Source organism: Hippopotamus amphibius, chromosome 17 (assembly GCF_030028045.1).
Source record: "Hippopotamus amphibius kiboko isolate mHipAmp2 chromosome 17, mHipAmp2.hap2, whole genome shotgun sequence".
Taxonomy (NCBI): Eukaryota; Metazoa; Chordata; class Mammalia; order Artiodactyla; family Hippopotamidae; genus Hippopotamus; species Hippopotamus amphibius.
This window is the reverse complement of record NC_080202.1, coordinates 48,349,926-48,918,873: the sequence shown is the minus strand read 5'-3', so window position 1 is coordinate 48,918,873 and position 568,948 is coordinate 48,349,926. Positions and strand designations below refer to the sequence as shown.

The 568,948-nt window shown below is 41.4% G+C and overlaps 5 protein-coding genes across 28 annotated transcripts; 4 read left to right on the top strand and 1 right to left on the bottom strand.

Annotated features, from left to right (window-relative positions):
* Positions 1 to 129,499: 129,499 nt before the first annotated feature.
* On the top strand, positions 129,500 to 471,561 carry TANC2 (tetratricopeptide repeat, ankyrin repeat and coiled-coil containing 2). 17 transcript variants are annotated; one of them, XM_057716530.1, is made up of 28 exons: positions 129,500 to 130,018; positions 220,568 to 220,639; positions 224,841 to 224,936; positions 233,637 to 233,788; positions 245,652 to 245,834; positions 297,704 to 297,814; positions 324,965 to 325,113; positions 332,474 to 332,660; positions 342,357 to 342,620; positions 355,400 to 355,525; positions 379,117 to 379,398; positions 384,360 to 384,493; positions 396,158 to 396,389; positions 410,154 to 410,320; positions 413,568 to 414,175; positions 429,554 to 429,662; positions 436,581 to 436,703; positions 437,253 to 437,489; positions 441,846 to 442,031; positions 444,208 to 444,301; positions 450,556 to 450,689; positions 451,970 to 452,093; positions 455,725 to 455,900; positions 456,189 to 456,321; positions 457,746 to 457,837; positions 459,778 to 459,924; positions 462,317 to 462,417; positions 463,955 to 471,561. In XM_057716530.1, the coding sequence occupies exons 5-28, from the start codon at positions 245,726 to 245,728 to the stop codon at positions 465,906 to 465,908; spliced, it is 5,979 nt and encodes a 1,992-aa protein (XP_057572513.1). In that variant the 5' UTR covers positions 129,500 to 130,018; positions 220,568 to 220,639; positions 224,841 to 224,936; positions 233,637 to 233,788; positions 245,652 to 245,725; the 3' UTR covers positions 465,909 to 471,561. The 17 variants fall into 17 exon arrangements, with proteins under 17 accessions (XP_057572513.1, XP_057572521.1, XP_057572505.1 ...); XM_057716538.1 differs by lacking the exons at positions 224,841 to 224,936; positions 233,637 to 233,788 and adding exons at positions 175,955 to 176,048; positions 456,890 to 456,919 and having other exon boundaries at positions 463,958 to 471,561; XM_057716522.1 differs by lacking the exons at positions 224,841 to 224,936; positions 233,637 to 233,788 and adding exons at positions 151,580 to 151,652; positions 175,955 to 176,048.
* A 3,093-nt stretch (positions 471,562 to 474,654) lies between these two features.
* On the bottom strand, positions 474,655 to 486,887 carry LOC130840738 (transmembrane ascorbate-dependent reductase CYB561). Of its 7 annotated transcripts, XM_057716541.1 has the most exons (6): positions 478,922 to 479,275; positions 478,517 to 478,752; positions 477,442 to 477,540; positions 477,090 to 477,193; positions 476,617 to 476,774; positions 476,125 to 476,464 (listed from the first exon to the last, which is right to left on the bottom strand). In XM_057716541.1, exons 1-6 carry the CDS (start codon positions 479,017 to 479,019, stop codon positions 476,272 to 476,274), a joined length of 888 nt encoding a protein of 295 aa, XP_057572524.1. In that variant the 5' UTR covers positions 479,020 to 479,275; the 3' UTR covers positions 476,125 to 476,271. The 7 variants fall into 7 exon arrangements, with proteins under 7 accessions (XP_057572525.1, XP_057572526.1, XP_057572527.1 ...); XM_057716542.1 differs by lacking the exons at positions 476,617 to 476,774; positions 478,922 to 479,275 and adding an exon at positions 486,345 to 486,887 and having other exon boundaries at positions 474,655 to 476,464; XM_057716543.1 differs by lacking the exons at positions 476,617 to 476,774; positions 478,922 to 479,275 and adding an exon at positions 486,345 to 486,887 and having other exon boundaries at positions 474,655 to 476,464; positions 478,517 to 478,749.
* Positions 486,888 to 504,829: 17,942 nt separating this feature from the next.
* On the top strand, positions 504,830 to 524,494 carry LOC130840047 (angiotensin-converting enzyme). 2 transcript variants are annotated; one of them, XM_057715081.1, is made up of 25 exons: positions 504,830 to 505,295; positions 505,926 to 506,093; positions 506,710 to 506,803; positions 507,501 to 507,644; positions 508,050 to 508,241; positions 508,817 to 508,914; positions 509,298 to 509,470; positions 509,822 to 510,045; positions 510,395 to 510,539; positions 510,823 to 510,921; positions 511,177 to 511,299; positions 511,958 to 512,169; positions 512,830 to 512,966; positions 513,833 to 513,991; positions 514,266 to 514,353; positions 516,182 to 516,325; positions 516,496 to 516,687; positions 517,982 to 518,079; positions 518,279 to 518,451; positions 520,307 to 520,530; positions 520,836 to 520,980; positions 521,265 to 521,363; positions 523,241 to 523,363; positions 523,634 to 523,821; positions 523,985 to 524,494. In XM_057715081.1, exons 1-25 carry the CDS (start codon positions 505,044 to 505,046, stop codon positions 524,212 to 524,214), a joined length of 3,924 nt encoding a protein of 1,307 aa, XP_057571064.1. In that variant the 5' UTR covers positions 504,830 to 505,043; the 3' UTR covers positions 524,215 to 524,494. The 2 variants fall into 2 exon arrangements, with proteins under 2 accessions (XP_057571064.1, XP_057571065.1); XM_057715082.1 differs by lacking the exons at positions 504,830 to 505,295; positions 505,926 to 506,093; positions 506,710 to 506,803; ... (7 more) ...; positions 511,177 to 511,299; positions 511,958 to 512,169 and adding an exon at positions 512,502 to 512,736.
* Positions 524,495 to 531,966: 7,472 nt separating this feature from the next.
* Positions 531,967 to 543,855, top strand: LOC130839617 (angiotensin-converting enzyme-like protein Ace3). Its single transcript, XM_057713850.1, has 14 exons — positions 531,967 to 532,059; positions 532,158 to 532,301; positions 532,674 to 532,832; positions 533,082 to 533,169; positions 533,362 to 533,505; positions 534,293 to 534,484; positions 534,622 to 534,719; positions 534,797 to 534,969; positions 535,262 to 535,485; positions 535,606 to 535,750; positions 538,229 to 538,327; positions 538,725 to 538,847; positions 542,754 to 542,938; positions 543,431 to 543,855. Exons 1-14 carry the CDS (start codon positions 531,967 to 531,969, stop codon positions 543,853 to 543,855), a joined length of 2,292 nt encoding a protein of 763 aa, XP_057569833.1.
* Positions 543,856 to 546,926: 3,071 nt separating this feature from the next.
* KCNH6 (potassium voltage-gated channel subfamily H member 6) lies at positions 546,927 to 567,817 on the top strand. The gene is made up of 14 exons (XM_057715972.1): positions 546,927 to 547,002; positions 547,840 to 548,070; positions 553,187 to 553,348; positions 553,447 to 553,652; positions 556,828 to 557,253; positions 558,572 to 558,726; positions 558,886 to 558,971; positions 560,002 to 560,201; positions 560,386 to 560,638; positions 563,607 to 563,800; positions 565,305 to 565,389; positions 565,922 to 566,090; positions 567,044 to 567,230; positions 567,533 to 567,817. The coding sequence occupies exons 1-14, from the start codon at positions 546,927 to 546,929 to the stop codon at positions 567,815 to 567,817; spliced, it is 2,715 nt and encodes a 904-aa protein (XP_057571955.1).
* The last annotated feature ends 1,131 nt before the right edge of the window (positions 567,818 to 568,948 follow it).

Below are 568,948 nucleotides of genomic sequence, written 5' to 3'. Positions count from 1 at the left end.
TTAGAGTTCCCAAGATCTAGCATTATTTATTTTTAAATTCTTTTTGAACTTATAAGAAGTCAGGCTGTTAGCATTGCCATGGGATAGGCTGGTTCTGCTATACAGGGCTGTATAAGGAAAAATGTTTTCATTCACTGTGAAATGAAATGGAAGTTTCCACTGAAGTCCTGGGGCTACCTCTTAGCCAATGAAATGATAACCCAAATAAATATTAGAATTACTCTTACCCTCATGCTGTATTTCAAGAAGAAAACACCCTGGCTAAGTACCCAGTGTCACTTCGAGAGCTCTTGATTTCAAATAATCTGAGGTGTTAATAACACCTGAAGCCTTTTTCATTAACAACTTAAGAATTGTTGCTAAATTACCCTTTAATTCGAAGTATACAGCAAAGATAAATGTAAGTTATTTGTGAAGCATATTGGAGACGAACGTAAATATGCATGGTATTTGTATCTTGGCCATTCTCCCTACACATAACCTTGAATTCTGCCGTGGTTCTTTTTTTAAATGTAAAAGGCTTAAAATTAGAATCTGTACTTGTGAGAATCTGTTTCAGGTGTATTTCTGTGAACAGTTCCCCTGTCCTCAAATAACCAGAGGTGGGTAACAGTTTCTGACAAAAGCTGAAGGGAACAGGATTAAACAAGAATTAGAGCGATTATATTTTCTTTATCTAAAACCTTCAAGTCTTTGGAACGCTGCTTGGTTTCTATTTTGAGCCAGGCTGCCCACATATCTTAACAACAGAATTTTTGCATAATTTTGCTCTTCCTCTTTTTATATCTGTTTGGGTGTATTTATTATTTCATATGTGATGATGCAAAGCTCATTAAAAGGTCCATTTATATTCTTGTTATCTGTATGGGGATCTAGCTATTTTTCTCTTACTGTTTATAGAACCCGCACCATAATATTCAGATTTGCTGGCAACAGGCCCTTTCTAACACGGTTTACATTCCATTCCCTTCTGTGACTCTATTTATGGGAGCCTCTGTGATTTACTCAAGACTAATAAAATTATAAAAGGATGGGCCATGGATGTATCCATCCATGGAATTTTAGCACTTTCAGAGGGAGGTTTTTCTTATGTTCTTTTTTTCCCCCAATTTAATTAAAACAACAACCAAAAAAAGCATTAGTCCACGTGAGTGACAGTTGGCAAATCTACATTATTCAGCTGGAGGGACTCCAGAGTTTCTGATGCTTGGAGATGGACAAGTAATTACCTCCTGTCTGTGACTATTTTCTACCAGGCTAAGCCCAATGTTTATTGTAAACTATCTGCCATTAAAAGCTGTAATAGCAAGCCTTATGTTCCCACACCATAAATTTGACTTGCACTGTTTTTTTATTTACCTTCGTGTTTTATTATATTCTTTGCAATGTTTCATTATAAAGGAAGATAACAGAAGAATGAAAATTGAACAAATTCCAAATTCACGCTTGAAAAAAGATATGCTTAGCATAGATGTCTTTTTTGCATTTGCTCGGACAGCTCTGATGGCCACTTTCTGGATATTGGCAGCTTCCATGTAACTAACTATTAGATGCAGTTGCTATTAGTACATCACTTGTTACATGGTCCAGAAAATAGCTTAAAAATTAAAGTTTAATCAGACCACATAGGCCCAGGGCATCAGTTCCCAAACTTTTTGGTCTCAGGACCCCTTTATACTCTCAAAATGTTTTTGAAGACCCCAAAATGTTTTTCTTTGTGTGGATTCTATCTATGAATATTTACTGTATAAACAAATGCAAACCAAGACCATTTTAAAAATATTTATTTATAAAAATATTTGTTTGTTTTAAAGTAGCTTTAAGAATCCATTACATGTAACATTCATAACATTTCAAAGGAAAAAATACTATTTTCTTAAAAAAATTGAGTGAGAAGAGAGGGATTGTTTTTAGATTTTGTGTGGTTTAATAGAAAAATTCTCATATCTGCTTCTTTATTCAATCTGTTTTGATACGTTGCTTTGGTTAAAGTATATGAAGAAAATCTGACCCTACACAGACACGTGGTTGGAAAAAAGAGTATTTTAATAGCCTTTCAAATAATTATTAATATTCTTCTCTGAACACCAAAACCAGACTCATTCCTCATTACAAGTAACCTTCTAGTTGTAATGAGAAATCTGAAATACTATCAGTGGATGTTTATTTTTTTTAAACTAACAGACTTTTGGGACTTCCCTGGTGGTGCAGTGGGTAAGAATCCACCTACCAATGCAGGGGACATGGGTTCGAGCCCTGGTCCCGGAAGATCCCGTATGCCATGGAGCAACTAAGCCCGTGAGCCACAACTACTGAGCCCACATGCTGCAACTACTAAAGCCCATGCCTAGAGCCCATGCTCTGCAACAAGAGAAGCCACCGCACTAAGAAAGCCGCTCACCGCATGGAAGAGTAGCCCCTGCCTGCCACAACTAGAGAAAGACCGTGTGCAGCAACGAAGACCCAACGTAGCCATAAATAAACAAAGTATGAAGATAAACCCCTTTAAAAAAAAATTAACTGGCCTTCCTAGGTGGCGCAGTGGTTAAGAATCCGCCTGACAATGCAGAGGTAACGGGTTCGATCCTAGCTCCAGGAAGATCCCGCATGCCACGGAGCAACTAAGCCCGTGTGCCAAAAAAATAAAATAAAATAAAAAAATAAAAAAATAAATAAATAAACTAACAGACTTTTTTAGAGCAGTTCTAGGCTTACAGAAAATTGAGCCGGTAGTACAGAGAGTTTCCAGAGACCGTTTCCTCTCTCAGCTTCTTCTGTTATAATGTCTTGCATTAGTGTGGTACATTTGTTACAATTGATGAACCAATGATGCTGCGTTATAATTAGCTAAAGCCCATGGTTTACAATAGAGTCCACTCTTTGTGGCATATAGTTCTGTGAGTTTTGACAATTGCATGTCACATATCCACCATGACAATAACATACAGACTAGTTTCACTGACCTAAAAATCATGTGCTCCACCTACTCATCCCTTCTCTTCTCCCACAGAACCTCTGGTAACCATTGATCTTCTTACGATCTCTATAGCATTGCCTTTTCCGGAATATCTTACAGTTGGAATCATACAGTGCATACCCCCTTTCAGATTCTTTCACTAAGCAATATGCCTTTAATATTCTTTTATGTCTTTTCTTGCCTTGATAGCTCGTTTCTTTTTATAGCTGGATAATATTCCATTGATGACTGTATTACAGTCTGTTATCTATTCACTTTTTGAGGACAGTTTGCTTGCTTTCAGTTTGGGGAAATTATGAACAAAGCTGCTGTAAATATTTGTGTGCAGGTTTTTGTGTGGACGTAAGTTTTCAGCTCATTTGGGCAGATACCAATGAGTGTGATTGCTGGGTGCTCTGGTAAGACTGTTTATGTTTGTAAGAAACTGCCAGGCTCTCTTCCAAAGTGGCTGTACCATTTCACATTCCTACCAGCAATGAATGAGATTTCCTGTTGTTCCACATTCCTGCCAGCAGTAGGTATTATCATTTTTTAAAATTTGAGCCATCTAATAGGTATATAGTAGTATCTCATTGTTTTGATTTGAGATTACCTAATGACGTGTGATGTCGAGCATCCTTCCATGTGCTCATTTGCTCTCCGTGTATTTTCTTTGGTGAGATGTCTGAGAGCTTTTACTCATCTTTTAATTGGGTTGTTTATTGTTGTTGAGTTTTAAGAGTTCTTTGTATATTTTGGATAGTAGCCTTTAATCAGATATGCATTTTTTAAATATTTTCTCCCAGTCTGTGGCTTGTCTTTCCATTTTCTAAAATCAATGAACGTTTCATACTGGTACAGTTTGGTGCCACTGCCTTGATTTATGCTAAGATGCCAGCAGTTTCACCCACCGTTGTTTAACATCAGTGCAAATTTCAACAGAGAAAAGGCAAATAGCATCTTGGTATTATTATAAAGATAGCTTTAATTTTGTGGGCATCCCTGGAAGGGTCTCAGAGATCCCCAGGGCCCATGGACCACACTTTGAGAGACACTAGCCTAGAGCAAACAAGTATAACCTATATGATTTAGTTCAAACCTTGGAAAGACCAAATAGAATTAGAAATCTCAGCTTCCCAAATGTGAAATGCTAACTTAGTTTTCTGCAAAAATGATTTAGAAGGCACAGAAGAAATATTATGCACTGAAGTCAGTGTTCTAATTCATTGGGCAGAGTCTATTTTGTTTAGATGTTTTTTCCCCAGTGGTTCTTGGCAGGATATCATTCTTATTTTTCAAGAAATACATTGTGTATGTGTGTGTGTATAAATATATCACCTAAGGTTTGTGAGCCAGTGAATGTCTCTTAATGGCCAAAAAACTGGTAGATGATGCCCAGTGATGGGCTTATATTTGTATATATAGACAGTATATAGAGTCCTCAACTTTTTCCTTTCTTTTCCCACTCCTCCATCCGTGTACAAGTGTAGAAGTGGGGGAAGAACTCTAGTTTTGCAAACCAGACAGACCTGGATTTGAATCTTGGCTACGTAATCTTATTTAACTTCTCTGGAGCCTTTTGTTCTCCATCTGTAAAAGGGAAATGATATCATTGCCAAGGCTGTGAAGATTATATAAGACAATATCTGTGAAGGGTCTAGAACCTCATAGGTTCTCTAGAACCTCATCACTCAAGTAACCAACATCATTATCAAAAGGCATCCCTTCCGTTTTTAACAGATTCATAGTCTATTATTTTCTGGCCCAGGTAATTATGCCTTAGTGTGATTTTACTGGAGAAAATACTAATGAGACTTAGTGCATCTCTCTAGGAATACTGTTTTCACAGGAACCAAAACCAGAGAAAGAAATCCAGTCTTGTCAACCCCAGCAGGGGGACTAAATATGTGAATGAATATGAAAAGCAGCTAGAACAGAACCTCAGGATGGGACCCGAGGAGGTGTGATGTGCCGCTGATGAGGTGGCTGGGACCCATTCCAAAGGCAAAGGTCTAGTAATGGTCAAAAGTTAAGGGTGAGGGACTTCCCTGGTGGTGCCATGGTTAAGAATCCGCCTGCCAATGCAGGGAACATGCGTTCGATCCCTGGCCTAGGAAGATCCCACGTGCTGCGGAGCAACTGAGCCCGTGCGCCACAACAACTGAGCCTGCACTCTGGAGCCCATGAGCCACAACTATTGAGCCCACGCACCACAAGTATGGAAGCCCACGCGTGCCTAGAGCCCGTGCTCTGCAACAAGAGAAGCCACCGCAATGAGAAGCCCGGGCACCGCAGCAAAGAGTAGTCCCTGCTCACCACAACTAGAGAAAACCCACATGCAGCAACGAAGACCCAACACAGCCCCCCCCCCCCCCACAAAAAAAAAAAAAAGTTAAGGGTGAAGGCAAATCATGGGGTGTGTTTCAGACACAGCAAGAGTGGCAAAGTGAGAGTGAGCCCTCAGGGAAACGCCATGGGGGGAAGATGTACCTGCCCACACGGAATTCCCATGGGCAAGATTTGTTGCATCTACCCTTTGTCCAGAAGCACCTTAATGCTGCTTTTGGCAAGCATGGCAATCAAGAAACAGCTGGAGGAGGAGGTATTTTTAGGGCAGAGGACACCTCAATGCCCTTGAAATTCAGAGTTTGGGTTCTGGAGCCACGCTGCCTGTGCTTTGAATCCTAGCTCCTCTGCTTGCTACTGTGTGCCATAGGACAATCACCTAAGGTGGTTATGCCTCCGTCTTCTCATCTGTAGAATGGGTTAAGTGTTGTTAGGAGGACATTGCTTCTGGTAAAGCATCCAGAACAGTACCTGACGTGAGGTAAGGGCTCCACAAATCCCAGATTTTATCATTCATCTGCCACCCGTGTCGTTCACTCATTTGGCCAACACGGCATACTGCTGTGTGAAACTTCTGTGCATTTACCTTAGGCCTGTCTCCCTTAGATGCCATGATACTTTTGGTGAAGTGACACGTTTTACTTATGCTCCCATATCTATTTCCATGTTAATGCAGGGCCAGGATTACCAGTAACTAGACCCACAGCATGAAGTTATTTATGGAGATCCCAGACCCTTCACCAATGACCGCAGCTTCAGGCCATTGAGTTTTAAAAGCTTTTCACTCTAAGGATGACTTTTATTGTTTCGCTCTTTTCAGATATAACGTGTGATCACTGTACTTGTAGAAAACTTAGAAGGTAAGGAAATGTAAATCACCCATAATCCCAGAGTTAACATTGGGATTTTGTTTTGATGGATTTCCTTCTAGTCACATTTGCGCCCATACCTAGAAAGCTAAGTTCTTTCTATCATAAAGTGCAAATACTGATGGAGAAGGCAGAGACCAAGTCTTTATCAATGAATAAGCTAATTTTTAGTCACATCAGGCCTAATTGTTGAGGTTTTCAAGTGGTGAGAATCTTTGATGTATTTAAGTGGACACGAGGTAAAGAACGAAGCAGGTCAGTCACAATACAGTTATTCAATAAACATGTATCACTCACCTGCTGGGTGGCTTGGCACTACTGAGCCCTGGTGACAGAGAAATGAAAAACAAGCAAAACCCCCAACAGTCGACTCTCTTGTTTGTTGCAGCATTGTTTTCAGTAGGAAAAAAATGACATTTATAACCAACCCCAAATGTTCATCAGTAAGTTGTGGCACAGGCCTCCAATCGAGTTCTTTAAGAGAATAAAGCAACAGGGGAGGTAGAGTAGCTGTACTTCTCTTTATTCTTTCCACTAAGTATATGGAAAACAAAAGAAAACTCTGAAAGGTGGGGAAAAGGCAAGATGGTTAGGGACTTTGGGACCCGAGGAACCATATGGCGGTGAGTCTCTTGGATTTTCTTTTTTGCTTCATATACCTCAGACTTGGAGCTGCAGAAGCCTGCAACCTGGAAACGCCAACAGGAGCAGACAAGAACACCCGAACAGAAGCCTGCTGTCTCTACCCAAAGGATTGGAAAAGGAGCAGCCTAGCAAGACAGAAAACTTTTAGACAATGCTATGGGCTGTATTCGTATGTTGAGACTCTAAGCCCAACGTGTTAATATTTGGAGATGAGGCCTTTGGGAGGTAATTAGGGTTGGATGAAGTCGTGAAGGTGGGGCCCTCATGATGGGATTAGTGGTTTTGGAAGAAGAAGAGCGAGTGAGATTGCTTGCTTTCTGCCATGTGAGGACATAGCAAGAGATGGCCTTCTGCAACACAAGGAGAGAACCCTCACCAGACATTGACCCTGTTGTATACTTGAATCTTGGACTTCCCGTCTCCAGAACTGTGGGAAAGTAAATTTTGGTTAAGTCCTCCAGGCTCTTGTATATCTTTTGTTATAGCAGCCCAAGCAGACTACAACAGATTTTGGTACTGAGAAGTTGGGTGCTGCTGTAACAAATACCTGTATGTGTAGAAGCAGCTTGGGAACTGGGTAATAGGTAAAAGCTGGAAGAGTTTTGAGGTGTATGCTAGAAATATAGATGTTAAAAGCGGTTTTGGTGAGGGCCTTCCCTGGTGGTCGTGTGGTTAGGACGCTGTGCTCTTGCTGCTGAGGGCTTGGTTCGATCCTTGGTAGGGGAACTAAAATCCCACAAGCTGCATGGTGTGACCCCCCGCCCCCCAAATAATTTTGGTGAGAGAGAAATGAGAAATGGGTGAACCAGTGTTTGGAAACTGGAGGAAAGGTGATCCTTTTTATAATTTGGCAAAGAACTTAGCTGAACTGTGTTCTAGTGTTTTGTAGAAGGTAGACCTTGTGAATGATAAAATTGGATACTTAGCTGAGATGTCTAAGGAAACTATTGAAGAATAAGCTTGGTTCCTCCTGAATACTTATAGTAAAATGTGGAAGGGGAGAGATGAAGAAGGGAATATTAAGAAGGCACCAGAACTTGAAGAGTCAGAAAATTCTCAGCCTATCCATACTGTAAAAAATGAGAGAGGTGGTTCTTTTATTCTTTTTTCTTTTTTTATTTATTGGCTGCATTGGGTCTTTGTTGCTGCACACGGGCTTTCTCTAGTTGTGGTGAGCAGGGGCTACTCTTCACTGTGGTGCACAGGCTTCTCATTGTGGTGGCTTCTCTTGTTGCAGAACATGGGCTCTAGGCACCCGAGCTTCAGCAGTTGTGGCACACAGACTCAGTAGTTGTGGCTCGCAGGGTCTAGAGTGCAGGGTCAGTAGTTGTGGCGCACAGGCTCAGTTCCTCCGCTGCATGTGGGATCTTCTGGGACCAGGAATTGGACCCATGTGCCCTGCACTGGCAGGCAGATTCTTAACCACTGTGCCACCAGGGAAGTCCCGAGAGAGGTTGTTCTGAAGAGAACACTAGAAGTGTGGCTGAACAACCATTTGATAAGGAGGTCGTGGGTGCAACTCATGGAATTTCAACAGAGGTCAGGAACAGATGGGATTATACCAGCAAAGACAATGCTGATTTGAATTAAAGGGATGTAAAAAAAAAAAAAAAAAAGAGGTGAAATGAACTAAGGCTGTCAGATTTCTTAGATCCTTCAGGACCAGACCATAGAGCTATTTGGCTGCAAATGTGTGCTATTTTTTTAAAAAGGCAGGGGTCAGGGGGTGGGTGGGGAGGAAAAGAAATCTGAAGGCAATTCAGAGATCATCAAGGCCACCACCTGGGTTTCAACAGGCCACACGGCTTCTGACTGGAGCTATGGTCCCCTGGATCCTTGGGGGCATGACCCCTGCCTGACAGAGCCACAGGGGTGGGACCACTGTCTCAGCGGGTCCAGAAGGCAGAGCACGGAAACAAAGAGGATTATTTTCAAGACTTAAGATCTAGTGGAATTTGCCTTGCTATGTTTGGGGCTTGCATGAAACCCATCACCCTTTACTTCTTTCCAATTTCTCCGAATGGAGATATCTGTCCCATGCCTTTGAGCATCTACAAAACACCTGCAATGGTTAACATTATACTTAATGGTGAAAGACTGAAGCTTTTCCTCTAAGACTGAGATCAGGCAAGGAGGTCCACTCTCACCACTCTTATTGAACATCGTGATGGAAGGTCTAACCAGTATAATAAGGAAAGAAAAAAAAAGAGGAAAGAAAAAAAAAGGCATATAAATTGGAAGGAAGGAATGAAAAGTTTCCTATTTGCAGATGACATGATTATCCACATGGAAAATACCAAAGAATTTGCCTCTGCCCCACCCCCCCCCACAAAAAACCAACCCAAACCAAACAAATAAAACCTTTGTGGAACTAATAAATGAGTTCAACAAAGGTGTGTGATATAAGATCAAAATATAAAAATCAATTACATTGCTATATACTACCATGAACATGTGGATATCAAAATTAAAAATACAATACTATTAACAACCACTCAAAAAAGTGTCTAGGTATAAATTTAACAAAACAAGTACACGACTTGTATGTTATAAACTATGCAATATGAGGAAAGATATCAAAGAAGATCTAAGTAAATGGAGAGATCTCCATTTTCATGCATTGGAAGATTCAACATAGTAAAGGTATCATTCCCCCCAGATGGATATAAAAGTTTGATGTAATTCCTATCAAAACTCCAAGATTTTTTTATAGATATAGAGAAGAATGTTCTAAAACTTACATGGAAAATCAAAACAAAAAGCTAAAACAATTTGGAAAAAGAATCAATTGGGAATAATCAGTCTACCTGATTTCAAGACTTACTCTATTGCTATAGTAATTAAGATTTCATAATACTGGCAAAGAGACACATTAGACACATATTAATGGAACAGAAAAGAGAATCTAGAAATAGACTCACATAAATATGCCCAGCTGATTTGTGCAAAGATGTAAAAGTGATTCAAAGGAGGAAAACCTCAAGAAATGGTGCTGAAGCAATTAGATACCCATAGGCAGAAACAAAAAACCTCACGTTTTCTACAAAAAATAACTCAAAAAGGATCACAGACTTAAATATGAAATGTAAAACTGTAAGACTTCTAGAAAAAATAGAAAATCTTTGTGACCTAGGGCTAGGAAAAGAGTTTTTAGACTTGACACTAAATATAGGGTCTTTAAGAGGAAAATTGATAAATTAGACCTCATCAAATTAAAACTTTTGTTCTGCAAAAGACTCCATTAAGAGGGCTAGGTCTGGACATGTTTTTGTAGAGAAAATATTCGCAAGCCACCTATCTGATACCTAGAATATATCAAGAATTTTCAAAACTCAACAACAAAATAAGCAAAAATCCAGTAAGATGCCCAAAAGGTATGAAGAAGATATTAAAGATGGCGAAGAAGCACATGAAAAGATGTTCAAGATCATCAGGAATTAGGGAAATCCAAACTGAAACCACAAGGAGGTACTGCTGCTTGCCTGTCAGGAAAGCTAAAATAAGAAATAGTGACAATATCAAATGCCAGCAAGGATGCAGAGAACCTGGATCACTTATATGGCTGGCATGAAGGTAAAATGGTACAGCCACTCTGGAAAACAGTTTGGCATTCTTTGTTTTTTTTTTTAAAATATTTATTTGGCCGTTGGGTATTAGTTGTGGCACACAGGATCTTCATTGGGGCGCGTGGTCTTCTCTCTAGTTGCGGTGCGGGCTCTGGAGTGCGTGGGCTTAGTTGCCCCACATCAGATCCCCAGCCGGGGATTGAACCCACGTCCCACTGGAGCACTGGGGAAGGCCCAGTTTGGCATTCTTAAACGTGTAAGACCACACAACCCAGCAATTACACTCTTGGACATTTATTTCAGAAGAATGAAAACGTATGTTCACACAAAAACCTGCACACAAATGTTAATTGCCGCTTTATTCATAATAGCCCTAGATGTCTTTCAGTAGGTGAATGGTTAAGTGGTGGTCCGTCCAGAATACTGCCGAACAGTAGAAAGGAATGGACTGTTGATGTAACAACCCTTCCATGACTCTCAGGATTACACTGAATGAATAAAGCCAATTCCAAAAGGGTATATAGTATACGATTCCATTTATATGACATCCATGAAACAGCAAAATTATAGAAGTAGATTAGTGGTTGCCAGGGGTTAAGGAGGGGATGGGAATGGGAGAGAAGTGGGTGTGTTTGTAAAAGGGCAGCCCAGGAAATCTCCATGGTGAAGGAAATGTTCTGAATCTTGATTGTATCAATCAATATTCTGGTTGTGATAGTCCTACAGTTTTTTAAGATGTACCATTGGGGAAAACTGGGTAAAGGGTATACAGGATTGCTCTGTGTTATTTCCTTTTTTAAAAGAGGACTGGGGTGGGGAGGGTGGGGGGGACTCGAGGGGGGGGAGTCAAGGAAGGGAGGGAATACGGGGATATGTGTATAAAAACAGATGATTGAACCTGGTGTACCCCCCAAAAAATAATAAAAAAATAATAATAAAAAAAAAGAGAGAGAAAAAAAATAATAAAATTAATTTATTTTTTATTTTTGGCTGCGTTGGGTCTTTGTTGCTGCATGCGGCTTCCTCTAGTTGCCGCTAGCAGGGGGCTACTCTTCTTTGTGGTGCTCGGGCTTCTCATTGCTGTGGCTTCTCTTGTTGTAGACCATGGGCTCTAGGTGTGCGGGCTTCAATAGTTGTGGCACGTGGGCTCAGTAGCTGTGGCTTGTGGGCTCTAGAGGACAGGCTCAGTAGCTGTGGCACATGGGCTTAGTTGCTCCGTGGCATCTTCCTAGACCAGGGATCGAACCTGTGTCCCCTGCGTTGGCAGGTGGATTCTTAACCACTGCGCCCCCAGGGAAGTCCCTCTGTGTTATTTCTGGCAACTACATGTGAATCTACAATGATCTCAAAATAAGACATTTAACTGAGTTGAGTCAGGTAAAGTTTTTGCCTCTTGGGATATGACAGATGTCCTAACTAAGGGTCCTCAGCTTTGTCCCTACTCCAAGCCCTCCTGAGAATGACTGTTCAGCTGCCCACCTTCAGAGGTTCCCTCTATCTAGAGCATTCCATTCAGTGCTTCCTGCAGCCCTATGCAGTGCCATCATCCCCAGCTCTCTGATGAGGAACCTGAGGTCAGTGAGGTCCACTGACCACTCCAGACCACACGGGTACAAAGCCCAGTGCCCTCAGACTCGAAAGCCTATGCCATAAACCACCCTCCAGATGCAGAAGATCACATTTTAATTAAAGCAGGGGAAAAGGGTGGAGAAGAGAAATAAAATGCCTCAGGCTTTCAGAAGCCTCAAATCAGGTAGGAGCAAGCCCAGTTGTCTCCACCCGCCCCATTCTGCTTTAATGGCCCTGCCCAAATGCCACTCCCTTCAGGAGGCCCTTCTGGAATTTCCAACCCAGGAACACCATGCCCCCTCCTCCGAGACTCCCAGAGCCCCTGGTTCAGTGCAGTCCACACTGCTCACCAGTCGACCTCAAGGAGATGCGTCTATTGAAGACGAAAAACGTGCATCCGTGGAAGATGTGCATCGCGTGTGGCAATACCCGAGTGCTCCAGAGCACAGAGGAGCCAGGTGCCAGCCCGGCGCAGTGGGTGCAGCAGGGCGAAACCTCCCCAGGCAGAGGCTCAAGACTGAGGGTCCCCAGAACTACTGTTAGTTATCGCACAGAGGTTAAGAGCGGAGGGTGGGAGAGGAGAATGGAGAGGTGGGCAGGGACCGGCTATACGCTCTAATCACCTGCAGGGAAGTGAGGTTAAAAATACCAACTAATGTCACTCTTAGAGATCCGGAATTCAGCTCATCTATAGCAAGGGCACCCCTGTGCTTCCAACATCCCGGATGGTGGGGGCTGGTACATAGGCTATGAGTCTCCAATAGCTCCCACATCCAGCCCTATGTGAAATTGTGGCTACATTACCAGCAACAAGAAAGCCATTGCTTAGAGATACATACTGAAGGATTTTCAGATGGGACGGCTGACGAAGAGCATTGAATTCCATGCTAATAGGTTTGGTTTATATCTTGAAGGCAAAGGGCATCTATCGGAGGATTTCAAGTAGAAGTGGTTACAGGATCAGATCTGTAGTTTTGGAAGGCCACTGGAATTTGTCCCAGTAATGTCCTTTATGACAAAAGAAAGTCCTGAATCACAGGTTGCATTCTGTTGTCACATCTCTTTAGCTACCCTAAATCTGAAATGCTTCCTCAGTGTTTTCATTGTCTCTCATGAACTTGACATTTTTGAAGGATTTGGCTTGTTTCTATTGCAGATTGGCCCTGGAGCTGGGTTTAGTCTGATGTTTATTCGTGATGATATACAGGTTATGCATTTTGACAGAAATACCCCAGAAGTAATTCTCTGTCCTTCCTAGTGCTTGATATCAGATGATATGCACATTAATTGTGCTGCTAATTTATTTTTTGTTTGTTTCATGTTTTTATTGACAGGAGAAAACAAAACAACACGGATCACAGCATTTCAGACTTTCTCAGCCCTACTCCCTCAGCATCTCTCTCCCTTCCTCTTCTACATCTCATGGACACCCTTGAGATCAGTTAAAATTGTGCAGAAACTAAGTTACTCTAGAGAAGGTTGGGCCCTGCCTTACTGCCAAAAAAGAGGAGCAGGTTCTGAGGAAAAGATGGAAGTGGGCTACTGGGTCATCACTCAGGAGATGCCAGGCTGCTCCCTGGGTCTGGCTTGCACCCATGACCTTGGACCTGGGCATGTGCTGCTAATTTAGATCACTTGGTTAGGGTGGTGCCTGTCAAGTATCTTCATTGGAAAGTTCTTATTTTTCTTTTTGTAATTTGTAAATTCATTCTCTCTTCTGGAGAGAGATTTTGAGACCATTGTAAACAAGCTGTTATTCCTCACATATTTACCCTGTAGTAAAAATTAATGATTCTTGCTTGAATCAGTTATTACTCTGGTTGCCAAATGTCAGTTTTCTACTTCCATCATTCCTTCCATACTTACTGCTTAGTTTTCTTCTGTAAGGCAGAAATTTCCCTTCTCCTCCATTTATTTATTTAAACACATACACACATGCACAGATTCATGTATTCTTATTTTATTCAATGAATCCCTTGGCTTTTTTTTTTTAAACAGCTCTCAAAAACACTTACTTTTTATTGTTTTGTTTTGTCTTTTTTTGGTCTTTTCTCCCCCCTTTTTTGTGCTTTCTATTGAAGTATAGTTTATTTACAATGTTGTGTTAGTTTCAGGTGTACAGCAAAGTGATTCAGTCATACACACACATGCATATATATACTTTTTCAGATTCTTTTCCCTTATAGGTTATTATGAAATATTGAGTATAGGTGCTATACAGTAGGTCCTTGTTGGTTATCTATTTTATATATAGTAGATATATATATCTGTGCTATACAGTAGGTCCTTCTTGGTAATCTATATATAGTAGTGTATATATGTTAATTCCAAACTCCTAATTTATCCCTCCCCTCCTTTCCCCTTTGTTAACCATAAGTTTGTTTTCTATGTCTCTAGGTCTATTTCTGTTTTGTGTACAAGTTAATTTGTATCTTTTTTTAGAGTCCACATATAAGTGATATCATATGCTATTTGTTTTTCTCTGACTTACTTAGTATGATAATCTCTAGGTCCATCCATTTTGCTGCAAATGACATTATTTCATTCTTTTTTATGGCTGAGTAATATTCCATTGTGTGTGTGTGTATGTATCATACCTTCTTTATCCATTCATCTGTTGATGGACATTTAGGTTGCTTCCATATCTGGGTATTGTAAATAGTGCTGCAATGAACATTGGGGTGTATGTATATTTTCAAATTATAGTTTTCTCTGGATATGTGCCCAGGAGTGGGACTGTAGGATCATATGGTAGCTCTATTTTTAGTTTTTTAAGGAACCTCCATACTGCTCATCATAGCAGCTGCACCAATTTACATTCCTACCAACAATGTAGCAGTGAATTCCTTGACTTTTCATCTTTCTGCATCATGTTTTAGGTGTTTCTCTTGTAAACAGCACATAGCTAGACTTTTTTTTTCCCCACACTGACTTTGTAACCTTTAAACAGTGAGTTTTATTCCTCTGTATGAATTGTGAAAATAGTATACATGGATTTATTTCTATAAAAAAGATGTAGATCTATACATACTGATGTAGAAAAAGGTCTAAGATGTAGTTTTAAGGAAAAAAACAAATTGCAGAAAAGTATGTGCAATATGAGCCCATCTGTTGGGGGAAAGAGTATTTGTACATATATTTCCATAGTCATGAACATTTCTGGAAGGTTATACAAGAAGGAGTTTAACATTGGTTATTTCTAAGAAGCTGAACTGGGTGTGGGGAGGGGTCTACTCATAGTTTGATATATTAGTTAAATTTGAGCTTCTGTGAACAGGTATTCTTTTTTTTATACTTTATTTTTTAAAATTTATTTATTTATATTTGGCTGCATTGGGTCTCTGTTGCTGCAGGCGGGCTTTCTCTGGCTGTGGTGAGTGGGGGCTACTCTTCACTGTGGTGACTTGTTGCGGTGCATGGGCTCCAGATGCGTGGGCTTCAGTAGTTGTGGTGCATGGGCTCAGTAGTTGTGGCACATGGGCTTCTAGGGCACACAGGCTTCAGTAGTTGTGCCGCATGGGCTTAGTTGCTCCTCGGCATGTGGAATCTTCCCGGACCAGGGATCAAGCCCATGTCCCCTACATTGGCAGGCAGATTCTTAATCGCTGCTCCAACCAGGGAAGTCCAAACAGGTATTCTTTTCTAAGTAAAAGGCCCAACATCTGCCAACTGGAAGCTCACAACATAGGACGGAGACAGGGGAGCATTTGCACTGCGTATTACTGAGGCAGTTAGAGGAAAGCCCAGGAGGGGCGCTGTAGGAGCAGGCCAGATGAGGGAGGTGGGGGATGGGTGGACAGGGTGAGGGGGCAGACCTCCTGCAGAAGAAGACATCTGAGTGCAGTTCTGAAGTGGGGTGTCTTGGCTTCGTGAAAAGATTGTAGGCACTGGAATCGGGCAGGCCTGGATCTGAATCTGTTTAGCTTCTCATTAGCTGTGTGACTTAGCAAGTTCTGCAAGTCCCAGGGGATAGTTGGGAGGATTAGAAATCACAAAATGTGTGTCCAGCACCCAGGTAGTGCCAGTGTCAACATTTCATGTATTTTTGAAGTGTGTAGGTGTTAAGCAAGGGAAAAGTGTGGTCAAGAGGGCAAGGCCATCATTTGGAGGAAGAACACATGGTTTCCTGGGCCCAAGCTTTGGGTGCTGGCCTGGGGGAGTGGAGGGTGACATGGGGATAGCTTATGAAGAGCCTTAAAGTCCATGCTAAGGAGTCTGGTTTGTATTTTGAAGGCAAGGGGCATCTGTTGAAGGATTTTAAGTAGAAACGTTTCCAAGATTAGATTTGTGATTTTGAAAGGCCATTGGCAACAGATTGAGGGGAGAGGGGCTAAAAGTCCAACGAGATTGCAGCAGTGATCCAGAAGGAAGACGGAGACGTGAACTAAAGCACTTGGCTCTGAAGGAGGTGGCCTCATTAAGACCTTATCACCTATTGGCTGTGAGAGTGGAGGAGAAGGAAGAAGTCCAGATAACTTTGTCTTAAACATGGTGTATATGGCGGTGGGGGAAAAAAATAAAAAGTTAATAAATAAAAAGGGGATTTCCCTGGCAGTCCAGTGGTTAGGACTCCATGCTTCCACTGCAGGGGGCGTGGGTTTGATCCCTGGTTGGGGAACTAAGATCCTGCAAGCCGCATAGTGCAGCTAAAAAAAAAAAAAAATGTGGTGGGTAAAGGCAGACAGGTGGAGGAGTCGATCTGGAGGAAAGAGTCCAGCTTTAGGTGTGTTGAGTTTAAGGTGTCTTTGGGACATTTAAGCCCCTGGATATGTGAGGCTGGAACTCAGAAGGAAAAGTCTGGGCGGGAATTAAACCCCACTCTGTTAGTGCAAGAGAGGATAGATGGCCAGAAAGGCAATGGTTATTTTGGTTAATGGTCAAGCATGACCGGGTAACGACTTGGTGGGTTACTTGGTCTTAAGGTTCCAAATAGAAGGTTGATTAAAAGTTTTCATCATCAACAACCATCAAGGCCTAAGGCAGTATGAGAGGCCTAAGGATGACACCAGGAGGCTAGTGCTGTTAAAATAACCAAATAATATTAGCTGTCTCCAGCAAAACCTCAATCGTGTGTGCTTCCAAGGGGAGCTATTAATATGACAAGTGTTGAAACGCGTTTGCCAAGTGGTAGGCTGTCACCTGAAACTGACAGTTAAATTATTTCTTCTGATTAGAGATCTAAAGATATGGATTGGAGAGTAGCTGATAAAGGCTATTAAATCAGATGAATCCTAAGCAAAATATTGGAAAGCCCGTGTCCAGAACTTTGGGTATGGTCCTTTGTGGTTCACAGCAGCATCTGTATGAGGGTAATTAGGAAAAATGATCAGAGCAGCATTAAAGAAAAGTGAAGAATCCAGAATTTTGCCTTCACAGCAGGCACCCTACGTAACCAATGGGGTCACCTAAGGTTGTTGCTATGGGCGATGCCTCCCATGAAGGTTTTCAACCTGGGTCCCTAGACGAGGGACTCTGCAGTCCACAGAGCCCTACGGATGGTTTGCTAAGTATTGTGTGAATATGCATAAGTGTGCATTTTCTGGGGAGAAATGTCCCAAACCACTGCTGTAGCAATTAATCCTTTACTTTCTCTGGCTTCCCTCTTTTATTGATTTTCCATTTTTTTTTTTTTTCTTTCTTGTCCCTGCCTTGGGCTTAACAGACCACAGAAGGAATTTGCTTACCCCATTGTCTAGCTCCGTTTATCCCACATGAGGTTGAAATGACTGCTGACTCTTCGTCTAGAATAGCTATTTCAAGCACCCCACCTTTTTTTCTTTAAATATATATGATAGAACCGCCTCTGAATTTTTTGTTTTATCTAACAAAATCTTGCATGGAGACCAGTTTAGAAAACTGATTCAAAAAAAAAAAAAAAAATTGCAGCTCTGTATGTACCCAAATGGGGAAGCCTGGTCCCACCCACCAGGCCATCCCAGAGATGTACATTTGAGGTGTATTTTAAAACCACCAGTATAAAGCAGGGCTTCAGGGTGGAGATCAAGAAATCAACTCCATTAGAGTCCCCACAGGGACGCAGCATCACCCAAGGTGCCAAGAAGCACATGATAAGTATATTTCTGATCTCCTAGGCTTAAAAGATTAACCCGGTGGGGTGGCTCTTGAGGAGGGAAAGGGAGACACCTCCGGCCTGTCCTGGTTAGTTGAGCTCTAGAGGGTAACGTGCGTGAAACTGCTGTTGCAGGCCTGATGTCTTCATCAGTTTGATCAGCTCGATTTCATGCCTGTGAGGCCCACCCCAGGTGGCAGCTCTTCTCTGCAGAGTGGGCTGTTTGTAAGAGACTCGAGTAGGAGAGTTTAGAGGGCCACAAGCAAATCCATCTCTGAAACTGGAAAACAAAAAACAAAAACCCACTTAAACTGCAAAATGGCATGTATGGTTTGTCAGTTATGAAAAGACTTTTTCATATATATGCATCTTCATATGGTTACTGGATATTTAAGAAATCATTAGGAAGTCATGTCAGATAAAGTCATTAGTCCCTGTTCCAGCTTAACCTTTTATTGACTGTTCATAATGAGGACATAATTATCTTTGGGCCGCTTCATCCTCTTCCTGGGACAAAGGTGGGGCCAACACAGTCTTGAAGATTTTAAGGTAGTTGTGGCCGCTCCTACCAAGAGTAGAAGTGCCAGGTACACCCAGGGCCCCATGAAGCCACTTCCTTCCCCAGCCCTAGGTGAGGCCAGATCACCTGCCTAGCTCCTCGTGGCCAGGTTGTGTTGGGTAACCAGGATATTCTGCTCCCCTGGGCTTTGGTGCCCGGGTTGCAGACCTCGTTCCTGCGCTTCCCCATCCAGTTTTTCTCTGGATTCCATTACACACTTGGCCGAGGTTTTCTAACCAGCTGGTGTCAACTCTGAAGCTGCCCTCATTTAACACTTTTATCCCCCATAAGAGCTCTACTCCCTCCTCTATCCAGGGGTTTTATCACCTGCCTGACTTGTCCCACCTCGTTCCCTGCCACACCCTCTCCCTCTGCTTCCTCCCTGCCACCTTGCTGCTGTCCCTGGGCAGACATCCTCACTCCCTGGTCGGAGCAGAAACAGCAGAAAGAATCAGTTGGAGAGGGCATGCCTTTATTCCAGAGATGATGTCACTGCCCAGTGATTTATTTGTAACTCATCTCTTAAAGCCCGTGTCACATTCTTTCAAATATCTTCAGTGACTATATTTCAGGGATTGACTTTTCAAATAGTCAGACATTATTCAGGGTCATGCGCAATAGCAGAGACAGTGATCAAACACGGCACCGCTGTTTGTATCACCAAAGTAATATGATTTGATTTTCTTTCGTAATTTGTAATCTGGGCTCCAAAAGAAATCCCACTAGACTATAACCATGAGGGCAGGGGCTGTGTTTGTTTTGCTTATCACTTTACGCTCAGCTAGAAGACTGTAGGTTCTTAGATAGTATTTGTTAGGGGACTTCCTTGGTGGTCCAGTGGTTAGGACTCTGTGCTTCCACTGCAGGGGGCACGGGTTCGATCCCTGGTTGGGGAACTAAGGTCCCGCAAGCTGTATGGTGCAGCCCCTCCCCCTCCAAAAAAAAGGTAATTTAAATAATATTTGTTGACGGTTTGCAAGGCAGAAATAGAGACACAGATATAGAGAACAAATATATGGACACCAAGGGGGGAAAACGGGGGATTGGGGTGCAGTGAATTGGGGGATTGGGATTGCCATATATACATTACTAATTAGAAAAAAAATCAAGTCGTACACTTTAACTATATGCAGTTTATTGTATGTCAATTATATCTCAATAAAAGTTCTTATAAATAAATAAATAAATAATATTTGTTGAGTGAATGAGCAGGTCGTCCAAAAATGTCTGGAGCAGACGCAGCATCCTTTGAACAAGCAAATGGTCTCTCATGATGTCAGTCATCTGAGGACCCCACTGGCTGAGCATAGAAATCCTGATTCATGGGTTCTTCTCCCCTTACTCCTCTGTGCTTGTGTGGAGATATGCTGCCAATGAGCTGCAAGCCCAGAGAGTTAGTAACAATTAAATCAGGAATGTAAGCCTTGGCATCATCTACATGTTGAAGCCTTGTGTGCAGATGTGGTCCCCAAGGGAACCACTGCAGGGGCTGCTGGTCAGTGCCATGTGTCTAAGCCTTTCCATGATAAATCGTTATTACCAGAAATCTTTACAAAATGTTTTCAAGTACAGCTCAGGGCTTTAGATAGATTTGTTTTTCTCTTCATGTGGTAGAATCACATCTGGACATTAGTTAGCTATATTTTATCTAAAAATAGCATTTATCCAATTTACTGTCACTTGAGAGAAACCTTTTTTTTTCCTTTTTTAAGGCAGACTCCACTTATAATTCTCTGTAGTCTAACATGGCTTGCTGCCACTTAATATATTAAAAAAATAAAGGTATCAGGTTGTGTGTGTGTGTGAGTGTAAAATTGGAAGTACAATGAAATCATGGTTTTTATAGACTGAAAAAATTTGACAACTGCCTTCTCATTGCCTTTTTGTTCATTTTTTCTTTCAAGTCCTCACTGATCTTCCTGGTTATGTTGTTTGGCCCTAAACTCAGCTTCGGTATGAACTCCATCAGACTCTCCTGGGTAATTGTGTCAGGGCCACAGACGTGACTTCGGGGATTTCTGTCTGTTTTCTCTTAGACTGTCTACTTCTTATCAGCGATCATGTCCTCTCATCAGTCAACCATTTGGGTTTTAGAAAGAAAGGTGGAGAGAAATGAGAAAGGAGTCCAGGGTAAGAGATGAAGGAAAGAAGAGTAGCAGGGTTCAGGTACCAGGCTCGGGGCACCCTTCGGAGCAGTTTGCACACATATTTGAAGGCAGAAACTGGAATTAAATCAGACTAAAGAAAAATCTGCACGCCCCTACTTCTACCTAAGTTGCTAATGTTAAGTAAATCGGAGTTGGCTCTGGAAGGGACTGACTGTAAATAAGGAAGCACTTAGCAGTCAGCCCCAAGTTCACATTAGTCAAGGCCCTTGGTGGTTCTGGAAGTAATTATCTTCAGGGACAGTTCTTAGACCTTTCTTGTCTTGTGACACTTGTCTTGTCCCCTTAAAGAGAACTCTGGCTTTTGCCCTTTTTCTCCAGAGGCACATCCCTTTCCCCCACCCCTCCTCCTTTACCAGGGAAATCACTGTCATCAGTGTGATGGGATAATTTGTTTTCCTTTTTTTTCCTTTTTTTTAAGGCTGATTCATTTATTCTGTTTGTTTTCCATTTCAGTGGTTGCTTTAATTTAATCTAATTAATTTATTTATTGGTTGCGGCAGGTGGGCTCCTTAGTTGCGGCTCCAGGGCTCCTTAGTTGCAGCTTGCCAGCTCTTTAGTTGTGGCATGGGAACTCTCAGTTGCAGCATGCATGTGGGATCTAGTTCCCTGACCAGGGATCCAACCGGGTCCCGGGCATTGGGAGCACAGGGTCTTATCCACTGCACCACCAGGGAAGTCCCTGTTTTCCTTTTCACTGCCCCTTCCAACCAGAGTTAATGGGTCTGACCCATCACTGTTATGATGTCAGAGTGGCTTCCTGGCCCTCAGTTACTAGGGCCTGAGCTTGGAGTTGCTTTCCATGCTGCCGGGAAGGGTTTGACTGACTCCATCCACATCCTTCTCATTTGTGACCTCCCATAGGGGTGTGTGAAAGGCAGGGAGGTGTTAGGGCCACAGCCTGAGCTGTGGAATTGAGCCACACTGGCTGAGCTGAGTGGCCATTCAATCCAGGACCTTGACACTGTTGGTACCATGCAAGCGTGCAAATGATTTGCCCACTGGGATGGGCTTAAACACATCTGCTCAGTTTTTCTTCCAGTGCACCAACACAGGGGCCTTCTAATTCCCAAGCACATCCAGGCTATAAAAACTTTTGCAGCAGCCACTCTGAGATTGGAAATGTTGAGCCATTTTCATTTTGCGAAGTATTTTTATAGATTTTTTTTTTCTTCAGATACATCTTGGCATAAATGAAACAACAGACCTAACATCTTAAGAGGAGACTCTCATTTGCCTTCAGTTAGTTGCAACCTTCACTTCTTAGTTATAAAAATTTAACAGATATGTGAGTATCATGGGTGGAATGAAATTAATTTTTACCACCCACAATAGTTCATTAGTGGAATAAGGAATGTATTTAATGGATTTGTGGTTGGTGTGCCTAAAATTATTTTACCATAATGAAAGGTCTTGAAAGACTAAGAAAAAGTATGATGACAATTAAATTGCCTATCTGAACAGTATTACTGTAGAGAAGGGAAACAGAGTCTTAAAATAGCTCATTGTAGAGTTGAAAAAGATGGAGAAATCCGTAAAGGAGGCACAAAGATGTTGCAAATAGAATGAGAACCTTTAAAAAAAAAAATACCAACACGGTTCTTGTTCTTTCCTTGCACGGAGTCCCAGATTTTCAGGATTTTTCATGCTTCCATTTCCTTTTTGTGAGGGTGCGACTTCAGTTAGCTTCCTAAGCAAGCTCTAACTCTCTGCCTCCATTCTCCCCAAATGTACAAAAACAAACAAAAAACCAAAATCAAGTGTACAGGAAAGCTTTGTTTTCTTCACGTTTGGAAACCTACTAATTAAGAATTTGACACTCCTAATGAGAAAAGGCCAGGAGGGCAGAAAGGCAACAGGAGGGAATATGAAACCAGCTGCCCCTTCGCCCTTGAATAGCGCCCCTCCTACATAACGTCAGAGGCAGAAGGAATCTTAGCAGCCATCCAGTCCAATACCCTCTTTTACAGATTAAGAAAATGAAGCATAGAGGGGGGCCAGCCATTTGCTCAAGGGCACACAGCCAATTAGCAGTCAAACAGTAGAGAATACAGTTCAGTGTCTTCTCTCACAATAGCACCTGAGCACCAAATGTTACCTATCGACTTCGATAAAGGCTTGCCAGCACTTTGGCATGTATCAATTTTTATAGCTATAGTCTTTTTTTTTTTTCTTTCCATCTTTATTGGAGTGTGATAGCTTTACACTGTCGTGCCAGTTTCTGCTGTACAACAAAGTGCATCAGCTGTATTTATATATCCCCATACCCCCTCCCTTTTGAGCCTCCCTCCCACCGCTCTAGGTCATCACCAGTCATTGAGTTGATCTGCCTGTGTTAGGCAGTTGCTTCCCACGATCTGTTGTACATTTGGTAGTGTATATATGTCAATGCTACTCTTTCACCTTGTCCCAGCTTCTCCTTCCCCACCCCCCGCCCCGTGTCCTCAAGTCTGTTCTTTACATCTGCATCTTTATTCTTCCTCTGCCACTGAGTTCATCAGTACCATTTTTTTTAGATTCCATATATATGTGTTTATAGCTATGTCTTTATTAATGCATCTAATTAAAAGAAATAAAATTCCTTTGAAATGTCTTCTAATGCAGACTTTTCACAGATCCTGTTGCGGTACTAAGTCCTTTGCACTCCATCCTAAGCGGTTTTCCTGCAGATCCTACTGCGAGCCAGTGGTTACCAGGCATCCTTTGGTTTGTTAGGTCAAAGAATGATGACCCTCGTCAGAGTGAGGACATTCTGGGATCCTCTTGGTCCCAGGAGGCTTGTTTCTCTAGGTCTTACCTCCCTCTGCTGCTCTTGACCCTGCAAGAAAAAAGCGAGGAATAGAACCCAAATTTCTTTCTTGTTATCTGATAACATTGGGCCAACGCCCCTGTTTTACGTTTCTGGTTTTCCAGCTGCTTGTATTTTTAGTGTCTGAACTTAAAAATAATTTTAATGACAGATAGTTGTCTTCTGGAAGGTCAAGAGAAGGGTGAGTGTGAATTCTAGAATCCAGTGTGTGTCTTGTCACTTTGTTCTAATAATTCAGTCCTTAACTCTGTGCTGGGCATTTGGTGTGTAGAGGGCAGGAATTTAATTTAAAAAAAAAAAAGGATATGAAGGTCCTCATACTCAAAGAACTGTTAGTTTGGGGGAAACAAAATAAACAACTAGAAATTATAGGTGGGTTACTGATAAGCCACCTATAATTATCAGCTGGCCCTGGGCAGCTTTGTAGAGTGAGTTGCGTTATCTCGTCTTTCTGCCTGTCTGCAGCAGTCCCGCTTCCCTTATCACCCAGAGGGAGAGAGGGGCCAACCGGGCTGGAACGAGGGTGAGGCAAGTGAGGCAATGGCCTTGGGCACACAATTTAAGGGAGCACCAAAAATCCAGCAGTCAAGATTTTAAATAGTGTCTTAAAATCCAAATGAATGCAAAAAAAAAACCCCACATGAACAAAATATCAATATTTATGAGACTGACGCGCTACCTACTGCGCTAACGAGGCACCTAAATATCAATATTTAAATAGAGGACAAGTACTACTGATTTTTCCTCTTTACCTCAGGCTCAAATTCGGCATGGCATTAGGAGTTAATATTCAGAAACAAAGCAGAATAAGTGTGTGTGTGTGTGTGTGTGTATGTGTGAGATAGAGAGAGGTAAATCATAAAGCCAGAAGAAACCTTAGTGCCCCAGATTTAGTCCAATCAATTTTATAGGTGAGGAAACTGGGAAATTCAATGTTTCACCTTAAGGCAATCACAGATATCTTTAAAAATATTAAAGCTCAAGGCTCTGAACCACCAGTCCTGTGATTACTTACACAATACTTATAGCAGTGGCTTCCAAAGCAGAGGAAACTCAGCTCCCTGCAAAGGAGGCAAGCTCAATAAATTGGTCAAATCAGGGCATTTTAATGGGCCATAGACATAGAGCTTTAAAAATATCTAAAGGTCCCAGAGCACATGCACAGTCTCTCTTTGGATGCTGTGCCTGTAAGGATTCCAGAAAAATAAGGCATGGCCTGGAGACCCAGCCACTGCCTGATTTCGGGTGGCAGGTAGTGCTTGCAGCGGGTGGAGGGGTAGGAGAGGTCTTGGTGTCAGGCTCCACTGGTATTCCCCGTGCCCTGGCTAGGAGATCCACCTGGCTTTGGCCATGGGGGCAAATATTCTTGCTCATGTACCCCTGCCTCCTCCTATGGCTCTGCTCACAGGTGACTTCGCTGGCATGGCTTTTCCTCACATTGGCGTGGTTAGACCTAAGGTTTGGGTTTGTGCTTTGATTCTGATTCAGCCAGAGGGAGCCCTATCAGTGACTCAAGCCAGTTCACTGGAGTTTGACAATAGGGTTTGGGGCCAAAGTGCCAGCTAGAGTAAGTGTCCCTTTGCCTCACTTCATCCTCAGTGAATATAGGTTCCATCATGATCTTGTAGGAAGGAGTAGATGGTGGAGGGAAGGTTTGGGTGTTCTAGGGCCATGGCCCAATTCTGAACCAGTCATATGGTCCTCCACCTACAAATAAACATCAACATCCCGTTTTTCTTTTTATTTTTAAGATTTATTTTATTATTTGTTTACTTTTATTTTTGGCTGTGTTGGATTTTCGTTGTTGCCCACAGGCTTTCTCTAGTTGTGGCGAGCAGGGGCTACTCTTCACTGTGGTGCAAGGGTTTCTTATTGCGGTGACTTCTCTTGTAGCAGAGCACGGGCTCTAGGTGCATGGGCTTCAGTAGTTGCAGCACGCAGGCTCAATAGTTGTGGTGCATGGGCCTAGTTGCTCCACAGCATGTGGGATCTTCCTGGCCCAGGGATCGAAACCGTGTCCCCTGCATTGGCAGGCAGATTCTTAACCACTGCGCCACCAGGGAAGCCCTCAACATTCCGTTTTGACAAGACTTAGAATACAGTCCAGGTACATGGTGATGAAAATTCCTCTTCCTCCTTGCTCCTTCCCCATCCAAGTCTTGGGGGACAAACTCTATCCTGGGCACACACAAGGGTTTCGAACACAGCAAGAGTTCTGAATGAGGCAAAGGACGGCTGCTGCCTGTGGTTATTCCAGAGGCAGCTCTGTCTTTGTCTCTGTGGATTTGGGCTGAGGTGTAGGTCCCATGCATGCTGGGGAACTGGTCTAAGGACAAGGGTCAGTTAAGGTGATCAACTTGCCTCGGGTTGCTTGGGTCTTTCCTGGGTTTAGCCCTGAACATCCAAGTCCCAGGTGACCCCTCAGTCCCAGGCAAACTGGCACAGTTGGTCAGCCTCAGTGACCAGCAGCCAGTGGTCACTAGGCCACACGGTGATCTCAAGAGTCATTATAGAGGTGGAGCATTTGACCTTTTCTCAAGAATAGGATGGAATCCCCAGCGAGTGGAGTAAAGGGGCAGCTGAACTTGCTTTTCAAGTTTGGGCATGGGAACTCTGGTAAAACCTGTCCTTCAGCCTCTGATAAGAATCAGCGGCTTTTGGCCAGGGTCTGTGCTGAGGGCTGCACTTCCAAAGCAATAAGAGTTTATTACTACCCCCATGGAACTTGGGCTGCGGGCCAGGGGTGTCTTGTGAGAACCCTTGGGTAAATCGGCAAGCACTGATGCCGGCAATACGTTTGATCCCTATCACCGTCAGGTTCAGGGCAGAGGGAACAAAGTCATGAGCTACAGGACCCAAATCTCCAGGGACAGGGTTTCCAGCATGATACACCCTCCTGTAAGGCCAACCACAGAGTATCTCCACGGGCACCAGGCTCATGCTATCCTTGGCCAAGTCTCTCTCCAGGGGCAGGGTGGATGGAGCTGTGTGAGCCCTTCAACACCTGCATAGCATGTAGCAGTCTCGCACCTGGATTTTTAAGAGGCAGCTGAGGAATGGAATGCAAGAAGGCAAGGGAAGGAATGAAGGCAAGCCCATCGGAGTCAACGTTTCCTGTTTGGTACATGTGTGTGCGCACACACACTCTCTCTCCAGCCTGATCAAAGCATGGAGAACTCTTAGGGGAGGAATCAGAAATGTGAAGTCCCAAATGAAGCCAGAAATGAGAGCAGAGTGTCTGCGTAGCAAAACAGGTGTGGGTGCCCAGCAGCTCAAGCAGATTTCCAGTGTTCAGGGTCTCCCTGGGGCATGTTCTCAGAGTCAGTTGACTCAGGGTATCTTAAAAGCATCACTTAACTTCCAGTGATAACTTCTGTCACACTGGAATACATGAAGCCTGCAGAGGTTCCAAAGAGATCACATGCTACCGGAGGATCTGACAAGAGGGTATGGTTACAAAATGAGTAGCAGGAAAGGATGGATAAGATGTAGATAGAAAGATTGGGAGGTATAACAAATGAGGGCTGGACAAAGGCTCTGATCAGAGAGCTGGAAGAGGTTTAAAGAACCTGGGTTAAAGCAGATAATAGTCTTGTCTACTCTTTCTTTTTTTTTTAATTTTTATTAGAGTATAGTTGATTTACAATGTTGTCTTAGTTTCCACTGTACAGCAAAGTAAATCAGTTACACATATACATATATCCACTCTTTTTTTTAGATTCTTTTCCCATATAGGTCATTACAGGGTATTGACTAGAGTTCCCTGTGCTATACAGTAGGTCCTTATTAGTGACCTATTTTATATGTAGTAGTGTGTATGTGTCAATTCCAATCTCCCAATTTATCCCTCCTTCCCCTGTTTTCCCGCCTGGTAACCAAAAGTTTGTTTTCTACATCTGTAACTCGATTTCTGTTTTGTAAATAAGTTCATTTGTACCATTTTTTTAGATTCCATATATGTGATATCATATGATATTTGTCTTTCTCTGTTTGACAGTTCACTCAGCATGACAATCTCTAGGTCTATCCATGTTGCTGCAAATGGCATTATTTCATTCTTCTTTATGGCTGAGTAATATTCCATCATGTATATGTACCATATCTTTTTTATCCATTCCTCTGCTGATGGACATTTAGATTGCATCCTGTCCTGGCTATTTTATTTTATTTTATTTTATTTTTTTGCGCACGGGCTTGGCTGTTCCACGGCATGTGGGATCTTCCTGGAGCAGGGATTGAACCTGTGTCCTCTGCATTGGCAGGCGGATTCTCAACCACTGTGCCACCTAGGAAGCCCTATTTTATATTTTTTTATAAATTTATTTATTTATTGGCAGCATTGGGTCTTCGTTGCTGCACACAGGCTTTCTCTAGTTGCGGCGAGCCAGGGCTGCTCTTTGTTTTGGTGCATGGGCTTCTCAGTGCCATGGCTTCTCTTGTTGCTCTGCACAGGCTCTAGGCATATGGGTTTCAGTAGTTGTAGCACATGGGCTCAATAGCTGTGGCTCACGGGCTCTAGAGTGCAGGCTCAATAGTTGTGGTGCACAGGTTTAGTTGCTCTGTGGCATGTGAGATCTTCCCGGACCGGGGCTTGAACTCATGTTCCCTGCATTGGCAGGTGGATTCTTAACCACTGCACCACCAGGGAAGCTCCCTGGCTATTTTAAATAGTGCTGCAATGAACATTGGAGTGCATGTATCTTTTCAAATTATGGTTTTCTCCAGATATGTGCCCAGGAGTGGGATTGCTGGATCATATGGTAGGTCTATTTTTATTTTTTAAGGAATCTCCATACTGCTCTCCATAGTGGCTGTATCAATTTACATTCCCATCAAGAGTGCAGAAGGGTTTTCTTTTATTCACACCCTCTCAAGCATTTATTATTTATAGATTTTTTGATGATGGCTATTCTGACTGGTGTGAGGTGATACCTCATTGTAGTTTTGCATTTCTCTAATAATTAGTGATGTTGAGCATATTTTCATGTGCTTTTTGGCCATTTATCTCCTTTGGAGAAGTGTCTGTTTAGCTCTTCCACTCATTTTTTGATTGGGTTGTTTGTTTTTTTGATATTGAGCTGCGGGAGCTGTTAGCATATTTTGGAGATTAATCCCTTGTTGTTTGCTTTGTTTGCAAATATTTTCTCCCATTCTGTGGGTTGTCTTTTCATTTTGTTTATGGTTTTCTTTGCTGTGCAAAAGCTTTTGAGTTATATTTGGTCCCATTTGTTTATTTTTGTTTTTATATTCATTACCTAGGAAATGGATCATAAAAGATCTTGCTGTGATTTATGTCAGAGAGTGTTCTGCCTATGTTTTCCTCTAAGAGATTTATAGTATCTGGCCTTACAGTTAGGTCTTTAATCCATTTTGAGTTTACTTTTGTGTATGGTGTTAGGGAGTATTCTAATTTCATTCTATTACATGTAGCTGTCCAGTTTTCCCAGCACTACTTATTGAAGAGACTGTCTTTTCTCCATTGTATTTATATGTTTTTGCCTCCTTTGTCATAGATTAGGTGACCATAGGTGTGTGGGTTTATCTCTGGACTTTCTATCCTGTTCCATTGATCTATATTTCTGTTTTTGTGTCAGTACCATACTGTCTTGATTACTGTAGCTTTGTAGTATAGCCTGAAGTCAGGGAGCCTGATTCCTCCAGCTCCATTATTCTTTCTCTTGATTGCTTTGGCTATTCATGGTCTTTCATGTTTCCATACAAATTGTAAAATTTTTTGTTTTGATTCTGTGAAAAATGCCATTGGTAATTTGATAGTGAATGCATTGAATCTGTAGATTGCTTTGGGTGGTATTGTTATTTTGACAATATTGGTTCTTTCCATCCAAAAACATGGTATATCTCTCTGTGTCATCTTTGATTTCCTTCATCAGTATGTTATAGTTTTCTGAGTACAGGGCTTTTGCCTCTTTAGGTAGGTTGATTCCTAGGTATTTTATTCTTTTTGATGAGATGGTAAATGGGATTGTTTCCTTAATTTCTCTTTCTGATCTTTTGTTGTTAGTGGATAGGAATGCAAGAGATTTCTGTGTATTAATTTTGTATCCTGCAACTTTTAACAAATTCATTGATGGGCTCTAGTAGTTTTCTGGTAGCATCTTTAGGATTTTCTATGTATAGTATCATATCATCTGCAAATAGTGACAGTTTACTTCTTTGCCAATTTAGATTCCTTTTATTTCTTTTTCTTCTCTGATTGCCATGGCTAGGACTTCCAAAACTTTGTTGAATAAAAGTGGCAAGAGTAGACATCCTTGTCTTGTTCCTGATCTTAGAGGAAATGCTTTCAGTTTTTCACCATTGAGAATAATGTTTGCTGTGGGTTTGTCATATATGGCCTTTATTGTATTGAGGTAAGTTCCCTCTATGCCCACTTTCTAGAGAGTATTTTTTCATAAATCGGTATTGAATTTTGGCAGAAGCTTTTTCTGCATTTATTGAGATGATCATATGGTTTTTAGTGTTCAGTTAATATGGTGTATCCATTGATTGATTTATGTATATTGAAGAATCTTTGCATCCCTGGGATAAATCCCACTTGATCATGGTGTACAGTCCTTTTAATGTGTTGTTGGATTTTGTTTGCTAGTATTTTGTTGAGGATTTTTGTGTCTATGTTCATCAGTGATATTGGCCTGTAATTTTTTTTGTGGTATCTCTGTCTGGTTTTGGTATCAGAATGATGGTGGCCTTGTAGAATGAACTTGGGAGTGTTCTTTCCTCTGCAATTTTTTGGAAGAGTTTCAGAAGGATAGGTGTTAATGCTTCTCTAAATGTTTGATAGAATTCACCTGTGAAGTCATCTGGTTACTGGACTTTTGTTTGTTGGAAGCTTTTTTTTTTTAAATAATTTTTACTTATTTTTGGCTGTGTTGGGTCTTCTTTGCTACTTGCAGGCTCTCTCTAGTTTCAGCAAGCGGGAGCTACTCTTTGCTGTGGTGAGCGGGCTTCTCATTGCGGTGGCTTCTCTTGTTGCGGAGCATGGGCTCTAGGCACACAGGCTTCAGTAATTGTGGTGCATGGGCTTAGTTGCTCTGCAGCATTTGGGATTTTCCTGGACCAGGGATTGAACCTGTGTCCCCTGCATTGGCAAGTGGATTCTTAACCACTGTGCCATCAGAGAAATCCCTGTGGGAAGTTTTTAAATCACAATTTCAATTTCAGTGCTTGTGATTGGTCTGTTCATATTTTCTAGTTCTTCCTGGTTCAGTCTTGGAAGGTTGTACCTTTCTAAGAATTTGTCCATTTCTTCCAGGTTGTCCATTTTATTGGCGTATAGTTGCTTGTAGTAGTCTCTTGTGATCTTTTGTATTTCTGTGGTGTCCATTGTAACTTTTTTCATTTCTAATTTTATTGATTTGAGTCCTTCCCCTTTTTTTCTTGAAGAGTCTGGCTAAAGGTTTATCAGTTTTGTTTATCTTTTCAAAGAACCAGCTTTTAGTTTCATTGATCTTTGCTATTGTTTTCTTCATCTCTATTTCATTTATTTCTGCTCTGATCTTTATGATTTCTTTCCTTCTAACTTTGGGTTTTATTTGTTCTTCTTTCTCTAGTTGCTTTAGGTGTAAGGTTAGGTTGAGATTTTTCTTGTTTTCTGAGCTAAGATTGTATTACTATAAACTTCCCTCTTAGAATTGCTTTTGCTGCATCCCATAGGTTTTGGATTGTCACGTTTTCATTGTCATTTGTATTTTTAATTTTCCTCTTTGATTTATTCAGTGATCCATTGGTTGGTAACATATTGTTTAGTCTCCATGTGTTTGTGGGGTTTTTTACAGTTTTTTTTCCCCTGTAATTTCTGATCTCATAGCATTGTGGTCAGAAAAGATGCTTGATATGATTTCAACTTTTTAAAACTAACTGAGGCTTGATTTGTGGCCCAAGATGTGATCTATCCTAGAGAATGTTCTGTGTGCACTTGAGAAGAAAGTGTATTCTGTTGTTTTTGGATGGAATGCCCTATAAATATCAATTAAGTCCATCTAGTCTAATGTATCTTTTAAAGCTTGTGTTTCCTTATTAATTTTCTGTGTGGATGATCTGTCCACTGATGTAAGTTGGGTGTTAAAGTCCCCCACTAATATTGTGTTACTGTCAATTTTCCTTTTTATGGCTGTTAGCATTTGGCTTATATATTGAGGTGCTCCTATGTTGGGTGCATATATATTTACAATTGTTATGTCATCTTCTTGGATTGACCCCTTGATCATTATGTAGTGTAGATAATGATCACACTATATAATGTGTGATGTCCCTCTTGTCTCTTGTAGCAGTCTTTATTTTAAAGTCTATTTTGTCTGATATGAGTATTGCTTCTTTTGATTTCCTTTTGCATGGAATACCTTTTCCCATCCCCTCACTTTCAGTCTGTGTATGTCCCTAGGTCTGAAGTGGGTTTCTTGTAGACAGCATATATACGGGTCTTGTTTTTGTATCTCTTCAGCCAGTCTATGTCTTTTGGTTGGTGCATTTAATCCATTTACATTTAAGGTAATTGTTGATATATATGTTATTCTTGACATTTTCTTGATTGTTTCAGGTTGGTTTCTGTAGGTCTTTTTTCTTCCCTTCCTCTTTTGTTCTCTTCTGTTATGGTTTGATGACCATCTATAGTGTTGTGTTTGGGTTGCTTTTTCTTTTTTTGTTTTATCTATTGTAGTTTTTTGGTTTGCATTTCCCATGAGGTTGTGATATAGCACACAATGTTGTTTTCAGTTGCTGGTCTCTTAATTTCAAACATAATTCCCATTTCCTGCATTTGTACTCTCATTTTCTGATGGTCGCTGGGTTTTTGTTTTTGTTTTGTTTTTTTCTCATTTTTTTTGCTGCGTTGGGTCTTCATTGCTGTACTCTGGCTTCCTCTAGTTGCAGTGAGTGGGGGCTACTCTTTGTTGCAATGCATGGGGTTCTCATTGCAGTGGCTTCTCTTGTTGTGGAGCACAGGCTCTAGGTGCACGGGCTTCCGTAGTTGTGGCTCAAGGGCTCTAGAGCACAGGCTCAGTAATTGTGGCACACAGGCTTAAGTTGCTCCATGGCATGTGGGGTCTTCCAGGATCAGGGCTCAAACCTGTGTCCCCTGCATTGGCAGGCGAATTCTTAACCACTGCACCACCATGGAAGTCTCGGTTGCTGGTTTTGATATCATATTTGTGTGTGGGCGATTTCTTATTATTTATATTTGCCTTTACCAATGAGCTTTCCCATTTGTGATTTTCTTGTTTCTAGTTGTGGTCTCTCTTTTTCTACCCCCACCCCACCTAGAGAAGTTTCTTTAGCATTTTTTGTAGTTTGATGGTACTGAATTCTCTTAACTTTTACTTGTCTGTAAAGCTTTTGATTTCTCCATCAAATGAGAGCCTTGCTGGGTAGAGTAGTACAGTCTTGTCTTATAGTCACTGGTGTATATGTCCAATTGTGCCTAATTTGCCTTCTACTCACTTCCTCCACTTTCAAATGACAAGATCCATAAAGACAAGGCTATGTCTTTTTTGACTCTGTAACCACATAAGTGCTCAGCAAAGTGCTTTTAACATCATAGGCATTCAGGAAACATTTCTGATAAATATTGAAGTGGAATTGAATCACTGGTTTATTAAAATTTAGGGCATATACCTTGGGACAAAGAATGGCCTCCATATATGTAAAAATGAACCTAGTGAAGCAAACTGAAGTCCACGTTAGTTGTAACAAGAAACATCAGCATGCCCCAAATACGATTATGGATTATGTCTATTGTACATATAAGCCAAGTTATTACAGCTTTAAAACTGAAGCGTGAAAAGTACGTGGACTTCATCAAGATCATACACATCCTTTCAATGAATACAACTTTCTCTTTAAAATTAGTCCATAAAATCAGAATATAAATCATGTAAATCAGAATGACCAGTGTGGGTAAATTAGAAGGGTCTTGTAGTTGCAGTACCACACAGGCTGGTTTTACACTAGGGACAGCTGATCGTCACATTACCTCCCCCTCTGCCCCCCACCCAAAGGAAGGGATTATTATTACTTGCAGCAAGTAAGGAGAACACTGGGGATGTTTCCCAAGCAGTGTCTCTCCAAACAACAAAATTAGGGAAGTCTTAAGCTGTGGGTACCTGCATATTTGTGAAGGGGCTGGGGCAGCAGACCAAGTCCAAGCCTTAGTTGACTGAAGAGGACTTTAGCACTGCTGACTGCTGGCTGAGGCATTTGTTGATGACGTTTTTTCACTCCTCAGTTAATGTTTATCTTCCTTTTCTCTTTGATTCCTATTATTTTACTTCATTCCCCACCTTCTGTGTTTTTATTTTTTAATTAATTTATTTATTGGCTGCGTTGGGTCTTCACTGCTGCACATGGGCTTTCTCTATTTGCAGTGTGCAGGAGCTACTCTTCCTTGCAGTGTGTGGGCTTCTCATTGCAGTGGCTTCTCTTGTTGCGGAGCCTAGGCTCTAGGCGCACAGGCTTCAGTAGTTGTGGCACATGGGCTTAGTTGCTCCATGGCATGTGGGATCTTCCCAGACCAGGGATTGAACCCATGTGCCCTGCATTGGCAGGCGGATTCTTAACCACTGTGCCACCAGGGAAGTCCCCCCACCTTCTGTTCTTCTTTCTTTTCCTTTATGTCTTCCTGTATTAAAGAGACTAATTGCCCACATGTCCATTCGCTTCTAGGGGCCTCTGTCCCTGCAGACAGCCCTGCCTGTCCTTTCCCTGCCACCTCACTCCCCCACTAAAGCTGCTGCCAGTTCCTGCTCTCCCCGAGGCCCAATTGCTCAGGTTTTCCTCGGGGTCCATGAGATTGTACAGCTATCACTCTCTTAGCTGAACTTGTCTAAGTACGTTTCCGTCCTTACAACGAAAGGGATATCGTGAACCTTAACCCCTTCCTTCCTTTGGTGTAGGTATACCTGCCAGTGGTGCCCAGAGGAGTTGCTCAGCCTCCTTTGTGTCACCAGGACATAAAAGGGAGACCACCTGGCCTGTGTGCTCAGAAGCATCAGCATATTTGGAAATGGGCAGACGGTTGGTTGAATTTTTTACCTTTTGGGGAATGTTTCCTTGTGGACAAGGCTCTTGGGCTCCATTTAAGCACCTTGGTAAGATGGTTCAATGAATTTTGTTGTGCAAAACAGGAGGATTCATGTGGATACTGCCACTGAGCCTTGCCTAGGCAGTAGGCTTAGCTGGATATAGGTGGTCAGGGATTTCTTTAACTTTTTTTTAAAGAATGAAAAACATTTAAAATTGGGAAAGAAAGTGGACTTTATCTCCCTAAATGGAATGGCTGTCGAACAGCAAAACCTTTTTTTATCTCCAGAAGGGAATTGTGGCAGGAGAATAGAAGCTTTACGGGGAATTACTGGTATTATCAAAGGCTTTTCAAAATAGACTTGAAATGAATAGTTGTGTGCCTGTTTTATTACTGCTTTGAGAGTTTACATTCTGTTTTTATACGGTATTTTTTCCCCCTTATGAGATGGTTGCTAGGGCTTTTGAGCAAATAACCTTTATTGTGTTGAATTTGGGACTGAACATAATTATCTTATAATTTGGGTTCATAGTGCCATTTTTGACAGTTATATTATGAGCTTTTTGAGGAAAATTGAGCCCACATGCTGTAAGCTGCTTCCTATTCAGTTGCCCTTCAAGTTATGGGTGTCTTGGCTCTCCCTTCACCCCGTCCTCTGCACTGGGGCAGCCTCGGGACCAGATGCTGCTGGAGGCAAACCAGATGACCCAGTGTGGGTACCGCCAAGCTCCAGCACCATCTCCTCTGAAAAGACCCTTGTCCTCAGGCAGTGTGTTTTTCTGGATGCCTCTGTGGACACGCACCTCTAGGGCTGCTGCAGTTGGCTGTCACTACAGGCTTCCTCCCTTTCTCCTACCAGCAAGGTCGTGGGTAAACAGAAGTTTTGTAAATCGAGTCAATGTTCCTGCCAACCTCCATGACCATTTCAGAGATGCTTCATCTTCATTTCTGACTGGTCTTTCGTGGGCAGCACTTCTTACTTACTCTATCCCAAAGCGTTTCTGTAAAGGAAGGTAATGAGCTGTAAACAAACTCTTAAATGCACCAGCGGAGCACACCACTTACAGAAATCTTTCTTTTAACTAACAATCATTTTTTTCTACTCCTTCCTGTTTCCCTAGCAGAAAGTTGGGTTCACCTCGAAGCAGACCTTGAGATAAGGGTTTAAGTGCAAATGGTTTACTAGGGAGGTCATGCCAGGAAACACCGGTAGGAGAGGGGGACTTGGTCCCGGGAAGGGAAGGAAAGTGGATACAAGGTACATCATGGAGCAGGTTACTACCTAGGCAGAGGGGACTCAGTCCTGCCAGGGATCTCTGGGAAACACTGTAAAGACACACCTCAGGCTTGTTCCACTGGAGGGCAAGGAACCTGGGGTATTTATATGCTGGCTCCTTCAGTCACTGGTGGAGGGCTCCTTCTGGGGAGCGGGTGGGTGATAATTTCCTAGCACTCTACCTTCTACAGGGGCAGGGTCTATCGAAATCCAAGAAAGCTCTTGGATGGTAAGTGCTGGCAGTTGGAAACCAAGCCAAATGTAAATGGCTGCGGGCAGGACACCAGCACATCTGCTACACTTAGCTTCTCGGGATATATGTGAGGAGGTAGCTTCTCCATTGCTCGTGAGGGTCACTACAACTCTTCTTTCTTGGTAAGTGCCTTCTAGATGCATTTTCTGCATGTCAAGAAAGGTTTTTAGAGACTTATTAGGAAAGTGAAGTATTTCCTTCAAAATATTTTCTTTATATAGAAATACTAGGAAATGGAACCAGTGGCCACAACCAAGGATTAATATCAAGCTTTTTCAAAATGCTCCCATCTATCATTTTCAGTGGATGGAGGATACAGAAGCAAATATATACAGGCTTTATCCTTAAGATTGTTTCTATCCCACCATCAGTGGAATTCCATGATTAGCAAATGTTGCCTCTTAGACACTTTTTGAAAGTGCCTGCATGTCCCTGGGTAACCTCATGGACCATGCTGTGGCAGGCAGACCACCTGTAACTTGCCCAAGTGGGCAGGGGTCAAACAGAGATATAGGATGCTGTCCTTTATTCATAGGTACCGGCTCCAAATGCTGACAACTGAAAAGAGTGATTAAACCCAGGCATCCTAACTCCTGTATCTTGGAAGCCCTGGACCCTCGTGCTCCCAGTGAGTCCTGCAGCTGTCTTTATCCCTAATGGCACTCTGGCAGCTGAACTAATCATGCCCTGGTTGGTTTCCTACTGTTTTGAGGGTTGATGAGTCTAAGTTCCTAAGATAGCATCAGATGGGGATCTTGGTACTGAGGAGAATTAAGCTCACGGAGTCTCTATTGCACACAGATGCCACGAAAGAGTGGAGCTGAACTTGCCTTGAGAGGCATAGTGATGGACTGGCATCTTGGTAAAATGGAACCCAGATCAGTTCTGTATCAGATCTGCCTAAGTGGCGGCCTGTATCTCCCTCAGATCCATGGACCATTTCTACTCTGACTCCTACTTCTAGTCCCCGCTATATAATTTGTGAGGTTTCAGAGCTAGAAAAAACTTTTAAAGATCATCCAGCCAACCTGTCTGTTTTGCTGATAAGGACCCTACATTCCAGCATGGTTATGTCACTGACCTGGAGTCAAACAGGGAGTCAAGAGCTGGGCTGAGGGGAGAGAGAGCCAGTCTTTTCTCACTTCCCATGAAGATAATAAAGCAGCAGAATTTCTCACTGGATTTGAGAGAAGTAAATGTTTGGCGCCACAAAGCTTTTTGAATCCCTGCTCCGGACAGTGCAAGGCCCTGTGGGGATCTGAAGAACGAGACCCGGTGGCCTCACGGCTCTTACGCTGTCCGCTTGAGCTCTGTGCTCCTTGCTTCCCAGCTCTCTTCCCCTGTCTCCACTCCCAATTCATTCTCCACCCTTCATCCTATTTTCACTTGTTTTGTTTTTGGTTCCAAAACCTGGGAACTATTTTCTCTCCTTTCTTACAACGTATGTCCTTGTTCCAACTCCCTGATTCCCTTCCCCCACCATTTCTGTCACCACTCTACCAGGTTCTCTTTCTCTTCTCGGCTACTGTATTTCTCTTCCTCACATTGATCTATCAGCTCCCTCAGCTGCCCCATCCTGGGCCCCCTTGCTCTCCCCTCTGCCATCTTGGATCCTGGAGGCATACTTGGTTATTGTGGTTGGCAGCCTCTGCGATGGCCAATGGTCTCCACCTACTGGTCTCCGTGCCCTCATGGAATCCCTTTCCTTTTGGTACAAGATGGACCTTGTAACTTGATTCTAATGAATAAAATATGGCCAAAATGATGGGACATCACTTCTAAGCTTAGGTTTAACAAGGCTGTGGCTTCCATCTTAGGTGCTCTTTGACTATGAGGAAGCCGGCTGCCATGTTGTAAACTGACCTACAGAGAGGCCCACGTACCAAGGAACTGAGATTTCCAGCCAACAGCCAGTGAGGACCTGAGGTCTGCTAACCACCATGTGAATGACCCTCCCCCGGTGGAGCCTGGAGACAACTGCAGCCCCTCCAGTATCCTGATTGTAGCTGGTGAGAGACCCCAAGTCTGAGACATCCAGCTAAGATGCTCCTGGATTCCTCAACCACGGAAACTGTAAGATAATGTTTTTTTTCTTTCTTTCTTTCTTTTTTAATTGAAGTACAGTTGATTTACAATATTAGTTTCAGGTATACAGCAAAGTGATTCAGCTATGCATATATAGATATATCTGTTCTTTTTCAGGTTCTTTTCCCTTGTAGGTTATTATTAAATACTGAGTATAGTTCCCTGTGCTCCACAGCAGGTCCTTGTTGATTATTTTATATATAGTAGTGAAATGTTTGGTGTTTTCAGCTGCCAAGTTTAGGGGGTAATGTGTTATGCAGCAATGCTAAAAATGCACAGTTGTCCTTTACAGACCCCCCCCCCCCGAAAGGTTTGTCTTCTGTGACCTTGAGCAAATCGCTGCTGCTGTTTGGGCCTCAGTCTCCTCATCTGGGAGGCTAGAGCTTCACGTCTACTGTCCCTAGTCTCCTGTCTGTGAAGATGTAGCCTGTGAGGTTACAACAAGTCCTACCTGTTCTGCTGTTCAGCGTAGGAAGCCCGGTTAAACCTGCATATCTTTGTGCGTTGAGCTCCACGTCTTCATATTTGCCTCACATTTTTCACTCCTATTATCTGAAGTCTGTTTCTAATTTCTGACAGAATTGCAGTGGCCCGTTGTGCGCCTCGCTCTGCATGACACGCCAATTCCATTTTGGAGTCACAGCTATTGTCTTTTTCTCCACTAATCTCTTGTTCTGCAAAATTCCAATAGAACCTGTGAACAGAGAGTTGCCCTTGTGCCTGATCTGGGTGCTGGGTGGCCCCCAAACAGGGGTAGATGACAGACAGACAGACAGTCTGCCACCCGAGCCATCTTTTCTTGCTTAAAAGTTTGCTCTCCAGATTGCAGACTCCCTTCCAACGCTAGCAAAGACTGGAACATATTAAATAAGAGCAGTGCTGAAATTGGATGGAATGTCTCAGCCACTTAGATTCAGACCTCTCTTTCAGGGGAGCACGTGAGGAAGGGGCCGGGACATGCCCGCGTGGATAATGCAGAGGAAGACAGCTTCCGTACCTCTCTCGTACCATTCAAGCCTTAAACAGGGGTAACATTTTTTCTTAAGCAGGGCCTATACCCCAGGATCCATCACTTATATATGGTGTCCATGGCAACCAGGCAATGGTATGGGATTCCTTCTCACTGGGGAATTCCTTTTATGGCTCATTTCCGAAACCAGCATGGCCAGTACAGGAGTCTGCAGTTTCCCAGTTGCTTAGCAACCAGCTCCTATGCTCTAGTCACTAGGAAAAGCAGACAGTTTAAAAAAAAAAAAAAGTGTTTGTCATCAGAATCATATGTTACATTCTTTCTACTTTGTCTCTTTAGAATAAAATAATTAGTGTGTGATAAGGATGCGGGAAAGGGCAACCGCTGCCTGTTGTTGATGCCTCCACTGCTCCTGGCGGGCTGTTGCAGGCAGAGAGAGGGAGGAAAATGTGAGCACGCTTTCGGCGGGTAATTAAGCAGCGCGAGCCATCTGCACATTGAAAGCTCTACATTTTTCACATCTCGTGGGGGCATCAAGTAAGTACAGGGCCCGCAATCTGTGTGCTGCGTTCCCTCCCCCAAACCAGAAAAGCCAGGCTCCACCCACAGGTGTCACTGGACCACCTCTCCTTGGCTGACATTCCTGGGAGGAGTGAGTTGGTTTGTTGGGTTTTTGGTAGAAAGGCAAGGAGACTCTGTAGCCCCTTTGAGCTACAGTTGTGGTCTTGAGTCGGGGTGATTTTGCCACACACACCCTCCCCCCTTCCCCGTGCCCAGGTGACATTTGGCAAGGACGGCAGACATTTTTGGTTGTCATAACTGGTGCGGGAGGGGGCTGTTATTGATAACTAGTGGGTAGAGACCAGGGATATTGCTAACCATCCTATGATGCTTAGGCTAAGGACAGCCCCCAACAACAAAGACGTATCCTGCCCACAATGCCAGTATGCCAAGATGGAGAAAAGCTGTGTTAGAGAATCAGAAAATCCATCTGTCTTGTTAAAAACAAGCACGATAGCAGAGTAGAAAAAATGTTGACAAGGTAAAGGGTGGGACTGATGAAAATCCATTCCATAGACAATTCCAACTGGAATCTCTGTCTGCACGAAACTCCTCTGCCCCTAGCAGCACCGACTTAGCAAGTGTAGAGCAGAGAGCCCCCCTGGGGTTTGTGGCAATGGAGGGAACCTCTGAGATTGCCCCCCTATAGGAAGGAAAGCAGAGATGGAAGGGATGCAGCTTTGGCATTAGACAGATTTGGTTTCACATAATGAACCCATGAACTGTGCACCATGGCTCTTAGGTCTTTTACATGCTCTGCCTGAGACTCAGTCTTCTCAACTAGAAAATGGAAATTAAAATGGGTTTTGTGAGAACTACATGTCAGAACACGTGAAACACCTGAGCCCTATCTGGCTCTTAGTCCCCTTCATGTCTCAGCCCCAGGACCCCACTTGTTCCCTCTTTCCTGCTGGGTTCTTTGAACTTTTGAGGAATATGAACAAATGTGTTAATCCTATAGCAACTGAGGTCATTTTATTTAGCAATGAGTGAAGGACAAAAACATCATTTGGGGGGTTGTTGGCTGGTAGTCTTAGACTAATTTTAGACATGAAGGACAGGAAAACATAAGAAATGGGTGAGATGAGAGGCAGTATTACCACTAAAAGTGTCCTAGCTCCTCCATTTTACTGGCTTTGTGACCTTGCATAGTTAATGAACCTATCTGAGCAATTTCTCATCTATGAAATGGGGATAATTATTACCACCTGCATTATTGTAAGGATTACAGATCATGTATTTAAAGTGCCTAGCCTGGTGCCTGATGTAAGGTAGACACCTGATAATATGACAATATACACATTCATGTAGGCAACTTACCTTATTTTTTTTAAGTAAGATTGGCACATGTAAGTCTAACCCAAAATCTTTTCCGCTGATGCTGACAGGCTAAGGCTGTGTTAGGAAGACACAATTGGCTTCCCTGTTTCATCTACAACACTCAGATTTCACTCAGTCATCTATGATAGTTCCAGCGACCACAATGTTATGTAAGCAGTTTGGAAGCTATTTCTATTTTCAGCCTGTGCTACCTCTTGGGGGGTGGGGGTAATGAATGCCATACATTTAGTAATCATTTTTTACTTGCTTGAAACCTTGAGACTGTTTCAGGATACTTCCTAGTTCTAAGAAGTGGTGGGTTTTGTTCTATGTTCATAATTTTTCTAGACTGTAGCACATCCCCTGTCACCCTGCCTCAGACAGAAGCCTGTCCAGAGCCTGGACCACTTTAAATGCCTTGTCACTGCCCGTATTTCTTTCTTGAAATGCATCAACCAGAGCTATACATTCCTTACAAAGGTAGTATTTTCTGTGTGTTTTTGTTCCTCATCCTTCCTAATAATTTTGCAAAACTGGTAGGCCGTTGGAGGGCGGAGTGTCTGCTGCACACTCTTGCAATGAATCCCAAGTCCTTTTTCTGGGTCACTACAGTTGGTTCATAGTGGGCAGTGTCTCACCTTCTATAATCTGTACTTTTCCTCCCTGTCATGCCCTTATTTGCAGCAAAGTTTATCTGCCAAGGTTTTGCCCACTCATCCAGCCTCATTTAATCTCACCCCCGTGGGCTTCTTGTTCAACACCCAACAGAGCCGGACAGAGCGGATGAGCTCTTAACACTTAGAGATTTCACTGCCTCTTCTAGATTGCTGGGTGAGCCCACCGAATTTTGCCCAACTGACTCAAGCTTCTCAGGAGTGTCACTGCTGGAATTTTTCTCTTCCACAGGGATGATTAAATGATCAATTTAGAGGTTGCTTGCTCACCCCTCCCAAGCAGAATGATGGAATCTCACCCGGAAGCTGCAACAACCAGGAAAGGCGGAAGAAGGATGTTTCTCAGACATGCAGGAGCCCAGTTCCCCAGAATGTAGCACACAGGTACCTCATTTCTGAACAAGTAGCAGAATCCAGATCCACAGTCATCCCAGGGCTGTGAGCGGCTGGAGATGGGATATCTCGAGGTTTACGAGGATGACCAGAAGCATGCCAAGTATGTGGAGGTCAGAGCAGCGGCTAAGAAAGAGTTCAGGCGGGCTGGGGCATCAGGCAGCACGTCTGGGATTCAGGACGACAGACGGGCGATTCAAAACAGGGCACCATCAGAGCCCTGATACAAGGCAAGGTTTTATCAGGGCTGGGGATCTGAGCCTCAGGGGTGAGAGTAGTACAGCTAAGCCTGGCTGAAGACAGATCCTTGTAACAATAAAGCAGAGGGGGTAACCTTAGGGGGAGCGAGGGGGTATGCCTCTTTTGGGGCAAATAATTTTTTCCGTATTCCTGCAGCACTGGTACAGGTTCCTAGAAGATCAGTCAGTTTGTCAATTAGCAGGTAATGTTGAGCATGTACTCTGTGTGTACCATTCCTTGCATAAAGCTCACGCAGAACTCTAACCTCATGAGGTGCTCCAAGAAAAACATTCTGTGATCACTAAGTTTGGGATTTTTGCAAACTCCAAATCCGTCTTGGAAATTCATAGTGTACATTAGCACTTGAGAAGCTCAAACTCCTGTGGTATAGAAACCTTTTGTTTTTAATTCAGTGTTTCTCCAACAGCTGACAACAGGGTCGTTTTGTTACGTGAACGCTATGAACATCCTGTGGACACACCTTGAGGGACATTTTTCTAGAGCATTCCTAATCTGGTGTTCCCAGGCCCTTCACAGCCTGGGCCTGCCCTTGTTTCCCTACTTTACCTTCCTTTATTTTCCTACATTCCAGCCACACTAGACTCTTCCCTTGTACATGCCCCTGGTTCACATTTCCTTCTTTTCTCTACAGCAGGTGATTCATCATTGGCCCAAAAAAGGGAAAAAACACTAAGCCTTCCTCACTTCAGCCCCCATCAGTTTCTATCTATCGTTTAAGGCTCACTTTAAAAGGGACACTTAATCCATCTCAGCCTCCCTGTTACTATAAATAATCCATTTTCTCCTCTGATCCCTGTGTCACACTATCTATTGCTTTTATTTTTTTTTTAATTAAAAAAAATTTTTTTTATTATTATTTTTTGGTGGGGCTGCATTGGGTCTTCGTTGCTGTGCACGGGCTTTCTCTAGTTGCCCCGAGCGTGGGCTACTCTTCCTTGTGGTGTATGGGCTTCTCATTGCGGTGGCTTCTTTTGTTGCAGAGCACGGGCTCTAGGTGTGCAGGCTTCAGTAGTTGCAGCATGTGGGCTCAGTAGTTGTGGCTCATGGGCTCTAGAGCACAGGATCAGTAGTTGTGGCACATGGGCTTAAGTTGCTCTGCAGCACGTGGGATCTTCCTGGCTCAGGGCTTGAACCCATGTCCCCTGCACTGGCAGGCAGATTCTTAACCACTGTGCCACCGGGAAAGTCCCTCTATTGCTTTTAGAGCACTTAGTACCTTTTTACTTGTGTATGGCCATTTATTCCTTTCTTACTAGGAGACAGTCCATGTCTGATTCATTTGTATATTCCCAGCCCAGAACACAGCCTACCTGGAGGATTGTCGGAGGGAGCAGAAAGTAAGAAGCTATGACCTCCAAGGCGAAAGTAAGTTTCTCAACACTCAGGCCAGACGCGGCAGGTCTCTGGCTCTCTCGCTGTCAACTCTCACTCACCTGTGGTGAACAGACTCATCCAACACCAGGTGTTGCCTCTGGGGCCCAGACACCACCCCCAGAATGCTTCTCAACACAGTGCTTCCAAGAGTCATAATCAACAGGTCAGGGTTGGCATGATGGAGGAAATCTAATTGTCATCGCTGATTTGGACTTTTCCACAAAGTGAAAGTTAGGAGAGTTTAGCAAGCTGAATACTGGAGCTGTTAATACTTCAGATCAAGGAGTGTCCATAACAGAAAAGAGCAATTAACAATACTGTTCATTATACTTTCATGTTCGTGTCTAGTCTCAAGGCTAATTATTTGTAGAATTAACATGTTACCAAATGCAAATAATTGATGAGCCTGATCTCTTGGAATGGAACACAAATCTTGTGAAATGTAAATAGCTATGACTTACTAACAGCTTTCCTTTACATAGTCTAATAGGGCAATGCCTGTGAAATTAAACAATTTAACTGTAATCCCATGTATGCTAAAAGACTGACAAAACAAAACAATATGATATGGGGTTAAATGCATAGAAAAAGCACGGGTTTTTAAATTCTCACTCTACTACTTTATAGCTGTATGACCTTGGGCAAGTGACTTAATCTCAGTTTACTCATGTTATTTATAAATGTGAGCCATTGTTTTCATTATTACACTTTGTATTGCTTAGATTTTATGCAGAAAGAAACATTAGAGGGAAAGGGAACAGTATACAGGTGTCCCTGCTATAACACCATCTATGTGTTCCTGAAAATCTCCCATGGTCTACAGAATAGCTCACTGAAAAGAACTGGGCTGCTGGGAAAAAATTAGGGTTGGGGCAGACCACTAAAAAAAAAAAAAAAAAAACCTCTACAATTTTGTAACCCAAGCACTAACAAGAACAATGTCAACATTAACAAAATATTAGCCCCACTAAACCTTAGCTTGAACATTTGCAGGCTGCATTCTGCCCTTGAGCTTCTTTTGAGGTAAAAGTCCCAGAGGACATTCATTTCTAATAAGGATCAGTTTCATCAAAATTAAACATGCGATTTAAGGAGTAGTGTTCTTCACTAATCTCTCCCAGTTTAAAGGGAAATGTCTTTACAGACTCATCATCAGTATTCTCGGCTTCTCTAGAAAGCACAACGTGAGGATAACAGTGATTCTTAAAGTCACTGAATCGGTTGCTTTCTGCAGCTAAAAAAGGCAACTTTTCCTTAAGGCCTTCATAGAGTGCTAAGGTTTTCTCTTATTAAAGAAGTAGTTACTGTAAGAAAGCTTGCCTCTGGTTGCATCAAAATATTAACATGCTAGGAAAAAAAATACATAGGAACCAACATGACTTTCATGTTATACCAACTCCCCATTTACCTATGGCATGTGAGGTCATTCACATTTAAGAAACACATGTTGTAGCAATACAGTTTGCATTGACTATATCCTACCAGTTGCTGTGGTAGGAGCTAAATACAACCATATGATTTAATCTGCACATTAATCTAATGTGGTGGGTATCCTTATCTCTGATAAGGCTCAGGGACATTAACTGGACTGAGATCACAAGTTTTTAAGTAGCAAAGCCAGAACTCCTAGCTAGCATCGAACTGACTCCAAAACTCATGCTCTTTGAGAACACATTACCCCCTTAAAAGTGGATGGAGGCAGGAAAGCAGACAGACATCACTGGCTGTGGTGATGAGTGAAAGCCTGATTCCTAACCACAAGTCACTACCACTTAATCTCATTTAATCCTCACAACACCCCTGCTACTTAGGTATTATTACCACCACTTTATAGATAAGAAAACTGAAGCTCAGAGGAGTTATAATTGGCTGGTAGTGGAGCCAGGATTCAAAATGAGGCCTACCCAGTTGCTAAACTGGGGATGTTTCTCCCTACGTCGTATAGATGTCTTTATGTTTAAAGACAGTGTTCCTAAATATCTTAGTGTGTCTGTTTGCTAGTTTTTTAAAAAGCTGAGTTATACATCCCCATTCCCCCATTCTCTCAGGCAGTGAATTTCACTGTGTATGCATGTGCACACACACATACGACTGGAAATCCTCACAGGTGCAGTTTATCAAGCGTGTTTCATGGCACAGCCATAAAATACTAGCCTCTTTCAGTGTTTTTGAATTTTTTTCTTTGTGCTATTTAAGTTTGTCTTTTAAACAGCCCAGAAGAGAATTTATAACTAGAAACATATTACTTACTTAGGATCCAAGAAGAGGAATTTGTTAGGTGGAACATCATTTATTGATTCTGTTAATCCATTTTTTAGCTTGTAATTATTGAAAATTAAAAATAAACTCTTTCCTTTTTGGTTAAAGAAGGTACAGTGTATTTGGTCATTAACAAAGTATAAGATTTCTTTGCTGTAATAATTCTGTTCTTCATCTGGAAATGTGATACCAGTCTACTGATTAGAAAACTAAATGAAATTAGGAAAGCCATGAATGAACAAAACGAGAAGTTCAAAGAAATAGAAACCATCAAAACCCAAACAAATCCTAAAGCTGAAAAATACAATGACTGAAGAATTCAATAGAGTTTCAAAACCAGACTCAACCATGCAGAAGAAAGAATCGGTGACCTAAAAGACACTTGAAAGGTGCAAAAAGAAAGAATGGAAAAGAGTGAAGAAAGCCTACAGGATGCATGGGACACAATCAACAGAAGCCATATTTGCACTATGAGAATTCCAGAAAGAGAAAAGAAAAGGGAACAAAATATATTTATGGCACTAGTGGCTGAAAATTTCCCAAACCTGGGGAAAGAACTGGACATCTAGATCCAGAAGGCCCAAAGGACCTCAAATAGATTGAGCCTGAACAGGGTTACACATTATCATTAAACTGTCAGAAGTCAAAGAATTTTGAAAGCAGCAAGAGAAGAGAGACGTTACATACAGCAGTATGTAAGTTTATCAGTAGATTTTTCAACAGAAACTTTTTAGGCCAGAAGAGAATGGAATGATATTTTCAAACTTTTGAATGTCTTTTGGTATCAGTATGCTTTGACTTCTTCATCTTGTTCTTTTGTGTAATTACTACAGGTTTCTCCCTTGTGGGTACCATGAGGCTTACATAAAATACCTTAAAATTATAACATCCTATTTTAATTCAATAGAATTCTCAAATGTTACACTTTTTGTTCTCCTCCCCCACACATTTTAGGTTATGTTGTCTATAGTGAAAGGAAAAAAACCTGTCAACCAAGAATTCTATACTAGGCAAAGCTGTTCTTGAGAAATAAAGGAGAAATAGACTTTCCCAAACAAAAGTTGAGGGAATTCATCATCATTAGACCAGCCTTACTAGAAATGCTAAAGGGAGTTCTTTGAGTGGAAGTAAAAGGATGCCATTTAACAACATAAAAACATAAGAAGGTAACATAAAACTCACTGGTAATGGTAAATAGAGAGTCAAAGTTAGATTCTGTAATATGGTAGTGTGCAATTCACTTACAACTCTAGTTTAAAAAATGAAAAACCACTTCTGCCTCCTCCACCCTTGCTGGCTCCAGTGGGCTTGGCACCCTGCCCATCACCACCTCAGCACCCACCCCCCTTGGGCAGGCACATGTGCTCTGGGGCAGCCTCTGGAGCAGATGCTGGTGGGAGGCTCACATGCAGAGGTGGGGCTGAAACCATAGCTGAGCCTCAGGGGCTGTGCAACTAAGGAAGAAGAGCTGAGCTCTCTCCTCACAGCTGCAGGAACCATGGATTTACACCCCAGCTGCTAGCTTTGTTAACTTAGCACCTGTGGAACATCCAAATGGATGAGTGCTCCTGTAGCTGAGATAGGTCTAGCTTTAGCAGTTGTGGGCTTTGTGGGCATGTACACGTGCAGATTGGCCAGGCCAGAATCTGAACTGCCTTCACAGTTCCCATAGCAGGTCCAGGTGCACAACTACTACAGTCCTGGGACCTGGCTTTGGTGGATCTGTGCAGGTGGCCTGGTGAAAACAACACCTGAGAGACACCAGGGCCAATTGCCAGCATACCCATGGTTAAAGTGGGGCTGAGAGCAGTTCCAAGAACAGTGTAATTTGTGAGCCAGCACAACAGGTGAGAAGTGATACAGCCGAGTGAACTCACAGGTGAACAGCTCCAGCAGAGGAATACTCAGTGGCTTCTCTCCCAGTGGGAGTGCTCCAGTCCTGCTTACCTTGCACTGCAGGTCAGAAACACAGCTCAGAAACAGATCTGGGGGCCTTTATTCCAACAACCAGGAAGGAGATGCTGCCCCTGACAGGGCAGTAACAACCAAAGAGCAAAGGAGAGGCCCCACTCAATAGCCAGTGCAGATTCAGGTCACCACAACATCAGTCACGCCTCCTATCAAGGGGATAATGGCCAACATATACTGAGGAAAGAGGTGGCAGACATCCATACTAAAAACAGCCCTTGCACCCAAAAATATTAAACCTACACAGGGATGTTCCCACATAAAAATAACCCTCCAAGACAGTCTGAAGGCCAGGCACTGGGAGGAAGAACCGCCAGAGCATTTGGCTTTGAAGGCCAGTGGTGCCTGAGAGCAGGAGCTCCACACAGCTGGGAGAAACAGAGGCTCCACTCCTGGAGGGTACACACAAGGTCTCATGTGCACTGGGACCCAGCACAAAGCAATACCTCCATAACTGGGGCTAGGCCTAACTAGGAGTCTTGAAGTATCTCCTGGGGATGCAGGGGTTGGCTGTAGCTCACTGTGGGGGCAAGGACACTGATGGTGGAGGCCCCAGGGAATATTGATAGGCATGAGCTCTCCCAGAGGTCATGATTTTGGCACTAAGACCCACCCCCACTAAACTACCTACAGGTTCCAGACCTGGAATGCCTCAGGTCAAACAACCAGCAAGACAGGAACACAGCCCCACCTATTAGCAGACAAGCTGCCTAAAGTCATACTGAGCTCACAGCTACCTCAAAACACACCCCTTGACATGGCCCTGCACAATAGAGGGACAAGACCCAGATCTACCCACCAGAGTGCAGGCACCAGTCCCTCCCACCAGGAAGCCTTCATAAGCCCCTGGACCAACCTCACCCACCAGGGGGCAGACACCAGAAGCAAGAGGAATTATGATCCTCAGGCTGTACAAAGGAGACCAGTCAGACAAAATTAGATGACAGAGAAATGTGTTGCAAATGAAGGAACAAGGTAAAACCCCACAAGAACAACTAAATGAAGAGGAGCTAGGCAATCTACCTGAAAGATAATTCAGAGTTATGATAGTAAAGATGATCCAAAAATCTCAGAAAAAGAATGGAGGAACAGATCGAGAAGATACAAAAAATGTTTAACAAGGAGCTAGAAGATATAAAGAACAGAGATGAACAGAAAAATTCACTAGAAGGAATCAAGAGAAGAATAACTGAGGCAGAAGAATGAATAAGTGGATGACAAAGTGGTGGAAATCACTGCCACAGAACAGAAGAAAAAATAATCAAAAGAAATGAGGACAGTATCAGAGATCTCTGGGACAACATTAAATGCACCAACATTCACATTATATGGGTCCCCAGAAGGAGAAGAGAAAGGGCCTGAGAAATATTTGAAGATATTATAGCTGAAAACTTCCCTAACACAAGAAAGGAAACACTCAAGTCCAGGAAGCACAGACTCCCATACAGGATGAACTCAAGGAGTAACACGCCAAGACACATAAATCAAACTGACAAAAAATAAAGACAAAGAAAAATGTGAAAAGCAACAAATAACATACAAGGCATCCCCATAAGGTTATCAGCTGATTTTTCAGCAGAAACTCTGCATACCAGAAGGAAGTGGCACAATATGTTGCAAGCCATGAAAGGGAAGAATCTACAACCAAGAATACTCTACCCAGCAAGGCTCTCATTCAGATTTGATGGAGAAATCAAAAGCTTTACAGATAAACAAAAGCTAAGAGAATTCTGGACCACCAAACCAGCTTTACAACAAATGCTAAAGGAACTTCTCTAGGCGGGAGAGACCACCAACTTAAAATAACCTTGTATATATATATAGAGAGAGAAAAAGAGACTGCTATGTCAAAAACATCATGGGGGGCTTCCTAGGTGGCACAGTGGTTAAGAATCCGCCTGCCAATGCAGAGGACACGGGTTCAATCCCTGCTCCAGGAAGATCCCACATGCCATGGAGCAACTAAGCCCGTGCGCCAAAAAAAAAAAAAAAAAAAAAAAAAAAAAAAAAAATCATGGGAACAGCAAACCAAAAAAACTACAATAAATACACAAAAAAGAAAAAACAATCCAAACATAACACCAAAGATAGTCATCAGATCACAAGAAGAAGAGAACAAAAGAGGAAGGGAATAAAAAAGACCTACAAAAGCAAACATAAAACAATTAAGGAAATGTCAATAGAAAAATATATATCAATAATTACCTTAAATGTAAATGAATTAAATGCTCCTACCAAAAGACATAGACTGGCTGGATGGATACAAAAACAAGACCTGTATATATGCTGCCTACAAGAGACCCATTTCAGACCTAGGAACACATACAAACTGAAAGTGAGGGGATGGAAAAAGCTATTCCATGCAAATGGAACCCAAAAGAAAACTGGAGTAGCAATACTCACATTAGACAAAATAGACTTTAAAATAAAGACTGTTACAAGAGACAAGGAAGGACACTATATAATGATCAAGGGATCAATCCAAGGAGAAGATATAACAATTGTAAATATATATGCACCCAAGACAGGAGCACCTCACTATATAAGCCAAATGATAACAGCCATAAATAGGGAAATCAACAGTAACACAATAATAGTGGGGGACTTAAACACCCCACTTACACCAATGGACAGATCATCCAGAAAGAAAATCAGTAAGGAAAGAGAGGTCTTATAAGTGACAGATTAGACCAGATGGACTTAATTGATATTTGTAGAATATTCCATCCAAAAACAGCAGAATACACTTTCTTCTCCAGTGCACATGGAGCATTCTCTAGGATAGATCACATCTTGGGTCACAAATCAAGCCTTGGTAAATTTAAGAAAATTGAATCATATCAAGCATCTTTTCTGACCACAATGCTATGAGATTAGAAATCAATTACAGGGAAAAAACTGTAAAAAACCACAAACACATGGAGACTAAACAACATATTACTAAACAACCAATGGATCACTGAAGAAATCAAAGAGGAAATAAAAAAATACCTACAGACAAATGACAACAACCATCCAAAACCTATGGGATGCAGCAAAAGCAATTCTGAGAGGGAATAGAATACAATTTATAGCAATACAATCTTACCTCAGGAAGCAAGAGAAATCTCAAATAAACAGCCTAACATTACACCTAAAGCAACCAGAGAAAGAAGAACAAACAAAACCCATAGTAGAAGGAAAGAAATCATAAAGATCAGAGCAGAAATAAATGAAATAGAGATGAAGAAAACAATAGCAAAGATCAATGAAACTAAAAGCTGGTTCTTTGAAAAGATAAATAAAACTGATAAACCTTTAGCCAGACTCATCAAGAAAAAAAGGGGAGAGGACTCAAATCAATATAATTAGAAATGAAAAAGAAATTACAGTGTACACCACAGAAATACAAAGGATAAGAAACTACTACAAGCAACTATATGCCAATAAGATGGACAACCTAGAAGAAATGGACAAATGCTTAGAAAGATACAACTTTCCAAGACTGAACTGGGAAGAAATAGAAAACATGAACAGACCAATCACAAGTACTGAAATTGAAACTGTGATTTAAAAACTTCCAATAAACAAAAGTCCAGTACCAGATGGCTTCACAGGGGAATTCTGTCAAACATTTAGAGAAGAGTTAACACCTATCTTTCTGAAACTCTTTCAAAAAATTGCAGAGGAAAGAACACTCCCAAGCTCATTCTATGACACCACCATCATCCTGATATCAAAACCAGACAGAGATACCACAAAAAGAGAAAATTACAGGCCAATATCATCAATGAACATAGACACAAAAATCCTCAACAAAATACTAGCAAACCAAATCCAACAATACACCATGATCAAGTGGGATTTATGCCAGGGATACAAGGATTCTTCAATATTCACAAATGAATGTGATACACCACATTAATAAACTGAAGAATAAAAACCATATGATCATCTCAATAGATGCAAAAAAAGCTTTTGACAAAATTCAACACCCATTTATAAAAACCCTCCAGAAAGTGGGCATAGAGGGAATCTACCTCAACATAATAAGGGCCATATACAGCAAACCCACAGCAAACATTATTCTCAATGGTGAAAAACTGAAAGTGCTCCCTCTAAGATCAGGAACAAGACAAGGATATCCACTCTCACCACTTTTATTCAATAGCTTTGGAAGTCCTAGACACAGCTATCAGAGAAGAAAAAGAAATACAGTAAAACCTTGGATTGCAAGTAACTTGTTCTGCGAGTGTTCCACAAGACGAGCAAACATTTCTGCCAATGGAGCTGACCAACGACGAACTGATGGATCTGCATCACGAGCAACAGTAAGAGGTTATGGAGGAGATCTCGTCTGCAGGGGAGGAGGAGAAAAAGGTGGAGGAACCCCTCACTTCAAATGAGATTAGGGTGATGTGTAAAATGTGGGAAACAGTGCAAAATTTTGTAGAAAAGCACCATCCGAATAAGGCTGTAGCAGTGTGAGTGATGAATCTGTTTAACGACAATGCAATGTCACATTTCCACGAAATCCTCAAAAGGAGGCAAAAGCAAGTGTCATTGGATAGGTTCCTTGTTAAAGTTGCACAAAAAGATTCCATTGAGCCAATAGATAGCAGTGATTCCATTAGTGATAGTGAAAGTCATCCTACACAATAACCCTCCTCTCTCTTGTCTCCCTCACACCAGCCACGGAGGTTTTAAAAGGTAAGTGCAGGTTAATTTATTTTTCTTTATATTTTGTATTTTCTTTATTTTGTATTATATTACTGTATTGTAATCATTTTTATATGAATATTTTGGGGTTGTGGAACAAATCATCTGAGTTTCCATTATTTCTTATGGGGAAATTCACTTTGATATACAAGTGCTTTGGATTACAGGCATGTTTCTGGAATGAATTATGCTCACAAACCAAGGTTTTACTGTAAAAGGAATCCAAATTGGAAAAGAAAAATTAAACTGTCACTGTTTGCAGATGACATGAATTTACATAGAGAATCCTAAAGATGCTACCAGAAAACTACTAGAGTTCATCAATGAATTTGTTAAAGTTGCAGGATACAAAATTAATACACAGAAATCCCTTGCATTCCTATACACTAATAATGAAAAATCAGAGAGAGAAATTAAGGAAACAATCCCATTTACCATTGCATCAAAAAGAATAAAATACCTAGGAATCAACCTACCTAAGAAGACAAAAGACCTGTACTCAGAAAACTATAAGAAGGAAATCAAAGATGACACAAACAGATGGAGAGATATACCATGTTCTTGGATGGGAACAACCATTACTGTCAAAATAACAATACTACCCAAAGCAATCTGCAGATTCAATGCATTCACTATCAAATTACCAATGGCATTTTTCACAGAATTAGAACAAAAAATTTTACAACTTCTATGGAAACACAAAAGACCCTGAATAGCCAAAGCAATCATAAGAAAGAAAAATGGAGCTGGAGGAATCAGGCTTCCTGACTTCAGGCTATACTACAAAGCTACAGACATCAGGATAATATGGTACTGGCACAAAAAAGAAATATAGACCAATGGAACAGGATAGAAAGTCCAAAGATAAATCCACACACCTATGGTCAACTAATCTATGACAAAGGAGGCAAGAATATACAGTGGAGAAAAGACAGTCTCTTCAATAAATGATGCTGGGAAAACTGGACAGCTAAATGTAATAGAATGACATAAGATCACTCTCTGAAACAGTACACAAAAGTAAACTCAAAATGGATTAAAAACCTGAATGTAAGGCTGGATACTATAAAACTCTTAGAGGAAAACATAGGCAGAACACTCTCTGACATAAATCATACGGAGATCTTTTTTGATCCACCTCCTAGAGTAATGAAAATAAAAACAAAAATAAACAAATGAGACTGAATTTAACTCAAAAGCTTTTCACAGCAAAGGAAACCATAAACAAAATGAAAAAGACAACCCACAGAATGGGAGAATATATTTGCAAACAAAGCAACAGACAAGGGATTAATCTCCTAATATACAAAATAGCTCATGAAGCTCAATTAAAAAAACAAACAGAACAAAACCCAGTCCAAAAAAAAAAAAAAAAAAAAAAAAGGCAGAGGATCTAAATAGACATTTCTCCAAAGAAGATACATAGATGGCCAAAAAGCACATGAAAAGATGCTCAGTATCACTAATATTAGAGAAATGCAAATTGAAACTACAATGAGGTATCACCTCACACTGGTCAGAATGGCCATCATCAAAAAATCTACAAACAATGAATGCTGGAGAGGGTGTAGACAAAAGGGAACACTTCTACACTGTTGGTGGGAATGTATATTGGTATAGCCACTATGAAGAACAGCATGGAGGTTCCTTAAAAAACTAAAAATAGAACTACCATATGATCCAGCAATCCTACTCTTGGGCATATACCCAGAGAAAACCTTAATTTGAAAAGATACATGCACCCCAATGTTCATTGCAGCACTATTTACAATAGCCAAGACATGGAAGCAACCTAAATGTACATTGACAGAGGAATGGATAAAGAAGATGTGGTACATAGAGATTGTCATACTGAGTGAATTAAGTAGGCAGAGAACAACAAATATCATGATATTGCTTATATGTAGAATCTAAAAAAATGGTACAAATGAACTTATTTACACATAGAAGTACAGTCACAGATGTAGAAAACAATCTTATGGTTACCAGGGGGAAAGTGGGGGAGGGATAAAGTGGAAGATTTGGACTGATATATATACACTACTATATATAAAATAAATAACTAATAAGGATCTACTGTACAGCACAGGGAACTCTACTCAGTACTCTGTAATGACCTATATGGGAAAAGAATCTAAAACAGAGTGGATATATATATATGTATAACTGATTCACTTTGCTGTACAGCAGAAACTAACACAACATTGTAAATCAATTAAACTTCAATAAGAATTTTAAAAAATAAAGTCCAAAAACATAGTAAAAAACCCTAAGTACAATAATCTACAAAAATCTCTTATTGGTTACAAAATATAAAAAATATGTAAAATATAACATCATAACCTAAAATGTGAGGGGGAAGAGAAGGACAAGTGTAAAGTTTAGGAATGCTATACAGTTATCACTTTAAAATAGGGTGGTATAATTTTAAGATATTTCATGTAAGCCTCATGGTACCCATAAAGGAGAATTACCTGTAGTAATTACACAAAAGAACATGATACAGAAGTCCAAGCATACTGATTCCAAAATACATCAACACACACACACACACACACACACACACACAAATAGCAGTATAAAAAGAAATAATGTATCTACAAAAGCCAGAAAATATTAACAAAATGGAAACTGTAAATCCTGACCTATCAATAATTATTTTGTGTGTAAATGGATTAAATTCTCCCATCAAAGATAATGGCTGAATAAATATAAAAATAAGATCTAATGATATGCTGCCTATATGAGAGTCACTTTAGCCTTAAAGCACACAGACTGAGAATGAAGGGATGGAAAAAGATATTTCAAGCAAATGGCAACCAAACAAACAAGCAAACAAAAAAATAGAGGTAGCTCTCATACTTATCAGACAAAGGTATAGAAGTAGCTATCAGATACTTAGACAAAACAGACTTGAAACTAAAAATGGTAAAACGAGCCAAAGGTCATTAATGATAAAGGGATCAATAAATCAAGAAGATAAAACAATTGTAAATATTTGTGCACACAACATTGAAGCACCTAAATATATGAAGCAAAAACTAACTGAGCTAATAGGAAAAATAAACAACAATACAGTAGTAGTTGGGGACTTTAATACCCCACTGTCAACAATGGATAGATCATCCACACAGAGACTCAATAAGGAAACAGTAGATTTGGACAACACTATAGAGCAAATGGACCTGACAGACATACAGAATACCACTGACAACAGCAGAATACAAATTCTTCTCAAGCACACATGGAATACTTTCTAGGACAGACCATATATTAGGCCACAAAACAAGTCTTAGAAAACTTAAGAAGACTGAAATCATACCAAGTATTACATTGGCCAAAAAGTTTGAACAAACTTTTTTGCCAACCCATGTCTTCTCTGACTACAATTGTATGCAACTAGAAATCAATAACAGGAGGAAAACTCATAAATATATGGAAATTAAACACTTCCCTGAATAACCAATGGATCAAAGCATAAATTAAAAGGAAAAGTAAAAAAGTGTCTTGAGACAAAACTGGCAACACAACATTCTAAAACTTGTGGGATGCAACAAAAGCTATTTTAAGAGGGAAGTTCACAGCAATAAATGCCTACATTAAGAAACAAGAAAGGTTGCAAACAACCTAACTTTATGCCTTAAGCAACTAAGAACAAATTGAGCCCAAAGTTAGCAGAAGGAAGGAAATAGTAAAGATTAGAGCATAAATAGAGAACAGGAAAACAATTGAAATAGTTAACATAACTAGGAGTTATTTCTTTGAAAAGAGAAAATTGATAAACTTTTAGCTAAATTAAGCAAGGAAAAAAGAAGAGCCAAATCAACAAAACTATAACTGAAAAGGGAGATACTGTAACTGATACCACAGACATACAAAGGATCATGAGGCTTTTATGCAAAACTATATGCCAACAGACTGGACAACCTAGGAGAAATGGAAAAATTCTTAGAAACATACGATCTACCAGGAGTGAATCAGAAAGAAACAGAAAGTCTGAACAAGCCCATTATCAGTAAGGAGATTGAATGAATAATAATTTAAAAAAATATTTCGATGAAGAAAAGCTCAGATCAGATGACTTTACTGGTGAATTTTACCAAACATTTAAAGAAGAATTAACACCAATCCTTCTCAAACTCTTCCAAAAAAACTGAAGAGGAGGGAACATTCCCAAATTCATTTTACAAAGCCAGCATTTCCCCAATACCAAAGTCAGAAAAGGACACTACAAGAAAGGAAAACTGCTGGCCATTATTCTGATGAAAATAGATGCAAAAATCCTCAATAAAGTATTAGCAAGTGAAATTCAGTAGCATTCAGGTGGGAATCACCCCTGGGATACAAGGATGGTTCAACATATGGAAATCAAAGGGATACATCACATTAATAGAATGAAAGAGAAAAATATGATCATCTCAAATGCAGGAAAAAAACTGACAAAATTTAACATCCATTCATGATAAAAACTCTCAACAAATTAGGTTTAGAAGGAATGTACCTCAACATAATAAAGACCACATATCACAAGCCTACAGCTAATACCATACTCAATGGTGAAAGGTTGAAAGCTCTTCCTCTAAGATCAGTAACAAGACAAGGGTGCCCATTCTCACTCCTATTCAACATAATACTGAAGTCTTAGCTAGGGCAATAAGCCAGGAAAAAAAGAAAGGAAAAGGTATCTGAATCAGAAAGGATGAAATAAAGCTGTCTCTATCCGTGGATGACATGATTTTTATATATAGAAATTCCTAAGGACTCCACCAAAAAAACTTTGATCTCATCAACAAATTCAGTAAAGTTGCGAGATACAAAAGTAAAATACAAAAATCAGTAGTGTTTTTATATATTAACAATAAATTATCTGAAAAAGAAATAAATTATCCCACTTACAATAGCATCAAAAACAATAAAAAAAAAATTTAACCAAGGAGGTGAAAGATCTCTACATTGAAAACCACAAGACATTAATGAGAGAAATTGAAGAAACCATAAATAAATGGAAAGGTATCCCAAGTTCATGGTCTGGAAGAATATTGTTAAAATACCCATACTGTCCAAAGCCATCTATAGGTTAAATGTAATCCCTATCAAGAGTCCAAGAGCATTTTTTTTTTACAAAAGTAGAAAAAAGCATTCTTGAGATTTATATGGAATCACAAAAGACCCTGAATAGCCAAAGCAACCCTGAGAAAAGAAGAACAAAGTGACAGGCATCACACTTCTTGACTTCATGCTATGTTATAAAGCTATAGTAATCAAAACAGCATGGTATTGGTATAAAAACACACATAGATCAATGGCACAGAATCAAGAACCATGTATGTATTGGCAAGTAATATTTGATAATAGAGCCAAGAATACTCAATGGAGAAAATACAGTTTCTTCAATAAACAGTGCTGGGAAAAGTGGATATTCACATGTGAAAGAATGAAATTTGACCCCTATCTTCCCCCACAAAATTAACTTGAAATGGACTAAAGACTTAAATGTAAAACCAAAGACCATAAAACTCCTAGAAGAAAATATACTGAAGCAGCTGCTTGACATGGGTCTTAGCAGTGATTTTTTGGATATGACATCTAAAGCACAAGCAACAAAATTAAAACAAGCAACAAAATTTAAAATAAACAAGTGGGATTACATCAAACTATCAACAAAATGAAACCATAAAATTAAAAATAAACAAGTGGGACCACAGCAAACCATCAACAAAATGAAAAAACAGTCTATGGATTGGGAAAAATATTTGTGAACCATGTATCTGATAAAGGGTTAATATCCAAAATATAAAAAGAATTCATACAACTCAATAGCAAAATAACCCAAATAATCCAATTAAAAATAGGCAGGACCTGAATAAACAATGCAAAGAAGGCCAACAGATATATGAAAGGTACTCAACATCACTAATCACTAGGGAATGAGTTATCACCTCATGCCTGTTAGAATGGCTATCATCAAAAAGACAAGAGAGAAATGCTGGTGAGGATGGGGAGAAAAATGAATCCCTGTGCATTACTGATGGGACTGTAAACTGGTACAGCCACTATGGAAAACAGTATGAAGTTTCCTCTAAGAAATTTAAAAATAAAGTTACCATATGATCCAGCAATTCCACTTCTAGGAATATACCTGAAGGGAAAAAAACACTGTCAAAAAGCTATCTGCAACCCCATGTTCATAGCAGCACTGTTTACAATAGATAGGACGTGGAAACAACCTAAGTGTTCATTGATGGATGAATGGATAAAGATGTGATCTCTCTCTCTCTCTCACACACACACACACACACACACAGAGAGAGAGAGAGAGGAATATTATTCAGCCATAAAAAAGAAGATAGTCCTGCCATTTGCAACAACATGGATGGATCTTGAAGGCATAATGCTAAGTAAAATAAATCAGACAGAGAAAGACAAATACTGTATGATCTTACTTATATTTAGAATCTTTAGAAAAGGGGGGGGTAGAAAAAAAACTTATAGAAAAAGAGATCAGATTTGTGGATACCAGAGGTGGGGGTTAGGGGGACAGGGAACTGGATAAAGGTGGTCAAAAGGTGCATACTTCCAATTAGAAATAAATCCTGGGGATGTAATATACACCATTGTAACTATAGTTAACAAAACTATGTTGTATATTTGAAAATTGCTAAGAGTGGATTTTAAAAGTTTGCATCACAGGAAAAAAACTTGTAACTCTGTGGTGATGAATGTTAACTAAACTTATTGTGGTAATCATTTCCCAATATACACATATATCAAGTTATAATGTTGTACCCCTAAAGTCAATACAATGTTATATGTTAAGTGTATCTCAATAAAGAAAAAAGGGTGTATCTTTCAGTGTTGGTTTAGAATTGGAGATATCAGAATGAACGTGTGCGTGTGTGTATGTGAGTGAGTCTGCTTGCTGTGAGAACCTAGAAACAATATCACACCAGTAGCAATGAGCAAATTAAGAGCTACGATCTTGATTTCAAAATACTGAAAGCAACCACTGGATAAAAGACTAATTCCAGGTCTGAAATGGGAAAAAGTATAAGATGAGCCTCAAAGATCTTGTTGCACCAGAGAGGGCTTGAAGGTGCTCCTAGCTGCCAAATGAGACAATTTGAGCGTCATATTAAATAATGACAGTGATAGATTATAACCTGTTTAGCAAAATAAGAATCTTATGAGCCCATACTGATGTAAATAAATGAAAAAATAAATATGGGAGAAGAGAAAGTGCTTCTTTATAGTAGCAAGGCAATAAGAATATAGAAGAAATGATGAAGTTGGGTAGTCATCAATGGATGCTAAAACCAGTGGGTAAATTTTTTATGGGGAACAGCAATATTTTCATAGTCTCAAAGTATTTCCCAATAAAATACTAATTACAAAGGGAAAAAAAAATAACTTTACAGTGGAGGAACTGGAAAGATATTATCTAACCTAAGGATCAAATTTAATATCACCAACATTGGGACAAACCTCCACCCTGTGGCACAATGTTTTCAACTTATTGTCAAGTTGCTCAGAAAATGCATGTGTGCACTTGTGCACACACATACACACAGACTGATAAAGCAAACGTCACAAAATGTAATTAGCAAACACAGGGAGTATAAGGGCTTTTCTTGAACTATTCTTGCTTGCAACTTAAGTTTGTATGAAAAGGAGAAGTTGCCAAAAAATGTTGGAGAAGATGCTGGGAGACAATTTTCCTTGTGTCTTCCATGTTTCTATCTTGTGAGCAGAGGCACTGATAGATTTTGTCTCAGCCTAACTTTTCAAGGATATTTGTATATTTGTATTGTTAAAGAACCTTAGAAGATAGAGATTGTATCCCCTTCTGGAGCAAAGGACAAGTTGTTTACTGTCAAGTATAATATGTCTCCTTCTAGGGCAAAGTTTGTACAGGATTGCTTGTAGTCCGTTTAAAGATTCAGATCCCCTAAACTTAAGGTTCCTCAGCTCTGAGGCATATCTACTGTGTGCACAGCATCCACCTAGACCCCTCTGTGTCGCTCTTTGAGACTTTGGGGGCAAGAGGAACAAATGGAATCATGAAGCTCATGCTGCTGGATGTTCCATGAGTAATAAAATTCTTTGTCTCTGACCTTGGAGTCTTACATCTTCTGCCAGGAACCAGGAATCTGTGACAGGTTAACTTCTTGATTTGCAAGTAGGGGGACATCTCAGAACCATCACAGTTCTTGGCAAAAAGAAATGTAAAAACGAGAACTGTCAACCAATTTGACAAATGTTGATATGTGTTGTTCTATATTAGCAGACATCTAATGGAAGGCATGAGGAAAAAAATATCAATATATGTGGGGGAAGTGTGGCTAGAGAGGAGTCTGGAAGAAGGAGAGAACTGGTGTCAATCAACAGAGAAAGAGGGAGGGAACAAAGAGGGGCAGAGCAGTCAGCAGGGAGCAATGATTAAGTGCAGAATTCTGAGATTGACAGTAATAGAAGCAAGCGCCCTGAATCAGTAACATCAGCGAAAATTCATTTGAGGGGGCATTTGGGGGCATTGTTTGCTTGTTTGTTTCTCATCACCTATGTACACATAAAATAGAGACTGGAGAAAATGTCTCCATTTGGGATTTTAAGCTAATTGAGGTCAGAGAAAGTGACTTTATTTTGCCCCTAGTAGCATATAACTCAGTGGTTGGCCCAATACATATCTTTTAATGAGAAATAGCCCTATTTTTGTGCTGGTAGTAGTGGTAGAAAATGACTTCATGAATCCCCTTCTTACTAATTTACTAAAAAATGCCTTTTAAAATCCACATTATGAAAGTAATAAGTGTTGGGACTTCCCTGGTGGTCCAGTGGGTGAGACTCTGTGCTGCCAATGCAGGGGGCCCAGCTTGCATCACTGGTTGGGGAACTAGATCCCACATGCATGCTGCAACTAAGAAGTCCACATGCTGCAACCAAACAAAAAAAAAAGTTCCCACATGCTGCAACGAAGATCCCCAGTGCCGCAACTAAGACCCAGCACAGCCATAATTAATTAATTATTTTTAAAAGTAATAAATGTTTATTGTTAAAGAGAAAATATAAAGAAAAAATTTAGATCACCCTCATTATACTATCCAGAGAAAAAAGTCAGGCAGAGAAAGACAAGTACTCTATGGTCTCACTTACATATAGAATCTAAAACAAAACAAAAAGTGAACTCACAGATACAGAGAAGAGATTGGTGGTTGCCAGATGTGGAGGGTGGGAATGGGTGAAATGGGTGAAGAAAGTCAAAAGGTATAAACTTCCAGTTACAAAATAAATTAGTACTGAGGATATAATGTATAATATGGCAATTATTTTTAATAATACTGTATTGCATGTTTGCAAGTTGCTAATAGATCTTAATCGTTCTCATCGCAAGAAAAAATTGTAACTACATATAGTGTAACTAGACTTATTGTGGTGATTGTTTTACAATATATACAACTATCAAATCATTATGTGGTATACCTGAAGTTAATATTATATAATGTTATGTCAATTATATGGCAATAAAAATAAATATTTAAATGACATAGTAAAGAATATAATTCACATTACATGAGCATTTTTCTCTGAAAAGAAATTTTTAAGGGAAACATGACATCCTTCTTTCTAATCTTTGTTAACAAAACAGCTTACTCTAAACCTGTTCTTATTTTTAAAAATAACAATTATCGATTTGTATTCTTTCACAACTTATCTGTTCATGTCCTTTGCCTAATTTTTTTTTCTGAGACATTAAGGATTATGTCATTGATTTGTAAGAATGCTTGAAATATTAAGGTCGTTAACCTCTTCTCCATAATTGTCACAAACTGTGTTATTATTGCCTTTTAAATTTTTGTGGCTTTTTTTTAATATACAGGCAATTGAATTTTTACATAACCAAATCTATTTTTTATGTTGTGCGTTTTTATACTATTTTAAAAAGTGGAATATATGTGGTACAAATTCTGATGGGAAGCTCTAATTTAATTTTTTCTGCCAATAATTAACCATTTTCCTCAGTATGAATTGTTGAATAGACTTTCCCCTGTTAATTTGAGATACACTTTAATCATATATAAACTTCTTATGGGGAAGTGGTTCTTAGCATTTTTTCTGTCTCTACAAAATTCAAACTCCCAACACGCAGTGATTTACAAGGTAAATTGAAACAAACTGGAATTTCCAAGGAATGGCACCCATTGTTTGAAAAAGCCCCTCTTTTTGAAAATCACTACATTGGGAGTCACACAATCTATTTCATCGATCTAGTTATAAATTCTTTGTGTTTTATTTATTGTAGCCTTATAGCATGCTTTCATTTCTGCTAGGATTAGCCTTTCTTTTTCTTCCAAAAATTTATTGGTTATTTTTGCTTACCGATTCTTTTAAAAGAAGTTTACAATTTCTTTATCAAGTTCCTTCTTACTAGGATCATAATTCTATTAAATGGGATTGTTAATTTGCAAAAGCTTTGGCATTTCCTCCATATTTAGAATATCTTTTTATGTCTTCCAGTAATATTGAATGTTTTCCTTAATATAGGTTATTACTTGCAACTTTATCCTGCTAGGTCTTAGTTTATTTTTGGAGCCTACTCAGGATCCAGGTTTCACTCACTTTTGCCTTTTATTCACTCTCCCATCTAGGCAGATTCAGTGATTTTCAGTAATTCAATGTGAGGCAGCATGGTATAAACTGGTGGCTCTCAAACTTTAGTGTGCATGAAATCACCTGAAGAGCTTGTTAAAACACAGATGTTCCAATTTAATAGCTCTAGGATTGGATCCAAGAATTTGTACCAAGTCTTCAGGGTGGTGCTGATACTGCTGGCCGAGACATTACACTTTGAGAACCACTGGTATAGACCAACGCTTCATAAAGCATTTGTATGCTTTAATGTGCATATGAACGTCCCAAGCACAGTGTTAAATGCGGGTTGATTCTGATTTAGTAGGTCTTCACCAGGACCTGCGATTCTGCACTTCTAACAAGCTTCCAGATAATTCTCCTGCTGCTGATTCACACACCATATTTTGAGTTATCAAGGGAACAGAATGATGCATGTGGACTTCAAATTCTGGCAGAACTGGGTTTGAATCTTGGTCTACACTTACTAGTTGATGACCTTGAACAAAGAAGTTCTTTTTCTTAGCCCAACTTTCTTATTAATACTTTATATTAAATCAAGAATAAAACTTATTTTATGAAATAATACTGCCTGGCACATAACAAGTACTTAATACAAAGTTGTTCTCTGTCTCACTTCTCAGAATTATATCTGTCCTACAGAATACTGACTCAGTACCGGAGTCAAACCAAAGCCCTAGAGCTTTAGTTTACAGTCTAATCACAGACACCTTAACTTGAATCTCTAAGGCAGTATTATTCAAACTGTGTTCTATTGATGTTCTTTAGCGTTCTGTGATGAAATTTGGGAAACAGTTCCATAGTTTTTTCCCCTCATTTATGATGCTCATGAACACATTTAAAAATTCTGCATTAAATAGATCCATGTAATTTTAAGATATTATATTTTTCAGTTCTAGAATTTCTATTTTTCTGCCAAGATTTCATATCTTTTCATTCATTGTGAGCTTATTTTCTTTTATAATCATTGAACTTAGTTATAATGGCTACTTTAAATTTTTTAAAAATTTTTATCGGAGTATAGTTGATTTACAATGTTGGGTTATTTCAGATGTAGAACAAATGAATATATCCATGCTTTTTTTAGATTCTTTTCCCATATAGGCCTACTTTAAAATTCTTGTCTGCAGTGCCATTATCTGGGTCATCTAGGGGATTGGTCTCTGTTGATTATCTTTTCTCTTGAGTAGGAATCATTTCTTTGTGTGTTGAATTTTGGATCACATCCTGGACGTTGAGAATGATACACTTTAGAAACTGGAAGCTATTCTGTTCCTTTAAAGAGTTTTCAGCTTTTGTTTTTAGCAGAAAGATAAGGTGGCTGAATTCAAATCGCAAACTCTATCTTCCCTGTGAAGGGCATCAACTAAAATCCTAGTTTTTTTCTTTTAGGTCTGCTTGGAGTCTGTCCCATGCATGCATGGTACAAATATCAAACAGAGATTTGGGAAGAGTTTATACATAGAATGTGGGCCTCCCATTTCTGGTTCTCTTTCTGAAATGCCTTCTGTTTTCTAGCTGCTGTGGTCACCCAGAACTGTGTCTTCTAGTAATATTGAGTTTCTATTTGAGTTTTAGCCACTCTGCTTGGCATAGCTTTCTGTAGGGGCCTGCTTTACACAAAGGCCAATAGCTGTAAAAATGGGACTTTCACCGCATACCATCCCCTTCTTCACAGTGTTGGCCACGTTCAGTATCTGCCTGTGTTCAGTTTATCCAGTTTTTGTTTATATTTTTCAAGAATTATATTTTCTCAAGAATTTAGTTTTTCTCTGAAGAAGAGTTCATCTAACATGAGCTCCTGAACCATCACTGAAAGTGGAACCTGTGTAATTTCTTTTATCTAGCATTCCCTAAAGAGATTCTTCATTTGGTAGAACCTTATTAGTATATCACAGGCCTTAGTATTTCATAGAACTCATTTTGGGAGATGCTATTCTAAGATTTTTATCCTGGGAGACTTAAAAAAAATGGTGATACAATTAACAGATTAGATAGTTAAAAAGCAAAATGAGTTTTCAGGGAACGATGATGGAAATGAACTTGAGAAATACATTAAGAATGCAATCTCTCTTAATAGTCTCCAAGGGACGTTCTATGGGGAAGAGTGGTGGTATTCCATAATGTTCTCAGAAATTAGGGATGTACCTCCAATTATGTAATTCCTTTTAATCTATCAGGTAGCTGAGATTCACAAATTTTTCTCAACCCTTCTTGAAACTGTTTATATTGTCAACTATTATTTAAGGTCACAGTTAAATAGAAAACAAAATGTTTGGGAGAATTAAGGCCCATAATTTTGTTTTGCTTAAAGTCCTTAGGTCCAAATGTTGAGATCAGGCCATAATGGATCTACACAAGTAAATAATACCAAATACCATATGGAATCCACACAACCAAAATTCTCAAATAATCACTGTTTGTTTTTTTCCTGGCCTCTCACTTCATTAGAAAAAGCAATTAATTAAATGATTTGAGATTAGAATATGACATAGGATCAGCAAAGTTGCAGCCTAACCTACTCCTGTTTTATTTTTAACTACGATGGATGTGAAAGTAATAAGATAAAACTAAGCCATGATAGTTGCTGTTCAGAAAAATAAAAATTGAAATAAAGTGCCTTTTGATCACAATTGAAGTTTAAGTTATTTTCATTATGATTTTACTGTCAAGTAAATTTTATTGTTTTCTCTTTCTCAGAAAATTGGCAAATTGTGTACCATAATGGAATACAGAGGGAGAATCTCAAGCTTAGGAGCCAGACACCCTGGGGTTTAATAATTCTTCAGTGTTGTAAAAATTAAATTAGATAACATTTATGAAATATATACTGTATGTAAAGTACCTAACATAATGCCTGACATTCAGTAAATGTTGGTTTTCTTCTCCTATCTGGTTTTCTGGGACTACAAAAATGAAATTCTTTGATACCAAACATGGATAGGAACATTTTACTATTATTTATTTTGATTTTGGAAATGCAAAGTAATGAAAGAAATGTGCCTTTCTATTGATAGAGCGACAGCCCAGATCCCAAACTGAACCAAAATTTCCAAAAGGTGAACCTGATCTTGTAACATTTTTAATCCAATTTTTAATGTACTTTATGAGAAATCTTTCCCCATCTCTTATACCTTTATTCCCAAACTGTCCAAATAGCAACTTCCTACTTAAGTTATATTTCTACAAACACATAAAGAGCTTTCTATTAAATTTGCTTTTGGTTGAATTAGATGGAATCTTTTAGAGGAAATAAATCATTCCTATAACAGTGAGGAAGTTGACCTTCTGGGCACCTTCCTGAGAATGATGTTTTATTCATCCTGGATCAGCTTTTGGTGACTGCAAGACAAATCTGAGGTCTGGAGATTCTGAGCGGTTTCTCTCACATCCATACTCCACAGGCTCTCTACCTGGGTCCTAATTTACCTTGACAGTAGCTTACTTTTGTCTTCATTCTTTGTCCCTGTTACATAAAGACTGGTGTATTTGAGACAAAACCACAAAGAAGGCAGAAGCCAGGAGCTGTCTCCAATCTGAGCATCCTACATAGGTCGAGCCTTTAAAAAAAGAAAATGAAAAAGAAGCTGTCCACTATGGTCCATTGTGAAAGAGGTCCTTTGGCCCTCATTTCACAAATGGAGCAGGATAAAAAATGGGAGGAGTGGAGTGAAATGGGGGAGGGTCAGCAGAAATTATGAGACAGGAGGTTAGGCCCCTGGTTTCTCAGCCCACAAATCCTGGCTATGATTAGATATGGGTGCATGAACATTCCAAAGATAGCTGGAGAAGAAATCACCTGCTAACTGCATTCTGCTGGTTGGATTTGGAAGGAATAGGCTTTACCCAAGACCTTAATTTTTTACTGCAGATACATGTGCCAGCACCAGAGGAAATGGATGGTAACCAATTGTCTAGGTGCTTTTGTTAGTGCCTCTTTCCTGCTGTGCTGGGCTATGTAATTACTGGAGCCCTTGAGAATGCTGATTGTCAGTGTGAGTAATTTCACATCCCATCCATTTAGTAAAAAGATTTGAAAGTTGATCTTGGTTCCGCGGTAAGAATGGAACCAGAACGCCGGCTACAAATGCATTGGAAATAAATAAGCGCCCATCATTGTTTTCATTAGGTGTTGCTGTAGCCCAGCCTCCAGGGAAATGAACTCTAGTCTGGCTGTCTTTCTGGAGCAGTCCAGATGTATTCCCAATCTGGTGAAGTAGGCTGTCAGTTTCACTTATTGTTAAATTTTTGTAGTTGTTGTCAAGTTAGAGGTTGGCTGCCTGGAAGAGCACAGTTATGTTTTATTCACAGACAGGGGACATTGTAATTTGAAACTTACTGCCAAGAGGTACTCATCTTTCCAATTCGGTTTTTTTTTTTTTCCCATACAGGCTTTTTATGGTCTCAAAAGTCTTCTTAAAAGGGCAGCAAAATTAGCCTTAAACAGTATTTCTTGGATTGCTTTTAACAATGGCAACAAGGCCAAAGCTTCTAGTCTTGACAGAAGTGGTTTCTTTACAACTTGTTTTTATCTTGCCAGCATAAGAAACTTAAAAATGTGTTTTCATTATAGCTAAAGACCATGTTTTAGCTGATATCTCCTGCAAGAAGAGAACCACCTGCAACCTCATTGATTATGTCTCTCTCTAGCTTTCTGCTCCTAAGGCAAAAAGGAGGTTTGCTTGTTTGTGTTTTATAGAGGACTTCTGCTTCAATTAGCACTTTTAACATATCAACAAGAATTTGTGGCCATAAGTTCTGCATTTCACTGCAAGGAATCAGGCTTTTAAAATGACATTTATTTACCAAGAGCTGTAATCAAGATGAAAATCATTATCTTAAAAAATTAGCTTCGGAAACAGAAGGCCAAAACAAAAAACAAACAAAAACCCCCCCCACCCATAATAGAAACTATTTTCCATCTCTTTTTTTCTTTGCAGGTGACACTAGCCTGACTTTGATCTACAGACATGATATCATCTACAGGGTGTGCCCAGTGCCAAACTATTGCATTCTTTTGACCAAAACAGTGGTTTTGTGCAGCCTTACAGACGCAGGTTAAATAGCTTCAGACTTGGCCTGCATCTTCACAAACAGGTCAGAGCAGATTGGAGTTACACAACCCCTGCAGAGGGAGCCTCTTCCCCCTTGGCCAGCTGGAGAGTTTACATTTGTCAATTACTTCCTTCAGGGCCTGGCTCAAGATTCATTTCCTCCTAGACTCCCTCTTTGGGGGACTTACCTCCCTCAGCCAGTCCCTTCTACCACATCTGCTGATTACTCACCGCACGCCCTTTGTTCTGCTCCTGCCATGCACTGTTATGTTTTACCTGGTGACCATTCTCTAAATTTTTACTTTATCCTTCAGCTGAATTAAAACTGCCTTGAAAGTAGGGCTTGTCTACTACTTCTTTTGTGTACTTCTATAGCATTTAAGTATAGTGCTATGTGTACAGTTTCTTTTTTCTTTTTTTTAGAACTTTTATTGAGATACAGTTAAAAGACAATAAACAGCATATATTTAGAGTGTACAATTTGGTATCCCAATCTCCCACTTCATCTCCCCCCAACCCTCCCCGCTTTCCCCACTTGGTGTCCATGTGTTTGTTCTCTACATCTCTGTCTCTATTTCTGCCTTGCATTTCCTCTTTCATAGCTGTTAGCATTTGCCTTATGTATTGAGGGGCTCCTATATTGGGTGCATATATATTTATAATTGTTATCTCCTCTTCTTGGATGGATCCCTTGATCTTTATGTAATGTCCTTTCTTGTCTCTTGTAACATTTTTTATTTTAAAGTCTATTTTATCTGATATGACTATTGCTATTCCAGCTTTCTTTTGATATTCATTTGCATGGAATATCTTTTTCCATCCCCTCACTTTCTGTCTGTATGTGTCCCTAGGTCTGAAGTGGGTCTCTTGCAGACAGCACATATATGGGTCTTGTTTTTGGATCCATTCAGCCAGTCTGTGTCTTCTGGTTGCTGCATTTAGTCCATTTACATTCAATGTAATTATCGAGATGTATGTTCCTATTACCATTTTCTTAATTGTTTTGTTTGTGTTTTTGTAGGTCCTTTTCTTCTCTTATGTTTCCCACTTAGAGAAGTTCCTTTAGCATTTGTTGTAGGGCTGGTTTGGTGGTGCTGAATTCTCTTAGCTGTTGCTTGTCTGTAAAGCTTTTGATTTCTCCATCAAATCTGAATGAGATCCTTGCTGGGTAGAGTATTCTTGGTTGTAGGTTCTTCCCTCTCATCACTTGAAATATATCATGCCACTCCCTTCTGGCTTGCAGAGTTTCTGCTGAGAAATCAGCTGTTACCCTTATGGGAGTTCCCTTGTATGTTGTCATTTTTCCCTTGTTGCTTTTAATAACTTTTCCGTCTTTAATTTTTGTCAATTTGACTACTCTATGTCTTGGCATGTTTCTCCTTGGGTATATCCTGCCTCGGACTCTCTGTGCTCCCTGGACTTGGGTAGCTATTTCCTTTCCCATGTTAGGGAAGTTTTCAACTATAATCTCTTCCAATATTTTCTCAGGTCCTTTCTCTCTCTCTTCTCCTTCTGGGACCCCTATAATGTGAATGTTGGTGCGTTTAACATTGTCCCAGAGGTATCTTAGGCTGTCTTCAGTTCTTTGCATTCTTTTTTCCTTATTCTTTTCTGCATCAGTGATTTTCACCATTCTGTCTTCCAGGTCACTTATTTGCCCTACTGCCTCAGTTAATCTGCTATTGGTTCCTTCTAGTGTATTTTTCATTTCAGTTATTGTGTTGCATATCTCTGTTTGTTTGCTCTTTAATTCTTCTAGGTCTTTGATAAACTTTTCAATCTTTGCATCCAGTCTTTTTTCAAAGTCCTGGATCATCTTCACCATCATTATTCTGAATTCTTTTTCTGGAAGAGTGCCTATCTCTTCTTCATTTAGTTGTCTCTCTGGGGTTTTATCCTGTCCCTTCATCTGGTGCAAAGTCCTCTGCTTTTTCATTTTCTCTGTCTTTCTGTGGCTGTGGTTTTCAGTTCCACAAGATGAAATACTGCTGATACTGCTTGATACTGCTGTCTGCCCTCTTTTGGAGGAAGCTCCATAGTTTCTTAATAAAAGAGGAATATTTCATGGTTGTCGTGTTGGGGTTGGGATCCTGCCTTTGCCTTCTGTTCCTGGAAACCAGACTCACCACTTCCACATCATGGGATTTTCCCAGCATGCTCTGGCGATGGCACACCACCCTGGCGTATTCCTCTCTGCTCTGACCCCAGAAATCTATCACAAGTTTCTCTCCTAACGCTTCATGGATTCGATTTTTCCAAAGGTTAGCTTGTCCATAATCAAGATGGTAAGGGTATGGAGGCATGAAAGAGTGAGATCTGCAAAGAATGATATTAAGTGCATAGCAGGGTATTCAGGAAAGCATGGGAGCAAACCTGTAAGTGTTGAGGGGAATTGTGGGGGGAATCGGTAGTTGAAATATGACACAGCAAAGAGCTTAAACTCTTCACAGGCAGCTCAGGTTGGGGAGGGGCTGGGGAAATTTAGAGCAAAAGTGTTCCAAATCAATGGTGATTTGAAGAATAGTTAGAGATGCAGTTAAAGCATCTCTGAAATAAAGATGATAAGGCCTTACACATTCCTAGGGGATACATGACAATGTGCTGGGGGAAACATGAAGCCACAGGATAAACAAGGCACTTTTTCTGGAATGCCTATTTTACTAAACAATTTTGGAATCTTTCAATCACAAATGAACTAGCTTAAGCAAACCTACCCCCTTTTCTTGGAGGGTGCTCACTTGTCTGGGAAGCCCACGAAGCTGCAGGTATGGCTGGATATACAGAGGCTCCAGTGATGTTGTCAGAACTCTAGCTCTCTTTCAATCTTTCTGCTCTGCTTGGCCTCATTCTGTACACAGGCTTTCTCCAACTTGCACTTAAGCTGATTGCAGGCAACTCGGGATCCTTATTTACCTTACTTAGCCAATCACAAGAAGGAAAAGAACTTCTTTCTCCTCATACCCATACACCTATGAAAAGACACTACAGTTGTGCCTTGCCTGAGATACGTGCCAGTGGGGTACTGTGATGGGTAGGGAATTTGTACCTTCCCTAGTCCATGTCAACATCTCAGCCCTGTGACCAGGGATCAAAGCCATTATGAATAACAGCCCCCTGGCAATGATGCAGTAAGTGGACAGTGATTTCCCCCAAGAAAAGGATGTTGGCAGACAAAACCATCATGTCCATAATGCTCAATGTTAAATAACTTAAAACATTGTACGAGGGTGAGTCAAAATTTATCTGTACTCTGGCTGTAGAATTTATAGAAATTTTAATATAACTGGAGTGCAGATAATTTTTGACTCACCCTCATACATTTAAATAAATCCACTTTGGGCTACCAGCAGGGTTAGGGGTACATGGTTTCTCTGCTGGTGTTGGAACTTTGATGAAAACGTTTGAGGAACACTGATCAATACCACAGCTTTTTAAAGCCAAAGCTGTCGTGTTAGTTGTGAATGTCCTTATCACACTGGATGTTGTGCTTTTCAGATGGACATCTGACACTGTTTGCAGATGTTGTAAAATTGCAGGGCCTGTGTTTCCCATTTCATAGACAGCATCAATCTCCTAGCTCCACAGATCAGACAGACCTGAACTGTCAGACTTGTGGGCAGCTATGATAAAAGCCAGTCATGGGTGTTGCCACCCGTCTTCACCGCAGTGGAATGAACACCCTACAAAGTGATAGGAGGGATGAGAAAGGACTGGAAAAGCCACAGGAAAATGTGCACAAGTATAAAAGAAGACTGGCATGGAGGAGCACGTGGGGTCCCAATGCTCCAATCTGACCCGCACATGCTTGACCTGCCTAACACTCAACCTATGGTTTCGTGCTCCCCAAATAGAGGCAGAACCCAAATGGAGGAGCAGCAGACACATCAGTTCCCCACCCTTATCCCCTAGCCTTATCACTTCCGGTGCAAGACGACCAGACTTCTGATGAGCAGTATCTGCATTTCCTTGTCTGAGGGTATTCTCCGGCCACTGCTAGTGTGGCTGGCTGGAAGTACCCGGACATTATCCCCTGCTGTGGCAGCCCTCAGCCAGTGACTGACTGGCCAGAGCTGAAGAAATACCCCAGCTCCCCATCCCTTGGATGGATTGCTCTGAGGCGTGTTCTGGCTCTCGGCTCGCCCGGTGAGATTAAGCTTGTAGTAGCTAGCTTGGTAACACATCCTTTATTGTCTAGTTTTCCTCCCTTGTATCACCCACTCCCACACTTACACCACTTAAACTACTTGCACTTGAGACCTTATCTCAGTGTCAACTTGTGGAGGAACCCAAGCCAAGATGGAGTTTCAGGTAAAGTTTCAGGATTTTTCTTTAGGCTAAGCAAGACTTTCTGTGGTTTTTGATAGGAATGGTGGACCTATTATGCAAATATCCACTACTGTCTCTGTTGATTTTTTTTTTTAATGTCCTGCTGGGATTTTTTTATAAATTTATTTATGTATGCTTTTTTTTATGTATGTATTTTTATTGGCTGCATTGGGTCTTCGTTGCTGCACGAGTGCTTTCTCTAGTTGTGGCCAGTGGGGGCTACTCTTCATTGCAATGTGAAGTCTTCTCATTGCGGTGGCTTCTCTTATTGCAGAGCACGGGTCTAGGCATGTGGGCTTCAGTAGTTGTGGCACGAGGGCTCAGTAGTTGTTGCTCATGGTAATTGCTCCACAGCATATGGGATCTTCCTGGACCAGGGCTCGAACCTGTGTCCCCTGCATTGGCAGGCGGATTCTTAACCACTGCGCCACCAGGGAAGTCCCATCTGTTGATTCATTTGGTTGTTAACCCTTATGATATTAGGGCTGCTCTGAGGTTATAGAACTACCTGGGGGGGCCAATATGACCCCATAACTCCTCTCTTGGTTATTTGCTGTTGCATAACAATAGTAACCCACCGTAATAATAATAATCCTTTATTATTACAGTTCATGCATCTAGGGATTGATTGGGGTTGACTGATCTAGACTGGGCTTGCTCATTCATGGGCAGTCAGCTGAGGCTCTCCTGCAGGCTGAGCTTAGCAGGGCAACTCTGCCCCATGTGTCTTTCCCTCCCCTCCTGGGACCAGCCAGCCAGCGTGGGCACATTCTTCTCTTGGCAGTGGCAGAGGTGGAAGAGTAACATGTCCAATTGAGCAAGTGCTTTTTTAAGCCTGTGTTTGTACCATCTATATGAATGTTCCTTTGGCCCAAGTAAATCAGATGGCCAAACTCAGAGTCAAAGGATAGGAAAATCTATTCTTCCTCTCTTGGGGGGGATCTGCAAAATCCCACAGCAAGGGGCATGGGGAGAGGGAGGGATGAGGAACTGGGGCCACATCCACTCAACACCTATACCACTGTTCTCATAAGTGTTCACCTTTCTACTTGACCGTCTCCTGGGAGAGTCCTGCAAGAAACACTTGGCTGTCAACAATTTTTGTAATTTTTATAAATTACATTCTGACCTGCTTAGGGAGGACTTTTATATAGTTCTCTTATACAGTAAACAGCTTGTTTTTACAATTTAAAATGGATCCAATAAAGGTGCCCATCTGAACTTGTCTTAGTAGTGAACTAATGAATTTGACATGAAATGTATATTTCAATAGCTGAAGCATGATGGGAAAAAACCAATTAGCAACCAGGAGCACTGCTTCAAAATAACACACACATTTCCAGAAGTGTTTAATTGGAGGATTCCTTTTCATGGTGATTCAGACAGCATTATTTCTTAAACTTGACACAGAGGATCCTCATGCCTTCCCCAGACATGTTGAAAGGGCAGTGAAATGGAAACACCTCTCATCAGTACTCACCCTGCCCTGTTTTGTATTCTCTGTCCATCAGAGGAGTTAAAAAAAAAAAAGATTTATGACTCATTGTTTTTCAAGGATGCTGCTTCCTCTGCAGTTTTTCAAGTTGTTTTTGGATAAGATTTTCTCCTTGTTTATACACTGCCCACTGAAGTTCTTTTCATATCCCAGGTTTGTAGGTTTACGGGCCCATTAACAAACTTCATGATACTATTTTCTGCCCCTCAGTTGTCTCTGGTGCTTTGAAACAGACAATACACGAAAGAGAAAGAAAATGGACCTAGATTCAGCCAGTGCCTTTAAAAACAATCATATTGTTTGACCCGTCCTTCTGATGATAACCTTTTATGATAACTCTGTTTCCTCAGATCTGCCTTTTGGGATTGCCTTTGGGCCATTTCTGAAGTGGTAGGTTTCTGGCCTTCTCTAGGGAATTGTTCCATTATCTGTGGGAGCACAGGAAGGAATTTTACAGTAATTCTGCTACAGTGAAACATTTGCCTTGGGGCTGGACTCGAAAATAGCAGCTGGAAGGACATTTGGAAAAGGGGGGAAGAGGGGAGGTTGTGGGAGTGCAAGAGAGGTGGAGAGGGAGAGTTTTTCACATTTGGATAAAAACACTAGCTCCAAGGCAAAATTGAGACAGGGCTGGCACCTCCCACCCTTGAAACTATCCCAAACTCAATTCTCCTCAGGCTTGGCTCTCAAAGCCAGTGATTTTAGTGCCAAGCGTGCTGGCCGGGGTCAGCGTGCTGCTCTTGGCAATGAACAGTGAGCACCGAGATTCCTGGATGTTGACCAGCAGCTCTGGCCTCTCCTCCACCACACCAAGAGGCGCAGAAAGGCTGCTGCTCCTCCCACAGTAAGTTAGCATCCAAAACGTAGAGCAGTTTCCTGGAGTAACTAGAAATTGAATGACTAGCGTCAGCACCTGAAAACTTGAGGAAGAGATGCTCAAACTTTACCCTTAAGTGTCCTTGCATTAAAGGACACAAGTGATGTAAGGTGAGGGCAAGAGCCTAAGAGAAATAAACAACGGAATGTGAACTAGGAAGAGAAGCACCTACATAATCGTGATGTAAAGAGATCACAGCAGCTAGTCTGCAAAGATGGCTCCCAATGAACCATATTTCCCAGTGCCAGCCCTTTATGTCCTTGTAAAATTTCCTGCCTTGAATCTTGGTTGCCTTGTGACTTACTGGTCACTATTAGAATATGGGTTAGATGACACTGTGGGACTTCTGAGGCTAGGTCATAAGGAGTCTTACAGCTTCTGCCTTGGTCTCCTAGACAAAAGGAGATACTCCCCTGGGACACTCCTTCTCGAACCTGGCCATCATGCTGTGAGAAGCCCCAGCCACACGGAGAATCCAAGTGTAGACATTCTAGTTGACAACCCGGCTCCTCCTTGTTGACAGCCCGCATTAATTTGTCAGATGACTCCAGCCCCAACTGCCGCTTGACTCCAGCTGCATGAGATACCTCAAGAAAAACTGCCCAGTTGAGACTATTAAGTACACAGAACATGAGATAATAAGTTGTTGTGTTAAGCCATTACATTCAGTGGTTTGTAATCCAGCAATAGGTAACCAGAACAGGACTTACTAGGTGGCGCAGTGGTTTAGAATCCACCTGCCAATGCAGGGGACGTGGGTTCAATACCTGCTCCAGGAAGATCCCACGTGCTGTGGAGCAACTACACCCGTGCGCCACAACTACTGAGCCTGTGTGCCGCAACTACTGAAGCCCACACGCCTAGAGCCTGTGCTCTGCAACAAGAGAAGCCACCATGGGTCCACGCACCACAATGAAGAGTAGCCCCTGCTCTCCACAACTAGAGAAAGCCCGTGTGCAGCAACGAAGCCCCAACAGCCAATAAATAAATAAATTTATTTTAAAAAATAAATTTCTTAAAAAAAAAAAAAGGTAACCAGAACAGAAGTTATACATTTACACACATGGACAGATACACCTATGGATGGATCCAGCCATTCATGGGTCAGTTGAATGGGTTTTTTTTTTAAGTTATTTTTTAAAAATTATTTTATTTATTTTTATTTATTGGCTGTGTTGGGTCTTCATTGCTGCGCATGGGCTTTCTCTATTTGCAGTGAGCAGGGGCTACTCTTCCTTGTGGTGTGTGGGCTTCTCATTGCAGTGGCTTGTCTTGTGGCAGAGCACAGGCTCTAGGTGCACAGGCTTCAGTAGTTGTGGCATGTGGGGTCAGTAGTTGTGGCACCACAGGCTTAGTTGCTCTGCAGCGTGTGGGATCTTCCCGGACCAGGGATTGAACCCGTGTCCCCTGCATTGGCAGGTGGGTTCTTAACCATTGTGCCACCAGGGAAGCCCTGAATGGCTTTTTATTTATTCACTTATTAATTTCTCAACAAAATCTATGCAGTATGCCTGTGCCAGGCACTGTGCTAGTCGCTGGGAATACAGTGGTGAAGAAATTAATTAAGTATGGTGCCTTCCTCCAAGGAGCTAGTGGGCAGGAGATGACAATAAATAAGCAAACATAAATCACTGTAAAATATAAGTTATGTCAAGTTTTATGATTTAAGGGAAAAAAGACCATAGGGCTATGCCAGAGCAAGAGAAGGCGGCCTGGGTGGTCAGGAAAGCTCCCTCTGAGGTAGGATTTTTTTTTTTTTTTTTTTTTTTAGGCCACATCACACAGCATGTGGGATCTTAGTTCCCCAACCAGGGATCGAACCCATGCCCCCTGTGGCAGAAGTGTGGAATCTTTTTTTTTTTTTTAATTTTATTATTATTATTTTATTTTTTATTTTTTGGGGGGGGTACACCAAGTTCAATCATCTGTTTTTATACACATATCCCCGTATTCCCTCCCAGAAGTGTGGAATCTTAACCACTGGACTACCAGGGAAGCCTCAAGGTGTGATTTTCAAGTGGATATCTGGAATATGAGAAGGAGCCAGCCATGTTAGGGGTGGGTGTGGGTACAAAGAACTTTCTAGAATAAGGGAATAATAAGAACCTTAACGTAAGACGGGGTTTGGAGTGCTGGAAGAACTGAGAAAAAGCCAGGGTAGTGGAGCTGGAGGAATTCTAGGGGAGAGACGCTGGAAAGGGAGACCTGGGCCACAGTGGGCAGACTTGCAGGCCGTGATAGAGTCTGCATTTTCCCTTGGAAGCAATGGAAAAGCATTAAAGGCTTTTAAACAGAGGAGTGACAAGATTCAATTTACATTTTAAAAAGGTCACTTGGGCAGCCTGATTGGAAGAGGGCAAGAGGGGAACCAGGGAGGCCGTCATCCAGGTGAGACGGTGGAGGCCAACAACACTCCACTCAGAGCCCTAAGAGGCACTAAAAGGCACCTGCTTTCCACTGTGTCACTGGGGCCACTGCTCCTTAAAGAGCCCCAGCAGCATTTGTTCTAAGGCAGGTGTTCTATGGCATGTGCTTCCGATTGATGACAAATGCCACAGGTCCATCCGTTTACATCCAGAGTATCTCTAAATTGTTTCAGCAATGCCAACGCTAGCCTTGTTCTGACCTGATAGGTGAGCAAGGCTAACAGCTAACCCACCCTGTTGAGGGTATGCGTCAGGAGCGCTCAACAAGCCTGTTCCTCTCACCCACCCCTGCCCAGGCACCCTCATGTCACACAGGACACCACCCCAGGCTGGCTGTGGGCAAGGGGCTGTGGCAACATCACCACCTCCCACCCCCACCCCCAAGCTGGCAGCAAATCCTGCATCTTGGGGACACTTGATGTTCCGAGTGCCAATCCATCTGGTTGACAGATTTACTGCCTGGGTGAAGCTCTCTCTCCTGACCAAGTTGGCTATTGTTACTAGCAGATGCTGGGTCCTTGCGCTGTTGTTAATTAGTTGTGAATAAAAGGGAACCAGAGTAACTAAAGCCTACAATCCTCATAGATGAGAGAAAAGCCTGTCAATAGTCATTATTACCCAAGATTGTCATTACAAAGGTATTTAGCTCTGCAGGCTTCGCTTCCCTCTGATTGTCTCAGGATTTATAGATTGTATTTTCATAGAAACTGCCAGCCACATTTCTGACAAAAAAAAAATTGCATATATATATGTGTGTGTGTACATATATATATGAAAGTCTGTATGACAAGCACTGAACTGAGCCCTTGGGGGAACAGATCCCATCACCTACTCCAACCTTCCCCTCAAATCTGCTTTCCCCCAGGTCTCCCACCTCCCCCAGCACCATCTACCCAGTGCCTGTCTGGGAGTCAGCCTTGACCCTCCCTCCCCCTCCCCATGACCACTCACTGAATCTCTCCCCAGACCATTCACTTTTCTCCCTCTGCCCACTACTACCCTAGACTAGGATGCCTACGGCAGCACCCTCTCTGGTCTCCGCATCCAGACTCCTCCCAGCCACTTTCTGCAGCCTTGTTCCTAACTCCCCAGACTCCTTCCTCCCTGATCCCACCTCATCCTCTTCACAGCAGCCATACTGATCGACTGTCAGTGACTCAAATAAGCTTCCTCTGAACTCTGAGCCTTCCCATATACTATGGAGATGGCAAACTAGGATCTGTGGGCCTGCTGTCTGTTTTGTAAATAAAGTTCTACTGGAACACATCCACACCCATTCGTTTATGTTTCGTCTACAATACACATAACATATTTTTACATACAACAGCAAAGTGGAATAGTTGCAACAGAGACGGTATGGCTTGCAAAGCCTCAAATATTTACTATCTGGTCCTTTTTAGAAAAACTTTGCTGCCCCTGCCATACACTTCTGCCTGGAACTCTCCTCATCTTATGTCCTGTTTCCACTTCTAATCCTTCCTTCCCTTCACCTTGTTAACATCTAATTATCCTTCAGCTCTTGGCCTAGAAAAAACTTCCTCCAGGAAGTCCTCCCTGACCACATCCCACCTCCTCTATATGTTTCCCTAGCACGCTATTGTTGTATCACAACAATAATTACAACGACCTACTAATCTCTCCCTTTAGACTGTAAGCTCCTTAAGGACAAAAACTGGGTCTGTCTTACAGACCTGCTTCTCCATTTGAGGGTCCTTGGGCAAGAGTATGAAGTCTTGTGTATCATTTGTCTAAATATTTAAGCATTATAAGCTACATTATAAACTACAAGCTAGCAAACAGTTAAATAAAATACCTTTATACTCTTACCCTGACAAGTATTCCTTCATATGTGGTGAAAAATACATATCAAGCTATTATTCTGATATGATTAAAAGTTGGCAAAATATTAAAGACAATTTAATTATTATTGTGAATGTCTGAGTATTCCACTGATAGACCAATGTTTAGATGAATAATGAAAATGACACACAATTTAAGAACGATTGTATTATTTATTTTATAAAATTTGTTTTTGTCTTCATTTTGGCAAAACCACCAATTATGTTATTATAATCTAGATTTTCACATAATGTGTGTTCAATTGCTTGTAATAATCTAAAGGATTAAAAATAAAATTGTATTAAAAGAAAAAAATTGGATTACTTACATCAAAAGAAGTAAAAATAAGGAAAATATGATTTTATATGCTATTTTTCTCCTAAGTTATTCAAAACCATGCATTAAAAAGGGAATTTCCCGGTGATCCAGTGGTTAGGACACTGTGTTTTCACTGCCAAGGGCCTGGGTTTGATCCCTGCTAAGGGAACTAACATCCCACAAACTGTGTGGCATAGGAGGAAAAAAAAAAAAAAAAAGAGGCAAAATAAAACATAATGAATGTAAAAATTTTAAATCAAAATTGTTTAAAGCTAAATTTTATGGACTTCCCTCAAGGTCTAGTGGCTCCAGTGCAGAGGGCACAGGTTCAATCCCTGGTCGGGAAACTAAGTTCCTACATGCCACACGGTGCACCCAAAATATGAAAAAAGAAAGAAAGAAAGAGAAAGGAAAAAAAAAAGGAAAGCTAAATTTTAAATTTAATTTTGTGAAAATTTAACGAAATCTTATTAAATATATATAAAAATAAAAGGATTTCAATTGTAGTGTGCAGTGCCTATTAATTGACAATGTAAAGAATTGGTATCACTCTTCATATAGTATATCTAGACCTACAAATGCACAAATATAATGTAAATTGTTTAATATCATTAATATTATACTATTTCATAAGTACCCTGAGAACAATCATTTGGAAGAACACTAAGAAAATGGACCCTCAGCCCCACTGAGAAATCATACTTCGTTTTGCAACAATCTGCTGAAACAATTCATGCTGAAAGCAGGACTTGACAACATATTTAATTTATCCTGTCTCTTACCTTAAGCCCTCCCACTGCTCAAATCCTCCCTGCATGCCAAGGAAGTGTCTTCCTCCAACATTAGCAGTGGCACAACCCACAAACCTCTGTGGCATTGACACAATCATCTATAGTTTTGAGAACATACTGCCAGAGATGTAGTGAAGCACCTTCTGGGGCCTGAATGAGCTGCAAAGAGTAGTTGCTTAGAGTTACAGGTCATGCTCTGCCAATGCTGAGCCCGAGGGCACAAGTGCCAGAAGCACCACATATCCTTCAATAAATTTCTGTTTGTGCGTATTTGTAATATGCATAGGCTTCTAAAGTGAGGACCCCCTCCCCCATAGGGGTCCCTCTTGCTGGAGTATAAGGGCAATACGGTTCTCTTGTCCACAGTTGTATCCTTACTTCTTACCATAGAGTCTAGCACATAGTAGGTGCTCGGTAAATGCCAACTTGGATACATTGTGAAGGATTTTTATTCTTTTGGACCAGTGAGACACTAATATATCAATGATGGGTCTCTGGCCTAACCACCATTAGGGTGTAGTAATCTACTAGAGCAGGGGTCAGCAAACCTTTTCTGTAAAGGGCCAGATAGTAAATAGTTTAGGCTTTGTAGGCTGCTATGGTCTTCGCTGCAAATGCTCTGTTGTACTGCAAAAGCAGCCATAGACAATATATAAACAAGTGTGACTGTCCTCCAATAAGACTTTATAAAAACAGGTGGCTGACCATCACTCTGATACCAAAACCAAAGACACCACCAAACAAGAAAATTACAGGCCAATATCCTTGATTAATATAGATGCGAAAATTCTCAACAAAATATTAGCAAACCAAAACCAACAACACATAAAAAAGATCATACACCACAACCAAGTTGGATTCATCCCAGGGTCGCAAGGATGGTTCAACATGTGCAAAATCAATATGATACACCACATCAACAAAAGAAAAGACAAAACCCACATGATCATCTCAATAGATATAGAAAAAACATTTGATAAAATTCAACATCCATTCATGATAAAAACTCTTATGAAAGTGGGTATAGAGGGAACATATCTCAACATAAAAAAAGCTATCTATGACAAACCCATAGCCAATATAATATTCAATGGTGAAAAGCTGAAAGCCTTCCCACTAAAATCTGGAACAAGACAAGGATGCCCACTCCTACCACTTCTCTTCAACACAGTGTTGGAAGTCCTAGCCACAGCAATCAGACAAGAAAAAGAAATAAAATGTATTCAAGTTGGTAGGGAAGAGGTAAAATTGTCATTATATATAGATGACATGATATTATACATGGAAAAACCTAAAGACTCCACACAAAAGCTACTAGAACTGATAAACGAATTCAGCAAGGTAGCAGGATACAAGGTTAACATACAGAAATTGGTTTCATTTCTTTACACTAACAATGAAACATCAGAAAGGGAATGTAAACTAACAACCTCTTAAAATCACATTAAGAAAAACAAAATACTTAGGAATAAACCTCACCAAGGAGGTGAAAGACTTCTATGATGAGAACTACAAAACATTAATAAAAGAAATTGAAGATAATTCAAAGAAGTGGAAAGACATCCTATGCTCTTGGACTGGAAGAATTAATATTAAAATGGCTATACTTCCCAAAGCAATCTACAGATTTAATGTGATCCCTGTCAAAATACCTATGACTTTTTTTTTTAACAGAACTAGAACAAATAATCCTAACGTTTATATGGAACCATAAAGGACACAGAATTGCCAAAGCAATCCTGAGGAAAAAGTTCAAAGCAGGAGGCATAACCCTCCCAGACTTCAGACAATACTACAAAGCTATAGTAATCAAAATATCAATAGCATTGTATTGGCACAGAACAGACATACGGATCAATGAAACAGAAGAGAGAGCCCAGAAATAAACCCACACATTTATGGACAACTGATCTTCAACAAAGGCAGCAAGAATATACAATGGAGAAAAGAGAGTCTCTTCAGCAAATGGTGTTGGGAAAGTTGGACAGCCACATGTAAATCAATGAAGTTAGAACACACCCTCACACCATACACAAAAATAAACTCAAAATGGCTTAAAGACTTAAATATAAGACACCATAAAACTCCTACAAGAAAACATAGGCAAAACATTCTCTGACGTATATTGTGCCAATGTGTTCTTAGGTCAGTCTCCCAAGGCAATAGAAATAAAAGCAAAAATAAACAAATGGGACCTAAGCTTATAAGCTTTTGCACAACAAAGGAAACCTGAAACAAAATGAGAAGACAACCAGTGAACTGGGAGAAAATTTGCAAATGATATAACTGATAAGGGCTTAATTTTCAAAATATACATAACGACTCATACAATTCAAAAATAAACACAACCCAATCGAAAAGTGGGCAGAAGACCTAAAGAGACATTGCTCCAAAGAAGACATACAGATGGCCAACAAGCACATGAAAAGATGCTCATCATAGCTAATTATTAGAGAAATGCAAATCCAAACTACAATGAGGTACCACCTCACACCAGTCAGAATGGCCATCATTAAAAAGTCTACAAGTAATAAATGCTGGAATGGATGTTGGGTAAAAGGAACCCTCTTACACTGTTGGTGGGAATGTAAGTTGGTGCAGCCACTATGGAAAACAGTATGGAGGTTTCTTGAAAAACTAAAAATAGAGTTGCCATATGATCCAGAAATTCCACTCCTGGGCACATACCCAGTCAAAAACTACAATTCGAAAAGATACATGCACTCCTATGTTCATAGCAGCACTATTTACAATGGCCAAGAAATGGAAACAACCTAAATGTCCACCAACAGACAGGATAAAGAAGATGTGGCATATATATACACATATATACACACACACACATACATATACACATATACACACACACTCTCTCGTGCTCTCAATGGAATATTACTCAGCCATTAAAAAGAATGAAATAATGCCATTTGCAGCAACATGGATGGACCTAGACATTATCATACTAAGCAAAGTAAGTCAGAAAGAGAAAGACAAATAATATAATATCACTTACATGTGGAATCTAAAATACTACACAAATGAACATATCTATGAAATAGACTCACAGACATAGAGAACAGACTTGTGGTTGCCAAGTAGGAATGGAGAGGGAAGTATTGGGAGTTTGGGATTAGCAGATGCAAACTATTACACATAGAATTGATAAACAACAAGATGCTACTGCACAGGGAACCATATTCAATATCCTGTGATAAAGCATAAGGAATAGAATATGAAAAAGAATATAGACATGTAAAACTGAGTCACTTTGCTGCACAGCAGAAATTAACACAACATTGTTAATCAAGTACACTTCAATAAAATCTAAAAACAAAAACAAAAAACCAGGTTGCTGGCCAGATTTGGCTCACGGGTCATAGTTTGCCAACTCCCATACTGAAGCATAGGAGGAAAGGGACAGTGCTGATGGAGATGAGGAGGCAGAATTGGAAAATAGGAGGTGGGATTATCAGGAGCTGATGACCGCTAAGGGCATGGCCACCCTGCGCTGATCCCCTTAATTACTGCCACAGTGCCAGTGGAAGCCCGAGCTGACACTGTGCTGAGATGTGAAAGGCACCCTGGAGGCCGGCTTTCCTTTAGCGGGGCTGCTCCTCCTCCTTGGCTTCCCCGGTTAGTCCCCATGTTTGTCTTTTTATAGATATCTCCCGTTTTCTGTCTGGCTCAATGCTCCTCCAACCTGGCTGTGCAGTAGAATCACCCAGGGGTTTATGAGAAAGATCCCTGTCTGGACGCTCTACCAGGTGTATTAGTTTGCCTGGGCTGCCGTAACAAAATAGCCACAGATAGGCTGGCTTAAACAAAAATTTAATTTACTCAGTTCTGGAGACTTGAAGTCAAAAATCAAGGTGCTGTCGGGGTTGGTTTCTGGTGCAGCCTTTCCTAGGTTTGCAAATGGCCCTCTTCTTGCTGTGTCCTCACACGACCTCTCCTCTGTGCATGCGCCGGGAGAGAGCTCAAGGGAGATCTGGTGTCTCTTTTTCTTATATGGACACCAGTCCTATCAGACTAGGGCTCTACTCTTATGACCTCATTTAACCTTAATACCTCCTTAAAGGCTTTATCTCCAAATATAGTCACACTGCAGGTTAGGGCTTCAACATATGAATTTAGCAGGGGGTAGGGGGAGACAGTTCAGTCCTGTGATATTGTGATTTATAATAAGAAATATATATATTTGGTCTTTGTCCACTGTTCTTAGCACATAGTTCCAAAAACCCTTGTGAAGAACCATAGGGGCATCTTTTGTTACAATATTTAGTTTTGTCCTCGGTTCTTGAAATAGCTTCAGAGCATAAAGGTGAAATGGGTGTCTTTTGTTATTCATAACAAGCCCCTTTCAACCACACTAAGTTTATGCTAATGAGGTAATTTTTGGAAAGCTCCAAAGGATGGGGGCTGGCTGCCAGGGGAACCAACCACATTGAGAGGGTTGGAACTTATAGTCCCACATCCCAGGCCCCCACCCCCATCTCTGGGGAAGGGAGAGAGGCTGGAGATTGAGTCTGGTTGTTAGAGGAAACACTAACCAAAACCGCCCATCCTGGCCAGGCCCGATAGTAACTACTTGCATGAGTTATCTTACAGCAGGAGATGCTGGTAGGGAACACAGAGCAAACAAGCTACCACTAACTGGAAAAATTCAGGAAAGGTCAAACGGAGAGAGGAGATGCCAGTCCATGTGTCCTACCAACCCCCTAGAATCCTTCTCGCTGGAATCCATCTTGGCTGAGCAATGCGTGCGCCACCAGGAAGGACCCTGAGTCAGAAGATAGAGACAACCTGGAAACCAACCCTATTACCATAAGACCCAAGACTGTGAGCCACATGGCAGAACAGTCCTCCTGGGCTCCCTTCCCCTGCTGCTCTCCGCCCGGGTGCCCCTTCCCAGTAAAATCTCTTGCTTTGTCAGCACATGTGTCTCCTCGGACAATTCATTTCCGAGTGTTAGACAGGAGCCCACTCTCCGGCCCTGGAAGGGGTCCCCCTTCCTGCCAACACAGTCACTAATGACCTATAATCAAATCATAGCTACATAATGAGCTTTCTATAAAACCCCCAAAGGACAGGACTTGGAGAGCTTCCAGCTTGCTGAACAAGTATGCGCCCACATGCTAGGAGGGTGGCTCATCCCAAATGCCACTGAGACAGAAGCTCCTGTGCTCAGGACCCTCCCAGACCTCGTCCATCTGGCTGTTCATATCCTTTAAGGTCCTTTGCAATAAACTGGTAATCTAGTAAGTAAACTTGTTTCCTGACTTGTGTGAGGCATACTAGCAAATGAATCAAATTGGATGAGGGGAGCCTGGGAAGCTCAGATGTAGCTGGTCTGTCAGAAGCACAGGTGACAGCCTGAACTTGTGATTGGGGCCTGAAGTGGGGGAGGCAGTCTGGTAGGACTGAACCCTTACCCTGTGGTGCCTGACTCTATCTCCAGTGTCAGAGCTGAGTTAAATCGTAGGATGCTCAGCTGGCGTCACAGAATTGCTTGCAGTGTGGAAAACCTACACATCTGGCTTCAAAGGGATGTAGTGGAATGTCAAAAATAGAGGAGACACACAGGAGGTGTGCTTTTCTTTTCTAAGTCCATAACACCAAATTCTTGGATTAATTGGTTTTAGGTGGGGTCCAGGTACCTGGAAAAATCTGATGTCCAGCACAGTTGAGAAGCCACTTAGATTGGATATCCTGGTTCTGGTCTTTTTCTCTCAGCTCTGTCACCCCCTCCAGGACAAATCTAGTTAATAGCTCACCATTTCTGTGCTTGAGCTCTCCTTTGACCAGTCCCCACTTCAAGGGAAAGAGAAGTGGACAGTATGCAGGAGGTAAGAAATTAGAGGAAGATTTCAGGGTAGTGGCAGGACCATTCACTTGGTGGAACCATGAGGAGGTTTACAGGGGAAGGTGATGTGTTTGGCTTTGCCACGCTGACTTGAGAAGCCAATGAGACACGCCCATGTTGCTATCAAAAAGTCAGGCTGGAACTGAGATGAGATGTCTTGGCTAGAAATAAAGAATTTAGTCTTTACCAGCAAAGAACTGGGAGTTACATGCATAGGAGTGACTAAACGAGGAAAGAGGATCAGAAATGGAAACATGGAGAATTCCAACACTTAAGAGAAGGGTAGTCTTGTTTCCAGTGAACAAGACTAGCAAGGAGCCATTTGAGTTGGCTGGAAAACTAGAGGAGGGAGTATAAAGAAGGAGAAGTCCATTGTAAATTCTAACCAAGAAGTTAAATTTACAAACATCTGAAACATCTTCTGGATTTGACAATTAAAAGGCATTAGCGAACTTTGTGAGACATGGTGAGGCCTGTGGACACCCTCAGTTTGTCCCTGCTCTGAGCCCTGGGAAGCTGACCTCATGGGCAGCATCAGTGGATTACCTAGACAAAGGTATCAGGATGGGCTTGGCCAAAGGAGAATACTGACAGGAAATCAGAGGGAGGGAGGACAGGAAGGAGGAGGTACCTATTCCCTCCAGTTCCCTTGAGGGGGGTCACCCCAGGCTGGCTGCATTCCTTGATAAAGGCCACCACTCCTGCTGGGTGGCCCTCCCCACACTGCACTCTCTCGGGCCCTGCTCCTATAAAGGCTCCTTCCCCTTTTCCTGCAGGCCCAGGACAGTGACAGCTTCCTGCTGTTACCAACCCCCTGGGGTGTTACCAACTCCTGGGGTGCCACACTTTTCTGTGGCACACTTGGCTTCCCTGTATCCTGTTAGCATCTTTGTAAATAGTCCTTATATTAAATTCCCCTAAAATTAGCCAATTTGAGCGTGCTCTTTGTTTCCTGCTGGGATCCTGACTGGCAGGACACAGCCCTGACTGTAGTGGGTGGGGGAATGAGTGGGAGATTAGGAAATAGAAAATATTATTTTGAGAAGTACCATAGCAAAGTACAGATAATACAAAACTCTGTATCTATTACCAGAATGAAAAAAAAGAGGATATTGGATCATTTTGCTTTGTATTTTTAAAAAAGAAATAAAATGAAGTTTCTTTTGTTTTCCATCCCAACCCCTATCTCTTCTCTCTCTTAACAGAGACCACTACTCTCATGAATTAGGTATGAACCCTTAAAGCCCCCCCTTTTTTATACTTTTAGTATGTGTTTTAGAATTTACCTAAATGCTGTCATACAGTATATGTCACTCAGCAGCTCCTTTATTTTCTCAAGAATACATTTTTGAGAACTATCCATGTTGACATTTATAGAGCTAGGCCATTTTCATTGTTCCATGGTATTTTTTTTTTTAATTGGGGCATAGTTGATTTACAATGTTGTGTTAGTTTCTGCTGTGCAGCAAAGTGAATCAGTTATACATATACATATAGCCACTCTTTTTAGGATTCTTTCTCCATATAGGCCATTACAGAGCACTGAGTAGAGTTCCCTGTACAGTAGGTCCCCATTAGTTATCTATTTTATACACAGCAGTGTGCATGTGTCAATCCCAATCTTCCAATTTATCCCTCCTCCTCCCCCTTACCCCCTTATAGCATTTTTTTTTAACAACAATTTATTTAGTTTATGACACTGTGTGTAGTCTGGGTGGTCCCTCTGGGGGTTTTTTGATTTGCTTTTTTTTTTTTTATTTAAGTATAATTGATTTACAATATTGTGTTTGTTTCTGGTGTGCAGCAAAGTGATTCAGTTATACATATATATTCTTTTTCACATTCTTTTCCATTATGCTTTATTACAGGATATTGAATATAGTTCTGTGTGCTATAAAATAGGACCTTGTTGTTTATCTATCCTATATATAATAGTTTGCACCTGCTAATCCCAAACTCCCAATCCTTCCCCTCCCTATCTGCCCTCCACCTTGGCAACCACAAGTGTGTTCTCTATGTCTGTAAGTTTGTTTCTGTTTTGTAAATAAGTTCATTTGTGTCACATTTTAGATTCCACACCATAGTATTTTACTTTTTATATTAATTTATTTATTTCCTAATGATGGACATTTTTATGATTCCAGTTTTTCTACTATTATACACAATACTGTAATGAACATCTTTGTATCTTTCTCCTGATGTATGAGTCTTTCTTCAGGGTATGTACATAGAAGAGGAATTGATGATCAGGTTTGTGCTTTTTTTTTTTGGGGGGGGGGTACACCAAATTCAATCATCTGTTTTTATACACATATCCCCGTATTCCCTCCCTCCCTTGACTCCCCCGCCTCGAGTCCCCCCACCCTCCCCGCCCCAGTCCTCTAAGGCATCTTCCATCCTCGAGTTGGACTCCCTTTGTTATACAACAACTTCCCACTGACTATCTATTTTACAGTTGGTAGTATATATATGTCTGTGCTACTCTCTCGCTTCGTCTCATCTTCCCCTTCACCCCCCGCCCCCTCCCAAACCTCAAGTTCTCCAGTCCATTCTCTGTATCTGCATCCTTGTTCTTGTCACTGAGTTCATCAGTACCATTTTTAGATTCCATATATGTGAGTTAGCATACAATATTTGTCTTTCTCTTTCTGACTTACTTCACTCTGTATGACAGACTGTAGTTCTATCCACCTCATTACATATAGCTCCATCTCATCCCTTTTTATAGCTGAGTAATATTCCATTGTATATATATGCCACATCTTCTGTATCCATTCATTTGTTGATGGGCATTTAGGTTGCTTCCATGTCCTGGATATTGTAAATAGTGCTGCAATAAACATTATGGTACAAGTTTCTTTTTGGGATTATGGTTTTCTTTGGGTATATGCCCAGGAGTGGGATTACTGGATCATATGGTAGTTCTATTTGTAGTTTTTTAAGGAACCTCCAAATTGTTTTCCATAGTGGCTGTACCAACTTACAGTCCCACCAACAGTGCAGGAGAGTTCCTTTTTCTCCACACCCTCTCCAACATTTGTTGTTTCCAGATTTTGTGATAATGGCCATTCTGATTGGTGTGAGGTGATACCTCATTGTGGCTTTGACTTGCATTTCTCTGATGATTAGTGATGAGCATCTTTTCATGTGGGTTTGTGCATTTTTAACTTTACTAGACACTACCAAAGTGACACCTTGGGAAGTAGTTCTACAAACGTCCATAAACAGTGGGTACAAGTTCTCATTTTTTCATTTCATGGTCAACATTTTATGTTATTAGAGTTTTATGATTTTTAAAAAATCTGATGACTGTAAAATCAGTATACAAAAAACAATATACAACTATTGCTATTAAATATAAATATATGTTTTTGGAGTAGATAATACATGCACACTGCATAAAATTCAGAAGGTACAAGAGCATATACAGCAGAAAACAAGTCTTCCCCCAACCCCTAGCCCTTAGCCACCTAGCTCTCTGCCCTGTAATCTCTTTCTTGTGTGTTCTTCAGATACAAGTAATTGCATAGAATATATGTAGTAAAACATTAAGACAATTCATTCTATTGCATTTCTTTTGTCTCAGTATGTTCTACACAGTTTTATAGATTCAATATTAATTATTTCATTTTACCATAAACGCTGTTTCTCCAGATCCCTCAAACATAGGTTTGGGTGACAACTTGAAGAGCTCCCAGTTCCCAAAGTCAAGGACCCATCAGTTCTAAACATCCCATCATTACTTCTCTAAAGGGCTTAGGGAACATCTATATGAAGTTCTACACTCCTAGAGTTTCCAATGGAAGCTTGTGGACTAAGTCCTATTATCAGTCATGATACAATCAGGAAACAGCACTCTAGGTATTTCAAATAGGAAGGGGTTTAACACAGGGAATTAGAGGCTTTCACAACTCTGGGAAAGTTGCAGGAAGGATGGAGGTTAGGATCTGTTTCAGAAAATCTGGAAGTGCAGGGTTCACAAGGAAGCTACTGCCATTGATCTCAGCTGCCTGCAAAAGCAACAGGAGGATTCTCAGACCACCCACCCAAAACCTGTAGGCAAAATCCCATGTCAGCCATCCCATCTGCTGCTGCCTATGCTTCTGCCCATAACTGCCTCTAGGAGGCAATGGCTTCTTCTTTTCTTCCCTACCAGATCTCATGCAAGTGCCTCTCATTAGTGGAGTCTAAGAGAACATGTTCTCCTGTGGGAAAAGACAGATGTGATACCAAATACCCACAAATGGCAACTAGAAGGATTCTCAATAAATCCTCCTTCTATACATAGGTAATTTTATTACCCAACTTTGTAATATTACATTCTGCTCATATTACAGGTAGACACCATGAGAACTGGTAGGCTAGCTATGATTTCATAAATTTTATATAGGACAATAATTAAGCACCTATCTTACCCTCCAAAATCACTCAGTATGTGAGAAAGACTTTGAGAAGGTAACAGAAGAGGAAGGAAAAAACCCATTTCCTATTCTCAAGCAAGCAAGCATTATTCATTCAACAAACTTTGAGGTCCTACTGTGTGTTCACATCAGAAACCGAAGGAAAGCAGACCATGATATGGTTTCATACATATGCAATCAAGGGATAAAAATCTGCACAGGAAACAAACTTACGGTTACCAAAGGGGAAAGGTGGTGGGGGGAGGGATAAACTGGGAGTTTGGGATTGACATATACACACTCCTATATTTAAAATAGATAACCAAAAGGACCTACTGTATAGCACAGGGAACTCTGCTCAATATTATGTAATAACCTAAATGAGAAAAGAATTTGAAAAAGAATAGATATATGTATGTGTATAACTGAATCACTTTGCTGTATACCTGAAACAAACACAACATTGTAAATCAACTATAGTCCAATATAAAATAAAAATTTAAAAAAAATTTAAAAAAATACTATCTCAAAAACAAAAACACAACAAGTACAAACCAACCTTTGTGGAGCTAATCAACTAGATCAAGAAGAGAAATTATATATGAACTCTGCAACAAAAGACAAATTTAGTGCTGGTATAAACTTTCATTTTTAAATCAAGGTGTTCAACTTAAAACCTTTCTTGCCTTGGGAGGGAAGACAGAATAAAGCTAAAGTCCAACCTCATGCTTTCTGTGATTCTACATCCAACAGAACATTCTATAGACCACAAATGCAAGTATAAAGGGATACGAGGTAAGGTGTTGAGCAGCATGAGATGGGGTTTAGCATAGCAGAAGGAAAGGGAAAGAAAACGAGGGGAAAAAAAGCAAGCAATTGAAATTCACTTACAGTTAGGAAGACAAAAGACAACCCTCAGAATGGGAGAAAATATTTGCAAACAAAGCAACAGACAAAAGATTAATCTCCAAAATATACAAATAGTTCATGGAACTCAATATCAAAAAAACAAACAACTCGAAAAATGAGTGAAAGACCTGAATAGACATTTCAGCAAAGAAAACACACAGACGGCCAAGAGGCACATGGAAAAATGCTCAACATCACTAATTATTAGAGAAATACAAATCAAAACTACAATGAGCCATCACCTCACACCGGTCAGAATGGCCATCATCAAAAAATCTACAAACAATAAATGCTGGAGAGAGTGTAGAGTTTTGTACTATTGGTGGGAATGTAAATTGATACAGCCACCGTGGAGAACAGTATGGAGATTCCTTAGAAACCTAAAAATAGAACTACCATATGACCCAACAATCCCACTACTAGGCATATACCCTGAAAAAATCATAATTCAATGAACATACCCCACTGTTCACTGAAGCACTATTTACAATAGTCAGTATATGGAAACAACCTAAATGTCCAACGACAGATGCATGGATAAAGAAGATGTGGTACATGTATACAGTGGAATATTAGTCATAAAAAGGAATGAAACTGGGTCATTTGTAGAGATATGGATGGACATAGAGTTTGTCATACAGAGTGAAGTAAGCCAGAAAGAGAAAAACAAATATCATGTATTATTGCATGTATGTGGAATCTAGAAAAATGGTACAGATGAACCTATTTGCAGGACAAATTGGGAGATTAGGATTGACATATATGCATACCATGCATAAAATAGATAGCTAGCAGGAACATGCTATAAAGAGCAGGAAGCTCAGCTTGGTGCTCTATGACGACCTAGATGGGTGGAATGGGGGCAGGGAGGGAGGTCCAAGACAAAGGGGATATAGGTATACATATAGCTGATTCACTTCATTGTACAACAGAAACTAACACAACATTGTAAAACAATTATACTCCAATAAAAAAATAAATAATAAAAATGATAATAACTTTAAAAATTCACTTACAGTTATGGCTATATATTAGATGCCATGGAAAATTAAAAGACATGTTCCCTGGCCTCAAGGAACTTAAGGCAGGATTTGCCCAAAGGCTTAGAGGTGCCTAGATGGAGGCTAAGTTTGCCGTGTGCTTTACAACATTGGTCTCATTTAATTCACACACAAACCCCATGAGGCAAACACTTGTGAGCCTATGTTTCAGGTAAGGAAACTGAGGCACAAAGAAGTTCCATAACTTTCTCCTCTCCAGCAAGAAGTGGAGCCAGGAGTTTATGTTGGCACCGTTCTTAACTGCGATCCTCTCCAGGGCAGAAAGACCCCAGTGGATGATGGAACTGATGTCTCCTAGAAAAATGTGTCTCTTGAAGGTAGAAGCATAACTCATTCATTCCTCAGCCCCCCTCCCCAGGTCCCACAGATATATTTTCTAACTCTGTACTGAAAGAAAATCATAATTCTTTCTTCTCCTGTCTTCCTCAATTCCCTTTTCTCCATGCTTATCTTTTCTTTCAGTCTCACTCCTTACATAACAAATGTAAGCTATGCTTTTAATTTTTCCAAATTATCATCTTTCTTTGGGTCTACACTTGGAGGAGATGGAATAGGTAACCCCTCAGACTGTAATTTTCCTCTCTGTCCTGCATCATTCCCATCCACTTACATAGTTTAGTACTCTTGAAATAGGAGGGAAGGGGGCAGGGCACAACCTTTGAAAGAATGACATAGCCCAAGGACACAACGTAAACTGATTAGAACCAAATAGGTCCAAGATGGCGGACGAGGTGACTTCTACTAGACCTTGAGCCTCAGTACACACTCATTGTAACACATCAGCAAGCTAAATGAGACACCCACCAGGATTGTGACAGTTCTGAGGCTGACCATCAAAGATCCAAAAGTGGGCGGTGGCCCAATTCCTGAAAATCCCCACCCCTCCCCCTAAATAGCTGGAATACTTCTCCCGCTCATGAGCCTATGAAATTACCCACCCCTATAAAAACTGACAACCCCGTACCCTGGTGCCTTTCTCACCTTCTGAGATGGCCCACACTCTGTCTGTGGAGTGTGTTTCTCTCTAAATAAATCCACTTCTTACCTATCACTTTATCTCTCACTGAATTCTTTCTGCAATGAGACATCAAGAACCTGAGCTTCATTAAGTCCTGAAACCAGGGTGTGATCTCAGGAGACCATGGGTTTGGGGACTTCCCTGGTGGCACAGTGGTTAAGAATCTGCCTGCCAATGCAGGGGACATGGGTTCGAGCCCTGGTTCAGGAAGATCCCACATGCCTCAGAGCAACAAAACCTGTGCACCACAACTACTGAGCCTGCATGCCACAACTACTGAAGCCTGCATGCCTAGAGCCCATGCTCTGCAACAAGAGAAGCCACCGCAATGAGAAGCTGCGAACCACGACAGAGGAGCCCCTGCTCACCACAAGTAGAGAAAGCCTCCACGCAGCAACAAAGACCCAACACGGCCAAAAATAAATAAATTAAAAAAGACGATGACCATGGGTTTTGGCCAGGTTCAAGTCCCAGCAGATGGGTTCAAGTCCCAATCTGAGTTGCATGGTTTTACTCTCAACTTAGAAATATATATATATAGTAACCATTTTTAAGAAAATAGTCCTTGACCCCTCATGCTCCTGCAAACATATTTCTCTATTCACCATTTGCGGTGTCACCTTATAGAAAGTTGTCTGTAGTTACTGTCTTCATTTCTCACCTTTTCATTCTCTCTTCAACCCACTTCATTGGCTCTCAATTCAAATGTCAGCTTCTTGGAATGGCCTTCCCGCATCACCCAATTTAAAATTCACTCCTCTACTCTCTATCACCCTATCCTATTTTATTTGATACTAGCACTTATTACTACCCAGTGTTCCGTTGCTTCGTACGAGTCTATCCACGTTAGAATGCAAGCTCTGTGAAGACTGGAACCTTGTCTTTCTTGAGTTTTGCCATGTGCCCAGCACCTAGAAGAGTACTTAGCACATAGCAGGCACTCAAATATTTAATAAATTAGTGAAAGGTAAGATCCTTGAAATCTAGGACCATTATGACTCATAAATTTCTACATAATTTCCCCAATTGCCTAATGACATTGCCACATACCTTATGAGCTCTCAAAATGTGATTCATGATGATGAAAGCATAGAAAATAAATTTCCCTTAAAAATTCTGGAGAGACAAAGGGAAAGAGAAGATCTTAATGTATGCTTTCATCTTAATGAAACTTTGTTTTGAGTTTTTTTTTTTTATGGGGGGATGAGGTGCTTCCAAATTAAGTTTCAGATTCAATTATTTCCATCATTCTTAATGAAAATTTCTGAAGGAAATCCGTTATGATAAATCTAATAGTTATACTAACTGCAATCCCCCAAATATGAGACTCTTTTCTAGGTCTGATATTCAACCCTTTGTACCAATCAGTGGTTGACAAGTTCCAAAGGCAAAGCATCCCCCATGCCCTTAGTCTGTCACACTCACCCTCCTTTTCCCTTCTACCCTGTGAACTATAGGAGCAGTGAGTATTTAATTATTTGAGAATTATTCTCTCCCATCAAGAAACAGTGTCAAGAATTCCACGCCCTGAAGAATTTTCTAGGGTTTTCGAGTCTATATTATGAAACACTTTTTAAAAAGTGGGTTATAGGCACTTTTCTATCCACTCTGTATAACTCAGATTGTATAATGCCTGGATACTCACCACCCACATCTCCAATCTAAAACTAGGTTATGAGTAAAATGAAAACACTGCAAAAAAAAAAAAAATCCTCCTGCTTCTCATAAAGTCCTCGGCTCAATTCATATCTCACAGGCATGAAAATCCAGATCGTGTAAAGAGGTCAAGAACCTAAATAATTATTCAGCTCACAATGAACAGTAACAGACACTCCCTTTAAAATGGTGGAAATTCTCATTTCCACACTAAAACCAAGAGAACACAGGCATGACGTCAGCAGGCAAGAAACTGAAAGGGTACTTCCCTTATTTACCTGATAGTTCTTGCGATAGTTCTTGCCCTACTTCATCCTGAACAAAAGCAAGCCTGCCACACCTAGGGTTCAGGGAATTTTAGGGTGGAGGAGGGGCATGATGGAATGGAGAGGCTTTATCTAGTCTGGGAAAGTGCCCAAGTGAAAACAATTGAATACCAAATCATTTTCCCATGAGGCTGGCAGAGTTCTCCATAGACTGTTAAGCTTCAACCACTCTGCAAACTCTATGAAGACATCTTTAAGGCTCTACTTTTTCCCCTCTGGGGAAATGTCTTCACTCCAAGACGCTAGCCTGGGAAGATAACGTTATCTTCAAACCACAACAACAAAGCCCTTCGTACCCTCATAGTGAAATTCCTGTGCTCCACCCTAATTGAGTTTAGGAAACTGATAAGACAGCTGTGAAAATAGAGCGAAAAACATTCTCTCTCATTCAAATCAGCTGGCACAGTTTGCACTTTAAGAAGAGACCAGGAGGTGATACCTTATTGTAGCTTTGACTTGCATTTCTCTAATGATTAGTGATGTTGAGCATCTTTTCATGTGTTTGGCTGGTACAGGAGTATAAAGCAATTATATTCCAATAAAGAACTTAAAAAAAAAAAAAAGAAAAAGAAGAGACCAGGAGGTTGTTTTTTCCCATTGTTTTAAATGGTTATGGGCCAACACACAACTAAGCAACCACACATATTGCAAAGTGAATTTGTCCTCCCATTAACTCATATGTAGCTCCTATGTATATATTCATTTAAAACTCTGTATCAATATTTAAAACATCCACAAAAGCAGAGAGAATACAATGAACCCCACGTACTCAATACCCAACTTCAATGATTATCCACAGAAATCCATTCCATTTTAATGTTCTTGCAATAAAACACACAATTCTGCTGTGAGAAATATGCCCATGTGTCTTATAGGCTATAAACGTGTGTTATAATACATAATAACTTCTTTACAGTAAAAGAATAAAACTTCACAAATTCTGATGAATTGGCTACAACTCTGTCCAAACTGTTGAAAAAGCTGCCCTACACAATTTTTTTTTAAAAAGCAGGCTTATCACTTCCAAGTTAAAGAGTATCATAAAAGCGTTGCCAAGGAGAGGTCCTATCTCTGCTTTAATGAACACACACACAAATGATATCTGTAAAGTTATTAATTATCTTTGCAGGCAAATAGGTGCTTCTAAAGTAATAAAAGATGTATTTATCAGCTCAGGCTACCATAACAAAACACCATAAACTGGGCAGCTTAAACAACAGAAATTAATTTTCTCACGGTTTTGGAGGCTGGAAGTCCAAAATCAGGGAGCCAAAGTGGTCAGGTTCTCTTCCTGGTTTGCAGAGGACCCCGTCTAGCTGGGTGCTCAAGGCAGAGTGAGAACGCGCAAGCTCTCTGGTGTCCACCAGTCGCTTGACGGATCCCACCCTCATGACCTCACCTAAACCTAATTATCTCTCAAAGGCCCTACTTCCAAATACCATCACAATGGGGGTTGGGGCTTCAACATACTAATTTTGGGGAAACACAATTCGATTCATAGCAAAAGACATGTTTTTTCCCCTTCAGTTTAAGATCTTTTCTTTACAAGTTACAATTATGTAGACATTTATTTGCTTAGCAAATCCTTTTAATTCAGCATGCAAATACAAACTTTGGACACTTTTATAACAAACATTACAAATCTCACATTAGATAAATTTTATGTAAGAGGTTATACAGCGTATGAAATAACTAACCAGTCAGTACCTATCAGACTGTTACTCTTTGGGGATACATTTTCCCCTAAATAAACTGATAAGGGGCAAGAAATGACAAGGAGAAGATTGGCTTTCTGAGTCTGCCCCTGGGCCGGAGAGGGGTGGGGAGCAAAACTGATTTTACAACGGGCTAGTTTAGAGTTTGTAGAATTAATTATCAAAGCTTACCCAATAATATGCATAATAAATATTAAGATCTTCTCAAAATAACCGAATTTAAACTTTGCTTGTGTTTTTCTAAAGATCAGTGATGTTTTATTAACTGAAATTAGGATGCTTACCAAGAACCTGGAAAAAATTCAGGCCCCCAAAACTCCCCTTGAATCTTCAAGTGGGCAATCATTATTCTGCTCCTGTCCTGTGGGTGCCCAGCTGTTGGTGGCTGAACTCTCCCGCGAAGGTGACCCCACTTGGAGAAGTGAAGTCCTGATTGCTGAGCACTGTTGAGAGCTCACCTTGGGATGAAAAGGGGCATCAGTTCTCTTCATAAGGGCTCTCTGACTACAGATGAAAGTGCTTTGGGGACTCGGGGCCAAACCTCGTGAACTGAGCAGGAAAAAAAATAGCTACTTTGTGAAGGGTATTTGAGTTGCCAATACCCTGAGATATAACTGAAGAATGATCTGTAACTGACCATAGTGAAATTTGTCTTGACATTCTCCCAAAAATGGGAGGTAAATATGGAAAATCAGAATGCTTCAGTTGAGGAGAAACAACGAATTAATGCGAAGATGGCTTATTGTTTGTGAAGCTGAGAGTGTGGGCTTGGGATTTCAGGAAGTTCAGAATTCAAATCTTGACTCCAACGTTTAGTACCTATGTGACCTCAGACTAATTTCTAAGCCTCCTGGTTTCTTGTTTGGTTTTTCAAATCTATAAAATAGAGGTAATACTACCTACCTTCACTAAATAGTTGGAAGGAAGAAATAAGATAATATAAGTAAATAGCTTGGCAGAGTATCTGATATAGAGTAAGCCAAATAACTGGTGACTACTGTTATTAGCTTAGCATAATTGAACTTCAACAATTGTAATTAACTGCACTTGCATAAATCTGAGTAAAAGATGGCTTTACTTAACAACTAGAAACACCTTCTCAAGGGGAGGGAAGTGGATTTTTAAAACTCTTCTCAGTGTTAGTTTGCATATCTTTGGGATTTATTAAAAGGTGGTAAGCAGTTTTTTAGCACTTTAAAGTACCCTTCTCATAGCTGATCCACTTTATTGTACAGCAGAAGCTAACACATTGTAAAGCAATTATACTCCAATAAATTTGTATAAAAAATAAAATAAAATAAATTAAAATGAAATAAAGGAGAGAGAAAAAAACCCAAAGCATCCTTCTGGTTCATAGGTTTGGGGAGCTTATTTGCCACTTACATAAGAAGCTTTGTCTTCTTTAAGTCTCACTTTGCAGAAAATAGTGGGAGTATTTTTTTTTACAATAAACTGCATATATTTAAAGTATACAATTTGATATATTTTTTTCTTATTAGTAATGTATATATGTCAATCCCAATCTTCCAATTCATCCCCGCCTCAACCAACAGTGGGAATATTTATCAAGCATTTTTCAGAAATAAGACGCAAGAAGTTCAGTCAAGGTTCTGGGGATACATATATACATATACAGTGCAACAACATAAGAGGTCTCGATGTAATATATACAATACCACTAAAAATAAGAGTTTACTTCCCCAGTGATGTAGAAGTTGCCTGAATGGGCTTGTCTGACTATTGCAATCACAGTGAAAAGACCAGCTTGCGCTGACTGTAGCCCTGGGGTCCATCCAGTGAGATAGCTCGGCCTAGATACGCCTGTTTCTCATTTATGGCGAGAAGAGCAGTGTTTGCCTCAGAAAGTGTGAAATTCATCTGCAGATTTCAAGGGGAAAGCTGCAGGCTGAGGATTAAGTGCAAAGACACAAAATCTTTCAGTAAAACACTGTGAAGTGACAATATGAAAATGACGTTCTAGAGTTCTATTTTCCATCAGTGAGGTGCTTGAGAATAGTTGGTCTGATTAAGACAGGGAAAAAAATATTCATGAGCCAGAAAATAAGAAGTGGAAGTCTTGTGTTGTGGTCTCCTTCCTCACTGCAAACATTTTCTGCGTAGTAAGAGCTATGAAGGGGGTGGGGAAAAATTCAGTATTTATGAGTAGCGTAAATCAAGTTTTACTAATGGAATTCTAAAATGATTTCCAATCATTCTAAATGATTGGAAAATTGTGGAGTAAAATGCTTCGTCAGTGTGAAGTTTTGCCAGCTGTTGCAGTTAGAATCCTAATATACCTTGTATAGAATTATGGCATACTGGTGCCAAGAGGGCTCTAGTTTATCTGGATTTGATAGGACACCGTGTGCCTGGGACTGTGTGTTTAAGGAAAGGTGTTCAGGTTCCTTCACCCTAAAGGCTTTCATAGTGTTTCTCAATCTTGGGTAATACAATGACCTCTTCTAAGAGGAATGAAAATTCTCCAGTGATTCTTACATTTACTTAAATTATCCTTAGTATAATGTTATCTTAAAAGGTACACAAATAAAACTAGGTGTAACTCCTAATAGTTATAGATCTTATAAACCAAAGGCTTTTTTTTTCATATTAGATTTAAATAAAACTATGGAACCAACGATATTTAAATTGACAATACTAATTTAATGAGATGAATGATGTTATTTTGCTGCAACTACATAACTGATTACAAAGTCAACATGGTACTGATTGGCATAGGGCAGGCTCTTTTGATGTTGGTGCATTTATAACACAACCTCTCTCAATTTTTCTTTATTTGAACTATTAGATTACCTTCATTAATACAGTGGTAATGCATCATGCACATACTAAAGCCAGCTGTATTCGTTTCTTCTTTGCCCGGGACAAGTGGAGAACGCTACATCGTATCAATATGGTCACAAACACAAAGCAAACAGGAGCAAAATCATGAAGCAGTACCCAGTGATTAAAGTATTCAGCTTATTCTTAATGAAAATGTTCTAGATCTGCACAGTGCAATATGGTAGCCCCTGGCCACATGTGGCTACTGAGCACTTAAAGGGGACTAGGGTAACCCAGGAAGAGAATTTTTAATTAATTTCCATTTAAATAGCCATGGCTACTGGCTACTGTGTTGGATAGTGCAGAATCCTAGTTCATGCATTTATTATGGTTTTTTAGATTATCATTAAAATGAAATCACTAGCTGTTTGAGTAGGGCAATGTATTTAACCTCTCTAAACCTCATTGCCTTCATCTATAAATTGGGGATAATGAGATATAATGCATGTAATCACTTAGCACAGTGTCTGGAACAGAAACAACACTGGATCCCTAGGGATGTGAATGGGTGACAGGCCAGGAGGAGGGTTTGCCCCTGCTTGTCGTAGTTTCCACCACTGCCCCTTCAAGCCACCCTGGGTGTGCTTATTCTTCGAAATATGCAATTGACATTTTCTCCATTTCATGTGAAGTGCCAATGAAGGCAACTTTAGATAACACAGCTATTTTTATTCATCTATAACAGGCAAACTAAGTAAAACTAAATAAAAACAGTGTTTATCATGCAAATGTTGCTTTGATTAGTCACTCACCTTGCAGTTAGATTATCCCCCTGAGCCCCTCCTATATTGAAGTTTTCAAGATGCCAGTGACCTTGAATAACTGTCACATATGCACCAATGTCTTTATAACTCATTTTTATTTCTCTGGATAAAAGGAAGCCTAAACCGCTCTCAGGTTGTAGAGGAACATTGTGAAATTGGTTATGTCACACTCTTTATTACCTCTGTTGCTGCTCCGACAGAGGGTCTTCCATTTCCCAGACCCAACTTATACCCTATTTGCACTGGCAAACATTCAGCATCATTTTCCAAAATCTGCTCAAGCTTTTCCTCATCCATACAACCTTTCCTGACTCTCGCAGGTAAAACTCATCTCTTATCTCCCCCCAGCCTCACCATGTACTTGACACAGACTTCCGTCATAGCAACTGTTAAGTTTTCACATCTATTTCACATTTATTCTTACCTTGTGTTATGGACTGAACTGTGTCTCCCATAAAAAGATATGTTGGGAGTCCTAACTCCCGGTACCTCAGAGTACGACCTTATTTGGAAATAGGGTTGTTGCAGATATAATTAGTTCAGAGAAGATGAGGTCATACTGGAGTAGAGTGGGCTCTGAATCTCTTATAACTGGTGTCCTCAATGGAAGAGGAAAGAGAGACACAGACACACAAGGCGAGAATGCTAGGTGATGACACAGACTGAAATTGAAGAGCCGTAGTCATAAGGATTGCAGGCAAACCACCAGAAGCTAAGAAGAGGCTAGGAAGTGTTCTTCCCTACGGGCTGCAGGGGGAGCATGGACCTGCCAACACCTCAATTTCAGACTTCTAGCCTCCAGAACTCTGAGATAATAAATTTTGGGGTTTTTAAGCCACTTAGTTTGTGGTACTTTGTTACAGCAGCCCTGGCAAACACCTTACCAAACCACTAGCTCCTTGAGGACAAGGACCTTGTTTGATATATTTATTGGCAGTTTTCACAGTGTCTGAACTATGTTGGATGGATAAATGAATGAACACACTACCTACTCCTTTGCCTTAATCTGGTCTCAGATTGGAACAGCAGAAAAACCACTTTAAATACATTCAGGGCTGTTGCCTATGGCCACACAGGCTAGGCACTGCATGACTCCAGAGTTGTGTGATGTGGTGACCTTCAATTATTCAGTAGTGAATAACTTAATCTACACAAGGAAAGTCAATAGAACAGTGAACCTCCAGGCCATCTGTTAGAAAAATCACTACTATTGGGAGGTTCAGCTCTTACCCAGCCAAACAGCAGAAACCATGAAAAATTATCCTCTAGATTGAGAACTGGTAAACTACAGCCTTGGGTTAGGTCCAGCCTGCTGTCTGCTTTTGTAAATAAAGTTTTACTGGAACCCAGCCATATTCATTGATTTACATATTGTCTACGGCCGCTTTAGTCCTACAATGAGAGAGTTGAATGATTGTGATGGATAGGGGTTGTGATATAAAACCTAAAATAATTACTATCTGGTCCCTTACAGAAAGAGTTTGCAGAGCCCTGCTCTGGATAATATAAATTGATAGACATTGCCAGAATGTTTTATATTAAGTGGTAAAAAAAAATTCCACCTTGAAACTGAGACCATTCATTTTATCACACTTTGGAAGATTCTACATTACTACTGTTAATGTCAGCATGCCAGAAACAAAACTATGTGTAGAAAATAATTTATTTCTTCCTCAAAATGGGAGCCAGGGGTTTTGTGTCTGTGTGTGTGTGTATGTGTGTGTGTGTATATATGCATATATAAGAGTGTATGAGCTTATTTATGTGTGTTTATGGATAAGGGGTGTGCGTGGAGTTAATTTCAAGCAGATATAACATATGCAACTTACAAAATTAGGTACTCTATATAGGGAATTTTTTGAACTGTGTCCAGCTCCCCAAATGGGAGAAAAGAAATGGATAGAGGAGATCTGTCATCAAGTCCAGGAGGAGAAATGCTATTCCAATGTTTATGACAACAGTTCTGCCTGAAGTTTTATTCCTTCTGGAAAGTACTGTGGAAAGTCTTTGACCTTTCTGAGAGGTCCCTTATGCATCAAGTACATGCCTGCCATGCGACCCCCATCACCCTGGCCTCGGCTGATTGGGCCAAGGCTGGACACCTGATCCAAAAGTCAAAGGCCTCTGTAATGGCCTGATACAAGGGCTCTGCCCAATAGGGGTGAATGCAGGCCAAACCAAACTCATGCTCACTCTTGGAACGTTTAGAGACTTCTGGAGACAGTGAATCCATGTATCAAGATTAGCAAAAGCAAAAACAGAGAGCACTTGTCACCACAATGACAGGGCTACTTATTACCTAAGGGATAGGAGGAAAACCTGCTCACAACAGCAACACTGCATCCTGAGTGATGCTTCCATTTCTAGAGGTCTGACTGTGCCACTGGGGTGCTGTCATTAACCATGGTCCACTTTGTTCCATTTTCATGTTATCACACAAGGATAGGTTTAGTTCATGGTCAGCAACTTCTATATTTCATCACTTCATCCACACACTTTCCATTCTCTGTATCTTTCCCTCATTGTCCTTTACTTGTAACTGCCTTGCAAACTCTAACCCTCTACCAACCCAACTGCGTACTTGTCTACTATACATGAGCAGTTTAGGGTTTAACCAGCCCTAAATACATTACCTGGCCACTGTATTGCTGGCATTATAAATGCATGGCTTCCAGCCTCAGCTTGTCTATTTAGAATTCTGCTGTATATACATATCTGACTCACTCTCCTGCTCCTCACAGCTGATACTGCAAAGCTTCAGTGTTCTCCAGGCTTCCATCTCCATCGCTCACCTTACCTCCTACCGCAGAGAAAACAAAGGTATCTGCCCCCGATTATCAGACTCTCCCCAACAACTGAATTAAACCTGTACCCTTTCTTTCCTGCTTTCCTGTTCCTAAGGAAGAGCTGAAGTTACTCTTGTTCAAAGCTAATCCGTCTACCTGTGCTCCAAATCCCAAGATCTTCTATTCTTGATTCTAGCCTTGTTCCAACACAATTATTTCCTCTCATTCCCACATCTGCCATTTCTCCCTCGTCCATGGTCTCATTCTTTGTGCATATGTTTATGCTCCTGTCTCCCTTCTTTAAAAAAAAAAATCTTTCGACTCTTCATAACCCACTAGCTATCATCTTATTGAACTCATTCATTTAAAGGCCATTCCCCTCAAAAGGTATAGGAAATTCTACTCAATATGAAGAATGAAGGTAATTTAAAAGAGCCCCAGTGAATTCCCTGGCTGTCCAGTGGTTAGGGCTCTGCGCTTCCTGCAGGGGGCATGGGTTCCATCCCTGTTCCGGGAACTAAGATTCCTGCAAGCTGTGCAGCGTGACAAAAGGAGAAAAAAAAAGCCCCATTTCCAAGTCCATGTACATAGAAATGGTGCTTAAAATATAATAAACTTTTTTTCTTAAATAAATGAGCTCAAATTGCATAAGAGGTCAGGGGTGAGGTCATAGGGTGGGCCTCTAATCCAGTTTGTTTGGTGTCCTTGTGAAAAACAACACCATGTGGAGAGCCACAGGGAAACCTCCATGTGATAATGCAGGATTGGAGGGATATATCTACAAGCCAAGGAATATCAAGGATTGTAGGCAAACCAGCAGAAGCTAGGACCAGGCAAGGAAGGAGTCACCAACAGTTTTCAGAGGAAGTATGATTTTGGACTTCTAGCCTCCAGAACTGTGAGACAATAAATTTCTGTTGTTCTAAGTCACCCAGTTTGTGGTTCTTTGTTATGGCAACTAATTAACTAGGAAACTAATGCAGATGGCCAAGCCATCTTTCCTCTCTGCCACACCATCTTAAGATATTTAGGACAGGATTGGCTTATATGGGATGAGCAGGGAAAGAATGTGTGCATAAAGGGTCTGGAGACTTCATATGAAATCCCAAAATAGGTTCAGAAAGTCCCTCAACATTTGATTCACATTTGATTCATGATATCCATGCATGTGAAGAAGTAAGTCCCCCAGTTTACCAAGTTCAAGTTATGCCACCAGGAATAGCACATCAGGGAAAATTAAATGCTCCCCTAGGCACCCTCCCCAACCCCAAATTCAGGGTGATACCTAGGGACCCCCCTAATTATAGCCAAGATGCTTTCCTCTTCTGTTCATTGCTTTTCTCCCCACTCCCTACCCCCAACAACCTTCTCCCCTCCCCACCTCCACTTTGGCTTACTCTGGTTTTGCTTTAAAGCTGGCAGTGGCATCTAAAATAATTTCTTTAATCCCTCTGGAAAAAACAGAGTACCAAAATATCTAATCCCTCTAGCACTTTAATCCACATATATTCCTTTGAATAATATTATAACTCTCCCTGGTGCTGCTGTCAAGACAGGGAGTTGGGGTGGGGAAGGCAGAGAGAGACAGGATCTGTGTTGCCAGGAGAGGAATAGAGAGGGTAAAAAGGAACACGAGAGTAGACATGGAGGTGGGTAACTAAAGGTCACCAGCCTTTCCTCCTGGAATGGATGTTCTGAAACCTCCTGACCCTTGGGAAAGAAGTGTTTTCCAATGCTTCCTTGCCTTCTGTTCTGAATCCCTGGTATTCTGATTTTTAGAAGTGAAAAAAATATTTTGATTTAAGCCATATGGCCTTTTTCTCCTTACACTGGAGCTGTAGAAAACTCAGAGGGGCAGGTGTGGAAAGCAGTGGCAGCAGAGTGGGTGGGTACATAGGGTCTGCGTGTCTATAGCTTGTGCAGCTCCGTAGCTATGGCAACTGTGTGCAATGCCACTCGCATAGCATCATAACATGGCCCTAGAGTTACCCCTGGCTACTCAACTATTCCTTTTCACTGCACTGTCTGTGCTGCTGTTTCCTAGCTACCATAGCTCTGTTATAATTTTTTGAAGTCATGCTTAAGTATTGTTTCTGTCTGTTATGCTTGTTGTCAGTATACCTTAGTTCATCTGGTAGAAAAACTAGACAGCAAAACCAAGAACCTATTTCTTATAGATATTGTTAATTGTTAAAATTTGTCTGTACTAGATATAGAAAACAAACTTATGGTTACCAAAGGGGGAAGGGTGGTAGGGATAAATTAGGTGTTTGGGATTAACAGACATATACTACTATATATAAAATAGATAAACAACAAGGACCTACTGTATAGCACAGGAAACTATATTCAATATCTTGTAATAACCTGTAATGGAAAAGAATCTGAAAAAGAATATTTATATGTATGTGTGTATATATATATATATATATATGAATCACTTTGCTGTATACTTGAAAATAACACAAAATTGTAAATCAACTATACTTCAATAAAAACACTGTTTGTACTTAAACATGTTGAATTAGAAAGATTCTGGAGGTTGTGGTCTGGACAAGACGACCACTTGAGAATTTTTCTAATTCTAAATGTCCATGCTGGATTCTGTTTAGAGCTAATGATAGTATTGATTGACTGCCTGCCTACTGAAAATCAATTTTTTTTTTTGCCAGTTGTTACAATTTCCTAACTACAAGAGTAATAAAATTAAAATAAAATGTACAACAACAAATGCAAATATATCTTATGGAGCTTGTATACAAGTAATTTATGCATATGTACCGCATAAAAGAAAGCTGCATTGTGTTAATTCTGATAATAGATACACAAATGGTTTCTTTTATTTGTTGTTAAAAGCAATCCCTAAATCCTCAGAAATATTTCTGCTGTAATTAAATTTAAAATTTTTTTAAATTCATGTGGGTTGGCAATTCATTATGTTGCTACTTTGGCTTCCTTATGTTGAGTCATTAATTGTGGTACCAGAAACAGCTAAGATTTAAAGTCCTTAACCTTCCTAGGCCCAAGTAGAAGCAAAATGTCAACACCCATAAGTTATGAGCAGTCTCCCAAAGGAACTGTAATACAAAATACACTTATAATTGAATTAACTCAGGAGAGGATCCTGGGAAGATGACAGCATCAGTAGCATAGTTTTTCATTCTCTCTGAATCCTTACATAAAAACAGAGAGAACGAATGGTTAGCAAAACCTAAAACCCATGAACAACATTTACAACACAGCCAAGTGACAAGGTATCCTCACACTCTAAAATACAAGTAGGAGGGTACAGACCATCAAGAGCCCCAAGATCTGCATGGTTTCAGTGTCCGTGTGAGAGAAAGGATGAGGAAGTTGCATCTAATGGACCTGAGGATAGGAGAACGCCGAAATGGCCAATAGGTATTGACTGAGAAGAAGGCAAGGCATTTGAGAACATCAGCTGAAACTGGGAGGGGTTTGACCAAAACCAGTATCAAGCCCAGGGGAGAAAAATGTCTGATGAAGCAGAAGCAGCCTAACTCCTATGAACTCTCAGAACCAACAGCTTTGTAGGACCTCAAACTGAAGAGAAACTGCTTGGAGTAGAATAAAAGTTGAACAGGACATGGAAAAGAGAGCAGGAAAAGAAAAGCTCCAGACCAAAGGGGTGAAGTACCATAAAGCAAGTTGCCTTATATTTTGACACTCCCCAAAATCAAGAGAGGAAGTTCTGTGAAGTAATGAATGTGTTCTTGAACACCACCTTATAACAAAAGTTCAGGAAAACTAATTTCACTTTGAAAGAAGCAACAGAAAAAAGTCAAGGCCACATAGTTTTTATAAAGAAAAAGAAGGGGAGAGTAACATTCCTGCAGACAATGAAAGCACTCCAGCAAGTCATACCCACAAAACAGATGATGAGTGTGACCTACTAGTTCCAAATGAGCTAAAAGACATTAAGAAAATAAGAAGATATGAAATAACAGAAATAAGAATTTGAAACTCAGAGAAAAAGTCATAGGATTCAGGAAATAATAAGAAATAAACAATAATTTAAGAAATAAAGAGTATTCTAGAAAGGAAATAAGAGCAAATACACTGAACCATAGTGCCTGAAGAGAAATCAATGAAATAGAAGAAAATATTTTTTAAAAATTTTAGATGAAGAGAGAAAAAGGATTTGAAAGAAAGTGACAGATATTGAAGAGTGACCAAGATGATCTGAAATACAGATGACAGAAGAAAACAAAAGTAAGGGAACAGAACTAATACTAAAACTATGTTCAGGAAAATCTTCCTGGGAAAAAAATATTTGAAATGACACACTGATAGAATATACCACAAACACAGAGTGACAAATTCCAGTAAAATTACTGTACATCTATGAACTCAATATCTATGAACTCAAGAAATATTATTCCCATGGGCCTTTCTTGAGGAATTTACTGGCAGATGAGCTTCAGACAAACAAAATGACTGGGGAGACATCAACGTAAGGATTGGTGGTGAGCATTAAATACAATTTTTGGTATTACTAAGACTAAGTGGGGGCTAAAAGAGAGAGAGAGAATGATATATAATGGCTCTGTCCTCTGACAATGCAAATGTAGTCCAACTATAAAAAGGGAAGCAGAGCATTAGTAAAAAAAAAAAAAAAAAAAGGAATTGCTGTAATAAATTTCTTCTTTTATCTATCTATCTATCTACCTATCCATCCATCCTATTGGTTCTGTTTCTCTGGAGAACCCTGACTAATATAGACTATGAACTTCAACTTTTGTCTCCTAGGACAATCTCAAAGTAATACTGCTAGTACTAATACTACCACCATTAGTGGAATTCTCAAGATTTATTATAGACATTGGCTCAGGGAGTTATGGAGGCCAAGAAGTCTCATGATCTTCCATCTGCAGGCTGGAGAACCAAGAAAGCTGGTGGTATAATTTAGTTCAAGTCTGAAGGCCTGACAACCAGAGGAACTGATGATTAACTCCCAGTTCGAGGCTGAAGGCCTAAGATTGGGGACCAACTGGTAGAAGTCTTGGAATCTGAAGGCCCAAGAACCTGAAGCAGCAGTGTCAGAGGGCAGGAGAAGATGAACATTCCAGCTCAAGAAGAGAGAGAGAGAGAAATCACCCTTCCTCCACATTTTTGTTCTATTCAGACCCTCAACAGATTGGATGATGCCTGACCATTTTGGTGAGGGCGATCTTCATTACTCAGTCTACTGATTCATATGCTAATGTCACTGGGAAACACCCTCACAGACACCCCCAGAAATAATGTTTTATCAGCTATTTGGGCATCCCTTAGTCCAATCAAGTTGGGACATAAAATTAACCAGTACAGGGTCCATTAAGGACAAAGGACTCTGATAAACAAAGAAGGTTTTTAAGTAAAAATCCTGAAAGGGCTATGCCCTATAATTAGGGCAAGCCAGTCTTACCTGGATAAAGGTGATGTGCCAGAAGTGTGTCTCACTGTCAGAAGATGAATTCGTCTCTGGACGGTAGCACCATCATCCAGAGCCTTAACATTTTATAAAGTTGAGCATACAAAAAAAAATCAATAATATCAGGAAACAGGACCAAATGACTGAAAATCAAGAGACAAAACAGACCATGCAGGTAAACCTATAGGGGACAAACACATTTGTGTTATTTATTTAGTCACAGTTGTAAAAAGAAAAAAAATGTAGTTAGTATGTTTAAGGGATTAGATGAACATATGCAGAATTTCAGCAGAGAATTGGTATCAATAAAAAAGAATTAATTGTGAATCCTAGAATTAAAAAGTATAGTAACTAAATTAAGAATCCAATGAATGGGTTTAACAGTATTAGACCTAGCAGCAGAGATTACTGAACTGGAAGATAGAGCAGTAGCAAATATCCAGATTGAAGCACAGAGGAAAAAAAAAGTATGGAATATAGAGAAAAGAATGTAACAGACATATGGGACATGATGAAAGATATGACTGTCACTAGAGTCTCAGAGGAGTGGAGACAAGGAATGAGGCAGGGGCCATATTTGAAGAGATACTAGCCAAGAATTTCCCCAAACTAACAGAAGACATTAAGGTACAGAATTAACAAGCTCTATGAATCTGAAGCAGGATAAATACAAGGAAAACCACACTTAGTCAAATCACTGAAAACTAAATGCTGATATAAAAATGTTAAAATTAGCCAGAGTGAAAAAAAGGCACATTATCTTCAAATGAGCTACAGTAAAACTGACAGCTAACTTCTCCAAAATAAATGATGGAAGCCAGAAAGCAATGGAATTACATCTTTAGAGTGGAAAGAATTACAGCAAACTTAGAATCCTACACCTAGCAAAAAGTATTTTTCAAAAATTAAGGTAAAACAGAGACATCTTCATAAAAATAAGAACCTACAGAATTCATTGTCAGCAGATGTGCACTAAAAGGAAATAATAAAAGGAATTCTTCAAGTAGAAGTCCAAGAATCTGAGCTAGGGGAATTCCCTGTCGGTCCAGTGGTTAGGACTCTGCACTTTCACTGCCAAGGGCCTGGGTTTGATCCCTCGCTGGGGAACTAAGATCTCATAAGCTGTGCAGCATGGCCAATAAACAAATAAAGTTAAATTAGTATTGATTGTTCAAAACAATAACAATAATGATGTCTTGTGATGTTTAAAAAGCTTTTCATATACCCTTTCATAGAGATGGACCAAACACCCATTGTCACTCAAACATGGCATTTACATTCTTGTCTCTGGGCCTATGGTCTCTCCCTTGCCTATCCTATGAGGCCAAATTTACACAATGACGTCTTCAGGAAGAGTCCACTGACACTCTGTCAATGATATCTCTTCTCCCACCCCTCTAACTCAGCACCACATTGTATGACTCACTTATTCAGAACTGAAACTGACAACTTTTTGTGCTCTTTTTTGTTTTTATTTCATTTTGTTTTTCTTGGTTTCTCAAAGTATAAGTTTAATGTCCTTTCAAAGTGTCTTCTATATGTTATCTATATAGTATGTGCTCATTAAATGTTTGTTGAATAATTAAATTTGCTGAAGAATAAATTAGTAATGAGTGAGATGACCTTGCTTCTAGGACAGAAGCTTCCATCCATTAGTTAATAAATTGTTATACTGAGATTTGATAAAGGCAATTACTATAAAGATACATAAGAAAAGTTTTAATAACTTGTTAGATAAAAGAATCGTGAGGGACAGATTAGATGTTCATATTACATCTTTAATCTTTTGAAATTGATTTGATACCTGTTTAATAAAATCTTTCTTGGAATCACTGTCAAATGTATAAGGCTGGTTGGAGTGTATCACAGGTATGGTATTTATTTTATTTTAACGTGAGTCGTACTATTTCTGGATGCTAAAGAAATAAAGGGCACAGCTCTTGAACTCTCCAAAGAATGTAAAATCAAATTGGAGGCTAAAGTGTACACACACAACACAATCTGAGAGGAAATCCAAGAAATATTTTAATAACTGCAAGAAAATAGGGTATAGTGTAGACTAAATCTGAAATAGATAAGGAAACTAAAAATAATAAATGATCACATTTGTGATTATTAGGGAAGACATGAAAAGAGGTATGTTTTGGTTTCAAAGTTTAGATGGGAATATATGGAAGAGAAAGGGCATAGATTTTTATAAGCAGGGAGAAGAACACAAAGCACAGAGTCAAAATAGTAAGTCATGTTCAGGCAACTATGTACAGACAGGCTTGAGAAATGGAGGAAACATGTAAGGCTAGAGAGAGGCAGGGGGTAGTTGATAGGAGACATCAAATGTGTTTATTTTTGAAATAGTGTGGAATTCTCTTTCTCTTTTCAACAGAAATAACCTTCAGTGTCAACAGCCCAGTCAGACCCCTTAGCTGATATAATGACGATCCCAGCTTCCTAGGCTATTATGCGCAATAATTTCTGCCATATGAGTGCGATGGGGAAAACACACTGCAAAGTGAATTACTTTTGAAATGTATTGCATGCTGACATTTGGGAAATTAGATCCTGAACACAATGCATCCTGATTATTTGAAGTGCCATCCCATCATGAAAAGATAAATTCAGCCCAATAATTTTTAAAAATCTGCATGTTAAATTAATTTAAAGTTCTATCATCTGGCAAGGTTCTTCTCTAAACTTTCAGTCACTATTCAGATGAATAACCGCAGGCAGGGATCTATGTAGGTCTGAGGAGTCCAGAAATGCCCTCATTCAAACATATTTTAGGCTAGCCTCTGGTGGTGACTGCCAGCCTAGCCCTGCCTTGTTAAGAATTTCGTTGTGCCCATTCTCTATGGACCCAAATGTGTTACTGCTAAAGATGACCCTGCTCAGCTGGCTTCCTTTCCCTTTTCTGGAAAAAGCACAGCCACGCTCTCTAATGAAGAACAAACAGCTCTTCACTTCTCCATTCCCACTCAGCAAATTCCTCTGGCACCACTGGTCCATCTTGTCATGAATATACATTTGCTTTGGCCCTTCCTCCTCCTCCAATAAGTTTTTGTGTTGATGGGCTTCCGGGCTGAGCCACAGTAAGTCCTGGATCCAGGAGCACAGCTAGGGATGCGTCTGACAAAGGGCCTTCTGAGAGCTGCCATAAATGTTGCTATTTCAAGGCAGAAGGCTTCCTTGTTTACTGAACATTTCCAATTTGTGTGCTGAATAGAACAATGTGATCAGAGAATGACACGATGGCCAGCGAGAAAATGAGACCTCACATGAAGATTAGAGAGTGAATCTGGAAATTAACTAGGAATGCTGAAGAGGAATAAGGATACGAATGCAATAGTGGGGGTTCAATAATTTCCACATAAATGAGTTTAGATTGTTATTTTGATCATTACATTGATCTGAGCATGCATATAACCATGGCTTTATGAATAAAATAATAGCTCTTGGACATGAACCTGTACTTTGGAGTCAGAGAGAACCTGAGTTTGAATCCTGGCTTTATTGCTTACCAAATTAATGATCTTGGTTCTATTATTTAATCACTCTAACCCTTTGTTTCTTTCTCTATAAAATGAGAATGCTAATATTATCTACCTCAATAGGGTTATTGTGAGGATAAAAAAAGCAATACTTATAAAGAACTTAGCACTTTGCCTAGCATGCAGCAAGCACAAAATAAATGTTAGCTTTTATTACTTTTGAAATTTATGTAAGTCTAATTTCTCTAAGGCAAATTGGTTTATATGCACTAGGAGGAATGCCTAATTAAAAGAATCTTATATTGAGTCTTTGGGGCAACAAATTATCACCCTCCGACTGACCTTTTTGTATTTTCATTGAGTTGGCTTAAATGAAGCTGCACCTGTAACTATAAACATGCCTCTGATACCACTGAGCAAGGATTTTGTTGTTGTTGTTGTTTTGTAGAAAGCTAGGCAACTATTTAATAGTTAATAGAGTCTGCAATTTCCCCAAAGCAGATTTGGTGAATACCCCTAATATCAAATTCTTATGTATGTACCATATATATACATATATATATATGTATATATATATAGTTAGTTCATTTTCATTATAATACTGCCATTTTATAGATCAGGAAACTGCATCAGAGAAACATTAAAGTTATTGCCTCCTGGACACATCCACTTGACCATTTTCCAGGTGTCTTATACCTAAGTATTATCCCAAAGTAAGCTTATTATTTAAGCCCACAAATTTCCTCTTTTTATATTTCTTTTCTCACCACTATCCACCCAGTAACCCAAGTCAGAAATCTGTGAGTCATCCCAGACTCCTCCCTCCCCCTCATTCATCATCACACCAAGTTTTATAGAGTTTTACCTATTCAATATTTTTTTGAATCTGACCTCCTCTTCTCCATTCCTACCACCAGTGCTTTCATTCAAGCTTCCACCACTTCTCACTCAAACTACTACAATTGTCTCCTAACTGATCTCTCTGATACTAGCCATGCTGCCTTCGTATCAACCTTCTATACAGCTGCCAGGATGATGTATCTAAAACACAAAACTGATCATGTCAATCCCCAGCTTAAAAACTTTCAATGGTTCGCTACTGCCTCTGGAATGAAGCCCAGGTTTCTTGGTATGGCCCTCATGATCCCAAAGCACACCTCTAGCTTAGTCCTAACCAAGTTCAATTAAAATGAAATGTATATATGATGTTCTCCCCTTTTAGACACTGGTATCTTTAAAGGTAGAGACAAAGTCTTTTCATCTTTGTTTTGTATCTGAGCATCTAGCAGTGCCAGAAAAAAATTCTTAAACTCAAATGGTGATGTTATTTTTGAAGTCAGGTGGATCAGCTGATACCTTTAAAAGTGATTTTTATGCTTAAAAATTGAGATATACTTCATGTACTATTAAATCTACTATTTTAATGTATTCTATATATACTATAATATTACTTTTATATATATATATATTGCTATATTCACAGTTGTACAACCATCATAACTAATTCCATAATACTTTCGTCACCTAAAAAGAAACTCTTTACCCATTAGTGGCCTCTCTCTATTATGTCTTCTTCTTCTTCATTATCAAGAAAGTGAAAAGATAATCTACAGAATGGCAGAAAATATTTGCAAACCATATATCTGGTAAAGGACTATTATCCATAATATATAAAGAACTCTTAGAGTTTAACAATAAAAAGACGAGTAACCCAATTAAAGAATGGGGAAAGGATTTGAACAGCTATTTCTCCAAAGGAAATATGCAAATGGCCAATAAGTACATGAAAATATGTTCAACATCATTAGTCAGAGAAATGCAAATCAAAACTACGATGAAATGTCACTCTACACCCAACAAAATAGCTATAATCAAAAGAATGGACAACATCAAGTGTTGGAAAGGGTTTGGAGAAATTGAAATCTACATATATTATTGGTGGGAATGTAAAATGGTGAAGCTGCTTTGGAAAACAGTTTGGCAGTTTCTCTAAAATTAAAAAATGTCACATATATACAATGGAATATTACTCAGCCATTAAAAAGAATGAAATAATTCCATTTGCAGCAACATGGGTGGACCTGGAGATTATCATACTAAGTGAAGTAAGTCAGACAGAGAAAGACAAATAGCATATGATATTGCTTATATGCTGAATCTTAAAAAAATGATACAAATGAACTTATTTACAAAATAGAAACAGACTCACAGAATTAGAGAACAAACTATGGCTGCCAGGGGAAGGGAGGGGAGAGGGATAGATTGGGAGTTTGGGATTAACATGTACATACTGCTATATTTAAAATAGGTAACCAACAAGGACCTACTGTATAGCATAGGGAACTCTGCTCCATATTCTGTAATAACCTAAATGGGAAAATAATTTGAAAAAGATAGATACTTGTGCATGTATAACCAAATTACTTTGCTGTACACCTGAAATTAACACAACATTTTTAATTAACTCCAATATAAAAAAAAAAAGAAATGAAAACCAGAGAACTACCCCCTCCCCCAAAAAAGTTAAAAATGGAATTACCGTATAACCCAGCAATTCTACTTCTAGGTATATACCCAAGAAAACTGAAAATGTATATCCACACAAAAACATGCACATGAATAGTCATAGCATCATTACTCATAATAGCCCCAAAGTGGAAACAACTTACATATCCATAAAATGATGAACTGATAAATAAAATGTGATATAGCCAAACAATGAAATATTATTCAGCCTTAAATAGGAATGGGATATTGACACATGCTACAACATAGATGAATCTCAAAAACATTATGCTATGTAAAAGAAGCTACATACAGGGACTTCCTAGGTGGCACAGTGGTTAAGAATCTGCCTGCCAATGCAGGGGACACGGGTTCGATCCCTGCCCCAAGAAGATCCCACATGCCGTGGAGCAACTATGCCCACACGCCACAACTATTGAGCCTGCGCTCTAGAGCCCGTGAGCCACAACTATTGAGCCCACATGCCACAACTACCGAAGCCCACACACCTAGAGCCCATGCTCGGCAACAAGAGAGGCAACCACGATGAGAAGACTGTGCACCACAACGAAGAGTAGCACCCGCTCACCGCAACTAGAGAAAGCCCATGTGCAGCAATGAAGACCCAACACAGCCAATAAAATAAATAAATAAATAAATTTGTAATAAAAAAAAGAAGCTACATACAAAAGACCACATATTGAATGATTTTATTTATATGAAATGTCTAAAATAAGCAAATCTATACAGAAAGAAATAGATTAGTGGTTGCCTAGAGCTGGAAGGATTGAGAGGAAATGGGGAGTGACTGCTAATGGGTGAAGGGTTTCTTTTTGGGGTGATGAAAAATTCTAAAATTTAAGGTGGTGATGGTTGCTCAGCTCTGTGAATATACTAAAAACCACTAAATTATCCACTTTAAATGATAAATTTGATGGTATGTGAAATACAACTCAATAAAATATTGTATAAGAAAAAAAGGGCAAAAAAACAAAAGAAAAAGAAAAAGCAACTCAAATACAAAACTGGCCATTTACACCTAAAAAGGAAAAATAAAAATAAAAAAGATGTCTAGTCTGTCTTTCCTGTCTTAAGAAAGGCTAAATTGAGGATCTGATCAGGTTGGCAGGAATTATCACTATGATAAATTGCTTGGAGCAAGGGAAAAGAAAAGGAATTTAAATATTCTTTAAATAAGAGATAATAAGGGTCCAGGAGGCAGAGGAGGAATTTTACATATTCAAGCTCATCCCCAAACTCTGGTTTGAACAATTGTTTCCAATTTGGGCTACTAAGCCACTCGTGGAAACTGTGATCTAGTCCTGCCTATTCTGATCAAGGTCTTGAAAGCATAACTGAAAAGTGCTGGCACAGTTTATCCCAGTCCAGGGCTTGGCTTCGATGCCAAATTTAGCCTTTGGCAACTTTTTTCTGTTGAGAGTCTCTGGGGACTTGTTTGACCTCCTTTTGCAGACCTGCAAGGGAATTCACTTCTGGACGGTGGCCTGGCAAGCAGGGAGTGGCTCAGCTGGCTGCCTAATCCTCTATTAAATGAATGATAAAGTGTAACTGGGCACAGTCCACTGGTAGGTCAATTCCCTGTATGTGGGGTTCAGACTAGGAATAACCCAAGGTAATTCCCAGCATTAAATATTACAATCACCTTGACAGGAAATCTTTCAGAATGTATTGTATACATTCTTGCCTTTTTGTACCTAGGCTTTTTTTTTTTTTTTTTTTTTTGGGCACACGGGCTTAGTTGCTCCGTGGCATGTGGGATCTTCCTGGAGCTGGCATCGAACCCGTGACCTCTGCATTGGCAGGCGGATTCTTAACCACTGCGCCACCTAGGAAGCCCTAGGCTTTTTTTCAACTGAGAATGAAAGCATTACATACCGCTATGGAAAACTTGTAAAGTATAATACTATTCTCCTTCCCTAGAGTTAACCATCGCTAATAGTTTGGTGTGTATTCTATCAGACCAGTTTTTTATTTGTTTATAAACAGATACACACACATACACACAACTCACATATACAACTCACACCCATAGCAGGTTTTTTAAAAACTTTTTTTAAAAAACACAAATGGGATCATACTCTACCGCTTGGGCTGTCACTTGCTTTCCCATTTAACTATACATCCTGGAGCTCTTTCTATGTCAGTGCATTGTCAGTACCTATAAATCTACCTTATTCTTTTTTATGCCATGGAATGGATATACTTTATTTAACCATTCCCTATTGATACATGTTTCCTACGTTTCTAATTATTATTTCTAAAAATGAACTCATACATACACAACATCTTTGCGTATGTGTGAGATATTTGGGGGGATAGTTTCCTAGAAGTAGAATTATTTAGGTTTTTGATACATCTGGAAATTATTGCTACAACTTTTTATTTTGAAATAATTTCAAACACTCAAAAGTTGCAAGAGTAGCATAATGAACTCCCATAACCTATTCACCTTGATCCCCCAATTATTATCATTTCATTACATTTGCTCCATCTCTTCTCTCTGTCCCCAACCCTACCTATATGTTATATACATGCAGTATTTTTTTTTTTCTGAACCATTTGAGACATCAGATCCATTGTGGACATGAAGCCCTTTCCTCTAAATACTTCAGTGTATATTTCCTAAAAACGAGGGCTCCTATATAAGCATTCAAATGAGAACACAGATATATAAAAATTTGAGTTCACACCAATTCCTCCAATCCAAAATTACAGCGTTCACTTTAGGCTTCTCCGTAATTGTAACTCCTTTCTCCGGAAGAGAGAAACCTGCTCTCACCGCCCTCCTTTATTTCCCTGTTTGCCCAGTAACCCTGGACATAACAGATCTCCCTGCCATGTCATCTCCTCCGCCCCACCCCTGTGGCCTGCCGTCTGCTTGGCTTCAGCTCTGCCAATCCCAGCCATGCTGGCCTTCACCTTGCTGGCTGCTGCCTATTCAGGCCTTGACCCTGACCAGGCTAGTTTCTGGGAAGAGGAAATTTATTTTTGAATGGTATGATGTAAGAGATATATCTTTTTTTTTCAAATGGGTAATCAACTGTCCCGACATCTATTTTCAATTATTTGAAATGCTCCTACATGTTTGTGTCAGTAGTTGATGATCTGTTCTCTTTCATTAATCAATTTTTTAATTTGTGACCCAATATCACACTTTAATTACTGTGATTATATATTTTGATATCTGATTGGAAGAGGCCCCTCATTATACTTAAAAAAATATTAAGTATGTACTCTTCCAGATGAAGTCTATAACTAGCATGTCAATTTCATTAAAAATCCGATTATAATTTTGACTGGAATTACACTGAGTTGGTAAATTATTTGGGTAAAATGGCATCTTTACAATATCATGAGTCTTTCCATCGGGGACCGTGGTATGCCTTTTCATGTATGCAGTTTTTAATTTTCCTTCAGTGAATATTTGTAGTTTTCTTTGCATGGGTATTGCACATATAGTTTTTTCCTTAGGTTTAAAAAAAATTTTTGGTGGCCATCATTAATGACAGATTTTCATTTTTTCCCTGTATTTTGTACATTGAAGAGATTATGCTGCATATATAATTCTGTGTCCTGTTTTTTAACTTAATATTATGCCATACAAATTTCCTGACTACCAAAATATCATTTTTATGGTTGCATAATTGTCCATCAAATATTTAAGTACCATAATTTATTTAACCATTCTTTAAGGTTGGTAAATTAGATTGCTTCCCATTTTTAAAATGCTAAATACTACTGTGATGAACATCTTTGTGCATAAATCTTTGTTCTATTTTGGATTCTTCCTTAAAATATATTCCTGTTAGTGATATTTCTCTATCTTATGCATAATACAGATATCCCCTGAAAGGTCTTGGATAACACAAAATCAGGGTAAGTTGAAAATATCTTCATACTTGTTTAAAGTTTTAACATTTTGTTCTTATTGAATATACTTACTCTTACAAATTGGTCCTGCCTTCTTTCCATCAGCCACTTTTGGGACATGATTAGAAAGAAACAAAACAGGGAACCAACAAACAACAGTGTCGTAACACAAGCTGATGCAGTGAGAATCTGCATGGGGACAAAAGCCATGCAAGACTATGGACTGGAGAACTCAAGGTTTGGGGGAGCTGGGGGTGAAGGGGAAGCTGATACGAAGCAAGAGAGTAGCACAGACATATATATACTACCAACTGTAAAATAGATAGCCAGTGGGAAGTTGTTGTATAACAAAGGGAGTTCAACTCGAGGATGGAAGATGCCTTAGAGGACTGGGACAGGGAGGGTGGGGGGGACTCGAGGGAGGGTGGGGGGGAGTCTAAGGAGGGAGGGAATACGGGAATATGTGTATAAAAACAGATGATTGAACTTGGTGTACCCCCCAAAAAATAATAAATTAAAATAAATAAATAAATAAATAAATAAATAAATAAGAGAAAAAAAAAAAGACCATGGAAGGCCATTGTCTCCTTGAACCAGCAACTTCTGGTCTTGCACGCTTACTTTGTGGTGTTCATTTACACACTTGACTTCTTTGCATTTCTTAAGTGATGTAAAATCCCTCACATCTTCAAAATTTCATTACGTGCCTTGTGGAACTATTGATTTTTTTTTAAAAGAACTTTATTTTTGTAAGTAAATGAATAATTTATTTATTTATTTGGCAGCTTTGGGTCTTTGTTGCTGTGCAGGCTTTCTCTCGCTGCCGCGAGTGGGGGCTACTCTTCACTGTGGTGCGCAGGCTTCTCATTGCAGTGGCTTCTCTTGTTGAGGAACACCAGCTCTAGGTGCACAGGCTTCAGTAGTTGCTGCGTGTGGGCTCAGTAGTTGTGACTTGTGGGCTCTGGAGTGCAGGCTCAGTAGTTGTGGCACAGGGGCTTAGTTGCTCCTCAGCATGTGGGATCTTCCCAGACCAGGGATAGAACCCGTGTCCCTTGCATTGACAGATGGATTCTTAACCACTGCGCCACCAGGGAAGTCCCCTATTGATAAAGTTGAGTGCTGCATAACTCTGAGAATGTCTGTATACTGAATATAATCTAATTCTCTTGATTACTCAAGGTTTATATAGACTCAGACTTAAAGTTTTCTTCCCCAAGCCCTATGGAGGTACATAGGACTGTTTTTGCCTATGCTAAAGGGACTAAATTGCTATACTTTTCTATCAAGCCAATTTTTAGGCCTCTTTTCATGTCTACCCTGCTTACAGACATGCAGCATTCTCTTCTCACTGCTCTCTGCATGCCTAAATGGGATAGTTTCTCCTTCCTCTTCTAGTTTACTGCTTTTAATTTTTTATGAGTTTGGAAACCAGATTGCCAGGTCTTTTAAAATTGAATCCAAGTAAAAATTAATAGCCTCTGAGATAGCGCTTCGATAAATCTTTGGCATAACAGGCTTCATCTTTAGGGGAAGGACTTTGGTGAGCTCTGTTTTGTTTCCACAGAGGTCTTTTTCCATCTCCTTTATTTCCTTAGTTCCTTGCTGTACTTCAGATAGAAGAGACTGTCAGATAGAGTTTCACACAAATGAAGTTTCATTACAATTATCAGGTTGGTAACGTAACATTAAAATGCCTCCTTTCCTCCACCTAATTCTGATTCGTTACTTCCTTTCTTTCCTTTCACATTGTGTGTCAGTTTGACTAAACCTAGAGAAATTGTTACTTGGGCTTCGGGTCCAATCGAAACCTTCATTTCTCTTACGTTTTCTTTCTCCCGCCTCTTTTTTTTTTTCAGTTAATTAATTAATTTATTTTATTGGTTGTGTTGGGTCTTTTTTTGCTGTGCGCGGGCCTTCTTTTTAGTTGCGGTGAGCAGGGGCTACTCTTTGTTGTGGTGCACAGGCTCCTCATTGCCATGGCTTCTCTTGTTGCACAACACGGGCTCTAGGTGCGTGGGCTTCAGTAGTTGCAGCACATGGGCTCAATAGTTGTGGCTCACGGGCTCTAAAGCGCAGGCTCAATAGTTGCGGTGCACGGACTTAGTTGCTCCACAGCATGTGGGATCTTCCTGGAGCAGGGATCGAACCTGTGTCCCCTGCACTGGCAGGTGGATTCTCAACCACTGCGCCACCTAGGAAGCCCCCGCCTCTTTTTAATAATTAATACATCTCTACATTTCACATCAACAAAGCTATAACTCCTTTATTTTAAAAAAAATCATTTCTTATCTGAGGGCTCTTTTGATTAAAAGCAGATTAAGTATATTCCATTATATGAAGAAAAGAATTTACACACCTCTTCTTGTCTTCTTACCTTTACTCTTACTCATGGCTAATTGACAAGGGCTGTGGTGCTAAGTCATGATTGTGTGGTCATTCTCTGCCAAGGCCAATCATTCTCCCTTTGCTGCTGATTGCCTCTCTTAATATTGAACTATCTTGCAACTGCTGAGGTGCTTTGAGTGAGGGGGTGTGCCAGGGTTCAAAACATCTACCTAAAACCCACACAATACTGGAGAATCACCTCAAACTTCATGTCATATTAGCGGTGAGTCAGTGGCATCATCTTTGTATTGGGGCATAATAAATGCTCTTGATGATGACAGTGTTGTGTTTCTTTTTAAGGACAACTGTCCCATGTTGTCCTTAAAAAATGTATCAACTATGAGCACAAAATGGGTGGTTATCAATGTTCATGGTTTCAACTTTGGATCAGCTCAAACTTTCTTTTACCATGCCATTCCTCAGTCATTTTTTAATACATTGAATTGTGACATTCATGCATTTGCAGATGAATAAGCACTTTAGGGTCTTACACAGCAGCACAGCCTACCACTCAAGAGTTTATTATCAGCAGCATCACCATTTTCAGTATTTATTTATGCAATTATTTAAATATTTTATTACATTTTTTACTGCTATTTATAAATGAGTAGAAAATGGAAACGCTGATACTAGTAATAAGAAGCATAGGTTTCCTAAACGTAACACAATTGAGCAAAGGTGGAGTCATTAGCTATATACAAAGCAGGGACTCTAATCTCGGTCAGGTAGATGTTAGCACAAAATTAGAAAATATAATGCATGCTAGAAATACTTTATCAAAGATCATATCTTAAATGTGAGTTGCAAATAGCAATTGAATACTACTTTCAGCTCTTTGGGGGGAAATGCTCCTGTAATATGTGTGCATTTAAGTTTTTCATAATCAAGTTTCGTATATGTTACCAGGATTGTATAAAGGAATTGGGTAGGAAATAAACTAGGGTCCACCTATAGGGAGTTCCAAGTGGCACTTTATTTAGCCTCCTTTTCCCTTCTATGTGTCTTTTATAGAATTTACATTATTAATACTAAGTACCTTCAAGCTCTGTAGAGAAGTGAGGACGATGTCTGTGCCTAAAACAGTATCAGACATACAGCGCACTTGCTGCCTGCTGCTTCTCTGCATCCTTTACTGACTTCCCTTTCCCAAATGAAGGTGTTTCTCAAGGTTCAGCCATAAACTAGGGTGCCTGATTTTGAATGGTAAATGTATTTTCACAGTTTCAAGTTGTTATGAATGGAAAGAGCATGGCAATAAGGTGAGGGTTCTTTGAGGAACTTTGGTTGAAAGGTCAACTAGCTCCAGACCCTCGTCCTTGGTTTTATAGCTCCACAAATTCTAGACTGTCCATAACACAGAGTAGACTGGACTCTGCAAGGGTGGTTTGGGCTAACTAAAATCGAGAGAAACTATTATATTTTCCAGAGGGCCAATTTTTAATTTTTTTTTTAAGATTTTTTTTGATGTGGACCAGTTTTAAAGTTTTTATTGAATTTGTTACAATATTGTTTTGGTTTTTTTTTTTTATGTTTTGTTTTTTTTGGCTGCAAGGCATGTGGGATCTTAGCTCCCTGACCAGGGATCGAACCCGTACCCCTGCATTGGAAGGTGAAGTCTCAACCACTGGACCACCAGGGAAGTCCCTAATTTTTAATTTTAATATGCAAAATTGTACATGGATTAGAATGGTTACATTGGTATGAACGCTTTCATCCCCTCTTTTTTACAGATCTTATTTAATAAATTTAATTCAGAAATATATATTCAGCATCTTTATGAGATAGACACTATATGAGATAGATACTGAATAAATATATACATACATAATTAGTATATATACACATTAATTCTTAGGGTAGGTATTATGCTCTATTAATTGTAATGAAAATCTTCCTCTTCATTGTCTATTGAAATATTCCAGACCTGTATTTTAATTTGGATTTTGTTTCTTACTGTGGGATCTGCGGCAAGTTATTTTGAGCCACAATGTTTTCATCTAGTAAGATGGGCATAATATTTCAATCCTATAAAGTTTTTATGAGGATTAGATTAAATAATATAACATGTGAAATGCTCAGGCAAGGGCCTGTTACATTGAATGATAATAGTCCACAGAGAATTGCTATGGAGCAGGTACTTCCACCTGTACCAACTTAAGCCTCACATCAACCCTATGAGTTAGGTATAGTGTTTAATCCCTGATCCACAGATGAGTATCTTGAAATCTAGAAAGGTAGGATAACTTGCTTCTGCTTATGCAGTTAGTAAATAGGATTTGAGTGCAGTCAGTCTGGGTCCAGGGTCCTTGTTCTTAAACACCTGTGCTATATTCCCTCTCCTTAGTAGTCACTGTCTTCCCTTTCTCACCTAAATTCCATCTTTCTACTGGCTATTTCCACTTGTGACTTTCTGTTATCTCAAAGCAGGGGTTCTTACCTGCAGCCCATGGGTGGGTTTCAATTAATATCTTTAATCTGTGAATTAATCAGACCTCATATATAAATGGTGGAAATGTGGCTCAAACAAGCTTAACCATGGAGGAATTTCCACAAAGGACTAGGATGTGTCCTGGAATCCAATGACAGGAATGTGATGGATCAATGGACTCAAATGCATTTGAGCATTCTCCATTTCTTGGGCTCATGTGTTAGGAAACACATCAGCTAAGGGCATCCATTGCTTCAGTTACTAGGGAGAGACTGACTTGATCCTTTGGATATAAAGTACAAAAATTCCAGAAAGGGCTTTAATATGCCCAGTTGGGGTCAAGAGTTCTCCGGCAGTCAATTCCATGGGTGGCCATTACAAATCGTATAACATGTATAAATACGAATACATTTTTTTTTCCAAAAAAAGGATCCATTGATTCCATCAGATTCTCAAAAGAAGTGATTTGTAACTGAAAAACAGAAAAGAACTACTACAAACAAAAAGCATGCCAAAATCATCTCTTTCTTTTCCTTAACACCAATCCTTCTGACTCCCCTGCTTCTGTCACAGGTACCATAGTCTTCTAGACAGTTAGTCTTGTCACCTTGTTGTATTTTGATTTTTCAGTGTTCTTTACTGTCTGCGTTCAGTTATTCAGAAAGTTCTTTTGATTCTTTCATGCAATGGCTGTTGGAAATATTCCTTTCTACCTCTACTGCCACAATTCATGACTACCAGCTGTCCTCTTCTTTAGCTCCTTAAATAGTAATATATTCTTAATCAAATCGTTATAACTTGTCCCTCCTTGCTCAAATCTACTCTATTAGATGAATGTTTTAAACACTGTCTTCTTGTCATTCTGCTCAAAGCCTCTGTGGTGTTTCCTTTCCAGGGTAGGACCCTTTGCAGTTTAGTCCTGCCCACCTTTCCAACCTCTTACCAACTGATGTTTTATCTCCTGATTAGTAAATACTCTCTCTCTCTCTTTTCTTTTTTCTGGCTGCATTGGGTCTTTGTTGTGGGCTCAGTAGTTGTGGCTCGTGGGTTCCAGAGCGCAGGCTCAGTAGTTGTGGAGCATGGGCTTAGCTGCTCCGCGGCATGTGGGACCTTCCCGGACCAGGGCTCGAACCCGTGTCCCCCGCATTGGCAAGCGGATTCTTAACCACTGTGCCAACAGGGAAGTGCCAGTAAATACTTCTCTGTTCATTCATACTTGTTGCTTGCTGGTCTGTTTTCTTGACTTGAAGCATGTCTATTTGCAGTTCACACCATTACTTGTCTTTGTTAAGAAATAAGAAAGCAACTCATCTCCACAAGGGATTGAGTCTTGGACCTGAGCTGTTATGCTCATTCCCTTCTCTGAATGTTTGTTGATTCTCCAGGGCCCTCCCTTGAATAGCCCTTCCTTCTCTCCATCCACATATTTTTCTTATTCTACTTTCCTAGAGAAGCAGTCAAAACTCTCTCTTCCCCTGTTATGAATTATTACAGAACGTACTCTTTTACTCACATTGACACTTAATTCTATGATATGCTGTATTGATATTTAAACGTTTTAAGCATTTTGTTTCCCAAATAGATTATGAGGATCAAGTAGGCAAGACTTCTCTCAAATTAGTTAAATATGCCCTGTAGCACTTACCAAAGTTATATACATACAGAAGGCACAAATACTTGTCGAGCATTTATAAATGTCAATGTAAAAATATATGGAGTTTTGTTTGTTCATATCATATATGACTTGCTCACTTTCCAAAGAAGAGTTGCACTAGAAACTTCTTTTAAGTAGTAGCTCCTCTATGTGGAAACACTTTTAAGTGTTAGTCTAGAAATTAAGTATTTCTCCAAAGGCTGAGGTGGGACTTGGTGGGGAAAATGTAGAAGCTATTGAGTTAGAAGTCATCAATTGCAGATAAAAAGAAATGAGATCATGAAAAACAATCGATGAGAAAAATCTCTTTTACAACTTTTTAGGAATACGTTCCTTCTGTAACATGGTTCACATTTTTAAAGAGATGTGTTCTGTGTTCTCATTTGCAAGTTATGTAGCATCATCCTGAAGTCAACTGATGAAGTTTATGTTTGGGTTCAGACTGGCGCTCTGCCAGCCATTCAGTGTGACCTTGACCTGGTCATCTAACTTCTCAGAGCCTCCCCTGACCCCTTATCTAGAAAACTGAGATAATAATATTGGGTTGGCTAAAAAGTTCGTTTGGATTTTCCCATACCATGTTACAGGAAAACCCAAATGAACTTTCAATACTTAGCTGATGTTGTGAGATCAACATCAGGTAATAGCGTGTTGTGAGACTTAAACGAGGTAGTATATACAAGGCATTTAGTAAAATATTTGCAGCCAATAGGCAATCAATCAATGGTGGATGTTATCACTCTTTATTCCGTAGGGAGAGAATTAAATGTGGGCCAGGGACTTCCTTGCTGGACCAGTGGCTAAGACTCTGCACTTCCAACTGAAGGGGACACAAGTTCCATCCCTGGTTGGGGAACTAAGATCCCACACTAAAAAAAAAAAAAGAAGGAAAAAAAAAAGGTGGGCCTGATGGTTTACTTAAGAAACCTGGAGGTACCAGGGAAGACATATGCCGTATGCAGAGGTGAATGACTGTGCAGGGTTGATAGAGCAAGGGAGGTAATTCTGACTGGTATAGATGGCACTGGGAAGTTGGGAGGTGTAAAGTATGATTGGGCCACTTTATGGACAATTATTTACAGGTTCCTCTCACGTGGCATACATTACGTTTCCAAGTTTAAGTTATAGACTAACATCTTGACTAGAATCGAGTTTCAGTAGGTTAAAAAAAATAGCATTCTCGGGATTTCAGGTATTAGTGACAGAAAAGGAAATCAGCACGAGGAGCTGAGAACAGAGATGGCTTCTCCCCACAGTGTTGCTCTCCATCCCTACCGCAGCCCACCCTTTCCTCTGTCAGGAACAGATTGTTTCCTCCGCAACGTTAAGAGTATGGCAGCAAATTGCAGGGCTTAACAGCAGAACTATGTGGCAGAGAATTGGCTGAGTAGAATCATGTTAGTTGATCAAAACAGAGAAGCAGTAAGTCCATTCCAGCGGGCACTGGCACTGCTCGCTGTGAACATGGGATCTTGGAAAGGTCAGCCAAAAGAAATGGAGACGGACATTTGGAAGTATGACGAGGATAGTGAGTCAGAGTTACTCACTTCATCAGAGCAAGAGACCCTGTGGGTCACAGCTATTAGAGCTTACTGTGGGAAAATTCAATAAAGAGCTCTGCTGCTAACATTGAACAATTACAGTGTTTTCTAATTTCCAGGAAGAATGGGTTTAAAGGTTTTCATTTTGTGAATTGTTATTAAACTTTTGGTACTTTCTAGTGAAAAGTTGCAAACAAATTTTAAAGGAAAAACGCAGACGTATTATTTCTTACAAATACATTTTTTTATATGTGGGAGCTCTGCGTAAACATAATATAGCTAGATTTAGTGCTAGTAAAACTGTGTCAAGTCCATATGCCAGAATTCAATCTAACAATATTTCACGGTGTTCCACAATGAGCACCATAATTTCTAAGTACCGCCACCTGAACTAGTTTGAAAACCAACACATTACACCCCTGACTGCCTTTTGTTATTTCTTGGGGAAAGGAATGTTATTAGCTCAGTGACACTCACAGGCAAAGGCTTAGAATCAAAGTAATCTTTAAAATAAATAAAAAAGACCAAAAGAGAATTAAATGGGGTAAATTTGAGCGCAAGAAGAATAACATAATAATAGTTAATGTTTTCTGAGCACTTATTATCTACCAGGCTCTGTGATAAGTACTTTTCAAACATAATTTCATTTAATCTTCACAACCATCCTGTGAGATAACACCAGCCCTATTAGATACATGAAGAAAAAGAAGGCTCAGACTTGCTCAGAGTTCCATAGGCTGGTAAGTGGTGGGTGACACTGAGATTCAAATTCGGGTTTCTGGACTCCAATCATGATGACACTGCAATGCCCCTTTTGTGTCTACAATTTAAAAAAAAAAACTCTAAAAATTGAGATACAGTAAAGCACACCAATCTTTTTGCACGTATATTAATCCTTGTAATCATTAACTACATGAAGGTACTGAGCATTTCTGGCAACCCAGAAGGCTCCCTCCTGTCCCACTCTCATTCAGTTCCTCCGAAGTAATCACTACTCTGCCCCTATCGCCATAGATAAATACGTTTTAGTTAGAGTTATCTAACTTTTTGGAGTTATCACCAAAAGATTCCCTATATGAATCCTTCATCTTGCCACTTTAGCTGTAGTATTCAAAGCTGCTCTAGTTCTGACTTTTCAAGAACTCATTGCAGAGACTAGCTGTTGCAAATGACTTCAATTTCTTGCACTATTTTGAAATTAATACAAATTTTGAAAAAAACACAAAGAAAATCCTGGATGCAGTTAAAGGACTGTTATTAAACCGCTCTAGCTTAGAAACACCACAGGCACAGGTTGCTTGACTGATGTAATTTGGTGCATCCATTTCCAATCATGGTGTCTCACTAGGGAATGGATGACCAGGAAAGGTCATCTCAGTGTACGGAAGGGAAGACTAGCCACGCAGAGTAGGTAACAGTGATTGCTTTGCACGATCTTAAAGCACACGAACACATCTATGTCCAGATATCTTCCACAGCTGACTTGCTGTTTTATGATGCAAGGGAAAGGAAGAGGAAAGGAGAAGAAGATCTAAGGAGGGAAGTGAGGGAAATACGACCTTCAAGGAGGCTTTATTGTGGTGGCTTTCCATGCCTTGCCGACTAGCACTTAAAACCACCTTACTTCTTGTCCAACCTGGCAGTGACAAAAGAAGCGTCACAGCTTCACCTCAGGCTCTCAAACTGCGGTTGCTGAATTTAAAAAAAAAAAAAGATTGTAGATAACAGCTCTCTCTTCTCTCTCTCCCCTTCCCACTCTCCCCCCACTCCTGGTTTTGCACTTCATTCTGTTTTCTACACCAGCCAACTATGGCCTCTTGAAGCAGTCTACGGAGTACAGTTGAGCACCAGGGAAAGAATAATGGACATCTGTAGGGTTCGGAGACTTTAGGAGTGATATGTGTATGAGGTGACTTAAGGGGGGAGAATCTAGAGGAACGTCTGGCCATCAAAGCAGCAGGACGGGCCCAGAAGTGGGCGCACGTGACAGCAGCAGCACCTCGAGAGTGACATCACCCTGGGGGCGGAGCCGAACCATCCAGGGCCTTGTCTGCTGTGGAGCTCCGCTCCCCACTTCCCCACTGAATGCCCACGACCCCACCAGCCAAAGCCCCCTGAGGAAACAGCGATGCCCAGACCTCACAGAGCGGCAGAGCCAGGGCCCAACCTCTCCGAGCAGAAAAGGGCTCAGTCTTCGTTGTCTCTCCCCGCCACTCCCCACCCCCAAACGGTGGAGGGGGCGGGGGCGCGCGCGCTCCACCACGCACGCGCCCCCACGCACGCGCTCTCCCTTCGCGCTCGCGCTCCTCCCCACCCCGGCCCGGAGGGGGCGGGGCTGCGGGCGGCCTCGGAGGGTGCGACGCCCCCGGCGCGGCGGCGGCGCTAGCGAGCGGCCGGCAGGGCGCGGGGTGCTGGGCGCGCTGCTCCGGCGGGGCCCGCTTGCACTGCCGCCTCGTGCTAGCCGCCCGGCCGGCGGGGGAAGCTGCGAGCGCTGCGAGCGCCGGGCCCGGGGCCGCCGGCGCTGCCCTCCCGCCGCCACCGCCACCGCCCTCCGTGCCTCCTCCGGGCGGCCCCGCCCCCGTTCCCATCCCCCTCGCGCTCACCTCCCGGCTGTGCCGAGCGCGAGGCGGAGCGAGTCGCCCGCCGCCGCCGCCGCCGCCGCCGCCGCGCTGAGGGGCGAGAGCCCGCGCCCGCGCCGCTGCTGACAGGAGGACCGCCGCGGGCTGCGCTCGCCGCCGGGAGGCCCCGCCGCGCCTTTCCTGGACGCAGACCCACCGCGGGCGTCGGAGCGCGGCGAGGTGCTCTGGGATCGCGGGCGGCGCCGGCGGGCGGCGCGGTCCTCACCGGAGATCCCGGGGACTGGAGCTTGACCCCGAGGTGCAGCCAGCCCTCGTCCGAGCGGCAGGTGAGAGACCCCGGGAGCCCGGGAAGGGAAGGTCGCTTCAGTGACAGGGGCGTTCGCCTCCGACGCCTGGGCTCCGGGGAGCGGGGCGGGGGCGAGCGGGGAGACGGCGAAATGGGCAGCGGAGTGTCTCCGGTGTCCAGGGCGTGGGGAAGGTTGGCTCCAGATGTGGCACTCGGGGTGGCTTCGGATGGGTCCGGGATCGGTCACTTCGGTGTCACCGAAGGTGTCATGGAATTTGGTACCGAGTCTCCGGATGACGGGGACCAGGAGGAGATGCGAGGCAGATTGCTAAACGTGGCAGGGAATGTGGTGCAGAACGAGTTGCAAAACGTGCCCCTTGAATGCAGCATAAAAGTAGTTGTGAAATGTGCCAGGTAAGGCACAGGGTGGGTTGGTCTGTGTGGCGTTGAAATTCACGGTGGAAGTGTTATTAGTGATATTGTTAATTTCTCTGGGGAAGGAGGCGTAGTCTAAGAGATTAATTAAGGCTCATGGCTAGATATTTTAACACAGGAAATCGAGAGGAGCTATGATATGCTATTTTTTGAGGCAGAGATAGTGCCCACGTGAAAGAAACAAGCAAATTGTGTCTGGTTGTGAGGTGGGAAAGAAAAAAATAGGGCTAAAATAATTTCAGGGTTTGCCATCAGCGTGTAGAGCAATTGTAGGATACAATTGTAGCCTGTGTTCTATTCCAGGTGTGGAATGTTTAAAATGGTTTTCACCAAACATAAACAATGATAACTAATATTAGGGAGAGGATTTGGTGTTTTGGGTGTCTTTCACTGTCTTCTCTGCTCCTCTCCAGGAAAAGAAAAAACAAACCCCCCCAAAACACACAAAAAAACGCATCCCACATCTTGACCATAATTCTGAGTTCAAGATCATTGGGCAAAGGGACATTTTTTCATAGGTGTCTCTTCATTTTTACAGAGGTGAAAATTTCTGGAATGAGGAAAACAAAACAATATGGTGAACAAAAGGGATAAATTTTCAGGCTTTTTTGAGGGATTGGAGCCAAAAGCTATTGCAATGGTTAATTACAGTGAATGACAGTAGTGAAATATTCTTGATGTTGGGGTGGCAAAATAGGAAAAAGAAATTGAATACAATAAATGTGGCATAAAAAGCAACAGCATGGATACTGTCAGTGGAGCACTTCTTGCAGCATTTCCCAGGTAGATCATCTTAGGAATGTGAGCACAGAAATAAAATATTAAATATTCTCATTCTTTCTCTCTCTGTCTCTCTCTCTCTCCTCTCTCTATACACACACACACACACACACATATAATTACCCACATGCTGCAAAACATTGTGACTTCCATTTAAGAAGAACATCTGTGTTTTGAGAGGATTGTCAGAACATAGCTGGAATTTCAGAAGTAACAAAAGACAGCTCCATGAGCTATTTAATGTAACATATACATTCAGTGAGTGTCTGTATACTATGAAACAAGCAGAAATAGCTGCATGTGTTCATTAGGGTATAGTTAATTATTGATGAGATTTTAGTGTCTTATGTTAACAGTTCTTGCAGAGAAACGGAGTTACTTGCCTGAATGTTGTTCTTATAACAAGAACAGTAAGGAATTTGCCACATAATCTGAAAATTCATACTGATTGGCTTCGTCCTGGATCCACATCCAGCCATTAAGGGATCATTTGCTTCAAAGACAAAACTGGATTTTCCTTGGTGATTAATTTTGGGTTTTAGTCTTTTCTGTTGATACGTCCCTCACCTTGAGGCTGTTTGGGGCTAAAGCATAGAGGAGAGGGCCTGAGGAGAATAAAGAGCAATTCTGTTGGGTCTTCCTGTTTTGTTCTGACCGTAAGCGGTATGTACTGCCACCCCCTACTGTCTGTAGGAAGAGGTGTTACAGAGCCCCATTCTTTTCTTGTTATCACTGCCCCCTTGTGTAAGGGAAGAAATTGATAGTGCACTCTGGGAAACTGCTCTCCTCAGACTGTTCTTGCTAGGGTGGTTATGCAGATTTCTAATCACCTATTCAGAGTTACAGGGCTTTAAACTTACTGTTAGTCAGACATCAGGTTTAATGTCTATTTTTAATACTATCTAATTTTAACCAGTAATCCACACTGCTAAGAATGTTTTCAGTATGTTTGGGGAGATGGTACTACCAGTAGCGCTAGTAGTAATGGCTCACCTTTACATAGCACCTACCTTGTGCCAGTCCTGTTAGACAGGTTTTAATCAGTTCCAGCAGCCTATGAGGTACATACTGTTATTTCCATTTTACAAATGAGCAACGGAAACACAGATGTTAAATAGCTTGCCCAAGATTATTTAGCCAGCAGGTGGAATGGCTCCACACTCTGTGCTCTTCCTAAGTATATGACATTGCCCTCTCAACCAAATTAGTATTGACACATATCCTTAAAGTGCAGGTGCCCATCTTAAAAAAGCAAGTACCGTAGATGTGGATAAGCCCAAGTAGGTAGTAAGACACATAAATGTTAAGCGTACAAATACACCAAAAAATACAGTGACATATAGTATGAACATGTCTCTTTAGGAATTTATTTCTGTCATTTATTTCCAGGATTATAAGTAGAGGAGTATCAATACTATTTATGTGGTTAAGGGAATATTTGTGCTGGAGATTGGTTTTCGGGGAGCTCTGGAGGTAGAAAGTTTTACTTTCAAGTAGTTTGGTGTGTGTGTGTGTGCATGTGTGCGCACACACTAGTGTACAGTAAGGTTTACTGATGCTTTTAAAGAAATAGTATATAGATCTCTGTGTAGAGCTATAGAAATAATTTTCTATAGAAAAATTATCTATTTTCCTACCTACTTACTTTTTTATGATCTGTTTTTTTAATTAAATTAATTCATTTATTTATTGGCCACACCTTGTGGCGTATGGGATCCTAGTTCCCCAGCCAGGGATTGAGCCCGTGCCCCCTGCTGTGGAAGCTCAGAGTCTTAACCACTTGACAGCCAGGGAAGTCCTTATGATCTCCATTTGTTTAAAAAAAAAAAATTAACAAAAATGGACTAAATGGATATGTACTTTTTACCTCTTTCTTCAACAAATATTTGCTCAGGTTTTTCTTGCACTTACACATTGTTTTATAAACATCGACGATATATGAAATAATATTTATAAAAGTGTGTAAAGTACAAAAGAATGATAATGTGGCCAACACTTAGATACCTTCCACCCAGTTTAAGAAATGGAGTATCACCTCCTATACCTAACAATTGTTTTCTTCTCTTAGTCAAACTTTCTGCCATTCAGTGAATCACATATGTCATGTAATCAAACACTTCCTTAATTTTTATATACATTGGTTGATAAGGCAATTCAGTGTAATCTACTGATTATGGCTAAGATTTATTCATGTATGTTTATATACTTTCATTAATTTAATAAATTTTCACAGACTCAGATCATGCTCTGTATTTATATTGGTTGATGGTTCATTTTAGCATACTTATAAAACCTGATTTGGTGTTTGCATCTTTATCATAAAGTTTTACTAACATGGTTAAACATTAGATTATTTCCCTCTTCTGTCATTGATTCTTAACTGTCCCATGCTAGCTCTCGAGCTTTTACCCCCTCTTCCTCATAAAGGCCTTTGTTCTATTAGTAGTTTCTGAATGACTCTGTGTGCATTGTTTTGAGCGGAGAAGGAAGTAGGACCAGAAAAGTGTATACTAAGCCAGTAGTTCCAAAAGAGGAGTTTTAAGGTAGTTGGTATTAATATAGATGTAAGGAAGAACAAGTGTGATTAAAGGAATGCATCAAAATTCTCTCCTTTTCATATTCCTCTTACAATAGAATTAAAATTGAATCTCTGAGATATACTGATTGGGCACACTAGTTGAGTTATGTTGGACTGTACTTATACTGGACTATCAATGTTAGTGGTAATGTTTTTACTGATGGTACCCAGATTTTGTTTCAAGGAGCTAGAACAAAGCAGTTGCAGATGGTTATTTACTTTTCTAGTACTAGTCTGATCAATGTAACAAGTATTATAAAATAGTTTGGGAGTTAGTTTAATTATTTGGATTTTTTTTTTCTCAGCATTGTCATATCTGCTGAGTGCCTGTGGTCATCAAATACTGTTGTCATTTGGAGAGAAGGCACTGTATAAATAAATAGTTTAGTCTTTGTTATAATATCATGAAAACTATTTGAATAGCATCTTTTGTAATAACTTGTATTAGAGGAAGATAGTTAACGATTTAAAAAAAGATGAGTCAAGGAGATGTGCATATGGTGATCGAGACTACATCATAACCTTGATGAATCTCTAAAAATCCTTGGAGAGAAATAGGTTACAAGAAGAGTTTAAAGACTTACAGCTATAATTCCCCACTCAATGGTCTTTTTTCTTTCTTTTAGAGGATATTTTTACCTTGAGTATTTAAGATTCAAGATAATATTAGATGGAGAACAAGATATTTGGGCCTGGGTTTTGGAAGACTAAAGCAGGTTGAGAATGCAATTGCTGAAAAAAGTTTCTGGTAGGGACCTTTCATATTCTAGAAAGCTCTAAGTAAATAATTGTAATACCATAATTTTTTTCTGGCAACAAATTTCTTTTATTAGGTCAGTTTATTTTATTTACAAAATCTTCATAAATCATTTGAAAGCTGTGTTTGTGGATGTTATAACTGTCAGGTAAGTTGCTTTTCTATGGGCCACACATTACAAGAGTATCTTGTTATGTTCAGCTTCTGTTTGTTCTTGAATAGTTAAGGGTAAACATGACTAAGTTTAAGAGGCAAAAGAATTAAGTTGGTATTAGTCATAATCACACTCTTTCTTTACCCTTTCCTTCTCCATAATATTAATTTCTGCCTTTATTCAGTGCAGAAATTATCCCACCTCTCATATGTCTTTCTTTTGATCAAGAACTTGAGAGATTCTGGTGTCAGTTATTTAAACTGAGTAGTTGCATTATAGTGAATAATCTTCTTGGTATGTTTTTAAGAAATCTAATTGCCTTAGTAGTGATTTATCTAGCAGGCTGATCTCATGCCTCCTTATGACACCCATGTTATGGCTAACTTTGAAGAAGTTTCTGACAAAATGTGTTATTCAATTCTACTTTTTTTTTTTTTCTCAGAAGAGGTAAACCAAGTGGAGAGGTTTGGAGCACAGCATGTAAGAGAACATTTTTCTTTGTTTGCTCTGGTCTTGGTCTCTCATATACATATTTGTATAAAAAAAGTCATTGTTATGTGAAAAAAAACCCATTGATTTTTATATATTAGTTTATTATACAGACACATTGTGTTTAAGGTATATGAGTTGAGTTAGATTTGTTATGTTGGAAAAATTGGGGGAATTTTATGCAGTATATTAATACATTAAATCATTCACTTAAAAATTTATTGACCACTGTGTGTAAGTAGTTACCTTTATTACTACTGTAATCTTTCAGTTGAAGGTAGACATTTCATATTCTTCCTTAAATAAAAGCTAAATTTGTAGTTCAGAACTGTGTCCTAGATAGTCACTCTACCTCTGGGAAAAATATAGTTGAAAAAATGTTTTGAAGTTTGTCTCTTTCCTAAAGTTTCACTGGCCAATGTCAATAAACTTTACTGTTTTCTTTAGATGGCAGAGGTATCAGGAAAAGGAAAGCAGTGACTTATATATTTCTTTTTGTAAATATCAGTAAGTACCGCAGGCATAAAATTCACAAAGTAAAGTACATGAACAATACTTATGGAAAATTTTTGTTATTCCAAACAGATATCTTTGGATCAGGTAGCCATGCTTATTTCCTTGTCTGTAATACCATGCTTGCATTATCATATGCCATTATATCAGGTGACATATGTGATCATGGAGATGGATAACATGAAGAAATATGGCACCGGTTTTTTTTATTGCCATGGAAACTTCCTTGCCCCACCTATGGATCTAGCTTTATAAGTAGATTAGTTAGTTATTAAATTTGGAGATGGGAGTGGGTATGTAGATACTGTGATTTTATCATTTAGACAGGAGACTCTGCCTCAGATCTCAACAAATTCCCTTTGCCTAAGTGAAGGAAGTCTCTTCTTAGCCTTTTGTTCCTAATCTTGTGTTGTGGGGTCCCACAATTTCTAGCTCTAATTACTGAAATTTGATAAGACAAAGCTAAGGAAGCTTGATGGGTATTTGTATTCTAGAATTCTATTTCTGTTCAAATTCCATGGAATCCTGTAGAGCTCACAAAGATTGTGAATTAGAGTGAATGAAGGTAACTAGCTTTAGTAGACATGTGGGACGAAGACTTACTACACAGTCAAATCCTGCTTCAGCGTCACAGAATCTTAGCTCTTCCTTTTTAGGGATTTAAATAGGAAGAGAGACTTCCTTTGGAAGTTGCTATTCAAACGTTGTTATATTGTAGGATAACAATACTGTTCTTTGGTTGTAAGAAGTTTTTGAAATTTTTCAATTGTGATACCCCTTGTATACTAGAGAGAACAAGAATTCATGAGTTTTTGAACATGAAAACGGGTTCAGATTATTGCTCTGTCACTAGCTGTATGAGGGGCTGAAACCTCTCTTGCAGGGTTTTGATGATGATGAAATGAAATAATGTCAGTGAAAAATCCTTAGGACAATGTCTAGTTCTTGATAAATGGTAATTTTTATTAGGTTTTGGAAGGTGACCTGGATTTCTGTTTTTTGATGTGTGCTTCACATAGCTCCTCCCCACAATGTGTTTACTAGCATTGTTCATCCAGCTTTTCCTTGTTGTTTTGTCTTGCTCTTCTTTTCAACCTAACAAGGTATTTAAAAACAAACAAACAAAAACCTATGGTAATTCAGCTACTCATTAATTTTATTTGTGTCTTGAAATTTTCTTTTATGAAGGATGTGATAAGAGCTGAGAGAAAAAGTTCTTGAATAACTGTAAACTTAAAAATAAACACTCTTAGGCAGACTCCTAGTATGCATTTCTTTTCGTACGATTTCCCTTTAAGTACTACAAACTTGTGAAAAATTAATTTTTAATTTCCTCTGTAAAATAGTAAACCACAGCACTTCTTGAGACATTGAGCGCTTGGACAATTTTTTTCAATTTGATCATGTAAACATTTTCTACTTTTGCAAACATTTCTCATTTTGTGAATAACTGAAACTTTGTCTGGGTGATAACTTCATCCCCCACTTCTCCTCCACCACACGCCATGTTGTTAGCTTTTTGTAGTTTTTCTTTTTAAAAAATTTGTAAGTGACAATCAGTCAAGGTGGTTGATTGTCTTCTGTGATCTACTTAATAAAAAGGACTTGTCTATTTACTGTGTAAAATAATACACCAGAAAAAGTTTGCCCCTCTTTCTTTAGTACAACAAGCTAACGATTCAAAATCTCATTTTTCCCCCAAGTTTCAATGATTTCTGTAACATTTTGCTCATTTCTGCTAATCTCTGTACATATCATGTGAACAGTAATTTATTGAGTATTTTTCTTTACATGGATGTGGCTCCCTTTATCTTAGTTTTATCCTTGGTTGTCGTAATATCCATGAACTGATAAGTTTGTGCTAGTTGTAAAATAAAAGCTAGTTCATCCTGAAGACTTCTTGCTTAATGCCTTTAGAAAGACCATATGCAGCTTTGGTGCCAGATTGGGTTACCCGTTTTGTATTTTTAAGTAAATGAACTTCATAATGACTCCTCTCCTTGTTTTAGATGGTATAGTTCTGTTTTGTTTTTGGATGTATTGAAGGTAGCCATTTATTTATTGTCAACAAATGTTAATTTGTCATTACTTGGAGTAGATAACTGGTAACTCCTCCCCTCCGCTTCTACTTTTTAAAAAAAATTACAAAAGTATTCCTCTGCTTGCAACCACTAAAATAAACAAATCAGGCGTGAATTAAAAAAAAATGTTTTTTCCTTTCCTTCTCCACTTTTACCTTGTTGGTTTAGCCAGCATTAACCAACACTTTGAGTATTTTTTACCATCTTTCTCTTTGCTCAAAAACCTTTAAGCATATATATACACGTACGCATGTATAGGCTTTTTGTAATTTGCTCTGTTCATTTAAGAATATGTCATGGACTTCCCCGGAAATCCAGTGGTTAAGACTGACTAGGGATTGAACCTGCACCAATGCAGGAGGTGCGGGTTCGATCCCTAGTCAAGGAACTAAGGTCCCACATGCCAAGAGGTGCAGCCAAAAACTAAAAAAAAAAAGAAAGAAAAAAAGAATACATCATGGCTATCTGCAGTTTAGTAAATGGAACTCTAATTAATTTTAAAAAGCTGAATAACATTCCATAGCATACTACACCATAATTTGGTCTGTTGTTCTCTAACAGATGGATGTTAAGATTGTTTCCATTTTTTTTCCTATTATAAAATATAAACATCAGTCTAGTCTTACTCATGACTAGACAGGCAAACATTCTAAATGTAATACTAGCAAAATAAATCCAGCAGTGTATATAAAAGAATACATCATGATCCACTAGAATTTATTCCAGGAAGGCAAAGACAGTTAAATATTAACAAACTTTGTTCTGTTAACAAATTTCAAGATAAAAACTATATGATTCTCTCTCTCTTTTAGGGTGAGTTGGGGGACTTTGTATTGCATTTATATAAAACAGCAAAAGGAGATGCCTGCCCATGTGGACAACAGTCTAAGTTTTGTACAGTTCTTTGATCCTCAAAGTTGATAGACAAAAGACTTTTTTTCTGGAGTCTTTGGGAGGACTTTTTGGGACCTGGGCCTTGACTCTGACCTTGGCCTCACTACCAGCTTTTGGTTGCCAAAACCTGGTACTCCTGACAGTATGAAAATACACATACTTCTAGAAACTGGGATGAATGATGTGGGTGAGCTTGTCCAGTTTAGGGCTGGCGCTTTTTAAGATCTCGTATTTGATTACTTTGAGCTTAATGAGCACCTCGTTGGCCTCTGTACAGGTGCTCATCGTCTTGGAAATGTTGGCCTGAATCTTTTTGAGGTCTTTCTTGTTGGCAAAGTATGCATTCCTTAGGATCTGTATTTCTTGAAGTCATTTCTAGGACTGGTTGTATATGATACTGTTCTTGGATTTGGCCATATCTCTGCTGCTAGCCGCAACTCTGGGAGTGATGGAGACTGGAAAAAAGAGACCCGTGACTATCTTAGTAGGTGCTAGAAAAACATTTGATAACATTTTGGAGTAATTTCCTCAGACTGTATGTGGCATAGTTTCTGAATCCTTGCTTAAGTGAAGATGCCTTTGTCTTCTCTTGATCAGTAAAGGTTGTCTTGGCCAGATACGGTGTTCTTGGATCATAATCTTTTTTTTTTTCCCCCAAGAGCATACACACCTTATACCACTGTCTAAGATTCTCGTGCAATAGATAAGTCTGATGCCAGTCTGATTCTCCTTTCTTTATAAGTATCAATAACTCGTTCTTTATCTTCTACACAAAAAGTCTTGCCACCTTTATGTGCCCTGAGATTAGGTCTAATCTCATTGTGCACTTTATCCTTTTTATATCATGAGAAACCCAGTATTGCCAGTTCATCTTTCATTTTCTGGAGTCTAAGTCCTATCTGTATAGTTCTGTATTTCTCCCTTTCTGACTCTAGTTTTTCCCTTTTGTCTCCCTTCTTATTCTTTAATGTTTAGGGATAGTAAAATCATTTTGGTCATTCTGAGTTGATATTCTCAAGTACGCATTGTGCACTTTCAAAATGTCTCAAATTTTTTTTATTTCAGCAGAGTTTTTTTGAATTGTTCTTACTGTGTGTTCTGTTCTTTGCTTTGATTTTCTCTTCAGGGGTTCCTATCAATCTTCTTTGCCTATCTTCAATATTTGTCACTTTTTCTCAAATCATTTTTATCTCTTTTTTGAGTTTAAAATTTTTCCTCTTTTTTATCTTCTGTTTCTCTTAAGGGACTGTCTGTTTTTATTTACTCTTGTCTTCATTTCTGGAATGTGTCTTTCCTTTTATTTTTAATTCTTACCTGAGTTTTGTCATCTCATTTTGAGTTTTTGTAATTCTTGTATTTGTTATTCTTTCACGTCTTATGTCATTTTCTTAAGGTCTTTTAGCTCATTCTGAAATAGCACGTTTTAATTTCGATCTGTTATGTGGGCACATCTTTCTGGCACACTTTCATCATCTGCAGGGATGTTATTCTGCTTTGTGTTCTCTCTTATAACAATTTTATATGGAATTGACCTTGATACATTTCTGTGACTCATTTTTACTTGAAATTAATTAAATGAAGCTTTTAGAATATGGCTAGGTTCAGGAAAGCTTCTTCTAACTTCACCAAGCTTTTTCTTCTGTTGTTTTTGTGTAGTGTTAAAAAAATACAGTGGCTTGCTTTCCGAGATTTCCTGGCTTTATTCTCCTCCAGTAGTTTTGTCTGGACCTTCTCTTTCCTTCATCTTTCTTGCCCCATCTCAATTTTCACCCCTTTATCATCCTGAAACTCTTCTCTGTGCCTTCGGGGTCTGTCAGTCATCTGCAAAACTCCCTTTTATCTTTAACCTCTCCTCTAAACATTACTACCTTCTAGCTCTGCCTGAAACTTACCTCTCCCCTGAGGGCACTTATTTCCCTTGGAGAGTTCTTACGTGGTAGCTCCTCCCAGTGAGGTGGGTTAAGAATTCTTTTTGCTTTCTCATAGTTAGTTCCCAACTTCTGCTGGGCTCACTGCTTGTGTCCTGCTGCTCCAGTTGTAATTATTGGTGATTTCAATATTCTTGCAGATGATCCTTCTGTTATGCTGATCTCTTGACTTCCTCTCCTCCACTGACCTTGTCTCCTACCTCAGCCATTCACTTCTATTGCATATCCTATGCAGATGTTTTTAAACCCTCAGTGCATCTGCATTAACTGGGGAGCTTTGACAACAAACTACAGATGCCTAGGACTTCCTCCCAGAGATTCTGTTCTGCTTGGTCTAAGGTGTTGTGGCCTGCGATAATATTTTTAACAGCTTTCTAAGGTGACTTTAATGTGCAGCCAGGATTGAGAGTCACTGCCCTAGAAGTAGTTATTACCGCAAACTACAACTTTCTATATTGGTTTCTGGCATTTTACTCTCCAACTACCATCTCCATTTTTTTCAGGCTCATTCCTTCTAGTACCCAACAACCTTAATTCTGTGATCTCACAGGGATCTTTTAATTTGCCACCTTTTCAGTGCATTCATGTCCTCACTTTTTTCTTTTTTCTTTTTTAAACCAGCTGAATTCCCATAGTCCATCATTACCATTGCTCTCCTGCATCTACCTCAACCCCATTTATTTGACCTTTCCTCCTTGATTGTTCTTGCCTGGTTAAAACCAAGTCTACGTATTTTACACCTGTATACTTGTAGCTGAATGTGGCTCGAACAGAACAGCTGTGTTGACTTTAAATTCCCAGCCAGGACCAAATGACTTTAAATTCCTTGCTTAGTGCTGCCAAGCTGTCCTACTGTATTATTCTCGTTCTTCCGTACTCCTGTTCACTTAGATGATCCTATCTTTCCCTTGCACTCAAATTTTCCACATTTCCCTTTCCATCCTCTCTTTCAGCTAGTGACTTTGCTTTCTGTTTTACTAAGAAAACATAATCTTCTCACCACCTGCTTACCAATGTTGTTATGAATTAATTGTCTTTTCCTCTCTCGAAGGCCATTCCCACCAATTGTCCATTGCAGCTCACCCCTTCTTGCCTTCTCAAGGACATTCTTCCTGTAATTCTCTGTCTCTCCTTTTCTGGATGGCTGTCAACAGAATAAAAGTATTGTATTTATAGTTTCTTTCATCTTAAAGAAACACTCTCTTAACCTTCCTTCTCCTTCCAGCTGCCACCCCATTTCTTATCTCATTTATACCAGACTTCGCAAAAACAGTTTTGTTCATCTTATCCTACTCTCTTTTTACAGCTTCATTAAGGTATTATTTACATTTAACAAAATTCACCTATTGTAACAGCATAATTCAGTGATTATTGGTAAATTTATAGAGTTGTGCAGTCATCACCACAATCCAGTTTTACAGTATTTCCATCACCCCCCAAAATTCCCTTGAGCCCCTTTGCATTCTTGGCACAATTAAAAAAAAAGTCAATACCTGGGGTATGAGAACGGATTCTCAACCTCCTGTGTCAGTCTCACCACCTGGAACTTGCTGTTAAATCCCCAGATAATCCATTAATCCATCGCTTGCTCTGAACAAGACTACAATCTCAGGCTAGTGGAGATACTGGCCCTTCCTGTACACTTGTCCCTGAGATGGCTGCTATAACTGGCAGTGCTACCAGTTGAGTCCTTTTTGGCAGTGGTAGCAAAGTTGCTGGTTTTCATGGCCTTCCCTAGCATGGTTGAATGCTGCGTGTTGCAGGCAGCACCCTTGTTGAGAAGAATAAGAGTAGCCATGGGCAAAAAGATCCACAGGCTTGCTTTGCTCTTATCCAGTGTTAAGTAGTTTGCATGAATGAATACTTCTCAGTTTGTCTTATGCCTTTGGTTGATTTCCAGAGTGCTGAAAAGTCAAATATCCATTCTCTTTTGAACCCATTCCAAGGAGGCATTCTCTTCTACCATTTCACTGAAACTGCTTATTATAATCATTAGTGGCTTTCACATTGCTTAATCCATCCATTGTTTTTCAGTGTCTCTCTTGCTTGAGGTATCAGCACTATTTGATACAATTGGTTACTCTCTCCCCTGGAAAGTCTTCAGCTTCCAAGATGCCACTATCTCTTGATTATTCGGTGTCATGTATACACCATTTTAGTGAATTTCTTTCAATGATGCCTTCCCATCTTCCCGCCTGTAAGTTGTAGTGCCTTAGGAATTTTATCTCCCTTGAGGACATTGCTTCCCCTTTTGCCCTTTCAAGTGATGCTCCCTTCCTTTCTTTCTTTACATAACCCTCATACCACTGAATCTGGAGATGGAGTAGATATTCTCTTTATTCCCCTTTTTAGCATTCAAATCATTCTCCTCTCTTTCCTAAAATTCTCTAGCTTTGAATCTCATGTCATCAGATTTTATTTACTACAACCCCGTATTCTTGCTGTTGACTGTATCTCCTGGTCCATTCCCTACAATGACTTCCGATGCTGACTACCCAGAGTTAGGCCAGACTTCACTTGAAGGGCACAGCCCTCACTAAGGCTACTCTCACTTCAAACACTGGCTGCAAGTGTCGCCCTCACTTCTGACTAACTGGCTACAAATTTGAGGGTTCCCAGTACTCCCTAAGATTCAGTAATTCACTAGAACAACTTTTAGAACTCAGGAAAGTGCTATACTTATTTTTTTTAATAAATTTATTTTATTTATTTATTGGCTGTGTTGGGTCCTCGTTGCTGCACATGGGCTTTCTCTAGTTGCTGTGAGCGGGGGCTACTCTTCATTGTGGTATGCAGGCTCCTCATTGGAGTGGCTTCTCTTGTTTTGGAGCACGGGCCCTAGGTGCATGGGTGTCAATAGTTGCGGCACATGGGCTCAGTAGTTGTGGCTCACGGGCTCTAGAGCACAGGCTCAGTAGTTGTGGTGCACGGGCTTAGTTACTCCGTGGCATGTGGAATCTTCCCAGGGCAGGGCTCGAACCTGTGTCCCCTGCATTGGCAGGCAGATTCTTTACCACTGTGCCACCTAGGAAGTCCAGGAAAGTGCTATACTTATGATTATAGTTTTATTGTAGCAAAACAATACAAAGCAGAACAAGCCAAAAGAAGGGACACTTAGGCCAGAGTCTAAGAGGCTTTCAAATGTGAATCTTCTGGTATCCTCTCCCTCTGGAATGGGGACATGTCACCCTCCTGGTATATCAGTGTATAACAGTACACACAGAGTATTGCCAACCAAGGAAGCTCATCCCAGCTTCAGTGTCCAGAGTTTTTATTAGGGTTTCAGTTTGTAGTCGTGATTGATTTAATCATTGGCCACATTAAATTCAGTCTTCAGCCCCAGCTTGCCTCTGTGAAGGTCAGGCTGATGTCACATGACTCAGAACCCCAACCCTCTAATCATATGGTTAGTCTTTTTGATGTAGCCAGTGCCCATCCTGAGTCAGTACCTTCCAACTTCCACCTAATTTCTCTATTCCATTTTGTAGTTAACCCTTTAAGAGGTGTCCATATGCTCTCTCCAATTTTTTTCCTCCTATTCTTTTTTCAGTTTTTAATTTTGAAATGAAAATACGCAAGAGAGTTGGAAAAGAGTATGAAAAAAAGTTTTCTTCATGCACATTCACCAGTTGTTAGCATGTGCATTATTCTACCTGTGTAAACTTTTTTTTCTGAGTAGTTTGAGCATAGGTTGTAGTCATGTGTTTATATCTAAATACTACAGTATTTGTTTCTTAAGAATAAGGACATTCTCATATATCTCATATAATTTGCAAAATCAGAAAATTTAATATCAATATAATACTATAATCCATAGTCCATGTTCAAATGTTATCTCTTGCCCCAGTATGTCTTTATATCATGTCCCTCGCCCCACCCCAGTCTGGGATTCATTCTGGTATCACGTGTTGCATTTTGCTGTTGATTTAGTCTTTAATCTGGAGCGGTTCCTCAGTCTCTCTCATGTTTCTTGGCATTGACACTTTTAAAAGAGTACAGCCAATTATCTTGTAGGCTGTACCTCAATTCAGTTTGTCTGTTTCCTTAGATTATACATTTGGGGGGCAGGAATACCATATAAGTGATGTGTGTCCTTAGTGCATTCTGTCAGGAGGCACATAATTCTGATTTGACCCATTATTGGTAACGTTAACTTTGATCACTTGGTTAAAGTGGAATCCTCTGGGTTTCTCCACTGTAAGGTTACTATTTTCTTTTGGTAGTATATAAGTAATTTGTTGGAAGATATTTTGAAATTATGTGAATCTCTTGTTGCTAATCAAACTTTTACCTACCAATTTTAGCATCATTAATAATTCTCACTGGAATTAATTATTACTAGGATAGTTGCAGAATGATGAGTCTGTAACTCAGCCATTTTGTCTATACTTTTTAGTTGATATTCTATTATTAAAGAGCCAGCCAAGCCTCCCTGCCTCTATTCCTTAAGTAACAATATGAACTCATGGGTTTCTACTCTATTTAGTGAGTTATGATCTATTTTTATCATTTATTTTGATACTTAAATTGTTCCTGGTTTGGCCAGTGGGTGCAGCTTCAGGCTGGCTCCTTCATATCTGCCCGGATCATTATTTTTAGCACTTCCTTACTTTTTGGAACAATGTGATAGTCCAGGCTCATATTTTGCTTTCCTACCCCAGCAATAGAATCAGACACTTTAGAATCAGACACTACCCATGGAGCCTTAGATTCCCTTTTCTTTTTTTTTTTTAATTGAGGTGTTATTTATAAGGAATCAAATGCAAAGATACTAGCATTCAGTTTAGTGAGAGTTTTTTGGCTGCTTTGGGTCTTTGTTGCTGCGTGCAGGCTTTCTCTAGTTTGCGGCGAGCAGGGGGGCTACTCTTTGTTGTGGTGCGTGGGCTTCTCATTGTGGTGGCTTCCCTTGTTGCGGAGCACAGGCTCTAGGCATGTGGGCTTCAGTAGTTGTGGCACACAGGCTCAGTAGTTGTGGCTCATGGGCTTAGTTGCTCCATGGCATGTGGGATCTTCCCCAACCAGAGATCGAACCTGTGTCCCCTTCATTGACAGGCATATTCTTAACCACTGTGCCACAAGGGAAGTCCCTTTATGAATTTTGACAGTTGCATACATCTGTGTAACTCTTACCACAAACAAGATATAGAACATTTCTATCATCAAAGAAAGTTTACTCATTCCTCTTTCTATCCAGTCCTCCTCCTGCCCCACACTGAGAGGCAGCCCTTTTTTAAACTTCTACTATCATAGGTTAGTTTTGCTTATTCTTCTACTTCATATACTTAGAATTATACATTACACACCTTTTTTGGTTTGGCTTCTATATTACTCTGAGTCCAGACATGAGAGTAATTTGAACAGTGAAAATTTAATATAAATAATTATTGACTGTAACAGGGAAATGGAGTAATGAGGAATTGGCTACTAGGAAGTAAAGAATAGGGACTTCCCTGTTGATGCAGTGGTTAAGAATCTGCCTGCCAGTGCAAGGGACACAGGTTCGATCCCTGGTCCGGGAAGATCTCACGTGCTGTGGAGCAACTACTGAAGCCCACGTGCCTAGAGCCTGTGCTCCACAACAAGAGAAGCCACTGCAATGAGAAGCCTGCACACTGCAACAGAGAGTAGCCCCCACTCACCGCAATTAGAGAAAGCTTGTGCACAACAACGAAGACCCAATGCAGCGAAAGAAAGAAAGAAGGAAAGAAAGATGGAAAGAAAGAAAGAAAGAAAGATGGAAAGAAAGAAAGGAAGGAAGGAAGAAAGAAAAGAATATAGGAATAGTAGGTACGTGGAGAAGCCGCTACTCCTAGACTAAGCTAGAGTATCCAAGGAAGAGTATTCTCCCCAGCCCCCTGGCTGACATCCAGACTTTGTTGGAAAGAGCATGGCCATAACTCACTGAATGGTGAAGAAATTGCTGTGATGCCACACTGGCAGAACTTTCTAGAATTTGCCTTTCAGAACTTGCTGGAAATCCACCCTGCCACGGAAAGCAATACAAGGGCAAGTGTCTCACCAAAGGTAGTCCATTGTAAAATCACCAGACAGAGGGTGCTTGGGGAAGGTGCAGATCTCTGGGTGTGCTCATCGCCACCATGCAGTCCAGAAGCAGGACCCTGGAGAAGCTGTACGTGCCTGATGCTAAAGAAGCTGCCTGTGCTGTAGGAACCAGGTCCTGGAGAAACCATGCACACTGTAACAGCCTGCTGAGCAAGCATACTGGGATCCAGAAACAGTACTCTTTCCTCCTGAAGTCTTTTTTTTTTTAATTTTATTTATTTATTTATTTATTGGCTGTATTGGGTCTTCATTGCTGCTCACGGGCTTTCTCTAGTTGTGGTGAGTGGGGGCTACTCTTCGTTGTGGTGCACAGGCTTCTCATTGTGGTGGCTTCTCTTGCTGCAGAGCACAGGCTCTAGGCATGTGGGCTTCAGTAGTTGTGGCATGTGAGCTCAATAGTTGTGGCACACGTGCTTAGTTGCTCCTCGGCATGTGGGATCTTCCCGGATCAGGGCTCAAACCCTTGTCCCCTGCATTGGCTGGCAGACTCTTAACCACCGCACCACCAGAGAAGTCCCCCCCTGAAGTCTTTACTACAGCTTCTACTGACGAAGATTAACATTGTGCCAGCTGGCAAAGGAAAAGAAAAATTTAAAGGGCTCAGATCAATTTTCACAGAGCAGGCAAAAAAGGATGAATTTGGAGTTGAGAGGCAAAATTTGATTATTAGTGCAGGTTACATTTTCTTCTTTGGAATCTCTTAATTTTTGATAATATGCGAGGCATTTTGTATAAAAGAATAGTAGAGACCAAGGTAATACTGTTTACCTCCAGAGAAGGCATGCTGCTACCTCTGTTTAGTAAGTAGAATGGGAGACTGAGTCAGTCACATTTATCTTTGCTTTGTGACTGGGCCTTGTAGCTTAGTTTATTTCAGTTCACTGCTTGCTGCAAATGTGTTGACGATGGTGTCAGCACTTTTTTTGTCAGGAGGGCTTGGTATCTGACCACTGGAAGTTTTCAGAGATCTCTTTGTGCTTTACAGCTGAGCCCCCAGCTTTTTGAAATAAGAATTTTTCTCTGTTTTAATGCCTTGGCTGCCAAGTGTTTTTGGTTTGTCTTTTCTGTGTTTATTCTTCTCAAAAATTAGCATATACGTGCATATTGTATCTTTCTTATAGAAAAAGTAGCATACTATAATACTCTTTTGTGTTTTGCTTTTTTTTACTTAACATATGACAAAAATAATTTTAAAATACTTCATAGAGGGCTTTATTTATTTATTTTAACAGCTGTACATAGTACTCCACGGTGTATGTTTGCCTGTGGTTTAGTCAGTCTCCTGTGTTTGAACATTTAGATGGTTTCCATTATGTTGCAATAAAAAATTGTACTGTAATGAAAAATCTTTTATGTATGTATTTTCACATCTTTGGATATATTCTCTCTCCAACCCCTTCCAAACAGAGTATTGCCCTCACTATTCCAGCGAAACTGCTCTTATCAAGGACTTCTGTGACTTCCATGTTGCTAAATGCAGTAGTCAATTCTAAGTCCTCATCTCATATGAACTCAGTCTGCACTCACTGCCTTGATAGTCTCATTCAGTCTCATGTCTTTATTTACTGCCTACATGTTGATAACTCCCAGATGTCTGTATCCAATCCAGATTTCTTTCCCAAATTCCAGACTCATATATCCAGCTGGTTACTTGACGTTTCTATATACTTGGGTGTCTGATAGGTATCTCAAGCACATTTGCCCAAAATTAACTTCTCACTGTCCCCCCACCCCCAAACCCCATCTGTTCTACCTGTAGTCTTTTCCATGTTGCTGATGGCAGCTCCATCCTCTGCTTGTTCAGGATGTTGGTGTCATCCTTGATCTCTCCCTTTCACTTCCCATATCCAGTCTGTCAGGAGATCTATTGGCTATGCCTTGAAAACATCTAGAATCTGGCCACTACTGACCGCCTGCACCCAGGTCTGAGCTACTAATTACGCTTACCTGCGTTGCTGGAGCCAGCCTCTAACTGGTTTGCTTCTACAATTTCTTTTCAAAACAGCTACCAGAGTGATCTTTTAAAAACATGTCAGATCATGTCTTTACTCTTTTTAATATCTGCCCTGTGACTTCCCATCTTACTCAGAATAAAAGTTAAAGTTCTTAGAGGGGTTAATAAGGCCCTAGACATGGTGGCTCAAGTGATTTCTGTGATCTCATCTACTTCCCTGACCCCTTTCTCCTGCTCCACTGATCCACTGTGCTCAAGGTACACAGGCCTTCTTACTGATCCTTAAATAAGCTGAGTGTGCTTCTGGCTTAATGACCTTTGTATTACTGTTTCTTCTGCCTAGAATTTTCTTTCCCCTGCATAGTTTTTTATCATTATCTTCAGGTTTTTGCTTATCTCTTTACAGCTGCAACCCTCTAACCTCTCTTTCCCTCAATCCCCGATATTCTTGTCCCCATTCCCTGCTTGTTTTCCCCCTTTAGAGTTTATCACTTTCTGACATACTATATTTTATTTATTTATATAAATATTTATCTAGAGTCTAAGCTCACTAAAGGGAATACTGACTGGTTCCTTGCTGTCTTCTCAGTACCTAGAATAGTGTTTGGCATGTAGTAGATAATCAGTAGTTACTTGTTGAATGAGTTGAATGAATTAGTCCTGTCTGGAACTCAGAGCTTTTTAGATGTTAAAGCTTAAATCATTTTTCTTTTCAACTTACAGCAGTGTTTCTCAAACTTTAGCATGCCTCATAGAAGATGGAAAAACTAAAATTTCATTTACTATAGAAGTACCTCTCAAATAATTGTTTTAAATGTTACAAACATATGTGAAGATGATCAGAAAAATTGGTAGGAAAAAAAAGATTTTAATAAATTTTGCAGGACTCACAAGGAGAAAGAAAGGGGTATTATTAAGGAGGAGGACTAGGGTAATTTGTAGAGGAAATGATTTAAAGATTAAATATAATAAATATGTTTGCCTAGGTGGCAGGAAGGGATCTGGCAGGGTGTAGGTGAGTGGGGTTTAAAGTTGTTAGTGGGTTAACGTAAACTTTGTTCATAAAGCTTATGTCTCTCTTTACCCCTCATTTTATTTTCTGACTCTGTCTTGATCTGTCTTCACCCTTTGTCTGCCCCTTTCCCTGATCATTGTATAACCTATCTATTCTGACTATTTTGCTTTGTATTATATTCTGTACTCATATATTCTGATTCAGAAAAGTATCTTGGTAGTATTCTCTTTTGGCTATCATTTTGTAATTTATTTCATTATTTTAAGGTAAGAGCTCTGTTATTAAACAAAACAACTAAACTTTTTCTAAATCTTTGTCATTAACTTTCCTTTTAAGTTTTTATCAATTCTTTATCTGAAATAGAATCCTTAGTTTTAGTTGTGTTTACTTCCCTTCCCCCCCTTATCTGAACCTTTATTTTCTAGTTTCTTATAGCTGTCTCAGATTCATATAGTTCATTCCATAGCATTTAGGGCTTGCACATTGTGGTGTGGATGTGCTATATATAAATATTAGTGAATGAACTTACAAGCTATAATAACAGAATTTCTATCTAGTTGCATTTTTTTCTTCTACCTCAACAAGGATACCTTTCTTGATTAAAGCTATTCATTCTTTGATCCTATACTGATTGTTTATCTTAATGAGTACATTATATACCCCATTTTAAATAACTGGGCTGTGTGTGGTATATATGTGTATGTGTGTTAGTTGATATCCTACTGTTTCATTGCTTTACTGATGAATAATTTAACACTACCTTACTGATGAATAATTTAACACATTCTGTTAAATGAGAAGTTTTGTGGGATAATTGCCTTTACTGATCTTCTAGAGGGATTCTTTTCCTAGGTGCTTATATATATTATGTTAGGGCATAACAGCTTCATGTAATGGAAACTGAAGTGCAGTGGCTTAATCAAATAGGATTTTTTTCTTTGGGTAACAGGAAATATGGACATCGGCAGTCCGGGGTTTATGGCAGTCTGCACAGTGCCGTGAGGAACACTGGCTGCTTCTGGGTTTCTTCTCTGCTGTCCTTGAAGGGTGGCTTTTGCCCTGTGGATTGCAAGATGACTATTTCCTCCCCAGACATCTAAGGGGTTTTTTTTAGCAGCAAAAACAGTAGTTTTCCTTCAGTCCTTGCTCATAAGCCTTATGCTTTCATCTCATTGGTTACAGCTGGGTTGCTTGGCCACCACAGGACCCAAAGTTAGTGTTCTGTTAATAAGAGAGTGAGAATTTGGGGCAGGCAGCTTCAGCGGTTGGTGGGTGGTAGGCAATCACACGTCTCTCTGTTCCTTAAAACAGCAAGTTAGACAGCGTCGTATTTGTTGCAGAGCAGAAACGGGGTCAGAGAGGCTAAGCAACTCATGTAGAGTCACACAGCTAGTAATTGGTAGAGGTAGGGTATGAACACAGGTAAATATCTGTCCAAAGACCATACCCTTTCCATTACATGCGCTCTTTATATTGTCCATTTAGCATTCTGATTTAAGTAAAGATTTTGTAACAAATAGTGTTATATTTAAGTTATTTTAATAAAATTTGATGCTTCTTAAGACAAGTTTGTTGGTGTTTAAAGAATTATAGTGAATAACAGGGGGCTCCTGATGCTTGATCTGCTGGGTGTGTAAAAGCGACGAGATTCTTGCTGTAGCAGAATCAAGATAAACTGTGAAAGCTGTGAACAACTTTGTTGAGGTCTGTTCAGGTAGAGGATTATCACAAGCATCTTCTAAGGGCTGCGCCTGACTCTTCAGATTAAACTAGATATAATAATGTTTAATAACCTGGGGATTGTCAGAAAGCAGATCATTTCAGGTTTCTTTTACCGAGTTTATTATTAGCATTCCGTGATTTATGATCACCAAAACACCTAAGCACTAATTCATTTGACCCTTGAACAACACGGATTTGAACGACGCGGGTCCACTTACACTTGGATTTTTTTCGATAGTAAATACACATCAGCTGTTGATTGAATCTTCGAATGCGGAACTGTGGGTACAGAGGAGCTGGCTATCCGGACTGTAAGTTGTGTGTGGATTTTTGACTGCCCCCAACCCCAGCATTGTTCCAGGATCAGTTGTGTTTCTTAGCATGTCTGACCAAAAAAACCTAATATATCAAACTGTAAAGTGTCACCAATCTGTTATTTTGATAAATGTCCTCAAAGTGGTAAAATAGTCCCCCATTTTGTTTTATATCTTTTTAATTTTTTATTTGCAAATACTTGTGCTTCATATGTCTAGGCTGCATTTCTTTTTCTTTGTAGTCTTACTGGTAACTACGTGTTAAAATGCATTTGTGTAGCTTACTTATAAACATGTCAAAGAGCTTATAATAAGATATGTATAGGTGGAGATATTACAGCAAGGAGAAATTATTATTTACACTGGGAGAAAAGCCTAAGTTCTCTTCTCCTCCTTCCTCCCCCTCTGCAAGGATTCAAATCCTGTGGACCCCAGTGATTACAGTTTGGTTGGGGAAGAAGGTTTGTCCTAAGGAATAGTGGGAATTTCCCTGTCTCTCCCCGTGGGGATCTTTGACTGTCAGAATAATTGAACTAAACTTATCCTTTCAGAAAATATTTATTGAATTTTACATGCCAGACAATGAGCTACATGCTAAAGAACATTAAAAACATTTTCTCACGGTATATAGGGAGGAGGTGATTACAAGCACAGGTTTTGGAGTTTGACAGCTCTGAGTTCACATACTGATATGTTTTAGTTGCTACGATTGTGATTTGTGGCAAGTTATTTGACCCCTGGAAGCCTCAGTTTTCTCATCCTATAAAAGGATTTCATAGGATTTTGGGGTTAAGTGAAAGCACCTAAAACACTTAGCCCAGTTTCTGGCATATAGTAAGGCTTTCAGTAATTATTATCTGCTGATGTGATGATGATGAAGGAGTGGTAGGGAGTAAATACAGTGGAGGGAGAGTGAGGTATTCTGGGGGGTGGGTTGGGGACAGGAGTCTAAAATGTAGAAATAAGAAACACGATTAGAAAAGCATGTTAGGAAGATTGATATCCTTCATGATTTTTATAGTCAATATAGTAAATCTTTGCTAAAACATGATCTTTTTGATTCATCTGCGATTTTTTTGCTTGGTGAGAGCAATACTTTCTCTTGCAAGATATGGGACAACTCCCTGGGAAATCAGATTGCTTTGGTCTCAAGATGTCTTAGACTGGACCTACTTTCTTGCTCTGATTACTTTTTGTAGATTTTCTTCAGCTTTCCTCATACTATAATGAGGTTTTGTTTTTTGCTTTCTTCCTGATTGTATGTTGAGAGCAGCAGTGGTGTTCATGTGTAAGAATGATTTTTGAAGTTTAAATGCAGTTGACGTACAGTGAGATTTTGTATTAAGGCATAGTAACAATTACTTTGGGTTGTAAACCCAAATAGGCAAATCAGGAGTTTGGAGGAAAATAAGGAAGGGAAAAATTTTTTTAATAGTGTATAATTAGGGCTACATAATTAGGGCAAATATAATAAGATGATTCTCATTGAGTATGATTTGGATACCCCAGATTTACATATGCAGCACTTAGGCACAGCTCTGAAATTCGTTTCAGAAGACAAAACCAGTGCCAGCTTCACTCCTTCAGTGTGCCCTGGAACCTAGCATAGGGACAGGAGGCAAGATGAATTCTCTGCTTCCTTCAGGATGGAGAAAAGGAGCCGTGGTTTTTATGTAAACGTTCCCTTGAACTGTATCTCAGAGAAGCTATGAAAAATTATTTTACTTATGCAAAAGTCTACCCTGGGAAGGTGACATTTTTAAAAAGAAGAAATAGGCAGCCAGTGTAAGAGGCATGTTATAAATCAAGAATTATGGGGTTTAGAAAAGTGATGATCAGAAGATATGGGAAAAATTGATGGTGTATATCCCCAATTAATACTGATTTTCATTTAACACTTTAATGTTTATTGATTGCTTAGTAAGTGCCAGACTGTGCTAAGTGCTTTACTTGCTTTCCTCCCATTAATTTTCACAAGTGATTGGAAAGATGCTTTTCTATTATTAGCCTCAATTTACAGAGTGGGAAACTGAGCCTTTGAAAGGCTAATTAGTTTGCTCTTGCTTGGAAAACTAGTAACTGGTGACTAACTGTCCCCCAAACTCCAGTTCTTACTAGTACACTATTATAATTATTTCTCTTATTTGGTGATTCAGGGCAGGTATTGGGAAACTTGATTTCTGTTACTGGTTCTGACTTGGTGAAAATTCTGGGAGAATTAAGCAATCTACATTGCATCTTCTTCTGAACCTCCTTCTCATCAAACTTGGCCTCCCTTGTGGGATCTTCTGCTTCCTGTGTCTGTCAGTTTCAGAAACCAGAGGCTGGTACTGGAATTATCCATAAATGTTCAAAACAGACAGCTGGGAATAGGGTAGGAGCCATAAAGGTATATAGAGCATTTTTGAAATTTTGAAGATGCTTTGATTTGATCAATTGATTTGACTGTGTCCATATTTCATGATGAAATCATGGAAAAACTTGCCTTGGAAGGCATAACCTGATAAGAGTAGTTGATTTCTTACCACAACTTATCATCGTCAGGATTCTCTCTGGCACCAACTATTTTGGTCAACAAAAGTTAGTGTTCTTGTGGGTAACCTATTTTGATCTCCTCAATGATAATGTAGCTATTGGATTAACTGCTTACAAAATTATGAATTTATTGACAGTTTTTGGTTTTATGTTATTGCAGTGTCTGAGACCATCCAGTCATTGCTTGCTAAGGATGTTGATTAGAAAACAGTAAATTGTTTCCCATCCTCAACACCCTAAGAATTGAGATTTGAGTATTTTCTTTCTTCCTTCCTTCTTTCCTCCCTCCCTCCCTTCCTTTTTATATTTGGTGGACAGAAGCACTTATTTAGTTAGTTCTGTTATGCTGGTTGTTTTGAGAATGTGAATTCTAATGTGATTGATAGACATTTACCAGCTACCTCAGTTTACCTTGTGTTTTCAGTTATACCCATCCACATTTGGTGTTACAACTTTATACTTGATATCTGATAACCCTCCTTCTGCTACTTTACAACTCACAAGTTGCAACCCTTCTGACACTCACTTCCACAAGCAGATCTCAGGTCTTTCTCAAGGTAAAGTGCCATATTTATTGTAGTATTTATTACTTAGCAACTTAGTATGTGTAAAATTGTGCTTTTTTTCCCCCACATAAGCCCTGTGGTTTTTATTGCGTAATTCTGCATAGAACTTTAGGATGGATTTTCCTGTTATACAAGTCTATTATTTTTATAGTTAAATATTTTGTATCTACATTTTTAATACATCTAGAATTTATTTTTGTATGTGGGTAAAAGTAGGAATCCATCCATCCCTTTTTTTCTTTTAATGGCCAGCCACTTGACCCAACATTTACTGAACCTCTTCCTCTTTTGCTCTTGCCTTAGTCTCACATTTTTATCTTTATTCTATACTTAATTTTTTTGGGGGGGGGGGGTCTCTCTGTACCTGTATCAATAAATTATTATTTTAATTATGAATGCTTTATATCAACTGAAACTTTATCTATGGATATCTATTGGGAATTAAAATAATGTATTGGTATAGATGGATTCCTGTTCTTATAAGTCCTATTAGTGATTTGACACTACGAAGAATGTTTAACTTTGGCAATTAATGTCTTATATAAACTGCCCTGATCTAATAATCATGCCTATAAAGATAATGATTTTTGTGATTGTATTTTTAAGATAGGGGATGTGATGAGAGGATGTTACTTATACTTTTTTTTTTAAGAATTTTTTTAACCCCTAAAAATTGTCAATAAACCAGCAGAATTATTTTATTTTATTTTATTTTTTAAGAACTTTTATTGAGATGCAGTTAACAGACAGTAAACAGCATATATTTAGAGTGTACAATTTGGTATCCCAGTCTCCCAATTCATTCCCCCCCCCAACCCTCCCCCCTTTCCCCACTTGGTGTCTGTATGTTTTTTCTCTACATCTGTGTCTCTATTTCTGCTTGCAGACGGCTTGATTTGTACCATTTTTCTGTAGTCCACGTGTATGTGTTAACATATGATATTTGTTTTTCTCTTTCTGACTTACTTCACTCTGTAGGACAGTCTCTAGGTCCATCCATGTCTCTCCAAATGTCCCAGTTTCATTGCTTTTTACAGCTGAGTAATATTCCATTGTATATATGTACCACATCTTTTTTATCCATTCATCTGTTATTGGAGGTTTAGGTTGCTTCCATGTCCTGGCTATTGTAAATAGTGCTGCAATGAACATTGGAGTGCATGTGTCCATGAATTATGGTTTTCTCTGGGTATATGCCCAGTAGTGGGATTGCTGGGTCATATAGTAACTCTATTTTTAGTTTAGCAAGGACCCTCCATACTGTTCTCCATAGTGGCTGTATCAATTTACATTCCCACAAGCAGTGCAAACCAGCAGAATAATTTTAATTCATTAGGATTATTTTCACCCACTATCTAAAGGTGGGTAGATAAGCATGTGAAGTTTTTTGTACTGCCAGGCATGTTGTGAGTACCTTTATCACTGAATTTTATAATAAGCCATTTATAAGGTTTCTTGTTCACCTGTTGGCTCTAAGTTTCTTGAGGGCAGGACAGTGTAGCTGTCCTAATATCCAGCATGGTGCAAGGCACATACTAGACACTTAAAAAATGTTTTACTTAATTCTGTAAGTATGCTCTCCCTCTTGTAAATTCCCATTACATTTTGTATTTCTCTTGTGATATCTAACACCTTCTATCTTGAATTGTACTTGGGTTCACTTTTCCTTAATTCTCATTACCAGACTGGATGCTCCTTTTAGGCAAGAAGTGTTAATAACCTTTTAAAAATGTCCTCCAGTACCTGTCCAAGGCCTTATCTTTGCTAATTCATGATAAAGATTGAATAAATAGTAGATCAAAAGGCATTTTATTTAAAAAAACTACTCCTAGATTAATACTAGAAAATGATTGGAGGCAGCTTTGCCATCTGTATTTTACGTGTTTTAGAAGCAGAGAAGCATTCCTAAGCACAAGAGTATAATTTGCAAAGAATTTTAGCTAATGTATGTTACTAAAATAAAGTTCTTGCTGTGTTTGTTTTGGTTGTTTCTTGGTGTTATTTATAAGAATGCTTAGTGCCTGGACTTTGCCTCTAAAATAGCAGTTTAATTTTAACTTCACAGGCATGCTGGACCGGTTCATTATATGGTTTGGAGAAACCAAGGGAGAGCAAGTGATGCAGGAAGTGGTAGTGGCAGTTTTGTAAATACTCTTCTTTTCATTTGACCTTTTACTGAACTGGTGACAAGACATTTTATTAGATAGTGAGTATAGTAAGAAAGATCTAAACTTTTAAACTTAGAAAAAGGGGTTTGGGGTTTGGGGGGCATATATGCCACTGGCTGTGCATTGAAACATTGTAGGTTGGTGGGATAACTGAGGAGGCAGCCAGCTTGAAAGGCAAAGATTTTCTAGAGTGCTCTCTCATCCTGCACCCTGTGAGATCTTATCTGCTTTGTGGGGGAGTCACAGAAAATTTATGTTGACTTAAGGAATAGTTTAAGAATTTATAGTGACCTCAATAATGAATAAACACTTTTTGGGGTGATGAAAATGTTTTGGATGGTGAATGTAGTGTGGGTCACACTGATTTTTATTTATGATTTTTAAAAAATTATACAAGTATATTTAATAAAAACTTCCCATTTATCTTCCTTTCAACATCTGTGTAAACCACTGAAAAGTTTTGTATATCTTCTCTCGCAAGTTTTACCCTACAGTTTTAAGTAGATTTGTATATCTTACATGTCAATAAACTCATAGCTTTTAAAATTATAAGACTATACTGCATGCATTGCTCTGTGACTTGCTTTATTTCACTTAAGGATAAAGCTCGGAGAATTTTTAATCTTAGAATACACGTGCTGCATACTGTTCAAACCGTACATAGTATTCCATAGTTCATTGTATTTCATATGCCAAAATTTAATCATTTCCCTATTAATGAGTCCTCCCTTCTTCTCTACCTCCCTCATTCCCTTCCTTCTTTCATTCTCTTTTTTAAAAAATTAATAAGCTTTATAATTTAGAGCAGTTTTAGATTCATAGCAAAATTAAGTAGAAAGTATAGAGTTCCTATGTACCCCCGTTCCCACACACATACAACCTTCCTCACATTAACATCCCGCATTTCAGTGGTACATTTGTTAAAATTGATGAACCTACATTGATACATCATTGTCACCCAAAGTCCATGGCTTACCTTAGGGTTTACTTTTGGTGGGTTCTGTGGTTTTGACAAATATATAGTGACATACATCTACCATTGTAATATCATACAGAATAGTTTCACTGCCCTAAAAATCCTCTGCTCTGCCTAATCATCCCTCCCCACCCTTCAACCACTAGCAGCCACTAATCTTTTTGCTATTCACAATTTTGCCTTTTGCGGAATGTCACATAGCTGGAATCTTATAGTCCTTTGAGATTGGCTTCTTTCACTTAATAATATGCATTTAAGTTTCCTCCAAGTCTTCTCATGGCTTGATTGCTCACTTCTTTTTAGTGCTGAATAATATTCCATTATCTGGATACCACAGTTTATTTATCCATTCACCTGCTTAAGGACATCTTGGTTGCTTCCAAGTTTGGGCAGTTATAAATAAAGCTGCTAGAAACACCCATGTATTCCTTTATTTTCCATACAGTGCTAGAGTGAGCATCCTCGTGTGGGCATTACAGTGAGATGGTTGGGAGTAAGATGGAGCCCATTGTTAATTTCCCCCCTTACCTGAGAAATTAATTACCCTACATTCCTTCCGATGCCCTCAGATCTTGAATGAGATTGCATAATTTGAAGCTCCTCAGTGTAGTTCAGAATTTATCTGTTAGTGAAATTATCAGAGTTTATCTGTTGGCAGAGATCAGGTAATTTTGTTCAGTTGAAAGATTTCTCTGGGTATAACTTGTCCAAAAAAGTTCTAGTATGAGCAGACATTTTATGATTACTGTATATTATACTGGATACTCTAGATTTTCCTTAGTCCTTCCATCTTTATATTTTTACTATCTCTTATCTTTGATTAATTGTAGGTACTTTCAAAGATATTTCATGGAATGTATCTGAGACATCTAGCAATTTACCTCAGCCAACATTCTATGGAAAACCGTTCCTGATAATATACTGGTCATTTCACATGCCTTTCAGAGATGGGAAAACATGCAGTTTCCAGACAGTGGACAAATGATTCTTCTTGCTTGTATTGATTTTGTCCTATCATTGTTTATCTTTTTTTTTTTGGTAGAGTTTTTACCTTTTTCAAAAGCCCCAGTTTATACTGCTAGATTTATTTTTTAACTAGTATTCTCATGGTTCACGTTATTGCATTTGTCATTAATTATTTACTTCTCCTGTTATAGTTATGTACATACTCTTCTGAGGTCTTCTGTTCTTCTCTGTTCTCTCTTGGATTATTCACGAGTCCATTTTTTGGAACCCCTCATGCCTTTAACAGATATTTACTAAATGCCTTTTGTGTACCAGCTTCTGTGTCAGATGCTAGGTTTTCAGTGGTGACCTTGCTTTTACAGTCTAGTGAAATGAACATATACTAAATAAACACTAAACAACTATATAGTCGTTAATTACATTTTTGTGCCATGTTTTCTTTCAGGTTTTCTGTGTAAGGAATATGCTGTCTTTTAGATACTTCTAAAAATGTGTTTTTAAAATCAAGGATATGTATTTAAGTGCTTAGCATCTTCCATTAAAACCATGTATTATAAAATATTACCATTTTTTCCAACATTTCCATCATATCTGCGTCATTAACCACTGCATCCTTCCCTGTAATGTTTAAAATTTTTCTTTGAAATGTTTAGTAAACATGGGTATGTGTTTGTTTTTTTTTCCCTTACAAAAATTTCTCTGAAGGAAAGGGTAATAAATGCTCAAAAATGAGTGGCATTTACTTTAAAGTGGCATTTACTTTTCCTTATTTTTTATTTGCTTACTGTTTGAAACATTTTCTTCAGATCCTATAGAACCTTAACAGCATGTTAATAGTGTAATTTATCTGTTAGGTGTAGTTCTAATGTCAAGAAACTTGTTTCTAGAATGAGAAAACAAACAAAAATGAAAGAATAAGTCAATCCACCACAAAACCAGAAATAAGAATAAAAACAACACCAAACCACTGATAATGGAAGTGGATATAGGAATACAGATTTTTTTTTTAAAACTGGCTAACAGAATGGAAAATGTCTGAAATGGAATAGTTAAAGGGAATTCTGTGATTATAGCCTGAAAGGTGCAGAAGTGCAAAAGAGTTAATTTGATTGTATTATTATTACATAAATAGTTAAGTGAAAGGGCGATGTTGTGTTCCTTTTTTGAATAACAGGACAAGAAAACGGCCTTCAGTGTGCAGGAGGGATGAACATTGAAAAGGAAAATTGATTATCCACTAATAAAATAGAGCAAGAAAATATTGAGATAGGATATTGAGTTTCCTGCCTTGGTGGAGCATTAGGACCAGAATAGTCAATAGTTTTCCTGAATGGCTTAGGCCAGGTGTCACAGACATGTAAGCTTCAGGGTCCCGTAGATAACGTAAGGTTTGCATCAGTCAAGTATAAGAGAATTAGAAATGATTGGGGGTCTGTGATTCTCTTGCCAGAGATTTACTTGCCAGCAATTTATTTGATGATTTCTCCTGGAGAGTTAACATTTAAAAAAATTTGGATCTAAAACTTGGAAAAGTAGGATGAAATTTAGCCATATATTACTGTCATAAAGCCAATTAGATCAAACTGTCATTTTCCACTTAGCTTCAATTTTGTAGAGTTTCTATACTAATATTTTATTACAGTAAATTTTCTAGTGGTATGTTAAGTTGAATAAGAAAGTCATTTTATCAGAATGTAGCAATGAGATGGATAATTAGCCTTAAATAAGTATTTTATGTTTCATTTCATTCTTTATACATTTGACTCAATTTTTATAAAATATTTTAGGACTAGCAAAGACAAAAAAAAACCCCTCTATACTTCAGAAAGTGATTATCATTATAATTAATTTATCTCATTTTTTTACTTAAGAATGTTATATTGGTTTATTTTTAGATATAAAATTTTTATTCTTTTTGTGTCATAGTTTTAGTAAAGTTTAAGTAATAATTTGTTTTTTTTATAATATTCTGTGCCTGTACATTTTTTTCCTTTTGAAACTTTGAAGAACTGTACATATATAGCACTAGGGTCTGAGTTAGGCAAATGTTTGAAGTATGACCAGAATTTTGTCAGTTTTTCCTCAAAGTTTGAACTTGCCTAGAATTTCTGTACCCTTCTCTGACACACAGTCACCTTGGTCTTCATTATTCTAGTTCATAACCAGTTTTTGTCTATAGAAGCTTACTTATATTGCGTCCCTTTACTTCTTTACCAGGTTAATAATCTGATGCATCAAGTCTTTGCTCAATTATTCATTGATTTATTTACTGATTTAAGAAGTGTTGAGAGCCTCCTATGAGCTAGGCATGGAGAATAAAAAGAGATAGATTAGGTTTCTCTACTAGGGATTTGATTTGGACAGTGATATACAAACTGAAGAAATTAATTTATTAATTCAATAAATATTTATTTGGTACCTACTGTTTACCAGGTTATTCTCCAGTTATGGGCTTGCAGGAATGAGTTAAATAAGCAGCTCTCATACCTTCGTGAAGCTTACATTCTAGTGGGGGAATTGACAATAAACAAATGTAATTTATGTAATTTGTATGTAATTTATCATTTAGAGATAAATATTTGAAGAAAAATAAAGGATAGAAAGAGATGGGTGAGGGCTTTGGAGCATAAATCATTCCATAGAGTTGCCCCCTCCCTTGAGTTAACGGGGCTGGTCTTATGTACTCCTGTACTAATGAGTCATTGGTGGCTCTAGTCAGTCTAGAGCAGTCCTCTGGAGGAGGGGAAGCAGCTCTCAGCGGGTAACACCTGGAGGGATGGATGCACCTGTAATGAGGATCTGGGTGGGACATCATAGTGTCCACTAAACCAGGATATCTTTTCTTCCCCCACCTCCAAATGAGTTTTCTCATAATTTTTCTTGATGCATTTGCAAAGACTGATGCCAACCTGTAACAGTACTTAAAAAATTTTTTTCATTAGTGTAAGGCAAAATCAGTTAAAGTATGTGGTAGTGCCATACACTCAAAAAAAATTAAACGTATTTTAAAAACAAGAACCAAATGCAATATTACTTCTGGGATTTTTATTCTGGATCACTAGCTTTAGAAATTTCATAGTTTCAGATATTTTAAGTAGATTTATTAAGTGTTTTTTATTTAAGAAGAGACACTGAGGAGGAAGACAAAGCATGGGTTCAAATATGGCCTTAAGCATTTATCAGCTGTGTAACTGTGGACATGCTGTTTTGCTTTTCTTTAATTCAACTTCCTTTTCTTTAAAATGAAGCAAATACTGTCTGTCTTAAAGAGGTTTTGATGAGGACTAAATAAGATATATGTATAATATTTTACATAATATATTTTTCTCACTTGTATACACAGAGAATCTGATATATGAGAAAATAGTTGTTCATTCTCTTCTAAGAAAATATGAATATAAGAGTTTAAAATTTACTATTTAAATTTCATGGTATGAGGCACATGAAAAGCTGCTCAACATCACTAATTATTAGAGAAATGCAAATCAAAACTGCAAAGAGTTATCACCTCACACCAGTTAGAATGGGCATCATCAGAAAATCCACAAACAATAAATGCTGGAGAGGCTGTGGAGAAAAGGGAACGTAAATTGATACAGCCACTATGGAGAACAGTATGGAGGTTCCTTAAAAAACTAAAAATGGAATTACCATATGACCCAGAAATCCCACTACTGGGCATATACCCAGAGAAAACCATAATTTAAAAAGACACATGCACCCCGATGTTCATTGCAGCACTATTTACAAACAGCCAGGTCATGGAAGCAACCTAAATGTCCATCAGCAGATGAATGGATAAAGAAGATGTGGCACATATATACAATGGAATATTACTCAGCCATAGAAAAGAATGAAACTGGGACATTTGTAGAGACATGGGTGGACCTGGAGACTGTCATACAGAGTGAAGTGAGTCAGAAAGAGAGAAACAAATATTGTATATTAACGCATATATGTGTAATCTAGAAAAATGGTACAGATCAACCAGTTTGCAAGGCAGAAATAGAGACATAGATGTAGAGAACAAACATGGACACTGAGTGGGGAAAGCAAGGGGGTTTGGGGTGGGATGAATTGGGAGATTGGGATTGCTGTATATATATTACTAATAAGAAAAAAATATCAAATTGTATACTTTAAATATATGCAGTTTATTGTAGGCCGATTATATCTCAATAAAAGTTCTTAAAAATAAATAAATTTCATATGTTTTAAAACATGAAGTATATTTTTTATATATCCCTACATATAATTTTTTTCAAGTCTTTCAAATATTAGTGAAGTAAGTACTTATGAAGCTTAGAACTTTTACTTCGCAGTCTCTTAAAGTAAGATTAGGGGGAAAAAACCCTAAAAATGGATCTCAAGATGAATGTATAAAACAAATATTCCATAAATGCTTGAATTATTTTTAGAATTCATCACTGTATTTATCTTCACTGGTAAAAAAGATGTTATTTTTGTTTTACATTGTACCTAATGACCTTGCTAAATTCACTTATTAATTCTAATGGTTTATAAATTCTTTTAGATTTTCTAAGTAAGTAATCATACTATTTGTGAAAGTGGCATTTTTGTTTCTTCTGATTCTTTATACTTTCTATTTCATGTTCTTACCTTTTTGTGCTGGCTAAGACCTCCAGGACCATGTTATTTGCAAGTAGTGATAATAAGTGGTCACATTCTTCAGTCTCAAGGGGAGTGTTGGCAGTCATTCACCATTAAGTATGATGTTCGCTATAGGCTTTTTAAAAGACACACTTTATAATATTAAAGAACTTCTGTTTTATTTCCAGTTTTGTGTACTTTTTCCCCCCACATTTTAAAGCTCTTTATTGGAATATAATTGCTTTACACTGTTGTGCCAGTTTTTGCTGTACAACAAAGTGAATCATCTGTATTTATACGTATATCCCCATATCCCCTCCCTCCCGCGACTCCCTCCCACCCTCCCTATCCCATCCCTCCAACTCATTGCCCATCATCAAGTTAATCTCCCCATTTTATGCAGCGGTTTCCCACTAGCTATCTGTTTTACATTTGGTAGTGTATATATGTGAATACTACTATCTCACTTCATCCCAGCTTCCCCTTTGCCCCCCCACCCTGTGTCCTCAAGTCCGTTCTCTACAACTGCATTTCTGTTCTTGCCCTGTCACTGGGTTCATCAGTACCATTTTTTTAGATTCCATATAAATGAGTTAGTATATGGTATTTGTCTTTCTCTAGCTCACTTTGCTCTGTATGACAGACTCCACGTCCATCCACCTCATTACAAATAACTCAATTTCATTCCTTTTTATGGCTGAGTAATATCCCATTGTATATATGTGCCACATCTTCTTTTTCCGTTCATCTGTTGATGGACATTTAGGTTACTTCCATGTCCTGGCTATTGTAAATAGGGCTGCAATGAACTTTGTGGTACATGTTTCTTTTTGGATTATGGTTTTCTCAGGGTATGTGCCCAGGAGTGGGATTGCTGGGTCATATGGTAGTTCTATTTTTAGTTTTTTAAGGAACCTCCATACTATTTTCCATAGTGGCTTAGTTTTGTATAAGTTTTTAAAAAAATCATGAATGAATGTTGAATTTTATCAATTGCTTTTGTTTCAGCTATTGATAATATGATTTATTTCTCTTGTTATGTGGTAAATTATATTGATTTTCATGTGTTAAATCATTTTTGCATTTCTGAATTAAGCCCCCACTTGGTCCTGATCTATATATTGGTAGATTTGATTTTTCCAATATTTTGTTTAGAATTTTTGTATCTATGGCAAAAGAGAGGTCTGTAATATTTTTCTTGTAACAACCTTGTTGACTTTTATTATCAAGCTTATGCTGTCTTTAGAAAACATGTTTGGAAATGCTCCCTATTTTTCTACTGTCTCTAACAATTTGTGTAAAATTGATAATATTTCTTCCTTAAATTGTTGAAATCATTTGGGCCTAGAATTTCTTTTGTGGATGTGTTTATACCTCATATAAAAAAGTTCAAACATACAGATATGTAACATAATTTTACATTTAACACATATATACCCACTACTTAGAATCTTGTGTTAACATTTTGCTATAATTGCTTTATTACACGTGTGCCTTCCCTTCCCTCTATCCATCCATCATTTTGTCTTATTTTTTTAATACATTTCAGAGTAACTGGATATATCAGTATGCTTTCCTCTAACTATTTAAGCATGAATATCATTAAGTAAAGTTCAATATTTTCTTACTTTTTTCTTCTGAAGTAAAATTTTTATGCAATATGTTGCATAAATCTGGTGTGAACATTGGCTGAGTTTTGACAAATGCATGCATGTGTGTATCCCAAGCTCCCTCAAGATACAGAATATTACCATTGTACTAGAAAGTTTACTCATGCCTTTTCTCAGTTAATTCTCATATCTACCCCTAAGAGACAACCATTATTCTGATGTTTTTCCTACTGTATATTATTGCATACATTTTAATGTAAGGTTCTTTCACTCGTATTTTGAGATTTATCTATGTTGTCGGATATATGAACAGTCTATACCTTTGATTGCTGAGTGGTATTCCACTGTTAAGAAAATCCCACAGTTTAGGGAGGGAGGGAATATGGGGATATGTGTATAAAAACAGATGATTGAACTTGGTGTACCCCCCCAAAAATAGTAAATAAATAAATAAAATTAAAAAAAAAAAGAAAATCCCACAGTTTATCCATCTTCCTGTTGATGGGCACCTGTGCTAGTTTTTGGCTGAGATGAATGAAGCTGCTATGAAAATTGTTGTGCTAGTCTTTTTAAGCACATGTTTTCATTTTTCCTGGGTAACTATGTAAGGGTTGGAGTCATATGTTAGGTAAATGCTTAGTTTTATAAAAACTCTCCAAAGCAATTATACCATTATACTCCTAAAGCAATGTATTAAGAATTTCAGTTGCTCTCCATCCTGGTCAATATTTTTTTTTAAGCTCTTTATTGGAATATAATTGCTTTACACTCTTGTACCAGCTTTTGAGGTACACAAAAGTGAATCAGCTGTATTTATATGTATATCCCCATATCCCCTCCCTCCCGCAGCTCCCTCCCACCCTCCCTGTCCTGGCCATCTAAGGCATCACCCATCATTGAGTTGATCTCCCTTTGTTATACAGCAACTTCCTACTAGGTATCTGTTTTACAGTTGATAGTGTAAACATGTCTATGCTACTCTCTCACTTCGTCCCAGCTTCCCCTTCGACCCTCCCCAACCAGCCCCGTGTCCTCCAGTCCATTCTCTGCATCTGCGTCCTTGTTCTTGTCTTGTCACTGAGTTCATCAGTACCATTTTTAGATTCCATATATGTGAGTTAGCATACAATATTTGTCTTTCTCTTTCTGATTTGCTTCACTCTGTATGACAGACTCTGGGTCTGTCCACCTCATTACATATAGCTCCATCTCATCCCTTTTTATAGCTGAGTAATATTCCATTGTATGTATATATGCCACATCTTCTTTATCCATTCATTTGTTGATGGGCATTTCGGTTGCTTCCATGTCCTGGCTGTTGTAAATAGTGCTGCAGTAAACGTTATGGTGCATGTTTCTTTTCGGATTATGATTTTCTTTGGGTATATGCCCAGTAGTGGGATTACTGGATCATATGGTAGTTTATTTTTAGTTTTTTAAGGAACCTCCAAATTGTTTTCCATAGTGGCTGTGCCAACTTACATTCCCACCAACAGTGCAGGAGGGTTCCCTTTTCTCCACATCCTCTCCAACATTTGTTGTTTCCAGATTTTGTGATGATGGCCATTCTGATCAGTGTGAGGTGATACCTCATTGTGGCTTTGACTTGCATTTCTCTGATGATTAGTGATGTTGAGCATCTTTTCATGTGTTTGTTGGCCATCTGTATGTCTTCTTTGGAGAAACGTCTATTTAGGTCTTCCACCCATTTGTGGATTGGGTTATTTGCTTTTTGGTCTTAAGCTGCATGAGCTGCTTGTATATTTTGGAGATTAATCCTTCGTCCGTTGCTTTGTTGGCAAGTATTTTCTCCCATTCTGAGGGTTGTCTTCTTGTCTTGTTTATGGTTTCTTTCGCTGTGCAAAAGCTTTTAAGTTTCATGAGGTCCCATTTGTTTATTCTTGATTTTATTTCCATTTTTCTAGGAGGTGGGTCAAAAAGGATCTTGCTTTGATGTATGTCATAGAGTGTTCTGCCTATGTTTTCCTCTAGGAGTTTTACAGTGTCTGGCCTTACATTTAGGTCTTTAATCCATTTGGAATTTATTTTTGTGTATGGTGTTAGGAAGTGTTCTAATTTCATTCTTTGACATGTAGCTGTCCAATTTTCCCAGCACCACTTATTGAAGAGGCTGTCTTTTTTCCATTGTATATTCGTGCCTCCTTTGTCAAAGATAAGGTGCTCATATGTGTTTGTGCTTACTTCTGAGTTCTCTGTTCTGTTCCATTGATCTTCCTTTCTATTTTTGTGCCAGTACCATACTGTCTTGATCACTGTGGCCTTGTAGTATAGTTTGAAGTCAGGAAGCCTGATTCCACCAACTCCATCTTTCCTTCTCAAGATTGCTTTGGCTATTCAGGGTCTTTTGCGTTTTCATACAAATTGTAAGATTTCTTGTTCTAGTTTTGTGCAAAATGCCGTTGGTAATTTGATCGGGATTGCGTTGAATCTGTAAATTGCTTTGGGTAGTACAGTCATTTTCACAATGTTGATTCTTCCAATCCAAGAACATGGTATGTCCCTCCATCTGTTTGTATTGTCTTTGATTTCTTTCATCAGTGTCTTATAGTTTTCTGCATACAGGTCTTTTGCCTCCTTAGGCAGATTTATTCCTAAGTATTTTATTCTTTTTGTTGCAGTGGTAAATGGGAGAGTTTCCTTGATTTCTCTTTCTGCTTTTTCGTTGTTAGTGTATAGGAATGCAAGAGATTAATTTTGTATCCTGCTACTTTACTAAGTTCATCGATTAGTGCTAGCAGTTTTCTGGTAGAATCTTTAGGGTTTTCTATGTATAATATCATGTCATCTGCAAAGAGAGACAATTTTACTTCTTTTCCACTTTGGATTCCTTTTATTTCATTTTCTTCTCTGACTGCTGTGGCTAAAACTTTCAAAACTATGTTGAATAATAATGGGGAGAGTGGACACCCTTGTCTTGTTCCTGTTCTTAGAGGGAATTCTTTCAGTTTTTTGCCATTTAGAATAATGTTGGCTTTTGGTTTTTCATATATGGCTTTTATTATGTTGAGGTAATTTCCTTCTATGCCCATTTTCTGGAGAATTTTGATTATAAATGGATGTTGAATTTTGTCAAAAGCTTTTTCTGCATCTATTGAGATGATCATATGGTTTTTATCCTTCAATTTGTTGATATGATGTATCACGTTGATTGATTTGCGTATATTGAAGAATCCTTGCCTCCCAGGGATAAGCCCCACTTGATCATGGTGTATGATTTTTTTTAATGTGCTGTTGCAGTCTGTTAGCTAGTATTTTGTTGAGGATTTTTGCATCTATATTCATCAGTGATATTGGCCTGTAATTTTCTTTTTTTTTGTGACATCTTTGCCTGGTTTTGGTATCAGGGTGATGGTGGCCTTGTAGAATGAGTTTGGGAGTGTTCCTCCCTCTGCTGTATTTTGGAAGAGTGAGAAGGATAGGTCTTAGCTCTTCTCTAAATGTGTGATAGAATTCACCTGTGAATCCATTTGGCCCTGGGCTTTTGTGTGTTGGGAGATTTTTAATCAGTCTCAATTTCTGTGCTTGTGATTGGTCTGTTCATATTTTCTGTTTCTTCCTGGTTCAGTCTTGGAAGATTGTACTTTTCTAAGACTGTATCCATTTCTTCCAGGTTATCCAATTTATTGGCATATAGTTGCTTGTAGTAGTCTCTCATGATCTTTTGTATTTCTGCAGTGGCTGTTGTTACTTCTCCTTTTTCACTTCTAATTCTGTTGATTTGCATCTTCTCCCTTTTTTTCCTGATGAGTGTGGCTAATGTTTTATCAATTTTGTTTATCTTCTCAAAGAACCAGCTTTTAGTTTCATTGATCTTTGCTATTGTTTCCTTCATTTCTTTTTCATTTATTTCTGATCTGATCTTCATGATTTCTTTCCTTCTGCTCACTTTGGGATTTTTTTGTTCTTCTTACTCTAATTGTTTTAGGTATAAGGTTAGGTTGTTTATTTGATATTTTTCTTGTTTCTTGAGGTAGGACTGTATTGCTATAAACTTTCCTCTTAGAATTGCTTTTGTTGCATCCCATAGGTTTTGGGTTGTTGTCTTTTCATTGTCATTTGTTTCTAGATAGTTTTTGATTTCTGCTTTGATTTCTTTAGTGATTTCTTGGTTGTTTAATAGCATATTGTTTAGCCTCCATGTGTTTGTATTTTTTACAGTTTTTTTCAGGTAATTGATATGTAGTCTCATGGCATTGTGGTCAGAGAAGATGCTTGATATGATTTCAGTTTTCTTGAATTTACCGAGGCTTGATTTGTGACCCAAATTGTGATCTGTCCTGGAAAATGTTCTGTGTGCACTTGAGAAGAAAGTGTATTCTGTAGTTTTTGGATGGAATGTCCTATAAATATCAATTAAGTCGAGATGGTCTAATGTGTCATTTAAAGCTTGTGTGTCCTTATTTATTTTCTGTTTGGATGATCTGTCCATTGATGTAAGTGGGGTGTTAAAGTCTCCTACTATTACTGTGTTACTGTCGATGTCCCCTTTTATGGCTGTTAGCATTTGCCTTATGTATTGAGGTGCTCCTATGTTGGGGGCATAGATATTTACAATTGTTATATGTTCTTCTTGAATGGATCCCTTGATCATTATGTAGTGTCCTTCTTTGTCTCTTGTAACAATAGTCTTTAAAGTCTGATTTGTCTGATATGAGTATTGCTACTCCAGCTTTCTTTTGACTTCCATTTGCATGGAATATCTTTTCCATCCCTTTACTTTCAGTCTATATGTGTCCCTTGGTCTGAAATGGGTTTCTTGTAGGCAGCATATAGAAGGGTCTTGTTTTTGTATGCAGCCAGTCTGTGTCTTTTGGTTGGAGCATTTAATCCATTTACATTTAAGGTGATTATTGACATGTGTGTTCGTATTACCATTTTCTTAATTGTTGTGGGTTTGTTTTTGTAGGTCTTTTCCTTCTCTTGTGTTTCCTGCTTAGAAAAGTTCCTTTAGCACTTGTTGTAAGGCTGGTTTGGTGGTGCTGAATTCTCTTAACTTTTGCTTGTTTGTAAAGCTTTTGGTTTCTCCGTCGAGTCTGAATGAGATTCCTGCTGGGTAGAGTATTCCTGGCTGTAGGTTTCTCTCTTTCAGGACTTTCAGTATATCCTGCCATTCCCTTCTGGCCTGCAGAGTTTCCGCAGAAAGGTCAGCTATTATCCTTATGGGTTTTCCCTTATGTGTTATTTGTTGCTTTTCTCTTGCTGCTTTTAATATTTTTTCTTTGTGTTTAATTTTCGTTAGTTTGATTAATATGTGTCTCATTGTATTTCTCCTTGGGTTTATTCTTTATGGGACTCTCTGTGCTTCTTGGACTTGATTAATTATTTCCTTTCCCATGTTGGGGAAGTTTTCCTCTATAACCACTTCAAATATTTTCTCAGCTGGTCAATATTTGATATTGTCAGGCTTTAAAAAATTAGCTCTCCCAGTGGGAATAGAGTGGTAGCTCCTTGTAATTTGTATTTACCCAATGACAAATAATGTTGAGCGCTTTTAATATGTGTTTTTAAAGAGTAGTTACATCTTTTTTTTAAAGTGTCTATTCAAATCTTTTACCCATTTAAAAATTGAATTGTCTCTTTATTATTGAGTTGTAGGTGTTTTTTACATATCTTGGATGTATATCTGTGTTAGGTATATGTTTTGTGCATAGCTTCTCCCAATTTGTGACTTGTCTATTCATTTTCTTAATGTTATTTTTGATAAGCAGATTTTTTTTTAATTTTAATGAATTTTATGGTTATTACTTTCTGTGTCTGGGAATCCTTTGCCTGCCTCTAAATAATGAAGATATTCTCCTGTGTTTTCTTCTAAAAGCTTTATGATTTTAGCATTTATGTGATGTTTGATGTTTGATTTACTTTGAATTAATATTCATGTATAGTCTGAGACACAGATCAAGGTTAATTTTTTAAAAATGGATATCTACTTGTTCCACCACCATTTGTTGAAAAGACTTTCCTTTACCCATTAATGACTGTTGAAAATAGATGACAGTATAAGTATAGGTCTTTTTCTGGGCTGCCTATTCTGTTCCATTGATCTATTTGATGAATCTTATGACAGGACTCTACTGTCACAATTACTGGAGCTTTATAGAGTAAGTCTTGATTTTGGGTCTTATAAGTGCTTCAGCTTTTTTGGTAGTTTCGAAGTTTGCCGTGGATGTTCCAGGCTCTTCACAGTATCTTATGCATTTCGGAATCAGCTTCTCAATTTCCACACAAAAACATGCCTGCTGGAATTTGGTTGAGATTGTATTATTTCTTTAGAACAATATAGGGAGAATTGACATTTTAAAGATATTGAACTTTCCAATCTGTGAACATAATATATAAGCATACCTTGTTTTACTATGCTTTGCTTTATTGTGCTTTGTAGATAACTGTGTGTTTTACAAATTGAAGATTGGTTTATGGCAGCCCTGAGTCGAGCAAGTCTCTTGGCACCATTTTTCCAGCAATATTTGTTCACTTCATGTCTCTGTCACATTTTGGTAATACTTGCAATATTTCAAACATTTTCATTTTTTATTATATTTGTTATGGTGATCTGTGATCAATGATCTTTTTAAAAATTGAGGTATAGTTAATTTATACAATGTTATATTAGCTTCAGGTATGCAGCAAAGTGATTCAATATTTTTATTGAATTCAACATTAAAAGTTATTACGAGATAATGGCTATAAAATACCTTTGTTGCTTATCTGCTTTATGCACAGTATTTTGTGTCTCTTAATCCCATACCCCTAATTTGCCTCTCCCTTTTGGTAACCACTAGTTTATTTTCTATATGTGATCAGTGATCTTTGATGTTATTAGTATGACTTGCTGAAGCCTTGGGTGATGGTTAGCATTTTTTAGCATTAAAGTATTTTAAAATTAAGGTACGTATAATGCATTGTTTTCTCAGACGTAATGGTATTGCATACTTAATAGACTATAGGATAGTGTAAACATAACTTTCGTATGCACTGGAAAACCAAAAAATTTGTGTGACTCACTTTATTGTAGTATTTGCTTTATTGCAGTGGTCTGGAACCACAATATCTCTGAGGTTTGACTGTATTTCCACTTACTTAGGTCTTCTTTAATTCTTTTTAAAGCAACCTTTTGTAGTTTTCATTGTCTTTTGTTAAGAATTTTTGAGTCTATGTTCATGAGGTATGTAGACTGTAATTGTCTTTTCTCATAATCTCTGTTAGGTTTGGGGATTAAGATAATGTTGCCCTCTTAAAATGTGTTGGAAAGTATTATTTTTATTTTCTTAAAGAATATTTATGATTGGTGTTATTCTTAAATGTTTGCCAAACTTCACCAGTGAAACAGTCTGGCCCGGTACTTTGTGGGAAAAGTTTTGAGAAATTCAGTTTCTTTAATAGGTTTAGAGCTAATTAAGATTTTCTGCCCAAATTAGTGTCAGTTTCATTAAGTTGCATTTTTCAAAGAATTTCTTTCATGTAAAATGTTAAATTTGGTGTAAAGTTGTTTGTATATCTTCTTATTTAAAAACAGCTGTAGTATCTGAAATGATGTCCCCTATTTCATTCCTTTTTTTTTTTTTTTTTTTTTTTGCCTTTACATTTTATTTTATTTTATTTTATTTTTTTTTTGGGGGGTACACCAGGTTCAATCAACTGTTTTTATACACATATCCCCGAGAAGAAGCGAGAGAGTAGCACAGACATATATATACTACCAACTGTAAAATAGTCAGTGGGAAGTTGTTGTATAACAAAGGGAGTCCAACTCGAGGATGGAAGATGCCTTAGAGGGAATACGGGGATATGTGTATTTCATTCTTGATATTGGTAATTTCCATCTGTTTTTCTTCTCTTTTCTTTTTTTAATATTTATTTATTTACTTACTTTATTGGCTGTGTTGGGTCTTTTTTGCTGTGCGTGGGCTTTCATTTTAGTTGTGGTGAGTGGGGGCTACTCTTCATTGTGGTGTGCGGGCTCCTCATTGCCGTGGCTTCTCTTGTTGCGGAGCACGGGGTCTAGGCGCATGGGCTTCAGTAGTTGCAGCTCATGGGCTCAATAGTTGTGGCTCACGGGCTTAGTGGTTCCGCGGCATGTGGGATCTTCCTGGAGCAGGGATTGAACCCGTGTCCCCTGCATTGGCAGGCGGATTCTCAACCACTGCGCCACCTAGGAAGCCCCCGTCTGTTTTTCTTGATCAGCATTGCTACTAGCTTTTTTAGTTTTACTAGTTTTCATAAATCCAGTGTTTGACTTTGTTGATTTTATCCATTTTGGATTTGTTTTCTGTTTCACTCATTTCTACTCTTTACTCTTTCTTTCAATTAATTTCTTTGGATTTGATTTGTTGTTTGTTTTTGAACTTCCTGAGATAGAAGTTTAGCTATTGATTTTGACCCTTCTCTTCTAATACTGCATTTAAGATATACATTTATTTATAAGCATTGCTTTAGTTGTATCCTATATGTTTCCATAAGTCATTTATCACTCATTGCAAATATTGTAAAATTTCCATTGTGATTTCTTTACTTTTTTTTGACTCATGGGTTATTTAGAAGTGCATTACTTAATTTTCAAGCAGTAGGGGATTTTCTCAATTTTTAAAAATTACTCATTTCTAGCTTATTTTCATTGTCATCAAAGAATATACTCCCAAAGACTTAAGTGCTTTGAAATTTATTGAGACTTGCTTTATAGCCCAGCATATGGTCCATTTTGATATGTGTTTTCTGTATAGTTTGTGTATTCTTTTTTTACTTGGAAGAGCATACTATATATATATACTTTGTAAGTCTAGTTGGTTAAGTAGTTCAAATCTTCTATCAGATATATCTTAAGTACAATTTTTGTCTGTTTGATCTTGTAACTGTTGACAAATGTGTGTTAGATCTGTCTGTATTATTTATTAGTCTTGGGTATTTTTGCTTTATGTATTTTTAAGCTTTATTGTTGGGTCCATTCAGATTTAGAATTAAGGTATCTTTTTGTTGGTAAGACTTTTTAATTATTAAGAAATATCTTTCTTGTGTTAAGTCTACTCTGATATTAGCATAGCTATGCTAGCTTCCTTTTAATTGGTTTTTGGATGGTATATCTTTTCTTGTCATTTTATGTTTAATATTTCTGTGTCCGTAAATAGCCTTTTAGTAGAGTATTTAACATAATAACAGATATAATTTGAGTTTAAAGCTACCAGCTTACTATCTGTTTTACATTTTATCCACAGGTACTGTGCTTTTTCTCTCACTTCTTACCTTCTTTGGTTCAGTCAGGTATTTTAATTAGTCTTTTCTCACCTCAGTTAGCTTTTAATGGCTATGCTAGAAATTACTACATGAATTTTGAGTTGTAGCAGTCTAATGTAAATTATTAATTCTACCACTTCCTGCAAAAGGCAGACATTTATCTTGGACACTTTAACTTCGTTTATCCCACTCCTGACCTTTTTTGTCGTTGTTATGCATTTAAAATCTCTTAAATATTAAACTTAACAAGTTCGTAATGTTAAATTTTTTTGCAATCACTGTTCGTTCATATTTGCCAATATACTTACCTTTTCTATGGCTCTTCCTTTTTGCATTTCTATGTTTTTTTCTAGTATCATTTTTCTTCTGTTGGAAGAACTCCCTTTTAGTATTTCTTTTACTGATAAATTCAGTGTTTTTGTTCTGAAATCACCTTTATTTCATTTTCATTTTTCAAACCATTTTAAACTGTGAGTAGATTTCTTGATTGGCACCTCTTTTCTTTCAAAAATGTTAAGAAGTCATTCCATTGTCTCATGCCATTTATCATTTCTCTTGAAAGTTCTATCTCAGTCTATTGATTGCTGCTTCTTTCAATGTGTTTATTTTTCCCTTCGCCTTTTAAAGATGTGGCTTTATGTCTCATCAATGTTAGGAAATTGTTGATTGTTTTCACTTCAGATAATGTTTCTTATTTTTTCTTGCTTTCTTCTGGGCTTTCAATGATATGTATGTTAGAACCTTTCAAAGGATTCTGTATGCCACTCATACGCGTCTGTAGTTCTCAACCTTTAATTTCTTTGTGCTTTGGTCTGGAGATTTTCTGTTAACCTCTGTTCTAATTCACGTTTGCTCTATTCAATTGCTTTGTTCAATCTGCTGCAGGCGCCATGTACTGACACTTGGGAGATTTTGCTGTGCAGAGCAAGGATATAGGAGCAGTAATTGGACCTTGTGGGAATAAAGAGAGGGGCTTACTTATTTTGTTTTTAGTTAGGACATACTAGCGTGTTTATATTGTGACTGGAATGATTCAGTAGAGAGAAAAAAATTAAAGCTGTGTGAGAGAGAAGAGGAAGATGATTTTTAGATAAAAGTTCTTGAGAAGGTGAGAAGGGACGTAATCCAAAGCACAATTAGAAAGATTTTCCTTTGATGGGAGTGGGACATAAAGAGGTTAGTAGTGTATCTGTATGCTCATGTACTCATGTATATTAGTTGTCTTGTGAGATGGAATTCTGACTTGACCAATAGCTGCTCTAAGTTCTTGATTCTTAAACTTTAGGTGTGTGTATTGAGCATATGGACAAATTGTCCAAGAAATGGAGAGTCTGGTGAAAGGATAAGCTGTATTTACCTAATGTTTTCTCTTTCTGTGTACCCTCAGTGATATCTACCTTTGTCTCTTAGGGCACTCAAAGTATTGTAGTATGGTCTTTTAAAACAATTTAAATGTTTAATTAAATTATTTAAATAAGTGTTTCTGTCATGTAGATCAAATTTCTGTGCTATATATTTAAACAGAGTAGTTAATTCCTTATAGCACATTGAAAGTTAATTCTTAATAGTATTTTGAATAGAAAACCAAGTTTTCTAACATTTTCCCACATTTTCTTTACAGTTTTGTGAGCACTAGAATAGCACAGCCATGTTTCGGAATAGTCTCAAGATGCTTCTTACTGGAGGGAAATCAAGTCGTAAGAACAGATCAAGTGGTGAGTGACTCTTCTGCATTTATTCTGTGTGATGTTTTAGAAAAGAAAGTTCTCTTAGGGATTTGAATTAATGCTGCAACACTTTATTTATTTATTAAATGGCTTACCTAATTTAGCAAAAAAGAAAGTTTACAGTCCTATAGGCTGTCACACTCTTTATTAAGAGGAACATTTGACCATTCATCAGGAATAGTCAGGTAAAGGAAGAGTTTGTGAAGGAAAAATATTTATTTGTAATGTATGAGTGTGTAATGCTTCCATGAACTACATTTTTTTTTTTTTAAGAACTTTTATTGAGATACAGTTAACAGACAATAAACAGCATATATTTAGAGTGTACAATTTGGTATCCCAGTCTCCCAATTCAGTCCCCCCCAACCCTCCCCGCTTTCCCCACTTGGTGTCCATGTGTTGGTTCTCTACACCTGTGTCTCTATTTCTGCCTTGCATTTCCTCTTTCATAGCTGTTAGCATTTGCCTTATGTATTGAGGGGCTCCTATATTGGGTGCATAGATATCTATAATTGTTATCTCCCCTTCTTGGATGGATCCCTTGATCTTTATGTAATGTCCTTTCTTGTTTCTTATAACATTTTTTATTTTAAAGTCTATTTTATCTGATATGACTATTGCTACTCCAACTTTCTTTTGATTTCCATTTGCATGGAATATCTATTTCCATCCCCTCACTTTCCGTCTGTATGTGTGCCTAGGTCTGAAGCAGGTCTCTCGTAGACAGCATATATATGGGTCTTGTTTTTGTATCCATTCAGCCAGTCTGTGTCTTCTGGTTGCTGCATTTAGTCCATTTACATTCAATGTAATTATTGAGATGTATGTTCCTATTACCATTTTCTTAATTGTTTTGTTGTTGTTTTTGTAGGTCCTTTTCTTCTCTTATGTTTCCCACTTAGAGAAGTTCCTTTAGCATTTGTTGTAGGGCTGGTTTGGTGGTGCTGAATTCTCTTAGCTGTTGCTTGTCTGTAAAGCTTTTGATTTCTCCATCAAATCTGAATGAGATCCTTGCTGGGTAAAGTATTCTTGGTTGTAGATTCTTCCCTTTCATCACTTGCAATATATTGTGCCACTCCCTTCTGGCTTGCAGAGTTTCTGCTGAGAAATCAGCTGTTACCCTTATGGGAGTTCCCTTGTATGTTATTTGTTGTTTTCCCCTTGTTGCTTTTAATAACTTTTCTCTGTGTTTAATTTTTGTCAATTTGACTACTATATGTCTTGGGGTGTTTCTCCTTGTGTTTATCCTGCCTGGGACTCTCTGTGCTTCCTGCACTTGGGTAACTATTTCCTTTCCCATGTTAGGGAAATTTTCAACTAGAATCTCTTCCAATATTTTCTCAGGTCCTTTCTCTCTCTCTTCTCCTTCTGGGACCCCTATAATGCAAATGTTGGTGCATTTAACATTGTCCCAGAGGTCTCTTAGGCTGTCTTCAGTTCTTTGCATTCTTTTTTCCTTATTCTTTTCCGCATCAGTGATGATCACCATTCTGTCTTCCAGGTAAATTATTTGCCCTTCTGCCTCAGTTAATCTGCTATTGGTTCCTTCTAGTGTATTTTTCACTTTAGTTATTGTGTTGCATATCTCTGTTTGTTTGCTCTTTAATTCTTCTAGGTCTTTGGTAAACTTTTCGATCTTTGCATCCAGTCTTTTTTCAAAGTCGTGGATCGTCTTCACCATCATTATTCTGAATTCTTTTTCTGGAAGGGTGCCTATCTCCTCTTCATTTAGTTGTTTGTCTGGAGTTTTATCCTGTCCCTTCATCTGGTACAAAGTCCTCTGCTTTTTCATTTTCTCTCTCTTTCTGTGGCTGTGGTTTTCAGTTCCACAAGACGAAATGCTGCTGATACTGCTTGATACTGCTCTGAACTACATATTAAAGACTTTCCAGACCTGAATTTACTTTTTATTTATTTTTTATTTTATTTTATTTATTCATTTATTTTTTTTGGTGCACGGGCTTAGTTGCTCCGTTGCATGTGGGATCTTCCTGGAGCAGGGATTGAACCCGTGTCCTCTGTATTGGCAGGTGGATTCTTAACCACTGTGCCACCTAGGAAGCCCCTAAATTTACTTTTGCATTTACATGTCAAATTATTTCAGTCCTAGATACTCTTTGGGTAATGAGACTCAAAATAATAGGAACTGTCCACAAAGGGTTATAGAGAAAGTGAAATATAAATTGAACATTTTTACACTCATTAAAGTAAAGACTTTTTTTAAGAAAATAAGAGTTTAATTCCTGGCTTTTAAGGTAAAAACAAACCAAAACTGTACAAATGCTTTTTTGTGAGAAATGTTGAAGATTGATGTACTAACTGTTTTCTGCAAATGGGTTGTCGATATTTATCATGTTCTTTCCTTTAATTGACGTAAATATAGTTGATCTGCAATATTGTGTTAGTTTCAGTTGTACAACATAGTGATTCAGTATTTTTGCAGATTATATACCATTATAGGTTATTATAAGATAATGGGTATAATTCCCTATGCTATATGGTGTATCCTTGTTGGTATTATATTATTTTAGTCTTTTCAGTTCCCTTAATTTTTATGCATTTTACAAGTTTTCATTAGTAATAGATTCATTATCATTGTCTTCAAAATGTTTTTTAGCTCTCCTTGTGATTTCTTCTTGACCTATAGGTATTTAAAGTATAAATGCTAATATCCAAACAGTTGATGATTTCCTGGTTATCGTATTATTAACTTAGCTTAATTGTACTCTTATCAGAGAACTTATCCTGTATCATTTTCTTTCCATATTTACTGAGATTTCCCTTACAGCTCAGCATATGATCAATTTAGCCTAATGTTCTAAATGCACCAAATAACGTGGATCCTGCAGTTATTGGGTGCAGTGTAGGTCAGTTTTTATTAATGGTGGTCCTCAAACATTTTACATCCTAACTTATTTTTAAAAAATTATTTACTGAGAAAGGTGTGATTAAATCTCACACTATGATGGTAGAATTGTCTATATTTGGAAGCTATCTTTTTAGGCACATTGTAATTTAGAATTACTATATCTTCCTGGTGAGCTGCTTTACCATAATGAAATGTCCCTCTTTATATTTAATAGTGCCTTTTGTTTGAAAGTTGACTTTATCTAATGTTAGTATAGCTATCCTAGCTTTCTTTTGATTCGTATTTATGAGGTACAATTTGTTCCATTCTTTTATTTTTAACATCTCTATGGTTATACTGTTAATAGCCCATAGTTGAGTTTTCTTTTTTTATTCATTCAGACAAGTTTTTTCTCTTAAGGGAGATGTTGGATTGTCTACAGTAATTCAAACAATGATATATTTGGGTTTAAATATAACATATTTCTCTGTGTTTTGTGCTCGTCCTGTTCTGTGCTTGTTCTCTCTCCTTTATTGCTTTATTTTGGATTGATCAAAACATTTTTTATATTCCATATCTCTCCTTATTGACTTGGAGATTATGTACTCTTGTAATTCATTCAGTGGTTAGCTTAAAGAGTAAAATATCAACCAAAGTTTAGTATCAATTGGTACTTTTACCCTCTTCTTGAACAATGCAAGAGCCTTGGAATCTTTTCTCCTGTATGTAGTTCGGCTCCAAAAGACATTATTGTTGTTTTATGTAATCACCGTTATTTGGATTTATTCACATATTTGACCTTTTTATTGATTTTCGTTCCCTCCTGCTTCCTTCCCTTACTAGATGAGGTCACCAAATTTCTTTTTGTTTGTAGAACACCCTTTATAATTTCCGTTAGTTGGGATCCTGATGTGGCAATTTTACTTTGCTTTTAGTTATTTGAAAATGTCATTATTTTGCCTTTATTTTCACAGGATGTCTTTGCTGGGAGTGGAATTATAGATTGGCAATTATTTTCTTTCGGCACTTTGGAAAATTGCTCATTGTATTCTGGTTTACTGAATTATTTCGGGTGCAGAGTCACCTGTCAGTGTAATTGCTCCCTTTACAAAGGAAACCTATCTTTTTTCTCTTTGTTTTTAGTTTTCTACATTTACATTGATGTGCGTAGGAATGATTTTCTTTTTAATCTATCTTTATTTGTCTTCTGTTTATTTATATTTGTAGGATTCTTTGAATCTGTGGCTTGATGACTTTCATCAATTTTGGAAAGTTATTACTCATTATCTCTTCAAATTTTATCTTTTTCTCTTTCTCCTTTCTTTCTAGGACTAAGTACAGTTACACATTTGATAGACTACATGCGTGTCATCGATGTCTCTTACACTTTCTTTCTATCCTTTTGTCTCTGTATGCTTTATGCTGGATAGTTCCTTTTTATCTTATAGTTCACTAATTCACTCTTCATTGGTATGTAATCTGCTCTTAACCATATTTAGTTCTTAATTTTAGTTTTTGTTTATTTCAATTCTAGAACTTCCATTTGCTGCTTTAACTTTTTTTTAAATTTGGAAATAATTTTTAAAATTTATTTATTTTATGGTCTGCATTGGGTCTTTGTTGCTGCATGTGGGCTTTCTCTAGTTGCAGTGAGCGGGAGCTACTCTTCTTTGTGGTGCACAGGCTGCTCATTGTGGTAGTTTCTCTTGTTATGGAGCACGGGCTCTAGGTGCATGGGCTTTTGTAGTTGTGGCACACGGGCTTATTAGTTGTGACTTGCGGGCTCTAGAACGCAGGCTCAGTAGTTGTGGTGCATGAGCTTAGTTGCTCCGCAGCACATGAGATCCTCCTGTATCAGGGTTCGAACCAATGTCCCCTGTATTGGCAGGCGAATTCTTAACCACTGCACCACCAGGGAAGTCCTGGAAATAATTTTTTAATTAATTTTTTTGGACTGTGCCGTGCGGCCTGCGGGATCCTGGTTCCCCTAGCAGGGATTGAACCCAGGCCCTTGGCAGTGAAAGCACAGAGTTCTAACCACTGCACTGCCAGGGAATTCTCAAAATTTGGAAATAATTTTAAGCTTACTGAAAGGTTGCAACAATAGTACAAAGAACTCCGTATACCCTTCCATAGATTCATGAACTTTTCACTGCATTTGTTTTATCATGCTCTCTCTAAGTACACACACACAGTGTCTCCATCTGTTCCCTACTTCACCCTTTCTCTCTCACTCACTCTTTTATAAATCACTTGAGGGTGTGTTAAATACATCATGCTCCTTTACTCCTAAAAATTTCAGCAGGTATTTCTTAAGGAAATTTGTCTTTATACTACAGTACAGTTATCAACCTCAAGCAATTTAAGATTGATACAATACTTTTATCCAATCTACCATCTGTTTTCCAGATTTTGTCAGTTTACCTAGTAAGTTTTTTAAAAAAGAATTTTCCCCCTTCCTTTCCAAAATCCAATCCAGAATCAGGTATTATATTACTTGTTATGTCTTTGTACTCTCATTTAATTTGAGACAGTTTCTCAGCCTTTCTTGATGCCTTTGAAGAATAACTAGAATGCTCCTAATTTTATATTTGTTTGATTTTTTTTAATGATTAGATTCTGGTTATGTATCTGTGGGCTGAATGTTACATAAATGTTATACATGTTCTTTTTCTTCTTGGTGTATCACAGCTGGAGGCACATAATGTCCATCTTTAACTCATTAGTGATTTTGATGACCAGATCAGGGTACTGTCGAGTTTCTCCGAGTTTCTCTGCCATATAGATACTTATTTTCCCCTTTCAACTTAAAAACACTCTGCAGGTAGACACCATTAGGTTCTTTTTATTTTTTTCTGTTCTTTGTCAGTAGTATTCTCAATCTTGTCTCTTATTTCTCTGAACATAGTAAGTCTGTATTTATTTCTATATTTTTCTGTCTTAAAATCCGTATCTGGTAACTCTAAATATGTCTTTCTGTTGGTTTTTACTAATATAATTTTATTTCCTTCTGTGCCTAGTGTTTTTGTTTTTGTTTTTCCCATGAGCTTTTCATTTTGGGTTAATTTTAGTTTTACAGAAAAATTGCTAAGATAGTGCAGAGAATTCCTGTATACCCTTTACCTAATTTTCCCTATTGTTACATCTCATATTACCATGGTGCATTTGTCAAAACTAAGAAACCAACGTTGGTACGTTGCTGTTGACTAAACTCCAGACATTTATTTGGATTTCATTAGCTTTTTCATTGAAGTCTTCATTGTGTTCCAGAGTTGAATCCAGAGAACTACATTGCATTTAGTTATTGCATCTCCCCAAACATTGATTGGATTTAGCAGAAGACAAATAATAGTTGACATCACCCCACTGGTCACTTTTTGACAGAAACACACGTGCACACACATGGACACAGAGTCACACATACATGTCAGAGATCCAAGCTGCCTCCAAATTTGATATTTAAAGAAATGGTTTATCCAGAATTTGTTTTCTGGCTAAGAACTATGATTTCCTTAGATACCTACAGTTTTTCCCTTTTGACACCAGCAGTAGGATTTTCTGTCATTTTACTACAATTAATCCATATAAAATAACTAGTAGAAAACAATAAAGCCATATCAAGATGCAGATGCTGGGTAGGCTTTTTGCCCTGAGTACCAGGTGAGTGATTCGTTTCCACCTACTATCCTTATTAGAGGTAGGCACCAAATTTGTGCTTTAGCAAAATTACAAATTATTTTATCTGAGACTTTTGAGTAACTAATGCTTTAGTAGCAATCATATTATTAAATCCATGTATGTCAGGGTTCTACTGTAGTATGAAAGCTTATTATTTTGATTTACTAGGTATTTAATTATGTCAGTAATGATTTCAGGGGGTCTTATTCTAGTATATATTCTTCTCCATGGCTTTTCATGTAAAACGGTTATAATTTAGAGTAGTTGTAAGTTAGAGTAGTTATAAAAATAGTGATTTGTATTCTATATGGCAAGAATTTGTAGAGAAGCAGTATGGTTTTTTTCTCAAATGTTCTCCAAAACAAGAATTCCAAAGCAAGAATAAGTTTGATATGAAGAGAAAAATTGTGTTTATGGGATGACATCATTGTTTTCATGATTACAGATTTTTCTTTAGTCATTGGTGAGTAATTGGGTGGGTACTTTATTCTTTATATTAACTTTTGGCTCATGACTTATTTTTAAAATTAGTAAATTTTCTCATGGCATAATCATTTGTTTTGCTTTGTTTTGTTTTGCTTTAGGGAACCAATTTAGTTTTTAGTTTGAAAAGCACTTGTAATAAAGGAAATTGGCTCTTCTAATTTGTCTTTTAAGTAGTTGATCTCAACTTTTGTGTGGGCCACTAGATTAATATTTAACAGAAATAGATTTTATGTCAAGTAATAACAAATGAATTTTCTCAGGCAAAGTTTTCCCTCTAAGGATGTGAATATCAGCTTTGAATTTTATAGCTTAATTCAGTTTTATGATATGAAAATTGTTTCTGATTTATGTAGGACTTGGAACTCTTGTTTTGTGAAAAGACAACTGTGTGGCTCTTTTAAATTATGAGTTACAAAGAAAAAAATGTGTGTTTTTATGTTTTTTAGAAATTAAATGTTTATATATATTTTTCTTAACTGTAGTTCTTATTATTTAAAATAATGCAGTTAATTAGTAAAAGTTCCAGTATATTTCTTTGATATAACTAATGCCACTATTTGATATCATTGTATCATTGTTTTGGTAAACCATCATTCAAATATGAGGGGGAAAAATACTGTCAAGTTCAGATATTCAGGAACTCAGGAAGTATAGTACCTTTAATATAACACAGCCATTGGGAGGAAAAAAAAATATCTTGAGGCTGTGTCCTACCAAAATAAAAAATAAATGCGAGGAAAGCAGGAGATGCAGAAAGAAAAGTGAACAAAGTAAGTAAAACTTAGAGTTAAATATAAATAATTCCTGATAATGTACTATAACAGTAGAATTTGTTCCAGGAATGCAAAGATGTTTCTATATCAGAAAATCAACACAAGTTTTTTACTTTGAAAAAAAAATTTAAAACCACATTATTTTATTATTATATTCTGAAAAAGCATTTTATAAATCTGAGCAGCCAGTAAAAATATCATTCAAATAGAAAAAAGATACTTTAATAAAGAGTATTCACCAAATCCAACAGCCAGCATCATTCTAAACAAAGAAACGGATCAACCATTTCCATTAAAACAGAAACATGATAGAGATTTCTCCTATTATCACTCTTTTTCAAAATTGTTCGGAAGGTTCTAGTATCTAATAAAGACAGGAAGATAAAATGACTAGTATAAATACTGGAAAAGACAAGACAGTGTCATTTTTATTTTTAAGCGAGGTAAAACCCCCCGAGAATCCAGTAAATATCTACTATAAATAATGTAATTTGGCAAGGTGGTTGGCACTTTTAGCTCTACCAATATTTACTGATTAGAAAAGTAAATGAGAAAAAAAATTACATTCACAATGATACCAGCCATCAAATTCTCGAGAATAGATTTGACAAGAAACCTTATTGAAGTATGTAAGACTTGGACAGATGGAAAGCCATATCACGCTTCTGGATTTACACAAAATTTTATTTCAGTTCCATTCAGGAAACAACAGGTTCATTTTCAGTTGGGTAAAATAACTTTAAAATTCTGTGGAAGAATAAATGAAAATAATTAAGTATGAAAAGGTATAATTGATTTTGGTGAGGGTATGACTTACAAGTAAATACATGGTTGCATAGGCAAATTGGCTAGTATGTCTAGGACAGAGAGCAAAGAAAACCATGGTATGACTGAGGCAAGAGCGTTATTGCCACTTCATTTTGTGGAGCTGTCCAACACATTGTAGGATACAAATGCCTTTATGACCAAAAGATCCCTTCTAAATTTTGAAACAATCATACTCGGTTTTTGATTTAGACTTAAGCTAAAGATAGAATGGAGGTGTTAGATTTTATGTTTTCTGGCATCGTTGTATTACCCTTAATGCTTGGGGCACTGATTCTTCTGTGACGTTTTGTGACTTGTGCATGGTGGATCATTTCTGATGTGTTTTCTAAGGTTTGTTTATAAGTTCATCTCAGGTAGGAATTTTTTTCTGTGAGGATCGTGTGCTGTTGGTTATTCTAATGGTCTCTTTTGCTAAGCACTGCACTGGTATCACAGGCCATGGACTGATTTTTTTTTTACGTTTTTTATTGTGGTAAAATATACATAACATAAAGTTTTCCATTTTAACCATTTTTAATTGTACAGTTTATTGACATTAACTACATTCACCATATTGTGCAACCATCACCATTTTATTTCCCCCAATTTTTCATTACCCCAAGCACAAACTCTGTACTCATTAGGCTGTAACTCCCCATTTCCCCCCTCCCCAGCCCCAATAACCTTGTATCTTTCTGTCTCTGAATTTGCGTTTTCTAGATATTTCACATAAGGGTAATCATACTATTTTGTCCTTTTGTATATAGCTTATTTCACTTAGCATAATGCTTTCAAGGTTCGTTCCTGTTGTAGCATGTATCAGAAGCTCATTCCTTTTTATGCCTAAACACTATTCCTTTGCACGTGTATGCCACATTTTGTTTATCCATTCATCTGTTGATAGAGACTGGGTTATTTCCATTTGCATAATGCTGCTCTGAGTATGGTCATACAAGTATCTGTTAGAGTCTCTGTTTTCAGTTTTTTGGGGGACTGTATCTAGGAGTGGAGTTGCTGGTCACATGGGGAAAGGTACAGGGTTTCATGGGAACATGTGCTTTCATTTCTTTGGGGTTAATATCCAGAAGCATAATTGCCAGGACGTATTTTAGCTTCATGTTTAGTTTGTGAAGAAAGTGCCATCTTTTTTTCAGTGTCTATACAATTTTACATTCCTACCAACAATGTATAAGTAATCCAGTTTCTCCTCATCCTTGCCAGCATTTGGTGTTGTCACTATTTTAATTTTAATTATTTTGATAAGTGTGTATTGGTATCTCATTGTGGTTGTTTTTTTTTTTTTCTCACTGTGGTTTTAATTTTCATTTCCCTAGTGGGTAAATGATACTGAGCATCTTTTCATGTGCTTATTTGCCCTCTGTATGTCTTCCTTGATGAAATATCTCTTCATGTCTTTTGGCTGTCTTCTAATTGGGGTGGGTGTGGGTGTTTGTGTGTGTATTAAGTTTTGAGAGTTCTTTATATATTCTAGCCTTTGTCAGATATGTTGTTTGCAAGTATTTTCTCCCAGCCTATTGATTTTCTTTCTTTCCCATTAGCAGGGTCTTTCTCAAAGTTTTTAATATCGATGAAGTCCAGTTTATTGTTTTACTTTTATAGATCATGATTTGGTTTCTGTCAACAGATATTTATTCATTAATCACTAAGTACTGGATAGTGTACTGGTTGGTTGGTATTTGAATTTGAGTTAATTTCTCTTTAACCACTTCATGAGCAAAAATCAGTCCATCTGTGGAAATAGGGCACTTTGTTAGAAGCATGTGTTATTGGTGTTCCCCCCTGCCCATCTCACCGCCCCCAGTTGGGCATTGAAATTAATTAAAATCTTCATTGCTCTCTGAATAGTGAATGTTCATAATAAACTATAAAGGAATAGGTCCAGTAGCATTCATGTAAGTCTATTTATGTTATAAAAATATTTTTTTCCTACCAGGGACAGTAAGTTTTAGTTCACTAATAAACCATGAAATTACAGCATGAGCTTTTCAAGGATTTTTACCTTTTCTGTTCCCTGTTCTAACAAATTTGGTTAGAAAATATACTCCTATTTAATACAAGGAAAGAATTTTACTTATTTAATTATAGAGCTACATCATCTTTTGTGATAAAACCCAAAGCTGTCATATTTTTATTGACCACTGTTTCCTTTTCTGTTCTCTGCCCATCTGTTTGCCCAATTTGTGTTTGTCAGCTGCGATATTTACTCTTTATGAAATTCATTTGTCCTCACCAATTAAGATAGGCTGTCATAGAAAGCGAAGTGAAAAGTCATTAGAGGAAGTGACAGGGTGTGGCTGTATTAAAGGGAAGAAGATTCTTATTTTGTGATGGGCTGTGAAAATGGATATGACTGGAGAGTGAAAAAAGCGGTGAGAACCTTGAAATTGCATCTTGAAAACATATCTGATTTGACTGGTTTTATTTATATTTCAGGTATTTGTAGCAGTTTAGCAATTAAACTAATAGCACTTCTCATCAGATAGACACATACACTTGTATTCATCTTTTTACCTCCATTTCCAGTTTTATTTTTATCCTATTTATTCAGAGTTGTTTGAGTTACGCTAACTTCACAAGATGAATTGTCATGATTTCATCTTTTACTGTGCTTCATATATCATATAAATTATTTATTCCTTGAAAGTTTAGTAAAATTCAGACATAAAAATGGCTAGCCTGAACTTCTCGGGGGTTTTTTAGGTAGTATTTTTTAACAATATTTTCTATTTTATTTTCATCGATTAATTAGGTTTCCTATGGGTAATTTGGATAATTTATTATTTTCCTAGAAAATATCCATTTCATTGAGATTTTAAAATTTATTTGTATAAAGTTATACATATTGTGTTCTTTTGAGTTTAATTCAGTTTCTCCTAATACTGAATTTTTTTTTTTTTTGAATGTTTTTATATTTTCCATCTCTTGGCTTTGAGGCTTATCTATTTTATTAGCTTTTTCAAAAGATTCAACTCTTGAGATTACTAATTTTCTTTTTCTTTTTCTTTTCATTTACATTATGAACTTTTCTATGATATAGCTTTATGCTGTATTCCATAAATTTTAATATATAATATTCTCATTATTAACTTTTTACATATTATGATTTTATTGGAACACAGCCACACCCATTTATGATAGAGACTGTACAGCCCACATTCCTGAAGTACTTATGATCTGACCCTATGAGAAAAAGTTTGCCAACTTTTACTTTAAAGCATTGAGGGATTTGGTTTTGGGTTTTTTTGTTTTGTTTTGTTTGTTTTTGGCTGTATTTTGATCAGATCTTATAACTATATAATGGATGCTAGAAAACAAAATGTTTTTTCACTTGATAGGGCAAAGTTTGCTATATTAAGTAAACTTTACTGATTTTTTTAGCTACTGGATGTTAATGTTTTGCTTAGTTGAGCTTCTGATGCTTTTGCCGTGAATCTATCTAGATTTTGTATTTAAGGTGTATCTCTTGTAAATATGTGGTTTTGTCTTGTTGAATCCAATCTGATTTTCTGTTTTTAAATGGTATATTGAGTCCATTTACATTGACTATAACTATTGATGTGATTTGGTTTAAGTCTCTCATCTTGTTCTTTTTTTTTTTTTTTTTTTTTGCATTCCATGTGTTCCTCGTTCTTTTTCTTTTTCTTTTTTTACCCATGTTCCCTGTCTTTTTTAGAATTTATGAAATATTTTTAATTCTGTTTTCTTGGTCTTTTAGCTATACCTTCTTGGATTTTTAAAAAAGAGACTCTGCAAAGGATTACTATATGCATCTTTAACTTTTTATGGTTTAACTTGAATTTTTATTCTACTACTCTGTGATCACTGTAAGGACTTTAGGATATTTAATTCTATTTATATCCCACTCTTTGTTGTCCATTTTACTTCCAGTGTAGTATATAGTCCACAGTACATTTCTGTTGCTTTAAGTAGTCATTAGTCTTTAAGATGTTTTTTAAATCTCTCTTTTTTTTAATTGACCCATATATTTCCTTCTTTTAGTATTTTCATTCTTTCTTGTAAAATGATGTTTTTATCTGGGATGATTTTTTTTTCACCCTGCAGAACTCCCTTTGCATTTCTTGAGATGTAGGTCACTGGCAGTGAATGATCTCAGCTTTAATTTTCTCATAATGTTTTAATTTTACCTTTATTTTTTTTAAATCCCAGGTGATGTTGCTTATCAGTAAACAGTTCCATTTCTCGTCCCTTCTGTGACTACCTTCAGTTACAGTCATTCAGTGCAACATACTTGAAGCATTATCTTCATGTTTGAAGGATATTTCCCCTGGGTATAAAATCTTAGATTGGCAGTTCTTTTCTTTCAACACTTTAAAGGTGTTATTCTGTTATTTTTTGTTTCTGATAAGAAGTTTGCATTCATTCTCATTGTTTTTGCCTTGGAATGGAGTGTGACCTATTTATTTAATTTAGTCTGATTAAAAAATTTTTTCTTTATCTTGGCTGTTAGCATTTGGCTATGATATACCTAGGTGTATGCTTTTCTTTCTGTTATCTTGTTTGGATTTTGGTGAGCTTCTTAAGTCTATGTGTGGATGTCTCATAATTTATGGTAAACCTTAGCTGTTATTTCTTAAAGCATTTCTTCTATCCTTTTTTCATCTGTGTTTTGGAACTTTAGTTTGTACGTTAGATTGTTTGATTTTACCTCATGCATCTTTTTTTTGTTTGTTTTTTTGGTAATTTTTTTCCCTTTGGTTAATTTATGTTGGCCTGTCTTCAGGTTTACTGATATTTTTCTGCTGAGTTCAGTCATTTTTAAGCCCAGTTGGTTAATTCTTAATTTAGATAGTATTTTTTTCAGTTACAGAATGTTCATTTGGCTCTTTTAAAGATAGTCCATTTCTCTGTTGAAATTTTTAATCTTTTCATCTGCTTTTTCTGTTTTTAATCTCCTTTCTCCCTTAACTTTTATGTAATAGCTAAAAATCATATCAATAGTTTAGTAGCTGATGTCTCTGCTTAGTCCAACATTTAGGTCGTATGTGCATCTACTTCTGTTAATTCTTTTGCTTCTTCACATACCTCATCGTTTTTCTGTTGTTTACCAGACGTGTTTAAAAGATTGGTAGAGGCTAGAGTAAATAACTTTTCCCCTTGATGAAATAAGATTTATGTTTTAAGGCAGAATAAGAAAAATTAAACATAAAATTCTCTCTCTGTGTTTGTTTGGGCCTTCTCCCTCCCTAATGTGCAATGTGTATCTGCATTACAGTAATCAGAGCTCCTCAAAGTGGGAGTGCCTGCTCAGCCGTAAAGATCATGTTTTGTTTTGTTTTTTTGTTTTGTCTTGTTTTGTTTTTGTTTTTCTCTCTTCTGACGCTAGCAGTGTGACTTTTTAAAAAGAATAGTGTTCTTTCCCAGCTCTGTCGGGGGTCATGGTGACTTGCTGTTTGCCTTGTATGTGTTTACCTGGATTATGTATCCTTGGTGAACTTTATGTAAAATGTCAGTATGTCATTTTGATGTATGATCCTTTGTCTCAAAAGTGTATATGATTGTGCTTTCAGCTTCTAACAGGTGGAACAGCTCTCAGAGCTTTCTGAGAATCTGCTTCCCAGGTTATAATCCTCGAATATTTGGCTCAAATAAAATTCTCTTTTTTCTTCTTAACTTGATAGTTAATTGAATTTTCATCAACGCCTAGAGAGGGAAAGCCTTTTCCTATGTAAGGCAGCTATGATGAGGGTCTGCTCTCTTGGATCTGATGGAGGGTTGTGGTGGGTAAGGGCTAGGTTGCAGTTTAGTTTGTCTCAATTCACGTGTGTTTCAGATGTCTAGGTTGAGGTCTGTTCTGTGTGTATGTCAGTCCTCTCCCTTTAGCAGGACTCTGGGCTCTAAGTACCATCTCATGATGAGATCTTGCTCAACATCACTGTCAAGCTTCCAGCCCCCCAGATTGTTGCCACCCTGAACTTGGTAGAAGTCCTGGGCAGGGAGAACTAGCCTTGAATTTGGGATTCTTTCGCTTTCTATACCAGGAGTTGACAAACCATGGCCTCCAGGCTAAATCTGGCCTACCACCTGTTTTTGTAAATAGAATTTTGTGTGGACATAGCCATAATCATTTGTTTATGTGTTGTCTGTGTGTGCTTTCATGCTATAAGAGCAGAATTGTGTAGTTGGGAAAGAGACTAAAATATTTACTGTTCGGTCCATTATGGACAAATGTGGTTGCTCATGTTCTATACTGTCAAGCCAGTTCACACAGTCATTTAAAATTTTGCTGACTTCTCTTTTTTTCCCATTTATTTGTTTTTCATTTTATTTTTTAATTTACTTATTTCAATTTATTTTTATTGACATATATTTGATTTATAATATTGTGTTATTTCAGGTGTACCTGCTTATACAGGTCTTTCTCCTACTACCCATGCTTTGACTTAGTAAATGGCTATAATGATCTTAGATAAACTTCATCAGGTTATATCAGTCCTAGTCTTAGAACCCTGCAATAGATTTCAGTAGGTTTCAGTAAAAAGTTTGAAGTCTTTCACTAAGCTTATAGAGCCCTAGATGATGTTAATACTGCCTACCTCCCCAACCTTCTTCATCTTCTTTTTTTTAATAGACTTTATTTTCAGAGTACTTTAAGGTTCATGGCGATATTGAGGGAAAGATCCAGCTTTCTTTTTTTTCACACTCACTGGTCTTTCTTCTCAGTCTCCTCATTGCTCTTCCTTCCCAGCTCCCACCACATTCAGACTCCCTCCAGTTACCCTTTCTCACCTTATTGTACATATCACTCTTTGAGGTGTTTTACTTTGCGTGGTTTTGGTTATTGTTTGTACTCATTAATAAATGTAAGTCCTACATGTTCACTGACTATATTATTCCCAGTATCTAGAATAGTGCCTGGAAATTAGTAGATCAGTAAATGTTTGTTGACTGAATGAATAAATTTACTAGTTTCTCTGACTCACCAGCACTTGCCCTACTCTCATCCTGATGCCATATTAATTTTCCTAATTAGAAAATTCTCAGCTCGACCCCTGACCTTACCTAACTTCTCTAGCCTTATTCCTTATAACTCTTGCTCAGAAACTTTCTACTTTATCCAGGTTGATCTTCTTAATGCTTTATATTTTTTGTGCCCCTTTGATCATGACATTCACCCTATCTGGAATAAACTTGCCCTTTATACTTAAGTCACCTCTTTAAATCCTACCCAGTCAATCATGAAAGTCCAGCTTATGTCTTATTCAGATTCACAATGATCACTCTTGTGCCTCTTGTACTGTAGTGTTTATTCCTAATGTGAAAGTTAATAATGTAATGCCTTTTATTGCATGTAAACTTCCTAGAAATGCTTCACTAATACAGTTTAACTATTCTAAGGGTAAGAAATGTTCACTGCCTTTTTACCCTCCATTAGTTCATACTGTCATTATATTTACATTTATATATCTGTATTTCATTGAAAGAGAATGTAAGAGGTCATTTGGTTAAATTTCTTGTCTTTGATAAAGCATGTATCGAGTAACAGTTACCTTACATTTGCATGTGTTCTATGTTTCACAAAGAGAAAAAATTTTAACATGTTATTACTTCATTTAATCTGTATAGCAGATACCACTCCATTTTACACAAGAGAGAGAAAAAGACTTGCCCAAGATAAAAAGACTTTTGCAAGTATCTATAGCTAGTAGATAGCCACAGGAGTAGAAACAATTGAATTCTCACCCTTCGTATATTGTTGTCACTGAATAAATGAGACAATTAGTAATGGAATTAAATCTAAACTGAGATCTGAACACTACTAAATGTCTTTTCTTTGAAGTAGTGAGTCAGTTTTTAATAGATCTTAAGCTGCTAATGATTATATCAAAGCAAAAATAGCCAAGAATTTGGTGACTTCTTTTGATAGTTGAGAGAGATTTTATTATTTTAAACTGTGTGCATTTTTGCTCTCTGATTTGTGTGTGTGTGTGTCTCTCATTTTTTCTGATTGTTTTTCATGCAGTTCCATTAATTGGTATAAGAAAGGTTCTGTGCTATAATTTGGCCAGTGGGATGTGAGGCAAATGGGAGAGGGAGAGAGGTAGCTTTGAGGAAAGTTTTTCTTAATCTGAAAGATGGACCCAAGAAAGGGTACAAATATGGGTAAATAAATATGGGTACCAATTATGCATTGTGAGTTCATAATTTATAACTGTAATACTAATTTTATTTCTGTAACAGATATGGTTTTACTATCCTCAGATGACTCTGTGGTATATGTACATAAAGAATAAAACTTAGAAAAATACTTTGTTCATCTCTGCATAAAGTTAATTCACATGTAGCATGCATTTATTGAGTATTTTGTTTCTTGCACTATATTAAACACTTTAATCAAAATCACACTCATATTATTTACATTAATGTGAAATATGTGTAATATGTGAAACTGGTGGGATGATTTCCTTTTTGTTCACTAAAGATTTTATTTTAGGGAGCCTATAGTTTTCATTAGGAATGGTACATATCATTTATGGCTATTGTAAAGCATTTAGGTAGTAGTCTGTGATCAGACCAGGAATGTTATTGGGAACAGAAACATCTCTTATCCATTTTGTATCCTTGGTCGTTGTTTCATAATAGATGTTTGTCACATAGCATGAATTTTCTTAAAAACTCATGACATTATTTTGTCTTATGTTTTGTTATTCTAAAGTCAGATAAAACTAGTTTTGAATCATTTTAAAATAAATTAGCAACCCTTTAGAATAGTGCTGTTTAATAGAACTTGATGTGATGATGGATATATCTGCATCATCCAATATTGCAGTGGAAGGAACTTATGTCTGCCCCCAAATGTGGTTCATCAGATCACTCCACAAAGATTTTCCTAGTGTTTACTGTGTATCAGTCATTGTAATACATGTTGGAGACAGTTGCTACTCCCAGGGAACTCAAAGTCTAATAGGAGAGAGATTCCTAAACCAACAGTGACAACAGTTGGGTGATAGGTAGGGAGGAGAAGAGAATGCCATTGGAACTTTGAAGGATAAGTATGTGTTAGGGGTGCCCATAGAGAAAGTCGCATTTGCCAGTAGATGAAGACAGGAGACTATATGGTGCATTCTAGCAACTACAAGAATCTCTATTGCTGGAACTGAGGGTGAGTTAGAAAGTTGCTAAAAAGAATGGACAGTTAATCACTCATCAGTTACTGCAGTGTTTTGTATGCCATGCTAAAGAGTTCAGATTATATCCTTAAAGCCTCAAATGAGCCATTGCAGGATTTTCAACTGGTAAGTAAAGAAAGATTATAACATCAACACTCAGTACCTCTGCCCCACATTTATTAAATTTGACATTTCTAGAGGAAATAGTAATTTTAGGTTAAAATTTAAATTTGATTAGATCCTGTAGTCGTTTCCCTGGTCATTTTTATTTGCTGTTATAGCAGTTAGAATGGTTAGAAATACCAAAGATCCAATTTAGAATGACTGAGATATGAAGGGGATTTATTAGTTCACATAATAAAGAATTTAGAAGGTGTGGTGATTATAGATGAGTTAATTCTGAAGCTCAGTAGCATCATCAAGGACCCAATTTCTTTACAACTTTATGCTCTGCCATTTTTAGAATTTTGGTTATTCTTCTCAGGCTTGTCCTTGCATAGCTGTATGAGGACTGCCATACTTTGAACTTGTATATCTGCACACAGCATTGTTCAAAGACTGGTAGAACAGCTGGCCCTTTCTTGGGTCCATCTTTCAGATTAAGAAAAACTTTCCTCAAAGCTACCTCTCTCCTCTCCCATTTGCCTCACATCCCACTGGCCAAATTATAGCACATAACCTTTCTTCTACCAATTAATGGAATTGCAGCTGGTATTCTTAAGATTCATTTACTAATTAAGGTTTGGCTCTGAAGCTAGGGAGAGGACCAGCCTCCCTTGAAGCAAATACCAAAAATAAAACTGGGATTCTGTTAGTATGAAAGAGGGATTGGGTAGGCAACCAGAGGAGTCCACCACTTGGTTTTACTAACCTAGTTAATGGGTTTTATTTTTAAAATTAGCGGTGTTTTCCATGCCAAGCATTAGAAGGACAAGCCCATATTTGCCCCCAAATAGGAAAGACAGGAAGGACCTCCTTACATTTGTCAATAATGCTGATATTTTGCTGTGAAGTTTGAAGGTGATATAGAGCTGTTACGGGGTGACTTAATCTCTTTGAATTTTATCCACTTTGAAAATCTTTAAGAACTTGGTTTCTGACCTGCAAGGCTGAGGACTGGGCCCTGAACCATAGGGTTTTACTGTATGAGAGGCTTTGCCTGGGAAACAAACCTGCCGATCATCTCAGAAGACAGATTTCTCTGATTGTTCTTGGCCAGGAGAATTCTTTTCTAGTCTGGAGTATGAGTGGATGGGAGATTTGCTCTTACTTAATTTTTTTCCTGAATATATATTTTTTAAATTATAGAAAACCTTTTTGTGTCTGTAAGGGGCCAAGTTTTTTAAACACAAATATTTGGAACAGATTTGTCTGTTTTTTTGCTGTCACCTAACCACAAAAAACTTGGCTGCTTGAAAAGGGGGATGTTTAGAGAGAGAAAGACAATATTGAATAAAAAATTAATTTTTTCAAAATAATGCCTAGCTTTACTTTTTTGCTCTAAAAATTTACCTCAAGCCTCATTCCATTACCTCTGATATTTTTCATATCAGCCATTTCTTTACTCAGAATATTGTGTTATTTTGCCATTCTTCTTTGTTCCCATCTTAGAGACTGATGGCCAGACTGCTAGTAAATCTCCATTCTGTTAACCTTGCAATCACTTCATACTCTGAGGCTACAGTACTATTAGATACTGTTTAGATGCTTCTTTCCTTCCTCCCTCTCTGTGTTCTGTCTTTTCATCCCTGATTATATAGTGAGTGCCTCCTATGGGCCAGGTAAAATCCTGAGGGATGCAGTTTATTTAGAGCTGTAAGAGATAGTCCCTGTTGGATTTGACTATATGGTACAAGTAATCCAATACTGTTAAAATACAGTGTGACAAGTATTATGATAAAGTTCTGCACAGGATACTGTTGGAGTACAGAGGAAGGACTTCATCTTAGACTGGGAAATAGAACAATTCTTGCAGCAGGTAGTGGCTATCATTGAACCTAAGTAGTAGTTAGTCACTTTGAGAACTGGGGAAAAGTAAGTTTCAGGCAGAGGATACAGCAAGTATGAAGGCATGCAGTTGTGAGAGAGCTTGAGAGTTAGTAGACGGAATGAGGATTGGTAAAGGGCAGTTTCCAGGAAGGGTGTGTGTGTGATGGTACGCAGGCAAAACAACCCGCAGGTCATCTTTAGGAGCGGTTGCAACAGCAACCAGGTGAGAGTGATGAGAGCCGAAAATAAGAGGGTGAGGATGGAGGGATGTCAAGAGAGAATCAACTGAACTTGATTGATTGGGTGTGAGTCCAATGAATAAAGAGCCGTGGTCTTATTTATTCATTCATGCAACAAAAACATTGACTGAGCACTTCCTGTGTGCTGGATACAGTTAGAGCTACTGGAGATACAGATCAAGTTACTGTCCTAGTTACATAGTAACTCACAGAGCTTTTTCAAGGATGACACCCATGTTCTGGCTTAGGTGACTGGGTGAATTGTGGTTGCCATTCATTTGAGGTTTGTGGGGAAATGTAATGAAATCAGTTTTAGAGATATTAAGTTGGAGGTGATGATGGCATATCCAGGGGAAGTTAGATATGTGAGTTAGGTTCCTGGAGGAGAGGGCAGACTAAGAGATCTTAGCACCATATGGTAGTGATTGAAGTTTTAAAAACTTATCATAAGGTAAAATTTACTTTGTGTGTGTGCGTGTGTATCATTCAGTGAATTTTAACCACATATAGATGTGTGTAGCTGCCACCATAATTAGTGTCCATGATGGTAAAGATTGTATTATGCAGTCCCTTTCTGGTCATCCCTTTCCCCTGCCCCTAATCCTGGAAACCAGTGAGCTGTTTTCTCTCTGACTCTGTAGTTGGTTGGTGGTTGTTTGGTTGGTTGGTTGGTTGGTTTTTAAAAGAATGTCATTTAATGGAAATGGAATGATACAGCCTTTTAAGACTGGCTTCTTTCATTCAGCATAATGCCTTTGAGAATCATCCAAGTTGGTCCAGCAGTAGTTTGTTCTTTTTTTTATCGCTGAGTGGTATGCCATTGTATAGATGTATCACAGTTTACAGGTTGTTTGTTCATTCACCCACTGAAGAACATTTGGGTTGTTTCCCATTTTTGGCAATTATGAATAGAGCCACTATAAACATTCATGGACAGGTTCTGTGTGAACATAACTTTTCATTTCTCTAGGGGCAGTGCATAGGAGTGAGATTGTTGGATTTTATGGTAAGGTTATGTTTAACTTTAAAAGAAACTGCCACGCTATTTTTCAGAGTGGCTGTACCATGTTCATTCCCAGCAGCGACGTATGAGAATTCCAGTTGTTCTAGCACGTTCTTGCTAGCACTTGATATTGTCAATATATATATTTTTTATTTTAGTCACTCTATTAAATGTGTACTGGTATCTTATTGTGGTTTTAATTTGCAGTTCTCTAATGGTGAATGATGTAGAACATCTTTTCATGTTCTTATTTTGCCTTTTGTATATCCTCTGTGGCGAAGTGTCTGTTTAGATCTTTTGTCCAGTTTTAATTAGGTTGTTCATTTTCTTACTATTGAGTTTTTGAGAGTTCATTGTATATTCTAGATATAGGTCCTTTGTTGGAATTGTGTTTTCCTTGTTTTGTTTATTCTCATAATAGTGATTTTTGCATAACAAAGTTTTAAGTTTTGAAGAAGTTCAATTTATCTTTTTTAAAAATAGATCATGCTTTTGGTATTATATCTAAAAACTCTGCCTAACCCAGTCATAAGGACTTCTGTTTTTTTTCTTAAAAGTTTTATAGTTTTATATTTAGATTTATGATCATTTTTGAGTTTTTTTAATATCATGTCTGAGGTTAAAGTTGATGTCTATATTTGTTTTTTTGCATCTGCATATGCAGTTGTTTCAACACCACTGTTGAAAAGGCTGTCCCTCTCCCTTTGAATTGCTTTTGCACCCTTGTCATAAATCAGTTGACCATGTTTGTTTGGGTATATTTCTGCACCATCTATTCTGTTCCACTGATCTCTTTCTATCAATTTGCCAAGACCACACTGTCTTGATTACTGTAGCTTTATAGTAATTCTTAAAAACAGGGTAGTGTGACTCCTACAACTTTGTTGTTTTCCAAACTTGTTTTAGACATTTTTAGATCCTTTACCTTTCTGTATACATTTTAGAATCCTTATCTATGAAAACATCCTTCTGGGATATTGATTAGAATAGCATTAAATCTATGGACTAATTGGAGTAGAATTGAAATCTTTCCATGCGGGATCTTGCAGTTCATGAACATGTTTTTCATTTATTTAGGTCTTATTTGATGTCTTTCATCAGCACTTTTTCATTCTAGCACACAGATCTTCTATTTGTTGTTAGATTTGTAAATATTTCGTTTCCTTTGCTTTTCTTTTAATTAGTGTGTTTAAAATTTTGGTTTCTAATTGTACATTGCTAAATATATAAAAGCATAAATAAATAACTTAATTAAAAATATGATTGTTTTTTGGCTTTGTGCTGTGACCTTGCTAAATTTACTTCTTAGTTTTAAGAGGTTTTTTTTTGGGGGGGGGGGGTTTGTTTTTGGTAGATTTGTTTGAAATTTTTAAGTGTCAAATAATGTTTTCTGAGGACAGGGACAGTTTTATTGTTCCCTTTCCAATCTGTTTACACTGATGAGTACTTTAGTATGATGGTGGCTGAGTGGTGAGAGTGGGTGTTCTAGCCTTGGTCCTGATCTTTGGGGTTTGTGGGTAAGCATTCAGTCTTTGACTGCTACGTATGATGTTGGCTGTAGGTTTTTTGTAGATATTCTTTATCAAGCTGAGGAAATTTCCCTCTATTCCTAGTTTTCTAGTTTTTTATCATGAACGAATGTTAAAATTTGTTAAATGCTTTTTCTGCATCAAGTGATCAAGTAATTTTTCTTCTTTGAATCATTAATATAACGGATTACATGAATGATTTTCATATGTTGACTAGCTGAGCATTCCCAGGATAAACCCCTCTTGGTCATAGTGTATATTTTTAAAAATACATTGCTGGATTTGATTTGCAAATATTTTGTTGAGGATTTCTGTTTCTATGTTCATGAGGGATATCGGTCTATACTTTTTTGTAATGTTTTTGTCTGCTTTGATAGAGTGATTTTGTCCTCATAAAATGAGTTGGGAGTGTTTCCTTCTCTTCTGTTTTCTGGAAGAGGTTATGTAGAATTGTTATTTCTTTAAATGTTTGATAGAATTCACCTGTGAAACCATCTGGGCCTGGAGATTTCTTTTTGTAAAGGTTTTTTTTACCACAAACTTTATTTAATAGTTATAGGAATATTCAGGTTACTATTTAATCTCAGGTGAGTTTCAGTAGTTATTAATTATTTATTAAAAGATGTGTGTAGAAATCCAAGTTTTGCTACTAACTGGCTGTGTGACCTTGGGAAGGGTACTTTAGCATTAACCTCTCTGGTTCTTAATTTGTTCATCTGAAAAATTAAAGAGTTAGATTTGTCTTTTTTAAGGTTTCTCTCAGCTTTTAAATTCTGTAATTCTGGTAGAATGAGAGTGTATATACTTGAAGTTCACGTGAAAGGATTGTGAGCCTCTTTTTTTGTTTCATCTGTCAGTGTTTGAACGGTGGTTTATTTAGGTTCACTTTGCCTTTTAACAGACAAGTTCTGTATTTTTTTCTTATCAATGGATTATTTGTTGATGAAAAGGTGTGGTTAGAGGTTAGCCCTCTTTATGCATTTATTCTTGATATACTTAAATGGTATGTGAAGGTTACTTTTATAAGCTATTTATGTAAGAAGATATAAAACATATCACGTTACTTTTTTTTGAGAACTTTTATTGAGATACAGTTGACGTTCAATGGACTGCATATATTTAAAGTGTACAATTTGATTTTTTTTTTCTTATTAGTAATGTGTATATGGCAATCCCAGTCTCCCAGTTCATTTCCCCCAGCCCTCCATGTTTTCCCCACTTGGTGTCCATATGTTTGTTCTCTACATCTGTGTCTCTGTTTCTGCCTTGCAAACTGGTTGATTTGTACCATTTTTCTATATTCCGCATGTATCACATGTTACATTTTAATGTTATACTTTCTTCAAAAAATTATCTATTTAAAAATTTTTAAATGTTAGAAATGTATTTCCTTTTGATGATTATTCTTCTGACTCTTCATAATTTGGTAATTATCCTCCTGATTTAAAAAGTCACCCATTTTTGGCTACTTAATAGAGAGAATGTCTATGTAAGTATTTTATGTAAAATTCATTTTCAAAAGATGCATACCATTGTGTATCCTGACCATTTATTGGGTTAAAACAAAGTGAAAGTAGCATACAGATCTGCTTCTAAAGAGAACATTAAGTTGCAGGCTGCAGCTGGAGGATTTTACGTAGGCACCTGTGGGTTTGAGTGCGTTCAATATACAGACTGCAGTAGGAGGCTGGCACTGCCTCTGCTGACTCCAGTACACTCCTTCACTGCTGTTCTGCCGATTTCTCCACTGTCCAGAAGACAAACAAAATGGTGCAGCACGTAGAGGGCATGGGAAAAAAATAACCGACAATATGATCCAAAGGTGGGTTTGCTACACTGAATAGCAGAGAAAATTGTCTAACAAGATTAACAGCTTAGATATGGTTCAGTATGTCAGATATCCGTAGCTGTTTTAATATTTGATTGTGGCCACTTCAGAATGAAAATGTATAGTTCTGGAATTTGCATGCCCTCTCTATATAGAGGTTTCAGGTATATTGCATGTGTAGCATTAATGAATGCATGCGTGGTAGCTTATAAACATTTATATTTGTACTAAATGTGTGTAATGTGTATATATAAATATAGATACATACATATACATGTACATGAAGGGTTTTTTCCTATTAATACTAGATTTTATAAAAAGCAAGCACTTACAGGTTTTATATTTTCTGTTGCACATTTGTCGCAGCTCTAGCAATGTCTCTTTCCTTATATTGTTCATTTTATAATAGTAGAGAGCATTAGTAGAGCATTCTCTGGTGAGATGGAAAATAAGTAGAATGAACACTGGAGTTGGCACTTCATATTTTATTGATGACTGTAATGCAGTGTGAGTTCGCATTGCACAGAGTCTTGATTTAAATGATTGCCTCTTTTATGAGAGCAAAATGTTAGTGAGAACAGCCATGTTGTAGACAGTGAGTATAAAATAAGGAGAGGAAGTAGGACAAGTAATATTTCTCTGTCCTTGGTTTCTTGAGCAATGCTCAGCATTGACTCAAGGCACTGTCATTTTAGAAGTACAGTATAGAAACAATTGAACATCAAGCTTCGAAAAACATGGAGGTTTAGTTTCCCACCCTCTCCCGGAAGCACTTTACTTATATACTCATATTTTGGGTGTCGGTGACTACATGGGATTGGGGAGCTGTCCAGTTGAAACAAGATATATTTACTTAAGCCACACCCAACAGATTCAGCTTTTTTATGCATGCAGGCACTGTTTTAATCCTGTGCTGATTTGTAAGCATCATATGTGGGATGCCTTTGAGTTGTAAAAAGAAAGAAAAGACTAGGTTCACAGGTTCCAGCTGAATTTATTCTTGAATATCTGAGTTGTTGTATTAATAGCACAGAACAGCATTATTTTAGTTCTGTAGCATTATCTGTAGCAGAGAGAGAGAGAATATAAATATTCGTGTGGTTCCAGTGTAAGTGTACTGCAAGTATTTTGATCGTATAGGTAATAATGCTGCTGGTATACTGTTTTTTGATTGGTATTGTGGGTGTTTAATTGGGCAGTGACATTTAGAGTTCAGATTTTCTTGTTTGAGGAAATATTTGTTTAAATATTAAATACTTAATTTTTCTGTGCTTTAAAAAATTAGCAAAAGATTAAGCCTGAGTTTAAAATCTATTTATAATGTTTTATTCGATACTAATGACATGTTGTGTGTGATAAGAATTAACAGCTCTGTGGGTGTTTGCTACAGTGTTGGATTACCTCACCCACTTTACTGTAGACAGAAATAAGAAGAATCAGCATTGATCTTCCTAGTCTGCAGCGTGATCATATCTTATATTTTCAAAAACTCTTTCTTTTAGACAAAGCAAATTCACTCTATCTTCTCCCCAAAAAGAAAATATAGCCTTCTCATCTGTATGTACTGTATTCCAGTGATTTTATTGAATGACACAGAGGAATAATATGGGATTTTTATGTGCCAAATCTAGTGGCAATAGATAACTAACTTTAGATTGAAATACACTATATTCTTAGAATGTTTCATGTATCTGAAATGTTATATAACCCTGATGGAATGTTGCAGATGAAACAAAGAAATCTGATTGGTTCCTCACAAGACACAGCAGCCTTGAAATCCATTCTAACCAGAGGCTTCTACAGCAGCCTAGATGGTTAGTTAGTATCACAGTTAAAAACAGAAAAATGCCTTGGAACCTTTGAGGGGTTTGGAAGAGAAAATGAAGTTGTTAAAACACTTCGGAAATCCTTATCCTTGAGCATTTTATTTCCTTGCAGGGCTTTTTCCCCCTTCAGACTGTTGTTGTCATTTATTGTTACTTCAAGGAAATGTTATATTCCATTAAGTTAACAAACTTTCTAAATAGTATTATTTAATGAGCTAAAAGAGTCTCTCTAAAAGGAGTTTTATGTTAAGTGATGGAGTGGGTTAATGAATAATATAATTTCAGAACATTTATTAAATATGGATGAGGGGGACTTATTGAGGGAGGGAGAAGGATGGGATGGAAAAGAGTTCTGAAGAACAACAGGACACTAATAGAAACTCTTTGGCCCTGCACTTTCCCATCATATTAAAATTGCATTAGCTAGTTTGTCATCTAAGACTTTAGTGATGCTTGGTGAGGGTACATTGTTATTGACATTCAAACAGCAGGCTCTTGCGGGTCAAAACAGGTGAAGAATTGTTTGCTGTATGCTGGCTACTGGAAACTCCCTTGAAATGGAGAACAATATATGTTAGCTTTTAAGTGTTTACTATTCTTGGCTAGGTGGCCTATTGGAATATAGTTGTAAATTACAGTACCAAATATCCAACCCTTTTATCCTTTTACAAAACATACTTAAAATACACTTGTGGTAGTTTATTCTATTAAAATCTGAAAAGTCTTATATTTAAACAGTAATAGGTCAACCTCATTTATAGGACCTGGGGAAAGGAAAAATTACTGTGAGCAGGAATGAGCATTTATATTAAGAACATAATTATTAATTTCAGTTATATTGAAAAGCAGAGAAGCATCATTTAAAAAGCATATTTAAAGAGCATATCTAATATATCATTCTATTTTGATACAGATCAACTATATCTTTTAGTTTCATTTCTGTGCTTATTTTGTAAATTATCCGATATGCTAATAGAGTCAGGCTGAAGGCTGCTGGTGTTACAAAGCTGAAAACAAAATGGCTGGCAAGGATTAGTACTGTAAATTTGCGATAGAGAGCTGGATGCAATTAAGATATCTTTTGTTGAAGAAGAATGTTGCAGAGTAAGTTGATGAGGGAATGACTATTGTACTAGATGCTTTTGACAATAAAGAAACGTCATTTTATTAGAGAAAATGTACAGTTACTCTTACAGAATAGAAAAAGATTTTATGCTATATATAGAGAATAATTCATTTTCAACTAAACAATAAAAAACCCTTGCTAATATTCATGTAACTATCTTTGTGTTTATAATTCCAAGATTCAAGTAGTTTCTTAGGGTATTATTTATGATTTCACAGTAACAGTGTAGTTAGAAATAAAAGAAATAAAAAATGAGAACATTCTTAGAATGGGGTGAAATTTAGAGATAAGTTTCTGGGAGTTTTATTTATTTGTGAATCTTTCAGATTAGCATTAGATTTATTTACTGCTGAATTTTTAGATTAGAACCTTTTAGAAGGATGGAAGAAATAGAATAATGTAAAATTTTAGAGAGAAGCATGAAAAAAATATAGTTTAGAAAATGACAAAGTCCATAGATTTGTGTATTAGTAAAGATTTTTGTGTAATCAGAAGCCTTTTCCATTGATTTTTAGCAATTGTTGAAAGATTTAAATGACATTAAAATTGTTGATAGCCTTGGATAGATTGAGAATTAGTTTCAAGAATTGTTAACTGCTTAGGGGGAAGACAGCACACTAGTAGCTCACGTGTCTGTCTCTCACAGTGTAAATGGCTATTTACTGTAAGAGGGCAAAAATACAAACTTGTCATTTCCACTTCTCCAGCACATAGTACATGGTCCCAGCACTTAGTGGGTGCCAGGTAACCTATGAGTGAATAATAATGACAAACACACAAAGACACACATGCATAAACACACACAATTACATTCATTTAATTTTCACAACCTTATGGGATAAATTCTGTTATTTTATGCATTTAGAAGAGACAGAGAAAAAGAAGTTAAATGACTCGACCAAAGTCATACAGTAAATGTTGGAGCCAGGATTTGTACTTGTGTGGTCCCAAACTCTTTGATTAAGATATGTTAGTATTCAACAGTATCCTTAGTCTGCAGGAACATATACTGTATGTATATACTCTGGCACAAACTGCAGAGCAGAGAAAAAACCTTTCTGCCATATCTCTTTCAAAATTGCTCTGATATTTTGTTTTCCAAAATGCTTTTTCTGTCACTTAGCTATAGCTGATGGCCCATTATCATCATCAGCTAATGTGGTTGTCAGTTCTGAAAGCTATTTAAAAGTCAGAACAAGCGTAGTCAGGAAACAGTTGGGAAATACATGAAGCTTTCTACACGCCCCCGAATGACTGCCAACATCTAATCAGTCATCAAGTCCAGTTGACTAAAACTTCTGAATATTTCTGAACTTTGTCTTCTCTTTTTCTCTTTTCTCACTTAAATTACTATGTTTCTAGTCTCAGTGCCCTTTAGACCATTCTCTGTTTTGCTGTAAGAATAAATTTTCATAAATGTAAATTCCCATAACTTTCAACATAAAATATAGCATGGCTTTTCACTAGTTCATTGCTATAATCATAGCCTAATACAGATGCACACAGACATAGATAACACACAGATTCATATGGACATTTAGAATGTGGTAAAAGAAAAAAGATGAGTCTTTTATCAGAGATGAAAAATCCCAATATAAATGTATCTATAAGCAGTTTTTAGCTTAGTATTGTGTGCGTGTTTTAAATTTTACTAAGTGATAAGAGCTTTTGCACTACAGTGGCAGAGTTGAGTAGTAGCAACAGACAACATGTGATCTGCAAAGCCTTGAATATTTGTTCCCTTTAGAGAAGTTTGTAGACCCTTCGATTGATCCTTAGTCTATGATGTTTATGGCAGATATCTTCTCTAAGTCTCTAGCTGGTCTTAAAACTTTGCTATTGGTTATGTGAATAAGACTCTAAATTCCTGTTGAATAGAAGTTTAAATTTTTAATTTATTCATATTTAACATTCTTTCCCCCCATTTTGTTTCAGAAATCTTTCCTTAAAAGATCGCAAATATATACTCCTGTGTTTTCTTTTTTTTAAATTTATTTATGTATTTATTTATTTATTATTTTTTGGGGGGGTACACCAAGTTCAATCATCTGTTTTTATACACATATCCCCGTATTCCCTCCCTCCCTTGACCCCCCCCACCCTCCCTCAAGTCCCCCCCATCCTCCCCCTCCCAGTCCTCTAAGGCATCTTCCATCCTCGAGTTGAACTCCCTTTGTTATACAACAACTTCCCACTGACTATCTATTTTACAGTTGGTAGTATATATATGTCTGTGCTACTCTCTCGCTTCGTCTCAACTTCCCCTTCACCCCCCACCCCCTCCCAAACCTCGAGTTCTCCAGTCCATTCTCTGCATCTGCGTCCTTATTCTTGTCACTGAGTTCATCAGTACCATTTTTAGATTCCGTATATGTGAGTTAGCATACAATACTTGTCTTTCTCTTTCTGACTTACTTCACTCTGTATGACAGACTCTAGGTCTATCTACCTCATGACATATAGCTCCATCTCATCCCTTTTTATAGCTGAGTAATATTCCATTGTATATATATGCCACATCTTCTTTATCCATTCATTTGTTGATGGGCATTTCGGTTGCTTCCATGTCCTGGCTATTGTAATTAGTGCTGCAGTAAACATTATGGTACATGTTTCTTTTTGGATTACGGTTTTCTTTGGGTATATGCCCAGTAGTGGGATTACTAGATCATATGGTAGTTCTATTTGTAGTTTTTTAAGGAACCTCCAAATTGTTTTCCATAGTGGCTGTACCAACTTACAATCCCACCAACAGTGCAGGAGGGTTCCCTTTTCTCCACACCCTCTCCAACATTTGTTGTTTCCAGATTTTGTGATGATGGCCATTCTGATCGGTGTGAGGTGATACCTCATTGTGGCTTTGACTTGCATTTCTCTAATGATTAGTGATGTTGAGCATCTTTTCATGTGTTTGTTGGCCATCTGTGTTTTCTTAAAATGGTTAAAGTTGTGTTTTTCACTTTCAGATTTTTAGTACATTTCAGTTTTTCTTTTTTTTTTTTTTTCCATTAATTTTTGGTGATGAGATTATGGTGTGAGAAGGGGATCTAATTATTTTTTTCTCACATAGAAAAAGACGACTTTCCCACCTTGCTTTTGTTGAGTAGCCTTTCCTTACTCCGGTGTTTTATAATGCTATTTTCTCATATACAAAGTTCCTTACTGACATGCAAGTCTGTTTTCTGGTTCTTTATTCAGTTCCTTCCTTATTCTCTGATTAAATATTTCTGTATTCTACTTGATGCTAATGATCTCTGTTATCCAGCCACTTCATTGTATCCACGTTTCCTAGTTCCTTGGGAGACAAATACAAAATGGCAATACTCTAGTAAGAACCTTACTAATGATGCGTTTAGGGAAAGGGATATTGTTTTTGAATTTTGTATATTGTGTATATCAAGGTTGTGTTGTTAGCTTTAATAGCAGTTTTTTCCTTAAATCATTTCAGTCTTCAGTTTTTATTTTCATTGCCATCATTATCACAATCAAATAACATAGTAAAGATTAGGTGCTCACAAGTGCATAGTATTATGCTGAGTATTTGAAAAAAGTATTTATATATAAATATAAACCAGTAACAACAAAGTATTATTTAGGTATGCAGAATAAAGAAAAATTTATTTGAAAAATTTGAAGCATGTTTAAATAATATATGATTTGGGGGCTTTTTATTACTTCGGGTTTTCAATGTCAATACATTTAAACATATTTATGAATCAAAACAGAAAGATGCTGTACCTTGTGGATGAAGTTGGGAGGAGGAGATTTGAGCTTTAGTCTATCAGCAGCTATCTTTCTTTCTAGGGAATAAGAGGACTAAATGTAAAGTTTTGTTTTATTGTGAGCTGTATGACGTAATTAACATTCTCTGTTACTAGTGCATTTGAAACTGACTTATTCTCTTACATGAAGGCAGGAATTTTGGGTGAAAGTCATCTTATCCTGACTCCCCGAGTATTTAGTAGTTGTTTCTCAGGTTTCTGCTCTAGACATCCTGAGAGAAGAGATCAGAAAATGAAAGAAAGCCAATATTAGGAAAACAAAGGGAGAGCTAATTAGAAATGAAGCTGGAAAAGTAGAATCTCACAGATCATGTTAAGAATTTTTTATCTATCCTGATGGGAGATCATTTAAACATTTTAAACATTAAATGGGATGACTACTAGATTTGCATTTCTAAGTGATTACTCAGATACTTTGTGGATAAACATTTAGAAGAGAATGGATATAGGAATGGATGCAGATAGGATATGGAGATGGCAGGATGGATTCAAGAGATATTTAAGAAGGAAAATCAACGATATATGTGATGAGTTATTGAGATGGGGAGCTCTGATAGAGAGTGTCAGGTTTGAAGGGTGAGGGGAAGGTCAGAATTTCATGTTTGGATATTTAGAGTTTGAAGTATATTTGAGACATTCAAATAGAGATTTCAAAAAAGCAGTTGTTATGTAGATGGAGCTTTCCAGTTCTCACACAGATAAATGAGTAAGGAGCTCCCTAGTAGAATAATGGATTTTAAAGTAAAACATAAATATCTGGGTTGAGAATTGAGAACCATTACAGAGCTCTTATTTGAGAGTGACTAATTTGGTTTTCAAGGGATTAAATAATTTCATTTCTGGCTTTTCATGTTTTCCTCCACCTAGTTCTAGATCTAGAAACTGATGAGGCTTTAAATAGAGGTAAAGATTAAATCAGATTTTGAATTGACTCCTTGGTTAGAGTGGCTTATTTTTTCTCCTTCCCAGTTTCCCATCTTCTAACCTCTATCTTGGCTAGTGACATTATAATCAGTGCAATGGAATTCCCAAATCAATAATTCTAAGGCATCCAGAATTTCTTCCTTTTACTCATTTCACTCATGCAAATTAATTAATTCAAGAGCTATTTTTTGACCACCTATTATGTGTAGATACTGTTCTAGGCATGGGGGATAGAACAGTGACTACAAAACGATTTACCCTCATGGAACTTAAATTCTAGTAGAGAACGTGGCCAAAATTAGGATAAATAAGTAAAATGTAGAATATGTTAGTGATACCTACTAAGAAAAATCAAGCAGGGAAGAGAGAAACAAGTATATCTGTGTAAATATGGTGTGTGTGGGGGGGACAATTTTAGATAGGGGTGGTGAGGGAAGACATCACTAAGGGGACATTTAGGTGTCTACCTGAAGGAGATGAAGGAACAAGCCATACTGATATCTGAGAGGAAAGTGTTCCAGGCAGAGGTCTTGATAGGTACATCTTGGAGTGTTTAAAGCACAGTGAGGGGAACCAGTATGCTTCCAGAAGCAAGAGAGAAGCCAGAGAGGCAAGAATAGTAGGAGGTCAAGCCAGAGAGGGGATGGGGGCCAGATCATATAATGCCTTGACCTAAGGACTTTGACTTTTGCTGTTACTAAGATGGGAAACCTTTGAAGGGTTGAGGAGAGGAATGTCATGGTCTGATTTGTATTTTCACAGAACCATTCTGATTGCTGTATTGAGACTAGATTAAAGCCAGGCTGGGGCAGAAGCAGAGAAACCAGATTATAGATGAAGGTGGCTTGGACCGGTAGCAAAGGGTGAGAGGTAGTTTTGATATGGTATGAATGTATGGCTGACAGGTTTCACTGTTGGTTTGTATGTGCAGTGTGAGAGAAAAAGCCGGGTTACGGATGACTCCAAGGTTTTTGGCTTGAGCAACTAAAAGAGTGGAGTTGCTCTTTACAAAGATGAAGATTGTGGGAAGAGCAGGTTTATGGAGGAATATTAAGACGTTAAATCTTGAGATGTCTGTTTGATATTCAAAGTAGAGCTGTAGGGTAGGAAACTCCATAAATATAGAGTTAGTTCATGGATGAGGTCCAGACTGGAGGTATAAATTTGGAAATCATCAGCATATAGATGAAACATAAAACCATGGATCTGTTTGCGATAACCAAGGGAACGCACACAGCAAAGAGTTCAGATTAGAAAAATGAGCCCTGGGGCAGTACAGCATTTAGAGATGGGGGCGATGAAAGAGGACAGGCCAGGGAGACTGAGGAGAAGGAGGCACAGGGGTGGGCAAGTGTGGTCTTGGAAGTTAAGTAAAGAGAAAGCTTCAGGGAAAAGAGAATGATTAGCTGCATCAACTTTAGCTGATAAGTCAAAAAATAAGAAAACTGAGAACTGACCATTGGATTTATCAATGGACTTTATAGAAGATGTTGGTTAAGTGTGAATTTTCTGGAGTGGTGTGGGCAAATGCCTAATGGGAGTGGATTCAAGGAAGATAAGGGAAAAAAAAATTGATGGTAGCAGTTAGAAATAACTCTTTTAAGTAGGTATGAAGTCTTTGTAGTTCTAAGTCCCAAATAGTCCATGAATCCACCTTTTCCTCTTTATTCTTTTTTTAAAAAATACATCTTTATTGGAATGTAATTGCTTTACAATGTTGTGTTAGTTTCTGCTGTACAACAGAGTGAATCAGCTGTATGTACACATTTATCCCCATGTCACCTCCCTCTTGAACCTCCCTCCTACCCTCCCCATCCCACCTCTCTAGGTTATCACAAAGCACCAGGCCGATCTCCCTTTATTCTTAACATTAGTGCATTTACTCAGGCTTTCCTTTCCTCTGGACTTACTGCAGCAATCTCTTTGCCTTTAGCCTATGACCCCATAGTGCCAACTTACATACGCAGGCCAGGTTTATCTTCTCAGAGCACCCGTCAGATGATGCTCCTCCCCTGCTTAATGCCCTTCATTTTCTTCCCCTCACTTACAGGGTAAAGGTCAAATTGATCATCGTGAATAATGATTATGCCTTTTGTGATTTTTTGCCTCTGCCAAGTTTTCTACTTTTATATCCTGCCTCTTCCCCATACTTTCTGTTCTCTAGCCTTACCAAACTCTTTGAATTTCCCTAAGGGTACTGTGCTCTTTTATTCCTGTCTGTCTTTGCAAATAAAATCTGGGACTGTTCCTGAATATCCCTTCTCATTCTTTAGAAGCTGTGGCTTCTCTGAGACCCAGGTTAATAGGAAGAAGCAGAGGCTGTTCTAGTTTTTAGAATCTTAGGAGACTTTACATTTAGATGAAAGCATCATCTCTGTAATATTATTTATCAAGTCCAGTACAGAGATATCCATTCAGACTAGTTAACTGGAGGTTAAACTCTTCTCCACATTACACAGTATTATCCCAGTTTAGTCTACAACCTCCCTGGAGTCACCAAAATAAATTGTAATGAAAAGTAAACAGAAGAAGAGAGATCAGAGAGTGAACCTATGAATATCTTATCTGTCCTCAATTGAGAGATCATATCCTTCTCTGCAGTTAGTGTCTTTGACCTACAGCATCTTTTTGTTAGCACTGGAAAATTTCAGATGGATTCAGTTCATCACTGTATCACAGCATCACTTAAATCTCTGCTAACATTTCCCAACTTTGGCTGCAATTTGTAATCATCCAGGGAGTTTTAAAGAAATATTCATGCCTGGGTCTCACTCTCAGTGATTCTTATTTAATTGATTTGGGGGAGTGGCTTGAACATTGAGGATTTTTCAAAATCCCTGGATTCCTAAATCATTCTAATGTGCAGCCAAGATTGAGACCCATATGTATCCTCCTCAGCATCTGGTTTCAACAGATAAGAACACTAAATATAAATAAAATAAGTGTGTGTGTGTATAGAGTTATTGTTGACATTCAGTTATATTTTTAACTATTAAAATTGCTATGCTGGACTTTTTTTGAAAGCTTCAGTTTCACAGAATGTTTAAAAAAATAAATTGACAAAAACAAAGAAACCCCAAATTCCTTCTGACTCTATTATTCTATAAATTTAAAAGTACTTGTGTGTAGCGATATCTGTGCTTACTAGGAGACTCTGTGTGGAGAAAACAGATCAAGCTCAAGAATTTAAGTGAGCCATACTGAGTACCCAATTTGAGGGGAAGAAGTTTGAAATCAAAGATTATTTCAAATTCACCTTGGAATTTTTTTCATCTTTTTTTCATCTCCCACAACCGTATTGTTAGAGCTCCTTAAGATGTCATGGTATGTTTGTATATAGATGTGAATAAACTATATTCCCTTTTGCAAGGAGATGACCTAGAGTGGCGGAGAAGAGAATGGGCCTTAGAAAGCAACCATACTCCAATAAAAATAAATTTAAAAAAAAAAGGAGAGAGAGAGAGAACAGGTCTTAGAATCAGGCCATTTCAGATCCTGGGTTCTGCACTCACTCTGCAGTTGTGACCATTTTTTGCTTAAAGTCGCAACTCCTGTTTCCTGATCTAGTAAAAAGAAAACTGATATTTATCTCATAAGGTTTTATTGAGAATTGAACGACATAAATTCGTAAAATATTTATCGTAGTGCCTGACATATAGTAAAGACCAAGTAGGTAATGACTGTTTTCCTTAACGTTGGCACAGTCTAAGAAGCTTGAGCTTCACTTTTTACTTTTCAGTTATGTAGGATATTTATTTTACTAGTTTCGTGCTATTAATAGTATGTTCTCTTGATATGGTGAGGATGGCAATTTGCCTCTGTATCTTCCTCCCCAAAACCTATAATCTCAGTCTAATCCCAGTCTAATCATGAGAAAAACATTAAACAAACCCAACTGAGCGACAGTTCTACCAAATTCCTGACCAGTACTCCTCCAAACTGTCAAGGTCACCCAAAACAAGGAAAGTCTAAGAAACTGTTATAATCCAAGGAGGCTAAGAAGACATGATGACTAAATATAATTTGGTATCATGGAATGGAAGAAACATTAGATAAAAACTAAAGAAACTAAATATGGACTTTAGTTAATAATAATGTCAATATTGATTAGTTTGGACAAATGACTAATAATCTAAGATGGGAAACCAGATTTAGGGTTTATAATATCTCCCTGTACTATCTTAGCAACTTTTCTGTAGATGTAAAACTATTCTAAAATAAAAAGTTTATTTTTAAAAAGCAAATATATATATATAATTGTAGACACCTTATTTTTAACAGACTTTATTAATTTAACTCAGTGTTAGGCTTGATATTTTGTATGTTCATTGTGCACCTTGAAAGCACAGTCATCAACTTTTAAAATACTGACATTATTACTGGTGATTGCTCCATTTACAGTTAGCAGATCTACTTTATCTCCCTGTTATTAGTCATCATCATGAGAATCAGAACATTCCGTGTTTAGCAGAACTTTTCTTGAGCTACAGATCAGACTTTCTAGGACATTTTGGATGCCTTAGGCAAATATAAATTAATAATTCATCATAGAGAAGTGTTTTTGTTTTTTTTAATTTAGAGTATACAACCTAGGTCTATGAAAACCTGTGAACTGGCAGTTTTATATTCTGGCAAACTTTGGAGATGTTTTATAGTTTACTTTTGAAAAGTGTTAGCTGTAGTACCGATGGCATGTTAATCAGTATCTTTTATTTGGTGTAGAATGCTTCCTTTCTCTTTAGAGAAACTCTGTATATGTTTTCTTAAGAACTAAATAAACTTTTAGGTGAGTCTGGGCTTCCCCATGAGAATTTTTATTGATAAATAAAGATTATGGAGATCGATGTGGAGGATAAGGTCATAGTGCTTTTGAATGATGCCACTCATCTTTTCTTTTTATAGCAATAGTTTGGACAAGAAGAGAAAAACACTGAACTCCTAAAACTGTATCTCAAACCATACCAATACCACTTTTTGTTTTTCTCCTTGAACTTAATTTGATGAATACATTAATTTTAGAGCTGGCCCTTGACAAAATTAATTCAGCTGTTTTTTTTGTTTGTTTTTTGTTTTTTCAAGGAATACTTGTTGACTCCCAAGTTGGCACTGAAAATACCAATATGAAAAAGGCTTTCAGAGACACACTTTGAACATTTTACAGTCTAGAGATAGTCATATAAATAATTATTATACAGTGTGATGATGCTATAAAACAGATATGTATAATGTGCTATGGAAGCACAGAAGAGGGAACATTTCACTCTTTCTGATAGGTCTCCAGAAGGTCTTTTCAGGGAAGATAGGAAATGACATTTAAGCTATCTTTTGGTGAAAGGCTGTCATTGATCATGGTGATGATAAATAAAGAGTACCATTATCATTTAATAAGTGTTTACTTAGTGCCAGATGGTGTGCTGTGTTTTTATATTACTACATTTGTTTCTCACCACAACTCCGTAGGGTATGACTGTATCATTTTCACAGAAGTATGTAAATGAGTGATCATGACTGTGTTCTAATAAAACTTTATGGACATTAAAATTTCAGTTTTATATAAATTTTGTCACCAAATATTATTTTTTTAACTTTTTTTCAGTTATTTAAAAATGTAAAAGCCATTCTTAGCTCACCGGCTGTCCAAAAAAAGGTGACAGGGTAGATTTGGCTTGTGGACCACTTTACCGAGCTCTGGTTTATATGATGAAGGGGGTTTATTGGATTATATAACTGTAGTCCAGAGATAGGGTAGTCAGTAATTGAGTGTCAACAAGTATCTCAGTGTCTTCAATCTCTCTGCTGTTATTTTCATAGTGGTAACTTTATTCCATAGTTTATCCTGCTGTGTTTACAAGATGGCCATCAGATATCCAGGGTCTCTATGGCTTATCTTCCATGTCTAGGGAGAGACAGGACCTTTTCCAGAAGCTTTTCCTAATTTCTCTTGAACTTAATCCCATCAGATTTTACCCCTACCACTCCCCAGACACCATAGTAAATCATCTAAATTAACCATGAATTCAGTGCTCAGTTCTCCCTCTTCATATTACCTGACCTGTCAAGTGATAGATCTTTTCCCTTCCATGAAACTCTTTACTTGACTTCTGTACTCTTCTAGTTTTGTTCCTCTTCTCTGGCCACTACTTCTTATTGTCTGCTGAGCTCTCCTCATATCCACAGCCTCTGCATGTTGAATTCAGCCCCATGGCTTAGACCTCTGACCTCTTTTCTCTCTCTGTGTCTCTCTCCTATCTACACTCCCTTCCTTGGGGATGTCATACACTTTATTTTTATTTTTTTTAATGAATTAATTTATACATTGGCTGCATTGGGACTTCGTTGCCGCACACATGCTTTCTCTAGTTGCGGCGAGTGGGGGCTACTCTTCATTGTGGTACACAGGCTCCTCGTTGTGATGGCTTCACTTGTTGTGGAGCATGGGCTCTAGAGCGCAGGCTCAGTAGTTAATGGCACACGGGCTTAGTTGCTTGTCATACACTTTAAACGTTATTTATGTGATGATGGCATTTGTATGTCCACCTCTGCTTATTTGTCTAATAGGCATCTCAAACTTAGTAGGTCCAAAGCTGAGCTCCAAGTACTCTTCTCATTCCCAAACCTATTCTCTCATAGTCTTTCCTTTCTCAGTAAATTGCAGATCTGTTGTTTGGGCCCCAAATATCAGAATTACCCCTGATTTCTTTCTTTATCTTTCTTTTCTCACAGCAGATTCTCTCCACTGTACCTTCAGAATATATCCAGAATCTGATCTCCTCTCACCACCTCTGCTACTCAGTCCAAGTGTTCATCTTTTTTGCAGTAGCCTCTTAATTGGTCTTTACTTCTGTTCCCTTTCCACTTCAGTTCCGAACCACTACCACCACCACCTTAATGATTTCTTAGTTATAGTAAAAGGCAGTAGAAGGTCTGGAAATGAAGACAGATTTTTTTTTTTTGGCTGTGTTGGGTCTTCATTGCTGAGTGCAGGCTTTCTCTAGTTGTGGTAGGCAGGGGCTGCTTTTCCTTGCAGTGTGCAAGCCTCTCATTGTGGTGGCTTTTCTTGTTGTGGAGCACGGGCTCTAGGCAGGTGGGCTTCAGTAGTTGCAGCACATAGGCTCAGTAGTTGTGGCACATGGGCCATAGAGCACATGGACTTCAGTAGTTGCAGCCCATGGGCTCAGTAGTTTTGGCATACGGGCTCTAGGGCATGCGAGCTTCAGTAGTTGTGGCTCACAGGCTTAGTTGCTTCGTGACATGTGGAATCTTCCAGGACCAGGGATCGAATCTGTGTCCTCTGCGTTGGTAGGCAGCTTCTTCATCACTGCGTCATGAGGGAAGTCTGGAAGACAGATTTTTGAAATCAGACACTTTAAATTTTAGAATTGCTACTTACTAGCATTGTGATTTTGGGAAAGTTGCTTTACTTCTCTGAATCTGTTTTACATTTAAAATGGGCATAATACTTGTTTCATAGAATTGTTATTAGTATTAAATGAGATAACATTGTAAAGACCTTACTGACCCATAGCCAGCAGAGAATAGATACTGGACAAATTGTAGTTCTTTTCTGTTTTATAACCCAAACAGATGAGCTGCTTTTCATCTTTTCTGGTTATCATCGTGCTTATGTAGCCAAGGAACATCTTCTGTATGTACCTCTTCATAAGTGGCCCTTGGCTAATAAATAAATCTAGCTTATGTTCCTGGCCCTTACTTTTGCATTTTCAGTACATTCCATATATGCCCTCCATTTTATGTCTCCCCTTGTTGGCATTAAGTGTGTACAGTTCTTGTAGATTCATACCTGAAGAGTAAAAGAGACCAGAGTTCACACCTGAATAGTAAAACTTTAATCTCTGTGTCTAATAGATTGTATGTATATAGTTTCATTACCTCCCACCCCTTCTATTAAGGTCATGCATTTACGCTTCTAAAGGAGGATTGAAGACAATCAGCTTTAAAAATCTTAATTCATAAAATCTAATCTGATATTTATTCTGGCACATTATTTTTAACTGAGAATACTAAAGATGGGCTGAGGCTACCAAATTCAAGGTCACTTAAGTTGTTTATTTTTCAGCTGTAACATTTTGATCCTGGACTGAGAAGAATAATTATTTAAAATTCTTCTACTTGCAGGAAAGAAAACATTTGTCTTGGAATTAGTTGGGCACTTTCTTATTAGACTTTCTCTAACTTAAATTCCTTCATAGGAAATCACCGAATACTGAATATCCGTATGTGGTTGGTATTTTTTTTACTCAAGACTATTTTAGTGCATTTATAACCTGAGTTAAATGCTGTTTACCCTATGAAGTAAATATTCCTATGACATTTTTCCCTTTTAAATAATGGGACAAAGAAGTCTATTAACGTTTCTCAGCATTAAAGGTGTATTGTTTTATATTATTTACTGGCTTTTAGTATGCAGATATAAAAACATACTTTCTCTGATGAGGACAAATCCAGGAAACCTAAGCTCTTATTTTAAAAGCTAGCACTTAAGTTGGACAGTCAGGTCTTTTCTTATTAAATTTTGTACCTGTTACATCAGTGGGCTTTCCTCTTTAAAATTCAATAAGTATATTTGAAGATAGTCTTTAATGGAAGCTTGATGAGTAAGTTCTAACTTCACAGACACAGCCCTGTTCTCCCTTCTACAACTTCAGGGTGAGGTAATCAGTCTTATGCAAATAACTTGACTTGCTTGATGACTGAAGGTCATCTGTTTTGTCCATAAATGTAGATGTATGTATTATGTGTGGGAGGTCTTATCTGTACTGAAGGAATTGTGTGTTAAGTAAAGCAAAACATTTAAAGTACTGTACATCATTGCAGTCTTGCTGTTTTGGATAATGGAGTCATTGATTCCATAAGCATACCACAAACACTTTTAAAGAGCTTGAACTTTTTTTCTACACTGTCTTGGGTCATGGTGAGTTTATTATTTTTAAAAAATCTTTAACTCTTTACTTTTACCTGAGAGTCGATCTCAACTCTTATGACTAGCCTCCAGTGGGGTAGGACATGGTTAAGCTTTCAGTCTGAGAGGAGTGAATTGCTCAAATTTACTGCAACGTATTTCTGATTTAATTTTTTAAATTCAGGCAGTTAAAACATTTTAGATTATGTTGGCATCAAAATTGGTGACTTTTTGTCTTGCCATTGGCTGGCTGACTCAAAACTGTCTTAAACTATTTCTTGTCTGTAGTTTCCCTGTAGGTTGTTTTATTGATACCCTGACATTCTTCAGATCATACAAATTTAATACTATTTGAAGCCTCGTTTTTTATTTCTTTTTCTCCTTTTATTGTTTAGAAAGACATTCCTGCTGAGGGAAAATGTCTGTATTTTATTCATATTACTTCTCATATACTTCAAGGGCATGTTTTGATGTTAAAACAGAGAATGTGAGGCATATATGTAATTTTATCCACGTGGAAAAATGAAAATTTAAGACATGCCTGAATATGTGTTGCTTATTGTAATTTATTCCCAAGTAAAAGAGAAGAAAGAAATTTGTGTTAAAAAATTAGATGGTCACTAGGAAGGAAAATTGACTAGGACTATATTTATACATCCTGATACCTGATATAAGATGCCACAGATTTCTAGTATAGTTTTTATCTTTTCATAAAATGAATTTATTTCACAATAATTTAGGACTTCATAATACTTTATTTTTTTTCTTTATCTGTTGAGAGACCCAGATTGTTTGACCTGTAGAATTTTCCACAGTCAGTATTTTGTTGATTATACACTCAGGAACAATTCAACATTTTCTTCTGTTCTTTGTTTTTCCTGAAAACTGACAACTAGATTCAGAGGTTTGACCAGACTCAGGTTTGTTTGCTTTGGCAAAACTGCAGTTGTGTTCCTATCATTAGGAGGCATAGAATGTCCAGTGTTTTTTTTTTGCCTCTTTCTTAATGTTATTAGCCATTGATGCTTGATGGCTGCAGAGATGTTAACTAATTGCAAGCTGTGAAATGGTGATATTTTATCTTTTATTTCCCATTTATTACCTGGAATAATTTTATAGAGAGATCTCTCGTATATTTTTTGGCTACTAGTCCAGTTTATATAGGAAATGTAGGACGAGTTGCTAATTCTTTCGTTTCCCCAGTTTTCAAGATAATGAACTGGGCCTCTTCAGAAGGTGACCAGTTAGTGTGGTGGTGCTGTAGGTTTGGATTTTTTTGTTTTTTTGTTTATATATATATATATATATATATATTTGTTTATTTATTTAATTGGCTGTGTTGGGTCTTTTTTGCTGTGCGTGGGCTTTCTTTTTAGTTGCGGAGAGTGGGGGCTAGTCTTTGTTGTGGTGCGCGGGCTCCTCTTTGCCGCGGCTTCCCTTGTTGTGGAGCATGGGCTCTAGGCGTGTGGGTTTCCGTAGTTGCAGCACGTGGGCTCAGTAGTTGTGGCTCACGGGCTTTAAAGCTCAGGCTCAGTAGTTGTGGCTCACGGGCTTAGTTGCTCCGCGGCATGTGGGGTCTTCCTGGAGCAGGGATCGAACCCATGTCCCCTGCATTGGCAGGCGGATTCTCAACCACTGCGCCACCTAGGAAGCCCCTGTTTTGTTGTTTTTTACACCTCATTATGATCTACAGTCAGTTGCACGTTTAGTTATTTAGTTCTCTGGTAGAGCTAGGGAGAGATCCATGGGACAATATTCCCTGAGTTCTTGTATGTTGTTGAGCTTGCTCACTGAGTGTTATTGACTTTCCCCAATTTTACGTCGTCTTTGATAGCTTTTTTACTGTTGCATATGTCAGTGTGTTCCAGGTTCATCTAGTACGTTTCCTTTGCTAAACCAGCTAGTTCTTTAAGAAGTTCTGATTTCTTTTAATGGAGAATGGCATTTCAGGATCACAGCCTGGGCCCTAGGGGTAGTCATTGCTACTTGATCAGTCAAGATGCTAGGTGCTTTAAGTGGTCAGAGCTAGGACATACATGTGACTTATGAGATTGTACTGATGTTTCCAATATAGGTTCAATACTATAGACTTTTTACTTAACTGCTTCTGTATTATTATATCTATAGTTCCTTTCTTCCACACTGAGAATTCTGATTTTCAAGGAGATGTTACCATTAGAGTAGCCCATAATTATTCATTTGCTTTATCCCTATTTTTAGATACGATGGTCTCACAACATTACCGCTACCAGTTTTGATTACTGAAATCATTTACTTTTTGTTTATTCTTCATTTGTTTTGGTTGTACTGTATCTTCATTATTAGATCTTATAGACAATGCATCTCCATTTAAAACTCTCATTTAGTCTTAATTCTACAGTCAATTACATATTTAATGCTCACAACCAGTCCTTATTTAATGTCTCTGTAGTCACTTTGGTTGCCTTAAGTTAGTTTTCTGGTAGAGCTAGGAAGAGGCCCATGGGAACAATATTCCTTGAGTTCTTGCATGTTAGTAATAGTTTTTCTTTACGCTTTGTACTTAAAGGTAAGTTTTATTGGTTGTAAAGCCTTTAGTTCAAATTTTCTTTCTTTGTGTGTTTTAAATATGTTACTCCGTTTTCTTCTATTATTTTCCCTTATTAATCATGTGATATATTTGCCTAAATACCCAAAGGAATTTTTTTTCCTTTTTCTTTAAAGTCCAGCAGTTTTAGTAGAAAATGTGTGTATGCATGTACAAATATATATTACACATACATAGCCACTTTTTTTCCTCTGGAAAGCTTTCTTGAGTTACAGTTTTTTAGTATTTGTTCTATTCTCTTACTTTGGTTTTCGTCTTTAGGGACTCCTGTTTTTATCCTTAGGCTGGATCTTCTTTGCCTATCTCTAGTATTTATCCCCTTCTTGAAGATACTTTTTAATCTATTTCTTCTTTTTAAAAAATTTGTTTCAGATTTTCTTCCATCTTAACTTCTATTTCTTTTAAGACCTTTTGTGTTTATTTGCTCTTGTATTTCTTATAGTTTAGTCTTCATTACTGAAATGATTTTTGTTTGATTTCTAATTCTTTCTTGGTTTCTGCCTCCTCATTTCTGAGTTTTTCTGATTCTGATTTCTATTGCTCTTTCATGTATTATGTAATTTTCCTATTATCTTTAATAAAACATGTGAAAGTAATTTTTATTATAGTAAAACATATAGCCCTAAGGATTATTTGATGTACTTTAGATAAATAAGCAGCTGTAAATTCATTTAGACATTGCTTTAAATCAAGGTGTTTAAACTGAAATTCTGTGAATGAACTTCAGAGTAAATAACATTGCTTCATTATGTGCAAAGTAGAGTGTATATGCATGGGGGTAGGGAAATAATACCTTCACTTTAGACTTTTCAGAGGGGAGTGTAAACCATCCCCACAAAAATAAGAGTAAGAACTTTTAGCTTGTGTATGAAAAATCCTTAGATGTTTTAATGATTGAGTTTATAAGAAATGAAAACAAATGATACAGTAGTTTTAAGATATAGATGTCACCAGGGATTATATTACATCAATTTCATGATCTATTCGCTTATCATCTCTCTAATTTTATGCAGATGGAGGGAACGAGGAACCACTGGATCGAAGACAGTCAAGTGTAGACTCTCGCCAAAGCCGCTCTGGGCAAGGTAAATTTTGCCTAAATTTATTATTAAATTAAAAAGAATAGATATCAGCTATTCCTTTCCAGTACTTAATCTGAGGACTGGGGTTTTCACTAGGTCAACTTTAGATATTCTCATTTCTCATTTAGGAGTTTAGATGTTACAGTCTAATTAGTTCTATATGATAAACATTTATTTAAGATAAAAGAAAATGAAAACTGTTTTTTTTTTAGCAATATTAAGGTTTTAAGTAATTTTGGAGCATTGTGGTGTATGTCTGGATATCATTTTTGGAATATAACCAAAAGTAAATGTTTAGCAGTAACATTTGTTGCAAGTATCATCACACTGGGTTTTAAAAGTTCATCAATTTGTTGTCTTAGCTCTCTCAGAAGAAATGGGTTTTGTTTATAATTACGGTCTAAAATTAGGATCTTCTTACTTTCCTTTTCTGTTTAACATTTATTACCATAGGCTTTTGACTGGTTTTTTTTGAAGTGACAACTTCAAAACAAGGTGAAGGTGATAGGTAGCTGTGGTAGCCAGCCTCCACCATGTTCCCTGTGATTTTCATTGTCCAGTGTGGTGTTCACATCCTGGTGTAGTCCCTTCCCTCTATGAATTAGACTGACTTGTGTAACCAATAGGATATTGTAAAAATGACATTGTGTGAAGACTTCCCTGGAGGTCCAGTAGTTAAGACTCCGCATTTCCACTGCAGGGGGCACGGGTTTGATCCCTGGCCAGGGAACTAAGATCCCACATGCTGCGTGGTGCGGCCAAAAAAAATAAATAAATGAAAAATAAACACGACAGTGTGTGGCTTCCAACCCCCCCCCCCCGCCCCCCACCCCCCAAAAAAAGCCAAACAACAAAAAAACCAACTAGGTTAAAATAGTCTCTGCCAGTGGATTTTCAGACAGGCCTTCCCTAATGAACATTTCAATTTGCAGGACTAGCACCTCCACATTCCTTTTTCTTTGTAGTACTTGGCACCTTTATATTTGTTTTCTCTGTCCCAAACTAGAATGAATATTCCACGATTGCAGAGATTTTTGGTTTTCTTTGCTCACTGATGCATTTCCAGTGCCAGGAATAAGTAGCTGGTATATACACTAGTAGTTACTGAATACACACTGTTGGATGAATGAAGTCATCTCTAAGAGAATGAAAATTAGGAATCCAAACTGATGAATATATTGCAAAATTTCAGGCAGCCATTACTGAGTTTACTTTTTTTTGAGAGTATTTAAGATAAAACCTTAGATACACAAAGGTATGGTGTTTTAATCCTGTGAAAGCTCCTGGTTCATTTATTCCTTAATCCTGTTCTCTTTTTTCTCCAACTTTCGTCTTCCAAAGTTGTAGAGTTGTACTGTTTTTAATGAAATAGTTTGTTTTAGAATAAAAAGAGAAATAATATATGCAGGTTGATTTGGAAATTTTAACTTACACTAGTACTTTTGATCATTCTGAAATAATATGCATGTATTATAAATGTCAGGAATTTGTCTAATTTTCACTCTTTTTCTGCTTACATGTATTTTGGTATAAAAGAAAGAAATTAAGAGAAAAAAAGGAATTTTAATATATATCAGATCAACACATTGTGCACCTTAAACTTACATAAAATTTTATGTCAATTATATCTCAATAAACCTTGGTAGGGGGGGATAGAAAATGACCTTATTATATAAAATCCTTGTTGGGCTGCACCCCGCAGGCCTACACACCCTGTACTTGCCCAGCCTCAAGACAGAAGAGCCCAGAGTCAGCAACAGAGACATCAGTGGTTTAATGGATAGTAGAATCTTACATGTTTCAAGCAAAGTCCTGTGTGCAGCAGACAGCAGACAGGACGTGGCAGCAGTCTTCACTCCCAGGAAAAGGGGTGGGTAGAGGTGTTTACCAGTTATATGGGGAATTGACATCGGGTTGGTTCATTGGTTACCAGGGAAACCAGCAGAGGAGCACACCCCTTACTGCCCCTTTGATAAGTTATCATGGTGGAGATGTTCTGATCTAAAGATTAGAGCAGGAATTTACTGATTAGGCACTGTGATTAAGAAGGAAGGTCAGTCATGTGAGTAGGGTGTAGGTGAAGCGGGCTGGTTGAGCAAGGGATGTGCAGAGAGCAAGAGAACAGCCATCCTGGGTAGCCTTACCATATAACCCTAAAAATAAAATTAGTACAAATTAATTATTAAAGTTTAATTTTATTAAATGTCACAGGTATAGATGTGGGAGATTATTAATTTACCTTATGCCCTCTGAACTGTGTCAGTTGAAATATTTTTCAGGCCAATGAGTGTAATTGAATTTTAGTAACAAAAGCTGAACTTAACAACAAAATCAGTGTTTTTCATGATCTGAGCACAGCTGTCTGATCTCAGGAACTGTATCATTATGAGAGTTAACTGATAGTAAAAGCATGTTTCTTACCTTCTTAGAGATTTTATTTGTAATATAGTAAGTCACCTACACATGAACACTTCAAGTTGCAAACTTTCAAAGATTCAGATGTGTATTCGCGTGTCCAGTCACGTAACTTAGTTCACATATCTGGCATATATTGTCGCATGTGTGCATCCTCTACAAGTGGTTGTACTTTTGTGTACTTTACTGTGCAGTACTATATAGAGTACAGTAGTACATTGTCTTTATTTCAAGCCCAGAATGTCCGGAAGCAAGCGTAAAAGCAGTGGTATGTAGCCGATTGTGTTAGTTGTGTTGGACTTAACGAACAGATTGAACTTATGAACGCACTCTTGTAACAGAACTCTTTCGTATGTAAGGGACTTACTGTATCTCTTTATTCAGAAGACAGAAATAGAAGTACAGAGCCATCTATAATGAGTTGGAATGAATGAGAATCCATATTATCAGGAGTAAAGAGATCAGATGAACATATACTTCTACTTTTTCTCTTTCCAGAAACCTGCTAAAAGATCAGTAAAGGGGAATTAGAGAGGAGACAACATCAACACACTTTTAGAAACTAGAGAGTATATGAATAATTGAAGATTGAATGCTAAACTCTGTAGCAGAGAAAATCAAGAAAATAACCTGATTAACCCCCCAAAAGACTAAAAAAACTGAAGAATGGCAGCATATGGAAGTGGAAGTGAAAGGAGTATTGGTTGAAAGTCAGTTGAAGAAACCCTTGGTTCCTGGGAGCTCCTCCTCAAAATTAGCTAGCTAGTCAGTTGGACAATACCCAAGCTCTTCACCCCTAATCTTGGCAAAGCCTAGAAATTTATTCTTTGGAGAGGGCAAAAATAGAGACTCTCTAGAGCAAAAGATACCAGGCATAGTGGAGGGCAGAAGTCCCATACTGAAAATAATCAACCTTTTAGTCCTTTTCTCTTAGCTATGAGCAGCTAACCAAGGATCACTAGATATTTGAGGAAGCCCTGTAATGTATGAAAGGTAGAGATTGAAATAAACAGAATAGAGCAACTTAGAACAGATCTTTTGCAGAGGAAAATAACAACTGTTATTAACATCCTCAGGGAAATAAGAGAAAATAATAGAGCCGTGAAATAAGAAGGGGATACTATAAAAGAGTAATAATTCTTATTTTTGAAAGACATTGAAATTCTGATAACAGATCAAAAAAGCTTTGTAGAAGTACTTAGAAAATTAATGTTGAAGAAATCGGTGAAAAAGTTGAGCAAAAGGACAAAGGTTATAGAAAAGAAGTGAGGAGTATTAAGAAACTTACAGGGGCAGTCCAGGAGTTTCAATATTCAAATAAAAGTAGTTCCTAGAAGAAACACAGAAAATGGGGAAGAAATTATCAACAAGATGATTCAAGAAAAATTTTCTTGGAGTAAAGAACATGAGGTTCGGTTGAAAAGGCTTACTGAGTGCTCAGTACAATGGATACATTTAAAGACAAACTAGGACACATCTTGGTGAAATTTCAAATCACTGGGCCAGACAGAAGATCTTTCCATTCTTTCAGAGAGGGAAAAAAATGTGTCAAACAAAGTAACAGGAATCAATTGGCTTTGGACTTCTTGGTGATAGCATTAGAAACTAAATGAGAAATGGAGCATTACCTTCAAAATTCTGAAGGAAAATAATTTCAGCTCCTTTGTATTTCATATGCATTGAAACTATTAATCAGATATAAGAGTAAAATTAAGATGTTTTAAGACATGTAAGGTTTTTCGTTTGTTTTCTTGGTTTGTTTGTTTGCCTACCTTGTACCCTTTCTTAGAAATCTGTTGGAGGATGTGACCCATCAAAATGAGAAAGTCAGCCAAATAAAAAAGAGAAAGGTTACAGGAAGCAGGAAATTTAACAAAAGAGAAAGGTAAAGAAATCTTCAGCATACAATGAGAAGACAGGGTTGGAGGGCAAACAGATCAGATTGGAGTAGAAGCTTCCAGAAGAGCCATTCTCAGGAAAATGTGATTGATAAAAATCTGATGCATTTAATTATCTTTAGAAAAGTTTTAGGTTAATTGATGAAAGGCTCAGGTTTGAATTGGTGATAAATATATAAAGTTGTAAGTGAAAAAAGATCTAAACTCAAGTAAAAGCAGATGTGTGAAAGGAGATGTTAGAATAAGTTCTCAGTCCTTGGGGTAGTGTCTGGGGTGGCTGATGTTCATGTCAGTCACCTCCAGTGGTAGACCATATCAGTTTCCTTCAGTGTGGTGCACATATTTTTATTATTTGATTTGGACCATTATGGTTGGGAAGTAGTGCTGTAAAGCAAGGTGAGCAAATCTGGTCTGTGTGGCCTGTTTTTGTACAGTTGATAGATTTGATTTGCTAAGGCCAATTTTAAAAGTTTTTGTATCTGTGTTCATGTGGGATATTGGCCTTTAATTTTCCTGTCTTAGAATGTCTTTGTCTGATTTTTGTATCAAGGTACTCATAGTCTCATAGAATAAGTTGAAAGTTGAGAGATATTTCCCCCTCTTTAATTTCCTGGAGTATTTTTTATAGAATTGATATCATTTCATTCATAAATGTTTGATAGAATTTCCCAGGGAAGCCCTCTGGGCTTGGAATTTTTGTTGTGGAAAAGTTTTAATATATAAATTAAATTTCTTTAGTAAATATAGAACTATTTTAATTAATTATTTCTTCTTGAGTAACCTTTTAAAATCTGTAGAATCTGCAGTGGTGTCACTTCTCTCATTCCTTATATGGGTAATTTGAGTATTCTTTCTCTATGCCCTGGTCATTCTGGATACAGAGATGTCAGTTTTACTGATCTTAAAGAATTAGTTTCAGTTTTCATTCATTTTCTGTATTGGTATCCTGTTTTCTATTTTATTGCTTTCTGCTTTGCTCTTTATTATTCCCTTTCTTCTGCCTGCTTTGGGTTTAATTTTCTCTTCTTTTTCTGGCTTCTTAAGGTAGAAGCTAAGATCATAGATATTGGAACTTTCTGCCCTAATACAGGAATTTTAGTGCTATTAATTTCCCTCTATGTACTGAGTTAGCTGCATTTCACAGACTTTGAGAGTAATGCTTTTACTTTCCTTTATTTCAGAATACTGCCTAATTCCCCTTTTGGTTTCTTCTTTAACGCATGTGTTATTTAGAAGTGTGTTGATGTAGTTTTCAAGCATTTGAGAATTTTCCAGATACCTTCCTCATATTAATCTCTAGTTTAATTTTGCTGTGGTCAAAGACCACACATTTTTTGAGTTAAATCACGTTTTATTGAGACTGATTTTATGGCCCAGGAAACTATCTATCTTAAATGTTCTGTGTGCACTTAAAAAATGTATACTCTGTTCTTTGGGGGTGAAAGGTTCTACAAATGTCAATCTGGTTGAGTTAGTTGATAGTGTCGTTTAGGTCTTCTTTATCTTTGCTGATTTTCTGTCTGCTCATTCTGTCAGTTATTAGGAGAGGAATATTGAAATCTCAGACCATAAGTGTAGATTTATCTATTTCCCCTTGAAGTTCTGTCACATTCCTCATACCACTGATCCTCTGGTCAGAAAGGATTCCCCTTCCTCAGAGGTTTAAATATCCGCTACAGCTGCCATTACTGAAATAGTCTTGCCCATAGCGGGGGCTGCAAGAGGAAGAGAAAAAGAGAAAAAAGCCAGATTTTCCCACACTCATAGTCCTATATGGACTGCCCTGCCTCCACTGCCCCATTTATGCTCTCTGATCAGAGAGAGAAGACTTGTATCTGTTTGTTCCTGGTATGCCAGTCCAGGAATTGGATTTCCTTTGAGTTCAGACTGGGAGTTTGGTGACATATAAAAACAACAGGAAGTGCATCACTGAATTGGTTGTCCTTCAAGTTCTGGTTTGCTTTCACAATTTGCCTGCTACTGTTTAGTTTTCAGAATCCTCAGATTGCTGCTCCATCATTCTTTCCAGGGTTTTCAGTTGCATTCATGGGTTTCAGTTACATTCAGTTAAGTTAGAGTGTACTTACTCCATTTTAACCCGGAACCAGAGCCTTTCCATTTTTTTTTTAAGCTCTTTATTGGAATATAATTGCTTTACACTCGTACCAGCTTTTGAGGTACTCCAAAGTGACTCAGCTGTATTTATACATATATCCCCATATCCCCTCCCTCCCATGACTCCCTCCCACCCTCCCTGTCCTGGCCCTCTAAGGCATCAGCCATCATCAACTTGATTTCCCTTTGTTATACAGCAACATCCCACTAGGTATCTATTTTATAGTTGGTAGTGTAAATATGTCTATGCTACTCTCTCACTTCGTCCCAGTAGAGCCCTTCCATTTTATTATATTTTGTGTTTGCCTGTCTGGAGGGTAATATTCAAAATATTTAATAATTAGTATGCCATAAATATCAACCAACCAGAACAGATGCCAGTCTGTTCAGAACAAACATTATCTTTAAACAACTGATACGCCTGTAGAGGGCCATAATGCTTGATAATCTGCTCTGCCTGATTGTGGATACAGTTGCTATTTAATATTTATTCTACAGTAATAATGGCAGAGATGTAAGGTAAGGTGTCTGGTAAGGTGTCATCCTTTGGGCATGAGGGCTGTCTCCTGTGTGTTAACTAACTAGCTTAGCTTCTGATCTGTCTCAGATGCAATGGATTCTGACTCAGACATAGCCATATTTATTGCTCTGGTTTAGGGCAGAGACCTCTGATGTCATCTGCTTATCAAATGTAGGAGATGGGAGATGGCCTGACTACTTGGACTGAATCAGATCCCACTCCAGTCATTAAGATTGCTGCCCGGGGCACTTCCTTCTCCTTGCATCTCTTGCTTTTGTGGTTAAAACAGACCTGGAAACACACTCATCTTTCACAGTTATCCTCCTACGCATGCTCTGGGCTATAATTTCCTCACTCCAGTTGTATCTAGTTTCTGTCTTCCATGGATTTCTTAACATTTCTCCTCCATTATTTGCTTTTTGTTTTGTTTTATAATGCTTTAAGAATTTGTTCGTTTTTTAAGATACATTTTCTGTCATTTCTACACCACCTACATGGTTACCATTTTAGTCTGAACTACCATCATTTCTTTCCTTTACTACCATTTTATTGTCCTGACTTATTATTTCCATTCTTGCCAACATATAGTCTAGTGTTCATTTGATAGCTATACTTGCTCTTGTTAAAACAAATCAAATCGTGAATTTCCCCAAACTTGAAAAAAAATTCTCCAGTGGCTTCCTGTCACATTCAGGATAAACTCCAAAGTCTTTATCATTCCCTATGTGACCCTACCTGAGCTACCCTTTTCCTGATACTTTATGCCCTCCCACACCCTTCACTATCCACTTTGTCTCATCTATGCTGGCCTTTTTGCTTAAACATGTTAAGAGTGTTTTCTTTGCAGGGCCTGTACATTTGTTCTTTCTTGACTAGAGGACTGTAGATTTTTACTTAGGCCAGAGAGGCCTCTCTCTCACCTTCTAAGTACCCAGCTCTAACCTTCATAATTGATACTACCTGTGTTTACTTACTTGTTCCTTGTTGTCTCAACTACCAGAAAATTGGTTTCATTTGAGCAGAGACTTTGTCTTATTCACCACTCTAGCCTTAGAATACTTGCATATAAAATTTTTTCAGTATTTGTTGAATGAAGGAATGAACAAATGTCTAGCACTTAGTGTGCGTGGAAAGGTATGTGGATGTGCCCAGGTCACATATTGATCTGATACTCACTTCTGTTACTTATGTAACTGAAAAAGTAAAGCAGCAGAGTGAGAAATTTGTTGGATGTATGTAGTTTGTCAGGCTATCAACTATATTTATTTATTTATTTATTTATTTATGTATTTTACTGGCTGTGTTGGCTCTTTTTTGTTGTGCATGGACCTTCTTTTAGTTGCTGTGAGTGGGGGCTACTCTTCATTGTGGTGCGCGGGCTCCTCATTGCTGTGGCTTCTCTTGTTGTGGAGCACAGGCTCTAGGTGCGTGGGCTTCAGTAGTTGCAGCACGTGGGCTCAATAGTTGTGGCTCACGGGCATAGTTGCTCTGCGGTATGTGGGATCTTCCTGGAGCAGGAATCGAACCTGTGTCCCCTGCATTGGCAGGCGGATTCTTAACCACTGCGCCACCTAGGAAGCCGTCAACTATCTGTTGATTTGTGAATTGAGGCTCTTGAAATAAGACTGTAAAACTATTGTGACAGTTTAACCCTAGTATAGCCTTCAAAGTTTGGGTGGTTATTTTCTGCTTTCCAGTGTAGCATCTTGTGTATTATTGGGTTATATTTTTTAGTATATTTGGTCTTGTCTGTTGGATCTCTATTTTTCCTAGTAATCTAGGAGTTCGTTAACAGTAGGATGTTAGCATCTAACACAGTACCAATGCCTTGCATTTAGGCCATTGGATTGATGAAGGAAGCTTATCAGTTCTAGGAATTCTGGTTCTGTAGTTTAGGAATCATGGGTTACTTCATCAGAATTGTTTTTTTGTTGTACTAGCTCTGTTCTCTGAATCAAATGATTTTTCATTAGACGTGTTGTATACGTAAGCAGAACTTACTGGTTCTAGATACTAAATAGGTGCATGAGCCAATATGATATGGCTGAAACCTAGTTTTGATTTACTTCTGCAAAGGTAGCATTATGCAGGCATTAGACTCTAATATACAAGATGTGTATTGGTATAATAATGCCTTTGGTCAGCTCACGCTAGAAGACTGGGAAATTGTACAGTATTTGATTTTGTGTGATTCCCATTATTCGTAGCCAGTTTCATTTGATTATTACATACTGGTATATCTATAGAAATAATGTACTAAATTTTCAAACATGCTGTCTCCTGGTTCTTTTTCTTTCCTTGTAAACATATAAAATAATTCATAGAAACGAGATGTTCATGTGCTTGAAACATATACAAATTATTCTTCAGTCTGTATGACAGTGATGTCTTTATTAAACCAATAGTATTTTATTGTATAAATGATAAGGAAATTATTTCAGTATTCAGTATATCATTTATCTCTTTGTAAATGTATATCTGTCATAGTGGCATCACTAATGTACAGATTTATTTTGTTGTTTTAGTACTTTTTCATTCTGATAAAAATTATTTCACTTTCAACATAGACTGCTTTAGGAATAAAGAAAAAAATTTTAATAATACGTGTGTGCCAGGGTCTGAGCTAGGTGCTTTCACAAAATCCTCATTTAATTCTCAGAATAATGCTGTGAAGTGTGTATTATTTTCAGTACAAAAATATTCCATACTTTAATCTATACCAGAAGTTTCCAGTCAGTCTTGTTGGTGGCATTCATTTAGAATCTTTCCATTCTGATATTTAAAACACAGATTTGTTTGTTGATGGTTGGACCAATAGGCTTGAAAAGATCTGACCTTAAATGATAAATCCCTCTGAAGTGTCTTTATTTCTAGTCATATGTTTCTTCTGGGATTTAACTTCTTATTGATAATTCTTTGTGTAACACTCTTTTTTCCAAAAAATTAAACTTGAAATTGGCCCTCTAGCCAACAATTTCATATTATCTTAGTGCGCTAGGGATGTGTCAGAATGTGTTTATGTATTTCAGTTACACTTTATGTTTTTTGATGTGTTATAATAATTGTATTAAGTAAAAAATTACTTTTACCAAACAATGTAGACACTTAAAAAGGATATGTTAGGGCTTCTTCCTCTCCTGGTCCCTAAAGTAACTGGTATTAACTGTATCCAGTCCTGTCCCTCCATGTTTTCCCGTAGACTCATGCTGGCACATGCGTGCATGTATGTGTGTGTGCATGTGTATTGGTTGGAAGATTTTAAAAAATAAAATGCAGTTTTAGTTCTCTTCTCCCTTAGTTAACAGTCCAGCATGGCCATCCCTCCAGGAACATACTTAAATTCTAATTTCCTAAAATCTGTATAATCCTCCTTAGCGAAGTAATATATAATTTATTCCACCATTTCCTCATCTATGAGTGTTCAGAATTTCAGAGCGATTCATAATAATTTATTTAGTAATATCTTAAACTCTTGGAATATGCAACCCTAAGCACATTTTGTGTCAGAACATATTAAGTATCCTACTTAGTATTATGATAATTGGCCTAGTTAACACTAGAAGGCTTGTAGAAGCCACTCCTTGCTTATCCATATTCATTAATGAAAAGGAGTAAAAGCGTGGGAACTAAAAAGGTTGGGAAAGGTATGTTGGACATTTAGGAAGATGTTGATTTAAAATATTTTTATCTGAATTTTTCTGGCAAGAGATAAAAATGACAAAAACCTCTTTGAAAAATTTCATATATGTTATTGAAGATTTATATAAGGAGTTGGATAACAAAGGATAAGGAAGGAACTTATTGGGGAAGCCTAGGGTAAAATTATTATCTAGTAAATACATTTTGTGTTTTGTTTTGTTTGAGGACCAGGCTGGATTTAATAAGTTTTACTCCTAGTGAAAGATTGACGAGCTGGTTCCCACAAGGGGGCAGACTAAGACAATCTGAAATCTTTGACACTATAAACAATATTTATTTTAAATTCATAATTGGCTTACTAAGGAGGAAGGGGAAGTCACCAGGGACTAGAAATGAGCAGAAAGACAGTTGACTAACCATCTGTGAATGGTACCATATATTGGGGGCATCCACCTGCCTCTTCCCCAGTACACACGCCAACTTTTGGCAGGGTGGACACTCAGCTGTGGCTCTGGTCAGGTTGGCCTTGGTGAGCAGAAGTCTATATTGCTGAGCCCATGTATAAATTGCATTCCTGCTACCATGGCCTCTTTGTTAACGAGCCCATTGGGCAAAGATAGAATGGCTGGGTAAAGAGACTGGCTGAGTCCACCAAACTGGTCATCTTTTCTACGGGGTTATTAAGCATCTTCTCTGTAGAGTTTGCCCTTTGGTAAGCATTCACATGGGACATAAATTGCTTCATATTCTGTGCCGTTTTGAAGAGGTCTGTCCATATGCCTTATCTCCAGATTTCCGTGTCACCAGTTCTCTAATTATTCCTTCCAAATCTCTGAATATCCAGTCATACCATTAACCACTGTCCATGAGTCAGTATAGAGCAGTATCTCTGTCATCTCTCCTTCCAGGCAAAGTGAATAGCTGGGTACCCTGGTTCAAACTTCTGTCCCTGGAAAGGTCTGCCTTCACTACTGTCCTTCAGGACTACCCCAGAATGGTGCTGTAGTATTGTCATCTGCATGCTCTCATGCAGAGATATCAGTAAACAAGCTTTATTTTTTACCCCCCTCGGTGAGACAGTCATAGAGAATTCTCCATGAGATAAAATATATCCAGATTGATAGCAGGAATAGGAACCTTGGGCATATGGACCACTTGCTCATGCAAATTATTTATGCCTTCAGAACCTGCTGAAGCTTGATCTCATGTACGTCTCTTCCTTTCGATGATGAAGTGCTTCAGTACACACCCAACCATATTGCTTTGTTGGTCCAGCAAAACTTAGTTCATGATGGGCTGCCCAGGTCACATGGTAACATGATTGAGCATTCATTCTAAGGCCCTGTGGTAAGCCAAAAGCTGTTTTTTCAAAAAAGGGTAATAGTTATTTGCACCGGATGACGGAGATGCTAGAGATCTGGCCTGAGATTCACCTAAAGTTGTGCAATAACCATACAAGATCCTTGTCTAGCATAGATACATCAAGCAGTGTTGGATCTAGTGGGTCATATAACCCAAGTGGCAGAGCAGCTTTCACAGTAGCCCATATGTGTTGCAGAGCCTTCAGTTGTGGGCCTCTCTCACATCCAGCAGTCCTAGTAAATGGTTCATAGTTGCAGACCCAAATGCAGTACAGATTGCTTCAAAAATCCAAGGAGGTCTACTGGGCATTGCACTTCTTCCTTTTTTTTTTTTTTAGTAAATTTATTTATTTATTTATTGGCTGTGTTGGGTCTTCGTTGTTGTGTGTGGGCTTTCTCTAGTTGCGGTGAGCAGGGGCTACTCTTCATTGTGGTGCGTGGGCTTCTCATTGCGGTGGCTCCTCTTGTTGTGGAGCATGGGCTATAGGCCCTCGGGCTTCAGTAGTTGTGACACGTGGGCTCAATAGTTGTAGCTCGTGGGCTTGGTTGCTCCACGGCATATGGGATTTTGCTGGCCCAGGGCTCGAACCTGTGTCCCCTGCATTGGCAGGCAGATTCTTAACCACTGTACCACTAGGGAAGCCCAGCACCTCTTTCTCAGTATTAAGAGAGAGTAGGTACAGCAACTTCTTTACCATGGAAGGGATATCTTGAATTGCTCAAGACCGTAGGGCTCACAGAAATTTTACCAGTGTGGAAGACCTGTGAATTTTTGTGGGGTTTATTTCCCACCCTTTGGCATGTGTGTATTTTACCCCACAGTATTTAGATCAGTTGCTGCTGCTTGTTCACCAAGTCTAATCAGCATGAAATTATCAGTGTAGTAGACCAGCATGGTGCCCTTATAGAATGGAAAGGCAGTTAAGGTCCCTGTGGATTAGATTATTACTAAGAGCAGGAGAATTAATAGGCAGTAGGCCAGTGAAAATATATAGCTGACCCTGACAGCTGAATGCTTACTGCTTATAATGATCTCATTCTCTGGTCTATAGCTGCAGACCTGATGCCAGGGATATGTTGATTTGCTTTAGCAACAAAACCACATCTAAAACAGCAGCAGCAGTGGGATCCACAACCTGAATAAATTACAAAAAATCCACTGTCATTCTCCAAGATTTGTCTATCTTCTGCACAGGCCATATAGGTGAGTTGAATGGGGATGTGGTAAGAGTCGTCACTCTTGGATCTTTCCAGTGTTTAGTGATTGGATCATACTTTTTGCCTTATACTCTGGAAACTAATTGATTCTGGATGTAGGTCTAAAACTTTACTGTGCAATACAGTAGTCATCGGCCACATGTAGCTATTGAGTACTTGAAATGTGACTGGTCCAAAAGGAGATGTGTTGTATGTGTAAAATACTGGCCAGATTTTGAGACTTTCTTTCTGTTCATTCAATAATGTTTGCCTTTGCTTATTGAAGCATCATTGTAATAGTTGCTTTAAGGTCTTTGGTATTTAATTCTAATATCTTTGTAATCTTTGGAATAACATCTGTCTGTTGACTTTTCCTTCTTGTGCTGAGATTTTCCTGTTTCTTCATATGCCATATTACTTTGGATTATATCTTGGACATTTTGAATATTATGATATGGGAGCCTAGGTTTTATTTAAGTTCTGAGGAGAATGTTGGGGTGTGTGTGTGTGTGTGTGTGTGTGTGTCAGTGGCTAGTCGACCAGAATATGTTCAGGACACAGATTCCTGCCTGCATTCTTGGGGCTGAAATTCCAATGTCAGTTCAGTTTTCTGAGCATTTCTATTTAGATCATTTCCATGTGTGTGACCCAGTGTCCATTCTGGGACCAAAGTAGTAGTAAGTATATCTTGTTGCTCTGTTCTCAGAGCCTATGGTATGGCTGTCTAGGGTCACATCCATGCACGCAGAGCTCAGAGATGAGCCCAGAAGTTCATATACAACTTGATGGAGTTGTTTGTGTGATATCCCTCCACACCCCAACGTAACCAACATTTTCCATCTCTCAGACTCTCTCTTGCCGGTAGTCTGGCTAAAAAACAGGGACTCTAATTTTCCCGTTCTGCTGTTCAATTCCTGCAGCTGTGCCTGTATCCATGTCAAGTGATAAGAGGACAGAGAGATAAAAAGCAACGAGAATTTGCCTCATACTCTTGGGATTACAATTCTTGGGGTCAAAAAAAAGGGTTCCATTCTCCCAGAGTTTTAGGTACCTGCCCAGTCACCACTGCCCTCTCTGCCGCTACTGCCATAGAATTGGCTGGAGACCAGGATAGAAGAGAAGCAAAAAAAGAGGAATTTCCCCTGGTCTCTCAGACCAACAAGGACCTGCTTTCCTGTTCCTCACTAGAAAGGGGGGGACTTTCTTAGAGCTCTTTCTTATTTGGTATACACATCTGAGTTTTGGGCTGCCTTTGAGTCCAGGCCAGGCAATACCTGAGGAAAGACGTGGCAAACTCACCACCACTTCAGTGGAACTTCATGTTCTGTGCTTCTTTCCCAATCTGCCTGCTACTGTTTATTTTCATTGTCTTCAGATAGCTCTATGCATTCAGATACTCTATGCATTCTTTTTGGTTGGTTTTTGTTTGTCTGTTTTTAAAAAAAAAAAAAAGATTTTCTATTTTAGAGTAGTTTTAGGTTCTCAGTAAAATTGAGTGGAAAGTACAAAAAGTTTCCATATGCCTCTTGTACCCACATACCCACAGCCTCTCCCACTGTTAACATCCCAGCACCAGAGTGGTACATTTGTTACAATAGATGAAGGTACGTTGACACACCATTATCACCCATAGTTCATAGTTTACATTAGGGTTCACTCTTGATATTGTACATTCTATGGACTTTGACAAATGTATAATGACATATCTACTACTATAGTATCACACAGAATAGCTTCACTGCCCTAGAAATCCTCTTTACTATAAATGTTCATCCTTCCTTCCCTACAGTCCCTTGAAACCACTGATCTTTTTACTGTTTCCGTGGTTTTGCCTGTTCCAAAATGTCACATAGTTGGAATCATACAGTATGTACCTTTTTCTGATTGGCTTCTTCCACTTAGTAATGTACATTTACGATTCCTCCATATCTCATGACTTGATAGCTCATTTCTTTTTAAAATTAATTAATTAATTAATTAATTTATTGGCTGCATTGGGTCTTCGTCACTGCACACAGGCTTTCTCTAGTTGCAGCGAGCAGGGGTTACTCTTTGTTGTGGTGCACACGCTCCTCATTGCAGTGGCTTCTCTTGTTGCAGAGCACGGGCTCTAGGCATGTGGGCTTCAGTAGTTGTGGCACATGGGCTCAATAGTTGTGGCTCGCGGGCCCTAGAGCACAGGCTCAATAGTTGTGGCGCACGGGCTTAGTTGCTCTCTGGCATGTGGGCTCTTCCTGGAGCAGGGATCAAACCCCTGTCCCCTGCATTGACGGGCAGATTCTTAACCACCGTGCCACCTAGGAAGTCCCTCTTTTTAGTGCTGAATAATAGTCCGTTGTTTGGATGTACCAGTTTATCCATTCACCTAGTGAGGGACCTCTTGGTTGCCTCCAGGTTTGACAGTTGTGAATAATGCTGCCGTCAGTATCCATGTGCAGGTTTTTGTGTGGATATAAGTTTTCAGCTCATTTGGGTAAATGCCAAGGTGCATGACTGCTGGATTGTAAGGTAAGAGTATGTTTAGCTTTGTAAGAAACTGCCAAACTGTCTTCCAAAGTGGCTGTACTGTTTTTCATTCCCACCAGCAGTAAATGAGAGTTCCTGTTGCTCCATATCCTTACCAGCATTTAGTGTTGTCAGTGCTTTGGATTTTGGCCATTCTAATAGGTGTGCAGTGGTATCTTGTGTTGTTTTAATTTGCAATTCTCTAATGACGTATGATGTTGAATGTCTTCTTCATATGCTTATTTGCTTCTTAAGTGAGGTGTCTATTCAGGTCTTTTGCCCATGTTTTAATTTTTTTTTTCCTTGTCATTGAGTTTGTGTATTTTGGATATATTTTTAAATATTTTCTTTCAGTATGAGGCTTTTGTTCTCATTTTCTTGACAGTGTCTTTCACAGAGCAGACATTTTAAATTTTAATGAAGTTTAGAGAATCAATTATTTCTTTCATGGATCATGACTTTGGGGTTGTTTCTGAAAGCTCATCACCATTCTCAAGGTTATCTAGGTTTTCCATGTGATATTCTAGGAGTTTTATACTTTGCATATTACAATTAAGTGTGTGATCCATTTTGAGTTAATATTTTATGAATGGTGTAAGGTCTGTGTCTAGATTTAGTTTTTGAATGTGGATGTCCAGTTGCCTAAGGATCATTTGATGAAAAGACTCTTCTCCAGCGTATTGCTTTTGCTCCTTTGGCTATAATTTATGTAGGTCTATTTCTGGGCTTTCTGTTCTCTTCCATTGATTTATTTGTCTGTTCTTTCATCAGGACTACACTGCCTTGATTACTGTAGCTTTATTGTACATTTTGAAGTTCAGTAGTGTCAGTCTTCCATCATTGTTCTTCCCCTTCAAATATTGAGTTGGCCATTCTGGGTCTTTTGCCTCTCCATATAAATTTTAGAATCAATTTTTCAATATCAACAAAATAAATTCCTGTGGTTTGATTGCGTTTGCATGAAGTGTGTTAGATCAGTTTGGGAAGAATTGACATTTTGACAGTATTTGATTCTTTGTATCCATGAACATGGAGTTTTCCTCCATTTATTTAGATCTTCTTTGACTTCTTTAATCAGAGTTTTGTAGTTTTCCTCTTATAGATATTGTATGTATTTTGTTAGAATTATACCTACGCATTTCATTTTTTAAATTCACAGTTTTATAATTCCAAACCATGTGAGGCTGGTTCTGATGCATATTCTCTCTTGCTGCTGTTGTGGTTGTTGTTCTTGTTGTTGTTGTTTTAACTTAGCATGGCATGTAAGTTTCTGCTGAAAGGTGAATATGGTGTACTGCATAAAGTGAACTGTGGTAAACAGTAATGTAATTTTAAGGTGGGAGTGGGATGGGAAGCATTCTGTAGTCCTATAATTAGGTCTCAATCTTTTGGTGAGCCTGTGACCGTGGGCTGTGAACTTTACCAGTGCCTCTGAGTTGTTGTGTTGCGTTGATTTTGTGTCCATTCTTTTACCAATACCACATACTGTCTGGATTTTAGTAACTTTACATTAGTCTTGAAATTAGGTACTGTGAGACTCCAAACTGTGATTTTATTGTTCAAGATTATTTTATCTATCCTAGTCCCTTTGTTTTTCCATAAAAGTTTAAAATCAGCTTTTTGATTTCTACCAAAATAATTGCCTGCTGGATTTTCATTAGGATTGCTTTAAACCTATAGATCACTTTGAGACTTGGCATCATAAAAATCTTCAGATCCATGAGCATATCAATAGTATATCTCTCCATTTAGGCCTTTGATTTAGATCATCAGTGTTTTGTAGTTTTTAGCATAAAAATGTGCATATTTTGTTAGATTTATTCCTAATTATTTCATGTATTTATTGGTGCAGTTTTAATGTTACTGGTTTAAAATTTTTTTTATTTTCCACATTCATTGCTGGAATATAGAAAGACACTTGCTTCTTGTATATGGACTCTGTAACCGTTGCCTAACTCACTTTTTTTTCCCTAGTGTTTTTGTTTTTGTTTTTTATAGGTTTCTTAAAATTTTCTGCATAGGCAGTCATGGGGGCTGATCACATGACCCTGTACTAGTTATTACACTTCTCTTGGCCTATTTCCTGCCTGTTGTATGGACTTGATATGAGACTATTACTGAGTCACAGAATAAGTTAAAAGGATGTTTGGAATAATTTTATGTAAAACCCCTCTGTTTCTGAAATATGTAAAGCCCTTTGACTTTAGGGACTAGTTTATCACTATACCATGTTTTGTTTTGTTTCTCTGTGTACTTCTTAAAAATAAACTTTTAATAACATATAAACTGGAAAATTCACAAATTATGTGTACAGTTCAATGAATTATCATGCTAGAGGCTTTTGATTTTTAAGTTTTATTTGTGGTTGTTTATGTAACCTGAAAAGTAGAAGCCGTTCTGTAGAATAGGTATGGCCTTCAGCTAAAGAATTTCTTTATTAACTTGAACTTTAATATCTCATAATCTTTGGTACTAAATATAAGACTTAGGACTGAAATTTTTATTGAATCATAATTACTCCTAACATTTCTTTAGTGTCCATATACTTGATACCCCTGTGCTTTCTTAATTCAACTTTTGAATATCTAATCACCAGATATCCAGCATAACTGAATTTTTCCGTCACATTAGCAGTTTATTTTATTCTGCCATTGTCTCCATCACATTATGTAACTTTTGTTTGGTTGATTGAAGCAGGAAAAGTGAGTGGTAGGAGAATGAAGATTGAGTAATTGGAGGTACCAGTAAATATCATCTTATGTGCTTGGTAAATTGGATTTCTTTTTTAAAAATATATATTTATTTATTTGGTTGCACTGGGTCTTAGTTGTGGTACACAGGATCTTCATTGCTGTGTGCGGCATCTTTGTTGCAGCATGCAGGATCCTTAGTTGCAGCATGCGAACTCTTAGTTGCAGCATGTGGGATCTAGTTCCCTGACCAGGGATGGAACCCAGGCCCCCTGCATTGAGAACATGGAGTTTTAGCCACTGGACCACCAGGGATCTCCCAGTAAATTGGATTTCAAATTTTTTACTTCCTTCCTGTTAATAAAATTATACACCCATTTCTTTTGCTATGCAGCTTTTCAGTGGTTCCCACTGAAATGGGCCAATTTTATTTCTGTGCCCCATTGATGTCGTTCTTGCTTGGGCCAGTAAAATGTTAGTGAATAGAGGTCTTAAATATGCTCCTGTGATTTAACTTGGTCTCTTGCAGTGCTGTGATCTACCATGACAAAGCATGCCTCACATATTCGCTGCCCCTTCAGTGACTAGGCCCAATATGAAAGATATGTTGGAATAGTTCTAAACTTGGTAACCCAACCAAGATTAGCTGACCCACAGTCAATCTGCAGAGTTATGAGCATAAAAGTGAATGTTGTAGACTACTGAGATTTTGAGGTTGTTAGTTACCCAAGAAAAACTAATACAGTCAGATTCTGTGAATGCTTACCAGTACTTTTCTGTACTTGAAACATATATTTTTAGTTTTTTCTCTATAGTCCAAGCACAATTTATAGGGCAGAGAAGACGGAGAAAAATATTTTTTAAGCAGAAAAGCAAATTAGGACGTCCATGCTGGACTAATTGCAGTGTTATTCCTTAAGGAATATTGTTAGATTCTAAAATTATCAGCTAAGTTTTAACATTGGAACATTTCAAGTGAAAAGAGATACTTCACTAAATCAAATGCATTCTTCTAGATATATTGTTTTAAAAAAATTCTAATGCTTATTTTTCTTTAATTAGGGAATTATTACACTAATGACATGCCTCTGATTGTAAATCTGTGAAATATTATAATTCCATATAAATCAGTCTCATGTCTACCCATGAAAGCCCAAAGACTGGAAATCTTTTAAGAGAGAGACTTGAAAAATAGGCCTAGGAGATACAGTATTCATCTGATCACAGTTCCAGAGAGAGAGAGAGAGAAAAGAACCATTGGAAGAGAGGAATTGGTCAACAAGGTAGAAGAAAGGACCCAGTGACTAATGAGAAATAAAAAGTTAAGACCTATTCCGGTAAAATTTCTGAAATTCAAAGATAAGGAATAAGTCCTAGATTTCTGCCAACAGAAGTTTGGGGGGAAGATAATAGTGATCTGGACTATGATGGTAGCAACAGGAGAAATGAAGAGAACATGGCAGATTTGAACTCTATTTGAGGCTGAAATCTGCAGAATAGCCATTGCATTTGTTGCAAAGGGATGTGATGGGAAGAAATGAATGATTACTAGGCTTCTGGTTTGAATAAATATGTGAGTAGGTGGTAAATATGTACATAATATTTTTTGATTGAGGTAATTTACCATTTTAACCATTTTGATGTGTACAATTAATATTGGCTTTTAGTACATTTACAGTGTTGTGCAACCATCACTGCTATGTAATCCATCACCCCAAAAGGAAACCCTGTACCTATTAAGCAGTCACTCCCCATTCCTGTAGTCATCCCTGGCAACCAGTAATCTACTTTCTCTCTGGATTTGCTTATTCTGAACATTTCATATAAATGGAATCATACGACATGTGGCATTTTTTTGTCTGCCTTCTTTCACTTAGTATAATGTTTTCAAAGTTTATCAGTATTGTAGCATGAATCAAGCCTTCATTATTTTTATTGGTAAATAATATTTCGTTGTATAGATATACCACATTTTGTTTATTGATTCACCAGTTAATGACGTTTGAGTTGTTTCTGCTCTTTGGCTATTATGAGTAATGCTGCTGTGAACATTCATGTTCAGGCTTTTGCTTGAACTGTTTTCATTGCCTTTGGGTGTATACATAAAAGAGGGATGGCTGGGTTATATGGTAATTCTGTGTCTAACTTTTTGAGGAACTGCCAAAGTGTTTTACACAGCAGCTCTACCATCTTATATTCCCACCAGCAGTGTATGAAGGTTCTAACTTCTCCACATCCTTACCAACACCTCACTGTTATTGTTGTTATTGTAATAGCCATCCTACTGGATGTAAGATGGTATTTCATTGTGGCTTTGATTTGCATTTCTTTAATAACTAATGACATAAGTATCTTTTTATGAGCTTATTGTCCATTTGTACTGTACATTTTTCTTTGGAGAAATGCCTGCTCAAGTCTTTTGCCTATTTTTAAATTGCATTTTTTCTCTTTTTGTGGTTGAATTCTAGTTCTTTATATTTTCTCAATTCTAGACTCTTTTTAAAAATTTTTTTTGGCTGCACCACGCTGGAATACAGAATCTTAGTTCCCCGACAAGGGATCGAACTTGTGTCCCCTGCAGTGAAAACACAGAGTCTTAACCACTGGACCGCCAGGAAATCCCCTCGATTCCAGACTCTTATCAGATAAATGATTTGTAAATATTTTCTCCCATTCTGAGGGTTGTCTTTTCACTCCCTTGATAGTGTCATTTGATGTACAAATGTTTTATATTCCAGCTTGCTTATTCTCTCTTCATATGTGTCTAATTTGTTTTCAATCCTTCTATTTTTTACTTTCATAATTTTAATTCATTGCTGAAATTCTAAACTTTTATTTTCTTTAAATATTAAGCATGTTAATTGTTTTCTTTTTACATAACATGACACAGAATTTTTTTATATAAATTAATTTATTTATTGACTGTGTTGGCTCTTAGTTGCTGCACACGGGCTTTCTCTAGTTGCGGCAACCAGGGGCTACTGTTTGTTGTGGTGTGTGGGCTCCTCATTGCCGTGGCTTCTCTTGTTGTGGAGCACAGGCTCTAGGTGCATGGGCTTCAGTAGTTGTGGCACATGGGCTCAATAGTTGTGGCTCACGGGCTCTAGAGCACAGGCTCAATAGTTGTGGCACAAAAGCTTAGTTGCTCTGCGGCATGTGGAATCTTCCCGGCCCAGGGCTCAAACCTGTGTCCCCTGCATTGGCAGGCAGATTCTTAACCACTGCACCACCTAGGAAATCCATGACACAGAATTTTAATACAGCATTTGGTTAGTATTTCTCAATAGAAACTCTCAGCTCTTTTGACTCAGTAATTGACTATGTCTAGGAGCTACAGAAATACTACAGAAAGAACTGCATAAGTGGCCATTAACAAGATTAAGTTATAATACATGATATATCACAGCAGTTTTTAAAATGAGTTAGAATTACATATGATGAATTACAACTGTAACACAATTGGGAACCTTAGGTGAGACCCTTGATGTAATCTTACTTCTCAATTTAGACCATATAATCATCATTTCATGTTAAGACCATGGTCTTGTTTTTAAAAAATTTTCTCTCCTTTCCCCCCAGTTTTATTGAGATATGACTGACAAATAAAAATTGTATGTATTTAAGGTGTACACCATGATGTTTTGATGAAGGTATACATTGTGAAATGATTACCACAATCAAGCTAAGATATCCATCATCTCAGTTACCCTTTTTTGTGTGTGTATATGAGAACATTTGAGATCTACTCTCTTAGCACATTTTAAGTATACAATATATCATTATTTGCTGTAGTCGCCATGATGTACATTAGGTGTCATCTAATAACTGAAAGTTTTTACCCTTTGACTAACATCTCCCTTTTGCCACCAACCCCTAGCCACTGGTAACCACCATTCTCTCTGCTACTATGATTTTGACCTTATTTTTTAGATTCCACATGTAAGTGAGATTATGTAGAGATTATTTCTTTCTGTGTCTGGTTTATTTCACTTCACATAATGTTCTCCAGGTTCATCCATGTTGTTGCAAGTGGAAGGAGTTCCTTCTTTTTTAAGGCTGAATAATATTCCTCAGAGAGGGGGGAGAGAGAGAGAGAGAGTGTGTGTGTGTAAAATCACATTTGCTTCATCCAACCATCCATTGACAGACACTGAAGTTGTTTCTGTATTGTGGCTACTTTGAATAATGCTGCAGTGAACATGGGAGTGCAAATATCTCTGTGAGTAATTTTATTTCCTTTAGATATATACTCAGAAGTAGGTTTGCTGGCTCATATGGTAGTTCTATTTTTAATTTTTGAGGAGTCTCTACTGTTTTCTGTTATGGATGTACCAATTTACATTCCCACCAACAGTGTATAGGGGTTCCTTTTTCTCTACATCATTGCCAATACTTGTTATCTTTTGACTTTTTGATAATAGCTGTCCTAACAGGTGTGAGGTGGTATCTCGTTGTGACTTTGATTTTTGTGATTGCTGATTGTTGATGTTGAGTACATTTTCATGTGCCTCTTGGCCGTTTGTATGTCTTCTTTGGAAAGTATTTATTCAGGTCCTTTGCCCATTTTTAATTAGGCTTTTTGTTTTATTTTGCTATTGAGTATGAGTTCCTTATATATTTTTAGTATTAACCCTTTATCAGATATATGGTTTGCAAACAGTTTCTCCAGTTCTGTAGTTTGCCTTTTCATTTTGTTGATGGTTTCCTTTGCTGTGCAGAAACTTTATAGTTTGATATAGTCTCACTTGTTTTACTTTTGTTTTTTTGTTGCTTGTGCTTTTGATGTCAAATCCAAAAAAAAAAAAAAATCATTTTCAAGATGAATTTCATGGACTTTTCCCCCTTGTTTTCTTCTAAGAGCTTTATGGTTTCAGGTCTTACAATTCAGTCTTTAACACATTTTCAGTTGATTTTTATGTATGGTGTAGGATAAGGATCCAGTTTTTCCAAGCTGTTTATTGAAGAGACTATCCTTTCCCCATTGTGTATTCTTGGTGCCCTTGTCAAAGATTAGTTGACGGTATACGCATGGGTTTATTTCTAGGTTCTCTATTCTGTTCCATTAATCTATGTGTCTGTTTTTTGGCTAGTACCAGATTGTTTTACCACTGCTTTGTAATATAATTTGAAATCAGAAAGTGTGATGCCTCTAGCTTTGTTCTTTTTGATCAAGATTACTTGATTACGTTAGCTAGTCAGAGTTTTTTGTGGTTCCATACAAATTTTAAGATTGTTTTTTCTATTTCTGTGAAAAAAATGCCATTAGAATTTCGATAAGGATTACATTGGGTCTGTAGACTACTTTGGGCAGTATGGATATTTTAACAATATTAATTCTTACAGTCCACGAACACAGGATATCTTTCCATTTATTTGTGTCTTCAATTTCTTTATCAGTGTCTTATAGTTCTCAATGTACAGATCTTTCACCTCCTTGATTGAATTCATTCCTTAAGTATTTTAATCTTTTTGGTGTTAAGCATACCACTTTAAATTCTGTGCCTTATTGTTCTGTGGTCTCTATTCCCTCTGAGACTGTTTATTTTGCATGGTCTTTCTGATTTACTTTCTTCATGTTATCTTATCTCTTTGTTATTGTTAGTTAAGAACCAGATATTGTATATGAAAAATTGTGGAAATAATTTGAGACTGATGATGGTCTTTTCTTCTTCTAAGAAGATTTATGTTTGTTTTTGGCAGGCAGTAGAAATCCATTGCTTTAATTAAATTTTGTGGTAGACATTTAGAGCTGAGCTTCAGTCCTATAAAGGCCAGTCTAGTTTTGGTTTATACTTATATTCCTAGAATGTAGCCCTTTGGGGTTCCAAACAGAAGTGTTGGAGTTTTACCATCTCCCCATTCACAACTTGGTTCCCCCAGCATTCCAGTGCTTGTCCTCCCAGCTCTGCAAAACTGTCAGTGGCTTCTTAGCCTTTCAGATGCCACAAAGTAAAAAGTGGCCCCAAATACCAGGTCTCAGTCTTTTCCCTGTAATTCTTCATCAGGCTATTAACCCTCCAGTGCCTTTGGGAAGATTTTTAAAATACATATGGTTTAGTTTTCTTAGGGAAAGGTTGGTCTGAAGTATATAATCTGCCATTACCAGAAGTAGAAGTCAACAGTATCTAAGTGGAAGTAAACAACATATCATTTATTCTTTTTTTAAAATGTTTGAGCAGATTCAAAAATCACCATATAATGTTAGTCTTACCCACTTGTATTTTCATGTACGTTCTTGGAGAAAGAGAATAAGAAATAGAGTTATAGAGATCCTACTGGGAATTGCACAGATTGGATTATCGAGCAGGTGAATATCTTCTTTCATGTTTGTCTTATCAGGGACAGTTGAAGACCATTGCTCTAATCGTCAACACTTGTTGCATTGTACTCTAATTATTTTTGATATGACTACATTGTTCATGAGACAGTGAGCCCCTTTCAAGGAGGAATCCTGTCTTACTCATGTTCAGTTTCCTGGTGCTAGACCTGAAGAACCCAGTAATGTAGAAATGAACATGCGTGTTGAGAAAAGCTTATTTTCTTTTCACAGTAAAAAATCCGTATCAGTGTATACTGTGCTGCATTATCCAAAAAGATAAATTTTAATAGCGAAGAATTTTAGTAGAAGAATCTTTTCTCACCAGCTCTTTTGTCCCATCCTCTTCTGTGTTACAGGTGGCATCTCCACAGAAAGCGACTGTGCTTTTGAGCCAGACTACGCCGTCCCACCACTTCCAGTGAGTGAAGGTATGCAGCACATTCGGATTATGGAGGGCATGTCTCGCTCTCTTCCATCCTCCCCCTTACTCACACATCAGTCTATCAGTGTTCGGCTCCAACCTGTGAAGAAGTTAACTGGTAAGGACTTTACCTAAATTTAGTATCTTTAACAGGAAACCTAACAGTATGGCACTCTAGGTCATATCAGATATGTTTATGTGCATCTCTAGGTTTTTCCTCTTTGGCCTTACTAATGTCACAGACTCTTGGAAAGTGGAGCTCCTGCTGATTTTAATTTAGGGAATTAGAATAGTGCTCAGTTTGACAGATTGATATATTTATTTTCTAAATGATCCATCTGTTGTGGACATATTTTTCTAGGCTTTCAGGAAATTTTCGGTTTTGCCAGAATATACTGTTGTCCTGATGCATTTATCAGCTTGATCATGTCAGATTACCAGATGGAGATATTGTAATTTTAGAATAATAAAAGCTTCATAGTTTAGCAAAGGTATATCAGTAATATTTTTGTTTGAAATCCTGAGTTGTATATTTCATACCTATTTTTAAAAGCTGATTTAGATATTTACCTCTCCATGGTATGGTACTCCAACTTCTTAGGATATTTACTGTAATTCATAAGTTGTGGATGGACTTTAATATGATCTCACAGTATATACTGTGCAGTCAGATCAAGTTGTTAGGTATGAAACTGTGTCTTGATTAAATAAACTTCTGTCCCTTAAAGCTTTTTCAGGGAGGAAATTTTAATATACTAAATGATACTTAATGTGCGAAAATATATATGCCTGGATCACTTTGTTAGATTTCTTTGAACATTATTAGTTTATAGCCAGTGTCAGTAAGTTGACTGGTGTTGAATGGACTGTGAGTATATGGAGGCAAGAAATGAAGTCATTCCCAAAGGATATGTGGACTTCCTCCTATGTGTCTGGCATTGAGTTAGACAGTAGAGTTGATCAGCAAATGACAAATTCAAAAGAAAATAAGATGATAGGGGGGAAATGAGATTTTTCAGATTCTTCCATCTATTTTGATTGAAACTTTTACAATATTTATAATTTTCATTAAAATAATAGTATTTCTTTATTCTGTAGTTCCACAAAGCAAGTTATGCCTCTTTACAACCTGCACAAAGCATAAGTTATGCCTTTTATATTGTTTATTGTTTTTTTAGGAATCTTCAAATGACTGAGTCAGAGTCTGCTTTGATATTTGGGTCATTAGGTAAAAATCAGTAAAATAGCTTAATGACATTTTACTAAAATACTCCTGTTATCTAAAAATAGGATAAATTTTATGTGATTGGGCTTGAATAAAAATTTCAGTGCTTAGAAATCCCTTTTTCTTACAGTTTAAAATATTATTGATTACTGAAAATACAGATAACCAAATCTGATGTCAAGTGATTTTAATACACATATTGGAAGAAATAGCAAAAAAATTTCACTTTCCTTATAGAAGTTAGCTGAATTGCCTGAGGTTTTGGAGACGGTACTTTCCTCTCCCATTTGCCTATCCCAGTTTGAACTTTAACTCAAATAGATGACCTTTAGGTAACCTAAAAGATATATACATATAATAAGAAAGTCAACAACATGCCTGATATCTCAGAGATGGTACAGGGAAGCAGTAATATGGAGTATACTTGGTTAATTACATGTATGAACTGTTCAGTTTTAATTTTACAGTGCTTGAAATATAAGTATCCTCTCAAATAATTTTGTTTTATTTACTGAAGAGATTGTCAAAGGCTAAGAATTTAAACTTTGAAAATGCATTTTAAAATACCTGAATGAAAGAAATCTGTCTCCTGAAAGAGGATGCCTTGAAAAGTTTTCTGTGGCCAATTTTCTGCAAAGTAAGTTAGATGATAAAATTTTCTGCTTTAACCTGGAATAAAATTACTTTGAAATTTAAATTAAAAACATTATTTAGTAGATTATTCATCAGTTTCCTTTCCTAATTATATTTTGTTATAAATAAGTGAAAAGAATGTTGTATGGAAAAAGATTAGCTGACCGTAAAGAAATGTCTTCCTGAGAATGGTTCTTAACAAAATACATTAATTTAATATGGCCATTAAGGCTACACTTACTAATTTATCCATTTCCATTCACTTACACTTCCAACTGCCTTATCTCTCTTATATTCGGGTTACAATCAAACTGAATAAGGAGGGCCAGAATAGTCATCTTCTGTTTTCTTTCTGACTTTCTAATATTTAGTCCCCTGTCTCTGCTGTGGCCAAGGTAGTTTGCTCATTATTCTTCTGTGCTTGTCACTTAATTATTAAACAAATATTTGTTTAGGACCTGCTATATGCCAGGCACTGCTCTAGATTCAGTAGCTAGAGTAGAGGAAAAGACAGTTGAGGCCCTTGCCTTCAAGGTATTTATATTCCAGTTGGGAGGGAGACTGATAATAAATATGTAGCCAATAAATGAATAATTTTAGATAGTAACTAGTACTATGAAGGTAATAAAGTCAGAAGAGGGATAGAGAAGGACTGGGGTAGAGATAGGTTCTTTCTGTGGAGTGATCAGGGTGAGTCAGAGGAGGAGATATTTGAACTGAGACCTGAATAACTAAAAGAAGCCAGCCATGGGAAGATCTGGGATCAGAGCTTTCCAGGCAGAGGGAACAGCCAGAACAAAACTCCTGAAGCAGAAAGCAGCTTTGGCATGTTCAAGGATTAGAAAGAAGGCAAGTGTGGCCTCAGCAAAAGAGGTCAGAGGGGAGGGGATTATAAAATAGTTGAAGAGGTAGGCAGGCGCCAGGGTTTTTAGGATCTTGGTAAGGAACCTACTCTGTAGGCTTTTAAGCAGAGCTGGAATGGGATGTAATATGATCTGATTTAGCTTTTAATCATATCTTGATGACGTGTGTGTTAAGAGTGGAGTATGAGGGTCTAGAGTATCCCATTAACCTTGGGTGTGTTTTCCTGATCTTTAATAGATCTTTAATTTCTAACAAGTTAATAGAGTGTTGAAAAGACAGTTAAGCGTCTTTGTTTGTTTTATCTTGTAAAACATAATAGAGTAACCTTTTTCTATTATTATATACCCTTTGTGCTCTCAGCATATTCATCTTATACACACAGGTGTACATGAAGATCCATTTCCAAATACTTTTTCTCTTTAGTCTCGAGGGAGTGAGAATGGGGAAAGGCTTGCTTAAGAATAAAGCCATGTAATCTGAAGCTTGAAAACTAATTATATATATATATTAAATATGTGTATTTAAAATATATATAGCTCTATACTGTACAAAAACAAGTTATAGTAAAAGTGATTAAGAGAGAAACAGACTCTGTGGTCATACTGCCTGGGTTTATATCCCAGCTGTGAGAAAATCGCTTTGCTACTGCCTGTTTCTGTGTCTTCATCTGCAAAATGGGGTAAACAATACCTCCTACCTCAGGGATAGTCAAGTCTACCCATTGATGGTTATCCCATTGCTTAATACTTGCATAAAACTGTGGTAGGCAAATATTAAATGTTCAGAATGTGTTAGCTGTTATTGTTAACAAAATCTGTTTAAATTTGGTGAGAAGTTTTGTAAAATTTCTTTTAACATTAGAGACCAATTTGGAACTTTAAAACTTCACATGTTTTAAAAATTATACTTTGTAATGAATAATAGTAATAATGATAATAATTCTCCTTCAGTCCCTGCTTTGTCGACATACACATGTGAACTCCTATGTTCTTCACGTGTATCTCCATTTGACGCATGAATAAACTAAATCTTAGAGAGGTAGAATGTCTTGCTCAAGGTAATACAACTGGGAAATGGCCAGAGCCCAGATTAATACCTAGGCCTTTAAACCCCAAATGTGTCTCATTTTACCAATGAAAAACTTGAGATTTAGAGAACTTAACCAACTCACCCAAGGCATCTGGTATATCACTTAAGACATTTTGTTAAAAAAAGTAACAGAAATACAGCCAGATGGTTTCAGCAATATAGGGAACCTGAAAGACGTAGCAGTCGGTCAAGTCTCAAGGTTCGTTTGGCTTAGTTGAATGTTGCTCTGCATTGAGGGAGGCATGGAGGAGAGTGTGCAAAGACGCATCGTTGGCCCCAGTTAACTGTGGTGATGGAATTGCCACCATCCTCTAGATTCTTACTCAGTGATCTTTCCAAGCTATTTTTGTTCATAATTTCATAAAGCCCCTCAGCATACTTCTTTTTTTTTTATTTTATTTTATTTATTATTTTTGGGAGGGTACACCAAGTTCAGTCATCTGTTTTTATACACATATCCCCGTATTCCCTCCCTCCCTTGACTCCCCCCCCCACCCTCCCTCGAGTCCCCCAGCATACTTCTTAAAATATAGATAAATTGGGAGTGCCAGTAGTTCACTCATTCAGCACTTAATGAATATACACTGTTTGCCTGTTACGTACACTGTAGGTTTAGTAAAAGTTAAATTTTGAGTATTCATACTGTTAGTAGGGCTTTAAATTGGTACACCCTCCCCCTTTTTTTCATAGTTTACACCTTTTTTCCCTTTATTTATAAAATAGGATTTATTTTTTTTAAACTTTTATTGAGATACAGTTGACATACAATAAACTGCATATATTTAAAGTGTACAATTTGGTATTTTTTTTCTTATTAGTAATGTATATATGGCAATCCCAATCTCCCAATTCATTCCCCCCCGGTACACCCTTTTTGTAGAATAGTTTGAAATATGTATCAAAATTGTAATGCACATAATTTTTGACACAGTTTTATTGTTGAATTTATTTTACAAATAAATTTGAACAAGTTTGAACTGTGCATGTGTGTATGTGTATGTATATGTAATGTTTATGTAGTAAAAAGTGAAAATATAAGTATTTATCAGTAATAGTAATCTATTTGTGTTTTAAAATGATATGCAAACATACACACATCACACGTGCGTTCATTTGGTGGTGGAGTGGAGATGCGATAGCTCTAACCCAAAAGCAGGAGGATGACGTGAATTTTGTTGTATACCCTTCTATCATGTTTGTATTTTTATGTGTAAAACCCAATATATCTCCTGAGGCAGTATAACAAAATGGACCCCGACTGCCCTTTCCTAATTGTGTCAACTTGTGCAAAGTTGCTTAAAGTCTCTACACTTCAATTTCCTTGTTTCTAAAATAAGGATAATAATAGTATTTACCTCATAGGACTGTAAGAGCATTGGATGAGTTGGTTTGTGTAAAGCTAATAAGACAGTGTCTGGCATAGAATAAGTAGTCCTATAATAAGTGTTAGCAATGATCATTATTATAATTTTAAAATAGATTTGGGTAACTTGCTATCAGCTGTCAAATATGAATTCTGAGCCTTTGGAAGATGACCTACAAGTAATTTATTTAATTGCCTTAAGTAAGTCCGTCTCCTGTTTTGAGGAGTAACCTTAAAATACTCATGTCAAATGGATTAGTATCTAGCCTCTGGGAGAAGGTTTTTTGGCCTGATTTTTAAAGTGTTTGCTACCAATAGATTGTAATGACCATGTGGCAATCCAATTTAGACGGTAAATAAGTCACAATAAGCAGTATAATCATGCTGCAGTCTAGTTATTTTAGATGCTAGCTAAAGCCAAAATATTATTTTCATTATTAATAAAATGGAATCATTGACTTGTTTCTGAGACATCTTTAGAAAATTGCTTACAGCTATTTTGGCATTAAAAAGAGCCTATACATAGTCTGATATATTGTAGTGTACTTGTGATATGTTCTTCATATAACAATTTGCAATTTTTAGAAACACTGGAATTCAAGGTGTACTTTAGTAAATTTTATTAGAAAAAATACAAGGTTGCTATGAAGATTAAATAAGATTTCTTAAACATAAAACCAAGCATGTTTAATAAACATTGATAAATGTTACTTTTCATTTTATATCTTGGATAAAGTGGAAACATAGTCATGAGAAAATTATTAAAAAGCCAGTTTGGAAATATAAAGAGCCTGGAGATCATGTTAGTCTTCAAAATCTGATTTATTTCAGACTGTAGCATAAGAGCGAATACAGCTAGGGAGTTACAACCAAGGAGCAAGATGGGGAGGGTGGCGGTGGATGGAAAATTACTAAAAGGAGACAGCAGGGTGGGGGATTCTTGCTATGACTGGTCTGTGCTGGATGTAAGATAGGCTACAAGGATGTATTATTGTACAACGTGGGTATAATATAGCCAATATTTTGTAATAACTGTAAATGGAGTGTAACTTTTAAAAACTGTGTAGATAGGTAGGAAGGCAGATAGATAGATTGGGGGCTCAGAGCAGCCTGACTAAATTTTAGTTAAGGAGAGAGTCTTTGTCAGTATGTGTATTTTGAACACCTAAATGGCAACATACATTATCAAATAAAACCTGTTTATTTGATGTTCGCATGCACTGAAGTTGCAACATAATTAAATCTGTTCTTTTAGATTTTTATAGGAAATTAACCTGAATTTGTATACAGCAAATAATTTTCTATTCTACTATTTTTTTCATAATTAAATGTAAGTCACTCATACAGAGTAAAAGCATTATTTATACTATTACGGTATTTATTTATAGTGGGATTATTTAAGGCAACTATAGTGGTGTTGTGTATATTCCACTGAAATACAGTAGTTCTATCTTCCTACCTCTATTCAGCCACTACTGGGTGAAGTTTGCAAAAATGCCAAAATGTCCCTTAATGGAGAAAGGGCCAAAATTCTCTGGGGAGGATCAGCAGTGAATGGGAACCTCTGGACTCAGATACTCACATTTTAGGGTCTAAGTTGACTTAGCCACGTATGTGCAAGATTGTAAGAAACCATGATAGTATTTTTCAACAGAACTCTGGTCAGTACCTACCTATGAGAAGTCGTTCCTTGCAAACTTGTGCTCAGTTTCCCATTTCCTTGTATCTCTCTAAATGGTCATTAGCTCCTACAATGTGTTCTTTTTTATTTGAAGACTAATATTTTCTAGAAGAAAATAGTGTCTTCCTGGGAAAAATACAGCATATACTACAAATGAGGATAATTCCCAGCAAGAAGCTTTTATAGTTTTTCTGTGAAATAGGTATTGTTAGCCTTCATCCGTGTTTAAAAAAAAAAAAAGGATTTCTGAGAGGTGTTCTTTTCTTTGATGTACAATTTAACTGGTAAGCAAATGAGCAGATCCCCTACTTTCTTTTTCTATCTTAGTGGTTGTTTGGTTAGGATCTCAGTTGTAGAAGACTGAGTCGCCTTGGCTAGTCTAAACAGAAAGACATTTAGCAAAGGGATATGATAGCTTTCAGAATCTCCAGGAGGGTCTGACTGCAGCCAGAAACTTCACCACCCTGCAATCCTAAAGGAACAGCGCAACTACCTCTGTCACAGTTGCCCTGGAGGAACCAGATGTACCTTCACCTTAGGTTTATCATATACGAATTGATTTCTTGTTTTTCCAGTGTGTATATATATATGTATGACGTATGTATGTTTGGATGCTTTTATTAGAAAACAAGACATACTGAAAGAAAATTTACTATTAATTTAACTCAAGGAGATAGAACAAGTAAACATAAAAGAAGTAATCAAAAAGTTAACAGCAAAAATGAAGAAAACTAAAAAACAAAATAAAAATTCTTGACCAGTAAAGTCACAAACAAGTTCATTGAAAAGATTAAGAGAGTAAAAGAATCTTTGACAGGTATGATTTTCCATCAAAGTGGAAAAGAGAAAAGTGAAAAAATAAATAACATATAAGATACATAGAACAAGAAACGAAATAGCCATTGATAATGTTCTTTATTGTAACAGAATATGGTATACAGGTTTATAGCAGAACAACATAAAAACTAGATAAATGGAAGGAAACAAACTATCAAATTGACTCAAGTAAACTTAAAAATATGACTAACCCATTAACCATAGAAATCAAAGAACCCTAAGAATCAACAGGTCCAGGTTGTTTTACAGGCAAGTTTTGCTAAACTTTTAGTTAATAATAATAGTAATAGTAATAATAGATAATGTATATTGAGCTATTTCCATGTTCTAGACAGTATAAATAATTTACATAGTGAGCAGATTTAATTTTCATGGCAATCTGAGTGGATAGTCAGTGACTTCTATGTGAAAAATTTCAGTGATGGCAAACATTACTTTGTACTTAAGACTATTTTGTTGAATTGTTTTAACCATCAATTTTCTGTTTACATATATGCAAATACCCTCTATTGTTCCCACCTACTAGTTCTAGTTCTGTTAGTTTATGACATAAATGAACCTCCTCTTTCACATGGCAGTCTTTTATATCCTAGAAAGCCATTTTCATATCTGCTTTCTCTAACTTAAGAGACTTCATTTAAGACCTGTCCAGAGACTTCTCTGGTGGCACAGTGGCTAAGAATCCTCCTGCCAATGCAGGGAACATGGGTTCGACCCCTGGTCCAGGAAGATCCCACGTGCCGCAGAGCAACTAAGCCCGTGCACCACAACTACTGAGCCTGTGCTCTAGAGACTGCGAGCCCAGCTACTGAGCCCATGTGCCACAGCTACTGAAGCCCACGTGCCTAGAGCTTGTGCTCTGCAACAAGAGAAACCACTGCAATGAGAAGCCCATGCACCACAATGAAGAGTAGTTCCCCACTTGCTGCAACTGGAGAAAGCCTGCGCACAGCAACAAAGACCCAACACAGCCAATAAATTTTAAAAATTCATTAATTAATAAAAAAAAAAGACCTGTCCAGTATCAAGATGGTCCTAGGTCTGTAGGTCTGTGTTATTTCCTTTATCTTATAGTCTAGTAACTATATCAAAATGGACATGAGATTATTTTGGAATTACTTTTCTTTGTGACCCTTTATTGACTCAGCATTTTTCCTTTTATAAAGATTTTGTATAAACTATTTAATGTGCGTATTCTCCACTTTCTAGTCCTGTAGCCCTCCTAATTTCCTGCGTGGGTTTACAAAGATTGCTATTAGTAGTTTCGTGTTCCTGTCTTCATGTTCATTTAGAACTCAAATGTAAATTGTGTGGGCCTGGAGTTCAAGTATATGTTTTTAAACTCATAACTTGGACTTCAGTGACTTCTTAACAATGTTATTTTACATTTATATCTCTAAATATAATTAATGGAGAAGATTAAAGCAAAATAAGGATTGAGCAGTTATTCTGTGTCTCTTGCTTGGAGGCGGGTTGTTAAGCGTGGCAAACTCTGGAGTCACTTGTATTTGTTATACAGGGACTCTGCCACTATTAGCTGTATGACCTTGGTTAAGCCGCTGAAGTCCTCTGAGTGTGTTTTCTAATCTGTATTTTAATGTTATTATTCTCATTGTTCTTACTGTTATTTCTGCCTCACAGGATATTGTATGGATTAAATGAGATATTATGTATGAAAAGTGCAGTTGATTCATAAATGGAAGCTTAGAACAAAATCATTACTTTTATTACCTTTCCCATGCACTGGATCTGGCCTTCCTTTGTTTATCTTTTTAGTCTAAAAACATCCAAACAGTCCTTTTTTTGCTATCTTAAAAGCATAGCTCTTCCCTCTACGGGATCTATTCTTCCTTGACAATATAAGTAGAGGGTTTTCCACTCTTCATCTTTGATTATGTCCTTCTCTCTTTGTATATTTCTATTTTGGACACAAATCTGTCTTTATCAGAAAATTCATGGTGTGGCCATGTTTATTTCTTTATATTCTTTCATACCTTTGTGGTTGTGTAAATTACTTCTTAATTTTTAATCTGTACTCTGAAGATGTATTCTCTTTTAGAATTACTGGCTGTCAGTTCACAGCTTCTTTTCTGTGCTCTTTTTTTTTTTTTTTTATCTGCTTACCTAAAATATGAAGTGTCAATTTTGACTTTTTCCAGCGTTCCCATTAGAGTGGTGGCCCAATGAAGGGTCAAATCAAGGACACCTAGGATCTGGGGTAGAGAAGCCTCTTTAGTAAGATACAGTCTGGTAGCCGTCACTAAGAGGAGGTCTAAACAGACCCTAAACGTAGGGTGGTCAGCAGTAGGTAATTGGTTGTGTGTTACAGAAAAAGGGTAAAACCTGTTAATCCAAGGGAATCTTAGGGTCAGACAGTAGGCACAGTTCCTGGGGGTGGGGGGTGGGGGTGGGGGCGGGGGCGGGGAGTGGTTAATATTAAGGAAGATGTTTAACAATGAGAACCCATCATAAAGCTGTGTTTTGTTGTCAGCAGATCTTTATGGAAGAATGATAAATATTATCATTATAGACAGTGATGTATCTATAATGTGGCAGAGTTAAGGCTTAGAACTCTAGGCCCAAAAGAACCACGATCAGTGACATACTGGTCAAGAGCCCAGCCTTTCCAGTTGGACAGAGAACCAGGTTAAATTCCACACTCATTCATTTGTAAGCTATATGTCTGGACAGATGAATACTTTTTGAGCTTCTGTTTCCTCATATGTATAGTAGGAGTAATAATACCTTAGGGCTGAGAGGAATATAGAAGTGTTTGTATAGAGTTTCTTTATGTGCCTAGCACCTACTGTGTCAAACATTTAAGTATGATTTGACAGTTACTACCATGAAGTTCTGTTACATTCAGTACTATACCCTGGATATAATTTTCAATATTTGGAAGCGCCTAAAAGAAAATATGCATTTACTTGTCATAAAATTATACAGGCTAGCTTATTTTGTTTTGGATGAAATTATATCACCTTTCTGTGATCAATGTACATTTATTTGAAACTACATTTAATAGTTTATTATATCTCTGTTTAAATTAATAAATAAAAATTTTCACAGATAAAATCTTTTAAAATTTAAGTCTATATGGGAGGAAATAATAAAAGGAATCCTAACAGGTGAAAAAGATGGTAGTTACTTGCTTGATAATCTCTGATATCCTTTTGAGCTACTGTGTGGTGTTTCTAAGAGTTCAGTATCACTTTTAAAGATGGCATGAAGTTAATAGAAAAAAAAAAATCTTAATTGTGTATGCTTCCTTTGTGATTTCCCCAGAAAACTCACCATGATTTTCTGGCACAGTTCCTGGGAGGTCTATTTTTAAACTTAATTGTCCCTGTTTTTCCTACTTATCTACCCACCTGCTATGGAATATGAGCAGTCCAAAAAGTGTCAGATGTTGACTGTAGGTACCAAATAATGTTGGTCGTCAGTAATACTCTTCAGTCACAAAGTATCACGAAAGGCAAATAAGTAAATATCCACGATTCAAAAGAAATCCTCTTAGTGACTCTTCAAACAGGAAGTAAGTTATAGTATGGGATTACATAAAGCTTAGGACAGAATATATATTCACATTATAACAGTACTTATTTTAATGCTAAATCGTGTTTTTTTTCTCATTTTAGAAAATTACGTGCCCTAAATGATGTACTCGGCTTGTAAGAGTAATAAATACATGGCATGGCATAATACTCCCTCTTTGATGAACATTTTAAACACTAGAGGGCAGAGTGTTCCAAAGGACATTTTCTTTATTATAAATACATTATCCCATTATCATTCATTTATGTACTTAATTGGCTGCATTAAAAAAAAAAGAAATATGGCCATTTGAGAATCGTCTGTGTATCTGAGTGATCTGTTTTGTTTAGACAACATAATGAGCAGTGTTCTAATATATACTAGGGTTGGTTAATCCACGTTTTCCCTCCTTTTCTAGTTAAAGTCTATATTTCCAGCTTCTGAAAGCGATTATTTTTTTAAGTCATATGTACATCTATATCATTTAGTGAGTTTCATAAATTCAAGATTTGTTTAGTAAGTTAAGTGAGAGAAAGGGAGATTGATATGTATGTCTTGTAGCTGAGTATGCCCTTTTATGTTCTACTTCTCCATAAAAACATTCTGAAAAAGCCTCCTGCCAGCTAATGGTCTTTTTCAAATATTGGGATTGTAATGTAGAGATAGCATCACACATTTGAGGACATTTTATTCAGGGGTTAGGTAATAAAGTCAACAAAGCAAGTAAAAACTGTATGTAACAAAAATTATCCTCCGAAATCCCATAAGTATCATTCACAACATTCATTAAGTAGAAATACTGCTTCTCGATATGTCCAACCCTGCCAGTTTTTTAAACTCTCTCATTGACCAGATGAATAGTTGGCTCATGTGTAGAAGCCACATGGTATGATTTTTAAGAATATATTTCTTTCTCTTCACGGTTAGGCATCACTCTTCTCTTGGAAGTTGAAGTCCTGATCTGGAGCAGTAGCCATTCCTGGGAAATGAAAAAACCAAAATTAGATATTTGGCCAAAGCTTGAATTGCTATAATAAGTAGAATGGATACTTTCTGACTTCTGTGACAATAGAGGTTTCATATATTCACCTCTTCATAGGTGTTACCCTATCTTTAAGTACTATAGAATTTAGCACTGATGATTACTCCTTAGAGAAAGCTTATAAAGGGAGAAGATTAGAAAAAGAATAAAAAGAATATAAAACTCTGTGTAAGGTCTAGAATGACTTACCTAAATTAATCATAAGGGAGTTAATAATTAGTCAGGGGAATAGCTTAGTCTCTTAAATCTCTTTCTACCCTTACCTTAAGTTAAACCCAATTTTTTAAAAAACAAAAACAAAGCAAAACCTATGTATTTTGTCTTTTAAAGTATCTTAACTGTATCCTCATCCCTGTCAGCTCCTACGGAGCATAAGCAACATTAAAATGAAAGTCATTGTAAAAATGATTTTTTGTCCAAGTTTGCATTTTTTTCCAGAATTATTCTGGAATCCGTCTAATGCATGGATCTGCTCAACTTGATTTTGGGGAGAAGGAAACTTGCCCTCTTTTTCCTGAAGTGTTGAGTTATTGGCTATCTAAAAGACACAAAGAGAATTTCCCTCAAAAATAACCACTGGGGCAAGAAAATATTCGATTAAAAAAAAAAACACTAGATATATTAGACTATCAGGGAATCAGAACAGAGGTGTGCTGTCTGTGGAATTTTCAAATCTAGAGTAAATGCTCATTTTAACGTTTGCCTTATAGTTTTCTGGTTAGGTGAGAGAAAAAGTAATTGAAGATCATTTGAGACAACTTTCTTACTTTGCATGGTCTTTAGTATTACCATTCTATAGAAATTGCTTATACTTCTGTATCTTCAAGTTATCATTTCCTAAAGATGTTTATAAGTCATGCTGGGGCAGTAGAATTACTTCCACATGATTATCTTAAATACTCCTTTAACACCAGTCCGCAGAATCTCTGTTTACTATAATTCTAAAATGAAGTAGCTCCTTGCAACAAATATATGCAATATGTTGACACCAAATAGTCAATCAAACATAAAAACTAGCTTGAAAGAATATTTACTCCTTTAGGCTGAGTTCTGTTGAAATCCATTTTTCCTTTTCATCTTTGCTATTTTGCTTAATTAGGTGTGTGGTTTTTTTTTTTTTTTTTTTTTGGCTTTTTATTGGAATATAATTGCTTTGCACTTAATTAGTTATTTTTAAATAAGATGACATGGATTTTTAGAATTTCAGGCCTTTGCATTACATGGTTTTATTTTATTTCCACAGTAGCTTTAGGAAGAAAGTAGAAAATATGTTATTACCCATACTTTACTAATAAAGAATTTGAGGGTTGGAGTTAAGTGACTTACCCAGGGTTATGTCTAGTAAACAACTGAGCCATTATCAGAGCTACAGTCAGGAGACTAGCCAAATGCATGTCCTTCCTACTACATTGCAGTCCTTTTTACTCACACTTTACTGAAGTTATCGCCATTTAGGGAGAGTAACGCAACATAAATCTATTACTAATAAATGTGTAATTATACCAAAATTATTATTACAGTGGTAATGCTGCCCGCATAAGAGAACAATATAATAAAAAATGTACCTAAATGTTTTGCTTTACTTTGTTTCTGAACATTTCATTAAATATGTGGTGATGGGAAAGAAACCCACATTGATACGATATGGAACAATTCCATATAGAATTGCCCTATTGTTAGATGAATAGTACCAGTGAACCATGCTTCAGAAGCCTAGTGAAAGATTTTTTTCTGAACAAGTCACTTCAGAGTCATGTATACAATACTGCAGAGAGAGGGCCATTACCACTACTAAGTCCACGCATTGACACTTTTCCTAGCTCCCCCTTCTCCCATGGTTCTTTTTGGAAGCTGTTTTGCTGTCCACTGAAAGAGAAGGGGCTCTTCTGGATTCCAGGGAGGTGAGGAGAAGCTCTAAGAGAAAAGTTCTCCAGGCCTAGGAGGGAAAGACCATCAGAAGCATGGCGTGGGATAGTAATCCTTTCTCACCAGTGATTGACGGAAGGAATTTCCTTGATCACACGTGAAGGCTGTGAGCATTTTCAGGGCAGTTAGTGTCTTTTGTATGTTTCTGCATCTATAAGGAATATAGGAGGTAGTATACCTCTCTTTGAAATTGAAACCATTGCTACTGTGTTAGTCAGTCGATGGTTCTGCAATTTTGGTCTATCTGATGCTCCATCTGAATGAAAGGCATTTAATCAAGTTTTTAACATCTCTAATTATTTAAAAATAAATTTTCTGCTATCTCACATTTTAGGCAGTTCCTTATTTCTCACTGTCTAATTTTACCACTTAACCCAATAAGCTGTGAAGGTATTACAGGCACGTATTAGCTTGCTAAAGTATTGTTAATCTTTTTAGAAACCTCAATATGCCCTCTTTTGTTAGTGTCTCATTTAGTTACTGTATTTTGCAACATATATTCACATAGTTCTGATTTAGGAGTTCAGAAGAGTAAAATCTGAAGAGAAATCAGTAAGAAAGGAGTTTATAGCTTTAAGGCATGAGGAGCTTACAGCTTTTTAATATAAATTGTTCCCAGAATCCATGTCACAGCTCCTTATATGGTGCTGCTTTTTTCCCTTCGGTTGCTATGACAACAGCAGCACTGCACCATTCATCAGCTCTGGACCTGGGCTGCATTGCTAGCCTTCCGTGTTACTCCTGAATGTTAAGAACATCCGTGAATCATTCACTATGTTAACGCTGCGCCATTAGAAACCTAAGAACCAGTTCTTCCAGCAGTTTGCTCTAACAGAAGGGTAAACTAAACTGCGCCACAGAGAAAAATTGCATAAAAATATTTCTTTTTTCCTAAGGGAATCTTACAATCTATATTTGCTGCAGTATTCTGAAAGGATAAGCTCATGTCAAGCAGTCTAATGAGAAGAACTCGTCTGTGTAATCTTTCTTGAAATCATTAGCTGTTCAGAACAAATACCACATTGCATCTGTGGATACAAAAAGGAGCAGGTGATGTTGTTAGGGGTTCTAAGGTCCTTTGGGAGCATCACTTGTGCTTTGGGACCGTAACCAGCATCTGCTATAAGAAGTATCACCTGTAACGCACAGTAAGTTCTGAGCAGTGTGAATTGCTGATTGGGGAAGATTAAAGTGTGGATGGTTACTGACGTGTCAAATCTGATAACAGCATGACTGGTGAATAAAAAGAAGCCTTTCAGGTTTTCAGGAGAAAAGACTATATAGTATTGACTAATGAGGAAGAAAAACTAAAGCCTGTGAGTATAATGAGTGGAGTATTTGTGTGTTACATGGATTTCTGAGCTCTGAGGCCTACTTTGAGCTTTGTAGCAAAGGAAATGCAACCTAAGAGAATTTTACACTTAGTTTTCAGGGAAGCCATTAAGAAATGGTCTTAGGTACATTTATTTAATGTTTAATTGTGTGTTCATTTACTTGTGTGTGTGTGTGTATATATATGAATCTTTTAAAGTAGTATCATATTTTTGAAAATAATAATTTGTTGTAAAGAATGCTGTTTAACTCAATGTTTTAATGGAATGTGAAGGTCAGATTGCCTTTTTTTGTTAGATTGTGATTCCAGAATAGATTTCTACTTTCTGTTGCAATATCCTTATAAGTAAAATACATTAAAAAAAAAAGAGCAGTATGGAAAACTAGAATTTTGTAAGTTTTCCTTAATACATCAGTTCTTTCTTATTTCATTAACTAAAGTGCTTACAGATGGATGTTCTTGCATAGTTTAAGGATTTTTTTTTTAACCTGACATTATTTGCTAGTTATGTTGATTTACATTGTCTGTTTTCCCAAGCGAGAAAGGTGAATTAGAGATTTACCATTCTTGTATTTTTAGACCATTTGGTAATTATCAATTTAAGAGGAATTGAAGTTATAAATTAAATTTTCTCATAAGACTGTCCATTTTCTGGCTTTTAATTATTTTTTCTTTTTAGTTCTTCAGCTGACCATGGTAACTTAGAAATGTACTAAAAGTAGGAACTTGATTTTTCAAAATTAGAATATTTAGACTGATCTTCAGCCACCTCACAAAAGAAAAAGGCATTTCATCTGGGCTTATTCTTGCAGTTATTTGTCCTCTTAAACTGTTCTTCTTAAATACATGTTGTTCAGCATAGATAGACTTCAGGGACATAACTGGTTCCTTTAATTTAGATTAAATTGCTATAACTTTACATGTAAATTACTAGTGTTTGCCATTACTGCCTTTTGATTTGTATTCCTTCTTCCATTTTTGAGATTTTTGCCTATAGGTCTATACATATGACTTTGCCCAATGTTTAAGAAACCTTTAAATAGGGAGAATTAATATGTTAAAGGATAATGAAAGTATTAATCACTTATATTACTGTCATTTCCGTCGCTAGTAGTAATATTTTACTTTTATTTAGAAGACTGTAATTCATAGATTAAATAAATTGATTCACATTTTAGCCATTGCCATGCAAGAAATATGAATTTTAAAATTTGTGTATATTTAATAACTGTGTACCTTGTAAGTTAACACTCCTTTTTGACTAGTCTGTCCTCATAAGTGTTTGGTATCCAAAGGATTTTATATCCTTTGTATATATACAAAGGATTTTGTACTCCATTATCTCTGCAACTGTAATTCTTATTAACAGTAACAAAGACTGATTTGGATATTTTTAATAAGGATAGTGTTTTTAACAACAGATTTATCCATTTTAAAGTAATCTTCCATGGCACATCCTGTGATTTTTTTTTTTTTTTTCTCTTCTAATGTTTAGGTCCTTGCCTAACGTATATATTCCTGAAAGGTTGTATATATTTGTAAATTGTCTAATTTAAAATCCACTGGTGACGCTTCCTATTTTGAGAGATTCTGCAGTTAAGTTGATTTGGTGAATCTGTATATCATATCCTAGGTTTTCTTAAAGTCAGAGCCATCGGTTTATTTTAGTATCTAGAGATTCAAGTTACAGATTTAACTGGCAGCGTTCTGTGGAGAACTTAAACCTCATACTTTGGACTTAAAATTTAACCTCTCAGTTTCAAAATAGTTTGACATCTTCAGGTTTACTTTCTGAAATCCTTTAAAGTCTTTATAATAGTTTTCATATAACAGATAGCTGAGTAAAATTTTAGTTGAAAGTAGTAATTGCTTTCATTTGGGGGAAATGTGCTAGTAAATAAATAATATATAAAATTTATAAATATAAAAGGCTTAGATTTCTTCCCTAGTTTCCATTAACTACAACTTAAACTAGTCATCCTGATACCATTTCTGAATATCTGGAAAAGTGCTAGTACCACTAATAAGCTTTTACTGGGAAATAGCTGCCTCCTTGCTCTCAGGATTTACATTGATTGAAAGTCTCACACTAGTGATAAATTATTTTAAAAGAGTGGTTCCTGCTTATTTTTTTCTCTCATGGGCATCAGTCATACTATATCTATGATAAATGTGTCTTTTTTACACTTCAACATTATATAGTAAAACATTTTAATCACTTTTGTAAGCTCTGCAGCTTGGGACATGTTTACCTCTCTAAGTTTCTCTTTTATAAAATTAATGAAATAATGCCTTTCGTAGTGTTGTTGTAGGCATTAAGAAAGATTTATATATATATATAATTTATATATGCATGTGAGTTTATATATATAATATATATATTATATATGTTATATATGTGTGTGAAATATCTAGTATAGTACTTAGCACAAAGGAAACATTTTCTAAGTAATAATTCTCTACCCTTCTCTCCATTGTCCAGAAGTTCTTGGACTTTTCCTTGGGAGTACCTTTAGGACATAGGAATTTGAATGCATACCAAAGGGGTATGGGATGTAGCCTAAAGGGGCATCCAAAAGCAAATCTGAAAATTTCTTGGAAGTCTCATACACTCCCTTTTAAAACAGTCTACATTCTACATTTTTTAAAAAATCATAAAAACATTTCCCCCAAAAATCTTTGAGTAAAACTCAACTTCTCAAGAAAATATGCCACATTTTCTCCTATAAATTTGCATACCCCAACATACTACTGCTTATCCTTATGAATTCCCAAGTTTAAGACATACTACTCAGATTTCTTGGTCTGGGTATCATTTTTTGAGAAACAAAGATCCTTTATTAAAAGACATGTGTTTCTCTGGAGAAATAGATTGAGAATCAAGAGGCAGGAATGAAAAATGAATCTGGTAAAAGCTGAAAGCTTATTACTCAGTTCAAAAGGGCGAGTAGTAGTGGTATGGAGCTGGGTCAAGCTGTAGTGGGATGAGAAAGGAATACCTTCACGTCAGAAATGGAGAACGGCAATGGAGGAACTAACAGTTTTAGCATTTTTAAAGCCGTGAGAAGTCCTGAAATAAAGGAACCTATTTAAGTGCTTAACCTAGCATCTCTAAAACTTACATCAGCCGCCTCCCCCCTTTTTTCTTACACAGCTCCTACAAAATCATGTGCAACAAGTAAGTGTTCTAAGGAGCATGTGTAAGGAAATAAGTGACAAAGGAGGTTATGTTATTTAAAGGAAAGAAGAATGGATAACTGTGCAGAACAAAGTATGAAAGCAACCACTTGGGCATTCCAGACGATTATGGGAAAGTTACACTTTAATTCCCCAAATAAGTTGTGCTTTAATATTTTAAAGAATAGTATGTTTTGTTTTGTTTTTTAATGAGAGAAAATGTTGTATTTATCATGTGGATTAGAAAGTGAAATGATAAAGTGACTGGAATAAAAACTTGAAACAAGAGTGTACGGGACACATTCAAATTGTAAATCAGTTTGTGTGAACAGAAGTTTCATAAAGGATGCTGTGGAAGAGAAAACCCAGACTAGGTTGAGGAGGCCTTTGGTTTGGGGCAATGGTAAACCAAAATGGTAGCAGTGGAAAAAGGTACAAAGAGAAGAAGATTTTGAGGAATAAGCAAACCGGTGACTGACCAGTTATAGGCTCCAGGAATATGGAAGATCTGTCCAAGATGAATCCAAGACTTTAAGAACGGGAATTGGTGGCTTCATTAATAGGAACAGAGAGATTAAGACAGCTGGTTTTGAGGGAAGGAGACACATAGATTTCAAGGTGATAGCAGGATATTAGAGTGGCAGTGTAGTTTCAACACTTAATGAGAATAAGATTTTAGGATATAAATTTGGAAGTTATATCCGTAGAGTAGTTAAAATGCTAAGAATAGGTAAAAGATCTCTTAAGAATGAGAATAGAACAAATAAACAGAAAACGATGGGAAATAAATATTTTACAAGCATTTACCAGGCGTTATAACTTTAACTCATTTGAGCGTTTCAGTAACAGTTTGAATTATTATGGCCATGGTCTTTTAGGTGAAGAAAACAAGACCTAATCAGGTTAACCATTAAGCAATTTAGGCATAAGAGATCAGGATTCCAACTTAGGTCTTTCTCTAACTGTAGTTCCTACTCTTGGACATCCCTTAAGGAATATCCCACTTAAGGGACCAAAAGAGAAAAACCCATGTTAAAAAGACAGATGAGATGAATAAGCAGTAGTCTGAAAGGTGTTGGGAGAATCACGGTACTATAACTATTACAGAAGCTGAGGTTTGAGAGGGCTTTGGGGAATATTTAGTCACTGTTTTCAAATTCACCTAGAGGTCAAGAGTCAAGAACACAGGTTCACGTGGGACCATGAATCCATTGTTGTTATGTGATCTGCTTTCTGCTTTCCTGAGCTGTAGTCCAAACTCCTAGCTGCAGTGGTCTGCGTTAGGCAAACAGTTGTATTCTGTTTCTTTAAAGAAGAGAAAGGAGGAGAAAGCTACATAACAGAACAGGTGGGAGTGGAGCTGAGGGAAGGAAGCATCTAATGAGACATTCACAGCTTGAATACACTTCTAGAGTTCTAGTAGTTTTTTGGTGTCTATAATATATAGTCACATATAAGACTCTTCAAAGCTTTTGAAGGTAGAATAAGTTCCTCTCCATTTAACATCATTACCCCAATAAATATCCCATTTTTTATTTTAGCATAGTTGAAGCTATCCCTAAAGAAAGATGGCTGTTTTTCCATCATCTCCTGTAATATGGTGTAGTAGTTCAGGTTCTGCCACTTAACTAGCTTTGCGATATTGGATGTGTCATGTAACCTGTCTGTATTTCAGTTTTCTCATCTGTGAAATAGATACATGACAACTCCCATAGGGTTTGTAAGGATTAAGTGAGTTTTTACAGATAAAATGCTTACAACAGCCTCCAGTAGATAGAAAGTACTCAGTAATAGTAATTGATGATGGTGTCACTCATTGGCAACTTCAAGATCCTATTTATCTCTTTCTGTACCTTTGTTACTTTTCCAGTTTTTCCTTTAGTGAGAAGAAAAACTATTTTCACTTTTACTTGTTAGGTTAAGTTTTTAAAGCGAGCAGAGAGTGGTTAAAGAGCAGAAGGTTTAAAGCATAATTGGATTTAGAAAACATCTTGCTGTCAAGAACAGTGGGTACTGGTGTTGACTTCTCTCTGTTACATTGATCCAGTAGCCATTAATGTGCAGAGTATTTCATTATGAATTTATATTACTTCCAGTGAAAACTGGTCTTATCTTCAAACAAAAACAACTGAGAAGTGTATAATTTCCCCTTCTTTGTTTAATTTAAAAGAACCCTCTTCCAAAAAAGTATGAATAAATATGTTGTCATATTATTATGATATGATGGCAAACTTAGAATTATGGTAAAGTTATACATTCAGTGCACAGTGGGCTTTGCCATCTTAGCATTTGTTACAATGTAAGTTTTAAACTATTTGCCAATTTAGTTTAGTGTAAAGGCTGTATACCATAGTTTGTGGACTCTGGAGCCAGACTAATTGGATATGAATCCTGGCTGACTCTTACTAGTTCTGTGTCCTTGGGCAAGTAATTTAACCTCTTCTGTGCCTCAGTTTCCTCATCTATAAAAAGCAGGTAATAATATCTACTTCATAGGGTTTATTAACTTGTTATTAGTTAGTATGTGTGTAATTTACCTCTTGTCTCTTTCCAAGGCAGAAATGATATCCTCTTTATTATTATATCCTCAGTCTCTAGGGCAGTGCCTAGTATATAGCAGATATTCATAGCATATGTTCAATAGACATTTGTTGATCAATAAAACGTTCTGAGCTTACCTAGGGCTTCAATAATATTCTTAACTTGAATACTTTCAGCCAAGCAGACCAAAGCAGATAACCCTCGTATAGTGTTTAGAGCCTTTGCTCACTGAGGTTTGTTTTTAAGTGAAATCTTAAAAATGCTCTACTCACCATTTTATTTATTGATCATGCTGATAGTAAACATTTTTAAACTGAGGCTAGAAGTAAGTATGACAAATGAGTGAGGCTCCTTTTCCCCACTGTGATCCTTAGGATTCTCTGTAGACATTATAATGCCTAGAAAACGAAAAAATAGTTTTCTTCATGCCAATTTTGACCTTATTTAATAACTTCTGACTGAACAGTTGCTCTGACGTATGAAGTCAGTTTTCTTAAGCCCGAGGTTAGGGACATACTGCAGGTATGACAATGTTTCTCATTTTTAAGTACCAAAAAAAGGTCAGATTTAACTTGGCAAAGCCGAGATTAAAATTTGCTGTTATTTTCTTATTCTCTCCACTAGGTCTTCTCTGTTGTGTTGTGGAATTCTCTTTGTTGTACTAGATGCCTAGTATTTGCTACTTTTCCCCCATTCTGAGGATAAATCAGTGCTTTAATGAACAGTTTTTGTAGACATGTCAATATCTATTTAGCTTAGATTATTTTAAGCTATATTTTATTTGTCTGTGCAATGTGACATTGAACCATGGGCTACCTCTTCTACTTCTGACTTAATTTTAATTTAATTTTAATTCTGATTAATATTTCCTAGATTATGCCTTGGATTTTGAAAAGGCATTTTTTTTGGTCAGCGTTTATCTGTCTGAAATGGCTTTGTTTTATGTTTCTAGTATTGCTTTTGACCCTTTACTTCTCAAATAGCTTATTGTTAAGAATATAGCTAGCAGAATGTCACAGAAATAGTATAGTTTTCGAGAATGAAATATGACAAAGTGTGAACAGCCCCTCTGTGGAAATCTATCCATGCTTTAATTTCCCCTCCGTCACTGTTTAGGTCATCTCTGTCCTTTTAATTATGGACACTGACTCTCATTAATCACTATAGGGGATTGGCAGAATTTTATTCTCTGTGTTTTTATTTCCAAATCTCAGTCTTGATAATTGGTGCCTTACAGACATGGTGACGTCTGAAGATGTTGAGTTAAGCATCTGAGTCCAATCTTGTGTCCTCATCTGCATTCTGCATATAATCGTGCCCTGGGCAGGGTAGATTAGCTCAGCCAGGTACAGGAGATGCTTTCTTAACTGACCTTCACCTAACCACTTGCAGGATCAATGCTCTCCATTCCCGTTTTGACACCTACTGACTGATACCAGGACAAGGTTGATTTTATAGGCCAATAGGTACTACCGTCTGATATACCCACATACTTCTGTTATCTCTGTAGTGGCATGTGCTTACTGAGAGGCAGTTAAATTAATGCCCTTTGGCTATCCTATTATGATAATACAGTTAAATTATATATACCATTAACTAATGAAATACAAATGCAGGAAGAACATTTATAAAGTTATTGTTCCTAGGAAAGCTGTGCTAAAAGCTTGGGAAGAATCAATTAAAATGTCAGTAAAGGTAATTTGCTTAAAAAAATGCTGTAATGAATTAGGGTGAAAACACTACATGGGGGGTAAGGTTGTTAATATTTCAGGGTACAAACTTATAATGAGTAGTAAATAAGCCACAGAGATCTAATGCACAGTGTAATGAATATAGACAATAATACTGCACTAAAATTGCATAATGTGATAAATATCACTACATCAGCAGTCATATCACAATATATCAAATTAGCATGCTGTGCACCTTAAATTTACACAATGTTACATGTCAAATTTATTCAATTAAAAAAACACTTCAAAAATCCACCTATACTTAGGTTGTCTACGTTTTTGTTTTATTTTAAATAAAATGAATAGAATACATTTATGCAGTTTATGCCAGAAATAAAAATTGAAACTGATATGCAAACAAAAAGGCTTTGGCTTCACATTAAAAGTTTGATGAATAAATGTATTTTACATATTAAGTTAAAGAGCTTCACACATACATCATTTTTGTCTTTTCCTACTTCTTCCAAGGTTTTTGATAAATTGGTCAACTGCCAGTCTCTATCAGGGTAGGTTGAGAGGGCTTCTAGTATAGATATTGCCATCATATTTTTTGACAGCCCTGACCAAGTTTGGGAGAGTCATGAGACAAGCTGTAGATTAGCATGGAACAGACCTGTGCATTCTGGTCTTATCTCATGTGACTTTGGTCCATGTTTAACGCTAAGTGGAGGTTTGTGTTTAGTTACATGTCACTCCTATCCATTGAGCCTAAATGCCCTCTAGCAAACCAGAGAGCTGTGTATAAAGAATCTTCTGTTCCTTTGGATGGAAGTGCATACTTTAAGGCAGTTTATAGAACTAGTTAAGTTCCTGGATTATGTAGTCTGACATACAAACTTCAGCTTCCAGCATTACCACTTACCAACTGTGTGACTTTTTACAAGTTATTCCTATTCTGTGAGTTTCAATTTCCTCATTTACAAAATGTGCATAATAAGAGCAACTGCCTTGCAAGAATGTTGAGGGTAAGCAAACAATGTATGTCAAGTGTCTAGTGGTGTGTGGCACATAGTGAGCACTTACACCATTAGTATATGCTCACAGTTAGACATACAAAACTTGTGAGTCATCTTTATTACTAACAGTGTAAATCATTTTGAAAGCTCATACAGAAATATGTGATAGAGCTGCTAAGTGTAAAGTACACCTATGCACGGAAACACATAGCAACAACTAAGTGCGAGAGACTTCATGTTGTATCTACAGTATATTCTACCTGTTGTTATAAGTCCAATTAAATTGGAAAAATAAATTATAGTCACCACCTCCTATTTCCCTGTAGTAATCCTCTGTTGTATGTCTACACAATTATAAAATAGGAAATAAAATTGAGAAAGCTGTTTCTATTTTTCCTTCAGTATTTGAATTGTTTTTCTCATCTTAACCACCTTTTTTTTCTCATTTAGGTAGCACAATAAAAGATTTTCTTTTGTTAGCTATTTGTTAATTATTTTCTTAAAAGGAGTCAGTATTGACAAGGACTTTATACATCTGTTAGTTCGCTGTCAGTTTACATTTCAGGGGACATTGTCAAACCTAACTTGTACTATAATTGAATCTATACAATAATAAAATGTTTTATTGTGGTTATTTTTCCTAGACAGTTCTAGTAATTAAGAGCAAAGTAGTTTATTTCAGCCTTGAGACTCCCCTAAGAATTTAAAGCTCTGATTTAGTTGGAACTGTATATAAAACACTAAATTCAGAAATACTTGTAATATACATAACTCACTGCAGCTCACATTGATACACATAACCACCACTAAAATCTGTGGATAAGTGATAATCAGTTTATTTTTCAAGAATCTGAAACCAAAATACATTAACTCTTTGTTCCTTCAACGTTGCAGAAAAGTGAATTTAGCAAAGTTTACAAGAGTCAGACATCAGTGAAGAGTAAGCTTCAGGGAGTTCAAATTGAGAAACATGGAACAGATCAGAAAAGCCAAAATACTGACTAGAAACCCAGGAAAGGTTTTTCTAGAACTGGGACTAAATAGAATTTACTTAAAAGAAAATAGCTCTAATCAAATTGCTGTGGAAGGTGATGTATTATAGCTGTAGGTATATAGGCCTGATTCTCCACCATGTTTTTTTAAGCTCATAGCACAGTTTGATAAACTAAAATGTTTAAAAGTAGGAAGGAATACTGAATTATTTCACTTGGTATATGTGGAATATAAAAAACAAATAAACCAACAATGAACAAAAAAACTAAATGAACAAACCAAACCAAAACACATAGATGTAGAAAACAGAGTAGTGAGAACACTCTTTAATACCATACACAAAAATAAACTCAAAATGGATTAAAGACCTAAATGTAAGGCCAGACACTATAAAACTCCTAGAGGAAAACAGGAAGAACACTCTTCGACGTAAATAATAGCAAGATCTTTTTTTGATCCACGCCCTAGAGTAATGGAAATAAAAACAAAAATAAATAAGTGGGACCTAGTGAAACTTCAAAGCTTCTGCACAACAAAGAAAACTATAAGCAAGACGAAAAGGCAACCCTCAGAATGGGAGAAAATATTTGCAAATGAATCAATAGACAAAGGATTAATCTCCAAAATATATAAACAGTTCATCCAGCTCAATTTCAAAAAAAAACAACCCAATCAAAAAATGTGCAGAAGACCTAAATAGGCATTTCTCCAAAGAAGACATCCGGATGGCCAAGAGGCACATGAAAAGCTGCTCAGCATCACTAATTATTAGAGAAATGCAAATCAAAACTATAATGAGGTATCACCTCACACTGGTTAGAATGGGCATCATCAGAAAATCTACAAACAGTAAATGCTGGAGAGGGTGTGGAGAAAAGAGAATGCTCTTGCACTGTTCGTGGGAATGTAAATTGATACAGCCACTCTGGAGAACAGTATGGAGGTTCCTTAAAAAACTAAAAATAGAATTTCCATATGACCCAGCAGTCCCACTGCTGGGCATATACCCAGAGAATGCCATAATTCAAAAAGACTCATGCACTCCAGTGTTCATTGCAGCACTATTTACAGGATTGCAGCACTATTTACAGTAGCCAGGACATGGAAGCAACCTAAATCTCCATCAGCAGATGAGTGGAAAAAAGGTGTGGTACATATATACAATGGAGTATTACTCAGCTGTAAAAAGCAGTGAAACTGGGACATTTGTAGAGACATGGATGGACCTAGAGACTGTCCTACAGAGTGAAGTGAGTCAGAAAGAGAAAAACAGATATCATATATTAACACATATATGTGGAGTATAGAGAAATGGTACAAATCAACCAGTTTACAAGGCAGAAATAGAGACCCAGATGTGGAGAACAAACACATGGACACCAAGTGGGAAAAGCAGGGAGGGTTGGGGAGGAATGAATTGGAAGATTGGGATACCAAATTGTACACACTAAATATATGCAGTTTATTGTCTGTTAACTGTATCTCAATAAAAGTTCTTAAAAAAAAAAAGAAAAAAGAAAACAGTGTAGTGGTTACCAAAAGGGGAAGCGGTGGAGGGAAACCAAAGTGAGTAAAGGGGATCGACTGTATAGTGATGAATGGAAACTAAATTTTTGGTGGTGAGCCTGCTGGAGCATGTACAAAAGTAGAAAAATACTGTTGTATACAGGAAACATATAATGCTATACACCACTGTTATCTCAATAAAAAATAAAAATTTCTAAATTTTAAAAATTAAAAAAAAAGAATTCAGGTACTGCTACATCAGTGTGCAGACTAAAATAAAATCATATTAGAAATCTAGTCTAAAATTTTGCCATGTAGAAAGTCTGTGGCTGTAATGACTGAGGATATAAAAAGTAACTGGGGAAAGGAAAAGGTCAAGATCACTTGTTGATTAGTTGTATGTTCAAACTTCTTGGAAGTACAGATTCTTGGGCCCACAAATCAACATACAACTAACCAACAGATGGTTGTTTTCTTCCTGAACAATCCCTTCCTCATCCCATGAAAAAAGGCAAGAAGATTAAACATGTATATCTTACCAAATATCACATCATTATTACTTTTTCAAACAAAACTTCTCTATTTTTTTTCTGTTTTGCACCAGTTACGTGAGTTTGTATGAAAATTTGTCTTCACCATAGGGCTGATGCAACTATCTGATATTAATGGATGTTCACATCAAATGTAAACAGCTTCCCTTCAAGACTTTTTATGGTATTGTTTCATAGCGTTCAGATTTTGAATGAACTTTGGAGATCACCTGGATTGATGAGTCTTAAAGTGTGGTCTGTGGACCAGCCCAAGAGCATCAGCACCCCCTAGAAACTTTTTGCAAGTACAGATTCTTGGGCCCGCCACACCAAAACTAATGAATCAGAAACTCTGAGGGTGGGGCCCTCCAATCTGTGTCTTAACAAGCCCTCTAAGTGATTCCGATGCATGCAAAAGTTTGAGATTCATTTTTCTAGACAACACAACCTCTAAGAAAGGTATTTTCACCATAGTGCTTCAAGTAGAACTATACATTACTTGCTTTTGAGGTCAGTTGGAAAGGGAACTCTTCTTCCCAGGCAATAGGAACCTTTGTATTATATCTAGAAAAAAATGGCTGTCCTTTGTGTGTAGCTCTCTGTAGTTGAACAGACTAGATATAAAGTTTTGGGGACAGCAAACAAACTAGTCTTTGGCCAGGGTTACCCATCAAGTTGGCTGTAAGATAGACTTGCCTTGTAGGGAAAAACTGCAGAGTTCTTTAATTGCTTGAACCTGCTTTACTTTAGAATTGGTGGGAAATAGCTGGGTTGCCCAGACTACACAATGAAAAGAAAAAAAGAAACATATCAGTATTCCCATAGGAGTAGTGGAGCCTTAGATGACATTACCACCACTATTTATTAGACTCTAATAAGCACCCTGAAGCTGAACGTTTGGCAGCTCTTTCTTGGTGAATGCTTCATGATGGCCTGTTATCAGTGTAGCTGATTCTGTTCTTTCTTATGTGAAAGAAAGAGAACTGAACATTAGAAACAAAAAAAGTCAAGACTGCTGATTGAAAATGACATGTTTATTTTTCTTTTTCATTCTCTCTGTGCCGTACATATTTTTTGAGTTATCCAGGATATAACTTTTAAATGGATATGCATTCCATTTTAGTGCACCTGGTAATACACGTTGTGCTGTGAAAACGTCTGTAACTTGCTGTGTAAAGGTTCTGCTACTTTACTGAGAATAAGATAAAATTGACTTTCTGATAATGGTATTATTAATAGTCACACTCAAACTAGATTGATCACTTATGACAGATGAGTAGACTTTTTCTTTTTTTCTCCTTCCAGTTTTTAATTGAGATTTGATTAACATGCAGCACTGTACAAGTATAAGGTGTATAGCCTAAGGATTTGACTCACATACATCATGAAGTGGTTATCACAGTAAATTTAGTGGATATGCATTATGTCATACAGATACAAAATAAAAGAAAAAAATATTTTTCCTTGTGATGAAAACTCTTAGACTTTACCCTCTTAACAACTTTCGTATATAACATATATCAGTGTTAATTATATTTATCATATTGTGCATTACATCTCTAGTGCTTATTTATCTTATAACTGGAAGTTTGTACCTTTTGACTGCCCTCATCTAATCCGCCTCCCCCCCCACCCCCGCCGCCCCCCGCCGTAACCCTAGATCAAGATCAGTAAACTTTTTCTTAAAGGAACAGATAGTAAATAATTTAGGCTTTGTTGGCTAAGAGGCAAAATCAAGGGTATTATGTAGGTATGTATATAACCATTTAAAATGCAGCTAGTTGAAATGGTAAACTCCATTCTTAGCTTACAGGTCATAAAAAGACAGCCAGATGGCCAGATTTGCCCCTCAAGCCATAGTCTACCGATCTTTTTGGCTTATGATGTATAGAGGATTCTTAGATATTTACCCTTCATATTTTGAGATGGTGTAACTCAGTGATTCTATTATAGCTTAATTAGGTATTTCCACATAATATTGTTGACACTATAAATTTGATAATTTTTCCGGAATATTTTTAAAAATACAAACATTAGTCTCTCTTCAAGTAAATTAACAAGCACTCCAAATTGTAGAGTTTAATTTCATGATATTTTACATTAATGGGAAATCAGGAATATGGGTTCTTAGAGGCCCTTCAAGATAACTTTTGATTACTGTGAAAGCATTATACACAGAGATATGAAAATTTACATCAATTCATGAATAAGAAACCCTTAAGAATCTTATTAGAGAATGGGGCAGAAAAAGAAAATGCATGATAATATGAAGAGAAACTAGTTGTGTTTTATGAATATGTAGAAAAAATCAGCAGAGTTTGGAATCATGGACTCTTCAGAATTTCATAGCCTAAGCTACAATATCTTATTGCATAGGAGGAGAGAGATACGGGGGACTATTTTTTGCAATATTTTGGAAAAATAACCCAGCATGACCCATTTACCAAAGCAGAACAGGATATGCACAAATAGGAAGCTGAGGCTAGCCTTAACCATAAATCGTGAAAGGAAGTGTCATTACTTGAGAAGAATGTGGTATTAGAAGATCTTTCTCTCTTGCTGCCCATTCTGTCTTCCAGATGATCTAATACATTCTGATGACTTTAAAATATCATCCATATACTCATATCAAGAACTCAGAACTCTATTATTACTAGTGAATCCAGCTGTCTTTCTGACAGCTCTCTGTAGATTATGTCAAGGACTAGGGAGTGAGGAAGAAAAAGCAGATTTTGGTGCCTATCGTAATGTCTTGCATGTCAGTTACCCGGTAAATACTTACTGGTTTCAGAATTCTTAGGTGGGAGAAGCATTGGTGCCCTAGTAGTTTTATGTATGTATACTTGTTTTAATGAAGGTGTAAAATATACATGATTTTTTTAAAAATCAATTTGCACAGAAGGGCTTGAAATGAAAAGTTACTGTCCCCAGCTTCATCCTTTTCCATTCCTAATTCCACTCCTCTGGGGGACAGTTGCTTAAGTGGTTTTTTGCTGTTTCTTCATTGGTTACCTTCATATCTTTAAAGTATTATGCGTCTGCTGAAATTCCTTGATTGATCATTTCTAAACATATCTCATGAAACATTAAGCTGCTTTGCCCTGTTCCCTGTTTTCTTCCCAACGTAATTGTCACTGGTTTGTTTTTTTTTTTAATCGGTTGCAAGGTTTATTTTTTTTTATAAATTTATTTTTTAATTTATTGACTGCATTGGGTCTTCGTTGCTGCACATGGGCTTTCTCTAGTTGCAGCGAGTGAGGGCTGCTCTTCATTGTGGTGCACGGGCTCCTCATTGTGGTGGCTTCTCTTGTTGCAGAGCACGGACTCTAGATGTGGGCTTCAGTAGTTGCAGCACACGGGCTCAATGGTTGTGGTTCATGGGCTCTAGAGCACAGGCTCAATAGTTGTGGCACATGGGCTTAGTTGCTCCGCGGCATGTGGTATCTTCCTGGGGCAGGGATCGAACTGGTGTCCCCTGCACTGGCAGGCAAATTCTTAACCACTGCACCACCTAGGAAGTCCCTGTTTTTTGTTTTATCAGTTATAGTGTAAATACTTTATTTTTAATTTCTATATTTCCTGTTCTATCAAGTATGACAGTATTCTTGATTTCCACTTTGTAAGAAGATGATATTGGCACCTCTGCACACAGTTTCTGATGAGGAGATGGACATCATTCAGATTGTTCGCCCATGTATGTAATTTTTTTTTTCCGCATGCTTTTAAGATTTTCTCTTTTTCTTTGGTTTTCAGCAGTTTGACTATGACAGGCCTAATGTAGTTCTGTTTATATTTAGACTGCCTAGGGTTTCTGGGCTTCTTGATTATGTAAATGTAATCTTTTGCAGATTTGAGATATTTAGCCATCATTTCTTCAAATATTTCTTTATGTGCCAGTTTCTCTTCTTCTGACTCTAATTACATATATGTTAGATCTTTGTTATGTCATCTCATAGATCTTGAGGGGTTTTTTTAGTTGTCTTTTTTTCTTTTAATCTTTGTTCTCTGTAGTTTTCAGATTGGATAATTTCTATTCATTTGTCTTCAAATTCACTGGCTCGTCTGTCATTTTAAACAATTTTCAATTTACAATATACTATATGCATATGGGTATGTATATGCACATATATACACAGTGATTTAAATTGTCATATTTATAAATTTTTGGTGGTGAGCAGGCTGTAGGGTATACAGAAATAGAAATATAATGCTGTACAATTATGTATAATATAACATATAATGTTGTAAAGCAATGGTACCTCAATAACAAAAAATTTAATGTCATGTTTAAACATTTAAATATGCTGTTAAACCCATTCATCAATGTTTTATTTCAGCTATTGTGTTTTTCAGTTCTAGAATTCCCATTTGGTTCTTTTTTATAATTTCTACTTCTCTGCTAAGATTTGCTCCTTTTGTAAATTAAGGGAATATATTTCTTACCGTGTTGAAAATAGTTATAATAGCTGCTTTAAATTCCTCATTTGCTAATTACAATATCAAGAGTGTTTTAGGGTTGGTCTCCATCTTTTCTCTTGATGATGGGTCACATGTTCCTGATTCTTCATGTATTGATTAATTTTGTACTGTATCGTGGACATTTTATTTAGTGGAGACTCTGGATCTTGTCATTTTCCTTCAAAGAGTGTTAATATCTTTCGTTTAGCAAGCAGTTAACTTGGTTTGACTTAATGGAAAATACTATCTCTTGGACATCAATTCAGTTCAGTTGAATTGTTTTATCATTAGCCAGTGTGCTCCATGTTTGCATGGTTCAGAATCAGCCAGAGATTTGAGTGGAATTTATGCACAGAATCTGGACTACCTCCTCTAGCTCTCTCTTTTCTGGAAATCCTCCTCCCCTCACTTTTCAGAGACTGTTATTGCTGCAAGGTCTGTCTTTTGATACTGCAGGCTAGAAAAACTGTAGGTTTTCTATTGCAGTTTTAATGACCCCCGTGTAGTGCTGGCTGTGGTCTGCTTGTAGTCTAAAAGCCAAAAAAAAAAAAAAAAAAAAAAAAGAAAGAAAGAAAGAGGGAGAGAGAGAGAGAGAAACTAATCCCAATATGGTTTTATCTGACAATTGTCAGCTCTCCTTCAAAAATCTCTCTATTGTGTTCAGTCCTCAGAGCCTTGAGGTGCTTGTGTTTTGTCCAGAGTTTATAGTTATTATCTGTGAGACAGTCCATCTGATAGAGAAGCTTACTTGGCTGTATAGAAGGATAACCTCCCCAAATAGGATTTTGAGATTTTTGTCTTTCATTAACACTGACACTTTCTCAAGTTGTTTATTTCTAACTGTAGAAACATTTATGCATTTGGGGAGCTGACATTTATCTTTAGGACCAAATTTTATATAGAGACTCTGATTTTAGTGTTCTTTTCTTTACCACTTATTGTTACATACTTACATGTTATCTCTTTTCAGTACATCCAGTGAGGTAAATTATTAACATGAAAAAGTTATAAACTTTTTAATTTAAGATTTTGGCTTCTTTTCCTCTTCACTGTATTATGTAACACTGCTTCTTACTAGCATACAACCAAGAAGAGTAAAGCAAACAGTATTTCATGCCTTTGTGTATTTAAGGAAAGCCAGAATAAAAATCTCTACTTCTGCTTGTAAATCGGAGCTTCGCCTGGTAGAACAATAGCTCTGCTCCTCCAGTTAACTCTGTTTTTTCATGGTTTAATTTGCATTAGAGGCTGCAACTCATCTTTCCATACCCTGTTCTTCTCAGGAGTTAATCATCATCTTTTCCTCTCTGTTCCTTCCTAGTCAGATGATCTCAAGGTTTCAGAGTGATGTGGAGCAACTTGTATTGTTACAAAGACTAGGGATTGCTGACAGATATACTAAGATTAGAGAAATGGGATTCTTTACCCACAGTTAGTGGATGGTGAGGTATTCTCTGTTGTAAATTCTTTATTATAAGATCAATAGCAACTGTACACTCCAAAAACAAGCCAGAAGGATATTGGTCCTTCACACTTAATCTTTGAAAATGTCTCAGTAGTCATTTTTGTGCATGGGACAGAGACTGAATTTGTTGTCACATGTCCTCGTAGAATTTTGTTACAGTCTGGCACAGTGTTTCCTTTTATGGCAGATTGCAGCAGTTTTCTGCCTCCCACATTGACTGCCTAGGATCTTCTTCAGCATACTTTCCTGAAGTTTTATAAAAGAAAAAAAAAAGGTTTTAATTTCCTTCCTGAATTAACTTTCTGTTTTCTTTTAACCCTACTCTTTTTGGAGAAATCAATTTGGGGTTGTCAGGAATTGATGGCTGGCCGTTTTTTACACGCTGACTATCCAAATCTGTTTCTCTTCATTTCTTAAGTATATGTAAACTATTTTTTCCAAGGAATTTTATGTCATTGCACCCAGTCAGCGTATTTTCAGCCGTTATTGATAGCTGATGCAAAATGGAAAACAGCAGTGTGATGGCATTCTACATCATTCTCCAAATACTGTTCTGAGATGATTATTCTACAATCCCTGCCTTAAAAGAGTTTATAATCTAGTTGGGTTTGACAATTCAGGCACAAATAATAGAGGGATGGAGTTTGTACCTCAAATTTATAATTCCTGGATCCAATAACTTAACACAGTTTTAAATTATACCTTGTTAAATGTTCAGAAAGGAACTAACCACTAGCTTTCTCATATTCTAAATACCACTTCTCCAACATACTGTACCTTTCCCCATCATTTATGCAAGAGGACCTATACTAGTACTCTTGTTATAATACATATTCCAGTAAAGAGAGTAACTTCATCCATTAAATAACAGCTCTCCTTTTGGGTGCACAGAGAGTGACAGAACTGAGGCAAGAAGCATGAGTAGATGAATTCTTGCACTTTGACATCATAAATCATCCCCTCTAGATACCAAATTCTGATCAGCCTCTTAAAATTTACTTTATATATCTCCATGTTCCTCCATTACCTATCACATCATCATCACCACCACCACCACATACTAACAACAACAACATCTAGTATTGAGTGCATTCTGTGTACAAGGCACTATGCTAATTGCTTTACAAAGATGAGTTCATTTAAATCTTTACAGTAACCCCCCTTGAGGGGTAAGTGGCATATTATTACTGTAATTTTGTAGGCCACTTAGTTTAGAGGTGTACAGAGCATCTATTGTGGAATTTGGTTGATCCATGAATCCAAGATCCACATTTTAGTTTCTATTCTAGGGATAGCTCAGTCTGGCCTTGAGTAGCACATTATACTTCAGCTGCCTATTTCCAAAGAATAATAAATATAAATATCTTCTTTTTTAGCTTTATCTATACTTTATTCTTTAAATTTAATCCTTACAACAACTCTAAGAGAGAGATTATGGCTCACATTTTAAACACGTGGCATCCAAGCTTGGAAAAGTTAAATAATTTGTTGAACCACGTAACATAGGCCACGTGATATGCGTCTCACTTTAATGCTCTTTCTTTTTCTTTTTTTTTTTGTTAATGCTCTTTCTTTTAATCACTGTGTTCTTTTCTTTATCTCATTTCTTTCTTCTTACTTTCTCATAGGTGTTTGATGAGAAAATATGAATTATACAGATGTGATATTTCTGTTGTAAAGGTGCTAGAAAGGATATATTTTTCCTCTAATTTGGGGGAGATAGTGACTAATTTTTAGAACATTTACAAGTACATCTAGCCTCATGCCTTCCAGTCATATCACGTCTGTTCTGTATTATTGCATAAATTATATACATAAATTACATATATAAATGTTATATGTTTGTAAGTTACATATGTAAAATTTGTTTGAGACATTTTATATTTTGAGAGGCATTTAACAAGGAAAAACCTGTGGCTAATATTCAGGTTTTTATTAGATGCAGCTCTTCTCAGTCATCATACTATCTTACTTAGTGTAAAATGTTGCTCACTGAATTCACTTGCCACTGCTAGGGTCTTACATATTCCTTTCAGTCATTTTTAGCTGCTTTAGTTGGCATTAATATTTTATATAAAAATAAAATAATAGGAAAGGCCGTGTGCTCTGAAACTTTAACAGAGGTAGGATTCTGATCATTTTTAGTTACATTACTTTTGCTTTTTATATTTCCCAGTTTCATTATGATGAAATATGTTTATGTACTATTTTAAATTTTAATGTTGTTATATAACATAGGTACTTTAGAGCTCAGAAGTTGGCCTAATATTTATATAGAATTGCTTATATCAATAAATCTGTAATCATACATAAGCCAGCATACCCACATTTTTGAAATTTGGAACTCTTTTTTTATATTATCAAAAACCCAGTGCTTCTTCAGATTTATGGAAATGAAACCTAGTACCATTAAACTAGCTGGCATTTGAATATTGTGTAAGCACATTTAAAAGGCCTTTTTGAACTCTGATTATTGATTTGTATATGCAAAGATGTTAAAATGGGTAATTAAAATCTACACTGCCTTATTTTATCTCAAACACCCTAAGTTTTGCCATTCACTGCTGTAAAGAGATGGCATTTACAGCGATGAGTTGTAGGCTATAATAATTTGCCTTTTTCTTTGTAGTAATATGTATGGTAAACAAAGATTTAACTTCCAATTATTGAAATGAGAATTTTTATTTAATTCTATTAAAAATTCCATTGAAGTAATGTCTTGTGGGAATGTCCTAAATGTTATTGCCCTCATTTTTGGAGTACCTGTTTCTTTGGAGTACCATATTGTCTCCATATTTGTTGCTTATATAGTCTATCTAGACATCAATTTGTCTAGTATATCCCTTTGTGTAGCACAACATAATTGCATTAAAATAGAACTTATATGGGAGATTTACTCTTGAGTTACCTTGGATACAGCTTAGAATCACCAGTTTTCTTAGGCCATAATCACTAAATGGATGAAGGACATAGATCATTTATACCGCTGAAAAGGTATAGATAAACATAAATAGTTAGTTCATTTAACAAATAATAGTACTTGCTCTGTGCCCTGCACTGTTACAAGCATTACTAAGGCTACAGCAGTATATAAGACAGAGGTTCTGCCTTTTGTCAGCCACATTATGAATATTAAACATCTGGAAAATGCAAATTAAAACACCACGGGAGACTTCTTCCCATCATGATGGATTAACCAGTACTGGACTTGCCCTCCCACTAGAAACAACTTTTTTCAGACATTGGACAATTAACAGTATAGTAATGTGATCCTTGGGAGAAATGGTGGGGAAGGAAACTAGATGAATCCTGGCTTTTTGCCTAAAGGTATTAAAGGTATTCTCCTGATGATGGAGAACTCGGAGAATGACAGTCTTGCTGAACCGAGGAAACAGATCAGAAATTGGTGTTGGTAGGTGCAAGCTATTACATTTAGAACGGATAAACAAGGCCCTACTGTATAGCTCAGGGAACTGTATCCAAACTCCTGGGATAAACCATAATGGAAAAGAACACACAAAAAAGAATGTATATATGCACATAACTGAGTCACTTTGCTGTATAGCAGAGATTGGCACATTGTAAATCAACTATACTTCAATTAAAAAAAAAAGAAATTGGGAAAGCCAAGGCAACTGGAATTTACAGCGTATTGAAGAATGGGGAGCTAAACAGAAATAGAACTACAAAATTCTGCGTAGGGGCCCTTTTGAGTCTTTCACTTAGTACTGAATTGCACATAGGTGGGGGTGAGACTCCGTGAGGCCGAAGAAAGAGTAAACACCTATAAACCAAACAATTCTTAGAGTTCTCCCAGGAATAGGAGATTTTTTCATTCTGACCAGCCAGAGTGTAGCGTTGTTGTTAAAAACTTGGCACATTTCAGTAGAGATGCAAGAAAGGACACAGTTTGGTAGTAGGGCTAAGCATCTTTAGAGTAGAAGGTTTCTGCAGGCCTGGCGAAACAAAGCTTTTAAAATAAGGCTCAGAAAGATCAGACTGATCGGCCAGTAACTGATATGCCTTGGAGGGTCAGAAAGCAGCTGCTCAGCTTTCCTGGTGAAAGTCAAGAGTAAAGAGGCTGTTGACTCCCTTTCTTGATGCAGCCTTCAGATATCCCTGAATGTGGAAGAGCTTGGACACAGCCAAAGTATCCTTTCTAGTGTTTCCCTGTTAACTCAACTATGTTCTCAGCTTACTTTGTTGGATATTTTTTATGGAAAATAAGATGGAAATTAAATAATTATAGTCTAATTATAATGATGATTTATACAATGTGTGTTTTCTGGAAGTCTTTAAGTCTCTCAGTGAGATGATTTCTGGTGTGATTAACATTTATATTATCCACAAGTGCTTTTTATTTATTTTTTTAATTAATTATTCTTTTTATTTATTGGGGCTACTCTTCGTTGTGGTGAGAGGGCTTCTCATTGCAGTGGCTTCTCTTGTTGTGGAACACAGGCTCTAGGTGCACAGGCTTCAGTAGTTGCGGCATGTGGGCTCAGTAGTTGTGGCTCGTGGGCTCTAGAGTGTAGGCTCAGTAGTTGTGGCATAGGGGCTTAGTTGCTCCGCAGCATATGGGATCTTCCCAGACCTTGGATTGAACCTATGTCCCCTGCATTGGCAGGCGGATTCTTAACCACTGCTCCACCAGAGAAGTCCCCACAAGTGCCTTTTAAAACTCATTTTTTAAGACATTTCTTTTATTAAAACTATTATTTATAATACCTGTCTTTGATTTTCTACTATATACTCTTCATTAGCAAATAATTATTAACCAGGTACCACATGCCAAGACACTATTCTAGGCACTATAGTCCAAAGCATTATACTTGAATGAAAATAATTATATAGATTTAGGCTGCTCCTAATTCTTGATGAGGTATGTTCAGCCCATTTAAAAGCAAGGGTGGGGTGGGAGGAATTGGGAGATTGGGATTGACATATATACACTGTTTTTTTAATACATCTTTATTGGAGTATAATTGCTTTACAATGGTGTGTTAGTTTCTGCTGTACAATAAAGTGAATCAGCTATATGTATACATATATCCCCATATCCCCTCCCTCTTGAGCCTCCCTCCCACCTTCCCTATCCCACTCCTCTAGGCACTGAGTTTATCTCCCTGTGCTATGCAGCAGCTTCCCACTAGCTATCTGTTTTACAGGTGGTGGTACATATATACACTATTGATACTATGTATAAAATAGATAACTAATGAGAGCCTACTGTATAGCACAGGGAACTCTACTCAGTGTTCTGTGGTGACCTAAATGGGAAGGAAATCCAAAAAAGAGGGGATATGTGTATACATATAGCTGATTCACTTTGCTGTACAGTAGAAACTAACACAACATTGTAAAGCAATTGTAGTCCAATAGAAATTAATTAAAAAATAAAAAATAAAAGAAAGGGACTAGGTTTATACAGAATTTCCTGCTTTGTTCATGAGTTCTGCATCTAACGTGTATGAATTTCAAAGCCATTTTGTAGAATGTGGCAAAGAATACTGTGCGTTCACCAAAATCTATTCCCCTTTCCTCCTGGGCACACAGGTACACTATATATCCCAGCCTTCTTTGCAGATGAATGTGTCATGTCACTGAATTTTGAATAATATGCGTGGAAATAATGTATACCAATTTCAGACTGGGCTATATAAACACTTCACATATGCAGTTCTTCCCTTTTTCCCCCTGGTCTTTAGCTTGATGTAGAGAATCCAGCAGAGAACTCGGAGACTCTAAGATAAGAAGCTATCTTACTGAGCACCTGTATTGAGTGAGAACTCTGTTCTGTTGTCTTAAGCCACTGAGATTTCAGGGTTGTTTGTTTTAGCTCTTGGTTTATCCTAATACAAAGAAGAACCATAATTGTCCTGTAATTATGGTTATATGTCTATGGGAGAGAACCATAATTTTTATGAATACATAAGTCTAAAAGTGGGCTTGAGAGACTTAAGTCCTTACCACCCAGTTTGCATGTACACCAGTTGATTAAAATGAAAACACCTCTCTTCCTTTGGGCTCTGGTGCTGGCTCTTATTCTGCTGGAACTGCGGGAAGGGCTCCTTTACTCTGTGTACTTCCCACATCCTGTCCCAATATCCCTGTCAATCTGAATCCTTCCTTCTATCTCCCTGAAATAAAATACTTTTTCTCCATCTTCTCTAGCTTTCCTTTTCTATTTCTTCATGACCAGAGGCAAATTTTTCATGGGTTTTTCTTTTTGTGGCAAGTATGATGAGTGAGCATATGAGACCCTTCACATGTTATGAAGTGTGGTAGCACAACTTTGAAACTATAGTGTTAGCACCCGCTAATCACCTGTTAACCTCTGAGAACAACCTCATGGTTTATTCTCAATTTAACAGAGTCACTAGAGCTTTTTCTATATTGACAGACCACACTTGTCTAAGGATGCCACAATACAACCCTGTGTGTAGGTTCTTCAGAGTTTGTGTATTGTATGTACAGCTGATTCACTCTGAGCTTCCTCTTTCCCCACTTTGACCTCTGACTGTGCCATCAGTGGCTATTATAAGTATGTGGGATTAGATTAGCCCTCCTGGAAAGATGGCAAATATTTTAAAGAGGCAGCTGCTGCGATTATCTAATCAAATGACTAGATTGCTCAAATGACCATAAATCTATTCATGAAAGAAGTCTTTAACTTACTGATTTATTTTCACCATTTATGCCTGCTGTCTCCTGATTCTTTTATCTTTAATGCCTAACCAATATTCCAGTCATGACTATGATAGATTGTTCGCATTATCAAAAAATATTTTATTAGCTCTATGCATCCCTTCATACTGGATACCAGTTTACATGTAGCTGCCTGGTTTGCTGACAACTCAACGTAGAATGAATTGGAAACAGATCAAGAGCGACCCTACTGAGATAGTTTGGTACAGTGCTCTTCTCCCAAATTTTGTTCATTGGCAGAGCATCTTCATGTTTTTGCTACATCTTCTCTTAACCATTCTTTTTTAACCTAATATTTTCTTTGAATTTCATGGTTTTTTAAAAATAAATTTATTTTATTTATTTTTGACTAAGTTGGGTCTTCGTTGCTGCCCGAGGGCTCTCTCTGGTTGTGGGGAGCAGGGTCTACTCTTCCTTGTGGTTTACGGGCTTCTCATTGCAGTGGCTTCTCTTGTTGTGGAGCACGGTTTCTAGAGTGCAGGCTCAGTAGTTGTGTCACACGGGCTCAGTAGTTGTGGCTCGCGGGCTCTAGAGTGCAAGCTCAGTAGTTGTGCCGCATGGGCTTAATTGCTCCGCGACATGTGGGATCTTTCCGGACCAGGGATCGAACCCATGTCCCTTGCATTAGCAGGCGGATTCCCAACTACTGTGCCACCAGGGAAGTCCCCAGGTTTTTATTTAAATAAATTTACTTTAAAATAAACTTATACTACTAGTCAAACTGGAAAATCAGTATCACATGCTGTAACTATAAGATTAACTAGAACATTAATTCAAGCTAAATACTTTACTTTCAGATGGCTCTGAAGCTAAACTTTTCTCCCTCTTTGTTAAAAAGGCGGATTAGCTAGTATTAGCACTACATTTTTCTTCTTGACATATTCAGAAGGGTTGAAAGATAATTGAAAAGGGAATAACATTGTAGCTATTTCATTAGTCAGAATAGGCTAGACTATGCTGTTGTAACAAAAAACCTTAAAAATCTCAGTGGCTTAATACAACAAAGGTCTATTTCTAGTTTATCCAGCAAGCCTGGGCAACTCTCCAGAACAGCTGTCCTTTAGGCAATAACACAGCAACCCAGGCTACTTCAGTCTTGTGTCTTCACCATCTCAACATGATACATCTTTGTGATTTTTGTGCCAGAGGAAGAAACAGACTGCAAAATCATGCAGGGACTGTGTCACCTCTGCTCTTATTTTCATAAGCTGAAACTAGGCACATAGTCCCTCCGAAACCTCACAGAAGCTGGCAATTGTAGTTATCCCTGTGCCTAGAAAGGAATGGAGGCTGCAGGATGCTGGTAAAGTCTACCATACTGTGTAATTCAGTTTACTGCCACTTTTATAGATTGTGTAAAACCACCTTTTCCTAAAATGAGTGCTACCTTTTGAAGAACTATATTGTGAATGAAATAATATAATACTCTGAATCAAAAGTCTGTAATCTACCACTTGAATAGATTGGGCAAAAGATCTTTTGATTCTGATTTTCCATCTGCAAAACAAGATTAGTGTGTTCATCATGGAAAATTATGAAGGTTGAATGAGTTAGATAAACTGTTATACAAATGTTAGTTGCTGTTTTATTGGTTGTTGCATAACTTTTTGAAAGTAAGATATTTCTCTTTAGAGCTATGTACCTAGCATTAGAATTAGGCTCCAGCAAGAAGTTAGTTTCACTAACAAAAGAGGCTATACAGGTCTCAAACAGAATTACCCTTCCCAGAATTACCTTTCTAAAACAAAGTTTAAGCATAATTTTCTACTACTGGAATGCTCTTTCTATAGGATTTTTTTAACATTTAATTTTGCTTTGAACTACCAAATAAGATCAGAGCAAAATCATAATTTTTATAAAGCTTTATAAGAAAACTATTATCAATAGATGTAATATTGGAAAAAGCTTAGTTTTAAAACTTTTTTATTTGATAAAACTTAAAATGGTGTCATATTAACTAATTTTTAAAACAAGGCATAATGTGATGATATTTATTTAAGTGCTTAAACTAAATATGAATAAACTAAATTGATAAATCACATAAATATCACTACAGATTTCTTGTGGACTGTTGATAAAAAATCTAGCCACATGTACCTAAACTAACCTGTTTTTCTAGGTCTCTTGCTCCTCTGCCAACTTCTTTCCTAATTTTTTGGTAAAGTTTGTAAAAGAATACTATTATTTTTTCTTTAAATATTTGGTAGAATTCACCAGTGATGTGAAACTAGGATTGGGCCTTTCTTTATGGGACGATGTTTAATTACTAATTCAATTTCCTTACATGTAATAATCTATTCAGATTTTCCATTTTTTAACAAATTCATTTTGATCATTTGTATCAGGAATTTGTCCATTTCATCTAAACTGTCTAATTTGTTGGCATAAAGTTGTTCGTAACATTCTTTTTTTTTTCTTTTTAATACTTATTTGTTTGGTTGCACTGGGTCTTAGTTGCAGCGTGTGGGCTCCTTAGTTGTGGCAGGCGGACTCCTTAGTTGTGACATGAGAACTCTTAGTTGCAGCATGCATGTGGGATCTAGTTCCCTGACCAGGTATTGAACCTGGGCTCCCTGCATTGGGAATGCAAAGTCTCAACCGCTGCGCCACCAGGGAAGTCCCCATAACATTCTCTTATAATCTGTTTCATTTCTATAGAGTTGATAGCAATGTCATCTCTTTCATTTGTAAGCTTTGGTAATTTGTGTCTTTGCTTTTTTTCTTGGTCAGTTGGTTTAAGATTTTTCAATTTTTTTTTGGTTATAAATTCTTTTATTGCAAAATCTGAAAGTTGTATCTTTAAAATACAGTGCATCTTTTTTGTTTGTTTTTTGTTTATTGAAGTATAGTTGCTGTACAATATTATATAAGTATACAATATAGTAATTCACAATTTTTAAAGGTTATACTCCATTTATAGTTATAAAATAATGGCTGTATTCCGTGTTGTACAGTATATCCTTGTAGCTTATTTTATACCTAATAGTTTGTACTTCTTAGTCCCTTACCCCTGTTTGCCCCTCCCTCCTTCCCTCTCCCCACTGTTAACCACCAGTTTGTTCTCTATATTTATGAGTCTGCTTCTTTTTTGTTATATTCACTAGTTATATTTTTTAGATTCCACATATAAGTGATATCATGCAGTATTTTTCTTTCTCTGACTTATATCACTTAGCATATTGCCCTCCAAGTCAATCCATGTTGCTCCTAGTGGCAAAATTTCATTCTTTTTTATGACTGAGTAGTATTCTGGCAGGGGGGTGGTGTGCCACATCTTATCTGTTCATCTGTTGATGGATACTTATTTTGCTTCCATATCTTGGCAATTGTAAATAATGCTGCTGAAGCATTGAGATGCATGAATCTTTTCCAGTTAATGTTTTTGGGGTTTTTTTGGATATATACCTAGGAATAAGTCACTGGGTCATATGATAGTTCTATTTTTAGTTTTTTGAGAAACCTCCATTCTGTTTTCGACAGTGGCTGCACTAATTTACATTCCTACTAACAGTGTGCAATGGTTTCCTTTTCTCCACATCCTCACCAACATTTTTTATTTGTTGTCTTTTTGATGATAGCCACTGTGACAGGTGTGAGGTGATATCTCTTTGTGGTTCTAATTTGCATTTCCCTGATGATTAGCAATGTTGAGCATCTTTTCATGTGTCTGTAGACCATCTGCATTTCCTCTTTGGAAAAATGTCTGTTCAGTTCTGCCCATTTTTAAAGATTTTTCATTTTGTTCATCTTTTCAAAGAATTAAATTCTGATTTCATTACTGTCCTCAATCCTCAACTTTTTATTTACTATTTAATGCTTCTGCTCTAATCTTTATTATTTCCTTTTTCTGTTTGATTGTAGATTTAGTTTGCTCTTTTTCAACTTTTTAAAAATATACACTGAACATTTTTTTCCGTAGTAACTTTTCAACTCTTATAGCCATAAAACTCTTGATTGAAACTTTAAAAAAGGTAAATTAGCAAGATTAGTAATTCTCTCAAAATTAGCTTCTTAAAGTAACCTTGTAATTTTGATTTTCATAGAAAATTAATTATATTTATTAAACTTCATGCTGAATTGGGAGGCATTCTGAAGTAGAGATGCTTCCTGATTTATGATGGTTTGATTTAAGATTTTTCAGCTTTACAAGGATGCAAAAGCAATATATATTTAATAGAAACCATATCTCGAACTTTGAATTTTGACATTTCCTTGGGCTAGCAATACGCAGTACAGTGTGCTCTTGTCATGCTGGGCAGCAGCAGCCGCTGGAGTTCCCAGTAGCTGCTCAATCAGGAAGGTAAACGACTGGTAGTACAACCACTCTCTACTCAGACATCCATTCTGCTTTTCACTTTCAGTGTGGTATTCAGTAAATACATGAGCTAGTCAACACTGTATTATAAAATAGACCTTGTGTTAGATGATTTTGCCCAACTGTATGCTAATGTAAGTGTTCTGAGCAAGTTTAAGGTAGGCTAGGCTAAGTTATGATGTTCGGTAGGTTAGGTGTATTAACTGCATTTTCAACTTTGGATATTTTTAACTTACAATGAGTTTATCAAGATGTAACCCCTTCGAAAGTCTAGGAAGATTTGTACATTTTTATCTTCTTTAAACCTTATAGCCTCTGTTTTGTACTTTTTTCATAGCACTTTCTCTGCTTCTTAGCATAGCTGTTCTTGTCCTGTCTTATCCCACTGTTGCATTCCTTCAGCTCAGAGACTGCCTTAGTCGTGTTTGAATCTCCAAAGTGTCTAGTACTGTGCTCTGCACGTGGTGGGAACACAATAACATTTATTGAATTGAATGGAAGAGCTCTTATACATGGAATTTTTTTTATGGAGTTGGTTTACAAATGGTTGTATGCAATTTTCTAACAAAGAAAGTCTCACTTTAAAAGTATCAGTATTTATATGTAAAACTTTCATTTAGCATTAAATTTACATTTTGAGTAAATGTGAATTTTTCCCTAGTGGAGTAGCCTAGTACTGTCAGATAATTATGATAATCCCTAAACTGTATTCTGATGCCTTGGTTTTTGTTACCTGTTAGCATCTGTAGAAAAGGAGGTGTCTTTGTTATGCTGTATTTTTTACAAGATTGTTTAAGTAAAGGATACCTTAAAGATAAAAAACTAACTAGGAAGAAATTAGATTCGTAATTAGAGTTTTCAGCAACGTGTTTATATATAAATTTATACCTCACAGCTATAACTTCTGAAGGAGAAAGGACTAAAAAAAAATGTAGCCCTGATCTTGCAACCTCTACATTTTGGTCAGTAGACAGTTTTATGAATATATTTGTGGTATCCTGTTGCTTTGAAGCCCGTTACTTGTAAATAAATAAATATACGAATGTACTGTCTCAAATTCCATTTATTGTTATTTCTCTGTAGCAGTTTGCTGTGTTGCTGTTAGTGAATAGTCATTCCATACTTTATTGAATTATTTCTAAATTTAAAATTATTAATTTCATTTCAGTTATTTGGGTTTTGTGTCTTCGGAGTTTTTTGTTTTGTTTTCATTATTGGGAAGTTAGTATTGAAGTTTTTAGGTGACAGGTACTTTGAAAAAACTTATTTTGATATTCAAATCGCTAAATTTTCAACAGACTGATAGAGTATTTCCTCTGTACTTGGATAGCTTCTATATTCGTTGTGTTATGTTCAAGTGGGACCTTCTTTTCAGTCCTTCTTTTCAAGTGGGACCATAATGCTGTAAGTTGATGCTGATCAGCTACCTTTCAGTTTTTTAAAAAAATAGACGTAGTTGCTGTTAGTTTTGGAAATGGTAAAACTATGTAGTGTTGGTTTTTTGCTCAAATAAAATGAATTCTGGATTCCTCCTTTATAAAGATGTTCACTGTGATCAGTGGAGATAGGGAGTGTTCATAGGAGAACCCATCCTCTAGTTAACCGTGGATAACTAGTGACCACACACTACCTGATAATTGTGTTGGTAAACATAGTTGACTTGACTTTGCCACACTGCACACATTTCATATTTCACTTATATTTGTATAGGTTTCAAAGATATCAAATCTCTAATAGTCTGTTGTCAAGAATAAATATGCATATTGTATTTCTAGCTGTACTAATATATTTAGACTTAAAATAAATGCATTCTAATTATTTGATACTTCACTGCATCATATGGGTGTAAAACAACATGCAATAATTTCCATTCGTAGTTTAGAGTCTAGAAAGTCGGGAGACCAAAGAAGATAACACATGGTATTTGGGGAAGAAGCAGGGTAAAGAGAAATGTGTAAAATATATACTTCATTTTTTTATACTTTTATAGAAGAAAAGAGAACCAGGAAAATACTTTGCCAGCTTCATGTTAATTTTGTAATTGGTTAGAGCGGTAAAGTTTTATTTTTCATTATGGTGAGTCAGAAACTCATTCTATAGTAGAGTAGCCATTATTTGATAAAGATTGTCATGTCGCTTTTTGATTTCCTTTTTCTGGGTTGCATCTGAGGGTATTTGTTTTATATGTTTTTTTCTTTTCTATAGATAGATACTTTCTCCTTGCAAAAAACAGGGAGCTATATGAATTACAGTTCTTTCTCTTCATCTTTGTTTCACTTACATCTAGCATGTGTCAAAGTCTATTGGTTTTTCTTTCTCTCTCAGTTTTTTTAGTTTTTGATCCCTCTATTTTTGGGGGGGGGGGGGAGTTCATGCATTCATTGGTGCGTAACTAAAAAAGAAAAAGCTCCTTGGCATTCTTCCTTTCTGCAAGGTGTGGTTTATGTCACCATTTAAACACAATCATGAGAAGTAATCAGGATATCAGATAGACTGGAAGGATGCTATTCCCACCTATTTCCTGATTTAGACCCACTATAGAATGGGGGTTAAGAAGGAGGAAATAAAGAGTATCTCAAATAATCTCTCTCCTTCTACCCTTCTTTCCCACCCCCACTCCAGGAAATCCATTGTTACTGAAAGGTTTATTTACTAACAAACATTTAGGAACTAAAGTTTTATGACTGTCATAAGATTCTACCTATGAAAGCTCTATTACAAACTTTTAAAAATACAGTTTTCTCTTTCCAGGTAAATTTTCCACTGTTTCTCTCTACTTCCTTAACAATTCTATAGTTCAGAACTTTTTCTCCTATGTTTTCTTCTAAAAATTTTTAACTTTAATTTACATTCACGTCTTTGATCCATTTTGAGTTAATTTTTGTATATGGTGTAAGATAAGGGTCCAGCTTCATTCCTTTCCATACATATATCCAATTTTCCCAACGCCCTTTATTGAAAAGACTGTCCTTTCCTTATTAAATGGTCTTGGTACATTTGTCAAATCATTTGACCACAGGTTTTATTTCTGGCATCTCTATTCTGTTCCATTGTCTATATATCTGTCTTTCTGCCAGCACCACACTGTTTTAATTCTGTAGCTTTATAGTAAGTTTTGAAATCATAAAGTTTAAGATATCCAACTTCATTCTTTTTAAGATTATTCTGGCTATTTGGGGTTCCTTGAGACCCATATGAATTTTAGGAGGAGTTTTTCTGTTTATGCAAAAAATATCATTGGGATTTTGATAGGGATTGCATTGAATCTATGGATCACTTTGGGTAGTATTGCCATCTTAACAATATTAAGTCTTCCAATCCATGAACAAGGGTTATCTTTCCATTTATTTATATCTGTTTTATTTCAGCAACATTTTGTAGTTTCAGTGTTCCAAGTCTTTAGCTTCCTAGATGAAATTTATTCCTAAGTACTCTTTTTGTTGTTATTTGAAATTGAACAATTTTCTTAATTTCTTTTTCAGATTGTTGACTGATAGTGTATTTCTGTGTATTGATTTATATCCTACAACTTTGCTGAGTTCGTTTATTGGTGAAATCTTTAGGATTTTCTACATTTAAGATTATGTCATCTGTGAACAAAGATAATTTTACTTCTTCCTTTCTAATTTGGATGGCCTTGTATTTCTTTTTCTTGCCTATAGCTAAAATCTTTTTATCCTCCTTTCACGAAACCATATTCATTTGACAGTGAATTTGTCTTTAGATTAACTTTAACTGAATATGTTTTCATCTCAAAACCAACTTTGTGAAAGTACTTTCTTGGTACTTTATTTTTTGTTCATCTTTATATTTATCCTTCAGTTCTCATTTTCCTGGTCCTTGCTTTATTGCATCTGCCTCCATACCATTCTCCCATGAGTATCTGAGTCTTGTGACAGTTTATCCCTAAAAATTCCGCTCTGAAACTTTTATCAAAGACAAATATTTCACTAGTTAGTAAAATTTGTATTTTAATACCTTTATAATTGCTTGAACTAGGTGTGCTTCAGCATCATCTACAGCATCTCAGTTTACAGAGGAACCTGCATAGGTGGATTTTTCTCTTTCACCATTAACATTTCTTTGTGATATATCTGATTGCTCGGATTCCCCCATGTTCCATCCCTCAGTGATCTTGGTAAGAGTCATTGAGTACAGACATATTGGTCTCTCTTCAAAGGAGGCCCCAGATGATGGATACTTTATTACTTGGAACTGTTTAAAAACAAAAACAAACAAAAAAACATAACACAAGAGTTATATTGCTATAAAAGAGTGGCTGAGAAGAAATCCTAACTTTTACCATAGATGTTAATACTTCCAGAGTTGAGTCCTTGATTTCTATTTTATTTCAACTTTTTTCTTAGAAAAGGCCTTTTAATGGTCTGTTTTCGTGAGGTATTTATATATATCTCTCTCTAATTCAGCATCCACACACTTTAGTGTGCTTCAGAATCACTTGGCGGGTTTGCTGAGCACGGATTGCTGGGCCTGAACCCTCTTGAGTTTCTGATCATCAGCTGATTTGACACGGGGTCTGATCATTTGCATTTTTAGCACATTCCCAGGTGATGCTATGCTGCTGGTCCAGGCATCACAGTCTGAGAACCAGGGGTCTAAATCATAGCGTTTAACTTTCTTTCTATACCCACATATTTCTCATTGTCTAACCTAGACCACTTTGATTTGGGTATTCTACCACTTTCTAAGGTATAACATGTTTTCTTCAACGTTATTCCCTTCTCAATTTTAAAAACAGAATTGGTAATATCACTCTTCTTGTCAGCCCCCCATGGCATCCTAGACGTCTTTGTTTTACCCTCTCACGCACGCAATTCAGACTTTCCAACTCCTGCTGCGTCTGTGACCTGTGACGGTGATGATGATGACAGCAGCAGCAGAAACAATGGTAGAAACAGCTAACATTTATAGAGGATTTATTCTGTGCTAGGCACTGTTCTGAGCATTTTATTTGAGTTAATTAGTGTAATCCTTACAACTCCCCCATGGAGTAGCTGCTGTTACTAACCCCAAGTAACTAATGAGGAAACTTAGGCACAGAAAAGTTCTCACAGCTGGGAAAAAAGTGAAAGAGATGAAATCTAACTTAGGCTTTCTGGTTTCAGGGCTCAGACCCTTCATTCCTCTGTTATCCAGCCCCTCACGACTATATTACCATGTTATACTGCCCCTGCATGCTGTGTCTTGGAATCACATGCTTACTTTGTTTTCCATAGCCATAGCCCTCCCTGCTCCATGTCCCAATAAACTCCTAGATGAACTATATCATCATACCCAAGCACTATGCTAAGTATTTAACATGCTTGGAATTAGTTAAGCCCCATAGTAATGCTATGACTTTTAAGAAAACGGAGGCTTAGTAACACTAACTTGCCCAGTTTCTTATTACTCAGCCTCAATCTTGGAAATGACTGAGCCCATACTCTTAACTAGTATGCATCCTCCTCTCAACTCTGCCAGATTCCCAAACTCAAGTCTCTTACAACATAAGAATCATATCCCCAGTGTTGGTTCAGATCTCTTTTCAGATCAGTACTTTCCTGTTATCTCTTATATCACAATAAAATACCTGGTTTGGTTTTAGAGTCACCTACCTATTTCCTTTCGGCCACCTTTTAAAAAAACTATCTGGTAAAACCCTTTTGACAAATCTTTTACCCATCTGATTCATCTTATATACCGTTTATTTTACAATAAAGTGTATTAGAATTCTAGGCTTCCAAACACAATGCTGTGTCCTATCTTCCATGCTGCCCTGTTATGTTCTCCACAAAGTAGGGTTAAGACTGTTGGACAGTCTGTCATGCCTGTGATTGTACCTCCTGTGTGTGGTTGACTTACAGATAACACTAGTTTTCTATAATTTTGGTGAGAGCAACATTATAATCTACCTTATAAAAAAAGTAAATTCATTATTAGACATGTACAGTGTCCCATGGGTGACAATTAGAATGAAGGTAGAAAAACAGAATTAAATGTCCACTATGAGCTATTAAGGTAACAGTTGGAATTCCCTGAAAAGGGAAAATAGAGGTCTGCATGGTATTGAGTTTTACAGATTCTAGGATCCTGATTTTCCCCCTTGACTCCATCTCATAAATTCTTATACATTCTTCATACCTCCCTCAATTTCTCCTGCCATCCTTCAATTTCTTTCTTACATATCTACCCTAAGTTGCTGATTTCTGTCTGTCTACTAGCCCCAAATTTCATTATAAAAATTGTTATTAAGATTTTTAGATGTATAGAGTCCCTTGAACAGGGACCAGGGCTGTCTTTGTCAGAACTCAGCAGGTAAAATAATTGTTCTACTGCCATGATAAAATAAAATAATAAAATTCTAGTAAAGGGCTTAAGAGTTTTAAAAATTAAATTATAATAATTTCTCTTATACAAAGCAATATTGGATAAATAAAATGTTTCATTAGTTTTGAATTGGTGAGATTATAGTGAAAGAGATTCTAATGTTGGCTATAAGTAGCCTGCAGATATGCATATAAATCACTCATCTTCATTTGTGATAGTGATTTTCAAAAATAGGCTCGTTTTACACCCTCAGCAGAGGTGAGAGTTCTGCTATTTCAAAGCTTATTTTTGGCAAAGAACCATACTGTTAGCACCCTTAGCCTTTGTTGCCATGGAGACAGTAAGGCTTTATTTTGTTTTTTTAACATTCACTTAAAATATGCATACATACCCTAAGATTTAAAGTGTGATTTAGTTGACTGCAGGTTTTGAGTATTTTGGCACATATCAAAAATATTTTCTGTTTTTTAAAAACTTTATATTTTTGTCCTCCAAAGAAAATAGAGGAGAATTCTGGTCATTGTAATGGCAGAGTTTTATATTACTTCTTATAGGGTCTTTTAGGAATAACTTAGAATCCCCCTGTGACTCAGTAATGGATGAGGATTTTGAAGAACATGCAGAAACTGTTGAAAAAAGTGATGTGATCTTAAGCACTCATGTGTCTGGGACACCTATAGTTATGATATCATGTGTAATGCATACAAGTTAATTTCAGATTCAGCTGATACTTTTGCACCAGTATTATGCTCAGCACTTTCACTCTATTGCAGTTTATTTAATAGAACTCAGTTGGAAGGTACCAAAGCAATCTTCATAATTTTAACTTTTAATATATTTAACTGATTACTTAAATGTATATCAATAATGTTCCTTAACTTTTCCCCCTAAAATCATTAAATAAAATTTATACGAGCTTCTAATATGAAAACTTTTAATTCATGAGTTATACTTTTTTCATTCATTCATTCCTTACGAGAATGAATGAATACCATGGCATGGAATATTACTGTTCCATAGACCTCATGATTATATTTGTAACTAAATCACATCTCTTTATCTTTAGCATTCAGTTGCAAACTGGCATGGCCTAGTTGACATCTTAGTCGGCTAATAGTTTCGACTTCTTACCTAATAGCTGAGCAGTTAGGTGATTGATTTCCTTGTTAAGCTAAGTATCAATAGATTAATCCTACTTAAGGTATTTATCACAACCCAGTGTTGTATAATAGTTATTTCTGCATAAAGAAAACTTTTGATCACAGTTGTTATAAACAAAATCTTAAAACTTAGCCCTGTACTTCACACAGTTAATACCTGTATTTAACAGCAAAGGAAGACAAAATAAGTAAGCTCTTTGCTTTGTAAGGAGAGAGAAAATATCTAAAGGTAATAGACTAGATAGTTACAACTTACGTTCATAGTTTTGATTATTAGATTTTAGCTTTTCCAGTTTGCAGTGACTTTTTAACAAGACCCATCTCCTCTATGAAGAATGCAGTTAATTTTTTTTCTGGCACAAAAAAATAGGGTAACCTGATCTGAGTCTGACAGAGTGTGTCGTTCATTTAAGTGCTTCCATCTGTTGCCTGCTGTTCCCCTTACTCATGACCCCTCTATGTTTCTCTTTCCTTTCTCTTTCCCTCTGTTTCTCTTTCTTTTTTCTTTCTTCCTTCCTTTCTATTTTCCTCTCTCTCTCTTTTTTTTTTTTTTCCCTCTCCCTCTCTCTCTGTCTCTTTTTTTGTCCTTAGCCCCTCTGAGGAAGGCAAAGTTTGTTGAGAGCCCACGAATTCCAGAATCCGAGCTTGGCTCACCAACTCTCACTTCAGCTCAGAAGCTGGACGTGGATGCATACTGCCCTGGTAAGCGTGCATGCAAAGTATCTGCTTTGAAAGAGGGAGGTTTGGATCAGGCGCATCCAGCAGAGCATTGTTTTGCATGTATATTATTCATAAGAACATCGCCGTTACCTCTTTTGCAGTTGATGGCATATTTTCCTTATTAGAGCACAGTTTTTACTGTACATCCTTTTTGGTTATTGATATAATTATTTAAGTATTGAAAACAGCTTCAAAGATAATTTTCAAAAGAATTAAAATAATTTGGCAGATACGTTTTCAGGGTGATTTCTATGATCTGAGATACTTGAAGAAATTTTGCCTTGGCCATGTGCAGTCGGGCATGTTCAAGTGTGAATAAAAATGTCCATTCAGCACTAGCCCTTTGCATATGACCTTTTTTGCCTAATCCCTGTTGGTTTTCTGGACAGTTATAGAAAATAGTTGTGATGTTGGAAACATTATACTTCAATTGGAAAAGAAACATGACAGGTTCCTGATTTGGACTCCTGGACACTCATGGTTAGAAATACCCCTTCTCATGAATGGCCTGTAAGCACATGTGGGAGTTCACTAACACCCTTCTTGTGTGGGAGCCAAACTGAGACAGACTCATTATCAATGCTTAGATTCTTCCAAACTTAGATGAGTTGCTTGGCAACATCCTTTACACTTACTCTACAGTGAGTCTATAGAACGGTGTCAGAAATGTTCACAGCTCTAGTTGAGTATACAGATCAGAGCTTCAGTAAAGCACTTTAGAAGACTTGGTTTTAGGTCTTTTGTTTATTCCTGCTCATTAAAATTGATGTTAAACCACAGTGGCTGCAACTACTACATACTTACAGCATTAGAGATCAGCAGAATGAGGTGATTTCTAGTTCTAGGAAAGATATTAGTATCGGTAATCTGAAATGTCAGGACAATAGACCTCTGAAGGCAGATCAGACATGTTTAAAAAAAAAAAAAAGACAGTAGGCAAAAACTTGAGCCAGACCTAATCAGAGACATTTGATTTTATGAATCAGTTTTGAATATTGAAAGACCTTGGGGATTTCGCTTTCAAGTTGCAGAACCTTGGGCTTTACTCTGTTGTAAATAACTATACATTTTTAAATCAGTCGCAGTATGTATTAGGAACTAGCTTTTCCATTTCTAAAAGGAACAAAATAGCTTTTAAAATGGCACTGTAGCACATTGTGAAAAGAATTTTTTTCATGTTTTGAGGTATTGTCAGATTTCTTGGGCAATGGAATATTATACTTTGCATTTCTTCATGCAAATTTTAGTGTAATAAAAGTAAAATAAATAAATGCACTAGTTCTCTATTCTTTTTTTAATTATTATTTTTATTTATTTATTTATTTATTTATTTATTTATTTATTTATTGGCTGTGTTGGGTCTTTGTTGCTGCGTGCGGGCTTTCTTCAGCTGCAGTGAGTGGGGGCTACTCTTCGTTGTGGTGCACGGGCTCCTCATTGCTGTGGCTTCTCTTGTTGTGGAGCACAGGCTCTACATGCATGGGCTTCTGTAGTTACAGCATGCAGGCTCAGTAGTTGTGGCGCACGGACTTAGTTGCTCTGCAGCATGTGGGATCTTCCTGGAGCAGGGATCGAACTTGTGTCCCCTGCATTGGCAGGCAGATTCTCAACCACTGTGCCACCTAGGAAGCCCTAGTTTTCTATTCTTGCATTGAATTTCAGAAACACTATGAGAGGTCTTTTCTTTTCCAGTTTTGCAAATCAAAATGATTGTAGAGAGACTAACCTTTCACTTCCTGATTGCCCATCCGACATCCTTAATCTAACCTAGCTATTGTTACTGTCAAGAAGCAAGATAGCTGCAGTTGGTTATATTCCGGTGCTGAATCACTGTGAAAAATCTTGCCCATGTTATCAGGTACATTTTCCACAAGCATGAATCTTTGCTGAATTGGAATTCAACCAAACTAAACCTCAGTTAAGATTTTCAGAAAACCAGGAAGAAACTAAAACATGTTGCCAAAATGTTAATTGCCATGCTCTGCAGTCTTCTCCTTTTTTAATCTGAAATAGATTTGAGGCACAGAAACTTCTTAATGATTTGTTCTTTTATAATAAATTTACTAAAGTCTGAAAATAAGTTTCTACTGAGATAAGATTAGTGACCTGAGGATTGAAGCTATTATCTTCTACATAGTACCAAAAATTAACAATAAACAAGTGAATTTAGTGTACTCATAAAGCAAACATAATCCATCCTTTTTGAATTTCTCTTACATAAGATATAGTAACAGAATAATGGTCATATTTTGTTGTATACGCATACATAATAATGCAGTTAAAGCTGGAGAGCTGATGTCTTCCTGTCTGGTTGCTTCACTCACTATCACATGCAGATTTAGGAAAATAGTATGTCTGACAGTCATCAGCTAAAGGTTAAACACACAGTGGTTCTCAAATTTTAGCATGCTTCAGGAATTACCTGGAGGACTTGTTCTAACGCAGATTGCAGGACCCACCCCCAGAATTTCTGATTCATTAAGCCTGGGTGGGTTGAGAATTCGCTTCTCTAACAAATTCTCAGTTAATGCTGAAGCTGCTGGTTGAGGTGCCACACTTTGAGAACCAACTGGGTTACAGGGCTGCTGCAGGCCGCTTGCAAGCCTGTAGAGTTCATTCTGCTGTTGACTTCTGAGTAGTAATTGGGGATGTTGTTTCTTTATTATCTTAACTCAAACCTTTTGGTGCCTGTTTTTCAGGTGGGAAGCATACAGCTTTTGTGTCTGAGAAATTGACATATATTTTTCTTGGTTTGTCTTTTTGTCCATGTTACCTGTGTACCCATGACTAGTTTTCAGCATTGTCCTACAAGAAAAAGGAAACTGTAGATCAAACCAGAGCAAGTCATTGATACTTGGTCCGCAAAGTCTAGGGAAAGCTGCAGTGGGGTACAGCTGTTGATCCAGAATATTTGTCTAATAAACTGAGGGATTCTATGTAGCATTAGATTCTAGAATACTTAAAGTTTTACTATTCCTCAGATGAGATTTGTTTTATGCAGGAAACCTGAGAAGTACAAGTAAACAGTCTGTTTTGGTTCTGCAGCTGAAACCATGGCGATGATTGATGATGTTACATAACTGAACTAGCAGAGTAGGAAAGGTCAAGTGAATTATGTTTGATAATCGTCTTACAGTAGGGAAATTAAGACCCAGAGAATTTAAGTGATTTGTGTAAGGACACAAGCAGGATTTGTTGTTGAAGTGGACACAGTGTAGTCCAGAAATACATTGTCCCTAATTCTATTATTGTGTAAATTTTATAAGCACCCCTTGACTGACCCTTAAATTAAAAAGTAGAAAATTCAGTTTTTAAGTATGAGACGGGGCTGTATTCTCTTTTTAGGGTAACCAACTGATATCAGTGATTTCAGTAAAACAGTTCCCAAAATAAGAGAACATGTTCATCCTACACTCTAACTTTTCTGCCTACAGCATTAATTAGTTATTAGCTGTGTGATTTTAGGCAAGTCACTTAACCTGTCTAAGCCTCAGTTTCCTCATCTGTGAAAATGGAGATGGTAATTTTATATCAGAATAATAAATATAGAGCACATAGCAGAATGCTTGTTTTATAGTAAATGCTTGTAAGTGTTAGCTAATTTCGTTACTATTATAGTGATGACCCTGAGGTGTATAATACAAGATCTTAAAGTGTTTCTAAACAGCCAGGAAAAACAATATGTAAAGGTTTAGGGTCATTTTTAGTTAAATGTGTCTTACTGTGTTTCAGTTATGATTTTCCCCTAACTAGTTTTGTGATCTTGAGCATGTCATGTGATGTCTCTGTGCCTCAGTTTCCTATCACAGCAACATTACATATGACATGATGTTACTTACAGAATTTAACAAATTAAATATATATTCATATAGACACATGAGTACACATTCAAAGGGGAAAATGTCCAGAAGAATACACCACACTAACATTGGTTGTCTAAAGAGGGAGAGAATTGGGATTGTTTGGATGTCAGAGAAGAGAGTGGCATTGGTGAGATAACGTTCATGTCAGCAGTGGTTGTAGCTGGCTGGTGGGATTACAGGTGATTTTACTTTTCTTTACTGCGCAGTATATGTTAGTGAATGAGAGCTCAGGCCCTGAAATTAGATCTGAGTTTAATTCCTGACTGTGTTGCCTACTAGCTGTGTGACTACATGTAACGTTCATGGCCTTAAATTCCTTGTCTATAAGATTATGATAAAAATAGGTCTTTTTTTTTTTTTTACAGTAAATCTATCTCATTTAAGTTGTTAAGATTAAGTAAAATAATGTATGTGACAAATGCTTAGCTCCGGCAAAAGAAACAGGAAGAGAGATGTAGCACCCTTCCTGTTACTCGTTCATCATCACTATACATTTCTTCCTTTTCTAAAATTTCTGCAGTGAATTTGTATTGAAATTTTTCCATAATCAGGTGCTGCTAAAGGATGGCAACATTCCTCTTGTGTTGGTTTTTTAAGTTTTTATTTTGCACGTTACAATAACACATAATTTCAAGTGTAGAAATGAACCTTGATACAGATGGCAGGTCAAGGCGACAGTTTTATAGGACTTTTGGCTACATGTGCAAGGTCAAGGGCCAAAGTCCAGACATGTGTTCTGAAAATAGACAGGCTTTTATCCACAGCAGATACTTTCAGAGGAATTTGAGATTCATCTTTTTATAATAGATCCTTTTAAATCTCTTTAAAAATGGCACTGTCCTTCAAAGGACAGTGTTATTTAAAGTGACAACAAAATTAGGATGTATTTGAAACTCAAGAATGGAAGAGAGTTTTACAATATTTATTTGAAAGTACCATATTCATATTTATATAGTTTTTGAATTTATAAAGGATTTGGATTTTGTATCAGCATTGTACATTCTATAGCATGAGTCCAAACCACTGTTGATAGATGAAACATTTTACATAAAGTGAGTGGTTCCTTGAATCTTTTTTCTCCAACTCCTGTATAGTTATGGTCATTCCACTTAGAAGAAAAAGATTATTTATTTCCTCATTTTCTTCCTTCCATGTTTTTCCTGAAAACATTATCAGATGTTATCCTAAATAGTTAGGCATGCTGCTTTTTTTTTTTTTTTGGCTATGAATTTTTATACTTCAGACATAAAACCCTCTGATTTTTTATTGGTATATGGATACCAGGAGCCTTTTTCTTATAATTCATGTCTTCTGTTATGTTGTATTTATATTCCTTTAGTCTACTGTGTTGTGAACACAGTAAGTATACAGCAAGATTTTTAACCTGAATTAAACTGGTGAGCTTTAGGGAGGCGTTTTCTAAACTCCTTAAAATTACACACAAACACTATTCTACATGCACATATGTACTTCTTTCTATAACAGGTTCTCAAAGTGGTCTGTGACACATACTTGCCCTGCCCCCACCCCCCCAAAAAAGGAAAAAGAAATGCTGTTATGAAGGTTGTTAATGGTACAACTTTTAGAACAACAACAACCAAAAAACCCACCTAAAAGTTGGATAGTGGACAGACGTGTAAATCAAATGAAGGGTGTAAATGAACTGCAGTGCTGCCCTGATCAGGATATAAAAGTCAGTATAGCAGCTGGAGATAGCAAGCAGAGAAGTAAACAGGAATAATTTCAGTATATTTTAAGTACGAGAGATACTGCCTGAAAACTGATTATGAACATAAGCACACCAAAGAGCTAGAATATGAGAATAAATAGCTTTTTATCCGCACACTACCTTATCCACTAATAAATTCTTAACATGTTAGAAAGTTCTTTCAGTGGACAGATGCTTTGTTGACTAGAACTTTTCACTTTGAACATTTTCAGTTTTTTCTTGATTCATATTTTACCATTATTTAAAAGATTAACCATCTTTTAACTAACTTTTAGGTTAACTTTTCTCAAGGTGTTTTGCATCACAAATTGTAAAGACTTGGGCTGAGAGTATGGTGCTTAGATCCGTAATTCAGTTAGATATCCAAATGGACAGTTTTTTCATTAACTCTGAAAACCATTTTAACTTTTGGTTTTTTGAGGCAGTAAAATGTTCTAGTTTAGACAGCAGACCCTGGAGCCAGATTTCCTGTGTTCAGATAATGACTCTACCACTTAGTGCTTGTGTGATCTTGGGCAAATTACTTAACCATAAGAATGATTAATTTCCGTATCTGTAAAATGGGGATTATATTATTACCTGTATCCTAGGAATGCTATGAAGATGTAATAAATTAAAATATGTAAAATAACAAGGACAATTGTGTGGTCCATAGTTAGTGCTAGATAAATCTTACCTACAGTTATTAAAGTGTTTCAGAGCTTTTACTACCTTTTATCTAAGAACGTTACGGGTTAAGGTTATCATATCCTTTCTGTGAGCGCTTTGCAAAGAGGATAAAATTATACCTAGAACCTGTTGTCACTGGTCTGTTTTCATAAGCAGTCTATGTATAGATACTAAGTTTTGTGGGTTTTGGTTGTTTTTTAATGGAGGCTGTTTTTCACAGTGGTAAATAGCCCTGGGATCACAGAAGCTTGGTTAAGTTCTCACTGTGCCACTTAACTAACTGTGTAAGTTCTATTACTTAATCTTTCTAATTTTCTGGTTCCTCATCTGTAAAATAACCCTACTCCATAGGGTGTTTGTGATGATTAAATAAGATAATACACGTAATGTGCTTAGCACAGTGTCTGGAACATCAGTTATTATGACTAATAATATCTCACATTTATATATTATTATAAATTTATTTCTGGAAGAAATGTAGTTTTGTGCTTTTCCTTCCCTAAGCAGTATGTATGTTCCTGCAGCCCAGTGTTCATGAAAAATTCAGTGGGAACAAGGAAGAGACAGAAAGCTATTCTTGACTTGCATTTTGATACCCCAGAAACTAGAGATTTATGAATTCTGTATCTGATGTCACCACTGCCATCCTTCATCTCTAAGTCACTTAAAATCTCTGTCTTTTTGTTTTTCTTTATCTGGAAGTTATTCATTACAACATTTAAATTTAGGGAATTCCCTGGCCATCCACTGGTTAGGACTCTTGTGCTTTCACTGCCAAGGGCCTGGGTCTGATCCCTGGTCAGGGAACTAAGATCCCGCAAGCTGCAAGGAACGGCAAAAACAAACAAACCGAAAGATGGCCGCCTGGACTGCAGTCATCTCAGGGCTCAGCTGAAGAGGGCTTCTCTTTCAGGTTTATGCACACAGCTGTTGGAAGGGTTCAGTTCCTGTGGGCTGCTGAGCGGAGGGCCTCAGTTCCTTGCTCGCTTTTACCAGAGGCCACCGCCAGTTTCTCGCCACCTGGGCTTCTGCACAGGGCACCTCACCCGCGGCACCTTGCTTCACAAGAGCGAGCCAGCAAGAGGCGGAGAGTGCAAGCAAGATGAAAGTGATGGTTTTTTATAACTTAGTCTCAAAAGTGACATCCTGTCACTTCTTGTTGTGTTCTCTTCATGAGAAGCAAGTCACCAGGTCCAACCCACACTCAAGGGAGTAAACCAAAATTTTAAAGAAAGTTGTTTAAAATGTAAAATAAGTTGCTTTTTGTACGTATTTGATATGTGCCTTTCTGTGTTCTGGAAACATAAATCCTTCTCATCCTTGTTCTCCAGTAGAAAAGTCCCATAGTATTCCCAGTATCCCACACTTTTATATTCAGAAATCCCCTGCTGCCCCTCTAATAACTGTCTGTAGGTCTTTCCTCTTGCCTACCCTATACTATTACGGTCCAGTGAAATACTTCTTCTTAGAATGATGTTTTTCTCTTTAAGTCTAGGTAACTACATCACATTATTTTAATGTGCAGCTTCTAGAATAAATTCCAGATTTGGAAGCCAACAGAGAATACATTTGCCATTTAGACAAAGGTGACTTTTGAGGATAATACTTTTCTTACTGTGACCAGTATATAAATGCCTTGCTTTCCACGTTAGGGTAAACTGTATGATGGGTAAGGAAATCCAGGTTAATTGGGGAATAGTATGGAAATACTGTATTACACAAGTAACACTTTTTTTTTTACCATATTTTGTATCTCAAACATATGTCTATTCAAAGCACTTGTTAGAAACCTCAGTTTAGAACCCGAAGGAACATTCAGTGATAAATGTCAGTCTTACAGATTTCAGAGAAGCATTTAAGGTTCTTGAGCTTGTCAAATATTGCTTTTCATTTCAGCCAAATAGTCATCATCATACATTGATGTGCACATAGTACTTTTTGTACATTGGGGGCAATTATGTAGGCAAGGAAACTAGTGTAAGTGTTGCCAGGCAAGGAGTACATTCTATCTCTGTGTGTCCTGTCTCTACAGTGATTCCCACTTCCAGTGGGAGAGAATCAGAATAGTGGGATGTTGTAATGGAAGATTATAAGCCTTTAAAAGCCTGTTCTCTTAGCTAAGTGCCAAACTAATGAATTTTTTAAATGCAGAGAGTCCCTAATCTTAAGAAATTTTATTTCTAAATAGCACAGGGGAGAACCACTGTGTGTGTGTGTGTGTGTGTGTGTGTGTGTGTGTGTGTGTAGGATATTTTCCCCCATTTATTTGTGTATGTCTCAGTTATTAATAAAAAGAGTATAGGATTTTTAGTAGATAAATTTACTTTTTAGGGAGCATTTTTTTCCTTTTCCAGCTTTATTGAGATATAACTGATATATAACATCATATAAGTTTATTGTGTACAACACGATGCTTTTTTATATATATGGATTACTGATGAAATTTATGGACAACCTCTGCAGAATGTTGCACCCACATACAAAATTTTGCATATTGTATGAGTTTTGAAAAAATTAATAAAACATTTAGGTTTGTTTGCCCTGTGTAGTAGTTTTATCTGAAAACTAGTCTAAGCAAACTAAAGTTAATAAGAATCAAAGACTAGAGTCTTCTAAGGAAGTTAACATTATTGCTAACTCCCGTTGCATACCCTGTTAAGCTAGGTATCTAAATACTGCAACTGGAGAGATTCCCTAAAAGTTGGTTCTTTAACTTCGGCTCTAGGTGAGTTGAAGAAGGCAGTAACTTAGGAAGGAAGTAGGGGAAAGGAAGGGTAACTAGGAGTTCAAACACTTCTGCTTTAAAGAAATGGGGCCCTATGATTAAAGGTTCCTTGGATTTCTCTGCACCTGCCCCAACTAAGGCAGTTTTTTTTTGCCTCAGTTGAGAATTGACAATGACCTATGTCATTGGTACCCTGACATGGATCTAGTTTTCCCATTTACCTCCAGGGACCATTTTCCCCTACTTTTCTGCCCGCTGGATCCTCCGTATTGAGAGGTGGCTCTCACTTAGAAATGGAAAACATCTCAGACTACCATCTTAAAGTAACCTCCAACTTTAATTTTAAAACAGTAGACAAATTTTTTGAGATAAGGTATTCAAAAACTGTTTAGCAAGCACATTAGAAAGCAATAGAGTGCCTTCAGGCTGGCTGTATATTCTGCATCTCAACATACACTTTATCATTTCCTACTACCACCACCCCTGGCCATGCCAGATATATTAAAATTGCTTCTATCCTGAAAGTATTTGAGTTTGCAACCTCTTCTGTGGGTTACAGGAAGTTGTTGCTTTTTTGGGGAGGTGGCAAAGAAGAACTGGAAGATGAAAGAATGAAAATTTCCCTTATTTATTTATTTATTTATTTATTGGCTGCATTGGGTCTTTGTTGTTGCACAGGCTTTCTCTAGTTGCGGCGAGCAGGGGCTCCTCTTAGTCTCAGTGCGGTGGCTTCTCTTGTTGCGGAGCCTGGGCTCTAGGCACTCGGGCTTCAGTAGTTGTGGCTTTCAGGCACAGTAGTTAAGCCTCAAGGGCTCTAGAGTGCAGGCTCAGTAGTTGTGGTGCACGAGCTTAGTTGCTCCTTGGCATGTGGAATCTGCCCGGACCAGGAATCGAACCCATGTCCCCTGCATTGGCAGGTGGATTCATTTTTTTTTTTTTTTTAACAATAAATGGCATATATTTAGAGTGTACAATTTGGTATCCCAATCTCCCAGTTCATTCCCTCCCCCCAACCCTCCCTTCTTTCCCTACTTGGTGTCCATATGTTTGTTCTCTACATCTGTGTCTCTATTTCTGCCTTGCAAACCGGTTGATTTGTAGGCAGGTGGATTCTTAACCACTGGGCCACCAGGGAAGTCCCTTCTCCCTGTGCTTATAATGATGACTTCTCACCATCTTGTTGGGTCTTTTATGCTTTCTAAAAGATTTTTTAAATATATTTTGTCCAGTTTTTAATGATTGTCATCAGCTGGAAGGTCTCCAGTTACTGAAAGGTTCCTACCATCATTATTTCCTTTGGGGAAAAAAATTCTAGCATTTGTATTTTTAGATTGCATATACCTCTGAAAATATGTAAAAGGAGCATTTTTATTTTTCTGTTCTGCGCTCCCTGTGAAGCTACATGGGAACAGATTGTACACTAAGACAGTCTTAGAACAAACCAGTGCCCGTACATTCTGGGAGCTCTCTCCTAAGAAATTGAAATGATAGTATTAGCCAGTTGATTAAATAGCAGTATAAAGAAGTTCTCTTTTCAGGCAGGCTTGTAGAGTTGGTTCATGGTCCATCTCTTTGGGCAAATTGTCTCCTATTTGGACTTGGAAATTAATCTCAAAGAAATTAGTACGTTGCATCAAAAGTAGTGTGGTTGTGATACGACCCATGATACTGAGTTGGTGAGAACCTTGCCTTTCTGTGCCTCATCCCTCTCTGGTGTTGTTTGACCCGTTACCATTAGATTGGGGAGGAAAATGCTTCATCCAGTCACAAATCTCAAGTGGATTTCATAGATTACTGAGTTAAGTTAAACATTATTATGTTTTCAGCTTCTATCTTACCTTCTACAGTAGCCATAATAGTTATATTATAATTGTGAGTGGATGAAGCTGATGTTTCTATTGCTGCCAGAAAAAAATTTTAAACAGGGTATAGGAGTCATCATGCAAAATGATTGGAGAGTTTCTTTTAAGAGTTTCTTTGAAGAGGATCATGAGACACAAGCTTACTATGGCTGGCTTTCTATTGCTTGAATCTGTTGTAAACCAATTTTAAAAGGAATGTTCTTATCTGCTGGTTGATGTTTCATTAAAACATTAAGTATCAAAAGCCTTGTAATATATTTTTGTATTTACCACAAAATGCCTAGTGTGTGTATTAAAGACTCAATCTTCTATTAGTCCATGTAAATCATCTTTGATACTGTAGAACAGAAGGCTACCCTTAAAATGTAAAGGTATTATTTGTTTCATATAAATAATTTTTCTAAGTCTTAAAGTGAAAGAACTCGGTAGAATTCGTTTGTATACAAGCAAAACTTCCATTACAGTCAAGGACATAAAATATGGATGCTATTTTCTGGTACCTTACCGGAGCAATGATGCTTATTTTCTTAGTTAAAATTTATTCTATACAGTGAATCCTCTAGTACAACAAATGCTTTATCTGGTCCCTAATCAAGTGACATTTTTTCTAATGACCCAGATGTTATGCTCTTTTGCCTTAGAGACAAGAAAGAAAGAATTAAACTATAAGTGAATCATCACAACATTTCGCTAATGAAAGCTTTTATTTATTTATTTATTTATTTATTTATTTATTTATTGGCTGTGTTGGGTCTTCATTGCTGCGCGGGCTTTCTCTAATTGCAGCAGTCGGGAGCTACTCTTCGTTGCACTGCATGGGCTTCTCATTGCAGTGGCTTCTCTTGTTGCGGAGCATGGGCTTTAGGCACACAGGCTTCAGTAGTTGTGGCGCACAGGCTCTACAGCATGTGGGATCTTCCTGGGCCAGGGCTTGAACCCGTGTCCCCTGCATTGGCAGGTGGATTCTTAACCACTTCACCACCTAGGAACTCTCTAATGAAAGTTTTTGAATAATAGTTATCCCTAAACCATTTCCTCTCAAATATCCAAACAAGAAAAAAATAAGCACTGAAATGACCAAAAACACTCATCTGGACAGTTTATACACTTTCTCTTTATGCTTACCGCTGTATGCACAGTGCCTATTGTAGTGACTGACTAGTACATAATAGGCGTTCATTCAGTGCGTGTTGAATGAATGAAATGAACCTAAAAAGTTGAAGGAAGGCAAAATGAAAACAAGTTAGTATGTTATAAATATGTGTAAATTACATAGTTTTCTCTCTACTTAAGAATATGTCTTTTACTAATTTACTATAGAGGAGCTTGTAAGCTTGAACAACTTGAAACCATGATTTCTTAATCTGTGCTTATAATGTAATTTTTACTATGGTATGGAGAAACAGGGAGTAGTATTTCTTTCAGTGGTTTTTTTATTTGTAGTATCTCATTTATCTTAAATTCCTAAACTTTCCTCTTCCATTGAAAGAAGGCTACCTACAAGGCCAATGTGACTAGCATATGGGAAGGGGCATAAAGCTTCACTGGATCAGAATTTGGCAATGGCAGCCAACTGAGATCAATTAGCTATGAGTGAATTGTAATAAATGTAGTTAGAGAACATAATCAATGAGTATAAAACAAAGAATGAGGATTTCAGGAAAATATCTGCCAGCCAAATGTGACACATTTATCCTGCAAGGTCAGGAAAAAGAAAATAAGTACATGAATAAACTTAACACTGCCCTTTGGGAAACAGAATAGGTATACAATGACCAGACCATATGTATAAATAGAGTTCTGACACCCAATTTGCAGCAAATAGCCTAGGAACCCAGCCTACTATCTGCAAGTCAAGACTTGTAGAAAGTAAGACAACTATCTCTAATAACCAGTCCAGGAAGCCAACAATAACCCCTGTAACAATCAGAACTAAATCATCAGGGTTTGATTATTAACTGACAGCTTTCCTAGTATTTGCCCTCACTTCCAACTTAGGACTAACCAGAGAAAGCTGAATATGCACACCTAACCAGTCATGTAGGATACCTTGCTTCTAGTTAGCCTCCCTTCAGCTTCTCTGTGCCAGGTGCCTCCGATCAGGGCATACCTGAAGCCTCTCCTTTTTTTTCCCCTCTATAAAGCTTTTCCACTCCTCTGCCTGCCTTTGAGTCTCTGCCAGGTGCAAGTGATGTTAGCTGATTCCCTTGCTGTAGCAAGCTGTGAGTACATAGCCTTTGCTTGTTCTTACTTGGGTGGTCTTCGTTTATTTCTATATGTTTTTTTCATATAACATAATTACAGTATTCTGACATATGACTTCCATGCTTGGACATAAACAAAAACACAGAAAAGAACTACTTTCTTGAGAAGACTGAAACTTAGGCACATAAAAAGTGAACGAATGGAATTAGATTCCCAACACTTCATGAGAACAATGGCATAGTACCTGTGTTACTTTAAATGATACCATCAGTGTTTCACCTGGAACATCATAGTTGCTGTAATCCCACCCTGCAAGTTATTTCTTTTCCTGAGCTGAATCCTTTACGCCTTTGCCTTAACTGCCTCCTCTGCAGACACTTGTGTCATTCTCTCTCGTCTGCACTTTGTGACTTGCATGGCCCCTGCCATGCTATCACTCCCAATGACAAAGGCAGATCTTGACATGATTTTAGAATGTATTAATGCCTTGGTGGGGTATCACTTTCCACATGAATTGATTTCGATTTAGTCATCTCATGGCACTGAAGCTATGCTGTGTGAGGTAAATGGTTTTCTAGTATACCAGTATTACAGCTCTTGTCAGACTTCTAAATGAGAATTTCCTAACCCTTTCGGTTCTGTACTGTACCCCTAGTTTTGGGGGGTTTTTTTAATATAAATTTATTTATTTATTTATTGCTGTGTTGGATCTTTGTTGCTGCACACAGGCTTTGTCTAGTTGCAGCGAGCAGGGGCTACTCTTCGTTGTGGTGTGTGGGCCTCTTGTTGCCACGGCTTCTCTTGTTGCGCAGCACGGACTCTAGGTGTGTGGGCTTCACTAGTTGTGGCACATGGGCTCAATAGTTGTGGCTCACGGGCTCTAAAGCGCAGGCTCCATAGTTGTGGCGCAAGGGCTTAGTTGCTCCTTGGCATGTGGGATCTTCCTGGAGCAGGGATCGAACCCGTGTCCCCTGCATTGGCAGGCCGATTCTTAACCACTGCACCACCTAGGAAGTCCCATGTACCTCTAGTTTTACAGCTCTTTTATTAGCCTCATTTTCTTACAGCCTTAGACCACCTCCATTCCCCTCACCTTTATCCCCAGCTGGAAGAACTCAGAACCAGGTTCCTGGAGTTAAGTTCAAAAACACTGTAAGTGGCATCTCCTCGTCCACCCCAAATTGTTTCCCCAGGAACACTAAAAAAAGTTTCCGTATGTATCAATATTTAGGGACATGCCTGAGGAATTCCGGAGATTTTCTTGTTTAAGAATCCTAAATCCCAGAACTAGCTAATTCCTGAGTGTCTCATCATTGTTTCTCCCACATTTGGTGTAAAGCAAGCCTCTGATAAGCTGCCTCCACATGTCAGTGCTCTGTGTGGATGTGGAGATTCCCACCCCAACTCTACTTTATATTATATAAATATGTTTATATACTTAGCAGAGCAATATATAAACACAGACTAATACTTGCAAGATACATTTCCAATAACATTTAGTTAAATGCATTTATATAAGTTTAAAAAGAAGGACAATGAGGTCAGTATGTAAAAATCAGGAGTATTTCTATATTCTAGCAAAGAACAATTGGAAAATTAAATCTAAAGATAATTTCATTTACAGTAACATCCAAAATCATGAAATATTTAGGGATTAAATTTAACAAAACATGTACACTAAAAATTATCAATAAAACAGTGCTAAGATAAAGATCTGGATAAATGAAGACCTGTATCATTTATGGATTAGAAGATTCAGTATTGCTAAACAGCAATTTAGATTTACTACAGTCCCAAGAAAAAATGTTTGTAGAAATTTATAAAATTTTACATGATTCTAAATTTTTAAATTTACATAATTTTAAAAACTTTATAGGAATGCACATTACGTGGCCACAGCATAAGAACAACAAAGTTAAAAGACTTCCACTATTCTTCAAAAAAGGTGTCAGGGAAATTCAGTGGGGAAGTGAACATCAACCCTTATGACAGCATACCGTGCACAGACGTCAACTTAAAGTACCATAGACCTCAGTGTAAGAGCGAGGAGCAGATCTTTGCAGTCTTAAGAGAGGCAGAGATTTCTTGGCTAGGACATAAGAAGTGTGAACTATAAAAGAAAAATTTTTTAAGTTGGGCTTTATCTACATTTAAAACTTTTGTTCTTCAAAAGACACTTTTGAGAAAAGGAAAAGGCAAACCCTAGAGTAGGAAAAAATATTAGCATGCCTATGTCTGACAGATTTGTATCCAATATAAAGAACTCTTACAAATAATTAATGAGGAGAATCTAATTTTTTAAAGTACAAAAGATTTGAAGAAACATTCGCGATAGAAGAATGGCCAGTAAATACATGAAAAGATGCTCAACGTCATTAGTCATCAGAGAAACGCAGAGTGAAACCATGAGATACCACTGTGCACCCACTGGTACGGCTAAAATCGAAATGGCTCACAATACCACACATTGGTGAGGATATGGAGCAACTTCAGAGTGTAAACTGAACAGTCTCTTTGGAAACCAGCAATTTCTTATAAAGTTAAATTTTTAAACTTTATAACCCAGCCGTTACACACTTTTGTATTTGTCCAAGAGAAGTTAAAATATATATCCACACAAAGACTTTTATAAGAATGTTTGTAGTTTCTTCATATATAATAGCTATAAAACTATTATGTATGAAACAAACCAGTGTTCATCAGCAGGAAGAAGAAAATGTGGTATATCCATACGAAGGAATACTGCTCAGCTACAAAAAGGAACAAACTGTTGAAACATGGATAGATTCCAAAAACTGAATGAAAGAAGCCAGACGAAAAAGAAAATATACTATTTAATTCCAGTTATATAAAATTATAGAAAATATAAGATAACAGAAAGCAGTGGTTTTTGTTTCTGATAACAGAAAAAGTGGTTGCCTGTGGTTTGAGAAGGGTTTGATTTCAGAGGGACACAAGAAAACTTCTGGAGATGATAGAAATGTTCCTTATCTGGATTTTGGTGGTAGTTTCACAGATGTATATGTCTGTCAGAATTCATTGAATTATACACTTTACTGGAATATAATTTATTGTATATAAATTACATCTTTAAGAAGGTAAGATCAATAGGTGAGTGAGAAATAGAATAGAATCCTGGAATAAGATGACACCTAGAAGTGAGTGAGTATGAAAGTGAGTAAGAGAATGGTTATATTAAACAGAAAATACATGGTAGGAGAAACCACCAGGGTTTCATTTTGGTCTACTAATAAGTTATGGTTGCATTTGAATCAAATTAAGTACCTAAAAATTAAATGCTGATAATAATGCTGTGTAACAAACCACCCTCAAACTTGAGCAGCCAAAAAAATAAGCAATTTTTTTCTTAGTCATGGATTTGCAAGGGTTGATTGGGATGGCTCTGTCTCAGGCTGCAGGTTGTCTGAGCAGCTCTAGGGTTCAAGCTGGGCTCAGGTCTGTGGGTGTTCATTCTGGGGTCCAGGAGGAAGGGGCATCCGCTGGAGAGAAGCTCTTTCTTTTGGCAGATCACTGGAGCACAAGAACACAAGCCCAACTGCTCAGGCACCTTTCAAAACCTCTGCTCATAACATTCCAAGGTCCAAATAAAGTCACATGGCCACACCAAAAACATCTTTTACTGTGTACAGTTTTAAACCTACCCAAAGAACCTCCCATATACGCATTCCACAGTGTCAACAATCATTTCATGTATTTCCTCCCCCTCTTCTTCAAGCCTCCCCAAGGGAACTGAGAAGTGTAGAGAAGTGCTTTCAGGTCAGCCTCTATGAGTGGAGATGGGCTTGTGGTGTTGCTTGGATTCTTTCTTTTTCTTTCTTCCTTCCTTCCTTCCTTCCTTCCTTCCTTCCTTCCTTCCTTCCTTTCTTTCTTTCTTTCTTTCTTTCTTTCTCTCTCTCTCTCTCTCTCTCTTTCTCTCTCTCTCTCTCTCTCCCCCTCTCCCTCTCCCTCTCCCTCTCTCTCTCTCCCCCTTTCTCCCTTTCTCCCTTCCTTCCTTCCTTCCTTCCTTTCTTTCTCCCTTCCTTCCTTCCTTCCTTCCTTCCTTCCTTCCTTCCTTCCTTCCTTCCTTCCTTCTTTCTGTTGGCTGTGTCAGGTCTTTGTTGCTGTGTGCAGACTTTCTGTAGTTGCAGCGAGTGGGGGCTACTCTTCGTTGCGGTGCATGGGCTCCTCATTGCCGTGGCTTCTCTTGTTGTGGAGCATGGGCTCTAGGCGTGTAGGCTTCAGTAGTTGCAGCACATGGACTCAGTAGTTGTGGCACATGGGCTTAGTTGTTCCGTGGCATGTGGGATCTTCCTGGAGCAGGGATCAAACCTGTGTCCCCTGCATTGGCAGGACGATTCTTATCCACTGCGCCACCTAGGAAGTCGCCATTGCTTTGATTCTTGATCGCTGGTAGGCAGTGACTCTCACAATCAGGAGCTCAGTTTGGGGAGATGTTGAAGAGTTCCATGCTAACTTTAGCACTTACTGTGACAAATTGCAGCCACTGCTTTTATCAGTCACCCATTGCCAATATTCATCAGAAAAGGAAAAACTTAGGTTACCATTTAGAGCTAAGAAATGAAAATATAACCAGGTTTGCTCTGGCAGTTGGGCCAAGCTAATCATAGGTTTTGTAACTCTGTTAGAGAGAAAGCATGGGTTTCTTTATTTGATTTAATGTGGTACAAATTTCTGAGTCTTGAAATAGATGAGAACAAGCAGTTTATAATTAACAGATCATAAAGGAAAATGTAAACAGCCCGATGAGAAAATGCTAAGAGAATGCTGAGAATTAAGAGAGTCTGTGGAACTGTTCTATGTGTAGCCTGCCATGTTAGGAATACAGATAGGGATTTGGAGACATTAGCTATTAGACATTCATTTCTTGGCACAGTTTGAATCATTGTTTAATCCCTCTGCAGTTTGGCTACTTTAAGTAAAAGGGACTTTTTGCAAATGTTGTAAACTATAAACCAGCTCTGAGAAGAAAACTGATGTCATCAAGAAAAGTAAACACCAAAATATTCTGAAATATTCAGCACTTGCTTTTTTTATAGCATCCTATTCCTTGCCTGCATTATATTTCTCAGAGTTTAATTTACTGTGGTTCCAGCAAATTATTTATTTTCCATTTTTCCTCACGAGACTATAAGCTTCTTAAGGACAGGGACTATGTCCGTTGCTCATAAATGTGTATCTAATATCTCGCACAGTGCTGGACGCACAGAAAATACTTAGTAAATATTTATTGAATTAATTCATGCTTTCCAGTATTGTCTATGGAGGTTATTCTGCTGAGTCCCATTTGTAAGTAAAATACCATTTAAACAGTTTGTACTTAATCACATATTTCCTGGCAAAGTAATGAGTCCAGCAGCCTGAACTTCAGAATAGACTCTGTCACTTGCCTAACTCTGTAACCAGAGGCAAGCCAAAGCTTAATCTTTGTGTGCCTCACTTTTGCTATCTGTGAGATAAGAGATGTTGTGAAGATTAAATGATTTAATACATGTAAAACACTTAGAAAAGTACCAGACAGTAATGTCTCAGTAAGTTGCTGTTATTATTACTACTAGTACTACTATCAATATTATTATTCCAGAAATAAGTGTAAAACACCCTTTTAAAGCAATACCAAATAATGCTGTATTACTGAGTTTTGATCTTAAAGTTCTGTGTGTGTATGACTAGTAAGTCATACAGAATTTGAATCTGAAAATTGCTCCCTCTGTTCTCTCTCCCTAACTCTACTGTTAAAAAATCAAGTATTTCAAGTATGGCCTCCTGCAAAAAACCTTCTTTCCTACTTTTCCTCCTCCGTCCTTCCAGGACAAGTTTGTTTCTTTCTCTGTGATCTCTACTACTTCCTTTAGTTTACAAAATATTTCTTGTATATATTGGCTTCTCTGTCCTTATGTCATTGCTTCACTTTAAGTTAACTGGTACCAGAGGGGAGTGGTCAGGTAATTTTTTATTTTACACTACATTTTTAATTATATGTAGCATTATTTAGTTTCTCATAGTTGTAGACATCTTTCTTGGAGGAAATAAAAAGTATTGTGAACATCATTTCATTCTCAAACCCAGTGTCCTGTGTGCTTAATACATTTTCTGTAATTTTTGAAAATTAAAATATGACAAATACAGAAAGGTATACAGATAATAATTTTGCAGCTCTATGAAATTTTATGAAGTGAACACACTACCTAAATCAAGGCATAGACCATTACCAGCACTTCAGAAGCTTTTCTCAAGTTTCTGCTGCATATAATCCACTCCCTGTAAGCTTGACCACGATTCTGACTGCGTTATCAATTATTTCTTTTACCAGTGTTCAGACTTCATATAAATAAAATCATTTAGTGTATACTCCTTTGAGTATGTCCTCTTTTGTTTAATAGTATGTTTGTGAGATTCTCTTTTCTTGCTGCCACATGTCATTGTATGTCTACTGTTGATGGGCATTTTCAGCTTCGGCTGTTATGAACAATTCTGTGAATGTTTGTTACATGTATTTTGAGGCCCCATGTATACTTTTCCTTTCGGTGTACACCTGGTAGTGGACTTGCTGGGTCATGGGGTTTTAGTACGTTCCATCTAAATTTCTTTTCCAAATTTGATGCTGCCAATTTACATTCACGCCAGGACAACAGGATTTAACTGTCCTTTTTACTCCATATTATAAGGTGTTTTTTTGGTTTGTTTGTTTTGTGTGCTATTCTGCTCTGCACATACATAGTAGCATCTCATTGTGGCTTTGGTTTTTACTTCCCAATAATGTTGTGCATTTTGTATAAAACGGGAATTTTGTAAATTCCTGTGTGGAATTTTTGTTGTTGTTGCTCATCTTTTAACCGTATTGACTTTGTTTTTCTTATTGATTTGTACAAGTTCTTTGTATATTCTGAAGACAAGTCGTTTGTTGGATGTATGAATTAAAGATATTTTTTCCACTTTGGCTTGCCTTTTTACTGTTTTAATGGGGTCTTTGGTGAGCAGAAGTTTTTCTGATTAATAAACTTACCCGTCTTTTCTTTTGTGGTTAGTGCCTTTTGTGTCCTGTTTAAGAAATCTTTGCCTAGTCCTAGTTCGTGAAGATATTCTATTAGGCTATCTTCCATAAAATGTATTGTCTTTCATATTTGGGTCTGTTATCCAGCTGGAATTGATTTTTGTGTATGGGATGAGGTAGGCACAGGTTTCATTTTTATTCATACATATTGATCCATCACCAGTGATTGAAAATGCCATTCTGTTACTAAAATATTACAATGGCATCTGTGTCCTAAATAAGGTGATTATACATGTATGTGATTATACATGTATGGATATGTTTCTGGATTCTTTATTCTGTTCTCCTGGTTTTTTTAATCTATGCTTGTACCAATCATACTCTGTCTTAATTACTTTAGCATTAGATTAAACTTTGATGTTAAGTAATAGCAGTCCTTCTTCACAGTTTCTTTAATATTCCTAGACCTTTCCATTCCCATGTGAATTTTAGAATCCTTTAGTTTTTTTTTAATGTTTAATAATAATTCCTATTAACTTTAATGAAAGCTTTTCAAAATTACAAAATCCATTAAAATAGTTCCTCATACTAATAGCTCTAAGAGAAATAAAAACAACTAGTTTTCTACATAGAGGCTAAAAAAGTCATTTGATAAACATTTTGTAACCACTTCTGATGTAAAAAAAAAAATCCAAAAATAAGAATCCTTTAGTTTTATGGTGCTGTATTCCTCATTCAGTGTTCTGGGAGCAAAGCTTATTGCATAAACACACTGCTCCCAAATAGCCAAGATAAATTTCGAGAGTTTTAATCAACATAACGTATGAATGTTGTATGGTTTATTTTGTGTATAATAGTCTCACAGTGATTAGTTTCCAACAACCTAGCAGCCACCTTGTTTTGTGTATCGTACTCCTAATTCATCATTGTTAAAGAAGTCACAGTAGAATTCCACTCCAGAAATGTACTATCTTTGTTTAGGGACATACCTTAATTGGGCATGTTTGGTTTTGAAGATGACACCTTCTTCACATCACCTGGTTGGTCATGGATGAGACAGAGAGATAGGTAAAATATTTGGTATGAGGATTTAAGAGGAATTGTGAGAGTTTTGAACAAGTACCCTGGGCAGAGGGGAGGTAGGAAGTGATGCCCAGCAACATGGGGAGGGACTGGGATCAAGAATGACAGTAGAGCTTAGGGATGAAGAGCCTGAGTTCTAGATCCGGATTTCCTGGCTCAGCTGCTTATTAAGCTTATGAATTTGGGTAAATTGCTCATCCCTCTACGCTTCACTTTCCTTATGCCTGAAAAGGGGATTAGACCGCCGACCTTATGGGGGTTATTATGATCATTAAGTCAGTTAATGTATATAAAATACTTAGAAACAGTACCTGGTATAATAATTAATCCCCATATGTGCTGCCTATTAGTATAATTAATGAAAGATAATTGAAAAATCTGAACTATACCATATTTTTTAGTTTCACTTAATTGTTCTGTGCCATGATATAATCCCCTAACTTTGACATACAGTTAACCCCAATAAAGTCCTGTCCAAGTGCCACCATAAGACTAAGGTTTATTGAAGACTGAAAAGATTATAGGAGAATCTGGTAGTGCAGAAAACAGACCCTGCTCTCAGGAAGGAGATAGCCCAAAGACTAAAAATTCATTGTAAGTTAGAAATTGAAGTAATTTAAAAAATCCCCCGAAATGACAGGTTGGACACTTGTTTTCCTACTGACTGTGTGTTAAGAGTTCATCCAATTTGACAGATTTTAAAGAATAAGGTGATTCTAGCTGTTTCGGGGTTTCTCAACCTCAATACTATTTAATGACTTTCAGGGCTAGATAATCCTTTGCTGTGGGGAGCTGTCTTGTGTATTGCAGGATGTTTAGCAAAATCACTGGCCTCTACCTACTAGATGCCAGTAGCAACACCTCTGCCCTCAGTGTGACAATCAGAAATATCTCCAGTCATTGCCAACCATTCCCTGGGGGGCAAAATTGTCACCCGTTGAGAACCACAAAGTGATTTAAAAGACACTTCCCTGCATAGAGTTTTTTCCCCCAAGTTCCAAACATTCACAAATAGAGAATAGAATAATGCACTACTATGTACTCATTTCCTAGCTTCAATAATTTTGACAGCTTTATCTATATCTTCTCCATTTTTTTCTGTACTAATTTCAGCAAAACCTGGTCATTATATCATTTCTCCCATAAATACTTTAACGTTTATAAAGTATGTGAACTCACCTGGTGTACCCCCAAAAAAATAAAAAAATAAAAAATAAATTAAAAAAAATAAAAAATAATAAAACAAACAAAAAAAATAAAGTATGTGAACTTATGGACTTCTTAAAAATAATAAATATTAGTTTTTTTTAAGAAACTAATATTTAGAAAAAGCACTTAAGAGAAATAGAGTGATATAGTAAGAATGAGAGTAACATAAGAGCCTAGAAGGAAAAGGAAGAGTTTGGTTTCTTTTCCCCAGCCTCTTTCTTAAGTGATTAACATTTGGACTTTTGTGAATAATACATGAAATGATAATATAATTATAGCCTCTTGTCTGCCATTTGTATGTAGTGTAGTAGTATGTTGTGAAATCTAAAGAGGTCAGGGACTTTTACATTTTATTACAGATATCTTCAGAATAACATTTAGCATTTTAACCAGAAACTGTTTACTTCAGATTTCATGTGCTATAAATGTATTATGGTAGACTTTGATAAATTTTAATAACATTAAACAGGTGACTCAGTAGTTTAGAAATTCCACACGTAGTAACGAAATGAAAATTCTTCATAGCAAGGGTTTAAAGGTAGAAATTTGCTTGAATGATGGGTGGGGGATTTGTTTGTTTTTATGGAAGTATAGTTGACTTATAGTATTATGTTAATTTCAGGTGTCCAGCATAGGGATTCAGTATTTTTGCAGATTACATTCCATTATAGATTATTGCAAGATAATGGGTACAATTCCCTATGCTATACAGTGTATCCTTGTTGCTTATTTATTTTATATAGTAGTTTGTACCTGTTAATCTCATACCACTGATTTGTCCCTCCTCCCTTCCCTCTCCCCTTTGGTAACCACAAGTTTGTTTTCTATCTCTAGAAGTCTATTTCTCTTTTGTTCATTTGTATTATTTTTTAGATTTAGGGTACTTGTTTTGAAGATGTATTTGCATACATTTATAACATAGCCTTTTCCTGCGATTTTATATTAGGGTACCTTAGTTGGGCAGAGGTAGAGAGATAAGGAACTGTCTGTAATGTTGGGCATCATAAAGGTAACAGAGCCCCTAGGATATCTTTCTGTTCTGGGGCAGAAAAATCCATTTTTGTTGCCTCTTGCAGAGAAGTGGGGAAGGGAATATACAACCTGTTTTTCTGCTCTGACATAATTTCAGTGAGAATTCTGTATAGATTTTCCACAGATGGAATACTTGAGTCCAATAATACTATGCAAAAATACACCTATAGTCGCTTCCTCTGACCTGCGGCTTGTGACTTTAGTAGAGGAGTTAAGATAAATGTTAAATTGAATGATAAGAACATAAATCTCACTTTCTTGCCATTAGGAGTGATTTAATGTGTAACACTGAATATCCTAAAAAATTAAGGTATTATATTTTAGCATCAAACCATACAGTACTCTCGTTAAAGCTTGCTATGGTGAAAGGACGTTTCTGACTCCAAAAAAAGAGATTTTTATAATATCCTATATAGAATATATGCTACCGTGGATAGTTACAAGGTTAGACTAAATGCATCTGAACATAAGACAGAAATCTGAAAACAGTGTTGACAATGAATCAAGTTCATGTAAACAGATGTTCAGTTTAGGTAAATTAGTTCTGCCTCACATTTAAAATAGATCATCTTGAGTTCCCTGGCTTTTTTTTATGTCTGTAAATTTCTATAAATTCTCTATTTGGAAATAGATTTATCTTGACAGTGAGTCCAAGGAAAAAAACCTCATACTGACTTTGTTCAGCATCCCTCAGTGAAAAGGTTTGAAAAAGAGTAATTCCTGTAGTTGGTAACCACTGAAAAATAGCCTAAATAGGAAGAAAATTACCTTAAAAGCTAAGTGTATGGAAAGAGTGTAGCAGTCTAGAAGCAGAGGATTAAAATGAATGTGAGAGATCAGGAATTTTAGGGGTCTAAACTCCAGGGCAAAAAAATGAACCTGAATGGGGTTTCTTTTTGGAGTGATGAAAATTCTGGAATTAGAAAGTGTTAATGATTCCATAAAGTTATGAATAGACTAAAGCCATTGAGCTGTATACTTTAAGAGGGTAGAGATTCTGATATATGAATTATATATCAGTTTTGAAAAAAATGACCCTGACTATGGGGGACATGATAGCTCAAGGCTCTCTGACATAGGGTAGGAACCCAACCAGGGTGAGCAGAGCACCTGTGTGCAGGGTGGCAGTGAGCAGCAATGAGATTTGTTATAGATTAAATAAGTAAAGGTAATGAGAATCAGATTTTTCACTATTGGAAAACAGAGTTGTAACTTTGGAAAGGAAGAAATCTAGAATTAACCCTGTGGTTATTGAATTGGAATTGGAGCATCTCTGTAAACGTTTGGGGTGTATGTTTGTACATGGTTCACAAATAAAAATGAATATAGAGTTGTGTATATAGATATATGTGTATGAACATACTGCCTAACTCTGTCCATGGAGTGGACCTAGGGGGCAGTGACATCCTAATCGCAGTGAGCATACCTGATACTCTAAATACCTTTCCCCACTAAAAAAAAAAAAGAAAGAAAGAAAAAAGAAAAATCAGGCCTTCTTGGGCAAAGGACTGATTCTAGGGCTGGGGCAGGAAAAGTACAAGATGAGTCTGGAACATCTTATACCAGAAAGCAAAGAAGTGCTCAGAAAATGACAGGGATATATCAGAAGTTTACAGGAGCCAAGTTGAAAAGACTTACCTGGCCAACTTTGGGACAGTTTGAGCAACAAAATAACTAATAATAGTAACAGGTTATAACTCATTGAGTAAGATAGGAGTCCTTGACTTCAGATAGGTAGATGGATAAAGGAAAAGAAACTAAACTGTAGAAGAGTGATGGATTTAGAAAATATCACTATTTGGCAAGCATGATAGTAATTAATTCAACCAGGAAGCATTAATGGATGCTGAAAATAGTGGTCAAAAGTTTATTGAGGAGAGATTCAGACTGCTACTTGTACACCAATGTTCATACAATCATTGTTCATAATATCTAATAAGTGGAAACAGCTAAAGTATCCAAGTTGATGGACAGATGAATAGATAAACTAAATGTGGTGTGTACATAAAACGGAACATAATTCAGTCATAAAAAGGAGTGAAATTCTGATACATGCTATAACATGGCTGAACCTTGAAAATTTGCAAAGTGAGATAAGCTAGACACAAAAGGACAAATATTATATGATTCTACTTATATTAGTTACCTAGAATAGGCAAATTCATAGAGACAAAAAGTAGAATAGAGGTTACTACAGGCTAGTAAGAGGGGAGACTGGGAGTTTTATTTAGTGGATATGAAGTTTTTTGGGGGGATGATTAAAAAGTTCTGAAAATGGAGATGGTTGCACAACATTGTGAATGTATGTAATGCCACTGAAATGTACACTTAAAAATGGTTAAAATGGCAAATTTCGTTACGTGTATTTTTATCCCAAAAATTTTTTTAATTCAAAAGTTTGTTGAGGAATGGGATAGTTACATACTTTCAAAGTGTCCCCCCATAAAATACTTAATTACAAAGAGAAATAGTATAATTTTAGAGTGGAAGAATCTGACAAACACTACCATAAGCAAGTGATCAAAGTTAACACCACATTACTTTTGTGATAATCCTGCCAAGAACGCATAACCTGAATTAAAACATAACATAAGTTCAGATTGAGGGATATTGTGTAAACCAGCTGACCTGTAATCTTCAAAAGTGTCAAGATCATGAAAGTTAAGGGCTTCCTAGGTGGTGCAGTGGTTAAGAATCCGCCTGCCAATGCAGGGGACACGGGTTCGATCCCTGCCCCAGGAAGATCCCACATGCCCCGTGTACCACAACTGTTGAGCCTGCACTTTCGAGCCCATGAGCCACAACTATTGAGCCCATGTGCCACAACTACTGAAGCCCATGCGCCTAGAGCCTGTGCTCCGCAACAAGAGGAGCCACGGCAGTGAGGAGCCTGTGCACCACAACAAAGAGTAGCCCCCGCTCGCCACAACTAGAGAAAGCCCATGTGCAGCAACGAAGACCCAACAACACAGCCAATAAATAAACAAGTAAATAAATAAAGATCATGAAAGTTAAGAAAAGACTGAGGAACTGTTCAAGATTAAGGGAGTCAAAGAGAACTGAGAACTAAATGCATTGCTTAATCCTGAATTGGATCTTTTTGCTAGAAATGACATTACTGGATAAGTACCAAAACTTAAATGGGGTCTGTGGATGAGATCATAATAATGTAAAATGTTAGGTTCCTGATTTCTCTGCTGGTACTGTGGTTATGTAAGAGAATGTCCTTGTTTATAGGAAATGCATACTATCTGGGCATGATGGAATATCATGTGTATATTTTCAAGTGGTTAAGGAAAAAAATGTTTTTTGTACTATTCTTGAAACTTTTTGGTAAATTTGAACTGATTTTAAAATAAAAAAGAATATTTACACAAACTATAAGAAAGAAAAAAAAGATAAAAGAATGTGAATGAAGGTGGTGATTGTGGCCAGGAACTAGATCCTAAGACTAGGACTTGTACTGAAAAGCTAACTGCCAAAGAAATGGGAAACTTCTATTCAGTGAGTTACAAAAACATTCTCTCAAACTCAAGGGTTTCAAGTAAATATATTGAGGATTCTGAGTAGACTATCAATTATAATATGTAATAGTGGAAAAATCAGCTTCTAGTCAGGGACCTGGTAATTTTGGATTTAGCACGTGAAAACAAAGGAAATGACCAAACTGAATGTAAAAATAGTTGCAAAACTGGCCATTTTATTTTGAAAGATTCAGGTGTTTCAATGTCTTCCTGTTATAGGTGATGCTGAGCAAGAACTTGGTCCCCCTCCATCTGTAGATGAGGCAGCAAACACACTCATGACTCGTCTGGGTTTCCTCCTTGGAGAGAAAGTCACGGAAGTTCAGCCAGGTGACCAATACAACATGGAAGTACAGGATGAAAATCAGGTAAATTGCTTCCTGTCAACTTAGTGAAATATGGGATGAAACAGCCTGTTATAACCAGGAAAGGAAAAATGTTGCAGGGTGTGGGTATTCTGAGAATAATAATCCCAAGTATCAAGTGCCTCTTGAGGCCTGGTGACATAACTTAATTTCCCATAATCACTGTATTTCTTCAGTTTATGGAACACCTTTTAGTTTCATTCTTAAGTTTAAAAAGCTACTTTAAGGTTTTGATTTATTTATTGAATGAATGAGGAAGTAAGTAAATAAGCCAACAAACAAAATAGACATATATAGGAGCACTGCACCCCCAAATTGCAGGATTCACATTGTTTTCAGGTACACATGGATTATTTGCCAGATCGACAATATGCTGACCCACAAACAGATCTCAACAAATGTCAGAAGATTTCAATTACTGTGACCATAGTAGAATTAATCAATTATAAAATAACGTAGAAAACGATAGCTAAAATATAACTTAGAAAATCAAAATCCCCAAGTGTTGAGATATTAATATACTCCTAAGTAGCCTTTAAGTCAGAAAATCACAAGAAATTAGAAAATATTTTAAACAAGAAATAAAAACAAAATATATCATCAAATTGTACATGTAAATATATGCAGTTCATTGTATGTCAATTATATCTCAATAAAAGTTGTTAAAAAATATATCAAAAATTGTAGTATATAAAATATGCTTTTTTTCAAGCTGTTTATTGGAATATAACTGCTTTACACTGTTGTGCCAGTTTTTGCTGTACACCACAGTGAATCAGCTGTATAAATATGCTTTAAAAAAAACTTTACTTTTGGATACATATATTAGAAAAGCAGAAAGTCTGAAAATTAATGATCTAAATATTTATCTCAGAAAGTTAAAAATATCAGCAATTTGAAAAAATTATTAGTTCCTAGACTTTCTTCTTTCGGCTGTTTCCATTCTTTTCAGTTAAAATGTAGCAAAAGAAGCATTAGACTCAGATTTATTTGTGCAGTATTAATCTTTAAAATGAATGTTTTCTAGTGAACCATTTTACTCAGAAGATGACAATTTAAATTCAAATTGTGTATTCTTAGTAATGTTGGTAAAGATTCTATGTCATATGTTAGTTTCATCATAAAATAATAAAGTATACAAGGATTATTTGAATATATTGGTAGATCACGTGGTTAATGCTCACATGTTCCAGAGCTGTCTCCTCAGACTTTTCCTTTCTTTATATTCTCACTGCTAAGGTCATTGGTTTTGCTGGCTGCACGGTCTGATCACGTGAGCAGTGTTTGTAAAATTCAAATTCCTGGAGATTCTAATCAGATTGAAACTCTTCCATTCTTATGTCTATACTATCTTAACTCCTAAACTGTCTCCAGCCCTGCCTTTCCCCTTAAGTCTAGATCTGTATATCTAGCTGCCTACACTACCTTTTTTGTCCAAGATGCATCTCAAATTTATATGTCAAAAAACTGAACTCTTACTTTTTTCCCCACAACCTGTTCCTTCTACTGAGTTTCCTGTCTGAATGGGTGGCATCACCTACATGCTTAGGACAAAAGCATTGTAGTCATTCTTGACTTTTCTCTGTCACACTGTACATTCACTCTTTCAGCAAATCACGTAGGCTTTGTCTTCGGAATGTGTGCTAAATCTGACCCCTTTTCGTTATTTCCACTGGTACACCTAAATCCAGGTCACTGTCATCTCTTGCCTGGGCTTGTGCAATAGCTCCTAGAATGTAAGGCTAGAAGACTGAAACTTTTTTGCCTGTTCTATTTACTGCTGTATCCTCTTCACCTAGAACAATGTCTACTATTACTAGGTGCTCAATAAATATTTACCATCTGAATAAATGACCTCCTAATAGGGCTCTGCTTCCACTCTTGCCCCTGTAGTCTGTTTACACAGAAGCCAGAATGATCCTTGTAAAAAATGTGAATCTGGTCCTTTTACTTCTCCGCTCTCAATTTTCCACTGTATTCGCCCACATTTAACATTAAATCTGAAATCTTCACCATGACCAGGAAGGGGCTACCTGATCTGACCCCTTGCTGCTTCTCGTACATCATTTCCTACCCCTCTCCCTTTTGCCTGCAGCTCTCCAGCAACACTGGCCTTCCTGTCACTCCTTGAACACATAAAACATTTATTTGTACTGGAATGTTCTTCCCACATAATTCACTTCCTCACTTCACCCAGTGCTCTGCTCAGATGTTACCTCATCAGAGGTCTTTCTTAATTACTTTATCTAGTAGCACCTGCCCATCACTGTATCCCCTTATCCTGGTACTTTATTTTTTTATAGCTCTTATCATTAATTTATTACATTACATATTTAGTTGTGGGGGTAGGTCGTCTACATCTCATACAACCATGTAAGCTTCATGGTGATAGGGATTGATTTTTTTTTTCCACTAATTTACTTTGTGACCATGTCAGTATGCTGTGATCTGTGAATAAAAAATGGAAATGATACATGTTGAGGGCTTTGTTTAAATTAGTATACATAAAACATCTATTTTACTTTTTATTTCTTGGTGTCCATAGCAGGTTAAGATATGACTGTTCTAATAATGACCAAGAAACATGACATTACAATCTGAGAATTTGCCAAGGACCCTGTTGTTTCTAAAAAGCTACATTTCTTCAGGTGCTAAAATTTATATTTTGTTACTTTTGAGATGCTTCATATCACAGCATGTTGCAGTGATTTGTGAATAAAGTCACAGGTCTATAGTGTGCCTTGTGCATTTACTGAATAAATTCATCAAAATAAGTAAATGAGTAGTATCATTGTTTTAATGTAATTAAAGTGATATAATAGAAGAGTCGCTGAACCGGGAGGCAGAAAATTTGTGTTCTGGTTCCAGCTCTACCACGTACCATTTTATAAATTTGTACATGTCACTTAACTTCTCTCAGCTTTAGGTTTTTCGTAGGTAATAATAACTGACATTTGATAAATGTGTACTGTGTGTGTGGTCATTGTACTAATTGCTTTATTTGCACTGTTTTGTTTAAGCTTCCTTACAGCCCAATGTGGTGGGGTTCATTTATATTTCAATTTTCAGATTAAAAAAAAATGGAAACACTCTGCCAGAAAGTGATGGAATAGTATTCAAATCCAGGCAGTCTGCTTTTACAACTTAGGTTCTTAATAGCTACACCATACTACTCCAGTGTAATATGAAATAATGACAGGACTGTTGTGAGGATCAAGTTAAACCATGACTGTGAAAGCACTTCGTAAGCTGTAAAATGTCATATAAACAAAAGATATAATATGCAGTATGATTAGTATGTAAATATATGCAGGGACTGTATGATTTAGGGGAAATTACTTCATAGCTTGCATTATTAGGGTATTTTCATTTTCACATTTCTTAAATGGGGGAAATATTTATTATGCCTCATACTTGGCTGATAAGGAGATAATGAAGTAATAACATTTTTTTAAAAAAGTTAACTAGGAAGCATTGAACAAATGTAAAATATTAATAATGAAGCTATGTGATAGCCTTCTTGGAATCTAATATACCACCATCTTAGAACCACAGAAAAAAGTGGCTGAATTGATCATTGGAATTTCTAGTCTTAGGAAGATTAACTAGGAGGTCATGTTCAGTTAGTGACTTTCTTCTGTGCTAAACTGACAAAAGATAGATTGCTTTGTTTAGGAAGACCCTGTAGTAATGGTGTCCTCAGAATAGTACTAGTGATGACAGAATCTAGCACAGGCAAATCAGCATACATCATATTTTTTGCATAGCACAACATATTGAAAGTGATATTCAACTAATCACTATATTTTCTTCTCTCAGTAGTTTCTGGGGTATTAGGATGTACCTTATAAGTTCCATCATTAGGTTCCTCCCTTGTGTATTTGTTGAACCTTTAAGAGATCCAGACTGGAGTTTGAGATCCTTCTGGAGAATACTAAGAACAATGGGAAAACCACTGAAAGGTTTTGGAAGTGGAGTGGCTTAATTAGATGTCCATTTTAGCCTACAGTATGGAGTAGACAGTGTTGTCTTTCTGTGCCTGAAAGAGATTTCTGTGTCTCATTAACTAGCCTCCTTAAATAAATATAAGGCTTGCCTTTTAATTCACAAGCCATTAACAATTTTCTGCTTTCTGAATGGCTTGATCTTTAGGGTTTGTTTTTACAGTTAAAGCTTTTAAAGCATACATTCGATGATAAATGCTTTATTTTCCAGAAAATAACTTGCAGTAAAAACTGTGTCGTTTGCACTTAACCTCCACATTTGGCTACACTGTGCATATAATACAGTTTCCTATCTCAGAGAACAGACTGAGAATCTTGTCTAAAAATGGAAATGAGTTGCTGTAGAAGTAATAGATTCATACCAAAATGAAACTTTTTCAATATGAAATGACTACAGATATATCTAATGTAAAAGACTCTAGTATGATTCTAGTACAGTACCCCCATATTTCTTAAACTGAGAATGAGACAGTTAGAAGTTGCCATGCGAGATTCGAACCAGGGAGGATTCTAATTCAGTAAGACTGGGGTGGGGTTTAGTATCTGTCAGTTTTGTAGGGGAACTTGTGTTTTACATTCCACAGGTAATTCTCCTGTAAGCCCAGTTAAAAAAATCATTGCTCTGGTAGACCAGCAGCATTTTATAGAAGTAGAGGAAATTACAAAGAAATTGAAACTCCTCCCTCCTCTGGAGAAAAATTATATAGAAGATAAATGGCATAGATTTGAGGGCTTACTGTGTTATTAAGAAAAATCAGTTTCTAATATTATTCATATATTGAGAAGATTTACTTGGTTGCAGGGTTCTGAGAATGTCATTTATGCATGGTTGAGCTGAATGTACCTTTTATGACCTAGTTATAGCATTTAAATTAAAATCAAAACCTGGACTCAACACAGATAATTAAATACAAGGCATTGCATCTGGAAACCATTTTGGGATGAGTCAAAGAGCCTTAATATTCTCATATCCAGTAATCAGCATATTTTCCAGTCAAGTTATAAAATGTAAATCTTCAATTTTAACAGAGATTATGAATAGACTGTATGTAAAGAAGTTGAAGTGCATTTCTTAATTTAACATTTAAAGGTGTCAAATTTATCATTAGTGCTTCTTCAAGTAATTTTGCCACTGATCAGTTACACTTTTGAAAAGGATAACATTTCTTGAATGTTTGAAAAAACATACTTTCATTATTTCATTAATTTATTTGGGTAGAAAGAGCTAAAGAAAAGTGAATTGTCATTAAATTAGGTAAACCAGAATATTTTACTGTCAGTCTTTTGGGTGATTATTCATTACGTCCCATCAAAAATGTAAGAAGAAGGTAACTTGAGGTATGAGAATCACTCAGCAACATGTAAAAGAATGAAATTAGAACACTTCCTAACATCATACGCAAAAATAAACTCAAAATGGATTAAAGACCTAAATGTAAGGCCAGACACTATAAAACTCCTAGAGGAAAACATAGGCAGAACACTCTATAACATACAACAAAGCAAGATCCTTTTTGACCCACCTCCTACAATAATGGAAATAAAATCAAGAATAAACAAATGGGACCTAATGAAACTTAAAAGCTTTTGCACAGCAAAAGAAACCATAAACAAGACAAGAAGACAACTCTCAGAATGGGAGAAAATACTTGCCAACGAAGCAACGGACAAAGGATTAATCTCCAAAATATACAAGCAGCTCATACAGCTTAATACCAAAAAAGCAAATAACCCAATCCACAAATGGGTGGAAGACCTAAATAGACATTTCTCCAAAGAAGACATACAGATGGCCAACAAACACATGAAAAGATGCTCAACATCACTAATCATCAGAGAAATGCAGGTCAGAGCCACAATGAGGTATCACCTCACACCGGTCAGAATGGCCATCATCAAAAAATCTGGAAACAATAAATGTTGGAGAGGGTGTGGAGCAAAGGGAACTCTCCTACACTGTTGGTGGGAATGTAAGTTGATACAGCCGCTATGGAAAACAATTTGGAGGTTCCTTAAAAAACTACAAATAGAACTACCACATGACCCAGTAATCCCACTCCTGGGCATATACCCAGAGAAAACCATAATCCAAAAAGAAACATGTACTGTAATGTTTATTGCAGCACTATTTACAATAGCCAGGACATGGAAGCAACTTAAATGCCCATCAACAGATGAATGGATAAAGAAGATGTGGCATATATATACAGTGGAATATTACTCAGCCATAAAAAGGAATGAAATGGAGCTATATGTAATGAGGTGGATAGAGCTAGAGTCTGTCTTACAGAGTGAAGTAAGCCAGAAAGAGAAAAACAAATCCTGTATGCTAACTCATATATACGGAATCTAAAAAAAAAAAAAAAAAATGGTACCGATGAACCTAGTGACAGGACAAGAGTAAGGATGCAGAGAATGGACTGGAGGACACAGGGTTGGGGGTGCAGGGGGCGAAGGGGAAGCTGGGATGAAGTGAGAGAGTAGCATAGACATATATACACTACCAACTGTAAAATAGATAGCTAGTGGGAAGTTGCTGTGTAACAAAGGGAGATCAACTCCATGATGGGTGATGCCTTAGAGGGCCAGGACAGGGAGGGTGGGAGGGAGTTGCAGGAGGGAGGGAATATGAGGATATATATATGAATACAGCTTATTCACTTTGGTGTACCTCAGAAGCTGGTACAAGAGTGTAAAGCAATTATATTCCAATAAAGAGCTTTAAAAAAAAAAAGAATCACTCAGCGGTCTCAGTCTGTAATCAGTTTCTACAGAGAAATTATTTTGTTTTGCATTAAATTAATATTGTTTGATCTATTTTATTTGACAAACTTTTAGATAAGCCATTTTCCCTGCATTCATTTATTCTCTTAGCAGCCACCTGTGTATCAAAGAACCCCATTTATTTGCATTAATAAATTCTTAAGAACTTTATTTTTATTTCTCCTTGGCTGCAAAGTATTTTTTCTATCCAAAGAAAAATATTAGCAAGACAAAGACAAAGTTCCAAGCCTTCAGAAAAGTTTTATTGATTAAAAATAGCAAGAAAAATTTGTAATTAATAAAAAAATTCCTGCGTTGGTTCATAGCAGTGATAAAGACTAGTTGTCACTGTAAATTTCCTAGGCAGAAAAACAGGCCACAGTCTCTGCTCATGTTAAATTTATCAATTTTCACCTTAATTATAGAACACAGAATACTTTATTCCAGAAGGCAAAAACAAATAGAACCTAATAGATGTAAAAAGCTGTGCATTTAAATTTTTCTTCTTTTTGGTATCAAAGCATATGTTTTATCGTAAGATATATTTTACTCTAACAGCTGATCAGTTTGCCTTATTTTTCATTTCAATTTTTCAGACCTCAGCAATCACCCAGCGGATAAGTCCCTGTTCCACCTTGACTAGCAGCACTGCCTCTCCACCAGCCAGTAGCCCCTGCTCCACTCTCCCACCAGTCAGTACAAATGCAACCGCCAAGGATGGCAGCTATGGGGCTGTCACTAGTCCAACCTCCACCCTTGAAAGCAGAGATAGTGGAATCATTGGTGAGTTGGTTTTTATATTAATCATTTGTGTCTATTTTTCTTTTTATAATAATTATACAAGCTTAAGGTTTTCAAAAATGCTGCTTTTGAATTACTGAAATGTGTATATAAAATGTGTCCTGTTCTTTCTAATGATGCTGGAGAGAGACATAAAGGATAAACAAAATGAGAGGTATCCCTCCCTGCTTAACCAGTCCTTTAAAGATATCTGATAAAAGAAGGGGTGAACAGAAAAAGTTCTTTCTACTTCTTGTAAATTCACATACGTCATCTATCTACCAGCAGAAATGGTTCAGAGAAAGTTCATTCCTCACTGAACTAGTAGAATTTCCTGGTGGTTCTCAGTTCTTCGTATACTTATTGTATACTTGTTAAGGGGAGTCAGTCACGTGGAAATGAGCAAAGTTTTGGGAAATGAAGAATTTGAAGACAAATGCAAAGAGAAGAAAACAAGACTGAGCACAGAATCTCAGGGCACATTCAAATTGAGCAGGGGGTGCGAGGTGTGAGAGTGTGCCAATGGGTACAGAAACGGGTTAGTCAAGACAAATGGGAGAAAAATTGGGGCGGGATAATGTTACTAATGCCACGGAAGATAAAAGTTTCAAGGAAGGGATGAGGAGAGGCTGGTCAACAAATGGCAGGAGCTGAAGAGGCCAGGAAAATGAAAATGATTAAGAAATAAAGACAGTAAAATATTTTTTCCTCATTTGGCTTCCTTCTAAAGGTTATCAAATCAAATAGTTGTTTAGTTGTTGTTGCAGATATTTTAATGCCATGTCAACTAAGCATATCTCTACTACTTAAATGAATATACATCAACATGTGAATTTATTCATTTTAAGTAAATAATGAGTTGATAAAAAGAATATTTTTACAGCAAAGTTACAAAATACAAAATCAGCATGCAAAAACCAGTTGCATTTCTATACCTTAACAATGAATAACCAAAAAAATAAAATTAAGAAAATAATTCCATTACAATAACATCAAAAAGAATAAAATGCTTAGGAATAAATTTAACCAAGGAGACAAAAGACGTGTACACTAAACACTACAAAACATTTCTGAAGAAATTTTAGAAGACTTAAATAATTGGAAATATATCCTTTGTTCATAGATTGGAAGACTGATATTGTTGAAATGATAATATCTCTCAAAGCAATCTGTAGAATCATTGAAATCCATACTATAATCTCAACAAAGTTCTTTTCAGAAATAGACCTGTTCTGAAATTCATGTGGAATCTCAAAGGACCCCAAATAGTTAAAACGGTTTTGAAAAAAGAGAACAAAGTTGGAAGACTCGCATTTCCTGATTTGAAAACTTATTACAAAGCTCCTTAGAGGCACGATTCATGTCTAATAATTTTATATACCCTCAGTATCTAACATAATAATTTCTAATTTGTGATTTCTTTATATGAGACATCTTTATGAAGGTATTATCATTACATAGCTAAATATTTTAACTAAATACATAGATCGATAAAATACAATGAAAAATGGCCTCTTTTCCTAACCTCTGAAATCGTTTGTAGAGAATTGGAATTATCTGTTTCTTGACTATTTAGTAGGACCTGCCATTAAAATATTTGGGACCTGATATTTTCTTTATGTCAATTTTTTTAAGCTACTATTTCAGTATACTTAATGCTTTAGGACTTTAAAATTGTTTCTTTTTCTTCCTGAATCTGTTTTCCTTAGTAATGGTTTTTATCTTTTTCAAGTTTATTTGCATAAAGTTGTCCAAAATATTCTCTCATAACGACATCACTACCTACCTAGGAACCCAAGCTAGAAAGCCGAGGGAGTCCTGGCCACACCTTCCTTCCCCCTGTATTTCTCATCCCTGTATTTCATTTTCATCTTTCCCAGCATTGCCTTGATAGTCCTCATTATCTCAGACCTAGATTGATACACATCTAACTGTTCTCTCTGCATTTTTCATCTTGTCCTGAGTCTGTTTTCACATAGCCACCAAAGTGAATTAACTAGAAAACAATTACTACTTGGATTCTGTTATCTGTAGGATGAAGTGAACTACCTGAAAATCAAATCTGATCAGATCACTCCTTTGGCTCTCATTTACCCAGAAGATAAAGGCCAGGCTCTCCTGACCTAACCGTAGCCAGGTTTTCCAGCCTTTAAGCCCACTGCTCCTAGCCTTGTATGTATTATTCTAGCAACATTAGGTGGTTACCCGGCACCTTCCAGTTTTTTCATCTCCATGCTTTTGCTCATGTAGATCATTCTGCCTGGGATCTCCTCTCTCCCTCTTAACTTTAACTAACTCCTACATATTTTTTAAGATTCACCTTAAGTATTCTGTCACCACTGCTACCACCACCTCTCTTCAATTCTTCACTCCACCCCCATTCAAAACATTATTATTCCGTGTTCCCACTAATACCTGTGCATATCTATACCACTGCATTTAACACATGGTATTGTAATTATTTTTGGAGCCTGCTTTTTATCACCATTTTACTGTTAATTTATGGTGCCCAGAAACTGTGTCATATTCATCCGTATCTGTAGCACCTAGTCCAGTGACTGACATGTGGTAGCATAGTAGGTGCTCAGTAAATGTTTATAAAAGGTAAGAAAGCTTAAGGGTGGAAGGATAGGGGATGAAGGACTGACCTGGCACTTTACTTTTTTGACAGTGTTTAGAGTAATCATTGGGTACAAGATGGAACTTTATCAAATTTTTAATAAATAGAGATTAGAATTCTCCATCAACTAATCTTGTTCTCTTAAATTCTCTTTATGATTCATTTTGGCCCAGTGACTTTATAATCCCTTGCCAAACCTCTTCCTGGGTTCTTCTGTCAGTCTTATTAGAGTGTCTATAACTGCATGTTATCTATACTGCCATACATAAAAAAATAGCATTAGAAACATGTTCATCCAGCCAGAAGGCATGGTGTGACAGATTGGATAAAATCCGTTTACAGAGTAGTTTACCTTTCAAAGTGGAATCTTAACATGTCAGAGAGTGTTCAAAATAAATGTTCATAATGTTCTGAAAATTAAAAATGAGATCCTGCTTTGACTTATAGCAGACAGTGTTCCACATTTTTTTTCTGATAAATTTCCAAAATTGTGTTCCTTGTAAAAATAAGTGCCTTTGTGGATAATAGGGCTAATTTGAAGAATAATGAACTTCCATTCTTTAATGTGTATAAATACTGAAACAGATTTACTTGCAAAATTATGAGAGAAGAAAGAGAATAATGTCTGCTCCTAAAATTAGACTATAGAGTTATCAAATTATATATGAGCTGCTTATGTTGAGAAATGATTTGTTTCCCTTTAGTTTTTTTTTCAGTGCAATTTGAGTTGGAAGAAAATTGTATGTGGCATAAGTAATAATAGTCAAAGATATTATTATTACCTTGGAAATCTCAAGACTGGCCTACCTTAACTGTTAAATATGTTTTGTTTAAGTATTTTCCCCACTGATCATCGAAACATCTGCTTTTCCAAACTAAATATTGCTTATATTATTTCAAACAAAAGCTTCCAAGATGGTCTATTGTTTATTAGTGTCCCATATTTAAATCTTGCCCCATCAGCAAAAAGCACAAGTTATTAAATGTGTTAATTTAAATTATCTATTTTAATTCCTTTACATATCAGTTCAGTGTGAATTCCTTTTGATTACATTCTATAATTACAGTGATCAGAATTTTAATGATGCCTGCCTGTATATTCTTACAGCATGCCAAAATATGTAGAATTCTAGTTATAAGAATCAGAATACTAGAAACGCAGACTTCCTGAATCTTTAAGTATTGTTAATGTAAAAAGTTCCTCTCTCAGAGTCTAAAAGATTGTAAATAACTGTGACTTCTTAGCTTCTATGTGGTCCGGATTCACCCAGATGTGATTTAATTTCTACCACAGAAAGCATTCTCTGTTCCACTCATAGCTTCCATCTCCTCAAACTCACAACCTTTCTTAAATATGTGGTAAAATATTACTGACATGATTATCAGGTATTTACAGTGTAATTTCATATTTCTGACTCTTTTTATTTTGTTGGTATAACGTTAATGGTATAATGGTCTTATATTTGTGCCTAGTTAGATACCAGTAACTACATTTTATCTCCCATCAGCTATACATATAGCTTCAAGCAAAAATCTTGATAATCATAAACTCTGTGAGATACACATAGTTTTTCTATCCTATTCCTTTTTCATGTTAAGTTTTAATAATGGTCTGTTTTGGTTTGGTGTTATATAGCAAAATGAATTTAAGCATGGATCCATTTTGTTTCTGCCTTTTATCTGGAGATTACAGTTCCTTGCAGAAGGGTATAATTCTTGAATTCCCTCTTTTAGGATTTTTTTTTCTTTAGGTCCTGATTTATTGCCAAATTTAGTTTTATATCCTTTAGCCTTATATCACTTAACATCTAGGAAGATGAAATGTCTACAGCTTTGCTCATTGTTTAGTCATTATGTTTTCCTAATATTTCACATTAGTAACTAAAAAGCAAAGTCAGAAACTCTTGATCAAAGATGCTTGTTCCTTTAGTAACATGCATTCCAGTAGGATGTTTTATGTTCTTTGTTTTATCTAAATTGTCATGTTTAAAAAGTCACCTCCCTGAGTCATAAATATGCACATGAGTTATTTTTTCAAATTTTCTCCAACCTGTATTTAGCAATGTGCAATTGTATCTTCACTACTAAGTTTTTCCAGTTACTGTGCTTGTGACTCTGTCATCCTTCTCACCTTCCAATTACTTAGCACTAATAAATTTTTGGAAGCTATAGGGTTATATTTAGATTGCATGGAATGTTTGTTAAAGAAGCCTAGATACTGCCTATTAAACTGATCAAGGAGACCAAACAGAACATTTCTCTTGCATAATTGACCTAATATAATAATAATAACAACAACAGCAGCAACCACCACCACTGCTGATTGAGTACAAAGTATGGGGCAGGTACCATTATTTAATCCTTAAAATCATCTTATAAGAAAATAGTTATAAAGCTTTCACAGGATCAGATCATTAAAAGGATACATAAGACTCCACAGAAGAATGTTTATGAAAAGCTTTTAGTAAAGCTATAGTACAGCAAGCAAAAGAGAATGCAGACTAGCAGAGAGGACCCAAGACATTCCCAGGTGCAGCTCTCCAGGTTCATTCGTTCGTTCTTTCTCCTTTCCTTCTTTCCTTCCTTCCTTCCTTCCTTCCTTCCTTCCTTCCTTCCTTCCTTCCTTCCTTCTTTCTTTCTTTCTTTCTTTCTTTCTTTCTTTCTTTCTTCCTTTCTCTTCCTTCCTTCCTTCCTTCCTTCCTTCCTTCCTTCCTTCCTTCCTTCCTTCCTTCCTTCCTTCTCTTTATTGGAATGTAATTGCTTTACACTTTTGTACCAGCTTTTGAGGTACACCAAAGTAAATTAGCTCTATTTATACATATATCCCCATATCCCCTCCCTCCCGTGACTCCCTCCCACCACCACCCCCCCCCCACCTGGCCCTATAAGGCATCACCCATCATCGAGTTGATATCCCTTCGTTATACAGCAACTTCCCACTAGCTATCTATTTTACAGTTGGTAGTGTATATATGTCTATACTACTCTCTCACTTCATCCCAGCTTCCCCTTCGCCCCACCCCCGCAACCCTGTGTCCTCCAGTCCTGCATTCTCTGCATCTGCATCCTTATTCTTGCCTGTCACTAGGTTCATCAGTACCATTTTTTTTTCCTTTAGATTCCGTATATATGAGTTAGCATACAATATCTCTTTCTGGCTTACTTCACTCTGTATGACAGACTCTGGGTCTATCCACCTCATTACATATAGCTCCATTTAATTCCTTTTTATGGCTGAGTAATATTCCACTGTATATATGTGCCACATCTTTCTTAATCAAATAGGATGTGCTCTGTCTCCAGAGTGTAAATCACCAAGATTTATATAAGAAATCTTGGTTTCAGGAGAGCTCCCCAAAAGTTTACAGTGAAGCTTTCTGTGTTCCTCTGGTCACATAGCTAAGCCAGGCTAAGTACTCCAGGTGTAAGCTGTCAATAAACAACTAGACCTGGTTGTTACCAGGGGAGTTTCAAACTTTAAACAGCAAATTATAAATCATTAGTTATCCCAGTTGACCTTATCTTGGCTAAGAGTCAGTACCAGACTTCCAGGCATCCCCAGACATAAGCATAGGGTTGGCTCAGTCTAGCTGTAAATTAACTATCTTACATAATAGTATAATAATCTTTCCTAGACTTAGAAAACTGAGATTCAAAAATAATTGGTCCCAGATCACATAGATATTAAGAGGCAAAGCTGAGAGTCAGGTTCAGGTCTGTATAACTTCAAAACCCATGGTCCTAATTATTACAAAACAGTGCATAGTTCTAAAATAATTCTCTCTCAGAACAGATGACCTAAGACTGTTATCTGGCATTAAAAATTTCATCTTTATCAATGAAAGCAGAGTAGCAAATCAAGATAAAAATTATTACTATCAGTTTTTAAATATGATAGATGACAAATGCGCTTGTACCCATGTACATTGGCAATGGGTGCATTTTGTGATATATAAATTATATATCAATAAAACTTTTTAAATATATGGAGCTAATTTTATTCACAGTGAGCCTATTTATAAGCCTATAATTCCTGCTTCCTCACACTATCTTCCTGGCCTATATGGCAGTATAAACAGAAATGCCATGTAAGCAGCTCTTTATACCGAGATAGCAATTTTTTTTATATATCAAGGAAGGAAAATAGAGAAATTCTCAGAAAAATCTCTTGAGTTACTTACAACTCAGTATTTCCCACTGTTCTTTGTTCCACCTGGGGATGACTAGGTCTAGAGAATTAAAATGGAGATAAACGTATATTAACGCATATATGCGGAATATAGAAAAATGGTACAGATCAACTGGTTTACAAGGCAGAAATAGAGACACAGATGTAGAGAACAATCATATGGACACCAAGAGGGGGAAAGGGGGGGGTTGAATTGGGAAATAGGGATTGCCATATATGTACATTACTAATAAGAAAAAAATCAAATTGTACACTTTAAATATATGCAGTTTATTGTATGTCAATTATATCTCAATAAAAGTTCTTTAAAAAATGGAGATAGAATAGGTCTAGTGGAAAACAAATATGTATATTTTTCAATGAGAGGTCATGTCTTCCTCTTCAACTCCATTCAAAGAAACTTTGCACATAGGGTCCTTAATTCACATAGGCCAATATTTGACATATAGACTGTGTGGGCTTTAGACTTTTGAAACTTTTAGTAACCACGTGAATCAAAATATCATTGCATTCTCTGATGCTTCATTCACCTTGGTGACTTTAAGTTATATGATAAGATCTCAATATAGAGGAATGGTTGAGTAAAACATGAGTGTCCATAAAACTGACTAGTATGCAGATGTTAGCATGTTGTTACTAAAAATAGTGTTTCATTTTGTGATTCTTCATTTTTTCTGTGTGGCCTCTTTTGCCACAGGATGGTCCTTTTTCCAGGATTAAGGATTTAGGGCCTATCTTGTTTACCACTGCACTCTGACACATACTAGTCACTCAATAAAATTTTATTGGCTAGATAAGTGAATGAAATTAACTAAAAATCACCATGTACTGTGAAAAGCATCAATGAAGCAAAAATGTATGAAATTCCTAAATGGGAATGGTTAACCAGAGAATTTTGCTTCTGGTATTTTATGTGAGTTGTCTGTTTTCACTCTTTCTGTGCCCCAAATGTTCTGGACCATTGAGCATCCAATAAAACTAGTTTATTCATCCTCTCAACAAATATTTGTTGATCATATACTATGTGCCAGGGACTAGATACATTTCTCTCTAGTGAAAAAGGGGAAGGGATACTTTGGGTTTGAAAAACAAGTGAACTGTGTTATATCAGGTTTGGTTTCTGCATCTAGTACAATTGTAATGTAAAATGACATCAGTGCTCTTCTCACATTGGGACACTGGATGTCTTCCTTGTCTTTACTTTTAAATACCATGACCATAGAAGCCCTTCTTTATTACAAACTTTATCATTTAAATGGTAAAATAGGTCCATAGGCCACTGAATAATTCTGTCTTTGTACCACGAATTAATTAAAAGTTTCTCAAATCTTTTCACCACCAATGAGAACTTTCTTAATTTTTTTGATAGACCCCATATTTTTGAAAAAATTTTCAGCATCAGTCCATTCATTATCCAGTAGTTTACATCTCATTTATTTATCAAACATGTATATATATATATATGATATGTATACATATATATATCTGCCAAAATTTTGTTCAACATGGGACAACTAATGTTATCACCCTTGATATAATTGCAGCTAAGTTTGTAGAAGCTTGATGTTTTAGTTTAGCTAGTCACAAGTAAACATATTATTACTTAAATTATTTGAAATATTGAAAATAGTGAAACCCATTACTACCTTCTCAGACCTTTAAAGGTGTAGTGTTCCAATGTTTGGAGCCTACTTAATGTGCTTGTGGTTTATCTGGAGAAAAGGGGTGTATTTCTGGAATATATACGGGGTAAGACCACACAGATACAAGTGAATCTTAGCTCTGATTGGGGACCTAAGAATAAAAACTTCTACTGGGACACACCACCAAAAAAAGCCATGAAAGGCAAAGGGTTAAATAGCAGACACTTACATGTAGACAAGATCTCTGGAAAACAGAAGTTTTGCATTCTCTGGCTTTCAGTATACTGACCCCAGCAGCTGTGTGAACTCCAAGCTTCTAGCTAAGAATTACAAAGCAAGCTGAATCACTGCATCTTTACACCAAATGAAATTATACTTCAGTCAGATTTTACTGAAAGAAGAATGTTTAAATATATTTTAAAGTAATGAGACAATTTCCAGAAATTAGGATAAAAGCATGCATCTGTTTTAAAAGAACACACACAGACACATACACACATAATATAAATATACCCCTATATACTATCACTGAACATATTTAAAAATTATGAAATATGCTATAAATCCATAAAATCTCACTGGGGAAGGTGTAACATTGTGTTTGGTGGCAAAAAAGGTTAGGATCCATTGGGCTATTTATGACTGAAAGACTGAATATATGAAATGAATTTTTCCTTAAAAACAGAGAAGAGGGTAGCTATTCAAGAAGGCCATGTACTGTTTTCTTATTTAGACAGATTCTTTCTCTTATATTGGCTTCTACTTAGATGCTGTTTACATATTTTCTTTTAAGTTTGTATATTTTCTTATTCTTTGTTTCATATAAAGGGCCAGGAAATAATTTAAATGATGAAAAATATAGGATAAAAAGAGTATAAAGGTCTTTTTGACACCGCTAGGGCTCTCCAGCAATCCATGAAAATATGTAAATTCCCTTTCCTAAGGAAATTCTAAGATTTTTACCATTGATAGGCCCTAGTTGTAGGTCCTTTAGCACTGGTGTGTGAATTTGTTTAATTCATTCAAGCAGAGTTGTTAAAGTAAATATATGAGAGAAACTATGTGAGAGAGTTATATTTTGCTTTCAGTTATTTAGACTTCATGATGGAGATGAAATGATCATCAGTAACTTTTTAAAAATAATGTTGCTAATATTTTCATTATTTAGTCATGCATTTGGATATTAGTAAACAAATTAATCTCTAGGTTTAGTTTTCTTTTTTAATTCATTTTCCTCTTTTTTTCAGCTACATTGACAAGCTATTCTGAAAACATGGAACGCACAAAATACGTTGGGGAAAGCAGTAAAGAATTAGGATCTGGAGGCAACCTAAAGCCTTGGCAGACTCAAAAATCCAGCATGGATTCCTGTCTATATCGAGTAGATGAGAACATGACGGCTTCCACCTATAGTCTGAATAAGATCCCAGAGAGGAATTTGGAGACGGTTTTATCACAATCAGTACAGTCTATCCCTCTTTATCTTATGCCACGGCCAAATTCAGTAGCAGGTAAGTTTTATTTTTTAAATAACCATTTTACTGGCATATATATTGAAATGAAAAATTCTGCTCTCACAGTATTTAAATTTTCTGTTCATCTTCTTCGACTAAGCTATTCTTTTATGTTTGGGTAATACGCTTATGTATATCTTGTTGAACCAGGGGGAAGGTTCATGTTCCTAAAGTGATTGTTTCGTTCTGCTTCCAAAATATAAAATAAAAATGCATAAAATCAAATAGAGAACCTATAAAGTATATTGTCAAACTGTTAAAAAGTCTTTTCTCACATCAGAAGTCTTCAAAAGGATTTCAATTTGAGATTTGAGGTTTTAAAAACTCTAGTTTTAAAAAATATTATTTGGGAATTCCCTGGCGGTCCAGTGGTGAGGATTCCATGCTTTCACTGCCAAGGGCCCAGGTTTGATCCCTGGTAGGGGAACTAAAGTCCCACAAACCGCACAGCACAGCCAAAAAAAATCAAAAATAAAAATAAAAAACATTATTAAATTGAAGCATGTTTCAGTAGAATTTATATTACCAGAAATCATCATCTGTAGTTTGAGACAGTGGCAGGCAGACAAGAATTCAACTTCCCCATTGCAAGAGCTCAGTATTTTCACAGTGCCCTGGCTATCTTATCTTAGTAGAATCATCAGGTACCTAGATTACTAAAGAATAACTCAAACAACCACTAGCAGTCTCAGTCATAAGGGGATGATACAGATTATAACTGACTGGAATGTGGAGCCATTATTCTTTACCAGCTGTTCAGAACTACGTCAAGGGATATTTTTGATACAGCTAAATTGCTATTAAATAATTCAGACCAGGACTTTTGCAGAAGAGTTGGGCATTCTGACATTTTCGGAATGCATCATCATCTGGACTTTGTCCATTCTACAAAATCAAAGTTATGTTTGTCTCTCTTACTTGCCTGATGAGTGCCTGGATAGGTTCATCTCACTGACACAAGATAATAAAATACTTATTGTAGTGAAGAGCTCTTACTTTCCAGATGTAATTATTTATGTTATGCAGATGACAGTGTAACGCTTCTTGCCTTTCCCATCTCCCTTCTGGACCTTTTCTAAACCATGACTCTTTGTTCCGTCCTCTGGGAGCCCATCAGCATCTGTCATCAGATGTGATTGTGAGAAGAATGGCTCATACGGAAGATCAGTAACTGCAGAAGATTTTAATATTAATTTTTGAAAATTATTCACTTTTATATAGTGACAGGAAATTTTCTGTCCTAGGTTCTTTTAAATATGATGATCCTCAACCATGGTGTCATTTTAGAATCCTAGAATGCTGTAACTTATGAGAAATTGCTAGGCAAAGTCAGTCTATCCAAAAGAGAAGCATTTAAATCCTTGCTTACATAAAAATGAAAAATATAGCCACCAACCTTAATGGTAAATCCCAGTTTACTTCTTAACTAAGCTGCAGTGATTTCTAAGAGAATTCTGGCTCTGTTATTTGAGAAGAGCACTGAGCACTTAGTAGGAAACAGAGGTACAGGCTTCTTTTGTTCTCTTTTTAGTTTACTGGAGAGGTTATAAAATACTTTTCCCTTCTTGAGCATAAATGTCTGTGGAGATTCATTATTTTTCCCTATGCAGATACTAACTTTAGGTTTTACAGAAAGTTGTACAGGACTAATTAGCCAGATATGATTCATCCCTCACAGTCTCTAAAGGTTTCTAACACTGTTGCTTTCCAGAAATTGGCATAAGACAGCTGTCAGAAGCATCAATAAGTTACCAGACATTTCTCTAACTAATAGATATTGAAGAAATTGACTGTATAGAACCCAGGTTTCTATACCAGGTATTTTAATCACTGGGTAAAAATATAATTTGAAATATATTTTTTTAAAAAATCTTTAAAAAGCAAGCAATATTTTATCAGGTGAAGAGTACATCCTTCCATTATATGGATTGTAAGATTTTTGTGTATTTAGAATTTTATCTTGTAAGCACTATTATTCCAGTTACTTAATAAAATCTTTTAAATTGTGGTCCATTTTTAGGGAAATATTGTTCAATTTGTGAATTTTTCAGACTTCTAGACTACCTCTCATGGTTTATCTTTTGCAAACTGCCATTTAGCAACTTTACTGCTTATAGACAGCAACGATCTTGTGGCTACAGTTGTATTTCAGTAACTTTTTGCATATCCATTGGAACAGTGACTGAAGCAAATATTAAGAATTTTTTGGAGAATTACAAAAGGAAATTCTAATTGACATCCATTGTTGTTTTTGTAACCTACTCAGCTACAGTGTGATAAATGCTGTAATACAGTAATTTATAAAGTACCATAGGAACACAGAGAAGGAAGCATCTAAGTGCAAAGGGAAAGTAGAGAAGAACAGAAAACATCACAGAGAAGAACAAATAAGAATTCACTAGAAGGACTAAGAGAAGAAAGAAGGAGGAGGCACCAATAAGTTAAAGAACTTGGCATATAATTGGTCTTTTTGCATGACTAGGACCTGGGGTTTATGGAGGGAATGGTAGAAAATGGTGTTGAAAGTGATGCCAAGGACCTTATATACTCTGATGATAAGTGTTAGGTTTACTCTGTTGACAGTGAGGGGTTTAAACAGGAGGCATATTATCACATTTGCCGTTCCAGAGAATGACTGTGCATCCATCCTCATAAGACAGATTAAAGGGCAAAAGCCTGGAGTTAGAGAAAATAGTTAAAAGTTTCTGGTACTGTGCAAAATTATAGTGAATCGAATTGCTAGGCTAGATCAATAGAGTTGAGAGAGTGGCTTGAGAGATCTTCTTTTTTACCTTAAAAAATAACACTTATTAGATTTTTTAATACAAAGAGATATAAAGAAGGAAACAGAACAAAAAGAGCCATAATCTCCTTGCCCAGTGGTTCCTGCTGACATATTCTAGAAATTAAAGATTCATACATATTATATAACATATATAAAATAAAAATGCAAATTCAAACGAAAATTGCAAAAGGAAGAGCCACCCTCCCCCTCTCTTCTTAGTAAAAGGTTAACATTATGATTCTTTTTAAAATATACATATAATATTCGTATTATATATGTAATATAGTATATATTATATATCTACATGTAATTATATATGAGACATGTGAGGTCAAAAAATCAATAAGATTTATACAACAGAAATGAAACCATAGGTTCTTACCCAGATTTACACAAGTGATCATAGCAGCTTTATTTGTAATGGCCACAAATTGTCATCATCCCAAATGCCCATCAGCAGGTGAAAGGATAAACAAATTAAGCATATAGTTACAGTGAATACCACCCAGCAATAAAAAAAAATGAACTATTGATACTGCAGCAACATGTATGAATCTCAGAATAGTTGTGCTGAGTGAAAGAAGTCAGATTTTTTAAAAGTACATACTGTATGATTACATTTATATAAAATCCTAAAAAATGGAAACTAATCTATGCGCACAGAGGGTCTCTCTTGCAGTGCAACCATCTGCATGTGCAGGTATCACCAAGCTGTGGGAATTGGGGCTCACAACTGACACATATGTTGATACTCTGGTTACTGTTGTTCCTCTGAGTAATAAACTGTCTTTCATTTCTGAGCTAGATATCTCGTCTTCTTCCAGCATTCAGGCTTATTAGCTTAGAAGTCAGATAAAATATCAGATCCTTCACAGTTCTTGACTATGAAATACCATTATACCTGTACCTAAAAAATTAAAAGGAATGGCAGTGCCAAATGTTAGTGAGGATGTGAGGCGGTTGAAATTGTCATACATTGCTGATGGGGGTATATTAATAAATTGGCACTACCGCTTTGTAAAGCTGCTTGGCAAGATCTATTAAAGGTGTATAAAGCTATATGTGCCCGTTACCTAAAGCCTAGCAATTCCACTTCTGCATAGAATGGCCATCAAATATAAGTCCTTGTATTCTCCAAAAGACAAATATAAGAATGTTCATAACAGACTTGAGGACCCAGGGAGGAGCAGGGACGAAGTGAGAGAATAGCATTGACATATATACACTACCAAATGTAATAAGATAGCTAGTGGGAAGCAACTGCATAACACAGGGAGATCAACTTAATGATTGGTGATGACCTAGAGGGGTGGGATAGGGAGGATGGGAGGGAGGTACAAGAGGGAGGGCATATGGGGATATATGTATAAAGACAGCTGATTCACTTTGTTGTACAGCAGAAACTAGCACCACAGTGTAAAGCAATTATACTCCAATAAAAATATGGGGAAAAAAAAAAGAATGTTCATATCTATTTTAGTCACAATACCCAAAAGCTGACATTAATCCATGTGTCCATCAACAGACTGAATCAGTTGTGTACGCAATGCAAACGAATGTACTATGGTACTTCTATGGTGAAGAACTAAAGTAGTGGTTATCTTTGGTGGGAATATCAATTAAGGGAAGCTTCTATATCTTGATCTGAATGGTGGTTGCATGGGTGTATACATAGATGAAAACTTATTGAGCTAAACACTTAAGATTTATGTACTTTATGTATGTAAATCATACCTCAGCTTTAAAAATATATAGAGTACATATTTAAGCTCTTGTCTTTCTAAAAGCGTTTTCCCTTGTCTTTGGTTTAGAAATAGCAGTCCTAGGTGACATAACTAGATCTTTGAAGAAATACCTGTTTTTAGTGTTGATTAAAAATATCTGAAGAACTGATTTACTGAAAGTGTACCAGAAGTTTGTTCCTTTTTCTTGCAAATAGTATTCCATTGTACGTCTGTACCTCATTTTATCCATTCACCAATTGATGGACATTGAGGTTTCCTCCATTTTTTAGCTATTGTGAATACTGCTGCAAAGAACATTCTTGTGCAAGTCTTTGATGAATATATATTTTCAGTTCTCTTGAATAGATACCTAGGATTGGAATTGCTGGATCATAGGGTAAATTTATGTTTAACTTTTTAAGAAACTGCCAAACTGTTTTCCAAAGTGACTGTACCACCCACAATGTCTGGGGATTCCTGTTTCTCCACCTCCTCTCTACCATTTGTTATTGTCTTACCTCTTATTATGGTTATTCTAGCAGATATGAAATGCTATCATGTTGTGGTTTTAATTTGCATTTTCCTAGTGACTAATGATGTTGCGCTTATTTGTGTGCTTATTAGCTATTCGTAGATCTTCTTTGGTGAAGTATCTATTTTTTAATGGGTTGTCTGTCTTCCTGTTACTGAGTTCTAAGAATTCGTTGTATATTCTGTATACAAATCTTTATCAGAGATGTGTTTGTAAAATATTTTCTCCCAGTCTGTTGCTTATCTTTTTTGTTTTCTTATTGATGTATTTTGAAACACAACATTTTTTTTTAATTTTTTAAGCTCTTTATTGGAATATAATTGCTTTACACTGTTATGCCAGTTTTTGCTACACAACAAAGTGAATCAGCTGTATTTATACATATATCCCCATATCCCCTCCCTCCTGCGACTACTTCCCACCCTCCCTATCCCAGCCCTCTAAGTCATCATCCATCATCGAGTTGATCTCCCTGTGTTATGCAGCAGCTTCCTACTAGCTATCTGTTTTACATTTGGTAGTTTATATATGTCTATGCTACTCTCTCACTTCGTCCCGGCTTCCAATTTTTACTCCTTTATTGAAGTAGAGTTGATTTACAGTGTTTCATGTCTACAGCAAAGTGTTTCGGTTATGCATGTATATTTGTATGTATTCTTTTTCAGATTCTTTTCCATTGTAGGTTGTTACCAGATATTGAATATAGTTCCCTGTGCTATAAAGTAGGTCCTTTTTGGTTATCTGTTTTATATATAGTAACATGTGTCTGTTTATCCCAAATTCCAAATTTTTCCCTTCCCCCCTTTCTCCTTTGGTAACCATGTTTGTTTTCTATATCTATAGGTCTTGTAAATAAGTTCATTTGTATTGTTTTTTAGATTCTACATATAAGTGGTATCATATAATATTCGTCTTTCTTTGTATGACTTACTTCACTTAGTATGATAATCTCTAGGTCCTTCCATGTTGCTGCAAATGGCTGGCATTATTTCATTCCTTTTTATGGCTGAGTAATATTCCATTGTATATATGTGCCACATCTTCTTTATCCATTCATCTGAAACACAAAAATTTTGATGACATCAATTTATCAGATTTTTCTTCTGTGAACCATGCTTCTGGTGCCATTTTTTTCTTTATCATTTTAACAAAAAGTAAACTGTTTATATCAGGTATTATAAAACAGTGATTTTTTTTCTTTGTTATTGGAGTTCATTTTAATTCAGGTATTGAAAAATATTTCCTTACATACTTAAATGCTTCCCCCCTCTTCTTTTTCCTTCTGCCCTCCCACGTGTTAAAACATAAGTAAAAGGGATAATATTGGTCTAAATTGCTATTCCTATAAACCTTAGTAATTGGTTAGTTTTTCATCTCTCACAGAGGTCATCTCATAACACTGGCCTTTCTGGCTAGCAGAGATTTTTTCAGATTCTTAAACAGTACTGATCATGCTTCTTCAATAGATCTGTCCTGGAGAATAAGACTTTATACTGTTGGAGTAGCACTTACTGTGTTGAACAAAATACTTCATCAGAGAATTATTTCTTGTCAATATTGAATGTAATACAAACAGACCTGTTATTGCCTACAGAGCAAGTCATAGGTCAAGAAGTAGTTTGTATTGGAAACCATGTATCTGTATCTGTAACTGTGTTCTGTATCTGGAAACCATGGTTTCAGATCCTCACACAGAGGTAGGAAAGTAAACCAAATGACTCAAGTTATTTTCAAATTTTAATAGATCATAGGTTGCAAGTGTTTCTAGAATGTAGAAAGACAAAATTATTTTCACCTACTACTGTATAATGTGTGTAAATATTTGATAAGACCACAATCTCTAGTAGCTCAAGTGATTAGATATGTAAATAAGTTTTTAAAGTAAATTTTATTAGCTCAGGAGGGTCCTCTTTTCTCATTTTAGCTCTAGATATATATGTTTTCCTTTACTTTCTAATGTGTACGTAGAAGTGGTTCCCAAAGCTAGGGGAAGATCAAATACTCAAATCTCCTTGGTAAATAGGAATAATTGAGGATTTCAAATATGAGATGAGCTTGAAATAGGGAAAAAAAGTCAGTATATTTTACTTATTAAATTGTTCTAAGCGTATGAATGGGGTTGAGGGGGTGATGAATGCCAATAATAAGAGGCTTTGTTCAAACCTAACCTTTAAATTTCCCTTCTTTTTTAAACTTTATCTCAGTATGTGATATAATTATTAATTTTAAAGACCAATTAATGTTATTATCACTATTATTATTGTCACTATTGCATATTTTTAAGCCTGTTGTGTTGGAAGAAAGTAGAGAACCCTTGTGGATGTGTGGTTGCATGGCAGAAATTATCAGAGTAGGCTCTCTGTGGTCATCCTTGATGCCTTAAAATGAGATTGGCAATGAATTGGAGGGATACGGGAAGCAGGAAATGTTTGCTTACAACAGCTGTCCTCAGTGCTTTGTGTGAAAATGAAGAGTCTATCAGGGAAGCATGCAAACAACAGAAGTCAGTTAAAATATAAACTTTCACCATCTACTTCTTAATGTTTGGAGCTGCACATTTTCCTAAGAAAAGGATCTTAAGAATCAGGTAAATGCAAAATGGGAATCCTGGGGGATTTAAATGAATCCAATCAGAAACTGTAATAAAGATTTTACCAAAAAAAAATCAGAAATGGGCTTCTCTGCAGTCAGAATGTTGGCTTTATGAATCAAGGGTGTTAAGTCAGTAAGTGGCTTCTTGCCCAGGCTATAGCAAACTTACAGTGTCATTCCAGGCTTCCCTGCTCATGTCAGCCAGAATGGCAGTTGTGCTACTAAAATCTGTCTGCATTAGTGACAACTGATATAAGAAGAAACGGTTTAAAATGATTCCAAACTCTATAATATAGAGTTGCCTCTGGAATGTTTTGTACCAAATGTTGTCTGCTGGATTTTTTTCCTGCCCACTTGTGTATTAAATTCAAAAAGTATGTCAGTTAATTGTTCTGTAAATGAGTCAGCTGTTCCAATCTGATGAAATCTCAGAAAAATATATGTTCCGTTTCTGCACCTCCCTCTTCCTTCTCTGAAAACAAAGCTTTTTAATGACATAGATTTTATGGGCTTACTTTTTAAAAGCATTTTCTTTTTACATAAAGCTTTTTATTGTTGATTTGTTTTTCCTATTTCATCAGTTCACTTCAGCTGACCTAGTTATCTCTTATATTTGTATCTGGAAAGTATTCATTAAATATTATAGTATTAATTTAATTTGACAGAATTATCTCCAAAAAAAAAATTGCCAGGACAATTTCACAGTAAGAGTAGCATTACGAGGTGGGAATATGTGTGTCCCTGTACATCTGTCACCATGTTTGTAGGGGATGATGATGTACACCACATTGCTGTTATAGCCACCACCTTCATCCTTAGCTTTCAGATAACCCAGTGAGACAAAACCTAATTTGTTACTCATTGGTTGCTTAAATATAGTCAAAACACAATGTGTATGTTAAATACAATTATTCAGTCATTAGACTAGCATTTATTGAGCATATACTATATATGCCAGGTACTCTTCAAAGCACTTGTGAATCATCAGTAAACAAAACAAAGATTGTCACCCTCATGGAACTTACAAAGTAAGATAAGCAGAATAAACAAGTAATTTATATAGTATTCAATACTATAAAAAGTGACGTGTGTTATAGAAAAAAGTAAAGGATCAGCAGTACCTGAAGAAAGATTTTATGAGTATCACTGGAGCCAAGCGTATTGCCATAGTGATAAGCAGAGCAATGAGGAGGGTGAGGCGAGAGCCAGACGTATTTCCAAATCTAAGTAAGACTAGCCTGGAATTGAGTCCTGCGTTGAGCATTATGTGCAGGGCACTCTGATTTCCTCTGAGGGAATGGAGTTCTCAAACATGAATCAGACATTGCCTTCTTGCCCCCAAGAACCTACTGTCATCTAGTAAGGGAGGACAGACTTGTAAACAATTAGCTGAATAACTGCAAGTTCTAATCAGCCATATATGTATGTGGTTGCTGCTGGAGAAGCAATGAATTCTGACTGGGGGATCTGTCAGGGAAGCAGAAAAAGTGTAGCCTGAGCAAATTCTGACAATGAATGAGATGTCTGATAAAGTATGACAGAGACTTTTTCTCAGAAATTGACTTGCAGATGGCAAAGATTCATGTGGCTGTGCGGGTGAGTACAACTGCGTACAATTAGTGAAACAAAGGCCACAGCGCCCAGGATCTCCAGTCTCCTAGCTGATCTTTCCAATATTTGTCTCATATGCCTTTTTTTTTTTTTTTTAATTATTTTTTTTTTGGGGGGTACACCAGGTTCAATCAACTGTTCATGTGCCTTTAAATACTGTTTTTGAAGGGATAAGAATTTTGAAAATGATGAAGCAGAAAGAAACTGAAAATAAGACTAAGGAAAGCAATTTGATAAGGAAAAAAGGCAGTAAAGAAATTATTTTGGATTATTTGATAAAATAGTGATAGATTCAGAGATTAGAGAAAAAGATATTAGTTGCTAAAATAAGAAAAAGAGTGAATGTTTTAATAGACTTGGGTAGCACTAACCATAACTCAGTTGCAGTCCAGAATAAAGCGGTAGTTCTCCATTGGCTGGTTTCAGATCTAAGCCCTGGATTGGGGCTTCAGAGCTATAGTGCTTGATATTGAATATCTCTGCTTTACTGTAGTTCAGTTTGCCTGTGAGTATTTGGACTTGTAAAGGAATGAACTATTATTCAGTTCGGTGATTGCAGTGTTTTTTCTTCTAATGTCATGTGTTCATGAAATATGTTTTCTCCTTTTATTAAAATATATCAAACCATTTTGGTGTGTTAGCATATGGAACCATTTTAGTAGAAGAACCCTGCTAGAACCTTGCTTTAGAATCATATTATGTGCCATTAATATTGCCATAATGATAACCAGAAACTTCTATCACATCCAGCTGTTATGATTTTTATTTGGTTTTTGTTTTAACGTGAATAAAAGAAAAAAATTCTCATTGTCATTGATCTTTTCAATATTACTCTTCAGTTTATCAGCTTAAAAAGTACCTTATAAGTATTTTTCTTATTAAAAAAATAACAAATTTGGACTTTTGTTTGTTCTTTTGTTTCTTACTGCAGAAAATATTTGAAGTACAGAGATGTATTAGTCTGTGACAGGCAGAGCACCTTAGTTTGCATTGGCAAGGCCTTTATTGCCCAAGTTTGATCACTGCTCTTTGAACCCATAAAAAACAGAGAATTGAGGGAAGGTGACAAAGATGAAGAAGGGATGAAAAATAAGCCTTTTAAGAAAGAATTAGATCTGTTTATGTTTAAAAGGAGAGGAGGGTACAATGCAAATAGCACTCACTGGCTTGAGAGTTAAGATAGCTGGTTTCCAGGCCTGGCTCTCCAGTGAAAGAGTGAGTCACTGGAGATAAATGACTTCACTGTCTCCTAATCTGTAAAATGAGGGGATCTGACTAGATTGGGGTAAGCTAGTATTTTAGGCTTTGCAGGCCATGTGGTCTCTATCGAAACTATTCAGCTTTGTGGTAAACGCATATTTAAACAAACAGGCAAGGCTGTGTTCCAGTAAAACTTTATTTACAAAAATAGGCGACAGGCCAGATTTCATCCACAGGCCATAGTTTGCTGACCTCTAGTCTAGATGGCCTTTAAAACTCCTTTTCCATCTGCCTTCTATGATGTTGCTTTATTATCAACATCACATAGTAAAAGAATTGCTGTTCCGTTATTTTCAATGCTATCTCAGCCAGGGGCTAGCCAGGAGACAGAAACCACACAGGTATTTTAACAGAAAATGTTATATATAAAGAATTGTTAACTAGCTTTTAAAGAATCGAGAAGATAAAAGAGAACATTGAGATATCGTGGATTTAGCAACTTCAGGAAGTAGCTACCACCTCTAAGCCTGTAAACGAAAAGAGGTTGGGATGATTAAACCATAGAAGCTTGGAGGAAAGGCCCCACAAAGCTGAAACTCACATCTCTGTGAAGGGACCCTGCTCGGATGATACTAATATTTCTGAGCTCCAAGGACAGCTCTGTGGGGACCGGACTTCTGGGGGCTCCCCACTCCCACCTTTATTTTTTTTGGTAGCTACACACACATGGATAAAGAGCCAAACAAAAGAAAATAGACTTTGGTTAAAACAGAGGAGGGATTGTATAAAACATAAGAAAGAACTAATGCACAGAGCCAGATTAGAACCAGCAGGGATGCTGTCGTTGTCCCCAGTGTTTTTAAATAAGAGATTAGATAGTTATCTATTCTGGATTGTTTTAAGTTCAGAATGCAGAAATCAAGATTATCTTTTGTTCTTCTGATATTTATTCTCTTCCTCTCTGTGGTGTGTAATGTGGCATTAGGCTTCCCTTTCTTGGTTTAAGTTCCCTGGACTAGCTTTCAAAGACTTTTATTTCCTTATAGAAACTGTATGTCTAATTTGGGTAAATTCCTTTTGTGTGGGTTACCAGTAGATCCAGGTAAATAAGACAGTTGCAGTAATTGATGGGTGAGGGAAATATATGTCTCTTGCACTTGTTCTATCTTATTCTTTCTTCCTCTCCCTCTCTTCAGTTTTCTCCATCTTTTCTCTCTCTTTTTCAGCTCATGGAGCACTTTGTAACTGTCTCTGTGCCACTTATCATAACCCACTTTATGTTACTGTTGTGTGGACAGTGCTTCATCAGAGCTCAGCAGCCAAAAGTGATCTGTTTGCTTCCTTTCGCCCACTCCACATTGTCACAGAGGTAGACTAGCAATGAAGCCAGCGAGGGTACCGGGAACAGAGCCTGGCACATAGCACGCTCTCAGTAAATAACTGTCATGGAATTACTGAACTAACCCCCAGCACAGTATCTTACATAGTTGGCAACAGATTAAATTAACATTTAATTAATCATGTATGCGCTCTAAGTAACCATTTTCTGACAAATGTTTGGGTTTTTTTTTCTTTTTTGTTAAAAACTTTTTGTCTTCAGCACTTCCTGATTCTTATTTCTTCACTTTTTGATTCACCGTGAGTGGACCCAATATCTCTCAGTATGTAGCAGTACCAATACCTGTTTCCCCCCCTATATTCTGCCATTTCCTCTCTCTTTCATAGCTAAGTTAGGGGTTAAAGGATTTATAGATGCAGTGGGAAGCCACTATCACTTGATTATCTTCAGAGAGGAACAACACGTGTTTTGGAATTCATGGACATTGGCAGTTTCTTAAATGCTATTTGGCAATTCCTCTGTCCATTGTCGCAGGTGCCCGCCTTTCCATTATATACATGTATCTACACACACATGAAAATTGTTCTCAGGGTATTTTCATATTCTTTACTATGAAGGGGAAATGTTGAAAGTAGAGTTTCATGGTCCTTTTATAGCTTAATATAATTTGGAACAGAATTCTCCACTGATGGTGTTTATACAAATGGGATTTGTGACCCAAAGGAAGCAAAAACTAATAATCTTTGTTGTCAGGTACTAATGTGTTTGCCAACTTGTTGTTAGTATTCTCCATAAGCTCAGGCATTTGATAGTGGTGAAGGGGCCGCAGATGACTCTTGACGTGTTTCCCTGGCACATGTTCCAGACACTGATGAGGACCTTGAGTTGAGCAAATTCTCAGTAAATGTATCTGCTCCGACTCCAAAGTTTAGAGATACAGACTAACGGTTTTCTAAACTTAGGTATTCTAACTAAACTCTTCTGTCTTATCAGCCACAAGCTCTGCCCACTTGGAGGACCTTGCTTACCTGGATGAACAGAGACATACACCTTTGAGAACTTCTCTTCGAATGCCAAGACAGAGCATGGCGGGTGCTCGCACACAACAGGATTTAAGAGGTTAGATCCACCGGGGGGCTTTGCATGGGGCCCAAGGGAAAATGGAAATGGGCAGTAGGCAAAAAATTCCTTTGTTTCCAATTTCTACGCATATTTAAGCCTCCCTTAAGAAGTGAGCATATAATCAGTTCATTTCTGCTGAATCTAGAGAGAAAGATGAACACAGATACATTGTACTCATCATAGAAAGGCAGTGTAATGACCAACAGTTGGAAGCATTGATTCCTTGAAATTCTGAAAGAAAACAAGTAGAAAGGGCTGGTGTTGATGGGGAAAATAACCTTTTTAAGGTCCTGGGTTTTAGAAGTAATTGTTGACCAATTTCAGCCCTGGCCCTATAACAGGTGAACTTGGTGCTGATAATTATGTGTTTCACTAGAGAGTGCATTTTATTTACATTCTAGTGGCCATTTCTAGTGACATACAGTACTTTTATTTTCTTAGAATTTTAGTGCTTCTAGTCCTGTCCTGGAAACCTCTAAACAACTTATCCTTTTCCCACTCAGACACCTGTTTCTTTCCACTCCTTGTGCATGCCACATGCTTCTGCAATCAGGAACCTGATCTTTTTGAAGACTCATTTTGTTCTAACCACAGTCTAGTTGAGAGGCCTGTTGTTGGTATCTCTGCTTGTGCCTCTTGTTTGCTCAGATGAACCAAGCTATCTGTGATAGCCTTAGCAGATGGTCTGCTTTCTCTAGTATCTAGTAATCCATAGCTATACTACATCAGGTGCATCATTTATTTTATCTTACAGATTATTTTCATCTTTGCTTTGCTCTCCTCCTCACCCCTTGTCCTGTGCCCTGCTCTAATCTGTATAGTGCCACATGCATAACTCACACAGGAAGGAGCTCATATATGTCCACTGTCCATTCTGGAAGTCATTATGCTGATGGTTTTTTCCTTGATGGCTAGGCAACTAGGAGCATCAAATAATTGGTTGTATTGCTACAGATACCATGCCTCCCATCACAATGGTGAGTTGATGGCCCAGTCATGGTTTTAGTTCCCAGTCCTATCCGTCCTGCTTCCGATTTCTTCATTTAGCCACATGTTAGTTGCTTATCCCAGAAAGTGGAATTATGTCAAGTACTACTTCAGTGCTGCTATACTGATTAAGTTCAAATCCTGAATAAATTTATTCAAAGACCAAATAAATTCTTTGTGCCAAGACCAAAATGCATAGTCATAATAAAGAAGATTGGATACATCTGTTGATCTACATAGACCTTCAGATTTGATTGAAAATCTGCCACATTGGCATCACCTTGCATCGCATTACTGAAAACCATACTGACATTGTTGATTCTATTTTCTTCCTTGCCAGTCATTGAATAATGGATTTTGTACTACATCAAAAACAAAATTAATGACAGATTTCAGCTGTGTATTTTTGAGAACTCTTCGTGTTGAGTTCTACTGATACTTGATGGCACACGTCTACTTCTAGTATCTAAAGATTTAGTAAAGTCTTTGACAGATACATCCTGGTGAGCTTGATGTGTACACACAGATATCAGCTGTGTATAGAATACAACAGAAATCTTTTCCACTTCACTGAGCTTCATCCTAAACATTCAGTAAAACCAAAGTACATTCAGAGATTTTTCCAAAACATACCTAAATCTTTGGAAAGCTCTCCATCTGAATAATGCGTTCCTAACAAAAATAATTGCGTATCCCTTGAAGATAGGGTTTCAGCTTACTGTTTACGTTAATACTTAAAGATGGAGTTTGTCCATTGATGAACATGCTATGGTATTAGCGTTTCAGTTCCTTAAAGTTGTCTTTTCTTTCAAAAAGTTTTCTTTTAGCAGTCCAAAGAGTTGGAACATGACATCCAGATGAGTGCATTAATCCATAAGAGCCAGGGTGTTTACTAAGAAGTGTTTTGTCTTCTAAAATTAGCATACTTTAATTTAGAAATTTGAGGCTCTAGACAATAACCTTCCCTCAAAAACGTGTTATCTTGATTACTATTTACAAATGAACTGTAGCTTAGACATTAGCAAGAAAGGAAAGCAAACTCAGACAGACTTCCCTTATGTTTCTGTAGATCTGTTTGGAAAGTCTTTATAATTTATGATTATTATATCCAAAACATTATACTTTATTATAGAAACAGATCATATTGTTTTCCTGGCATAATGTAAAAAAATCATGTCACAAAATCATGTCACATCATGTTTTCTAGTTTTATTTAAACCACATGCAAATTGCAGTCATATTTCAGTTTTATATCTTTCCCTAACTCTGGTTATGATTGAAGTAAAATAACTTTACCCAAAAAAGTAATAAAGTGATTGAAAACCTTTTTTAGTGTACATTAAGGTGTATCTTTCTACATTAGAGGTATATCTTTCTGGATTTTAAAGTATAACTCAAGTTCTATGCAATAGTTTGTAAAACACAATTCTGGTTTTAAATGACCCTGGATCTTCAGGGTTAATGGTCATGTACACTGTAGTGTATCCAGTAGATACTAAATTAACTGACATTTTAAGTATAGAGATTAGCTGAAGTAGAATCCCTTGAATATATGAAGAGGTGACAGGCATTTATTGGGCACTTCATACAGGCAGTCCTGCACTATTTTGTTTAGAGCAGTGGTTCTCAAACTTTTTGGTCCCAGGACCTCTTTACACACTTAAAAAATTATTGAGGACCCTAAAAATCTTGTGTTATATGAGTTATATCAATTGATATTTCCGTATTAGAAATTAAAACTGAGAAATTGTTAAAATACCTGTTTTGTTTTGTTTTTTTTTTAAATAGTAGACCCATTGTGTGTTAAGATCATTTAAGCTCTGGAAAATTCCACCCGACCCTTGTGAGAGAATGCAAGTGGAAAAAGACAAATAACGTCATCATATTATGAAAATAGTTTTGCTTTTGTGGACCCCTGAAAGTGTCTTGAGAAGCTCCAGGGGTCCCAAGATCACACGTTAAGAAAATCTGGTTTAGAGGATACCATTGTAATTGAAGATGAATTTTATGCCTTGAAGGATGGCACAACCTGTTTACAGAAATGTGGAAAAATGTAGTTTGAGAGTTGGTTAGAAGTTATTCATGAACATGGTTTAATAGTACAGGCATAGTTCATTTAACAGTCACCTTAATAATAACTGCAATTGTGTGATCATAATAGTAGTCTTTTGACTGCGGAAACAGAAGTTGCTGGGGTACCCCATGAGCCACAGTTTGGATCTTCAAGTTGGGTATTAACATTAACATTTGCTTCATTAGTAAAAAGTCTTTTTTTTTCTTTGCTTCTCAAGACAGCTGTTTTGAACAACTGTTCTACCCAAATTGATGTTTCCAGAGACCCAGCCCAACAATGGGGAGGAGGTCACATAAGTGCACTGTCCACGATCTTAGTGCAGCAAGTTAGTAGACTCTGAGCTGTCAACGATCCAAGAGCTTGAGCACTAATGACAAAATGGTTACAGTAGATTGTGTCCTGATGCAGTGTACAGCTTGCTAACCTACTACAAGGGCCTTTCAAGTCCCAAAGCCTCATGTCCTTGATAGTTATTCATTTGAGACCTTAAAGTTTTTAACTCAAGTTTTTAAAATTATTTTGAGGGTCCGTTTTTAATTTAATCACCATTGTGTAAATGTGGAGTCGTGCTAGACCTGAAACCATTAAAGACCACTCTTTCTGACCATCTGTTTTTACCCAGAGAAAGACAGAAACTAAGTTTGCTGTCCAGTAAAAGGAAGGAGCATTGGTTTTTATGGATAAATGTTATAAATCTTATGACAGAATATATAAATGGAAGGAGTTAAAACACGCAAAGCAAATCATAGCATAATAACTTTGAATAGTAGCTGCTCAGGATAAATTAACAACAGATTATTAATGATAAGACTGAACCTGCCTGATATTAAATCATAATCACACTGCTCTGCTTAAAGAGAGTATACATTCCTAATTAAAACTTCATTTCTCAATATGTGTTGGTTTCCTTAGGACTTTTACTAAATCCCATTACATAAATGGCCATTCACAGACATTGGGTTTAGTTAATAGCTGCTTTAATAGATACTCGGTTGGGGGGCATATGTACAAATGATAGTCTGACTCATTGGCAGAACTGATGTGAAACTGACCCTGCCACAGTTAACTTGTCTTTGTCAAAGCAAAGAATTGAATTTTTATCAAATAAAATCAGTGCTTCATGCCATTTGTGAGTCCCCTACTTTTCCAAAACAATGAATCCTTTCTGAAGATGACTAAGATGTATGTCATGAAGCTAATAATCTTGCATTAGCCCACTGAGTCACGCATCCCTGAGGTTGCTTAGTCATCTTGATCATTGCCTGGCTGGCTCTCACATTTACAAGGGAATATTTCCATCAGTCTTTTCTATCTCCTTGTTCATTGTTTTAGTTTTACAAGATTAAATTTCCTTTTAGGTAAATCGAAAATCCAGAAATAAAGTTGCACGCACATAACTGCCTATATATAAATATTAGGGTAGATTGTAAGCTTTAGTTGTGTGAGATGATCCTCTCACCCCCAGCCAGCTCTTTTGCAAAGCACCCAAAAATTTGAGATTGCGTTACTCAAACTGGATGTCTTTGAATGTCTGCTAGAAACTGATTTATACTTTTTGGAGTAGTCTAGCTGTAATTTTTTAAAACAGATCATTGATTGGTAAAGTAGCTCCAGATAGGTACACAGATCTGGTTTTTATATAAACCAGCTTTACTTGGTAAATTCTCTCTTAGAATTTGAAACCCCAAACAGTAGCTAATATACAACAAAGTTCCCCCACATGACGTGAAAGGGAGAATTAACCTTTGGGAAAGAGAAGAGTCTATAAACCATTTAATCTTCTAACAGGCACGTATTTGACCTCTTGCATTAAATAACACACTACTTAAAGAAAGGCTGTGGACCAAAAAATGAATAAAGAAAAAAATATGAAATCCAAAAGAAAAAAGAAAGGCTGTGGAGTAAGATGAAAGAAATTCTAATCATGATATCTAATTCTGCAAGAATAAATCATTGAAAATATTTTTAAATGCCTGAGTTCAGTAAAGAAAAATAAATAACCGTTAAGCCATTTTTATGTTTTGATCTAAATTAGATTTAAAGAATAGCTTCCCAGTTAATCTTTCTATCATTATTTTCTCCAAAAGTGACTAAATCTTATTAAAGTAACCATAATGCCAGTAAATTTATTTAGGTAACACTTTGTAAAACATTTTTGATTCAGTAAAATGATCTAAGTGGTCCAATCTTGCAGTATGTAATAAAAGATTTTTTATGGAATAACTTCCCCAGATACTAATAAAATACAGCACTGGAGAATTTCCTTTGTAGGGCCATAGCTATTTCATCACTGTGTTCACTTTTAAAATGTTTAATCTTAAATTTCAAGTAATTAGCCAGTTCTGATTCTCCAGTAAAAATCTCAGCTTCAAGACCAACAATCTAATAGCACAAACCTATGTTGACATAGTTATATAATTCTTTTATCAGATGTTTTTATAAAAGCTTTACTGTTTTTATATTTTCCCCACATTTTGAGGTATTAAGCGCGTGAGGAAACTTGTAAAAAGTGGCAACATTTGAAAGAGTTGGATTTTCCCTATTTCTTTTACTGTTTTTCAAAGATCATTGTTCCCTTCCTAAAAGTTCCACTCAACAATGACTCCAAGTTTTTCTCAACAAATGTTTTTCTATAAAACCAATGTCAGAAAGCTGAAGTTTAACATACAAGTTATTCAAAGACTCAGTGTTATTTTCCAGAGTCAAATAAGCCTTTTTCGTTTTTTATCCCCATATTAATAGAATACAGTAGACTTCTTAAACCACTAAGACAAATGCTGAGAATGGGACACTTAAACAGATAAAAAAATGATAGCTTGCATTTATTGGGGTTCTTATTCTTTATAGACACAGTGCTAAGAGCTTTAAACATGTTATTTAATCCTCACAGCTCATTGATGCAGGTGGTGGTAGTAAGCAAACTGGGAGTTAGGTTAAATAACTTGCTTAGAGTTACATGTCTAGTAGTTGGCAGTGCAGGGATTCATTTCATATGTGGAAGACTGGAGCCTGTGCTCTTAACCACCATGCTATCCTATATCACAGACACTATAATATAAAAAGCTGTAAGTAATATAATAATAGCAATACAATGGCTTGTTGTACACTGGCGTGTTAGGGATGGGACACAGTTGCATGTAAACACTAATTGCCTGATGATGGTTACCAAGGCCTGCAAGGAGTGGAAAATGAGGAGTTGCTGTTCTTTGGGCATATAAAGTTTGAGTCATGCAAGCTGAAAAAGTTTTAAGGATCTGCTGTCCAACATTGTGCTTATTGTTAATCATCTCATGATTATTTGCCGTCAGATATCTTCTTTAGTGACATGTCTGTTCAGATATTTTGTCCACTTTTGTGTTGGGTGGTTTCTTTTCTTATTAATGAGTTTTGAGAGTTTGTTATATAAATTGGATACAGGTCCTGTATCAGATTTGTGCTTTGCAAATATGTCCTCCCAGTGTATGACTTGTCTTCTTATTCTCTTAACAGTGTCTTTTGAAGAACAGAAGTTGTTAGAAGTCGAGTTTATGTATTTTTGTCTCTGATGGATTGTTCTTCTGGTGTTGTATCTAAGCTTTCTTTGACAAACCAAAAGTCACAAATACTTTCTCCTGTGTTTTCTTCTAGACATTTTACAGTTTTAGGTTTTACGTTTAGGTCTGTGATTGATTTTGAGTTAATTTTTGTATGTGGTGCAGTGCTTGATATGTATCAAAGTTCTTTGGGGGTTTTGTTTTTGGCACGTAGGTATCCAGTTGTTCTAATATCATTTGTTGCAGAGACTGTTCTTCCTCTACTGAATTCCTTTAGCGCCTTTGCACTGTCAAAAATCAGTCATCCATATATGTATGGGATCTGTCTCTGGACTACTTCTGTTCCAGTCATCTGTTTGTCTGTGTTGATGCTAATACCACACCTTCATAGCATCCCTTACCCTTTTAATCTGTAGTCATGTTACCCCTCATTCTTAATTCTATTCTTGTTGGTATTTTATGTCATCTCTCTTTTTTTGCTTATTAGTCTGCTTAGAGATTTATCAATTTTATTGATATTATTGTTTATTAAATCTTTTATTTTCATTAATTTTTTCTGTTGTTTTTCTGTTTACTGTTTTATTTATTTCCACTCTGCTTTTTATTATTTCCTTTCTTCCGCTTGCTTTGGGATTTCTTTCTTTATTTACTGATTTGCTAAGGTAAAAGGTGAGGTCATTGATATAGATCTTTCTTCTATTCTAATATAGGCATTTTAATGCTATAAATTTCCCTGTTAAGTACTGCTTTAGCTGTATTTCACAGATTTTGTATTTTCATTTTCATCCAGTTCAAAATACTAATTTGTTTTTTGATTTCTTCTTCAACTCATGGATATTCTGGGGAATTTCCAGATATATTTCTGCTATCAATTCCTAATTTAATTCTGTTATGGTGAAAGAACATACTTTAAACATGAATTGTTTTAAATTTATTCAGAATTTTTTATGAGCCAAAATATGGCCCATCTTGGTAAAGTTTTCAAGGCCTTTATAATACTTGTGTCTGAGGTGCCCCTCAGGTTCACTGATTCATTAGGAGGACTCACAGTACTCAGCATATAGTCATTCTCATAGCTGTGCTTTATTACAGTAAAATGATACAAAACAAAATCAGCAAAGGGAAAAGGTACATGGGCAAAACTCCAAAGGAAACCAGACAAGCTTCCAAGTGTTCTTTCTCAGTGAAGTCACACAACATGCACTTAATTCCTCCAGCAATAAGTTGTGTCATGTGTGAAATGTCTTCCAGGAGAGCTCATTAAAGATTCAGTGCCCAAGATTTTTATTGGGGTTTGGTCACATAGACCTCCTTGCCTAAAACGTACCAAAATTCCAGACTTCCAGAAGAAAAGTAAGTATTCAGCATAAACAATATTGTTTGTACAAATTAGGTACAGTGAGCCATTCTTCTTAGTTCTTGGAATGGTGTGAATCCTCTTGAAATCTATATTCCCAGACTTCAGTAAGAGCCAATCTTGTAAGCAGGCTTTCTAAGGATTAGCAGTCTTAGGCCTGTTGTGTTAACTCCTTTCTGCACAAGAGTATATTTCTGTTTCTCTCCTCCCAGCCTTTATGTTGTTGTCGTGAAACAGTTTCCTTATCCAAATGTTGTAAACCCCACCATATAAAAGTCAGTTATCTTCTAAAGAGTTTTGAAAAACAGTCTTATATGTTGATCTACATGGTTCCCATTTCTGGTGCTCTTCATTTCTTTCTTTGTATTTTTCTATCTGGTGTCATTTTTCTTCTGCCTGAAGGACTTCCTTTAACATTTCTTATATTGTGGATCTGCTGGTCTAATTATTAATTTTTTTCAGCTTCTATATGCCTGAAAATCTTTATTTCACTGTCATTTTTGAAAGATATTTTCGATGGGTGTAGAATTCTAGATTGACATGTTTTTTGTTCGCATAATTTAAAGCTTTAGGTCTACTGCCTTCTCATTTGCATTGTTTTTGACAAGAAATCTGCTGTCATCCTTATCTTTATTCCTCTGTACTTAATGTGTCTTTTTATTCTGCAGCTGCTTTTAAGATTTTCTCTTTATCACTGGTTTTGAGGAATTTGACTGTGATGTGCCCTGGTGTCATTTTCTTCATGTTTCTTGCACTTAGGGTTTATTGAGTTTCCTGGATCAGTAAGTTTATAGTTTTTGTCAAATTTGGAAATTTCATAGCCATTATTCATTTAAATATATATATATATTTAACTTTTTATTTTTTTATTTTTTACAATAAACTGCATATATTTAGAGTGTACAATTTGGTATCCCAATCTCCCAATTCATCCCCCCCCCCCAACCCTCCCCGCTTTCCCCACTTGGTGTCCATATGTTTGTTCTCTACATCTGTGTCTCTATTTCTGCCTTGCAAACTGGTTGATTTGTACCATTTTTCTATACTCCACATACATGTGTTAATATACAATATTTGTTTTTCTCTTTCTGACTCACTTCACTCTGTAGGACAGTCTCTAGGTCCATCCATGTCTCTACAAATGTCCCAGTTTCATTGCTTTTTACAGCTGAGTAATATTCCATTGTATGTATGTACCACATCTTCTTTATCCATTCATCTGTTGATGGACATTTAGGTTGCTTCCATGTCCTGGCTATTGTAAATAGTGCTGCAGTGAACATTGGAGTGCATGTGTCTTTTTGAATTATGGTGTTCTCTGGGTATATGCCCAGTAGTGGGATTGCTGGGTCATATGGTAGTTCCATTTTTAGTTTTTTAAGGAACCTCCATACTGTTTTCCATAGTGGCTGTATCAATTTACATTCCCACTAGCAACGCAAGAGCTTTCCTTTTTCTCCACACCCTCTCCAGCATTTACTGTTTGTAGATTTTCTGATGATGCCCATTCTAACTGGTGTGAGGTGATACCTCATTGTAGTTTTGATTTGCATTTCTCTAATAATTAGTGATGTTGAGCAGCTTTTCATGTGCCTCTTGGCCATCCGTATGTCTTCTTTGGAGAAATACCTATTTAGGTCTTCTGCCCATTTTTTGATTGGGTTGTTTGTTTTTTTGATATTGAGCTGGATGAACTGTTTATGTATTTTGGAGATTAATCCTTTGTCTGTTTATTTGTTTGCAAATATTTTTTCCCATTCTGAGGGTTGTCTTTTCATCTTGCTTATAGTTTCCTTTGCTGTGCAGAAGCTTTGAAGTTTCATTAGGTCCCACTTATTTATTTTTGTCTTTATTTCCATTACTCTAGGGGGTGGATCAAAAAAGATCTTGCTGTGATTTATGTCAAAGAGTGTTCTTCCTATGTTTTCCTCTAGGAGTTTTATAGTGTCTGGCCTTACGTTTAGGCCTTTTATCCATTTTGAGTTTATTTTCGTGCGTGGTGTTAGGGAGTGTTCTAATTTCATTCTTTTCCATGTAGCTGTCCAGCTTTCCCAGCACCACTTATTGAAGAGGCTGCCTTTTCTCCATTGTATATCCTTGCCTCCTTTGTCATAGATTAGTTGACCATAGTTTATCTCTGGGCTTTCTATCCTGTTCCATTGATCTATATTTCTGTTTTTGTGCCAGTACCATACTGTCTTGATCACTGTAGCCTTGTACTATAGCCTGAAGTTGGGAAGCCTGATTCCACCAACTCCATCTTTCCTTTTCAAGATTGCTTTGGCTATTCGGGGTCTTTTGCGTTTCCATACAAATCGTAAAATTCCTTGTTCTAGTTCTGTGAAAAATGCCATTGGTGATTTGATTGGGATTGCATTGAATCTGTAAATTGTTTTCGGTAATATAGTCATTTTCACAATGTTGATTCTTCCAATCCCAGAACATGGTTTGTCCCTCCATCTGTTTGTGTCTTCTTTGATTTCTTTCATTAGTGTCTTATAGTTTTCTGAGTACAGGTTTTTTACCTCCTTGGTTAGGTTTATTCCTAGGTATTTTATTCTTTTTGTTGCAGTGGTGAATGGGATTGTTTCCTTAATTTCTCTTTCTGATCTTTCATTGTTGGTGTATAGAAATGCAAGAGATTTCTGTGTGTTAATTTTGTATCCTGCAACTTTACCAAATTCATTGATTAGCTCAAGTAGTTTTCTGGTGGCATCTTTAGGATTCTCTATGTGTAGCATCATGTCATCTGCAAACAGTGACAGTTTTACATCTTGTTTTCCAATTTGGATTCCTTTTATTTCTTTTTCTTCTCTGACTGCTGTGGCAAGGACTTCCAAAAGTGTGTTGAATAGTAGTGGCAAGAGTGGACATCCTTGCCTTGTTCCTGATCTTAGAGGGAATGCTTCCAGTTTTTCCCCATTGAGAATGATGTTTGCTGTGAGTTTGTCATATACGGCCTTTATTATACTGAGGTAGATTCCCTCTATGCCCACCTTCTGGAGAGTTTTTATCATAAATGGGTGTTGAATTTTGTCAAAAGCTTTTTCTGCATCTATTGAGATGATCATGTGGTTTTTATCCTTCAGTTTGTTAATATGGTGTATCACATTGATTGATTTGCGTATGTTGAAGAATCCTTGCATTCCAGGGATAAACCCCACTTGATCATGGTGTATGATCCTTTTAATGTGTTGTTGGATTCTGTTGGCGAGTATTTTGTTGAGGATTTTTGCATCCAAATTCATCAGTGATGTTGGTCTGTAGTTTTCTTTTTTTGTAGTATCTTTGCCTGGTTTTGGTATCAGGGTGATGGTGGCTTCATAAAATCAGTTTGGTTCCTTCCTCTGCAATATTTTGGAAGAGTTTGAGAAGGATGGGTGTTAGCTCGTCTCTAAATGTTTGATAAAATTCACCTGTGAATCCATCTGTCCTAGACTTTTGTTTGTTGGGAGATTTTTAATCACAGTTTCAATTTCATTACTTGTGATTGGTCTGTTCATATTTTCTATGTCTTCCTGATTCAGCCTTGGAAGGTTATACCTTTCTAAGAATCTGTCCATTTCATCCAGGTTGTCCATTTTATTGGCGTATAGTTGCCTGTAGTAATCTCTTATGGTGCTTTTCATTTCTGCGGTGTCCGTTGTAACTTCTCCTGTTTCATTTCTAATTTTATTGATTTGAGTCCTCTCCCTCTTTTTCTTCATGAGTCTTGCTAGAGGTTTATCGATTTTATTTATCTTCTCAAAGAACCAGCTTTTAGTTTTATTGATGTTTGCTATTGTTTTCTTTGTCTCTATTTCTTTTATTTCTGCTCTGATCTTTATGATTTCTCTCCGTCTACTCACTTTGGGTTTTGTTTACTCTTCTTTCTCTAGTTTCTTTGGGTGTAAGGTTAGATTGTTTATTTGGGATGTTTCTTGTTTCTTGAGGTAGGATTGTATCACTATAAACTTCCCTCTTAGAACTGCCTTTGCTGCATCCCATAGGTTTGGGATCATTGTGTTTTCATTGTCATTTGTCTCTAGGTATTTTTTAGTTTCCTCTTTGATTTCTTCAGTAATCTGTTGGTTATTTAGTAGCGTATTGTTTAGCCTCCATGTATTTGTGTTTTTTACAGTTTTTTTCCTGTAATTGATTTCTAATCTCATAGCGTTGTGGTCAGAAAAGATGCTTGATATGATTTCAATTTTCTTGAATTTACCAAGGCTTGATTTGTGACCCAAAATGTGATCTGTCCTGGAGAATGTTCCATGTGCACTTGAGAAGAATGTGTAATCTTCTGTTTTTGAATGTAATGTCCTATAGATATCTATTAAATCCAGCTGATTTATTGTGTCATTTAAAGCTTGTGTTTCCTTATGAATTTTCTGTGTGGATGATCTGTCCATTGGTGTAAGTGGGGTGTTAAAGTCCCCCACTATGATTGTGTTACTGTCGATTTCCTCTTTCATAGTTGTTAGCATTTGCCTTATGTATTGAGGTGCTCCTGTATTGGGTGCATATATAATTGTTATCTCTTCTTCTTGGATTTGATCCCTCGATCTTTATGTAGTGTCCTTTCTTGTCTCTTGTAACATTTTTTATTTTAAAATCTTTTATCTGATATGAGTATCGCTACTCCAGCTTTCTTTTGATTTCCATCTGCATGGAATATCTTTTTCCATTCCCTCACTTTCAGTCTGTATGTGTCCCTAGGTCTGAAGCAGGTCTCTTGTAGACAGCATATATATGGGTCTTGTTTTTGTGTCCATTCAGCCAGTCTGTGTCTTTTGGTTGGTGCATTTAATCCATTTACATTCAAGGTAATTATTGATATGTATGTTCCTATTACCATTTTCTTAATTGTTTTGTTGTTGTTTCTGTAGGTCCTTTTCTTCTCTTATGTTTCCCACTTAGAGAAGTTCCTTTAGCATTTGTTGTAGGGCTGGTTTGGTGGTGTTGAATTCTTTTAGCTGTTGCTTGTCTGTAAAGCTTTTGATTTCTCCATCGAATCTGAATGAGATCCTTGCTGGGTAGAGTATTCTTGGTTGTAGGTTCTTCCCTGTCATCACTTGAAATATATCATGCCACTCCCTTCTGGCTTGCAGAGTTTCTGCTGAGAAATCAGCTGTTACCCTGATGGGAGTTCCCTTGTATGTTATTTGTCATTTTTCCCTTGTTGCTTTTAATAACTTTTCTCTGTCTTTAATTTTTGTCAGTTTGACTACTGTATGTCTTGGTGTGTTTCTCCTTGGGTTTATCCTGCCTGGGACTCTCTGCGCTTCCTGCACTTGGGTAGCTATTTCCTTTCCCACGTTAGGGAAGTTTTCAACTAGAATCTCTTCCAATATTTTCTCAGGTCCTTTCTCTCTCTCTTCTCCTTCTGGGACCCCTATAGTGCGAATGTTGGTGTGTTTAACATTGTCCCAGAGGTCTCTTAGGCTGTCTTCAGTTCTTTTCATTCTTTTTTCTTTATTCTTTTCTGCATCGGTGATTATCACCATTCTGTCTTCCAGGTCACTTATTCGCCCTTCTGCCTCAGTTAATCTGCTCTTGGTTCCTTCTAGTGTATTTTTCATTTCAGTTATTGTGTTGCATATCTCTGTTTGTTCTTTAATTCTTCTAGGTCTTTGGTAAACTTTTCTTGCAACTTTTCGATCTTTGCATCCAATCTTTTTTTCAAAGTCCTGGATGATCTTCACCATCGTTATTCTGAATTCTTTTTCCAGAAGAGTGCCTGTCTGTTCTTCATTTAGTTGTTTTTCTGGCATTTTATCTTGTCCCTTCATCTGGTACAAAGTCTTTTGCCTTTTCATTTTCTTTGTCTTTCTGTGGCTGTGATTTTCAGTTTCACAGGATGAAATAGTGCTGATACTGCTTGATTCTGCTGTCTGCCCTCTTGTGGAGGAAGGTGTCTGTGAGGCTCCTGGGTGCTTCCTGATGGAAGGGACTGATGGTGGGTAGGGCTGGGTGGGCGGAGCTCAGTAAAACTTTAATCCAATTTGGTGGGTGGAGCTCAGTGACACCTTAATCTGCTTGTCTGCCGATGGGTGGGGCTGTGTTCCCACCCTGGTGGTCGTTTGGCCTGAGGCGACCCAGCCCTGGAGCTTACAGACTCTTTGGTGGAGCTAATGGTGGACTCTGGAAGGGCTCAACGCCAATGAGCACTTCTCAGAACCCATGCTACCAGTGCCCCTGTCTCCTCAGTGAGCCACAGCTGCCCCCCACCCCTGCAGGCAATCCTCCAACACCAGCAGGTAGGTCTGGTTCAGTCTCCTATGGGATCACTGCTCCTCCCTCTGGGTCCTGGTGAGCACACTTTTTTGTGTGCCCTCCAAGAGTGGAGTCTCCATTTCCCTCAGTCCTGTGGAGGGCCTGCAATCAAATCCCGCTGGCTTTCAAAGTCTGATTCTCTGGGGATTCCTCCTCCAGTTGCTGGACCCCCAGATTAGGAAGCCTGACGCAGGGCTCAGAACCCTCAGGACTTCTGTGGTATAACTGTTCTCCAGCTTGTGAGTCACCCACCCAGCATTTATGGGATGTGATTTTATTGCGATTGTGCCCCTCCTACCATCTTCTCCTTTGTCTCTGGATGTGGGGTGGTTTTTTTTGGTGAGTTCCATTGTCTTTTTGTCGATGGTTGTTCAGCAGTTAGTTGTAATTCCAGTGCTCTCGCAAGAGGAAGTGAGTACACGTCCTGCTACTCCGCCATCTTGATTCTCTGTCTGTATATATATTTTTGTCCTCCACCGTCAAGGACTCCAGTTACCACTTATATTTGACAACTTGGAGTTGTCTCACAGTTCACTGATCCTCTTTTTATTTTTTTTAATTTTTTTTTTTTGTTTTTATCTCTTCTTTCTCTGTGTATTTAATTTTGCATAGTTTTTATTACCATGTCTTTAAGGTTACTCATCTTTTCTTTTGTAATGTCCAATTTGTTTCAGATCGCATCTAGTGTATTTTTCATTTCTGATGTCTTTTTCTCTGGAAGTGCAATTTGGGTATTTTGTAATTTCCATGTCCCTTTGGAACAGATAGAATATAGTTATAATCATGGTTTTAATACTTTTCTCTGCTAATTCTAACATCTGTGTCAGTTCTGGGTCAGTTTCAGTTGATTGATTTTTCTCCTAATTATGGTTCATATTTTCCTGTTTCTTTGCATGCCTGATGATCTTCACTTGGATGCCAGACATTGTGAATTTTACCTTATTGAGTATTGGATATTTTTGTTTTCCTATAAATATTTTTCATCTTCTTTCTGGAATGTGACTTAGTTATTTGGAAACAGCATGATCAGTTTTGGGTCTTGCCTTTAAAATTCATTAAATGGAATCAGAACAATATTTACAGGTCTCTTTATTCCATACTGTGGAGTCAAGACCTTCCTGGATTTATCCAGTGTCCTGTACCTTGTGAGGTTTTCCATCTGGCTGGTAGGAACAGGCCCTGTTCCTGGCCCTTTGTAAGCTGCAGATACTCGTCTCTAATCCTCATACTTGTGCTAATCACTACTCTGCTGATTACCCAAGGGTTACTCTCCACAGGTCTCCAGAATTATTTCTGTACAGCTGTCTCCTTTCCAGTACTCTGTTCTTTGAACAGTGGCTGCCTTGGTCTCCCTGGATTCTCAGCTCCATCTACTCAACTAAGTGAGTCTGTCGGAGTCTGACTGGATTCTCCCTCCCTACGTTGTGGTCTGAAAATTCTCTCAGTGTTGTGAGTGGGCATAGGGTTTACCTCATTTGTTTTCCATAGCTCGGGGTTTACTGTTTTTCATTGCTTGTGTCTAGTGTCTTGAGAACCATTGTTTCCTATATTTTGTCTAGAGCTTTGTTTGTTTTAGAGTTGTTTTAGGTGGGAGGGCAAATCCAGTCCTTGTTTCTCCATCTTCGCCAGAAGTGGAAATTCATGTCAAATTTTAAAAAGAAAATTATAGATGAAATGAACCAGAGCATCAATCCATCTCTCCTTAGAAAATGACTGGCTTGATAGTTAGAATTGGGTTTTCTGTAAGCCAAAATACATATTTTACCTGTAATAAAGAAGAATTAAATATGATTATTACTTGCACAAAATAAATCCCACGTCACTTTAACAAGACTAGTTAATAAATCAATATGTGTGACTTCAGCCTTCTCAGTAGCTTTTCTAAAAGAACGGAAAAATAGTCTTTAAAAAAATATATCCTGTCCTCTCTGGACAGTAGCTCTAAGGCACGTTTTCTCCCTCCCCCCAGCTTCCTGTAGGAATGTGATTGTTTGATTGTTGGTGTCTTGGCCAGCATCCAGGCCTTGCCTGTGATATGTACAGAGCTTGGAAAATAACAGTTTTTCTTCCCTGAATATCTTGTTACTTAATGGCCCTCTTGTTTATGACAGTAGTCTTTACACAAGAATATATCCCTAAAAGGTGGCAACCAAATGATTCATTTCTTTTTATTATCATGGTATATGGTTCAAGTGATTTTCAAAGACCTGGTTTTACATCCTATAACTGTCTTGCTGTAGCCTTCCTGTCCTACCAAAGCCAAGTCTATAAACATTTCCCTGCACTTGAGAATGGAAAATTCATATTCACTGTTTTCATTCACGAATTCATGTATTAAACGTTATTGAATGTACTTACCCTGTGACAAGAACTATCCTAGTTAATGAGGACTTACCAGGTTGGGTGATTGTGGTAGGGTAAGTTGATGAGGCATGAGGGTAGAAGTGTAAGGATTAACATGATTATATCAGATATATACCATTGATGGCTGTATACAGGAGGGATGTGTGGGATGCAAAGTTATTCATTGAAAGCTTGTTTAAGTACATGGTAAAAAGCAAGAGATTGAGAATCTAAACTATATGACTGTCATTCATTGGGAATTAACTAGGTTCTGAATTAAGAATTTATATGCATTTTCTTGTTTAGCCTTATGAGGTAGATATTCTTATTATCCCCATTTTACAGATAACAAAATTTGAGGCTTAGGGTAATCTGACAACTCCTCCAAAGGTTATATCACTACAAGTAACAGTGGAATGGGAAAAGAAAACAGGAATTATATCTGAGAGAGATTCCTCAAGAATAATTAATAGGACCTATGACAAATTAGATGTAAAGGTCAAGAAAGAAGAAATCCTGGTGAGTCTCGAGTTTCTATCTTGGGAGATCAGACAGATGGTGATATTTCATTAACTGAGATAATGAATGGAAAATAAAGAATAGGTTAAGGTGAGTGAGAAAATAACTTCAATTCTAAACATTTTAAGTTTGAGATATCTATTGGAAATCCACATAGATAACTCTTGTAAATTGCTGGTAATGCTATACAGGAGTTTAGGAATGGGATCTGAAACAGAAATGTAAACCCCATCACCACTTAGATAGATGTAAAAGCCATTAGTCTATTCCTTTGAGATTACCCAGGCAGATCGTGAAGAAGGTAAAAAACAATAAAATACAGAACCTAAGATTGGCAATATTTTAGGGATAGGCAGAAGAATAAGAATCATTAAAGGTATATCAGGAGGAGAGGACCAAAAAAGACCTAGAAGAAAGTGTTGTTATGTTAAGCCCAGGAGGGGAAAGTATTTCAAAAAGTGGGGATTCGTTAAAAGTGTAAATACTGAGGCATGGTTAGGCGTAAAGACTGAAAATAACTCATTGGACTTAAAAGTTAGAAAGTCTTTAGTGTCGTTAACCAAACAGTTTCAGCAGAGTAGTATGGGAGGAAGCCAGGCTAGGGTGAGTTACTGCTATGGAAGTGAAGAGAGCAAGCGTGGCTCTTTCAAAATGTTTGGTGGGGTGAAAGGAAGAAGGAACACAAGTCAGGAGCTCAAAGAGATGAGGGCTCCAAGAGAGTGAGCATGTTCTCAGTCTCCTTTTCATTATGTTTTGTTTTAAATAAATGTGTGTGGGAAGGAGGTGATTAGGTTACACTGGCTTCTTTTTTGGCTTGATCACGTGGATAGTGGTAGCAGCTAACCGCAGTTAACCAGCAGACACTGTCCTAGGTACACTACATGTATGAACTCATGTTAATCCTCACATGCCGTGGTTATCCCTGTCTTAAAGATGAGGAAGACTGAGATATCAGGAACATAGGTAGCTATCTCAAGGTCGCAGAGCTGGCAAGTAACAGAGACAGGATACAAACTGAAGCGTCCTGACTCTGAGTCCACAGTTTTACCTGCTCTGCTATGTGTTTCCCTGCTGACCCAAAAAGTGACTCTGCTTTATTTAATTTTTTTTTTAAACAGAAGTTATCTGGAATGAACATTTCTCAAGCTATTATCTTTAGATTGTTTTTTAGGACCTGCTTCAAATTGCTTTACATTCTTCAAAAACTCATTTCCCAGGGTAAGAGTACCTGCCTACTGTAGTCCTATTCCTGAGTGCCGTAAATAAGCAGCAGACCCTAAACAGAGTTGACTCTTGTCAGTGGGAGAGCAAGTCTTCTAGAAACTCAGTAGACAAATGAGGCCTGCCTTGGTTTAATAAGTATACTTAAGAAAAAAATAAAGCATGTTTTTTGGCTTATGTTTGGTGCTCATGTGATACCAGGTTTGTCTGAGGCACGTGTTTTTCCTCTGCTCTGTGTAGGGAATAGCATGCTTGGCCTGAACCCTAAGAATAAACCTGAAGTTATCTTTTGTTCTGAGGAACAGAGGTGCTTCCAGGCTAGACTTTACAGCCGTTATGAAAGAATGTGAGGAAATACAACTCTGCTCCTGTTTGTACCAGACCTTCGCTGTATTACACACACCCTTTCTTCTCCCAGTCCTGTGACCAGCTTCTTTTCAGATGATTCATGGTTGTTTCCCATGAGTCAATACGCTTTAGTCTAAATCCAGTTAGAGCTCTTTTGCCCCCACCTCCCCTTCCCCTTTTCCTCTTGCTGCAGCTGTTTATATTTGCATTTAGACAAGCCGGTCTGTTAGCCTTAATGCACTTTTCGTTTTTTAAATGTTTACTCTTTGCCATAGTTAGAGAAAGGTCGGTTTTTTCTATGAGCCTAGGTGTATAGTTATTCGTATTCCTAGAGAGCATTCATTCGTCTGCCGCAGGCCTCACTGGCACTGAAGAGATATACACGTGGATCTGAGTCTGGAGTGGTTATTAAATTTCTTTAATAAAAACTGCCTTCCAAAGCTTGTCTTATTTGTGTACGCTATTGGAATATTTTTCTTTTTCATGTGTTTTCCTTCAGCATTCTATTAGGAAAATTTTCAGATATACCCAAAAAGAGGATAGTTTTATAATAAACACACATCTACTTGACTTGATCGTATCATTAATATGTCATTATTTTTATCACATATCTATCCATCCACCCATCTCTTTAACCATGCATCATTTTTTTACAAATGTCAAAGTAAAGTCCAGATGTCAGTATACTTTGGAGTGTTTTGAGAAGGATGGAAAGGTCTTCCTGCTCTGTTGCTGCCCTGGGACTCCCCCTTCTTGGGTGCCAGGGTTAAGAAAAGCACACCTGTTACTAAATGTATGGATTAGTCCATCATTTTCCCTTGGCTCAGCTGTAGTTGCAGTGGTCACTTCTCACTGGATTATTTTAGTGGTTTCTGCCTTAGAAAATCTCTTGGAAGCCAACTGATATCCTAAACAAAGAAACATTTATTTAGGAATGTGAACTCCACAGAGAGCATTCATTACCTCCGTGTCCCACAGCGCAGGCCAAAGGGCCTTCTTGTTCGTATGCCCTAAATATATTGTTAGTACATAAGAAGTATGGCTTTCTTTTATCACATTGATCTGACAAAAGCCTTAGATTCTGAGGTACAGAAATTGCTTCTAGGCTGTTCTTGGTGTCTACAGTTGTTTTACCATATGGTACTGGGCTAATTTTGTCTGTTCTTCCCTTGAGGCTTTTGTGAATTGATTACATTTTTAGAAAATTTTTAAAATAACTTTTTAAAATGTCAAAGCTTTCTCAGTAGAATAAAATATGATGAGAGATTACGTCAACATGAGAACAAGTTTTCTTAATAGAATTTTTCTCAAAAACTTCAGCATTTGAGTCTGTACTTGTCCCATACTATAAATTGGCGTTGGTCTTATTCGTGAAAGCTCCTTTTGATACGAAATGTTAAGTAATCCTGGACCTGAAGAGATAAGTCTGTAGGTTTAGAAAGCAACTGAGTGTCTCAGAAAGTGTTCTCTCTCTGGAAAGGTCATCTCTGGCCAAGCATGCAGTTCCTAAAGAGGAACACAGGAGAGGTGAAGGAGAAAGAAGCTAGCCTAGGCCAGTCAGCTGAGTCTACTCAATTCTGGTCATCAGTGTTATAACTCATGACCAGATTTCAGATTTAATAGTGACATCCTATAGAGCAGCAACATAATATAAAAGAAAAAACCTGGATTTTGGAGTCAGAATTAGGTTTTTTTTTTTTTTAAGCTCTTTATTGGAATATAATTGCTTTATGCTGTTGTGCCAGTTTTTGAGGTTCACCAAAGTGAATCAGCTGTATTTATACATATATCCCCATATCCCCTCCCTCCGGCGACTCCCTCCCACCTCCCTGTCCCAGCCCTCTAAGTCATCACCCATCATCAAGTTGATCTCCCTGTGTTATGCAGCAACTTCCCACTAGCTATCTGTTTTACATTTGGTAGTGTATATATGTCAGTGCTACTTTCTCACTTCGTCCCAGAATTTGCTTTTGATTCTAGTTCTGAAACCAGCTGTGTGACCTTAGATCTCTCTAGGCCTAATTACACTCATCTCTACCCAGTTGATCTGTTTTCTCCGTCCTTGCTGGGATTCCTGTGACTGCGCAGCCGGCGCTCAGCATGTCTGTCTGAGTGTCTGCCACCATGGGCGCTCGGGGTCCCAGGAACCCCCTGTGTGGTGAGCAGCACCCCCCGCCCCCATCCTGGGAAATGGTGGAACAAGCAGCTCCAAGAATCAGTCCCTCCACTGAAGCAACCATTAAGCTGGCAAGTCTGACAGGATCAACTTTTTCAGAACTCTGGAATTGCTAAGCAAAGCAAGAAAAGCAGATGATGAAACAGTATCTATAGTCTGATTTTTGTTTTAAAAATAAGTATATATGGTAGAGACAAAACTCAGGAAAAAAGTGAATTGTGTGTCTCTCTGGCTACTGGGAGTAAAATTATTTTGTTTATCTGCTGTTTCTAAATTTTCTGTAGTGAATATGTATTACTTCCATAAAAAATAGCAAAAGCAAAATAGAACAGTTTGCTAGTTTCTCAAGAAGCTGAAACATGAAGTTTCCATATGACCTAGCAGTACCACTCCTAGACGTATACCCAAGAGTTGAAAACACATACACAAAAACTTGTACATGAATGTTCATAGCAGCATGACTCAGCCAAAAAGTGGAAACAACCCAAATGTTTGTCAGCTGATAAATGGAATAAACAAAATGTGATATATCCATATAATGGAATATTGTTCAGCAGTAGAAAGGACCAAGTACTGATACATGCTACAACATGGATGAGCCTCAAAAACATGCTACCTGAAAGATGCCAGACACAAAAGGCCACACATCATACGATAATATGCACGTGAAATGTCTTGAATAGGCAAATCTGTAAAGACAAAGTCTCTGGTTGCCAGGGACTGAGGGAACCAGGGGCTAGAGAGTGACAGCTAATGGGTATGTGGTTCTTTGGGGGGCAGTGATGAAAATGTTCAGGAATTAAATAGTGATGGTTGTGCAACTTTGTGAATATACTAAAAAACCACTGAGTTGTATACTTTAAAAGGGGTATGTCAATTATAGCTCAATAAAATAATGTTTAAGACACTAGAATTAAGAATATTTTTAGCAAGTTAAAGTCTAAATTTTCACTTAATTCTGTAATTATATATGTATTTTAAAAGAGTAGATTATTGTAAAGGGATCGGAATCAGGAAATTATAAGTAACCATGTAGCTGTATCTTGACAGCCTTTTTTTTTTTAAGTGAAAATTCGCGACATTTTAAAACTGATATAGGAAACAATTTGCTTCTATTATCAGAGTTTGGCTTTATATTTTTAATTTTTGTACTACTTTTGGAATTGTTATCCTTTTTTAAAATGCTCAGTTATCATTCTAATGGCTTTCAGACTGTTTTAAATGAGAGTGTTTTTCAGTATATGAAGTCTGCTTGTGGGTGTTTTCTCAAGTACGCAGCCATCTCCAGATCCCATTTTATGATGTATAAGTGGTTTTAGTGTGTTCTAGAGTGATATAAGCAGTATAAATAGATCTAATTTCCCCCTTTATGATTTCCCTTTCTCTTGTCGCATTCCCTTCCCACCCCAGCCTTTATTCTTCAAAATATAAAATGGGGTGAGAGTGTAATACCTTGTTTTTAATTAATTCTTTCAGTAAGCATTTATTGAGCATGTACTATGTGTCAAGGCACTGTGCTAAGGTTAGTGATACAGAAATGAAATTTTTAAAAATAAATAATAAAATGAAAAAAAATGATACATCGAGAACTACTCTTGAAACAGTTAGGAAGGGAATTTCCTGGTGGTCCAGTGGTTAGGATTCTGGCTTTCACTGCTGGGGGCCTGGGTTCTATCCCTGGTTGGAGAACTAAGATCCCGCAAGCCCCACACATGGCCAAAAAAACAAGGAAGAAAGAGTTAAGAAGGCATTTAACTCAGATAAGGGAGGTCAGGCAGAACTTCTTTTTACCATCAATATAACTAGAAGGTTGATCATTCTTTCTACCATCAGTATAACTAGAAGGTACATCTGTTACGTGTTTCTAGAAAACCACTGAGAGTAGAGCTCTTGCTTAGCCCTTAGCACATCTCACAGCTACTTAAGAACAGAAAAAAATCTTGAGAAAAGCAGTAGGGATTTGTCCCTAAGACATGTGTATAAACCAGAAATCCTTTTTTTTTTTTTAATTGTCGTGAACACAAGCAGTACAGGTGCAGAGACGTTAAGTGAAAATTTGGTTTCTGCTTCCTTGACTACTTAACATATTGAAAAACCTTTTCAACCATCAGAGCTTTTAGAGGTTTGCTTCCCCTAATATACTTACTAGATTTTTTTAAAACACCATTATAAACTTAAAGGAATTACTGTTTTTATTAGTATTTTTAAAGAGACAAGTTCTCTCTGCAGTGCTTTCTACAGGACTGATGTGTAGTGGTTCGGTCATATTGGTTGTTAAATAATGAAATACATCCTTACAGGTTGGTAAAGAGCTGATGCTGTAAACTATCTGGATGCACAGCCACACCCTGGCCTCTCCCACAGAAACTCCAACCCTGTATCTCCCCACAGTCCCACATTTTAAAGGTTATCCCCCAGGCACAGAAGGAGGCCTTAAGGACCCTACTTTTGCATCCATCCTTATTGCTGGTGCCTGGGCCATCCCCATTGCTTAATAATTTTTACTGTCACCCTGACTTTCTGACTATAACATAAATTATTCCTGTTTTAATCACATTTGTGTTCTGCCAGCTACAGTATCAAGCAGCTCCAGCTCCCATGCCATTGCTTATCTGTATAGAACCAAAATTCAGAGTTTTCTTATTTTCTGAATAACCCAGAATACCCTCACACTATAACTCCCAGTGGTCTCCTAAGCCATACTCTTTTTTTCTTTATTTCTCTCAATGTTGATGGTTTGGCCTAAGTTCTCTGTTCTCTCGTTGTTCCTTCCAGTTCGCTTTGCACCTTATAGGCCTCCAGATATCTCCCTGAAGCCTCTGCTCTTTGAAGTGCCCAGCATCACTACAGAGTCAGTGTTTGTTGGCCGGGATTGGGTTTTCCACGAAATAGATGCTCAACTTCAAAGTTCAAATGCCAGCGTCAACCAAGGAGTAGTGATCGTGGGAAACATTGGGTTCGGCAAAACTGCCATCATCTCCAGACTGGTGGCCCTCAGCTGCCATGGGACACGGATGAGACAGATCGCCTCAGACAGCCCACATGCCTCCCCCAAACGTATGTATCCCTTTCTAAAGAATTCCCTGCTTTGTTACTCTGAAATTTTTTCTGACATCTTTATATTAAGGCTCATGTCCTTTCATTTTCTGATCTGTAAAACCTGACTTGCATGTAAGGACCATTAACTCAGAGTTGGGGGAAAGAATGTAATACTCTGTTGACATTTAAGCCACATACCCAACAGTCACCTGAGTGTGACTGAAAAAACCTTTCAGAATAAACGTGTGACTCTTCCCTCCTGATGTCTGGCTGGTCTGTCCTGTGGGTAATGACTGCAGCAATTGCCTGTAAGAGCTGTTTGCATCCGTCACTGTCAGTTTTGGCTCGGCCTGTGCCCACTCTTCCTGTTCACGCCAGCACAGTCTGTTTGCGGCCTTCATTTCCTTGCAGTTGATGTCAGTGTGGCACTGCTTGGGCTTGAACCTCATTGTGTCCTTGAAGGGTTTCTCCTACTTCCTTGTGAAAAGATGCTGAGATCTCACATATATTCATGCTTCTTGCATCACAGGCAGGGCGCACCTTAATCATCACCATCAGGATCTTGTTTGTTTGTTTTTAAAATACCAGGCACTCTCTAAGAGTTTAACAAATATTAATTCATCCAATCCCCGTAAGAACTCAGTGAGGTCCTTCCTGTTATCTTCCTTTCACAGATAAGTGGTTTGAGGCTCAGAGAGGTTAAGTAAGCCTCCCAGGTTTCATAGCCAGTAAATAGTGAAACTAGAGTATGAGCCTAAGCAGTCTGGTTTCAGAGACCAGTCACTTCCATTTTACTGTGCTCCCTCTCCTTATTGATGGAACTCACTTGAGTAAAGGAGATGAAAGGAAATGTATAGGGGTTCTTCCTATACACAATATATGTGTAGAACCAGTCTACCTGGCTTCTGCTAGTTATAAGAGAACAAAAAGAAACTCTTGCTCTGCTAGTCCAAATCACTCATCTAGCTCACCACAGGTTTCCAGAGAGCAAGCACTGGAAATGTTTGGGAGCAGCGTAGTTACAGAGTCCTGTGGGAACTCAACAAGAACTCACCGAACACCCTCCAAACATCCTGGCTTCCTTTTGAAATTCATTAGCAGTTTCATGTCATTAAGTAGGCAGATTGCCTCTGGTAAACTTATGGATATCTGACACGTAGAAGAACTAGTATGTAGAAAGAAAACCGGTTGGATCAAGAGTCCCTGTTTGCCAGGGTATGGTAAGAATTGGTATGGAAAAACTCACGTCTTAAAAGCAGTATCATGCTTAGTTTCTGGATGAAGTTCTTCTGAGGTAGATTAGCATGATGTCCCTGGAGTCAAGAACCCACAGTTTGAGCCCCAGCACTCAAATTGACTCTACTTTGTGACCTTGAGAATTTTACTTTAATTCTTCAGACCTCGGTTTTGTCATCTGTAAAATAAGTCAGTGGGATTAGGGGATCTTTAAGATTCATTCCAATGCTCAAGTTCTGTGAGTCTAAGAAGATGTCTTCATGGTTGAAAGTAACTTTCCATACCTATCCCAGTATTTTCCTTAGAGTGCTTAAATATCACACCAGACTACTTCTTATCTGAGTAATCCAAGAGGGTTAACTATTTGAGTGTGTCAGAAAGGAAACCAGATAGGTAATAGTCTCTCTGACTCCTCCGTATGTCACTGTTGCAGATAACAGAGTGGTAGAATCATGGCTCAAGGGCAAGAAGAGCTGCTTTCTCTGAAAGCAGAGGTACCTGGGCATGCCCCCTCTAGGCCTGGGAGAGCAGCGTTAGTAGAAAAGAGCCCATGTGCTCCCCCGAGCAGAGGTTCTGTAAAGGTAGTTCGTTAGGTTATTCTTTAACATCCACTGCGTTTTACCTCCAGAGAAACTCTAAAAATACCAGGACGTTCCCATTCATGTGGTAAACGTCCACATGTTGAGACTTAGATTTGGCCTGATAGTTAACTTTCAAAACTTGAAAAGGTGTTAAAGGAGATAGAGTATGTGATTACGTACCGATCAGAGTTACACAGAACCAGCATTGCCTTGCTGTAATCTTTTTTTTTTTTAATTAGGGAAGAGTGGTTTTTTTGTTGTTTTTATTTATTTATTTATTTATTGGCTGCGCTGGGTCTTCATTGCTACGCACGGGCTTTCTCTGGTTGTGGTGAGCAGGGGCTACTCTTCATTGTGGTACGCGGGCTCCTCATTGCAGTGGCTTCTCTTGTTGTAGAGCATGGGCTCTAGGCACACGGACTTCAGTAGTTGCAGCACATGCGCACAATAGTTGTGGCTCGAGTGCTCTAGAGCACAGGCTCAGTCGTCATGGCACACGGACTTAGCTGCTCCACAGCCTATGGGATCTTCCTGGATCAGGGATCAAACCTGTGTCGCCTGCATTGGCAGGCGGATTCTTAACCACTGCACCACCTAGGAAGCCCACCTTGTTGTAATCTTTGATGTAATAATTTTTATCATCATCTTTGATGTCCATACTACATTCTGCTTATGCCATCTTAACCAAACCACTACTCCTTAAGCGTAGTCAAGAATAAGTGATTGATGTCATTTACTGATATTTAAATATTAACTCTGAAAAACAAAATCAACTCTTGAAATTACCCCAATAGCTACATATATCTGTGAAATTTTCATTTTCTGCTATACAAATGATTAATAATAAAATCTAACTTAAGTTTGTTTTAGAACTGGCTCTCTCATTAAATTTTTTAGTTTTGAGGGCAAGTGTTTCATCTTTCTTGTATTATTAACCTCATGAGGTTTGGGTTAAAGCTTTTCAAGTATAGGGACTCAAAAATGTTACTTTAAAAAAAAATCAGTGATCTATATGTTTCTATTTTATATTTCTGTTATTTCTATAAACAAATATGAACTGAGTATATCTTAACCAATTTAAGATATTTCTTTGAGGGGAAAAAAAAAATAAGTGGTTGATAAAGAACAAGCTGTTATTCAGCATGGATCTGTTGCTATAGGAGCTAGCGCTGGAAGTGTTACTGGCAGTAGCAGAATTTTTTCCATTAGTGAACAAGGATGATGTGTATAGAGAATTGGCTTAACTTTTTACAGTTTAATTTACAGTAAGCTTTGATAGGTGTATCTGGAATCCCACTGACCTTCCCAACCCTAAGCCAGTGATGTAGTTGTAGTCATAATGTAGAAAATTATTGGAGCTCCCAACTTCCATTTCTGCATCCTGTGTCATTCTTTCTCCTGTCCCTGCCACCTCCACGCCAAGCAGCGCTGCCGTGGAGGATGTGAGCAGTCTTGCCTGCAGCACTGCATTGCCTGGCTGTGTCCTTCCCCCACAGACACCCAGCCCCCAGCCGCCCCCTCCTTGTCATTTCCCCGGGGAGGCACAGAAAAGCTGTCAAGGCAGGCACTAGCCTGTCATCCTGCTTTCCGCCTACACCCCTTCCCAAACCTGACTCCCCCATCAGTCTCCACCACCACCATCATCACCCACCCCCCCCAACACACACACACACACACACACACACACACACACACACACACACACACACACAAAGAACCAAAACATTTTGTGAAGTTGGACCTGTTGTGTAATTCAGGCATTATTACATTAACTACAAGTAAACTCAGTACAGTGGTTAGGGAAGTGCAGTCTAACACAAGCCTATATTTTCCCATCACTGCAAGTCTCGGTGTAGTTAGTGTTTGGATTTGACATTTGCCAACAGCTGCCATGCCCCCAGAGAGCTGTTCAGTGAGTCACCCCTCCCCGCCCCACGCTGCTCGTTCCAGAAGTCTGTTTTGCCACTTTGCTGTGCACACTGACGGCTCCTCCCTGTTAACTTTTATTTCTCCTGTTCTCTGAATACCAAGCAGGAAGTAAAGACACCCAGACAGAAAGGAGGGCATCTCCAAAAGCGAACAGCTAGAAGACAGAGGGTATTCAGACAATAATTACCCACAAAATCAAGTACCAGATAAAGGGGAGTGGGGTGGGGAGAGGGAGTAAACGACAGGCATGATACAGTGCCAGTCACTGAACGTTCACCACGCACGTTTCTTCAGGCTTTTTCACTGCCATCTCCCACATCTGCCTTCCTACAGTTTGTTCAGAAGTCTATGCAGTGACCAGGGAATTTACTCTGCAGTTGGATGGAGGACGTCTCAGTTGAGTCCTACTGGCAGGGAGTTAAATGAGAACTATTTTCCCCTAATCCACCTCCTATTGACCATCAAATAACAGTATATTTATTTTGTACCCATTTTTAAAATAGTCTGTATTCATAAATATAGTCTATAATTTCTAGTAGTAGTTAAGATATTACCTAAATAACATGAACAAATGGAATTTTTTTTAAAAAAAACAACTTTATTAAGCTACAATTCATGTCATATAATTCACCCATTTAAGTTCTTCAGTTCATTGCTCTTTAGTATATTCACTGAGTTGTGCAGAAATCACCATAGTCTTCAAACGTTTTTGTTCCCCCCTTAAAAGAAATCCCATACTCATTAGCAGTCAGTCTTCATTTCCCCGCTAAGTCCCTGTCTCCACCCCTAGGTAACCACTAATCTGCTTTTTGTCCCTAGGGATTTACCTATTCTGGACATTTCACATAAATAGAATCATACACTATATGGTCTTTTGTAACTGGCTTCTTTGAGTGAGTGTAACATTTCAAGGGTTATCCATGTTGTAGTGTATATTGGTATTTCATTTCTTTTTATTGTCGAATAATGTTCCATTGTGTGGCTGTACCACATGTTATCCATTCATCAGTTGATGGACATTTGGGTTGTTTCCCCTTTGGGGCTATTATGAATCTTGCATCTTTGAACGTTTGTGTACAAGTTTTGGCGTGGACATATGTTTTTAGTTCTCTTGGGTACGTATACCTAGGAGTAGAATTGCTGGATCAAAGAACAAATGGAATTTAGCCAATCTTCCTTTAGTTTGGAGCTTTATGATTATCTGATGCAAACATCTCGTTTTCTTTAATCCAGATGTGGATGCCAACAGAGAGCTGCCACTCACACAGCCAGTTTCAGCCCACTCCTCTATCACCAGTGGAAGCTGCCCAGGAACTCCAGAAATGCGCAGGCGGCAGGAGGAGGCCATGCGGAGACTAGCCTCACAGGTACCATAGGATCCCAGGTTATGGGCACACTAGTTCCATTTTAACATCAAGGGGCAACGGTAAGGAGACCCCTGGCAAAGTGAGCAACAGGACATACAGGTGGACCATGAGAACATGGAGAAAAGTTTCCCTCTCTTTGCAGTTCCTAGAAAAATACTTTGTTATTATGGAATCAGAATCTTATTGTTGGAAAGGCCCTTAGAAATAACAAAAGTCCCATAATGAATAGATAAGAAAGTTGAGACTCAAAGAAGTTATATGATTTACCCAAGATCACAGTATAAGTAATCAATAGTTTTGTATTTTCATTCCTAGCTCAAAATTGTCCCTGCTGTACTGCACCATCCATAACTTTTTTATATGTTTGCATTTTAATTTTCTATTTTTACCAAAGTAAAAAGTTTAGGAAATCAAATAATGTTCAAAGACTTACAATAAAAACCAGAAATTCTCTTCCCCTCCTCGGCCCAGCCTCTCCCCAAAGGCAACCACTTTCAGCATTTAGAGATGTTTCTCTGATCTTCACCTCCATGTTTCTAAATAATATGCATCTACTGCTATAAATTTTCGGATCCGTTTTGTATGTTATCTATTGCTTCTTATTATGGAGGATGAGAATTTTAGTCCTTTCACCTTCCTTCCTCCTGCTACCATCTCAGTACAGTTATATCATGATTTTTGTCTGAATCTGTTACAGTATTTTCAGTATTAATACTACGCAAATCTGGTTCACTGTGGAACCAAGGATAACATTTTCTTCTTGAGCAGTTTCATTTTTCCTGGGTTATGAAATGCCTCATGTTAAAATTTGCTTATTTCTCATCAAAACTATGGCTGTCGTTCCATAACCCTTTATGTTTTGTAAAATGCCTCTCAGTACAATTTTCCACATCAGTTACATCCCCCCTCCCTCCCCACCCCTCGGAAATCCTAGAGTCTCCATCAAGCTAACATGGACCTAGGATGCTCTCGAGGCTGACCACCTAGTTGTTATCCTGGAAATCCCTGTTGTCCCCACTGTGGTTGATCCCATGCCATCGTCTTTGGTGATCATTTTCCTTATTTTGATGGAGCACATCCTCTGGTAGCTTCCCAAGAAAGAAGGCATAGGAGGTAAGTTCTTTGAGACAATGTTCCTAAAAGCATCTTTATTCCATTCTCATACATTACTATTTGTTGGACATAATATAATTCTAAGTTAAAAACTATTTTCCCACAGAATTTTGAAGTCATCCATCTTGAACTTCCAGTATTACTATTAAATAATATGGTATTATTCTTATTCCTGATTCTTTATCTATACCTTTTTTCTCTCCAGAAGCTTTTAGAATCTTTTTATCACCACTGTTCTTGGGTCCTTTTTTTCATAATCTGTTGGTACCTAGTGAGCTCTGGAGATGTTTTTTTTTTTAACCTGTTTTTTTTTTTTTAATTTATTTATTTATTGGCTGCGTTGGGTCTTCATTACTGCACACGGGCTCTCTCTAGTTGCTGCAAGAGGGCGCAACTCTTCATTGTGGTGCGCGGGCTCCTCAATTGTAGTGGGTTGCGGAGCACAGGCTCTGGGCACGTGGGCTTCAGTAGTTGCAGCACATGGGCTCAATAGTTGTGGCGCATGGGCTTAGTTGCTCCATGGCATGTGGAATCTTCCCAGAGCAGGGCTCGAACCTGTGTCCCCTGCATTGGCAGGCGGATTCTTAACCACTGCGCCACCTAGGAAGTCCTGGAGATGTTTTTTGATTCAGGAAAATGCTTTTGTATTACTCATTGATAATTTTCTCACCCTCACTTCCTTTCTTCTCTCCTCCTACAACTCCTTTTAGTCAAAAGTTAGATTTCCTGTACTGATACTCTTCTTAACTTTTTTGTTTCCTGTACTTCAGTTTTCCTGTTTGTTTCATGATCCACTTTTAGGAGATTTGTTCAACATTAGCTTTCAATCCTTTCACAAAAAATTTTTTTGGCTGCCATAGTTCTATCTTCCAGTAGGTCTTTTTCCCCCAGTTGTTCCCTTCTTTTTTGTAGCATAGTGTTTTTGATTTATGGATGCAGTATGTTCTTTTATCTCTTCCTTAATAGTTAGGCACTGAAAACTTGGTGGCATTTTGTGTATATGGAGAGCTTAACTATAGAGCGTTAAGATGACCCACCAACCTTCATGAGAAAACCCAAAAGTCAGTGTCCATAAGTTTTTTCCTTACACTGTTCATCTTTTCTAGCAAAGAATCCACCAGTCTCCTGGAGGGTGTATATCCTGTCGGCAGCATTCTAGAGCTAATAGGAGAAGGTGGTGGGAGTTTCATCATTTAAGTTGCAGACTTTTACTTAAGCCCCTTGTTTTCAGTCCTGCACCTGATCCTCACCTACTCTGTGTCTGGTGTTCCTAAGCCTAGATTCTATGGTTTAGTTTCTCTAGTGATTGTAGTTCTCTTTCCTGTGGGTTTTGGGGAAGGTAGTCACCTGGCTGGGCAGGATGGGGTTGAATATCGGGGGATCTTACTGCTCCTTATATAAACTTAAAATAATTTCTGTGTTTTCAACTTCCTTCCTCACCCCTATCTTCTGCAGAAACTGGTGCTTCTAACTCCTGTGCTTTTCTGAGGTTTGACAGACAGTTTGGCCTATTCCTGTTGTTACCCCCAGCAGGCATTTCTTTCACCTTCTTCTGTCTAAGTCATTTAATCCTACATCCACTTTCCATCTTTATATGTTATAATCTCAGATCAGAGGTAGATATTCCTAATCGATGGAGTTTGCATTTCTGTTTCTTTTTTTTTTTTTTCCCTTTTAAATTTATTTATTTATTATTTTTTCGGGAGTACACCAAGTTCAATCAACTGTTTTTATACACATATCCCCGTATTCCCTCCCTTCCTTGACTCCCCCCACTTCGAGTCCCCCCCACCCTCCCCTCCCCAGTCCTCTAAGGCATCTTCCATCCTCGAGTTGGACTCCCTTTGTTATACAACAATTTCCCACTGACTATCTATTGTACAGTTGTCATACAGAGTGAAGTAAGTCAGAAAGAGAAAGACAAATATTGTATGCTAACTCACATATACGGAATCTAAAAATGGTACTGATGAACTCAGTGACAAGAACAAGGAAGCAGATACAGAGAATGGACTGGAGAACTCGAGGTTTGGGAGGGGGTGGGGGGTGAAGGGGAAGCTGAGACGAAGCGAGAGAGTAGCACAGACATATATATACTACCAACTGCATTTCTGTTTCTTATGCTCCTTATTTTTGAGGAATTTAAGAAGTACAGAGTACAGAATGCCTGTCTCCCATATTTAAAGAAGTCTCTTGTCATGGTTGATTAGTAATGAGGAACAGGGAGTCATCTTCAATGTCATAGGTTCTAATTTCTTCATAGAAATCCTGTCCAGCTCAGAGCCAGAAATAGCGTGTTTTCCCCAAATACATTTTCATTTGTCCCCACTTACTGGTACACACCCATTTATAAATGGGCTTCTGAAAACAGTCTGAGATTTTCTTTATATTTATTGCTAATTCAGTGCAAGTTTAGAAGACATCTTTGTTTTGTTTTTTTCCCCAAATATTCCGTGTAAGCTGACTCCAGCTTCTTCTTTAGAACACTCAGAATAAATATCATCTTAGAAATACACAAATGCTGCAGAGCTGTCATCATCACAGCCATTTATTTATTCATTTAGAATATATGCTCGGAACGCCTATAACACAAAATTGAAGTTAAAGCAGTGAACAAAACAGGCACAATCCCTGCTGTTATGTAGCCCACATTTTTGTGGTGGGAGAGGGCCAATAAGCAAACAAATATGTAATATGTCAGATGGTGATGAGTGCTAAAAAGAAAGTGTCCCCATGTTGTCATTTCTTAGTCTCTCTCTCATCAAGAAAAAAAATCCCAAGATGTTTGTGTTCAAATATTTGAACACAATATTTGGAAAATCTTTTTTATTTTTAGTAGGAAATTAGTAACTGTACTTACTTTAAAAGTGATCACATTTTAAATTCCATGGTTGTGCCTTCCTTAAGCAAGATATAAATAAATCTCTTTTGTACCTAGAAATGGGATATTTTTTAATTTATAGTAACCATTATATAAGAAATGGCCCTTTAGATTAAAATTGATGTTTAGTTCATTATTTGGAAAATGTTAAATATGGTAAGTGAGAAATTAGTGATTATTTACACTTACTCAAGGAACATATTTTAAATTTCATGCCTATTTCTTCCTTAAGCAAAATATAAATACATCTGTTCGCACCTAGAGATGGGATATTTTGAAGTTTACACTAAACATTGTAAAACAAATGGCCCCGTAGATTAAAATTGAATATTATCCCAGTAATTGTGCCACATGTCACAGTTCAAATGCAAGTTCGCGCTGTAGAAGCGCAGAACAGAAGCCAGCAGTCTTGCTTCTGATCTGTAACACACTGGTAAGCAGAAATTATCTTTTCAAATCAGTTAGTATTTTGATAAAGTAAGCTAATACATGAGAATTCAAAGTATCCTTGAAAAAGTTGATTTTATAGAGTTCTTAGTGTCAGTTCTCGTGCATCATTAATTATCACTGGTATTTCGTAGTATGCTTGCTGCTGCTTATGTGTCTTCATAATTGAGAACATTGAAGAGTTCTTGTCACAGCTTTAGAGCAATTTTATTTATTGAAGAAACACTTTCCACTTGAAGTAACAGGTTTTGCTAGGTCTACACCTCTTATTTCCAGTTAATCTTACGTATTCTGAAGTATAATCACAGTAGAGGGTGCAGAGATCACATTCGGGGCCTTTCGTGGATGTGTGACTTTAACTATAACAGCCATAGCTTTTCCAGGCTTTCAGTCCGTTACCACCAAGTGTTCATACATGCCGAATTCTCCACACAAGGAAAGGCTGACCTCCATTTGCTGAGGGCTTAGTGTGTGTTGAGCTTAGTACTTTTTACATTATATTTGTTGTTTCACTTCTTCGTTCTTGTCTTAAGCCTGTGAGGTGGTCACTAACATCCGCATCTGATGGATGAGGAAACCCTGCTTCAGTGATAGTTCATTTCCCCAAGGTCTTACTGTTAGTAAATGGCAGAGCTAGGATACAGAGCCAGTGTTCACCCCAGTGAAGCGAGTCTTCTTCTCCCCATTTTACAGATAAGGAAACAGAGGCTCTGAGGTTACACAAGGCGCTGAGATAACTAGTACATGACTTGAAACCAAGATTTAAACAGAGGCAGGGAGCCTCCAGAGTCCATGCTTTTAACCACTGTGCTGCCTCTGTAGTGCGACAGGAAGGATTTTTGTTTGGTGTTCTTTTGAAAAATCTATCGATATTTGAATGTGGCTCTAAAGCAAGGGGCACCTTCAGAAATTTTGCTGACCTAAAGTTCTTCTTCAAAACGTTTTCATGCAACTAGAAGCTTGTCACGTTAGATAAGTTGTTACTGGCTTAACCCTTAGATTAAGAAGCTAATGCATCTGAAATAAGCTAATTAGAGAAACCAGCTAATTTTAAAAAGTGTCACAAAGACACAAAAAGCAAAGGTTTTTTTTCCCTAAGGAAATCTATGTAAGAAAAAAAACTGAAATATCATCCTTGCCAAGAGACTAGTTTTGTACTAAATCAGGGGGATGTCAGATGATCATGGTTCCTGAGATTGTGGCTGCTACTGTTAAAGCTATCAGCAAAGAAGTGATCATTTCAGCAATTCAGAAATGTGTGTTGAGCATAATACAGAGACTTAAGCCACGCGCGCTCACACACACACGGAGAGAGAAAATCAGAAAGTGAGGACAACGAAGTATAAGATTTGGTTTGTGTTCCAGCTGGCTGTTTTTTAAAAGATCTACATTTTAGGAGAAATGTGATCCAAACTAAACAACACGTAAGCTGTAATGATGTTTTATAAAACATGTCTAGGGCTTTTTTTCCTCTAAAAATTAACACTGAAATTTTATAGTGAGACCCAGGCTGCATCTGTTGGGTTGGCCGAAAAGTTCATTTGGGTTTTTCCATATGATCTTACAGAAAAACCCAAACAAACTTTTTGGCCAACGCAGTACATTTAGGATACTGAATATGGGCGACAACCTTATTTATTTGTTTGTCAGTTTTGTAGTTTTTATCTGTCTCTTCCACTAGAATGGGTCAGTATTTAAATTATGGTTCACCACTCCATCCCCAGCTCCTTGCACAATGCCTGGCACAGAAATATGTGTTAAATAAGTGACTAAATTGTAGTCTGTTCTCTATGCTGGAGTCTGAGTAATCATCCTAAAACGTACTTTTGTTCTTGCTACTTAACACCTGTCAGTGGCTCCTCCTTGCCCTTGAATAGAATCCACACTCCCTTCTTGAAACATCACATGTACTGGCATAAAGAGCCTTTACTTCTTATATCTAGCCCAGAGTTTCTTAATCTCAGCACCACTGACATTTTGGGCCAGATAATCCTTTCTCTGGGGCTGCCCTGTGCATTGTGGTATGTATAGGAGTACCCTTGGCCTCTGCCACTATCCAGCAGCATCCTCCCACCCCTGGTTGTGATGACCAAAGCTGTCTCCAGACGTTGTCAAACATGCCATGGGGAGCAGAGCCACCCCAGATGAAAACCTCTGCTCTGTCGTATCTCCTGCCACTCCCCACTCACTCCCACTCTAGCCACACTAAACCTGATTGCAGTTTCTGAGAGTGTAAAGCTTTGTCTTGCCTTGGGGCCTTTGCACGTACTGTTTTTCTCTACCTGGGACATTCCTGCCCCAGTTCACTCCACCTCATCCTTCAGATCTCACTTAAATTTTACTCCTAAGAAGCCTTCTCTGGTTCTCCTAAGGTACTTAGATGCCCCCATCTTTGTGCTGCACCAACATCTTGTACTTCCTCTCTCATAGTGCTTTTCCCTCAGTTTTACTGAGATATAATTGACATAAAACATTGTATTAGTTAAAGCTGTACATCATGATTTGATGTGGTGAAACAATTACCACAATAAGTTTAGTTAATACCCATCACCTCACATAGTTACAGAATTTTTTCTTGTGATGAGAACTTTTAAGGTCTACTCTCTTAGCCACTTTCAAGTATACAATATAGTATTGTTACCTGTAGCCCCCATGTTGTACAACATCACAATAGTAATACTGTTGTGGACAGCATCCACTGATGGATACTAAAATTAGTGGGCAGAGACAAGGAGAAACAGGATTTGCATTCTCTCAATATCCCAAGATGTTTACTAACTACAAAGGGTAAGACAGTAACTTTACAGTAGAGAAATCTGGCAGAAACCTTTCCCTTAGCCAAGCGATCCAGGTCAGCATCACCAGTCACAGGACATGTCAACATCGCGAACCCTGTGACATGATCCACTGAGAATGACACAGCATTGTGTTTTTGGTATTCTTGCCAAAAAGTCTCAGTTGGAATATGAGGAAAACATCAGACAAACCCACATTGACTGATAGCAAAATAACAGATCCGTACTTTTCAAAAGTGTCAAGGTCATGAAAGACAGAGACTGAGGAGCTCTTACAGGCTACAGGAGTCTAAGGAGAAATAGCAACTAAAAGCAACGCGGGGTCCTGGATAGAATGCCGGGACAGAAAAAGGTCATGAGTGGAAAACTGACAAAATTCAAATAGTGCCTTTAAGTTAATAGTGTTGTGCCAGTGTTATTTCCTTGTTTCAGTAAGTATGTTATGGTTATATAAGATGTTAAGGGAAGCTGGGTAAGAGATATATGGAAGCTCATGTCTTTTTGCAACATTTAAGTCTAAAATTAGTTCAGAATAAAAAGTTAAAAAAATAAAGTCCTACTGCAAGAAAAAAAAGTTAGAGCTCAAAGCTGGAAAATTACTGAGACCGAACCCAAGTCTGGAGCTATTCTTAGCTTCCAGTCCCAGGATGGGGATTAGAGTCCGAGTTGAGGGACAGAAGAAAAGGCAGAGAAAGAACTTTTTCACACTGAACCTCCAGATCCCTAGAAACATGAAAAGACAAACTAACTGAAGCGTTGGAAGGGATGTGCTGAGTCAGAAATCAATCAGGTGGTGGTTGAGGGAGTCAAGAAGGAGTGATGAGAAGGAGGCAGGGAATAAGAATCTGAGAGCAGGGACACTCCTGGCAGTCTAGTGGTTAAGCCTTTGCCTTCCAGTGCAGGTGGTGCAGGTTCAACCTCTGATCAAGGAGCTAGGATCCCACATGCCTCATGGCCAAAAAACCAAAACAAAAAACAGAAGCAATATTATAACAAACTCAATCAAGACTTTAACAATGGTCCACATCAAAAAAATCTTAAAAAAAAAAGTGAGGGCAGACCTGAAGGAAGGTCAATGGCCACATTAGAATTTAAGTGATGCCAATGCGGTCATTAAGTAAATTAAATTTTTATGTCCAAATGAATTCCAGATATTCAAAGCTGCCTTTTCTTTATGTGAGAGTAGGTTAATCCTATCACAGATTATTCATTTGAAGTAGAAAAGAGTCTTTAAAGAGTGAAGGCCTGGGACTTTGAACACAAGCCTGACAGGTTAGCTGCCATTCAGTCATTTGATTAGGGCCTTTGATGAAGATTATGCTTACTTGTATCATTTCTGGTGTATAACTTTACTTTTTTTTTTTAATGAATTTATTTATTTGTTGGCTGCATTGGGTCTTCATTGATGTACACAGGCTTTCTCTAGTTGCGGAAACTGGGGGCTACTCTTCATTGTGGTGCTCAGGCTTCTCATTGTGGTGGCTTCTCTTGTTGCAGAGCATGGGCTCTAGGTGCGTGGGCTTTGGTAATTGTGGCACATGGGCTCAATAGTTGTGGCACACAGACTTAGTTGCTCCGAGGCATGTGGTATCTTCCTAGGGCAGGGATCAAACCTGTGTCCCCTGCATTGGCAGGTGGATTCTTAACCACTGCGCCACCTAAGAAGTCCTCTGGTGTATAACTTTAAATCAAAACCTTTTTATACAAGGCGATACTGACCTTCAGTCTTTTTTTTCTTTTCTTTTTTTTTTTTTTTTTGTCTGTATAGTCTACAAACCTGCCCTTTTTTTTCTTCCTTCATTAGAGTATTATAATAGTTACTCATTGTCTTCTTCAAAGATTTAATACAGTTTTGGTCATATCAGATATACTTTGGATAGAATTGCTCTAACCAAAAGTTTAGGGATTTAACATAAGGAAAACTTGAGATGGAAAAAAATGAATAACATGAGAAAAGCATAGCTGAAAATGAAATTTCAACACGTCATTGTGAGAGACAAGAGTTCACCGAGGAGGAAGGTTTTACTACCTGCTGATGTATTGGGGGTGGACTAATTCTGAACCATTTCCAAGAAATTGTAATAATAGTGACTGAATATGGGTGGCCATGATGACTTCCTCAGAGCTCTGGGGAGTGATCTATTATCCATCACTGAACACTAGCACAATGAGAGACTGAAGGAAAAAATTACATTCCCAGACTAGTTTCCTATTTGTATGTGTAGGAAAACTTGTCAATAATGTTGATAGACAGTTTGGGGGCAGTGCCAGGTGTTTTTGACAGGTTGTAATGTACATCTGCATACTATGTAGCTGCTTGGGAATGTCTAGTAAATGACCTGTTTTGAGCCAAAGTACAAATTTCGTGAAGATGTTGAATAGTCCTTCTGCCTGAATTCTTCAGAGGAATCGAGATTTTATATTTGGAATGCCTAAAAAAGTTTTTAAATTAAAGGAAATAAAGGCAGCCCCAGAAGGGGCAACTTCAGCAATGATCTTTGTTAGATAAAACCTCATATAACCAAGAGTGCAGGTGATTTTTAATGAAATCAATAAAAGAACCTGCTTCCTAAGTTTCAGATTTTTTATCTTCAAACTTGTATCCCAATACTTTAGGTAAAGGGTAAGTTATAGCTGATTTGCTCAGCTGTGCTTTGCCTCGACATGTGAAATCAATTGAGGTAAAATATGATGAAAGTTCATATTGATTCAGAGGTTTGCTGTTTGCTTTTTATAAAGTGAAGATTTGTGTCCATGTGGACATAACCACTCACATTCACTGTTCATTGAGAGGACAGATCAATTGCCGCCAAGTTTCTTCTTTGGGTTCCTTACGTTGTGCTTAAGATCAGTAATAAAGCCGTAATCAATCTGTCTGCAGAAAGAGTGGAGGCTTCTAAGTACAGGTCCTCATTGCCAGTTCCACACTGTGTTCAGACATCATTGCTTCACTCACAAGCAATTCCTATCCTCGCTTTACACATGTAGTAACATTTCCTGTATTGTTCAATTTTTTAAATAAAGTTAATTGATTTTCTTTTTTTAACTATTTCACTTGTTTATTTGGTTGTGTCGGGTCTTAGTTGCGGCTCGAGGGCTCCTTAGTTGCATCACGCGAACTCTTAATTGCAACATATGTGATCTAGTTCCCTGACCAGGGATCAAACCCAAGCCCCCTGCATTGGGAGCAGAGTCTTATCCACTGTGCCACTGGGGAAGTCCCATTTTTTTTAAATGCTTAATGAGAAAGATTTCAGGTGTTTTTTTAAAAGTGACGTTTCCAGCATTTGTTAAAGAGCCAGATTAGGAGTCATTTCAAAGCAGAACACTTTCGAAGATGACTCTGTTCTCTGAGGTGATTGAAGGGCTGGGGTGCCAGTAATATGCGTGCTCCTAGGGCACATTTCAAGTGCCTGTAGGCACAAAGTCAGTCGCTGGAAAGGGGAGAGGTCATCACCTTGATGATGACCATGATGATGACGGAGAGGAAGAGGAGAAGAAGGAAGGGAGTGATGATGGTGGCGGCGGCATCGGCTAACAGAGCTGTGCGCATCTGTGTTCTGAGCACCATGTCAAGTGCTTTCCATACATTCAGGCTAAATCTCCCCTAAAGTTTCTTGTTATATACACAATCCCATCACTTTTGTAGGAGTGGTCTAGATTACAATCACACTCTGCATTTGCCCTTGAGGCAAAGGGAACAACCGGAAGGTATAGAGCAAACCCTGTGCAAATCAAAGGAACCAAAAAACAGAGCTTAAAATTGCAGGTTCCAGCCAGACAGGCCAGACCCTGGATGATACTAAGATGAGTGCAAGTTCTTTGAATTTAACAGCTGCATCTGACAAAAATCTCACTCCTTTCCTTCTTCCTATTATCTAATTCTGATTCTATCTCTGGGTGCTCAGGAAATATTTCATGATAATTCTTAAGTCTGAGTTATTTAATTTTTTATAAGACTGTTTTTAATGAAATTATAATTTTTTAATATTTTTTAAAATATGCCTAATAAGCATATGTTTGTTGAGTCTAACATATGGTATTTCTCTGGTTATTTTATTCCTAATGCTTTGTTACGATATCAGGCTCTTCTTGCCTGTACTACTCCATGCTGAATAAATATTAAAGAGATTAATGTAAATCTTTATTCTCAGGCCTGCTTCCTGTTTCTTATAATCCAGAGGGAAAATTCAATTTGTATTTGTAAATTTTAATTACAAATTATGATACCAATCATATACAAGAGAAATATTGGGTCAAATTTCTGATCTTAGATAAACCAGGCAGTTTCTGAGTTGGCAGCTTTTACTCTTACTTTAAGAAGCTGAGTGGGGAGACAGAAGAGTGTTCAAGAATGACCGTACAATAATCATGACCATTGCTCTTGCTGCTGGTAAACCTGTCTGTGTTCTCATCTTTCTTTTCTAGGTGGTTGCCTATCACTATTGCCAAGCAGATAACGCCTACACCTGCCTGGTGCCAGAATTCGTCCACAATGTTGCCGCCCTGCTCTGCCGCTCACCGCAGCTGGCGGCCTATCGGGAGCAGCTTCTCCGGGAGCCTCACCTACAGAGCATGCTGAGCCTTCGGTCCTGTGTTCAGGACCCCATGGCCTCCTTCCGGAGGGGAGTGCTGGAGCCCCTGGAGAATCTCCACAAAGGTAAGATGAGGTGCAAAGCAGGTGGAAGGTGGAGGATCTGGAGCCCAGGTATCCCTGGGGCATGGTGTAGAAATGATTATTTTCATCACATTGCCAAAACTAAATGTTCCTACAGGACAATTAACAAATAAAAGGTTTTCCTTGAAAAACTGAAAATTCCTCCAGGAATTGCTGCTTCCTCCTTTCTTTGTAAAAACTTCTAATTCTCACTTCCAAATATATTTTTCTTCAACTAAAGATAGTAGAGCTTCTAGTCCTTTCTGTGGAGCTCAAATAAATCAGTAAAGCCATGACTGCAGCTCAGTGCCATGGAGTTTCTATGGTTAGAAACATCCTCAGTCGTTATATTTGCTTTTTTTTTTTTTATTACTCCACAGTCAGGTAAAATGAAATAGCTTTAAGGGTTGCATAACTGTGTATATGCTAAAAACTACTTAATTGTCCACTAAAAGGTATTAAGATATTTTTACGAAGTGGGGGAAAATGGAATGGAATCCATCTCCCTCTCATGCTCACGCCTTTCGTCTTTTTAACTCTGCAACTCTAGCATTGGCTGTAGCCTAAGTGTAACCATCTCCTCCTTCACCTGTCTCTCTGCCCCATCCCCTTCACAATGTTCTGTCAAGGCTGGAAGCCGAAGAAAAGGACCTGAGTAAACATGAGATTCCTGAGCAATCCTGTTTATTCCCAAGAGACTTATGTACATTTCTCGAGCATTTTGGAGGTTTTCCTAAGAATTTACATTCTCCTGGCAACTGGCTTCAGTTATGTCTGATTACTTGGATATCAGTTTCTCTTCTCAACTCTGATGACCTCTGTCTATACCTCTACTACCCACCTATTAGCTTTACCATACCCTAGACCTTTTTAAACATTGGAATTTCTCCACAAGTGTTTTAAGCATATGTTCTGTATATTCAGCCAATCTTTAAATCCTGTTAATTCTGCCTTCCTGATGTTTCTCACATCCATTAATCTCAAAGTCATTCCTACCACTGTCACCCTACAGGCTGTTCAGCTGCCCATGACATCACATCTGTGTTGCTACCCTTCCTGGTCCTCTCTGGTTTTCTGGTCTAGTGCTTCCTTCACATCATAACGCACTTGGAAAATTAATAAAATTTGTATAGCATACTGGGATAAAAAACCATGACTCCTCGTGGCTGGACATGACTGGCCCTGAGGTTATAGCTGCACAAAGACCCCGATGCCCTGAGGGCTGAAGGGATTCATTTTTAGGTGCACCTCTAACCCCCTCATGGCACACTGTGACGGGGGAGGCTCTGCCCCTGTCTCTCCAGTCTTCTAGACTTTATGTACTGCTTCCAGATAAAGCTCCGTAAAGCATTGCTCTGATCACTAAATTTCTCTGCTCAGAAACCTCCAGTGACTCCCTATTATCTCACCAAATTAACCTCTAGCTCCTTAGTCTATCATTTAAGGTACTTAATGGCCTGGATCTAACCTACTTTCCAGCCTTATTATCCACTTTTACCCTTATGAACCCTGTGTTTACATGTAAACCAAAATAACCACTAAACCCTAAATACTCCCCTATATTTTCCTGCCTCCATATATATGCTCATTGTTTCCTTTTCTTGATATGCCTTCTCCTCACATCTCTGCCTGTCAGAATTCTACCCATCTTTCAGGGACTACCTTGAATACCACCTCATTCATGAAATACCTGCTGATCTACCTGCCCCCTCCAGTAAGTTACAGTATGCTTCCAAATTGACAATGGGTTTTTTTTTAATATCTTACTGATGGTACTTACACATTATGTATAATAAGAACTTAAATTTGTATTACTAACATTTATTGAACATTTATTATATGTCAGATATTATACTTTGTGCTTTGTAAGAATTAGTTATGGTTCTACCCTGGTGACGCAGTGGTTAAGATTCCACACTCCCAATGCAGGGGGCCCAGGTTTGATCCCTGGTCAGGGAACTAGATCCCACATGCATGCCACAACTAAGAGTTTGCGTGCCACAGCTAAGGAGCCTGTGAGCCGCAACTAAGGAGCCCACCTGCCACAACTAAGACCCAGCACAACCAAATAAATAATAAATAAGTAAATTTTTTAAAAAAGAATTAGTTATTTCTTTGACCAAATTGTATGCTATTGACGTTAGGAACCTTTTCCTATTCAACTTTTATCCTTCATAGTGATTACCTCACCTTGAACATAGTAAGCATTTCAGGAAATAAATTTTGAACAAATAAGTGAACTTAGAAATTGCTCACGTATAGGAGGGGTACCTTGAAGGAAGGTCAGTGATACAAGGATCTACATCTTAAGGCTAATTCAAGGAGAATATCCAAATGCATGCAGATTCGGCTGTAGATTCTCAACCATAATTCATGTGTTTTTTAATTTTGCTACTAGATATATTTGCTTTTCATCTAGGTCTTCATAACCAGCTTTAGATATCCCCATTGATAAATGTTGTTCTGAGTGAATTTAATTATTCTATCAAATTCTCATGTTCTTACCCTTATAACAAATCACCATCATGAGCAATAGCTGGAAACATGATTTATAAAATAAGTGAAATACTAAAAAATATTTGATTAATCCAAAAGAAGACTGAAAAGAAAGAACAGAATAATTTTTTTTAGTATGGAACAGCAAGATAAGAAATTAAATCAACCATATCAATAATTACATTAAATTTTGTTTTCTTTCTTTTTTTTTTAAGAACTTTTATTGAGATACAGTTAACAAACAATAACCAGCATATATTTAGAGTGTACAATTTGGTATCCCAGTCTCCCAATTCATCCCTCCCCAGCCCTCCCCACTTTCCCCACTTGGTGTCCATGTGTTTGTTCTCTACACCTGTGTCTCTATTTCTGCCTTGCATTTCCTCTTTCATAGTTGTTAGCATTTGCCTTATGTATTGAGGTGCTCCTGTATTGGGTGCATATATATTTAAAATGGTTATCTCCTCTTCTTGGATGGATCCCTTGATCTTTATGTAATGTCCTTTCTTGTCTCTTGTAACATTTTTTATTTTAAAGTCTATTTTATCTGATATGAGTATCGCTACTCCAGCTTTCTTTTGATTTCCATTTGCATGGAATATCTTTTTCCATCCCCTCACTTTCAGTCTGTATGTGTCCCTAGGTCTGAAGCAGGTCTCTTGTAGACAGCATATATATGGGTCTTGTTTTTGTGTCCATTCAGCCAGTCTGTGTCTTTTGGTTGGTGCATTTAGTCCATTTACATTCAAGGTAATTATCGATATGTATGTTCCTATTACCATTTTCTTAATTGTTTTGTTGTTGTTTCTGTAGGTCCTTTTCTTCTCTTATGTTTCCCACTTAGAGAAGTTCCTTTAGCATTTGTTGTAGGGCTGGTTTGATGGTGCTGAATTCTCTTAGCTGTTGCTTGTCTGTAAAGCTTTTGATTTCTCCATCGAATCTGAATGAGATCCTTGCTGGGTAGAGTATTCTTGGTTGTAGGTTCTTCCCTGTCATCACTTGAAATATATCGTGCCACTCCCTTCTGGCTTGCAGAGTTTCTGCTGAGAAATCAGCTGTTACCCTTATGGGAGTTCCCCTGTATGTTGTCATTTTTCCCTTGTTGCTTTTAATAACTTTTCCGTCTTTAATTTTTGTCAATTTGACTACTATATGTCTTGGCATGTTTCTCCTTGGGTATATCCTGCCTCGGACTCTCTGTGCTCCCTGCACTTGGGTAGCTGTTTCCTTTCCCACATTAAGGAAGTTTGCAACTAGAATCTCTTCCAATATTTTCTCAGGTCCTTTCTCTCTCTCTTCTCCTTCTGGGACCCCTATAATGTGAATGTTGGTGCGTTTAACATTGTCCCAGAGGTATCTTAGGCTGTCTTCAGTTCTTTGCATTCTTTTTTCCGTATTCTTTTCCTCATCAGTGATTATCACCATTCTGTCTTCCAGGTCACTTATTCGCCCTTCTGCCTCAGTTAACCTGCTCTTGGTTCCTTCTAGTGTATTTTTCATTTCAGTTATTGTGTTGCATATCTCTGTTTGTTTGCTCTTTAATTCTTCTAGGTCTTTGGTAAACTTTTCGATCTTTGCATCCAGTCTTTTTTCAAAGTTGTGGATCATCTTCACTATCATTATTCTGAATTCTTTTTCTGGAAGGGTGCCTATCTCCTCTTCATTTAGTTGTTTTTCTGGGGTTTTATCCTGTCCCTTCATCTGGTACAAAGTCCTCTGCTTTTTCATTTTCTCTCTCTTTCTGTGGCTGTGGTTTTCAGTTCCACAAGACGAAATACTGCTGATACTGCTGTCTGCCCTCTTGTGCAGGAAGCTATCTAGGAGGCTGTGGGTGCTTCCTGATGGGAGGGACTGATGGTGGGTAGGGCTGGGTGGATGGAGCTCAATAAGACTTTAATCTGATTTGGTGGGCAGAGCTCAGTAAAACTTTAATCTGTTTGTCTGCTAATGGATGGGGCTGTGTTCACACCTTGTTGGTTGTTTGGCCTGAGGCTACCTAGCACTGGACCTTACAGGCTCTTTGGTGGGGCTAATGGCAGATTCTGGGAGGGCTCACACCAATGAGCACTTCCTAGAACCCCTGCTGCCAGTGCCCCTGTCTCCTTGTGAGCCACAGCTGCCCCCCACCCCTGCAGGCAACCCTCCAACACCAGCAAGTAGGTCTGGTTCAGTCTCCTATGGGGTCATGGCTCCTTCCCCCTGGGTCCTGGTGAGCACATTTTTTTGTGTGCCCTCCAAGAGAGGAGTCTCCATTTCCCCCAGTCCTGTGGAGGTCCTGCAATCAAATCCCGCTGGCTTTCAGAGTCTGGTTGTCTGGGGATTCCTCCTCCCATTGCTGGACTCCCAGGTTAGGGAGCCTGACATGGGGCTCAGAACCCTCACTTTAGTGGGTGGTCTTCTGCCGTATAACTGTTCTCCAGTTTGTGAGTCACCCACCCAGCATTTATGGGATTTGATTTTAACGCGATTGCGCCCCTCCTACCATCTCACTGAGGCTTCTCCTTTGTCTCTGGATGTGGGGTGTCTTTTTTGGTGAGTTCCAGTGTCTTTCTGTCAATGATTGTTCAGCAGTTAGTTGTAACTCCAGTGCTCTTGCAAGAAGGAGTGAGCGCAGGTCCTCCTACTCTGCTATCTTAATCCTATCTCCAGATGAGAGTTTTTAATAATTACATTAAATTTAAATTGACCAAATATTTCTACTAAAAGACAGAAACTGTCAGACTGGATAAAAAGTAAGACCCAACTGTATGCTATCTGCAGGAGAGGTTATTTAAAGACACAGATTTAATGCAAAAGATAGAAAAATATATATGCTATAAACAAGAAGCATAAGAAAGCTGGAGTGGGTATATTAATGTGAGGCAGAATAGACTTCAAGACAAGGAGTATTACCAAAGGGACATTTGTTAAACATAAAAGAACTAGTTCATCAGATGATAAAATAATTCTAAATGTCTTTGAACCTAACAATGGAGGTTCAAACTACATGGATCAAAAACTAATAGAACTGGGGTGGGGGGGGAATGAATTGGTAGATTGGGATTTCCATATATACATTACTAATAAAAAAAAAAACATTGTACACTCTAAACACATGCAGTTTATTATCTGTTAACTGTATCTCAATAAATGTTCTTTAAAAAAAAAAAAACAGATCTGGGACTTCCTAGGTGGTGCAGTGGTTTAGAATCCACCTGCCAATGCAGGGGGCACAGGTTCGATCCCTGCTCCAGGATGATCCCACATGCCATGGAGCACCTAAGCCCGTGAGCCACAACTGTTGAGCCCGTGTGCTGCAACTACTGAAGCCTATGCGACTAGAGCCCGTGCTCCACAGCGAGAGAAGCCATGGCAACAAGGAACCCTCGCACCACAATGAAGAGTAGCCCCTGCTCGCTGCAACTACAGAAAGCCCGTGTGCAGCAACAAAGACCCATCACAGCCAATAAGTAAATAAATAAATAAATTTATAAAAAATGAATGAATAAATTTTTTTTTTAAAAAACTAATGGAACTAAAGAGCTAAATAGACAAATAATCATAGTTGGAAATTTTAACACCTCTGTCTCAGTAACTGTTAGAACAAGTAGACAAAAAATTAGTAAGTATATAGAAGATTTTAACAACACTGTCAACCAACTTGATCCAATTGACATTTATAGAACACTACCCAAAAACTGCACAATATACATTTCTTTCAGGTGCACATGGACTGTATTCTGGGCCATAAAATAAGTCTGAAATTTTCAAAAAATTAAAATCTTACAGAAAAGATTCTCTGAGATAATGGGATTAAATTAGATACGAATACACATAAAATCCCCAAATATTTAGGAATTTAGCACTTCTAAACAACCCGTGAGAGAAAGAAGAAATCACAAAGGAAATTGTAAAATATTTCAAACTGAGTAATATAAAATCAGTAGTTAAGTTTATGACTTAATAAACTAGAAAAAAATGAGGAAAATAAACCCAGAGTAAGCAGAAAAAGGAAATAATAAAAAGCAAGAGCAGCAATCAGTGAAATAGAAAAAAAAATTAATAGTTAAAATGAATAAACACTTAGCAAGACTGGTCAAGAAAATGAGAAAAACACATCAGGCATGAAAGAGAGGCTAGCACTACAGATTCTACAGACATTAAAAGAAAAATAAGGGAGTATTATGAACAGCGTTATAACAATAAATTCAACAACTTAAATTGGGCAAATTCTGTAAAAAACACAACTTACTCAAGAGGAAAGAGAAAAATCTGACTAGTTCTTATCTATTTAATTTGTAAGTTAAAAGGGAAAAAGAAAACCTCCAAAAAAGAAAACTCCAGGCTCAGATGGTTTTACTAATGAATTGTATCCAACATCTAAAGAAGAAATAATATGAATCTTACACAAATGTTTTCAGAAAATAAAGGAAAAGAACATTTCTCAATTTGTTTTATTAGATAAGCATTAATGCTGAAATCAAACTATAAGGACCATATAAGAAAAGAAAATTACAGGTAAGTATTCCTCATAACCATGATAGCAAAATCCTGAAAAACACTAATAGCAAATTGATTAGTTCTACTTGATCAGGAATGCAATGTTAGGTTAACATTTGAAAGTTAATCACTGTAATTCATAATATTAACAGAATAAATGAGAAAATCTCTGTCTACATAAATAAATGTATACTCTCAATAAATGCAGAAAAACACTTAAAATATTACAATTAACAATAAAAACTTTCTGCAAACTAGGAATAGAAGAAAACTTAGCCTAATAAAGGACAATTCCAAAATACATACAGTTAACAATGAAACATTAAATACATTTCCCCTCTTGTCAGGTGTATGGTAACTTACATTTGACTTTCCATGGGTGGTCCAAGCTAGCACAATAAGAAAACAAACAAGCAAACAGTATAAAGATAGGAAAGGAAGAAGTAAAACTGTCTTTATTAGCAGATGTGATTGTTTACCTAGAACGTTCTAAGGAATCTACAAAAGAAAAAAAAAAGCCTACTGAAATTAATAAGTGTGGAGCTACAGTCTATACGCAGTATCTATTGTATTTATATACTAGCAGCAAATGACTGAAAACTGAAATTTTAAAAGTAGTGTGGCAGTTTTAAAACATGACTGAAAATTCTTTATCATCTTTCCCATCCAGAGTTAGGGTCTGTGTCTCCTCCCTTTGAATATTAGCAGGCTTGTGACTGCTTCAACTAATAGAATACTACAGAATAATGCCATGTGATATCTGAGGCTAGGTCATAAACGGTCATGCTGCTTCCATCTTGTTCACTGAAACACTTGCTTTTGGGGGTATGTATTGCCATGTCAAAAGACTGACTGCTTTGAGTTTACCGTGCTGTGAAGTAGTGCAGACCACTTGGTCTGTGTGTGTATATATATATATGTTCCAATCACTGTTTTAGCTATCAAGTCATAAGTCATTCTGGCCCTGACACCAAACATGAGTTTTTGTTGCAGATGATTCTCTTTCCAACCATTTGAGTAACTCTTAGGTGTTTGATGCAGCAGTAGATAACTGGAGCAAATGCCATTTTCCTTAGAAACAAAATGCTTAAGAATAAGTTTAACAAAAGATGTGTAAGGCTTCCAAAACACACAGAGTGAAATTAAAGAACTTAGTAAATGGAAGAGATATGCCGTGTTTGTAGACTGGAGTTTCTCCCCAAATTGGCCTATAGATTCTATCAGAATCTCAGCAGGATTTTTTTTTTAACTGACAGAAATTCAGAAATTCAAAGAACCACAAATAGCCAAAACAATCTTAAAAAAGAAAAAAATTGGAAGACCGGCAGTACCTGGTTTCAAGATTTAATATAAAGCTACAGAAATCACGACAGGCAGTAGTAATGTGCTAGTAAATGTTTCACAATCAGCTCAGGGGTGGGAGCCTGATTTGACCATAAAAAATTTAGCAATCAGCTCTCATGAACCAACGTGAGCTGGCTCTAGCACTCCGCTGACAGGGTGGTATTCCCACAAGGATAGATAAATAGATCAATGGAACAGAATGGAGAATCTAAAATTAAACCCACACATATGGAGTCAGTTGACCGTCCTCAAAGGTGCCAAGATAATTTGGAAAAGAGACTTTCTGTCATCAAATGATGCTACAACAACTGGATACATATATGGGGGAAAAAATGAATCTCAATCCTTACCTAACACCATACACTAAAATTAATTCGAGAGAGATCATGGTCCAAAGTGAAATGAAAGCTAAATCTCTAAAGCTAATAGAAAACATTTAGAGTATCTTCACAACCTTCGGGGTAGGTAAAGATTTCTTGGGTCCTAAAAATCATTAATCATGTAAAAAAAATTAATAAATTGGACATCAAAATTTTAAATGTCTCTCAGCATGATACCACTAAGAAAAAGGGAAAGCAAATCACAAAAGGGGAGAAAATAATTCACTCTGTGTGTGACAAAGCACTTGTATCCATAGTATCTAAAGAATTTCTATAAATCACTGATGAGAAGATAAATAACCTAATTCTTAAAGCGGCAAAAGATTCAGACGCTTCACAAAAGGAGATATACAGTAGCCTACCAGCACATAAAAAGGTGTTTGCCATCATTAGTCATCAGGGAAATGCAAATTAAAATCACAGTGAGACATCACTTTACTCCCACTACAATGGTTAAAATTCTAAAAGTTGAACATCAAATGGTGGTGAGGATGGTAAGCTGCTGGAACCCTCATACGTTGCTGGTGGGAGTTTAAAGTGGTACAACTACTTTGAAAAACTATTTGGCAGTTCCTTATAAAGTTAAATATAAATCTGCCTTATGACCAAGCAATTCTGTTCCTATGTATTTACCCAGAAGAAGTGAAAACATATGTCTACAAAAAGACTCATATAAGAATGTTTGTATTGACTTTATTCATAGTAGTTAAAAACGGGAAACAACCCAAAGGTCTTTCAACGAAAGAATACGTAAACAAATTGTATATTCATTCGGTGGATGTGAAATGAATTCTTAGTATCAAATTCTTAGTATCCTTCTTAGTAATAAAAAGGGACAAAGTAATAATACACTCAACAGTGCAGATGAACCTCAGAAACATGTGGAGCATAAGAAGCAGGTATTGTCTATGGTGATACGAATCAGAACAGTGGTTGCCTGCTGAAGACTGGGAAGGAACCTCAGGAAACTCTCTGGAGCGGTGGAGATGTTCTCTGCTTTCATCAGGATATTAGTTACATGAGTATATGTTTTTCAAAACTCACCAAAGGGTACAGTTAAGATCTTCACTATTAATTGTATATAAATTTTATCACAATAGTTTTTAAAATAGAGAATTTTTTAAAGGTGGCTAGAGTTTTCTTTCCAGGAAAGTTCAGTGGAAAATGCTTCCAATTTAGATTCAGAAGCTAGATTTCAAATTATACATTTTTCTCTAAAAAATGAGAGTCAACATTTTTCACAGTACTTTAAGGTTCTACAAGTGTGGTGACTAAAATACAAATACACATACATATAAAACAAATGGAAAAGTTTTAAAGTTTCTTGGTGAAGGTGACACTCGTTTGTTATCACAACTGTAAGGAAGATAATTTACATGTAATGTGCAGCTTTTTTGAACAAAAAAATGTTATCTGATATGTGCTTTGTTTTCATTTTTGAGAATTCCTATATAATACACCGGTAATAAAATCTCATGCACTAGGATTGTTTTGACTTTAGTTCTAGCTGCCCCCTCTTCTCTTGCAGTCTCTGTAATTATTTCTCTCAGGTATCTAGGTAGAGTGTTAGAATGGGACTGCTAAGAAAGACAGTTCAAGTATTTATTAAGCATATATTCAGGTGAGAGCAGTGGGGGATCCCTGGTGAGTATCTGTTTACAAGGAATTTAAAACAAGGGTTAAAGAGCTTCCACCTTTCCAGGGACTTGTCAGCCAGAACAGTGGCTGTTCATTTAAAGCACCAGTCCATTTAAAGTTTTCATTTGTCCATGACAATATAAGAAAATAGAGGACTTCCTAGGTGGTGCAGTGGTTAAAAATCCGCCTGCTAATGCAGGGGACATGGGTTTGAGCCCTGCTCTGGGAAGATTCCACATGCCACGGAGCAACTAAGCCCGTGAGCCACAGCTGTTGAGCCCGTGTGCCGCAACTATTGAAGCCCACGCACCTAGAGCCTGTGCTCCACAACAAGAGAAGCCACTACAATGAGAAGCCCGTGCACCACAATGAAGAGTAGCCCCCACTCTCAGCAACTAGAGAAAGCCCGTGTGCAGCAACAAAGACCCAACACAGCCAATAAATAAATAAAATAAATTTTAAAAAAAAGAAAAAGAAAATAGAAACAGCCTAGAATTTGTATGGATGTAAAATATAGATATAACTTTGCATAGCCATATATGTAAAGGTTAGATTATGTCCCTCCTCTTTTAATGTTAAAATATTTTTTGTTCTATGAAATAATGGTGATAGTGGATGTTAGTTGTACTATAAATGTTCTTACATGGCCAGTTAGGAAGTAGCAGTCCTTTGTTGTTCCCCAATTTTTTTTTAATTTTCGTTTGTCTGAAAAATCTTTTAAAAACTACTGAGTTAGAGTATGTGTTTAAATAACCTACAAAAGTTTGAAAATGAAAATGAGCAAGCATTCTTAGCATTCTTTTTTTTTTTTTTTTTTTTTTTTTGGCTGCATTAGGTCTTCATTGCTGTGCGTGGGCTTTCTCTGGTTGCTGTGAGCAGGGGCTATTCTTCATTGCAGTGCGTGGCTTCTCATTGCGGTGGCTTCTTTTGTTGCAGAGCACAGGCTCTAGGCACTCAAGCTTCAGTAGTTGCAGTGCTCGGGCTCAGTAGTTGCAGCATGTGGGCTCAGTAGTTGAGGCACACATTTTTAGTAGTTGTGGCTCACCTGCTGTAGAGTGCAGGCTCAGTAGTTGCGGCGCATGGGCTTAGTTGCTCCGAGGCATGTGGAATCTTCCTGGACCAGGGATCTAACCTGTGTCCCCTACATTGGTAGGCAGATTCTTAACCACTGTGCCACCAGGGAAATCCAAGCAAGCATTCATGTAAGTCTGGTTGCATTTGAAAGGCAAAGTCTAAAGATCATTAAGGTCTCACTTCTTAAATTTATAATTGAGAAACCTCATTATTTAGCAAAAGAAAAGAAAATTTTTTAGGTTTTAAGTGGGTCATATATTTTTTTAAAGAAATGACATATTTTCTACTCATGGGGTGAGTAATATAATCTGGAAATTTATGGAAATGAAAATTTAATTTTATTAGCAATTGAATTATCCATTAAAATATTCAGATTAGAGCATATTCTTGATATTGATGCTTGAGAGTGTATTTGAAATGTTTTTCCCAAAGGAAACCTCAACAGATGCCTGCATTATCGTCAGCCTTTTTTTCCGCTGGACAATCACTGCTTTCTTATGAAGGAGCCTGGGTGAAGTTCAAGGAGGTATTATTGAAGTGGTGGAGAGAGTGCTGTGCTGGTAAATGTGTAACAGCCAGCTGTGGGGAGGAGGGCTTGTAACATTTGCCAGTTTCCATTGTATAAATAGTCCCACTTTGGCCAGTCTGAAGCTACCAGTTGCTTAACAACCAGCTCTTGAAAATATGACAGTGGGCTCTCCTGAACCAGTACAGGATGGCTCCAGCACACCACTGGGTGGGGTTGGTGATAGTGCTCAGTTACAAAGGAGAGCTCTAGTATATCTGCCAAGCAGAATACAATTAGAAAATTCCTCTCTGGAAATTAAAGACACAAGTATGCTGAAGGGAGCCAAGGTCCTCAAAATCAAGAACTTAAGAGCCCCCGTTTGTGTGGGTAAATCCCAGTTAGTTCCAAGCAGCTCCTCTCTCTTCTGTAATTCTTTGGACTCCTTAAAGGAGTAATGTGTTTCCTTAGCTCTACATCATCTAGGATGACATTTCATTAATAACCTTTGTTAATAGAGAACCATAGTTCATTTCTCTTCCTAAAGTCACCAGATGAAAGTAATAGTTGAAACTCTTCATAATTTGAGAACTGATTTATAGTACTTAGGCTATTGAAATTAAATTCCTTTATGTAAAGCTTGTACTTTAGAGGGGAAATATAAACTTTTATTAATCATGCAAAAAATCTGCATATTTTTAAATGTGAAACAAAAATATTTAGAGTTTCCATTAGCCTTGACTCTTTCAAAAGCTAAAAGAGCCAATGTGGTACGGAAGTCCTCAGAGTTTTCCTTCTGTCTTCAGCTTCACGTTCTTTTTCCTCCTCAGATATAACCTGTTTCCTGTTTCAGGCATCCAATGACTTCTTCCTCTCTTCCCCTGCTCTCCTCTCTTCAGAACCTGTAAGGTCTTACTAACTAGGAGCTTTTACTTGTTCTTTGCAATTCATTTATACTAAAATGTTCATTCAGCTGGGGGATTTTTTTAATCTCTGATTGTTCAATATTGTTCAAGAATCAGTAAGCATTTAATGGGAGTGGAAGCCTGAAATCTTACCAGGTCTTCTTCTGTAGCCTAGCCCTAAAGATAAACTGACTTTGTCAATTTAGGATAGTATAGAATCCAGGAGGGAAAGGGAAACAAAAGTGGTAGATATTTGTCTTTCCTACATGACTCCTGCTCCCCTGGGAAGATCACTCAAGGGTCTGGTCTCATTGAAGCTGCTTTAGGTGTAATCTAGGAAGCTGCTGGTTCTGTAAGATCTCGGAATCCAGCCTGCCAAGTGTAGATCTGTCTGTTGGCTGGGATTCCTTTTGTCTGTTCTTCCATCCCTTCCTTCCCACCCACTGTGTATTCACATATAGTCCTATATACTGCTGTGGACTTCAAATTAAACCATTTACTTATTTATTTATTTATTTTTAATTTTTTTTTAATTCCCAAAGTAACATGTGATACTGTTCTCTTTGATGCTGTCAAAAGGGGTGGGAAAACGTTCTTTCCAGCTTTTTCAAGTATGAGAGAAAAAGGAATTTACATGTGTACATTCTCATAAAGGCAGTCCTCAGGCTGTCTCACAACTGATAACATGGGGGGAATGTTGATGATGATGATATGTATGCTTTATATATTATTTGTGCGACAAACGCGTTCATACCTGGTGAAAAACAAACTCACTAAATGAATTATTCCCTGTCTTTATAATAAATTTTGTGCCCTGAGCATTCACTCAACACACGAGAGACCTTTTCTGATTTTTTTCTTCCAAAGAGATATGTGATCAAAGACCCAAAAAGAACTCACTTATCCACTTGGTAATTATTAAGTAATTTGTTCCTTTCCATCTCAGAGAGAAAAATCCCAGATGAAGATTTCATCATCTTGATTGATGGATTAAATGAAGCAGAATTTCACAAACCGGATTATGGGGATACGATTGTATCATTTCTGAGTAAAATGATTGGAAAATTTCCTTCCTGGCTCAAATTAATTGTAACAGTTAGGACCAGTTTACAGGTATGTGTTTGTTTGCTTTTGGACCATAAATTATTTCCCTTGGAGGGTGCTTAAACCAAAAAAGTTCTAGGTCCTTGTACCCTTAGAGATGAGCTTTTCCAAATCTCCACCATGTCCTAGAGCACTAGCAAGAATAATTCCCAAAGAGCGTATTTTGAGAATTTGAGATAAAATCTAGAGGGAGCGTACTCTGTATATGACCGTCTTAGCTCAAATTCCCATTCCCATTGCTCTGGGTAAGTTTTGATTAAGTGTCCTTCAGAATAGTGTGAAAAGAAAGTCCATTTTTCTAGACTTCGTCATGAGGATAGCAAGGCAAATAGAGCCTCTAACACTGTAATTTACCGTTTGACTTTTGTTTTATATTTTTTATCATTTAATGCCTAGCAAAATCCCAGTTCAGTGAACAGTGTGGAGTCAGATTTTTTAGTTATTTCCTCTTTCTCGACTTTTCCATAGCATGAAGATGGACTTTCTTCTGTATATTTCTTTTTCTGAAAAATATTGGCAATATAAAGGCTTTATATTAAATTGACTATAACTGGGAGATAAGATTTTTTTTTTAATTACCTTCCCTGCTTACTCACTGATCACTCAGTTTATGGCCAGAAGAATGATCAGGAATGTTGGAACTGACATATGGCCTATAAAGACATATGGGCTAAGACATATGACTCCACCTTCTCTATCATTCACACTATAGCTGAGTTGGTATTTTCCATTCTTTACATATTCACACTTGGTTTGAAACAGGGTTTCTCAACTTTTGATGAACCTTAAAATCTTGCATATTATACGCCCATCCCACTATTTTGATGCAACTCCCTTATAACAGTTGTTAATATACAGAAAACAGTCTGTGTTTGAATTAAAGAATGTGAATGAATCAACATAAATGCATCTTTACAAGTAAAAATTATGTAATCTGCCATTATTGGTCAGTAGCTTGATTGTGAAAGATGAAAGGTGAATAAAAGAAACTTCCAGAAACACAATCTCTGACTATTTTTACTAAGTACATACTTAGGAGATGATATCTTCGTTTATATTTTTATATAACACCACATGCAATCACAAAAGACATTTTGAGTATGACTTGGTAGACCAGATGACCTTAATTTTTCAGATATGCCAGAGAACAGGAAAAGTATTATATACACAAAGTCCAAATGTCAATGTCTTCATAGATCAAGACCTATAATAACTTCCCAGATACTTCATTCACCTAGACCAATAACTTTTTTAAATTATTTTTATTTAGCTCCGACAATGAAACAATTCATTGGTCTTTAAAAATGAACCCTCTAAATAAATAAAATTTTTAAAAAAATGAACCCTCATAATTGGTCATTATTTCCACAAATATTTTTTAAGTACTTCAAGTATAAAAGCCTCTTTCTAAGAGCTGAGGATATGACGGTAAACAAGACAGATAATATCCCTGCCCTCATAAAGCTTATATTCTAGTGAGGAACATAAATAATAAGTAAAAAAATTAACATATATTAAAACTTTAGGTAATGTTAGTGCTATGAAGATAAATATAACAGAGTAAAGGGATAAATGTAGGTGACAGTTATTTTAGATAGGGCAGATAGGAGAGGCCTCTCCAGGGAGCCTTGTAAAGTGATGAAATCTGATTTATGTTCTTCGGCTGCTGGCTATGTAGATAATAAAATGTAGGGGATCAAAAATGGAAGCAGAAGTACAGGTGAAAGGTGATGGTGGCTTTGACTAGGGTGGAAACAGTGGAGACCCTGTGAAGTGGTCATACTTGGACTATATTTTTAAGAAGAACCAAAACGTCTTGATGATGGGCTGGATGTGACATAAGCAAGAGAGAAGGTTCAAGGATGAATTGTGGGGTTTTGGTGAGCATCTGGGTAGATGCTGATTTGAGGAAAAGAGAAGGATCGTAGATAGTTCCTATGATTTGGTGGTAGGGTCAGTGATACCATCTATTGACATGGGAAGGTTTTATGGTGGGGGGAAATTTTAGTAGTTCTGATTTGGTCACATTAAGTTTATCTGTGAAACATCCACGTGTCAGTGTTGAGTAGATGGAGATGTAAGATGAGAGCTCAGCATGACTAAGCTGGAAACATAAAATTAGGCATCATCCACATAGAGACAATATTTAGAACCATGGGACGACCTCTTCTAGGCAGTGAGGGTGGCCAGATAAGAGGAGAGAATGGAGATGTTATCCCTGGGTGGACTGAGAAATGAGAGGGGAGCCAGCCGGAAAGCCTGGGTAGGAGTGGTCAGTGTGCTAAGAGGAAAATGAGGGGAGCAGGCTGTGAAAGCAAGCTGCAGGAAGGGACTCGAAAGATGTGATTACCTGCATCAGGTGCTGCTGAGAGGTTGAGGAGGATGAGAAATGAAACTTGGTTATTGGATTTGGCAAGATGAAGATTACCGATCCTCTTGTCAAGGACCATTTCAGTGAAGTGATGGGACTGAAGCCTGATTGCAACAAATGGAGGCGAGAACGGAAAGTGAGGAATAAAATACAGTAAGCGGAGAAAGCTTTTAAGTTTTGCTGGAAACAGAGATACAGTAGATAGAGGGAGGCATATGGAGTCACATGTCTGTGTGATCCAGGAGAGAAGAAGAAATTGATGCAGGACAAGGGATGAATACTTACAGGAGCAGAGTCTGTAAGCAGATAAGAAAAGATGGATTCCAGAGCATGAGAGTCACCACAAAGCCCTGTCACCTTCCCCCAATATAATTTCCCAGCAGATCACCAAGGTACCAAGCTTCCCACTATTAGAAGTTTTTCCTTTGGGCTAAGGCAGCTCCAAAAGACCTACATTAAAATAATTTTATTAGGAGGGATAGAAAGTCACACTTTTATAAGACACTCTTTGAGTCCTTTTACATTTTTCTTCTTGAGTTGTGCTTTGACATTATGCCATGGTTTACACTGAGAAAAATTAGAGCAAAAGTTATATGGCATTCTGTTGTCTATTTTAGGAGTGTTATATCGAATATTGACCATGAAATCACTCCTAAAGTACCCTTTATGAAGACCCATAAAAGTTATTTTGTCTCAATATTGGGAAAAGTTATGTCCCTCCTGTGCAATTAATATGTTTTAATCTGTTGGACACTAATCATCATATTTCCTTCTTTTCTTTGGCCACACGTAAATTCAGAATAAATTTGTGGACCTTATAGTTTATCACAAGAGTTAAGGGAAACTGAAGGCCTTTCTGTCTCTCTCTCTTTCCATCTCTTTTAGGAAATTACCAAGCTGCTGCCTTTCCATAGGATTTTTTTGGATCGACTAGAAGAGAATGAAGCCATAGACCAGGACCTGCAGGCTTACATCCTGCACCGGATACACAGCAGCTCGGAGATCCAGAATAACATTTCACTTAATGGCAAAATGGACAACACTACATTTGGCAAACTCAGTTCTCATCTCAAGACCCTCAGTCAAGGGTCCTATCTATACCTGAAACTCACATTTGACCTCATAGAGAAAGGCTATCTAGTATTAAAGAGCTCTAGCTACAAAGTAGTTCCTGTTTCGCTCTCTGAGGTTTACTTACTCCAGTGCAATATGAAGTTCCCAACCCAGTCTTCCTTTGACCGGGTGATGCCTCTCCTGAATGTGGCAGTGGCCTCTCTCCACCCACTGACTGATGAACATATCTTCCAAGCCATCAATGCAGGCAGCATTGAAGGCACGCTAGAGTGGGAGGATTTTCAGCAGAGAATGGAGAACCTCTCCATGTTCCTAATCAAGCGCAGAGACATGACTCGTATGTTCGTACATCCCTCTTTCCGAGAATGGCTTATCTGGAGAGAAGAAGGAGAGAAAACCAAATTTCTCTGTGATCCCAGGTAAGCCACAGATCTGTAATAAGCAATTGTGAGCCTCTTTTCTGTTTATTGCATGGAGCATGGGTGTTGAAAGCAGTAAGAAGTGTTCTTCGTTGAACATTTCACATAAAGGAAACAGCATCTCTGCTTCTTAAGACAAGGCTATAATGAAGTTAAGTTATTTTCTCACAGTATTTTTTCCTTGAGACTCAAAACCTGCATAGATGATTAGAATGCTGCCTACATTCCTGTATTTTTATTTTTTTATTTATTTATTTATTTTATTGGCTGTGTTGGGTCTTTATTGCTGTGCGTGGGCTTTCTTTTTAGTTGTGGTGAGTGGGGGCTACTCTTCATTGTGGTGCACAGGCTTCTCACTGCCATGGCTTCTCTTGTTGCAGAGCACGGGCTCTAGGCACATGGGCTTCAGTAGTTGCAGCACATGGGCTCAATAGTTGTGGCTCACGGGCTCTAAAGCACAGGCTCAGTATTTGTGGCGCACAGGTTTAGTTGCTTTGCGGCATGTGGGATCTTCCTGGAGCAGGGATTGAACCCATGTCCCCTGCATTGGCAGGCGGATTCTCAACCACTGCGCCACCTAGGAAGTCCTACATTCCTGTATTTTTCTAAATGATTTTCTGATTCCACTAGGGATCACAGGCTGTAATTAATTTAACCATTTAACAGACTTCCTCAGTGTTCTTCAGAAAGAATTGATATATTGTTCGCCTCTTTGACTTAGAGCAGAATTGTTTTAAAATTGTGAGTGCCCTTTTAAAAGCCAGACCATTGTTAAAGTCACCAATGACTGACCCCATTAGAGCCCAGCTGGTGCTAAGATTTACAGTGGAAAATGGAATCTTAAACCTTATAGCTGAAAAAGACTTGAAGAGATCAGCTGATCTAGCCACTCTACCTTTAAATAAATAGTGTCATTATCCCTGTTTTACTATAAAGATCTTCAAATGCTGAATCACTTGCCAAAAGTCATAAAGTTAACAGGTAGGAGGAAAGAAGAGGGGTTGGAAGAGGAATGGCAAACGTACTGTATGTACCACCGCCGCCCTATCCTGCACTCATGGCAGATGTCACTGATTTACCCAAGCAGTCTTTCCTAATGAGCTTGACCCTGACTTAAGACTCTTTCTCAACTCAACAAACCAGACTCAATATGAAACTATTTCCCATTCTCTTGGGTAGAACCTAGACCTCTAGCATACTAGTGAGGTGTGCTTTCTACTCCTCCACACTTTTTTTTTTTAATTATTCCTTTAATAAAGTTGATGTTTTCAAAAGCTAGTATAGTCCTGATTTCCTGGAAACAAAGAAGACACCAGCTTTGTAGCTGGCAAATGCAGAGCTTATTCTGGCTCAAAAAGAAGATAGGCCAGGTTCACCTGCGCCTTCCATTGTGACTCATCAGAGAGGCTGACTGGTTCTGGCCGTGCTAGGGATTCAGCATTGCTCCTGAGGCGTGTCCTTCACCAGCCCATTAGAGACACCTGTGCGTGGGGGCATACTGCTGCGCCTACTTCATGCCGACTCATTAGAAAATCAGTTCCAGGTCCGATGACGGTATTAAGCCAGGCAGTAGATTTTTGTGCTATCTTCCCTAGGAGGGAGACTTTTTAAAAAAACATGCTGTAGTGGAAAGAACATGAACTTTTGAGTCAAGACGATCTGCTTAATAAAAGCTACCTTTTCTAGGAACTGTGACTTTTGGAAAATTACATAATGTTTCTGAGACAATTTTCTTATCTACATGAAAGGAGTAATAATTCCTAGAGCTGTTGAGAATTAAGTGAGGTCATGTAGCATAATGCCTAGACTAGTACAGAATACAAAGAAAGTGGTCAGGGAACGTTCTTTGTCCTCCCCTCTCTTTGTAGTAATGGATGTTTCAGGTGTGCCGTAACTAAATCCCGCAGCTAATTGGATAGGCAGCAACAGTCTTCTGGTATTAGCATTTTGGGGCACAAGATTTCCTTAAAAAGCTGGATCTGAGTCTCTTCTGTGAGTTGGATGCCATTCCCAAGAGGATTTTATTGTAAACCCCTCTAGCACTGCTGCTGATGTTAACGCACAGAGTTGGCAATCACATATTTCAGAAAAAGAGACCCACCCAGAATTGCCTGATAAACACTGAAATCGGTTTTCAGAGGAACTTTGCTGGCTGATCTGCTCTCTCATCCTGGAACATCTCAGAGGATTGAAAACTGAGGCCCAAGGCAGCCAGACTAACACTGAATTAACTGCATCCTTACAAGAGATAAAACCCTCGGCTCCCAAAGGAGAAAAGATGGTATTTATGCAGCTATATCATGGCTTTACAGGCTTACCTTCCCCACATTGTTTGTTAACTAGGATCATTTTGGCAAGAGGCTAATGCACTGGGACAAGAAGAGCAAACACTTCTAACTTCAAATGCTGTGTAGTCTGTGCCCTGGTGATTGAATAACACTCAGGTTGCTGAGGGATCATCATATATCACTTAATGGCAGAGAGTCAACAGGACCAGGAGTTCTCAAAAAAGCTTCCTTACGTGTTTCATCGCAGTTGGAATTCAGCCTTCTACCCAGCACTGTCTGGCACCAGCTTTGTTACTAACCTATTGATCTCAGAGCTTGAGGCCCCCTGGGTCAAGGAGATGGAAATTCACTCAGAATTTAATGTCACTGGCAAAGCCCAGGCTGGCCTTTCAAAGAAACTGGCTGTAATTGCTTTCCATTTTAGGTGAGTCTTATGAGCAGGACTCTCTCTAGGCAGAGTTTGGCTTTATGGCCTTCAGCCTCTACTTCCTGTCCATTGTTTCGCGCTCTGTTCTCCACTTTCTCTCCAGCTTCTCTCTAGAGCATCTACTGTGTTGCAGTAGGCCAGGGAAGACTAACTCAGTGCCTCTGAAGTCACTTAGGTAGGCCAGTACCTGACATAAGGGGAGCTTTCAGATGCTACAGAACATCTCTTCTAGTCCGTTTTCCTGGGCTTCCCACACTCACTTCTTCACCCTGAATTTACTGACCTCATTAGGGAATTAGACACAGATGAGAATATTCTACTGAAGCCGGAAAGTAGTTGACCTTCATCAGAAATAGGCCACCCAGGGAGGTACGTCTGCTAAGTGAAGAGAGTCAGTAATCTGAGGATGGTGCTAGAAAGAGGAAACAGCGGAGCTGGAGGTCAGCGCTGCAGCTGAGATAGAGTTTTCCATATTTTAAATATCAGACTGCCTGTTGTCCCAGAATCAGGGCAGACAATTGACATCTCAGAAAGAGTGACCTAACGTTGCAGATGCATCTTGCCATCGCAGAAAGAAATGTTATAGATGCCTCTCCTTGGCTTGGTAACAGGGTGCATGTTTGTGTTTATCAAACTGTGAGCAGAGTATCGCTGTGCAAAATCTTTTATTACATCAAAACTTCTAAAATTTCAGATTTGCATTCCAGATAAAGGTATGCCCCTTGAAGCACTCATAAGCCTTAGACCTCACTACCTTATTCTGCCTTCTATTTCCCACTATTCATCACTGTCATATTCCGTCATACTCTGAAATTAATCTGTCCTGTATGTTATTCCCTCGGGCACTGAGCTATCAGATTAACTCACTAATCTAATAAACTAATCCCTGCTGTTATGCTAATAACGAGGAAGTAGAAAACATTCAAAGCAACTTGTGCATTTTTAAGTAAGGCATTTGAGAGACATCACCAGCCTTTATAATCCAGCCTATTAATGACTTTGATAGTTGAGATATGAAGCTGATAGAGTAGACATTTGGGGGCCACCAGCCTCGTGGTGCTGTCCAACTACTGCTTAATATTTCTACATAGCTTGAGGCTAGTCCTGAATGAATCCCCACTCTTTTTTTCTGTTTCTTTCCCGTTATCTCTGTTCTTGTGGTACTAGCCTCCCCTTCCCTAAGAACAGCTCTCAGATCAACATTTCGATGTGTATGTATATGTGTAAGATTTTGACAGAGAGATTAGAAGACTCAGCTGCTTTATTTTTAACTGTTTGAATAAAATGCAGGAAGCTTGTTGTAAACTTTAATGAGTGTTCAGCTGTAGAGCCTAATGAGGTTCGGTTTGGGAGCCTAATTTGGGCTGACCTGATTTCCTCAAACTAAGAGAAGCAAATTTATGGTGGGTGGAAAGGGAAAAAGGCTATCCAAGTCCTACCTGTACCTGTGGGGACCATTGAGTACTCACTCGATTCTTTATGGCCAGAGTTGATATCTGACAATAAACGTTCTTTAAGATTTTTCTTAATTATTTTGGCCATGTTAGCAAATTATACATTGGAGACCAGGTGCTCCAAAATCCATGTCACAAAGCAGAGTGTCAGAGAAGAAGCAGTTTGTCAAAGGGAAAAAAAGAAAAAAGAGGCACTCTCCCTATAAAGGAAAACTAATTCTGTGCCAGGAACTTATACAGCCTGGCTTCTTGTAGAATACAGAAGTCTGACATGACTGCAGAATGGTGAGATGCAGGGTTGTGGTGGTTTTATTTGGTTTTTTAATCCAAACAGGAGCCTGCAGGCATGATGACACTTCACCTTACCCTCACTGAAGCACAAACTTGAGGTTACTGCTGCTCAGCCATTGCAGGCTCCCACAACAGCCCCCTGAAGGGGCAGATGGACTCTGCTTTCTAAAAGCATCAGGAAGAACTCAGCAAAGTGACAGGTCATGGGAAGAAAAACAGGTTTCTGGAACTAAGTCAGCCTTAGGAGGTTTGGAAGAGTTCATACAGAGAGAAGAGAGGTGTACCAAACACCTTTTACCAGTACGTGACTGTTAGTAGATGACCTTACCTGCTGAAACATATTAGCTGTCTAATCTCTGTCCTAGGTCCAGATCTGCTTCACTTCTAATTATTTTCTACCACTAAGGGGAAGTCAGTCTTTTGATGCCATGATTTTGATATGTGATTTTTCAGGGAGAGATTTCATTATCTATAATAATTGGGGGGATTTGTCTAATTTGCCAATAAATACTTTATTATCTAAACCATTTTCTAACTCCCTGTTGGCATCAAGAATAAATTTGAGACTCAAAACTCAAAATAATAATGGAATATCTATTATTCTAGTGACCCAGGGTCATGGTTTTGTAATATAACGCAAGGGAGCTATTATATGAAATCTGATCTAATCTGGGAATATGTCCAGTTTGCCCATGCGTGATGTGCTTAAACTTTACAAATTTGTTTCTCTCAGCGTAAATCATGGAACCCACATCTGTTAGTCTAATAGGTAAATTGTTCCCATTGTTAAAACTCTCATACCTTCAAAGATGGACAGCTATAATGTATTTTTTTCCTTTTCCAAGTCCAAAATTAAGTTTGGGGAAAGCTGGTAATTAGAATTCTTCTCCACACCTATTTAAAATTGAGAACTAGTTATTTTTACTGTCATAAAAACTCATGTGAAGTTTGCTAAGTTAATAAATATACAGCGAAGTAGTCCTGCTTATAAGATGAAGGGAGAGCATCACTTTATGACTTGGCAGGCATGCGAAAGAGTCAGCTCATGAAAGCACAGACGGGACTTGTACTCTCCTGTATTTGATTTTGCTACAAACATAATATTGCTTTGTGTATTTAAATTTTATATATACATTGCTTTGGTGTGTATATCCAGTAAAGCAAATACTGGTTAAAGCAACTTCACCTAAGAAGTAGAGCAGGAAAATTTTAAGGGGAATTTTTGGTACTGAAAGTAGCATAGGAAATAGAGGCTAATTTGTCCTGTTAATGTGTCTCTGAAGCAACACTGGCTGAATGAAAAGATGGGAATCCCACAGCCTTTCCTAGATTCTGAAACCAAGATTCATGGCACAGCAGTCAGAAGGAGTTACTGCCAGCTTAGTGGGATACGACAGCATATTTTCTTTGCTGTGCATGAAGCAACTTATTCTGCTGTCTTTAGACTTTCAAAAGCAGCTGAATCTCCACATTTGGTAAAATCAACACTAATAGCCTTCTATTCACTCAACGGTAAGAACCCACAGCTGTGAGACATGTATTCACTGTAGCCATCAGCATACCCAGTTGGTTCTACCAGCCAAACTTCACTTGTAAGTATCCACTTGTTTCCACCTCTACTGACCACACCCTGTGTAAGCTCCTTCTGAAAATCATTCAGTGGCTTCTTGTTGTGATTAGAATAAAATCAAAGCCGGATCCTTCAAAGCCCTGTATTGAGGGTGAGTCAAAAATTATCCGCACTCTGGCTATAGAACTTACAGAAGTTTTAATATAACCGGAGTGCAGATAATTTTTGACTTATCCTTGTACAAAGAAAGCTTCTACCTACCATCTATAATTAAGTTCATTCATTCTCCCTCTTATTCACAATTTTCTGGTTGTAAATGGTTATCTGCCAGTTCCTAGAACTTGCTAAGCTCTTTCTCCACCCCTGGCTCTTTCCCTCTGTCTGGAGCTCACTTTCCGTCATCATACAGCAAGATCTCTCCCTTCTTCAGGTCTCAGCCTAATGGCCACCTCCTAAGAAACTTCCATGCATCACCTTATCTAAGAAAGTCCTTCCTGGCTTTCTTTATCATAGCAACCTTCTTACTTTCTAGTCTTTTATTAACTTCTTGTCTGTGAATACTTGTTTATTGTCCACTTTCCCCTCTAGAATGTGAGCCAGCCACATGAGGACAAGAACCTTCCTATACGCTCACCTCGGTCTTCCTAGTGACAAATAGAGCGCCTGGCACACAGTCAGCACTCAGAAAATATTTCATTAAATAAAGAATTAATGAGTGAATAAAGAAGTAAAAGTAGTGGTACTGATTTTAAGCTTGCAACTGAAAATGTTGGAGAAACTCTTCTCACAGTTCAACGAGAGTATCGTTCATTTGTTCTGTTGCCGCACATCAGGAGGAAGTGAAGATGTGCATTTCAGCACGCATCCAATGAACATTTATTAAGTAATATATTCAAGGCTCTGCATTAAGCACTGCAGGGGATACAAATATAAGTAACAGGACTGACAGGTTAGTGGTTTTAACAGACACATTTATAACCAGCTATAATTTAAGGCAGAGTGCTGTGCTAGAGGTACAAACAAAGAGCTGAGGAACGTGGAGGAGGAAGAAGTGATGCATATTCCTGTGCCTATTGTTGATGTTTCAAACTGCGACAGTTCGATGGAGTCATAGCTCTTCTGCCTCACGAAGCCCTGCCAACTGCCTGAAGACTTCGTCGGCAGAGGAGAGGCAGAGAAGTGTCCATTCTCCTAGGGCCAGTGATGCATTAACAGAACAGAAGGACAGTAGGAAACTGAGGCAAAGTGGGAGAAAGCAGCAAATTTCTATCCAAGTTCTGTGTTTTAAAAAAATTTAGGCTGTTCCCACCCGTTTCTACAAAGGTACATCTTGGGCACACTTTACTTATAGTCTCCTACTTATCATCAGCTCTTAAATCCCTACATTGAATATGAAACAGTAAGACGAGCTGACTAGGAATGTATTTTGTATTCCAGTTCCTTGAGAAAGCCATGAAAAGAGCATGCCAAAGCAGTTACTAACTGATATGCTGAAGGTGGAGGCAAACATTTTTGTAAAGAGGTGGATGTCATTTGCAACAAGCAGACTGTAAGGCAGCAACCACCAAAGTGTAACTGCAGGCAGAATTTTTAAGATGAGAGCTGAGAAAGATCAGGAGTGTCATTCTGTTCTCAGTATGTGAGTCATAGTCACACTCATCTCACAGTTGAGCAGTGGCAGCAGAGATGTCTGCAGATTCAAGGCTGAATTGGGTAGTGCATGAGAAAGTGCATCTGGAAGCCTTCGTGTTGTTCTTCCTTGAACCCATCTGCATGGCATTTATTCACTCATGAAACATTTATTGAACTTTTACTCTACACCACGGACTGTGCTCTGTACTCGGGAAACTTAGGTGACTAAGACCCCCCTGGCACGAAAGCCATTACCCTCTAAAGGGACGTCAGATACGTAGCAACCGATGACAGTGCCCTAGTACAGAGTACCACGGGAACCCAGACAGAGAAGATACTTCGCAGAGCAAGTGACAGTCAAGTTCAGCCTTGAAGGATGAGCTGATTCCATTTAGCAGCACTGGAGCGGGAGAGCACTGCAGGCAGGCTAGAAAATGTAATGGCCAGGACGAAAGCAAGTGTGAAGATATGAAGTGCCCTGGGGAAGTGTGAGAAGCCGTACTTAGAAAATAGGACGTACAGTCAGAGAGAATGGTAGGAGGCATCACGAGGCAAAAAAAGTCTTTAATGACATGTTTGAGACTTCACAGTTTATTCTGTAGGTAACGGGGAGTCTCTGTAACTTTGTGAGGAGGAGGAGATGATCAGATAACTCTGATAATGTGCAGAATAGCCCTGACAAGAAGTGTGCGGAAGATGGGTTGAAGAAGAGGAGAGACTGCCATCCGGATGCTAGTTATGCGGTTTAGAGCAATAGTCTAGGAGAGAAATTCTAAGGTTGTAATGTGAGAACAGAGAGCAGGGTAGACATTTTGGAGATACTCAGAAGTACTTGGTCTTTTTTTGTGTATCGGGGGTAGGGGTGGAGGGATGAAAAATGTCTTTAGAACTTACCTTGAATGATGGAAAATAGTGAAGCCACTGGCCAACGTAGAGCATCCTGAAAGGAGGAAGGGTTCTAGCATGAACAAAGGCGGGGGAGAGGTGAGTCCCATTTTGGACATGTTTATAATGAATTGCCTCCAAGGGAAGATGTACAAATATATTTAGGAGTGTGACCTTTGAAGATAGGAAAAGAGAAAGCTGAAGGCATGAGGTTATGGACTGGGGAGTTATCAGCAAATAACTGACAGTAGAAGCCATAGAACTTAACAAGATCACCCAAGTTAAGAGTATAAAGCAGGAAGTTTGGAAGCATGAAAACAGAATAGGTATGTATTTTTTTTATTGATGTGTAGTTGTTTTACAGTGTTATGTAAGTTTCTGCTGTATAGCAAAGGGATACAGTTATATATATATTTATATACACACATATATTTATATATATCTATGTATACACACACACATTCTTTTTTGTGTGTTCTTTTCCATTGTGGTTTATCATAGGATATTGAACATAGTTCCCTGTGCTGTAACAGTACTATCTTGTTCACCCATTCTATACGTAATAGTTTACATCTGTGAACCTCAGCCTCCCACTCCATCCCTCTCCCAACCCCCCTCTCCCTTGGCAACCACAAGTCCTGTTCTCTATGCCTGTGAGTCAGTTTCTGTTTCGTAGATGGGTTCATATCAGAATAGGTATATTTAAATGCTAGAAGAAAATGGTGAGCCAAATGATAATTTACAAGAGTAATATTAGAATTAGAGAAACAAGAGAAAGTAAGGTCATGGAAATCAGAGGAGAAGATTTTTCTGGGTTAGGTCTGAAGTGATAAATATAATTTCTGCCTATATTCCATTAGCCAGAACTATCACATGACCCCACTTGAATGAACACAGGATCCCTGGCAAAGAAACTGCTTCCCAGCAACAACTCTTGGCTGTGGACAGGCATACAGACCTTTTGTGGACAGATATCCGTCTCTGCCCTGTAATTCTAATCTCCCTAGGTCTCCCTAAATAATTCCCCACATGTACCTCTGTACTGTAAAGACATTCCACAGCAGCACATGTTATTTCAGCCCACATTATGAGATAGCTAGGAGAGGCTTTGGATTGTAAGCAGTTCCTCGCCAGCTGGCTGTCCCTATACCACTTTATCACATCTGAGCACCACGCAGAAGAATATCAGAACACTTAAGTGTTGTTCCCCTGAAACACTGAAGTGTTGTATATCAAGTTTGTCATCACAAGAGCTGATGAAATCTATCTGACTACACGTTGGTGACTCTGACTAGAACAATGGAGAAGACATCGATGCTGGAAGTATTTGAGTCCACTTGTTAGCATGTTTCAGTACTGCAAATAGAACCTTGAAGATTAACTGTCTCCCTGGGGTGCTAGGTGAAAATCTATTCGAAAAACATAGTACCATTGTGTATTTTGTATGTAGCAGCTGTTGTGCAACTTCCAAAGTGGTGGATGGGCAGAGGGTAGGGATAGTGATTCTTACCTTAGAAAGAGTGTTTTGTCTGAAAGATTCCGTAGCTCTGAACTCTTGAGGTACCGGGGCATCAGGCAAGGGCAGCTCCTCATTGTCTTGTAACCTGCAGTTGTCCGAGGGTGAGTATCACTTGTCTCCAGTAATCCACATCGAGGGGCTGCTGATGCCCGCAGGTGGACTGGAGGTTGGATCTGCCCTCTGTTATTCTGGACACGCCTGCCTTTTGTCGGGAGAGGGGAAAGGGGACAGTTCTGGGAGGAAGAATCTTTAACTCTGACGTGATTGATTCTCTCCTAAAATATCGCAAAGCAAATATATCTTGAATGTAAGGTTTATATCCTCCCAGAAACCTCTGATCTACATGAGAAGTTCATATGCCTCCTGTTAGCTTAACTTTGACCTCATTTCTTAGGGACCGGTTAGCTCTGTCCTTATCCCCACTCTCTGCCTGAAGTTACACGACCAAGTTTTCCTGAAGGGACTAGCAGTGAATGACACCCATCCCCAGTCATTTTTTCCCTGATTCATGGATTTCCTTTCTGGCTGTAAAGGTAGCAGGGTTAGGTACGGAGGGGCAAAGATTGGAGTTAAGGATAGGGTATTACATTTCACCCTGCTGCATGCGTTAAAGATTAAAGTTCTATTTGAGCACATAGTCATCTTCTAATATGTTTAAAGTCTTTTATGGTTTAATGTTCATTCCTTTAGTCTAGCACCATGCTAGTTGCTATGGAGGATATAAAAGAAATATAAAATACATTTTACTTAATATCTCTCACTTAATTCTCACCACAGGCCTGAGAGATAGGCGTTACTATCCCTGTCTTACAGAGAGGTTAGAAAGCTTATTCAAGGCTGTAAAGCTTGTAAGTGACAGAACTGGGATTTGACTTTCTTTCAGGGATGAAGAGGTAGCACTGTGAATGCAGACAGGAAATCCGTAGGGTGACTGAATCACAAGGTGACCTCGTTATATAAGCTATGTGGAAATACTTCTTATGCCGTCGCCACTGCCACCCCCCCATTGGTCTTTATAACCGCATATGAATCCACATTAAAATTTATTTCCATCACCATCATCTTTAGTTATAGGGGAAAACATAGTTGTGTTCAGTCATGCGTAAAATGTCACAGTGACTGGGGCTCTCTCTCTTTCTTAACTACTCTCTCCCAAAAATGCTAATCGAAAAATGCCAAAATTAACCATTGCTGATTTCAATTGTAAGAATTCTGATTGTACACTATAAAAATGAACATGCTGCCCTTTATCTTGGTCGACTTTTTCATACACATTTGCCCAGAACTAAAAACCAGTTGCTAATCTTGGCAGTGTGGCAGTGGAACAAGGTTTCAGAAGACCTTGGGTTCTCATTTCATCTCTTTTGCATCCTAGCCACATGAGCTGGGATCTGTCTTTCAATCTTGCTGAGTCTCACTCAGTTTTCTACCCTATTAGAAGTAATATTCACTCCTGTCCCTATAGGACAGGTGTACAGGAGAATCTAAGTGTTTTAGTGTTTTACAAATGTAAGGGGTTATTATTCATTCATTCTGCAGCTATCTACTCCCGTTAGCTGGGAGTACATATGTGAAAAAGTATGGCTCTGTCCTCAGCACAGTCTAGCGGGAAGACTAACATGCAGACAGGGAGAGTGTGCTGCAGTAGGTGCGGTGATGGGGGTGTGTACCAGGTAAGCAGAGCCTAAAGGAAAGAACCCCTGACTACAGCTGGGGCGACCAGGGAAAGCTTCGCAGAGGAGACAGTGTGGACTGAGACTTGAAGAATGAGAAATAGTTTGCCTGATGAACTAAACGGAGAAGAGAATTCCAAGCAGAGGGAAAGCATGTTTGAAACACTAGAATAATTTACTCTATCTGGAATTAGAAACATATACAAGGTAAGGAGGTAAAGACACAGATAGATAAGGGACAAATTATGGAGAGCCTTTGAACACCACGCTGAGGAGTTTAGATTATGTACAGGAGGAAATAGAAAGCCATTGAAGAATTTTGAGGAGAATTTTGATCAGATTTCTGCAGTATAGATCATTGGCACCGGCCAGGGAGGAGGCCGTGGAGAGAATAAGGCTTTTGCAATTAGAGAGAGACGATGTAAAGGGAGAAGAAAAACAACAGCTTGGTGTTATGCCTGAGTGATTGGAAATATTTTTTAAAAATAAAGAAGTCTTAAGGGGATTTGGTTTTAAGGGAAAACTTCAACTTCAAACAGCGTCGTTTGACAGGTCATTTGGAGGCAGAGGGATCGGCAGGCAGCTGGGGAAGCAAAGGAGATCTCAGCGCTAGAGATGTCATTGCGGTGAGAGCTGAAGCCAGGAGTCGGGGCGAGGGCTGCCTACAAAAGAAGAGTGGATGGGGAATACAGCAAAGAAGTTATGTAACCGAAGGAAAGGAAAAGTGCCAAGGCGGTGTCACAGCTGTCAAAAGAGACGGTTTCAAGGGAAATAGTCCGTAAGACCCAAAGCTGGAGGGAGAAAATACAAAGAAAGAAAAAAGACCAAAAGCTAAAAGAAAACCAATTAAGAGGCTGCAAGTGATCTTAGAGAAAGGTGAGGCTAGGAGTCAAAAGGAATAAGGTTTGGGAGTGAGCAAATAATATGGAAAATAGAAATAAATGTGGACAAGCCCACATATAGGCACATTCAGACTGTGGGTTAGCTGGTGGCATCATATTTTGTCAGAATAGTAAGGTACAAATGGAAATGCCAGCAGGTAATGGAAATTGAAATTTTACCTTTTGTGTCCTCAACACCATAAGCTCTGTGTCCAGTGAATTGACCAGAATCATTCTTTTATGAATAATGTAATATGCTTGTATCCAAAAAGAAAGAAACTACAGTTGTCACCTTCATCTTTTCTTTGACCCATGTGGCTTGCTGTTTGTCCTCAGTGCCTGATCAACAATAACAGAAGCAAGCACTGTCCTCTATAGCTGGCTGAAATCCTGCTAGAGGGAGGAAAGCATCTTCCCAGGGTGTCCTAGTCACGGCAGTAAACAGGAAGCACTAGGGCAAAGTCAGTTGTGTGTCTAACTGGCAATTCGTGTCCTTGTTGGATATTAGCTTTATCCTTAATCCTCACAGGCGTGGATTCTCATTCACGGCCTGAAGCGTAAGTGGCGGATCAGAGGCCTGTATTCAGGAGTTCTAGTCACTATGTACAGCCATGGATGAGTCACTTAAAGTAAGAATTCCTACACCAGGGAGGCAACAGTAATTTCACCGTTAATAACTGGATAAGATTTTGAGAACTTGAAATAGGGCACTTTAATAAATGGTTCTCATTAACTGCTGTTAAAATAGCCTACCGACTACATTGGGCTTTCAAAGGATGTATAAAAGTTCAGTAGCAATTTCTAGATTTTGTGAGTGTGAGACAACCCTAGGCCGATACCTTCAGATGACACTGATGATTCCAAGCAGGATACAGTTGTCTGAGAGAGTCTCTCAATTAAATAACTCTCTTTCCTTTGTGGTTAGTCTTATCTAATCAAATAAGATGACCTGGTATCCACTACAATTCAGAAATTCTATGAAACCGAAGGTTAGAATGTGGTAGAATTTCTTTTTAAAGTTTATAGGATGATTCCTACCTAAGATGGGAGCTGTCCATCTTCTGTTCTCCGAGTTCCTTACTGAAGCTTAAAAAAAAAGAAAGAAAGAACATGTTCGTTTTTCAGACTTCAGTATTAGACATCTTCAAATGTTAAACCCGGCAGAGTAACCAGTGTTAAATATGAGAGAAAATCGTCCCGTAGACATTTGGGCCTCCTCTCAGGGAAGTATCACCAAGAAAAATTCACTTGCTGTATTTCCTTCTGTTTGATTAATTCATTAGGCTTGAAACTGAGATAACAGTTTGATTTTCCTCCTCTGTGACACTCCAAGTGAAAGGAGTAAGAGTTGTGTCATCAGTGGCATAGAGAACTCTGCTGCCCACTGACCTGGTGGGGAGTAGAGAGACAGTTCTAAGTGTCACCGTTCCTACGGGCTACAGCAGATGTGTTGAGAAGGCACAGCCCACAGGTAACCCAGCGTCCTTTCTTTAATGTCCAGTCTTGCTTCCAAAAAATTTTATGGAGAATACACAGTGCAATACACAGTGTTTGGTACTATGAAGAGTATAAACAACTCAGGATTTCTATCATAAATGTAAATAAAAATACACATACACAACCCTGTATATACACACATACCTTACATACATACACATATATACATTCACACTGAAAGGAATATATCATTAGTATGCTTTGAGCTGGAAGAAATAGAAAACATCAACTCAAATGGATTAGACAGTAAAGAAATTTATCACTTCATATAACGAGTAGTCCAAAATTAGGGCAGCTTCTGATGCTGTAGTCAGGCCTCAGGGTCTGTTTTTCAGCAGTTCTCTTAGCTTAGCCTTTCTGTTGGCTTTGTCTTCAGGCTAGCTTGCCATGTGATTACAGGAGGGCTGTGGCAGTTCTGAGCATCATGGGCAGATAAGACAACATGCAGAAGCAAAGAAGTAGGTTTTCTCTTTCATGAACAGATTGGGGATCTGTTGCCAAGGAGATGGGGGGTTGGGAATGGATGCCATCAGGAAACCTACAGTCTAGCAGAGGAGAGAGCCTGTAACAGTGTGGGAGACACTGCACTAAAGGTATATACAAACCTATGATGATAGCACCAAAGGCACAGTACTCCCGTCTCGGCTGGGAGAAGAGGATAGAAAGGCTAGAGGCTTAGTAGAGGCTGATCAGGGAAGACTTCACTTGGGGAAGAGGGGGTTAATCCAGTTTGGGACATGTTGAGTTTAAGGTACTGTGGGACCTCAAGGTAGAGAAATCCAGTAGACAGTTGGATCTCTATTGATCTAAAGCTGAGATGTCTAGATAGAGAAAAAGATAATAGGGTTTAGGTGGTGGCGAAGGCTCTGAGGATGGATGAACTAAATCCAGAGGACAGGCTAGGACCAAACATGAGATCCTGAGGAAGCAACACTGACATTTAAAGCATGGATGAAATAAGAGGAGTTGACAGAGACAGAAAATAAAAATGGATCTTTCAATGCCATCTGTGTGTGGGATGGGTGCAAGCCAACTGGAGATGACATTTTGTGATATTCACACGTGTGATTTGGGTAAAGGACTGGTAAAAGCTAGGAACCTTTCACTACCCATTATTTGCCCAATAGCAAGTGGCCTTCCCTAAGAAACTGGTTGAGTGGGACAGAGTTTCACTGGAGGTATGGTTAGATCTGAACAGTCCTCCACCCAAAGGAGAATTGGAGCATTAAATTTTCTAAAATGAGTCTCTTTTTCTTTGCAGGAGTGGTCACACATTACTGGCCTTCTGGTTTTCCCGCCAAGAGGGAAAGCTAAACCGACAGCAGACAATTGAACTGGGACATCACATCCTCAAAGCACACATTTTTAAGGTAATGAAATAAGTTGGAGGCGTTTTTCTTTCCATTTCCAGCAGGCTTTCCTTAACACTGTGTGTATGAAGCTACCGTTATGTCAGTGTGGTCCCTGCTTTCTGAAATTAGTTTGTTGCAAAGTTGGTCCCTCTCCTAAAATTTCTGACCTATTCATCCCTAGAACTTTGGAAAGAAAACCACATTTGTCATCTCCCAGTTTAGTGGATTGCTAGGCTTTGCAGGAATATACGTTTATAATCACTTAGGTAAGAAGCATATACATATACACATGTGTACTCCATATATGACCCACCATCTCCTGAAAACAGTCATGTTGTAGCATTAGTTGCAGGTTTTCACAGTGTTTAAAAAAATCGCTACAAGCAGTTACTCTTTCAGTGTTCTCATAATTGTTTCAGTGAAGATTTTAATAATCCTGGTGCCATGATTTTCAAGCTGTTTGTCTAGAGCCAACTATAACCTTCCTTTAAGCTACTTCCCCCATTCTCTCTTTGAGTTATAATCCCAGTTTTTCTCAGTAGTTTTAAAACTTTTAAGAACTCTAAGCATCAGCTTCCCTCTCCCAGCATTCACACGGCTGGAATGGAGGAACCAGAGGAGGGCACATAATTCATCTGTTTGTGCTTTTATGTATTCATTTGTTTATTCAGTGCTTACTGAGGCATTGTACTAGGTAGGTACTAGGGATACACAAACCAAAAATACATAGCCCCTAATCTCAAGGAATTTATAGTCTAGATAGCACTTATGGGGCAAAGGACAAAAGCCAAGGAAGAAATTTGTTCTCCTGATTTTTCTAGCCCACAGTTTGCTGTTGCATCTGCTACTGCAATCCCTACAATCTCTTCAGACCACTTTTGCTGCCCCTGGATTGAGAAATACAAGAATCTTAAATAGTCCTCTGGCTTGGACTTCCCCCAAGAGATACTATTAAAGATAAAACAAGTCTGTTCTCTTTAGAGAGAAAAATGGCATTAAGGGCAACTTCAAGAGCCTAGCAAATTCTTCCCAGTATGTAAGCACAGAGCTAGAGAAGCCTTTTCATCAGATGGATGGAAGTGAAACCCACAGTGACAAGTCCTTTATTTGGATCATAATTGTCTTATCTAACAAATCACTGTACCAAAAATGACCTTACCCAGTGACCTTACTTAATGGGAGCAGAGTGGGACTATTTTATTTTAACAGGCAAGGTGTCTCATTCCAATTTCAAGCAGACCAAAAAGTATCTGCTACTTCTACAAACTCTAAGGTGATTATCCTTCAGTTAGATGGGAAAATAACTTACGTGTTAAGCATCACTGCTTTAAACACTGGCGCTTTCAGCATCACCCTCTGCCTAGGATCAGATGCAATGAAGTTGATGCCTGTCTTTATGCCTGCACCATAAAATAAATACCACGTGAAACAGATAAATGATACAAAGTTTCATTTGATCCAGTGTGACTTTATTCCAACACAGGGAGACCTACATTTATTTATTTTTTTTATTTCCCCATGACTTGTTTATTTTATAACTGGAGGTTTATACCTCTTGATCCCTTCACCCCCTTCATCCTGCCCACAATCCCCCTCCTCTCTGTCAACCACTAGTCTGTCATGGAGACTTACACTTAAGCCATACACTCCTGTCGTTGACACAGTTTTATCTTACGGTGCTGCAGACAACATAGTTGCCTGAGATAAGACTGGCTCCGTGTGTGATTCAGGCCATAAATACTCGGGTGTGTAGCATGTGGTGATGACATAACTGCAAGCTGAAGAATGTGGACTTGGACCATGGTTTTCCTGATGCTGCATGTTCAGGGTCCTTTAAATGCAGAGTGCTCCCTTTTGATAGATTTAAGCTTCTCCCAGACTGCCAGAATTCTCAGTTCCTATCAGCTGAGGGTCATGAAAAGCAAAGACAGACTCAATGCTTATAATCAGTGCCACTTAGAACTTCCAATCAGCAGTGACATATAGTCCAATTTATATTTCTTTCCAATTAGTTTTAAATTTCCCTTATTTCATCTTTGTTCATGAAAAATTGCATATGATGTCATTAATCAGCTTAAAAATATGAGGTTGGATGTCTGTAATTCTGGATATTTGGTATATTTACAGAGTTGTGTAATTATTACCACTGTTAGTACATTTCCATCACCTGAAAAATAAACCTTGTGCCCATTTGAAGTCACTACCCATGCTTCCCCTAACCACTGACAACCACTAATCTACCTTCTATAAGTTTGACTTTTCTGGACATCTGATATAAATGGAATCATACAGTCTCTCATGGTTGTCTGTATCTGGCTTCTTTCACTTAGCATGATGTTTTTAGGGTTCATACATGTTGTAGCATGTATCAGTACTTGATTCCTTCTTACTGCCAAATAATACTCCGTTTTCTTTATCCACTCACTAGTTGCACATTTGGGTTGTTTCCACTTTTTGGCTATTGTGAATAATGCTGCTATGAACATAGCATACAGGGTTTTTTCCCTCTTTTTATTTTTTTTAAAATTAGCCATATAAAAGTGAATAATTAATTGGCATTTAGTACACTTACAATGTTAGTGTTCAGGTTTTTGTGTGGACATGTCTTCAGTTCTCCCAAAGGAGTGAAAGATCTGAGTCCCTCATTGGGCTCCCCAGCCTGGGGATCCTGCATCAGGAAGAGGAGCCCCCAGAGCATTTGCCTATGAAGGCCAGTGGAGATGACTTTTGGGAGTCCCAAAGGGCTGCAGGAAATAGAGTGGCTGAATGGACTAAAAGAAAAAAAAGAAGACCTATATATATGCTGCCTACAAGAGACTCACTTCAGATCAGAGGTACACACAGAGTGAAAGTGAAGGGATAGAAAAATGTATTCCATGCAAATGGAAGCAAAAATAAAGTTGAGGTGGTATTACTTATACAAAATAGACTTTAAAACAAAGACTAACATAGAAGGATATTACATAATGATAAAGGCATCAATCCAACAAGAAGCTGTAACAGTTGTAAATATATATGCATAGTAGCACATAAATACATAAAGCAAATTTTAACAAACATAAAGGGAGAAGTTAACAGTAATACAATAATAATAGGGGATTTACTACCCCACTTATATCAATGGACAGATCATCCAGACAGAAAATCAATAAGGAAACAGTGGACTTAAATGACAATTATGGAATTAATAGATATGTACAGAACATTTCATCCAAAAACAGCAGAATACACACTTTCTTCAAGTGTACTTGGAATATTCTCAGGAATAGATCATATGCTATACCACAAACAATTCTCAGTAAATTTAAGAAGGTTGAATTATATCAGGCATCTTTTTGACCACAGTGGTATGAGACTAGAAATCAACTACAAGAAAAAAACTATAAAAAGCACAAACACATAGACTCTAAACAACATGCCACTAAACAACCAATGAGTCACTGAAGAAATCAAAAAATATCTGGAGATAAATGAAAATGGAAACACAGTGATCCAAAATCCATGGAACAGGACTTCCTAGGTAGTTCACTGGTTAAGAATCCACCTGCCAATGCAGAGGACACAGTTCAATCCCTGCTCCAGGAAGATCCCACATGCCTCGGAGCAACTAAGCCCGTGTGCCACAACTATTGAGCCCACATGCTGCAACTATTGAAGCCCGTGCACCTAGAGACCATGCTCCACAACAAGAGAAGCCACTGCAATGAGCCTGCGCACCACAATGAATAGTAACCCCCACTCACCGTAACTAGAGAAAGCCCATGTGCAGCAGTGAAGATCCAGTGCAGACAATAAGTAAGTAAATAAATAAATTTATTTAAAACAAAAAACAAAATCCATGAGACACAGCAAAAGCAGGTCTAAGAGAGAAGTTTATAGTGTTAGAAGCCTACCTCAGGAAACAGGAACAATCTCAAGTAACCAATCTAACCTTATACCTAAAGGAACTAGAAAAAGAAGAACAAACAAAACCAAAAGTTAGTAGAAGAAAATAAACCTAAAGATCAGAGCAGAAATAAATGAATAGAAAATAGAAAAGATCAGTGAAATTAAGAGCTGGTTCTTTGAAAATATAAAGAAAATTGAAAAACATTTAGCCAGACTCATGAAGGAAAAGAGGACCCAAATAAATAAAATCAGAAATGAAAGAGGAGAGGTTGCAGCAAATGCCACAGAAATACAAAGGAGCATAAGAGATTACTTCATACAATTATACACCAATAAAGTGGACAACCTGAAGAAATGGATAAGTTCCTAGAAACTTACAATCTCCCAAAACTAAATCAGGAAGAAATAGAAAATATGAACGGATTATCAGGACTAGATAGCTTTGCAGGTGAATTCTACCAAACATTTGAAGAGTTAATGCCTATCCTTCTCAAACTATCCCAGAAACTTGAAGAGAAAGGAGCTTTGTGGCCAGCATTGTCCTGATACCAGAACCAGACAAAGACACCACAAAGAAATAAAATGGCAGGCCCAGATCATGAACATAGATGCAAAAATTCTCAACAAAATATTAGTAGATCGAATTCAACAATACATAAAAAAGGATCATACACCATGATCAAGTGGGATTTATCCCAGGGATGCAAGGATGGTTCAATATTTGCAAATCAATCAACATGTTATACCACATTAACAACATGAAGGATAAAAATCGTGATTATCTCAATAGATGAAGAAAACCTTTTGACAAAATGCAACATCCATTTATAATAAAAAAAGTCTTAACAGAGTGGATATAGAGGAAACATACCTCAACATAATAAAGGTCATATATGACAAATCCATAGCCAACATCATCCTCAATGATGAAAAGCTGAAAGCATTTCCTGTAAAATCAGGAAAAAGGCAAGGATGCCCACTCTCACCACTTTTATTCAACATAGATTGTAAGTCCTAGTCACAGCAATCAGACAAGAAAAAGAGAGAAAAGGCATCCAGATTGGAAAGGAGGATGTAAAACTGTCACTGCAGATGACATGATACTATATATATAAAATCCTCAAGATGCCACTGAAAACCATTGGAACTAATAAATTAGTTCAGTAAAGTTGCAGGATACAAAATTAATAAATAGATACCTGTTGCATTTCTATACACTAATAACAAACTACCAGAAATTAAGAAAACAATCCCATTTGCAGTTGCATCAAAAAGAATAAAATACCTAGGAATAAATCTAACTAAAGCAGTAAAAGACTTGTACTGTGAAAATTATAAGACATTGATGAAAGAAATTGAAAACTATACCAATAAATAGAAAGGGATACCATGCTTATGGATTAGAAGACTTAATATTGTTTACATGGCCATACTACCCAAGGCAACCTACAGATTCAGTGTAATGCTTATCAAAACATGAAAGGCATTTTTCATAGAACTAGAACAAATAATTCTAAAATTTGTGTGGAAACACAAAAGACCCTAAATAGCCAAAGTAATCTTGAGAAAGAAGAACAAAGCTAGAGGTATCATGCGCCCTGATTTTAAACTATACTACAAAGCTACAGTAATCAAAACAATATGATACTGGCACAAAAAACAGACGCATAGATGAGTGGAACAGAATAGAGACCCCAAAAAATGAGCCCACAACTTATGTGATCAATTAATCTATGACAAAAGAGGCGAAAATATACAATGGGAAAAAGACAGCCTCTTCCATAAATGGTGTTGGGAAAACTGGACAGCTACATGCAAAAGAATCAAACTGGACTACTTTCTCATAAAGCAAACAGAGCAGCTTAAGTTTTTAAAAAGAATACCTCCTCATATCTACTTAATAGGTCCCAAACTTCATTGTTAATATCTTTCTGCCATCAGGATTTCCTGCTTTAACTCACTTAACCCAGATATTGGCAGAATAGTAAGAAGATTGCTGAGAATTCCCTGGTAGTCCAGTGGTTGAGATGCTGCACTTCCACTGCAGGGGGTCCAGGTTTGATCGTTGGTCAGGGAACTAAGATCCCAGAAGCTGTGCTGCACAGCCTTTAAAACAAAAAAGAAGATTGCCAGAGAATCTTGCCCTCACAACTGGAGATTTTAAAAAACAATTTATTCTAACTTCCTTTTGGAGAAGTCCAGGTGAAAGGGGCAAATGTTAGTACATAAGCCAGTCATACTAAATAAAATTCGTTGCTGATGGCAATCAAACCTGTGTTGTTGGTTTCCTGAGGATGAACAGATGTGATTATTTTAGGCTGTGTTATGGTGAGCAATGCTAGCTGCTATAACAAACTTGCAAAATCTCATGACTTAACAAAGGCTTATTTTTCACTTCCATTGCAGTCCAGTACAGATCATCGGGCAGGCTTCTTCTGAGTAGTAGTTCCAAAATCTCCTAGGGCCTCAGGGTCCTCCATTGGATCCTCTGGCCTGCAGTCAAGAGGAACAAGAGAAAGTATGGAGAAACACACAGGGAGTTTGGGGCCAAGGCTGGACATGGCATATTACTTCTACCCATACTTTATTAGCCAGAAGTCAGTCACATGGCCCACATAACTGTAAAGCAGGCTGGGAAATACAGTTTTCCCAAATGCCCAGGAAGAAAATGAGATGGAGATCAATGATCACATTGCATTATCTCTGTGACCATGTGTCTTCTACTAACTTGAATTTAAGAGATTGATTCAAGAAGGCTAACAGAAAAGATTTGGGGGAGGGGGGCGTGAATTATATCCAGATATAGCAGAAAAGAGAAGTATTAAGTAGATTTGTTGCCACAGACTTTCAAGGTAGAGACAGTTTAAGTTAGCTTGTTCCTGCAGGACTAGTCTTTGTCCCCATCAGTGGATTGGCTTTGTTAGATGTTGTTAGAGCAAGACTGTATTCTTATTTGTTAGTACCACAAACCTAGAGGCTCCTAACTTACTACTGATGGTACTTTTCAGCTGGACTAATAACTTAATTGTTTCTGTATTTCTTTTTCAGGGTTTGAGTAAGAAAGTTGGCGTATCATCCTCCATCCTCCAAGGTCTCTGGATCTCCTATAGCACAGAAGGTCTTTCCATGGCATTGGCATCGTTAAGAAATCTCTACACTCCAAATATAAAGGTAAGTGCATATAAATTACAGGCAGAGTAAAGAATTAACTATGAAAACAAAATTAGGAGGACATTTAAGTAGCTATTTAATTGATCTTTGACTTGCCTTAAACTGTCTCCTATCAATCTTTTATTGATAATTTGACATATTTTACATTTTATTCTGTGAATTGAAAACCAAACGTATTGACCTTCTACATTCTGTAAGATGACTCTGTTTATAGAATAAGTCCTGCTGCTTCTAGGGAGTAAATCATTCTTGGACCACCTTTATTTTGGTAGGAGTTTTTCTGACTGACAGTTCACTTAGTGGAGGCTATGACAGCACTACAGTATGGGTGGTATTTAGTTACTGAGCAGTTTATATAAAGGAGACATTTCACATCCCTTTCCAAAGGAAGATATTGAAAAAGGAGCAAATGAAGATTTTAAAATAAGGCAGTTACTAAATGCTTCTGGGCACTTATTGTGGGGTCCCAGATGACTTAATAAAAGTTGACTAACAGGATATAACTGGTATTTATATGAGTATTATTTCTGTTCATTCACTTATTTCTAGGTCAGCCGACTGCTGATTTTGGGAGGTGCCAACATTAATTACCGAACAGAGGTTTTAAATAATGCTCCAATTCTGTGTGTCCAGTCTCACCTTGGTTACACAGAAATGGTGGCCCTGCTGTTGGAGTTTGGGGCCAATGTGGACGCCTCCTCTGAAAGCGGCCTGACTCCTCTGGGCTACGCCGCAGCGGCAGGCTTCCTGAGTATCGTCGTGCTGCTGTGCAAGAAACGGGCCAAGGTAACGGCTGTCTGGCTCTGCCGCTTTTTCTTCCTTCCCGCCATAGACGCTTCGTGTCTCCTGTGTTACCTCATGAGTGTAGGTAGAATACATCAGACCCTCTTAGGGAGCAGGTCGAGGGCAGAACTAGCTCTGGTTACATCCTGCTGTTGCCCACCCGCCGTGGCCAGTTCCATGCTGCATCTGCGCACAGTTCTAGGACTTCTGAGAGGCACTTAGGAAACTGCATTTATCAGCAGCCACAACAAGTCCCTACCTAACAACCAAGAAATTCTCTCCTGAGCTCAGAGTGAGAAAAGAGAAGTGTAGGAACAAGGAGACGGCACTGTGAAGTCTGAACGGAGTGGCGCCTGCAGGCTCCTAGCCTTCCATGTTAGCCACGGACGTAAGAACAGAGACCAGGCTCTCTCATCTGTTCTTGAAGACACTCCTGAAGAGGTATGGGGAGAAGACGATTCTCTCTGACCAGAGGCACTCAGAAGTGTTTCTGTTAGTGTATTTTAATTCTCTCAAAACATTTCTTAAAAGTGTATTTGCTTTATAGTATCACAAGAGCCACTGATATAACTCAGTTTCAAAATATTGGTGAAAAGGAAAATGCTGGTCTCAAAAACATAGGCCTCTGGGGAACATTGTAGCCTGATGGTATTTTGTTTCCACCCTGAAAACAAACTGAGGATTTTGGTGGTTTTACAGTGAAGTATAAGTAATATGTATGACGTCATTCTGAGGTGTCCAGTGTTCTTACCAGGAAAGAACTGGGTCTCCTGAGACTCCTTTGTGAACTGGGGCCTGGGCACCTCAGTGAAATCCCAGAGCCGTAGATATTAACTGTGACACAGAGATGGTCCACCTGTAATGTCCCAGTCATTTGAATGAACACCTCTAGAAAAAGAATGATAACTGGGCCTTATTATTGCTGTAAATTCATATTCTAATCTCAGCTGGGTCTTTCCTGTTGCTCAGCTATCATTTTATTCACCTCTCATTTTCCCCAGAGCAGATACATAAATCATTTGTGATCTTTTCAAGACCCTGTCGAACTTCCTCTGCCCTCCTACAACTGCCAAGATTGAGTTTATCTCAATGCACCTCTATCTCGAAACTCTATTAATCCTTACCTACACGCACCTTTACATATTTTACTTCTGCCTCAGAAAAGGAAGTGTTTACCTTCCTTTCCAAAATGGTTGCCTCCACTGTATATTTTTTTTTCTTTTTGACCGCACCGCGCAGCTTGCAGGATCTTAGTTCTCCGACCAGACCAGGGATGGAACCCGTGCCCCCTGCAGTGGAAGTTAGAATTCCTAACCACTGAACTCCCAGGGAATTCCCCACCTGTATTTTTTAATCTGAAATGTTGCTCTTTCTCTCACATCATTTCATTCTTTTTCTGAATTCGCACTACCTTTCTTCTCAGTTTCTACAAGCTACAAATGTCTTATCTAACCCTAAAGAGACACTCCCACCTCTCCTGCTAACCAGAAGCCACCGCCTCATCTCTCCCCGCCTGCGTGCACCAAGCCTGTCCTAAGAGTCCTCTCTACTTGCTACCACTGCTTCTTTACCTCTCGTAGTCAGGCTTCCTTGAGAGAAAGAGGAGGCAAGTCATTGCAATCACAAGCTTTGGCATGAAGCACAACCTGGTCAGAGCCTGCGTTCACACTCGCTTCCTGTGAGGGCTTGGAGGAGTCATTTGAGTTCTCTCGGTCTCACTTCTTTAATCTGGAAGAATGTTTAAGAGGGGCAGTGTGACAATTAAAAGTGATGAAACCTTTTTAAAAAGAGATCAAGTCTCTTTTAATTTCATGCAGTGCCTAATAAATAATATCCTTTAAAAAAAAAAACAAAACGCCCAAACCTCTTGGCATTCAACTGAAGCTGCTCTCAAAAGTCACTGACAACTGCCAATCACCAAATAAAGTAACTTTTTCTAATTTCTCACCCCTCTGAACCACTTAAGTATTTAGCCAGTTATTTTGTTGCATAACTGAATTGAATGTTCTTCCTTTATAGTTGGTCTGATATTTTCTCTTCATTAGGTTGAGTTTGTATGTTTTTGGCAAGCACACCACAGATGAGATACTCTGCCCTTATTCATGCCGCACTATAAGAAGTGCGTGATGTTGAGATCTCATTACAGGGGATGTTCACCTCTATCACTTAGATAAGGTAGTATCTTCCAGGTTTCTCAACCTGAAGTTACAGGTTTTCCCATTTGTTATCAAGAAGTATCTTTTAGGGATATGCTTTCAGACTAGGCAGATACCTTGTATCTTTTTTTTGTCCACTAATTTGAGATCCATCCATTGATGGGTCCATTCTTGCTGCAGTAAGTATTGCTATGATATTTGTGTAATAGTGATTTTCTGTTTCTCTCTTCCTTCATCATTTATTAATTAGAATTCTACTGTAAGGAAGAGCTGTCCCTTCTCCTCATTCATTTATTCATTTATTTATAGCACTATGGGTCCCTGGATATTTTTGTTTTCTATGATCTATATAACTTATTGCTGGTATTTTCTTTTTTGCTCACATTGCCCCAGATTTGGCCATTGGGAGCTCCTTCAAGTTGGTTCCTGTGTCCTTTCAAACCCTCCCCCCCCCCCCCCCCAATTATTTCATGAGCACTTCTGTACTTTCTAGCACCACAAGATGTTCCAAACTCATCTTTTACTATTGCTGTCCCAGCCCTGGAGTCAACCATTTCCCCAAGGAGCCAAGGCTCCTTTTATTCATTCCTTTAGTTTTTAACAAATACAGTTCTGAGCATGAACATTCTCAGTGACTCTCAATTACTTATTAAAATTCAGACCGCTTAGCCTGGCATTCAAAATATCCATGCTCTTGTCCCAAAAGACCCTCTCAACTTTGTAGTTTGAACTGCCCCTTCATGTATTTTACCCTTACAAAAACTAGAATTAATCATTTCCTATCCCAGCCAGTTGAGATAGCCCTGTTCTTAGTCCATTTGGGCTGCCATAACAAAATACCATAGACTGAGTGGCTTATAGATCTTTCTTCCTTACGGTTCTGGAAGCTAAGTCCTTAGGTCGTGGCACCGGCAGATTCGGTGTCTGATGAGAGCTTCCGGATTCACAGACAGTGCTTCTCACTGTGTCCTCACGTGGTGGAAGGGGGCAGGCAGACGCCCTGGGGCCTCTGTGTAACGATACCCGTCCCGTTCATGAGGGCTCTGCCCTCAGGACCCAATCACTTTCCAGAGGCACCACCTTTTAATTACCTTGGGGGCTAGAATGCCAACGTATAACGTGGGGGGAACACAAACATTCAGACCATTGCACCTTCCCTCTGAATTTGTTCTTGATTCTAGCTGGGGATTCTCTGAAATTGTATTGCACTTTTGCTTTCCTTACGACATTTATTATATTATGCCTTTGTTAGACAAGTTTTTGTTATATTGGTTACATCCCCCCTATCTTGTTCAAAACTTTGCGAGCAGAATCTATATTTTACTCTCTTATTCACCTTTTTATCCTACCGTGTACCTTGCACATGGTGGGCATTCAGTAAACATTTGTTACGTGGATGGCAAGGTAGAACTAAAGCTAGGGAGAATCAGATACAGAACTTAGGCTTCAGGTGCTCTCACTACCTCTGGGAGATGCCCTACGCACCTGCCAGAGAAGGCTTTTCATCTGTTGAGACTTGTAGCTGGGGACCTTCTGGTAGATTGGCCTTAGTCAGGCTCCTCTTTCAGCCTAAACTTGTAACCAACACTACAACTGTAAAAACTGCTGTTGGAATATAGTCTAGCATTAAGTTCAAAGTACCTGTAGCCATTTTGGCGAGATCATTGAGATTCTGCCCTCCCATTGGAAGAGAGAAGTGGCCTTTGCCAAAGCTTATGGTCAAATGTGTGACTCATGAGATATTTTGTTTCTTTGGAAGACCAAAAAACTTGAGCTTCAAAATGTTTTTCTTCCCTTTCATGATTTCAAAGACAGTTTTTTGTGCCAACAGAGCTCACAAGTCTTTCAAATTTGGGTCTGAAAATAACTATTTGAGGACAAGGGAGAGTGTACCTCAGGAAAACAAAACTGGAGCTGGGAGTTTCAGGAGGTTTTTTTTGTTTTGGTTTGGTTTTTTGGTTTCTTCTGACGTGAAAACAAAAGTCTGACATTATATAAGGAGATTCTCCCCAGCATCTACCAGAGTTGTGGCTCAGTGAAGATCTAGCCTGAGTAGGAGAGTATCTTCTAAATTCAGGGATTGGTCCAAGGAATAGGAGAGGAGGACTCTTAGTAATGCAGACCTGTGCAGTGAGCTGATGTGACTAGATTGGGAGTACAGCCGCAGTCTTTTTCACGTAGACTTCTTTGTTCGCTCCCATAGGTGGATCACTTGGATAAGAATGGGCAGTGTGCCTTGGTCCATGCTGCACTCCGAGGTCATCTGGAAGTTGTCAAGTTTTTGATTCAGTGTGACTGGACAATGGCAGGCCAGCAGCAAGGGGTGTTTAAGAAGAGCCACGCCATCCAGCAGGCCCTCATTGCTGCAGCCAGCATGGGTTACACTGAGGTAAGAAAGCATTGGATAAGGTTTGGGGGGTTTTTTCAAGCTATGTATTGAAGGACCTAGGAAAGGGATTGCATTATTACAAAATTGCCAGCCTAATTAATGTGAATTCACTTTTTGGTCATTGATCTGAGGAGTAGGGAGATGCCAGGGCACCTAGAATTATGTTGGAAAGGACCTTGGGAATTATCTAATCTGATTCCTCCCCATCTTCCCACCCCTGTCTAACAAACAGTGACACTAGGCCCGGGGGGATTATTTCTTGACCTGTGTTCGCATGGGTAGGCAGAGGAGAATGGGAAGGGCACAGCATTTGGAACCTCAGAGGAACCAGGTTTGAGGCCCAGCATTCCTACTCATCAGCTCTGGACCTTGGGCAGCTTACTTGATCTCTTAGAACCTTAGTTTCCCACCAGTAAAGCGAGGCTAATAAATTCTTTTTTACAAGGTTGATATGAAAGGTGCTTTGTAAACAGTTAAACACTATGCAGATGGTATTTTTGCTAATTTATTTACTAATGAAAGTAATAATATAGTGGCAAAATATGTGGAATTGGTAGTGTTCTAGGAAATGTTTAACAGCCAGCTCTGGGGAGGGGAGTGGAGTGGAGCAGAAGTGTGTGTGTGTGTGTGTGTGTGTGTGTGTGCGCGCACACATACAGACTTAAATTTATTATAAATTTTACTGCTATTAAAGAAGACATGTTGCACACAGTTTACAAATAATAATGAATTGTGTAATACTCTTACTCGAATGCTTTTGTTGATTTTTGCTAAATTTATATCCGTACCCAACCTGTGGTTACAACTCAACCATAATTTGATAAAGCTGCACCCTGTTTGCTCTTTTCCCAATAATTTTGTCATTAAATCTGATATGTGATCTACTGTTAAACAACTACTCACCCTCATACAAATTATATTCATTAAGCTGGAACCTCTTTCAGCTTTAGCACTAAATCAAATCCTGATTTGCAAAGTTTGCCAGTTTCCAGGATATAAATACCCCCAGCATGGCTGATTTCAAGCCACCAGTGTGACATCACCGAACACAGGGTTTCAAAGAGATGCATAAGAGCACACCATTATATAAAACTTCCACCATATAGACACATAGCCTGAAGAGCTTAGATAATGGTAAAATGTAATTAAATAATTAAGGTTACCACATTTGATATTTTAACCTTTTTTTAGTATAATTAAATATTTATTTATTTATTTATCTATTTGACTGTGCTGGGTCTTAGTTGCAGCGCACAGGCTCTTCATTGAGGCATGGGGGGCCTCTCTCTAGTTGCAGCTCATGGGCTCAGTAGTTGCGGCACACAGGCTTAGTTGCCCTGCAGCATGTGGGGTCTTAGTACCCCCACCAGGGATCAAACCCGTGTCCCCTGTGTTAGAAGGTGGATTCTTAATCTCTGGACCACCAGGGAAGTCCCTGTTATTTAATTTTTAATAAGCATCTTTGTTTAACAACCAGCTTGCAAAATTCTGAAAATTTAAAAGTCAGCTTTCATGGACCAGTACAAGTTGGCTCACCACTGTGAGATGTTTCAGTAACACAGCTACCCCATCAGCTGACCTGACATGTCGCAAAGGGAGTATTAAGTAAAATTGGAATTTTTATGATCTGTAGAAGGTTTTTTAGCTCTGTCTACAGTCAAATTCCTGGAAAATGAGCTGTCACGTTCCTTTGTTGTTAGCAGCCATTCTCCTTTTATTATCCGCAAACAGTCCTTGTAATTCCAAGAGGAAAAAAGAAGATAATAGCTCTGCTCTAAAAAAAATACAGGCCCTCAGTTTTCTCCATATTTATTTTCTGGTTTTTGGTTATTGATTTTTTCCCTGTTTATTTCTTGGTAGTATTTTTATTAGAAGGATGAGGGATTGCTTTTTTAACTCAAATGTGATAAATATGTGATTTTTTAAAATAACATGCTGTATAAGTTAATTATATTCAAGGGAAACATGTAAACTGTACTTGGTAAAACAAATGCTCATCGTGGCAGCTTTGGGTTTTGTTTTTTGTTTTTTTTTTTGCAAAGGCAGTCAGTTCTGACTCCTTTTTTGTGCAAGAGAGCGTGTGACACTTGGGCACCCGGAATCTTCCAGACCTCACAGGCTAGTATCAGGAGTATAGTTTTCCACCTGACGTTTGAAATACAACTTCTTGTTTCAGATTGTCTCCTACCTACTTGATCTTCCAGAAAAAGATGAAGAGGAGGTGGAGCGAGCACAGATCAACAGCTTTGACAGTCTCTGGGGAGAGACAGGTACCTCTTGTGGACGTCTCTCTCTCCTCTCGTGAATGTGTCGTGTTTGTATGGAGATATTCTCTGCATCTCACACCCTGATTTTTTCTCTGCCAGATCTTTGGCAGGCTCTGTCTCATGGCTTTTGTATTGGAGACCGATTCAGCCAAAGGAAAAAGTCAAGCAATTTCCTTCTTTCAATCCTCTTTCCCTTTGGATGCTCCAGGCCGTTAGCCCCGGAGTCTTCTTTCAAGCAAAACTTTCCTCCGCTCTTGTTTCCAAAGATTTTAAGACTGAAAGTTTCCTTACAATGTGCCAAACCATAGCAGAAAATACTTGGTGAACTTTTTTTTAATGTGATCCTCTTAGCAGTTAGGAATAAATGTTTCTCCTGTAGTTGTAAACCAAGAAGTTAAATTTCTATGAACACCTCTGGCTTAATGAACCAAGTGTTATCATGGCGGAGTGGTACCTGACATGGTTAAACATCATGAGGACAGTTGCTATCAGGATGCAAAATGTAGGTCCCCCTTGTAGGGCACAGCGCTGCACAGTCTCTCTTGATCTGTAGCAAAGCCATTTCTGTATTGCTTGGTACTTACTCCACATACAGAAGCCTCTTCCTTGTGGCCTTTGCAGGAAATGATTGTTGTCTTTCCCCCAAGTCTAAACTGGAACATCTGGAAAAACATTAGTAACCTTTTATGTGTTTGTATGAAACCAGGGCAGTGAAAACTGTAGAGTCACCACAGATATGTGTCGTATTTGCCAGGAGAAGTAGACCAACACTGAGATGGCCAATTTAGGGAGAATATTTTACTAAACAAGAAAGGGATATGCTTTGGTTAGGGTCAAAATGTTATTAAAAACAAGAGAAGATGATTGAATTCACTTAAAATGTATAATTACCTATTGAACTGTGATGTTTCCACACATGGCAAAAATCTGATACAGGTTTCATGGCTTCTTTAACATCATGTAGAATGGTCCAGAGCTCAGGAATTTGCTCCTCAAACAATCCCTCCCTCTGTCAGAGCCAAAGGGAGCAGATGCCAGGCAGCTGCAGCTTAAGAGCCCATGACAGATTAAAGGAAAATGTGCAGCTGGAAACAGCTGCTGTCTCTGGGGCCCCACCCTGAGGGAAGCCAGGACAGACTGAGGGGAAGGGGCTGGCCAGGACGCCAGCAGTTGTGGAGTGTTGCATCCCGAGACCTGGAGCTGCGGGAGCCCCGTCAGCACAGCCTCCCCGGCACAGCCCCGCCGTCCCTCCCAGAGTCTCCTGTTGCCAAGCCATGTGCATGCGACCTTAACCCTAACCAGGGAGGGTGACAGAAAGTAGTGGCCCAATGGCAGTAACGGACAGAAATTACAAGACTAACAATCACAGCGATGAATATCACATGCATTCTAAGTGCTCTCCTTGAAAGAGTTCCTTAAAAATGTTCAGAAGGGTGTGAACTAAGTAGAAGACTTATTTTTATTGATGTGAATTCATTAGAATAAAACTTTAGGGCCTCAGGACTTTTAAAATATTTCCTGCTTTAAAGTTTGCAATGAAGTTTGTTACATTAGTTTTCTTACATGTGTACCATATCTCAAGAGTGTAAAAAAATCAGTTTCATGTCAGTTTGCGTGTAGTCAGAATTGTGTTATGTTTAATTTGATATTCATATGAACTGATTTCATCATTATGGACAAAAGATTTTACTTAAATGAGTTAGAATGAAATGCATTTGTAATATAATTTATAGAGCTATAAAAAGTTATTTGACTTCAGAAAAATTTCTGGGAAATAATGTCTTTGCTATGTTAAAAAAGAAACGTCACTACAACGCACCATGAGTGTAGAACAGAGCTGCTTTTCTATCTATAGGGATGGGTTTTACTAAGTATACATGTTTCTTTCTAACTTACAGCACATAATCATTTAAAATTTATAATGACTCATTGAACTGTGCTGTTTCCTCCAATGGCAAAATCCTATACATGTTTCCCTTAAATAGAGAATGAAGGTCTATAACCTGCAGCTAGCTGGTTAGGGTCTCATATCTGCAACCCTGGCCTCAACAACACAGTTTTTACTTAAGGAAAATATGATGGTCATGATGTTTCCAACAGTTTGTATCATTTAGTATGTTGAATCCAAAATATCCCTAACTATAAGAAACTATATAACCATTATTTTATGTGCCATTCCAAAAAAAAAAGGAAAAAGAAAGAAAAACCCTCTGCGTATAAAACTGACACAGTTCTTTATTAACACATCGATTATAAGATGCGTCCTGACTTCGAAATGTTAAGATGTGGAGGGAAGAAAGTGCATCTTAGAATCAATGAAATATATCTTAGCATACAGTGCAATATTTATTGAGATGTAATTTTTACATATCAGATTTTCTAAAAGCAAGTCACTAGAACATTCAGGTTGTTTTCATCCTCCTTGTATGGCCTCTTTGTCCTTCCAAAGAGCATCTTCCTACATCCAGCTTTCACCATCTGGCCGGGCCTCTCCCATCCTGCAGGGTTTTCACAGATCTCTTATGGAACGTCGAAGAAGAAAAGCGGTTAAGGTGACAAGATTGTTCCCCAGTCCCTCCTCTCCTTTGTCTTACGTCTACAGACCAGAACCAGCATTAAAGGCTTCCAGGAGCTCTGGAGAGCCTGCGCTATCCCATGGCCCAAAAGTAGCGAAAATTCAGAAAATGAACAAGAAACCCTTAATTCATGCCTTCATTATCTTTTAGGGATTTATCTCCCAGACTTCAGCCAAAGCGATCTCTTTAAGCCACACTCTGTCCATTGTCACTTTCCTGCTCTTCACCCTTCATCGACCACCCATAGCATAAAAAGGGACTTCACTGGCGGTCCAGTGGTTAAGACTCCGCACTTCCGTTGAAGGGGGCATGGGTTCGATCCCTGGTTGCGGAACTGAGATGCCACATGCCATGTGATGCAACCAAAAAAAAAAAAAAGATAGCATGAAAAGACCTGTCATGATCTCTAGGCTCAGCTGTTGCCTGTCTTCTCCAGTAGCAGTAAAAGTGCTGTTTCCCACCTCAGGTGCCTTTATACTTGCTCTCCCTGTGCCTAGAATACCTCCCCGTTGTTGCTGCCTAGAAGTCTCCTATTTCTCTTTCAGTATCTGGTTCAGATTGTCAGCTCTTCCTGGAGACCTTCTCAGACACTTCTTCCTCTGTGCCACCTCCTGACAGCCCCCATGAGCGTATCTCTGTTGTGTTTATCACGCTGTAGAGTGATGTATTTGTTTGTCTGTTATCCTTATTCAACCCTGAGTTCCTTGAGAGCAGACAGTATCTGACAAATAGCTCCATAAATATTTAACTAATTAATGTTGTTTTGGATAGCAGTGCTCAGTATCTGTTGCCTCCACCACCTCCATCCCATCGGTCTTACATGACCTGTCTGTGCTGTACGCTCTCAAGGTTGAGAAAAGATAAACAAAAGAACCATTTGCTTCTCTGCATTCTATTAAGCATCAGCCTCCCATCCAAGCAGACTCTGGCTATTTCCTCAGCTCTGAGCGGCACCCTGTCTGTCTCTTCAAACTCCTTAGATGTTTCTCTTTGAAAAAGGACCATTTATGTCAGATAATCTCATCTGATGCTGACAAGCTAGGGAACAAATTCTGTTACTGGTCTCTTAGGAAGAGAGATTTGGCTCCAAACTGTTAACGTTTGCTCTAAGAATCAGTTTGTTGTTTTACAGAACTGGCTTTGCCTTAATCTTCTCTCTTTCGGAAAGTTTTAACAGTTTTTGATAAGACCTATATAAAATCCAGCCAGAGCAACTCCTTGCTCTTGGATTTTGAAAAGTACAAGACCCAATTTTCCATAGTTGTGCTGTTCTGAGATGAAGTTGGCCAGCTGTGTTAATGACCATGTCCAGCTATCAGCTGGAGATTCCTGCCAAATTACATCATAACCTAAGCAACAGAGATGATACAACAAAGAAAAGGGCCTAATGGAACATTCCCTCTCATATAAATGTGTTGTCCAGTGGGTTGAAATGGGCCAGCCCCAGCAACATGACTCCAGGTTAGAGCAGACAGTTTTAGTTTAGTTTTCAGGGTGCACACTGCTTGTGAGTTTTCAGCTGTGTTCTGTGAACTAACATCATTGTTGAGAGGCTTGATTTTGAAATACTGTCTGTATTTTCTCTAGAGTTCTATAAATTCTTTCATGAAAAAGAATGTATTTGCACACACACACCCCACACCATACACAAGACATTGAAAGGGAGGTTTGCTGCAACCGTGCCCCCTAGTAGCTTCTTTAAACTTGGGAGAGTTAGAAATTTTCCACATCCTTTTTCTTATGTAACAAGATGATTCTATGGCTTCTAATGAATGTCTAACCCAGTCAGGTTCTTTCCTTTTCCTCAGCTTTACTGAGCTATAATTGACATACAACATTGTGTAAATTTAATGTATACAGTGTGATGATTGCTAATCACATTGTTTAGCTACTCTTGTGTTCTGACCCAAGAACTAAAGTTTTGTTGTTGTTGTTTTTGTTTTTCCTGAACTATTAGAAATGTGAACTTGGAAAAGAGGGGAAATCACTTTGATTTAAAGAACAAGAGACAAAACTTCTTTGTCAAGTAAACAATCAAACCCATCAATACCTGCAACTCATCCCCATTCAGGACTTAGAAATGACCCTCGCCTCAGATAGGATGAAGCCTCTGCCCTTCTGTGAGGAACAGGACAGAATGCCTCTGTTAAGAGTTTCAAAATAAAACAAAAAATGTACTTAAGACAAGGCCTAGATACATCTAGTTTAAGAATGAGTATATCTTCTAAAATTGTCACATTTTCCTTCATAAGCTTTTTCTATCCTTGAGGAAGGGATTACTTCTAAAGTTTATCTTGGTGGACATTACAGGTAGTTTTGGTTTTGCATATGAGTCAGTTGTGGATAAATTTGGCCAAGCTCAGACAAAAAGCCATAATTTGCACTTAAATGAAAAAATCACGTGACCATTTGATTTGAATTTCAATGGCTTCCCTGATTAGATACCCACATTTGCAAACTGAAATATTACCTGCACCTGCCAAGTATTGTCTTCTTCCGCTTCGTCATCGGAGTAGGCGGCCATAGTGAAGGAAGGGCCTGCTGACTGCCACATCCGCTCTTCTAGTCCGCGTGCGGAGAAGGGTCTCCATCCTCTTTCTTTAAAAGTGTAACTCCTGCCATTTTCTAACAGTGTTTACCATCTTCTCTGCCCTCATCCATTTAAAACACTCAGCGTACGCATTCGAGATCCCTGGTTAAAAGAGACAAATATATATTTGTTCAAGTATGGACTTAGTAGAAAGTATATTGACAGATTCCTCTTACTACTATTGAAATAGTACTCAAAGGATGGAATAAGCACTCTTTGCATCTCCACTGTATCAGAGATCATAAACAATGGACAGTAGTACAGAAGGAAGCATGTTTACGTTTCTTCCTGCGGTGTGGCTTTTATCCTCACTATAGCTCTTCTTTATCTGTGACTCCATTATTCTCTATTTAGAAGAAAAGAGCCTTTGTCATACTTCTTCTCCCATCTTTTAGACTATTGAACAGTTTCGACCCTCATATAAAAATGGTTGCACATGTACTAGAAACTTCTGTCTCAACTGATGAAGAAAAAGAATGAAAACTGGCCCAAAGCTCTTAGACTGCAATTTCTTTTTTTTTCCTTTTTTTTTTCTTTTTTTATATATCTTTATTGTAAAAACTCCCTTAAAAGCAATCCAGGAAACTGTCATTTAAGCAAGCAACAAAATTAAGACTGCAGTTTCTGACTTTGGTTCTCTGAGTTTAAGGGCCCAGGAGTAGAAATTGGCCAGAGGTGGTCCCTAGCTAACACAAAAAAGGCTTTACTCTGCAGAGACTCTTCTTTCTACATTCTTACCCTGCACATACTGGTAAAAGGTTTGTATCTGGGAAGAGGTACCAAAAAAGAGATTAAAAGCAGAGACAACAGTCTAGGTAGGAAAAAATGAAACCAAGTAAGTTTGGTCAAAGTTGGTTTTTCAATAAATTTATTATTATAATTGTCTCCATATATATAAGCCCATATATAAATGTGGTTTTATTCATTATTTTTCTTTTAAAATTTCCTTCATGGCAAAAATAGCCAAAATCATCATTCTTGGAGGTAAAATAGCAGTTACGTTAATCAAACATAGATATGCTGCCCTGCTTATCCCAGAGGGCTGGAGAGGGCAAGACCCACAGTCCTCACTCTGTGCTCTCTGCCCTTAGCCCTGACAGCTGCAGCCGGAAGGGGCAAACTGGAGGTGTGTCGTCTGCTCCTGGAACAGGGGGCAGCAGTGGCCCAGCCAAACCGCCGAGGGGCAGTGCCCCTATTCAGCACCGTCCGCCAGGGCCACTGGCAGGTAAGCAGGTAGCTACTTCCAGTCCCCCAGGCAGGAGTGAGTTCTGGATGGGAACTTCTGAAGCAGAGAGCAAAAAAATCATGAAATTTGGGTTATCCAGCAGTCATTGGATTTGAAGGCTTGGGCCTCTGTTATTAATATTCTAGTTAATTGAGACTGTGTCAGAAACTTAACATTCAAAATCATGCTGATGGGGACTCCCCTGGTGGTGCACTGGTTAAGAATCTGCCTGCCAGTGCAGGGGACATGGGTTCGATCCCTGGCCCAGGAAGATCCCACATGCCACAGAGCAACTAAGCCCGTGCGCCACAGCTATTGAGCCTGCACTCTAGAGCCCACGAGCCACAACTACTGAACCCACACACCACAACTACTGAAACCCACGCACCTAGAGCCTGTGCTCCGCAACAAGAGAAACCACCGCAATGAGAAGCCCGTGCACTGCAGTGAAGAGTAGCCCCTGCTCGCCACAACTAGAGAAAGCCCACACGCTGCAACAAAGACCCAGCACAGCCATAAATAAACAAACAAACAGAATCATCCTGATGATCTGTATTGTACAGAAGGACTAGCTGTTTTTGGCCTGGTCATGCAGTGACCTCTTCTTTCTCACATTACACAGCATCCACAGGGTCTCTGGAAGGTTCAAACCTCAACAGATCCCTGCTAACCACTTACTGCAGGTGTCTCAGACTTGCAAAAAGAAAACGTGGTATATGTAAATTCTAGTTATATGATTTCCCAGATGTTTACATTCTGGATAAACGCGAATTTATACACTTAGGATGGAAAAGAAAGCATATTGGTTATAATCTTTGAAAATGTTTGAGTAGAGAAAAAAAGTCCTAGGAGCAAAACAGTGATTAAAGAGTTAGCAGAGGCTGTACTCTGTATTTACTGTATTCTGTTCAGTCGTAAATATTCACTGCAGGCAGGTCTGCAACCCATGAAGGTCAATAAAATGGCCCTGACATAGGTGTTGGCACTTGCATTACGGCGTTGTTTAGTCTATATCTTGGCCTTTGTTATCTTGAATTCTTTTTTACTTAGTGGCTGAGTGAGACGTTTAGAGTTGAGGTCTTCTCATTTGGCTGTCCCCAAGAGAGTCAGAGATCAAATCCCATGGTACTAGACTAGGCAGGAACTAGAGGGGGTTCTTGCAGTGGAAAGTTTCGTTAGTGGTGACTCGCAGGGAGTTCACACGGTGTGGGGGAGGGCGTGCGTGTGTCTGCTGAGCAGCACTTCCTGACTGCTTGGTCCCTGCTTCTCTGCACCTGCAGATTGTTGATCTTCTACTCACCCATGGAGCCGATGTCAACATGGCAGACAAGCAGGGCCGTACTCCCCTGATGATGGCGGCTTCCGAAGGCCACCTGGGAACTGTGGACTTTCTCCTTGCTCAAGGTCAGTTCTAGGATGCCAGAGCTCAATGATCAGTGCCTATAACAACCCAAGGAACTCATGATTTCCAGGGATGGATTCCAGGAGGTGTTGAGAATGGATATTCTTAATCCAGTTGGTTAGGAAATGAAAGTCCATCTTCTCCCTTCTCATATACAGTGGAACCCTTCTGATTCTGACGTTCTCTATTTCTTTATGGCTTGAGGGGTTTTACATAATCTAAGCTCTTTAATTCAAATCAGTAATCTCCAAACTTTGATTTTTTTTTTAATGTACACTCAATAAATGTTCATGTTCCAGGGATTGTATCTTGACTTTAACTGTAGCAATTCTTTTGTAAGCCTGCACAACTAATATTTTTCTTGTATCTGAAGGAGGCAAATGGAGGTTGAAACGATTGTTGACAGTGGGACCCTATTTGAAGAATCAGGGTATTATTATCCTCCTCTTGTAATAAATACCTTTTGACATTTACCAACATTCCTGTATCCCTGTGAGTGAGAAATAAAGGAGACTGTGGTCACACTATCCAGAGCGTTCCCTTCCATGGCTGTGACCTCAGTCACCTGTGCAGAACAGTGGTGAGTGACGAGGGAACCTCTGTAGTAGAGAAGCTTCAGTCACTGGTGACTCTGCAGTACCACGTAGTGGAGCTTGAGCATTTACATGAAGCAGGAGATCGTGTGACTGGGACCAGCCTTGACTCCATTCCAATAAGCCTCCCCTATGAGTACACTGGATCTCATCATCCGTAATTAATACCCACCAGTGCATACACTTCAAGGAAAACAAGCTCCTGAAAATCATGCCCAGGCTGGAGCAGCTGAAGGGTAGTTGATTTAGGAAGAAGGCAAGGTTTCTTCTAAGATTTCAGACTACCACTCGGAGACTTATTGGATCTTTAGCTCTCTCCTGCAAAGAAGAAAGTCTTTGGTTTCCATAGCCTTAGACTCACAAAGCTGGGTCAGAATCAAAGAACTGTTTTCCCCGTGTGCAGAGTGGCTCTTGCTTCCCCAATAAAAGCCACCAAACAAACCTGGTTTCCAGGTATCTATCCTTCCTTCTGCTAAGAGGGTGCTGGGGGAGCAAAGGGGATATGCCTAGATTCTCAGAATAAGACATGGCAGGAGTAAATGTCCCAGAACAACCCAAGTCTGCTGAAAAAGGCAGGACCCCTTCACCACAGATAAGCTGTAGATGGCTGCCTGGAGTCTGCCCATAGAAACTCGTCAGGCACAGATTCCAGAGATTTGTTCTCTTTACGCTGCAGGCATTCTGGTCTTCATAGTGTTTCATTCTTTCACACTTAAATCAGACTCTCAATCAACAAATTCTACATGTTTATTTAGCCTATATTACCTGCAAAATACTATGCTAGGAACTGATTTTCTTAAGTAATACACTATAATCTATGTCTTCAAAGGGTCTATAATCTGGCAAGGAGGGGATGAAACAAAGATAAGGAACCACCTTAAGAACCAGAGAATCCTAAGTGCTCCAAGAAGTGTATTTGAGTTGGAACAGGACAGACTTTGAAATTTGAATAGGAAAAATGTTCTGTATTGAGGACATTGATGTAATGTAAATGACAGGTCAGAGAGGAGGATGGTACACAACAGGTTTGGGGAAATATGCAAGTTGTCCAGTGACGTACATGAGGACTATTGGGAAATAAGATTGGAAACGTATGTGGAAAACAGTTGAAAAGGAACAAATTAAAAGAGTTAGGACTTACCTGAAGGCAATAGGGAGACTTTCAAGATTTTTTAAAAAGGGAATCAATGCCAGAGTTGTGCTTTAAAAAAAAAAAAAAATCACTCTGGCAGTAGTGTGAATCCCAGAGTTGATGAAGGGATTATAGTGGACCTGGGGATCAGTTAGGAAGCCACTGTCATCATGTAGATGAGAGGTGATGCTGAATCCAGGTGCAGTAGCTGTTGGGATAGAAAAAGATTTTGGATGTAAAGATTGATTACGTGTAGGATGTAAGGATAGAAGAGTTGACGGTAGCTCCAAAGTTCTGAAATGGATGTTTGCGGGAACTGTGATTCTGTTAACTGCTAGGGGAAGAAAAGAGAGAAGAGGGAGGTTTCAAATTGAATTTTCAGAGGAAATTGAATATATTGGGTTTTTTCATATGTATCTGCTTTTAATTTCTTAAATTCCAGCTTCCCTTATCTTTGTAAAATCAGTTTATCTGTAACATACATCCAGAACCTTCTTATCCTGCTCTTTCCGCCACTGGAGGCTCTGTCCAGGAAATTTATAGGTGTTGCATCTGAGAAAACTCCTTAGATTCTGTCCCATATTCAGATTAATTCCATATTAGAGTCAATATTTTAGTTGCAAACTACACCATTGTGAAAAGATAGCCCAGTACATAGATGGCTCTCATCAGGGTTAGAGGTATGGTACCTGCCAGCCCTTCATCCTGTTACGAGAAGCCACAAAGTCTGGTTATCTGACCTCTAGGGATACAGAGGTGATAGGCCACATAACTGCTGAGTAGCCCCAGAGCCTGGCTGGGCAGGTCCTGAGCTTGACCTGACATCTGAATCCTGTCCAGCTGAGGAGGCAGCCTAGAAAGTGTACTGTGTGTGCTGTAAGTTGATCTCTAATTTAGTTAGTGGGCATGACATGCCAACTGTGCGGAGTCATTTTAGATACTCTTCAGAACTAGCAAAGGAATGACAGGCCTTCGCCATCCAAGAGCTTACAGTCCAGGCTAAGAACCAAATGTGTATTGAATTTTAGACTAATTACAAAACTGTGTCAAGTGTGTTTGCGTCTTACAGGTGCAAATAGAAATGCTAAAGGGAAGAAGATGCAGAATGTAAAATAGGCTAAGGGAGTGGGGATGGGGTTATTGAAGGCTGACTAGTTTAATTAAACTCCTAACTCCCTTCCTGGCTCAGTCTCTTCCCATGAGTCCGTTTCCCTCCCATTCTAAGGAGGGAGAAGGTGGCCTGTTCCTATCATCACTGACAAACATGTCCTGAGACCCTTATTTTATGAGAATCTCTCAAGGAGTTTATACTCTTAGAAATTGAAAACTTTTGCTGAGTTCAGAAAACACTCAGAGAAGTTATTACATATAAGTGGGATATATACCAAAAAAAGATTAATAACAGAATAGGGGATATATGTCAAGCAGATCCAAGATGAGGTAACAGTGAACAGGAGAAGCTTCTTGGCAACAGGGAGGTTTGAGATGTTCCTAGAGAACAGGTGGATGTGAGGTACGTCACAGGGAGAGGAAAGGTATCTACACATGGGAGCAGCGTAACCAGAAGTGAGGATACAGAGTACTCGTGGGAGATTCTAGAGGCAGTGAGCACATCCATTTTGGCCAAGGTTGAGGATTCTCACAGGGGAGTAATGAAACTTAAGAATAGACAGTAAGCTGGGGGAGAGGTTAGGCAGAACCTAGGATGCCCAGCCAAAGAACTGGACTCTTCTACTGACAGCCTGTGGGAGCAACTTTGTTAACAGTTTTATCAAAAGACAACTCACATACCAGAAACAGAAGCTGTGCTCTGGCCAAGTGTACACCTTAAATAGCAGCTTTCCCTCCCGCTGAGAATCTTCATGTGTTTCATGTTTCCTCAGCCCTGTGTCATGCTTGCTCTTGTAGGTGCTTCCATCGCGCTAATGGACAAAGAAGGATTGACAGCCCTCAGCTGGGCGTGTTTGAAGGGTCATCTCTCGGTAGTACGTTCTCTGGTGGATAACGGAGCTGCCACAGACCATGCCGACAAGAACGGCCGCACCCCCCTGGACCTGGCCGCCTTCTATGGTGATGCTGAGGTGGTGAGTGCCTTTAGCCAAGCCTCAGGGTGGTAGGGAAAGTTCTCCATCCACAGTGTTATCTGGGGTTGACCATCCTGATATAAAGTTCTCAGATCTATACTGCTCAAGGGCAGGGATAGTCAAAATACCGGTAAAGAGCAGGAACATAGGTCTGGCCTGGAATACCATGGCTCTGCAGCCTGGTTCAAACCAGCCGCTGCATAAAAGGCAGGCAGCGGCCGGAGCCCTGAGTGGAGCAGTGAGAGCCATTACGCCCAGGTTAACCGTGCTGCTTGATCCGTGTCCTAGGTCCAGTTCCTGGTGGATCACGGGGCCATGATCGAGCACGTTGACTACAGTGGAATGCGCCCTTTGGATAGGGCAGTGGGGTGCCGAAACACTTCTGTTGTGGTCACTCTGCTGAAGAAAGGAGCCAAGATAGGTAGGAGAAAGGAAGAAGGTGCTGGCCATCTGTGCCCAGGGGCCAGACTGGTCCGGTAGTCTGGCTGCCCTGGGTGTTTGGTGTGAGTGCGTATAGTTTCCCCTCTGCCCTGGCCCAGTTATCGTCCAAGTGAACAGAAAGACTCTTGGCCCAGAGAAAGCACCATCTGAGCCATGGTCTACACTACCCTGTGTCCAAAAGCACACAGTTATCTGCCGTGCCCCGAGTAGCCTTCGCCAGGAGGCTGCTCTGACCTTAAGCACATCTCAGCGCTGATGCCTCGGGGGCAGCCCCGCCCCGTGAGCATCCTGGATCCCTGCGCCGCCACAGCCTTCGCTTTCCCTTGCTCTGTATGTGCTTCAGACTCTCCAGTCCCTGCGGCTGCTGTCCCATCCGCTCCCCATCCCTCAGACCCGTAGACAAGGGTTGGCTGATATGCTGGCTTTTTTGCTGCCTGCCTCTCACTGCTGCTTTTTCCTTCTTTTTTTTTTTTCTTTTTTTTTTTTTCACCTTCATCCATTTTTTTTTTTCCTCTCCTACAACTTTTTGTTTTCTCCTTTCTTTGAAGGTTGTCAGACGTTACCGAGTCGCCCACGAGGTATATTTCACCGCTGTCAGCATCAGGCGTGGTCTGATGGCTTGGTCAGCTTTGCCTTCTCCTCTTTGATTTAGCCTGCATGAGTTCCCTACACCTCTAATCTTTTAATTTACTTCACCTTAAAAGAAGATTTTTTTTAATGACTGTTGTAGAGAATAACTTGAACTTTTTGGTAACTAACCCTGAAAAGCTTAGTTGGTAAATAATTCAGGCATCCGTAAACTAATCGAGTTAACCTTTTCCTTCTCTTTGTGGGTACAGTGGTCCTCAGTCATGTTGGCTTGTTTCACATCGGAACTGTGCTCCTGGGTCAGCGTGAATCCCAGGAGTCCTATTCAGTACTTACAAATTCAGGGAGCCTTAAGAGTCTTTTTATGGTTTCCCTTCCACAAAGAACATATTTAAAAATTAAGAGACTAAACACCTGGGGGTTTTGAGTCCCAGATTCTGAAATAAATTACCCTTTTTGGATTTTTAAAATCTTACAGTGACATTTAATGTAAGCCCTTTCTCCCAGTTTCCTACTTAAGATAACTCCAGACTAAGCCATCGCCTGCCCAAATACAACATGCAGGCTTTGCTGCCCTCCGGTGGTGCAGACTCAAGACAGTTCAGACATTCTTATTTTAAGGTGAATACAAATCCAACGCAGCTTCTTGGCAGTGGGGAGTCACTAAGACACTCCCATTTCTAAAAGATGAGGCCATTGTTGTGGAGCAAGTTGTTCTCTCAGCAGAAATCCCCCCAGGGTGTTTTTTTCACCTAGCTTCCTACCACCCTTACATTGTATGAGTTTTTTACCCATCATGCATCCTGTACACTGCAGGTCCAGCCACGTGGGCGATGGCCACCTCCAAACCAGACATCATGATCATCCTGCTGAGCAAGCTGATGGAAGAGGGGGACATGTTCTATAAGGTGAGGGGAGGAAGGAGCAGTTTCCTCCAGACAGCGCTGACCGTTCCCTACAGTGTAGAGAACTACCAAAAACCTGGCAGTTCGCAGCCTTGGTTCTAGAGGCAGCAGGAGAAGGCCATCCCTCAGTGGCGGGCTCATAAGTTGAAGTTCCCAGTGTTTTGCCTCCTTAACAAGAGAGCAAGCGTAGCCTGCACATGCCTGCCGCTGATCCCCCTAAACACCTAGTGTGACCTGGTCGCTAATAGGCGGTTACATAGATTCCACATGGAATCTGTTCATCAGAGCCTGGAAACCATGGGACAAGTAAAAGAAAAATTACACAGTACAGATATTTCCAGTCTTTGGGAAAGAGGCACTGATCTTAGCTTTTATATTTAATATATGCGTAGATTTAAAAGTCTGCAGTAATAATAGCTTATCAGCATCCCTGAGTAAGAAAAGGAAACCGAGACAAATAGCAATTATAAGATTTACCTGAAGTCATTCACTGAATGACAACAGAAAAGATATGGAGTCTTCTCGTACTCACAGTTCAAGCTGAAGGCCCCAGACCCCAATTCACACAAACTCCCATGGGTTGTAGGAAGTCCCTTAAGAACTTTCCCTGTCAGAGTTACCTTGTTGTGTTAAGATTAGCTGAATCTTCTTCTCCTAAAGGTAAACACAAATCCAACCCAGCTTTTGGCAGGGGGCATCACTGAGACATGCCCAGGCCCAAAGATGAGGAAATGGTTGTGATGCATGTTGTTTCCACCCTGTGTAAGGGGTGTACAGAGCTCCTGGGAGTAGAGTTGTATTCCCTGGGGACCCTTTGAGTGAGCGTTACGATAATCTAGGACTCTTAGCCTTCTAGGAAACTTGAGTTCTTACCCATCCATGATTTTACATGACTTCAAACAAGGGCCTCTCTTGGTGTCTTCTTTATGGACCTGAAAATGGCATTGCTGTCAAGAATCTAAGCCCTGTTTATAACAGAACTTCTGGCATCCTAAGGAAGGGGTCCCACCTCCTAATGAGAACAGGCAGAGCTACTCCTGTTACTACTCAGAATTCTGCCTTGGAAGACTCCGAGTCTGTCCTCAGTGAAAGGGTCTAAAGAGAACATAAAAGATCAGGACCCCTGGTTGGAGTTGCAGCTATACAGAAGGAGTGGAGTGGATGAGGATCCGCTAACAGAATGGGAGAGGCCTCCTGCATCCTTCTGGGTTCAGCTTATAAATTTTCAGATGCAAAATGAAAGAAAAGTTCAAGGCCCCTGTGACCAGGTCCCTAGGTGGGTCATAGATTTACCTCATCTTGGAAAATCCCTCCAGCATAGTCAGATGGAATCACAAATTCTGAATTTCACTTCTCTGCCACCACCCTACCCCATCCCTTTTCCAAAAACGGAGGAAGACTCATTGATATTCTTTTCTGCCATGAGATGAGGGAAGCAACAGCTAGACTGCTTTAGCTCCCACGTCATGTCTTTGTGAGGAAGAGAATGGCCTCTTCTAGAGGACTGGCAAGGTGGAACAAAAAGAGTTTTCCAGATATGCCAAATGTAAAGAAGTAATAAAAAAAAAAAAAAAAAAAAAGAAGTAATAATAATTTTGTAGTGACTGGGACTGGGGAATGCTATGTGTCCCAGCGAGATTAGGTCAAGGAAAAGCTCCTCTGAAGTGAACAAGGTCAGTGCCTTGGGAATCCAGTTGGGAAGCTGGGGTCCCAGGCCTTTCATTCGCCAAGGCTTTGGCTCTCTGGCTGGTATCTTGGGAATCCCCTTCACCACGCCTCGCCTGCCAGCTGAGCTTCCAGTAGAAAAGACTGGACCCTCCTGCTCTTACTGTCAGGGCTGGTGTTGGGAGTAGTAACTGCAGAGAGGAGGAAGGGAGTGGGAGCAAACCTCCTTAGCTGCTCAGCAGACCAACAGTGTGTTTTGCCATCTCTGCTCCCACTAGAAAGGTAAAGTGAAGGAAGCCGCCCAGCGCTACCAGTACGCTCTGAAGAAATTCCCTAGAGAAGGGTTTGGTGAGGACTTGAAAACCTTCCGGGAGCTAAAGGTGTCTCTCCTCCTCAACCTCTCTCGATGTCGCAGGAAAATGAACGTAAGTCCGTCTCGTCCCAGCTCCTTTCTGCAGTCCTGGAAGCAGACGGTCCGTGCCACGCACTGGCTTCTCCCAGGCCCCTGAAATCCTTGTCTGTCCCATTTGGAACTTGGTTGTCCTTCACAGAGCACTGACATTTGCAACTTGAAAGAAATCAAGTCTAAGTACAATCTGTATCTCAGACTATAAAAAAGTGAATCCTGTGGGCTTTGTGAATTTTCCTAATTCCCGCTGAAAGTGATTGGAGTATCATCGCCATCCTGCCCTGCCCCCGAGTCAGTTTTCTGGTCTTTGGGAAAATGTGAGAGCAGTGGTCACTGGAATTCCAGCTGCAGTTAGATACAAATTTTAGTCATTCCCTTACTTTCTGGTAGACCCCCTAGTCATTTAAGGAAGGGCTGGAAAGAGGGCCCATGACCAGGGACTTCAAGGTTTAATTTCTAAGGCCAGTCTTCAGCTTTCCACTTCTTTCCTCATCCTTTTATTCTAACGTGATATGTCCCTTCTTGTCACAGAGGGAATCTTAGAATTCTTCCTGGTCCTTTATTATCCCCTAAATAGTCCTTGGTCCTTCTTGCCTGCTTTGCAGATACAAGGCACTGCTCCCTTGACATGCAGACACTCCTGGGCCAAGAACCCTCTCTCAGATCCTGGGAATAGCCAGGATCACGTTAGGAACCTCTGACATCCACCAGCCTGAGGTCTCGTGGTTCCTCAGGAGATAAAAATAACCCAAGCCAAACAGGAGCATTGGGATAAAGGGATAAAGATCTCAGGTGTACAGAAGTGAGCTTTCAGCCTCAGTCGCAAGAGATCTGCTATCAGTTCCAGAATAAGACCTTTATGTCATCCATCTAAAACCTGGCAGTGAAAAGAGCCCTGATCAATAGACTTGGATGTCTCAGAGGGCACAGTGATGCCCTAAGAGGCCGTCTTCCCGGGCGCTGAGGAGAGTGGGGACGTGGTGGAGGTTCTCGGGGGAAGGCAGTGAGGTCTTACGTGAGACAGAAGAAACAGCACTAGGGTCTCCTACAGCTCCAGCGAGTGAGACTGAGACAAAGCTCTGAAGCTGCTGCCAACCTGTTGGCTGCCTTTTTGCCTCACAAATAATCTGCTTTTTAAAAACACTCTAATCTTCCCAGAAATAATGATTGTCCCAAAAGACAAAATTAAAGGGTAAGGTTGAAACAGTAGAGCTGAAAGCTGATGCTATAAAATAGCACACGTTCTCTTTCGCTCCACCTTGGATCAGAAATGGTGAATCACCTCCCGGGACCACCTGAAGTCTGTCATCTTTGGTAGAAAGTTGCCCATTAATTTTTTTTTTTTTTATCATCTTTACCTCCACCCCAGGGCCTTTGTTCTGCCTTAGGAATCACAAGTTTCACCAGAGGCTACTGTGCTATACTATGGCTTTGCTATTAAAAGAAGAGAAACTCTTCCCCTTCAGCTTAGTATGTAAGGGTGTCTTGAAAACTATAGCTTCATTTCCCTGGTTCCTGTTCCCAGGGCTTCTCAGAATGAGGACAGATGGGACCATGTTCTTCCAGGGAGTCTCAGTCATTCAGAGATGAGGTGACAGCACAGGCCCCAGTCACAGCCAGGCTTCTCTCTTGTTTTATCATTATTTTTTAAATTTTAAATGTTTCCTAAGTAAGGAGCCAGTTAAGAGAAGGAGCAGGCCAGAGAAGCCTCTGTGAAACAGAAGGGAAACTGCCGCTCATTGAGCACCTCCTGTGTGCCAGGGACTGTGGGGGGCTTTCAGGGCTTTACTGCTCTTAGTCCTACCCAGGAGGTCGGTATAGGTGAGAAAACACACAACACGCCGTGGGGGCTTACAGAGCAGAGCAGAGAACGGAACCCAAGCCCGTCTGATATGCCTCCTCCATCGAGTCTCCATAGCCAGTCCTTTCTTTTTCACACAGACCCCATCTTCCTGGACTTTTCTCGTCCCTTTAAAGCCAAGAAATAGTGGGCACAGCAGGAAGGTGGGGGGTAGGATAAGGGTACCCATGAGGTGTCAATGGTGTGTTTGCCGCATACACACGTGTGCAACAAGAGTTCAGGTTTCCACCTTCAAGAACTTCGTTGGGTTGACACTTGGCTTCTGGACCAGAAAGAACTTTGTTACAAAGGCAGAAAGAGGACAAATTTAATTTCATACTTCTGGGCAAATGAATTGCCATGAGCCATTGCAGGGGCCACACAGGGCAAAAGGCAGAAGGAACTTTCCATCTGGGCCACATGGCTAGAGCCAGGCCAGGCATGTCAGGAATCCCAGGTGTTCCATCCATAAGTGTCAAAGAAATGTACATATAATCTGTTTTATTCCCAAGCTGTCTATTTTTCATATCTCTTCAATGACTCACTTGCACACCTATTGTAATGACAGGATTTTGGAATGGCGGAGGAATTTGCTACTAAGGCCCTGGAGCTGAAACCGAAATCTTATGAAGCTTACTATGCAAGAGCAAGGGCAAAACGCAGCAGCAGGTGAGGAGAGAGAGAGGGTGAGAAGCAAGAGGTCTCTTCTGCAAATCTGGCCCAGGCAACACAGGCCGTCCTGGGGCATACGCACCCAACTGTGTCTGTCCCCGAGGACTCGCAGGGCCAAGCTTTGGGGACGGCTCCTGTTGCAGAGGATGCATCTTACGGCTGGCAGGTCTTCCGGGCTGTGGAGGTCCAGAGCATTTTACTTTGGGAGAAAACGGCCTTTTCGTTGTTGGAGAATTGTTGGAGAGTGGCACCTTCTTCCAGGAAGCCTCTGCCTGTCTCAGTCGCTTTTTAACCCCCACAGCAGGTAGCGAAGAGACACTGATGCCTTCAGAAGAGGGCACTTGAGGAAAATACCCTCCCAGCCCTTTTAGAGGGAAAAGTAGGATGGGTCACATATCACAGGCTCCTCTCTCTTTTCCTCTAGGCATTTGGGGGATCCCTGGATCATTTAGTCTTCCTTTTGGGGCTCTTCTCAAGTCTGGTGGCATCAAACCTCCTTCTTACCTACCTGCCCCTCCCAGCACGGCACTACACATGCATGGAGACAGGTCCTGCTGGCAGGACTGAGGGAGCCCAAGAGAAACCCCATCCTGGGCAGGCAAGGCTCTGGAAAGATCTAGAAACTGCCATCGGTGATCTTTAGATAACTTGTCACTGTCCTTGATGCCTCCTGCCCAGTGCCCTGCCCTTCTCCCCAACTCTGCCTGTAAAAGAACTGCTTCAGGTTCACGGCTGTGACCGGGGAGGATGTGGTCCTAAAAATCAGACCCAGGTTAAGTCTAGTGATGACGGTGGCAGTGATCTTAGTCTTAACTAGCTGGGGCAACAGCGTTCTCACAGAAGCTCGACTGTCTAGTTCTCTTTCCCCTTGGATTATTCCTTCCCCACAAGGCCAGTTGCCCCTTTTCTGGGCAAGGTTAATAGAGAGGATGGGAATATCTCTGACAGTTTGTGTCCTTATTTGTAAATTAGAATCTGCATTTTCTGGTCAGCAAGCCTAATACCTGCCCAGCTTTGATGCAGCAGAGTGGAGGAGCCGCAGTGCTGTGGGTTGAGGGGTAGGAAGGGCAGAGGACAGGGTACTTGCCTAGGATGGAACAGGCCCAAAAATTGGAGCCAAAATGTAAAGAAAAAATTCTGCTGGATCAGCAAGATTTTTAAATACTGTAGTTACTGTTTTGTTCCTAAGCTAATTGACAGTGACCCTGTAAATGACAACCCCACCTAACCCTCATACTACCTGGTGTGCATTTGGACACTAAGAGAAACTTCCTGAAGGGCCTGGCTGGACTGACAAAATGGGGACATTTCTCCACTAATCCCAGAGAGGCCAGAGGGAAGATGGAGGCTGAACGGGCTAGGGAATCATTCTAGACTCTTCTGGAATGACAGCCTATTTCCTTCCTTACAAATCAAACGAAACCAAAGCCCCCCAGACGCTAATAGTTCTCTGAAGCAGTGACCATGTTCTCAGCTCTTGGTAATTCCTGTTGATTCAGAATAACTCCAGTTCCTGTCTTTACATTTTGTCAAGCAGACAGTTTGCAGCAGCCTTAGAGGACCTGAACGAGGCCATCAAGCTGTGTCCAAACAACCGTGAGATCCAGAGGCTTCTGCTGAGAGTGGAGGAGGAGTGTCGACAGGTGCCGCCGCCGCCACCGGCTCCACAGCAGCCTCAGCAGCAGCTGCCGGAGGACGCAGAGCCCGAACCCCAGCATGAAGACATCTACTCCGTGCAGGACATCCTCGAGGAGGAGTTCCTGGAACAGGACGTGGACAACGTGTCCATCGGCCTCCAGACAGAGGCACGGCCCAGCCAGGGGCTCCCCATAATCCAGAGCCCGCCCTCCTCCCCAGCCCACCGGGACCCCGCCTACACCTCCAGCTCGCCTCTTGGCTCTCATCAGGTTTTTGACTTCCGGTCCAGCAGTGCTGTAGGCTCTCCCACTAGGCAGAGCTACCAGTCCACCTCCCCTGCTCTTTCTCCGACTCACCAGAACGCGCATTACCGGCCTAGTCCCCCGCATACTTCCCCAGCTCATCAGGGTGCATCTTACCGCTTCAGCCCCCCTCCTGTGGGAGGGCAGGGCAAGGAATACCCGAGCCCGCCCCCGTCGCCTCTCCGCAGGGGCCCTCAGTACCGGGCCAGCCCTCCCGCGGAAAGCATGAGCGTCTACAGATCCCAGTCAGGCTCCCCCGTGCGCTATCAGCCAGAAGCAAGTGTGAGTCAGCTTCCTGGCAGACCCAAATCTCCATTATCCAAGATGGCCCAGCGGCCCTACCAGATGCCCCAGCTTCCTGTGGCAGTGCCCCAGCAAGGGCTCAGGCTCCAGCCGGCCAAAGCCCAGATTGTGCGAAGCAACCAGCCCAGCTCAGCAGTTCATTCGAGCACCATCATCTCCACGGGGGCCTACGGCCAAGTGGCTCATGCAATGGCTAGTAAATACCAGTCTTCACAAGGAGACGTAGGAGTGAGTCAGAGCCGGTTGGTTTATCAAGGGTCCATCGGGGGGATCGTGGGGGATGGGAGACCTGTGCAGCACGTCCAGGCCAGCCTGAGTGCGGGTGCCATCTGTCAGCACGGAGGGTTGACCAAAGAAGACCTTCCCCAGCGACCCTCCTCTGCCTATCGAGGTGGCGTGAGGTACAGCCAGACGCCACAGATTGGGCGTAGCCAGTCCGCATCCTATTACCCAGTCTGTCACTCAAAGCTAGACCTGGAGCGTTCCTCCAGCCAGCTGGGTTCCCCAGATGTGTCCCATTTAATCAGAAGACCTATGAGTGTCAACCCTAATGAAATCAAACCCCACCCACCGACTCCCAGGCCCCTGCTGCACTCCCAAAGCGTAGGCCTCCGTTTCTCTCCGTCTAGCAATAGTATCTCATCCGCCTCCAACCTGACTCCCACCTTCCGGCCATCTTCCTCAATTCAGCAAATGGAGATCCCACTGAAACCGGCATACGATAGGTCATGTGACGAGCTGTCGCCCGTGTCTCCCACTCAGGGAGGTTACCCTAGTGAGCCCACCCGTTCCAGGACCACACCATTCATGGGGATCATAGACAAAACAGCCCGGACTCAGCAGTACCCCCACCTTCACCAGCAGAATCGGACCTGGGCAGTGTCATCCGTGGATACCGTTCTCAGCCCCACATCTCCAGGCAGCCTGCCCCAGCCCGAGTCCTTCAGTCCACCGTCATCCATCAGCAACATCGCCTTTTATAACAAAACCAACAACGCACAGAACGGCCACCTGCTGGAGGACGATTACTACAGCCCCCACGGGATGCTGGCAAACGGGTCCCGCGGGGACCTGCTGGAGAGAGTCAGCCAGGCCTCCTCGTACCCCGACGTGAAGGTGGCTCGGACCCTCCCTGTGGCTCAGGCGTACCAGGACAACCTGTACAGGCAGCTGTCCCGGGACTCCCGACAAGGGCAGACATCCCCTATCAAACCAAAGAGACCATTTGTGGAGTCTAATGTTTAAAGGACGTGTGTTGGAGTGAGACCCATATGTTTTCACTGCACATTTTCAGGCTTGGTTTCCACATTCGAGGTAGTTCTCTGGCTTAATTTCTCATGTAGTTTCCGCGTGGTGTTCAGAGGTGGCAGCCCACGTGCCGAAATCCTTTGCATGCAGCCAACTGGGAAGCTGGCCTCCGGGGAGCCAGGACTTCGGTTTCTCTTGTCTGTGCCCCAGCCACACGCTCTCTCCCTCTCTTCAGATGCCAACGAGGAGATTGTTGTGCCGTGTGTTTTACCAGGGAGATCAGACACAATGGTCAGCTTTTTCCAGGAGACAATCGCTTTCACTGATGTTCTCGTTGTGTAAAATGTCTTTCTCCTTTTTTACAGAAATAAGATGTTCTTGTTCGTTTTCTTCTCGGAACTTTAGCAAGAGTGTGACGCCCCTTTGCCTTGGCATTCTTATCCAGTGTTATCCAGATAGCAGCCCCAGTGCGTTCTTGTGCCGTGGTCTCTTCCCCTGGACCGCCAGCTCCCTGCAGCCATCAGGTCTAGAAAGTTCATTCACATTGTTACTGGTCTTCCTATGGGGGTAAAGGAGCAAGGAGAAAGAGAAGAAATGAGAAAACACCAATACAGTTATTTGAAATGTCACTACATGGATTTCCCAAGAGGCATCTTAGGAACATTCAGAAAACAGCCAGCCCTTTAAATATTTCAGTCAGCTGAGGAAATTGGATGAGCATCATACGTCTTTTTAAATAATTCACTGAGAGTTACTCTTTATGGTTTTAGCCAAATTAACCATTAAAAGCTACTGATTTTCCATGGGCGAGGGAGAGAGTAAATATATAGAAGGAGAGAGAGAGAAAGAAAAACTTCAGGATTCTCAGTGAAAGGCCGTAGGAAATCTTTGATTGGAGAAATCTACTTTTTGAGTCCTGATGTGTCCCTGGGCGTCGTGTTCCACAAAAAGCACTCTCTTCCCGGAGGTTGGCTGCTGTAGTAATCCTGTTAGTTGGATCTCTGCCTAGAGCCAGATTCTGTTCTACTAGCCCTCCTTTTTTTTTTTTTTTTTTTTAAACCCAGATGGTATAGTGAAGAATTGGTTCTTTGAGAAGGAAGTTGAATTCTCTGGGGACCGAGAGACTTATTCCTAGAGCTTGCACCCAGGGCCGTTGCATTCCATGGCAAATGTTGTCCAACTCCACTTCGAGATCTGTAGTTTCATTATTATGACAGGAATTGGTTATTCTTTTCTTTTCCTAGGTGGGAGTGTTTGGGGGTTAATATTTAAAAACCAGACACAGCAAAGTGTTTCAGGGTGAAGGAAGACCCTTTCAGCCCGGGGTGGGAGCACATGAGATAGACAGCAAGTCTTCCGATCTAGTCACCCTCCACACAGCTCCTGTGCCTGGTAGTCATTTGCCAGCCCGTCCTCTGAGTGGCCAAGGGCAGCGTGAGATGGACGGCAAGAACACTGAAACCAAAGCCTTAGCACAGGCCTGGTAGCGACTGCACATCCGCTCTTAAAGTTAACAAACGAAGCAACGAAAACTAAACAAAAGAGGACTCGTTCTCTGTTATCAGGAATCGTGCTGCTCTTGTTAGTAAAGGGCTACAGGAAGGGCAGTTTCCTGAATAAAAGTCCAGATGTGACCAGTCCTGTTTGTAACAGTAGGTGTCCTCTGAAAGAATCGTTAGGACGTGGGGAACGTGAAGCTGAAGTCAGAAACACTTCTTGACTCACTTAGATTCTGCCAAATAGACGAAGCCCTCCACCCCCACACCTGGAACAGGCCAGGATGTGTGTCTCTGTGCTGGAAGTAAACAGCAGGGCTAATTCAGGACCCAGACTCTGTCCACTCTCTCCGGTGCTTAAGGGCTATCCCCCGCTCAGCTAGCCCAGAGTGGACATCAGTGTCTCTTCTCTTTCTCTCATCAAGAGAACGAAATGTCGGCTATAGCATCAACCCACAGCCAGGAGCCCAGCATCCTCTCAGCCTGTTTTGTCCCGGTCTCAGTCCTCTTGGGTTCTTTGCATCTTACCCTTTTTAACTACTTCTCACTGAGGAGCTGCTGCTACATTTTGAAATTTTCTCAGTGTTTATTAGAAAAGGGCCCCTTGTTTATTTGGAACACCACACGTACCATCTGCACTCCCCTGAGGGGGTGAGCAGATTCTCTAGTTTTACAAATACACCACTGATGCCACTTCTCCCAAGCGTGTCTCTTAGGAATTTCTAGGACAGACAGATTTAGAGTCCATGCCTTACTGGACAGAACACCTAAACTGTCAACAGTCAAAATGCAATTCTTTTTTAGCCATTGTAAGAGGGAGTGAATATCACTACTGGGCGCCAGTTGTTTTTGACTAAAAAATGCCAACTGGACCTTCTTGGAGCAGGAGACAAAGCTTCTCTGTGTGAGCGGACTGCCCGTGCCCTGTGTTGCTACTTCACTGCCATGGGATGATCTTAGTACTGTATCTTAGAGATGCCTCCTCCCCCAGCAGCACTTGCTGAATCGATGTCTGGCTTCAGGTGGGGGGAAATTTTTCAGATGAAACTGGTAAGTTCCACTCACCCACATCACCCTGAAAGGGAGACAGTGGTGACAAACTTCAGCTTACAGGTTTCTCACCAAATCGTCCCTTCCGTTCACCCAGAATTCTTGCACTAGTGGGTTTCCATCACATCGTGTCTATACGTGGGTGCACTTGGTTGTTTGAAGTTGTAACTCTGATAAATACTGGATATTTAAGTGTGAGCAATGTCTTCATTAGAAAATAGCAAAACCACCCTTGTCTTTTAGTGTATTTTTCAAGGGGAATTAAAAAGGAAAGCAAGCAAGCAGTGGATCACAACATTTATAGCACAAGAAATAACTGTTGTATATAAGCATCAAAAAGATTAAGAGTTTTTAAATACAAAAAAAAAATATTTGCCGTGATTTTAAAGTGCTTTTCCAGCAATTTTCTTAGGGACTCCTGAGACATGGTTACTTTATTTACTGGATCAGTAAGGCACACAATTAACAATTAAGAATTAATGTTTATTTACAAAGTAAAGGGAAAACCTGTGTAACGTGAGAATTTGGCATGGACAAAATGGAGACCATTTTGTATCTGCTGTTGTATCTTGTCCGGGTTGCAGACGTGCGCTATTAAAAGTCCCAAGTTAATAGAGCACAAACCCTTCTTGTTCCTCTCCCATGTGCCCTTCTTTCTAGATGTGTTTAACTTAAACTTGAAGGCTCAGGAAAATTCCACTAATTAGAATCATGTACAGTACCCTAGGTTGTTGTCCGGAGATACAAGTTTGCTAATTTAGTTAAGCCTGGATTATTAAACACATTTCCTAAATTATTGTAAACAGAACAGCTTAGAGAAAGGTATTCTCGGTCCTTATATTGTATAGTAGTTTATGAACCCCCCTCTAAATATTGGTATTTTTATATTCCAGAGATGTACCCAATAGAAAAATTAATCAGTATCTAATTTAATATCCATTAAGTATTTTCCTTAGATTTTAGTCACAGACAGTGGGGTTTTGTGGATGTCACCTTGCTTCACCATACTTTACCACTAGGTGTCACTGTGGCTCTGCACCAGGCTTGACTGGTAGCAAAGAATGGCAGCCCCATAGGCTCAAGAGGGTTCGGGAAGGAGGGCACAAAGGCCTGGAAAGGGGTCTTCACACACCTGTGCCAGCTGTGGCGAGATAAACTCTCTGAACACTACCTACTTTGGACCTTCAGCCAGGCAGAGGCTGGGGGAAGGCTGACCAGAACTCCCTTGCTCTGGTGGACGGATGGATGGGTATGTAGAAGACCCATTTCTTCCCCACGAGCACCCCTCTCAGTTCCTCTCGGCCTCCAACTTTTATAACTCCAGAGGTGTCACAGTTGGATGGTTTGATTCAAAGATAGTTATTTTTCTACTGCAGAATTGCCTTGGACAAAACCAGTTGCTCACTGAATCTTTGCCACAAAATGAAACAGGCTCCCTGAGGGGGCAGGATGTACCCACCCCATCCCAGCCTCGCCCGCCCCGCCTGTCTGTCCCTGGGCTGCCCACTTCTCGAGAAGCTACCCTGCAGAGGCAGCCTGCTGCTGCTCCCACACCAGGCCCGTGCTGCCCAGGTGCGTGGGCACTGGGAGGTGTGGCTTTTTCTCCTTCTCCTCTGGGAACTCCAGACTGACCATCTACCATGACTGACAACAGTGAACAAAGGGCTTAGGGGTAGGAGCTACCTACAAAGACGTGTCATGGAAACCTTCACCATGCAATGCCTTGAACTCAGCTCTGGCTGCTCCCAAGAAAAGGTGGCTGTCTGGGGGCCTGGACACAAGCACAATGGGGCTGGTGGAGCCACTGTGCAGAGCTACTTGAATAATCACTGGGTCTTCATCAACTTTTATAACACAGACCACTCAAGGGCTGAAGTGTTGGTAACCTGCATTTCGGTGTCCAATGCCTCACAGCAGCTGAACCACCCTGAGATGCTTGTGGCCAGGTGATGGCCACAGTCAGAGCTTTGAAAGTCAGTACCAAATGAACGTGTAATTGGACACCAAAAATCAAGTGTTACTTTCATGTCTCCTCACCCGTATCATCTCATTTCTTCCTGCTGACTCTGTGATATCTCCACGAAGCTGACCTGTCAGGTTTTAGGCTGGATGCATCTAGGTGCAGGCCAGCATCGCTCTTGTATTTTCACACCTCCTCTGTGGAAAGGAAGGAGCCTAGCTGCTTTGTTGTAGCACTTGCTGGCTGGATTTTTCTTTTGCCTAATCACTAACCAGAATACCTGGTGAGGGGGACTCAACCCAATCCCTTTGGTCCCCAGGACCAGACAGAGAGTTAATTCTGGAAAATTCAGTACTTGAATGTACCTGCCTTATTGTGAACCAACTTACTGGAAAAAAAAGTTAGAAAAGCTGGCTCCAGATCTCTACTTCATTCACAGGTTATTTTGGAAGTCCTGTAAGTTACACTTCCTGTTCTGGTTCGGTTTATTTTCTTTTTTTTTTTTTTTTTTTGGTTTGTTTTTGTTTCTGTTTTTTTCCTCCTTGGCTGATTCCTGCTGAGTGGGGCCAGTTCCTCGTCAGGCTCAGGGCAGGTGCCATTCTCAGGCATGGCCTCCTTTCCATCCAGCATAGCATCTTTGTCTCTGTTCTGTCTCCTCCAAATCCAAGATGATTTTAATTAGTACAGACATGTACAGTCTACAATTAAAGAGTGATTTGTACTAATATGATTTTGATTCTTCCTCCTCTTTGCTGTCCTTTCAAGACACTTGCTGGAAAAAGCTTTAATGCACTTAGTTTTCCTTTAGGTTTTCTATAACTCAGATGTAAAGGACTTTCTCTGTACAGTATATTATCCAATGCATGTTTGTTCTCTATCCTGATATATTGAACACCACACAGTTGTGAACTCGTGCAGTGGGGATGTCCCACACCCAGCAGAGGCATCTAGCCCCCTGTGTATAAGGAAAGACATTTTCCTTTGCTGTACTTGCTTGAGCAGTTTTATTGTCTGTACATGTGAGCTGTGTGAGATAGATGTGAAAAGTTAAATGAATGCAGTTTCCTGCCCACGTATACAGATCGCCATCTGTACAATGCACTGTATGTATGAAAGCAAATGTACTTATTTATAAATGGGTAACACTCAGAAAAACATGGCGTTGTGGTGCTTTCTCCTTTCATCACAGTACCTTTCCGGGGAGCTGACTCGACCTCACCCTCACTGATGCCTGCCGTGCTGAGGAAGCTTTCCCCGAGGGCAACTGGCTGAGGCCAGATTCCTAATTAATTGGCTGGTCTCTCAGGGATATTTAGGGTCGCCCCTTGAGGCTCTTGTTCACTCAGAGGAGTTACTGAGTCCCTCTCTTGGGAGTTGGACACTGCAGTGGGCACGCGAGAACCTTGGACAAGGCAGGCCTGTGGGCCCACCCGCCCAGGCTCCCTGCATTCACTGAGAGAGGGAGGCTTTTTCTTCCGCGGAAGTCTTTCTCCAGTCTTTCCCTCAGCAAGGGAGCACTGGGTTCCTCTCCTCCTTTGATTTTGATAGCCAAGGCTACGCCCCAGTCCAGCTCCCGTACCAAAATCCAAGGCTGCCAGTTAGAGCTGGTAGGTTTAGCCTGCGTGCCCGAGGCGGGGGGGCAGCACTGGCTCTAGTGCCCAAGGCTAACTTGGTCAAAGCTGGAAGCGCACTGCTTCCAGTGACTTTATTTTTTCTTCAGAAATCCAGCTGGAATTTCCAGTCCTTGCCTTATAGAGAGCTAGGCAGCTGCACGGTGAATGGAGAGGTCGCAGATTTCCTGAAACTGGCTGGAGACTCAATACCTTTCCTTAAGGACAGAGTCCTGCGGTCTTTCCTGCCTGGCTGCGACCTCTCTGTCTGCTTCAGGTACAAGCAAGCAAGGAGACCACTTCCTCTAGACACCAGACTTTAACAAACATCCCTGCTGTGTAACTACATCCATTTCCACCAAAGCTGGGGAAGCAGGAAAACTCCAGGCATGGAGTCATCCCAGCCTGGACGCCAGAATTGCCTTTAAAGAGGAGAGGACTCTGGAAGGAACTACCTGCTCAGTCTGAAAAATATTCCTGGGCTGCTCCAGTTTTTCTATTAAAAGTCAATAATGGATAGGTGGTTGAAAGGTGAACATCTTTTTAAGGACTCTTGAGGTGTTGGATGAAAGGTGAAAGGTAGTGATTCCTAAAAAGCTAATTCTTAAACGCTGTTTGCCCTGAACCTAAAGAGCCACTCAGATCAGCAGGAAACAGTGCACTCAGCACATTCTTGTAGGTCTTCCCCTTGTCATGTTCATCCCCGGGCAGGTGCCCTTTAATAGCTCTTTACAGCTCCACACACTGCTGTGCACACACGCACGTGGGCAGGCTTCCCTTCCAAAGGCTGAGGGGGAACCTAGCATCATCTTCTTTCACCTTTAAAAATGGAAGCTGGAGGAGCTTGAAGAAACTTGGAGATCAAATTCTCCCATTGTCAGGAATAAGGATAGGACATTCATACTAAGGGCATCGTGTCTGGAAGGCCCTATGATAAAAAAGATCCTCATAGAAGAAACAACACTGAGTCATACTGTAACAGGCCATTCTCTTGAGATGCCCAGACACTCAAGGCTTAGGGACTGCCCACGTGTTCTCTAATTTATTCCTCATACAGCCTCTGACAGACGACATTGCTCTCTCCAAAACACAAATGAGGAAGCAGATCCTGAGACTTTAAACAGCTCAAGGCCATAGAGGCAAAGGTCAGATTGAGATCTGATCTCAATCAGATCGTCCCAGAAAGCGTTTTCCCCGTTACCTTGCTGCCGCCTTCCTCAGAAGGGTAATCCAAGACAGGCAAGCAGTCTGGATGATCCGGAAGCAGCACAGGCAGTGATCAAGAAGGAAGCTCAGAGAAAGCTATTTTGCTCTCCTGTGGAGAGACAACTCTGTGCTACAGGCAAGAGGAATAACTCTGGGACCTCGCAGGGCTCCAAATCCAGTGAGGTGAGTTGGTAAAGGAGTAACCCCCTGGAAGGAGAGGCAGCACCTGGGATCACCTGAATAGTCAAACACAAAGAGACCCTTAAGATTCAGAGGCTAGGGCTTCCCCGTTGGTGCAGTGGCTAAGAATCTGCGTGCCAATGCAGGGGACGTGGGTTCGAGCCCTGGTCTGGGAAGATCCCACATGCCGCGGAGCAGCTAAGCCCATGTGCCACAACTACTGAGCCTGCGCTCTAGAGCCCGCAAGCCACAGCTACTGAGGCCCACACACCAAGAGCCTGTGCTCCGCAACAAAAGAAGCCACCACAATGAGAAGCCCTCACACTGCAATGAAGAGTAGCCCTGCCCTCCGCAACTAGAGAAAGCCCGCGCTCAGCCACGAAGACCCAACACAGCCAGTAAGTAAGTAAATAAATTTATTTAAAAAAAAAGATTCAGAGGTTAGCACAAAAGCTGCAAGAGAGACGGCACTCTCACAGGGTCAGGATGCCTCTGCCCTCGCACAGAGAGCCAGCCCTGACCCTGACCGTGATCACCTTGTGACATGCACCAGGCCATGCTTTGCAGGCTTTTAAGCAAATGAAGGTCCACACAGAAGCCTTGATTCAGGAGAAAGATACTAGATGCGTCAAGCAAAGACCTCTCAAGCTCTGGCTCAGACACGCCAGAAACCAGATTCGATATAGAAAATAAAGTGCTGGGAAGTAAGAATCTGTGACTCCGGAGAATTATTAACATTATCAGAGGATTTGCTGTAGGGTCCCTTTCAATGGTGAGTCCCCTTGGTAAGTTTCAGTTAAGTAACAGTGTTTTCAGGAGAAGCGGTGCATCCCTCTGAGATCTGAGGTCACACCCCGCTTTACCGTAAACACATCTGCCTGAGCCTCAGGAACTGATCTAAAGTAGAACCTCGGCTTGTTCTCAGAGTTTTGCTCCTCTTCTTAGGGAATGAAAAGACACATTTTTAAAAGGAAAAAGGTGAATGGAGTACTGAGGAAGCTTCTCGTCAAGGGCCTTGTCAGCCTCTTACGGCTCCACCTCCAGACTGGGTCCAGAGTCAGGACAGCCGCAGGGCCATTTCAGAGCCTGTGCCGTGATAAATATCATTGATCACTTTACCTTCTGTGCCCAGCCTGGGGATAAGCAATTCCTCTCGACCGTAGTAGACTAACTTCATGTATCTGCTAAAAGCACTGGCTCTTTTGCTTGCCACAGTAAATGAAGATAACAGGCAGGAGATCTACTGTAGACATTTATTGAATCATCTGTTGTACCAACACAACATTGTACTTCATAGAAGATTGGCCACAGGCAAAATAAACCACCACTGATCAGCTTGGGGGCAAGGGGGTTGGGGGCGAGAGGGGCTGGCTCATTAGTCAACCAGCATATGCTTTGGCAAACAGGCCAGTTTACAGACTTTTTCTTGCAAATCCAAGGCAAGGGAGACACACAATTGTACTCTGGTAGTTTGTCTAAGGTGGAGTTTTCCCAAGTGTAAACACTGACTTCAGCACGTGATCAAAGAATCACTGGAGCCCGTGCGCTTGCAGAGTAGCCAAGCCTGCTGGGGAGGCGCCCGCCGCAGCCACCTGCTCTGAGAGGCGGCATCACCCAAGGCAGGACCCATAGCCAAAGCTGAGTTTTAGAAACATGAGCATTAAAGGAGACAGACAAGCCCCCTTTCTCGAAGGCAGCATTTAGGTGTGAGAAAGGCAGCCATTTAAAAAAAAAAGAGAGATTTGGAAATTTTATTAATGTTTTCATGTAAGTAAACTGTCTTGTCTCAAACTGTGTCATGCTCTTCAAAGCTGGGAAAACAAGGAGAGAGCATCCGCCAAGTCCACGAAGCACAAGATCGATGCTCTAATCACAGTTATTTCTAGATTGAAGCCAAACCAGTGACTCAGCTAAGAGCATTACACACTCACGGGGTTGGGGGGACTAATCCGATTCTGACTTGGTCCCAACTTCCTGCAAAGACGGGCCCCAGGAGAGAGAGGGGAAGGCTTTCCTCTTGAACAGGCAGCCCCCACCCTCCCCACGGAAAAGAAAAGGGGGCAACAGCGGCTGCTTTTTGTTTAGAGCAGAAAGGTTTGTGCCTTGGGCCTCTGTCACAGCAGCACCTGAGTGAGCTCCGAGGCTGGGCGGCTGGCTCTCAGAGGCCCCGGGCCCTCGGAAGGGGAGCCCGTGTAGGTGGCCCACCGCCCGCAGCGCCGGCCCAGGCCCACCTCCTGCCTCTTCTTTGGGCAGGGTTGTCTCAAGCCCTGGGCCCCAACCCCTCTCCCGGCAAAGCCGCCCTGGGGCTAAAGCGTTAAAGAAAGAGAAGGCTCCAGCACGTAGCTGGGCCAAAGCCCCGCGTCCAGAGCTCCCCGGGGGCCAGTCCCTCCCCTCTCCTGGGGAGCCCTGCCCGGACACCAGCATATTTTTCACATAATATCACTTGCTCAGCTGCCAAAGGCTGGGCCCACAAGACTCCTGGCTGGAGTTCGGCGTCCCACAAAGCTAGTCTTGGCTTCGCCAGGCCCTGCGCTGAGCCCCGCTTTCTCCCCGGACGCGGCCCAGCACCCTGAGCCCCGAGGGGGGCGCCGCCCCCCACTCTCCGACCCCTTTAGGGATCTGTGCTTCTGCGACCAGGACCAACCGCCCAGAACCCTACCCAAAGCTGCTCCATCCGAGGCGGGGCGGGGGTCTGCGCGGGACGGACAGGACAGCAGCAGCAGGGAAGAGGGGAAAGCGGAGGGGGCCTGAACCCCGAAACCAGCGCGCAGGAGCCCAGCCCCGCCCGGAGTCTCGGCGGGTGCGGGACGGACACCTGTCAGCACCCCCGGGGGCCGCCTCGCGGGACGGGGCGCGGGTCACTGGGAGCTGGGGCTGTCGGCCTCCGTCAGCGTCTTGAAGTCCATGGAGAGCGCTTGCTCTTCCGCCTGGAGGGGCCGCTTCCAGTCGGCGCGGGTCAGGATGTAGAGCACCACGGCGCCGAAGGCGGCCAGCAGCAGGCCCAGCACGTTGGCCAGGACGCCCTCGGGCTCGAACTCGCTGTACTTGGTCCTGCGGGGTTGGGGCGGAGGGGAGGCCACCCGAGGCGTCGCCGTTAGGGCCCGAACCACGCGGTGGCCCCCCCTCGGCCCCAATCCCGCCGCGCCCAGAGAAATGCCCCCGCTCGGCGGCCCCACGCAGAGGCGCCGGCAGGGGGCGCTCACCCGAGCTTGAACAGCAGCGCCTCCTTCAGGCCCAGCAGGGCGGTGCCCACCGAGAGGAGGAAGATGGCGGCGCCGAAGAAGACGTGCTGCGGCCGGTAGCGGCTCCGCAGAGAAAACGACGCGCCGGGGAACAGGAAGAAGCTAAAGCCCACGAGCCACTGGGAGGGGAGGGGAGGTGCTGCCGGAGACTGAGCGGCGCCTGGGTGCGCGGCCCGAGGACGCCCCAGGCGGGCGCCACGAGGCCCGCGGGCCCACCCACCCGCGCCGCGGCCTCCGGCGGAAGCGGCAGCGCCGAGCACGTGGGGAAGGCCGGCTCGACGCTGGAGGCCCGTCTCGGGCCGCACTGTGCGCCCGGAGGCGGGGCCTGGGGCCGGAGCCACGTGCCTGTCGGTCCCCGCGGGGCTTGGCCGCCTCTCGCCCGCGCACACACCCGGCCCGCCCCTCCCCACCGCCGTGGGGCCGCAGAGACTCACCTGCGCAAGGAAGAGAACGAAGACCAGGATGCCACACCAGCTGTGCAGGCTGTACAGGTCGGCGTAGCCCTGCTTCCTGTGGTAGTCGAACACCGCCACCAGGCCTGGCCCGAGGCGGGGGTCGCGTGAGGACGGGGCGGACTGGGACGGAGGGAGTGCGGCGACCCAAGGGCAACCCGACTGGCCGGGACTTCTGGGCTCCAGTCCCGGCTAGGCGGCTGCCAGCACCCAGTGTCCCTGCCTGGAAGGCGGGGGAGGAGGGGTGGGGAGGAGGGACTGGCCAGTAAAGCAGCTACTTCCCCAAGTCAGCAGAGATGGGGGGAGGGCGGGACGGGCCGGGCCAGGAACTCACCCACCAGGGCGAGGATGAAGGCGAAGACGTGCAGCACCGCGTGCAGGATTTTGGTGGTGCGTTTGGCCTCATTCCTGAAGACGCGGTAAACCAGCAGGGCTTGTGGGCGGTGAGAAAGCGAATGTCAGAGCCCTAACCCGAGCGTCGGGCCCCTCCTGCCGGGAGACAGGAGCGGGGAGACACCCTCGGCTGGAGAGGGGACCTGAGTTAAGGGCTTGTCCAGGTGCCCCAGCCACAGCGAGTGGGGAGAAAACAAGGCCCCGTGTGCCCTCGCCCCCTCCCCCACCCGCCACCTTCTTGTCAACTGTCCTGTGTACCCCCCACTGTGTTCTAGGCTTATCATGCAGTCACACCGAGGTGTCACCAAGCTTCTGAGTTCACCTCTTAGCTATGATGGTCCTCAGATGGTCCAGTACTGAAAAGCTTGAGCAGATATTCACTACTTTTAGCAAGCAGGCTCCCTGGTTGGGAAACCTGTGGTTCTCAAAGCAGAACCTTGCGACCCCAAGCTAATTCCCCCTCTTCTGGCTGAGGCGATCAGGGCCAGGGGGCCTGGGGAATGTCTCTTAGGAGTCTGCTGCTGAGAGGGTGGCTGTCATCAGGTCCACCTCTAAGAGGGATGTATAGATCCAGCTTTCTTATTACCAGAAGGAGAAGGCCACAGCCCTCTGACCTTGAGGCAGTGTGGCGGGCCAACCACCGCCTGAGTCTTACCCCAGAGAGAGGAGCTCTAGCTCTGCCAAGTCCAACATCTCCCCTGGCATGTGTGCGTGCACGCACACTTTTTCTCTCCCTCAATTTCAAACCACCTCTGCGGAACATGTCTTGCTCACAGTCCAGCCCCTGGGCCTCCGCTGTATAAAGCACACACTGTCGGATGCTCCTTGTTGAAGCACGAGGTGAAAGAGCTGGGATACCTCAGAAAGGAGTTGCCACCCACCAGCCTCGGGGCCCCTGATTTGGATTCCCAGTGTCCCCAGGGTCTAAGCCAGCTTCCTTCTCTGACTGGACAGATTCAGGGGTGAAAGGGTCCCTGCAAACCTCCCCTCTCAGGTGGTGTCGCCCAGAGACTCACCATCTCCCTGCAAGAAGACCAGGCCTATGATCATGCACAGGGGATGCACGTTGAACTGCAGGGCGCTCTCCCAGGCAATGCCTCCTCGATACACACCGAGCCAGGCGCCAGTCGTGGCCACCACAGTCAGGCCCAGCAGCTGGGAGAAGGCCACGTAGTAAGGCAGCGCCGCAGGGGCGGGTGCTGGGCGGGCAGGGCTCTCCATGCTGAGGTGGCTCTCTGTGCCCAGGCAGCTGCTACAGGAAAGACAGTGGAGCTCAGAGGAACAGCCCACGCCCTGCAAACCTGCATCCCAGGCCTCCCTCACAACCTCTGCTTCCTCCTTCTCGGCCCACTCCCCCAGGCCTCCATGCTAATGCAGCAAGCAGCCCAGTGGAGGGCCAGCCTCCCTGCACAGACCCACACCTGGCTGCACTGCCACCTGCAATGAGGGAGCAAGTCAGTCCTCCAAATTCTGGCTGGAGCAGGAGGGCCCAGTGCCAGTGCTTTACTTTCAGTTTCATGAGGCCATGGGTTTTCTCAGGTTGGGTTCACAGGTGAACTACAGAGAAGTGAGCAATTCTTTGAAGGTGCAGGAATTTTTCCTCCAGAGGAATCTTAAAGGACACCTGGGGTGAGAAATGAGGACCCTGACTCCCCCTTGCCTGCTTTTTCAGCTCCCAGCCGGAGATGAGAGAAGTCCTGCCCACCGAGCAGCCGCCCCCCAGCGTTGTGGCAGCAGCCATTAGAAGGAATGTGTTCTCAGGGGCTTCGCCAGAAAGGACCCAGGGGACAGGAGCCGCCAAGCAGCCCGTTTCCCTTCCTGCCTCCTCTTTGCTCTACCTGGGGCTGTGGGCCTGTGCTCCTCCCTCAGGCCAGGCTTCCTGAACTGAGACCTACAAGGTGAGAACTCCTGCAGTCACTTAGCTCACAAGGGTTCTGTGAGACAGCAGGTGTGTCACTGCTCCCGTCCTGCAGACAAGGAACCAGGGCTCAACCGGGGTTTGAGGAAGAGAGGCTCAGGGGCTAGTGGGAGGCATTCCCTGGCTCCTCTGCCCAGTTCTCAGTGTCTCCACAGCCACGCCCAGGCTCAGGGTGGCCTGTGTGCCAGCTCTTCACCCTGAACCTGCTGGTTCTCCCCACACTCAGGCGGGAGAGGCAGCGGAGGATGTGAGGGGAAGAGGCGGGTGATGAATAACTATGGTCCCCGTTTGCTGTGCTGGCGGCCTGTGGCCACAGAAAGGCGCTGCCGTGGCTCCAGGAGAGCCGAGCGCTCCATCCCCCCAGCTCACCTCTCCCACTACCCCAGCCTCTCCCAGCAGCACTAGAGACACCCTCCTCCCTCGTTACTAGCAGAGAACAACAGCTGAGCAGAGATGCTTGACTAACACGTTTTGGGGTCCCCCCAATACCGAGCACACACCCTCTACCCTGTGGTGCTCAAGAACTAGTTTCCAGTTGGCCTGGCCTTGCCCTCCTGGTGATCAGGCTGTCTTTACCCCCAGTTCTCTCTGCCACCTTTGACAACTGTTGGCAACTCCATCATTTTTTAACAAGGGGGGCAGGCAGTGTTAACACACACTCCCTGCAGTGAAATACAGATAAGCAAAAAAGAAAAATTGCAAGTAATCAACATTTTTATTTATATCCTTCTCTTCTAGAAATATATGTAGCTTCTTTCATAGAAACATGACCATACCAATTTCTAACCTGCTTTTTTCACTTCATTATAGATCACACATATTGTCTCATGTCCATACATGGCTAGTTCATATTTCAACCAATCCCCTAATCTCCTGTTGTTAAATATTTAGCCAGCTTTCAGCTTTTCACTAAATAAACACCACTATGTGATCATCTTTGCACACTTGCCTAATTCCTAAATGGAGAAATGGAATCCTGAGCAAGGGCTAGGTTGTTTTTTAGGTTTTGGATATATGATGTCAAGTCATCTTCCAGAAACACTCCCATAGCAGGTGGAAACACCTGTTTCCAGAAGCCCTGGGCAACAGTGAAGCCATGTTTCTGGAAGTTCTGCCCTTGCTCTTATCTGTCACCTCTACACCAGTGACACCTAAATCTAGTGCCAGCCTGTCTTCTCCCCCAAATTTAAACCCCATTTCTAACTGTCCACTAACATCTCTACCTGGACATCCCTCAGACACTTCAAACTCAGCACATCCAAACGCACATTCCTCTCCTGACCTCCCAGGTCACCCTTCTAGTCCCAACGCCCAATCCTAGGGCTTCTCCCCCAGGTCTCCCCATCACTCCCCTCCTGGATACCTTCACTTCCACCACCCAGCAGGGCCTGGAGCTTGTGCCCCAGTCTCCCTACCCTCATCAATCTGCCTAACGGACAGGGACAAAGCCAGCTCCCCGGTAATGTTGCCCCAGCAGGCACAAAGGGTCACCAACGCGTGGTGGCCAACTCCATAGCTGATCCTAACTGAGTTTCCACCCACAGCCCCCACTGTTTTCCTACCAAGTCCACTCTGAGGAGATGCTCCCAGTTCCCCGGTGCTGACAACACGACCTCGTTATTCCCTCCACCTCACACTCCCCCGCGTTCCCCGCTCCTCCTCCTCTGTTGATTTGCTCCACGTTTTGAAATGAGCATTTTGTTCGCCACTTTGTGCCCCTCCTCTGCGTCCCCAAGGTTGGCCTGGCGCTTACTTACCCTCGGTGTCTGTTAAGCCTTTGTGGGCCTCTCTGCTGCAGCGCCCTGTGGGCTCCCTGAAGGCGGGGAGTGCACCCACCTCTCCCTTGGGTATCCTCGGGGATCTAATCCCTTGCACCGACTCCAACAGGAAAAATATACTGAACAGAGAAATGCTGTCGTCCTCTCCTTTATTAGATTCCTCCCCCGAGAGCCCGGGGCACAGTCAGAATCTGATTAGCTGTGAATTAGGAAGAACAGAAGGAACACGCTCTGCCCTGTGCCCGGCAGGCCTGCCAGTCTCCCCGCCCAGCAGACATGGGGGGGGGGGTGCCGAGGGCCGCGCAGACGGTCACTCTGAGCCACTCAGGTGACGCAAGCCAGGAGTCAGAGTTCTCTTCATAGCCGTGATAGCGTGATTTATAATAAGAAACATCGGACAGAGCCTCTAAAACCCTAGGAGTTTTCCAAGTCACAAAAGCAATCAGCGTTCCTTTTGTTATGTTAGTATTGCCGGATGTTAACGAAGCCCCTCGAAAACCTGAGGAAGAGGCTGGTTACCAGGGGAACCAGCCCTGCGAGAACTTTCAGTCCCACCCCTGACCTCCAGAGAGGGAGGGGCTGGAGATTAAGTGCAACCGCCAGTGGCCACTGGTTTCATCAGTCAGACCTGTGTAATGAAGCCTCCGTAAACCCCCAAAAGGACAGGGGTTGGAGAGCTCCCAGGTTGGTGAACACATCCGCGTGCCAGGAGGGTGGCACCCCCCAGTTCCCCAGGGACAGAAGCTCCTGTGCTCCAGACCCTTCCAGACCTTGCCATACATACCTCTTCACCTGGCTGTCCCTGAGTTATATGCTTTTATAATAAACCAGCAATCTGGCAAGTTTCTCCTAGTTCTGTGAGCTGTTCTAGCAAATTCACTGAACCTGAGGAAGGGGTCGTGGGAAGCTCTGATCTATGGCCCATTGAGCAGTCAGCAGCAAAGGTGACAAGCTGGACTTGCAGCTAGCGTCTGAAGGAGGTGAGGGGGCAGTCTTATGGGACTGAGCCCTTAACCTGTGGGATCTGTTGCTGTCTCCAGGTATATAGTGTTAGTGTTGAGTTAAATTGTATGACACCCAGGAGCATCTGCTGAGACATGGAGACTTGCTTGATGGTGTTGGAAAGAAAACGTGTGGGAACAGCATGTTAACTAAGCATGTGGCTTTAATGTCCTCCCTGCAGACTCATACCCTGCATTCCCTTGGGAGTCTGAGCCCTAAATGCTGTTGGCACCCCGGCCTGGTGGGCTGGAGATGCGAGCCTCAGAGCTAGGGAGCCCCGCTCTGTACTCAGCACTTCGTTGTTCTCTCCTTCCATCTTCGCAGTAACCTATGATGATAACAGGAGTATTACCCCAGTTTGACAGACGAGGAAATTGGGACTCAAAGAAGATGAATGACTTACCCCAAATCAGCCGCAGCAAAGAGGTGCTCAACTCAGTTGTTTATCGAGCACCTGCAATACTGCGGCCACACTGCTGGATACAGGTGAGACATGGCCCCCGCCTTTTAGGGCCTTGCGTGCAAGGTGCAGAGCAGATGCAGATTCTAGAGTAAAGGGCCGTTAAGAACTCAGGCCGTGAGTTAAACTCCAAGAGCGCTTTCCACTGTCCACGCTGGCGTCACCACACTGGGGTGGCCGCTCATTTGGATCTCCTACAGGCTTGCCTGCTGGCAGCGTGGCCCTGCACTTTCTAAGGCCAGTAACCAGGGAAGAACGGAAAACTTCCCAAATACTGAAGCCAGTATTCAGAGGATCTGAATCTGCTAGGAAGCAGGGCTCTGGGACGGCCTCTCCCCTCACATGCCAGTCCTCCTGGGCCCTTCTCACCCCTAGGGAAACCATGCTCCTAAGGCAGTTTACACCCACCATGGCATCAAGCATGGCTGTCCCCCGGGGGCTCTCCTGGGAGAAAAGGTCACAGGATGGAAACGGGTAGGTTAGAGAGAAGAGCTGACAGGTACAAACTAGCTGCAAGATCTTCATGACAGCTGCTCCAAAGGCATCTCTCTTGGTCCCTATGCCCCAATAACTAGGCATCTCAGAGGAAGCCAGAGATAAAGAATGACCTTTGGACTCATGGAGGCCTAAGCAGTCTCCCCTGTGGCCCCTTCCAATTTGAAGGTGATTCTAAATCCAAGAGGGATGACAGGAAAATGCACACGAAGAAAGACAAATCCCCCTTGGTAGGCCTGTAGCTTCCCCACAGGTGACCTCACAGCCAATAAGATCTAAGCGAAAAATCCAGATTTACAGAAAAGACAAAGCATCGAATGGTTCTGTGCTTCACAGAATATGAACTGAGACCCCTTCAGGAACACTGTTGCCCCACTCGTCATTCGGTTCAACATAACTGACAGTGGATCTTTATGCACAGAGGGGCTGCTTCCGATGATGGGGGATGCAGAGGAGACATTTCAAGGACTCCGGGTGGAATCTGACTCACCCACAAACGTGTGGATTTGCAACCCTTGAAATCGGTTGAGATTCACTCCCCAGTAAGCAAACACCTTTGAATTCTGCTCCCTCATTTCCCAGTCTGGACAGCGGGAACATTTTCTCGCCCTTCCTTCCTTCCTCACGGTGGAACCCCAGAATGCCAGCGGCTCTTGGGCCTCCTGTGTTCCCAGAGCAGCAGTGCGGGCAGCAACGTCAAGGGCCTGGAAGCAGCCCATCTGCACCCCTGAAGTCTTAGCCCAGCAGACCAGACTCTCAGAACCAGGGTGAACTCTTGTGGATCCTTACCCAGCCACCCTCCTTCCTGTCGGAGCACGGGATGGCGATGTCAGATCTCTGGCAGTATTTGGAACCTTGGGCTGTGACACTCCCCCCCCAACTCCCCTCCCCCCCCCCCCCACACACACACCTGCAGTCAGACTCCACTTAATGTGATCAACCAGGGCCAGGAGATGCCGCAGGGCTTGAACGTGCCAGCGAGCATCCCTCTCCCTCCTGGAGCCCAGGGGGTTTCATGAAAGGCCACCAGGCCTAATCTCATTATGGGGACCAGACACCGCACACGTCCCACAGCCTGGAAGCAGGGAGCCTGGCCCGGCCACAGCCCTCCTTATCCCCAGCAGGGTTTTAATTGGGTTAGAAAAGACTGTGTTGGGGGCTAGATGTTTTCTTGATGGGTGAACCAGGGAAATGACTCAATTGTCCTAGAATGTGATGAAAGAAAAGGCAACATGAGGGCTGAACTGTTAGGTGGGGCACTTTCTTACCACCCACACCCAAGTAACCCCCAGGTAGAAAGCTTGAAGTCAGTTACTGAGCCCAGTTCTCTACTGGGTCCAGGGGCTCAGTGTCAGGGCTCCCAATACTTGCAGGGGCTCACAAAAAATGTTTTCATTTCTGTGAAAATCATAAGAAAAAAAAAAATTCTAGGGCTGAAGAAAATATTTTACTTTTTAATCCATCGTGGATTATATTTGTCTGTATATCAATGTGGTTGTAAAATACCATTCTCTTTATTTTTTTATGGGGGAAGGGGAAAGTCACAATGCAGCCCTGGTCAGACGGATGTGATTTCAAAGCCAGCCCCACTGTTCATGACTGCTCCTGGGCGAGCCAAGCGCCCTCTCTGAGCCTGCTTCCTCTTCTATAAGGCAGGGGGATGTTGAGATCCACCTTACTGGCCTATAGCAAAGATTAAGCAGGATAAATACGTGCCAGTGCCTAGCACACTGCCCACCACATAGTAGGCATTCAGTTAAAATAGCAATCTAACAAAAACTAAATCTGGTCCTAATAGCTCCTGAGGAAGAGTCACACATCAGAAGCTGCTGACACATAAGGTTTGGGGCCACAGAGAGCCAGATGGCAGCAGACAGCACGGCGCCCTCTAAAAAATCCACACCCCCCTCCTGTCTACCATGAATCCCTGCACTGGGCAGAAACCCCTGGACCTGGGGTGCATTCCTCCTCCGAAGACTTATAGTACTGCTGATCCACTTTGTGTTAGAAGCCGCCCATGCCCTGCCTGCCAAGGGAAGGTGGCGCGGCCGGCATAAGCAGGGCGTCCACTCAGGTCCAGGAGGCTCCTCCTGCCCAGGGGCGGGGTTGTAGCAGACCTTTCTCTGTATGGGGCTCCCCTGACATTTACAAGTTGCCTGTATTTCTGCCTCAATCCAGTTTCACAGGGCAAATCAAGATATGTATTTTGTGGGTTTTTTTTTTTCATTTGCTATGAAAACGAAGGAACAGAATCCAGATAAGATAGAGCTTCATTTAATGAGTCTTAGAAACTCCTCAAAGCCAAGGTAGAGTGAGAGTGGGGAGGGGCAACCAGAGGGGAGAAAGACTCGGAAGGGATGCCAATTTATAAAGACATGTCTGGGACTCCAGGGTCCACCTGAATCCTCCTCTCTGTGGTGCCCTGGGGGGTGGGGGTGGGGGGCGGGAAGCGCAGGCAGAGAGGGAAGGTGCCCCCCCCCCATATCCAGGTGTCAAAGGCGGCAGCAGCTCCCTTCCTCAGCTCAGTTCTACGTCCCCTGTACCCATAGTTCAGGGCCTACCAAGACCAACGCAAGGAGAAAGGATTTCCCCAACGGGAAACTACTACTGGCACACCAAGAGGCTGGGAGTGTTCGAGAAGGACAAGGAGGGAATCTCCTAGCTGGACATCTCACCCCAAGAGGAAAGAGGCAGAGGGAGCGAGGCCCTGCCACTAGCGAAGCAGTCCGGCAGCTCGGTTTCAGGTTTCAAAAGAACAGTCATGGCAAATGTTGGTTGATCCACGTCTACGCTAGCTAGTTTCTAGAATACGGCAAAATATTAGCCGTGGGTCCATACATCAACCTGGGGTCACCTGCTCCTCCGTTCTAACTTCCGCAGACACTGGACACAGAGGCAGACCCGGGGCCGGCGGCTGACAGCTCCAGGAAGGAGCGGGACGAGCTCCTAACCTCGGGCCTTGCTCGGTGGCCCCGAGCCCGGGGAAGCAGGTGAGGGGAGCCAGGTGGGGCGGCAGAAGAGGCAAGCAGAAAGACTGGCTGCGGCGCCGGGATGCCGGCCTGTCCCGGCGCGGGCGCGGTCCGGCCCCAGGCCGGGCACACCTGAGCCCGCCGCCCGCCGCGCTCACACCCGGGCCCCCTCCCGACTCCGTGCCGGGGATTGGCTCGCCCCCACCCGCCCCGGCCGCCTACCTGGCCGGACGTCGGGCCCGGACCTCGTCCTCGCCGCGCCGCGCCGCGCCGCGCCGGGGCTGCTCAGCCGGTTCCGCCAGCCGCGCCGCCTTCGGCGCTACCACGTCGCCATGGCGACCGAGCAGCGGCAGCGGGTTGGCGGCCAGGCGGGCGAGGCGGCGGGCGGGGTCCGCGCGGACCGGAAGTGCCCCGGGCGGGTCCGCGCGCCCGGGCCCGGCCCCTCGCGGTTCCCGGGTCAGGGGACAGCGCCCCGCCGGACGCCGGGCCCGAACCGTGACGCCCGCGTGGTACGGGCTGCGGCGCGAGAGCCGCGGCCACCGCGACCCGGCCTCCGAACCCGAGCTCCGGGAACCTCCGAATCCGGGCCTGGCGACCTGGTTTCCGAGGGTGTGGGGGGCCTCCTAGTCCAGGCCTGACTCGGAGGCCGCCGGCGAAGCTGGGGGGGTGGGGGGGAGGGGCTAGCGGGCCCGCCGGCAGGGCCCCGGGCAGAGGGGAGGCCGGGAGGCCGGCCGCCCTGCTCCCTCCTGGTCTCCGCGCTTCCAGGTTCCCTCCCTCCGCGCCCTCCCTTTCCCGCCCACCTTCTTCGCCCGCCCCGCCCCGCCCCGCCCCGCCCCGCCCCGGGCTCAGGTGGCCACTAGGTGTCAGACGTGGCCTGGGCCTTGGCCTCGCCACTCCTGCAGCCCTGGGGGACGCGCCCCTTCCTCGCAGCCCGGAGGGTGGAGGTGTCACTCGCAAGGAGGCTGGATTCACCCCTTCCCCAGTTCCGTATCACCCCCCTCACACACACGCACACTAGGTGACGCTTCTTGCCCCCTTTTCCCAAGCCAGGGGCCTTTGCCAGACTGTACCCCCCATCCCCCCACACACCCCCCACCCGCAGCCTAAAGATAAATACTAGTTCTCACCAGTCGTTTGTGAAGGCCTAGACCTTGCCATCGGCAGCTTCCACGGCCCCAGCCGCTAAGAGAGGAAGGAGCCAAGGCCAAGACTGGGGGCCAGCCCCTAGCACAGACCCGTCCAGGCGCCCCATCCAGGAAATGCTGTGGGTAGATAACACATCCAGCTCAGACTTCCTACAAGCTCAGAACAAAAGGTTCTTTCCTGTCGGATGCCCGGCAAGACTCACCAAGGAGCTGGTGGTGATAGGGGAACGGGGTTTCCTCCCCTGGAGACATAAAAGAGCCTCAGCCAAGGGGCACCAGCCCCCTGCCCGCCCCAGCACTGTGGGCTGCCCATGGGCCCTGGCCAAGGAGGGCCTTGGGGATCCAATACCTCCTTACAGGGAGAACATACTCTCAAGCCATGGCAAGACACCTAAGGGTGCCCACTGCCCTGGGCACACCTTCCAATGGGGCAGACCCCGCTGGGCCGACCCCCTCTGAGTGACCAAGCTTAAACTCACCACGAACAGAAGTGTTGGGGTAGCTTTCCAGCTACAGGGAGTTAATGGACATTTTAAACTAAGAAACAGCTTCCTTCACATGCCAGCAGGCAAACAGCAGGCAACAAGTGCCTTGTGAGTTGAGGCCATTTCCCATTGCTCAGCCTGCGTATTTGGGCTTGGAGGAGGAGGACTGGGGTGGGCAGGGCTGCACAGAGGAGCAGAGCCTCGCTGGGGACCTGATTGGAGCTTCCGGGAGTAGGGCTTTCAGCCCCTTCCAAAGCCAGGAGAGAGACTCCTGTTGAGGTGGGATGGAGCCCTTTGGGTCCTCCCCACCCCTTGGCCCTATGGCCCTGGGCTGCAGCATTTTCCCCTTAGAAAGGAGAGCACACCTGGCCCCCAGCAGTTTTCTCAGGAGGGGGTGGAAGTGGTTCTCCAAGTGAGGTAGGTTGCCTCCACGGGGATCAGTCACATGGGGACTTAGCTCTAAGGACTCACAGCTCCACACCATTTTAAAGAGCTGGTGATCCCACCAAACTGCAGTCGAGCACCAGGCACGGTGGCCTTGCCACTGCTGCCAGAATCCCTAACCCCAGGTGCCAGACACTCACTCCCTTCTTCCCCCATCCTCGCCGCTGAGACTCAGCCTTGGAAGCCAGAGAAGCATCCACCCTACAGCTGGGGGTGGTGACCTGCAAGGAGCACAGCCTTAAGGCCCCTTCTTGGGGACCGAGGATGTGGCCCAGGGTTTTCCATGCAAACCCCTCCCTCCCTGCACTCACTACACTGCACTAGCCATTATGTTCCTCAGACTCACCAAGTTCACACCCACTCTCCTCTGGAATGTTCTTCCCTGATCATCAGTTGGCTCGTTCCTTAGAATCTCAGTGCATCCAGTGCAGTAGCTGGGGTCAGGGGCTGAGATGTAGGGAGATACTCTGGATCAAGTGTGCTACCGACAGCCCTGGGAAACCAAGCCTTGAGCTCACCCTGTTCTTTGGCCAAAAGTATTTAAAGAGCAGGAAGAACCCAGACAGTGAGCAGAATGTACCTTGTAAAAGGACTTCAGATCCCCTAGCACCTGGTGGATCATGTCTGCCTTGCTAGGGTTTCCAGACTTAAAAAGAAGGAAATGCCCCGTTAAATTTGAATTTAATATTTTTTTGGCATAAGTATGTCCCACATATGACATGCAATATACTAAAAATGTATTCACTCTTTATCCAAAATTCAAATCTGACTGGGTGTCCTGTATTTTATTTGGCAGTCCTACCCTTGCTTTTGTGTGGGAAGGACAGAAGGGCCTCCCAGCAGTTCTGGCCCCTCCCAGCAAAACTTCGCTGCCCCGCAGCAGGCTGAGACACCCAGTTAACTCCTGTCCAGCACAGGCAGAGACCTTAACCTTGGGCTGCAGAGAATACCAAAGGCATTGGAGACAGGGTTCCCCAGTCCTAAGGCACTGTAAGATGCACACACACACAATTCGTTCACTCTTTTTTTTTTTCCTTGCTTTTATTCGTTCACCCTTTACGACAGTTCTTATCAAGTCCCTTCAGTGCTCCAGGCGCTGGGTGACAAGGGGCGTAGCAACGAACAGCACAGGCACGGCCCTGTCCCCTTCAGGCCCCGGCAGCGCATAGCAAGGGCGCTTAACCCAGCTGTGAGGATCCGGGACGGCTTCTGGGGCATGGCATAGAATCACAGAGCTGCAGGGGGAGCAGGGGTTAACCTGGCAAGGGGACAGCAGGGAGAGAGCAGGAGCGTGGATGGGAAGGCAGGTGAGGAGGCCCAACCAGCACTGCCAGAATAGCAATCCACATGCCTGCACCAAACCCCGTGCCAGCTCTGGGAGGCGGGCCTGGCGCTCGGTGGCAGATAGTTGAAGGACACACCTGCTGAGCTGCACGCCGAGGGCGAGCGTGGGCTTCAGCCGGGGCAGCAGCATCAGGCCCCTGGGGAACTCGCCCCAAGTTCCTTGAAAAGAAAACTGGTTTGAATCTGAAAGTACATGGCCACTTGGATGAGTTTAAAATGGAACAATAATCCCTCGGGGGGACATCGTGTCTCCCAGCCTCAGGGGCAGCAGAGGAGGCCAGAAAATCAGCCGCCAGCGCGTCCAGCAGAGCAGCGGCGGTGGCGGGAGCGGCAGCACGGCCGGGGACTGACCACAGAGCTGCCCGTGAAGACAGTGAGTCACCCGGGACCTCCGGCGTGCGAGGGGATGGGGCGGAGGAATGTCACAGGCTGTGGGTCCCGGGCTGACCCCAAAGTTGGTCCCGTCTGGGAAAACAAGACTTAGATAAACAAGAGTAACCTGTCCGCGAGCCAAGAGAACACTGCAGGATGGATGGAGAAGCGATGAGAACGGGACAGTCAGCCCAGCTTTCACTTCTGCTGGCCCCGAGCAGGCAGGACACGGGAGGCATACGTGGTGGGAGGGTCGGGGGTGGGGAAACGGGCCCAGTGCAGGAGGTGGCAGGACAGCACTGGGCACCCAAAGTGGGAGGCGGTGGCGGGGTCAGCTCGCCCAGCCTCTCAGTGTGCTCCGCGCAGGGAGGGAGGGAGGGATCAGGAGGAAGTCCATTTTTCCTCCCTCCCTTCCTCCCTTCCTTCCTTTCTTTTGACAAAGGTTGATTGGGCATCTACCTATGCCAGAAGTGGTCCCGGGTCCTGGAGAGACAGTAACGCATAGACAGACAAGGTCCCCGCACTCGTGTAACTTACATGAAGTGGGGGAGACAGATAATTAAAAGGTAAGCAAACACACATGCACGCAGGCACACCCACCCACCCACCGCCCCCCCCACACACACACACAGTAACCTAATTGCATGTAGTCACAGGTGATACAAAGAAAATTAAGCAGGAGAAGGGGATGGAGTGTCCTAGGAGGGAGGGCTGTTGTTGAGGGGTGCTGGCAAAGGCTCTCTGAGGAGAGAGAAGTGAGGGTGCAGCCACGTGAAGGTCCAGGGGAAGGTAATTCCAGCTGAGGGAAGAGGGGGAAAGAAGGACAAAGGTCCCGGGAGAGGAATGTGCATGGCCTTCTCCGTTCCGCCCTGCCCTCCAACACTCCTCTGGCTGAGAAATCAGCCAGGTGTGCAGACAGGAAAGCAGGGAAATAAACAGGTCATTAGTGAGGGCAGAGGTGGAAGAAGATGTGAGGTGTGTAGCAGGGGCCCCACCAGAGGTGGGGGTCTAAGAAGTGTCTGTAGGCACATAGCTGTGGTTGTGTCTGAGCCCTGACCGTGTCTGAGCCCTGACCGTATCTGTCACCCACTAGAGAATCTGGACATCAGTCCCAATCGGTAGGGCACCACCAGGTTCCCTTGGTCCAGCTGGTGGTCCAGCCTGAGCAGGAGGCATTGGAGCCCAGCCCCAGCGTGACACTCACCTGGGCCAGCGCTGCCCTCCAGACAGGAAGCCATGAGGAGGTGTGTGTCCCAGTCGTGTCCTCAATCCCACCTCCCCTCCTTTTCTCCCTGAGTCCCCATCAGTCGTTGAGTCAGTCAACAAACACTGAAGACCTGCTATGTGAGTGCTGGGCGCGTTGTGGAGAGCAAGAAAGACCCAGGAGGGCAAGGGTCTGAGGCCAGGGGTGAGGACCAGCAGAAGCTTGGGGTGGTGTCAGCACAGACGTGGAGGGGCAGGGCGTGAGCTGCTGCTGATGACAGCCATCTCATCGCCTCCGCTAACCAGCCACAAACCGCAGGGCCGGGACTCCCGCACTTTGTTCAAAGCCTGTGACAGCGGAGGGCTCATCTTGGCTCCTAAAGCTCTGGCTCCACACCCCCTGGTCCTCAGCCAAGCTCCTCGTGCCAGGAGTGCAGTGAGGATGTGGAGGCCACTCTGAGCCAAAAGTGTGGGGTGACCAAGCCATGGTCCGGAGGATGCCCGCGCGGGAGATGGACGAAGGCACAGGCAGTGTTTCCCAGCTGGAGCTTTGTGCTGACCCTCTTCCAGAGCAAGAGCCGCTGAACCCAGAAGAGCAGAACCAAGGGGAGGACAGGACAGACACTGTTCCTGCTGAGCGTACTAGGGCTAGGCAGGTGACTCTTCCAAGGTCATAGCAAGTCAGCAGCGTGCCTGTCCTGAGTCAGAGGTTTCACCTCGTCCAGCTCTGCCCCGCCCCTCCCTTCATCCTTTATACTTCTCTTGACCTTGGCCATCACCTCCTGCCTGAGTGCTCTTATCAGGCCAGCTGATTCTTGGTTTGAGAGCGGATTAGATTAGAAGGTACCCTGACCTTAGCTCAGAACTTCCCTCACCCAAGAAGCCACACTCCCCCGATCCCTCCCAGCCAGTGGGAGACCCTAAGAGGTGGACTGGTACCAGGGAGAACCACACCCTTCGGCTGGTCCCCTAGTCTCTTGCCTCGTGGCCCGCTGTGGGTCAGTCATGCCTCCTGCTCTTGAAGAGATCCAAGGGGCCAGAGCTGGGCCTCCTCCTTCTACAGCAACAGGTAGCTCAGATCTTCTGGGTAGGCTTCTGGGTAGCTCACCCCAAAGCTCCCGGGCCCATAAATGATTGACCCTAAGGGCCATCTCTTAAGTTCGACAGGATAAGGCTGTTGGAAGGCAAGAACACTGCTTTGAGTCATCCTCCATCCCAACATCCCATTGCCTGCAGTGTCCTTCACAGCTTGGAAGGCAATGTCAAGTCCAAACGGGTGTGACTTTGAGTGCTCTCATCCATCTTGAGCAGTTTTTCTCCCCTCCCACAGGCCTCTCTTCATCTGATAAAGCCAGGCACCCCCAAAAGCTTATTTTGGCCCAGGGCTGAGTCCTGGCTTCCCTTGGCCATGGAGTTAAGACCAACTGGCTCAATGCCAGTGAGCCAAGTTTTTAAGCTCTTTAGAGACACTGTGCTCTGGTTCCCACCCCCCGTGGCATCCCCGCAGTGCCCAGGTGGCCAGGTCAGCAGCAGTCATGTTTAGTGAACAGCACCAGCTACCCCTGCGAGATGACTGAATCTGACTGGAGCCCGGCCCATCCACGTTCCTCCACGGAGAGGTTTCTCCCCGAAGCCCCAGCAACCTCCCTTGCCAGTTGAGCGTTAGAGAAGGTCTGCTAAGATAAAGGGTCTCAGCTTAGATTCTTTCTTCCTCTTATACACATTGGTCAACCCACCCACCCCATTCTCCAGGTGGGGGTGACCTGAGGTGGCCTCTTCCCAGCCACAGAAGGCCACTGCCTCCTTCTCCTCAAAAGACTTTCTGCTTGATGTCTGCATAATAAGCCCTCTCGGGACTTCTCCGGTGGTCCAGTGGTTAAGACTCCACGCTTCCATTGCCGGGGGCACGAGTTGGATCTCTGGTCAGGGAACTAAAATCCCACGTGCCGTAGCATGGCCAAAAAAAGAAAAGCCCTTTCAAAAGGGGCCTCCTAAAGCAAAGTGCACTACTCCAAGGTGATTGAAAACAAAGTGTCATTTTCTCCTTTAGGGACCCCTCCTCTGACCTTTTTTTTTTTTTCTGACCATGTGGCATGTGGGATCTTGTTTCCTTGACCAGGGACTGAACCCGTGCCCCCTGCAGTGGAAATGCAGAATCTTAACCACTGGACCACCAGGTAAGTCCCGCCTCTGACCCATCTTTGATGCTTTCCAGGGAGGTTGTTTCTCAGAGTGTCCCAGGGAAGGGATGTGGAGACCAGGATGCTGCTGGGGATGGCAGGGGGCGGCAGGCCCTTCAGGGCCGCTAGTTTTTCAGAGGGCCTTGCTGGGCTCTGGACGTGTAGCGGTGAGGGCAGACCCCAAAGGTGCACTTGCCTCCTGCGCTCCAGGTCCCATGACAGAGACCGTATTAGGGACTAGCAGGAGGATGCCTCTTCCCAGCCCAGCAGGAGGCTCTCCAGACCCCTGGCCCCAGGCTTCCACCGCCCGCCATTCCCATGGCGACAGTCCTTCCCTACCCGCTTCTCCGTGGGTCCCCCACGTTGCCCTCTCCACGGCCACAACAGGCCTTGTTTTGTTTCCCCCGACTGTCTCTCTCGGTCTCTCCCCGTTCCCTCCACCTCTGTCTTTCTGCCTGACCTGAGGTTCGCCGGGCTTCCAGGAGGGAGATGATCATCTCCCACGTTTCAGGGTGAGGGAGGTGTCACTCAGTTTCCTGGCCCCTCTGGGAACAGTGAGTGAGATACACACAGGTGCCGGGGAGCGCTTTAGGGCCAGTTAGGATTCCAAGCTCTGAGCTGGGCCCCACTGGGGTTGGGGAAGAGTTGCTGGCACCCAACTGGGCCCTCAGAACGGGAGAGAACTGGCTATGCCCTGGCCTGACAGCTGAGGCCAGAGGAAGCCTGGGCACCCCACCCACTGTCCTTCACCACCGCATACTCCACCTGCTGCAAAGAAGGCTGGAATTCATTCTTTCTAGTCAGGCTCTCAGCAAACCTGCCAAGTATTGATACCTGGGTGGCTGGGCCTGTACCGGGCTCTGGAAATGTGAACATGACGGTGCTGCAGACATGCTTTTAGGGAAGGAATATCAGGCCTTGAGGGACAGTGAGTGATAGCCAGCATTGGGTGGGGGGTGAGCATTGCAGACAGAAGGAATGGATGGCAGGAAAGACTCAGGAGCCCAAAGATCAGGATGTGGTTGACATTCCAGTGGGGCAAGCTTCCATCAGCCCCTGAATTGTCAGAATAAAAAAGGAATCTGACTAGAGTTGCAAACATTTTTTGTTTGCCAAGTAAGGGGATTAAAAAAAATCCATTATTTTTCTCTTAGCACCATTTTATGAAAGAAGTATTTTAGCTATTAAAAAAATAGAATACTTAGAATAAGAAATATTATGACCAAGAAAGGACAGCTGGCAACTTGGCTGATGTATGCTGATCGATTTTGTATATCTCACTATTCTTGTTTTTCTTGCTTTACTGCTGACTATTGAACACTTTATCAAGGGCCAGACCCGCCAGTGGATGGTCTCTGGGAAGTGCTGATAGAGGGTCCGTGGAGGTAGGGCTAGAACTGAGGACCTGGAGGGGGCAGGGCCCACACCAGGAAGGACTCTGGACTTGACTCGGGAGTTTGGATTTTATCCCTCAGCTGATGGGGAGCAGGGAAGGGCTCTCAGGGAACAGATGCTGTGGTCAGATCTGTACTTTGGAACAAGCATTCCTTCTCACGGCTGTCAGGAGGGACCGGAGGGAGAGACAGGGAAGCCCGGGGCAGGGAGCTGGTGGAAACGATGAGGGTCTATCCCAAGGTGGGCACAGTGGCAGTGGGACTGGAGAAGGGGGAGGAGCTGGAAAGAAGAAGGGGTCATCCCACTCGCGTTCACACAGGGCCCGTGAACAGAGGTCCCCTCACCAGGGGCAGCACCAGAGGAAGTGGGCTTAGGATTTGGGGTTAAAAATAAGAACATCCTGACTGTAAAGAATATGACACATGACCCGTTGGTGAGAGTGGACCAAGGCAGTGAGCATTCTGGAAGGTAGAGGACGAGTGGGCAGTGGGGCAGCTGACAGTGGGGGCACTTGTCCAACTTTGCACTTGGGCTCCACCTATTGTACAACCTTAGTCAACTTACTAACCTCTCTGTGCCTTAGTTTCCTCACCCATAAAATGGGAGCCAAATAGTACCTACCCCCTAGGGTTGCTGGGAGGTTTACGTTAATTAAGATGTGTGAAGCACCTAGATGCCCTGCTCCGTAGACATGGCCTGGCATTATTGTACACTGTCACATCCCCAGCACCCACACAGCCCCCAGAGCATAGGAGGGAGTGTTAATGTTGGTGAAGGGGGTGCAGCTAGGGGGAAATACTAGGCCTGGCTTCGTGGAAGGCCCTGGGCTTGGAGCCTGCCCTCCAGGGTCTTGGGCAGTGTTTGAAACGCTCCTGGGCTCCCCTTGGGGCAGCTCTTACCTGCCACTCCCACACGTACCTAACCGTGATTGAGATGGAAACTTGGTGAGCCTGTGACGATGCTGGGCCCCGGAGAGGGAGGGGACTCGACGCCTCCTGGAAGGTTCTCTGGGGTGGATGCCCAGTCCAGCTGCAGGAGGCAGGCAGAGGAAAGGGGGCAAAGGGTCTGGAGGCCGCAGCAGGGAGAGTGGACTGGAGGATGCCCCGTGGCAGTGGGAATGAGAAGAGCTGGCTCGTCAGTCACCTGCCTCTCACAGCAAGGGACCAGCGCCCTCCAAGACCAACTCATCTGCTTGCCACCCACCCCACCCCCACACCTGCTTCTAGGATGTGTGCTGCCTAGGAACATGCCTTTCAAAGCACCATCACCCCTCAACGCCTCCCCACTCTGTCGCTCATCCATTTGGCCCCGGTCTCCCTTGGACGACCCTGAATCTACCACCTCCCTCAGTCTGTGGGGGGCCCTGAGCCCTATCTTCTCCTGCCACCTCTAGGCCTCAAGAGTTTGCTAATCGCGTCACTGAACGCCCTGAAATACAACTGTGGTCTTGGCACTGCCCGACGCGAGACCTTCCTTAGAAGGAAGCCTGACAGCCCACCCTGACCTGGCAGTGCAGCCCGCTCTCCAGCGCCCGCGCACATCCTGGTGCGGACCGGGGGAACCTGCTTTGTTTTTCATCTGCTTCAAATGTGAGTCCTCCAGTGAGTGGCCTGATCAAGTTCTGCCCCTCCTTTCAGGGCTCAGCCCAAGCAACACCCCCAGGTGAGGCGCAGGGTCTGTCACCACTTTGGGAATGGCTTGTTAAACGTCCAGGGAGTCTCCACCCTCCCAATGCAGGGGGCCCAAGGTCCATCCCTGGTCAGGGAACTAAGATCCCACCTGCCAAGTGGCACAGCCAAAAAAAAAAGAAAAAGTCCCTAAAAAAAATCCAGGGACCCTGTGTTGGTGAGACCATCTCCAGAACAAGCAGAGTGCCTGCACCCCGTGGTCTCAGGAGAAATGTGCAGAGGAACCAGTGAATGAAAGAAAAGGAGGGGAACATTTTTAATGAAGACCAGGCAAGATGAGGCAAGAGGAGACAGGACAGATGTGAGTCAACGATTACTGAGTTGTTCCTGGCCTGGAAGGCAGAAATAACCATCAGTGTCACAGCCGTGGCAGAGCTGGGCCTCAGCTGGGCCTGGAGTGACGCCGTGCACCTCCCTTTCCCCTGCTTCCTAGGGTCAGAGGCCTGACATCCCAAAGGCAGAGCACAAAGCAGACAGAGGCCACAGATGCTTTGTTGCCACAGGGCGCTGTCCTTGGGATGTCAAGATTTAAAAAAACAACAACGATATCTTGCTGACTAAATTTGTGCTTGACATGAAGCCGAGGGGAAGAACTAAAAGGAGACATGAAAGTTAAGTAAATTTTCTCCAAAGATACGGTTGCTGAGTCAAAAGCAGAAAGATTGAATTTTACAGATATTCTGCATTTAGACACAGGGGAAATCGGATGCACATAAGCAAACTGGTAATTTCTCACATGAAAAAGACCTAAGGGTCTTTTTTCATCTTTTTTCATCAACTGCCAGGTTCAGTACGAGCCACAGGGCCAATGTGGCTGCCAGAACAGCCACGGCCCTTGGGCTGCGCCAGTGGACTCACATTAAGTGGATTGGGACCCCTCTGCACCAGCCCTGGGGTTAGAGCAGCCCTGGGCCTTCCTCAAACATGGGTGTGCGGTTTACCAGGAGTATGGAAGCTCTGCAGTCCATTCACAAGAGGATGAGCAGATACGAAGGGATCTGGAAACCATCTCTTCCCAGGTATCACTGAAGGTGATGGATTTCTCTTGGAGAAAAAGAGACATGGACAGACAGGCCTCTCATGCTGGAGGGTGATCGTGCCAAAGAGCGAAAAGATGAAGTGTTTCTCTAGAGAGCAGAGTGAAGAACAGTGAGTATAAATGGCGAGGCAGGAGACACGAGAAGAAGACGGTTCCTGACAGCTGGAGCAGTCTGGCCCGCCGAGGTAGTGAGCTTCCTGTCCCTGGAAGCGTTCAGATGGAAGCAGGATGATGTCAAGGACGTCATGGACATCACTGGCAAGAGACTAGCATTTCCTAACTGTTCTTCCCTTCCAAACATCCCGTTGTTCAGGAATCCTGTGTTTTAAAATAATGTATCTATTTAATAAGTTGCACTTATTCAAAGTAAAATGTATCCCATTTTAATAGTCAAAAACCTGTGTACTCTCAGTCACCTGATGTTTAGTCAGGCTTGGAGCCCACTGAACAGAGGAAGAAATGCTTCTGAGAAGGGACTTCCTAGGTGGCGCAGTGGTTAAGAATCCGCCTGCCAATGCAGGGCACACCGGTTTGATCCCTGGTCTGGGAAGATCCCACATGCCGCAGAGCAACTGAGCCCGTGTGCCACAACTATTGAGCCTGTGTGCCACCAACTACTGAAGCCCGTGCGCCTAGAGCCCGTGCTCCGCAACAAGGAAGGCACCGTGATGAGGAGCCCACACACCACAATGAAGAGTAGTCCCCGCTCGCCACAACTAGAGAAAGCCCGCGTGCAGCAACAAAGGCCCAAAATAAATTAATTAATTTAAAAAATTAATTCTTAAGGTACAAACTGAGCATAGAAGTTAGTCGACCAGCTGAGATAGCTTTCCTGAAACATGTGAGATAGCTTTCCTGAAACATGTGAAAGAAAACAACCAGAAAAAGGAGAAAGCAAAAGAGAAAGTTACTGGGGTTCAACTGAAGTGCCAGACTGCTCCACCCAGAGAATCCCACTTTGTGAGAGCCAATGAGAGGAGCCTGCACTGCTGGAACCCATTCCCTGTGAATCTGTGGCTTGATAGCTGTAAAAATAGTAAAAGAGCTCTGGGCTGGGAAAAAAAAGAAAAAGAAGAGAGAGAGAGGGAGAGGCAAGGGAGGAGGAGGGGAGGGGAGGAGGTTGTGCCAGAGCTGGGATTTGAGGAGTGATGGGATTCTATGAGCAAATGAAGGGAAGTCTCTGCAGCTGGAAAAGACTCAGGGGTGAAAACATAAGCTCCAGAATAAACTAGTGAGTGAAAGCGGCACTGAGATGAGGCTGCAGGCAGGAGGCCGTCCATGCTCTGCTCCAGAGCTTATCAGTTCAGTAAAAGCCACGCAGAGGCTTTGACCAGGAATCCAGCATGACCCGCCAGGAGTGAAGAGCAGCTAGCCAGAAAAGGAAAAATAGAGAAAATCCGGCTAATTTAAAAGGAAGACCTTTTCTTATCAAAAGACTCTGCAAAGAAATTCAAACGAGTTACACACTGGGAATGATTTCTGCAACACATTTAAATGGCACAGGACTAATATCTAGAATATATAAAGAACTGTATGTCAACAAGAAAATGAAAAAAAAAGGGCTAAGTAAGCAAACAGGAATAGCACAGAAGAGGAAGCACAATTGCCCCCATAAAAGTATGAAAAGATGTTCAACCTCATTTACCAACAAAGGAATGAAAATGTGTCATGCCCACAAAATTGGCACAAATTTAAAAATAGGATAATACTGAGTGTTGATGAAGCTGTGGAGCAGTGTGTGAACTCCCATCCACTGCTGACAGGAGTGCAAATCGGTACAACTATTTCAGAAAGCACTTTGACATTTGGACACCTTTGAACATTTGCGTATCTTTGAACATCTGCGTATCCTCGGCTCAGCAGTTTTACTCGCTGGACCAGTATTTCTCAAAAAGGACCAGTTTTGTTTTGATTTTTAATTTGTTGGGGGAATAATACCTTTGTAAAATACAGTAAAAATGAGTTCCTAAAAATGAAGTGAAAATAGACATACAGTATACAAGCCCTGATATTTTATTATTAGATTCAACAGACTTAAAGTTACTTACGTATGCCAACGTGACATGTGCAAGAATGTTGCTGGCAAAGTGCTTTGAAGGAACAGAAAACAAGAAGTAACTCACACGTCCAGTGCCAGGATTGGAGATTGGAGAAAAAATGTGGCATCATCACAAGATGGATTATTATGGACTGTCAAAAAGTCATGAAAATGAACTGTAACCATGCAACGACAACAATAAAGTCTCAGAAACAGAATTGTGAGAGAAAAGAAAACAAACCTTAGAAGACTCTAAGATGATGCCTTAAAAAAAAAAAGCTTTATCAAAGTAATCTGTATTTCCATGTTGTAGCATAATTCACCCATTTTAACTGTACAATTCAATGATTAATAGATTATTTTGAGAATTGTGTGACTATCACACTATTTAATTTCAGTGCACGTCCATCACCTTCAAAATAACCCTCATGCCCGTTTTCATCACTCCCCATTCCCCTCCCCCAGCCCCAGGCAACCCCTCATCTGTATTCTGTCTCTATAGATGTGACTTTTCTGGACATTACATATAGATGGTGTCATACAATATGTAGCCTCCTGTGTCTGGACTCTTTCACCCAGTGTAAAGTTTGGGGGTTCGTCATGTTGTAGCATGTATCAGAACTTCATTCCCTTTTATTGCCAGCTCATGTTCTATTGCGTGGATCTACCACATTTTGTTTACCCGTTCGCCAGTTGATGGACGTTTGGGCTGCTTCCACTGTTTGGCTCCTTTGAGTAACACCGCTCTGCGTGCACGTCTTTGCACAGACGTGTTTTCATTTCTCTTAGGTACATACATACCTAGGTGACACTGTGTTTATAGAGCTCTAAAACAAGCAAAGCGAAACAGTGTGGTGTTTAGAGATACATACAAAGTACTGAAACGATTCTTCACAAGGCGAGAGACTGATAAGCATTCAGAGAGTTGGTGTGGGTGCGTGTGGATGTGGAGGCGGGAGATGAGAAAGGGAAGGACGGGACTCAGCTAGACCCGGGTAACGGTGGGTAGTGGATTTATGGGTCCTCATTTTATTATGCTTCATAACATACATATATACTAGATATCATATATACGTATTATTTATATTCCATATAACATACACATAATAAGAAGACACTTTAAAAAATGAAAGCCTGTCTCCAATACCCAGCAATTCCACTGGATTCTCATCTCAGGATAACCAGGTCCCTGTTCTGGCCACCTGTCCACACTCAGCCTATTCTTGGCTCCCTCTTCTCCAGCCACTTAGCTGTTCCTCAAGTCAGGGAGCAACGCTTCAAGGGAGAATGGGTAAAAATGTTTATAGCTATTTTACACATGAGGAAACTGAAGCTCAAAGAGGTTATTTTGCTCAGGTCATAAGGCGTGAAGGTGTGGCTCCTGCTCCAGTGCTGGTCCCTCCTACACTTGGTTTTTGGTGTCCAGGTGAGTTAATGCTGAATAAATATCAAAAGGCGAGATTATCACGGCTTGAGGAGCTAGAGCTGTTCGTGTTAGAGGCAGGACTTGATGTGATCTTTGAGAGATGGGTAGGTTTTGGCTAAGCAAAGAGGAGCAAGTGGGTATCCAGTGAGAGAACCACAGCTCCTCTGAAAGCCAGTTAATAATCACGGCATTCCTTGATGAACATAGAATAATGGAAGTCAACATTTGGGCATATTTTTTAATAACAGCTTTATTGAGATATAATTCATGTACTATACCATTCCCCCTTTTACACTGTGTGATTTGGTGGGTTTAGTATACTCAGAGCTGTGCAACCATCACTGCTAATTTCAAAACATTTTCATCATCTCATAAAGAAGCGCCACAGCACTGGCAGTCACTCCCACTCTCTCTCCCCCCAGCCTCTGGCAGCCACTGATGTACTTTCTGCCTCTTCCAGACATTTCACGTAAATGGATTTATACAACATGTGACCTTTCACTTAGCATCGTGTTTTAAAGGCTCATCCACATTGTAGCAAATAATCAACTCTTCATTTCTTTTTATGGCTGAATAATATTCCATGGTACGAATATACCACATCTTGATTAACTGTTCATCAGTTGGTAGACATTTAAGTTACTTCCCATTTTGGGCTATTGTGCCTAGGAATGGAATTGCAGGGTCACATGGCATCTCTGTTTAACATTTTGAGGAGTGCCAATGTTTTTTCTAAAGTGGCTGTACCATTTTACAATCCCACCAGCAGTGTATAAGGGCTCCAGTTTCTCCATATCCTCGGCATGTGTTACTGTCTATCTTTTTGATTTTAGGCCTTTTGGTGGGTGTGAATGGTATCTCATTGTGGTTTGATTTGCGTTTCCATGATGACTGATGAAGTTGAACATCTTTTCATGTGCTTATTGGTCAGGTGTGTGTCTCTGGAGAATGTCTTTTCAAATCCTCTGCCCATTTTTAATTAGTGTTTGTATTGTGGAATTGTAAGAGTTCTGCATATATTCTGGACACAAGTCCTTTGTCGTATTCACCCTTTGCAGATATTTTCTCTCATTCCGTGGGTTGTCTTTTTTTTAGGGGAGTGGCCATGCCTCACGGCTTGTGGGATCCTAGTTCCCTGACCAAGGATTGAACCCGGGCCCCCTGCAGTGCAAGTGTGGAGTCCTAACCACTGGGCCGCCAGGGCAGTCCCTCGTGGGCTATCCTTTCATTTTCTTGATGGTGTCCTTTGAAGCACAGAAGGTTTCAATTTTGATGAAGACCGGTATACCTAATTTTTCTTTCATCACTTGTGCTTTTGGTGTCATATCTAAGAAGCTATTGCCTACTCCAAGGTCACAAAGATTTATACCTGTTTCTTCTAAGATTTTTATGGTTTCAGCTCTAACAGTAAGTATATGACCCATTTTGGGTCAATTTTTGTAAATGGTATGAGGTAGGGGTCCAACCTCATTCTTTTGCATGTGGAAATCTAGTTGCCCCAGCTCCATTTGTTAAAAAGACTTTCTTCCCTTCCCCCCACCCCAAGGGTGCCACTTAAACTGTCATCATAACCCTGTCATAAATCTGCTGAATATAAGTGTAAGGGTTTATTTCTGGACTCTCAATTTTATTCCATTGTTGGGTATATTTTCTAAGGAATATTTTCCTCAAACTGTGGTGACTGGTGACCTGTTCTTCCCTGGAAGAGAGGTGGAGAAATGGGAAGCTCTCCCGAGCAGACTGCATTTCCTTGGTGGGTCAGGCCTCCATGGGGTCACAATTACATCCTCCTGCAGGATTCAGAACCATCTCCATTGTTTTGATGGCAGCTGGGAGGTAGCTGACTGAACAAAGGACCTTCTCTCTTTACTACCTATCAAGGTTATTGTAAATATCAAATAAGATCATTTACACAAAAGAATTTAGAAAGGTCTAAAATGCTACCTAAACGTAAGTTGTATTTGCTTTTAGATTATCTTCCAACCCCGTTTAGCCTTTGCTTTTATGGTTTTTCAGTGAGGCCGAGGCTGTTCCATGCTGAACCCAGATATTCTATAGACATCATCACAAGGCCACCTGTTAGACCTGAGGATGGGCCACAGAACAGAACACCTGCCCTACCAGCCTCCCAGACACAGTGCTCAAGAGCTCTTCAGAGACGGGGCCCAGCTCAGTCCTGCTCAAACCCTTCTGCTTTCCATGTTGTTTCTTTCCTGATAGAAGAGAAGGGCTCCCTGGTTACAAGCTAAGCCTCAGGCTCTTTATCCTCTGTATCCATCCTCCTGCTCTAGGACCCCTTCTTTGGGTCCTGAAGGGGTGCCACTCTCAAAATCTCCACACCCAAGCCTTAGCTGGTAGGCAGAAGGCAGTAGCTCACTGTACACACACAGCCTGTTGCCCTCAAAGCCTGGAAAACCAAGTTGTTAGGACCACTCAAGAGCCGGCTGGCTCTGAGGAGGAGAGGCCAGGCCCACTGCATCACTGTAGCTGAGCCCTGCCCTCCGTGGGGCTGCTCTGATACAGGTGTCCGCTCGGCCAGTCCTGACGTGTCCGCTGGTGTGAAGGAAAGCATGGGGCCCCCCTCCTCTCCCCTTCCTCCCCTCCCCTCCCTCCTGTCCCCCTGCACTGTGTTCAATGACAACACTGACAGCACCCTGCCTCCCCCTCCTCCTAGGGGTGGGCAGCCACCCTCCTCATCTCCCCATCTTCCTCCCCCACCCCCACCCTCCTTCACACATCTACTCCCTGGCATCACGTCCCCTGACAACTCAGCACCCTCTAGGGCCACACAGCCTCCTGCTCACACTCCACAGGGCACCGCGAGCCCACACGTCCCTCAGAGCCACCCCACACGCAGATACCCGGGAGCCCAAGTGATTCCCAAGGGCCCCGAGCAGCGGAGTGGGTTGGGCTCTCCCAGGCAGCTGCCACCGGCTCCTTCCCTGCCCCCCCTGCCCAGCCTCCACTTCCTCCATCTCCCGGCCCACACCTTGTCAGTGTCTGCGAGGAGGCAGGTCCTCCCACCTCTGGGGATAGACACCATGACACTGGGGAGTCAGAGGAGGACGCTCAGCCTCTACAGCCTCCTCAAGAGGCTGCCACTCTCCTTCCTCCCCCCGGGGTTGTCATTTGGAGGGACACGTGGGCGAGACAGGGAAAGACTGATGGGGAGTGTGGAGACCTGAGGTGACTTGGAGCAAGCCATTCAGTGAGTCTTAATGTGTTCCTCTGTTGAAGGAGAGGCTGCTGCCATCTCTGAGCCCACCTTTATAGCTCTCAAAGTTGGCAAGCCTGTGATTGTGTCCGCCTGAGGAATGCCAGCTTGTGTGAAGAAAGCAGGTGTGCCAGCGCTCCTGTGGCTCTCTCCCCCTGCCCCCCAGAACAGCCCATCCATTCTTTCCCCCCGTCTGATAGCACCCCCCCCCCAATCCCCAGGTGATCCGGGGTTTCTGGACACCGCCCCCAGGCGCCTGCGGAAGCCTCACTCTCCCCCAGCCATGCAGGCCACACCGTGTCCCGCCAAGGCCTAGTGAAGAAGCTGGACCGGGTGACCAGCATTCACCCTACCCTGCAGCACTAGCGGCACTGCGGACAGCTCCCCCACCTTGTCGCTCCCGAGCCCAGAGAGCCCTGGAGCGGTTAGGCCGGAAGACTTGTCAGAGACCGCGGGGCTCCGGGTCCCTGCGCCGAGGCTGTGTGATGGAAGGGGAGGGCAGCCTGGCAGCCTTGGGTGTTCCAGCAGACTGCTGGGTCCCTCGGCTTCAGAGGTGTGTGTGTGTGTGTGTGTGTGTGTGTGTGTGTGTGTGTGTGTGTGTGTGTGTGTGTTTCGGGGTGGGGGAGGTTCTCCTTCCCAGCCTGCCCTGTGAAAGCCTGACCTAAGGCCCATCCACCTCCCCACCTCGGCCTGCATCTCGCAGGGGGCCGCCTCGGCCCGTCGGGCCGGCACCCCTACCCGGGGCGGGCCAGGAAGCCTCGGTCCCCGCCCCGCTCCGCTAGGCCCGCTCTGCGGCCGGGGGACTTTGGAGCCGAGGAGGAAGCGCGGCGGGGCGGGGAGGTGGGGGTGTGTCGGGAGGCGGCGGCGGCGGCGGCGGCCGGGTTTTATAACCCGCAGGGCGGGCGCGGCGCGGGAGAAGGGGCTGCTCCGCGCACCGCGCCCCGCGCCATGGGGGCCGCCTCGGGCCGCCGGTGGCTGCGGCCGCTGCCGTTGCTGCTGCTGCTGCTGCCGCCGCCGCCGCCGCCCGCGGTCCTGGCGCTCGACCCCGCGTTGCAGCCGGGGAACTTTGCCGCCGACGAGGCCGGGGCGCAGGTCTTCGCAGAGAGCTTCAATGCGAGCGCCGAGCAGGTGCTGTTCCAGAGCACGGCCGCCAGCTGGGCGCACGACACCAACATCAACGAGGAGAACGCGCGGCGCCAGGTGGGCGCGCGGGCCCGGGGCGGGGGCTGGGCCCGGGCGCCCAATCACAGGCCGGCGGCCGGGCGCCGGGGGGCGGGGAGTCACCACCCCGCGCGCGTCCGCGGCCCCCGGGCGGTGGGCACCCGGCCCGGCCAGCCGGTCTCCCCGCGAACCCCCGCCCCAGCGCCGTCCCGGCAGACAGGCGGTCGGCTCGCTAGCACGGTGCTGGGCGCATGGTCCCGCCCCGTAAGGAACCGAACGGGTGAGGCTGGCCCCTCCGACTTGGAGTCCCCCAGGGCGCAGCGCCTGGGGGTGGCGCAGGGCTGGGTCCGCGGCCGTCTCCCGCCCTGCTGTGGGTTCGCATCCTCTCTGGCCGCAACCGACCCCTCTCTCACTGTGCCTGTCGCCGCTTATCACTGTCTGTTCACACTGCATTCCCCGCCCCCACCCCACCCCCCGCCTCTCTTCTGGCCCCAGGTTCTGCTCCACTGCCTCCCTGAGGCAGACTCCCCCAGTTCTTCACCCCGACGGCCGAGGAGGAGGGAGCACTGCTCCCACAAGCCCCAGTCTCCAGAAGCCCTTAGCCTTCCTCTCCTCCCCCAGCGCCATGGATTCCCCGTTTACCTTCTCGTGCCCTCCCGGTGCCCACAGGAAGAAGCAGCCCTGATCAGCCAGGAGTTTTCAGAGGTCTGGGGCCAGAAGGCCAAGGCTCTGTTTGACCCCATCTGGCAGAACTTCACTGACCCCAAGCTTCAACGCATCATCGGTGCTGTGCGCACGCTGGGCCCTGCCAACCTGCCCCTGGTCAAGCGGCAGCAGGTGGGCCTGGTGGACCTGAGGGTAGAGGCAGAAGTGCCCGGTGCCTCCCGGTGCCCCACGGTGCTGGGGAGGGGGGAGCCTGGCAGGGAGGGACCCTGGGATCTCTGCTGGCCCTGAGTGCAGGGGAAGCCCTGGTAAGCACAGAAGGGATTCCTGAAGTACTGATTTTCCTTGGAGACGGGGTGAGAGAAGTTATATTAAAGTAAGTATTATGGAGCAGAAAGCAAAATTCGAGGAAAGAGTAAAAGATGAAAGGTTCTCTATAGGTGGTTTGGTTTATGAGCTTCCTCAGAAAGACTGAGGAGGACTGGGAAGGCTTCAAGGTCAGAGAATGAGAGGAATTTGCCCTCACTCAGGGTGGTGGCCCAGCTCAGAGCTGAACCCTGATCCCCGATCTCAGGACACTCGTTTCCCACCTCCACAGGCTGCCTCCGCTGGAAGGGGAATCGTGCATTCATGTTCAGATGTGCCCTGGGTGCCGTGAAGTGGCCTTGTCCAAGCCACGTCCCCCTGTCCAGGCATCTCCCCTTTCCCTCCCAGCAAGAAGAGGAGGGGGTGGCCAGATTACCTCCGAGGGCTGTTCATGGCTAACATTTTCTCAACTCTAACTCCCCAGTACAACTCTCTGCTAAGCAACATGTCCCGGATTTACTCCACGGCCAAGGTCTGCTTCCCCAACAAGACTGCCACCTGCTGGTCCCTGGACCCAGGTACGGCCCTGTGTCTACTGTCTTCAGGGGCTTGCTCCCCTTCCCCATCACTCTGCTGCACTCAGGAGGATGGTGTGTTTCTGCAGAGAGAGTGGGTAAACCCAAAGGCATTAACCTCCAACTGGGACTGGACTGCCAGATGCCCCCACACCTCTGCTCCTCCAGGCAAACTCCAACCTCCAGCCCCCACCCCGCCCCCACCCCCACCCTCACGTGTGCTTTTTCCTCTCCCATCACAACTGGCCTTCCTCCTGGCTGCCTTGCTTTCCATTTTATGGGTCCTCTCATTCCCCGCAAGAGCCTTCCACAGGCCTTAGATCCCCCTCTCCCCCCTCCTCTCTTATAAGCCTCCTCCTCTCCCCCCGCCCCCTACCCCATGTACCTGGCAGCCTTGAGGTCAGCCACTCCGTCCAAGGAGCCAAGAAGGGTCTGTCTGGGTTTCAACTTCTTGGTGTCCTCTTTGTGTCAACCACCTTAGATCATCATTTCCTGGGAATCAGGACCTTGCCTGGGTGCTTGCTTTGTATAGCTCCCGGTCCCATCCTGTCCAGCTTGTAGGTTGCCCTTGGCTTTGAGGGTATGATGATGTTGAGGAAGCAGGAGGAGATGGTGAGGACCAGTGTGGGAGCTCTAGTGAAGGCTATTGCTGACTTCGACGCAGAAGTCTCCAAACTCACCCTGCTCACCTGTGTCTCAGAGCTCACCAACATCCTGGCTGCCTCTCGAAGCTATACCCTGCTGCTATATGCCTGGGAGGGCTGGCACAACGCTGTGGGCATCCCGCTGAAACCCCTGTACCAGGACTTCACGGCCCTCAGCAACGAAGCCTACAAGCAGGATGGTGAGCATGGCCACCCGTCCCTCGTGTGGGCGTTTCCCTCTATCGTCTGTCTCCACCGAGCCCTGCCCCCTGAGGCAGGCAGAGCAGCTATTACAATGACTCCATACACTGGTCCAAGGTCACACAGATGGACTAAAGCCCAGTTCTGCCCTCACGCCACCCCTCCTGGAGCTCCTCCCGGCCCTAGGGCTCATCTTTGCCTCTCATGCTCTCTAGGATCTGTTTAGCTAGAGTTGGAGCAACCGGTAGTTAGAAAATTGTGGAGCAACGACCCCCACGCCCTCCCTTCCAGCTAGTGGGCAGATATGCTGGCCGTGAGCCAGGAGAATGGCCCCGCGGTAGCTGGGAGGCAGAGGTGCCAGAGCCCGGGGCCTGAGCGGCACCCCAACACCACCCCTCGGCTAGGCTTCTCAGACACGGGGGCCTACTGGCGCTCCTGGTACGCCTCCCCCACCTTCACGGAGGACCTGGAGCGCCTCTACCATCAGTTAGAGCCCCTCTACCTGAACCTCCATGCCTACGTCCGCCGCGCGCTGCACCGCCGATACGGGGACAGATACATCAACCTCAGGGGACCCATCCCTGCTCACCTGCTGGGTAAGGACCTGGCCTTGCCTCCACACATGTCCGGGGTCATCCTCACCGTGTGTCCCATTTCAGAGCACCACACTACTCACTCCCCACACGTGAGCCCCTACAGCAGGTGACTCTTCTCATGGTCACTATTGTTCCTACTTTTCAGATGGGGACCCCGAGGCTTAGGGCACGCAAGTGACGTGGCAGAGGGCAGAGACTAGTAAAGGGTGGAGCCGGGAGTCACACCGAAGGCGTTGGCCCCAGGTGCAGTGGAGGAGGAAAAATGAGTCCAGTTTACGCCCCAGGAAGCCAGCCCTGTGGCCCTGCATCAGGGTTGGGAGGCAGGGACCCTGGCGCCGTCAGAAAGGACCCAGCAGCACCACCTGGGCTCACACGGGGCCTCTGCCGGCCCCGGGAAACGCGGAGCACTTGGCAGTGCGGGTGGGTTGACGTGTGAGCCAGCCAAGCCGGCTGTGGCCCTGCAGCACCCCGGGGTCCAGACACCAGAGGCCCAGAGTGCTGTTCAGTGACACACATGGGGAAGCAGGCGCTGGCTGCGCTGGGAGCCAAGCTGTCTAGCTCCCTCCTCTGTCCAGGGAACATGTGGGCCCAGAGCTGGGACAACATCTACGACATGGTGGTGCCTTTCCCCGACAAGCCCAATCTTGATGTTACCAGCACTATGGTGCAGAAGGTAAGCTCGGAGTCAGGCTAGGCTGGGGGCCGCAGGCATGAATCAGACATGAGGAGACGGGCGGGAAGGGACCTTGGTCCCTCCCTTTCTACGAGCAGCAGCCTGGAGTGTGTGTCCAAGCTGTGAGCTGGGGTCTGTGTCCTCAGTGAGGTGCCAGTCCCTCCCTCCAGGACCCCGCAGGGGTAGGGGTTGTGAGCAGTGGTCCACTTTTGTTTATCCACTGTAGCCAGTAGCGGCCCGGCCTCTGGGAAGGGAGCCCACAGAGCAGAAGTGCTGTCCATGAGCAGGGACCTGACCTGGGTGGGGGACCACAGACAGGCCCCTGGGGCAGCTGTGGCGGGCTCCGGCAGCTGGCCCCTGACCCATGCGCACACCCCCACCAGGGCTGGAACGCTACACACATGTTCCGGGTGGCAGAGGAATTCTTCACCTCCCTGGGGCTGCTGCCCATGCCTCCTGAGTTTTGGGCAGAGTCCATGCTGGAGAAACCAAGTGATGGGCGTGAGGTGGTGTGCCACGCCTCCGCCTGGGACTTCTACAACAGGAAAGACTTCAGGTCTCCATGCGAGAGGAGGGTTCCGGGAATCCCAAAGGGTGGGCAGCCTGGGCACAGAGAAGCCAGTTCCCAGGCCCGCCTCTGCCCCAGCGCCAACCCTGGCTGGGGGGCTGCCGTAGGCTGCCTTCCCTGGGCAGCTCTGACAGGCAGTCAGCTCTGTACCTTGGAACAGAGGGAAAAGGCCGGAGTGTGGACTGGGGCAGGGGGAAGGGTTTGCATGTTTCCGCCAGCGCCTTCGAGCCCGGGGGCATTGCCCGCCTGCCTCCTTTCCCCGAGGCGCTAGCCTCCCCCGTTCTCTGGTCCCTGTGCTGCCCGCGCTTCGCCCTCACACACACCCTCCCCCCGCCCCAGGATCAAGCAGTGCACACGGGTCACTATGGACCAGCTGTCCACGGTGCACCACGAGATGGGCCACGTGCAATACTACCTGCAGTACAAGGACCAGCACGTCTCCCTGCGCCGAGGCGCCAACCCCGGCTTCCACGAGGCCATCGGGGACGTGCTGGCGCTCTCCGTCTCCACTCCTGCACATCTGTACAAAATTGGCCTGCTGGATCATGTCACCAATGACACAGGTATGAGGGCGGGAAGTGGACAGCCCAGCCCAGCCCCACCCAGACCCCACTCAATCCCACAGCAGGCCCGCACTAGTCCCTGCTCCCATCTGCCCTTCTGGTTTCTATCTCACTGCCCCACGTCAGGCAGGTTTGGGGATCCACCCAGAGCCTCACAGCCTACCCGGAGTCTCAACTCCACTGCCCAAGCACCCTCTTCCAAGTAGGGCCCCATGGTCCCAAAGGCCGGGGCTCCCTTCTCTGCGTCTGCCCAGCCTCACCTCCTGCTGGCTTCTCCCCAGGCCCACCCTGTCCCAGCTGGACTCCCCTCTCACTCTGACCTTTCTCTTTTCATCTCATCTCCCGACAGAAAGCGACATCAATTACTTGTTAAAGATGGCGCTGGAAAAAATTGCCTTCCTGCCGTTTGGCTACTTGGTGGACCAGTGGCGTTGGGGGGTCTTTAGTGGGCGTACCCCCCCTTCCCTCTACAACTATGACTGGTGGTATCTTCGGTGAGCAAAGAGGGACCAGGAAGGGCCTAATCCCAAATGGGCCTCCCCACCCTCCCAGGTAGCCTGTCTCCTGCCTTCCTCCTCTCGAATGGTGCCTCCATCCTCTTCTCACGGCCTTCTTTCCTGCCTAAAGCTGTGTCCGTCAGGAAGTCTTCCCCAATTCACCAGGATGGGGAAGGGGTGGCCGGTGGGGATGCCTGCTGAGCAGTCTTTTCTGCAAAGGTAAAATCAGCCTGTGTACAACCCTTGGGTCCTAAGACCATCTAACCACATCCTCTTCCAGAACCAAATATCAGGGGATCTGTCCTCCAGTCGTCCGAAACGAAACTCACTTCGATGCTGGAGCCAAGTTTCATGTCCCAAATGTGACACCATACATCAGGTACTGTTGCCCCCAGTTCAGGCACACCCTTAGACCCCTTTCCCCAACTCTGGGACCCCCATTCCCAGGGCTCGTCCCCACACTCTTCTGGCCCCCCGCAGCAGCCTGGAACTCAAGTGGGCCTCTCTCCTGAGCCAAGCTTGTTCTCCCTTCTCCCCCAGGCAGCCCCTGGTCCGGCCTCTGCCCAGTGGAGGCTGGCTGGGATCTGGGCACGGGGCCTCCACCCTCCCCCTCACGCCCGCCCTGTGCCTGCAGGTACTTCGTGAGTTTTGTCCTGCAGTTCCAGTTCCATCAAGCCCTGTGCAAGGAGGCGGGCCACGAGGGCCCCCTGCACCAGTGTGACATCTACCAGTCCACGCAGGCGGGGGCCAAGCTCCGGTGTGTAGGGGCACAGGGCGGGTAGTGGGAGGTGAGGGAAGAGGCTGGTAAAGGGTGTGTCTGGTGGGGGCACCACCACCAGACCAGTGGAGGAAGCCTTTCTCCCCTCCCCCTCCCGTTCTTTCTCTCATCAAATGTTTATTGAGTGGGCCTTCTGGCTGGCATGGGGCAAGACAAATGTACCCCCCTTCACAGAGCTCCTAGGCCCTGAGCCTTTTTTTTTTTAATTTATTTATTTATTGGCTGTGTTGGGTCTTCATTGCTGCGTGCGGGCTTTCTCTAGTTGTGGCAAGCGGGGGCTACTCTTTGTTGTGGTGCGCGGACTTCTCTTGTTGAGGAGCACGGGCTCTACACATGTGAGCTTCAGTAGTTGTGGCCTGCAGGTTCTAGAGCACAGGCTCAGTAGTTGCGGTGCATGGGCTTTGTTGCTCTGTGGCATGTGGGATCTTCCCGGACCAGGGATCGAACTGGTGTCCGCTGCACTGGCAGGCGGATTCTTAACCACTGCACCACCAAGGAAGTCCCTAGGCCCTGAGTCTTAAGGCTGCCATTCTCGCCATTCAGTGGGGGCAGACGTGGCTGGAGGTGGGGCAGGTGGGCCAGGGCAGCAGTAGCGGCCTGAGTGCCCTGTGCCCACCATGCCCACTCTGCCTGACAGGGCAGTGCTGCAGGCAGGCTCCTCACGGCCCTGGCAGGAGGTGCTGAAGGACATGGTTGGCTCAGATGCCCTGGATGCCCAGCCGCTGCTCAACTACTTCCAGCCGGTCACACAGTGGCTGCAAGAGCAGAACCAGCAGAACAGCGAGGTCCTGGGCTGGCCAGAATATCAGTGGCGCCCCTCGATGCCCGACAATTACCCGGAGGGCATTGGTAAAGCCTGAGGGAGGCTGGGGCAGGGCGCTACAGCAGGTTCTCAGTTCTAGACTCGGGCCCCAGGCCCCCGGTTCATGGTGCCCCACCAGCTTCTCCCAACTGGGCCCTGGAGCCCTGCCTGGAGGGCCAGCAGCCCCCTGAGCTGGTCAGCAGGGGCCTGCGATGGGGGGGGGGCACGTCTTTCCCAGAATCCTGGGGAGGGTGTGCCCACATCTGAGGCCCCAGTCAGGGGGCTGGCTGGCGGGCACACTGCTCTATGAGGTCACACTGCAGGCTCCGCTCTTACTGGCCAGGGGGCGGGGGCGGCAGGGCTCTGCTCTCCTGCGGCCATGGGCCAAGGTTGGGCTGCTCCAGGACTGCCCCACCTCCTCCCCCTCCTCCTCCTGCTCTGCTGTGGACGCCCCCTGCTGGTCCCCGGCCAGGGGACCACCAGCCAGGGGACCACCGGCCAGGGGACCACCGGCCAGGTGACGGTCAACCAGGGAACGACTAGCCAGGCAACGACCAGCAGCCAGACAACCACCGGCCACTCAACAGCCAGCAGCCCGAGAGCCCAGAGCCCAAGTGGGACTGGCTGGGCACCGGTGGGAGGGGTGCCAGGGCAGCAGCAGGAGGGCGAGGGGAGGCCTGTCTGTGTCCCTCTGCTGTGTCCCACAGACCTGGTGTCCGACGAGGCTGAGGCCAGCAAGTTTGTGGAGGAATATGACCAGCGATCCCAGGTGGTGTGGAACGAGTATGCAGAGGCCAGCTGGAACTACAGCACCAACATCACCAAGGAGGGCAGCAAGACGCTGGTAGGGGCCCCCCACGTCCCTCCTGCCCAGGCTCGCGCACAGACCCACACAGTGCACGTGTGCTCCTCCCCCCAGGGGCCCCTCCTCTGAAACCCAGGCCGACCTTCCGCCCCCGACGTCACCTCGGTGGGGACAGGCTGTCAGATTTGTGAAAAATCCCAATGGCGTTATTGAAAAGGGTCCAGTTTCAGGTTTGGGCAGGCACACACCCAATGCCTAGACAAGTTATCTTTCATTGACAGTCAATCTGTTGTTGGTAACGGGATAGTTTGTACAGAAATATGTGATGCTAAAATCAGTTTTTAAAAGGATTGAAAGCTCCTTTTTGCCACCATAGCGAGAGCTCCACCTCCCCTTCAAGCCCCCTCCCCACCCGTGTGGCTGAGCGCAGGTTATAACCAAGGTGAGCCGCGGAGGACTAACATTTCTTGAAGACCCACTATGTGCTGGTCACTATCCCTTGGCACTTGACATCTGTTGCCTCATTTATTCCTCAACCCCCTTGCAAAACCAGTGACCTTATTCCCATTTTACAGCTGGGACCCCAAGGCTCAGAGAGGCCACAGAGCAAATAGCAAGCTGCCTCTGTCCTAACAGCCTTTGAGACACGGGGTGGGGTTTCCTTCTCTGCCTCTGCCACCAGATGTCTTGCTCCATGTGGGCATCTGTTGAGGGGCAGTTACTGCACACAGGACGTTACAGACAGTCTGGGTTGAAGAGGGTCTTCATAGGCAAAGGCAGCAACTTGATAAAACTGCCCCCCCACCAACACCCCCAGTCCCTTCAGCTCCCCTTAAGGCACCTCCTCCTAGGAGGCCTTTCCAGAGCTCCTGGGCCTCATGATATGGCTCCCCCTGTGCCTTCAGCTGGTGAAGAACGTACAGATGGCAAACCACACGGTCAAGTACGGCACCTGGGCCAGGAAGTTCGATGTGACCAACTTCCAGAATGCCACCGTGAAGCGGATGATAAAGAAGGTTCAGGATCTAGAGCGGGCGGCGCTGCCTGTCCAGGAGCTGGAGGAGGTGCGTACCTTGCGGGCAGCAGGGGGTGGAGGATTCAAGGTCAGGAGAGGGTCCTAGCTCGGGGGACAGCGTCTGGCCTTCATGCTGCCTCCCCTTCCTCGGTCTGTCAGTCGTGACATCGGCACACACCTGGGCCTGGCTGAGAAGGCAGAGCCTTGGGAGCGCCGTCCCCAGCGTCCCCAGCGGCGCGGCCCAGCCCAGCCCCGCGACGCTGGCTGGGGCGGAGCTGGGAGCCCGGGGCTGAAGCTCGCTGGCCCTCTCCTTCCCCCTGCAGTACAACCAGATCCTGCTGGACATGGAGACCACTTACAGCGTGGCCTCTGTGTGCCACAGCAACGGCACCTGTCTGCAGCTCGAGCCTGGTGAGCGCACTGGGGAGGAAGAGGCGGGCTGGGGGAGGGTGGGGTGCTGGCCATGAGAGGGCGGAGTTCGGGTCTGACTCGCGGGGTCAGCATGCCCAGAAAACGCACCTCCCTGTTCTCCAGCAGTGGGGCTTCTCTGCCCCTGCTTAGAGCCGGCACGACGTCGTCTCCGCCCTGGTCCCCTGCCCTGCCCTCGGCTCTGCCCATCTGCTCCCTCCGGGTCCCCTCCGTTCCTCCCCACACTCCGCCCCTCGGAGCAGGTGGATCTCGCATGTGTCTCTCAGGGGCTTGGGCTCGCCAGTGGGGGGCGTAACTCTAGGCCCCTCCCCTCCGCACCCCTTCCCTGGTCCCCTCCACCTTCCCCAGCTTCTCAGGCCCTGCCCGGGCCCCTCCCCCACCCAGAAGTTGAAGCCTCAGCCTGCAGAAGCCACGTGCGCGCCGTGGCCGCTTCACACCCTCCACCGCCACCTCCTGCTGGGAGGAGTGGACGGGCTCTGGCGTGTCCTCTTTCTCTCTCAGGAGACTGGCTGGTCCTTCTTACCTTCTCCCCTTTGAAAGAGCTCAGCCCCGACACGCCAGTACCTGCACGCAGATACACCCCCTCCCCCCCTTCCCAGGGTCAGGGCGCCGGAGACATAAACATTTTTCTTGAGGAATCTCCACCCAGAAACAGTCTCTTCCTGGCCCTCCGCCCAACTCCCACATTAGACCAATAACAAATAGAAGGGGAAATGGAAAATAAACAGGAGAGAGAAACCGTTTTCCTGGGACAGGGTTTGGCCCCGGGCTGTGTTTGAGGGTAGGCACGCAACGTGGGGGGAGGGGCGGCGTCTGTGCCGTGGATGGAGAGGAGCGCCTCAATCCAGGGCCGGGCCATCGGACCGGAACCCTCACATCAGCGGAGGCCAGATGTAACATTCTCAAGCTATGGGTTTTTTTTCCCCCAACTAAAGTGAATTTGAATGTACTTTCTCTGTGAAGAGGAGATAGCACATGGCACGTTTCAGAATAGAGCACGAGTCAGTGCGGCGCGGAGGCCCGCAGGCCCGCGTGTCAGGCCGGGCCGGGCAGGAAGGGGAGCCACCCTCAGAACTGACACGCGCGCTCACGCCATCCTCAGCCCAGCTCTGAGGGCCCGTAAGCCAGGGGCCGCTCACGCAGTCAAGGCTTTGACAGGACACAGACGTGAGGTTTCTGGCTTCCGGACGAGGCTTGAGTGGATCTCTGTACTTTGCCTTCACAGCTATTCTTTTATTGAATCGGTTCAGTTACACTGTGTGAAAGGTGCCCGGGGCCCTGCGGGGACGCGGTGCGGGTGGAGGCACAGTCCCTACTCAGGGACCTCATTCTGTCCCCGTATCACAGGCAGGGCAAGCGGGGTCCCGTGACTCGCCCACGGTGATTTTGAGGCCAGGGGGAAACTGAACGAGAACTCGAGTCTTTTGACCTCCAAGCCGTTTCTCCCGGGGAGGGGGTGGGCGGGGAACGAGGGGGGAGCAGCCGCTCTGGGGTCTGGGCCTTTGGTTTGTGCCCTCGGCCACTTTCCTGGCTGGCGGACACAGCCATGTCACCGGACCGCTTGTGTGGAAAGAGGGTCCAGGGCATCCCTTGCAGGGCTGCTGCTGCCCCGCAGTCGCCTGAGGGCATGTACGTGCAGCGCCGCGCCCCGGGCCTGGCGCCCCATAAACCCCCGTGGAAAGGGCACCAGCCTGTCTCCAGGTGCCCTCGACTTGCTGCCGCGCAGTCCCTTTCCAGTTTTATTCCAGCTCTGAAGGCCGCGGGTGAGCCGAGAGCTGGAGGCTCAAGCCATCCAACCCCTCCCACCCAGATCTGACGAATCTGATGGCCACGTCCCGGAGCTACGAGGAGCTGCTGTGGGCCTGGAAGGGCTGGCGAGACAAGGTGGGGCGGTCCATCCTCCCGTACTTCCCCAAGTACGTGGAGCTCACCAACAAGGCTGCCAGGCTCAATGGTGAGTCCTCCCTGCCAGGGCCGCTGGCTGTCGGGTCCCCCCACCCCAGGGCCCTCACAGAGGTCCTCTGAGACCCAAGAGCTTGGTGGGGGGGGTGGTCCCTGGAGGAGACAGAGGGTGCTCAGGGAACGGTCCGGTGTCCAGAGAGCCTGGCCGCGTCCCCTCTGCAGGCTACCAGGACGGAGGGGACTCCTGGAGATCTATGTACGAGATGCCGTTCCTGGAGCACGACCTGGAGCAGCTCTTCCAGGAGCTGCAGCCGCTGTACCTGAACCTGCATGCCTATGTGCGCCGGGCCCTGCACCACCACTACGGGCCCGAGCTCATCAACCTGGAGGGCCCCATCCCAGCCCACCTGCTGGGTGAGGGCAAGTGAGACCGTCGACAGTACGAGGGAGGGGGTACCCAAGGCTGGCCAGAGGGCAGAGGGCAGACGGGGAAGGGTCTGCAGATGACACCTGAGGCTGGGGGAGTGAAACGACTGGGGGCTGGGGGAATGTTGCTGGGGCTGGAGTGGGCTGGGGGCTGGAGGTGGGGCAAAGAGCCCCCTACTTGCATTTGGTGCCACATTTGCTACAGCACCACGTTGCACAGGTCACCAGTGATGGGGCGGTAGGCAGAGTTCATAGGCCTGTCATGGGGAGGCGGCCTCACCCATCACAGCTCCAGACAGCATGAACGCGAGGAAGGGCCGTGAGTAGGAGCTGAGGCCTCCCCAGGAGGTGGCGCGTGCGTAGAGCCCTGAAAGATGAGAGGTTCTAACAGATGGAGAAAGTCGCCAAGAGGGGGAGAGAAGGGCAGACACGACATTCAGGCAGAGGGAGCTGGGAGAGTGTAGATCGCACTCAGCTTTTGGACCCTCATTCTTCAGGGGTTATAAACTCAAGTCCCCTGAACGGATGAAGTAGGCAGTGGAAGACAAGCAGGGATGGTAGGGACTGAGGCAAAGTAGAGGCTACTGGGTTCCTGTCTCTGTCGGGCCATCGCGAACATGTACCTGGGGGGCTTCTTACTGTGAACAGAGAGGCCAGACGGGGCCACGGACCATTTACAAATCATGAGGGAGACCCCCGTCCAGTTTTGGGTCTAGTTCTGCTCAGCCTAGAGGGTCTCTGCAGCCTAAGAGACCAGCCATGCTTGGTCCCTCTGTGGTGAGACCGGAGACCATCAGAGTGGACATCAGCTCAGTGGCAGGGAAACACAGACCACGGGGGCTTGGAGCTCAGCGCCCAGGGAGCAGAGCGGCTGGGCCCAGGCTCGCCCCTCCCCAGCCCATTCTTGCTTCTCACTCACTCTGACTCTCGCTGGTTTGCACTGCAGCCTCCCCTTGACGTCAGCTCCAGCTTAGTCTGCTTTGGCTGTGAAAGCCTCTCCAAATGTACTGCTGCACCTTTCCACTCATTCTGAACAGCTTCCTTTTCTCCACTCTCATCTTGCCCTAAATGCAGAGGCATCAACCTCTCCTAAAGGAGGGTAGTTCTTGCCAGTTGACTGCATAAACTGACCTCGGGGGACGTGGAGGGGACAGAGCAGTGGCTGGTCAGGTTGTGACCAGCTTTCCCGCCCCCCCCCCCCCCCCCCACCTGATGGTGTGAAGCCTAATACGTACCACCCGTCTCTCCTCTCTCCACCATCTCTTCCTCTACCCACCTCCAGGGAACATGTGGGCACAGAGCTGGTCCAACATCTATGACTTGGTGGTACCCTTCCCTTCAGCCCCCAGGATGGATGCCACGGAGGCCATGATAAAGCAGGTCAGTACCGGCTCCCTCCTCACAGCCCTGCTCCTCCAGAGCAGCCCCAGGGCACCGGGGAGGGGGCCCTGCCCGAATGGGAGAGGGCCCTCTGATTCAGGAGTTCCTTCCAGCTTGGCCCTCTCCCAAGGCCTTCCCACTGCGGCACCCAGTCCATCCCCACAGTCCCTGGCTTCAGCAGAGCTCCCTCTGCATGCAGGGCTGGACACCCCAAAGGATGTTTCAGGAAGCGGACAATTTCTTCACCTCTCTGGGGCTGCTGCCCGTGCCCCCTGAGTTCTGGAGCAAGTCGATGCTGGAGAAGCCGACTGACGGGCGGGAGGTAGTGTGCCACGCTTCCGCCTGGGACTTCTTCAACAGCAAGGACTTCAGGTGTGTCCAGGCTGCAGGACAGGGGGACCTAGCCCTGAGCCCAGAGGACAAGGAGATGAGTCAAGACAGCTCCACTGCTGTCTTCTCGGCCAGAGCTTGGGATGGAGGGTTAAGAGAGTTGGGCCTGGCCACAGCTTGGCCACTGGCTTGTGGCAGGGGAACCCCGTCTACCACATGAGGGTCTCCTTGAGCACTGACCAGCTCTGTCAGCTCAGTGTTCAGTGTCCCAGTTCTGGGGGTGAGCCCCACGTGAGCTGCCCAGCCTTCCCTCCTTCTCGGGAGGCCCCTGCATACAGCCACCCCTCTCCCTGGGTGCCTGTGCCTTGACAGGGAGGTACATGGGGACATGGGGGCTTTGAACAGATCAACTCTCACCACTGACAGGCTCAGAAACTGTCTTCATTGGAGGACAGTGTTTCAGCTACCTACTGCTGTGTAACAAACAAGCCCAAAACCTAGTGGTGTAAGACAGCCATTTGACTATGCTCATGATTTCATGGGCCAGGAATTCAGGCACAGTGGAAATGGCTTGTCCTGCTCTGCAATGGTGAAGATGTCCACTGGGGGAGCTCTGATGGCTAGAGATGGCTAGCATGGCTCAGTGGGGCCACCTGTCTGGGGCTGTGCTTCTGGCTGTCGGTTCAGTTCCTCAGTTCTTCTCTATATGGCACATGCTGGGACGGGGATGTTCAAGTTGGCTCCTTCACTCGCGTGCTGGGTGCCTGGGCTGGCATGGCTGGAGCAGCTGGGGTCTGGTGGGACCTCTCTCTCCAGGAGAGCTTGGACTTCCTCACAGTATGGCAGCCTTAGGTGGTCAGATTTCTTACCTGGTGGCTTGCATCCCCAGAGCAAAAGCAGAAGCAGCCAGATCTCTTAAAGACTAAGTCCAAAATAGGGACAGGTCACTTCTGCCACATTTTATCGGCTAAAGCAAGTCACAAGGCCAACCCAGGCTCAAGAGAAGGTAAAGAAGCTTCCACCTCTTGGGAGAAGTGGCAGAGATAATCTGCCTCAGCTGATGAAGTGTCCCTTATGAGAAGAGTGGACACAGAGATCCTAGAACAAAGCAGTCAGATTCACTGGTTCACCTGGCCTTGGGCCCTTCAAAAGCATGAGGACCCGAGCTGTAGGGCTGGGTGCAGACAGAATCAAGGGGGTGAGGGCTCTTTGGGGATCCTCCTTTGTATGGGGAGTCGCAGCAGAAGGTGGACAGACCCCAACCTTATTGTCCCCAGAGTGCTGGGCAGCTCTTTCCCCTCCTCCTATAATGACAGAAAAAGGGGGTCACCTGAGCTCTGGTTAGATCCGAGGGGGAATTTCTGTGGCTCACAAAGTGTGGAAAGGGAGGTAGAGCCTCTGGCTTGGCCTCTCTGCAGATGTCTCTTCAGCCCTGGCCCTGTGAACTCCTGGGGTGAATATGCTTGCTGGCATTGGGCACATGGGATGCAGAAGAGCCCAGACACTGTTGTTTCCTTCAGGAAGCCTAAGTTTTGGGAGAGACAAAACATCTAATAAGGAACCACGTAACCCACATCCTAGAAAGCCCTGCACTGACCATGATGGAGGGTCCTCATGCCTCCAGAGCACGTACTTCACATAGTTAGAAAGGCACAAGGCAGTGTGGGCTGGAGTTATTCGGGGAAGTTGGGGACAGGGGAATGGCCTGGAGGACTACACTTTAGGGGCTTCCCACCCCCAGATGCCCTCCATTTCTCCTTTTCCTCCCCATAATGCTGGGTTCCTTGCAGATAGCAGTCCTGGGGCTCTGCTCAGCATACAGTAAGGGCAGCAGGTCCCTTTGGCCCAGGGCTCCTCACTGCCCCCTTCCATGCCCTCTCCCCACCCGTGTTCCCAGGATCAAGCAGTGTACCACTGTGAACATGGAGGACCTGGTGGTGGCCCACCACGAAATGGGCCACATACAGTATTTCATGCAGTACAAGGACTTGCCTGTGACCTTCCGAGAGGGTGCCAACCCTGGCTTTCACGAGGCCATTGGGGACGTGCTGGCCCTCTCAGTGTCTACCCCCAAGCACCTGCACAAGATCAACCTGCTGAGTAGCGGGGACGGCGGCTACGGTGAGAGAGGAACAGGGAGATCCTAGTGGGCAGAGGGGCCAAGAAGGGGCAGCGAGCTCGGGAGGTGGAGAGAGGAGCCTGTACAGCCCACAGGCAGAGCTGGGACGGAACAAGGGGAACGAGGGGGGCCACCAGCAGGAAGAGTGGAGGATGAAATCCACACCATCCCGAGAGGCAGGTCCTAGGACCCAAAGAGATCTGGCTCGCCCCGCCCTCTCCACTCACCGCACACCGTCGTGGCCCCGCTGCTGGGACGCGGCAGGAGGCAGGAGTGGGTCTGATGCCGGGCTCCTTTCCCTTGGCAGAGGAGGACATCAACTTTCTGATGAAGATGGCACTCGACAAGATCGCCTTTATCCCCTTCAGCTACCTCATTGACCAGTGGCGCTGGAGGGTGTTTGATGGAAGCATCACCAAGGAGAACTACAACCAGGAGTGGTGGAGCCTCAGGTTCTAGGATGCGGCTGTGGGGGGTGTGGACCAGGGGGTCTTCGTGGGGGGATGTGCGGTCACCTGCGTCTGTGTGCACATGGTAAGTGTGTCTGCGTCTGTGGCATCTAGGGGTGTGTGTGTGTGTGTGTGTGAGTGTGTGAGTGATGGGGTACATTGGGGGCGATGACACACAGAGGCACTGGAGCGCCCAGTGCAGCCGCCATGCTTCAAATCAAAACCACCAGCTCTCCCAGCTTGATTCTCCCCAAACCCTTCCTCTAATGTGTCTTCCTCCTTGACAGGCTGAAGTACCAGGGCCTCTGTCCCCCAGTGGCCAGGTCTCAAGGTGACTTTGACCCAGGGGCCAAGTTCCACATTCCTGCAAGTGTGCCTTACATCAGGTAACAGGAAAGGGAGGCGGGCGGGCGCCCCGAGGGGCAGTGCCCCCACTCAGCACTCAGCTTGCCCTTGCTGCCCTCCGGGAGCGAGCGTCAGGGTGACCTGGGCCCCGGCCGCGTGGCGCTCTGTGTCTGGGCCACTCACCTGTGACCAAGGGTGAGCATTATTTCACTCTCACGATGTGAGAAGAGCCCCCACCCTCCAGACAGCTGCAGACAGAAACTTCACTGTAACTGGCTAATGGTGACAAGAACCTGGTTAGTTAACATTAACCACGACGCACAGCCGGATCATGACCCGAGCACAGTTTTTTTATTTTTACAAGATTGTGATTCCTTTACTATGCATTGAATGTATTTCCTCTGCTATAACTTGAGTTGTACCTGGAACACCTTCTATCCATGAGAACTAGGATTAGAGACCCAGCTAGATTGAGAGGCTGTATTATCAGGGGCGTGGGATCACAGGCTGCAGCCCAGACAGAACTGGATTCAAATCTCGCCTCCACCACTCTGTTTCCTTCAGTAAATTCCTCAGTCTCTGTGAGCATCAGTTTCCTCACCTGTGGAATCCCATTTCACAGGATCGTTGCGAGCGTTAACGTCCTAGCACACTGTCTAATACACGGTGGCCGTAACCCACCATCGTTACGTCACCATCTTAAATGGGATGCGGGAACATAGCTGCGCTGTGAGGCATGCGGCCGTGGCGTGCGTGAAAGGGGCGCCCAGTGCAGCCCCTTCCCCTCTACATGCTGCAGGGGAGCTCTTGCTGAGGACTAGGAAGGGTAATTAGAGGACCGGGAGCTCTGCTCAGAGGTGGGGACCTGGGGGGACCTCAGGGTAGAGGGCTGGGGGCCCCTGGACTGCGGGTCTCCCAGGCCTCCCATGAGGCAGGGTGCAGAGGGCACCCCAGCCCTTGCCTCCTGTGCTCCCTGGAAGGCCGGTGAGGGAGGACGTGTGCCTACTGTGCCCAGCCCTCCACCCCGGCACCTGGCACAATGTCAGTACATAGTCAACAGCTAACGAGTAAGCGTGGGGCGGGTGAATTCCGTCCCTGAGTGCAGGAAGGAAGAGAAAGCCTGCTCAGGTGCTCCTGAGAGCAGCAGTGCGCAGGGAGCCAAGCAGACTCAAGGGCACCTCAGCGCAGCCCTGAGCCGGCCAGTGCGCCAGGGTGACCCTCAGGGAGGGCCTCCGCCCGCCTGCCCGACGGGCCTCTGCGCTTCCACGCTGGCACTCACTTTCACACAGAAGCCAGGCCCACGTGGTGGTTCGCTTCCGAGCTTAGCACAGATAATTCTCCAGGCGGGGGTGGGCAAAGGGGACACACTCCACATCCTGACCAGCAGCCGTGGCGAAGCACTTTCAGGAAACGCCAGGAAAGTCCCTGACACACGGCTTGCTCCCAGCCTTCAGTGCGGGAGGCCTGCCCTGCTGGTTCAGGACATTCAAAACCTACCCAGACTCGGAGAGGCTGCCCCAGCCTTGACCAGCAGACTTCTACAGGGAACTCCTGCTGCTTTGGGAGAAAGGAGGTCATTCGGGCTGACCTCCCAAGACGTGACCCTTCGGGCAACGCCCAGCCTCTCCTTGCATGTGCCCCAGGGACAGAGATGTCGTGCCTCCAGAGCATCCTGCCGCGTCTGTGAAGGGCTGTGCCCCTGCCCCCCTCGCCACGAGGGATCCCCAGAGCCGCTCAGAGCAGGCCCTTCCGAGATGTGGAGGCAGCCTCGTGGGTGGGAGGTGTGACAGGAGGCCTGGGTGACTCTGCAGGCCTGGGCAGGCGCACCTGACATCCTGGCTGCGCCAGAGGCGGGGGCGGCTGGGACGTGGCGGCGCTGCCCCGCGGCCCCCGCCCCAGGCCTCGTCTGCCCCTGCAGGTACTTCGTCAGCTTCATCATCCAGTTCCAGTTCCACGAGGCGCTGTGCCAGGCGGCGGGCCACACGGGCTCCCTGCACGAGTGCGACATCTACCAGTCCAAGGAGGCGGGGAAGCGCCTGGCGTGAGTCTCCTCTGGCCTCCCTCTGACCTACTTCCCTCCGCCTGAAGACCCCGGTGGAGCTCCTCTGGGAACACCTGCCACGTCGGCGCTTGGGAACCAGAGCCCTCGGCCCGGGCACCCCTTCCCCAGCCCACCCCCGACCTGCCCCCCGGGCCTCTCAGTCCAAGGGCAGCCAGGGCTGGAGGTGGGGTGCAGAGACAGCGGGTGTGAGGGGCGGGGAGGCTCGCGGCCCGTCCCTCTGACGCGCTTCCCTTCCCGGGGCTCCCCCAGGGACGCCATGAAGCTGGGCTTCAGTCGGCCGTGGCCCGAAGCCATGAGGCTCATCACGGGCCAGCCCAACATGTCGGCCGCCGCCATGATGACCTACTTCAAGCCGCTGCTGGACTGGCTGGTGACCGAGAACGGGCGGCACGGGGAGAAGCTGGGCTGGCCTCAGTACAACTGGACGCCAAACTCGGGTACCGCCCCCCCCCCTCGGCCCCAGGCCGGCCCCGGGGCTCGCTCAGGGCTGAGACCCGCCCAAGCGCAGGCAGGCTGCAGGCTGACCGCCGAGCCGGGGGCGGGACGCCAGCCCTCGCCCCCAGCCCGGCCCAGCACCCGCTCTCCTTCCTCCCTGCCCAGCTCGCTTGGAAGCCTCCTTCCCGGGCACCGGCCGCGTCAACTTCCTGGGCCTGAGCCTGGAGGAGCCGCAGGCCCGCGTGGGCCAGTGGCTGCTGCTCTTCCTGGGCGTCGCCCTGCTGGTGGCCACCCTGGGCCTCACCCAGCGGCTCTTCAGCATCCGCCACCGCGGCGTCCGCCGGCCCCGCCGCGGGCCCCAGTTCGGCTCTGAGGTGGAGCTGAGACACTCCTGAGACGAGGGCTGGGCGGGCCTGCTGGGAAACGCGCCACCCAGAGACCAGGAAGGGCCCGGGGGGCGAGCTGAGGACCCGCCACTGCCCTCACGGCTCTCCCCAGTCCTCCTCCTCCTCCTCCTTCCCCTCGTCCCCCTCCCCCTCCCGCCCCTGCCCCCACTCCTCCAGTCCTCTGGACCACCAACCACCATGGCCCCTGCCCCCTGGTCCCCAGGGACCAGGCCACCTAACAAGGAACCCCCTCCCTGTCTCTCTGTGAATACAATTAAAGACCCTGCCCTCCCCATTCGCGTCTGTGTCCCTCACGGGGAAGCCAGGGACAGGGAAGCCCTCTCGCCTCCTGCCAGTCAAGGGGGTCACCTCTTGGGGTCTTCATCCTCCTCCAAGAAGAGGCTGGAAAACGCCCAAGAGCACTGGCCCCAGCACCGCCCCGCGCCCTCACCGGTCTGCCCTCCAGCCCGGGCCGCTGGCCCCTGTCCTGCATGGCAGGCAGCCCCTGCCTGGCCTGGGCACCACCCCAGGAGGGCTCTGGGCAGCAAAGAAGGAGCAGGATGTCTGGGCTTCTGGAGCCATGCCCCAGATATTCCCACAAACGACCGAGTCCCCCAGATGGAAGGCTCCCGGCTGTCCTCGGTTGCCTGGGGAGGGCTCCTTGCGTGCTGAGGGTGCAGAACGGGCTGCATGGTGACCTGAGGTGCCTGCCTGCCCCAGCTCCACGGGTGGTCAGGCCACCAGAGTATTGTCCACAGGGCTCGGGGTCAGGGCCCTTTGCCCCGGCTGGGCAGCAGCTGGTGCCCGTGCAGGGATGGCCTGCTAGGGGCCACCCCTGTCTGTCCCCCAGCACATGCCCTCACGCTGAGCCTTCCTCAGAAGGCCAGCATGGGTGTGAGGGAGTATCATTTTGAGAGACATTTTAGAATCTTTTATCCACATGTTTATTGTAGAAAATCTAGAAAACACAGAAAAGTATAAAGAAAATAAAAGCCCTTTATATCAACACCAAGAGATAAGCACGGTTGACATCGGGTGTATATCTTTCCAGCCTTTTTTCCTTAGCACATGTTTTAAATGGGATCACATTGTATTTACAGTTGTGTAACCTTTTTCCAGTTAACATGACTAGACCTATTTTTTTAGATATTTAGATGCCAAACCTAGAAACGGGCCAAAGCCTGGCCCCCTCTGTGAGGACCCTCAGCCTTGGGCCTCTTCTCGGCTTTGCTGGTGACTTGGCCCAGGCCCTAATATCTGTCCCCCAACATCCTTGAGTCCACGGCTTTTGCCCACCACCCCCCCCCACCTCTCCAGCTGCTGTTGTGTCCGTGTGTGTGTCTGTTTGTGTCTGTGATTGTGTGTGTGTCTGTGTGTGAGTGTTGAACATAGACATTTCATGGTACAGGCCTGTTCATGGGCAGGATGTGGAGTTGAGGTATTTTGGATTTGCAAGAGGGTGGAAGTCTATGATTACTTAGGACAATGGAATTTATAAACATAGCTTCTAAATAGCTCCAACCCTTCTACCACCAAAGGGTTTAATTACCTCCTCCCGAGCCTGATGTTTCAAACGCTCTCTGCTAGACAGAGGTCACTGTCACATCACGCCCTTTCCTATCTTTATGAACTGCAGAGGTTTCTGCTGCCTGTCAGAGCTGGTGGGCAGCGTGCGGGCACCAGCGTGCAACACCCAAAGGTCTGAGGGGCAGCAAAGAGTTCACAGCCTTGTCTGCTAGGCCTTTTGAAATATTAAAATTGTTCAGACTCCCCGGGTGAGCGAGGAGAGGCCACGTCTACCCGGGGGGGGGCTGAGGAAGAGGGGGTGGTGACAGCAGGAGGAGGGCCCTTTGCAGCAATTTCTCCCGGTGGCCCGAAGGCAGAGCCCTGCCCTGCGCTGCCCGCCAGGCAGTCGTTCCTCAGGGAGCAGCTGTGACCCCCACAGGCCAGGGGTGATGGTGGTTTCTCTACCCCCCCACCCACGCTGCCTCCAGCTGCCTCCAGCTGCCCCCTCTGGCTCCCATGAGTGAGCCCAGGGGCTCTGGGCTAGGCCTGAGTCAGGCCCCAGCTCCGCAGTGACCAGCCACGTGACCGGGAGCGATTTGCCTCCATTTTCACACCTGTGAGACGACGGTTCTTAACCAACCCTGTCACGGTCGCTGCAGTGGACGAATGAGATAATACAGACATTCCTGGTGCCTAGTTTCCTCTCGTTACAGTGACTGCTTCATCCCCTGATAAAGACCGCTTCACACCCGCCTCCCGCTTCCCACCTCGAGTCGCAGACGGTGAGGGCTGGAGGGGCAAGCTGAGACCAGCCCCTCGCTAGAGGGACGGGGAAAGTCGTCCAGAGCAGTCCAGAGCACTGCCAGCCGCATAGAAACTTGTCATGTTTCCTCCCTGCACCACCGGACGTTTTCCCCCTGGGAGCGCAGGGAGCGTGTTCACCTCAGTGCTGAGACGCTCAGGCTTCACCTCCTCGTCCTTTCCAGTCTCCACCTCGGGACTCCTGCCAGACCCAGCTTGGCGCTTCCTTCTTTGTCCTCCGTGTCTCCTCATTCCCGCTCATGTGTCTCATCTCTTTTTCTGTCCTGCGCTCCAAGCGGTTTCCCCATCTGTGTCTTAGCCTGTGCATTGAGATGACTTTTTCCAATTTAATAACTACTTTTTATTTTTGCATCTCTATGACTTTCAAACCTTCTGTGTTTTCACAAAAGTCTATTCTTGCCTCAAAGAACCTGTTCCTTCTCTCATCCCTTTAAAGACCCATATTTTTTTAAATTGTAAAATATCCATAACATTTACCATTTTAACCATGCTTTAATGTTTATTTATATGCTTATTTATTTATTATTGGCTGCATTTGGTCTTCGTTTCTGTGCGGACTTTCTCTAATTGTGGCGAGCAGAGGCTACTCTTCATTGTGGTACGTGGGCTTCTCATTGCGGTGGCTTCTCTTGTTGCAGAGCATGGGCTCTAGGTGCACGAGCTTCAGTAGTTGCAGCACATGGGCTCAGTAGTTGTGGCTCACGGACCCTAGCGCGCAGGCTCAGTGGTTGTGGCGCGTGGGCTTAGCTGCTCTGAGGCATATGGGATCTTCCCGGCCCAGGGATCAAACCCACATCCCCTGCACTGGCAGGCAGATTCTTAACCACTGTGCCACCAGGGAAGTCCCCATTTTAACCATTTTTAAGTGTATAGTTCAGTGGCATTGAGTATATTCAATTGTTGTGCAACTATCACCACATCCGTTCAAGTCCCTGCTTTCATGTCTTTTTTTTTTAAATAAATTTATTTATTTATTGGCTGCGTTGAGTCTTTGTTGTTGCACGCAGGCTTTCTCTAGTTGCAGAGAGCAGGGACTACTCTTCATTGTGGTACGCAGGATTCTCATTGCAGCAGCTTCTCTTGTTGTGGAGCATGGGCTCTAGGTGCATGCGGGCTTCAGTAGTTGCAGCACGTGGGCTCAGTAATTGTGGCGCACAGGCTTAGTTGCTCCACGGCATGTGGGATCTTCCCAAACCAGGGATCGAACCCTACATTGGCAGGCTGATTCTTAACCACTTCGCCACCAGGGAAGTCCCTGCTTTCACTTCTTTTTGGTATAACACCCCAAATTGAAATTCCTGGATCACATGGTAATTCTATGCTGTTTTCCACAGTGGCTGCACCATTTTATAGTCCCACTAGCAATGCACAAGGGTTCCAATTTCTGTACGTGTTGGCCATCACTTGATGTTTTCTGGGGTTTTCTTGCTTTCTTTCATTTTTTGTAATAGCCCTCCTAGTGGTATCTCATGGTTTTGGTTTGTATTTCCCTAATGATTAGTAATATTAAGCATCTTTTCAAATGCTTATTATCCATTTATATATCATCTTTGGAGACATGTCCATTCAAGTCCTTTGCCCACCTTGGAATTGGGTTGTTTGTTTTTTTCACTGTTGAGTTTGGGGAGCTCTTTATATATTCTGGGTATTAATTGCTTATCAGATCTGTGATTCGCAAATGTCTTCTCCAGTTCTGAAGCTTGTCTTTTTACTCTGTTGTTGGTGTCCTTTGATGTGCCAAAGCTCTTAATTTTAATGATGTCCAACTTGTCTTTTCTTTTGTTGCCTGTGCTTTTGGTATCATATCCAAGAAATCATTGCCAAATCCACTGTCATGAAGCTTTTCCCCTATGATTTCTTCAAAGAGTCTTATAGTCTGAGTTCTTATGCTTAGGTCTGTAATCTATTTTGAGCTTATTTTTGTAGATGGTGTAAAGCCCAGTGTTTTAAGTCCCTTTCAGATTGCTCTAACAGCTGCCCTTCTTCAGCTGTGGTCTAATCCGTGCCTGGGTCTGTAGCTTAGCACAGACCCTGGAGACAAACCATGTGGATTTGAGTCCCATCTCCACTGTTTGCTAGCTGTGTGACCATAAGCAAGTTTCTCAACCTCTTCGTGCCTCCTTTTCCTCATCTATAAACTGGGGGTGTTGATCACAGTACCTACCTCCTGGGTTTGTCCTGAGCATTCATATTCTGAAAGCCCTCACAGGGTCCCTCGCCCCTGGAAAGTGCTCCGTGGGGGCTGGTGATCATTAATAACACCGGCTGCTGGACTTCCTCTTGCATGTGGAAATCTTCTTTTTTTTTTGGCTGTGTTGGGTCTTCGTTGCTGAGCACGGGCTTTCTCTAGTCAAAGCAAGAGGGGGCTACTTTTCGTTGCAGTGCACAGACTTTTCAATACGGTGGCTTCTCCTGTTGTGGAGCACAGGCTCTAGGCATGCAGGCTTCAGTAGTTGTGGCTCACGGGCTGTAGAGCTCAGGCTCGGTAGTTGTGGTGCACGGGCTTAGTTGCTCCATAGCATGTGGGATCTTCCCGGACCAAGGATCAAACCCGTGTCCCCTGCATCAGCAGGCGGATTCTTAACCACTGGGCCACCAGGGAAGTCCCTACATGGTAATCTGGACCCATGAGCCATCTTCAGTGGAACAGCCTTCTTCAGGGGGACCCTTTCCCATGCACTCACCATGTTGTAAAGAGGTCCTCGGGGTCAGTTTCATGGTTGCTTCTTGCAGGGCCCCTTTGAAAAAGAAGCCATCTGCCAGCTCCCTTGATGGAGGCATTACTTCCACTATGCCTGGCTATCCCCAGGCAGACACCAAAGCTGCAGCCCTTTTGAGCATGGACGCACTTTGATTTCCCACATGGACCCTACTCACTGCTGCATGAGCCCTCCTTGTCTCCCAGACATCTGAAAAGTCCTTTTTCTTGCTTTCCATCTCAGCTCTGTATTTTGCATTTTTTTAAATAACATGTTTTGACCCCAAATAGACAAAGCAATCTTGAGAAAGAAGAACAAAGCTGGAGGCATCACACTTCCTGATTTCAAACTTTATTACAAAGCTACAGTAATCAGAACAATATGGTATTGACATAAAAACAGACACATAGATTAATGGAACAGAATACAGAGCCCAGAAATAAACCCATGCATATATGGTCAATATATTTATGATAAAAGAGTCAAGAATATACAATGGGGGAAGGATAGTGTCTTCAATAAATGGTGTTGGGAAAGTTGGACAGCCACATGCAAAAGAATGAAACTGCACCCCCTGTCTTACACCATAGACAAAAATCAACTCAAAATAGATTAAAGACTTGAATGTGAGGCCTGAAACCATAAAACTTCTAGAAGAAAATACAGGAGGTAAGCTCCTAGACATCAGTCTTGGCAATGATTTTTTTGGATTTGACACCAAAAGCAAAGGCAACAAAAGCAGAAATCAACAAGTGGGTCTACATCAAGCTAAAAAGCTTCTACACAGCAAAAGAAGCCATCAACAAAATGAAAACACAACCCCCAGACTTGGAGAAAATATTTGCAAATCATATATCTGATAAGGGATTAAATATTCAACTCATACATCTCAATAACAACACCAACAAAAACAATTTGACTAAAAAGTGGGCAAGGATCTGAACAGACTTATTTTCAAAAGATGGCATGTGGATGGTCAACAAGTACATGAAAAAGCACACAACCTCACTAATCATCACTAAGCATGAAAATGCAAGTCCAAACCACAATGAGATATCACCTCACACCACTTAGGATGGCTGTTATCAGAAATACAACAAGAAATAAGTGTGGGCAAAGATATGAAGAAAAGGGAACATTTGTGTGCTATTGGTGGGAAAATAAATTGGCACAACCACTTGGAAAACAGTATGGAGGTTCCTCAAAAATTAAAAATAGAACTACCATATGATACGCAATTCCACTTCTGAGTATGTATCCAAAGGAAATGAAACCACTATCTTGATATCTTCAGCCCCATGTTCATTGCAGCAAGTTTACAATAGCCAAGATATGACAGCCTGCATGTCTACTGATGAATGAATGGACATTGAAAATATAATACACACACACACACACACAACAATACTATTCAGCCATGTAAAAGAAGGCAATCTTGCTATTTGCAATAACATGGATGGAACTTCAGAGCATTATGCTAAATGAAATAGGTCAGACAGAAAAGACAAATACTTCATGATCTCACTTATATGTGGAATCTAAAAAACAAAAACAGAAAAATATTCCAAAACAAAACAAAACAAAAATGAACTCAGAGAGACTGGCGACTGCCAGAGGAAAGGGTGGGAGGGTGGGTGCAATGGGTGAAGGCAGTCAAAAAGTAAAAATGTTTAGTTACAAGGTAAATCCTGGGGGAGTAACGTATAGCATGATAAGAGTAGTTAACAACAACCAAAAAGTACTATTTTTTATCACAGTAGACTGCCCTCTACCTCCTGTGCCTCCTCCTGACAGCAAACTCATAGTATTGGTCTCTCCCTGGGGAAAGAGGTGTAAGAACAAGGAAAGGGAGGAAGGGCCCTGCACAGCCCTGGGATGATCACACATCCCACAAGAGAGAAGGCCAAAAATGTGAACATAGGAGGTCAAGTCATAAGAACATGGGGCTTCCCTGGTGGCGCAGTGGTTAAGAATCCACCTGCCAATGCAGGGGACACGGGTTTGAGCCCTGGCCCAGGAAGATACCACATGCCAAGGAGCAACTAAGCCCGTGCACTGCAACAAGAGCCCATGTGCCACAGCTACTGAGCCCACAAGCCATAACTACTGAAGCCTTCACACCTAGAGCCCATGCTCTGCAACAAAAGAAGACACCATGATGAGAAGCCCATGCAATGCCATGAAGAGTAGCACCTCCACCACCACCACAACTAGAGAAAGCCTGTGTGCAGCAATGAAGACACAATGTAGCCAAAATAAATTAATTAATTAAATAAAATAAGTTTTTTTAAAAAAGAACATAGACAACTGTGCTTCCAGAGTCCACCAGAGATGTCATTTCCTTTCATCCATCCAACCATCCATCCAGCCATTCATTCATCCTCCCATCCACCTGCTCAGAGCAGCCTGTGGAGGAAGGGGGCTCATCAATCCCTCATCAAGGCCAAGGGTGGCTCCAGTGCCAGGGAGAAGTGACCAAGCAGTGTGGGACAAGTCGAGAGCCCTGGTTCTCCTCTTGACTCTGCCACTGACTAGCTGTGTGAACCAGGTTGTATGGCTAGACCATTCTGGACCTCGGTCTCCTCACCTGTAAAATGGGGACAATGGTCCAGAAGGTAGGTGGGTCTTTCCGGTTCTGACATTCCATGGCTGACCCTTTAGCCTTTGATGTCACAATATGGATCTGGGTCGGAATTGGCCCATAGCCTCACCCACCTCTGCTGTTCTCTTGGTCATGGGAAGAAGATGGACTTACCCTGGACCTTTCCTACTTGTGCTCTTCTGTTATGGGCAGCTCTCGCCATGGCTCAGGACCGAGGGCGATCAGGACTCAGCTGGGGCTGGGACCCGAAGGAGCATGGGATCAGAAAAAGGGACCAGGCGAGGGCAGGCCCCTCCCCGGACAGCATGATGCCCATCCCCTTCTCTGCAGACGAGCTCTACAATGAGACCGTGGCAAAGGCCTTCCTGCAGTTTTATGAGCATACAGCCCAGGTTGTGTGGAACCAGTTCAAGGAGGCCACCTGGAACTACGTCACCAACATCACCAAGAAAAATTGCGAGGAGATGGTGTGGTACCACTTCCACCCCAGTCCCTTCTCCGTTTGCTCTACTCAGGGGTCTCAGTGGCGGCGGGGGAGGGAGACCACACCTTTTGCCCCCTTTCCAGAGCTAGAGGCAAGAAGGAAGCCCCAAAGTACATGTCAAAACTGACTGCAAGCTCCAGGCCTTTTCGTAGCCCTAAAAGCTCTCTGGGCAAAAATGCCCTTGTATATATCTCCCGCTTGCTTTTAGGGACCAGGTTCCCTCCCTTCTCCCTCTTAGCAAATTTTCAAAGTGGGCTTTGGGAGGAGGTTGGGGGGCTGTGGCCCTGGAGTTCAGTGTGGGACCCTCACCGCCTCCCTTAGCCTCACATGACAAACATGGTGACCTTCCTTCCAGCTGTACAAGGACGTGGAGAGGTCCCAGCACACGCTGTACTTTGGCATGCGGGCCCGCCTGTTTAAGACTGCCGGCATCCAGGACCCGGACGTGAAGCGCACGCTGAGTAAGCTGCAGAACCTAGACAAGGCGGCGCTGCCCAAGGAGGAGCTCCGGGAGGTGATGGACGAGCCCCCAGGTCTCCAGGCACAAGCTCCCCACCCCAGGGTGGGTGGGCTCTGGGGTAGGGAGCCCCCCGGGGTAAGAGGGAGGTTGGCGGGGCTGGGACAGAGCCTCCTCTGGGGAGGTGGGGAACAGATGCTTGTGGGAAGATGCCTTGGCCAGGCCCGCCTCTCCTGGCTGCTGGGGCTAGCACTGCGGGTGCGCCCACGGGTACGGGCCTGCCCTGGGTGACACCTGTCCCCCCAGTACAACCAGATTCTGGCCAACATGGAGACCACGTACAGCATGGCCCAGGTGTGCCTGAATGAGGGGCCCTGCCTGCCCCTGGAGCCTGGTGAGCGCCCAAGCCCACCCCTGCCAACCCCAGAGTCTCAGCACCAGCCCCTTCCAGGAGCCTCCCGACTCCCACCCTCCTCCCAGCCACAACTGCACTTGGTGGGGTCGGGGAGGGGAGGATGCCGAGGGCGGGTGAGGGCAGAAGGCTGGCTGGAGTGGGATCCCACCTTGGCTCCTTTTCCGGGCACAGACCTTGAAGAAGTCATGGCCACCTCCCGGGACCAGAAGGAGCTGCTGTGGGCCTGGCAGGGCTGGCGGGATGCTGTGGGCCGCCAGCTCCGCGTCACCTTCGAGCGCTACGTCCAGCTCAGCAACGAGGCTGCAAAGCTCAACGGTGAGGCCCCTGCCCCCGCACCTGCCAGCCAGCCCAGCCCGGGCAGATCTCGTGCTGCGTGGGGCTCAGGGCAATGCTGGGAGGGGCGAAGCAGAGTCTGCGGAGGCGAAGGCGGTGGCAGGACCTGGAGATGGGAGCCCTGAGCCCTCCTGCTGGGAAGGGCAAAGGCAGCTCACTCCTCGTGTGGTCCCACAAACAGTGATGGGCGCCTGCTGTGTGCTGGTGCTGGGGAGGTTCTGAGGATGCACAGGCGAAAAGACAGAGAGGACGCCCACCCTCCTAGGTTTACAGTCCTCAGGGAGACAGACACACATCTCCAGCCGCCACCTGGGATGAATGCTGAGCAGGAAGGGACTGTGGGGAGAGACCACCTGCTTTAGCTAGGTGGTCAGGGAAGGCCTCGCTGACATTTATCTAAGGCCTGAAAGATGAAACAAGCCAGGCCACAAGAAGAAAACAGCATCCTGAAGTCCTTGGGAGGCTCTGAAGGAAGGTGGACTGGGTGGGTGGGACTCGAGGTGGATGAGAGAGGAACAGGGCCTTACCCAGGTCCTATCCAACCAGGCAAGGGGAGGAGCTCACAGTATGTGCTTTGCTAAGTGCCTTTCCACCCTGATCTCATCCAATATGGACAGCGGCCTTGGAAGGTGTTATTCTGTTTGGCAGATGAAGCCCCCAAGGATCTAGGAGGTCAAGCGGCTTCCCTAGAAGGTGCCTGGGTCTCCTGGTGGCGAGGCCAGGCTGAAGGGTGGGTGGGAGCGCCTCTGAGCCCCCTCCCCCGTCCTAGGTTACAAAGACATGGGGGCCTTGTGGCGGTCCACGTACGAGTCTGACACGCTGGAGAAAGAGGTGGAGGAGCTCTTCCAGGAGCTGCAGCCTCTCTACCTGAACCTGCACGCCTACGTGCGTCGGGCCCTGCACCGCTTCTACGGGCCCGAGCTCATCGACCTGAGGGGGGCCATCCCTGCCCACATCCTGGGTAACACCCCAGCTGGTGCCAGAGGCGGGCGCGCGGGCAGAGCAGGCCTCCAGGCAGGCAGGCGAGCAGGCTCAGCGGGGGGGAGAGAGCCGGCTTCCCGCCTCCTCTGAGCCCTCCCCCTCCCCCTCCCCCTCCAGGGAACATGTGGGCTCAGTCCTGGGTCAACATCTTAGACCTGGTCCTGCCCTTCCCGGAGAAGCCCCCCGAGGACGTCACGAAGATCATGCAAGGCCAGGTCAGCGCTCGGCCTCCGTCCGCCCGGTCTGCGCCACAGGCCTGGGCGGGACCCCACACCCTTCCTCTGCCCCACAGCGCTGGAAGCCAGAGAAAATGTTCCAAGAGGCCGAAAATTTCTTCACCTCCATGGGGCTGCTTCCCACCCCTCCTGAGTTCTGGAAAAATTCCATGATGGAAAGGCCAACGGATGGGCGGGAGGTGGAGTGCCACGCGTCCGCCTGGGACTTCTACAACGGGAGGGACTTCAGGTGCTCAGCCTGCGGCCAGCATCAGCCCCCTTCCTCTGCTCCTTCCACTCTCCCCCTGTCTGCCTGTCTCAGGAGGGCAGTGGGGATGAGGGGGTGAGCCGGCCACATGGGCGGGGTGGGTGTGAGAGCAAAGGGCTTGGCCTCTGCTTGGGTGTGGGGCCTGGAGTAACAGCACAAGTCCCTGCCGGTCTCTGGCCCAACCACCCCTGTCCCTTAACAGAGGCCCAGTGGGGAAATCTCTTCTTCTCCCAGGGCCTCCCCATGCTCCTTGACCCCTGCCCTTTAACCCTAGGATAAAGAAGTGCACCGAAGTAACCATAGAAGACCTGCTCTCCATCTTCCACCAGATGGGCCACATCCAGTATTTCCTGCAGTACAGGAACCTCCCTGTGATCTTCCGCACAGGCGCCAACCCAGCCTTTGAAGAGGCCGTGGGGTCGGTGATCACCCTCTCGGCCTCCTCCCACGAGCATCTGCTCAGCAGAGGCCTGCTGAGCCACCAGCACCAGGACGAAGGTGATGGGGACCGAGGATGGCAGGAGGCCAGCCCGGGCCCGGGCTGCAGCTGGGGCTCTCGCGCGCGGCTGAGGGGAGGCGGAACCAGGAGCAGCCTCCTGACGGCCCCACTTTCCCCAGAGGAGGAGGTCAATTTCCTGATGAGTGTTGCCCTGGAGAAGATCGCCTTCATCCCCTTCGCCTACCTCGTGGACCTGTTTCGCTGGAAGGTCTTTGACGGCACCATCAAGAAGGCCACGTACAACCAGGAGTGGTGGAACCTCAGGTGGGAAGGACCGCTGATCGGGGCCCTCTGCCCACGCCCAGCCCTGGCGTGGGCTTTCCCGGGGCTTTCGGGGCAGCCTCAAGGGTTCCACCTGCTGCCAAAGAACACTGCTGCCTCCCCTCTGAGGGCAGAGCTGGGCGTGAGATGGTGCTGACCTGGGGCCACGGGGAAGCCCTGGGGCGGCGTTGGCTGTTTGTCGTCACCAGACAAAAGCGTTCCCGCGAAGTGGACAGGGCCCGAGCGCGCAGTCGTGGGGGATCGTGTCGCATCCGGCACCAGCACTGGGCAGGCCCCTTAGCCTCTCTGGGGATCCCGGGAGGCCCGAAGCGCACACTGTGGTTGCGCCTGGGCTCCTCCAAGAACAGGACACTGACCACCAGGCAGGCCTTCCCGCTCCTCTCCTCCCTTTCTATGCCCACCAGCGGGGCCAGCAGAAGGGCTGTCTGCAGGGCTGAGCCCTTTCCCTCCTGTGGAAAGAGTCCTCACGGGACAGGGGCAGGCCCACTGCCACCGTTCCTGCTGCCCGACACACACACACGCACACACACACTCCTGCCTCTGACGTAGCATCCCCAGGCCTGTCTGCGGGCAGAACTGGCAGCCAAAGGAGCTCCCCGCCCCCAGCAGTCAGGCAGCATCCGTCTTGAGTGAGGGGCACGCGTGCTCTTCCCATCACAGACCCCGGGCTGTTTGATTGGACAGTAACTGCCCGTGGCCAGGGCTTCTCCATCTCCATGAGGCCTCAGACCGACCGGCTCAGGTCTGCTGGCCACAGACGACCCCGGAGGGCCTGCTAGCCCTGCACCAGGCCCTCACGGCGATTTGAATCTGTACAACAACCCATGGCCGTTCACAGGAGAAGAACGTGTGCCCAGCTTGCGGTCGCACGGCCACCCGGGGGTGGCAGAGCTGGGCGCCCCTCCCTTTGCCCACTCAGCCTCCCACCCCGGCCCTGAATTCGGGACCAAGCCTCACTGGGGGGATTGGCAGTCTTGACCTTCTGCCCCCTCGAAGGGCACCCCTGCCAGCCATCTGCGGTGCCTGCCCAGGACGGCTTCCTTCCTCTCTCGGCCACGCCCGTCACCACCTGAGTGATGGAAAACAGAGCTGGAGGGAGAGGGCCGGCAGCTCCCTGGTCCTTGAACAAAACCCTGCCAATGAGAGAGGAGCCTCCCCGAGAGGATGGCTCAGGGCTCAAGTGGGCCAGCAGTGAAATGATGTGCTTTTTCATAGACTTTGTTTCATCCCCAAGATGGGTCATTTTATCCCCATTTCACAGACAACATTCTACAACAAGGCTCCGTGACAATCAGTAACTTCCCCACAGTCACACAGCTCAGAGGGGCAAAACCAGACCTGAACCTGAAAGTTATTAGGGTCTGCCCGTGACTGTTCTGTGCCCTGCTACCAATTTCCTGATCTCTAAACCTCGGTTTTCTTCATCCGTAGAATGGGGATAGTAGTAGTACTATACCAGAGGAATGTTACTCTGTTTTCTTCTTGGCCTTCTTCTTTTTTTTTTTTTTTCTAAATTTTTATTGGAGTATAGTTGATTTACAATGCTGTGTTAGTTTCAGGTGTACAGCAAAGTGATTTACTTATACATATACGTATATCCACTCTTTTTTTTTAAGATTCTTTTCCCAGAGGTTTGGGAGGGGGCGGGGGGTGAAGGGGAAGCTGAGACGAAGTGAGAGAGTAGCACAGACATATATATACTACCAACTATAAAATAGATAGCCAGTGGGAAGTTGTTGTATAACAAAGGGAGTTCAACTTGAGGATGGAAGATGCCTTAGAGGACTGGGGCGGGGAGGGTGGGGGGGACTCGAAGGCGGGGGGAGTCAAGGAAGGGAGGGAATATGGGGATATGTGTATAAAGACAGATGACTGAACTTGGTGTACCCCCCAAAAAATAAATAAATAAATAAATTTAAAAAAAAAAGATTCTTTTCCCATATGGGCCATTACAGAGTATTGAGTAGAGTTCCCTGTGCTGTACAGTAGGTCCTTATTAGTTATCTATTGTATATACAGTAGTGTATATGTGTCAGTTCCAATCTCCCAATTTATCCCTCCCTCTCCATCCCCTGATATCTTCTTAGCACTTTTTATCAGATGAAACAACCTTGGTGGTTGGACTATAACCACCCCCCATCATTAGGATGAAAGCGGGGAACTTGCCTAGCTCATTCCCTCCTGTGTCCCCAGAACCAGGACAATGTTGAGTGAGTCTGTGTGAAGAGCTTGGCTCGGTTCCTGCAGAGAGGAAGTGCTCAATGTTAACTATTGTTATTATTTAATTCTGATTCCCGATCCCGTGTGTTTTCAACTCATTTGTTTAATCAATAAAAATGCATTAAGTGTCCTCTGCGTGCCAAGTCGCTTTGGTAGCTATGCAAGTGCTTCGAAAGGAAAAGGCTCTGGTAACCCTACCAGGTGGCCCTATCAAGTCCCCGATTCACCCCCCGCCCCCAGGTTGAAGTACCAGGGCCTGTGCCCCCCCATCCCTCGGACAGAGGATGACTTTGATCCGGGTGCCAAGTTCCACGTCTCTGCCAGCCTGCCCTACATACGGTAAAGGTGTGGGCCCTGCCAGCAGAACCAGCTCTATGAGTTGGGGGTTGGGGGCGTAGGACCCAGGTCGAGGATTTCCAGGAAGGCCCCAAATCCAAATGTCCCCCTGCTCCCCTCCCCACATCCTCCCGTCTGATGGCACAACCTTCCAAGGGCCCTGCCCTGAATCCACTGGGCTTTTACATCAGCTCCCGTGTGGAGGGCAGGGCTGATGGGAAAGCATGTCTGATGTCCCCGAGCGGTGGGGGGAGGAAGGAGGGAGGCCAGCGTGGGCTTGATGCAGAAGGCAGGGAGGAGAGCCCTTGCAGCGTTCCAGCGCCAGCCGCCCCGACGGTGACTGCTGGCCCAGGCTCACCTCTGCCTCCCCACCCCAGCCAGCCTCGCCTTCTCTCCCCAGGTACTTCCTCAGCCTCGTGCTCCAGTTCCAGTTCCACGAAGCACTCTGCAAGGCCTCGGGCCACATGGGGCCACTGCACCGCTGCAACATCTATAACTCCAAGGCAGCTGGGAAGCTCTTGGAGTGAGTGCCTTCCTCCCTCCCCTGTCCTCGGCTCCCCTTTCCCACCTTGTTGGAAGCCTGCCCCCCAGGGCCTGGATACCTGAGGCCCCCTGAGCAGAGCTTATGTTCCAGTGGAAGTTCATCCTTCTGTCAGACTGCAGTCTCTCCTATGTTTTTTTTAAATTAATTAATTAATGTATTGGCTGCATTGGGTCTTTGTTGCTGTGCGTGGGCTTTCTCTAGTTGCAGTGAGCAGGGGCTACTCTTCATTGTGGTGCACAGGCTTCTCATTGAGGTGGTTTCTCTGGTTGTGGAGCACTGGCTCCAGTAGTCGTGGTACATGAGCTCAATAGTTGTGGCTCACAGGCTCTAGAACACAGGCTCAGTAGTTGTGAAGCATAGGTTAGTTGTTCCCCGGCATGTGGGATCTTCCTGGCCCAGGGATTGAACCCGTGTCCCCTGCACTGGCAGGTGGATTCTTAACCACTGTGCCACCAGGGAAGCCCCTCTCCTGTGTTAATCAAAGCTCATTTCCCCTTGTGTAGCCCCTGTGGTCAGAGAGACTGTTTAAGCCCCTCCTGCTAACACACACACACAGACACTCACACTCACACTCACACACACACACTCGTTCACATAGCCAATAAACCAAACTGTCCCAGATCAGAGGCCAGTGTTGGAGTCGTGCCTCTGCCTCCATCTTCCACCTGAATGCCCTTATTCTTTCCCTACAGGAGGCTTGCCTAGCCTCTCAGCAGTGTTTGATGCACCATGGGTGCACTCTGCTTCTTCTGTCTTCTCTTGGAGGTGCCTGAACCCAGTTTCCAGGCTGCTCCAGGTTGCTTCCACGCCAGCCTCTTGGCACACTCTGATCAGCTTGTGGTCTTCTTTGACCCTCTACCCGCAGTCTCTTTTCCTGCACTTGGTATCTAGCCCATCCTTTCCATCCCTGCCTCTGTTGCACTGGTTTCTGGTGCTGAACCAAACCTCAAGTGGGCCGAGAGGCTGACCTGATGGTGGGAAGCATTTACTGCTACAGGCTGGGCTCTCTGACAACCACTCTTACAGCATTTCATGTTAGCAGCTCATAACTTTGCAAAATGCTTATTATTACCCACATTTCATAAATGATGAAACTGAAGCTAAGAGAGGTAACGTGATTGCACGTCACTCATCTAGGAAGTGGCAGAGTCATGCTCTGAGCCCCAAACTGACTCCAGAATACATTATCTTTCATCCTGCTGCTTCCATCAGTCTTAGGGTATTGGTCTGGTGAAGTTGACCTAGTGCATTGGTCCCAAGATCAGCGCTCCAACCACTGAGACATGAAGCCCACCCACTGGCATGGTCTTTTCCCCATTGAGTTTCAACCGATTTCAGTAGGTCCATTACCCTAATCGGTCAAGGTCATGTTGACTTTTATTCCTGGTTTCCCAGAGGGGGAACAAAGCCGCTATTTAGTATTCTAAGAATTATCCACAATAATTTAGTATCCTTTGCAAATTTAATGAGCTCATTTGTGATTCCACCTTTCAGTTCATCAGTAACCAAGAGGCCAGATGGAGTTGCAGGACGGATCCCTGCCTTTGTTCCCAGGAGGGCTGCACCTTGTGTGCCTTCTTGTCTCCCTAGACTATCTGCTTTTCCCTCTTTTCATACTATAGGGGTTTATTCTCGTCGACTGCCCAGGTTTGAGCTTCTCTGAATGTGTGGAACATAAGGGGCCTCTCTGCTCCCTGCATTCGTGTCTCTGGCTGCCCATCATTTATTCATTCAGCAAGCATTTACTTATGCACGTGCCGACCAGCCTGCCCTGCATCCAGCAGGGGGCAACGGGCCACAGGATAAATCAATAACCGTAATCCAAGGAAGGAGCTGTGCAGTAGCAAAGGATTTTGGTGAACGTGCAAAGAGAGTGAGGCAGTCACGCCAGGGGATCAAGGAGGCATCTCTGTTCCCCAACGCAGGACTACAAAAAATAGCAGACATCTGTTTTCTATACATCAATCCACTTTTGTTTTGGTCTCTCGTTTTGGCTGCACCGCGCAGCATGCGGGATCCTAGCTCCCCAACCAGGGATGGAACCCGCGCCCCCTGCAGTGGAAGCACAGAGTCTTAACCACTGGACCACCAGGAAAGTTCCAACATCAACTCACTTTTGACTCTAAGCCTTCATCCCACTTGATTGGTGGGACTTTTGAGCTCAGGCATTCTCATCACTTCCCTCCCCAACTCCACCCAGGGCACACAAGGCTCCCAGGGTCTGACTTGACACCAAAGCATGTAGAAGCCTTACCAGTCATCACCAGGCATTTTGTGGAGGGGTGGGGCAGGCAAGTGCTTGCAGGGGAGAAGCGGAAGGGCAAGATTCTTGGCCGCTCTTATGACTATTATTGCTTAAAACTTGATTTTGCTATTTTGACGCATCGTCCTAAAGGTAATTGCTGTGGGACAAACTCTGGGCTGGTTCTGCTGGGGATGGAGGGTCCAAGTGGACTTGGTCCAAGTTTCCAAAGTCCCCTGCCTCACCCAACCAGCCATAAGGACATGACCCTGTCCGTGGGGACTATTGCTGCCACCTTGGAGTTGAGGGTTCCAGGCAGTGCCCAGTTGTCACCTTTGCAAGTCTCACGGGCTGCCCACATCCAACCTCTTGTCCCGCCCAGCCTAAAAGACTGTTTCTGAGTAGGCAGTCTCTCAATGGTTGAAACTTTTCCCCCAGCAGGTCCTTCCTTTTCCCCAGGATCTTGCATCTGATAAAATCCTCTAACCTAAAGTTAGTTATGGGGTTCTGTTTGTTTTTTTCTTTCTGTCTTGATGACTTTTCTCCTCCATTTCTCTAGGATCCTAACTACATGTTCCCCCAGTGGTTTCTTCCAAGGATCACTGACCTTTAGTTTCCCTGCCTCATTCATTCCAGTTGTTTATTAAGCGATGTGTATAAGACTTTGCAAGCTTCAAAGCCCTTTTTGCTGCCATTATGTGACTTAATCCTTACCTCAGTGAAGAGCAGGTATTAATGGGGGCCTGTTTTACTGATGAAGAAGCTGAGGCTAAGAGAGGTTAAGCTGACTGTCTGTGGTTGTGTGGCCCATAACTAGCACTGCTGAGTCTTGAACCTTGGTCCTGTTAGAACCTCGGTCCTAGATTCCACACTCTGACTGCAAGGCCTCTTGGCCCCACCTCTCTCCTGGTCAGATCAGGGGAAACAGGTTGAGAAGCATCAACACAATGCCTCCTGCTGCCTCCACGGGGGGCCCTGGGGTGGAGGTGCCCAGAGCCCAGGCTGCGGCACACTCTGTACCCCCAGCGTGAGTGCACGGGCCAAGCCTTAGGCTAGACCCCTTGCCACCAAGCACTGGGTGTGCCTTGAGACAGAGCTGACATCTCTGCAGCACTGCAGGACACGCTTATTATCTCTCTCATCCTCCTAAACACTCCCTGTGAGGCCGGAAGGGACTGAAGAGCGGCCTCTCTCTATTATCCCTGAGCACCTCATGGGAAACAGTGTCTCGAGACTTTAGGCTTATTTGAGTCCAGGAGAATAATAATCATCACAGTAGTAGTAATAATAATGATATTAATAGGCAAACATTCATTGCATACCTCGTATGCTTCCAGAATTGTGCTTATTTGGCCAACACAACAACCCTAGGAGATAGGTACTCATTTTCTCCATTTTATGGACATGGAAATCGAGGTTCAGAAAGGTTAAGTACTTGTCCAAGGCCCCACAGCTGAGTCGCAGAGTCAGGATTCAAACACAGGTTGGTGATATGTCAAAGCTTATGATTTTGCCCACTATGCCAAGCTCTGTTGGAAACGTCTGGCTGGCAGAGCCCTGAAGGCAGGCGTGGGCATACTAGGGATCTCAGCTGCACCAGCTGAAGCCCCCACACAGACTCACAGCTGTACCCACTCTCCCAGGGATGTGCTAAAGCTGGGCTCGAGCAAGCCCTGGCCAGAGGTCCTGCAGAAGATAACCGGGGAGACCAAGGTGTCTACAAAGGCCCTCATGACCTACTTCAAGCCCCTACTGAACTGGCTGGTCACCGAGAATGTGCGGCATGGGGAGATCCTGGGCTGGCCAGACTTCAGCTGTTCCTTTGAAGGTTTGGTAATCTGACCCTAATCCCACCACCAGTCCAGCCCCAAGCCCTACCCTAGCCTGCCCTAGGCCAGCCCCTACCCCAACCCAGCCTTCACCCCTAGCCCATCTATGACCTGGCTTGCTGCTGTGTGGCCCTGTCTGCACCTGACGCAGCCTCAGTCAAGACCACACCCCATGCCCCAGCCACTGGCTCAGATGCTGTCTTGCCCACTATCCAGCTCGACCGCATGGGGTGGGCATCTTGCTTCTGACCCTTGCACGGAGCCGCTGCTGAGCACCATGGGGTACATAGCCTTATCTGTACCATCTCTTCCTTCTCTTCCTTCTGCTCCTCTTTCTCACCCTCCTTCCAGGGCAAGGCCCTCTACTTTGGGTTGGAAGGTAGGTGCCAGAGGCTGAGGGAGAAGGCCCGTGGCAGTCAGATCCTCTCTGATCACCACGAGGCACTGTCCCCAGTTCCACCTGCTCTACAAGATTCCTATGTCTTCCACAGAAAAAGAAACAGAGAGGGTGGCATTCCTGGGTCTGGAGCTGGAGCCTGACCAGGCCAAATCCGGGCAGTGGGTGTTGCTGGCCCTGAGCCTTGTCATGTTACTGGTGGTCCTGCTGCTGGCCCGCAGGCTGTACACCCTGGAAAAAAGCTCACTTGCCCAAGACACCAGTGCACAGAACACGAGTGCACAGGACACCGGTGCACAGGACACCGGTGCACAGGACAACAGTGCACTCAAGCCACCACACAAAACCTACTTTCTGGGCATAGCCATGGAGCCCCACCAAGTTGTCAAAAGACAGTGGCTGCTGCTGGGCCTCTGCCTCATCCTGATGCTGTGCTTAATCATCCTGACCATCCGGGTCTTCACACAGCACAACAGAAAGCCCCTGTGGATGAGAGCTGAATGGTGGAGCTGGAACTAGACACCAGTGTGACTGGTGAGGCTGGAGGGCAGGAGGAGGTGGCTAAGCCAGAGGGGAGGTTGGGGAGGTGGGGAGGGGACCACTTGCATACAGAGTGTAATTGGGTGCAGGGTGGCAGATCTAGGTACATAGGGAGTTGTCACTGTGCATTTGTGAACTCATGTATGCGAGGCCATGTGCACAGGTGACTGTGTGATTCCATGTATGCCCTGGGTTCCGGGCCACCCTCCTTACCCGGGGGGCTCAGGAACCATGGTTTTAGTGACCTAGGGGCTGTGTCCCTCCAAACCAGCCCCTGGGCCCCAATGCATGCCCAGAACTGGTTCTTCACAGTCATGCTTTCTTCAGGAGCCCAACTGTGGGGCTTGACAGAGACTGCGGTACCCAAGGAGTATCTGCTCTGATTAGAAACCGGCCACTGCTTCTAAGATGTATTCAAGTAGAACCAGACACTCCTGCACAAATCACTGGTGCCCAGGTCATGAGCACTGTGTTCTGCGTACTGGCCAGCACATCTTTCTGCCATCCCTCTGGCCTGCCCCATGTTGGGCTGCCTAACCCAGCCCCCAAAGGCTGCTTGTTAGCTCTCTGAGAGGCAAGTAGCCTCACAAACTGCCCCATGGCCCTCCCTGCCCCAGTCCAGGCCCTCCCAAATGGAGACAGTGGGTAGCTGGGCACCAAGCCAGGCCTGATTAATCATTGACTTCTTTAATATTTAAACAAAGCTCATCTCCAGCCACTCCACTCTGGAGATGGCCTTGTTCAACACACACACCTGCTGCCTGGCCTGTTGCCCTGGGGATCGAGCACAGGGCAAACAGCACCTTTCCAGGCTCAACAGAGGAGGGGAGGATGGGGAGGGAGAGCTTTAGGGAGACATTGGGGAATGAATACTCTAGGGACAAACCCAGGAAGAGAGAGGGAAGGCCTCTGCTCCTGCCCTTTCTCACCCTTCCTTTCCAGCCTGGGTCTGTCTGACACAAGGAAGCCACACCCAGCGTGTGGGAACTTACTGAGTTTGGACTGAGGCCCCAGGGGCTGTTGGGGAGGCTGAGAGTCAATGTCTGTCAGAGACTAGGGGAATGCTGAGGGGAAGTAGCAGCACAGCCAGTAACCACAGAGAGGAGGCACCAGGGCTGCTGTTGAGCCAGTGGGAAGGTGGCCAAAAGATGGAACTGGCTCTCTCTAGATTAAGGATCTGAGCCCAGAAATCAGGGGTTCAGGGTGTAGAAGGACTGTAGCCATGGGCTGAGATCTCCATGGATCCTACCTTGGCCCAGGTTTCAAGAGGTCTTCTTGAGTTCTGGCTGAACCCAAGCACTTTCTGTTCTGACTGCAGGCTCCACAGCACCCCCATTTCATGTCTTTGTCACTGCTATTACTTTGCTGTGCTGTATTGTCCTTATTTGTCCCCATTGCTAGCTGTCAGCTCTGTAAGGGCAGGACACTGTGTAACACCTGTAGCCAGCACAGGCCATGGCACATAGCGGGGACTTGGAAAATGTTTGAATGAGTGAGTAAGTGAATGAACGAGTGTCCCGCTGCCCAAATCCCTCCTCGGAGCTCAGCACTGAGCCCATGAGAAACAGCCCCACCTTTCCTCCACAGCCAGCCTACCTCCCACCCCCCCCACAACAGGGGCAGCCAGGACAGCCCTGCCCCCCAGAGGAGGCCACACTTGCAGCCCTCCCTTCTCCCAGCCACCATGGACAACGAGGCCTCCATCAGGCATTGTGGCTCTGCGCGGCAAAGGTACATCCAGCCCAGGACTCCAAGCTTCTCACCTGGACTCCAGCAAAAATCTCACTGAGCCTCCTTGTCCATCCTCCCTCCCCCTTCCCTCCCCCACCATGGTAAAGTTTCTTTCACTGAAACAGTTCATGTCTAACTGCTTAACAACTTGGTTGTCCGTCAATTAAATCTAGATGTTCAAAATGGTATCTGAGGGTCTTTATTTCCCACCTTTTTCTCCCACCTCACCTCTCCTACCCCCCCAGCTCACCCCCTACACTGATTCCACCACTGGCCTTTGCCTACAGTGCATACCCCGTTTGAGCGCTTGCCCTCCAAGGCCTGGCTCGAAACTAGCCATTGGACCCTCTGCAAAGCTCCAAGCCCACCAAGATGCTCTGTGAACAGTTGTCCCCTTCCCTCCCTCCTCTCCAAGAAGCCTCGTTCTATAAACCTCACCCCATCCCCATCTGCTTGTTCTAGTGTATTCATGTTCAACCAGTACTCAGACACTTTTATCAGTGGTCACTTGCTAATAGGTGCTTTTAAATCTGTTCTCCTCCCAAGCAGTGCCTGTATGCTAAGAGCTCTCAGGCCTCTAAAGAACCACCTCATTGCATATTTCTTATACATCACTCTGCCAGGACCAGGTCCTGGATGGGCTTGCCACTAGGAGTTCTGCACGGGCACTGGGGTTCAGCTGGAGGGCACTTGGTAAGGATAGACAAGATGTTTAACCGTACCATTGCTAGGGTCCAGCCCAACGGTCGGACTGGGAAAGAAACCTCCAGCAGAAGACCACTTGAGGCCTCAAACAACCCCTTCTGAGCCGCCTCACCCCCCAGCCCCCGCGGCCTGAGAGAGACGGACTGGCAACATCCAGACTGCCCTCTTACTGGGAGCGGGTCTGAGAGGGGCCGAGGCCACTGGCCATTGGGACAGAGCAGAAGCTCTTCCAAGAAGTCCTGGCGCGAGACTCCCGCCCAGCTCCGCCCCCTAGGAGTCAGGGCCCCGCCCCTGCCCTGTGGAGTCCGGGAGAAGTTGCCCCCGCCCCTCGGACCCCGCCCCGCCGCCGCCGCGCTGCTTCTTTCAGCACCGCGGCGCGGACAGCTCCTGGGCGGCCTCGGAGGGGAGGAGGCGCCGCGAGCTGCCGGCCGGGGAGGGCGGGGGAGGGCCGCGGAGGACAGCAGAGGGGAGACGCGGGCGGGCGGGGCAAGGCGCCCCGCGGCCCTCCCCGGGGGCGGCGCCCACCCGGAGCCGGACGCCGCTGAGCCCGAGGACAGGCGGAGACGCAGGGAGCCAGGGCGCTGGTGGCTCCAAGCAGAGGCCGCGGCCGAAAGATGCCGGTCCGCAGGGGCCACGTCGCGCCCCAAAACACTTACCTGGACACCATCATCCGCAAGTTCGAGGGCCAGAGTGAGTGTGTGCGTTGGGTGGAGGCATGATCTGGAGTCCTGGTTCGGTGGCAGGAGTGGCCGGACCCCTTAACTAACTTCGAGTAGAGCGGGGTGGAGGGGGTGGGGGTGGATATCTGATGCTGAATGCAGAATCCTTCCCTTTAATGTCCCCGAAACACCTTTTCCTCCAGCGAGCCCCCACTTACCTCCCATGCTGCCCTCTCTTCTACAGCACGGTGGGCAGAGTGCAGCCCCCCAACCCCCACCCCGAGTTGTTTTCTTGCCCCTTCCAAACCCTGACCACCCCTTCTATCACGGTCCTGCTTCTCTCCCGACCCACGTCTCCCCCTCTCCACCCCCCACCCCCCACTCAACTTCCTGCAGAGGTTTCCTTTTCACCTTCCTTTTCACCTCCTAACCCTAGCCCCTCTGGTCTTTCTAGGAGCTCACCCAGGCCTGGCCCCCCATCTGGTCACACCCCTGCTCCCTCTTCCTGACCCCTCTCCCTGTCTCCGGGAAGCCTTGGGCCTCCCTCTCACTTCACTGACCCCATTACTGCGCTGGTCTTCCCCAAATCCCTAGGCCTGTCTCCCCTTCCCCCACTTCTCTAGTCACTGTCCTGCTTCCCCCTGCTGACCACCCCCTCATTACCCCCAGGAGTGCCATGACCTTCCCCCATGACTCTGGCTTCCTTGGTCTTCCCACCCTCCCCAGACCTGACCTCCCCCCTCCCTCACTCTGATCACTGCTTTGCTCCCCTATCCGGATCCCCGCTGACTGCTCCTAAGGGTCCCTATCATCTTTCCCTCCTGCTGTCTGATCCTGGTCGCCATGGGCTTCCCACCTCCCACCCCAGGTCGTAAGTTCCTGATCGCCAATGCTCAGATGGAGAACTGCGCCATCATTTACTGCAACGATGGCTTCTGTGAGCTCTTCGGCTACTCCCGAGTGGAAGTGATGCAGAGACCGTGCACCTGCGACTTCCTCACAGGCCCCAACACCCCACGCAGTGCCATGTCCCGCCTGGCGCAGGCCCTGCTGGGGGCCGAGGAGTGCAAGGTGGACATCCTCTACTACCGCAAGGATGGTGAGGCGCCCTCAGGCCACAGGTTCTGCAAGGCAGGCTTGGCCCCTCTCTTGTCCGGGCAGAGTGGCCCTGGAAAGGGCACTGACTCAGGGGACCAAAGGGCCTGGAAAAATCTTGTCTGCTCTCTGGGCCTCTGTTTCCTCATCTGTCAGGGGAAGTGATGGACACTGGACGCAATGCCTTCTGAGGTCCTTTTCAGAGGCCAGGGACTAGCCTGAGCCACCAACTAGTCCTGGCCCCATGCAGGGCCTCCCGCACCACCAGCCCTCCCCCATGTCCCCGGTCTCCTGGCTGTCCACTCTGTCACTGTCAGCCCCAGCTGTCAGGCAGCTGGGACGGAAATTAACCTTTCCTCATCTCTGTCTGCTCTGGGGATTAGGGGAGGAGTCACCCCCTCAAGGCCTCTGTGGCCAGGCAAGGCATGGGGGCGGCTGGCTTGAAAAGAGGGCTGGGTCTGGCTCACCAAGCCTCAGCTCCTTTGGGAGACAGGGACTGGAGTTTACCATGTCCTGGAGGCTCGTCCAGCTTGGGATGTTGTTGCCAGCCCAAGCTTACTGCAAACAGGACAAAAACATAGGGCAAGGGCTGAGGATGAAAAATTCTGGAGCCCTTTAAGACCTTCCCCACAGTACTTCACTGGATCAGTGAGGGGAGGGAAGAGAGGAGTGAGGATTAGGATCCTGAAAGTCCCTTTGAAATCACCTGGATCAATGTCCCCCCAGTCTTGTTCTGCATCAGAATTACCTGGAGTTTGTTTCCCAAAACACAACTTCCCTAGAGAGAGGCTGACTCAGAGGTGTGAACTGAGGCCCAAGCAGGTGTATTTGGAAAAAATCTCCCAGGCAGTTTGGATGTTCTGGCAAGTTTAGGAACCACTGACTTAGATACACCCCTTCATTTCATGGGTGAAGACACTGAGGCCCAAGGTAAAGAAGGGACTTGGCCAAGATTCTACTGCTTGGGTCCAGATGGGGACTGGACCTCAAGTCTCTGGATTCTTCCCTCAGAGATATCTGGTCTGAATAATCCCAAGAGGGGAGAAAGGAGCCCAACAGACTCTGTGCTTGGAGGCAGTACTTGGGAGGAAGGAAGCACCAGAACAAGGCCCTCCCTGGGAAAGGAGGCATGAGGGTCCCCAGAGTGCAGGTTAAGGGCAGGCACCTACGCATTGGGCCTGTGTGGTGCTGACACCCGGGTTGCAGGGGCCTGGTGTGTGCTAGGAGCATGAGGGTAAGTGTGTGTGTGCGTGTGTGTGTGTGTGTGTTTAACGGCTTCCAGGTGCTTCTTGGGCAGGTCCTGGCTGTCTCTCTGGCTGTCCCCTGCTGCTGCCACCCACGTGAATGCGGGGGTAGTGATTAGGGGACTAGGAAGAACCTGGCTTAGATTGGCAGCACTCCCAGGGTTAATGAAGTCAGAATATTTTTAAAAGCTGTGACCTCACCTCCTCACATCATGACAGAGAGGAGGTGACAGTCAAAGGAGTGAGAAGGGTCCCAGGGGAACTGGATGGGACAGCAGGAAACGATAGGGGACACCAGGTCTTCCTCTGTCCCTCTCTTTGACCCCATAGCTCTACCTGGGCCCCAGAGGGGCAAGGGCTGATCACAGACTCCTAGTGATGTCAGATCAGGGCTCTTAACGTCTCCTCAGCACCCTGCATGTGCCTGGGCAGGGGGCAGAGGTCAAGGCCAAGACTTGACCCTCTGAGATCAGAACTCAGGTCTTCAGAACCCTGCTGGGGCCCTCCAGCAATCAGAAGGGGCCCTAGAGACCTAGTCTTGGAGGTTGTCCCTGGGTGAAAATGAAAAATGACCCACATACCTGGTGCCCCATAAATCCCAGTCTACTCCCATCCCCACGCTAAGCCCTTCTCTGTCCTATAGTCCAAGACCTTGACCACCTGGACCTGCCTGAAATTGGCCTAAAACCCAGAAAAGGGAACCTCCTGGCCTGTATTCCTCTGAGGGAAGGATGTGATGCTCAGATAATTTATGTTCAGCTTATGGTCCACTCTGATCACATGATTGTTTTTTTTTTATCATATTCACATACATCTTATAGTCCTGCCGAAGGGCATTCTAATGGTGATTTCTTCCCTCCTCAGGTCAATACCTCCTCTCCCTCTTCTTCCACTGACTCCAGGGAGGTGGGAAGGGAAGGGGTTTCGAACAGAATTCCAGCTGATTTATAATCCTCTTTTCCTCTAAAGGGGTAATCCATTGACTGTTCTCTAAGTCAAAGTAGAAGGTCTGTGTCCACATATCTCTACATTATGCAGCTCTGTAAAGCTGGGCTGAACGAGGCCAGGGCATTTGACAATAATTACCCCATAAGACAGGGCTCAGAGACCCCTGAGACACTGGCTCTGTCACCATCTGCCTTCACTAGGAAAAGTAAGAACCTAACAGCTAGGAGGCATGGGAATGGCCACAAGATAGAACCAGTGAAAGTCTGGAGGGAGGGATGGCGAGCACCCAGATCTCCCCCACCCCATTCCAATCCCCACTCGGGACCTGCCAGAGGGGCCTAGCCCTGCCTGCCTTGGCCGGATCCTCTTTTCTGATGACCCCAAACCAGAGAGTCCCTTAGTCCCCAAGCCTGGGGCTCCTCCAGTCCTCAGCTCCAGATCGGGAGGACAGGGCAAGGGCTGAGGTCTGGGGTCCCAGTGTTTTCTTTACGCTCACCCATGAATGCTGGAAACACCCAGCAGGGAGGCGGTGTAGAGCAGCCGGCCTCTCAGCGGCAACTTTTGTAGCACCACCCCCTCCCTGAGGGCTCACCACACGCTGGTCGCTGGTCGGGGTGTGTAATGAGAGATGGGGGCAACAGACAACAGGGAGGCTTGCAGGGGAGGGGTGGGGATTATGAGAAACTGAAGGAAGGGGAGCATCCGGGAGACAGAGAAGAGAGCAGTGTGGTGTCCCAGGGGGCAGACGAGCCTGCTGCCCCTGGTCAGAGAGGTGGGCCCTGGGAGGAGACTCTGGAAGGGAGGACAAGCAGAACCCGTGGCCCCCACCTCCAGGGACGGGCCGAGGGCACAGGAACACTGCCAACTCCTGGGCACAACCTAGGGTGACACGCTCACCCACTTCTGGCCACCCAGACACAGTTACTCGTGAGCAAGGACAGCTTAGGGATCAGGAAAAGAATGTTCCGAACCTGTCCAAATCCTCATAGCCTCCTGTCTCTACCAGCCCGCAGGCAGCAAGCGTGAAGGTCAGGCACAGGGTGTCACACGTGCCCCCCCCGCTCCAGTCCTCACTGCTCTGATGGGCCGGTCTTTGGTCCAATTCCAGCCTCAGTTTTCCAAAGACAGCATCAGTGGGTACAGACTGGCCCTTGGCAGCCCCTAGCAGCATAGAGCCTGGAAGCCCTGCCCTCTGCCCAGCTCTGCCTGCTCCCTGCCGCCTCCCAGGCCAGATTTCCCAGCGCCTGAGAGAGTGAGGAGATAGTCTGGCCTTGGGGGCGGGGTCTCAGGCCACTGGCTTCCTGGATGGGTCCCAGTACCCAAGCCTCGCCATGCCCCAGGCTGACAAGAGCGCCAGGCTCTGGTCTGGGAGGCAGGCCTGCAGCACCGCGAGCCCGGGAGTGGGTCACAGAAGCAAGTGGGTGGCCTCTCCTCGGTGTGGATGTCTCCCCCGGGGCCCAGTGCAGCAGCTGGCAGATGGCTGCCTGGTGCCTGGGAGTCCGGGAATCCGATCCGGGAGATTCCTGCTTCCCGGGAGGAACGTGGGAGGGAGGATGGGGGCAGCTCGGCTACACCCCAGCACTAATGGTGAAAGGAGGCACCAAGGGCGCCAGAGGGGCAGCCAGGGGAAGAGTGATTCCAGTGGAACCCAAAGTAGTAATACTCCTGGCAGCTAGCCTTCCACCCACTCACATTTACACACATTCTTTCATTCACTCAGTTAACACACAACACCGGAGACAGGTGCTGGCAGCTGGGAAATGAGACAGGCACAAACCTGCCTTCTGACCGTCATGTTTACCTGAGGCCTCCACCCTCAGCATCCTGACCCTTGGGCCTGACACCCATCAACAGTTTGAATTGAGGGGCATGGGATGACTGGGTACCATGGAGGGAGGCTCGCGGGGCATGCACCCCGCCCACAGACTGGGCTCTGGGGTACGTGGCAGTTCTAGCTTCTTTTGTTACACTCACCTGTGGGAGGGGGAGTGAGACCCTGGAGCACAGAAAGAGGAAGAGTGGGGTCAACGGCTGGGTCTGGGCTGCCGGACAGGGTGAGGAGAGAGGTGGAGGGGCCTGTCCTGCCCCAAACCTGCTTCTGTCTCCTTCTCCCTCTCCAGACCCCAGGCCACTGCCCTGCCGACTATCCCACCAAGTCCCAGAACCTCTGCCTTGAGACCAGGGGCTCCCCCCAGGCCTGGAGCAGCAGCCTGGCCTTCACTCCAGTGTCCTCACCCCAGACAAGTTCCATCCCTTCTCCAAATCATTGTGTGCTGAGAGCCCAGGGCCCCCTGCTCCAGGGCCCCCTGCTCCAGGGCCCCAGCCAGCCCCAGCAAGTCAGTTTCTCAGGACCGCAGGCTCGGCAGAACAGGGGTCCTTGTGTGCCCTCCAGGGATCCACTGGGCACCATCATGGAGCTTGAGGCCTAATGTGCCAGCTGGCTCAGTGCCCAGCACTTACTGTGCTCTTAACAGTGAGTTCCTTCCAGCATCAGGGGAGCAGGACATCTTTGTGGGATGGGAATATGGGAGCTGAACCCAGGGCCAGCCAGAGCTACATGGGGGCAGAATGCCCGACCTCACCTCCCCACTTAATCCACTCCCATCTGCTCGGCTTTAATTACAGCAGAAGCAAACCTCAAGGTTAAGCCCTGAGCTGAGGGCCGAGTGTGGACTCGGGCCCGTTGCTACATTATCTCCTAATGAGAAGCTTAGCGACTCTCTCCACCTCTGCCCTGCGGGTGGGGTGGACAGTGCTGGGCAGTGTCACCAACCCTCTGCCCAATAGCTCTGGTCACTCTGCAGGCCTCCTCACCCCCCACGGCTGCCCTTAACTTGACCTTAACCCAGCCCCCTCCCGAGCTTCCCCAGGCCAGGTTCCTGCAGGAGAGGACCCCTCCAGGGTCAGCCCCTCCCCTGGTATTTGCAGCCTCCAGCTTCCGCTGCCTGGTGGATGTGGTGCCCGTGAAGAACGAGGATGGGGCCGTCATCATGTTCATCCTCAACTTCGAGGACCTGGCCCAGCTCCTGGCCAAGCGAGGGAGCCGCAGTCTGTCCCAGCGCCTGCTGTCCCAGAGCTTCCTGGGCTCTGGTGAGGCGGGGAGCAGGTGGCAAGGGAGGGGCGGGGGGCACCAGGCAGAGCAGTGGGTCCCCCGGCCCTGGCTGCTCTGACCCCGGCCCTGGTTTCAGATGGCTCTCACGGCAGGCCGAGTGCACAGGGACCTGGCACGGGCAGGGTCAAGTACAGGACCGTCAGCCAGATCCCGCAGTTCACACTCAACTTTGTGGAGTTCAACCTGGAGAAGCACCGCTCGGGCTCCACCACAGAGATTGAGATCATCGCGCCCCACAAGGTGGTGGAGCGGACCCAGAACGTCACCGAGAAGGTCACCCAGGTGCAGCCTGCTGGTCAGGGTGGGCGGGGCTCTGCCGGGCCTCAAGGGTCCCCGCTCAGGCCCCAGACTGGACTCCTCCGAGGCTGGGCTAGCCGAGGCCGCCGGCCTGCCCAGGCCCCTGGTGTCTGGCCTGAGCTCCGGGCCTTTCGTCCTGCTTGAGACTGATTCTTTAGACCTAAAGGCCTGCCCCGAGGCCACCACCCTGATGCCCAGCTCCCGGAGCCAGGGGAGGGGGGGGTCAGCAGAGCTGGGACTCGTGCCACATCCTAAGCCTGGAGGAGCTGGGAGAGGGGAGCCCGCAGGCCACCGTGGGGGCCCGCCCAAGGCTCTGCCCGGCCCAGAGAAGAAGCAGAGATCGGAGGTGCCAGGGCCGTCCTGAGAAGTGGATGGGGGAGCCCCAGCCCTGCTCCTGCCCTTGGCCTTTGAGGCAACAGCCAGCCCCTGTGACAGGATCCTTCTGCAATCCAGGCAGAGGGGAGGCGACGCCCTTTGCACAAGTCCCTGGCGATCAGGCCTAGAATGCCTCCTTCCCCACGAGCCCCGCCCTGGCCAGGCCAAGGCAAACCCCTCTGGGTCCTCTGTTCCAGCTGACCGCACTGTCCCTCCTCCTGGGGCCTGAAGCCCCGTCCCCAGCTGACCACCCCAGAGGGAAATGCAGAGAGGCCCTGCCCAAGGTTCAGGTTCCCTGCCACTAGCCCTCCATGTGACCTTGGGCAAGAGACCTTATGCCTTTACTGGGCCCCAGGGCCCCCATCTGGAGGAATGAATTGGATCACATGGTCTCTGAGGACTCATTTGACATTGAGTTTGCTGGCCCCACGAAGCACTGAGGGGTGCCTAGGCCAGGGCTGAGCAAGGGGGTACAGGGCAAGGTAGGGGGCCCACTCCTGCTCCCCCTGGGACTTTGCTTCCTGAGGGGATGGGAGCAGCTCTTTTGCCTCCCTGCCCGCCTCGCCTGAAGCACTGTCTGTGCTGGAACAGAGCCCGTGGAAACTCCTTGTGACGCAGCCCCTCATTAAGCACAAGAACCCTGGGGAAGCAAGGACCCCAGGTTGTAGGGCTGGGCTCTTGGAGGTCAGGCAGTGTTGCCCAGTGGCCCGGGAAGTCCACCTGGCTGTGCACCCGGGGACCCTCTGGTTGGTGGTAGGGGCGATGGGGGCTGTCGGACTAGAGAGTTGCCCGTGATGACTGACAGAGCCGGCTGGGGCCCATGGTCCCTGCCCCCATACAACCTGTCCTGCACCCTTCCCCCTGCGCCAGCCCCTCTTGGCTTTACTAACCCGCCACGAGTGGGCCCCAAAGTGGGGAGGAGCCTGACAGAGCTCAGGGGAGGGGCTGGCAGGGCCCAGAGCAGGGAAGTCACGACAACCTCGACCAGGACTCAAAACTCCTAGAGGGCTGTGATCCCACTCCTGATTTCCTACACTCTGAGGGCCCTGCAGCTCCGGGGACACCGGGAAGGGCCCTTGTGCTGGCTTCAGAGGCAGTGGGAGACTACGGAGGTTTGTGGGCGGGGAGACGGCACCCCTGTCTGGAAGCCCTGAGGACGTGGACTCTTCCTCTGACCGCCCCCCCGAATCTGACTGCCCCCCCCACTCCCCGTGCTCTGCTGTTTCATCCTGGCTGGTCCTGAGCAGCCAAGGGTGGAGGTGGCCATGACAGCCAAGCTGTCAGCACTCGTTCGGTCCCCTTTAGCTGAGCCCCCATGTGGACTAAGTGCGGGGCATGAGACGGGCGTGCAGGCGAGGGAGCGCAGCTGTAGGTCAGTGGGGGATGACTGTGTGGTCAGGGTGTTGACAAGGAGCAGGGAGAAAATCGAAAAAGATGGTTTGAGTCTGTGTAGGATTAGAGGAAACTTCCCAGGGAGGCAAAATAGGAGCCGAGGCCCAGGCAGAGCAGAAGGTCACCGCAGGGTGGGGACACTGTGGCCCCTCCTAGGCGCTTGGATGACAGATGGGGGACCGTCTGGTTGAAACCCGCCCTTGGGTGGATCTTCCTTACTGTGATCCCATCTGCTAATAGATCTGGTTTGCAAGGTCAGAACCTTACATGGCAGATTTTCTTAAACCAGGACCCCTGGCAGGGCCCTATCCGGTAGTGCTGGGGGGGAGGGGGTGGGGGAGTGGTCCACGGGACACCCCTCAGGCCCCCTCCTTGCTGGAGCAGTGTCAGACATGGGATGAGCGGGGAGGAGGAAGTACCGTGCAGAGCAGCACGGGTCATCAAGGTGCACCCTTGTGTACTCACAACAGCCCCCTGGAGTGTGTTGTCCTCTGTCATCCCCTTCTGCCAGTGAGGGAACGGAGGCTCAGAGAGGTGACAAAACTCGCCCCGAGACCGTCATACGGCAATGTCAGACCTGGGAGCAACTTGGGGGTCTGGCTTCAGAACGCTTGCCTCCCCGCTGCCCCAGCTGTTTCCTGGGTGGGGCCGCTGGGCAGAGCCTGGGCGGGATGGGCTGGACCCTGGGATCCTATGTCGGCCAGAGTCTCAGAGGCGCGGTCGGAGGGGCAGAGCAGAGGGCATTCAGCTGAATGGAATGATCAAAACCCCCTCGGACATGTGTGAAGTAGTCAAGGCCTCTGGAGCCCAGGCCTGTGGAGGGACCAGATTGGCTACGTAGCCCCAAATTTGATCTTTGCACGGAGGCTCTGAGAGTTGGCTCCAGGGATGGCCCCCGCTAGCACAGTCTCCACGGGGCCCTCAGTAATGAACAGGCTATTTTGGGGGTTCCTTGTTCCCATGGGGACCCTGACCACTGGGAACCTCCCAAACCCACCCGAGAGGACGGATGCCCCCCCACCCCCCCCAATCTGCCTGAGCTAGGCCCTCCCCTCTCCCTTCCCCCAGCCCGGTCTCCACCCACTCCAGGCTGGTGTGTTTCTGAGGCAGTTGGTGATCTTCAAACCTGGGGTTACTATGAGACAGAGCTGCACCCCTCCCCTGGACCCCACCTGCTCTCTGCACCTGTCCCAATACACCCGTCCCCTTCTGAACTTGCCCTGTCATGCGTGCACACCCCATCCTCTCTCATCCCCTCTGCCCTGCACAGCGATCCTCACCCACCCTCTCCCACATTTCCCTTCCTAGGCTTCACCCCTGCCTCTCCACCCCTCCCAGGCCCATCTCACCAGCGGTGGCCACCTGCTGACCACCCTGTGGTCCCCACCCCCAGGTCCTGTCCCTGGGCGCGGACGTGCTGCCGGAGTACAAGCTGCAGGCGCCGCGCATCCACCGCGGGACCCTCCTGCACTACAGCCCCTTCAAGGCCGTGTGGGACTGGCTTATCCTGCTGCTGGTCATCTACACGGCCGTCTTCACGCCCTACTCGGCCGCCTTCCTGCTCAGCGACCAGGACGAGTCTCAGCGCGGGGCCTGCGGCTACACCTGCAGCCCGCTCACCGTGGTGGACCTCATCGTGGACATCATGTTTGTTGTGGACATCGTCATCAACTTCCGCACCACCTACGTCAACACCAACGACGAGGTGGTCAGCCACCCCCGCCGCATCGCCGTCCACTACTTCAAGGGCTGGTTCCTCATCGACATGGTGGCCGCCATCCCCTTCGACCTGCTCATCTTCCGCACCGGATCCGATGAGGTGAGCAAACTCCATCCAGGTTGGCTGCTGCGGCTGTCCCCTGCCCCCCAGCCCTGGGCGCAGAGGGTACCTGGCATCAGGCACTCTTGCCAAAGCACGTGGTGGTGGAAAGGGGGGCCTCAGACATCTGTCATCTCCCAGCCCTGGAGAAGGCGCAGCTGAGCATCCCAGGCCTGGGTGCCCTCCCTGTGCTCCAGGATCCTGCCCCTTCTGGGACGGGCACTCCTGTAGACCCAGCCCCGCGTGCTGACTTCTAAACCACGCTCACCCTGCAGTTAGGAAAGGAGTCCACAGGCTGCCCCCTCCATGACCCCCTCCTAAGCCGCAGCCCCTCCACTATTGCGCTCTGCTTCTCACAGCTGATGTGAGGGCTTTTTCATGCTCTTCTCGTAGCTTCTAGTCCCACTGTGTCTTTTTGACCCGCCTTCTTGGGATCAAATTTCCTTTCAAATCAGCTCTGCCTCCTGTGTTCCAGTCACGCCCCAATCACCCAGCCTGTCCAGCATGGGGAATTCATGGTGGCTACCTGCTCCCATGCCCACCCGCTCCCAACAAATCTATCCCCGAGTTCTCTCCCTCCCCCTTTCCACCCGCACTGCCCCTGCCTGGACGCTGAGTGGCCTTCTTACCCACCTCTGCCCCAGCCCCACAGCTGCCAACCTCCCCCTCTAAACACAGAGGCCAGCGCAAGATTCAGATCACTTATCTGCCCCTGCCCTTACCTGACCCAGTCTTCAGAACCTTCAATGCTTCCCCAGTGGCTTGGAATAAGAGCCAAGCTTTGTGGACCCTGTGGCCACAGCAGCAGCCCCTGCCCACCCTCCAGGCTCATTCCTCACTACTCCACCGTCTTCCACTCTGCGCTCCTGGCTGCAACACCACCCTTGGTTTCCCACGTGGCCTGTGCCACTTCACACCTCGGTGCCTTTGCACACGGGGCTCACTGTGCCCAGAATGCCCTTTCCCTCTCCCTCCTGTCTGCCTGGAGACTCAGCCTTCTCTCTCAAGACTCAGCTCCTGTATCACCTCCTCTAGGAAGCCTCCCCTGCCCTGCTGCTGCAGACTTGATCTCCCCTTCCTCTGTGCTCCCCTTCGACTTCTGTGCTAGCAAACATAAGACTATTTTGAGCTTTAGGCTGAGAACCTCTTTTAAGGTCCTGCACTGTGCCTCACTGCCAAGAGCCTGGCCCAAAGCAACCTCTCCATGAGTGTTTGTTGAATGACTATGTGATCATACTCGCAAATGAATAAATGTGGTCCTAAGAGCAGCCTTTCAAAGGCCGACCCCCAGCCCACGGCCCCCTCCCTGCCTCTCCAGACCACAACCCTGATTGGGCTGCTGAAGACTGCGAGGCTGCTGCGGCTGGTGCGCGTGGCTCGGAAGCTGGACCGCTACTCTGAGTACGGGGCGGCTGTGCTCTTCCTGCTCATGTGTACCTTCGCGCTCATCGCGCACTGGCTGGCCTGCATCTGGTATGCCATCGGCAACGTGGAGCGGCCTTACCTGGAGCCCAAGATCGGCTGGCTGGACAGCCTGGGCGCGCAGCTCGGCAAGCACTACAATGGCAGCGACCCAGCCTCAGGCCCCTCGGTGCAGGACAAGTATGTCACGGCCCTGTACTTCACCTTCAGCAGCCTCACCAGCGTGGGCTTCGGCAACGTCTCACCCAACACCAACTCTGAAAAGGTCTTCTCCATCTGCGTCATGCTTATTGGCTGTGAGTGTCCCGGGCCTTACCCACAGAATCCCAGTTTTCGTTTTGTAATGAGATATAACAGAGTGTGTATGATAGGCAGATCCTAAGTTTGCAGCACAATGAACGTTTGCATACATGTACACCAACTATACACAGACTTTAACACCCATATAGCCCTTGCTATATACCAGGGATCAGGACCAACTATGTCACTTTCAGGGCCTGGTGCAAAATGCAAATGTGCAGCCCTTTGTTAAAAAAAAAAATTATTAAGAATTTCAAGATGGTGACAACAGAGCATTAAACCAAGCCCAGGGCCCTTCTTAGCACAGGTCCATGCCACGGAGCCTGCCCCACCAGACACTTTTCTAAGTGTTTATCAGAGGCCCATATTTTGTTCCCATCAGTTCTCCATGATGGCCATAGTATGAGCCCAGTTTACAGACCGAGAAACTGAAGGTCCTAACTTGCCGGGGGTTACGGAAAGACCCAGTTCCAGCCCAGGGGGCCGGCTCCCAGGGCCGTGAGCTCTCAGGCCCTGCACCGCGCTGCCTGCCTCCCAAGACACCTGGTCTAGGAACACAAGAGGCAGTGTGGAATTTTACACTTAGACTAAGTTGTCATGTTCAGAGTATTTAGAGATGTGAAAGCCCAGAAAAACAAAAACAAGGGGGGGAAATGGGTGAAAACAAGAGACCAAGAGTTTTCCTTTTATTATATTTTTACAACTTGAAAGAGAAAACAATCTGAACTAAAAAAAATCATTGCCCTAGTTTTTTCTTCTCAGGAGTTTGGCCTCTGGGCCCAGGAAGCTGCCTAGAGGCACAGGGCAGGGGGAGGAGGGCAGGAAGCCCAGAGGTCTTTGTCCCCCATTTACTCTGGCGCTGTCCTGGGCACTTCTGACTTTGCCCTGGACAGAGGGGTCCCTGGTTGGGGGATCCCGGGGAGACGGAGCCCTGGAACAGGCCCCGGGGTGGTGTGACCTGGTGGGGACGCTCAGGAGCTCACCCTCCACCCACCCACCCCCTGGCATTCCCACTCCCTGCCTCAGCCCTCATGTACGCCAGCATCTTCGGCAACGTGTCGGCCATCATCCAGCGCCTGTACTCGGGCACCGCGCGCTACCACACGCAGATGCTGCGAGTCAAGGAGTTCATCCGCTTCCACCAGATCCCCAACCCGCTGCGGCAGCGCCTCGAGGAGTACTTCCAGCACGCCTGGTCCTACACCAACGGCATCGACATGAACGCGGTGAGCCCCCGCCGCTCTGCCGGGGTGGGACGGCGACCAAGCTCAAGTCCCAGCTCTGGCTAACGCCCCGGGGGAGACCAAGGTCCCGCGGGCGCAGGGCGGCCCCAGAGCCCTCCCCACCCGCTCCCCGAGCCCCACCTCCGCCCCGGCCGCGGCCCGCTGGACGCGACTGCCCGCCTCGCAGGTGCTGAAGGGCTTCCCCGAGTGCCTGCAGGCCGACATCTGCCTGCACCTGCACCGCGCGCTGCTGCAGCACTGCCCGGCCTTCCGCGGCGCCAGCAAGGGCTGCCTGCGAGCGCTCGCCGTCAAGTTCAAGACGACGCACGCGCCGCCCGGGGACACGCTGGTGCACCTCGGCGACGTGCTCTCCACGCTCTACTTCATCTCCCGTGGCTCCATCGAGATCCTGCGCGACGACGTGGTGGTGGCCATCCTCGGTGGGTCCGGCGGGGAGGGCCAGGCTGGTGTGGGGGATGTCCTGCCTGAACCAGGCCATTCCCAATGATGAGGGTGGCACCTTTTACTGACCCGCTATGTGCCGAGCATGTGCCCCGGGGAGCTTTATACCCAGCTTACTGAATCCTTAAAACCAACCTCTGCCACAGGCCCCATTTTCCTGATAGGGAAGTTGAGGCTCCGAGACATCTGGTAGGTGGACAAGCAGGCATTCCAGGGCTGTGTCTCTGACTAGCAAGTCCAGGCAGGCTACCTTCTCCTGCCTTTGGGAAGCTCCGGGTGAGAGGGCAAGGGTTTGTCTCAGATGGAGGGAGGTCCCCAGTCTCAGTGCAGCTGCAGGGACAGCTGGACACTTTGGAGGAAGGATAGGAGCACGAGGCAGGGGACGGATTTGGGGCACACACAGCCTCTGCCCCTTGCCTTGGGAAGGTCACTTACCTTGGGCAGCGACCTTCAGCTGTCAGAGATGATTCTCAGCTTCCTTGCCTTGTCCCTGACTTCAGCCCACCCCACGTCCCTGCCCAGCCGTCCTTGATCTCACCCTCCCTTGGTCCTCACGGCCTGGCTCTCCTCCAACAGTCCCCCCGCAGTCCTCTCCCTCTGGCCTGTCCGCAGTTGGTGTTTCCCAAGTGTGGTGCTCTCTTCCCCCACTACATCCTCACCTGGGCCAGCTCCTTGCTCCCATGATCTCAGCCTCACCTATGCCACAAGGACCCCCAGAACACTGTCCCAGCCCCAATCTCTCCTTAGACCGGAATATTCCCTGCGTTCCCAGGCACGGCCACCCTTACAGTCCACAGACTGACCAAACAGCATATCTCAATCTGAAATCATTATCTTCCCCCAAAGGCAGCTCAGTCGGCACCCCCATCACTGTGAACCTTCCGCTGCCCAGGCCAGAGACCTGGGAGTCAACCAAGGAAGCACCCTCCTCCTTTCTGCCCCACCCCCACCATCCAGGCAGCCACAGAGCCCTGTCTGTTCTCCTTCTTAATAGCTCTCTGCCCCATACCTATCTCCTTGTCCCTGCCTGGGTCCTGCCCTCATTGTGTGTCAGGGAGGTGTCAGGAGCTCCTTTCCCGTGGTCCTGAATCTGGTCTACTGCCATACACCGTCTTCCACCTTCTGCCAGTGACCTGAAATTCATATCTGTGCATTCTCCTCTTCTGCTCAAAATCCTTCCATGGTTCCCCATGACCCAGGGGACAAATGTAAACCCCTGTGCATGGCATGCACAGCCCTCCCCATTCTGGCCACCCTAAGTCCTGCCACCCTCCCCCTGGTAGTTCAGGCTCCAGCCTTACACACCGGTTAGTTCTCTAAACCCGCCCATCCCTCATACCTCCGTGCCTTTGCACGTGCTGCCACTCTCTGAGAGCACCTACCTTGCACCCCTGCCTGGCAGACCCAGTCATCCTTCAGTGCTGAGCTCCAGCATGGGCGCCTCTATGAGCCCTTGCCTCAGTCTCAGCCAAGCTTAGAAGTGTCACCCATGTGGGAGGGATAATAATTATCATTAATAATTGAGAAGCCAGTCCAATTTAAGTTTCAGTTAGAGACATGAACTCCTCTCCTTTTGTCCTGAGTGGAAATGGACATTAGGTCATAATCCTTCATCTACTGGAAAACCATCACTTTATAATGTTGCCCAGATTTCCAGCTTCTGGGTTTCATATGTGACCCTGGAAATTCCCTTCCTTCTCTAAGACTCAGTTCCCTCATCTGTAAACGACCTTTTGTCCTATTCTCTCGCAGCACTTGTGCTGGCCTCCATCCATCGTTGTACAAACCATTAGCTCCCCTTGTGTGGTACGATCAGGCTGGGGGGCTGGACTTTCCTGGGGGGGAGTGGCCATCATGGTCCCTGGCACCCTGGCGCTAGGCTCTCCGCCCCCAGCCCCGACTGTGCCACACAGGCCACATGCTGTTTCCTCCACCCAACTGCCTGTCTCCAGTCCTCTTTGATTCTCATAACCCAGCCCCCACTTCACTTGCTCTGTAAGCCCCCCTCTTCCCTGCTCCCAACCACTCCTGGTGGGACAAGCCTCTCCCTCCCCCATAGCCCCACTGCTCTGGGCTCTTCCTTGTTCTGAGGCTCTAGAGATCGTTCTGTAATCTCTCTCTCTGGGATTTGGGGGGCTCCTTGCGGGTGAGACAGCACCTTATTCATGTCTACATCCTGTGGCTAGTACAGTGCCTGGCACCAGAGGGCCCATTACCCTACCACATGCCCCCGTATCCAGCCCATGCCCACCCTGTGACATCCGTCCCTCCCAATGCCTTGCATCCACCTGTCTGGTGCCTCTTGCTATTCGAGGCACTTCCTCAAGCATCACATCTGCTTCTTTGGACAGCCCAGGGGGACAGACAAGGCAGACATGGTTATACCCATTTTAGAGATGAGGACACTGGGGTCCAGAGAGAGGAAGTGACTTCCCCAGGCTTCCTCTGCTAGGGCCATGCTTGTCACTTGGCTCCACGGTGGAAATGGGAACACAAAGAGAGAGAAGCCTCCGGACCTGCCCTGGGGAGCTGGGTGCTCCTGACCCTGGGTCGCCTCCACTCTGCAGCACCGTGGAAGCCCAGAGAGGAAGAGATTGAGCAGGGAGCCTTTAGGGTCCCTACTGCCGGCTGTCCCCTGAGTGGGGGTGGTAGGGGCAGTTCCAAAGTAAGTGGGAAACAGGAGGGGGGATTCTGATAGAGGGCAGTCCGGAGGGGCCTGGAGATAGCAAAGGGAGCCACATGCTGGGGTGGGAGGGGTCCCTGCAGAGCTCAGGGGACAAGGGAAGGGCACAGTCCCTGCCAGCATGCCCAGCCTTGTTTCCAGGCCCCAGCCCGGCAGGATCCCTGAAGTGGGGTCAGGTCATGGTTAAGAGGTCCTCAGGGAGGCTTCTCAGAAGAGAGCTTGGAGCCAGGCCCTAGAGAGACCCCCGCCCCTCTGGCTGGCAGGAAAGAATGACATCTTTGGGGAGCCTGTTAGCCTCCATGCCCGGCCAGGCAAGTCCAGTGCAGATGTACGGGCCCTGACCTACTGTGACCTGCACAAGATCCAGCGGGCAGACCTGCTGGAGGTGCTGGACATGTACCCCGCCTTCGCAGACAGCTTCTGGAGTAAGCTGGAGGTCACCTTCAACCTGCGGGACGTGAGTCTGGGCTGGGTGGGCTGGGTGGGGGGTGGCCCTCGGCCAGCTGGTAATGGACAATGGCCAGTCAGCCTGCTGAGAGCTTGGCCTGCCTGGCGTGAAGGGACCCATCTGACCACTTCCCTTCCTTTCAACCCTCTCCTACTCCCTTTGCCATAATTTCTTCTTGCCCACCACGGCCAACATAAGGCTAAGTATGAAGATAGCTACCAATTATCGAGCACCAACTATGTGGTAAGCGCTGGGCTCCTTTCACGTGATCTCATTTAGCCTTCTTGCAAGTGGTGTTGTTATCCCCATTTTCCAGATGAGGAAACTGAGGGTCCTAGTAGACAAATGACCAAACCCCCACAACCATACAGTAAACCATACAGTCAGTGGTGCAGCTGAAATGGGACTCAAGTTTGTGCATCTCCATAGCCCAGGGTTTTCCCATCACATCCTACCAAGCTGCAAGTTTGGGGGGGGTGGGGCGGGGCGGTTTCTGCCATCTAAGAACTCATGGTGCCAGGTCCCAGGGGTATAAACAGTGATAGTCTCTCCTCTCAAGTTTACCACTCAGTGGAAGAGATTATAATAACTCAGGAAAAAGAAAGAGCTGCATAATTCAATAACCGGAAGTCTCAAGAGTGTGCAGGGGGACAAAATATTTGTGGAGCTCAGGGTTGCCAAGGAGTGGGACAGCCAGTGCAGAGTGGAAGTGCCCCAGAGGGTCTGTCTGGAGGAGCAGGGTCTGGAACCAGGCAGTGGGGAGCAGGGGGCCGCACACCTGGCAGGGACAGCAGCGGCGGAGGCCCTGACGCCGAGCCCCCCACCCCCAGCCTCTGGAGGTGGTACTGAGGCAGGTTTACATGCTCTGGACAGCCCTCCCCACCCTGTGCCCTCTGCTGTCCTCCCCCTCCCTGGCCCCTCCCTCTTCCCACCTGCTCTGTCTAGGAGATATCTCGTAAGGACCCTGCCTTGGGGAAGGTCCAGCAGCCAGGAGCCATCAGGAGGCCCAAATGCTCAGTGGCTGGACTCCAGGGCAAGAAGCACGTGGTCTCCATGGCTTGGGACATCTACCGCCCCTGGGTGCAACCAAGTCTTATGGTGCCAGGAGAGTGGGCTGCCAGGGGTGCTGCTGAGGGCACCCCCTGAATGGATTGGGACTTCCAGACCTCATCTCCTCAGAGGAAATGGTCCCATTGGCCCACGCCGAGGGCGGGGGCACCAGGGCATTGGGGAAAGGGAGGAGACAGCTCCCTGCCTCCTCCACCCCCAACCCTGCTGCTCGAGGCAGCCTGTCGTAAGACTCTGTGGGGATCTGCACGTCTCCAGGCCCCTGTTCATCTCCTCCCCACCCACACAGGAGGGGAGCTGCCCGGAGCAGGATGGGGGAGCCCAGCCGCCCCTCACCACTTTCTCACCTAGTTGCCACAGGGCCACAGGGAGAGGGGGAGGGGAGGGCAAAGAGGCCCTGTCCTGGCTTTGGTCCCTGTTACTTGATGCTCTTGTTCCCCACAAGGCAGGCGGGGGTCTCCAGTCATCACCCCAACAGGCTCCAGGCAGCCAGGCCCACCAAGGCTTCTTCCTCAGTGACAACCAGTCAGGTGAGCGAAGCTGGCCCCCAGCAGTGTCTGCCCCTGCCCAGCCTCCTGCCCCATCTCAGGTCCTCCCCGCCCTGCCTCCCCTGGGAGAGGCCCCCCCAGTCCCTCAAGGAGTGGAGAGGGGCTCCCTCTCTAGGCTTAGTGCTGGAGGCCCTTGTACCCTTCCCCGCCCCCCTGCCTCGCGTGTTCAGAGCCTGTGAGGGCTGCCCCCAGGGGTGGACACCAGCCAGCCCCCTGGGGCTCCACATCAAGGCACCAAGGGCCCCGCTGGGCTGCAGCTCCCTGGACAGGGAGGCCAGGGCTGGACGTCCCCACCCAGCCGGCTCCCCCTCCCAGGGCTATAGCCTTCTGGGTCCCGGAAGCCAGACCTCTGTGGGGCAGGACCTCATATTCCAGGGCACCCAGGTAAGGAGATCCACTCCTCCCACCCTGTGTTCCCATGACAGGTGGGGGGCGGGGACCGGCCTCTGCTAGAGAAGATCAGGCCTGTGGAACCAGCTGGACCACAGCTCAAGCTTCCCTTTCCCCATTGCAGGTGCAGCCCCTTCCCTGAGCATTTCAGATGCATCTGGCCTCTGGCCTGAGTTGCTGCAGCAAGTGCCTCCCAGGCCAAGTCACAGCCCCCCAAACCCTCAGGGACACCCAGACTGCTGGCCTCGGGAGCTAGGCTCCAGGCTTGAGCAACTTCAGGCCCAGATGAACAGGTGAGTGACCTGCAGGCCAGGGGTGGGGGCAGCCACAGGGGGGCAGGCCCAGTGGCAGGCTAGGCACGGGTGCCCCCTCCTGGTGCCTCAGGGACAGTGCTGGGTGCCCCCATGGGTTTGAGAATGACCAGTCCCATTTAGCTGCAGACCTCCCCATCCCTGTCACTAAGCACAATTCCTTGGATGGCTTCTCCCAGCAAACCCTAGAGCATGCCAGAGAAGACTTCTGGGGAGAGGGACATAACCTCGTGCAGAAACAGACTCCATGGGCCCTTGGACAGGGGGTTGGCCTGTGGATGGCAGGGCTGTGGTGGCAGAGCGAGGGCTTAGGGCCAGTACAGTCCTGGGTTCAAATTCTGGCTCTGCAACTTACCAGCAATACCACAGACAAGTTACTTAACTACTCTGAGCCTCAGTTTGCCCTTCTGTGAAATGGGGATAACCAGAATATCCACATCAAGCTTCATTATGAGGGCAGAGTATCTCTTTGATAGGCACCCTCTGGAAAACAGTGATAAGGAGAGCTAAGCCGTAGGCTGGCTTGTCTTAGCCACGGGGGTGCCCTCCCTGGTCACCAAGGCAGTGCATGCCTGTTTGGGTTACCTTTGGTAACTCTTTGGTACTCTAAGGAGTACCAAAACATCTACTTAAGTTCTTTCCTTAGTACCATTCTGTCAAATAATGTAATTTCGTAGCCCCCCCCCCTCCAAAAAAAACCCACTTCATTATGAGGACTAAATGATGTGTGCACGGCGCCTGGTCACTGTTACTATTGGAGTCAGGGATGTGCTAAGGGAACTTTGAGCAGGGGCTGTGGATTGTAGAGGGGAAATAGCTTCATCCAGCAGGGACAGCACGCAGGCTACAAAACTGAGAGCTGCTCTTAGCACCTAAACTGCTTTTGCCAACTCCAGCCCTGACCCCGACTCTGACTGTGGGGTTCTGCCTGGCAGGCTGGAGTCCCGCCTGTCCTTAGACCTCAGCCGCATCCTGCAGCTCCTCCAGCAGCCCCTGCCCCAGGACCACACTGGCTACATTCTGGGAGCCCCTGTCTCCAATGACCTGGCCTTGTTTCCTGCAACCTCAGTGACTCAGAATCCAGGAATGAGACTAGCCCAGGGCGATCTGCCCCCTGCACAGGTAAGCAGCCGAGGGGATCCCCAGGGGCTTGCCTGGTGGCAGCTGCATGTCTCCCCTACCCTTAACTTGGTCTCAGTGGGCATCCAGCCTGAGAGCACCTATGACTTCTGGTGTCCTCCTTTATGGTCTGAGTCGTGGCAGGCAGCCTGGACAGGTGGTGACAGAGCCCAGACTGTGACCATGGACGCCACATCTGGGGCAAGGGCAGCAGGACACAGCTCCTGCCAGGTCCCATCGTGGAAGTCAGGGTAGCCTGGGGGGCTCCCCACACTGCGTGCCCCCCTCTTTCTTGCCCCTCCCAGACCCCCAGCTGTGGTGACCTGGAAGAATGGAGGCCAAAGCTTGGGAACTCCTCGTCTAGGATGCCGCCCCCGGCCACAGAAATGGACAAAACTCTGCCACTGTCCTCAGAACAGAAGCAGCCTGAGGGGCTCCTGTCACCCCTGACCTCACCTCTGCATCCCCTAGAGGAACGGGGACTTGTCTGTGGTCCCCGCTTTCCCTCCCTCCCTGAACACCTCAGCTCTGTCCCCAAACAGCTGGAGTTCCAGAGACATGGCTCAGATCCTGGATTTGCGAGGAGCTAGAGCCACTGTACCCCAAGATAAAAGACACCATGAAGGAACTGAAGGTGGGTGAGGTGACAGTTAAGGATTTGGGAGAGGCAGACAGCCTCTAAACCAGCCCTCTGAAAACCATTCACCTAAAGTAGCTACAAATCGCCAATCCAGGTGACAAGATGGCGGGGTGAAGAGGCTCAGGACTTTCCCAGCAGGCCTGGTGGAGGGTGGGTGAGCCTCAGGTGTGTGTGGAGATAGCTTACGGGACAGAGGGCTCAGTGAAGAAAGGAGACGTTTCTGATCTTCTGTGTGAGAGCCTTGCTCTGTGCTGAGTACGACCACCTCCCAGCTCAGAACTATCCCCCACCACCCAGCCAGCCCCCAAGCTTGGTCAAGACCTCCTGCCGAGAGCCTGTGAACCAGCTAGAGACAAAAGTGTCCTCCGTAGTGGACATGTCAGGGCACAGAACTCTAGCCCTTAGCCACTCTGCCCCTCACAGTTCTGTGATGACCTTTGGGACCCTTGTGGGTGGTGGAGTGTCTCAGAGCTAATAAAGTCTGCACACTTCATATTGGGCTGGGTGTGTAACTTACCTGAGGGTCATCGGGTCCTTGATTGTGCAGTAACTCTTGACAGCTGTGATCTTCTCCAAGTCCCTCTCCCAAGGAGCTGTGTGTTGGGGACCTGAATGTGGCTCCACCGGGTCTAGGAGCCCCCAGAGTAGGGGGCTCTTAGCCAGGCTGGGGTAGAGGGAAGCAGAGAGGTGCTGGCTTGGTGGCCATAGGAAATCATGACAAAAGCCAACACTTCCATAGCACATACCCTGTTGCGGGGGGAGCACTGTGCTGACTGCCCTGCAGATATTAGTTTATCGACTCTTTACAACAACCCTATGGGGTCAGTATTATTAGCCCCATTTTAAAGATGAGGGATCAGGGACTTCCCTGACAGTCCAGTGGTTAAGACTTCGCTTTCCAAAGCAGGGGGCCCGGATTCAATCCCTGGTTGGGGAGCTGAGATCCCACATGACTTGTGGACAAAAAACAAAACAAAAGAAGCAATATTGTAACAAATTCAATAAAGACTTTAAAAATGGTCCACATCAAAAAAAAATCTTTAAAAAAATAAATAAAATAGAGTAAAGATGAGGGATCAGA

What these genes read in the sequence shown, in the direction of transcription:
- LOC130840047 (XM_057715081.1), top strand. Translation starts at nt 505,044, where the DNA reads ATGGGGGCCGCCTCGGGCCGCCGGTGGCTGCGGCCGCTGCCGTTGCTG. An exon ending in CAATTACCCGGAGGGCATTG is followed by an intron (nt 512,170 to 512,829) that starts GTAAAGCCTGAG and finishes TGTGTCCCACAG; the next exon opens with ACCTGGTGTCCGACGAGGCT. An exon ending in CAACTGGACGCCAAACTCGG is followed by an intron (nt 523,822 to 523,984) that starts GTACCGCCCCCC and finishes CTCCCTGCCCAG; the next exon opens with CTCGCTTGGAAGCCTCCTTC.
- TANC2 (XM_057716538.1), top strand. Translation starts at nt 175,982, where the DNA reads ATGTTTCGGAATAGTCTCAAGATGCTTCTTACTGGAGGGAAATCAAGT. An exon ending in CCAAAGCCGCTCTGGGCAAG is followed by an intron (nt 220,640 to 245,651) that starts GTAAATTTTGCC and finishes TCTGTGTTACAG; the next exon opens with GTGGCATCTCCACAGAAAGC. An exon ending in CCCACATGCCTCCCCCAAAC is followed by an intron (nt 379,399 to 384,359) that starts GTATGTATCCCT and finishes TCTTTAATCCAG; the next exon opens with ATGTGGATGCCAACAGAGAG.
- LOC130840738 (XM_057716539.1), bottom strand. Translation starts at nt 479,019, where the DNA reads ATGAAACTGAAAGTAAAGCACTGGCACTGGGCCCTCCTGCTCCAGCCA. An exon ending in GCAGGTGGCAGTGCAGCCAG is followed by an intron (nt 478,753 to 478,921) that starts GTGTGGGTCTGT and finishes TCTTTCCTGTAG; the next exon opens with CAGCTGCCTGGGCACAGAGA. An exon ending in GGTCTTCTTGCAGGGAGATG is followed by an intron (nt 477,541 to 478,516) that starts GTGAGTCTCTGG and finishes ACCGCCCACAAG; the next exon opens with CCCTGCTGGTTTACCGCGTC.
- KCNH6 (XM_057715972.1), top strand. Translation starts at nt 546,927, where the DNA reads ATGCCGGTCCGCAGGGGCCACGTCGCGCCCCAAAACACTTACCTGGAC. An exon ending in CACTGGCTGGCCTGCATCTG is followed by an intron (nt 558,727 to 558,885) that starts GTATGCCATCGG and finishes CTTCACCTTCAG; the next exon opens with CAGCCTCACCAGCGTGGGCT. An exon ending in CGTGGTGGTGGCCATCCTCG is followed by an intron (nt 560,639 to 563,606) that starts GTGGGTCCGGCG and finishes TCTGGCTGGCAG; the next exon opens with GAAAGAATGACATCTTTGGG.
- LOC130839617 (XM_057713850.1), top strand. Translation starts at nt 531,967, where the DNA reads ATGGGAAGAAGATGGACTTACCCTGGACCTTTCCTACTTGTGCTCTTC. An exon ending in CGAGGCTGCAAAGCTCAACG is followed by an intron (nt 533,506 to 534,292) that starts GTGAGGCCCCTG and finishes CCCCCGTCCTAG; the next exon opens with GTTACAAAGACATGGGGGCC. An exon ending in GCAGCTGGGAAGCTCTTGGA is followed by an intron (nt 538,848 to 542,753) that starts GTGAGTGCCTTC and finishes CCACTCTCCCAG; the next exon opens with GGATGTGCTAAAGCTGGGCT.